We start from the raw sequence: 576,716 nt of genomic DNA, 5'->3' as shown, positions 1-576,716 counted from the left end.
GGCATCTATGGGGACACTTACTGGCACATTATTGGGGGGCATTATGGGGGACACTAGGCCGGCAGCCTATAAGAGGCCGGACACTGAGGGCATATACTGGGGCACTATATATGGGGCATTTTATACTCGTACATTATGGGGGCACTAGGAGGAAGGGGGGAGTGGAGCACTATGGGGGAATTTACTGGGGGCACTATATAGGGGTATTTTATACTGGGACATTATGGGGGCACTATGGGGACATTAGCTCAACTGGGGGCATTACAAGGGGGTATTTTTTGCACTGTCGCATTATAAGGAGAATTATTTCTACTGGGGGGTGGGGGGCATTATGGAGGGCTTTATTACTGCCCCATGGTATGACCCCCTAGTAGCAGCACCAGCCTCTCCCTGATCTGCTATTCCTCTGCCCCTTCTCTAAATCCTTATTATGAAATTTTCTACCGCACCGGGTGACACCAGCCCTAGCAACGCCACTGTCTGTGACTGGGCCACTATGTTGACTCCTTACATTGTTGCCACCCTTACCACTCTGCAACTGATCACTATTTTGACTCCTTATGTAGTTGCAACATCCCCACTCTGTGACTGACCACTATGTTGACTCCTCATGCGGTTGCCACCTTCCCACTCTGTGACTGACCACTATGTTGACTCGTCATGCATTTGCAACATTGACTCCTTATGTAGTTGCAACATCCCCACTCTGTGACTGACCACTATGTTGACTCCTCATGCGGTTGCCACCTTCCCACTCTGTGACTGACCACTATGTTGACTCGTCATGCATTTGCAACATCCCCACTCTGTGACTGACCACTATGTTGACCCCTCATGCATTTGCCACCCTCACCACTCTGTGACTGAACACTAAGTTGAGTCCTCATGCCATTGCCAGCTCACCACTCTATGACTGGGCCACTATTTTGACTTCTCACCCTCACCACTCTGTGACTGACCATTGTGCTGACTCCTCATGCGGTTTCCACCCTCACCACTCTTTTACTGACCACTATGTTGACTCCTCATGCATTTGCCACCCTCACTACTCTGTGGCTGAACACTATGTTAACTCCTCACACGTTTGCCACCCTTACCACTCTGCGACTGACCACTATGTTGACTCCTCATGCGGTTGCCACCTCTCCACTCCATGGCTGACCACTATGTTGACTCTTCATGCGTTTGCCACCTCACCACTCTGTGACTGGGGCACTATGTTGATTCCTCATGCATTTGCAACCCTCACCACTCTGTGACTGACCACTATTTTGATTCCTCATGCATTTGCCACCCTCACCACTCTCTGACTGACCAGTATGTTTATTCCTCATGCATTTGCCACCCTCACCACTTTGTGACTGACTACTATGTTGAATCCTCATGCCATTGGCACCTCACCACGCTGGGACTGGGCCACTATGTTGACGCCTCATGCGGTAGCCAGATCACCACTCTGTGACTTACCACTATGTTGACTCCTCATTGATTTTTCCCCCTCACCACTCTGTGAATGACCTCTATGTTCACTTCTCATGCAGTTGCCACCGCACCACTCTGTGACTGACCACTATGTTGACTCCTCATGCGGTTGCCACCTTACCAATCTGTGACTGACCACTATGTTGACTCCTCATGCGTTTTCCAGCCTCTTTTCTCTGCGACTGACCACTATGTTGACTCCTTATGAGGTTGCCACCTCACCACTCTGTGACTGGCCACTATGTTGACTCCTCACACATTTGCCACTCTTACCATTCTGCGACTGACCACTATGTTGACTCCTCATGCAGTTTCCACCTTACCACTCTCTGACTGGGCCCCTATATTGACTCCTCACACGTTTGCCACCCTTAGCACTCTGTGACTGACCACTATGTTGACTCCTCATGCATTTTCCACCCTCTCAACTCTCTGACTGACCACTATGTTGACTCCTCATGCCATTGCCACCTGACTACTCTGTGACTGGGCCACTATGTTGACGCATTATGTGGTAGGTAGCCAGTTCACCACTCTGTGACTTACCACTATGTTGACTCCTCATGCATTTGCCACCCTTACCACTCTCTGACTGACCACTATGTTTATTCTTCATGCATTTGCCACCCTCACCACTCTGTGACTGACCACTATGTTTACTCCTCATGCGGTTGCCACGTCACCACTCTGTGACTAATGTTTATTTGAATTCCTCATGCGGTTGCCACCTTACCACTCTATGACTGACCACTATGTTGACTCCTCATGCAGTTGCCACCTCACCATTCTGTGACTGACCACTTGTTATGCCCTGCCCTGTGAGAGTCCTGAGAAGATCTGACAGACTTGTTGCACGTGAGTCTATCTGACATGTTGTGGAAATTTTATTATGCGGACATTTTACTTTAGGATGTGGGTGTGTTTTTATAGATTGTCATCTGTCTCCCTGTGTCTGATTTAGCCAAAGAGCGCTCTAGCAGAGGGTACCTTGGCTGAATCGGGACCAGTGGTAAAACCGTCAGTATGAAAACCTTCTCATGGGCTTGGAGACATATCTGCTTTTAAGACATGCATATCTGCCTTGTCGGTATACTAGTACCTTATACTGACAATAGCCGTAGCAATGTAACATAGTAACATAGTAACATAGTACATAAGGCCGAAAAAAGACATTTGTCCATCCAGTTCGGCCTGTTATCCTGCAAGTTGATCCAGAGGAAGGCAAAAAACCCTGTGAGGTAGAAGCCAATTTTCTCCACTTTAGGGGAATAAAAAATTCCATCCCGACTCCAATCATGCAATCAGAATAACTCCCTGGATCAACGACCCCTCTCTAGTAGCTATAGCCTGTAATATTATTAAGCTCCAGAAATACGTCCAGGCCCCTCTTGAATTCCTTTATTGTACTCACCATCACCACCTCCTCCGGCAGAGAGTTCCATAGTCTCACTGCTCTTACCGTAAAGAATCCTCTTCTATGTTTGTGTACAAACCTTCTTTCCTCCAGACGCAGAGGATGTCCCCTCGTCACAGTCACAGTCCTGGGGATAAATAGCTGATGGGATAGATCTCTGTACTGACCCCTGATATATTTATATATATTAATTAGATCTCCCCTCAGTCGCCTTTTTTCTAAAGTGTCTCGCAGATAATTTCAAACCTATGGGAACCAGTAGAATGATCTTTATTAGATACTGATCACCTTTGAGCAGTATTGAATGAGGTCCATGCTGACAGTGATGGGGGGTGGGCGGCCACCTGGCTGATCAGACAATGGACATGACTCATCCTTCCTTATACAGGGATGGGGCGTGTGCATTGTCTGCCCAGCCACATTTATTTCCCCGCCCTGTCCTTTGACATCACTTCCTGCATGTTATCACTTCCTGTATCCTTGTCTTGGGCCAGCCCCTTTTACACCTTTTGTTAGTAAATAAAAGTACAGGCTGAGCATGGAGAAGGAGGAGTTGCTCAGAATTTTCAATCAAGATGGTAACACATGTGTCTATTTCTGACTGGGGCTGAGGGAATAGAGTTTCACCTTTTTCCTTACACAAAGTTTGATGCGAGCTGATTACAACTATTAATATTTTCTATAACAGACAGTTTGTTCTGTTTCTCTTTGTTGTGGTTTTGGGCAGGATTTCACCTCCCCACAGGTTCTGCTCATTAGCTATTTAGTGGTGCTATTTATACCCGCCTCTCACTATAGCCCTTGTGTTTATATTTGCTCCTGGAGTTCTCAGCTAGTGTTTGGTGGATCTCCTGCTCCCCGTCTGTCTAAAGCTAAGTCATCCTTCCTTCCCTTTTGTTCTGTGTTCTGGCTAGGCCTCAGGGAGACTCTGGTTCCTTCACAAGAGCAAGGAACTTGTCATCTTATCTCCAGCTCCCTAGCTGAGGGTTTGTTTCAGTGTCAGCAGGGCTTAGGTTCTAGCACATTAGCACTTCCACCTTTAGTATTTGCTCATGCTGTCAGCAGTCAGGAAAAGGCTCAGGGATTGTCAGGTGGTGTCCTTTCCCTCTTCCCTAGCTTTGGGGCCAAGCCTGGTGTTTTTGTTACTGTTGTTGTATCTGGTTTTCTTCCCTTCCCTCACCTACAGTGACATTATAAACCGGCCAAACCGTAATTTTTTTTCCCTTGCTCTGTGCGAAATGGAAGCTGTTGATGCACTGGTGGATCGCATGCAGGGATTGTCTTTGGAGGTAGCTGACCTCCGTAATTCGGTTGCACTGTATCAGAGATCTCTGGCATCTGATTCCGCTAGTGGGGACCAGGTCAGCCATGAACCTAAGGTCGCTCTCCCAGATAGGTTTTCTGGGGGAAGTGATAACTTTGATCGGTTCAGAGAATATTGTAAATTGCATTTTCGTCTGATTCCGATCTCATCTGGGGAAGAAAATCAAAGAGTGGGGATTATCATTTCTCTGCTAAAGGCCTCATGCACACTTCCGTTGTTTGGGTCTGCATCCGAGCAGCCGTTTTGGCGGCTCAGATGCAGACCCATTCACTTCAATGGGGCCGCAAAAGATGCGGACAGCACTCCGTGTGTTTTCTGCATCCGTTGCTCCGTTCCGTGGCCCCGTTTTGCATACAAGAATAGGCATTTCTACAATGGACCACCCGTTCCAATCTGCAAATTGTGGAAGGTACACAGGCAGCTTCCGTTTTTTGAAGACCGCAAAAAACATAACGGTCGTGTGCATGAGGCCAAAAGGTGATGCTCAGTCTTGGGCCTTTTCTCTACCGATCGGTTCCCAGTACCTCCGATTGGTGGATGAATTTTTCTGAGCCATGGGCCTGATTTGTAATGATCCAGACCGTCTCTCTCTGGCCGAATCTATGCTGTGTAGCTTGAGTCAGAGAGAACGTTCTGCTGAGTTATATTGTTCTGAAATTAGAAGATGGGCGACAGACTCGGATTGGAATGATCCAGCACTCTGTAGTCAGTTTTGTTGTAGGCTGTCTGAGAGACTAAAAGACGCCCTTGCGTTTCATGAAAGCCCCGATTCTTTGGAGGCAGCCATGTCCCTAGCCGTACGGATTGATAGACGCCTGAGAGAGAGGTGCAAGGTTCCCCTCAATCAGGATGCACTATCATGTGGGGAAACTATCCCTTCTGTCCCTCGGGGCACAGAGATACTTGAGCCAGTGTCTGGTGATGAGCCTATGCAGTTGGGTCAGGTCTCTTCTTGCCCTGGTAAAAGGAACTTTAGAGTTCAGAGAAGACTTCTGTGGTAAAGAAGGACATTTCATTAAAGTTTGTCCTTTTATATAAGCCTCAAGATGGAAAAGAAAGAAAAAAAGGGATTCTTTCCAAAAAATCCAGTTCCCTTACTCTTGGTAGTGTGACTGGGGAGTCAGAAAAGGTATATTTGTCTTCTACCAGCAGTACCCAATTTCTCCTGCCTGCTCTGCCTGCTATGGTGGCGCCAGACTCTGAAAATATTGAGTTAGGACCAACACAGATGTGTTTTTTGACAGTGGCGCAGGGGTTAACCTTATTGATTATCAATTTGTTCAGAGTCATGGTTTTAAAACAAGCGCATTAAGCAAAGGGATATCAGTGTTTGCTGTTGATTCCGCTCCTCTCTCGCAAAATTGTCTACTCCTCTGGTACTGGGTTTACCATGTTTGATCAAACATAATCCTACCATTGACTGGCAAACGAGACAGATCAGTAATTGGAATGATTTTTGTATGGACAACTGTCTCGGCGCATCTATTTCTGTGATATCCACTAAGGTGTTACCTCCTTCAGATTTTTTGGAAATCAGGGGTTGCCCTCTCACCGAGAATATGATTGTCTGATCAATCTTATTCCCGGAGCTAAATTGCCAAGATCTCGGTTATATAATCTTTCCCAACCCGAAAGAGTAGCCATGCGAGAGTATAATGCCGAGAGTTTGGCAAAAGGACATATTAGGCCATTAAAGTAACCTATGGCTGCCATCTGCTTTTTTGTTAAAAAAAAAAGATGGAACCCTTAGACAGTGTTTTGATATCCGGGAACTGAATCTTATTACTGTCCTTGATCCTTATCCCCTTCCCTTGATCCTGGATTTGTTTAATTAGATTGTCGGAGCCAAGGTGTTTTGTAAGTTGGATTTAAGAGGGGCTTATAATCTGATAAGAATCAGGGAAGGGGATGAATGGAGGACGGCCTTCAATACCCCTGAGGGCAACTTTGAGAGCTTAGTCATGCCTTTTGGTTTGACTAATGCCCTGGCGGTCTTACAGCACTTTATCAATGACATTTTTCATCATTTGGACATACTAATTTACTCACCCGATATGGAGACTCATCAGGATCATTTAAGAGAAATATTATTGATCCTTCGGGAGAATAAATTGTATGCTAAGTTGGAAAAATATGTTTTTGGAAAAAAAGTTTTCTGTTTAGGAGCTGCAGATTCTGGGTTACTTTGTCACGAGGGTATCAAGAGCCACGTCTGACTCCGTTATACCCGGGGTCAGGAGGTCGCAGCGGGTGGCTGCGCGCTCTATATCTAAAGATCACGTTGTTTCTTAGTGATTGTTTTCTGTGTTTGCCTTGCTATCCTTTTTGTCTCAATCAGGGATCCGTAGCTTCTCCTCCCCAGCTGTTTCTTGTCTGCCACTCCCAACCTCCTTATATTCTCCCCTCACACTTCTCTAGTTGCCAGTTATAGAGCTTCCTGCCTGGACATCTATACTGACCCACTGGAGTTGTGAATCCTGGTTGTCGTTCCAGAGTGCTACCCTCCGGATCCCTGTTGGGCTTCTTGTTGTCTCCTGTTGTCGCCCACCTGGGATTATATGTTGAGTTTGTATTGTCTGTCCTTCCCTTGGTGTTTTCCTTTAGAGCTAGTGGTGCGGACTAGTGTTCCCACCGCCCTGTTCACTATCTAGGGCTCAGCTTAGGGAAAGCCAGGGCTTTAGGCACGTGATCGGCGTACGGGTGAGGAACCCGTCTAGGGACGTCAGGGCAGCCAGGTGCCAGCCGCTAGGTGAGTCAGGGGTCACCACCTTCCCTCTCACTTGGGCAGGGCCTTCCTTGTTCCCTCCCTCTGCGTCACGTATGTGATAGTCACGCCGACCGTGATATTATAACTGGCCTTTACTTTTTGAGAAAAAATAAAATAAAAATATTTTTTTTTTGTTGTTTTTTTTCTCTACTTAGAATCCAATATGGATCCTATTGCTGCCTTGGCAAAACAGCTTCAAGGCCTGTCTTTAGAGGTGGCAGGATTGAAGTCGTCTGTCCTCCAACAACAGCAGCAAATGCAGCTGACCGCACCCCCAGCGGTTGCTATGGGTAACCAGGTAGTTACAGAACCCAAGGTTGTTCTTCCTGACAGATATTCTGGGGGAAGGGACAAATTTGCGACGTTCCGTGAGGCCTGCAAATTATACTTTAAGTTGCGCCCTTACTCCTCAGGTAATGAAAAACAGCGGGTAGGGATTGTCATTTCCCTGCTTCAGGGGGACCCACAATCCTGGGCGTTCTCGTTACCCCCTGGTTCCCAGGCTCTCCGGTCAGTGGAGGGATTTTTTGGGGCTTTGGGTCTCATATATGATGACCCTGACCGAGTCGCCCTGGCTGAGTCGAAGTTACGGAGACTCCTACAGGGAGATCGGTCAGCAGAGGAATATTGCTCAGAGTTCCGTAGGTGGGCTACGGATACTCAGTGGAACGACCCGGCTCTCAGGAGTCAGTTCTGCTCTGGGTTATCTGAAAGGGTTAAGGATGCACTGGCGCTGTATGAGACCCCCCTTTCCCTTGATGCTGTTATGTCCCTCTCTATCAGAATAGATAGGCGTCTTAGGGAGAGATCGAAAATTCCTGAGCAATTGGTTACCTCTCCCAAACAACAATTAGTCTGTACTGACTTAGATGAGCCTATGCAGCTAGGCGGAACTTCTCGTCAGGTCCGTCCTCCTGAGGTTCGCCGCAGGGGGGGGACTTGTTTTTTCTGTGGGGGGAAGGGTCATTTCATTAATGTCTGTCCCTCTTTTCTCAAAAACAAAAGACCGTCGGAAAACTACTAACCCCAGGCTGTGCGGAGGATGTCAGCCGGGGGGTATACGTTTCCTCCATACGAACATCTCAATTTGTGTTACCAGCGGTTATTGTTTTTGGTGTTAAGACGGAGTCTATTTCTTTTTTTCTAGACAGTGGAGCAGGGGTAAATTTGATAGATGCCCATTTTGCCCGCACTATGGGTTTGTCTCTTTGCACGCTGCAGAGACCTATTCCCGTATTCGCTATAGATTCGGCTCCTCTGTCTCAGAGAAACCTCACCCACATTGTTCATAATTTACACCTTCGGGTAGGGGACCACCATAATGAGTGTCTTTCATGTTACGTTCTGGAGGGCCTTCCCTCTCCTGTGGTATTGGGTCTCCCCTGGTTGGTAGCGCACAATCCAGTGGTGGATTGGCAGGCCAGGGAGATATTGGAGTGGAGTGAGCATTGCAGAGAGAATTGCTTAAATAACAATTGCTTAATCGCCTCCATAGCTTCCCTACCTACATTTATTTCGGACTTTGAGGACGTTTTTTCTGAAAAGGGTTGTCAGAAGCTACCACCTCATCGTCCTTATGATTGCCCGGTTAACCTGATTCCCGGTGCAAAATTACCCAAGTCCAGGTTGTATAATCTTTCGGGTCCCGAGAGACAAGCCATGAAAGATTATATCTCCGAGAGTCTGGCTAAGGGACACATCAGACCCTCTTCTTCACCCGTGGCTGCAGGGTTTTTCTTTGTTAAAAAGAAAGATGGGGGCCTGCGTCCTAGATTTCCGTGAGCTAAACCAGATAACCATCCGAGACCCATACCCTCTTCCTCTCATTCCTGACCTTTTTAATCAGATTGCGGGTGCTAGGTGGTTCTCCAAACTTGATCTTAGGGGGGCCTACAATCTGATTCGTATCAGGGAAGGGGATGAGTGGAAGACAGCTTTTAACACCCCTGAGGGGCATTATGAAAATCTAGTTATGCCTTTCGGTCTGACCAATGCCCCCGCTGTCTTCCAACATTTCGTTAATGATATTTTTAGTCATCTCATCGGCAGGTTTGTAGTCATATACCTAGATGATATCTTAATTTATTCGGCTGATCTGAAAACACATGAGGTGCATGTCAGGCAAGTACTGCAGGTCCTACGGACGAATAAATTATATGCGAAAATTGAAAAATGTGTCTTCGCCGTTCAGGAAATACAGTTCCTGGGATATCTATTATCTGCTTCATGTTTCCGTATGGATCCTGGGAAGGTCCAGGCAATTTTAGATTGGGATCTTCCTGAGAACCTTAAAGCCCTACAACGGTTTTTGGGTTTCGCAAATTTCTATAGAAAGTTCATTAAAAATTATTCAGTGATCGTTAAACCCCTTACCGACATGACTAGGAAGGGGACTGATTTTTCCAAATGGTCTGACGCCGCTAAAAATGCATTTTCCTCTCTAAAAGAGAGGTTTATCTCGGCACCTGTTCTAATTCAACCTGATGTCTCCCAGCCTTTTATTGTTGAGGTAGATGCGTCAGAGGTGGGAGTGGGGGCTGTATTGTCTCAGGGTCCGTCTCCTGGCAAATGGCGCCCTTGCGCTTTCTTTTCCAAAAAATTATCTTCTGCAGAGAAGAACTATGATGTTGGAAATAGGGAACTGTTGGCGATTAAACTGGCGCTTGAAGAGTGGCGTCACTTCTTAGAGGGAGCAATCCACCCCGTCACGGTGATTACGGATCACAAAAACCTTCTGTACCTAGAATCGGCTAAGCGTCTCACCCCTAGACAAGCTAGGTGGTCGCTATTCTTTACCAGATTTAACTTTGTAATCACCTATCGTCCTGGGGCAAAAAATACCAAGGCAGACGCGTTATCTCGTAGTTTCCCTGGAGGGGGTAATGTTAGTGATCCGGTACCTATTTTACAAAGAGGAGTGGTTGTCTCTGCTGTACACTCTGTTCTAGAGGGAAAGGTGTTAGAGGCCCAGGGGGACGCCCCGGCCTCTTGCCCCTCAGAGAAATTGTTTGTACCGTTAAACCTGCGTCTTGAATTATTAAAAGAACATCATAATTCGGCACTTGCTGGGCACCCGGGTAGTAAAGCAACCTTGGAGCTATTATCTCGTCATTTTTGGTGGCCAAGGTTGCGTCAGGATGTAATGGATTTCGTGTCTACTTGCTCTACTTGTGCACGCGCGAAAGTCTCTCATACACGTCCAGCAGGGTCTTTATTGCCACTTTTTATCCCCAATAGGCCATGGACACATCTGTCAATGGATTTCATCGCTGACTTACCGTTGTCTGCGGGTAAAACAGTTATTTTGGTAGTAGTAGACAGGTTTAGCAAAATGGTACACTTTATTGCGCTACCCGCACTTCCTAATGCTAAAACTCTTGCTCAGGTGTTTATCAGTGAAATCGTGAAGCTTCACGGGGTCCCTTCCGATGTGGTTTCGGATCAGGGAACCCAGTTTATTTCTAAGTTTTGGAAAGCTTTTTGTTCCCGTTTGGGGGTACACTTGTCCTTTTCCTCAGCTTTCCATCCTCAGTCGAATGGACAGACTGAGCGTACCAACCAAAACCTAGAAACATATTTAAGGTGTTTTGTGTCTGAAAACCAAGAGTTGTGGTCATCATATTTACCATTAGCTGAGTTTGCCATAAATAATCATTATCAGGAGTCCACTGGCAAGTCACCATTCCTTGGTGCATACGGTTTTCATCCCCAATTTTGTACTTTCAAAGAGGGGGGGTCTTCTGGGGTTCCCGAAGAGGAAAGGTTTTCTTCATCTCTTTCATCGGTATGGCAGAAGGTGCAAGTTAACTTGAAAAAGATGAGTGGTAAATATAAATGCATGGCCGATAAGAAACGGTCGCCAGGTCCGGACCTAGGAGTGAATGACTATGTGTGGTTGTCTACTAGGAATATTAAGTTGAAGGTTCCCTCTTGGAAACTGGGCCCTAGGTTCATTGGTCCTTATAAAATAGTAGCCGTTATTAACCCTGTGGCTTTTCGCCTGGAGCTACCTCAGACTTTTAAGATCCATAACGTCTTCCATAAATCGTTACTCAAGAAGTATGTTCCACCTCTAGAACCATCACCACTGCCACCTCCTCCTGTTATTGTGGATGGTAATCTGGAGTTTCAAATAGCCAGAATTGTTGATTCTCGTCGGGTCCGCCGCTCTCTTCAGTATCTGGTGCATTGGAGGGGTTACGGTCCCGAGGAAAGAATGTGGGTTCCAGCGTCAGAGGTAAACTCCAACAGGTTAATTCAGGCTTTCCATACCTCTCATCCGGAGAGACCTGGTCCTGAGTGTCCGGAGGCCCCTCGTGAAAGGGGGGGTACTGTCACGAGAGTATCAAGAGCCATGTCTGACTCCGTTATACCCGGAGTCAGGAGGTCGCAGCGGGTGGCTGCGCGCTCTATATCTAAAGATCACGTTGTTTCTTAGTGATTGTTTTCTGTGTTTGCCTTGCTATCCTTTTTGTCTCAATCAGGGATCCGTAGCTTCTCCTCCCCAGCTGTTTCTTGTCTGCCACTCCCAACCTCCTTATATTCTCCCCTCACACTTCTCTAGTTGCCAGTTATAGAGCTTCCTGCCTGGACATCTATACTGACCCACTGGAGTTGTGAATCCTGGTTGTCGTTCCAGAGTGCTACCCTCCGGATCCCTGTTGGGCTTCTTGTTGTCTCCTGTTGTCGCCCACCTGGGATTATATGTTGAGTTTGTATTGTCTGTCCTTCCCTTGGTGTTTTCCTTTAGAGCTAGTGGTGCGGACTAGTGTTCCCACCGCCCTGTTCACTATCTAGGGCTCAGCTTAGGGAAAGCCAGGGCTTTAGGCACGTGATCGGCGTACGGGTGAGGAACCCGTCTAGGGACGTCAGGGCAGCCAGGTGCCAGCCGCTAGGTGAGTCGGGGGTCACCACCTTCCCTCTCACTTGGGCAGGGCCTTCCTTGTTCCCTCCCTCTGCGTCACGTATGTGATAGTCACGCCGACCGTGATATACTTACTTTCTGCCTCAGGTTTTCGCATGGATCCCGAAAAGGTCCGTTTGGTACTGGAATGAGATCGACCGGAGAATCAAAAAGCTCTGATGCGGTTTTTGGGATTTACTAATTATTACAGAAAATGTATCCTGAATTATTCCACTATTGTCAAGCCTTTGACTGATATGACTAGGAAGGGTGTGGACTTCTCAGTCTGGTCGGAAGAGGCATTACAGGCTTTTTCTGCAATAAAGGAATGTTTTGCTTCCGCTCCCATTCTGGTGCAACCCAATGTGTCTCAATCCTTCATTGTGGAGGCTGACGCGTCAGAAGTGGGAGTCGGAGCAGTTTTGTCGCAGTGTCCCTCTCCGGGCAAATGGTGCCCTTGTTCTTTTTTTTTTAAAGAAACTCTCTGCTGCCGAAATTAATTATGATGTTGGCAATATAGAGTTGCTGGCCATTAAATTGGCCTTTGAGAAATGGCGTCATTGGCTAGAAGGAACAATTCATCCGATTACGGTAATTACTGACCATAAAAATCTGGCTTACCTGCAATCAGCAGAGTGAACTCTAGGCAGGCAATATGGTTATTGTTTTTTACCAGATTAAATTTTGTGGTCACTTCTCGCCCTGGGGCCAAAAACATCAAAGCGGATGCTTTGTTGCGTAGTTTTCCTGGAGGGGGGGGGGTTTCGGAGGATCCCGCTCCGATTTTGTCTGATGGGGATGTGGTATCAGCTCTTTATCCCGAACTGGAGGTGGAAGTGTTGGGGACTCAAGGTGAGGCACCTGATTCCTGTCCTCCAGAGAAGTTGTTTGTTCCTTTAGGAATTTGACACAAGGTGTTCAGGGAACATCATGATACTGTCCTTGCGGGACATCCTGGGAGTAGATCCACTCTGGATCTTATTTCCCGGAGATTCTGGTCACCAGGTTTACGTAAATGTGTTGAGGGCTATGTGGCAGCTTGTGAGACCTGTGCACATGCTAAGGTGGCTCATACTCGGCCTTCAGGATTAGAGTTGAGAGGACACCTGGATGTTCGGGTTCGCCGGGTTTGGCCGAACTTCGCAAAAAAGTTTGAGTTCGGGAGCCGAACTTGACCCAGAACCCCATTGAAGTCAATGGGGACCGGAACTTTGGAGGACTAAAATGGCTCTAAAAAAGTCATGGAAAGGGCTAGAGGGCTGCAAAAGGCAGCTAAATGTGGTTAAGAGCATGGCAAGTGCTGTGCAAATAAATGTGGATGGGGAAATGACTTAAAATAACATAAAATACGTAAAATAAAAAATAATAATCTTGATCTAGGAGGAGGAGGTCAATATGGAGTAGGAGGTTGAGGAGGCAGTGGATGTGGCGGAGTAGGTGGAAGCGGCGGTGGAGGAGGAGCAGATAGCCAACAGTGTTTTTTGTTTTTGTTTTTTATTTTTTGTTTAAATTTGGGTAGACCACAAAACATTGGGAAATATAACAAATAAAACAAAGACAAAGTGCGCTGGAGTACAACAATGGCTGGGTGAGGCCGGTATACATGTCTATTCTGCACAAGGTACGGACAAGTCCTGTGGGATCCCTGCCTGGTTCATTTTAATGAACGTGAGCTTGGCTGTGGACAGGTGGCTGTGCTTGTCTGTGAAAACCCCCTCCTGCCGTGCTAAACAAATGTTCAGACAATATACTGGCTGCAGGGCAGGCCAGCGCCTCCAAGGCATAAAGGGCAAGCTCAAGCCATGTGTCCAATTTGGAGACCCAGAAGTTGAAGGGGGCAGACCCATCAGTCAGTACGTGTAGGCGTGTGCACACATACTGCTCCACCATTTTGCACGTCCCTGTGACGTCCACGATCCAATTGGATATCTTCTCTATCAACTTTTAATGTTCTTTTATGCACCTACCATGGTGATCATGGGTAACGGGGAATCAGGGTTCCATGCCGGAGAGGGAGCCTGAGAAAGGGATGCCACATCCAATGGAGGTCAATGGCTGAAATGTGATCGGGCGGAAATGTTATTAAATTAAATTCAGCACATGCGTCAGGCTGGTCAACAGTTACATTTTTTATCTCTAGCCACATAATCACATCTTTCTCACTCCTGTGCCTCTCATTATGGTGGCGTATGAACCACATTCACCATAAGGACCTTCTAATGTCACAGGGTCATGTGACTGTGCACCCCACCCCGTACTGTGCCCCTCACCCTGTACTGTGCCCCCTTATACCCTGCATTGTTCCCTCTTACCACACCCTGTGCAGTGCCCCTAGTCATTCCCTGTACTGTGCTCTCTGATGCCCTTTTATCCGTTCACAGTATGGCGGTATTATCCGATCACTGTACAGAGGTGTTAGGCTACTTTCACACTTGCGTTCGGAGCGGATCCGTCTGGTGTCTGCACAGACGGATCCGCTCCTATAATGCAAACGATAATATCCGTTCAGAACGGATCTGTCTGCATTATATTTCAGAAAAAAACTAAGTGTGAAAGTTAGTCAGACGGATCCGTCCAGACTTTGCATTGAAAGTCAATGGGGGACGGATCCGTTTGAAATTGCACCATATTGTGTCATCTTGAAACGGATCCGTCCCCATTGACTTACATTGTAAGTCTGGACGGATCCGCTTGGCTCCGCACGGCCAGGTGGACACCCGAACGCTGCAAGCTGCGTTCAGGTGTCCTCCTGCTGAGCGGAGCGGAGGCCAAGCGGAGCCAGACTGAGGCATTCTGAGCGGATCCGCATCCACTCAGAATGCATTGGGGCAGTACGGATCCGTTCGGGGCCGCTTGTGAGAGCCTTCAAACGGAACTCACAAGCGGAACCCCGAACGCAAGTGTAAAAGTAGCCTTATTCGGTCAATGTATGGCCATGGTATCCAATAACTGGATGGCCATAACTCTATCTTTTTCCCTGCCCACGACATCCTTTTTTAGACCTGGCATGAGCGGGAAAAATATGCAGATTGTGGCGCTAAGGACCTTTGTGCCACAATCTGTGTCAGAAATATGCCTAACATAAATGTATTTCTATATAATAAATTACCACCATATTGTATTATTATTCGGGGGTAGGGCTAATATCTTTATAATATATAGATTCTAGTGCATTATACTGTGCCCTGTATTTCCCAGTAGAAAATTATACTTGGGAAACACATTCCTCATCCCTGACCACCAGGACCAGGTAGCGCTCTGTCAGTACATGTCGACCTCCCCCTCCCCGCCACACTGCTCCGCTGTGTACTGGTGCTTATTCTGACACTAGGGCTGGGTTCACAACCTATTTTTGCCATCCATTTAATGCATACCAAAAATGTATGCATTCACCATACAGTTCCATGGTAGAAAAAAAATGTATGTTAACGTATGCATTTTTTAAATGGACTCTGTATATAAAATTTTTCTAGGCTCCAGCAGGGCACATTTTTGAGACTTTCCCTTTAATACCCATAAAAATGGCCCCTGATTAAAATACATATTTTTGGTGGGAATTTTTGCCAATGATCCCGCTCTTGTATATCACTGTCCATGTTGTGGGACTATTTGTGTACTTCTAGCAAGTGTTTTCTGGCTGCAAATATGACCTGAAGGTTTTTCAGGTTCGCCTGTCATTAAAGTGAATGGGGTCCGTCACGAATGCGCGGTTCGCTAACATTTGATCGCAAACATGCATTCGCGAATCTACCTGGCTGATGTTCGTCCATCACTACCAAGTGTTTCTAAATTTCGCAAAAAGCGCATGAGTTCAAACTGCTCAGCACACCCCTTAATAAATTCTTTGAGGGGTGTAGTTTCCAAAATGGGGTCACTTTTTGAGGGTTTCAACTATAGGGAGTACTTCAGGGTCTCTTTAAATACAAAATGGTGCCCAAAAACCATTATAGCAAAATCTGCCTCCCAAAACCATATGGCAATCCTTTCCTTCTGACCACTGCCATGTGCTCCCACAGCAGTTTACTTGGCTGTGAAACACTTGGCTGTGAAAATTAAAAGTAAAATTTCTTCCAATAAAATGTTGCTTTGGCCCCAATTTTTTATTTATTTTCACAATGCACCCCATAATTTGTTAACTTGAATATGGCAACACCCCCTATGTGGTGGTAAACTGCTGTAGGGGCACATGGCAGGACTTTGATAGTTTTTTACATTTTTTTCAGCGATTGTCTCATGTGGGAGTTCATTTTTTTGCGGGATGAGGTGACTTTTTCATTGGTACAATTATGGGGTACATATGACTTTTTGATCACTCGATATTACGCATTTTGTAAGGAAAGGTTGCAAAAAATGACTTTTCTGGCACAGTTTTTATTTATTTATTTACTTAAGCATGGAGGTGTTTACAGGACCTGGCCTAATTGCTGTGGTGCAGCGTCGCCACTGCCATGCAAAACATTAACACTGGGCGACTTAAAAGACATGTACTGTCACTAGTCATAACATCTTCTCCACAGTCAATGGTTGGCATGCACTTTGCCACAAAATGACAATTCCATAGAACAGACGACATTCTCAGTCAAGTAAAGGTATATGACTAGGGCTACACAGCGACATTTGTTGCGTGACATTGATGTCGCATGACATATTTTATAATGCTAGTCTATGGTGTCACACTGCGACATGCTACGACTGCGACACAACAGTCGCAAAAAATCCTTCAAATATAGATTTTCGTGTGACTGTCGTGTCGCAGTTGCAGCATGTTAGACTAGCATTTTAAAATATGTCACCCGACATTAGTGCAACATCAATGTCGCATTGTAGTTGTACGCTATATGTCGCGCAGCTCTAGCCTAAGGCAGGGATATTTTTAGTTAGACAAAGTCCAATACACTTTATGTGAAGTCATGAACAAAATTTTGATGACAAGTCTATTTCCAATTTTTTATATTTTTTTAAATAAAATAAAAGAGCTTGCAGAACGTCAATTTGGTTTGCAGGCACACTAAAAAGATTTTTTGGAAGAAGTAAAGCGGCATCTTAAAAAGATTAAAATAGACAAATTGCTGGGACCAGATGGCATACATCCCCGTATCCTAAGAGCATTAAGTAATGTCATAGCCAGACCCTTATTTCTGATATTTAAGGACTCTATACTGAAAGGGAGTGTTCCACAGTATTGGCGCATAGCAAATGTGGTGCCGAGATGAGCGAATCGAAGTTGAAGAAGTGGAATTCTATTCGAATTTCAGGAAAAATTTTATTCGCACCGAATCCAAATTTCCTCACGCTAAAATGGCTGCTGCACGTGTGAGGACATGGAGCAAAGAACTCTGGGAAGGCGGGATCACCCATAATGCCATGCATGCAGCCAATCATCAGCCAGCCAGCCCTGTGATGTCACAGCCCTATAAATAGCCTCAGCTATCTTGGATTCCGCCATTTTCCAGTGTACTCAGTGCAGGGAGAGATGTCAGCAGGCGCTAGGGACAGTGCTAGAAAAAACATAATTGTGCTAAAAAACTGATTTACAAGTGCAGGGAAAGATTATTCAAGGTGTACGGAAAGGATTAGGAGGCATCATTCCACAGCATTTATGTTGAACAGGGTTCAGTAGGGGTGGTTACAGCCTGGGTAATAGGAACAATCCTATTACACCTTGCTGCACGGACTGGGGACCCAAATTGCCATTATACAGCTCTGTAATTCCAGCAAACCATTCTTGTTATTGAAGTGTAAGTGCTGTTTGATACAGCAATTAACAGGGTTTATTACAAGGAAATATTTATATGTCTTATTTGCCCTTGTGCGGTGCAGTTATATGTTCTAAAGCATTTTTTGGCTTGTATTAGCGCTAAAGAAAGATATATTTGCCGTTCAGTGGTGCAGTTATCTGTTCTAAAGCCTTTTGTGGAGCGTATAAGTGGAAAAAGAAAAATATATTTGCAGTTCAGCAGTGCAGTTATACAAACCGGATTCCAAAAAAGTTGGGACACTAAACAAATTGTGAATAAAAACTGAATGCAATGATGTGGAGATGGCAAAGGTCAATATTTTATTTGTAATAGAACGTAGATGACAGATCAAACGTTTAATCCGAGTAAATGTCAACAAATCCCCAAAAAGTTGGAACAAGTAGCAATAAGAGGCTGGAAAAAGTAAATTTGAGCATAACGAAGAGCTGGAAGACCAATTAACACTAATTAGATCAATTGGCAACATGATTGGGTATAAAAAAAGCTTCTCAGAGTGGCAGTGTCTCTCAGAAGCCAAGATGGGTAGAGGATCACCAATTCCCACAATGTTGCGCAGAAAGATAGTGGAGCAATATCAGAAAGGTGTTACCCAGCGAAAAATTGCAAAGACTTTGCATCTATCATCATCAACTGTGCATAACATCATCCGAAGATTCAGAGAATCTGGAACAATCTATGTGCGTAAGGGTCAAGGCCGTAAAACCATACTGGATGCCCGTGATCTCCGGGCCCTTAAACGACACTGCACCACAAACAGGAATGCTACTGTAAAGGAAATCACTGAATGGGCTCAGGAATACTTCCAGAAACCATTGTCAGTGAACACAATCCACCGTGCCATCCGCCGTTGCCAGCTGAAACTCTACAGTGCAAAGAAGAAGCCATTTCTAAGCAAGATCCACAAGCTCAGGCATTTTCACTGGGCCAGGGATCATTTAAAATGGAAAGTGGCAAAATGGAAGACTGTTCTGTAGTCAGACGAGTCACGATTCGAAGTTCTTTTTGGAAATCTGGGACGCCATGTCATCCGGACCAAAGAGGCTAAGGACAACCCAAGTTGTTATCAACGCTCAGTTCAGAAGCCTGCATCTCTGATGGTATGGGGTTGCATGAGTGCGTGTGGCATGGGCAGCTTGCATGTCTGGAAAGGCACCATCAATGCAGAAAAATATATTCAGGTTCTAGAACAACATATGCTCCCACCCAGACGTCATCTCTTTCAGGGAAGACCCTGCATTTTTCAACAAGATAATGCCAGACCATATTCTGCATCAATCACAACATCATGGCTGCGTAGGAGAAGGATCCGGGTACTGAAATGGCCAGTCTGCAGTCCAGATCTTTCACCTATAGAGAACATTTGGCGCATCATAAAGAGGAAGGTGCAACAAAGAAGGCCCAAGACGATTGAACAGTTAGAGGCCTGTATTAGACAAGAATGGGAGAGCATTCCTATTTCTAAACTTGAGAAACTGGTCTCCTCGGTCCCCAGACGTCTGTTCAGTGTTGTAAGAAGAAGGGGAGATGCCACACAGTGGTGAAAATGGCCTTGTCCCAACTTGGGATTTGCTGACACCATGAAATTCTGATTCAACATATTTTTCCCTTAAAATGGTACATTTTCTCAGTTTAAACTTTTGTTCCGTGATTTATGTTCTATTCTGAATACAATATTAGAAGTTGGCACCTCCACATCATTGCATTCAGTTTTTATTCACGATTTGTATAGTGTCCCAACTTTTTTGGAATCCGGTTTGTATATCTGAAAGCTCTTTTTGATGTGTATTAGTGGGGAAAAAGAAAAAGGGCTTATTAGGCCCCTTGCAGACGAGCGTGTCCGGATTAGGTCCGGATGCGTCCCGATGCATTGCGGCAAACCCGCGCGAGTAGGTACCCAATTGCAGTTTTGACTGCGATTGCGTTCCGATGTTCAGTTTTTATCATGCGGGTGCAATGTGTTTTGCACGCGCGTGATAAAAAAACGACTGTGGTACCCAGACCCGAACTTCTTCACAGAAGTTCAGGTTTGGGTTAGTTGTAGTGTAGATTGTATTATTTTCCCTTATAACATGGTTATAAGGGAAAATAAAAGCATTCTGAATACAGAATGCATAGTACAATAGGGCTGTAGGGGTTAAAAAATGTTTAAAAAATTAACTCACCTTAATCCACTTGTTTGCGCAGCCGGCATCTCTTCTGTCTTCTTTTGAGAGGAATAGGACCTTTAATGACGGCACTACGCTCATCACATGGTCCGTCACATGATCCATCACCATGGTGACAGACCATGTGATGAACATAGTGACGTCATCAAAGGTCCTATTCCTCATAAAAGAAGACAGAAGAGATGCCGGCTGCCCAAACAAGTGGATTAAGGTGAGTTAAATTTTTTTACATTTTTTTTTTAACCCCTACAGCCCTATTGTACTATGCATTCTGTATTCAGAATGCTATTATTTTCCCTTATAACCATGCGATTTTTACGCAACCTCATACATTTCTATGGGTCCTGCGTTACGTAAAAACGCACAAAGAGGAGCATGCTGCGATTTTCACACAACGCACAAGTGATGCGTGAAAATCACTGATCATGTGCACAGCCCCATGGAAATGAATGGGTCCGGATTCAGTGCGGGTGCAAAGCGTTCACCTCACGCATTGCACCCGCGCGGAAATCTCGCCGGTGTGAAAAGGGACTTAGCCGTTTTGTGGTGAAGTGGGAAATTAGTGGCAAAAAAAATATTTGCCGTTTAGCGATAAAGTTCCATTGTACTACAGTGTTTTACAGGGTGTATTAATAGGATAGGTACGTACATCCTACGGTGAATTGTGATTGCTTTTAGAGATGAGCGAATCAAAGCTGACGAAGTGGAATTCGATCAGAATTTTAGGAAAAATTCTATTCGCAACAAATGCGAATTTCCTTGCGCTTTGTGGTAACGAATCCCATTTTTCCTAAAATGGATGCTGCACATGTGAGGACATGAACAAAGGAAGTCTGGGAAGGCGGGATCACCCAGAGTGACATGCATGCAGCCAATCAGCAGCCAGTCTTAGATTCAGACATTTTCCAGCATTCTGAGTGCAGGGACAGATGTGAGAAGGCACTAGGGACAGCAATTGGAAAAACTTCATTGTGAAAAAAACATATGCCACACTGAACAGAGTAAATACACATCCCATGGATTAAAAATTTATAATCTTTATTCAAAATAATCACAACTCAAACATAATCTTAATATAATTGCAAATAATGACTAATGAGCATATAGTAAATATGTCCAATTTATAACACCACCTATTCTTTGTATGTTTACCACTCTAAAGGTAATGAGTCTATGGGACAATGCTAGTACCGGGAACAGGGTGCCTTGGACTGAATATGCACTGAGCCAGAAAGGGTAACCACCCTCTAAATATCGCTCAGTGCAGAGTCAATGCACCACCTTCCCTGAGCAGCATCAAGGATAATACAGTTCAATACAAATATCCGAAAAAGTAACCAGAGACATAAAGTAAAGGTCGTACCAGAAAGAGTCAGGATAGGTGGATGTTATTGACGTACGTCGAGGAGATAACATCCACCTATCCTGACTCTTTCTGGTACGACCTTTACTTTATGTCTCTGGTTACTTTTTCGGCCCTGCGTCAACATATGCAGCGTCACCATAAAGTGGCCTGAGAGAGCCGTGGCTCCGATGTGGTGGTGTGAGATTGTGGAACAGCTCTTCCTGTGTAATGTTTGTGCATAATTGTATTGGAACTGTCATTTGGCATTTTGGGCACTAGAGGTCACTGTTTCCCCACACAGCTAAAGTGACTGCTATTTTTCTGAGAAAAATAGGAAGGAGAGAGTCAGACATCTTGGGAGGATGGTGTATGTGAGATAAGCCGGTCTCATCACGGCGTTGGAGTGTCCTGCAGTGATCAAGGTGATAGTAGAGAGGGACTGTCACCCGTTCTGTACCCAGATCCTATCCTCAGGAGAAGGGATTGTCTCCAGCAGAGCTGATTGGAGCTTTGAAAGAAAAGGACATCTACTCAGCAACACAGGCCTGGAACTATCCTGATGGGAGACATCCTCTGTTACCAGATGGTATCAGGTCAGTGAACCTGGGTTTTGTTGTGTTCATCGCACTGTTTTAGTGGTACCTGAAGAATCTGAGACTGAGCTTGTACCTGCCATTAGTTAAATGGGTAGGATCTGTATGCGGCAGGCTGCCCGGGATCGTTTGCGGCACAGTATCGACTTTTCAGGCCCTGCTGTCTGCGCCATCGGTCAGGGTTGTTCTATTCCGTGGCACAGTATCGACTTTTCAGGCTCTGCTGTGCATGCCACCGAGTTAGGGCCGGCTAGCCGGACTAGGACAGGACTCAAGGGTGGGGAAATATTACTATATGTATTCCTACATCGTTATGTTGGTTGTCAACTACTGCATCACCCGTGGCACGCACCCGGTTTCAGCCAGTCAAGGCTCCACCACCTCAACCGAAGCGAGCTGTCTGTCATTCGCATCTTCTGCTGGTCCAGATGCTCCTGCTCCTACTCCTCCTACTCCTTGTCAGTCATTCCGTCAGCAATCGATCACTGAAGCGATTGCCAAGAGACAGCAGTATGCGTGCACACATCCAACGACGCAGAAGCTGAACACACTCCTGTTCAAGTTGCTGGTGCTGCAGTCCCTCCCTATCCAAGTGGTGGACTCTGCACCTTTCAAAGAACTGATGGCTTGTACCGAGCCGAGGTGGAGAGTCCCAAGCCATCATTTCTTTGTGAAAAAGGCAGTACCAGCCCTACACAAATATGTAGGTGGGCCAGTCCTTCAGCATGTCGGTGTCTGCCAAAGTGCACAGCATCGCCGATGTGTGGAGCTGTAACTACGGTCAAGGACAGTACATGTCCTTTTTGGCCCACTGGTTGAATGTTTTCCTGCACAGCCACACCAGCAACTTGGCCAGGTCACGCTGCTTCCACCTCCACGTTGTGACGCCGTTGGTCCTGTGACAATGTCCACCTCTGCCTCCTCATCCTCCACCATGTCCTCAACCTCCACTGCAGGGACAAGTGACAGTGCCCCTACAAAATACCACATGTGCAGGGCACGGCAGTGTCACGCTGATCTGAATCTCATTTCCCTGGGCGAACGTAGTTACAGGGGAAGAACTGCTCCGTGTCCTTCATCAATAAATAGAATACTGGCTTTCTCCCCAAAAACTCAAAATCGGAATCATGGTGACTGAAACCGGGAAGAACACTTTGTCAGCGCTGCTTCAAGGAGGGCTGAGCCATGAGCCCTGCATGGCACACGTGTTCAATCTGGTTGTCAAGCGGTTCCTGAAGTCTTCCACCCATCTGCAAGACATCCTAAAAATGGTCAGAAAACTTTGCATGCACTTCAGCCACTCGTACGTTGCAAAGCACATCCTCCTTGAGCTGCAGCAGCAGAACGGCATCCCCCAACATAGACTGATATGTTGGAATTCCACCCTCCATATTTTTGACCAACTATACGAACAGAGAAAGGCCATCAACGATTTCTTGATGATGCAAGCGGATAGGAGTAGTCCCCTGTGTAACTTCAATGTCAGCCAGTGGCAGCTCATGCGTGACACCTGACGTTTGCTCAGGCCCTTTGAGGATGCCACATAATTTGTCAGTCGCCAGGACTACGGGATGAACAATGTCATTCCACTGCTTCTTGTCCTGGAGCAGATGGTGGTAACAATGGCTGGTCAGGGGACTGGAGATGTGGCGCCTAGATGTCACGGCCACATGAGCCCTGTGGGGGCTGAACTGGAAGAGGAGGAGGGGGGAGGAGGACATTGGAGCACAGGCAATGTGTAGCGAAATGGTTGCTTTTTCTACTCACGTGACAGGAGAGGAAGAGCAGGAGCAGCCAGAGGAGCTACAGGGTAATAAGGAAAACGAGACAGAGGACGCAGACACACCGTGGCAGTATGCAGTGGAGATGGAGACAGGGAGTCCCTCCGAGTCAGTTGCACAAATGGCCCAATGCATGCTCACTTGCTTGCGTAGTGACAGCCGAATTGTCACCATTCGGAAGAAGGAGGACTTCTGTCTCTCCACCTTGTTGAACCCTCGCTACCGGTCCAGAATGGGGGCCTTTTTTACACCCATTGAGAGGGAGAACAAACGACTACAGAGACATCCTATGTAGTCAGTTGGCCTCTGCCTATCTGCACCATGGTTCATACTCTCGCAGGTCCCTCAGTGCTCACGTTCCACTGCCATGGCTGCTGGGGAGGGGTGGTGTGGCAGGAGCCGTACCAGCTCCATCAGAAGCAGCCTGAGTCTACAGTCGCTGATGAGTAGCTTTCTTCACCCGCATAGTGAAGAAACTACTCACCAACAGCAGCAGGTAGACCTGGAGCAGGACCTGAACCAGCAGGAGGTGGCATACTTGTACAGCACCCTGCCAACCCACATTGAATATCCGCTGGACTACTGGGTAGCCAAACTGGATTTGTGTCCGCAATTACTGAAGCAGAGTTTGCCCTGGAAAAGCTGTCCTGCCTGACCAATAGTGTGGCATCAGAGCGGGTGTTTAGTGTGGCGGGAGCCATAGTTACCCCAAGGAGAACTCTCCTGTCCACCCAAAATGTGGAGAGACTGACCTTTGTCAAGATGAATCAGACATGGATCACCCAGGATTTCCATCCACCAATGCCTGATGCATCTAATTAAATCATACATGTCGCCTCATCCAAACCTTGAAAAAAGAGACCGGTTCCTTCTGGCTACCTACCTCAGCTACTACTCTGATGCTGCCACCCGCCTGATGCCACACATCTGATGCCAAGTGCTCCTTTTTTCACCTTCGTCAGCGGGTACTGGTATTGCCACCCACCGCCCCACTCTGTCACCGGGTCACTTTGTGGCCTCCTGATGCTGCTGCCATCTCCACACTATGTCACCTTGTCACTCTGTGGTATCCTGATGCTGCTGTTGCCATCTCCACACTATGTCATCTTGCCATTCTGTGGCATGCCGATGCTGTTGCCATATCCACACTATGTCACTTTGCCACTCTGTGGTCTCCTGATGCTGCTGTTGCCATCTCCACACTATGTCACCTTCACACTCTGTGGTCTCCTGATGCTGCTGCTGCCATCTCCACACTATGTCACCTTGCCACTCTGTGGTATTCTGATGCTGCTGCTGCAATCTCTACACTATGTCACCTTGCCACTCTGTTTTATCCTGATGCTGCTGCTGAAATCTCCACACTATGTCACCTTGGCACTTTGTGGAATCCTGATGCTGCTGCTGCCATCTCTACACTATGTCACCTTGCCAATCTGTGGTATCCTTCTGATGCTGCTGCTGTCGCCACCTCCACACACTGTTGTTGGGCCACTCTGTGGTCTCCTCATACTGCTGCCAACTCCAGACTTGGTCATTGTGCCACTCGGTGGCCTTCTCCTGATGCTGCAAACTTCAGACTCTGCCATTGTGCCACTCGGTGGCCTTCTCCTGATGCTGCCAACTCCAGACTGTGTCCTTGTACCACTCGGTGGCCTTCTCCTGATGCTGCCAACTCTAGAATCGGTTATTGTGCCACTCGGTGGCCTCCTCATACTGCTGCCAACTCCAGACTCAGTCATTATGCCACTCGGTGGCCTCCTCATACTGCTGCCAACTCCAGTCTCTGTCATTGTGATACTCGGTGTCCTCCTTATACTGCTGCCAACTCTAGACTCTGTCATTGTGCCACTCAGTGGCCTTCTCCTGATGATGCCACCTCCAGACTCAGTCATTGTGCCACTCGGTGGCCTCCTCATACTTCCACCACCTCCAGACTTTGTCATTGTGCCACTTGGTGGCCTTCTCCTGATGCTGCTGCTGCAGTCACCTCCAGACTCTGTGATTGTGCCACTCGGTGGCCTTCTCCTGATGCTGCCAACTACAGACTCTATTATTGTGCCACTTGGTGGCCTTCTTATACTGCTGCCAACTCCAGACTCTGTCATTGTGCCACTCGGTGACCTTCTCCTGATGCTGCCACCTCCAGACTGTGTCATTGTGCTACTCAGTGGCCTTCTCCTGATTCTGCCAACTCCAGGCTGTGTCATTGTGCCACTCGGTGGCATTCTCCTGATGCTGCCAACTCTAGACTCTGTCAATGTGCCACTCTGTGGCCTCCTCATACTGCTGCCAACTTCAGACTCGGTCATTGTGCCACTCGGTGGCCTACTCATACTGCTGCCAACTCCAGACTCTGTCATTGTGCCACTCGGTGGCCTCCTCATACTTCTGCCACCTCCAGACTCTGTCATTGTGCCACTTGGTGGCCTTCTCCTGATGCTGCTGCCGCCACTTCCAGACTCTGTCATTGTGCCACTCGGTGGCCTCCTCATACTGCTGCCAACTTCAGACTCGGTCATTGTGCCACTCGGTGGCCTACTTATACTGCTGCCACTTCCAGACTCTGTCATTGTGCCACTCGGTGGCCTCCTCATACTTCCACCACCTCCAGACTCTGTCATTGTGCCACTTGGTGGCCTTCTCCTGATGCTGCTGCCACCACTTCCAGACTCTGTCATTGTGCCACTCGGTGGCCTCCTCATACTGCTGCCAATTCCAGACTTTGTCATTGTGCCACTCGGGGGCCTTCTCCTGATGCTGCCAACTCCAGACTCTGTCATTGTGCCACTCAGTGGCCTCCTCATACTGCTGCTAACTCCAGACTTGGTCATTGTGCCACTTGGTAGCCTCCTCATACTGCTGCCACCTCCAGACTCTGTCATTGTGCTACTTGGTGGCCTTCTCATACTGCTTCCACCTCCAGACTCTGCCATTGTGCCACTCGGTGGCCCCCTCACACTGCTGCCAATTCCAGACTTTGTCATTGTGCCACTCGGTGGCCTTCTCTTGATGCTGCCAACTCCAGACTCTGTCATTGTGCCACTTGATGGCCTTCACATACTGCTTCCACCTCCAGACCCTGTCATTGGGCCACTCTGTGGTCTCCTCATGCTGTTCCCAGCCTTCCCACTTCATGAATGGTCCACTATTAAGGCTTTCGGCCTGGCTGACATCATCATTTATTTGACCTTTCTTCTGATCTGTTAGAAGGAAGTAAAAAATTAGATGCACAACAGATCCTCTCTGTGTAGCAGCTGTAAGGCCTGTATGGTCCCATCAGAATGTAATCAGGCTTATGATTTGGTAGTCAAAAGCAGGAGAGGGTACAAAACACAGATGACATGCAAATATTCCATTCACGTGTCATCTCTGTTTTAGATCCACTCCTGTTTTTTTTTGGCATTAGCAATACTGATGGATTATTGAGCAAATGCTGACCGAGTGAAGGCGGATGCTCCACAGACAGGATCTGTTTTTTGTGGGTTATTGTTCTGACGGATCAGAGGAAGGGCAAAATAATCAGTGATGTCAACACAAACTTACCGCTGACACCCTCTCCACTCTTTCAGGGAGCTCTACTTGTATAAGTGTTTAATAGAACAGGTTCTGTAGACATTTATGTGGAATCAGCTGATGATAGTGTAAAAGGAATGCGCTTCTTCTTGACACTAATTTCCTTTTTGTTTAAATCATAACTCCTGATTGGCTAAGGATGACTGCAAGGCATTATAGATGAGCCCACCGGCAATAGCCCTGTCCAGAGGCATGCAATACTTCATCTTTATTTTCCCTGCCCTGCTGAGCTAACTACTGTACTGTGATATATAAAATGGCAGACATCATTCTGAACGATTGATACAAATTCATTTTGATTCAATTTGCACATCTCTAGTTACAGGTCCTCTTTATTTCATCTATCAGGGTATCTTCACATGCTGCAGATTTTGTTGAAGAATTTTACTTGACTTACAATCAGTTCCGTTCATTTCAATAGGGAACCAAGCACCTGGATTTCTGCAAGCTCTATTTAGGTAAATTAAACTGACTTTCATTGGTGGAATTTTCTGCAACAAAATCTACCGTGTCCAGTGTCTTGGTTAGTAACTGATTGTGAGCCAAAACCAGATTTAGGTGAAAAATACAGAACAGGTGCAGATCTTTTCTATTATATCTCATCTCTATGTAAGGGCTCATGCACACGGCCGTTGCTCGGGCCGTGGCCATATTGCGGCCCGCATACAGCACCGGCCGTGTGCACCCTGCATCACGGATGCGGACCCATTCACTTAAATGGGTCCGCGATCTGGGAGATGCGGTGCGCAACGGAGGCACGGATCGGAAGCCCAGTGATTCCGTGAGTTTTATGTCCATGCCTCCTTCAGATGTGGATTGCGGAGCCCATTAAAGTGAATGGGTCCGCGATCCGCATGGGGCGGTACCATGGTTGTTGCCCATGCCAGCACAGGTCGTGTGCATGAGCCCTAAGTTTCACTGACCAAAAGCTAACCAAAACCATGTTGAATTAGGCCTTAGGGCAGGGATCAGAAAACTTTGGCACTCCAGCTGTGGTCAAACTACACCTCCCAGCATGCACACTTGATTGGAACTTCTATAGAAGTGAATGGAGCATGCTGGGAGTCGTAGTTTCACAACAACTGGGGTGCCAGAGGATGCTGACCCTTATATTCAAATCAGTGGCACTTAACTGAAATGTTAAGGGCTGAACATACCCCATTCACCATGAGGTCTGTTCGATTTCCACTCAGTGTGACTGCTTTTTTAGTGGCCCTGAACAGTCCCCAACACACATATGAACAAGTCTTAACTAGGGATGAGTGAACTTGTGTTTTCAAGTTCGGCGTACAAGGTTTGGGTTATCAAAGAATTCCGATATGGATTCCGCTACCACGGACCATAAGTTATGGAATTCTTAGATAACGGAACCCGAACTTTGTACGCTGAACTTGAAAACACAAGTTCTCTCAACAATAGTCCTAACAGGAAAAAAAACTTAGTGAAATGAGGGTTTGTTAATGCAGACAAATGTATGCAATAATATACAAGTGCAAATGCTTTGAACTCCTCCTGAGGAAGCAAACTATACGCGAAACGCGCGTTGAGGAGCGCCATTGCCCTGGTACCTGTCCCTGCTCTTTTGGTATGTAGCCCTATTCACTTTGCATTACCTAGTACTTTTTTGACTTTGTGTCTGTAACTTTGGTATTTATGCATTCCGGTTATTTGAGGCTAGTACACCTTTGCAATAGATCCCCCATTCATCTGGCACTATATCCATTCGGATAATTGGCCATTCAGATACTATATACATGGAGATCTCATTATATTCATCTAATTGATGGGGCGGGTAGCAGTGTGATGCAGGATTGTGGTTGTCCCTGCTTATTTATTGTCATATACTATGTATCATGTATGTCTTTTATGGATATTGTAATAAAATTGAATTGTATTTTCTCATACCGGTGTGTTATGCACTCTTTTTCTTTATTGTGTTATTTTGTAAATTGCGGGAGTGTACCGTTTATATTTAAGACCGCAGGTGATTTTTTGTGTGCAAAACTAAAATTCACTTTCTGATTACCACCCAGAAAAAAAGAGCCCCTTTCAGGGTAGAGGGCAATTCCATTTTGCAATACCTGTTCAAAGAATGTTGCTCTAATGAGCGATTTTGTATTGCAATGCAGGATTACTCCTTGTTCAAAAGGAATCTATGTTTCCTGGTGTCACATGTGTGGATACTGGTCTATTCCAGTTCTCTGGGGTTTCCCTTCTTCTTTTCTGTTCTGCAGACTGATTTAATGTGCCTGGTCAGCCAGTGTGCACAGAATCCTAATGTGAGCAGGAGATGCCTGCAGAGCACAGGGAGATCCCATTCTGCCACCCCCACCATTCAGCACGTCAGTACTCACTCTGCGGCACAAGGAGGGGACCTGTGAGCATTGCTCATCATCACAGCTGTCTCCGCATCAGCACACTTTACGAGGTCTCCAATTCCATAAGGTTATCCGACCCTGAAATATAGGGACCAGACTATGTGCATTTGCGTTTGGGTACAATCAGAAAGTATACAATTATAGGTGCAGATTGCAGAACTATACCCAGTGACAGCAGGTAGCTCAGAATGTGCGTTTCAATTATTTTGTGCTGTTCATTGAGCAATGATTTTCTTTCTTCTGTAAGCGCCAGCTTTCTTTTCATGTATTTCAAACTGGTGATACGCCAGGACACTTGCAAGTGTTTTTAGATGTAATTATTGTGTACTTTATTGTGTATTATTTTTATAGCTCATCTCTTTTATTTGTATGAATAAGTTCTGTTTTTCTCAGTAGACTGCCTCCTCAGCAACAATCTCTGAGCTCCTGAGCTCAGCACTCAGGGTGATCAATATGTGAGATCCTGCCTGAAAGTCACCTTCACCAAACTGGAGGAGGGGGTAATGTGTGCTATGTTGTGTGAGCTTGGGAGCTATGAGCACAACCATAACATGTGTGTTGTTTGGCCTGCCTGAAGTAGGTGTGTTGTTATCAATACAAATATGTACCGTTTATGCTCTGAAGACTGCAAGGATGTGTTGGAGCTGGATGACATTGTCTAAATTGCCCTTACAATGTAATCTGTACTTTAACCACCTCCGGACCGCCTAACGCAGGATCGCGTTCCGGAGGTGGCAGCCCTGCGCAGAGTCACGCATATATGCGTCATCTCGCGATGGCCGAGATTTCCTGTGAACGCGCACACACAGGCGCGCGCGCTCACAGGAACGGAAGGTAAGAGAGTTGATCTCCAGCCTGCCAGCGGCGATCGTTCGCTGGCAGGCTGGAGATGTGTTTTTTTTAACCCCTAACAGGTATATTAGACGCTGTTTTGATAACAGCGTCTAATATACCTGCTACCTGGTCCTCTGGTGGTCCCCTTTGTTTGGATCGACCACCAGAGGACACAGGTAGCTCAGTAAAGTAGCACCAAGCACCACTACACTACACCCCCCCCCCGGTCACTTATTAACCCCTTATTAGCCCCTGATCACCCCTGATCACCCCATATAGACTCCCTGATCACCCCCCTGTCATTGATTACCCCCCTGTCATTGATCAACCCCCTGTAAAGCTCCATTCAGATGTCCGCATGATTTTTACGGATCCACTGATAGATGGATCGGATCCGCAAAACGCATCCGGACGTCTGAATGAAGCCTTACAGGGGCGTGATCAATGACTGTGGTGATCACCCCATATAGACTCCCTGATCACCCCCTGTCATTGATTACCCCCCTGTAAAGCTCCATTCAGATGTCCGCATGATTTTTACGGATGCACTGATAGATGGATCGGATCCGCAAAACGCATCCGGACGTCTGAATGAAGCCTTACAGGGGCATGATCAATGACTGTGGTGATCACCCCATATAGACTCCCTGATCACCCCCCTGTCATTGATTACCCCCCTGTAAAGCTCCATTCAGATGTCCGCATGATTTTTACGGATGCACTGATAGATGGATCGGATCCGCAAAACGCATCCGGACGTCTGAATGAAGCCTTACAGGGGCATGATCAATGACTGTGGTGATCACCCCATATAGACTCCCTGATCACCCCCCTGTCATTGATTACCCCCCTGTAAAGCTCCATTCAGATGTCCGCATGATTTTTACGGATGCACTGATAGATGGATCCGATCCGCAAAACGCATCCGGACGTCTGAATGAAGCCTTACAGGGGCATGATCAATGACTGTGGTGATCACCCCATATAGACTCCCTGATCACCCCCCTGTAAAGCTCCATTCAGATGTCCGCATGATTTTTACGGATGCACTGATAGATGGATCCGATCCGCAAAACGCATCCGGACGTCTGAATGAAGCCTTACAGGGGCATGATCAATGACTGTGGTGATCACCCCCCTGTCATTGATTACCCCCCTGTAAAGCTCCATTTAGATGTCCGCATGATTTTTACGGATGCACTGATAGATGGATCGGATCCGCAAAACGCATCCGGACGTCTGAATGAAGCCTTACAGGGGCATGATCAATGACTGTGGTGATCACCCCATATAGACTCCCTGATCACCCCCCTGTAAAGCTCCATTCAGATGTCCGCATGATTTTTACGGATGCACTGATAGATGGATCCGATCCGCAAAACGCATCCGGACGTCTGAATGAAGCCTTACAGGGGCGTGATCAATGACTGTGGTTATCACCCCATATAGACTCCCTGATCACCCACCTGTCATTGATTACACCCCTGTCATTGATCAACCCCCTGTAAAGCTCCATTCAGATGTCCGCATGATTTTTACGGATGCACTGATAGATGGATCCGATCCGCAAAACGCATCCGGACGTCTGAATGAAGCCTTACAGGGGCATGATCAATGACTGTGGTGATCACCCCATATAGACTCACTGATCACCACCCCTGTCATTGATCACCACCCCTGTCATTGATCACTCCCCCTGTCATTGATCACCCCCCTGTCATTGATCACCCCTCTGTAAGGCTCCATTCAGACATTTTTTTGGCCCAAGTTAGCGGAATTTTTTTTTTTTTTTCTTACAAAGTCTCATATTCCACTAACTTGTGTCAAAAAATAAAATCTCACATGAACTCACCATACCCCTCACGGAAACCAAATGCGTAAAATTTTTTAGACATTTTTATTCCAGACTTCTTCTCACGCTTTAGGGCCCCTAGAATGCCAGGGCAGTATAAATACCCCACATGTGACCCCATTTCGGAAAGAAGACACCCCCAGGTATTCTGTGACGGGCCATATTGAGTCCATGAAAGATTGAAATTTTTGTCTTAAGTTAGCGGAACGGGAGACTTTGTGAGAAAAAAATTAAAAATATCAATTTCCGCTAACTTGTGCCAAAAAAAAAATATTTCTATGAACTCGCCATGCCCCTCATTGAATACCTTGAGGTGTCTTCTTTCCAAAATGGGGTCACATGTGGGGTATTAATACTGCCCTGGCATTCTAGGGGCCCCAAAGCGTGAGAAGAAGTCTGGTATCCAAATGTCTAAAAATGCCCTCCTAAAAGGAATTTGGGCACCTTTGCGCATCTAGGCTGCAAAAAAGTGTCACACATCTGGTATCGCCGTACTCAGGAGAAGTTGGGGAATGTGTTTTGGGGTGTCATTTTACATATACCCATGCTGGGTGAGAGAAATATCTTGGTCAAATGCCAACTTTGTATAAAAAAATGGGAAAAGTTGTCTTTTGCCAAGATATTTCTCTCACCCAGCAAGGGTATATGTAAAATGACACCCCAAAACACATTCCCCAACTTCTCCTGAATACGGCGATACCACATGTGTGACACTTTTTTGCAGCCTAGGTGGGCAAAGGGGCCCATATTCCAAAGAGCACCTTTAGGATTTCACAGGTCATTTACCTACTTACCACACATTAGAGCCCCTGGAAAATGCCAGGACAGTATAACTACCCCACAAGTGACCCTATTTTGGAAAGAAGACACCCCAAGGTATTCCGTGAGGGGCATGGCGAGTTCCTAGAATTTTTTATTTTTTGTCACAAGTTAGTGGAAAATGATGATTTTTTTTTTTTTTTTTTTTTTCATACAAAGTCTCATATTCCACTAACTTGTGACAAAAAATAAAAACTTCCATGAACTCACTATGCCCATCAGCGAATACCTTGGGGTCTCTTCTTTCCAAAATGGGGTCACTTGTGGGGTAGTTATACTGCCCTGGCATTCTAGGGGCCCAAATGTGTGGTAAGGAGTTTGAAATCAAATTCTGTAAAAAATGACCTGTGAAATCCGAAAGGTGCTCTTTGGAATATGGGCCCCTTTGCCCACCTAGGCTGCAAAAAAGTGTCACACATCCAGGGCCGGACTGGGGATAAAAACCAGCCCTGGAAAAAGTTGCACACCAGCCCCACGGCGTTGCGTCATTATTTACTTGTTTATAAAAGGGGAAAGCATTCATTTTAAAACACGTGTGTAAACACGAATATGAACTTTGCCCCACAATAGCTCTTTTGTAGAACCCCATTGTTCATATTACCGTTTTACTGGCTAGGGCAGCGCTAAATCCCGGCCGACGGTGACGTCACTGGGCTTCCTGGCAGCCCCATGGAGAGCCCCGGTACGTCACCAGATCTTCAAAAAATGCCTTTGCCCTGCGCGATTTAGCGCAGGGCAAAGGAGAGCATCGGAGCATGAACTGCTCCGATGCTCAAGTCAGGGGGGCTTCCTGGATGAAAATGGAGGTATGTCCGGGTTCAGCTCTGAACCCGAACAACCCCTTTAATTTATACTCAGATATAGTCCTCCTGTAAGTACCTGGCTTTCCCCCTCTTCCTCACCCCCCTTCCCCCCCTCCCTTCCCGTTCTGTCCCCCTTGAATGTATGTCAGCAGCAGCACCAGGAGAAGGACTGGAGCTGCAGGCTGCACAGGGACAAGTGAGTGACTGGCAACCCCTTCCTGCTGTCACAGAGTTGCTGGATTCTCCTGGAAAAGTTGTTGAAGTGCATCTGCCTGGAGGTGGTGGGCTCCAAGCTTCTCACAGCCACTCTGACCACCATGCATGGAGTTTCAGCTGCCTGGAAGTGACCTCCAGGCTTCTATGTATGAAGGCACAGTAGACTGCTGGGAGCTGCCTGTGTGGAGGCTGAGCAGCCTGCTGGATGCAGAGAGCTGTGTGATCACTGTCCCCTCCTGTACAGAGAGCAGCAAGGGACTCTCCAGGAGTGACATCGGCTGGGCAGATCAGCTTCTAGGATCTGGGCTCCATGGGCCCTCTGTAGCCCTCACATGCTTCTTTATGCATCACAGCAAGGAGATTGGGGCAGTTGACAGCAGGGCTCTGGCTGGAGGTAGCACTTTGTGAAAGGTTGTCACACAGGTTGTCAGGGGCTGGGAGTAGAGAACATCTTGGTGTGTAACCTGGTGTCACTGTGCTGTACAAAGGATCTTCTGGGCATGGTGCCTCCACAGAGGGCAGGGAATCAGATTGACTGAGGAGGGCTTGTACTTTGGAGAAGAATATGTGGCTTCATGTGACAGAGCAGAGGAATGGCACAGAAGAGTGTGTGGATGAGGATACGTCGTGTCTCCAGGAGCTCTGCCCCTGACATCTCCAAGTGACAGACACTGCTGGACCCCCCTGGCACCCTGCACACAGAGCCTTCATGTATGTATGGCTGGTGCCAACTTGTGATCAGATCTGACAGTCTGCAGCCAGGAAGCGCTGCCACCCTGTCCCTGTGCATGCACCCGGAGCCCTCTGTGCCCAAGCCGGTGATGCCATGTCCCGCAACCATAGTGGAGGTGATGTGGGAGGCTCTGGATAAAAAGCAGCTCTGGAGGTAAAGGCAGGGGCAGGGACCGTTACTACGGGTCGGGGCAACAGGGTGCTGTTGAACTCCAGTAGAGGGGACGGGCTGCTTCTCCTGGGCACCAGTGACACTGACAGGGGCAGCGGTGTGGGATCGGGAGGGGGCTTGCAGGAGAGCCGCCGGGGGAAGCAGGGAGCTTGCATGAGCTTATTGGGGAAGCCGCTGTCGTATAACAGCAGCCAGAGCTGCCGGAGGAACGTGAAGTACCGGAGGCTGCATAACTACCTGCGCAACGTGTTGGAGAGACCCCGGGGCTGGGCATTTGTCTACCACGTCTTTGTGTGAGTACCGGACACCGTGCTGCTGTGTATAATGCACCGCCACTTGCCACATGTGGGCATGGCCCTGGCATCCAATACATATCAGGGAAAGCTATACTGTGCATGTATAATGTGTACAGGGTGCCAGGGGGGTCCAGCAGTGTCTGTCACTTGGAGATGTCAGGGGCAGAGCTCCTGGAGACACGACGTATCCTCATCCACACACTCTTCTGTGCGATTCATCTGCTCTGTCACATGAAGCCACATATTCTTCTCCAAAGTACAAGCCCTCCTCAGTCAATCTGATTCCCTGCCCTCTGTGGAGGCTCCATGCCCAGCAGATCCTTGGTACAGCACAGTGACACCAGGTTACACACCAAGATGTTCTCCCCTCCCAGCCCCTGACAACCTGTGTGACAACCTTTCACAAAGTGTTACCTCCAGCCAGAGCCCTGCTGTCAACTGCCCCAATCATCTCCTTGCTGTGATGCATGTGAGGGCCACAGAGGGCCCATGGAGCCCAGATCCTAGATGCTGATCTGCCCAGCTGATGCCACTCCTGGAGATTCCTGTAAACTGGAGACTGTATGTACACTAATAGTATACACTACATAACCCTGACAGCCTGCACAGTCACATGTGGGCACAGCCCTGGCATCCAATACATATCACAGAGAGCTATACTGTGCAGTATAGCTTATAATGCACAGTATAGCTCTCTGTGACATGTATTGGATGCCAGGGCTGTGCCCACATGTGACTGTGCAGGCTGTCAGGGTTATGTAGTGTATATTAGTGTACATACAGTCTTATAATTTATAAGACTGTATGTAAATAATATACACTACATAACCCTGACAGCCTGCACAGTCACATGTGGGCACAGCCTGGCTCCTTCTTACCCCCAGTATTTGCGGCTCCTCAAGTCCTCTCAGGGCTGTGTTTACATTGGGTCTGGCTCTGCTTCTGGTCTGCGGCCTGGGCCCGGCATATTGAATCTGGAGGTGAGGCGGTGGGAGCCTGAGGCCACTTGCAGGAAGAGAGGGGCGGCCGCCCACACACAGGACAGCCAGCCAGGCCGGGCCAGGAGGATCAGGGGCTGCCGCTCACAGCGACACCAGGTGGTCGGAGGGAGTAGTGCCGCTCCCACGGAGGCCGGCCGGCCTGCTCAGCTCCACCCACCGGCCACCACTACAGAACTCAGAGTCAGAGCTTTCGGATTCGGCCCGCCGGCCGCCGAATAAGTGCAGGAATATCTTAAAGCGGCCCCAGGGCCAGCGGCCTACCGGGAAATTTCCCGGTATCCCGGTAGGCCAGTCCGGCCCTGCACACATCTGGTATCTCCGTACTCAGGAGAAGGTGGGGAATGTGTTTTGGGGTGTCATTTTACATATACCCATGCTGGGTGAGAGAAATATCTTGGCAAAAGACAACTTTTCCCATTTTTTTATACAAAGTTGGCATTCGACCAAGATATTTATCTCACCCAGCATGGGTATATGTAAAATGACACCCCAAAACACATTCCCCACCTTCTCCTGAGTACGGCAATACCAGATGTGTGACACTTTTTTGCAGCCTAGGTGGGCAAAGGGGCCCATATTCCAAAGAGCACCTTTCGGATTTCATAGGTCATTTTTTACAGAATTTGATTTCAAACTCCTTACCACACATTTGGGCCCCTAGAATGCCAGGGCAGTATAACTACCCCACAAGTGACCCCATTTTGGAAAGAAGAGACCCCAAGGTATTCGCTGATGGGCATAGTGAGTTCATGGAAGTTTTTATTTTTTGTCACAAGTTAGTGGAATATGAGACTTTGTATGAAAAAAATAAATTAAAAAAAAATCATCATTTTCCACTAACTTGTGACAAAAAATAAAAAATTCTAGGAACTTGCCATGCCCCTCACGGAATACCTTGGGGTGTCTTCTTTCCAAAATGGGGTCACTTGTGGGGTAGTTATACTGCCCTGGCATTTTAGGGGCCCAAATGTGTGGTAGGGAGTTTGAAATCAAATTCTGTAAAAAATGACCTGTGAAATCCGAAAGGTGCTCTTTGGAATATGGGCCCCTTTGCCCACCTAGGCTGCAAAAAAGTGTCACACATCTGGTATTGCCGTACTCAGGAGAAGGTGGGGAATGTGTTTTGGGGTGTCATTTTACATATACCCATGCTGGGTGAGAGAAATATCTTGGCAAAAGACAACTTTTCCCATTTTTTTATACAAAGTTCGCATTTGACCAAGATATTTATCTCACCCAGCATGGGTATATGTAAAAAGACACCCCAAAACACATTCCCCACCTTCCCCTGAGTACGGAGATACCAGATGTGTGACACTTTTTGCAGCCTAGGTGGGCAAAGGGGCCCATATTCCAAAGAGCACCTTTCGGATTTCACAGGTCATTTTTTACAGAATTTGATTTCAAACTCCTTACCACACATTTGGGCCCCTATAATGCCAGGGCAGTATAACTACCCCACAAGTGACCCCATTTTGGAAAGAAGAGACCCCAAGGTATTTCGTGATGGGCATAGTGAGTTCATAGAAGTTTTTATTTTTTGTCACAAGTTAGTGGAATATGAGACTTTGTAAGAAAAAAAAATAAAAAAAAATCATCATTTTCCGCTAACTTGTGACAAAAAATAAAAAGTTCTATGAACTCACTATGCCCATCAGCGAATACCTTAGGGTGTGTACTTTCCGAAATGGGGTCATTTGTGGGGTGTTTGTACTGTCTGGGCATTGTAGAACCTCAGGAAACATGACAGGTGCTCAGAAAGTCAGAGCTGCTTCAAAAAGCGGAAATTCACATTTTTGTACCATAGTTTGTAAACGCTATAACTTTTACCCAAACCATTTTTTTTTTACCCAAACATTTTTTTTTTATCAAAGACATGTAGAACAATAAATTTAGAGCAAAATTTCTATATGGATCTCGTTTTTTTTGCAAAATTTTACAACTGAAAGTGAAAAATGTCATTTTTTTGCAAAAAAATCGTTAAATTTCGATTAATAACAAAAAAAGTAAAAATGTCAGCAGCAATGAAATACCACCAAATGAAAGCTCTATTAGTGAGAAGAAAAGGAGGTAAAATTCATTTGGGTGGTAAGTTGCATGACCGAGCAATAAACGGTGAAAGTAGTGTAGGTCAGAAGTGTAAAAAGTGGCCTGGTCTTTCAGGGTGTTTAAGCACTGGGGGCTGAAGTGGTTAATTGCTGGTATTAATGCACTTGATAATTGTAATTATGTGCATTGCATCAGTAAGGTTATAAAATTATAATTAGGGATGAGCGAACCCGAACTGTATAGTTCGGGTTCGTACCGAATTTTGGGGTGTTCGTGACACGAACCCGAACATTTTCGTAAAAGTCCGGGTTCGGTGTTCGGCACTTTCTTGGCGCTTTTTGAAAGGCTGCAAAGCAGCCAATCAACAAGCGTCATACTACTTGTCCCAAGAGGCCATCACAGCCATGCCTACTATAGGCATGGCTGTGATTGGCCAGTGCAGCATGTGACCCAGCCTCTATTTAAGCTGGAGTCACGTAGCGCCGCCCGTCACTCTGCTCTGATCAGTGTAGGGATAGGATGCAGCTGCTGCTGTTAGGCCCAGATTAGGCAGTGATTTACTCTTCAAAAACACTTACTGAAGTGATCGATGTACAGCTGTGTATCATTCAACCTCTGCTATTTAATTGCTCACTGTTTTTAGGCTGCCAGAGCGTTTTTCTGTCACTTTTTTCTGGGGTGATCGGCGGCCATTTTGTGTCTTGTGGTGCACCAGCACAAGCTGCCACCAAGTCCATTTCACCATCAATAGTGTGTTGTTTTTTTGCTATATCCTACATCAGGGGCTTGGCTGTGCTTGCTATTTTATTGAGGGGTGAAATACAATTGCCAAAATATCAGTACCCTAAATCTGGTGTTTCAGCTGTGGCTAGCCAATTGTAATACTGTCTGCTGTCTGGCAAAGGATATATTTTTTTCTGGGTTGAAATACAATTCCCAAATTAGCAATTCCCTAAATCAGTGGTTTCTATTGTAGCAGGCCAAGTTTAAATCTATCCATAAAAGGGTATATTACATTGAAGTTGCTGATAGGGTCATTCTCAATAACTTCACACGCTACCGTGCATCTCCAAGTCTAATTCTGTCCGTAAACTTATACCTGTCATCCAGCGCCTAAATAATAGGCCTACAATTTATATTCAGCTAAATCTGTTGTTACTGCTGTAGCTGGTCAAGTTATTTAGTGTCCGTCAAAGGACAGTTTTTGTTCTGGGTTGAAATACAATTCCCAAATTAGCAATTCCCTAAATCAGTGGTTTCTGCTGTAGCAGGCCAAGTTTAAATCTATCCATAAAAGGGTATATTACATTGAAGTTGCTGATAGGGTCATTCTCAATAACTTCACACGCTACCGTGCATGTCCAAGTGTAATTCTGTCCGTAAAGGGATACCTCTTGGAAACCACAGGCGAGTCTAGAGTCCCCCTCGGTCAGGAGGGGAACATGGAGACAAAAGAAGGGGTATGGGGGGCGCACAATAGGGTAGTATGTTCAATACAAACTTAATTGTAAAACAAGTTAAAGATGCTCACCTTTTTAGGTTGTGCAAGAATAGACACAACTCTATTGTAGGTATGTAAAGTAAACCAGAGAGATTTTTCGGATCCGTGGATGCAGCCGCAGAAGAGGTATCTTTGGGATCGGAGGCCCAATCCCCCAAAGGATGCTTGTAGAGAAGAAGGTTTTCTGGTCAGGCGCAAAACACATAGGATCCAATCCGTCTCTTATAGGTGAATCTTTTTTAATGCATAAATAAAATAGAACTATTCTATTTTATTTATGCATTAAAAAAAATTCACCTATAAGAGACGGATTGGATCCTATGTGTTTTGCGCCTGACCAGAAAACCTTCTTCTCTACGTAAAGGGATACCTGTCATCCATCCAGGGCCTAAATACTAGGCCTACAATTTATATTCAGCTAAATCTGTGGTTACTGCTATGGCTGGTAAAGTTATTTAGTGTCCGTCAAAGCACAATTTTTGTTCTGGGTTGAATTTCAATTCCCAAATTAGCAATTCCATAAATCAGTGGTTTCTGCTGTAGCAGGCCAAGTTTAAATCTATCCATAAAAGGGTATATTACATTGAAGGTGCTGATAGGGTCATCCTCAATAACTTCACACGCTACCGTGCATTTCCAAGTCTAATTCTGTCCGTAAAAGGGATACCTGTCATCCAGGGCATAAATACAAGGCCTACAATTTATATTCAGCTAAATCTGTGTTTACTGCTGTGGCTGGTAAAGTTATTTAGTGTCCGTCAAAGCACAGTTTTTGTTCTGGGTTGAAATACAATTCCCAACTTAGCAATTCCCTAAATCAGTGGTTTCTGCTGTATCAGGCCAAGTTTAAATCTATCCATAAAATGGTATATTACATTGAAGGTGCTGATAGGGTCATTCTCAATAACTTCACACGCTACCGTGCATCTCCAAGTGTAATTCTGTCCATAAAGGGATACCTGTCATCCATCCAGGGCCTAAATAATAGGGCTACAATTTATATTTAGCTAAATCTGTGGTTACTGCTGTGGCTGGTCAAGTTATTTAGTGTCCGTCAAAGCACAGTTTTTGTTCTGGGTTGAAATACAATTCCCAAATTAGCAATTACCTAAATCAGTGGTTTCTGCTGTAGCAGGCAAAGTTTAAATCTATCCATAAAAGGGTATATTACATTGAAGTTGCTGATAGGGTCATTCTCAATAACTTCACACGCTACCGTGCATCTCCAAGTTTAATTCTGTCCATAAACGTATACCTGTCATCCAGCGCCTAAATAATAGGCCTACAATTTATATTCAGCGAAATCTGTGGTTACTGCTATGGCTGGTAAAGTTATTTAGTGTCCATCAAAGCACAGTTTTTGTTCTGGGTTGAAATACAATTTCCAACTTAGCAATTCCCTAAATCAGTGGTTTCTGCTGTATCAGGCCAAGTTTAAATCTATCCATAAAATGGTATATTACATTGAAGGTGCTGATAGGGTCATTCTCAATAACTTCACACGCTATCGTGCATCTCCAAGTGTAATTCTGTCCGTAAAGGGATACCTGTCATCCATCCAGGGCCTAAATACTAGGCCTGCAATTTATATTCAGCTAAATCTGTGTTTACTGCTGTGGCTGGTAAAGTTATTTAGTGTCCGTCAAAGCACAGTTTTTGTTCTGGGTTGAATTTCAATTCCCAAATTAGCAATTCCATAAATCAGTGGTTTCTGCTGTAGCAGGCCAAGTTTAAATCTATCCATAAAAGGGTATATTACATTGAAGGTGCTGATAGGGTCATTCTCAATAACTTCACACGCTACCGTGCATCTCCAAGTGTAATTCTGTCCGTAAAGGGATACCTGTCATCCAGGGCCTAAATACTAGGCCTACAATTTATACTCAGCTAAATCTGTGGTTACTGCTGTGCCTGTATTAGTGTAATACAGTACCTAAATAGATAGCCTGATAGTGTTAGGTGCCTGTAAAAAAAAGGCCTGAATTTGAATTCAATACATTGGGCCAAATAATTTTTTTCTTATTGTGGTGAACGGTAACAATGAGGAAAACATCTAGTAAGGGACACCGACAAAGTCGTGGTGGTGTTAGTGGACCCTCTGGTGCTGGGAGAGGACGTGGCCGTTTTGCCACAGCCACACGTCCTAGTGTACCAACTACCTCAGGTCCCAGTAGACGCCAGAATTTACAGCGATATTTGGTGGGGCCCAATGCCGTTCTAAGGATGGTAAGGCCTGAGCAGGTACAGGCATTAGTCAATTGGGTGGCCGACAGTGGATCCAGCACGTTCACATTATCTCCCACCCAGTCTTCTGCAGAAAGCGCACAGATGGCGCCTGAAAACCAAGCCCATCAGTCTGTCACATCACCCCCATGCATATCAGGGAAACTGTCTGAGCCTCAAGTTATGCAGCAGTCTCTTATGCTGTTTGAAGACTCTGCTGGCAGGGTTTCCCAAGGGCATCCACCTAGCCCTTCCCCAGCGGTGGAAGACATAGAATGCACTGACGCACAACCACTTATGTTTCCTAATGATGAGGACATGGGAATACCACCTCAGCACGTCTCTGATGATGAAACACAGGTGCCAACTGCTGCGTCTTTCTGCAGTGTGCAGACTGAACAGGAGGTCAGGGAGGAAGACTGGGTGGAAGACGATGCAGGGGACGATGAGGTCCTAGACCCCACATGGAATGAAGGTCTTGCCACTGACTTTCAGAGTTCGGAGGAAGAGGCAGTGGTGAGACCGAGCCAACAGCGTAGCAAAAGAGGGAGAAGTGGGCAAAAGCAGAACACCCGCCGCCAAGAGAGTCCGCCTGCTACTGGCCACCGCCACCTGGGACCGAGAACCCCAAAGGCAGCTTCAAGGAGTTTCCTGGCGTGGCAGTTCTTCAAACAATGTGCTGACGACAAGACCCGAGTGGTTTGCACGCTGTGCCATCAGAGCCTGAAGCGAGGCATTAACGTTCTGAACCTTAGCACAACCTGCATGACCAGGCATCTGCATGCAAAGCATGAACAGCAGTGGAGTAAACACCTTAAAAACAAGGAACTCACTCAGGCTCCCCCTGCTACCTCTTCTGCTGCTGCCTCGGCCTCTTCCTCCACCTCTGGAGGAATGTTGGCACCTGCCGCCCAGCAAACAGAGGATGTACCACCAACACCACCACCTTCGTCACCAAGCATCTCCACCATGTCACACGGCAGCGTTCAGCTCTCCATCTCACAAACATTTGAGAGAAAGCGTAAATTCCCACCTAGCCAACCTCGAACCCTGGCCCTGAATGCCAGCATTTCTAAACTACTGGCCTATGAAATGCTGTCATTCAGGCTGGTGGACACAGACAACTTCAAACAGCTCATGTCGCTTGCTGTTCCACAGTATGTTGTTCCCAGCCGCCACTACTTCTCCAAGAGAGCCGTGCCTTCCCTGCACAACCAAGTATCCGATAAAATCAAGTGTGCACTGCGCAACGCCATCTGTGGCAAGGTCCACCTAACCACAGATACGTTGACCATTAAGCACGGCCAGGGACGCTATATATCTCCCTAACTGCACACTGGGTAAATGTAGTGGCGGCTGGGCCCCAGGTGGAGAGCTGTTTGGCGCACGTCCTTCCGCCGCCAAGGATCGCAGGGCAACATTCTTTGCCTCCTGTAGCCTCCTCCTCCTACTCGGCTTCCTCCTCCTCTTCTTCCACCTGCTCATCCAGTCAGCCACACACCTTCACCACCAACTTCAGCACAGCCCGGGGTAAACGTCAGCTGGCCATTCTGAAACTCATATGTTTGGGGGACAGGCCCCACACCGCGCAGGAGTTGTGGCGGGGTATTGAACAACAGACCGACGAGTGGTTGCTGCCGGTGAGCCTCAAGCCCGGCCTGGTGGTGTGCGATAATGGGCAAAATCTCGTTGCAGCTCTGGGACTAGCCGGTTTGACGCACATCCCTTGCCTGGCGCATGTGCTGAATTTGGTGGTGCAGAAGTTCATTCACAACTACCCCGACATGTCAGAGCTGCTGCATAAAGTGCAGGCCATCTGTGCGCGCTTCCGGCGTTAACATCCTGCCGCTGCTCACCTGTCTGCGCTACACCGTAACTTCGGCCTTCCCGCTCACCTCCTCATATGCGACATGCCCACCAGGTGGAACTCCACCTTGCACATGCTGGACAGACTGTGCGAGCAGCAGCAGGCCATAGTGGAGTTTCAGCTGCAGCACGCACGGGTCAGTCGCACTGCGGAACAGCACCACTTCACCACCGATGACTGGGCCTCCATGCGAGACCTGTGTGCCCTGTTGCGCTGTTTCGAGTACTCCACCAACATGGCCAGTGGCGATGACGCCATTATCAGCGTTACAATACCACTTCTACGGTATGTCTCCTTGAGAAAACACTTAGGGCGATGATAGAAGAGGAGGTGGCCCAGGAGGAAGAGGGGTCATTTTTAGCACTTTCAGGCCAGTCTCTTAGAAGTGACTCAGAGGGAGTTTTTTTGCAACAGCAGAGGCCAGGTGCAAATGTGGCCAGACAGGGCCCACTACTGGAGGACGAGGAGGACGAGGATGAGGAGGATGAGGATGAAGCATGTTCACAGCGGGGTGGCACCCAACGCAGCTCGGGCCCATCACTGGTGCGTGGCTGGGGGAAACGCAGGACGATGACGATACGCCTCCCACAGAGGACAGCTTGTCCTTACCTCTGGGCAGCCTGGTACACATGAGCAAATACATGCTGCAGTGCCTGCGCAACGACAGCAGAGTTGCCCACATTTTAACGTGTGCTGACTACTGGGTTGCCACCCTGCTGGATCCCCGGTACAAAGACAATGTGCCCACCTTACTTCCTGCACTGGAGAGTGATAGGAAGATGCGCGAGTACAAGCGCGCGTTGGTAGACGCGCTACTGAGAGCATTCCCAAATGTCACAGGGGAACAAGTGGAAGCCCAAGGCGAAGGCAGAGGAGGAGCAAGAGGTCGCCAACGCAGCTGTGTCACGGCCAGCTCCTCTGAGGGCAGGGTTAGCATGGCAGAGATGTGGAAAAGTTTTGTCACCACGCCACAGCTAACTGCACCACCACCTGATACGGAACGTGTTAGCAGGAGGCAGCATTTCACTAACATGGTGGAACAGTACGTGTGCACACCCCTCCACGTACTGACTGATGGTTCGGCCCCATTCAACTTCTGGGTCTCCAAATTGTCCACGTGGCCAGAGCTAGCCTTTTATGCCTTGGAGGTGCTGTCCCGGCGGCCAGCGTTTTGTCTGAATGTGTATTCAGCACGGCAGGGGGCGTCATTACAGACAAACGCAGCCGCCTATCCACAGCCAATGTGGACAAGCTGACGTTCATAAAAATGAACCAGGCATGGATCCCACAGGACCTGTCCATCCCTTGTGCAGATTAGACATTTATAACTACCTCCCCTTAACAATATATTCTTGTACTCCAGGGCACTTCCTCATTCAATCCTCTTTTTTTAATTTTACCATTATATTGCGGGGCAACCCAAAGTTGAATGAACCTCTCCTCTGTCTGGGTGCCGGGGCCTAAATATCTGACAGTGGCCTGTTGCAGTGGTGGGTGACATGAAGCCTGATTCTCTGCAATGGGACCTCTCTCCTCTGTCTGGGTACCGGGGCCTAAATATTTGACAGTGGCCTGTTCCAGTGGTGGGTGACATGAAGCCTGATTCTCTGCAATGGGACCTCTCTCCTCTGTCTGGGTGCCGGGGCCTAAATATCTGACAATGGCCTGTTCCAGTGGTGGGTGACATGAAGCCTGATTCTCTGCAATGGGACCTCTCTCCTCTGTCTGGGTGCCGGGGCCTAAATATCTGACAGTGGCCAGTTCCAGTGGTGGGTGACATGAAGCCTGATTCTCTGCTATGGGACCTCTCTCCTCTGTCTGGGTGCCGGGGCCTAAATATCTGCCAGTGGCCTGTTCCAGTGGTGGGTGACATGAAGCCTGATTCTCTGCTATGGGACGTCTCTCCAATTGATATTGGTTAATTTTTATTTCTTTTATTTTTATTAATTTCCCTATCCACATTTGTTTGCAGGGGATTTACCTACATTTTGCTGCCTTTTGCAGCCCTCTAGCCCTTTCCTGGGCTGTTTTACAGCCTTTTTAGTGACGAAAAGTTTGGGTCCTCATTGACTTCAATGCGGTTCGGGTTCTGGGCGAAGTTCGGGTCGAGTTTGGATCCCGAACACAAACATTTCCGGGAAGTTTGGCCGAGCTTCTAAAACCCGAACATCCAGGTGTTCGCTCAACTCTAATTATAATCATTCATATAGTAAAATGCTTGTATAAGAAGAACCCCAGTGCAAGCTGTTGCTTAACTGTGAGTAATGAGGAGGACTATACACAGGCTTTAAAGGGTATTCCAGTGCAAAAAAAGATGTTGTTATCATAGGCAGCCCCTGCTGTAAAAAACAAGACAAAAATAAAAAAATTTACACTCACCTCACCGATTCCACTACTGCTGCTATTACAATTGTACTGCTGTTCCAGCTCTGTTTCACTTCCTACTCTCGTCTCTACACACCAGCAAATAGGGATTATTGTCCAGTCAATCGCTAAATGAGGGCTAATTTAGACAAATGTAAGGGCTCCGTGCCTGTGCTGCGGACCGCAAAAAACTGTGTGCACTCCGTGATGTGGATGCGGACCCATTAACTTTAATGGGTCCGTGATCCGCAAAAGGTAGGACACGTCCTATCTTTTACAGTGCGAAAGCACCGACCGAAAAGCCCACGGAAGCGCTTCAGAGTGTTTCCATGGACTTCCGATCCGTGCCTCTTCTATGCAAACTTTTGGACATGTCCTATCTTTCACCATATTTTGCGGATCATGGACCCATTCAAAACGCAATACAGGCATGGAGCTCTTATGTTCATCCGAATGAGCCCTGAGGCAGATCATTGCTGCAGCCTGTGACTTGCCAGTACCCTGCTTTGCACTGACAAGGGGCAAAAACCTCAAAACAGCTGTTTGTGGATGGGTATCTTTTTCCTATGGAAAAGATTGCCATATTTACCAAATGATTGTTCCAAGACCTGTTTAAAATCTGTAGACATTGACTTATTGGGTAGACATCCAATAAGCGGCACTAGAGAGACAGCTTTTCTCCTGAATTATTTGTTAAAGGGTTTCTACCACTTCGTTTTTACATATTTAGCTGTCAGACACTAGCGATCCGCTAGTGTCTGCTCTACCAAACCATCCTAATATAATTGCTTTTGGGGCAGCCGTTTCGCTAAAAAAAGAACTTTTATTGATATGCTAATGAGCCTCTAGGTGCTATGGGGGCGTCATTAGCACCTAGAGGCTCGGTCTACTTTCACAAACTGCCGCCGCCCAGCGCGTCCCTCCAGCCCGCCCATCTCCTCTGGAATGCGATCCTCCCCGTGCGCGTCTGTATTCGGCGCATGCGCAGTGAATGTCTGACCGCTTCCCTGCTCAGACATCTCCACTGCGCCTTCGCCGATGACGTCATAGTGCTCCGAGGAACAGACGCAGCGGAGATGTCTGTGCAGAAAGCGGTCAGACATTTACTGCGCATGCGCCGAATACATACGCGCACGGTGCATGCGCGAAATTCGTCCGCTGGCTCACAGGGAGGATCGCATTCCGGAGGAGATGGGCGGGCTGGAGGGACGCGCTGGGCGGCGGCAGTTTGTGAAGGTAGACCGAGCCTCTAGGTGCTAATGACGCCCCCATAGCACCTAGAGGCTCATTAGCATATCAATAAAAGTTCTTTTTTTAGCGAAACGGCTGCCCCAAAAGCAACTATATTAGGATGGTTTGGTAGAGCAGACACTAGCGGATCGCTAGTGTCTGACAGCTAAATATGTAAAAACGAGGTGGTAGAAACCCTTTAATCCAAGATTAGAGTCACATTATCATCATCATCATTTTCTAGGGCTCATGCACACGAACGTATTTTTTGTCGGCATCCAATACACATTTTTGCGGGTTGGCTGCAGACCCATTCACTGAAATGGGGTTGCAAAAGATGTGGACAGCACGCTGTGTGATGTCCGCATCTATTTTTCTGTTCTGTGGCACCCGCAAATATATAGAACATGTCCTATTCTTGTCCACATTATGGACAAGGATAGGACTGTTCTGTTATGGACCGTGCGTTCCGTTCCACAAAATGTGGAATGCACATGGCCACTATCCGTTTTTTGTGGATCCTCAATTTGCGGATTGCAAAAATGGCTACGGCCATGTACATGAGCCCTTAGAGGAGGACATACTGCCTGTGCATTCACTGTGACAACATGGGACACAGAGGACCATCAGTAGTCGCCTGTCATTTTAAAATACACTTTGTGGCAGGCACCGCACTATGAAGTGCCTTTTTGCGCTGTGGCATTAGAAGAATTTTGATATCTCTGACTTTTAGTCTAACCAGACTGTCTATTACTCTGTAATTCCTCTAGCGCTGTTCTATGGAAACAGTAGGTTTAAAGAGCAAAGCTTCAAAAAACTTCTTTATTAACTTCAACTTTTCTTCATATATAACACTGCCGCCTCCGCAGCAGATAGTCCATGTACAAGACACGGGTTGAAAAAATATCACAAAAATGGCGGTATGCATAAGATGGTTGTTTAACTGTTCAATCTTGTCATTCAACATAAAATGGTGGATATATTTCTCTCTTCAGTATCTGTACTGTCACTTTAAGTTATTTAAGCACTTTATGATCTCTCTGAGAGGTATATCTGAGGTTAACTAATAGTTCTGCTTGCTCAACTTGGTTTGCAGTATGCAATTGCTTATGATCTGGTATGAGCAGTTCGTAGTTTGTATGGAATCTGGTTTGTATGCTTGTAATTTGTATTTGCAATTGAATTTGTATAGTTGCAATTGTAGTTTGGTGGAACTGTAAGTAAACACATATACAGGGAGTGCAGAATTATTAGGCAAATGAGTATTTTGACCACATCATCCTCTTTATGCATGTTGTCTTACTTCAAGCTGTATAGGCTCGAAAGCCTACTACCAATTAAGCATATTAGGTGATGTGCATCTCTGTAATGAGAAGGGGTGTGGTCTAATGACATCAACACCCTATATTAGGTGTGCATAATTATTAGGCAACTTCCTTTCCTTTGGCAAAATGGGTCAAAAGAAGGACTTGACAGGCTCAGAAAAGTCAAAAATAGTGAGATATCTTGCAGAGGGATGCAGCACTCTTAAAATTGCAAAGCTTCTGAAGCGTGATCATCAAACAATCAAGCGTTTCATTCAAAATAGTCAACAGGGTCGCAAGAAGCGTGTGGAAAACCAAGGCGCAAAATAACTGCTAATGAACTGAGAAAAGTCAAGCGTGCAGCTGCCAAGATGCCACTTGCCACCAGTTTGGCCATATTTCAGAGCTGCAACATCACTGGAGTGCCCAAAAGCACAAGGTGTGCAATACTCAGAGACATGGCCAAGGTAAGAAAGGCTGAAAGACGACCACCACTGAACAAGACACACAAGCTGAAACGTCAAGACTGGGCCAAGAAATATCTCAAGACTGATTTTTCTAAGGTTTTATGGACTGATGAAATGAGAGTGAGTCTTGATGGGCCAGATGGATGGGCCCGTGGCTGGATTGTTAAAGGGCAGAGAGCTCCAGTCCGACTCAGACGCCAGCAAGGTGGAGGTGGAGTACTGGTTTGGGCTGGTATCATCAAAGATGAGCTTGTGGGGCCTTTTCGGGTTGAGGATGGAGTCAAGCTCAACTCCCAGTCCTACTGCCAGTTTCTGGAAGACACCTTCTTCAAGCAGTGGTACAGGAAGAAGTCTGCATCCTTCAAGAAAAACATGATTTTCATGCAGGACAATGCTCCATCACACGCGTCCAAGTACTCCACAGCGTGGCTGGCAAGAAAGGGTATAAAAGAAGAAAATCTAATGACATGGCCTCCTTGTTCACCTGATCTGAACCCCATTGAGAACCTGTGGTCCATCATCAAATGTGAGATTTACAAGGAGGGAAAACAGTACACCTCTCTGAACAGTGTCTGGGAGGCTGTGGTTGCTGCTGCACGCAATGTTGATGGTAAACAGATCAAAACACTGACAGAATCCATGGATGGCAGGCTTTTGAGTGTCCTTGCAAAGAAAGGTGGCTATATTGGTCACTGATTTGTTTTTGTTTTGTTTTTGAATGTCAGAAATGTATATTTGTGAATGTTGAGATGTTATATTGGTTTCACTGGTAAAAATAAATAATTGAAATGGGTATATATTTGTTTTTTGTTAAGTTGCCTAATAATTATGCACAGTAATAGTCACCTGCACACACAGATATCCCCCTAAAATAGCTAAAACTAAAAACAAACTAAAAACTACTTCCAAAAATATTCAGCTTTGATATTAATGAGTTTTTTGGGTTCATTGACAACATGGTTGTTGTTCAATAATAAAATTAATCCTCAAAAATACAACTTGCCTAATAATTCTGCACTCCCTGTATATCTAGTTCAGTATACAGTTCTAAACACAATACTAACAATATGAACATTATATAACTTGTTTTAAATACCTATATTGGCCTCTTGTTCTCATAAAACTCAGCTCTCAGTGGAGTGAATGTCTCTTCAGCTCCTGTCTTGCAGGAGCTGGGCGAATTCCCAGACAAGCTGTGTGTGAGGCTGGCTGTGATTGGTCTAGACCAGTGATAGGCAAACTGCGGCTCTCCAGCTGTTGCAAAACTACAACTCCCACCATGACTTGCTGTAGGCTGAAAGCTGTAGGAAGTCTTTGCATGCTGGGAGTTGTAGTTCTGCAACAGCTGGAGAGTCGCAGTTTGCCTATCACTGGTCTAGACCTCTGCCCAGCAACAACAGATTAACACTATGCTTTCTGTTGTTTCTGCTGTCTCACTGAGTTTACCGTACATTATAAAATGAATCTTAAAGGCATATTATCTTTTTCTGCTTCTGTGATCACAAAATATAACAGTAATATGACATCCAAAACATGATGTCACTGTAAATAACTCAGCTTTTTTCTTAACACATAAACACAGGAACTGTATTAAGGCTATTGGCAGGTCTAGCTGTACAGGGTGGGCCATTTATATGGATACATCTTAATAAAATGGGAATGGTTGGTGATATTAACTTCCTGTTTGTGGCACCTTAGTATATGTGAGGGGGGAAACTTTTCAAGATGGGTGCTGACCATAGGGGCCATTTTGAAGTCAGCCATTTTGAATCCAACTTTTGTTTTTTCAATAGGAAGAGGGTCATGTGACACATCAAACTTATTGGGAATTTCACAAGAAAAACGTAACTGGTTTTAACGTAACTTTATTCTTTCATGAGTTATTTACAAGTTTCTGACCACTTATAAAATGTGTTCAATGTGCTGCCCATTGTGTTGGATTGTCAATGCAACCCTCTTCTCCCACTCTTCACACACTGATAGCAACACTGCAGGAGAAATGCTAGCACAGGCTTCCAGTATCCGTAGTTTCAGGTGCTGCACATCTCGTATCTTCACAGCATAGACAATTGCCTTCAGATGACCCCAAAGATAAAAATATAAGGGGGTCAGATCGGGAGACCTTGGGGGCCATTCAACTGGCCCACGACGACCAATCCACTTTCCAGGAAAGTGTTCATCTAGGAATGCTCGGACCTGACACCCATAATGTGTTGGTGCACCATCTTGCTGGAAAAACTCAGGGAACGTGCCAGCTTCAGTGCATAAAGAGGGAAACACATCATCATGTAGCAATTTCGCATATCCAGTGGCCTTGAGGTTTCCATTGATGAAGAATGGCCCCACTATCTTTGTACCCCATATACCACACCATACCATCAATTTTTTTGTTCCAACAGTCTTGGAGGGATCTATCCAATGTGGGTTAGTGTCAGACCAATAGCGGTGGTTTTGTTTGTTAACTTCACCATTCACATAAAAGTTTGCCTCATCACTGAACAAAATCTTCTGCGTAAACTGAGGGTCCTGTTCCAATTTTTGTTTTGCCCATTCTGCAAATTCAGTGCGCCGATCTGGGTCATCCTCGTTGAGATGCTGCAGTAGCTGGAGTTTGTAAGGGTGCCATTTGTGAGTAGCTAATATCCGCCGAAGGGATGTTCGACTAATGCCACTCTCCAGTGACATGCGGCGAGTGCTACGCTGTTGGGTCTTGCTGAATGAAGCTAGGACAGCCACTGATGTTTCTTCATTAGAGACAGATTTCATGCGTCCACATTTTGGCAAATCCAACACTGAACCAGTTTCACGAAACTTAGCAAGCAGTTTGCTAACTGTAGCATGGGAGATGGGTGGTCTCGTAGGGTGTCTTGCATTGAAATCTGCTGCAATGACCCGGTTACTGCGTTTACCAGATATCAACACAATTTCTATCCGCTCCTCACGTGTTAACCTCGGCGACATGTCAATGGCTGTAAACAAAGAGAAACTTGTAAATAACTCATGAAAGAATAAAGTTACGTTAAAACCAAGCACACCATTGTTTTTCGTGTGAAATTCCCAATAAGTTTGATGTGTCGCATAACCCTCTTCCTATTGAAAAAACAAAAGTTGGATTCAAAATGGCCGACTTCAAAATTGCCGCCATGGTCACCACCCATCTTGAAAAGTTTGCCCCCTCACATATACTAATGTGCCACAAACAGGAAGTTAATATCACCAACCATTCCCATTTTATTAAGGTGTATCCATTTAAATGGCCCACCCTGTATACACATATAAGCTATACTAGCAACCTAGGACAGGTCCTAGCTGACCAGCTACACACTTTAAAATGTCTACAGCATAAACGATTGCAAAGAAATCCCAGCCAAAGTTATTGGATAGCCAGAATTCTGTATATTTGGCCTGTCTGCACACAGACTCTGGGGGAAATTTATCAAAATGGTGTAAAGTAGAACTGGCTTAGTTGCACATAGCTACAAATCGAATTTCACCTTTCATTTTCCAAGAGCTGTGAAAAATGAAAGGTGGAATCTGATTGGTTGCTATAGGCAACTAAGCCAGTTCTACTTTACACCAGTTTGTAACCCCCCCCCATCTGACTTTGGCTGCAACCACCAGTCATTTAAATTGTTTCACATAGCACCCTCTTGATTTCATTTGGGAAGTTGCAGATGACTATGTTCCTGATGCTGCCTGCCTGCACAGTCGAGTGTCAAAATGGCTGCCTGGAAAGATCCAGCTCAACTTTCTGACACTTCCACATGGCAAATATGCCCAGCGATGCAGTGTATCTGCTCATGTCATTGTCTAACTTGGTTTGTTTGCTGTTCAGAATTGTAAAAAAGCTATATAAACAAGGCATGTAGAAGATTTTGGAAATGTAGTTATATAAAATTAATTTAATTGGAATTTACGGTAAATTAATTTATATACATTTAAACAAATAGTTAAAGATATCTACATAAAATATCTACTTCTTCAGACATTGTGTGTTTGGAAACTGGTATGTTTTACGGATTGTGTCAGGATGCGTTCAGGGTGCGTTTCAGTTTTTTCCTCGCCGCTGCAATCAGTTTTGATGCGTTTTTCATGCGCATGAAAAAAAACTGAAGGGTTACAAACAGCATCTCATAGCATCCATTATCATTCACTGAAGCCCCATTCACTTCTATGAGGCCAGGACTGCGTGAAAAACACTGAATATAGAACATGCTGCAATTCTCAAGCAACGCAGACCTAATGCATGAAAAAAACTCTCATGTACACAGACCCATTTAAATGGGTCAGGATTCAATGCGGGTACCATGTGTTCACTTCACGCATCACACCCGCGTGGAAAACTCGCTCATGTGAAAGGGGCGCATATGCGCTGCGGCATATCACTTAGGCTACTTTCACACTGCCGTTTGAGGGTCCGCCTGTGAGATCCGTTTCAAGGCTCTCACAAACGGTCCCAAACAAATCAGTTTGGCCGCAATGCATTCTGAATGGATGCGGATCCATTCAGAATGCATCAGTTTGGCTCCGCTCCACCTCCATTCCGCTCTGGAGGTGGACACCAAAACGCTGCTTGCAGCGTTTCGGTGTCCGCCTGGCGGTGCGGAGCCAACCGGATCCGTCCTGACCTACAATGAAAGTCAATGGGGACGGATCCGTTTACATTGACACAAATATGGTGCAATTGTAAACGGATCCGTCCCCCATTGACTTTCAATGTAAAGTCAGGACGGATCCGTTTGACTTCACTTAGACTTAGACTTTTTTTGACTAAGTGTATGCAGACGTATCCGTACTGAATGGATACCATCCTTTGCATTTATAGGTGCAGATCTGTCTGTGCAGATACCAGACGGATCCGCACCTAGCGCAGGTGTGAAAGTAGCCTAACCTAAACTGTATTGAGTACAAGACCACTGAGGTCAGCAACTGGCTGCGACAGTCATGTGCTGTGTATGGCTGTGTAAACACAGACTGGAGATTGGGACCAGAGCAGCAGTGCTGGAAACAGCAATGGGTTAAATTACAGTAGCTTGCTAAAGTTTGGGCACCCTAGTCAAAATTACTGTTACTGTGAACAGTTAAGCAAGTTGAAGATGAAATTATCTCCAAAATCATAAAGTTAAAGATGAAACACACTTTTCAACATTTTAAGCAATATCAGTATATTATTTTGGTTTTGTACAATTTTAGGTCCATTCACACGTCCGCAAAATGGGTCCGCATCCGTTCCGCAAATTTGCAGAACAGGTGCGGACCCATTCAATTTTTAATGGGGCCGGAATGTGCTGCCCACATCCGCATTTGCGGATCCGCACTTCTGGATCCGCCAAATAATAGAACATGTTCTCTTCTTGTCCGCAATTGCGGACAAGAAAAGGCATTTTCTATGAGAGTGCCGGCGATGTGCGGTCCGCAAAATGCGGAACGCACATTGCAGGTGTCCGTGTTTTGCGGATCCACAATTTGTGTATTTGCAAAACACATACGGACGTGTGAATGGACCCTTATGCCTCGTTTCCACTGAGCGGATCGGTTCAGGTCGGTACGGTACGGTTCGCTATTTTGGGTGTTTCCACTATGAAAGCGATCCATACAAGCGAACCGTACCGCACCATTCAGGGTCCTGCTTCAGATGTAGGGCCATAGAAAAATGGAACGGTTCGGTTAGGGCGGAGCTACTTACGTCACACAATACATTCTCCTGATTGGCGGCCTGAATAACGTCTAACATAAGCGCAACATAAACACTACGCCGCCATTACTACAGATAATAGGAGAAGGATGCCTGCAAACAACAGCAAGCTGTGGTCGTCTCAGGAACTATCCACTTTTTTAACTATTCTTGGGGATGGCGCTATTCAGAGTGAGCTTGATGGATCAGTGAGAAATGAAAATCTTTGTTGTTTGTAGCGTCGCGTTTGTTGTCACACTAGTGTGACGTCACGCTACGCATTTTTTTCTAAACCATGTATGGACCCGGCGGCCCAAGTTGCAGTGGAAACGCTCACCTAAATAGACCGTACCATTAAAAATCTTCCAAACTGTGCCGACCCGAACCGATCCTCTCAGTGGAAACGAGGCATTAGAGTGAAAAAAGAATGGACTCAAGGAGATTTAAGGGCCCAGATAACTTTAACCGAGGGCTCCGACCTTAAACAACCTGTTATGGTTAAGGCTTATTCACAATCTTAGTTGTGAAAGGCCAGGTAACACAAATTTTCAAAGCTTTATAAATAACCAGACGCCTCTAACCTTGTCCCAAAAAACAGCAGGCATGGATTCTTCTAATATACACTGCTCAAAAAAATAAAGGGAACACAAAAATAACACATCCTAGATCTGAGTTAATTAAATATTCTTCTGAAATACTTTGTTCTTTACATAGTTGAATGTGCTGACAACAAAATCACACAAAAATCAAAAAATGGAAATCAAATTTTTCAACCCATGGAGGTCTGGATTTGGAGTCACACTCAAAATTAAAGTGGAAAAACACACTACAGGCTGATCCAACTTTGATGTAATGTCCTTAAAACAAGTCAAAATGAGGCTCAGTAGTGTGTGTGGCCTCCAGGTGCCTGTATGACCTCCCTACAACGCCTGTGCATGCTCCTGATGAGGTGGCGGACGGTCTCCTGAGGGATCTCCTCCCAGACCTGGACGAAAGCATCTGCCAACTCCTGGACAGTCTGTGGTGCAACGTGACGTTGGTGGATAGAGCGAGACATGATATCCCAGATGTGCTCAATTGGATTCAGGTCTGGGGAACGGGCGGGCCAGTCCATAGCATCAATGCCTTCTTCTTGCAGGAACTGCTGACACACTCCAGCCACATGAGGTATAGCATTGTCTTGCATTAGGAGGAACCCAGGGCCAACCGCACCAGCATATGGTCTCACAAGGGGTCTGAGGATCTCATCTCGGTACCTAATGGCAGTCAGGTGTTAAGGAAATTATCCAGCTTTTCTGAAAGTGGATATAAAATTCATAAGATGTTTTCATTTTCTCTGTGTACGTGATATAATGTGGTGACATTTGACTAAAACAAGCTTATAACAAGCGTAAGCTAAAAACCTACATAAGTGAGCTGTGTGTGTTAAGATAAGATAAGGTTTGTACGTACTACTAAGCAAAAATGCATCTCTTGCTAGAAAATCTAAACTCATTAGTTAACACATTTTTGTAAAAGTTGAAAAATCTAAACTCATTAGTTAACACATTTTTGTAAAAATGAAACTTGAAATGTCTGTAAACCAATCATGTTTTACTTTGAGGGGTTACACCCTTTTAAACTGTGTATAAATAAAGGGTGCAGGAGACATTATGTTAGGATCCTGACAAGGTTTTGAACTAAACTCAGACTTCTGTCATTTTCCTCCGTCGACGTCATTCACCTGAACATGAGGCAACGATCATCACGTGGCTGACCCTTGGCCTGCCACAACATTTTCTGGTGGAGACTTGCGGGCACTACAACAACGCTCCTAGCTGCAGATCACGATACGGAGACCAGGACCCAGGAAGACCGCGGTAAGTAACCCATTGTGTTACTACCTGTCTCCTGAGCTCTGCTCGCTGTTCTGCAGTGTGGTGTGTGAACGTGGTGCCTGTACCGTGTTCTGGTGAATGAATTATTTCCCCTATATGTGCAAAACTGTCTTTAGGCGTATGAATGCACGAATGTGTGAGTGGCTGAGATAAGCTGAATCTTGGAGGGGTCTGGCCCTGCTCCCCCTGAGCCAAGCTGAAAGTCTAGAGCTTGCTGACTGGCTTGTCCGGTCCCTGACTCTGGGGGCCTCTGGTTCTGGTGGAGAAAGGGTTGACAGACCTATCCTGGAGGAGGCTGTGTGAAGTGGCAGTGTATAAAGCTGTCCAGTAAGATTGGATAGGGGCCCTGCAGTTCCTTGTTCGTACCTGAAAAGGCGCCTGAGGTCAGGGGTTGTTTCAATGTTATGTCATACTGTGTGGTTTCACATGTACTGAGCTCCTGCTGATATTGTGTGAGGAAGAATTACTGCATTGTTGCCAATTCCTGTGCTGTACAGTGTATACATGCGTGGGTATTATGATACCAGTTTGGATTGGGTGGTTGCAGTTATAATCATTTGGATTGCAGTATTTGTTTGCTTCCTGTGCCATAGAAAGAACGTAGAGGGGTTTAAGGGGTTTCCAGCGAGTAACCCCAGAGAGGACGTGTGAGTTACTCGGTGTGAGGGCAAGACTATATTGTAGTATTGCCAGACCAGTGGATCAGTGCTGCCTCGGAAGTGTGCCCACAGCACCACTGGTAGTAGAAAAAGTGGTGCCGCCTCGGAAGTGTGTCCACAGCACCACTAGTAGTGCTGCCTCGGAAGTGTGTCCACGGCACTACTGATAGTGCTGCCTCGGAAGTGTGTCCACAGCACTGTTGTAATTCACCAGGTGTGCGCGTACCTGGATAGTGAATTACAAGGAGCCACCCACGGGATGGGGGCTACACAGAGTAAGCGTTCCTCTGAGAAGGGAGAAGAGAAATGGGTCTCTGCAATTAATATTATGCAATGCGCAAAGGGCACTGAAGCAACCAAAGACTGTAGACAAATGCTAAAGAAATTGGAAGCAGGTGTGAATGGAACATTGGATGAACCAGTATGGCAGAAATTTCTCACTAATTTTAAGGGGTGGTTGGAAGACCATAACAAATATGACCAGGCCACAATGTGGTATGATGTAGCCCAGGGAATGACTTTGACTGCCCATAAGGCAAAAGCCACTGACAAAGGGACTATGTGTGAAATATGGGATGAAATTAAATTGGCAACAAAAGAATTAAACATCCCTTCTGAAGTACGGTGTATTATCCCCCATAAACCACAAAAATCTCTCCCTCCCACAGCACCACCTCCATATAATGGCCCGGAGGGGTGGACTTGTCCTAATTGTGGACAACAGAACCCAGACTCAAGAGAGAGATGCTCTGCTTGTGGGGGGCCCAAGGCACACTCTCATGTGGGCTTATACCCATTAGTCAATAAAACCCTCCCCACAGTAAAAGCTGGGCAACTGGAAACACATGATTATGAGGTTTATAGGCCATGGACTCCTAGTGAGTTACTGGCCATGTGTAACACTTTGCCAGACCCCCGTACTGTCCCCAGTACTTTCCTTCGTAAATTGGAAAGTATCCAGACCGCATATAAAGCCACTTGGGCGGATCTGGAGAGTCTTTTAGAGACTAAAGGAGGGGAAGTACTTAAGAATCAAATGATGGCAAAGGCCCCTGGTACTGTCCCTGTGGATAAGGCCACAGACCAGTCAGGCCAGGAATTTATCATGGCCCTTAAACCCTGGGTAAAAGAGCAACAGGACAATCAGACTGACACTTTTATGATGCAAACACAAGACGCTAAGCAGACTGTAGCTGACTATGCCACAGCTTTAGAACAGCTCTGGCTTGACTAGGGGTATGAGACAGGAGACAGTAAGGACATGAGACTACTAAAACATACATTCATGTCTGGATTAAAAGCACCCATACAGGATGCTGTAAAGAAGGCTCGCCCTGATTGGCGGACCTGCCAGTTCCCTGACCTAGTGGCCATAGCAAAGGGAGCTGAGCTAGACTTACAAAATAAAAAAAAGCCAATAATGGCTAACCAACCTTTTAAACCTAAAGGCAGGTTCCAGGAAAGAGTACCAGGTGGGGCAATCCTGTGAGTTCCCTCAACGTTAGCTACCCCCTTGACGCAACCCCAGGTCCACAACTAATCATCACATCCACATGTGAGGACACGGGGAATTCAATTGAATTTTTGGTAGACACAGGAGCAGCCCATACCCTAATACAAGAAAAATATGTGCCTGAAGAGCTTATCTCCTCAGATTATATCTACTGTCAAGGGGTTGAGGGAACAACTGTTAAACTCCCACTAACAAAGCCTGTTAAACTTAATATTTATGATGCCTTATCTATTGTCATGCGTGTGTTGGTAAGCTCAGATAGTCCATACAATTTGCTGGGGACTGACGTACTCAGTGCTATGAGGGCATCTGTGGATTTCTCTTCAGGAAAACCCCAAATTACAGCCCCTGTGCCTGAAGAGACTCTGTGTGTACTTATGTCCTTAATGACACTTAGTGCCTCCTCTACCTCTAAGATTACACCCCCAGATTGGCTGTCTGAAGTGCCATCACATTTGTGGGCGACTTCCAAGACAGATGTAGGCAGGCTACCAGTAACTCCGGTGGTTGTGCAGCTGAAACCTGGCATTAAGCCGCCATGTGTGCGTCAGTACCCACTAAATTCTTCACAGGAGGATGCTATTGCAAATGATCTGAAAGATCTTTTGGGGAAAGGGCTAATAATCCCTATAAAAAGCCCCTTTAATACACCCCTATTTCCTGTAAAGAAGAAACAGACTGTGAAGGGTCAGCCTCCAGTCTATCGTATGGTACATGATTTAAGGGCAGTGAATGCTGTAACTGTCATAAATACACCACAAGTGCCCAATCCACACACGCTGTTAAACCAAGTGCCCATAGATGCCACATCTTTTTCTGTCATTGATCTTGCAAATGCTTTCTTCTCTGTTCCTTTAGATGAAGAATGCTGGCCCTATTTTGCTTTCACTTTCTGTCACAAGCAATATGCATGGGTCGTTTTACCACAAGGGGCTGCCAATTCCCCTGATATTTTCTCCACTGCTTTACACTCTGTGTTGCAGTCCAGGCAGCCGACCTATCCGGACACTGTTCTTTTACAATATATTGATGATCTGTTGCTTTGTTGCCACAGTTTCTGAACAGTGTAATGAAGAAACTTTATCTTTGCTTATTTTCCTTGCTGAAAATGGTTGTAAAGCCTCCAAAGAGAAGCTGCAACTTTGTAAATCTACTGTGATTTTCCTAGGTCACTATATTTCTCCAGGTACTAAACACCTCACAACTGAGAGGGTTACTGCTATACAGCAGCACCCCCTGCCAAGTACTCCAAGGGCTCTGCGTGCCTTTGTTGGACTTGTACTCGGATCGACTATCAGAACACCCGTGACCTAAGCATAGCAGTAGAGGCGTGGCGGAACTGCTGTAAAGGGTAGCCTAAAGGGGGCCACCCTATATGGAAGGATAAAAGAAGGGGTTGGGTGGGAGAGGCACACGCTGCAGTGCCGGGAATCGAAACGACAGCTGCCAGGGGGGAGGGCACGGAGGTGCCTTAAGTAGTAAGTGTGGGGAGCCTCCCCTCCCACAAATACGGCAACTACGTTGCCTACACTTGTACTCGGATCGACTATCAGAACACCCGTGACCTAAGCATAGCAGTAGAGGCGTGGCGGAACTGCTGTAAAGGGTAGCCTAAAGGGGCCAAAAACACATGACACAGTAATGTGAACAAAGTACTGTATTAACACACATCACAGTAACAAATTCCGGAAAGCTAAAGACATCTCGCGTTTAGGGTTGGGTATATAGCGAGTGTAGCATAACGATTTCCAACGCCCTAATCTCTTTATAATGTGACCCGGTACATTGTTTTTAGAGGCGGCTGATGCTGCGCCTATCCGGAAGGAATGGCCGGTAATGCTCAACGGATCCACACCCAGTCCCGGCAACAATGCGTGGACGAACCTAAGGAAAGTCTGGATAGTGAGTGGGCCGGAATCGTAGGACAACAAAGGGGAGTGAGGTGTGTCATGTTTGATCACCACCGACCATTCGTTAAATACAGCTACTGGGCACCATGCGTTACCCGTGGAAAAATACTTAACCTTGGTGGTCTCGCCGGGTCTGGACGTTTTGGTGTGATTAAGTGTCAGCTCATAGTGGGAGCCTAAGTGTTGTAAGTGTTGTTTCTGAATGAAAGTATTGCGGGAAATAGGGCAGGTGAATTCCCCGGGTCGTAAGAAGCCGTAGAAGCATAGATACAGGGCGGTTTTAACTAGGGCGCTAGTCCTTAATCCGAAGGGGTTGGTATCTAGGACGGCTGCTAAGGACTTGAACATGTCCCCGGAGAAGGGTCTCCTGGAAATAGTGCTGACTGCTGCTGAATTCTGGATCCCCTTGAGGATCGTTTTAATAGGGTGAGCGGAGAATAGTGAGGGTCTATCTGGGTAAGAGATGTGCCAGCAATGTTGTATACCGGCTAGGTATGACTTGATTGTGCCGTGTGCTAGTTTGAGGTCTGAGTGGCAAAAAGCATAACCGCAAGTAAATACGTAATATCGTCCATGCCCAGTTGTGGACACTTTAGCTGGAACCTAGAAAAATGGGACCATGCCGTCTTGTACATCCTGGCCGTATTCTCGGACAATGACCTCTGCATGAGGAGCCTGGCTGTGACCAGGTGCGTGTTCAAGGCATGACTAATAGGCTGTGCGATGGTGTAGGGGTTGGTACGGGGTCCGCCTCTGGTGAAATCTGAAAGAAAAATTGCCGTTTACCTCTAGATAGAGCATCTGCTGCCACGTTTACCTTGCCGGGAATATGTGCACATTCGAAATGAAATTGATGTTGTAAAGCCAACCAGATGAACCGTCTCAAAAAGGCCATGATTTCACTGGAGTCTGACCTACCCTTATTGATCAGTGCTGCCAGACCTTCGTTATCGGTCAGAATCAACACTGTGTTCTTGCGCCAGTAAGCTCCCCACGCCTGTGCTGCAGCGACAATGGGGTAGATCTCGAACAGTGAGGATGTCTGAGAAAACCCAGGTATGGAAGTAACCTCGAGTGGCCAAGCGCTGGCCATCCAGTGGTTGCCGTAAATGGCGGCAAAGCCCAGAGCTGATGAAGCATCGGCGTGGAGAACGGGGGAGTGGCTGGACACTGAGGGAGTAAACCATGAAATACTGTTCCAGTTGGAAAGGAACTGGTCCCACATGACTAAATCGGCCAGAGCTTGTTGATTTAGCCTCACCTGGCTATCTTGGTCAGTGGTTGATGGAAGGCTAAGGAGTCTGGAGATGAAAGTCCTGCCTTGCGGGATGATCCTCATGGCATAATTGAGCATGCCAAGCAAACTTTGGAGCTCTACTCTGGAACAAATGCCTGCGCAAGCTAACTTGTGGATATTATCTCTGATTCTACATAGCTTGTCGGGAGGCAAACTAGCTTGCAACGCGACGGTGTCTAGCTGGATACCTAAAAAGGTCAAACTGGTGTGTGGGCCCTCGAGCTTATGATTCGCTACTGGAACACTGAGTTTGCTGAACACTTCGGTCAAGACTCCTAGATCACCTGGAGGCCGAGACGGAGGTTCGATCAGCAGAAAGTCGTCTAGATAGTGGATGACGTGATGGGCACTGAAGGTTTGCTCAAGGATCCAGTGTAGACTGCTTGCAAACTGATCGAACAACCAAGGGCTTGATTTTGAGCCAAAAGTGAGACAGTTAGCGAAATAATAAAGCCCATCCCACCTAACGCCATGCCACTGCCATAGTTGGGGGTGAATGGGCAGCAGTTTAAAAGCGTCGATGATATCTGCTTTTGACAGCCACGTGTGCTGCCCCAAAGACAGTATGACCTGAATAGCCTCGTCTATGGACGCATATTTCATGCCGAATTCCTCGGAGGGAATGAGAGCATTGAGGCTAGGCACGTCAGAAGAATGTGGAGCTGACAGGTCATAAATCAGGCGTTTTTTATTTGAGAACTTGCCAACAACCATGCCTATCGGACTAACTCTCCAGCAATCGAAAGGGGGCTGGCGCAGAGGACCTATCAGGTAGCCCTTTGCCAACTCTGCTTGAATGAGGCCGCTGACTGCCTCGGGGTTCCTGACAGCAGACAGCAAATTCCTGCATTCGTACGTGGACTGTGGCAGGGATATCTGGCCTGTGTGAAAACCTACGGTGAAACCATTTAGGAGGAACCTGACCCACTGCTGGTCTGGATGATCAGCCAGGAATGTGGCTAGCGTGTCAACATGCACCCTGCCTAGTCATGCCGGGTGGAGGCCTTTCTGGGGGCACGCCGTCTTGGGGTGGGCCCTGAAACAGTTGGTGCATAAATGCAGCAACCGGCATTGGCTGTAGAAGCACCCTGTGTAATTAAAGTTATTGCAAATTTGCGATTTGCCTAAGTACTTAATGGGCCTGCCTAATTTATCGACCCCTGTGGCGGATTTGGGCATGACGCTATCGGGTGCCTGCCTAGTCTGGGAGCTGCCTGACGGGGGATTGCTGGAGGAGCACCACTCTGCGGTGTGGGAGTGTGCGCTGCAAGTGGAACACGCGGGGGCTTTCAAGCCAGCAAAATGGCGGCAGAAAAGCTCGGTGTCAGTCACTGCCCAGTCGACGGTGTGCTGAAACTGTGTGAGTAAGGCTGCTGCCCTTGCGGAAAAAGACCTGTGATACTCGTAGAAGGCCGTGCCACCGTATTTGTGGCCTAAGTCTACCACTTTGTAAAGGTACAGGTCTAATTCTTCGCGGCGACTGGGCGACACGGAACAGATGACATCCCGGTATAGGCTAAACGCCAACACAAACTCAGTAATACTGAGTTTGCGGTTTAGCCTGATGTCCCGTGACTTGAGGATGACAGACACCTCCCCGCAGGCGATGGTCTTATTATCAGGTACCTCGTGTGTAGCGATGAGCAGACAGGCCAAGTTGACATCCTTACCGTCTAGAATATCCTGCCTAACGTTAGCCGGAATGAAATGCGACGGTGCGACATTAGGGAAGTTGGGGGGGGGGGTCGCCGCAGACGTGGAGGGAACTGACGGAGACATGAGTGTTGGGGCGCCGGCGCTGGATGTGGATGCCCTGTTCTGAATTGCCTCTAGACTGGTTTGGAAGCCAGACATGGAGGACGCCATGTTGTCAATAGCCGCGTGTAACTGGGTAATGGAAGTCTGTATGGTATTGGGCGTAAACATCTCTTGACTCGAGCCTGGTTCGGACTGTAGTAAGCGGAAAAGTTCAGCCTTCCTGGCAGATGCAGGGAAGGGAATCCCTCTGCGTAACAGTTCCGTGGTAATTCTGGATATGTTCCATGACCTTAGGGAAGGGGTCACGCCTCTTTCCGACTGTACGTCCCCGCTGGCTTGGGATGACGCGGATGCAATCGGAACCTGGTTATGTGGCAGCTCCATCTAGAATATATGAAATGCATGACACGATGGCTAGCTAAACGTGACGATTGCCCGTACCATGCACCCTGGTGAACTGGTTAGGGAAGAAAGACTAATCGTGCAAGCTGTGCCTGAGGGAAATTACGTGCAACACCCGTGTACCCTGACACCCCCTGCCACCTAGTGGACCCCGAGACGAGGCATGTACAGCCGTGACAGCTGATGACCGAGGAGGCCCACAACTGCATGTGAGTGGGTTAAAGTAGATGCGTGTGAGGCAGGAGACCTGTACACTCGACCTGTAAGCCGTACCGAGCTGGGACTATACTGGCGCCTGTAGCCGTGACAGGACTTGCGTCATCTCTGATGACGTGACGGAGTTGCGTATGCCTGAAGTCGTGTCAGGACTTAGACTGAGTCTGAGGACGTGACAGACTTGACGCGAGTGCCTGAGGACGTGACAGGACTTGACCGAGTCTGAAGACGTGACAGACTTGACGAGTTTGCCTGAGGACGTGACAGGACTTACGTTGAGTCTGAAGACGTGACAGAACTGGCAAATGCTGAAACGTGACGGAATTTGCGTGAGAGTCTGAGCACGTGTCAGACATGGGACTGAGATATCCCGGGACTATCAACTGAGTCTGAGGATGTGACAGACCTGTCGAGGCTGAACGTGCCGGGACTGCGTGCGAGTCTGAGGACGTGACAGACCTGTCGAGGCTGAACGTGCCAGGACTGCGTGTGAGTCAGAGGACGTGGGGAGAAACCCCCCCCCCTTTTTTTTTTATTTTTATTATTTTATAATGGCTGTACATGAACCCCCTGGTGAGTAGTGGAACCCCTGGTGCGGAGAGGGCGAGGAAGAGAGGAGAGAGAAAGGGGGAGAGAAAAACAAAATAAATTTCCCTTTACCGGATCCTGAAGGACGGAGTATGTGACTACTTGACTGTGAACAAAACAGAGCACCAGGTCAGCTTAAGAAAATTTAAACCTGACCTGACTATGTTACTGAAATCTACCTGCACCAGGATTTGTCAGAGTTTGATATTTTGACCGTGCGAGCCCTTGAAGCCTGAGATGACACCTATTATGGGATGAAAGCATGAATGATATTGACAGTACCCACTGCCGACTGGCAGTAACGAACAACCTGTGGAGCATAAAACACCGGACATCTATACAGTGTGTGCCACCCGTATGCTGCGTGGGTGTGCCTTGAATTGCGTACTGGCCAGTGCGGTATTGAGGCCGTGGACGACACGGTATGACGGACGCATGGGATACTGCGTATGGCGATGCCATTCCCTGTGCGCCGTGCGTGGGTGTGCCTAGAATTGCGTACTGGCCGGTGCGGTAAGGAGACCGTGGACGACACGGTATGACGGACGCATGGGATACTGCATATGGCGATGCCATACCCTGTGCGCCCTGCGTGGGTGTTGTCACGCTGGGTGTATGAACCCCGTAGCATGCCGTAGTTTAAACGTTTGGGGCCTGCAGCCGGGACACATGGCTAGTGACAGTGGTGCCGGCACCACTTACCAGCGGACCGGGACGTGCGTGGCGGTAGGCGGTACCGCTGCTTGAAGGATGCTGGCGGTGAAATGTGCTTGTGTGGCTGCCCGGCGGGGGAGGGAAGTGGCGCCGGCTGCCGAACCCTCCGCCGCCTGGACGTGGGGCACGCGACCATTGCCTGGCCAGGAAACCTGCCGGACGGGAGCGGGAGGTGGAGGTGAGCGCTGTGGGACGGCGGTCGTGGACGCTGATGCGCCATGTGACCCGGAAGCGGCGCGGTAGTCGCTGCTGTGCCGGGAATCATTAAGGTGTCTCCTCTGAAGTGGCGTGCGGCTACCGAACCCTCCGCTGCCTGGGCGTGGGATATGCAGCCAGAGGGTACCCCACCGTTACCTGAGCCGGGATACCTGCCGGACGGGAGCGGGAATCGGATGCGGAGGTGAAGCACAGTGGAATGCAGGACGGCGGCCGTCGGAGGCTGGTGAACCACGTGACCCGGAAGTGACGCGGCACACGCTGCAGTGCCGGGAATCGAAACGACAGCTGCCAGGGGGGAGGGCACGGAGGTGCCTTAAGTAGTAAGTGCGGGGAGCCTCCCCTCCCACAAATACAGCAACTACGTTGCCTACACTTGTCAGTTACTGTCGCCCCTGGATTAAGGATTGCTCTCAGATGATGCAGCCACTATATGACGGCCTCAAAGGAGAGACCTTTGAACTAACATCAGAAGCTGTGAGTGCATTTCATGCATTAAAACTCACTCTCACCACAACACCAGCATTGGGCATCCCCAATTACAAACAAACTTTTACATTGTATTGTCACGAGCAAGGGGGATTTGCCTCAGGTGTACTGGCGCAGAAACACGGGGACCGTATGCGGCCCATTGCATACTGTTCTACCAGTTTGGATTGTATTGACACACCACCAAACTGAAACATTTGTCCAGAATCACAAAATATGAGATGACACTACTCAGTCCCCACATTACCTTACAGCGATGTACTGTTCTAAATCCAGCTACTTTGATGCCAGTGGATTTAGAAGAGGAGGGGGGAGTGGGAGTAGTAGAAATGTCTGATCCAGTTGCAAATCATAACTGTCATGAATTGATGATTGCAGAAACAAAAGGGTTACCAAATGTTACTGAAACACCATTAACTAATCCTGATGCTGAGTATTTGAGTATTTTGTAGATGGCTCCAGATGGTGGAATGATGAACAAGGACACTTTGTCACCGGGTATGCGGTAATCCAGGATGGTAAGGTAATCATACAAAACCCACTCCCATCTTGTGCGTCTGCACAGGAGGCGGAGTTGAAGGCACTCACTGACGCATGTACAATGGGTAAGGGACTGAGAATAAATTGTTACACTGATTCCAGGTATGCTTTCGGGGTAGCACATGACTTTGGTGTTATCTGGAAAACTAGGGGATTTCTGACTTCATCGGGCAAACCAATTAAAAATTCAGAAGCAGTACAGAGCCTCATAGAGGCCCTAGAGCTGCCCACAGAGGTAGCCATTGTTAAAGTGCCAGCCCATGTGAAGCAAGATGATCCGCTAGCTGTGGGAAATGCTCAAGCAGACCAAGCAGCCAAACAAGCAGCCGGTCTGCCGCTCCTGACATTATTTTTTCCAACTATGCCAGATTTGTCGCTCTTGCAGGAATTACAGGCCCAGATAACGCCTCAAGACAAAAAGGTATGGATGGAGGCGGGGGCTATGAAGACAGGAGAGCTCTGGCAGGTAAATGGCAGAACATGTTTGCCTCGGAGTTTGTATCCGATGATGGCCAATTTAGCACATGGCCCTACGCATTTGTCGAAAGGAGCTATGAGCGCACTAGTGTTAGAACATTGGTTTGCACCTGGAATTCAGACCCTCTTTGAAAAGTTTGTTCAGGGTTGTCTTACATGTGCCAGACATAACCCTGGGAGGTTTGTAAAGACCCCTAAGAAATACACTCCCAAACCCTTGTACCCGTTTCAAAGAGAACAGGTGGATTACATACAGCTACCCAAGGTGAGCACATATGAGTATGTCCTTGTAGCCATTGATGTATTCTCAGGCTGGCCAGAAGCCTGGCCAGTAACTATGGCTACAGACAAAATACTGCTAAGAAAATATTGTCAGAGGTAGTCTGCAGATATGGGATTCCAGAGGTGATAGGGTCAGACAGAGGTACCCACTTCACTGGGGAGATAAATGGGACACATACTGAAGACTCTAGGGATCACACAAGCTCTACACTCTCAACAGTATGGAGTCACTATAGTGGTGGTCCCAGATGGAATCACTCAGGTTGTACGGTTACTGCGTTTATTACTTTCTGTTCTGTATTAAGTAGCTCTAGGTCCTAAGTGGAAGTTCGGATGGAGACACATCTTTGGCAGGAAGGAAGTGTCCATCCCAGGTTTCCCATCACTGAAGTGTCCATAACGTTGACTAGAGGAGGACGGAGGTGGACTTTCAAGGCGGTTTGAGGCCTACTCCACGTAGCTACACTTCCAGGTCACCATATTGGTCAAGGGATATGCTATGATTGACAGCACTGTCCAACCAAGAGACAGCAACGCCCAAGATGATGTTCATCTTCCTGATTCTACAACAGAGGACCACAGCTACACAGAAACTTTTAGGCTTACTGCTGATGATCCTAGCAGGTATAGCTGATCGACCAGCTCCTAGAGATTCCAACACAGGAGCAGAAGAAGGTGTATCCAGAACTATGGACAATGATACATGGAACAACAATGCTGCACCTACATCCACTTAGTGTGTGTTTGTGTGTCGTATGTGGTTTTAATAAAATGTATGTATGCTTAATCAAATGACAACTACTAGACAGACTAGAATCGATGCTTGCATCGCATGGTCTATGCAGCTTATCTGTATACTCTGTGAAGTACGGTCTGTCTAAGGGGTCATTTGTTTGTCCAGGCAGGTCAGTAGTTAGCAGGACACACACACATGATACAATGAAGCCTTCAGAACAAAATGTCTACCACGTGAACAGAAAAATTGAAAAAAAGGAGGGAAATGTTAAGGAAATTATCCAGCTTTTCTGAAAGTGGATATAAAATTCATAAGATGTTTTCATTTTCTCTGTGTACGTGATATAATGTGGTGACATTTGACTAAAACAAGCTTATAACAAGCGTAAGCTAAAAACCTACATAAGTGAGCTGTGTGTGTTATGATAAGATAAGGTTTGTACGTACTACTAAGCAAAAATGCATCTCTTGCTAGAAAATCTAAACTCATTAGTTAACACATTTTTGTAAAAGTTGAAAAATCTAAACTCATTAGTTAACACATTTTTGTAAAAGTGAAACTTGAAATGTCTGTAAACCAATCATGTTTTACTTTGAGGGGTTACACCCTTTTGAACTGTGTATACATAAAGGGTGCAGGAGACATTATGTTAGGATCCTGACAAGGTTTTGAACTAAACTCAGACTTCTGTCATTTTCCTCCGTCGACGTCATTCACCTGAACATGAGGCAACGATCATCACGTGGCTGACCCTTGGCCTGCCACAACACAGGCTACCTCTGCCGAGCACATGAAGGGCTGTGCGGCCCTCCAAAGAAATGCCACCCCACACCATTACTGACCCAATGCCAAACCGGTCATGCTGGAGGATGTTGCACGCAGCAGAACGTTCTCCACGGCATCTCCAGACTCTGTCACGTCTGTCACATGTGCTCAGTGTGAACCTACTTTCATCTGTGAAGAGCACACGGCACCAGTGGCGAATTTGCCAATCTTGGTGTTCTCTGGCAAATGCCAAACGTCCTGCACAGTGTTGGGCTGTAAGCACAACCCCCACCTATGGACGTCGGGCCCTCATATCACCCTCATGGAGTCTGTTTCTGACCGTTTGAGCAGACACATGCACATTTGTGGCCTGCTGGAGGTCATTTTGCAGGGCTCTGGCAGTGCTCCTCCTGTTCCTCCTGTTCCGGAGGTAGCGGTCCTGCGGCTGGGTTGTTGCCCTCCTACGGCCTCCTCCACGTCTCCTGATGTACTGGCCTGTCTCCTGGTAGCGCCTCCATGCTCTGGACACTACGCTGACAGACACAGCAAACCTTCTTGCCACAGCTCGCATTGATGTGCCATCCTGGATAAGCTGCACTACCTGAGCCACTTGTGTGGGTTGTAGACTCCGTCTCATGCTACCACTAGAGTGAAAGCACAGCCAGCATTCAAAAGTGACCAAAACATCAGCCAGGAAGCATAGGAACTGAGAAGTGGTCTGTGGTCACCACCTGCAGAACCACTCCTTTATTGGGGGTGTCTTGCTAATTGCATATAATTTCCACCTGTTTTCTATCCCATTTGCACAACAGCATGTGAAATTGATTGTCACTCAGTGTTGCTTTCTAAGTGGACAGTTTGATTTCACAGAAGTGTGATTGACTTGGAGTTACATTGTGTTGTTTAAGTGTTCCCTTTATTTTTTTGAGCAGTGTATAACAAGTATACCGTGGCTCACCCAAATCCAAAAGTATGGTGAAGGTACTCTGCTTTTGAATGTTCACCTAATCATCTAGTTATAAAGACAGTATATAAATTTAAAAACAGGCACTCACCATCTAACAATTAAAATATTTGTAAATTTATTAAAATAATATACAAAGAAATTTTTCCCTACAATATTCTGTAATAAAATATTTGCAATATTCAGTGATAATAAATATTCTGCGATTATTTCAGTCTTGAATTTCAACTCTTTGCAATCTAAAAAATATTATTAATTAAAAAAAGTGATCAAATGATTCTGTGTATACAGATATATAAATCTTATCCTAATGGTGAATAAATAATAATGGTGGTTAAACAAATTTCTTCCCAATCGTTATCACTGGTGTTATGTGATAATATGGGAAATTACGTGTGTGAACAAAAGTTTTTGCAAATTCGATATATAGAGTTCGGTATATAAAATTTGAAATATAAAGTTTGATATAAGCAGATAAATCGTATGGGAGGTCAGTAGAGTTGAGCGAACACCTGGATGTTCGGGTTCGAGAAGTTCGGCCGAACTTCCCGGAAATGTTCGGGTTTGGGATCCGAACTCGACCTGAACTTCGCCCCGAACCCGAACCCCATTGAAGTCAATGCAGACCCGAACTTTTCGGCACTAAAAAGGCTGTAAAATAGCCCAGGAAAGGGCTAGAGGGCTGCAAAAGGCAGCAAAATGTAGGTAAATCCCCTGCAAACAAATGTGGATAGGGAAATGAATTAAAATAAAATAAATTAAAATTAGCCAATATCAATTTGAGAGAGGTCTCATGGCAGAGAATCAGGCTTCATGTCATAGCAGAGAATCAGGCTTCACGTCACACACCACTGGAACAGGCCATTGTCAGATATTTAGGCCCCGGCACCCAGACAGCGGAGAGAGGTCCCATAGCAGAGAATCAGGCTTCATGTCATAGCAGAGAATCAGGCTTCAAGTCATAGCAGAGAATCAGGCTTCATGTCATAGCAGAGAATCAGGCTTCACGTCACCCACCACTGGAACAGGCCATTGTCAGATATTTAGGCCCCGGCACCCAGACAGAGGAGAGAGGTCCCATAGCAGAGAATCAGGCTTCATGGCATAGCAGAAAATCAGACTTCACGTCACCCACCACTGAAACAGGCCACTGTCAGATATTTTTAGGCCCCGGCACCCAGACAGAGGAGAGAGGTCCCATAGCAAAGAATCAGGCTTCATGTCATAGCAGAGAATCAGGCTTCACGTCACCCACCACTGGAACAGGCCACTGTCGGGTATTTTTAGGCCCCGGCACCCAGACAGAGGAGAGAGGTCCCATAGCAGAGAATCAGGCTTCATGTCATAGCAGAGAATCAGGCTTCAAGTCATAGCAGAGAATCAGGCTTCAAGTCATAGCAGAGAATCAGGCTTCAAGTCATAGCAGAGAATCAGGCTTCAAGTCATAGCAGAGAATCAGGCTTCAAGTCATAGCAGAGAATCAGGCTTCATGTCATAGCAGAGAATCAGACTTCACGTCATCCACCACTGGAACAGGCCATTGTCAGATATTTAGGCCCCGGCACCCAGACAGAGGAGAGAGGTCCCATAGCACAGAATCAGGCTTCATGGCATAGCAGAGAATCAGGCTTCACGTCACCCACCACTGAAACAGGCCATTGTCAGATATTTAGGCTCCGGCACCCAGACAGAGGAGAGAGGTCCCATAGCAGAGAATCAGGCTTCATGTCATAGCAGAGAATCAGGCTTTAAGTCATAGCAGAGAATCAGGCTTCATGTCATAGCAGAGAATCAGGCTTCACGTCATCCACCACTGGAACAGGTCATTGTCAGATATTTAGGCCCCGGCACTCACCAAGAGGAGAGAGGTCCCATAGCAGAGAATCAGGCTTCATGTCATAGCAGAGAATCAGGCTTCAAGTCATAGCAGAGAATCAGGCTTCAAGTCATAGCAGAGAATCAGGTTTCATGTTATAGCAGAGAATCAGGCTTCATGTCACCCACCACTGGAACAGGCCATTGTCAGATATTTTTAGGCCCCGGCACCCAGACAGAGGAGAGAGGTCCCATAGCAGAGATTCAGGCTTCATGTCATAGCAGAGAATCAGGCTTCATGTCACCCAACACTGGAACAGGCCACTGTCAGATATTTTTAGGCCCCGGCACCCAGACAGAGGAGAGGTTCATTCAACTTTGGGTTGCCCCGCAATATAATGGTAAAATGAAAATAAAAAAAGGATTGAATGAGGAAGTGCCCTGGAGTACAATAATATATGGTTAAGGGGAGGTAGTTATAAATATCTAATCTGCACAAGGGATGGACAGGTCCTGTGGGATCCATGCTTGGTTCATTTTTATGAACGTCAGCTTGTCCACATTGGCTGTAGACAGGCGGCTGCGTTTGTCTGTAATGACGCCCCCTGCCGTGCTGAATACACGTTCAGACAAAACGCTGGCCGCCGGGCAGGCCAGCACCTCCAAGGCATAAAAGGCTAGTTTTGGCCACGTGGACAATTTGGAGACCCAGAAGTTGAATGGGGCCGAACCATCAGTCAGTACGTGGAGGGGTGTGCACACATACTGTTCCACCATGTTAGTGAAATGTTGCCTCCTGCTAACACGTTCCGTATCAGGTGGTAGTGCAGTTAGCTGTGGCGTGGTGACAAAACTTTGCCACATCTCTGCCATGCTAACCCTGCCCTCAGAGGAGCTGGCCGTGACACAGCTGTGTTGGCGACCTCTTGCTCCTCCTCTGCCTTCGCCTTGGGCTTCCACTTGTTCCCCTGTGACATTTGGGAATGCTCTCAGTAGCGCGTCTACCAACGTGCGCTTGTACTCACGCATCTTCCTATCACGCTCCAGTGCAGAAAGTAAGGTGGGCACATTGTCTTTGTACTGAGGATCCAGCAGGGTGGCAACCCAGTAGTCCGCACACGTTAAAATGTTGGCAACTCTGCTGTCGTTGCGCAGGCACTGCAGCATGTAGTCACTCATGTGTGCCAGACTGCCCAGAGGTAAGGACAAGCTGTCCTCTGTGGGAGGCGTATCGTCATCGTCCTGCGTTTCCCCCCAGCCACGCACCAGTGATGGGCCCGAGCTGCGTTGGGTGCCACCCTGCTGTGAACATGCTTCATCCTCATCCTCCTCCACCTCCTCATCCTCCAGTAGTGGGCCCTGTCTGGCCACATTTGTACCTGGCCTCTGCTGTTGCAAAAAACCTCCCTCTGAGTCACTTCTAAGAGACTGGCCTGAAAGTGCTAAAAATGACCCCTCTTCCTCCTCCTCCTGGGCCACCTCCTCTTCCATCATCGCCCTAAGTGTTTTCTCAAGGAGACATAGAAGTGGTATTGTAACGCTGATAACGGCGTCATCGCCACTGGCCATGTTGGTGGAGTACTCGAAACAGTGCAACAGGGCACACAGGTCTCGCAAGGAGGCCCAGTCATTGGTAATGAAGTGGTGCTGTTCCGCAGTGCGACTGACCCGTGCGTGCTGCAGCTGAAATTCCACTATGGCCTGCTGCTGCTCGCACAGTCTGTCCAGCATGTGCAAGGTGGAGTTCCACCTGGTGGGCACGTCGCATATGAGGGAAGGCTGAAGTTATGCTGTAGCGCAGACAGGCGAGCAGTGGCAGGATGTGAACGCCGGAAGCGCGCACAGACGGCACGCACTTTATGCAGCAGCTCTGACATGTCGGGGTAGTTGTGAATGAACTTCTGCACCACCAAATTCAGCACATGCGCCAGGCAAGGGATGTGCGTCAAACCGGCTAGTCCCAGAGCTGCAACGAGATTTCGCCCATTATCGCACACCACCAGGCCGGGCTTGAGGCTCACCGGCAGCAACCTCTCGTCGGTCTGTTGTTCTATACCCCGCCACAACTCCTGTGCGGTGTGGGGCCTGTCCCCCAAACATATGAGTTTCAGAATGGCCTGCTGACGTTTACCCCGGGCTGTGCTGAAGTTGGTGGTGAAGGTGTGTGGCTGACTGGATGAGCAGGTGGAAGAAGAGGAGGAGGAAGCTGAGTAGGAGGAGGAGGAGACAGGAGGCCAAGAATGTTGCCCTGCGATCCTTGGCGGCGGAAGGACGTGCGCCAAACAGCTCTCCGCCTGGGGCCCAGCCGCCACTACATTTACCCAGTGTGCAGTTAGGGAGATATAGCGTCCCTGGCCGTGCTTACTGGTCCACGTATCTGTGGTTAGGTGGACTTTGCCACAGATGGTGTTGCGCAGTGCACACCTGATTTTATCGGATACTTGGTTGTGCAGGGAAGGCACGGCTCTCCTGGAGAAGTAGTGCCGGCTGGGAACAACATACTGTGGGACAGCAAGCGACATGAGCTGTTTGAAGCTGTCTGTCTACACCAGCCTAAATGACAGCATTTCATAGGCCAGTAGTTTAGAAATGCTGGCATTCAGGGCCAGGGATCGAGGGTGGCTAGGTGGGAATTTACGCTTTCTCTCAAATGTTTGTGAGATGGAGAGCTGAACGCTGCCGTGTGACATGGTTGAGATGCTTGGTGACGCAGGTGGTGGTGTTGGTGGTACATCCCATGTTTGCTGGGCGGCAGGTGCCAACATTCCTCCAGAGGCGGAGGAAGAGGCCGAGGCGGCGGCAGCAGCAGAAGAGGCCGAGGCGGCAGCAGCAGAAGAGGTAGCAGAGGGAGCCTGAGTGACTTTCTTGTTTTTAAGGTGTTTACTCCACTGCAGTTCATGCTTTGCATGCAGGTGCCTGGTCATGCAGGTTGTGCTAAGGTTCAGAACGTTAATGCCTCGCTTCAGGCTCTGATGGCACAGCGTGCAAACCACTCGGGTCTTGTCGTCAGCACATTGTTTGAAGAACTGCCATGCCAGGGAACTCCTTGAAGCTGCCTTTGGGGTGCTCGGTCCGAGATGGTGGTGGCCAGTAGCAGACGGACTCTCTTGGCGGCGGGTGTTCTGCTTTTGCCCACTGCTCCATCTTTTGCTACGCTGTTGGCTCGGTCTCACCACTGCCTCTTCCTCCGAATTCTGAAAGTCAGTGGAATGACCTTCATTCCATGTGGGGTCGAGGACCTCATCGTCCCCTGCATCGTCTTCCACCCAGTCTTCCTCCCTGACCTCCTATTCAGTCTGCACACTGCAGAAAGACGCAGCAGTTGGCAACTGTGTTTCGTCATCATCAGAGACGTGCTGAGGTGGTATTCCCATGTCCTCATCATCAGGAAACATAAGTGGTTGTGCGTCAGTGCAATCTATGTCTTCCACCGCTGGGGAAGGGCTAGGTGGATGCCCTTGGGAAACCCTGCCAGCAGAGTCTTCAAACAGCATAAGAGACTGCTGCATAACTTGAGGCTCAGACAGTTTCCCTGATATGCATGGGGGTGATGTGACAGACTGATGGGCTTGGTTTTTATGTGCCATCTGTGCGCTTTCTGCAGAAGACTGGGTGGGAGATAATGTGAACGTGCTGGATCTACTGTCGGCCACCCAATTGACTAATGCCTGTACTTCCTCAGGCCTTACCATCCTTAGAACGGCATTGGGCCCCACCAAATATCGCTGTAAATTCTGGCTGCTACTGGGACCTGAGGTAGTTGGTTCACTAGGACGTGTGGCTGTGGCAGAATGGCCACGTCCTCTCCCAGCACCAGAGGGTCCACTAACACCACCACGACCATGTCCGCGTCCGCGTCCCTTACTAGATGTTTTCCTCATTGTTACCGTTCACCACAATAAGAAAAAAATTATTTGGCCCAATGTATTGAATTCAAATTCAGGCCTTTTTTTTACAGGCACCTAACACTATCTGGCTATCTATTTAGGTACCGTATTACACTAATACAGGCACAGCAGTAAACACAGTTTTAGCTGAATATAAATTGTAGGCCTAGTATTTAGGCCCTGGATGACAGGTATCCCTTTTACGGACAGAATTAGACTTGGAAAAATGCACGGTAGCGTGTGAAGTTATTGAGGATGACCCTATCCGCACCTTCAATCTAATATACCCTTTTATGGCTAGATTTAACCTTGGCCTGATACAGCAGAAACCACTGATTTAGGGAATTGCTAAGTTGGGAATTGTATTTCAACCCAGAACAAAAACTGTGCTTTGGCGGACACTAAATAGATTGACCAGCCACAGCAGTAACAACAGATTTAGCTGAATATAAATTGTAGGCCTATTATTTAGGCGCTGGATGAAAGGTATCCTTTTTACGGACAGAATTATACTTGGAAATGCACGGTAGCGTGTGAAGTTATTGAGGATGACCCTATCAGCACCTTCAATCTAATATACCCTTTTATGGATAGATTTAAACTTGGCCTGATACAGCAGAAAACAATTATTTAGGGAATTGCTAAGTTGGGAATTGTATTCAACCCTGAACAAAAACTGTGCTTCGGCAGACAGCAGACAGTATTACAATTGGCTAGCCACAGCTGAAACACCAGATTTAGGGTACTGCTATTTTGGCAATTGTATTTTACCCCTCAATAAAATAGCAAGCACAACCAAGCCCCTGCTGTAGGATATAGCAAAAAAAAACACTATTGATGGTTAAAAATGGACTTGGTGGCAGCTTGTGCTGGCGCACCACAAGACACAAAATGGCCGCCGATCACCCCAGAAAAAAGTGACTGAAAAACTCTCTGGGCAGCCTTAAAACAGTGAGCAATTGAATAGCTGAGGTTGTATGATACACAGCTGTATATCGATCACTTCAGTAAATAAATCCCTGCCTAATCTCGCCCTAACAGCAGCAGCTGCATCCTATCCCTACACTGATCAAAGCAGAGTGACGTGCGGTGCTACGTGACTCCAGCTTAAATAGAGGCTGGGTCACATGCTGCACTGGCCAATCACAGCCATGCCAAAGTAGGCATGGCTGTGATGGCCTCTTGGGGCAAGTAGTATGACGCTTGTTGATTGGCTGCTTTGCAGCCTTTCAAAAAGCGCCAAGAAAGCGACGAACACCGAACCCGAACCCGGACTTTTACAAAAATGTTCGGGTTCGGGTCCGTGTCACGGACACCCCAAAATTCGGTACGAACCCGAACTATACAGTTCGGGTTCGTTCATCCCTAGAGGTCAGGTATCTAAAATCAGGCTGGCTCCTGGGGCGTCCCCCTTGCACAGCCTCTTACCTGTTCCCTCCATTCACTGCTCTGCAGATTGGATCTCTTTATAGGTATCTGTGTTCCTGCGATAGTTGCGGTATTTCGGTGTGTCACTTATTATTCACCGTCACTCGGATTTTCCAGCTCTATAAAACATAGTTCTCGATGTCTCTTTACAGGAGATGTTAGTAATCTTCACCGCAGGATAGCAACTGTAGCAGATCAGCTCAGATCTCTGGTTCGAGTGTAAAGTGCTCAGTGCTCTTAAAACGCCCAGTGTCCTATATAGAGTCTCGTTCAGAATATAAAGTATAATCACTTTATGGTGGTCTTAGGTGGGTAGTTGTAGATCCAAACACGTCCAGACGCGTTTCGAGGTCACAACCTCTTCCTCAGTGGCTTTGTTTTCAAATGCAACTACCCCCTTCTTATATAGTCAATATATTTCTATTCCACCTAAGACATGGTCTGGAATCCAATGATTGCCATCCATACAACTGTGAGTATGTGGAATTAAGGGAGGTAGCCCCCAGCCGAGGAGAGATCCGGATGCTGATAAAACAGCCAGATTCAGGATGTGGAATGTTATTCCACATAACTCTACATAACTCAACATAACTCAAATATAAAACAAAGTGGAAAGTTTAAGCCAAGATATAGTAGAATCTAGAATAACATTAGTGTTGTGGATATTTTCCTTTTCCCTTTTTGCCCTTGCTGCCTTACCTTGTGATTGATGTTAAAATGCCAATTAAAATCATTGGATGGTATATTTCAATGATTGGTGACTGACAAATTCTCTAAGAAAGTTGGTGCTAACAGTATGGATTGAATTTTATAAGAAAAATAAAAAAACGCATCATTAGGTAAAAAACGCAACGCAGGAAAACCGCAGGTGCGTTTTTTGGAAAAAGTGGTTTATTTGATGCCCCTCTTCATAGTTTTGGAGTTTTTAAAGTGAAATTCATATACACTGCTCAAAAAAATAAAGGGAACACAAAAATAACATCCTAGATCTGAATTAATTAAATATTCTTCTGAAATACTTTGTTCTTTACATAGTTGAATGTGCTGACAACAAAATCACACAAAAAAAAAAAATGGAAATCAAATTTTTTAACCCATGGAGGTCTGGATTTGGAGTCACCCTCAAAATTAAAGTGGAAAAACACACTATAGGCTGATCCAACTTTGATGTAAAGTCCTTAAAACAAGTCAAAATGAGGCTCAGTAGTGTGTGTGGCCTCCACGTGCCTGTATGACCTCCCTACAACGCCTGTGCATGCTCATGATGAGGTGGCGGACGGTCTCCTGAGGGATCTCCTCCCAGACCTGGACTAAAGCATCTGCCAACTCCTGGACAGTCTGTGGTGCAACGTGACGTTGGTGGATAGAGCGAGACGTGATGTCCCAGATGTGCTCAATTGAATTCAGGTCTGGGGAACGGGCGGGCCAGTCCATAGCATCAATGCCTTCGTCTTGCAGGAACTGCTGACACACTCCAGCCACATGAGGTCTAGCATTGTCTTGCATTAGGAGGAACCCAGGGCCAACCGCACCAGCATATGGTCTCACAAGGGGTCTGAGGATCTCATCTCGGTACCTAATGGCAGTCAGGCTACCTCTGCCGAGCACATGGAGGGCTGTGCGGCCCTCCAAAGAAATGCCACCCCACACCATTACTGACCCAATGCCAAACCGGTCATGCTGGAGGATGTTGCAGGCAGCAGAACCTTCTCCACGGCATCTCCAGACTCTGTCACGTCTGTCACATGTGCTCAGTGTGAACCTGCTTTCATCTGTGAAGAGCACAGGGCGCCAGTGGCGAATTTGCCAATCTTGGTGTTTTCTGGCAAATGCCAAACGTCCTGCACGGTGTTGGGCTGTAAGCACAACCCCCACCTGTGGACGTCAGGCCCTCATATCACCCTCATGGAGTCTGTTTCTAAAATCAGGTTGGCTCCTGGGGCGTCCCCCTTGCACAGCCTCTTACCTGTTCCCTCCGTTCACTGCTCTGCAGACTGGATCTCTTTATAGGTATCTGTGTTCCTGCGATAGTTGCGGTATTTCGGTGTGTCACTTATTATTCACCGTCACTCGGATTTTCCAGCTCTGTAAAACATAGGTCTCGATGTCTCTTTACAGGAGATGTTAGTAATCTTCACCGCAGGATAGCAACTGTAGCAGATCAGCTCAGATCTCTGGTTCGAGTGTAAAGTGCTCAGTGCTCTTAAAAGGCCCAGTGTCCTATATAGAGTCTTGTTCAGAATATAAAGTATAATCACTTTATGGTGGTCTTAGGTGGGTAGTTGTAGATCCAAACACGGCCAGACGCGTTTCGAGGTCACAACCTCTTCCTCAGTGGCTTTGTTTTCAAATGCAACTACCCCCTTCTTATATAGTCAATATATTTCTATCCCACCTAAGACATGGTCTGGAATCCAATGATTGCCATCCATACAACTGTGAGTATGTGGAATTAAGGGAGGGAGATCCGGATGCTGATAAAACAGCCAGATTCAGTATGTGGAATGTTATTCCACATAACTCTACATAACTCAACATAACTCAAATATAAAACAAAGTGGAAAGTTTAAGCCAAGATATAGTAGAATCTAGAATAACATTAGTGTTGTGGATATTTTCCTTTTCCCTTTTTGCCCTTGCTGCCTTACCTTGTGATTGATGTTAAAATGCCAATTAAAATCATTGGATGGTATATTTCAAGGATTGGTGACTGACAAATTCTCTAAGAAAGTTGGTGCTAACAGTATGGATTGAATTTTATAAGAAAAAGAAAAAAACGCATCATTAGGTAAAAAACGCAACGCAGGAAAACCGCAGGTGCGTTTTTTGGAAAAAGTGGTTTATTTGATGCCCCTCTTCATAGTTTTGGAGTTTTTAAAGTGAAATTCATATACACTGCTCAAAAAAATAAAGGGAACACAAAAATAACATCCTAGATCTGAATTAATTAAATATTCTTCTGAAATACTTTGTTCTTTACATAGTTGAATGTGCTGACAACAAAATCACACAAAAAAAAAAAATGGAAATCAAATTTTTTAACCCATGGAGGTCTGGATTTGGAGTCACCCTCAAAATTAAAGTGGAAAAACACACTATAGGCTGATCCAACTTTGATGTAAAGTCCTTAAAACAAGTCAAAATGAGGCTCAGTAGTGTGTGTGGCCTCCACGTGCCTGTATGACCTCCCTACAACACCTGTGCATGCTTATGATGAGGTGGCGGACGGTCTCCTGAGGGATCTCCTCCCAGACCTGGACTAAAGCATCTGCCAACTCCTGGACAGTCTGTGGTGCAACGTGACGTTGGTGGATAGAGCGAGACGTGATGTCCCAGATGTGCTCAATTGGATTCAGGTCTGGGGAACGGGCGGGCCAGTCCATAGCATCAATGCCTTCGTCTTGCAGGAACTGCTGACACACTCCAGCCACATGAGGTCTAGCATTGTCTTGCATTAGGAGGAACCCAGGGCCAACCGCACCAGCATATGGTCTCACAAGGGGTCTGAGGATCTCATCTCGGTACCTAATGGCAGTCAGGCTACCTCTGCCGAGCACATGGAGGGCTGTGCGGCCCTCCAAAGAAATGCCACCCCACAACATTACTGACCCAATGCCAAACCGGTCATGCTGGAGGATGTTGCAGGCAGCAGAACCTTCTCCACGGCATCTCCAGACTCTGTCACGTCTGTCACATGTGCTCAGTGTGAACCTGCTTTCATCTGTGAAGAGCACAGGGCGCCAGTGGCGAATTTGCCAATCTTGGTGTTTTCTGGCAAATGCCAAACGTCCTGCACGGTGTTGAGCTGTAAGCACAACCCCCACCTGTGGACGTCGGGCCCTCATATCACCCTCATGGAGTCTGTTTCTGACCGTTTGAGCAGACACATGCACATTTGTGGCCTGCTGGAGGTCATTTTGCAGGGCTCTGGCAGTGCTCCTCCTGTTCCTCCTTGCACAAAGGCGGAGGTAGAGGTCCTGCTGCTGGGTTGTTGCCCTTCTACGGCCTCCTCCACGTCTCCTGATGTACTGGCCTGTATCCTGTTAGCGCCTCCATGCTCTGGACACTATGCTGACAGACACAGCAAACCTTCTTGCCACAGCTCGCATTGATGTGCCATCCTGGATAAGCTGGACTACCTGAGCCACTTGTGTGGGTTGTAGACTCCGTCTCATGCTACCACTAGAGTGAAAGCACCGGCAGCATTAAAAAGTGACCAAAACATCAGCCAGGAAGCATAGGAACTGAGAAGTGGTCAGGTCACCACCTGCAGAACCACTCCTTTATTGGGGGTGTCTTGCTAATTGCCTATAATTTCCACCTGTTGCCTATCCCATTTGCACAACAGCATGTGAAATTGATTGTCACTCAGTGTTGCTTCCTAAGTGGACAGTTTGATTTCACAGAAGTGTGATTGACTTGGAGTTACATTGTGTTGTTTAAGTGTTCCCTTTATTTTTTTGAGCAGTGTATATATGATCTGCTACAGTTGCTATCCTGCGGTGAAGATTACTAACATCTCCTGTAAAGAGACATCGAGACCTATGTTTTATAGAGCTGGAAAATCCGAGTGACGGTGAATAATAAGTGACACACCGAAATACCGCAACTATCGCAGGAACACAGGTACCTATAAAGAGATCCAGTCTGCAGAGCAGTGAATGGAGGGAACAGGTAAGAGGCTGTGCAAGGGGGACGCCCCAGGAGCCAGTCTGATTTTAGATACCTGCCCTCCCAAACGAATTTTATATACCGAACTCTATATATCGAATTTGCAAAAACTTTTGTTCACACAAGTAATTTCCCATATTATCACATAACACCAGTGATAACGATTGGGAAGAAATTTGTTTAACCACCATTATTATTTATGCACCATTAGGATAAGTGTTATATATCTGTATACACAGAATCATTTGATCACTAGTATTAAGGCTGATTTCAGCCTGTATTTGTGGGCAGGGCGTTGGCTCCCTATATATACCTGCCAATTCCTTCCCTCAGGTGGTGTGTCTCACTTACTTTGTAGGAGGAGCCACATCTAGCTGCCATGCAAGCTTCACGTCTGTTTTTTTCCAGCTTCACGTCGGGTTGTTCAAGTGCGATTCGCTACACAGCGCCACGATATCAAGAGAGGTCGTTCGGTTACACGTAAGTTCTTGGAGCATGAGCTCCCGCCTACTCACGGCTACGGGCAGTAGCACTCCTCCACAAAGGTTCTGCGGTTCAAGGTGGAACGCATCCACTTCCGCCTGCCCTCCTCCAGCCGAGCACTGATCGCAACACCTCCCACACACGTCCGTCCACTCCAGGCTCGCACTTGGGGACCGCACATCCCAGTCCAAGCAGGGTAGCAAGCACGGGGGTCCCCCTTCCCCTCCCTGCAGCGGCCATGAGTGCGCCACATGCCCACTCGGAAATATCCACCCCAGATAAAAAAAAAAAAAAAAAAAAAAAGGGGGATAATAAATCATTGCCCCAGCAGAGACGCTATATAGCAGAGGCGGCACAGATGGGAAGCAGTGGGCATTGTTGCCGGCGTTACGCCAAACTGCGGCAGCCCAGCTTCCAGCCTGTGTCAGGGGCAATTTTGGTGTGCGTATTTGCATATATTAATCAACAGCACATGGGCCAGTAAGTTACTTGGTCCCTGCAGGTCAGAATTGTGTCACGGCATGGAAGCAGGGATTCACACTGCCAGCAGGTGTCAGGGGTCCAAAATTGCGCGTGGCAGGCTCCCTGTTTCCAAACGCAGGTTTGGCTGGAAAGATTCGTCAGCGGCGCGCGATCAGTTCAGTTATCACATATACCGCGTACTTAAATCATCTGTCGCCTGGACCACTCAGGCCAAGTTCAATGTTGTATGTCACCTGGATCGTCCAGGCCGTGTTTAATGTCATGTCACCTGGATCGTCCAGGCCAACTTTAAACGTTGTATGTCACCTGGATCGTCCAGGCCGAGTTCAATGTTGTATGTCACCTGGATCGTCCAGGCCAACTTTAGCGTTGTATGTCACCTGGATCGTCCAGGCCGTGTTTTATGTCATGTCACCTGGATCGTCCAGGCCAACTTTAAACGTTGTATGTCACCTGGATCGTCCAGGCCGAGTTCAATGTTGTATGTCACCTGGATCGTCCAGGCCAACTTTAGCGTTGTATGTCACCTGGATCGTCCAGGCCGTGTTTAATGTTATGTCACCTGGATCGTCCAGGCCAACTTTAGCGTTGTATGTCACCTGGATCGCCAGGCCGAATTTAATGTTGTATGTCACCTGGATCGTCCAGGCCAACTTTAGCGTTGTATGTCACCTGGATCGTCCAGGCCGTGTTTAATGTTATGTCACCTGGATCGTCCAGGCCAACTTTAAACGTTGTATGTCACCTGGATCGTCCAGGCCGAGTTCAATGTTGTATGTCACCTGGATCGTCCAGGCCAACTTTAGCGTTGTATGTCACCTGGATCGTCTAGGTTCAGCTACCACTTATACCATGTCACATCATTTATCTTGCCTCTGGGTCACGCCAGGATGAGCTAAATGTTGGGCGACAACTGGACCTTCAATTTAGCCATTGTTGTGACACGCAGTTAGTTTTTCAAACGAGCCAATGTAACACGTCACCTGGATCGTCCAGGCCGAGTTTTTTATATGTCCTCTGGATCATACGGGGCCGAGTTTTACGTAGTATGTTACCTGGATTGTCCGGGCCGGGTCTAATGTTGTGCGTCGTCTGGATCATCCAGGCCGGGTTCAGTGTTGTATGTCACCTGGATTGTCCAGGCTATGTTCAATATGGTATTTTACCTGGATCGTCCAGGCCAAGTCTAATGTTATGTCACCTGGATCGTCCAGGCCACGTTTTTAAGTAGTATGTTACCTGGATCGTCCAGGCCATGTTTAATGTAGTATGTCACCTGGATCGTCCAGGCCATGTTTAATGTAGTATGTCACCTGGATCGTCCAGGCCATGTTTAATGTAGTATGTCACCTGGATCGTCCAGGCCATGTTTAATGTAGTATGTCACCTGGATCGTCCAGGCCATGTTTAATGTAGTATGTCACCTGGATCGTCCAGGCCATGTTTAATGTAGTATGTCACCTGGATCGTCCAGGCCATGTTTAATGTAGTATGTCACCTGGATCGTCCAGGCCATGTTTAATGTAGTATGTCACCTGGATCGTCCAGGCCATGTTTAATGTAGTATGTCACCTGGATCGTCCAGGCCATGTTTAATGTAGTATGTCACCTGGATCGTCCAGGCCATGTTTAATGTAGTATGTCACCTGGATCGTCCAGGCCATGTTTAATGTAGTATGTCACCTGGATCGTCCAGGCCATGTTTAATGTAGTATGTCACCTGGATCGTCCAGGCCATGTTTAATGTAGTATGTCACCTGGATCGTCCAGGCCATGTTTAATGTAGTATGTCACCTGGATCGTCCAGGCCATGTTTAATGTAGTATGTCACCTGGATCGTCCAGGCCATGTTTAATGTAGTACGTCACATAGGTTGTCCAGGTTCAGCTACCACTGATAACATGTCACACCATTTGTCCTGTCCGGGTTACCCCTAGGATGAGCTAAATGTTGAGTGACAACTGGACCTCCAAGTTAGCCACTGCTGTATCCACATCATATGTCATATTGGGTTCGCCACACCCCGTTCTAGTCTGTCCAGGCTCGGCTCTTAGGAGCCTTCCGGACAATCAAGGGGTTTCACGGTCCTCATCCTTTTCTCACGGCTACGTTATTCAGTTTACTTAAATGTTTTCCCTCAGATTCCTAGAAGTGTCTCCGGCCACTATCATTCTCAAAGTAGGCTAAAAGTCCTGCAAGGTAAGTCATACGCAACGAGGGTAATAGCACTGGGAGGTTCTATCCTTGCATATCCCAGTCTGTATATACCTTATTTAGCTCTTATTGTTGGTTTTTCTGTTCGCGGCAATCCAGATCAAGTCATTCATCAAAGTCAGGTTCAGTCAAAGGCGGATCCACGATGTCTCAGGGTCAAAGAAATGTAGCAGCAGATGCACTGTCTAGATTTAATTTTTTGGTTTTCTTTCAGGAGATGCCCGACGCGGACCCCACGGGAGCCTCAATCCCGACACACAACACTCTAGTGATGGGCTAGAGTCTTTGATTTCGACAGCAAAACACCTCATAAGTCAATCATTAGCCCCAAATACGGCCAGGAATTACAGAGCCGGGTTGAAAGCGTTTGATAGTTTTAGACTCCTTTACCCTCAGGGCGGCCGTGACGAAACATCATACTTGCTGGCGTTCATAGCTTTCTGTTATTCCCAACTTAAACTCTCTTATAATACCATCAAATTATACCTAGCGGGCCTCCAACATCACTTCATGCTCAGTAATCTGGGTCGATCTTCTATTTTTTTTCAAACCAGGCAATCAAGGCGGCCCTCAGGGGAATACAAAAAATGCAAAACAGGCTCCCACCTGTAGACAACCGGTGTCCAGCAAGCTGTTCAGGGATTTGTCTTCTGCCCTAGATGGCTGTCCTTTTGGGCCCTTGACCAGCACGGTAATACAAGCAGCCATGTTTTTAAGTTTTTACGGCTTCCTCCGGCCAGGAGAATTCACTGGCAGCTCTCCGGGACATGGCTGTCTCCGCAAAGAACAGCTGTCGTGGCATAATGACTATTTCGTACTCAGCCTTTCACTGACCAAAACAAACCAAGCAGGGCCACCCACGGAGACTAAATATTTCCCTACCCAAAATAACTGGTGCCCAGTTCGGATCCTCAACAAATTATTATCCCTGTTAAAGACAGCGCCTTGTAACAGTCCTCTCCTGCCCTTCAAAGACAAACCCCTCTCTTCAAACCAATTCACGTCCCATATCCGTTCTCTGGCAGCAGGCCTTGGGTACGACCCAGGAGTCATCTCGGGTCACTCGTTCCGCATCGGAGCGGCTTCGTCAGCGTCGAAACACCAAGTCCCTGCTCATGTCATTCGTTCCATGGGGCACTGGAGATCATCTTGTTTCATTAGATACATTCCAAACCCACACAGGGAAATATCCCAGGCTTTTCAGTCATTGGCGTTATAGGTCATGCGAGTTGGAAGTATATGAATAAACCGGTTTAGACAACATAGTGTACTTGTCTTTTTGCCCTCTCCAGGCTTACCCACGCCCATGGCTCCCGGCACAACTCAGCCATAGTTCAGGTTCGGCATGCCTTACCCACGTCCAAGACGCATTCAGCCCTGCCCATAAGTATTAAGGCTGATTTCAGCCTGTATTTGTGGGCAGGGCGTTGGCTCCCTATATATACCTGCCAATTCCTTCCCTCAGGTGGTGTGTCTCACTTACCCCTCCCTCCCACCCCTTTTTCACACACTCCAATAGGGTACGCCCTCTCCAGGCTTACCCACGCCCGTGGCTCCCGGCACAACTCAGCCATAGTTCAGGTTCGGCATGCCTTACCCACGTCCAAGACGCATTCAGCCCTGCCCATAAATATATTCAAGCACTTTGTTGGATATTTGTTATATTGATTGTGTTCACATTGCACAGTTTTTTTAATTAATAATATTTTTTAGATTGCATAGAGTTGAAATTCGAGACTGAAATAATCGCAGAATATTTATTATCACTGAATATTGCAAATATTTTATTACAGAATATTGTAGGGAAAAATTTTGTTAGATGGTGAGTGCCTGTTTTTAAATTTATATACATGGATTCTTCTAAGCAGCTGCCTAACACTCTGTAAATGAAAATGATAGAGGCCCACAAAGCATCCTCACCACAAAATTAAGCGTCAAAAGTTTGCAAAAGAACATCTAAACAAGTTAATACATTTTGGAAACAATTACTGTGGATGATGAGGTTAAAATAGAACTCTTTGGTCAAAATGAGCAAAGGTATGTTTGAAGAAAAAAGGGCACATAATTTCATGAAAAGAACATCTCTCCAAACCCTTAAACACCTTTGGGGGCAATTTTTTTCCATTATTGCAATGCGCTTACTTTGAGCTAAAAATCTGTTTTTCAATTGCAGCCTGAGGATTTTCTGTCTTTTGTGTCATTTGGGGAGCTGACAGGCTCCTTATATCTGCTCTCTGACATTATAAACACTCATTATAGCTCAGTTCTTATCTTACAGATAAGAATGTGGCTTAAATAAGTGTTTATAACCTCTTGGTAGTTTAGAGATAAGGTTTATTGCATGACCACCACAAAGTGAAAATAAAAGTACCAGTCACACAGTTAGAAAAAATGTTAACCTTTTTTGACAGAATGGATCAATATTTTTAATAAAGACCAAATAAAAATATGATTTTTAGCAAGAAAAATTGTAAAATGTAACCATAAACAAAAATTGCCTCCGAAGGTGTACATAGCCTTTAAGCATTGGGGTGGATCAATCATGTTTGGTGTTGTGTGGCAGCCAATGGCACAGGGATCATTTCACAGGTAGAGGGGAGAATGGATTTAATGAAATTGAAGCAAATTCTGGAATCAAACATAAAACCAACTGTAAAACACCTGAAGTTGAAGAGAGGATGGCTTCTACAAATGGATAATGATCCTAAACACACCTCAAAATCACAATAGACTACCGCAAAAGGCACAAGCTGTAGGTTTTACTATGGCCCTCACTGTCTTCTGATCTGAAAATCATTGACAATTTGTGGATAGACCTCAAAAAGAGCAGTGCATGCAAGACGGCCCAGGAATCTCGCTGAACTAAAATAATTTTTCAAGAATGAATGATGAAAATCCCTCAAACAAGAATTGAAAGATTCTTGGCTGGCTACAAAAAGTGTTTGCAAGCTCTGATACTTGCCAAAGGGGATGCTACTAGATAACCATGCAGTATGCACAATGTTTTGCTCTGGACCCTTTTCCTTATGTTATTTTGAAGATGTAAAAGATGAAAATATATATTTTTTTTGCTTAAAATGCAAAGGGAATGAGTCATCTTTAACATTGTGCCTTTTGGGGATAATATCATCTTCAACTTGCTTAACTGTTCACAGTAGCAGTAATTTTGACCAGGGGTGCCCAACTTTTTGCATACCACTGTATGGGTATCAGATTTTTTATTATTTTATTACATGTAGGGTCTATGTGGAAATATTCTAATAAATGGGATACCGTATTTTTTGCCCCATAAGACGCACCTTCCCCCCAAAAAAAGTGGGGGGAAAATGCCCCTGCGTCTTATGGGGCGAATGCTGCCATTTTACATCCCAGTCTGCGATGCTGCAGCATCGCAGACTGCGATGTATCAGCTGGAGGGGGAGGGGCTGGTGTCATGCAAATGCAGCTGGTGTCATGCAAGTGCGATCACTGTACTCTGGCCCTGCCGCTCACTCACTTCCTTAATGCCTAAACCTTTTATAATAATAACTTTAATTGAAGTTCCGATCCCCAGCCCCATCTGTACTACTTACTAAATGTCCTGTAGCAGGCAGAGAAAGGCGGGTGGCCGGCCGGAACTCACTGATGTCACGATCCTGCGGCGCCTACTTCATTCATAAAGTAGGTGGTGCAGGCACGTGACATCAGTGAATTACGGCCGGCCGGCCGCCCGTCCTGCTCTGCCTGCTACAGGACATTTTGTAAGTAGTACAGATGGGGCTGGGGATCGGAACTTCAATTAAAGTTATTATTATAAAAGGTTTAGGCATTAAGGAAGTGAGTGAGCGGCAGGGCCGGAGTGCAGGGACCGCACCGGCCCCGCTGCATTTGCATGCACCGGCCCCTCCCACAGGTTTAGCTCCGGTATATTAGGGCATCTGTGGATGCCACTATTATGGGGTGGGGGATCTGTGGGTGACACATATATAGCAGTGCCATCCACAGATCACCCCCCCATAACAGTGCCATCCACAGATCACCCCCCATAACAGTGCCATCCACAGATCACCCCCCCAATAACAGTGCCATCCACAGATCACCCCCCCATAACAGACCTATCCACAGATCACCCCCCATAACAGTGCCATCCACAGATCACCCCCCCCCCATAACAGTGCCATCCACAGATCACCCCCCATAACAGTGCCACCCACAGATCCCCCTTAACAGTGCCATCCAGAGATCCCCCATAGTGGTGTCATGCACAGACCACCATTAGTTCAAAACCCACCAAAAGCACACCTTTTGGTTAAAAATATATTTTTTTCTAATTTTCCCCCTCAAAAACCTAGGTGCGTTTTATGCGCCGGTGCATCTTATAGGGCGAAAAATACGGTAATCCCTTGTGCATAGCTAGTCCTTTCTGGTAGCAAAACAGTGACTGTGTCAGAATGACAGTCACTGTTACATATATGGACATGCACATCATCATGCAGGCTACCAACAGTCCTAGCTAAGTCCTAGATAAACCGAAAGAAAAGTAGAAAAGTATACAGTGGCCTTCAGAAAAGCAAAAAAAAATTTAAAATTCTGCACACCCTTGCAACTCTTTACTGGAACAAAATAAGGACATGGAGACAGCGCCAATAAAGTAGTGGAGAGAAAAATGGTTCTTTTAATCCATGTTGTTGCAGTGCAAACACATGCTTTAGAATCCCTTCTGTTAGCTGTAGAATGACTGCACATCACTATTATGCTCAGTTCACACTTCAGTTATTTGGTCAGTTATTCTCATCATTTATTACAATACAAGGGTGTGGATCACAATTACTCCACACCCTTGTATTGTCTTTTCATCGCTCCTGTGGAGGACTGGCAACCCTACAAGCGAGAAGCGGATGATACTGGCAGCACTGACCACTGTCTAACCACACGCCTATGCTAGTGTTGTGCCTCTGCTTGCACAGCACAAAAAGGTGAGCACAACTTATTTCTCTTGTCAACTATTTACCCCAAAAACTATTACCCTATGAGCGTCTCTCCCCTTTTTGCCATAATCTCATAATTTATTGTCAGCCAAAAACAAGTGCGGGTCAAACCCACAGAACAGGTATAGATCTATTCATGAGATGTAATCTGATAGTAGGCTTGGCTCCTGAATTTGGCTCACAAAAACTGATGAAAATAACTGACCAAATAACTGAAGTGTGAACTTAGCCTTACAGGTTAATCTTAGAGTCAGATCAAACCTATCGACATGGACTGAATCATGCAGTGGCCCAAGATTCAAGCAGTGGCCCTATGATAGTGGGGAGGGTGTCAGCAGTAAGACTGTGTTCACATCACATAATTTTTCTGTTCTTCTGATTTGTCATATCATCACGGATAATTCTAGGCGCTAAAACGAATAAACTTTACTGTTACTAGCTAAAAACAGGGGATGGTGTCAACATGCATAGACAAACAGTACAAGACTATTAATGTTGCCTAATAAGTTGACTCAATTTGGTATTGAACAGGGTCGACAAATAAGTGCAACAAAAGAAAAGTACTGTAGGGTAGAAGGATCAATTTAACTGGTTCACTGGATGGGAGAAAACACACCGGTCGGTATGTCACTTCTTCTGGAGTATAGAAGCAAAAGGGATCCGACCATAAATATATCACAGTGAATGGTGATGGTTTCTCACCATGCTATGATTTTCAGACCCCTATACCTCCTGCCCCCCGCTAACTACAGCTCCCACATTGCGCGTCTAAAGCTCGACGCGTTTCATCAAAATAGACTCATCAGAAGCGATTCGCTAGGCAACCTAAATAGCTTGTAGTATTTAAAACAACAAACATCTTCACACTGGTGTTGTGTAAAAGGTACCAGCCCTGTGGCGGCCGCGGAGAACGCCGGCTTATGAAGGGGAGGTGTGACACACCCACTGGGGAGGAGGAAGGCGAGCGACCAATGGGACACAAGAAGGAGGGAAGTACTTAGCCTCCGTGTCCCAGGGATAGCGCACTTAAAGTCCCCCATCCTCCATACAATTGTTAATTAGTGGCACAACTAGGCAGGTATTGAGAACAAAATTAACTAGGGACAGGGAACGGGAACGCTAATGAGAATAGTACATCGGCATTAAATCTCACCGCTGGAGAGACCATACTAAACGCGCTGATCGAAATCGCACACACACACAAACCCCCCCCCTCCCGGGAGACAGTCTCACAATCTCTATACCTTGGAACGTACATCGCCGGCATGATGTAAATTAACATGGCGTGCAATTGGGGTGTCAGCATCCTTCCTGATGTCATTTATATGTTCCCCAATTCTCTGGCAGAACTCGCAAATAGTTTTCCCGACATATTGTAAGCTACATCCACAAGTGGCTAAATAGACCAAACACCAAACCGAAGGATCTGCAGTTAAAACATGAAATATTAAAAGATTTGGAAGTGACTGCGCTGACAAACATGGCCCCCAATTTGATCAATTCGCATGCCACGCAGCCAGTACAGCGAAAAGTGCCTCGGAGGGGATTATTCAACCATGTATTGGGGCTCGAAGTCTGAAAAAAGCTGTGGACCAAAAGGTCCATTAAGCTCCATTTTCTGCGGTAGGTGATAGATGGATAATCACCTACCAAATGTTCAATGTCATTATCCATCTTAAGAACACTCCAATGTTTGCGCAGAAGTCACCAATTGATCCATTGGCTGCTTTAAAAGTCGCTATTAAATTAATCTGTTTATCATCCCTTGTCGACAGCCAGGATTCAATTTCTTGGTTGGTGACGCAGAGCAGTTTCTCTCCATTGTGACTCTGTTCACCCAGGCTGACCGGGGCTTTGGTGCCAACATTAACACCCTGACCGCGCTTCATTTTCTACACACATATCCTGCACACTGCCATGCTTATGTACTTCAGCAACTTAAAAAAAAATATATCCCACACTGCCGAGTGTGGCATTTTACTCCTACCACTCCGTGCTGACTGCCTACCACTGCCTGTGTGAACCCATGCACCGCTAGTTGTTTCCTGACAGGTAGGCTCCTGAGTAGCAGACAGTATACCCAGTTTGCTCTACATCTCCCACTGCTTCCACCTTGCTGGCTCATTGGTATGCTGCCACCCTGCTGCTGTCTCACGGGCCTGCTGCCACCCTAACCCCCTGATGATAATGCCCCCTCTTCACCCGGCTCCCACGTGCGATCGGCTACATCATCATCCACTAATGTCTGGTTGTCACTTATGTCACCCTCACCAGTCTCATGGCCACATCCCTGACCGTTCGCAACATGTGCTACCACCCACCTAATGGAGGATGCAGCAGACCTCTCCTCCAAGTCTGTGCTGGCCTGTAGCTCTTGACTATCCTCACTAAACTTGTCCTCACTGGAAAGTGGAGCAGAGTCAGCAGCATGCATTACTTTCTGAGCAGAAGGAGCAGCAAAAGAAAGTCAGTTTCAGGACAGGCGAGAGCACAGAGGTTGTTCCTGGGCCATGATAACTAAGTGGGGTGTCAGAGGAACCCATCAATTCATGGCTGTGTGTTTCTGTTGTCATCTGAGATGATGTTTAAGAGCAAGTCAACCATTCCAGTACAGCTGGATTATTGGTCAAAACATGACCGTTGGATGACAGTGGAAGCTCTGGCCTGTCTGTGGCTGCTGCTACCACCACCGTTTCTTCTGCTGCTACTTGTGCTGGCTACAGCCATATTTTAGCCACTGTCAGTTCCTCTTAAATGCCCAGGCAACTGTCTGTTGGCCATAGTGTACAGTAACTGAATCAGTAATGTAACAGATTAACCACCTCAGCCCCCAGTGCTTAAACACCCTGAAAGACCAGGCCACTTTTTACACTTCTGACCTACACTACTTTCACCGTTTATTGCTCGGTCATGCAACTTACCACCCAAATGAATTTTACCTCCTTTTCTTCTCACTAATAGAGCTTTCATTTGGTGGTATTTCTTTGCTGCTGACATTTTTACTTTTTTTGTTATTAATCGAAATTTAACGATTTTTTTGCAAAAAAATGACATTTTTCACTTTCAGGTGTAAAATTTTGCAAAAAAAAACGACATCCATATAGAAATTTTGCTCTAAATTTATAGTTCTACATGTCTTTGATAAAAAAAAAATGTTTGGGTAAAAAAAAAATGGTTTGGGTAAAAGTTATAGCGTTTACAAACTATGGTACAAAAATGTGAATTTCCGCTTTTTGAAGCAGCTCTGACTTTCTGAGCACCTGTCATGTTTCCTGAGGTTCTACAATGCCCAGACAGTACAAACACCCCACAAATGACCCCATTTCTGAAAGTAGACACCCTAAGGTATTCACTGATGGGCATAGTGAGTTCATAGAACTTTTTATTTTTTGTCACAAGTTAGCGGAAAATGATGATTTTTTTTTTTTTTCTTACAAAGTCTCATATTCCACTAACTTGTGACAAAAAATAAAAAGTTCTATGAACTCACTATGCCCATCAGCGAATACCTTGGGGTGTCTTCTTTCCAAAATGGGGTCACTTGTGGGGTAGTTACACTGCCCTGGCATTCTAGGGGCCCAAATGTGTGGTAAGGAGTTTGAAATCAAATTCTGTAAAAAATGAGCTGTGAAATCCGAAAGGTGCTCTTTGGAATATGGGCCTCTTTGCCCACCTAGGCTGCAAAAAAGTGTCACACATCTGGTATCTCCGTACTCAGGAGAAGGTGGGGAATGTGTTTTGGGGTGTCATTTTATATATACCCATGCTGGGTGAGAGAAATATCTTGGCAAAAGACAACTTTTCCCATTTTTTTATACAAAGTTGGCATTTGACCAAGATATTTATCTCACCCAGCATGGGTATATGTAAAAAGACACCCCAAAACACATTCCTCAACTTCTCCTGAGTACGGGGATACCAGATGTGTGACACTTTTTTGCAGCCTAGGTGGGCAAAGGGGCCCATATTGCAAAGAGCACCTTTCGGATTTCACAGCTCATTTTTTACAGAATTTGATTTCAAACTCCTTACCACACATTTGGGCCCCTAGAATGCCAGGGCAGTATAACTACCCCACAAGTGACCCCATTTTGGAAAGAAGACACCCCAAGGTATTCCGTGAGGGGCATGGCGAGTTCCTAGAATTTTTTATTTTTTGTCACAAGTTAGTGGAAAATGATGATTTTTTATTTTTTTTTTTTTTCATACAAAGTCTCATATTCCACAAACTTGTGACAAAAAATAAAAACTTCCATGAACTCACTATGCCCATCAGCGAATACCTTGGGGTCTCTTCTTTCCAAAATGGGGTCACTTGTGGGGTAGTTATACTGCCCTGGCATTCTAGGGGCCCAAATGTGTGGTAAGGAGTTTGAAATCAAATTCTGTAAGAAATGAGCTGTGAAATCCGAAAGGTGCTCTTTGCAATATGGGCCCCTTTGCCCACCTAGGCTGCAAAAAAGTGTCACACATCTGGTATCCCCGTACTCAGGAGAAGTTGAGGAATGTGTTTTGGGGTGTCTTTTTACATATACCCATGCTGGGTGAGATAAATATCTTGGTCAAATGCCAACTTTGTATAAAAAAATGGGAAAAGTTGTCTTTTGCCAAGATATTTCTCTCACCCAGCATAGGTATATATAAAATGACACCCCAAAACACATTCCCCAGCTTCTCCTGAGTACGGAGATACCAGATGTGTGACACTTTTGTGCAGCCTAGGTGGGCAAAGGGGCCCATATTCCAAAGAGCACCTTTCGGATTTCACAGCTCATTTTTTACAGAATTTGATTTCAAACTCCTTACCACACATTTGGGCCCCTAGAATGCCAGGGCAGTATAACTACCCCACAAGTGACCCCATTTTGGAAAGAAGACACCCCAAGGTATTCCGTGAGGGGCATGGCGAGTTCCTAGAATTTTTTATTTTTTGTCACAAGTTAGTGGAAAATGATGATTTTTATTTTTTATTTTTTTTTCATACAAAGTCTCATATTCCACAAACTTGTGACAAAAAATAAAAACTTCCATGAACTCACTATGCCCATCAGCGAATACCTTGGGGTCTCTTCTTTCCAAAATGGGGTCACTTGTGGGGTAGTTATACTGCCCTGGCATTCTAGGGGCCCAAATGTGTGGTAAGGAGTTTGAAATCAAATTCTGTAAAAAAAGAGCTGTGAAATCCGAAAGGTGCTCTTTGGAATATGGGCCCCTTTGCCCACCTAGGCTGCACAAAAGTGTCACACATCTGGTATCTCCGTACTCAGGAGAAGGTGGGGAATGTGTTTTGGGGTGTCATTTTATATATACCTATGCTGGGTGAGAGAAATATCTTGGCAAAAGACAACTTTTCCCATTTTTTTATACAAAGTTGGCATTTGACCAAGATATTTATCTCACCCAGCATGGGTATATGTAAAAAGACACCCCAAAACACATTCCTCAACTTCTCCTGAGTACGGGGATACCAGATGTGTGACACTTTTTTGCAGCCTAGGTGGGCAAAGGGGCCCATATTGCAAAGAGCACCTTTCGGATTTCACAGCTCATTTTTTACAGAATTTGATTTCAAACTCCTTACCACACATTTGGGCCCCTAGAATGCCAGGGCAGTATAACTACCCCACAAGTGACCCCATTTTGGAAAGAAGAGACACCAAGGTATTCGCTGATGGGCATAGTGAGTTCATGGAAGTTTTTATTTTTTGTCACAAGTTTGTGGAATATGAGACTTTGTATGAAAAAAAAATAAAAAAAAAAAATCATCATTTTCCACTAACTTGTGACAAAAAATAAAAAATTCTAGGAACTCGCCATGCCCCTCACGGAATACCTTGGGGTGTCTTCTTTCCAAAATGGGGTCACTTGTGGGGTAGTTACACTGCCCTGGCATTTTCCAGGGGCCCTAATGTCTGGTAAGTAGGTAAAAGACCTGTGAAATCCGAAAGGTGCTCTTTGGAATGTGGGCCCCTTTGCCCACCTAGGCTGCAAAAAAGTGTCACACATCTGGTATCTCCGTACTCAGGAGAAGGTGGGGAATGTGTTTTGGGGTGTAATTTTACATATACCCATGCTGGGTGAGAGAAATATCTTGGCAAAAGACAACTTTTCCCATTTTTTTTATACAAAGTTGGCATTTGACCAAGATATTTATCTCACCCAGCATGGGTATATGTAAAATGACACCCCAAAACATATTCCCCAACTTCTGCTGAATACGGAGATACCACATGTGTGACACTTTTTTGCAGCCTAGGTGGGCAAAGGTGCCCAAATTCCTTTTAGGAGGGCATTTTTAGACATTTGGATACCAGACTTCTTCTCACGCTTTGGGGCCCCTAAAATGCCAGGGCAGTATAAATACCCCACATGTGACCCCATTTTGGAAAGAAGACACCCCAAGGTATTCAATGAGGGGCATGGCGAGTTCATTGAAAAAAAAATAATTTGGCACAAGTTAGCGGAAATTGATTTTTTGGATTTTGTTCTCACAAAGTCTCCCTTCCGCTAACTTGGGACAAAAATTTCAATCTTTCATGGACTCAATATGCCCCTTAGCGAATACCTTGGGGTGTCTTCTTTCCAAAATGGTGTTATTTGTGGGGTGTTTGTACTGCCCTGGCATTTGAGGGTCTCCGCAATCATTACATGTATGCCCAGCATTAGGAGTTTCTGCTATTCTCCTTATATTGAGCATACGGGTAATGAGATTTTTTTTTTCCGTTCAGCCTCTGGGCTGAAAGAAAAAAATGAACGGCACAGATTTCTTCATTCGCATCGATCAATGTGGATGAAAAAATCTCTGCCAAAAAAAGAAAAAGGAGGGGAAAGGCGTCTGCCAGGACATAGGAGCTCCGCCCAACATCCATACCCACTTCAGCTCGTATGCCCTGGCAAACCAGATTTCTCCATTCACATCAATCAATGTTTGCCAAAGTATATGAACACCGCCACCTCCTCAGCTCATATGCCTCGGCAAACATATCTTTTACTGCAGAGGAGAAATCTCGTCTTGCAGCGCCGCATACACCGACTTGCGTGTAATCTGACAGCAGCGCAATGCTTCTGTCCGAATGCACATCAGTGCTGCAGCTGGTCGATCGGTTGGTCCACCTGGAAGGTAAAAAAAACAAAACAAAAAAGAAAAAACCAGGCCGCAAAGCAATAACTTTATTAACTTTAGAACAGAACATATTAACTTTTTAAAACTTTTTAAACTTTTTTACTTACCGGTAATTTTTTTTTTGTTTCGTTTTTTTTACCTTTATAGAACAAACCTCTCCTTCCCCATGGGACAATGTGCAAAGCGCAAATCGCCCAAAGATGTGGCGAAGTACGTTATGCACTTTATCCCAGGTGAAAGTAGAGGTTTGCAGCAGCTGAGAGTAAAAGGGCCCTAATAGCCCTGTGTGCCTGTCCTGTGAGATGCAATCCCTATGCTAGGTGTACCTGTGTGTGGTACTTCCGGAAACACTCTCCATAGCATAGGGCAGGGTGGTCAGCACAGTCAGGACAGAAATAGCGGGTGTCACGCCTTATTCCACTCCTGCTACAGACACGACATCTTTTTCGGGGTGACGGTTGGGTTGAGGTACCAGGAACGACACTGGGGAAATGTCGCTCGTGTAGACGGCTAACTACACTGGGGGATGGGGCCACGGAACCTCCTGGGTAAAGGAGGTTCTCGATGATCTCTTCCTGGAATTTGAGGAAAGATCGTGTTCTCCCAGCCTTACTGTAGAGAACAAAACTATTGTACAGCGCCAATTGAATTAAATATACAGACACCTTCTTATACCAGCGTCTGGTTCTGCGGGAAACGAAATACGGAGACAACATCTGGTCATTGAAGTCCACCCCTCCCATGAGCGCATTATAGTCGTGGACACAGAGGGGCTTTTCAATGACACGGGTTGCTCGCTCAATTTGGATTGTCGTGTCTGCGTGAATGGAGGAGAGCATGTAAACGTCACGCTTGTCTCTCCATTTCACCGCGAGCAGTTCTTCGTTACACAAGGCAGCCCTCTGCCCCCTTGCAAGACGGGTGGTTACAAGCCGTTGGGGGAAGCCCACGCGACTAGTTCGCGCGGTGCCACAGGCGCAAATCCGTTCTAGAAACAAATGCCTAAAGAGGGCCACACTTGTGTAAAAATTGTCCACATAAAGATGGTACCCCTTGCCGAATAAGGGTGACACCAAGTCCCAGACTGTCTTCCCACTGCTCCCCAGGTAGTCAGGGCAACCGACCGGCTCCAGGGTCTGATCTTTTCCCTCATAGATCCGAAATTTGTGGGTATAGCCTGTGGCCCTTTCACAGAGCTTATACAATTTGACCCCATACCGGGCACGCTTGCTTGGGATGTACTGTTTGAAGCCAAGGCGCCCGGTAAAATGTATTAGGGACTCGTCTACGCAGATGTTTTGCTCGGGGGTATACAAATCTGCAAATTTCTGGTTGAAATGGTCTATGAGGGGCCGAATTTTGTGGAGCCGGTCAAAAGCTGGGTGGCCTCTGGGACGGGAGGTGGTGTTGTCGCTAAAATGCAGGAAACGGAGGATGGCCTCAAATCGTGCCCTGGACATAGCAGCAGAGAACATGGGCATGTGATGAATCGGGTGCGTTGACCAATATGACCGCAATTCATGCTTTTTTGTCAGGCCCATGTTGAGGAGAAGGCCCAAAAAAATTTTAATTTCGGAAACTTGGACTGGTTTCCACCGGAAAGGCTGGGCATAAAAGCTTCCCGGGTTGGCGGATATAAATTGTGTGGCATATTGGTTGGTCTCTGCCACGACTAAGTCCAAGAGCTCCGCAGTCAAGAACAGCTCAAAAAATCCCAGGGCCGAACCGATTTGAGCCGTCTCAACCCGAACTCCAGACTAGGCGGTGAAAGGGGGAACTACAGGTGCGGCTGAAGTTGGTGACTGCCAATCAGGGTTTGCCAGCACCTCAGGGATTCTAGGGGCTCTACGGGCCTGTCTGTGCGGTGGCTGCGACGGGGTAACTAGTGCACGTGCCACCGTACCAGCTTCAACTGCCCTTCTGGTGCTCGCCACGTCACCATGTTGTACGGCAGTGCTGGTACTAGGTCCAGGGAGGGCTGCGCTGCTGGTGTATGCCTCACCACGTGATCCGGCAGCGACAGCCCCACTCTGCTGCTCTTGAAGCGGATCCTGCATAACCTGTGGTCTAGCGACACGGGGCCGGGTACGCCTGGTGCTGCCAGGGACCTCCACCTCCTCGTCCGAACTTTGGGTCAGAGAGCCACTGCTTTCCACAGGTTCATATTCTGACCCGCTAGATTCATCAGATGAGGGTTCCCACTCCTCATCCGACTGGGTCAGAATCCTGTAGGCCTCTTCAGAAGAATACCCCCTGTTTGACATTTTGGACAACTAAATTTAGGGGTATTCCCTGAGACTACCCAAGAAAAAAAGCAAGCCTGTCTTACAAAGGGGAGGCTAGCGAAGTACCGGAGCCGCTGCGGTTGATAAAAAATATCAAAACTGATTTTTTTATCGCCGCAGTGCGTGTAAAATGAATGTGCAGTGATCAAAAAAATATATATTTTTTGTCACTGCGGTGGGGCGGGCGTGGGTGAACGCACGTGTGGGCGACCGATCAGGCCTGATCGGGCAAACACTGCGTTTTGGGTGGAGGGCGAACTAAAGTGACACTAATACTATTATAGATCTGACCGTGATCAGTTTTGATCACTTACAGATACTATAAAAGTACAAATGCTGATTAGCGATACGCTATTCAGCGAATAAAAGTGACTGCGGTGCGGTGGGGTGGGCGCTAACTGACGCTAACTACCTAACCAAGGGGCCTAAACTATCCCTAAAACCTAACAGCCAATACTAGTGAAAAAAAAAAAGTGACAGTTTACACTGATCACTTTTTTTCCTTTCACTGGTGATTGACAGGGGCGATCAAAGGGGTGATCAAAGGGTTAATTGGGGTGCAGGGGGGTGATCAGGGGCTACAGTGAAGTGTTTGGTGCTACTCACAGTGATGTCTGCTTCTCTGCTGGATCCAACCGACGAAAAGGACCAGCAGAGAAGCAGAGAAGCCATATAACAGATCATATTTACTAATATGATCGGTTATATGGCTTGTGATTGGATTTTTTAAAAATCGCCAGCCTGCCAGCCAATGATCATTGCTGGCAGGCTGGTGACGAACTTGTCCTTTAACTTTTGCCGGCCCGCGATGCGCATGCGCGGGCCGGCTTGGAGCGAAATCTCGCGTCTCGCGAGATGACGCGTATATGCGTGACTGTGCGCAGCGCTGCCACCTCCGGAACGCGAATCTGCGTACAGCGGTCCGGAGGTGGTTAAGTATGAATGGCCAAGCAAGTGTACTAGATTAGACCACCTCTTGAGACTAAGTCTGATGCACAGTAAGTCTATGTATAGCAGAGCAGATTAAGTATAAATGGAGCAGTAAGTGTACCAGATAAACACGCTTATATATTATACTGCCTGTTGACGCTGAGTCTGACATATAGTAAGTCTATGTATAACACAACAGTTTAAGTATGAATGGCGCAGCGGATGAACTATAAAAACGTGCCTATATATGAGACCACCTGTTGACAATGAGTCTGATGGACAGTGCCTATATATTACAATACAGATTAAATATAAATGGAGCATTAAATGTACTAGATAAGCGCACCTAGACCTCCTGTTGAGACTAAGTCTGACGCACAGTAACTCTACGTATAACAGAACAGATTCAATATTAATGGCGCAGTAAGTGAAATAGATAAACTCACCTATATATTTGACTGCCTGTTGACAATAAGTCTAATGCACAGGAAGTCTATGTATAACAGAACAGATTAAGAATGAATGGCGCAGCAGGTGAATTAGATAAACGCGCCTATATATTAGACATTCTGTTGATGCTGAGTCTGATGCACAGTAAGTGTATAAAAATTCTCCCTATGATCTCTCTACACTGTCCCTATCCAATATTCTACAATTAAGGACAGGGGAATCCCACTTATATCAGTATATGGAGAGGCAAATGAGATTATTATGTAAGCAGAAATATAAATGTTTGAGGCATGTGACTTACGGTAGATCTATTCATATGCTTTTTTTTTTTTTGTAAATCTCTCTTTATTATTTCAAGTATATCAAAGGAAAATACACAATATGACATTCCATATCATTTTCATGAGATGTACAATATTGCATTAACAATAGTTGCAGTATATGGACATAATCATATCCTAAATTCAGTAAACCTTCAGAGTACATTCAAACAAGGGTATGTGATGGAAAGGGGAGGGGTGAACAAGAAGAGGGGGGTAGGCACTTAGAGTTAAGCAAATAAATGCCCTTAAAAGGGCGCAGTTACCATATGAATTCACTGGTAAGAGCGACTAGTAGCAAAGAAATAGTGTATCAAGGTAATTATCCCATTTAATGTGATGTGGCTTTCCTAACCTCTATCTTTTTCTGACTGGTCCAAAATCTCAATATCCTTCACCTCTAGTGCTTTTTTCCAAGGAGACCAAACCTCAAGGTATTTTCGTCTAATACCCCGGGACCAGCCCATTAATTCCTCCATCCTATGCAGTTGGTGCATTCTGTCATCCCACATTTTTAGATCTGGGGGATTAGTGTCTTTCCATTTAGTAGGAATAAGCAGTTTTGCAGTGGCAATCATATGTGTGGGGAGATTATGCTTTGAAGGGCGAAAATCAGGGGTTGGAATCCAAAGCAGTACTAATTCAGGAGAGAGTGTTATAGAGGTGGCACAAATCGAATTAATCGATCTCTCGACATCCTTCCAAAATTGTGTTAGTAGAGGGCAAGACCACCATTAGGGATGAGCGAACCCGAACTGTATAGTTCGGGTTCGTACCGAATTTTGGGGTGTCCGTGACATGGACCCAAACCCGAACATTTTCGTAAAAGTCCGGGTTCGAGTTCGGTGTTCAGCGCTTTCTTGGCGCTTTTTGAAAGGCTGCAAAGCAGCCAATCAACAAGCGTCATACTACTTGCCCCAAGAGGCCATCACAGCCATGCCTACTATTGGCATGGCTGTGATTGGCCAGTGCAGCATGTGACCCATCCTCTATATAAGCTTGGGTCACGTAGCGCTGCACGTCACTCTGCTGATACAAGTGTAGGGAGAGGTTGCAGCTGCGACGTTAGGGCGAGATTAGACTGTGATTAACTCCTCCAAAAGACTTCATTCAGTGATCGATCTACAGCTGTGGATCATTGAACTGCTGCTTTTCAATTGCTCAGTGTTTTTAGGGTGCCCAGAGCGTTTTTCAGTCACTTTTTTCTGGGGTGATCGGCGGCCACTTTGTGGCTTGCTTGTGCGCCAGCACAAGCTGCCACCAAGTACATTTAACCATCAATAGTGTGGTTATTTTTTGCTATATCATACATCAGGGTCAAGCTTTCATCAAGTGCATTTAACCATCAATAGTGTGGTTATTTTTTGGCCATATACTACATCAGGGGCAAGCTGACCTTGTCACCCAAGTGCATTTAACCATCAATAGTGTGGTTATTTTTTGCTATATCCTACATCAGGGTCAAGCTTTCATCAAGTGCATTTAACCATCAATAGTGTGGTTATTTTTTGGCCATATACTACATCAGGGGCAAGCTGACCTTGTCACCCAAGTGCATTTAACCATCAATAGTGTGGTTATTTTTTGCTATATCCTACATCAGGGTCAAGCTTTCATCAAGTGCATTTAACCATCAATAGTGTGGTTATTTTTTACATCAGGGGCAAGTTGAGCCTGTCACCCAGCGCCTAAAAAATAGGCCTCACATTTATATTAATCCAAATCTGTCATTACTGCTTTAGCTGGTCAAGTTATTTTTAGTGACCGTCAAAGCACAGTTTTTGTTCTGGGTTGAAAAACAATTCCCAAATTTGCAATTCTCAAAATTAGTGGTTTCTGCTGTATCAGGCCTACTTTAAATCTATCCCTAAAAGGGTATATTAGATTCAAGGTGCTGATAGGGTAATTCTCAAGAACTTCACACACACACGCTACAGTGCAGATCCAAGTCTAATTCTGTGATTAAACGTATACCTGTCACCCAGCGCCTAAAAAATAGGCCTCACATTTATATTCATCCAAATCTGTACTGTTTTAGCTGGTCAAGTTATTTTTAGTGACCGTCAAAGCACAGTTTTTGTTCTGGGTTGAAAAACAATTTCCAAATTTGCAATTCTCAAAATTAGTGGTTTCTGCTGTATCAGGCCTACTTTAAATCTATCCCTAAAAGGGTATATTAGATTCAAGGTGCTGATAGGGTAATTCTCAAGAACTTCACACACACACGCTACAGTGCAGATCCAAGTCTAATTCTGTGATTAAACGTATACCTGTCACCCAGCGCCTAAAAAATAGGCCTCACATAGATATTCATCCAAATCTGTACTGTTTTAGCTGGTCAAGTTAGTTTTACTGTCCGTCAAAGCAAAGTTTTTGTTCTGGGTTGAAAAACAATTCCCAAATTTGCAATTCTCAAAATTAGTGGTTTCTGCTGTATCAGGCCTACTTTAAATCTATCCCTAAAAGGGTAAATTAGATTCAAGGTGCTGATAGGGTTATTCTCAAAAACTTAACACACACGCTACAGTGCAGATCCAAGTCTAATTCTGTGATTAAACGTATACCTGTCACCCAGCGCCTAAAAAATAGGCCTCACATTTATATTCATCCAAATCTGTACTGTTTTAGCTGGTCAAGTTATTTTTAGTGACCGTCAAAGCACAGTTTTTGTTCTGGGTTGAAAAACAATTTCCAAATTTGCAATTCTCAAAATTAGTGGTTTCTGCTGTATCAGGCCTACTTTAAATCTATCCCTAAAAGGGTATATTAGATTCAAGGTGCTGATAGGGTAATTCTCAAGAACTTCACACACACACGCTACAGTGCAGATCCAAGTCTAATTCTGTGATTAAACGTATACCTGTCACCCAGCGCCTAAAAAATAGGCCTCACATAGATATTCATCCAAATCTGTACTGTTTTAGCTGGTCAAGTTAGTTTTACTGTCCGTCAAAGCAAAGTTTTTGTTCTGGGTTGAAAAACAATTCCCAAATTTGCAATTCTCAAAATTAGTGGTTTCTGCTGTATCAGGCCTACTTTAAATCTATCCCTAAAAGGGTAAATTAGATTCAAGGTGCTGATAAGGTAATTCTCAAAAACTTAACACACACGCTACAGTGCAGATCCAAGTCTAATTCTGTGATTAAACGTATACCTGTCACCCAGCGCCTAAATAATAGGCCTCACATTTATATTCATCCAAATCTGTACTGTTTTAGCTGGTCAAGTTAGTTTTACTGTCCGTCAAAGCACAGTTTTTGTTCTGGGTTGAAAAACAATTCCCAAATTTGCAATTCTCAAAATTAGTGGTTTCTGCTGTATCAGGCCTACTTTAAATCTATCCCTAAAAGGGTATATTAGATTCAAGGTGCTGATAGGGTAATTCTCAAGAACTTCACACACACGCTACAGTGCAGATCCAAGTCTAATTCTGTGAATAAACGTATACCTGTCACCCAGCGCCTAAATAATAGGCCTCACATTTATATTCATCCAAATCTGTACTGTTTTAGCCGGTCAAGTTAGTTTTACTGTCCGTCAAAGCACAGTTTTTGTTCTGGGTTGAAAAACAATTGCCAAATTTGCAATTCTCAAAATTAGTGGTTTCTGCTGTATCAGGCCTACTTTAAATCTATCCCTAAAAGGGTATATTAGATTCAAGGTGCTGATAGGGTAATTCTCAAAAACGTAACACACACGCTACAGTGCAGATCCAAGTCTAATTCTGTGATTAAACGTATACCTGTCACCCAGCGCCTAAAAAATAGGCCTCACATTGATATTCATCCAAATCTGTACTGTTTTAGCTGGTCAAGTTAGTTTTACTGTCCGTCAAAGCACAGTTTTTGTTCTGGGTTGAAAAACAATTCCCAAATTTGCAATTCTCCAAATTAGTGGTTTCTGCTGTATCAGGCCTACTTTAAATCTATCCCTAAAAGGGTATATTAGATTCAAGGTGCTGATAGGGTAATTCTCAAAAACGTAACACACACGCTACAGTGCAGATCCAAGTCTAATTCTGTGATTAAACGTATACCTGTCACCCAGCGCCTAATTAATAGGCCTCAAATTTATATTTAGCTAAATCTGTCATTACTGGTGTGCGTGTATTAGTGTAATACGGTACCTAAATAGATAGCCAGATAGACTTAGTGTTAGGTGTCTGTAAAAAAAGGCCTGAATTTTAATTCAATACATTGGCCCGAATAATATTTTTCTTATTGTGGTGAACGGTAACAATGAGGAAAACATCTAGTAAGGGACGCGGACGCAGACATGGTCGTGGTGGTGTTAGTGGACCCTCTGGTGCTGGGAGAGGACGTTGCCGTTCTGCCACAGCCACACGTCCTAGTGAACCAACTACCTCAGGTCCCAGGAGCCAGCAGAATTTACAGCGATATTTTGTGGGGCCCAATGCCGTTCTAAGGATGGGTGGCCGACAGTGGATCCAGCACGTTCACATTATCTCCCACCCAGTCTTCTGCAGAAAGCGCACAGATGGCACATGAAAACCAAGCCCATCAGTCTGTCACATCACCCCCATGCATATCAGGGAAACTGTCTGAGCCTCAAGTTATGCAGCAGTCACTTATGCTGTTTGAAGACTCTGCTGGCAGGGTTTCCCAAGGGCATCCACCTAGCCCTTCCCCAGGGGTGGAAGAGATAGAATGCACTAACACACAACCACTTATGTTTCCTGATGATGAGGACATGGGAATACCACCTCAGCACGTCTCTGATGATGACGAAACACAGGTGCCAACTGCTGCGTCTTTCTGCAGTGTGCAGACTGAACAGGAGGTCAGGGATCAAGACTGGGTGGAAGACGAATCAGGGGACGATGAGGTCCTAGACCCCACATGGAATGAAGGTCGTGCCACTGACTTTCACAGTTCGGAGGCAGTGGTGAGACCAAGCCAACAGCGTAGCAAAAGACAAAGAGGGAGCAGTGGGCAAAAGCAGAACACCCGCCGCCAAGAGACTCCGCCTGCTACTGACCGCCGCCATCTGGGACCGAGCACCCCAAAGGCAGCTTCAAGGAGATCCCTGGAATGGCACTTCTTCAAACAATGTGCTGACGACAAGACCCGAGTGGTTTGCACGCTGTGCCATCAGAGCCTGAAGCGAGGCATTAACGTTCTGAACCTTAGCACAACCTGCATGACCAGGCACCTGCATACAAAGCATGAACTGCAGTGGAGTAAACACCTTAAAAACAAGAAAGTCACTCAGGCTCCCTCTGCTACCTCTTCTGCTGCTGCCGCCTCGGCCTCTTCTGCTGCTGCCGCCGCCTCGGCCTCTTCCTCCGCCTCTGGAGGAATGTTGGCACCTGCCGCCCAGCAAACATGGGATGTACCACCAACACCACCACCTGCGTCACCAAGCATCTCAACCATGTCACACGGCAGCGTTCAGCTCTCCATCTCACAAACATTTGAGAGAAAGCGTAAATTCCCACCTAGCCACCCTCGATCCCTGGCCCTGAATGCCAGCATTTCTAAACTACTGGCCTATGAAATGCTGTCATTTAGGCTGGTGGAGACAGACAGCTTCAAACAGCTCATGTCGCTTGCTGTCCCACAGTATGTTGTTCCCAGCCGGCACTACTTCTCAAGGAGAGCCGTGCCTTCCCTGCACAACCAAGTATCCGATAAAATCAAGTGTGCACTGCGCAACACCATCTGTGGCAAAGTCCACCTAACCACAGATTCGTGGACCAGTAAGCACGGCCAGGGACGCTATATCTCCCTAACTGCACACTGGGTAAATGTAGTGGCGGCTGGGCCCCAGGCGGAGAGCTGTTTGGCGCACGTCCTTCCGCCGCCAAGGATCGCAGGGCAACATTCTTTGCCTCCTGTCTCCTCCTCCTCCTACTCAGCTTCCTCCTCCTCTTCTTCCACCTGCTCATCCAGTCAGCCACACACCTTCACCACCAACTTCAGCACAGCCCGGGGTAAACGTCAGCAGGCCATTCTGAAACTCATATGTTTGGGGGACAGGCCCCACACCGCACAGGAGTTGTGGCGGGGTATAGAAAAACAGACCGACGAGTGGTTGCTGCCGGTGAGCCTTAAGCCCGGCCTGGTGGTGTGCGATAATGGGCGAAATCTCGTTGCAGCTCTGGGACTAGCCGGTTTGACGCACATCCCTTGCCTGGCGCATGTGCTGAATTTGGTGGTGCAGAAGTTCATTCACAACCACCCCGACATGTCAGAGCTGCTGCATAAAGTGCGGGCTGTCTGTTCGCGCTTCCGGCGTTCACATCCTGCCGCTGCTCGCCTGTCTGCGCTACAGCGTAACTTCAGCCTTCCCGCTCACCGCCTCATATGCGACGTGCCCACCAGGTGGAACTCCACCTTGCACATGCTGGACAGACTGTGCGAGCAGCAGCAGGCCATAGTGGAGTTTCAGCTGCAGCACGCACGGGTCAGTCGCACTGCGGAACAGCACCACTTCACCACCAATGACTGGGCCTCCATGCGAGACCTGTGTGCCCTGTTGCGCTGTTTCGAGTACTCCACCAACATGGCCAGTGGCGATGACGCCGTTATCAGCGTTACAATACCACTTCTATGTCTCCTTGAGAAAACACTTAGGGCGATGATGGAAGAGGAGGTGGCCCAGGAGGAGGAGGAGGAGGAAGAGGGGTCATTTTTAGCACTTTCAGGCCAGTCTCTTAGAAGTGACTCAGAGGGAGGTTTTTTGCAACAGCAGAGGCCAGGTACAAATGTGGCCAGACAGGGCCCACTACTGGAGGACGAGGAGGACGAGGATGAGGAGGAGGTAGAGAAGGATGAGGATAAAGCAGGTTCACAGCGGGCTGGCACCCAACGCAGCTCGGGCCCATCACTAGTTTGTGGCTGGGGGGAAACGCAGGACGATGACGATACGCCTCCCACAGTGGACAGCTTGTCCTTACCTCTGGGCAGCCTGGCACACATGAGCGACTACATGCTGCAGTGCCTGCGCAACGACAGCAGAGTTGCCCACATTTTAACGTGTGCGGACTACTGGGTTGCCACCCTGCTGGATCCACGGTACAAAGACAATGTGCCCACCTTACTTCATGCACAGGGGAACAAGTGGAAGCCCAAGGCGAAGGCAGAGGAGGAGCAAGAGGTCGCCAAAGCAGCTGTGTCACGGCCAGCTCCTCTGAGGGCAGGGTTAGCATGGCAGAGATGTGGAAAAGTTTTGTCACCACGCCACAGCTAACTGCACCACCACCTGATACGGAACGTGTTAGCAGGAGGCAACATTTCAATAACATGGTGGAACAGTACCTGTGCACACCCCTCCTTGTACTGACTGATGGTGAGGCCCCATTCAACTTCTGGGTCTCCAAATTGTCCACGTGGCCAGAGCTAGCCTTTTATGCCTTGGAGGTGCTGGCCTGCCCGGGGGCCAGCGTTTTTTCTGAACGTGTATTCAGCACGGCAGGGGGAGTCATTACAGAAAAACGCAGCCGCCTGTCTACAGCCAATGTGGACAAGCTGACGTTCATAAAAAAGAACCAGGCATGGATCCCACAGGACCTGTCCATCCCTTGTGCAGATTAGACATTAACTATCTCCCTTTAACAATATATTATTGTACTCCAGGGCACTTCCTCATTCAATCCTATTTTTATTTTCATTTTACCATTATATTGCGGGGCAACCCAAAGTTGAATGAACCTCTCCTCTCTCTGGGTGCCGGGGCCTAAATATGTGACAGTGGCCTGTTCCAGTGGTGGGTGACGTGAAGCCTGATTCTCTGCTATAACATGAAGACTGATTCTCTGCTGACATAAAGCCAGATTCTCTGTTACGGGACCTCTCTCCTCCGCCTGGGTGCCTGGGCCTAAATATGTGACAGTGGCCTGTTCCAGTGGTGGGTGACGTGAAGCCTGATTCTCTGCTATGACATGAAGACTGATTCTCTGCTGACATGAAGCCAGATTCTCTGTTACGGGACCTCTCTCCTCTGCCTGGGTGCCTGGGCCTAAATATATGACAGTGGCCTGTTCCAGTGGTGGGTGACGTGAAGCCTGATTCTCTGCTATGACATGAAGACTGATTCTCTGCTGACATAAAGCCAGATTCTCTGTTACGGGACCTCTCTCCTCTGCCTGGGTGCCTGGGCCTAAATATGTGACAGTGGCCTGTTCCAGTGGTGGGTGACGTGAAGCCTGATTCTCTGCTATAACATGAAGACTGATTCTCTGCTGACATGAAGCCAGATTCTCTGTTACGGGACCTCTCTCCTCTGCCTGGGTGCCTGGGCCTAAATATGTGACAGTGGCCTGTTCCAGTGGTGGGTGACGTGAAGCCTGATTCTCTGCTATGACATGAAGACTGATTCTCTGCTGACATGAAGCCAGATTCTCTGTTACGGGACCTCTCTCCTCTGCCTGGGTGCCTGGGCCTAAGTATGTGACAATGGCCTGTTCCAGTGGTGGGTGACGTGAAGCCTGATTCTCTGCTATAACATGAAGACTGATTCTCTGCTGACATGAAGCCAGATTCTCTGTTACGGGACCTCTCTCCTCTGCCTGGGTGCCTGGGCCTAAATATGTGACAGTGGCCTGTTCCAGTGGTGGGTGACGTGAAGCCTGATTCTCTGCTATGACATGAAGACTGATTCTGTGCTGACATGAAGCCAGATTCTCTGTTACGGGACCTCTCTCCTCTGCCTGGGCCTAAATATGTGACAGTGGCCTGTTCCAGTGGTGGGTGACGTGAAGCCTGATTCTCTGCTATGACATGAAGACTGATTCTCTGCTGACATGAAGCCAGATTCTCTGTTACGGGACCTCTCTCCTCTGCCTGGGTGCCTGGGCCTAAATATGTGACAGTGGCCTGTTCCAGTGGTGGGTGACGTGAAGCCTGATTCTCTGCTATGACATGAAGACTGATTCTCTGCTGACATGAAGCCAGATTCGCTGTTACGGGACCTCTCTCCTCTGCCTGGGCCTAAATATGTGACAGTGGCCTGTTCCAGTGGTGGGTGACGTGAAGCCTGATTCTCTGCTATGACATGAAGACTGATTCTCTGCTGACATGAAGCCAGATTCTCTGTTACGGGACCTCTCTCCTCTGCCGGGGTGCTTGGGCCTAAATATGTGACAGTGGCCTGTTCCAGTGGTGGGTGACGTGAAGCCTGATTCTCTGCTATGACATGAAGACTGATTCTCTGCTGACATGAAGCCAGATTCTCTGTTACGGGACCTCTCTCCTCTGCCTGGGTGCCTTGGCTTAAATATGTGACAGTGGCCTGTTCCAGTGGTGGGTGACGTGAAGCCTGATTCTCTGCTATGACATGAAGACTGATTCTCTGCTGACATGAAGCCAGATTCTCTGTTACGGGACCTCTCTCCTCTACCTGGGTGCCTGGGCCTAAATATGTGACAGTGGCCTGTTCCAGTGGTGGGTGACGTGAAGCCTGATTCTCTGCTATAACATGAAGACTGATTCTCTGCTGACATGAAGCCAGATTCTCTGTTACGGGACCTCTCTCCTCTGCCTGGGTGCCTGGGCCTAAATATGTGACAGTGGCCTGTTCCAGTGGTGGGTGACGTGAAGCCTGATTCTCTGCTATAACATGAAGACTGATTCTCTGCTGACATGAAGCCAGATTCTCTGTTACGGGACCTCTCTCCTCTGCCTGGCTGGGTGCCTGGGCCTAAATATGTGACAGTGGCCTGTTCCAGTGGTGGGTGATGTGAAGCCTGATTCTCTGCTATGACATGAAGACTGATTCTCTGCTGACATGAAGCCAGATTCTCTGTTACGGGACCTCTCTCCTCTGCCTGGGTGCCTGGGCCTAAATATGTGACAGTGGCCTGTTCCAGTGGTGGGTGACGTGAAGCCTGATTCTCTGCTATGACATGAAGACTGATTCTCTGCTGACATGAAGCCAGATTCTCTGTTACGGGACCTCTCTCCTCTGCCTGGGTGCCTGGGCCTAAATATCTGACAATGGACTGTTCCAGTGTTGGGTGACGTAAAGCATGATTCTCTGCTAAGACATGCAGACTGATTCTCTGCTGACATGAAGCCAGATTCTCTGTTATGGGACCTCTCTCCTCTGCCTGGGTGCCGGGGCCTAAATATATGACAATGGACTGTTACAGTGGTGGGTGACGTGAAGCCAGATTCTCTGCTATGGCATGAAGAGACTGATTCTCTGCTGACGTGAAGCCAGATTCTCTGCTATGGGACCTCTCTCCAATTGATATTGGTTAATTTTTATTTATTTTATTTTTATTTTAATTCATTTCCCTATCCACATTTGTTTGCAGGGGATTTACCTACATGTTGCTGCCTTTTGCAGCCCTCTAGCTCTTTCCTGGGCTGTTTTACAGCCTTTTTAGTGCCGAAAAGTTCGGGTCCCCATTGACTTCAATGGGGTTCGGGTTCGGGACGATCCCGAACCCGAACATTTCCGGGAAGTTCGGCCGAACTTCTCAAACCCGAACATCCAGGTGTTCGCTCAACTCTAACCACCATATATGAACCATGGTCCCGCCTTCTGCCAGACATCTCCAACACCGATCGTTAGGGGAGAGACCAATAGCGGACAGGTATGCTGGGGTTCTATACCACCTTGTGACTGTTTTATAAGAGTTTTCCTGAAAGCGAGTACAAGTGGAGAATCCAGTTGCATGAGATAGAATTTATGAAGATTCAGAATCTGAAAAACATCTCCCTAAATCTTTTTCCCATTGATGTATGAAATATGGCTTAGCTCTACTGGACATATTTAAAAGATTATTATACGTGATAGATAGTGACCTCTTCAGGGGGTTAGGTAATATAGAAAAATTTTCTAGCCACGTTGGCTCAGAGAGCTCAAAACCTAGGTCTTTCTCATACTTTTTGCAGGTGTTTCTAAAATCCCTATTTATGGATTGGGGAAGGAGGCTTACTACCTAGTTTGGCAAAGATGTCTTCTAAAGGCAGCATGTGATTGGATTTCATCACCTCACCTATTCTAATACCTCCTAAAGAATGCCACCAGCTCTTAACCCTACCTCCCATCTTATCAGAAAGGTAAGGAAGTACATCTAGCGGGGCTAGTTTAGATAATTTATTCCCTTTAGGAGGGGCTACTGGAGAGTTGCGATGACATGGAATCATACTTTTGGTTAGTACGTCCCTCTCCGGACAAAGAGAGAGAGGAGCTTCTTGTGACCATAAAATAGCATTTCTGTGTATCCCGAGCATCGCCCTTTCAATATCTAGAAAAGGAGTATTTATTTTATCATTAGTTAAGAGCGTCCATCTAGCTAATTGAATGGCTCTGTGGTACAGTGCCAAATCCGATAGTGATATACCCCCTTTATATCTTTTCTGGGAGAGGATGGAATAAGCTAGTCTAGGTCTCCTAGTATTCCTCAGGAAGGAAGAAAAAATGCTTCTGATTTGAGAGTAATAGGAAGTAGGGATATGTATCGGAAGGGCTTGGAATAGATATAGAAATTGGGGTAGGACAAATGTAGAAAGGAGGTTTTTCCTTCCAAACCACGACATATAAGGTACTTTTAGAGAGGTGATGAAGGATCTAATTTTAGAGATTAATGGGGTATAATTGAGTTTAAACAAAAGGTTCAGATTGGCAGGGACATTTACACCTAAAAACTTAATTGATGATGTTGGCCATTTAAACACAGAGGAGCGTTTAAGTGAGGTTAAAACATTGTTTGGTATGTTAATAGGGAGAGCTTCTCATTTAGAAAAATTTATCCTAAAATTGGACACTGCACTATATTCATCAAACAAGGACATAATGGTAGGGAGTGCTTCTTCAGGATTGGAAATTACTATTAATAGGTCATCTGCAAATGCTGAAAAGGTGGTATTGACCAAGGGACACGCCTCTTATCTTGTCTGATTGCCTAATTTTAAGTAGGAGCATTTCTAGGCATAGGATGAAAAGGGAGGGCGAAAGGGGGCAACCTTGCCTGGTCCCATTTTTGATGGGGAAGGCATCCGACAGGGTCCCATTAACCAACACTTGTGCCGTGGGGCATGATTACAGCGAAAAAATGGCCGAGACAAATATTGAGGGGAAGCCAAATTTTAGCAAGGTTGCTCTCATAAAATCCCAGTTTACCCTGTCGAATGCCTTCTCCGCATCTGTTCCTAATAATTGCATAGGTGTTTTTGTGACTTGGGAGTTGTGAATCAAGTGGATCAACCTCCAAATATTATGTTTCCCTTCTCTTCCAGGGACAAACCCCACTTGTTCCGGGTCGATAAGTTTATGAAGAAGAGGGGAAATCCTGTACGCTAGTAATTTAGACCACCATTTCAAGTCGCAATTTAATAATGAGATGGGTCTGTAGCTCCCACATTCCTCAGGGTCCTTTCCCTCTTTATGTAAGATAGTTATATGGGCTCTTAAGGCCTGTGGAGCTAGAGACGCACCCTCTAACAGTGAGTTGCATAAATTAGTAAAGTGGGGAAGCAATCTCTCTTTGAACTTCTTGTAATAAATGATGGGAAGGCCATCTGGACCCGGGCTCTTCCCTATGGGATTGGAGCCAAGTACCTTATCAACTTCAGATATGGAAAAAGGCTCAAGGAGCGACTGCCGTTCTTCATCTGATAGAGAGGGTACCTTAAGCGAGGATAGAAATTTTTCTATGGGGCTCATGTTGGTTTTCCCAGGAGGATCTAAATCAGTGTTTGGTACAGAGAGATTGTAGAGATTAGAGTAAAACGTTTGGAAAGATTTAGCTATAAGGGGAGTGGAAGTAACTCTCAAGGAGGAGTCGCACTTAATTGATGAGATAAAGGTCTTTTCCCTCCTCTTTTTAATTAAGTGGGCCATCATTTTGTTTCCCTTATCTCCATGTTCATATATTTTACTCTTTAAGCGTAAAAGGGACTTGGTTTCTGTTGAGGAAGGGTTGAGACGTATGCATATATATCCATGCATGCCTGCAAACACGTGCGGGCATGTATGGTATATATATGCATACATTAACCACCGCATCATGGGGTGATGTGCGCAGATGTGCCCAGCATCTGCGCACGTCTGCCCATGGTGATCCCCAGGGGCTCATGGTGGCCCCTGTGGGAAATATGTGCCCCCTTATAATGTAGGGGCCGTGCCCCCTTATAATGTAGGGGCCGTGCCCCCTTATAATGTAGGGGCCGTGCCCCCTTATAATGTAAGGGCTGTGCCCCCTTATAATATATGAGATCCCCCTTATAATAATAAGATACATGCCCCCATATCCATAGGCCCCAATATCTGCAACCAGGTGCATCAGTGTGAATGTGCCGCAAGCATTCGCACTGATGCAATCTGGTTGATTGCATCAGAATGACCGGACAAAGGTCCGGTCATCCTGATGACTACAAAGGACTCAGGTTCAACAGAATCTGAATCCTTTGTTCTAATTATCTCCAGAGCCGTTGGAAATAATTATGCATGATAGAAGAAGGGGAGAAGCCTCCCCTCCTTCTATTATGCGCATTCCGGCAGCGAAATTAACATCTCGCTGTCTGGAATGCTAGAGGCTACAGACGGGAGATCAAAGGCATCTCCCGCCTGTTAGCCCATAGCGCGTCCCCGATGTGATGCGGGCCGGCGCAGTGACGTCATATCACTGCGCCGGCCCACGTGGATGATGGGCGCGCGCGCGTGCCCCCTGGTGGGCGGCGCGGGAGTGCGGGCCACCGGGGATAAATATCCGGCGGCCCTGGCACTCAAGTTGGTTAGGATCGGGACCCCCCCACCATGAAGAGGAGCGCATCCTGCGCTCAGGAGACGTCCGGACCCCCCCCCCCTCTGAGAGGAGAGGACGATCGGCGTTCAGGGGGACGGATCGGTCTCCCCCCTGTTGGAGCGAGGATCACCCTAGATGAACGAGCATCTAAGACTGAATATCCCCCTCTTCTTATACCGACCTATTAACCCCTACTTGCCCAAACCCCTATCCCACCAACGATATACCACCTCCCCTGTTTACCCCTGGTAACCCCTGAGTCCCAAACCCCTATACCCCTGGTCCCTGATTAACCCTTACCCCTGGTAACCCCTGAGTCCCAAACCCCTATACCCCTGGTCCCTGATTAACCCTTACCTCTGGTAACCCCTGAGTCCAAACCCCTATCCCTACACCACCTCCCCTGATTAACCCCCACACCCCTGGTTCCAAACCCCCTACTCCCCTGGATATTGTTGTTGTGTCCCTGATGTGCACCCTGGGTCCTGATTCCTTGTTTGTGTCCCTGATGTGCACCCTGGGCCCTGATTAACCCTTGCCCTATTACTGTGCCTTGTTTGTACCCCTGACCCTATGTCACTGGGGTACCCTTGTCCCTGGTTCCCTGATCCTGTGCCCCTGATTGTATTTGTGGTTTACTTACACCCCTGTAAGACCACCTTTAACCCTCGTCGCACCCCATAGGGATAGTATATAGTCAGGTGGGGTGGGTTGTTATATACTTGTATGTGTGAACTGTATAGTTAGTTTATGGGTGGAATTGGGAACGTGTAGTGTAGTTTAGGATTGTATATTTGTAGTGCTGTGTATTGTTAGTGTATTGCGTGCTTAGTGTATTAGGTTTTAATAAATACCGTTATATTTATACCCTTTGTGTAGTGTGTACTTGTTAGCGGTAGCGAGTTAGTAAGGCGCATGCAGCTAGCATAGTGATTAGTGTAAAGCATAGCGAAAGTATTGTATTATTGTTATATAAAGGTATAAATGGGTGGAGTCATCAATAGACGGCTCCTCCCATTTATTAATGTTAATTATTGATATTTGCATAAATATTGGTGATTAATATTCCCCCTTTACATTGGCGAGCCAGGCCCACTGCTTGGATTTTGAAATCTGTGTTTGGTTTTGAGGCTAGAGGTCCGTTACACTGTCAATTATCAGGCAAGAGAGACGCGGTCAGTGGTCTGAGCGTCTAGGACCTGATAATTCGGACAGGTAACGCGACTCTTCCTTACAGCACCAAACGCAGATCAAAATCTTTAGCAGAGAATCTATAATGTATTCTGCGAATTAATATTTTGCTATTTGCTTTGCACGGTCACTGCATCGTAAGTGATTGCGAGGGAGAAGAGGACACGTCACTGAAGGAGATCCATCTTCGTGGGAGCGGCGTACAAGTCCGGCTGGTCGGGAAGAAGCGATCCGGGAAAATTGACTTCTTCCAAGCAGCTGTTAGGACGAAGAGGTACGGCCCCAAGGAGAAGATGGACGCTCATCAAACGGTGAGTATGGACTTCCCCACACTACAACACTTGAGCAGACACAGCACATTTAACCCCATCCTCCCCACCACATACAAGTCAGCAGAAATGCTGTGGTCCGATTTGTTGGCACAGGCTTGTAGTTATGACAAGCTCTGTGTGAACAAACGGATGGTGTTGAACAAGGCCACCAAACGGCTTCAGATGCTAGCCAAACTCGTTCATACATTTGAGGTTAGCATCTGTAAGCCAAAGGAAGTGGCGCTGGTGTCTCAGTCAACGGCGACAATTCCTCCGACCATTCACTGCCAGTGCTGTGCTAGTGATTCGGACCAGGTTTCGGCATTACGGACACAGCTGGCGGAGAATGTGCAGTCTACTGTTGACCGAGATGCGCAGGTGGCTAGGTTAGAGTCACAGTTAGTAGAGCTGCAGAGGCAGAAGGAGGAAATTGAGGCTAAGTTGACTCAGTCTTATACTGAAGTCAAGGCCTTCAAGGAGCAGACTGCCTCTACTGACGTGACGGTAGCCAAATTGAAGGCTCAGGTTGCTGGAGGCTCCCAGATAATGACTGGCATGCAACAGGTAACCACCAAGTTGGTGCCGGCCCTTTCTTTTCCCGTAAAGTCAGGGTCGGAATCTCCCAAAACTTTGCCCTATGCAGAGCAAAAAGGGGGGAGAGTAGTCGGTGACAGGCCAAATCACCAGACCAAGCCTGTCCAGACTAACAGAGATTTTTCCCTGACTTTGGGGAAAAGAAACATTGTAAAAAGTGCCTCCCTGAGGATGGAACAATTCAGGGAGCGCGGTTGCAGTGTGGACGGACCTAAGCCATGCCGGGCAAACATCAAATGTTTTGCGTGTGGTGGCTTGGGTCATATAGCAAAGCACTGCAAAACACACAAGACAGTAAGCCCAATCAGGTGCTTCAGGTGTGGGAACAAAGGACACATTGCAAGGAATTGCCCTTGTGCAAGTAATTGCAATGTGTCCAATGATGGGATTCAGGTAACAAATTGTGCAGTGGGGTCTAGTCAGCTTGGCCATAAAGGAGTTACCTCTCAGCGACACATGACTCATCAGGCGCTGAGGGGTCAGAATGGTCAAGCTAGGCTAGGCAACATTTGACACCCCTGTACTATTTGTTACACAGTTTGTTCCCTGTATATGTCCATGTTGTGTGTTTTTATTATCTGTTTGTACGTTCTTCTTGATGTTAATGGTGGTAGTCTTTGTCTACGGATGTGTTCTACCATGCTGATTTATGTAGTTTGTTGTAAGTCCCGTCTGCTGTTTGTGTTTCATTCTGTGTCCCCTTGGAGTGGAACAGTGTTATACTGTGGATCGAGAACGTATAGGTTCGCGAGCAGATAATTTCACACGGGAAATCCTGCACAAAGGATGATGTGATTTTATTCTGGGCAGCCAGGGTCTCGGATCGATACAGATAACACTGTTGTGCTCAAGGTTTTCGGTAGGGCTGTGTTGCGCTGGGGACTGGGGCGGACAGACAACATTGGGTTAATGTTGTGCTGCGCACTTGATTCTGGTCCGAGCAGGTAGCACAGCTCTGATAGGGATTGGACGCAGAGTGTTTGGCAGCAGAATGTGGACTGTGTTCTTGTGTCGTGGGGTCCTGGGGAGCCAGGGCATGACTATGCCATTGGTTCTACGGGCCTCCACAAGACAGGATCACAGGGGGAAATCAGCCTGGGTACACATGAGTGGACAGGGATGCGGTGCCATCGATAACAAGATGGTGCTTTGTCCACTGAACTCCAGTTATCCTAACCTAGTAGGGCGGCCATCCTTATCTGTTGGTGCAGAGGGATGTGCAGCAGAGGACGCGATCCTCTGAAGGTAGGGTGTTCAGACACCAGTGTTGGGATAACGAGGGGTCCTGTGAGATAAAGGGCAGCCCAATACCTTTCTCTACCCATGGGTCAAAGGTATTGGTGCTGGGAATTTTTACATTTAATTGCACTGTTAGGGGAGAAATTCCCCCGGGAGTGCCTGGTATTTTCTTCTGCCATAGGCGTGATGTGGAGCGGAAGAAAAACCCAGGAGATGCCACAGAAGAGACCAGCTATTCCCCCTGACACTCTTGTGAAGCTCCAGAGGATCCCACTGGATTTTGGCAACCAAGCGACCTCTGTCTAGAGGTGTTCTAGAGATGAAAGACTGTGCCACAATCCAGCGGGAGCGTTATCTCAGACTCTGGAGGAAGACTTGGAGACGTTCAGGTGGAAGAGCTACTATCACTTGTTTCACCCAGTGAAACTTCTTCTGGTTCTGGTCATCGTCATCTACATTGGACTGTGTATCGGAGGGTCAAGGGACTTATTGACCAAATACACCAGAACCAGACAGAACTTTACCGAACTAACCGAAGGAGGAGGCTCAGGACATAACGCTAACATTGTTCCTGTAGCCAAATATTGTATGGGCACACTTTGTTTCCTATGAGGGTTAGGGACGTATAACTTGTACTACCCTGAAACCCCATAGCACATTGTATTTATTGATTTTGTTTGTCGGTCGATTGCGTACCCATAGACACTCTAGGTGCAAATGTGTGACAGCCTATATTTGACTGTACACATTTGCATCCTATAGTCGTTTCCCATTGATACGGGGGTCTGCGACCTACCGGTGTCTGTGGAGGTGTAGAGATATGCCAGGTTGCATGAGTCTCTATGGGTACACACATTTAATGGAATTTGGTGGTGTTGGGAGGGATGTGACATGTATTTTGTGTGAATGGGGATAAGTTTAGGTCACAATAGGGACAGGCATCCTTTGTTTGCCATTTGCCACCTTGAACCCTGGAACGGTGAAGTTCTTAAGGGAAGGGCTGGATGTGTAGTGTGACGGAGGTGTTCTCCGCAGTAGAATTTAGGTACTATGACATCACCGCTTAAGAGTTTGACCTGCCTTGTAAAGACCTATTAATCTGTCCACGGGATGGAAGATGGAAACAGATGTTGGACGAAAGTGGTGATTGAAGAAAGTTGGAACTGAGGTTGTGAGGGTGAACCCGCTCCAAATTTCTTGGAGGCGGGCCATACCTGAAGATCGGCAGAAATACTGAGAGACTGTGGGGGTGTGGCCACTCCAAAGTGGGGGGTGGCCGACACTAAAAGACTGTTAAAGAAAGGCCAGTTAAATACTGCAAGAGTGAACCCGCTCCAGATTTGGGGGGGGGGGACACCTGAAGATCGGCAATTCCCGAGAGACGGTGTGTGGTATCCTAAAGATGTCAAGAAAGTTCCAGCGAGAAGAAGACGGTGTATCCTGTGGACGGAGGAGTAGGTTACGGTGAAGGGCAGGTCGGAGGAAGCTGGATGAGGGATGTTTAAGTACCTAAAGATCAGTGTGCACTACAGTTCTTCCTGAACTTCCACCCAGGATGGGGTTGAGGGGGGGGGGGGGCAAATATATCTCAACCCGTTCCACCAATATATTGTTTTATTATATAGTCCGACAACAGGGGGATTGTTGAGGAAGGGTTGAGACGTATGCATATATATCCATGCATGCCTGCAAACACGTGCGGGCATGTATGGTATAGCATCTGCGCACGTCTGCCCATGGTGATCCCCAGGGGCTCATGGTGGCCCCTGTGGGAAATATGTGCCCCCTGGAAGCTGTGCCCCCTTATAATGTAGGGGCCGTGCCCCCTTATAATGTAGGGGCCGTGCCCCCTTATAATGTAGGGGCCGTGCCCCCTTATAATGTAAGGGCTGTGCCCCCTTATAATATATGAGATCCCCCTTATAATAATAAGATACATGCCCCCATATCCATAGGCCCCAATATCTGTAACCAGGTGGATCAGTGTGAATGTGCCCCAAGCATTCGCACTGATGCAATCTGGTTGATTGCATCAGAATGACCGGACAAAGGTCCGGTCATCCTGATGACTACAAACGACTCAGGTTCAACAGAATCTGAGTCCTTTGTTCTAATTATCTCCAGAGCCGTTGGAAATAATTATGCATGATAGAAGAAGGGGAGAAGCCTCCCCTCCTTCTATTATGCGCATTCCGGCAGCGAAATTAACATCTCGCTGTCCGGAATGCTAGAGGCTACAGACGGGAGATCAAAGTCATTGTTAAAGGGGATATTAATTATTGATATTTATGCCAATCTTAATAATTAATATTCATAAATAGGCGTGAGTCGTCTTATGATAACTCCGCCTATTTATGCCTTACTTAACAACAAATCGCTACTGATTGCCTTACACTAATCACTAAACTAGCTGCATGCGCCTTACTATCACTATACTACGGCGGCGACTACTAAAAACACCATACACTGCATTATGAACAATAATATTTATTACACAATACAATTATACAAGTCTAGCAATACGCTATATCTATATATATTCATGGATCAATGGATATGAATATACATACATATAGACGTACGCACTGCAGTATAGAAACAGTACCACAATAAACACAATACAAGCCTAACTACTCTACACAGCACAATCCCAAATTCCACCCCACATACTATCTATACATTACAATAATACATTCATACACACAAATATCAGTAACCCACCCGCCTGGCTACTCACTGTCCCTACGGGGTACGACGAGGGTTACCGGTGGTCTTACTGGGGTGTAAGTAAACCACAACACAGGATCAGGGAATCAGGGACAAGGGTTAACCAGTGACATCAGGGGTACAAACAAGGCACAGTAATAGGGATCCCAATAAAGCAAGGGTTTAGGGGAACAGGGTGCCCAGTAAGCAAGGGTTAATCAGGGATCAGACAGTGTAGGGGTTAATGCAGAGGTTAATGCTCTGCAGGGACAGGACAGGGTTGCTCAGGCAGTGAAGGGGTTAACACATGGAATGCAGAGGTTAATGCTCTGCAGGGACAGGACAGGGTTGCTCAGGCAGTGAATGGGTTAACACATGGAATGCAGAGGTTAATGCTCTGCAGGGACAGGATGCCAAGCAGGGGATCAGGGAAGGGCAGGGGGACAGGGCACTAAAGGGGTTCAGTGCTACTTAGCCATCCAGCAGGACTCTCCTTCCTGTCTTCACTGGAGCAGATCGATTGCTCGGTCTTCCCCTCCTCTGGCCTGGTGGAGCTAATGCAGAGCAGCTAGTAGTACTGCCTACGTTCCTCTGCAATGCCGGAAGCTCTCTCCTTCAGGAAGGGATGTCGGGGGTCCTGTGTCCTAGCGCAGCGCAGCCCGGGTGGCTGCCTGCGCTCTCTTCTATATCGGGGGGAGGCAATGACAGGGGGGCGGTCCCGATCTTTCAGCGCTGGATGCGCTCACCTTCAGGGGGGGGGGTGCCGAACTACTCGAGTGCAGTGCTGCTGGGGTATTTAAACCCCGCAGCGCTTGCGCCCGTTCTACCGCCCTGCGCCAGCCCGCGCTCCCAGGCAGGGGGATCCTTTGATCCTCCCGCCTATGGAGATATCGCACATCTCTGGCGCTGTAATTACAGCGCCGGAGGTGAGCGGCACACAGGGGCATGGGAACTCTGTTCCCATGTCCCTGTTAGGCATACCATCTCTAGCGCTGCCGGAGATGGTGACAAAGGGCAGAGGATCTTTATTGATCATCTGTCCTTTGAAGAGGCCGAAACTGGACATAATTGTCCAGTTGTCAGTCTCTCCCCACCCAGCAGGCACATTCCAGAGGGGGGGGGCATCCATGGGAGCTTCTGGGGACAGTTTAATTGTATATATATATATATATATATATATATATATATATATATACACCTATAGATGCTTGGGGCACATCCACAAGTATATATATATATATATATATCTATATATACATATATATAACACAGGGGGTCTCAATGGGCAGCAATAAGCCCACCTATACACATATTATATACATAGAGATGTATGCTGACAAAGGGGCATACATACATCTCTATGTATACATCTACTACCTGGACGGGCCCATGCAAAAGGGCCAATATACTGTATATATGCATATATGTAAGGGCATATATACATATATATTTAAATCCAACACTCCCCTCAACAGGCATCTCCCGCCTGTTAGCCCATAGCGCGTCCCCGATGTGATGCGGGCCGGCGCAGTGATGTCATATCACTGCGCCGGCCCACGTGGATGATGGGCGCGTGCGCGCGCCCCCTGGTGGGCGGCGCGGGAGTGCGGGCCCGGCACTAAAGTTGGTTAGGATCGGGACACCCCCGCCATGAAGAGGAGCGCATCCTGCGCTCAGGAGAGGTCCAGACCCCCCCTCTGAGAGGAGAGGGCGATCGGCGTTCAGGGGGACGGAGCGGTCTACCCCCTGTTGGAGCGAGGATCACCCTAGACGAACGAGCATCTAAGACCGAGTATCCCCCTCTTCTTATACCGACCTATTAACCCCTACTTGCCCAAACCCCTATCCCACCAACGATATACCAACTCCCCTGTTTACCCCTGAGTCCCAAACCCCTATACCCCTGGTCCCTGATTAACCCTTACCCCTGGTAACCCCTGAGTCCAAAACCCCTATACCCCTGGTCCCTGATTAACCCTTACACCTGGTAACCCCTGAGTCCAAACCCCTATCCCTACACCACCTCCCCTGATTAACCCCTACACCCCTGGTTCCAAACCCCCTACTCCCCTGGATATTGTTGTTTTGTCCCTGATGTGCACCCTGGGTCCTGATTCCTTGTTTGTGTCCCTGATGTGCACCCTGGGCCCTGATTAACCCTTGCCCTATTACTGTGCCTTGTTTGTACCCCTGACCCTATGTCACTGGGGTACCCTTGTCCCTGGTTCCCTGATCCTGTGCCCCTGATTGTATTTGTGGTTTACTTACACCCCTGTAAGACCACCGTTAACCCTCGTCGCACCCCATAGGGATAGTATATAGTCAGGTGGGGTGGGTTGTTATATACTTGTATGTGTGAACTGTATAGTTAGTTTATGGATGGAATTGGGAACGTGTAGTGTAGTTTAGGATTGTATATTTGTAGTGCTGTGTATTGTTAGTGTATTGCGTGCTTAGTGTATTAGGTTTTAATAAATACTGTTATATTTATACCCTTTGTGTAGTGTGTACTTGTTAGCAGTAGCGAGTTAGTAAGGCGCATGCAGCTAGCATAGTGATTAGTGTAAAGCATGGGTGTCAAACATGCGGCCCGCGGGCCGCATGCGGCCCGCAATGAATATCTTTGCGGCCCGGCAGTCTAGTATCTATGAAGATGAGCGCGCTGCTATCGGCGCGCTCATGTTCTCTCAGCAGCACGGGGAGAAGGAAGCTGTCCTCCCTCCCCCTGTGCTGCTTCCACCAATGAGAGGAGAGGGGGGGGGAGGAGGGGCGGGCGCACTGCGCCACCAATGAGGAGAGAGGGGCGGAGGAGGGGCGGGCGTACTGAGCCACCAATGATAGGACTATTCCCACTTCCCACACAGAGTGGCGCCCAGCGATGTCTCAGCACTCACCATTAGTCCTGGGCGCCGCTCCGTTCGCCCGCAGTGCCCCCTTACTGTCTCCTCTCCTGCTCCACATGCTGCTGATTACTATCGGAGCGATGGGAGGAGACATCAGCGTCACTAGTGGGCGTTCCTTCTTCCTGGCTGTAGCGCTGTCCAATCGCAGCGCAGGGAGAAGGAACGCCCACTAGTGAAGCTGATGTCTCCTCCCATCGCTCCGATAGTAATCAGCAGCATGTGGAGCAGGAGAGGAGACAGTAATGGGGCACTGCGGGCGAACGGAGCGGCGCCCAGGACTAATGGTGAGTGCTGAGACATCGCTGGGCGCCGCTCTGTGTGGCCTGATAGTGAAAGTCAGTCTTTAACACAATACAGGAGGCGGGTGCCGGCAGCAGAATCGCATTGCCGACACCCTGTCGCTGACAGGGGGCTGCGATCAGAGGCAGTTAACCCCTTAGGTGCTGCACCTGAGGGGTTAACTGCTGATCTGCCAGTACCAGCCTCCTGTATAAAGGGGTAATTTATCATTGGTAGTGCAGTGTGCCCCCATCCCCCCCCCCCTCAACCCCCCATCCCATTAAAATCATTAGTGGCACAGTGCGCCAGCCCCTCTGAACCCCCCCAGTATTAAAATCATTGGTGGCAGTGGCCACAGGGACCTCTCCCCTCCCCCTCATTGGTGGTGCAGTGGCAGCTTCTGATCGGAGCCCCAGCTGTGTAAGCCTGGGGCTTGATCAGTTACCATGGCAGCCAGGACGCTACAGAAGCCCTGGTTGCCATGGTAACATCCCTGATGCTGTGTGCACAAGGCACAGAGCAGCAGGGACAGTGTGAAGTCCTATTCACCCTGATAGAGCTGAATAGGACAAGGGATGAAAGATCCCAGGTTCTCGCCCCTAAGGCTACTTTCACACTTGCGTTCAGAGCGGATCCGTCTGAGACAGATCCGCTCATATAATGCAGACGGTGGATCCGTTCAGAACGGATCCGTCTGCATTATATTGTAAAAAAAAATATTTTTTTGATGCGGCCCACATAAACTAAAATTTTGTTTTTTTGGCCCATGTTAGCTTTTGAGTTTGACATGCTTGGTGTAAAGCATAGTGAAAGTATTGTATTATTGTTATATAAAGGTATAAATGAGTGGAGTCATCAATAGACGGCTCCTCCCATTTATGAATGTTAATTATTGATATTTGCATAAATATTGGTGATTAATATTCCCCCTTTACAGTTTCTTTAATATTGAGAAGATCTTTAACCTTCCTTCTTAGAATTGTAGGGCTTCTTTGTGAACTTCTGAGTTTGTTAGTTTATGCAATTTTTCTTGTGTCCGTATCTGAGATAGTAAAGAAAGTAGTTCTTTTGTCGATTTCTTTTTAACATATGAACCCAAAGCAATCAACTCTCCCCTTATATAGGCTTTGTGGGCTTCCCAGAGTATTGGGGTGGAAGTTTCAGGGGTGGCATTATATCTGAAATAATTTTCTAGTTTGTCCCCTAAAGCATCTAAGTGGTTTTGTGATTCCAGAAGTGTAGTGTTTAGCCTCCACGACCATACCTTAGGTGGAAGACACTGTAAGGAGAGAGACATATTGATGGGTGCATGATCCGAAACCACTAACTTCCCTATCTCAGTACCCTGAACACATTGTATATAGGAATCTGGTAGAAATAAATAATCTATCCTACTGTATGAATTGTGGACATGTGAAAAGAAAGTAAAATCTTTCTCTGAAGGATGCAAAGTCCTCCAGACATCAACTTGGTGCAGCTCTGCCAAGGCAGTCATCAATCTCACTGTTTGTTTTCTATTTAGGCTGGAGGGTTTATTTGTGGGAGTGTCAAGCGAGATGTTAAAATCACCTCCTACTATCAGCATACCTTCAGAGAAGTCTTTAATTCTCCTGAACGTTTTAATCAGCCATGGGACCTGGCGAGAGTTAGGGGCATAAACGTTTGCTATTGTAATCTTAAAGTTAAAGATGGTACCCTGAATTATAAGTAGACGACCCTCTGGGTCAATATAAGATTTAACAAGGTGAAATGGAATAGATGGGCTTATAGCTATCGATACGCCTCTAGAGGCAGATGAGTGAGTAGCATGGAACCATTGGGAGTATTTGGACTTGGGTAGATAGGGAATGTGGTTATGACGGAAATGGGTTTCCTGCCATAAAACTATATCAGCCTTTTGTTTATATAGCAGGTTGATGATCTGTCTTCTTTTTTGAGGGGCGTTGAGCCCATTCACATTATGGGACAAAACTTTTAAGCTAGCCATATCGCATTAAGACCAGTGACATTGTTTGCATCCCAAGCGCCTTATGGGTGTGGATAACTGGGGGAAACCAATTTTTACAAAACACTTCAGTAAAGAACAAGGTGTAAGCAATCACGAGAAGTGCTATCTGTAGTTGAGGTGGCTGCGTTATAGGCAAGTTAAGTTGTTATAGGCATTTAAGACTTTTGCAAATAGGGTATGGCACTGAAGAGAGAGCGCGGATGTGAACCCAGGCCCACCCACCACCCTAAAATGCCGGCAAGCGAGTACGGGGCTATCTCAGGCTTACAATAGCGACCCGTCAACAGTGTCATATGATACTCATAAAAAACGTATATGTATAACCATTAGACCATAACATATGGAACCTTAGAACAGTTATTGTTAGAGGGTCGCCAGATGACCCTCTATGGTCAACAGAGCTAGGTGACCATGGGATTGAAGAGGAGATGCTAAGGAATGCTTCTCAGTTCCTCAATTGATCCTCCTATTCTTTGGAGACTTTGGCTTCTTAACAACCTGCCATGTTGGAATCTCCGGCAGGTCAGGGATACCCAGATCTTCTGGTACAGGCATCCAAGGTTGTACCTCCACAGGATCAATCCCAAGCTTTTCCCATGCATCCGCTAAATCCTGCGGTGTTCTGATAGTAATCTGTTGCCCCGCTTTGGAAGTGGCCAGGCCGAAAGGAAACAGCCACCTTACTGGAAGCTTATGCGATCTGAGCGCTTCAGTGACGGGTTTTAGCGCCCTCCTTTTTGCCAAGGTGCTGGATGCTAGATCTTGGTAGAACTGTATGCGGGCTCCTTATATAAAATCTCTTTCGATTCTCTTGCGGCCCTTAGTATAGAGGCAGTGTCTAGGTAATTTAAAAGTCTGCAGATTATATCTCTTGGGGGACCATTATCAGGCGGTTTTGACCTCAGGGCCCTGTGGGCTCTCTCGATTATAATCTGGGAGGCTTTTTCCTCTCCACTAGAGATGTGAAAATGTCCGTAACCGCATTAGTGATCTCCCCAGGGGAAACGGTCTCAGGTAACCCCCTTATGCGGACGTTCTTCCGCCTGCTTCTATTCTCCTGGTCTTCTAAGTGGAGAAGAGCAGAAGTAATATAGGAATTATGGCCTTGTAGGACCTTTCGGACGGCTTCTCCATGAGAGACTATCGCCGCCTGCGTTTCTTCTAATGCCATGACGCGCCCCCCCGATTTGTTTTACCTCCGTCTTAATGTCCGAGATGTCTTTGTGCAGGGGTTGGAACGCTTTGTATAATGTCTTCTTAAAGAAGGCTCTGGACAGCGGGAGATCCACATTCTCTGCCCCTTCCGACATGGCGCATGAACTTTCACCATCCGAATCTTCAGCCTGCGCGGCAGCTCTGGCACCCTCCGGCGCCATCTTAGATGTGTGTGCCGGGGAGAAACTTCTCTTTTTAAGAAAACGGTCCATCTCCGCTTGGGTATGACTCGGTTTCTGCATGCCTAAAGCAGAGTCGCTTCTTTCTTTGTTAGTTTTCACCATGACAAGAGAATATAGCACCCGTTATTAGGGATAAGCGAACCCGAACTGTATAGTCAGGGTTCGTACCAAATTTTGGGTGTCCGTGACACGGACCCGAACATTTTAGTAAAAGTCTGGGTTCGGTGTTCGTCGTTTTCTTGGCGCTTTTTGAAAGGCTGCAAAGCAGCCAATCAACAAGCGTCATACTACTTGTCCCACGAGGCCATCACAGCCATGCCTACTATTGGCATGGCTGTGATTGGCCAGTGCAGCGTGTGACCCAGCCTCTATTTAAGCTGGAGTCACGTAGCGCCGCACGTCACTCTGCTGTGCTTAGTGTAGGGAGAGGTTGCAGCTGCGACGTTAGGGCGAGATTAGGCAGTGATTAACTCCTCCAAAACACTTAAGTCAGTGATCGATCTACAGCTGTGGATCATTGAACTGCTGCTATTCAATTGCTCACTGTTTTTAGGCTGCCCAGAGCATTTTTCAGTCACTTTTTTCTGGGGTGATCGGCGGCCATTTTGTGGCTTGTGGTGCGCCAGCACAAGCTGCCACCAAGTCCATTTAACCATCAATAGTGTGGTAATTTTTTTGCTATATCCTACATCAGGGGCAAGCTGTCACCAAGTCCATTTAACCATCAATAGTGTGGTTATTTTTTTGCTATATCCTACATCAGGGGCAAGCTGCCACCAAGTCCATTTAACCATCAATAGTGTGGTTATTTTTTGGCTATATCCTACATCAGGGACAAGCTGCCACCAAGTCCATTTAACCATCAATAGTGTGGTTATTTTTTTGCTATATCCTACATCAGGGGAAAGCTGTCACCAAGTCCATTTAACCAACAATAGTGTGGTTATTTGTTGGCTATATCCTACATCAGGGGCAAGCTGCCACCAAGTCCATTTAACCATCAATAGTGTGGTTATTGTTTTGCTATATCCTACATCAGGGGCAAGCTATCACCAAGTCCATTTAACCATCAATAGTGTGGTTATTTTCTGGCTATATCCTACATCAGGGGCAAGCTGTCACCAAGTCCATTTAACCATCAATAGTGTGGTTATTTTTTGGCTATATCCTACATCAGGGGCAAGCTGCCACAAAGTCCATTTAACCATCAATAGTGTGGTTATTTTTTTACTATATCCTACATCAGGGGCAAGCTGCCACCAAGTCCATTTAACCATCAATAGTGTGGTTATTTTTTTGCTATATCCTACATCAGGGGCTTGGCTGTGCTTGCTATTTTATTAAGGGGTGAAATACAATTGCCAAAATAGCAGTACCCTAAATCTGGTGTTTCAGCTATGGCCAGCCAATCGTAATACTGTCTGCTGTCTGGCAAAGGATATATTTTTGTTCTGAGTTGAAATACAATTCCCAACTTAGCAATTTCCTAAATTAGTGGTTTCTGCTGTATCAGGGCTACTTTAAATCTATTCATTAAAAGGGTATATTAGATTCAAGGTGCTGATAGGGTCATTCTCAATAACTTCACACACACGCTACTGTGCATTTCCAAGTCTAATTCTGTCTGTAAACGTATACCTGTCACCCAGCGCCTAAATAATAGGCCTCAAATTTATATTCAGCTAAATCTGTGGTTATTGCTGTAGCTGGTCAAGTTATTTTGTGTCCGTCAAAGCACAGTTTTTGTTCTGGGTTGAAATACAATTCCCAACTTAGCAATTTCCTAAATTAGTGGTTTCTGCTGTATCAGGCCTACTTTAAATCTATCCCTAAAAGGGTATATTAGATTCAAGGTGCTGATAGGGTCATTCTCAATAACTTCACACACAAGCTACTGTGCATATCCAAGTCTAATTCTGTCCGTAAAGGTATACCTGTCACCCAGCGCCTAAATAATAGGCCTCAAATTTATATTCAGCTAAATCTGTGGTTATTGCTGTAGCTGGTCAAGTTATATTGTGTCCGTCAAAGCACAGTTTTTGTTCTGGGTTGAAATACAATTCCCAACCTAGCAATTTCCTAAATTAGTGGTTTCTGCTGTATCAGGCCTACTTTAAATCTATCCATAAAAGGGTATATTAGATTCAAGGTACTGATAGGGTCATTCTCAATATTTCACACACACGCTACTGTGCATATCCAAGTCTAATTCTGTCCGTAAACGTATACCTGTCACCCAGCGCCTAAATAATAGGCCTCAAATCTATATTCAGCTAAATCTGTGGTTATTGCTGTAGCTGGTCAAGTTATATTGTGTCCGTCAAAGCACAGTTTTTGTTCTGGGTTGAAATACAATTCCCAACCTAGCAATTTCCTAAATTAGTGGTTTCTGCTGTATCAGGCCTACTTTAAATCTATCCCTAAAAGGGTATATTAGATTCAAGGTGCTGATAGGGTCATTCTCAATTAACTTCACACACACGCCACTGTGCATATCTAAGTCTAATTCTGTCCGTAAACGTATACCTGTCACCCAGCGCCTAAATAATAGGCCTCAAATTTATATTCAGCTAAATCTGTGGTTATTGCTGTAGCTGGTCAAGTTATTTTGTGTCCGTCAAAGCACAGTTTTTGTACTGAGTTGAAATACAATTCCCAACCTAGCAATTTCCTAAATTAGTGGTTTCTGCTGTATCAGGCCTACTTTAAATCTATCCCTAAAAGGGTATATTAGATTCAAGGTGATGATAGGGTCATTCTCAATAACTTCACACACACGCTACTGTGCATATCCAAGTCTAATTCTGTCCGTAAACGTATACCTGCCACCCAGCGCCTAAATAATAGGCCTCAAATTTATATTCAGCTAAATCAGTCATTACTGCTGTGCCTGTATTAGTGTAATACGGTACCTAAATAGATAGCCAGATAGTGTTAGGTGTCTGTAAAAAAAGGCCTGAATTTGAATTCAATACATTGGGCCAAATAATATTTTTCTTATTGTGGTGAACGGTAACAATGAGGAAAACATCTAGTAAGGGACGCGGACATGGTCGTGGTGGTGTTAGTGGACCCTCTGGTGCTGGGAGAGGACGTGGCCGTTCTGCCACAGCCACACGTCCTAGTGTACCAACTACTTCAGGTCCCTGTAGCCGCCAGAATTTACAGCGATATTTGGTGGGGCCCAATGCCGTTCTAAGGATAGTAAGGCCTGAGCAGGTACAGGCATTAGTCAATTGAGTGGCCGACAGTGGATCCAGCACGTTCACATTATCTCCCACCCAGTCTTCTGCAGAAAGCGCACAGATGGCGCCTGAAAACCAAGCACATCAGTCTGTCACATCACCCCCATGCATACCATGGAAACTATCTGAGCCTCAAGTTATGCAGCAGTCTCTTATGCTGTTTGAAGACTCTGCTGGCAGGGTTTCCCAAGGGCATCCACCTAGCCCTTCCCCAGCGGTGGAAGACATAGAATGCACTAACGCACAACCACTTATGTTTCCTGATGATGAGGACATGGGAATACCACCTCAGCACGTCTCTGATGATGACGAAACACAGGTGCCAACTGCTGCGTCTTTCTGCAGTGTGCAGACTGAATAGGAGGTCAGGGATCAAGACTGGGTGGAAGATGATGCAGGGGACGATGAGGTCCTAGACCCCACATGGAATGAAGGTCGTGCCACTGACTTTCACAGTTCGGAGGAAGAGGCAGTGGTGAGACCGAGCCAACAGCGTAGCAAAAGAGGGAGCAGTGGGCAAAAGCAGAACACCCGCCGCCAAGAGACTCCGCCTGCTACTGACCGCCGCCATCTGGGACCGAGCACCCCAAAGGCAGCTTCAAGGAGTTCCCTGGCATGGCACTTCTTCAAACAATGTGCTGACGACAAGACCCAAGTGGTTTGCACGCTGTGCCATCAGAGCCTGAAGCGAGGCATTAACGTTCTGAACCTTAGCACAACCTGCATAACCAGGCACCTGCATGCAAAGCATGAACTGCAGTGGAGTAAACACCTTAAAAACAAGGAAGTCACTCAGGCTCCCCCTGCTACTTCTTCTGCTGCTGCCGCCTCGGCCTCTTCTGCTGCTGCCGCCTCGGCCTCTTCTGCTGCTGCCGCCTCGGCCTCTTCCTCCGCCTCTGGAGGAACGTTGGCACCTGCCGCCCAGCAAACATGGGATGTACCACCAACACCACCACCTGCGTCACCAAGCATCTCAACCATGTCACACGGCAGCGTTCAGCTCTCCATCTCACAAGCATTTGAGAGAAAGCGTAAATTCCCACCTAGCCACCCTCGATCCCTGGCCCTGAATGCCAGCATTTCTAAACTACTGGCCTATGAAATGTTGTAATTTAGGCTGGTGGACACAGACAGCTTCAAACAGCTCATGTCGCTTGCTGTCCCACAGTATGTTGTTCCCAGCCGGCACTACTTCTCCAAGAGAGCCGTGCCTTCCCTGCACAACCAAGTATCCGATAATATCAAGTGTGCACTGCGCAACGCCATCTGTGGCAAGGTCCACCTAACCACAGATACGTGGACCAGCAAGCACGGCCAGGGACGCTAAATCTCCCTAACTGCACACTGGGTAAATGTAGTGCAGGGCAACATTCTTTGCCTCCTGTCTCCTCCTCCTCCTACTTAGCTTCCTCCTCCTCTTCTTCCACCTGCTCATCCAGTCAGCCACACACCTTCACCACCAACTTCAGCACAGCCCGGGGTAAACGTCAGCAGGCCATTCTGAAACTCATATGTTTGGGGGACAGGCCCCACACCGCACAGAAGTTGTGGCGGGGTATAGAACAACAGAACGACGAGTGGTTGCTGCCGGTGAGCCTCAAGCCGGGCCTTGTGGTGTGCAATAATGGGCGAAATCTTGTTGCAGCTCTGGGACTAGCCGGTTTGACGCACATCCCTTGCCTGGCGCATGTGCTGAATTTGGTGGTGCAGAAGTTCATTCACAACTACGACATGTCAGAGCTGCTGCATAAAGTGCGGGCCGTCTGTTCGCGCTTCCGGCGTTCACATCCTGCCGCTGCTCGCCTGTCTGCGCTACAGCGTAACTTCGGCCTTCCCGCTCACCGCCTCATATGCGACGTGCCCACCAGGTGGAACTCCACCTTGCACATGCTGGACAGACTGTGCGAGCAGCAGCAGGCCATAGTGGAGTTTCAGCTGCAGCATGCACGGGTCAGTTGCACTGCGGAACAGCACCACTTCACCACCAATGACTGGGCCTCCATGCGAGACCTGTGTGCCCTGTTGCGCTGTTTCGAGTACTCCACCAACATGGCCAGTGGCGATGATGCCGTTATCAGCGTTACAATACCACTTCTATGTCTCCTTGAGAAAACACTTAGGGCGATGATGGAAGAGGAAGTGGCCCAGGAGGAGGAGGAGGAAGAGGGGTCACTTTTAGCACTTTCAGGCCAGTCTCTTCGAAGTGACTCAGAGGGAGGTTTTTTGCAACAGCAGAGGCCAGGTACAAATGTGGCCAGACAGGGCCCACTACTGGAGGACAAGGATGAGGAGGAGGTTGAGGAGGATGAGGATGAAGCATGTTCACAGCGGGGTGGCACCCAACGCAGCTCGGGCCCATCACTGGTGCGTGACTGGGGGTAAACGCAGGACGATGATGATACGCCTCCCACAGAGGACAGCTTGTCCTTACCTCTGGGCAGCCTGGCACACATGAGCAACTACATGCTGCAGTGCCTGTGCAACGACACATTTTAACGTGTGCGGACTACTGGGTTGCCACCCTGCTGGATCCACGGTACAAAGACAATGTGCCCACCTTACTTCCTGCACTGGAGCATGATAGGAAGATGCGCGAGTACAATCTCACGTTGGTAGACCCGCTACTGAGAGCATTCCCAAATGTCACAGGGGAACAAGTGGAAGCCCAAGGCGAAGGCAGAGGAGGAGCAAGAGGTCGCCAACGCAGCTGTGTCACGGCCAGCTCCTCTGAGGGCAGGGTTAGCATGGCAGAGATGTGGAAAAGTTTTGTCACCACGCCACAGCTAACTGCACCACCACCTGATACGGAACGTGTTAGCAGGAGGCAACATTTCACTAACATGGTGGAACAGTACGTGTGCACACCCCTCCACGTACTGACTGATGGTTTGGCCCCATTCAACTTCTGGGTCTCCAAATTGTCCACGTGGCCAGAGCTAGCCTTTTATGCCTTGGAGGTGCTGGCCTGCCCAGCGGCCAGAGTTTTGTCTGAACGTGTATTCAGCACGGCAGGGGGCGTCATTACAGACAAACGCAGCCGCCTGTCTACAGCCAATGTGGACAAGCTGACGTTCATAAAAATGAACCAGGCATGGATCCCACAGGACCTGTCCATCCCTTGTGCAGATTAGACATTAACTACCTCCCCTTAACCATATATTATTGTACTCCAGGGCACTTCCTCATTCAATCCTATTTTTATTTTCATTTTACCATTATATTGCGGGGCAACCCAAAAATGAATGAACCTCTCCTCTGTTTGGGTGCCGGGGCCTAAAAATATCTGACAGTGGCCTGTTCCAGTGGTGGGTGACATGAAGCCTGATTCTCTGCTATGACATGAAGACTGATTCTCTGCTGAGTCTTTGACATGAAGCCTGAATCTCTGTTATGGGACCTCTCTCCTCTGTCTGGGTGCCGGGGCCTAAATTATATGACAATGGACTGTTCCAATGTTGGGTGACGTGAAGCATGATTCTCTGCTATGACATGAAGCCTGAATCTCTGTTATGGGACCTCTCTCCTCTGCCTGGGTGCCGGGGCCTAAATATCTGACAATGGACTGTTCCAGTGTTGGGTGACGTGAAGCCTGATTCTCTGCTATGACATGAAGACTGATTCTCTGCTGACATGAAGCCAGATTCTCTGCTATGGGACCTCTCTCCTCTGCCTGGGTCTAAATATCTGACAATGGACTGTTCCAGTGGTGGGTGACGTGAAGCATGATTCTCTGCTATGACATGAAGACTGATTCTCTGCTGACATGAAGCCAGATTCTATGTTATGGGACCTCTCTCCTCTGCCTGGGTGCCGGGGCCTAAATATCTGACAATGGACTGTTACAGTGGTGGGTGACGTGAAGCCTGATTCTCTGCTATGACATGAAGACTGATTCTCTGCTGACATGAAGCCAGATTCTCTGCTATGGGACCTCTCTCCAATTGATATTGGTTAATTTTTATTTATTTAATTTTTATTTTTATTCATTTCCCTATCCACATTTGTTTGCAGGGGATTTAACTACATTTTGCTGCCTTTTGCAGCCCTCTAGCCCTTTCCTGGGCTGTTTTACAGCCTTTTTAGTGCCGAAAAGTTTGAGTCCCCATTGAGTTCAATGGGGTTCGGGACGAAGTTCGGGTCGGGTTTGGATCCCGAACCCGAACATTTCCGGGAAGTTCGGTTGAACTTTTCGAACCCGAACATCCAATTGTTCGCTCAACTCTACCCGTTATGCTAAAAAGGCAGCAGCGTCTGTGAGGAGCTCTGAGACTAAGCGGCCATCTCGGCTCACGGCTAGCTCTCTATTCACATGCTTGTTTTATATGTTACAAGCAAACAAGTTCATTTACAAAAGCAACTTTTCTTAGTATGATTGTTTTGTAGTGCTTTGTGCAATTGCATATCTACTCTTCAGCATTACAAACTTATAAACCTCAAATATGTCTTTATGTGGTGAATGACAAAGCATGATTAATAATTCATAAAAACTAAAGGGTTATTCCCACAGTTATAACTAGGGATGAGTGAATCGACTTCAGATGAAACATCCGAATTCGATTCGCATAATACTTTCTTTGAATACTGTACAGAGCAAGCGCTCTGTACAGTATTAGAATGTATTGGCTCCGATGAGCCGAAGTTATTAGTTGGCGAAGTCTCGCAAGACTTCTCAAAATAACTTAATAAATGAATTTCTACTGTAACAAAACATTTCCCGGACTCGGGTTTGGTTCCAAGGTACCACTTGGTACCGAACCCGAGTTCGAGTAATGTTTTTTTACAGTAGTAATTCATTTATGAAGTTAATATGCAAAGTCTCGCGAGGCTTCACAAAACTAATAAATTTGGCTCATTGGAACCAATACATTCTGATACTGTATGGAGCGCTCGCCCCATACTGTATTCAAATGAAGTATTATGTGAATCGACTTCTGATGTTTCAGCTTAAGTCGATTCGCTCATCCTTAGTTATAACCTATTCCCAGGTACACTTGGTCCGTATGCATATGTAACAAGCCAAGTGAAGGCATTGGATGTGCTTCTGGTAAGAAATGGGGACTGGGGTCTTTCTAGTTTCATTATTAACATTTACACCTACTGTAATTTACAAATTAAATTTATCTTGATTTCTAAATATAATGTACAAATACAGAATATATTTGCATCTCTTGTTACCTTTCAATGCCATGCCATCAAGTTGGATTTCAATGCCATATTACACAAAAATAGACAAATAGACAAAATGTTATGGTTTATTCTAGTTTTAATTATGACACAGAAAACATTAATATTTATTGTAGTGAACCATATTTAGTTCTGTAGATTAGCAATTTGCTCTTCTCAGTAGTATTGCCCAGTAGGAAGCCTAGGTAGACAGAAATAATCATTTGCAAATTTGCTAAGGTTTATTGGGTTAGCATCCAGTCGGATATCTTCCAAAGCACTCCTGATGAAAGTGGGGTCCCGGCTATCGCAGAACGTATCTTTATACATTGTCTGGATGTTGTTATTCTGGGAATAAAAAAAATAAATGACTTAACTGAAACACTGAACACATCCAAACACTGTATGTAGCATACTTAGCATTTCATCCAATATGTTGCAGCTATGAAATTTAAAAGTTGTCTATTTTGGACAACCTCTTTTTAGATAGCAGGTTCTGTGGAGTTGAGATGAAAACCTTGGCTTTTTGAAGTGGTCCGACAAATAAAGCATTTTACAATTAGGTTACGCAAACAAAAAACCTTTTTATAGGTAACTTCAAATTGTGGTCTGTAAAACCATATGTACAGTCCTGATCAAAAGTTTAAGACCACTTGAAAAATGGCAAAAAATCATATTTTACATTGTTGGATCTTAACAAGGTTCCAAGTAGAGCTTCGACATGCAACAAGAAGAAATGAGAGTGAGAAAACATTTTTTGAGCATTCAATTAATTGAAAACAACGATTAAACTGAATCAGGCTGTTTTTCAGCTGATCGAAATTTTAGGACCACATGCCTTTAAAAGGCCAAATCTGTGCAAAGATGTGGATTCATTGTCATTTTCTGTCAGGTAGTCACACGTTGTGATGGCAAAGGCAAAAAAAAACTCTCCCTTTTTGATCGTGGTCGGGTTGTTGAACTGCATAAGCAGGGTCTTTCACAGGGCGCCATCACTGCTGAGGTAGGACGCAGTAAGACAGTCATTTAGAATTTCTTAAATGATCCTGAGGGTTATGGAACAAAAAAGTCAAGTGGAAGACTCAAAAAAATTTCTTCAGCACTGAGCCGGAGGATCCAATTGGCTGTCCGTCAAGACACTGGACGATCCTCGACCCAAATTAAAGGGCTTCTGTCACCCCACTAAAGACTTTTTTTTTTTTTTGGCTACTTATAATCCCTATACTGCGATATATCAATACATAATGTTATTAATCATTTTGGTTCAGTAGTTAATAAAAAAAAACGGACTTTTATCATATGCAAATTACCTGTCTACCAGCAAGTAGGGCGGCTACTTGCTGGTAGCAGCCGCATCCTCCTTTCATAAAGACGCCCCCCCTCCTCATGTTGATTGACAGAGCCAGCAAACGCGCTCGTTTTATGGCTGGCCCTGTCTGCATTCAAAATCTGGCGCCTGCGCTGTACCTGTCTTCAGTCGGCGCAGGCGCACTGAGAGGAGGACGCTCGCTCGGCCGCTCCTTCCTCAGTGCGCCTACGCGGGGTGTAGATGTGACGCCATCGGCGCAGGCGCATTGAGGATGGAGCGGCCGAGCGAGCGTCCTCCCCTCAGTGCGCCTGCGCCGACTGAAGACAGGTACGGCGCAGGCGCCAGATTTTGAATGCAGACAGGGCCAGCCAGAGAACGAGCGCGTTCGCTGGCCCTCTCAATCAACAGGAGGAGGGGGCGTCTTTATGAAAGGAGGATGCGGCTGCTACCAGCAAGTAGCCACCCTACTTGCTGGTAGACAGGTAATTTGCATATGATAAAAGTCCGTTTTTTTTATTAACTACTGAACCAAAATGATTAATAACATTATGTATTGATATATCGCAGTATAGGGATTATAAGTAGCCAAAAAATAAAAAATGACTTTAGTGGGGTGACAGAAGCCCTTTAAGGCCCTTACTGGTGCTGACTGCAGCCCCATAACCATCAGACGGCATCTGAGACTGCAAGGCTTCAAAGACCTCGTCTCCTTGAACGCCACAGAACTGCTCGTTTTGACTTAGCAAGACAGCACCAAACTGTCACGAGGGTGTCAAGAGCCACGCCTGACTCCGTTATACCCGGGGTCAGGAAGTCGCAGCGGGTGGCTGTGCGCTCGATGTACAAAGAAAGTGCTGTTTCGTAATGGTAGCTTTCTGGGTTTGCCTTGCAACCCTTTTGGCTCACTCAGGGATCCATAGCTTCTCCTCCTCAACTGTTTCTTGTCCAGCAATCCCAACCTCCTTATATTCCCATCTCCCACTTCTCTGGTTGCCAGATATAGAGCTTCCTGCCTGGACTTCTATACTGACCCACTGGAGCTGTGTAGTTGTGTTCCCTGGTTGTTGTTCCAGAACATTACCCTCCGGATCCCTGTTGGGCCTTGGTGGTCTGTTGTTGTCGCCCACCTGGGATTATATGTTTGTCTGTATTGTCTGTCCTCTCCTTGGTGTTTTCCTCTTAGTGTCAGTGGTGCGGACTAGTGATCCCACCGCCCCGTTCACTACTCAGGGCTCATCCTAGGGAAATCCAGGGTTTAGGCACGTGATCGGTGTACGGGTGAGGAACCCGTCTAGGGACTTCAGGGCAGTCAGGTGCCAGTCGCAAGGTGAGTCAGGGGTCACCACCTTTCCCTCTCCCTTGGACAGGGCCTTCCCATTTCCCTCCCTTTGCGTGACGCCGGTCATTACATTATATCTGGCCCTTATTTTGTGTAGGTAAAAGAAAAAAAAAAGAAAAAAAAAAAAACTTTTTCTTTCCACCTACTTAGAATCCAATATGGATCCAATTGCTGCTTTGTCAAAGCAATTTCAAGGCCTGTCTTTGGAGGTGGCAGGATTGAAGGCGTCGGTCCTCCAGCAACAGCAGCAATTGCAACAGACCGCAAGCCCAGCGGTTGCGACAGGTAACCAGGTTGTTGCGGAACCCAAGGTTGCTCTTCCTGACAGATTTTCTGGGGGAAGGGACAAATTTGGGACGTTCCGTGAGGCCTGTAAATTATATTTTAAACTGCGTCCTTACTCCTCTGGTAATGAAGAACAGCGGGTGGGGGTTGTTATTTCCCTGCTGCAGGGGGACCCGCAATCCTGGGCGTTCTCTTTACCCACTGATTCCCAGGCTCTCCGCTCAGTGGATGAATTTTTTGGGGCCTTGGGTCTCATATATGACGACCCTGACCGAGTCGCACTGGCTGAATCAAAATTACGGATAACTCCTACAGGGAGAACGGCCAGTAGAGGAGTATTGTGCAGAGTTCTGTAGGTGGGCTACGGATACCCAGTGGAACGACCCGGCTCTCAGGAGTCAGTTCTGCTCCGGGTTATCCGAAAGGATTAAGGATGCGCTTGCGCTGTATGAGACTCCCTTTTCCCTTGATGCGGTGATGTCCCTTTCTATCAGAATAGATAGACGTCTTAGGGACAGATTGAAAAATCCGGAGAAATTGGTAACCCCTCCCAAGCAGCAGTTAGTCTGTACGGACTTAGACGAGCCTATGCAGCTAGGAGGAACTACTCGTCAGGTCCGTCCTCCTGAGGCTCGCCGTAGGCGTGGGGTTTGTTTTTTCTGTGGGGAGAGGGGTCATTTTATTAATGTCTGTTCTAACTTACACCTTCGGGTAGGGGACCACCATAACGAGTTGCTTTCATGTTATGTTCTGGAGGGGCTTCCCACTCCGGTGGTGTTGGGTCTTCCCTGGTTGGTAGCGCACAATCCAGTGGTGGATTGGCAGGCCAGGGAGATATTGGAGTGGAGTGAGCAGTGCATAGAAAATTGCTTAAATAGCAATTGCTTAGTCGCCTCCATAGCTACCCTACCCACATTTGTTTCGGACTTTGAGGACGTCTTATCTGAAAAGGGTTGTCAGAAGTTACCACCTCACCGTCCTTATGATTGCCCGGTTAACCTGATTCCTGGTGCAAAATTACCCAAGACCAGGTTATATAATCTTTCGGGTCCAGAGAGACAAGCCATGAAAGATTATATCTCCGAGAGCTTGGCTAAGGGACACATCAGACCCTCCTCTTCACCCGTGGCTGCAGGGTTTTTCTTCGTTAAAAAGAAAGATGGGGGCCTGCATCCTTGCCTAGATTTTCGCGAATTAAACCGGATAACCATCCGAGACCCATACCCTCTTCCTCTCATTCCTGACCTGTTTAATCAGATTGCGGGTGCTAGGTGGTTCTCCAAACTTGATCTTAGGGGGGCCTACAATCTGATTTGTATCAAGGAAGGGGATGAGTGGAAGACAGCTTTTAAAACCCCTGAGGGGCATTATGAAAATCTAGTCATGCCTTTCGGTCTGACCAATGCTCCTGCTGTCTTCCAACATTTCGTTAATGACATTTTTAGTCATCTTATCGGCAGGTTTGTGGTGATATACCTAGATGATATTTTAATTTATTAGTCGGATCTGAAAACACATGAGGTGCATGTCAGACAGGTACTGCAGGTCCTACGGACGAATAAATTATATGCTAAAATTGAAAAGTGTGTTTTCGCCGTTCAGGAAATACAGTTCCTAGGGTATTTATTATCTGCTTCAGGTTTCCGTATGGATCCTGGGAAGGTCCAGGCAATTTTAGATTGGGATCTTCCTGAGAACCTCAAAGCACTGCAACGGTTCTTGGGCTTCGCAAATTTCTATAGAAAATTCATTAAAAATTATTCGGTGATTGTAAAACCCCTTACTGACATGACTAGGAAGGGGACTGATTTTTCAAAATGGTCTGACGCCGCTAAAATTGCTTTTTCCTCTCTAAAAGAGAGGTTTACCTCGGCACCTGTACTAATCCAACCTGATGTCTCCCAGCCTTTTATTGTTGAAGTAGATGCGTCAGAGGTGGGAGTGGGGGCTGTGCTGTCTCAGGGTCCGTCTCCTGGCAAATGGCGTCCTTGTGCTTTCTTTTCTAAAAAACTATCTGCAGCAGAGAAGAACTATGATATTGGCAATAGGGAACTATTAGCTATTAAACTAGCGTTTGAAGAATGGCGTCACTTTTTAGAGGGGGCAATCCACCCCGTCACTGTGATTACGGACCACAAAAACCTTCTGTACCTCGAATCAGCTAAGCGTCTCACCCCTAGACAAGCTAGGTGGTCGCTATTTTTTTACCAGGTTTAACTTTGTTATTACCTATCGTCCTGGGGCAAAAAATACCAAGGCAGATGCATTATCTCGTTGTTTCCCTGGAGGGGGTAATGTGAGTGATCCGGTACCCATTCTACAAAGAGGAGGCGGTTGTCTCTGCGGTACACTCTGTTCTGGAGGGGAAGGTGTTAGAGGCCCAGGGGGACGCCCCGGTCTCTTGCCCCTCAGAGAAATTTTTGTACCGTTTAACCTGCGTCTCAAATTATTAAAGGAACATCATAATTCGGCACTTGCTGGGCACCCGGGTAGTAAAGCAACCTTGGAGCTATTGTCTCGTCGTTTTTGGTGGCCAAGGTTGCGTCAGGATGTAATGGATTTTGTGTCTCTCATACACGTCCTGCAGAGTCTTTATTGCCACTTGTCATTCCCAATAGGCCATGGACACATCTGTCAATGGATTTTATCACTGACTTACCTTTGTCTGCGGGTAAAACAGTTATCTTGGTAGTAGTGGACAGGTTTAGCAAAATGGTACACTTCATTGCGTTACCCGCACTACATAATGCTAAGACTCTTGCTCAGGTATTCATCAGTGAAATCGTGAAGCTTCACGGGGTCCCTTCCGATGTTGTTTCGGATCGGGGAACCCAGTTTATTTCTAAATTTTGGAAAGCTTTTTGTTCCCGTTTGGGGGTACACTTATCCTTTTCCTCAGCTTTCCATCCTCAGTCGAATGGACAGACTGAGCGTACCAACCAAAACCTTGAGACATATCTAAGATGTTTTGTGTCTGAAAACCAAGAGGTGTGGTCATCATTAGGGATGAGCGAACCCGAACTGTATAGTTCGGGTTCGTACCGAATTTTGGGGTGTCCGTGACACGGACCCGAACCCGAACATTTTCGTAAAAGTCCGGGTTCGGTGTTCAGCGCTTTCTTGGCGCTTTTTGAAAGGTTGCAAAGCAGCCAATCAACAAGCGTCATACTACTTGCCCCAAGAGGCCATCACAGCCATGCCTACTATTGGTATGGCTGTGATTGGCCAGTGCAGCATGTGACCCAGCCTCTATATAAGCTTGGGTCACGTATCGCTGCACGTCACTCTGCGACGTTAGGGCGAGATAAGGCAGTGATTAACTCCTTTAAAAGACTTCATTCAGTGATCGATCTACAGCTGTGGATCATTGAACTGCTGCTATTCAATTGCTCACTGTTTTTAGGCTGCCCAGAGCGTTTTTCATTCACTTTTTTCTGGGTTGATCGGCGGCCTATTTGTGTCTTGTGGTGCGCCAGCACAAGCTGCCACCAAGTACATTTAACCATCAATAGTGTGGTTATTTTTTGGCTATATCCTACATCAGGGTCAAGCTGATAACCATCAATAGTGTGGTTATTGTTTGGCCATATACTACAGCAGGGGCGAGCTGAGCCTGTCACCAAGTGCATTTAACCATCAATAGTGTGGTTATTTTTTGGCTATATCCTACATCAGGGTCAAGCTGTCATCAAGTGCATTTAACCATCAATAGTGTGGTTATTTTTTGGCTATATCCTACATCAGGGGCAAGCTGAGCCTGTCACGAAGTGCATTTAACCATCAATAGTGTGGTTATTTTTTGGCTATATCCTACATCAGGGTCAAGCTGTCATCAAGTGCATTTAACCATCAATAGTGTGGTTATTTTTTGGCCATATACTTCATCAGGGGCAAGCTGAGCCTGTCACAAAGTGCATTTAACCATCAATAGTGTGGTTATTTTTTGGCTATATCCTACATCAGGGTCAAGCTGTCATCAAGTGCATTTAACCATAAATAGTGTGGTTATTTTTTGGCCATATACTACATCAGGGGCAAGCTGTGCCTGTCACAAGTGCATTTAACCATCAATAGTGTGGTTATTTTTTGGCTATATCCTACATCAGGGTCAAGCTGTCATCAAATGCATTTAACCATCAACAGTGTGGTTATTTTTTGGCCATATACTACATCAGGGGCAAGCTGAGCCTGTCACGAAGTGCATTTAACCATCAATAGTGTGGTTATTTTTTGGCCATATACTACATCAGGGGCAATTTGAGCCTGTCACCAAGTGCATTTAACCATCAATAGTGTGGTTATTTTTTGGCTATATCCTACATCAGGGTCAAGCTGTCATCAAGTGCATTTAACCATCAACAGTGTGGTTATTTTTTGGCCATATACTACATCAGGGGCAAGCTGAGCCTGTCACGAAGTGCATTTAACCATCAATAGTGTGGTTATTTTTTGGCTATATCCTACATCAGGGTCAAGCTGTCATCAAGTGCATTTAACCATCAACAGTGTGGTTATTTTTTGGCCATATACTACATCAGCGGCAAGCTGAGCCTGTCACAAAGTGCATTTAACCATCAATAGTGTGGTTGTTTTTTGGCTATATCCTACATATGGGGCAAGCTGTCACACCAAGTGCATTTAACCATCAATAGTGTGGTTATTTTTTGGCTATATCCTACATATGGGGCTTGGCTGTGCTTGCTATTTTATTGAGGGGTGAAATACAATTGCCAAAATAGCAGTACCCTAAATCTGGTGTTTCAGCTGTTGCCAGCCAATTGTAATACTGTCTGCTGTCTAGCAAAGGATATATTTTTGTTCAGGGTTGAAATACAATTCCCAATTTTGCAATTCTCTAAATTAGTGGTTTCTGCTGTATCAGGCCTACTTTAAATCTATCCCTAAAAGGGTATATTAGATTCAAGGTGCTGATAGGGTTATTCTCAATAACTTCACACACACGCTACTGTGCAATTCCAAGTCTAATTCTGTGTGTAAACATATACCTGTCACCCAGCGCCTAAAAAATAGGCCTCAAATTTATATTCATCCAAATCTGTCATTATTGCTTTAGCTGGTCAAGTTATTTAGTGTCCGTCAAAGCACAGTTTTTGTTCTGGGTTGAAATACAATTCCCAAATTTGCAATTCTCTAAATTAGTGGTTTCTGCTGTATCAGGCCTACTTTAAATCTATCCCTAAAAGGGTATATTAGATTCAAGGTGCTGATAGGGTAATTCTCAATAACTTTACACACACGCTACTGTGCAGATCTAAGTCTAATTCTGTCCATAAACGTATACCTGTCACCCAGCGCCTAAATAATAGGCCTCAAATTTATATTCATCCAAATCTGTCATTATTGCTTTAGCTGGTCAAGTTATTTAGTGTCCGTCAAAGCACAGTTTTTGTTCTGGGTTGAAATACAATTCCCAATTTTGCAATTCTCTAAATTAGTGGTTTCTGCTGTATCAGGCCTACTTTAAATCTATCCCTAAAAGGGTATATTAGATTCAAGGTGCTGATAGGGTAATTCTCAATAACTTCACACACACGCTACTGTGCAGATCCAAGTCTAATTCTGTCCGTTAACGTATACCTGTCACCCAGCGCCTAAATAATAGGCCTCAAATTTATATTCAGCTAAATCTGTCATTACTGCTGTGCCTGTATTAGTGTAATACGGTACCTAAATAGATAGCCAGATAGTGTTAGGTGTCTGTAAAAAAAGGCCTGAATTTGAATTCAATACATTAGGCCAAATAATATTTTTCTTATTGTGGTGAACGGTAACAATGAGGAAAACATCTAGTAAGGGACGCGGACATGGTCGTGGTGGTGTTAGTGGACCCTCTGGTGCTGGGAGAGGACGTGGCCGTTCTGCCACAGCCACACGTCCTAGTGAACCAACTACCTCAGGTCCCAGTAGCAGCCAGAATTTACAGCGATATTTGGTGGGGCCCAATGCCGTTCTAAGGATGGTAAGGCCTGAGCAGGTACAGGCATTAGTCAATTGGGTGGCCGACAGTGGATGCAGCACGTTCACATTATCTCCCACCCAGTCCTCTGCAGAAAGCGCACAGATGGTGCTTGAAAACCAAGCCCATAAGTCTGTCACATCACCCCCATGCATATCAGGGAAACTGTCTGAGCCTCAAGTTATGCAGCAGTCACTTATGCTGTTTGAAGACTCTGCTGGCAGGGTTTCCCAAGGGCATCCACCTAGCCCTTCCCCAGGGGTGGAAGAGATAGAATGCACTAACGCACAACCACTTATGTTTCCTGATGATGAGGACATGGGAATACCACATCAGCACGTCTCTGATGATGACGAAACACAGGTGCCAACTGCTGCGTCTTTCTGCAGTGTGCAGACTGAACAGGAGGTCAGGGGTAAAGACTGGGTGGAAGACGATGCAGGGGACGATGAGGTCCCAGACCCCACATGGAATGAAGGTCGTGCCACTGACTTTCACAGTTCGGAGGAAGAGGCAGTGGTGAGACCGAGCCAACAGCGTAGCAAAAGAGGGAGCAGTGGGCAAAAACAGAACACCCGCCGCCAAGAGACTCCGCCTGCTACTGACCACCGCCATCTGGGACCGAGCACCCCAAAGGCAGCTTCAAGGAGTTCCCTGGCATGGCAGTTCTTCAAACAATGTGCTGACGACAAGACCCGAGTAATTTGCACGCTGTGCCATCAGAGCCTGAAGCGAGGCATTAACGTTCTGAACCTTAGCACAACCTGCATGACAAGGCACCTGCATGCAAAGCATGAACTGCAGTGGAGTAAACACCCTAAAAACAAGGAAGTCATTCAGGCTCCCCCTGCTATCTCTTCTGCTGCTGCCGCCTCGGCCTCTTCTGCTGCTGCCGCCTCGGCCTCTTCCTCCGCCTCTGGAGGAACGTTGGCACCTGCCGCCCAGCAAACATGGGATGTACCACCAACACCACCACCTGCGTCACCAAGCATCTCAACCATGTCACATGGCAGCGTTCAGATCTCCATCTCACAAACATTTGAGAGAAAGCGTAAATTCCCACCTAGCCACCCTCGATCCCTGGCCCTGAATGCCAGCATTTCTAAACTACTGGCCTATGAAATGCTGTCATTCAGGCTGGTGGACACAGACAGCTTCAAACAGTTAATGTCGCTTGCTGTCCCACAGTATGTTGTTCCCAGCCGGCACTACTTCTCCAAGAGAGCCGTGCCTTCCCTGCACAACCAAGTATCCAATAAAATCAAGCGTGCACTGCGCAACGCCATCTGTGGCAAGGTCCACCTAACCACAGATACGTGGACCAGTAAGCACGGCCAGGGACGCTATATCTCCCTAACTGCACACTGGGTAAATGTAGTGGCGGCTGGGCCCCAGGCGGAGAGCTGTTTGGCGCACGTCCTTCCGCCGCCAAGGATCGCAGGGCAACATTCTTTGCCTCCTGTCTCCTCCTCCTCCTACTCAGCTTCCTCCTCCTCTTCTTCCACCTGCTCATCCAGTCAGCCACACACCTTCACCACCAACTTCAGCACAGCCCGGAGTAAACGTCAGCAGGCCATTCTGAAACTCATATGTTTGGGGGACAGGCCCCACACCGCACAGGAGTTGTGGCGGGATATAGAACAACAGACCGACGAGTGGTTGCTGCCGGTGAGCCTCAAGCCGGGCCTGGTGGTGTGCGATAATGGGCGAAATCTCGTTGCAGCTCTGGGACTAGCCGATTTGACGCACATCCCTTGCCTGGCGCATGTGCTGAATTTGGTGGTGCAGAAGTTCATTCGCAACTATCCCGACATGTCAGAGCTGCTGCATAAAGTGCGGGCCGTCTGTTCGCGCTTCCGGCGTTCACATCCTGCCGCTGCTCGCCTGTCTGCGCTACAGCGTAACTTCGGCCTTCCCGCTCACCGCCTCATATGCGACGTGCCCACCAGGTGGAACTCCACCTTGCACATGCTGGACAGACTGTGCGAGCAGCAGCAGGCCATAGTGGAGTTTCAGCTGCAGCACGCACGGGTCAGTCGCACTGCGGAACAGCACCACTTCACCACCAATGACTGGGCCTCCATGCGAGACCTGTGTGCCCTGTTGCGCTGTTTCGAGTACTCCACCAACATGGCCAGTGGCGATGACGCCGTTATCAGCGTTACAATACTACTTCTATGTCTCCTTGAGAAAACACTTAGGGCGATGATGGAAGAGGAGGTGGCCCAGGAGGAGGAGGAGGAGGAGGAGGAAGAGGGGTCATTTTTAGCACTTTCAGGCCAGTCTCTTCGAAGTGACTCAGAGGGAGGTTGTTTGCAACAGCAGAGGCCAGGTACAAATGTGGCCAGACAGGGCCCACTACTGGAGGACGAGGATGAGGAGGAGGTGGAGGAGGATGAGGATGAAGCATGTTCACAGCAGGGTGGCACCCAACGCAGCTCGGGCCCATCACTGGTGCGTGGCTGGGGGGAAAAACAGGACGATGACGATACGCCTCCCACAGAGGACAGCTTGTCCTTACCTCTGGGCAGCCTGGCACACATGAGCGACTACATGCTGCAGTGCCTGCGCAACGACAGCAGAGTTGCCAACATTTTAACGTGTGCGGACTACTGGGTTGCCACCCTGCTGGATCCACGGTACAAAGACAATGTGCCCACCTTACTTCCTGCACTGGAGCGTGATAGGAAGATGCGCAAGTTCAAGCGCACGTTGGTAGACGCGCTACTAAGAGCATTCCCAAATGTCACAGGGGAACAAGTGGAAGCCCAAGGCGAAGGCAGAGGAGGAGCAAGAGGTCGCCAACGCAGCTGTGTCACGGCCAGCTCCTCTGAGGGCAGGGTTAGCATGGTAGAGATGTGGACAAGTTTTGTCACCACGCCACAGCTAACTGCACCACCACCTGATACGGAACGTGTTAGCAGGAGGCAACATTTCACTAACATGGTGGAACAGTACGTGTGCACACCCCTCCACGTACTGACTGATGGTTCGGCCCCATTCAACTTCTGGGTCTCCAAATTGTCCACGTGGCCAGAGCTAGCCTTTTATGCCTTGGAGGTGCTGGCCTGCCCGGCGGCCAGCGTTTTGTCTGAACGTGTATTCAGCACGGCAGGGGGCGTCATTACAGACAAACGCAGCCGCCTGTCTACAGCCAATGTGGACAAGCTGACATTCATAAAAATGAACCAGGCATGGATCCCACAGGACCTGTCCATCCCTTGTGCAGATTAGACATTAACTACCTCCCCTTAACCATATATTATTGTACTCCAGGGCACTTCCTCATTCAAACCTATTTTTATTTTCATTTTACCATTATATTGCGGGGCAACCCAAAAATGAATGAACCTCTCCTCTGTTTGGGTGCCGGGGCCTAAAAATATCTGACAGTGGCCTGTTCCAGTGGTGGGTGACATGAAGCCTGATTCTCTGCTATGACATGAAGACTGATTCTCTGCTGACATGAAGCCTGAATCTCTGCTATGGGACCTCTCTCCTCTGCCTTGGTGCCTGGGCCTAAATATCTGAAAATGGACTGTTCCAGTGGTGGGTGACGTGAAGCCTGATTCTCTGCTATGACATGAAGACTGATTCTCTGCTGACATGAAGCCAGATTCTCTGCTATGGGACCTCTCTCCTCTGCCTGGGTGCCTGGGCCTAAATATCTGACAATGGACTGTTCCAGTGGTGGGTGACGTGAAGCCTGATTCTCTGCTATGACATGAAGCCTGATTCTCTGCTATGACATGAAGACTGATTCTCTGCTGACATGAAGCCAGATTCTATGTTATGGGACCTCTCTCCTCTGCCTGGGTGCCAGGGCCTAAATATCTGACAATGGACTGTTCCAGTTTTGGGTGACGTGAAGCCTGATTCTCTGCTATGACATGAAGACTGATTCTCTGCTGACATGAAGCCAGATTCTCTGCTATGGGACCTCTCTCCTCTGCCTGGGCCTAAATATCTGACAATGGACTGTTCCAGTGGTGGGTGACGTGAAGCCTGATTCTCTGCTATGACATGAAGACTGATTCTCTGCTGACATGAAGCCAGATTCTATGTTATGGGACCTCTCTCCTCTGCCTGGGTGCCGGGACCTAAATATCTGACAATGGACTGTTCCAGTGGTGGGTGACGTGAAGCCTGATTCTCTGCAATGACATGAAGACTGATTCTCTGCTGACATGAAGCCAGATTCTCTGCTATGGGACCTCTCTCCTCTGCCTGGGTCTAAATATCTGACAATGGACTGTTCCAGTGGTGGGTGACGTGAAGCCTGATTCTCTGCTATGACATGAAGCCTGATTCTCTGCTATGACATGAAGACTGATTCTCTGCTGACATGAAGCCTGATTCTCTGCTATGGGACCTCTCTCCAATTGATATTGGTTCATCTTTATTTATTTTATTTAATTCATTTCCCTATCCACATTTGTTTGCAGGGGATTTAACTACATTTTGCTGCCTTTTGCAGCCCTCTAGCCCTTTTACTGGGCTGTTTTACAGCCTTTTTAGTGCTGAAAAGTTCGGGTCCCCGTTGACTTCAATGGGGTTCGGGTTCGGGACGAAGTTCAGGTCGGGTTCGGATCCCGAACCCGAACATTTCCGGGAAGTTCGGCCGAACTTCTCGAACCCGAACATCCAGGTGTTCGCTCAACTCTAGTCATCATATTTACCGTTAGCTGAGTTTGCCATAAATAATCGCCGTCAGGATTCTACTGGTAAGTCACCTTTTCTTGGTGCATATGGTTTTCATCCCCAATTCTGTACTTTCAAAGAGGGGGGTCTTCTGGGGTTCCCGAAGAGGAACGGTTTTCATCATCTCTTTCATCGGTATGGCAGAAGGTGCAAGCTAACTTGAAAAATATGGGAGGTAAGTATAAATGCATGGCTGATAAGAGACGGTCGCCAGGTCCGGACCTAGGAGTGAATGACTATGTGTGGTTGTCTACTAGGAATATTAAATTAAAGGTTCCCTCTTGGAAACTGGGTCCTAGGTTCATTGGCCCTTACAAAATAGTAGCCATCATTTACCCGTGGCTTTTCGCCTGGAGCTACCTCAGACTTTTAAAATCCATAACGTCTTCCATAAGTCGTTACTCAAGAAATATGTTCCACCTCTAGAACCGTCACCGCTGCCACCCCCTCCTGTTGTTGTGGATGGTAATCTAGAGTTTCAAATTTCCAAAATTGTTGATTCTCGTCGGGTCCGCCGCTCTCTTCAATATCTGGTGCATTGGAGGGGTTACGATCCAGAGGAAAGAATGTGGGTTCCAGCGTCTGAGGTAAACGCCGACAGGTTAGTTCGGGCTTTTCATGCCTCTCATCCTGAGAGACCTAGTCCTGAGTGTCCGGAGGCCCCTCGTAGAGAGGGGGGTACCGTCACGAGGGTGTCAAGAGCCACGCCTGACTCCGTTCTACCCGGGGTCAGGAAGTCGCAGCGGGTGGCTGCGCGCTCGATGTACAAAGACAGTGCTTTTTCGTAATGGTAGCTTTCTGGGTTTGCCTTGCAACCCTTTTGGCTCACTCAGGGATCCGTAGCTTCTCCTCCTCAGCTGTTTCTTGTCCAGCAATCCCAACCTCCTTATATTCCCATCTCCCACTTCTCTGGTTGCCAGATATAGAGCTTCCTGCCTGGACTTCTATACTGACCCACTGGAGCTGTGTAGTTGTGTTCCCTGGTTGTTGTTCCAGAACATTACCCCTGTTCATTACCCCTGTTGGGCCTTGGTGGTCTGTTGTTGTCGCCCACCTGGGATTATATGTTTGTCTGTATTGTCTGTCCTCTCCTTGGTGTTTTCCTCTTAGTGTCAGTGGTGCGGACTAGTGATCCCACCGCCCCGTTCACTACTCAGGGCTCATCCTAGGGAAACCCAGGGTTTAGGCACGTGATCGGCGTACGGGTGAGGAACCCGTCTAGGGACGTCAGGGCAGTCAGGTGCCAGTCGCAAGGTGAGTCAGGGGTCACCACCTTTCCCTCTCCCTTGGACAGGGCCTTCCCATTTCCCTCCCTTTGCGTGACGCCGGTCATTACACAAACATGGGACATTCAAAGGTGGAAGAAAGTTTTATTCTCTGCTGAGAATTTTTTTTAACCTTGATGGTCCTGATGGTTTCCAACGTTACTGGCATGACAAGCAGATCCCACCTGAGATGTTTTCTACGCGCCACAGTGGAGGGGGCGCCATAATGGTCTGGATGCTTTTTCCTTCAGTGGAACAATGGAGCTTCAGAAAGTGCAGGGACGTCAAACGGCCGCTGGCTATGTCCAGATGTTACAGAGAGCATTCCTCATGACAACGCTACAGTACACAATGCCTGCAGGACAAGGGACTTCTTCCAGGAGAATAACATCACCCTTTTGGCCCATCCTGCATGTTCCCCTGATCTAAATCCAATTGAGAACCCAAGTGATAAACAATAACGGCGGAGCTACTCATTACTGAGTTCATGTTTGGAAGTTGGATTTCTGTTTTGGGGGGGGGGGGGTTTCATTTTTTTTTGGAGGTGTGGTCCTAAACTTTTGATCAGCTGAAAAACTGTTTCGGTTTATTCGTTGTTTTCATTAAATTGAATGCTCAAAAAATGTTTTGTCTCACTCCCATTTCTTCTTGTTGCATGTTGAAGCTCTACTTGGAACCTTGTTAAGATCCAGCCATGCTAAAGATGATTTTTTTGCCATTTTTCAAGTGGTCTTAAACTTTTGATCAGGACTGTATGTACACTGACGAGCAAAAGGATAACAAAATTGGATTTGCAACTTTTTAGCATATGATTAGTTATGCAGATTCTTGTCAAGTAATTGCACCTTTGGCTGTGAAACAACCCCATATCATCAGGCTTCCTTCACCGAACTTGACAGTTCCTCCAATTTCTCGATCTGTTAGCCCCCTTTTCCCTTGTTTCTTCCAGACCCATTTGCACCCATCAGAGCCCAGTCTATTGAGTTTTGCCTCATCACTTCAAATCACCCTCATCATCTTCTACTGTCAACTGTTCAGACTTTTTTGCTCGAGCAGACGCTTCTTATGACGATATTGAAGTCAAGGCTTCTTCACCTTTTTTCGGGACACTATTCCAGACTTGTGTAATGCACATCGCACAGTGCTTGCATGGATGTCTGTGATCTCACTATTACGAAGCACACGAGCCACCTCCACTGCCGTGTTTGTCGTGCCAGAACTAATAGACCTTGTGATGAGCCGACTTGTCGACTTCGATATTTTGGCTGGATGTCCACTTCTTGGCTTTGGATTGGATGGATGGACTTTAATTCGTATTTTTCCAACTGTCATGGCAATTTTCTTGGCCAAGAAACCACTATCAATGAGCTGGCTGATGCTGTTTCTCTTCTTCATGGCTACTTCTGAATTCAAACCAGTGACCTTTCGCTTGGGAATCAACCTACGGTAATAACAAACTGAGCTATTAGGGAATGTGAGAACAGGTTGTAATTTGTAGTATATAAGAAGATAAATATTGTTCCACCACCAGTAGCAAAACAGTGAAAATATAGTTACATGACAATAATCTACATAACTAATCATATGCTAAATAGTTGCAATTCCAATTTATGTATTAGATAGCCAAGATGATGGTCTATAAAATGATGGTAATCTCACATTCAGAGCTGTAGTGGATGGTATGATATGGAGCCTGAAAGTCAAAAGTTCAAAACATTGTTACCCTTTTGCTCATCAGTGTATACCAGCTAAACCATTAAACAAATCAAAGAAGCATTAAGAAATGAATCACCAATTTGGACTTCAGAATGACAGGATGAGAAAAGATGGAGATTCATTTTAAGTTGTTTTTTTAATTAAAGGAGCTTCCTAAAACCATGTCAACCAGAACCAAAACTTATAGCTTCTGAGTCCCAATACAAATATGTAAAATGAACCCTACACCTAAAATGTGCCTGTTATAATTCTGGTGTCTTATGTGGAAGACAAGCCTTTGTGCCCCATCAGGCACCAGGACTCCAGTGCAGTACTCCTCTGTAGTGATGGACGAACATCTGATGGGACGGTTCGCGAACGCGATTGCTCGAACTAGCTCAAATGTTCGCGAACCACAGGTCTGCGGCGGGTCCCATTCATTTTAATGGGAGGCCAACATGAAAAACCTCCAGGTCATATTTGCAGCCACAAAATACTTAGTAGATGCGCACACATAGTCCCACAACATGGACACTGACATACCAGAAGTATTAAGCGAATCTGTGATCGACAAGCATTTTTTTTTTATTGGCGAAATTTCGGCAAAGTATTAATCTCAAGAGCAGATGCACTAAAAAGGCGTGGCCTACAGCAACTGGTTTGCACCGACTAGCAATTAGATGGATGCAATGGTTGGAACGAAGTTCAGCGACGAAGAGGAAGAACTCCTGGTGACTGTAAGTAATCTTACATTAAAGTAGTGTATTTGATTACATTTCACCAGCATGTCTGAACAATCTCTTTATATGCATAAAGAATGTTATCAAAAAATCGCCAGTGCGACCATCTGCGATTCAAATTTTTCTTAAGTGCACCAAACTTCACATTTTATAAGGTCTCACTAGATATGATTGATTTTTGCACTAAGTATTCCTGTGACATCACACCCACTATGTTAGCATATTTGTATGGAAAGCATAGAAATATATTTAACATGCACATTGCACATCCATTATCATGGCGCACACTATATTCCGGACACACACTATATACCGCACACACACACATTATATATGTCACGGCGGACGGGGAACTCAGACACACAGATAAACCAACAACCAGGCTCTAGACGAGAAGCAGGGAAAGGGTCACCTCCTAGCTAAACCCTGACCTCTTTCCCTGCACTGCTCAGCCCACATTCAGACCTTGAAGGTAGGAATGATGTGTCCTCGTGCCTGGGCTAAAACACCCTAGATTCCCTGAGATGGTGAAAAGGGGAAAAGGAGCAGCCTGCTCGCACAGAACCTCGATGGGAAAGATGACAAACACAACCTAGACAGCAATCAACAAAAACTGAAACCACACTTATCTTTTCTGAGCTGGAACAGACAACCTTCCTTCATTGCTTCCAAGGCCAGACTGATTTCTATAACCCGCTCAGAACACTGGACTAGAGTGATATTTAAACCAATGACCCCACCCAGTGCACCTGATGGGAGGCGGGTTCAGCACGACTCCAAAACAAAACTAAACACCTGCTGCTATTCTGGCCGACCTCCGCACATAGTCAGAGCAGGGCATTACAGTACCCTTCCTTCTACGGGTGACCTCCGGACACCCCGGACCAACCTTATCCGGATGGGATCTATGAAAAGTCTTTACCAATCGGCTGGCACTGACATCCAGCGCCGGAACCCACATCCTCTCCTCAGGGCCGTATCCCCTCCAGTGTTCCAGGTACTGAAGGGAACCCCGAAGAACTCTAGAGAACCCTGGAGATCTCGAACTCCAAATTTCCATCGACCAGAACGGGAGGAGGCGGCAATGGCGATGGTTCCACCGGTTTCACGTATTTTTTTAGTAAAGACCTGTGGAACACATCATGGATCCTCCAAGTCTGCAGAAGATCCAGCCGAAACGCTACTGGAGTGATCACCGCAGATATTTTGTACGGACCGATAAATCTTGGACCCAGTTTCCAAGATGGCACTCTCAATTTAATATTTTTAGTGTACAACCACACCAGATCACCCACACACAGGTCCGGACCAGTCACACGTCTCTCTTGTCAGCCATTCGCTTATACCTCTCACCCATCTTCTCCAAACTCCCTTGGATCCTCCGCCAGATAGAGGACAAGGCAGAAGAAAATCTCTCCTCCTCTGGCATCCCAGAGGAACCAGTCCCAGAAAAGGTACCAAACTGAGGATGAAAACCGTATGCACCAAAAAATGGCGACTTACCCGTGGACTCCTGCCTACGGTTATTCAAAGCAAATTCTGCTAGGGACAAGAATGAGGACAAGTCCTCCTGATTCTCAGCCACAAAGCACCTCAAGTAGGCCTCCAGGAACAAACAACCTCCCTGGGGACAAGAACCAGGAGACCCCTCCTGAGCTCCCAACACCTCCATCTCCAATTCGGGGTACAGAGCGGAGACCACCACCCCATCAGCCAAAATCAGAGCAGGATCCTCTGAACCACCTCCCCCAGGAAAGATGCGAGACAAGGCACCCGCCTTGACATTCTTAATCCCTGGGCGAAAGGTAACCACAAAATTGAACCTGGTAAAAAACAGTGACCATCTGGCCTGTCTAGGGTTCAGACGCTTGGCAGATTGCAAGTAAGCCAAATTCTTATGGTCTGTATATACCGTAACGGGGTGAGACGCCCCCTCCAACCAGTGACGCCATTCCTCAAAGGCCAACTTGATAGCCAGCAACTCTCTATCTCCAACATCATAATTCCTCTCGGCGACCGAGAGCTTCTTGGAGAAAAAAGCACACGGGACCCATTTGCCAGGAGATGGACCCTGCGACAGCACCGCTCCAACCCCCACCTCAGATGCATCAACCTCCACTACGAATGGCTGAGACACATCGGGCTGCACCAGAATGGGAGCAGACGCAAAACGCTCCTTAATAGCCGAAAAGGCCTGCAATGCCTCATCCGACCAGACAGAGACGTCGGCGCCCTTCTTAGTCATATCAGTGAGAGGTCTTACAATGGTAGAATAGTTCGAAATAAATTTTCTAGAATAATTAGTAAACCCCAGGAACCTCATCAAAGCTTTCTGATTCTCTGGTCGGTCCCACTATAGAACTGCCCGGACCTTTTCGGGGTCCATACGAAAACCAGAGTCAGAAAGCAGATATCCCAAGAACGGAAGCTCCTGCACCTAAAACAAACATTTCTCCAATTTAACATAGAATTTATTCTCCCGAAGGATCGTCAAGACCTGTCTCACATGATCCTGATCGGTCTTCAGATCAGGAGAGTAAATTAAAATGTCATCCAAATAAACCACCACGAATCTCCCCACCAAATGATGAAAAATGTCATTGACGAATCGCTGAAATACTGCTGACGCGTTCGTCAACCCAAAAGGCATAACCAGATTCTCAAAATGACCCTCGTGCGTATTGAAGGCCGTTTTCCACTCATCCCCCTCCTTGATTCTGATCAGATTGTAGGCCCCTCTCAAATCCAACTTGGAGAACACCTTGGCTCCAACAATCTGATCAAAAAGATCAGAGATCAAAGGCAGGGGATATGGATCCCGGACCGTAATACGGTTTAATTCCCGGAAATCCAAACACGGTCTCAGCGATCCATCCTTTTTTTTTTACAAAGAACAAGCCTACTGCCACCGGAGACTTAGATGGCCTAATATAACCTTTTGCCAAACTCTCGGCGATATACTTTCACATGACCTCTCTTTCGGGTTGAGAAAGGTTGTAAAGCCGAGACTTTGGCAACTTAGCCCCTGGGATGAGATTAAATGGACAATCATAGTCACGATGAGGGGGCAATTCCTGAGCCCCACCCTCCGAAAAGACATCCGCAAAATCTGAGAGATACTGAGGTAAAGCCGTAGTTGACACACCAGTGATAGATGTGCCAAGACAATTATCCGAACAAAACTCACTCCAACCAATGATTTGTCTCGCTTGCAAATCTATAATTGGGTTATGTTTAGTCAACCATGGTAACCCCAAAACTATAGGAACTGGCAAATCCTTCATGACAAAACAAGACATAATCTCAACATGTGAATCACCCAACCTTAAGTCAATACCATGAACAATGTGAGTAAGACTCCTTTGACAAAGAGGGGAAGAATCAATTGCAAATGGCCACTTTTTATACAGTAGTAACAGTTTGTGCATTTTCCTAAAGTCTCTACTATCAGAACGGCAAGAAACCTGACCCAGCTGCATGGGTTCCTCCGCTACCCCAGAGCTACCTGTAGCATCACCCTGGGAAGCAGTAGAGACGAAACCACTCACAGAAGGGATCCCTAGCGCGGAGGGAGCCCTACACCTTTCTCTAATACGTCTATCTAACCGTACTGCTAAAGACCTTGCATTCTCCAAAGAATCTGGTACTCATGAAAAGCAAGGGCATCTTTCAATCTCTCAGATAACCCCTGACAAAACTGACTACATAACGCGGGATCATTCCACTCTGATTCGGTAGCCCATCTCCTAAACTCAACACAGTAAGCCTCTGCAGTATGTTCACCCTGAAATAAATTACGTAATCTCGATTCCGCCATCGAGACCCGATCTGGGTCATCGTAGATTAATCCCAGGGCCTTAAAAAATTCCTCCACCGACCGGAGGGCCCGAGAACCGGGCAGCAGAGAAAAGGCCCAGGATTGCGTGTCCCCTTTAAGCAGAGAAATGATTATACCTATCCTCTGACGACGATGGACGCAGCCGAAAATACAATTTGCAAGACTCTCTAAAACGGATAAAGTCATCCGTACCCCCTGCAAATCGATCAGGAAGAGCCACTTTTGGCTCCACACAAATTTGACCTGCACCTGATGCCAGAGCATTCTGACACCGTGTGACCGAACTACGCAGATCCGCAACCTCTATGTATAATCGCTGCATGCGGTCAACCAGTGCATCAATTGACGCCATCACAAAACCGCAGAGTAATGGCAGTCACAGTAAGGCGGGTTATAATATCACGGCGGACGGGGAACTCAGACACACAGATAAACCAACGACCAGGCTCTAGGCGAGAAGCAGGGGAAGGGTCACCTCCTAGCTAAACCCTGACCTCTCTCCCTGCACTGCTCAGCCCACATTCAGACCTTGAAGGTTGGAATGATGTGTCCTCATGCCTGGGCTAACACCCTAGATTCCCTGAGATGGTGAAAAGGGGAAAAGGAGCAGTCTGCTCGCACAGAACCTGGATGGGAAAGATGACACAAACACAACCTAGACAGCAATCAACAAAAACTGAAATCACACTTATCTTTTCTGAGCTGGAACAGACAACCTTCCTTCCTTCCTTGCTTCCAAGGCCAGACTGATTTCTATAACCCGCTCAGAACACTGGACTAGAGTGATATTTAAACCAATGATCCCACCCAGTGCACCTGGTGGGAGGCGGGTTCAGCATGACTCCAAAACAAAACAAAACTAAACACGTGCTGCTATTCTGGCCAACCTCTGCACATAGTCAGAGCAGGGCATGACAATATACTGCACACACACACTATATACCACATACACACACACACACACACACACACTATATACCACACACACTATATACCACACACACACACACACACTATGTACCACACACACTATATACCACACACACTATATACAACACACACTATATACAACACACACTATATACAACACACACACACTATATACCGCACACACACACTATATACCGCACACACACACACACACACTATATTACCTTCCTTCCTATCCACTCAAGTAGCAGGCGGTGCAGGTTAGTACCGGCATCACGCTTATAACTGTTCGCCCTGATTGTCCCGAACTAACGCGGGAGTTGGAGCGGGACTTAGTTAGTCCGTGCGTGATGATCCTCCGGCTGGAACAAGGAAACTACCTCTTCGGTCTGTGTTTGTTTGTTCCTATGGAATTGACTGCGGCTGCAGTTGCAAGTAGCGTGGCCACGCTAATGATCACGGAGGTACTGCTCACAGGTGTCCGGCCCAGACGCGTTTCGGGAATTAGCATTCCCTTCCTCAGTGGTGCCTTGACACCTGTATGCCTCCGCCTTTTATATCCCAAATGACACACCAAAATTGTGGATTCCTGGATTTCCGTTTTGGGATGCGTTTTCCAGTTTCTCTGCATGCGGTATTCATGCGGTTTTATTGGGCATATATGCGTTTTTTATGCTATATAATTCTGCTATCATATTTAACCTCAAATAAGAAAGCATTTTGTTATATCTAGTTATTTAACTGAGATATGACATCTTTAACAATTGTTTCATTAACAATAATGCATTCTATAATATCCATGTCAGTTCAGTTTGTCATCTCTTGTTCTGACCGTCCCAAAGATGAACAGATATGGTACACTATGAGTGGTTACAATATAAATACATAAAATACATAAAATTCCATAAAATATTAAAAAAGTGTTATATAAAATCAAAAACATGAGTATGTCATATTGGAGGTATCCGACAGAACATAATTAAATATTTTAAATATTAATTGGGGATCTGGCATGGACCCCAGAGACATGATCGACGATCATATTAAAATATTGTCCTATTTATATCATTGCCAATTCCACTAGTCAAGGCTGATTACAATGACAAATGAATCCGAAATAGATGTGCAACAGGAAGCATATTGATTGAATGTCATATTGATTGGATGTATGGGGGCTGGGGGCCCCAGACCGAGTCCACGACGCAGTGTCGGTAAACAACCAAACTGCGGCGTGTGAGTCGGATATGGGGCACCCAGCCTACAAGAATCCAAAAATCTCGAGATCTGCATTTAAGCCGGCTGGTAGCATTGATCCGAACTCATAGATGCGTCTTGATTCCATCCTAGACATCTGTTTGATGTAGTTCCCGCCACGCCAGTGTATGTCCACCTTCTCCAGTGCCGTGAAAACCAGACTGGACGGATCCTTATTGTGAACATCTCTATAATGTTTTGAGAGACAGTGTTTCTCATATCCCTTACGGATATTAGAGATGTGTTCGGCCAGTCTGGTTTTCAAGGGGCGTTTGGTGCGTCCTATGTACTGTCTTTTACAAGGGCACTGGATCAGGTAGACAACACCAGTGGTATTTCAGGTCAGACATTCCTTTATCTCCCATTTATATCTATTTTGAGTGGAGGCAATTGTTAATATTTCCCTTGGTATCGGGGAGATTTTACAGGCCATGCACCTACCACATTTAAAAAAACCTTTTAATTTCATCCAGGTATCCATGGTTGTATTAACCTGTTTCGTTGGTTTTTTAATTGATGGGGCTATTTTAAGTCCCAAGTTAGGGGCTTTAGTAAATGTTAATAGAGGCCCAGTGGGCATTAAATGGCCAATCACCCGATCACTCAAAATATGATGCCAATGGGCTTTGATGATTTTCTGCAATCTCTTATAATTATTACTGAAGGGAAGTATCATTCTAGTATTAATCATACCTGCTTCTTGTACATTTTTACTTGCTAATTTTTTCTCCTGGAACCAAGTTTGTCTATCTTTGTTTCTTGTTTTTTCTAATGCTTCGTCTAGGATTTTTTCTGGATATTGTCTATTTAGAAACTGATTCTTCATTTTTACAGCTTCCATCTCAAAATCACCTTCTTGTGTACAATTTCTCTTAATTCTACCAAACTGGCCAAAAGGGATATTAATCAGCCAGTTTGGCAGATGGCAGCTGGAGAACTGAATAAAACTGTTTTTAGATGTCGGTTTGGTAAATGTACTACATACATATTTATTGCCCTCTTTCCTGATTTTTAGATCCAGGAATTCAACTATTTCCATAGTATTGGAGGTAAACTTTAGATTCATTAAGTTAGTGTTTATCTCATTCAAAAATATTTCCAGTGTCTCTCTACTGCCTTTCCAGACAAAAATAATATCGTCTATGAATCTACGCCATAGGGCCAGATCCACCCCGAGTTTGGGTTTGATGGTGGTTTCTTCCCATTCTGCCAAAAATAAATTTGCATAACTCGGGGCGAATCTGGTCCCCATGGCGGTTCCACATTTCTGTAGATAGAACTGGCCCTCAAAGTAAAAATAGTTGTGGGCTAAAATATACCCAATACCCTCTATAATAAACTCCGTGTGTTTCGCGTTTATTGTACCATCTCTATTTATTTGTTCTCGAACCGCTGACATCCCTTGTTGGTGGTCAATTATGGTATATAGAGATTGTATATCGAGTGTTCCCATAATCCACTCTGGTTCTACTGTCAATTCTTCTAATGTTTGTATGATATGGGTGGTGTCTTTGATATATGAACTGTTTTTTTTCACAATCGGTTGAAGCTGTACGTCAATATATTTTGACAAATTTGAAGATATGGAGCCTATACCTGAGACTATCGGTCTACCAGGTGGTCTCAGCATGCATTTATGAACCTTGGGGAGACAGTAGAAAACTGGTAGTTTCCTCTGTGTCCCCAAGATAAAATCATGTTCTTGACTTGAAATAACAGCTGAATCCAATCCCCTCTTACACAGCATCTTGAGTTCCCCATCAAAATGCTCCAGCGGGTCATTTCTCAACATCTCATATGTCTGCACATCTGAGTTGTCGCAGACATTCATCATTGTAATCAGCCGTATTCATTATTACTGTTCCGCCCCCCTTATCTGCGGGGCGTATGGTAATGTTCTCATTTTTCTGTAATTGTTTTATGGAGTGGCATTCATGTTTAGTTAGGTTTCCCTGTCCCAGACCTTTTGTGTTTAGTTTGCGTTTGTCCACTTCCACATTCCTCTGAAAAGTGGACATTTCCGCACTAATTTCATTTCTGGGAAACATTGTCGATCTATTTTTGAGAATAGCTTTAGTCGATGAATTCTTGGAGTCAGTTTTCCCTATAGGATTTTTTAGGAAGTGTTTTTTTAAACAGAGATTCCGTATAAATTTTTGGATCCCTATATAGACTGAAAATTTGTCCAATTTTTCTGTTGGTGCAAACTTAAGACCCTTTTGTAATAATATTGATTGTGAATTCGTGAGATGAACCGAACTTAAATTAATTATAGTGGTATCTTCATTTATTGGTGTCTCCTGTGTTGTCTTTCCCTTCCTGTGGCTTCTTCTGGTCTTTCTCCCTCTGTGTGTTCTCGGTGATACTGGTTTCGGGGACCCCTGTGGTTGTGATAATAATTGTTTTCTAGTGATTGTGCTGGGTGATAATGTTTGTGCCTCAAATTGTAGTGATGTGTAGGTGATTCTCTGTTGTGTGTGGGGGATGTATGTTCCTTGTGTCTCGTTCGGGTCCTGTGGTGTGCAGGGGTGTGATCTAAAAAATGTTGTTCAGAGGACAATTAATCATATCTATTATTCACAGTCACTTCATATTTGTTTTTATTTTGTGTCTCTTCTACTCTAATTTCCCTATTATTGGATAAATTATCTTTAGATCTATTTATCTTCTCTCTATTATCCAATATATAGGGATTTTTCTGGGGATCTGTATGTTTCCTCCCTTTCCTATTAATTATGTCATTTTCAATCCTATCTAATCCTCTACAGATACGCTCTTGCCAATTTAAAAATTCATCGTTTTTAGGCAATTTATCTGTTTGTTCCTTGACTTTTTGTATCTTACTGCTCAAGTCCTCCAGCATTTCAGTCCTTCTTTTAATAATTAATTTTATCAGTGACACTGAGGTTGAGAACAATAATGTATTCCATTCCTCCTCAAATGTGTCACTGAATAGGTCTTGTGCTGGGGTCTTCTGCAGCAAGAGTCCTTTTGGTATTTTATTATTTTCTAGATATTGTTGTAGGGATCTTATCTCCCAATGTTGTTTTAATTGTCTCTGTAGGAGACCCTCTAATTCCCGAAAAATATCAGTCATGTCTCTGTTGTCCAATTGTATCTCTCCAATATCACAGAATTTGTAGGTTTCTGCTCTTTTTCTCTTGGTCTCTAAATGGTGCCAAATGTCCATAATAACGCCTGGAGGAGCTCACTCAAATAGGTGATTTTGAGTAAAGGATATTAGTGCAATATGGTGGCTCACTTCAGGCATACATCCAATCAATATGACATTCAATCAATATGCTTCCTGTTGCACATCTATTTCGGATTCATTTGTCATTGTAATCAGCCTTGACTAGTGGAATTGGCAATGATATAAATAGGACAATATTTTAATATGATGGTCGATCATGTCTCTGGGGTCCATGCCAGATCCCCAATTAATATTTAAAATATTTAATTATGTTCTGTCGGATACCTCCAATATGACATACTCATGTTTTTGATTTTATATAACACTTTTTTAATATTTTATGGAATTTTATGTATTTTATGTATTTATATTGTAACCACTCATAGTGTACCATATCTGTTCATCTTTGGGACGGTCAGAACAAGAGATGACAAACTGAACTGACATGGATATTATAGAATGCATTATTGTCAATGAAACAATTGTTAAAGATGTCATATCTCAGTTAAATAACTAGATATAACAAAATGCTTTCTTATTTTAAGTTTACATATGATAGCAGAATTATATAGCATAAAAAACGCATATATGCCCAATAAAACCGCATGAATACCGCATGCAGAGAAACTGAAAAACGCATCCCAAAACGGAAATCCAGGAATCCACAATTTTGGTGTGTCATTTGGGATATAAAAGGCGGAGGCATACAGGTGTCAAGGCACCACTGAGGAAGGGAAGGCTAATTCCCGAAACGCGTCTGGGCCGGACATCTGTGAGCAGTACCTCCGTGATCATTAGCGTGGCCACGCTACTTGCAACTGCAGCCGCAGTCAATTCCATAGGAACAAACAAACACAGACCGAAGAGGTAGTTTCCTTGTTCCAGCCGGAGGATCATCACGCACGGACTAACTAAGTCCCGCTCCAACTCCCGCGTTAGTTCGGGACAATCAGCGCGAACAGTTTGAAGCGTGACGCCGGTACTAACCTGCACCGCCTGCTACTTGAGTGGATAGGAAGGAAGGTAAGAACCATTCCTCCTCAAAGCATTGACTCTCATCGGAAGGTATGATTAATACCTATAGCTATTAAGCTTGTGACAAAATTTACTGCACCGAAAACCCTGCGGAGGAGATAAGCACTATCATCCTAACCATATTTATCTGTGCCTGATGTGTCCCATATACGGGATAAGGATTGACAACCATACCTGAGAATTGACACTTTGGAATTAACACTCTGGTAGTGGATTTGTGCCCAGCCACTTGCTTTGTCAGTCTACACTGTTTGGACATTATAAAAACTTTATGCCAAGTGTGTAAATCCAGCATATTGATTCCCATTGGTGATTATATTTTATGTTATGTTTTATATTTATTCTAATAGATTTTATGACTAGTACATGTATCAATAAATTGATTTAATTAAATTTTATCAAGTCCAAGTGCCTGAGTGCTCACCCACTATTTTCTTATTTATTAGCTATTTGACCAGAGGGTGGGTGTCCCTCTAATTTGGGTTAGTAGCACCTGATTCCATAATCCGCCTGAAGTGAGCCACCATATTGCACTAATATTCATTTAGAGTTACCCAGGGTGCATCCCGGGGAGGCGAACCAGCTATACACCCCATACCATACCGTCACTTCACTAGACAGGTACATCTCTGCTTAGCTGGACAATATCTGATAGCTCAGACCCCTACCACATACAGTCGTAATACAATCCCATCTTCTAACTAACAGTAATGCCGCATGCACACGCGCGTGTTTTTTCACAACTATGGACCGTAAAAACCCGGGCTGCTGTCCTGCAGAGTGGACGAGCGCAAGGTGTTATTGGTTGCTAACTCGCTATGACGCTGTGACCATACAAGTGTATCACAGTTCAGCGGTGGTGGCCAGACGCAGTGCGCTCGTCCACTCTGCAGGACGGGTTTGTACGGTCTGTAGTTGTGAAAAAACAATCCTGTGTGCAGGCAGCCTAAATCTAATATTTCCACTTCAAATCATTAAATACTTTTTGCAGTTTACTTGAGTAAATTATTTTCAATACTATTATTGTTAAAAATTGGGATTATATGCTTGCATTTTTATCTTGCAGCGGATGTTGGGGCGGGGAAGCAACGAATTATGAGATCTGGCGCCAAACGGGTGTAAAACACCGTTGTCTGGCCATTATAAAAATATGGTCAGAGATGAAGCGAAGACAGCCCCGGTTTATAAAAAGCATCCGGGACGAAAAATGCCCAGGTAGATGCGTAAGTGGTAGGCAATTAAGAGTGCCGTGTTTGTGTGAGGGGAGGCGGGGCTTTAATTATTTAAACCTGGCTCTCCTGCCCCCACTTGTCGGTTCGAATGCTTTCGAATAGGCTCATGGGTTGGCTATCCGTTCCAGAGAAGTCGCGTGTCTCATTGTTAGTTCGTGTGGTCGGCTGCGTCGGGCTCATCGCTGCGGAGAATAGGTAGGCCGGGTGGCTGCACACCCGTCCCGTTATTTATGTCATGTTATGCTGCCGGGCGTGCCCGCCGGTCCCCAGCCGCACCTGTGACTGCCCGCACTTCCGATCCGCTCCAGGCACCCCGCTCCCACATGCAGCGTCCCCCAGGCTAAACTGTACAACAGCCTCCTCGGTCACCCCTCACCTGTGGCGAGTCACACTCCCACTCTCATACCATCGCGTGCAGCGCATCGGTCACGCCGGTCATCGGCTCCACAGTGCGGCTCACTGCCCTTCGGCGCTCTAGCAGGTCCTGGTCTGAGGGAGGGCGACACCTACAGGCCATGCTGGTACTGCAGTCCAGGTAATGGGCTCCTTGCTCAGCACCAGTGGCTAGGCACTAAGGCAGGCGTCAGTTGAAAAAAAATTAAAAAATTAAAAATAAAAAAAGAATTTAAGTATTAAATAAAAAGAGGGTTCAAGGAAGGGGGATGGACACTACGCCTTGCGCATGCAGCCTGGCCGCCCATAGCCCATACGGTACGTCGGGAGTCAGTGGGTCGGTTTCGGGCGCAGCCGCGACAAGCCGGTGGTTAGCTAGGGAGCGGTTGCGTGGGTGAAGGGTCACTCAGCCGGGGTTCGCTCACTCACATGTCTGTCCTTGTTTATTCAGGTCCACAGGTGGTTGGCTACTTTGCGACACTGTGGGGTTTGTGGCTGTTATGGCCGCCAGGTGAGTCAGGTGTGGTGCGCATGCGTGGGCCACCCCCTTTTTACTCCTGTGTGGGCTTGGGGGTCTGGGTATGGTGGCCTATCAATGCTCAGGCCACTGGCGCATGTTTTGCAGGGTGGCGCCTACAGTCGGGGCCTTTGGTGGGAAGTTGGAAAAAAAATAAAAATAATAAAAAATATATAGATATAAATTTTGTTTTGCCAGGTCTGTCACGACTACAGACTCGTTATAAAGCCCTGCCACGACTGCAGGCATTTAGTCTGTCAGGACTACAGACTCGTTATAAAGCCCTGCCACGACTGTAGGCATCAGTCTGTCACGACTACAGACTCGTTATAAAGTCCTGTCACGACTGCGGGCATCAGTCTGTCATGACTACAGACCCGCTCTAAAGCCCTGCCACGACTACAGACCCGTTATAAAGCCCTGCCACGACTGCAGGCATCAGTCTGTCACGACTACAGACTCGTTATAAAGTCCTGCCACGACTGCAGGCATCAGTCTGTCACGACTACAGACCCGTTATAAAGCCCTGCCACGACTGCAGGCATCAGTCTGTCACGACTACAGACCCGCTCTAAAGCCCTGCCTGGACTGCAGGCACAAATCTGTTACGACTACAGACTCATTATATAGGCCTGCCATGACTGCAGGCATTAGTCTCATGTCAACAGACTCGTGAGGTCTACTCTCGATGTAGGGTCCCCTCACGACTACAGGGGCTAGTCGGTCACATTCACAGACTCGGTCGCACTCCCGTTGACTACAGGCACTGGGTGGGCATCTACGGGTAGCTGCGTCACGACTACGCACGCGGGTCAGCCACGGCCTGGGAGGTCAGCCTTCACAGTCACAGGTAGGTCCGGTCAGGCTTCAGTCTCTCAGCGGGTTCCAGTCACAATAACCAGCCCCTAGGTGAGGGGGGGCACTCCCGCACCGGCGCACAATGCCAGGGAGCTGTGCGGCTCCTCACGCGGCACACGATTCAAACCAGCGGGGGCTGGGGCCCACGGTAGAGGAAGGGCTCCCTCTGATCCAGTGCACATTGCCAGGGAGTGGCGCTGCTCCCCACGCGGTACGAGTGTCCAGCCGGCGGTGGGTCGCCCCTAGCTGAGGAGGGGGGCTCCTCCGCACTGGTGCATTCTGCCAGGGAGCAGCGTGAGCTCCCCACGCGGCTGGGGGTAAAGGCTCCTCATCTTCAATAAAGTCTGGCACGGGCCGCCGTGCCGTTAGGTAGGCAGGGATCAGGGGAAGGAGTACTAGGCTCGGTCAGGGGGAGCAGATCATAGGCGGTGGCTGGCTTCCTGCTGCCGGCCGTACATAAAGGTTCCAAGGGGGTTATTTAGGCACAGAATGTTAGTTAGTCCGTGCAGGTGATCTGCGTTATACCATGCTCTTCATGCTCGTACTCAGAGCTGTGCCCATACGGGAGCTGCTTAAGTGGTTTATAGTGAAAAAAAATATATATATATATTTGAGTCTCTCACGCATGGCTTCTCCATTTTAGGTTACACATATGACTCCTCCATTAGAGTCTCTCACGCATGGCTTCTCCGTTTTAGGTTTACACATATGACTCCGCCATCTGAGTCTCACGCATGGCTTCTCCGTGTTAGTTTTACACATACGACTCCGCCATTAGAGTCTCTCATGCATGGCTTCTCCGTTTTAGGTTTACACATATGACTCCGCCATTAGAGTCTCTCACGCATGGCTTCTCCATTTTAGGTTACACATATGACTCAGCCATTAGAGTCTCTCACGCATGGCTTCTCCGTTTTAGGTTTACACATATGACTCCGCCATTAGAGGCCCTCACGCATGGCTTCTCCTTGTTAGTTTTACACATACGACTCCGCCATTAGAGTCTCTCACGCATGGCTTCTCCGTTTTAGGTTTACACATATGACTCCGCCATTAGAATCTCTCATGCATGGCTTCTCCGTTTTAGGTTACACATATAACTCTGCCATTAGAGTCTCTCACGCATGGCTTCTCCGTTTTAGGTTACACATATGACTCCGCCATTAGAGTCTCTCACGCATGGCTTCTCCGTTTTAGTTTTACACATATGACTCCGCCATTAGTCTCTTGCACATGGCTTCTCCGCTTTAGGTTTACACACATGACTCCGCCATTAGAGTCTCTCACACATGGAGAAAAAAATAAATAAAAAAAAAAGATTCCTCACCAGGCCCAGCTGCGCTGGGACTAGTCTCTCATCTCACCATAGCTAAGAGACTGATGGCCAATTCCTTGGCCAGTAATACTCTGAAGGCTTACAAGACAGCTTGGCGCCTGTTTCAGAGATATCAGAACACCTACCCGGCCTATCACTCACCTATTGGGCTTCGTCTGGGTTTTGCCACTCTCAATTTAACCTGTCCTATAGCACTGTTAACTATACATGGCAGGTATTCAGCACCATTGGTACATGCTACATCCGGACCTACCGTCACTCTTCTCCGCCCACCCGATCAAAGTGGCGTTGAAGGGTTTGCGCAGGATGTCTGTTGTGAAACGACATGTGCGTCAGCCATTTACCGGTAGCTTGTTCAGGCCGTTACAGACAAACTGCAGGGTAAACCGTTCGGGCCGCAGGTTAGCGCTCTGGTAGAAACAGCCTTGTACCTGGCCTTCCATGGATTCCTCAGGTCAGACGAGCTCATGGGCACCAATACGCTGGCTGGGTGCTTGCGGAAAGGTCAGCTCATCCGGCGTGGGTCCATCTATGTCCTCACCTTGGCCTCGTCCAAGACGTCACGGCCGGGGGAATCGGTGACGGTCAGATACTTTCCCACGGACAGCAGATGGTGTCCGGTGCAGGCCTTGGAGGCTTGGCTGCGTAGTATTTAGTCCAAGCGGCATGTTCTCCCGTACTCGAACTAGGCAATGCCCGGCTAACCACCGCGGCCTTTCTTAGGTACATTCGGGTTTAGTTGACAGGTTCAGGGGTCGGTCCTCTCTGGATCACAGGACATTCCTTCCGCATGGGTGCGGCAGCTGCGGCATCTATGCATAAGGTGCCAGTACATGTCATCAAACGGTTGGGTCGTCGCAGTTCCGCATGTTCCATGCGTTATATCCCGGATCCTTAATACGAAATGTCACTGGCTTTCGAGTTTTGGTTTTGTAGTTTTTTTTATTTATGTAAGTTTTACACAATGATTTCATTTTTGAAACAAAAAAAAATTATGTTTTAGTGTCTCCATAGTCTGAGAGCCATAGTTTTTTCAGTTTTTGGGCGATTATCTTGGGTAGGGTATGATTTTTGCGGGATGAGATGACGGTTTGATTGGTACTATTTTGGTGTACATGCGACTTTTTTGATCACTTATTACCTTTTTTGGGAAGTAAGGTGGGCAAAATTTCAATTTCCTCATAGTTTTTATTTTTTTATTTTTATGGCTATCACCGTGCGGGGAAAGTAACATGACCGTTTTATAGATCAGGTCGTTACGGACGTGGCGATACCTAATATGTGTAGTGTATTTTATTTTTATTCAGTGATAAATTTTTTATTTTTTTTTATCTTTACTTTTTTCACTTTATTTAAAAAAATTTGACCCAGACCCACTTGGTTCTTGAAGATCCAGTGGGTCTGATGTCTGTATAATACAGTACTGTACACTACATAGTGTATTGTACTGTATTTTACTTACACTTTGTCTGAACAGATCTATGCCTTTAGCACAGATCTGCTCAGCACCATGGACAGCAGGATGCCTGAGAAGGCGTCCTGTTGCCATGGGAACCCTCCCTGTTTGCCACAACTGAGCAGACGGGGAAGGGGAAGGAGGGGGGCTCCCTCCCTCTCTGAACCCATACTGTCTGGGGGCTGCAAAGGCACAGCAGCCCCCCGATGGGAGAGGGAGGGAGCTCCCTGACTGTTAACCCTTTCCATACAGCGGTCCGTACGGACCGCGGTATGGAAAGGGTTAAACGGCTGACATCACAGCACAGATGTCAGCCGTTTATACCAGAGTGTCAGCAATGTGCTGACACTCTGGTATACCCACTGGACACCAATGAATATTGAAGAGGAGGCGGGCGGGGGATCGCGATCCCGCCTGACGCACCGCCCGCCTCCCGTAGCGCCTGCAACCCCCCCTGCACCACCCGCCGGCATAAAATCATTCGGGGAGGTTGTGAAAAAAACATTTTTGGGCATTTTAAAGTTTGATCTCCGCGGTCAGAAAAAGAGATTCGGGTTTTTGCAATTGATTCTTCCCCTCTTTCTCAAAAGGAGTCTTACTCACATTGTTCATGGTATTCACTTAAGGTTGGGTGATTCACATGTTGAGATTATGTCTTGTTTTGTCATGAAGGATTTGCCAGCTCCTATAGTTTTGGGGTTACCATGGTTGACTAAACATAACCCAATTATAGATTGGCTAGCGAGACAAATCATTGGTTGGAGTGAGTTTTGTTCGGATAATTGTCTTGGCACATCTATCGCTGGTGTGTCCACTACAGCTTTCCCTCAGTATCTCTCAGATTTTGCGGATGTCTTTTCGTAGGGTGGGGCTCAGGAATTGCCCCCTCATCGTGACTATGATTGTCCAACTTAATCTCATCCCAGGGGGTAAGTTGCCAAAGTCTCGGCTTTACAACCTTTCTCAACCCGAAAGAGAGGTCATGCGAAAGTATATCGCCGAGAGTTTGGCAAAAGGTCATATTAGGCCATCTAAGTCTCCGGTGGCAGTAGGCTTGTTCTTTGTAAAAAAAAAAGGATAAATCGCTGAGACCGTGTTTGGATTTCCGGGAATTGAACCGTATTACGGTCCGGGATCCATATACCCTGCCTTTGATCTCTGACCTTTTTGATCAGATTGTTGGAGCCAAGGTGTTCTTTAAGTTGGGTTTGAGAGGGGCCTACAATCTGATCAGAATCAAGGAGGGGGATGAGTGGAAAACGGCCTTCAATACGCATGAGGGTCATTTTGAGAATCTGGTTATGCCTTTTGGGTTGACGAACGCGCCAGCAGTATTTTTCAGCGATTCGTCAATGACATTTTTCATCATTTGGTGGGGAGATTCATGGTGGTTTATTTGGATGACATTTTAATTTACTCTCCTGATCTGAAGACCCATCAGGATCATGTGAGACTGGTCTGGACGATCCTTCGGGAGAATAAATTATATGCTAAATTGGAGAAATGTTTGTTTTCGGTGCAGGAGCTTCCGTTCTTGGGATAACTGCTTTCTGACTCTGGTTTTCGTATGGACCCCGAAAAGGTCTGGGCGGTTCTGGAGTGGGACCGACCAGAGAATCAGAAAGCTTTGATGAGGTTCCTGGGGTTTACTAATTATACTAGAAAATTTATTTTGAACTATTCTACCATTGTAAGACCTTTCACTGATATGAATAAGAAGGGCGCCGACGTCTCTGTCTGGTCGGATGAGGCATTGCAGGCCTTTTCGGCTATTAAGGAGCGTTTTGCGTCTGCTCCCATTCTGGTGCAGCCCGATGTGTCTCAGCCATTCGTAGTGGAGGTTGATGCATCTGAGGTGGGGGTTGGAGCGGTGCTGTCGCAGGGTCCATCTCCTGGCAAATGGGTCCCGTGTGCTTTTTTCTCCAAGAAGCTCTCGGTCGCCGAGAGGAATTATGATGTTGGAGATAGAGAGTTGCTGGCTATCAAGTTGGCCTTTGAGGAATGGCGTCACTGGTTGGAGGGGGCGTCTCACCCCGTTACGGTATATACAGACCATAAGAATTTGGCTTACTTGCAATCTGCCAAGCGTCTGAACCCTAGACAGGCCAGATGGTCACTGTTTTTTACCAGGTTCAATTTTGTGGTTACCTTTCGCCCAGTGGTTAAGAACGTCAAGGCGGATGCCTTGTCTCGCAGCTTTCCTGGGGGAGGTGGTTCAGAGGATCCTGCTCCGATTTTGGCTGATGTGGTGGTGGTCTCCGCTCAGTACCCTGAATTGGAGATGGAGGTGTTGGGAGCTCAGGAGGGGTCTCCTGGTTCTTGTCCCCCAGGGAGGTTGTTTGTTCCTGAAGGCCTGCGATACAAGGTATTCAAGGAACATCACGATACTGTCCTTGCTGGACATCCTGGTGGTAAGTCCACCTGTGATCTGGTGTCCCGGAGGTTCTGGTGGCCAGGTTTACGTAAGAGCATTGAAGATTACGTGGCAGCTTGTGAGACCTGTGCTCGGTCAAAGGTTGCTCATACTCGACCGGCTGGTTCCCTTCTTCCATTGTCAATTCCGTCTCGTCCTTGGACGCACTTGTCTATAGACTTTATTACGGATCTGCCGAGTTCCTCCGGGAGAACAGTAATTTTGGTGGTAGTTGACAGTTTCAGTAAAATGGCTCACTTTATATCATTAACTAGTCTGCCTAACGCTAAGACTCTTGCGCAGATTTTTGTGGATAATATTGTGAAATTGCATGGTATTCCTTCGGATGTGGTCTCTGATAGGGGCACGCAGTTTGTCTCCAGGTTTTGGAGGGCGTTCTGTTCTCGGCTGGGCATTCAACTTTCGTTCTCTTCGGCTTTTCATCCGCAGTTGAATAGACAGACAGAGCGTACTAATCAAAACCTGGAGACCTACTTGAGGTGCTTTGTGGCTGAGAATCAGGAGGACTGGTCCTCATTCTTGTCCCTAGCAGAATTTGCTTTGAATAACCGTAGGCAGGAGTCCACGGGTCGCCATTTTTTTGTGCATACGGTTTTCATTCTCAGTTTGATACCTTTTCTGGGACTGGTTCCTCTGGGATGCCAGAGAAGGAGAGATTTTCTTCTGCTTTGTCCTCTATCTGGCAGAGGATCCAAGGGAATTTGGAGAAGATGGGTGAGAGGTATAAGCGAATGGCTGACAAGAGACGTGTGACTGGTCCGGACCTGTGTGTGGGTGATCTGGTGTGGTTGTCCACTAAAAATATTAAATTGAGAGTGCCATCTTGGAAACTGGGTCCAAGATTTATCGGTCCGTACAAAATATCTGCGGTTATCAATCTAGTAGCGTTTTGGCTAGATCTTCTGCAGACTTGGAGGATCAATGATGTGTTCTACAGGTCTTTACTAAAAAAATACGTAAAACCGGTGGAACCATCGCCATTGCCTCCTCCTCCCGTTCTGGTCGATGGAAATTTGGAGTTCGAGATCTCCAGGGTTCTCGACTCTAGAGTTCTTCGGGGTTCCCTTCAGTACCTTGTACACTGGAGGGGATACGGCCCTGAGGAGAGGACGTGGGTTCCGGCGCTGGATGTCAGTGCCAGCCGACTGGTAAGGGCTTTTCATAGATCCTATCCGGATAAGGTTGGTCTGGGGTGTCACCCGTAGAAGGGGGGGTACTGTAATGCCCTGCTCTGACTATGTGCGGAGGTCGGCCAGAATAGCAGTACGTGTTTAGTTTTTCTTTTGTTTTGGAGTCGTGCTGGACCCGCCTCCCATCAGGTGCACTGGGTGGGGTCATTGGTTTAAATATCACTCTAGTCCAGTGTTCTGAGGCGGTTATAGAAATCAGTCTGGCCTTGGAAGCAAGGAAGGAAGGTTGTCTGTTCCAGCTCAGAAACGATAAGTGTGGTTTCAGTTTTTGTTGATAGGTTGTGTTTGTGTCATCTTTCCCATCCAGGTCCTGTGCGAGCAGGCTGCTCCTTTTCCCCTTTTCACCATCTCAGGGAATCTAGGGTGTTTTAGCCCAGGCACGAGGACACATCATTGCTAACTTCAAGGTCTGAATGTGGGCTGAACAGTGCAGGGAGAGAGGTCAGGGTTTAGCTAGGAGGTGACCCTTCCCCTGCTTCTCGCCTAGAGCCTGGTTGTTGGTTTATCTGTGTGTCTGAGTTCCCCATCCGCCGTGACAGCCAGGCCATGAAGGGGGTGCAGGAGATGATTCTTCTATTGGAAAAGTTGCCATAAAAATTTGTATTTATTTTCTAATAAGTTATATAAATCGTTTACACAGTTATAACGTGTATTTAGTTTTTTGTAATATTGCTCTGTTTTAGTGTAATAGCTTGGCCTAAATCAGCCAGAACTGACAGCAGCCGGTAAATACATATAGGGTCCGTCTGTGTAATGGGTCCGCATTTTTTGGAACGTTTACAGACCCATTGATTTTCAATTCCAGTCTGAAAAATTAGGCATTCACAGGATAAAAAAGTCAGTGTCGGCCAGTAGAGGCCCCAAAAATTAGCTGACAGGCGTTCACCTGACAGCAAAGAACTTTGTATTCTGTGGCTGGAGGTACATTAGGCATTCACCGGATACAGAAGTAAGTGTCGCCCATTACAGGCCCCAAAAATTAGCCAACAGGCATTCACCTGACAGCAAAGCATTTTTTATTCTGTGGCTGGTGGTACATTAGGCATTGACAGGATAAATAAGTGTCGGCCATTACCGGCCCCAAAATTTAGGCATTCAACGGACATAAAAGGCCTTTTATGCCGCTGTATTTACCGAAGACAGGGACCATAAATTGTTATGGGTGGTGGCGGATATTTGTGGGCTGTCATGAGGAATTTAAATCAAACATGGTCTACTGGTCACATGTGTTGAATTCCTCCGAGATTCATGCCTCATTAATTTTTAGAAATGTGAGGTAGTTAACACTGTCGTGAGCTAGGCGAGTGCGCTTATCGGTCACGATCCCCCCTGCTGCGCTAAACGTCCTTTCGGACAGGACACTTGATGAGGGTCAAGCCAACAGTTCCATTGCAAATTGTGCAAGCTCTGGCCAGAGGTCAAGCCTTTTCACCCAGTAGTCCAGGGGTTCATCACTTCTCAAAGCGTCCACATCGGCTCGATGTAGTCGGACACCTGATGGTCTAGGCGTTCCCTGAGGGTAAATCTGGAGGACAGCTGGGTCTGCTGAAAGAATGATCTCATATCAGAAGTGACCAACACATCTTCAAACCGCCCTCTTCTTGCCGGTGCTGTTGGATTGGTACCTGCAACTGTTTCTCTGCGAGTGGAAATTCCTCTGCCAGCGCCCACAAAAGCAGAATGCAGCATTTCTCGAAGCAAGGCCTGGAAGTGCTGCATTCTGACAGCCCTCTGTGATGGTGGTAACATTTCCGCCATTTTTTGTTTGTACCTGGGGTCTAAGTACGTTGCCACCCAATACTGGTCCTTGCCCTTTATGCTTTTTATACGGGGGTCCCTCTTAAAACACTGGAGCATGAAGGCCCCCATTTGCACTAAACTGGAAGCGGTGTAGTGGCCTGGCTTCTGCTCATCATGCAGGATAATGTAGTCCTCGTTCTCCTCCCCCCATCCACGGACAACACCAGGGATCCCAGAAAGGTTTAAAGCATGCTCTTCTTGCTCCTCCTCATCTGCCCAGGCACCATCCTCCTCTGACTCCTCTTCAGACTCCTGTTGTTGACTTGTCTCAGATGAAGTAGCCCCCCCTGGGAATTCATCCAGCATTGCTACTTCCTCATCTTCCAGCTCTTGCTCCTCGACAGCTTGATCAATGACACGACGCAATGCACGCTCCAGAAAGAAGGCAAAAAGGTACAATGTCACTGATGGCGCCCTGGCTGCGACTGACCAGTTTGGTGATCTCATCAAATGGCCGCAGAAGTCTGCATGCGTCGTGCATGAGCAGCCACTGGTGCGGTGAAAAAAACCAAGCTCCCAGAACCTGTCCTGCCGCAGAGTTCGTACAGGTAGTCGTTAAGTGTATGTTATTGCTGGAGCAGCCTGGCATGCATTCCTTGGATATAATGGAAGCCATTTTGGCACCAAAAATGACAAAGTAAGGCAGGCCCAGCATGCATGTGGAACCTACACTCGCTGAATTATATGGTAGCCGTCATGGCACATAACAGGTAGATTTTAGTGTTAGGAACCCGTCTTACAGAGATCGCCTTGACGTGCGGCAGACGGGCTCAAATAATTTTGTACAAAATGATTTGCCAAGCATCTCTAACTTAATAGTATAGCACTTGCAATTATTATGCAATTTTGTACTTTATTTGGTTTGCAGAGAGCTGTTGCATTGCATGTTTTGTTTTACAGTCTTGTTCTCAGCCATAGCAACGTGCCCCTGCGCTTTGGGATGTGCTGACTGACCCCCTTTTTCTTTGCAGTATTACACCCCTATATACTGCACACCAAACAATAGTACACCTATACCAGTCCTTAAAAGGACTTTTGTGGACCCATTAGCTAGCGATTTGTGTCACTAACACTAACAGTCTGTCCCTGCTCCACACAGCAACCTCTCCCTACACTGACAAAAAACAGAATGTAAAATGGCAGCCAGATCAGGTCTATTTATAAGGTAGGGGGTATGTCATTGTGCTGAAACGTCTCAATTAGCTGTCCTGTACCACCTGATGGATGTGTCATGGGTCAAAGTTCTTCACAATGTAAAAGAATATGGTGGTCGAGAATATCGCCATTTGTTCCCATGTTCGGCGAACATCGAACAAGCAAAGTTCACTGCGAACCGAACGGTGGGAGAACCGCAAGGCCATCTCTACTCCTCTGCACTCCACGTAGCTAATGTATCTGTCTCCTTTATATCAGAGTTTCTTAATCTTGTTGTTCTGGGGCCCCACAAGCCTGAATATAATTCACAGGGATCGCCTTTGGTCATAGTCTATGCAAAATTTTAAAAATATCTATTTTTCTAAAAGCTTTTACCCTGAAAGCAAAAGAACACTACAATAAGCACAACATTAGTCAGCAGAGTTGTACCTATGAAACTGGATAGACTGTTGCATGTGCAGCTGAAGGCGTCCCATGTTCATATGTGTCTGCATTGCTGAGAAAAGTGTAAACACGATGAAACCTGGCCCTAACCTCTACTAAAGTTAATCAAAGTGCAGAGGGTGCAGAGAAAGTGGAGCCTCTAGGTGCAACAGCAATGCCCCAGTTGCTTCTAAAGATTCACTTAAATATATAAAAATATTTTTTCTCAGCAATGTGGGTACATATGAACATAAGACCAACAAAAATGCCTTCAGCTGCCAAGCGCACATGCAATAGGTCAACCAGTTTGATAAGTACAAATCTGCTGACAGACACCATTTAATTATGTTGTTAAATCAGAGATTGGTGCAGCAATAGAAAGGCTGCCAGAGTATATGATACGTGTAACTTTTATCAAAAATACCTCCCCAGCAGGTCCTCATCGACTAGAGGGTGCCTCACAATTTACAAAAATCTTGAAAATACAGCCTGAAAAATACAGTTGCATTTATATGTCTATATGTTTTGATTTGATGTTACAAGTATCTGGAATGTTTATAATTCCTAAGGCAGATACCGTAAGTATCAAAAACGCAATTCATATGTGTTTTTGTCTATACCAGATGCTATTATAGTCTTGGTCATCATTGCATCATTGATTCTTTTCTCTAAAAGTAATATTTATTGTATTCATTCATTTTATTCGCATACAAATAAATAAATGTCATGTACACAATACTGATAAATGCAATTTTATGCTGACAAAAATTTTCAGCTAGGGACCCAGATTATGTCTGAAGAGTAAAGTAGCAGAACATTGGTGTGAGCTTGCTAGAAGCTGACCTACCAAAATGACCGGAGTGCAAAGACTAGGAGACAAGCTGGGTCAGAACCAGGAAGACAGATATAGCCCAAACTGCAAATAGGGGGTTAATGCAGAAACTAGCTATTGTCAGAATATCAGTAGAAGCTAATTCAGCAGATGAAGGGTTGATCCAGAAAACAAGCCATGGTTAATACAACGAGAGTTAAAGAGTAGGTCTAGGGACAAAGCACAGAGGTTAAGAGCCAGGACACCTATAAGCGATCACCAGCAGCTGTTCATGACTGAATATCAGACTTTAATTCCCTGCCTAGCTCTGGGATTGGATAGTGAGCCAGAAACTTGATTATCTGGGCTTGCAGCCTCATTGATTAGATCGACCAGTTGGGGCTTAACTGGTCGGCATGGCAACCTTTCCACCACAGCCACTTACAGAATATTTGCTGGGTCTGACAAAAAAACTGACTGTGTACTGTATGATATGTAGGCAGATGTGGGACAAGCTCTTATATTGAGTTGTATGAAGCCATTATTCAGGACCCATAGGCATTTATAGGGCCCCACTACACATTGGTTCATATCCAATTTCATAGAAAGAGTTTGAAGAGAACCAAACCTTATCAGGGTTCACAGGAGAGTTTATGCAATAAGCAGAGATGAGTGAATTTCTTGAAATTCCTTTTGGAGTCCAATTCTAACAAAACTGGTCAGAAGATTTGATTTGTGTGCGCATAAATTCTACCTGAATAAAAAGTGCTCCAATTGACCTAAAAATTGATGTATGATACTCTAGGTTCTCCTAAGACTTTTTTTTTTCCTCTCTTGTCTTTCGCTCTTATTTTTTTTCTGAGATTTTTCTTTCTCTCTCGCTCCCTCTTTTTAAAATTTTGTACGCAAAGACAGCATAAGTATGGGTAAACACATGGTTGACTGCATCATCAGATTTTTTTATGCTTTATAAAATTTTAAAAAATAGACCATTGGGGCAGATGCCTTCTGGTGTATTTAAATGCCACACACAGTAACATAATATCATAGTACATAAGGTCGAAAAAAGACATTTGTCCATCCAGTTCAGCCTGTCATCCTGCAAGTTGATCCAGAGGAAGGCAAAAAAAAAACTCTGTGAGGTAGAAGCCAATTTCCCTCACTTCCCGAATCCAATCAGGCAATAAAAATAACTCCCTGGATCAACGACCCCTCTCTAGTAGCTATAGCCTGTAATATTATTACACTCCAGAAATACATCCAGGCCCCTCTTGAATTCCTTTATTGTACTCACCATCACCACCTCCTCAGGCAGAGAGTTCCATAGTCTCACTGCTCTTACCGTAAAGAATCCTCTTCTATGTTTGTGTACAAACCTTCTTTCCTCCAGACGCAGAGGATGTCCCCTCGTCACAGTCCTGGGGATAAATAGATGATGGGATAGAACTCTGTACTGACCCCTGATATATTTATAGATAGTAATTTGATCTCCCCTCATCTTTTTTCTAAAGTGATTAACCCTAATTTTGATAATCTTTCAGGGTACTGTAGTTGCCCCATTCCAGTTATTACTTTAGTTGCCCTCCTCTGGACCCCCTCCAGCTCTGCAATGTCTGCCTTGTTCACAGGAGCCCAGAACTGTACATACTACTCCATGTGTGGTCTGACTAATGATTTGTAAAGTGGTAGGACTATGTTCTCATCACGGGCATCTATGCCCCTTTTGATGCAACCCATTATCTTATTGGCCATGGCAGCAGCTGCCTGACACTGGTTTTTGCTGCTTAGTTTGCTGTTTATTAAAATTCCTAGATCCTTTTCCATGTCAGTGTTAGAGTGTTTTACCAATTTAGTATGTACGGGTGACTTGCATTATTCCTTCCCATGTGCAAAACTTTACATTTGTCAGTGTTAAACCTCATCTGCCCAAGCCTCCAGTCTATTCAGATCGCTCTGTAGTAGTATACTGTCCTCTTCAGTGTAAATTACTTTACACAGTTTAGTGTCTGCGAAAATGTATATTTTACTATGCAAGCCTTCTACAAGATCATTAATAAATATATTGGAGAATAGGGCCCAATACTGACCCCTGAGGTACTCCCCTAGTGACAGTGACCCACAGTGACAGTGACCCACAGTGACAGTGTACCACTAATAACCACCCTCTGTTTTTCTATCCCTCAGCCAGTTACTTACCCACATACAGACATTTTCTCCCAGTCTGAGCATTCTCATTTTATATACTAACCTTTTATGTGGTACAGTGTCAAATGCTTTGGAGAAGTCCAGATATAGGACATCCATTGATTTGCCTCTGTCAAGTCTAGAACTTAGCTCCTCATACAAACTGATTAAATTAGTTTGGCATGACCGATCCCTCATGAAGCCATGCTGATATGGCGTTATTTGCTTATTTCCATTGAGATGCTCTAATATAGCATCTCTCAGAAAACCCTCAAACTGTTTACCCACAACAGATGTTAAACTTACCGGCCTATAGTTTCCAGGCTCTGTTTTTGGACCCTTTTTGAATATTGGCACCACATTTGCTATGCGCCAGATGCCTTCTGGTGTATTGAAATGCCACACACAGTAGCGTTGGAAGAAACAGTGGAATGTTCTGAATAGGGTTGAGCGAACCCGAACTGTAAAGTTTGGGTTCGTACCGAACTTTAGGATCTATTTACATTTCAGTAAAAGTTTGGGTTCAGTGCTTTTTGAAAGGCTGCAGAGCAGCCAATCAACAAGCGTTTAACTGTATGCCCTTAGAAGCCATCACAGCCATGCCTACTAATGGCATGGCTGTGATTGGCCAGAGCAGCTTGTGACCCAGGCTCTATATAAGCTTGAGTCACATAGCGCTGCACATCACTTTGCTGTTACAAGTGTAGGGAGAGGATGCTGCTGGACTTGTGATTTCAGGGAGAGAATAGGAGAGAATCTAACTCAGCGATCTACATAGAAATAGTTGTGTGGGTGCAGGGCACAATCGTTTTACCCTGCCTTGAGACCATTGACCAAAAAAATTATTATATTTATAATTCTGTTAGTTAGGTGGGCGGTGGCGGCCATTTTATGCAAGCTCAGTGCACCAGCACTGCATCTGAGCTTTTAGGACATTGTAAATCACAATTTTTTTGCCAATCTACAACATCTGGATTATTCAGTGTAGAAATACACCCATCATTTTTTGGGGTTTTAAAAACACACTTTTTTGACAAAAAACACTATTTTCAGGCATTGCAGCATCAGCACGTGTGAAATTACAGTTAAACAAACACTCGTTTGGGCAAAAAAAAATTAGTTGGCAGCCTTTGATGCAGATGTCATTGTGAGATACACCCTTAATACATTTGGGTTAGATTCAGAGATTTGAAATACCGCCATTTGGTGCACCAATATTGAATTCAGGCCTACACTGGTTGAGGCCGTGTGAGATACACCCTCTACATACAGGTGTTTGATTCAGGCATTGGAAATACAGCCATTTGAAATACAGCCATTTTGTGCAAAGAAATCTTTCATTCAGGCCTAAACTGGTTAAGGCCGTGTGAGATACACCCTCTACATACAGGGATTTGATTCAGGCATTTGAAATACAGCCATTTTGGGCAAAAAAAATCTTTAATTGAGGCCTAGACTGGTTCAGGCCGTGTAAGATACACCTTATACATACTGTCATTCTATTCTACTATTAATTAAACACCCATTTAGGGCAAAATCCTAAATTCGAAAAATATGAAAAGAGCATCAAATAAGGGACGTGGCCCAGGTCGTGGTGCTGCTGGTGGAGCTCCTGTTGCACGTAGAGGACATGGTTGATCTGTGCCAGCTACACGCACAAGTGAAACCCCTTCCTCAGGTGCGAGTAGGCGACAAAACCTTCAGCGGTATTGGGTCAGGCCTAATTCTGCTCTACGAATGGTGAGGCCAGAACAAGTATAGGCGATAGTAGATTGGGTTGCTGACAGTGGATCCAGTTCCTTTGCATTGCCTCCCACCCAGTCTTCTGCTGAAAGACCACAGTTGGCACCTGCAGCCGATGTCCATCAGTCTTTCACCTCCCCCCCTTGCAAATCAGCCTAGCAGTCTGAGCCCCAAGTCATGCAGCAGTCTCTTCTGCTTTTTGATGACTCTGTTAGCAGGGTTTCCCAGGGCCATCCACCTAGCTCTGCCCCAGAAGTTGAGGAGATTGAGTGCACTGATGTCCAAAAACTTATCTTTAAAGATAAGTACATGGGAGGACCATCGCAGCACGTCTCGGATGATGATGAAACACAGGTGCCAACTTCTGGGGCTTTCGAAAAGTGTGCAGACCGACAAGGAAGGCAGGAGTGAAGACTGCGTGGAAGATGATGTGGAGGACAATGAGGTGCTCGACCCCACATGGAATCAAGGTCATGCAAGTGACCCATGTAGTTCGGAGGAAGAGGCGGTGGTCGCACAGAGCCACCAGCACAGCAGAAGAAGGAGCAGGGTGCAAAAGCGGGGCGGCCGTGCTCTAGACTGTACGCCTCCTACTGCCCACCGCATCAAGGGACCAAGCACACCAAAGCCAGCTCCAAGGAGTTCCCTGGCGTGGCAGTTCTTCACACAATGTGCTGACAAGACATGAGTGGTTTGCACGCTGTGCAATCAGAGCCTGAAGCGAGGCATAAACGTTCTCAACCTGAGCACAACCTGCATGACCAGGCATTTAAGTTCAAAGCACGAGCTGCAGTGGAGTAGACACCTCAAAAACCAAGAAAGGTCTCTGGCTCCTCCTGCTTCCTCTTCTGCTGCAGTCTCGGCCTCTTCATCCACCTCTGGAGTGACAGTGCCACCTGCCACCCCGCAAACATAGGATCTGCAAGCAACACCAACACCTGGGTCACCAAGCATCTCCACAATGTCCCATGGAAGCGTTCTGCTCTCCATCTCCCAAACGCTGATGAGGAAGAGGAAGTAGCCCCCTACCCACCTACGATCCCTAGCCCTGAATGCCAGCATTTCTAAATTACTGGCCTTTGAAATGCTGTAATTCCGTCTGGTGGAGAAGGATAGTTTTAAAGGCCTTATGGCGTTGGCTGTCCCAGAGTACGTCGTGCCCAGCCGCCACTACTTTCAAGGCGAGCCATCCCTTCCCTGCACAACCAAGTAGGGGACAAAATCAGGTGTGCCAAGGTGTACCTGACTACGGATATGTGGACCATTAAGCATGGTCAGGGCCGTTATATCTCCATAACAGCACACTGGGTAGAAACATAGAAACATAGAATGTGTCGGCAGATAAGAACCATTTGGCCCATCTAGTCTGCCCAATATATCTGAATCCTATGAATAGTCCCTGGCCCTATCTTATATGAAGGATAGCCTTATGCCTATCCCATGCATGCTTAAACCCCTTCACTGTATTTGCAGCTACCACTTCTGCAGGAAGGCTATTCCATGCATCCACTACTCTCTCAGTAAAGTAATACTTCCTTATATTACTTTTAAACCTTTGCCCCTCTAATTTAAAACTGTGTCCTCTTGTGGTAGTTTTTCTTCTTTTAAATATGCTCTCCTCCTTTACCGAGTTAATTCCCTTTATGTATTTAAAAGTTTCTATCATATCCCCTCTGTCTCTTCTTTCTTCCAAGCTATACATGTTAAGGTCCTTTAACCTTTCCTGGTAAGTTTTATCCTGCAATCCATGTACTAGTTTAGTAGCTCTTCTCTGAACTCTCTCTAGAGTATCTATATCCTTCTGGAGATATGGCCTCCAGTACTGCGCACAATACTCCAAGTGAGGTCTCACCAGTGTTCTGTACAGCGGCATAAGCACTTCACTCTTTCTACTGCTTATACCTCTCCCTATACATCCAAGCATTCTGCTGGCATTTCGTGCTGCTCTATTACATTGTCTTCCCACCTTTAAGTCTTCTGAAATAATTACTCCTAAATCCCTTTCCTCAGATACTGAGGTCAGGACTGTGTCAAATATTCTATATTCTGCCCTTGGGTTTTTACGCCCCAGGTGCATTATCTTGCACTTATCCACATTAAATTTCAGTTGCCAGAGTTCTGACCATTCTTCTAGTTTTACTAAATCCTTTTCCATTTGGCGTTTCCCTCCAGGAACATCAACCCTGTTACATATCTTTGTGTCATCAGCAAAAAGACAAACCTTACCATCGAGGCCTTTTGCAATATCACTTATGAAGATATTAAACAAAATTGGTCCCAGTACAGATCCCTGTGGAACCCCACTGGTAACATGACCTTGTTTTGAATGTTCTCCATTAACTACGACCCTCTGCTGTCTGTCACTCAGCCACTGCCTAATCCACTCAACAATATGGGAGTCCATGCTCAATGACTGCAGTTTATTGATAAGTCTTCTATGTGGGACAGTGTCAAAAGCCTTACTAAAATCTAGATATGCGATGTCTACTGCACCTCCACCGTCTATTATTTTAGTCACCCAGTCAAAAAAATCTATAAGATTTGTTTGACATGATCTCCCTGAAGTAAACCCATGTTGTTTTTCATCTTGCAATCCATGGGATTTTAGATGTTCCACAATCCTATCCTTTAATAGAGTTTCCATTAATTTTCCCACTATTGATGTCAGACTCACTGGTCTATAGTTGCTCGATTCCTCCCTACTACCTTTCTTGTGAATGGGCACGACATTTGCCAATTTCCAATCTTCCGGGACGACTCCTGTTACTAATGATTGGTTAAATAAATCTGTTAGCGGTTTTGCCAGCTCACCACTAAGCTCTTTTAATAATTTTGGGTGTATCTCATCAGGCCCCTGTGACTTATTTGTCTTCACCTTAGACAGCAAACTTAGAACATCTTCCTCTGTAAAGATACATGCATCAAATGATTTATTAGTCATCCTTTCTAGTGGAGGTCCTTCTCCTGTAAATGCAGTGGCGGCTGGGCCTGAGGCGGATAGCAGTTTGGCGCATGTCCTTCCACCACCGAGGATTGCAGGGAGCTTCAGTTTGCCTCCTGTTGCTTCCTCCTCCTACTCTGCTTCCTCATTCTCTACCAGCTCCTCATCCGGTCAGTGTAATACCTTCACCACCAACTTCAGCACAGCCAGGGGTAAACGACAGCAGGAAGTTTTAAAACTTCTGTTTGTGGGACAAACCCCACACCGCAGAGGAGCTGTGGACGGGCCTTGAACAACAGACCGATGAGTGGTTTGTGCCAGTCAGCCTCAAGCCAGGCCTGGTGGTGTGCGATAATGGGCGAAATCTTGTAGCAGCTCTGGGACTAGCCGGTTTGATGCACATCCCTTGCCTGGCGCATGTGCTGAATTTGGTGGTGCAGAGATTCCTTAAAAATTACCCCGACATGTCAGAGCTGCTGCATAAAGTGCGGTCCGTCTGTGCGCGCTTTCGGTGTTCTCACCCTGCTGCTGCTTGCCTGCTCGCTGCGCTGCAGCGTAACTTCGGCCTTCCCGCTCACTGCCTCATATGCGACTTGCCCACAAGGTGGAACTCCAGCTTGCACATGCTGGCCAGACTGTGCAAGCAGCAGCAGGCCATAGTGGAGTTTCAGCTGCAGCACGCACGTGTGAGTCGCTCGGCGTAACAGCACCACTTCACCACCAATGACTGGGCCTCCATGCGAGACCTGTGTTCCTTGTTGCGCTGTTTCGAGTACTCCACCAACATGGCCAGTGCCCATAACGCCGTTCTCAGCGTTACTATCCCACTTCTATGCCTCCTTGAAAAAACGCTGCTGGCGATGATGGAAGAGGATATGGCACAGGATGAGGAGAAAGAGGGATCATTTTGTAGGCTTTCCGGCCAGTCATTCCCAAGTGGCTCCGAGGGTTGGTTCCTGCACCCACAAACCCAAGGTACACAATTTTCTAGACATGGCACAGTTCTGGAGGATGACGAGGTGGAGGATGAGGATGAGGAGATGGAGGAGGAGGAACCATGTTCACAGCATGGTGGCACCCAGACCAGCTTATGGCCATCACTGGTGCGTGGATGGGGGGATACAGAGGACACAGACAATACACCTCCCACAGAGGACAGCTTTTCGTTGCCTCTGGGCAGCCTGGCACACATGAGCGATTACATGCTGCAGTGTCTCCGCAACGACCGCCGAGTTGCCCACATTCTAACTTGTGCTGATTACTGGGTGGCCACGCTGCTGGATCCCCGTTACAAGGACAACGTACCGTCCTTAATTCCCTCACTGGAGTGTGATCATAATATGCGCGAGTACAAGCGCACGCTGGTAGATGCGCTGGTGGTGGCATTCCCACCTGACAGCGGGGGCACAGTGGAAGCACAAGGCGAGGGCAGAGGAAGAGTAAAAGGTCGCCAACGCAGCTGGGGCACACCCAGCACCTCAGAAGGCAGGGTTAGCATGGCCGAAATGTGGAAAAGCTTTGTCAGCACGCCACAACAACCAGCACCACCAGCTGATATGGAACGTCTTAGCAGGAGGCAGCATTTCACCAACATGGTGGAGCAGTATGTGTGCACACGCCTACACATACTGAATGACTGGTCTGCCCCCTTCAACTTCTGGGTCTCCAAATTGTGCACATGGCCTGAGCTTGCCCTTTACGCCTTGGAGGTGCTGGCCTGCCCTGCAGCCAGTGTATTATCTGAACGTGTGTTTAGCACGGCAGGGGGCGTCATCACAGACAAGCGCAGCCGCCTGTCCACAGCCAATATGGACAAGCTCACGTTCATTAAAATGAACCAGGCATGGATCCCTCAGGACTTGTCCGTACCTTGTGCAGAATAGACATGTATACCGGCACTAACCAGCCATTGTTATACTGCAGCACAATTGCTCATTCTTGTATTTTGGATATTTCACACTGCTTTAGAGGGTAACCAAATTTTAAAAAATTAAATTAAAACCAAAAACCTTTGTTGGCTACCTCGTCCTCCGCCGCTTCCACCTACACTGCTACGTCCACCGCCTCCTCAAACTCCTACTCCATATGGAACTCCACCTCAAATAAAAAAAATAATTTGTACGTATTTTATTTTATATCATTTCACTACTTTGTCATTTACATTTTCGGGTGAAATTAACCAATTTTTGGGTGTATAGTACCACTGTTATACCTAGTAGACCGGTAAAACAAAAAAAATAAAAATAAATTGTCAGTTATACATTCTGGTGAAATTCACCAATTTTTGGGTGTGATGTACCACTCCTATACCTAGTAGACAGGTTTAAAAAAAATATATTTGTCAGTTAAATTTTTTGGTGAAATGCACAAATTTTTGGGTGTAATATACCCCTCCTCTACCTAGTTGACAGCTTAATAAATTTCAATAATTTTTCTGTTACATTCTTGGGTTGACATTATACAATTTTAAACGTGAATAAACACCTGCTATGCATAGGTGACAGGGAATAAAATGTAATATATTATTGTCACGGATGGTGTACAGGAAACAAGACAATACCATATAAAAATGTCTCTCTGGATCCACAACTAAGGAACAAAGGGAGACCCCTGCAATAGACCTGCCGCTCTCCCTCACTGCTCAGCCTATGCGAACACCCAAAGGTGGATGGACGCATATCCACGCTCCTCGGCTATCTATTACCTGAAGACCCTACAATAGTGAGGGGACACGACCACCGGCTCCCTACACTGACACGGAGGGAGTCAGGGTCACCTGGATCCAGAAAAGAGAAAATCATAAATACATAAACAGCACTTAACTTGCAGACGACTGACGACTGAGGACTGGGAACAGCATGCACACACACTCCAGGAAGTTGTATCAGCCGCACACTACTGCATTATGGGGAGGAATTTAAAGGGAAGCAATCAGTCCGACTGCATGACAGCTGAGATAGACTAACGAGATGAGAAACTAAACCAAAACAAAGAAATTCAAGGAGGAGGATCTGAAAAGCTCCTGTGAGCGCTTCTCAACTGTCTTGCTGTGACAATTATTCAGTAATTAATGCGCGCCACATCCTTTCATTCAATGCTTAAACTTTGAAAAGTTGTCACACTTTTACGTTTTAATAATTTCTCCCATATTTCAACTTTATAATTTTAAATTTGAAAAAATGAATCCTCCCTTGGATGTGGTCTCTCTTTCTAACACTCCCTCTCCGGCCTGGAACCCTGATTCCCCGCCACCCGTGATCACCATGGTAGGCGCATAAAAGAACATCGAAAGTTGGTAGAGCAGATATCAAATTGGATCGTGAACATCACGGGGACGTGCGACATGGTGGGGCAGTAAATGTGCACACGCCTACACGAACTGACTGACAGGGGTCAGCCCCTGCAACTTCTGGGTCTCCAAATTGGGCACATGGCCTGAGCTTGTGTAACATCCTGGAGTATGTCACTAAACTCTTTCTCCCTGCTACAACATGTCAGGTGCATATGTATTGTCATCTTGTGTAGTCTAACATTGCATTTTCCATTATATGTATTTTCTATGCCTGTTTCATATATTATGCTGTAATTTCCATGTACACCAGAAGGTGGCAGCAATGTGTTTAGTTCAGTTTAGTATAGCTAGACTGGAATAGTTCATTCCAGTGTTTAGCTCCCCCTCTTCTAGGAGCAGAAGTGGGCTGGTCCCACGCCCTGCAGCAAGGGAGGGAAGAAAACAGTTAGATCCAGTGTGTACCAGCCCCCCTCTTGGGGAAGGCTGTGTTAGCTGGAGCTCCCAGACACAGGGATCTCAACCAAAGATCCTCTTCCCAGCCTGAGTCATCTAACTCAGTGCTGGTTGACAAGCAAACAGCCACCTCCAGATCTACAGATCTCCAGGAAGCCATTCCCTGTGAGCCAAGCTGTGAGTACATATCCAGAGACCAGGAGAAGCCAAATTCCTCCTCAGCTAGGCAGGCCCATATCAAGCAGAAGACAGACAGAGCAGAAGATAAATACCTGCCAGATTCCTCCTCAGCTAGGCAGGCCCATATCAAGCAGAAGACAGACAGAGCAGAAGATAAATACCTGCCAGATTCCTCCTCAGCTAGGCAGGCCCATATCAAGCAGAAGACAGACAGAGCAGAAGATAAATACCTGCCAGATTCTCCAGGCATATAGTATAGGAGCAGAAGAGGCATTAACCCCTGCCATACATTACCAATACCTGCTGGGACCTAAAGACTATTGCTGTACCTGTATAAATTTATGCTGCACCCATTAAGTAAAGACAAGTTGGATTATATCACCAGTCTGGATCTCATTTACTATTACCCAAGTTCCTCAGTTGCTCCTATTAACCGCACTCAATTTATTGCATGTGAGCCAGGATCCAGGAGTCCAGCCGTACCAAGGTAGGAGACACCGTTGACACTACACAGAGACATTATTCCCCCTCTGGCATTCCTCACTTGGTACGTGAGTTATAACATCTTAAAGGGCCCTGCTACAGTACCTGCGCAAGCTGCAATTGGCGTCACGAACTAAAAACTATTAATATTGCGCCAGTGTGCATCTGTCCCAATCCGGCTTACTGCACTTGCCCTTTACCCCTTGGAGGTGCTGGCCTGCCCTGCAGCCAGTGTTTTTTCTGAACGTGTGTTTAGCATGACTGGAGGTGGTTATCACAGGTTATATTTTTGTGGGGTGTACCCGAATTTTAAAAATAAAATTTAAAACCAAAAAGCAGTGTATGCCTCCTCCTCCTCCACTGCTGCATCCACCTACACAGCCACATCCACTGCTTCCTCAACTTCCTACTCCATATAGACCTCGTCCTCCTAGATCAAGATTAGAGTTAAGCGGACACCTGGATGTTCGGGTTCGGCAGGTTCGGCCGAACTTGAAAAAAACCTGAACCCGATTGAAGTTAATGGGGACCCGAACTTTTGGCCACTAAAATGGCTCTAAAATAGCCCTGCAAAGAGTTAGAGGGCTCCAAAAGGCAGCAAAATATGCTTAAGAGCATGGCAAATGCTCTGCAGACAAATGTGGATAGGGAAATGAATTAAAAAAACATAAAAGACCTTAAAAAAAATTAAAATTAGGAATGATGTAGGAGGAAGAGGTTGAGGAGGCGGTGAATGGGTGGATGTGGCAGTGTAGGCTCACGTGGCGGTCTAGGTGGAAGCGGCGGTGAAGGAGGAATAGGTAGCCAACACAGATGTGTGTTATTTTGCATTTTTACATAGGGGTATCCCCCAAAATATTGGGACATCTAAATTGTATATTTTTTTTAAATAAGGAATAAGTGCACTTGAGTACAAGGATGGATGGTTGAGGCTATTAGAACTGTCTAATCTGCACAAGGTACAGACAAGTCTCGTGGGATCCAGGCCTGGTTCATTTTAATGAACGTGAGCTTGTCCACGTTGGCTGTGGACAGGCAGCTGCGTCTGTCTGTAATGACGCCTCCTGCCGTGCTAAATACACGTTCAGAGAGTGCACTGGCTGCAGGGCAGGCCAGCACCTCCAAGGCATACAGGGCAAGTTCCGGCCATGTGGACAATTTGGAGACCCAGAAGTTGAATTGGGCAGAACCATCAGTCAGTATGTGTAGGCGTGTGCACAGGTACTGTTCCACCATGTTGTTCAAATGCTGCCTCCTGCTAACACGCTCCATATCAGCAGTGGGGGCCGGTTGTTGCGGCGAGGTGACAAAGTTTTCCACACGTCGGCCATGCTAAGCCTGCCTTCTGAGGTGCTGGCACTGACACAGCTGCGTTGGCGACCTCTTCCTCCTCCCCTACCTTCGCCTATTGCTTCCACTTGTCCCCCAGCATCAGTCGGGAATGCTCTCAGGAGCGCGTCTACCAGCGTGCGCCTGTAGTCGCAAATCTTCTGATCATGCTCCAGTGAGGGAATTAAGGACGTCACATTGTCTTTGTAATGGGTATCCAGCAGGGTGGCCACCCAGTAGTTAGCACACGTTAAAATTTGGGCAACTCTGCTGTCGTTGCGCAGGCACTGCAGCATGTAGTTGCTCATGTGTGCCAGGCTGCCCAGAGGTAAGGACAAGCTGTCCTCTGTGGGAGGCGTATCGTCTGCGTCCTCCATATCCCCCCAGCCACGCACCAGTGATGGACCCGAGCTGCGTTGGTTGCCACCCCGCTGTGAACATGCTTCATCCTCATCCTCCTCCTCCTCCAGTAGTGGGCCCTGTCTGGCCACATTTGTACCTGGCCTCTGCTGTTTCAAAAAACCTCCCTCTGAGCCACTTCTAAAAGACTGGCCTGAAAGTGTTAGAAATGACCCCTCTTCCTGATCCTGGGCCACATCCTCTGCCATCATCGCCCTAAGTGTTTTCTCAAGGAGACATAGAAGTTGTATTATAACGCTGATAACGGCGTCATCGCCACTGGCCATGTTGGTGGAGTACTCAAAACAGCGCAACAGGTCACACAGGTCTCGCATGGAGGCCCAGTCATTGGTGGTGAAGTGGTGCTTTTCCGCAGTGCGACTCACTCGTGCGTGCTGCAGCTGAAACTCCACTATGGTCTGCTGCTGCTCGCACAGTCTCTCCAGCATGTGCAAGGTGGAGTTCCACCTGGTGGGCACGTCGCATACAAGGCGGTGAGCGGGAAGGGTGAAGTTATGCTGTTGAGCAGACAGCCGAACCGCGACAGGATGAGAACGCCGGAAGCGCGCACAGATGGCCCGCACTTTATGCAGCAGCTCTGACATGTCGGGGTAGTTATAAATGAATTTCTGCACCACCAAATTCAGCACATGCGCCAGGCAAGGGATGTGCGTCAAACCGGCTAGTCCCAGAGCTGCAACGAGATTTCGCCCATTATAGCACACCAGGCCGGGCTTGAGGCTCACTGGCAGCAACCACTCATCGGTCTGTTGTTCTATACCCCGCCACAACTCCTGCGCGGTGTGGGGCCTGTCACCCAAACACATCAGTTTCAGAATGGCCTGCTGACGTTTTACCCCTGGCTGTGCTGAAGTTGGTGGTGAAGGTCTGTCGCTGACCGGATGAGGAGGTGGTAGAAGAGGAGGAGGAAGTAGAGTAGGAAGAGGAGGCAACAGGAGGCAAAGAATGATGCCCTGCAATCCTTGGCGGCGGAAGGACGTGCGCCAAACAGCTCTCCGCCTGGGGCCCAGCCGCCACTACATTTACCCAGTGTGCAGTTAGGGAGATATAGCGTCCCTGACCATGCTTACTGGTCCACGTATCTATGGTTAGGTGGACCTTGCCACAGATGGCGTTGCGCAGTGCACACTTGATTTTATCCGATACTTGGTTGTGCAGGGAAGGCACGGCTCTCTTGGAGAAGTAGTGCCGGCTGGGAACAACATACTGTGGGACAGCAAGCGACATGAGCTGTTTGAAGCTGTCTGTCTCCACCAGCCTGAATGACAGCATTTCAAAGGCCAGTAGTTTAGAAATGCTGGCATTCAGGGCCAGGGATCGAGGGTGGCTAGGTGGGAATTTACGCTTTCTCTTCAAGGTTTGTGAGATGGAGAGCTGAACGCTTCCGTGTGACATGGTGGACATGCTTGGTGACGAAGGTGGTGGTGTTGGTGGCACATCCTCTGTTTGCTGGGCGGCAGGTGCCAACGTTCCTCCAGAGACAGAGGAAGAGGCAGAGGCAGCAGCCCTTTCTTGGTTTTGAAGGTGCTTACTCCACTGCAGCCCGTGTCTCGCATGTAGATGCCTGGTCATGCAGGTTGTGCTAAGGTTCAGAACGTTAATGCCTCGCTTCAGGCTCTGATGGCACAGCGTGCAAACCACTCGGGTCTTGTCGTCAGCACATTGTGTGAAGAAGTGCCATGCCAGGGAACTCCTTGAAGCTGCCTTTGGTGTGCTCGGTCCCTGGTGATGGTGGCCAGTAGCAGGTGAACTGTTTTGGCGACGGCTGCTCTGCTTTTGCACCCTGCTCCCTCTTTTGCTACGCTGTTGGCTCGGTCTCACCACTGCCTCTTCCTCCGAACTCTGAAAGTCAGTGGCACGACCTTCATTCCATGTAGGGTCTAGGACCTCATCGTCCCCTGCATTGTCTTCCACCCAGTCTTCCTCCCTGAACTCCTTTTCAGTCTGCACACTGCAGAAAGAGATGCAGCAGTTGGCACCTGTGTTTCGTCATCATCAGAGACGTGCTGAGGTGGTATTCCCATGTCCTCATCAGGAAACATAAGTGGTTGTGCGTCAGTGCATTCTATGCCTTCCACCCCTGGGGAAGGGCTAGGTGGAGGCCCTTGGGAAACCCTGCCAGCAGAGTCTTCAAACAGCATAAGAGACTGCTGCATGACTTGAGGCTCAGACAGGTTCCCCGATATGCTGATCTGTGATGTGACAGATGGATGGGCATGGGTTACAGGCGCCACCTGTGCGCTTTCTGCAGAAGACTGGGTGGGAGATAATGTGAACCTGCTGGATCCACTGTCGGCCACCCAATCGACTAGCGCCTGTACTTGCTCAGGCCTTACCATCTTTAGGCCTCTTTCACACGGGCGTTGCGGGAAAATATGCGGGTGCGTTGCGGGAACATGCACAATTTTTCCGCGCGAGTGTAAAACATTATAATGCGTTTTGCACGCGCGTGAGAAAAATCAGCATGTTTGGTACCCAAACCCGAACTTCTTCACAGAAGTTCGGGTTAGGTGTTCTGTAGATTGGATTATTTTCCCTTATAACATGGTTATAAGGGAAAATAATAGCATTCTGAATACAGAATGCATAGTACAATAGCGCTGGAGGGGTTAAAATAAAAAATTATTTAACTCACCATAATCCACTTGATTGCGCAGCCAGCATCTCTTCTGTCTTCTTTGCTGTTCACAGGAATGGGACCTTTGATGACGTCACTGTACTCATCACATGGTCCAAACACATGGTTCATCACCATGGTGAGGGACCATGTGATGTGACGTCACCACAGGTCCTGAGCCGGCAGCTCAACATTACAGAAGAATACAGAGATCTGCAACTACGCGATCAAGTGGACTCAGTGAGTTAATTATTATTATTTTTTTAACCCCTCCATCACTATTTTACTTTGCATTCTGTATTCAGAATGCTATTATTTTCCCTTATAACCATGTTATAAGGGAAAATAATACAGATTGGGTCCCCAGCCCGATCGTCACCTAGCAACCATGCGTGAAAATCACACCGCATCCGCACTTGCTTGCGGATGCCTGCGATTTTCACGCGGCCCCATTCACTTCTATGGGGCCTGCGTTGCGTGAAAAACGCAGAATATAGAGCTTGCTGCAATTTTCACGCAACGCACAAGTGATGCGTGAAAATCACAGCTCATGTGCACAGCCCCATAAAAATGAATGGGTCCGGATTCAGTGCGGGTGCAATGCGTTCAACTCACGCATTGCACCCGCGCGGAATACTCGCCCGTGTGAAAGGGGCCTTAGAACGGCATTAGGCCCGACCAAATATCGCTGTAGATTCTGGCGGCTACTGGGACCTGAGGTAGTAGGTTCTGTAGGACATGTAGCTGTGGCAGAACGGACACGTCCTCTCCCTGCACCAGAGGCTCCACCAACACGACCATGACCGCGTCCCTTATTAGATGTTTGCCTCATAGTTAGCGTTCACCAAGCAAAGTAAAAAGTGGTTGAGTCTGTTAAAAATAATTATCCGCCAATAAAAACCCTGATGTAGGGTATTGCACAAATTTTTTTTTTTTTAAACTCTATATGACAGCAGTATTTGTGGCCTAAATTTCACAGTAACTTATGCACCTCTAATCCCAGATGTGCAGTATATCAGAGTTTTTTTTTTAACCCCAGGAAGCAAAAGCCGTATTTGAGGCCTAAATTTCACAGTAATTTATGCACCTCTAATCCCAGATGTGCAGTATATTAGAGGTTTTTTTTAACTGAAGTTAGCAAAAGCCGTATTTGTGTCCTAAATTTCACAGTAATTTATGCACTTCTAATCCCAGATGTGCAGTATATCAGAGGGTTTTTTTAACCCCAGTAAGCAAAAGCCTTATTTGTGGCCTAAATTTCACAGTAATTTATGCACCTCTAATCCCAGATGTGCAGTATATCAGAGTTTTTTTTTTAACCCCAGGAAGCAAAAGCCGTATTTGTGGCATAAATTTCACAGTAATTTATGCACCTCTAATCCCAGATGTGCAGTATATCAGAGGTTTTTTTTAACCGAAGTAAGCAAAAGCCGTATTTGTGTCCTAAATTTCACAGTAATTTATGCACCTCTAATCCCAGATGTGCAGTATATCAGAGGTTTTTTTTAAACGAAGTAAGCAAAAGCCGTATTTGTGTCCTAAATTTCACAGTAATTTATGCACCTCTAATCCCAGATGTGCAGTATATCAGAGGTTTTTTTTTTAACCCCAGTAAGCAAAAGCCTTATTTGTGGCCTAAATTTCACAGTAACTTATGCACCTATAATCACAGATGTGCAGTATATAAAACAGTGTTTTTTCCACCCCGGTATGCGAAAGCTGTATTTCTGGCCTAAAATGAACAGTTCCTTATGCACCTATAATCCTAGATGTGCACTATATGAAACAGAGGGGTTTGTTTCACCCAGTATGCCATGCCGTATTTCTGGCCAAAATGTGACACTCACTTATGCACCTATAATCCTAGATGTGCACTATATGAAACAGATGTTTTTTTTTCACCCCAGTATGCCCCAATATGAGAAAGCCGTATTTCTGGCCTAAATTGAACAGTCACTTATGCAGCGATAATCCTAGATGTGCACTATATGAAACAGAGGTTTTTTTTTAACCCCAGTGTCTCAAAGCAGTATTTCTGGACTTGCAGATATCCTGTGCTGGTGCACTATCGTTGCATAAAACGGCTGCCGATTATGTAAGTTCATTTTCAGTAGTAGTTGGCTCAGGGCAGCCTTAAAACAATTGTGCACTGCACCCACAAAACACATTTGCTGTAGATCGCTGAGTAAAGAAGCAGTTCTTCATAAGATTCTTCCCTGATCTCTCCCTCACAGCAGCTGCAGCCTATCCCTACACTAATCCGAGCAGAGTGATGGGTGGCGCTACGTGACTCCAGCTTAAATAGAGGCTGGGTCACATGCTGCAGTTGGCCAATCACAGCCATGCCAATAGTAGGCATGGCTGTGATGGCCTCTTGGGGCAAGTAGTATGACGCTTGTTGATTGGCTGCTTTGCACGCTTTCAAAAAGGGCCATAAAAATCGCTGAACACCGAACCCAAACTTTTACGTAAATGTTCGGGTGCCGAAAAACCTAAATTGAACTCACTACTTTTCAATGTAATACCCCTTGACCTTAACACACTTATTCCACTTCACCTCCTGTGCAGTGGCGTACTAAGGGGGGGACATGGGGGAGGGGGCGCGGTCTGCCTCAGGTGCCGGCTCTCAGGGGGGTGCCAGAAGCAATGAGTGCTCCCACCAACACAGATGGAAGCGCTCACTCCTGGAGCGCTGGAAGCTGTGGTCCTGTCACTCACCGCTCAGCTCCCAGCGCTCCTCCCCTCCTTCAGGCCGGCGAAGCAGGAAGACTTCTCCCCGCTCCACCATTCAGCCTGTAGACACAGATCGCGCTACCAGCCTGTTTGGACAGAACCTGTAGCCCGGAAATCTGCATAAGCCCCACCCAAACAGTGCTGCAGAGCGATCTTCAGGAATGGGACAAGGTGAGTAGTTACTGTGTTTTTTTGTTTTGTTTTGTTTTTTAATACAGAGGACATTACTAATGTGAAGGGGCACAATGGGCATTATTACTGTGAAGGGGGCACAGTGGGTATTATTACTGTGAAGGGGGCACAGTGGGCATTATTACTGTGAAGGGGCACAGTGGGCATTATTACTGTGAAGGGGGCACAGTGGGCATTATTACTGTGAAGGGGGCACAGTGGGCATTATTACTGTGAAGGAGGCACAGTGGGCATTATTACTGTGAAGGAGGCACAGTGGGCATTATTACTGTGAAGGGGGCACAGTGGGCATTATTACTGTGAAGGGGCACAGTGGGGATTTCTACTGTGAAGGGGTCACAGAAGGCATTACTAGCACTGTAGGCATTACTACTGTGAAGGGGGCACAATGGGGATTATTACTGTGAAGGGGCACAATGGGGATTATTACTGTGAAGGGGGCACAATGGGGATTATTACTGTGAAGGGGGCACAATGGGGATTATTACTGTGAAGGGGGCACAATAGGGATTATTACTGTGAAGGGGGCACAATGGGGATTATTACTGTGAAGGGGGCACAATGGGGATTATTACTGTGAAGGGGGCACAAAGGGGATTATTACTGTGAAGGGGGCACAAAGGGGATTATTACTGTGAAGGGGGCACAAAGGGGATTATTACTGTGAAGGGGGCACAATGTGGGCATAGCTACTGTGAAGGGGCACACATCTGTACAAAACTACTGTGAATGTTGTAAAATGAGGGCAATACTACTGTGAGGGGTGTGAGGGATCAGCTCAAACAGTGACTTCAGGTGTCATTTAAACAGTAGTCTTTTATTTTGTTCAACACAGACTTTATGCTCGCTTACTTCAGCCGGTAAACACAAAGAAACACAGTCCATATGAAATGGTACAACTCACAGTCCTCTGTAAGTCCAGAGTTCCACCACCCGCTGGAGGGGGGGGGGGGGAAGAGTAGGCAACAGCAGGCTTATCCACAGCAACACACCACACAGCTTTACTCCCAGTCTGTTACACTTCCAGACTAGGAACCACACCCCCAGATCTCCTGGGATTCCTGGCTTAAATAGGCCAGCCAACACCTGGCCTGGATACGTGGGAGTAGTCATCCCACCATGCTCTTTGACTACTCCAATGAAACCCGGCCCGGATCAGCTGCAGCTAGCAGCTAAACTACTTCTAGCAACCTCGGTTCATTTCATTGAGGCCAGGCACCTCGGTGACACGTAGCTATCATCTATTATGGCACCTTGTGCCTTCTCACATATCCCCCCCCCTCTGTCCAAAGCCGGGGGCTTGGACACTTGTACCAACCGGATGCTTGTGACAGGGCATCCGCATTATCTTGCCATCGCCTAGCTCAACCTTCTGTCACGAGGGTGTCAAGAGCCACGTCTGACTCCGTCATACCCGGGGTCAGGAAGTCGCAGCGGGTGGCTGCGCGCTCTATGTATAAAGATAGCGCTGTTTCTTTATGGTAGCTTTCTGGGTTTGCCTTGCAACCCTTTTTGGCTCACTCAGGGATCCGTAGCTTCTTCTCCTCAGCTGTTTCTTGTCCAGCACTCCCAACCTCCTTATATTCCCCTCTCCCACTTCTCTGGTTGCCAGATATAGAGCTTCCTGCCTGGACTTCTATACTGACCCACTGGAGCTGTGATCTCTGGTTGTTGTTCCAGAGCGTTACCCTCAGGATCCCTGTCGGGCTTTTGTTGTCTGCTGTTTTCGCCCACCTGGGATTATATGTTTTGTCTGTCCTCTCCTTGGCGTTTTCCTTTAGTGTCAGTGGTGCGGACTAGTGATCCCACCGCCCTGTTCACTACGTAGGGCTCATCCTAGGGAAAGCCAGGGTTTAGGCACGTGATCGGCGTACGGGTGAGGAACCCGTCTAGGGACGTCAGGGCAGTCAGGTGCCAGCCTCAAGGTGAGGCAGGGGTCACCACCTTTCCCTCTCCCTTGGACAGGGTCTTCCCATTTCCCTCCCTTTGCATCACGCCGGTCTTGACACCTTCTCCCTGGAAGATGTGGTCAGCGTCAGAGGCTTCCCTTTATTTTGCCAGATCCATGCCATCAGTGCTTGGTTTGTTACCCAGACTGGTACAATTTTTTTATAGTATTGGGGGAAGGGTGTCAGAGAAAGGACCCACCTCAGGTGCCAAACACCCTAGGCACGCCACTGCTCCTGTGATCGGATGCCCTCAAAATAGAAGTAGACTTCTTGCTGCTGCAGGAACCCTGTTACCGCCTCTTTGACTGTAATATCATCTGGAAATTGTTGCCCAATGAGAAAATTCTTCAGGTTCCAAAAGAAAAAGTAATCACTGGGAGCCAGGTCTGGACTGTAGGGTGGATGGTTAAGCTCCATAAAGCCGCATTCCCTGATAGTAGCGTGTGATTTGCTAGACTTGTGAGCTGGCACATTTTCATGAATCAGCAACACACACACTGACAACTTCCCACAGCGTTTCCCTTTGACTCCCTCATGTAATGCCTTCATTATTGAAGCATAAGTGTCTCCAGTAGAGATGGCCTTGCGGTTCGCCCGGCGATGATTTTCGCGGCGAACTTTGCGTGTTCGCGATTCCTCGAGCATGCGAACATATGGAGATATTTGCGCCTGCCATATTCTTTTACATTCTGAAGAACTTTGACCCATGACACATCCATCAGGTGGTACAGGACAGCTAATTGAGACGTTTCAGCACATGGACATAACCTGATTTGGCCACCATTTTACATTCAGTGTTTTGCCAGTGTAGGGAGAGGTTGCTGTGTGGAGCAGGGACAGGCTGCTAGGGACACCAAACGCTAGCTAATAGGCAGGCGTGTACATACAGGGGTCGCAGTTGCGACCGAGCCGGCACTCCAGGGGGCCCGGCCGCCTGTGGACCCCTGGCCCCTGCAGTAGTGCTGTACCCAAGGCAGCTGGGGCCCGCAGCCCCACCGCAAATGATTTTAAAAGTTTTAATAGTATATGGTCGGTCGTGCCCCAGCCTCTTTGCCTGGCCGGCGGTGCAGCACTGCGCACTCGCAGTTAGTAACTTACGCGGCGGCCCCTCCCCTACCCATCCAGGACTGCTGCAAGTGCCTTGCTACAGACCCGTGACCCTCGCGCCAGGTCTCGCGGGATGACGCAGCCGACGCACGCCAGAAGATGGGATTATGAACAAGACGGCGGGAGCAGAGCAGGTTCAGAGTAGGTAAGTTTTTTTTTTTTTATATGTGCCGGCTCATAACACAGGGAGCATCTGGCAGTGCGGCAGAGTGGCAGCACTGCACTGGCATCGCAGAAAATCCTTCATAGGGGCCCGACCCCGGGGGCAAATTTAATGAAATATTTGGCAAAATGCAAAAAATGACAAAAATTTAATATAAACAGAGGGGGTAAAAAATGCAATACATACACAGGGGACAAATGGAATATATACAGAGGGGGCAAAATGGATAAATATATATATATATATATATATATATATATATATATACACAGGGCCCCTGTATATATATCCATGTTGCCCCCTTTGTATATATTCCATTTGTCCCCTGTGTATATATTCAATTTTTTGCCTCTGCTGTATATATATTCCTTTTTGCCCCCTGTAACTGTGAGGGGGACACATATCTGGCCATAACTACAGTGAGGGGGCACATATCTGGACATAACTACTGTAAGGGGGACACATATCTGGACACAACTACTGTGAGGGGGACACATATCTGGGCATAACTACTGTGAGGGGGACACATATCTGGCCATAACTACTGTGAGGGGGACACATATCTGGCCATAACTACTGTGAGGGGGACACATATCTGGCCATAACTACTGTGAGAGGGACACATATCTGGGCATAACTACTGTGAGGGGGACACATATCTGGCCATAACTACTGTGAGGGGGACACATATCTGGGCATAACTACTGTGACGGGGACACATATCTGGCCATAACTACTGTGAGGGGGACACATATCTGGCCATAACTACTGTGAGGGGGACACATATCTGGCCATGACTACTGTGAGGGGGACACATATCTGGCCATAACTACTGTGAGGGGGACACATATCTGGGCATAACTACTGTGAGGGGGACACATATCTGGCCATAACTACTGTGAGGGGGACACATATCTGGCCATAACTACTGTGAGGGGGACACATATCTGGCCATAACTACTGTGAGGGGGACACATATCTGGGCATTACTACTGTGAGGGGGATACATCTGGCCATAAATACTGTGAGGGGTCACAAGGAGGACATAACTATTTTGAAGGGACCACAAGGTGGGCTTAATTACTGTGAGGGGCCACAAGGTGGGCATTAGTACTGTGTAGTAGCACTTAGGGGAAATGTATGTTATACATTGGCATTGCTCAGTGTTACAGGCCAGCACAGCGCCCCCTGCTGGTGATTTGACAGGGGCAGTCACCATCCCTTCCTTATGTGATTATTCTTTTTTTCTCTATCACCACAGGGACCTTGTTCTGGATCCAGCGGACATCACGCCGACGCCAGCGACACCCTGGATGAGGTAGGACCAGATTTTATTAGTTAGGACTGGGTGAGTGTAGTCATGCATTGGGCTTAGGGCTCTTTTACACGAGTGGATGCCGTGCAGGTAATCTGCTGCTTGAAAGAGAGCCAAGCCCTGTACTGGACAGCGGAGACACAGAGCACTAACATGATTGATAATGCTCCGTGCTTCTCTGTGATCTATTTGCTACAAAATCACAGTGACAACTTTATCTCACTGTGATTTTGTAGTACTAAGATCACAGAGAGGCACGGAGCATTATTAATCCCAATCCAGGGGGCCCAAGTAAACTCTTGCGGTGGGTTGGGGGGGTTGCGACAGGGAGGGGGCCCCATGGATCAGTTTTGCACAGGGGCCCCATGGATTTTGTGTACGCCACTACTAATAGGGCCACAAAAGTCCTTCTAAGGACTGGTATAGGTGTGCTATCGATAGGTGTGATACACAGAGGGGTGCAAAATACTTATAATATACTTTTATAACGAGTCAAAAACACATAGATCTATATAGTGATCACCTGGAAGTCAGGGGCCTAGGGGCTAGGGGCTTACTAGGGCCATTTTTATATAGGGTAAGGTTCCGGACGGGGTCGCTCTTATCAGGGCGGGTGGTCTGTGGTTAGGCTATCAGGGCCAGAATAGCACCCCACTGTAGGGCAATATCAAAGACAGTTCTTTGCCCACCCTATCCTTCAATACCACATCATCATCTAGCCCAGGGATAGATGGTTTTTGCTTTCCCTCCGGGATTCATGGATGTGCACTGGAACCCCCCGGATTGTGGTAGGACATATGGTTTCTGATTTGGTGCGGCCGAGCACCTGATTTAGTGCTGCCGAGCACTTGTAATTGCCTACCACATCTATGCTTTTTGCTTAACTTTAATAATTTTATTTATTTTCATTTTGAGGGATATCTTTTCCATTCACACGTCCGCAAAATGGGTCCGCATCCATTCCGCAATTTTGCGGAACGAGTGCAGACCCATTCATTTTCAATGGGGCCGGAATGTGCTGTCCGCATCCGCATTTGTGGATCCGCATCCACATTTGCGGATTCGCATTTCTGCATCCGTGCTTCAGTTTCCGCAAAAAAATAGAACATGTCCTATTCTTGTCCGCAATTGCAGACAAGATTAGGCATTTTCTATTATAGTGCCGGCGATGTGCGGTCTGCAAATTGCGGAATGCACATTGCTGGTGTCCGTGTTTTGCAGATACGCAAAACACTTACGGACGTGTGAATGGACCCTCATAGTAAGGGTCCATTCACACGTCCGTAACGTGTTTTGCGGATCCATGGATCCGCAGATCCGCAAAACACGGACACGGCAATGTGCGTTCAACATTTTGCGGACTGCACATCGCCGGCACTAATCAGAAATTAAAGCAAGCCCAGCATGCATGTGGAACCTACACTCCCTGAATTGTATTGTAGCCGTCATGGCACATAGGTAGAATTTAGTGTTAGGAGCCCGTCTTACAGAGATCGCCTTGACGTGCGGCAGATGGGCTCAAATAATTTTGTACAAAATGATTTGCCAAGCATCTCTAATTTATAAGCATAGCACTAGCAATTATTATGCATTTTTGTACTTTATTTGGTTTGCAGAGAGCTGTTGCCTTGCATGTTTTGTTTCACAGTGTTGTTTTCAGCCATAGCAACTTACCTGCGCATTGGGATGTGCTGACTGACCCCCTTTTTCTTTGCAGTTTGTACTGGAGGTGTGCCTGACACCTCAGTCGTGCACTCCTGACCAGCTCGTCTGCCCCATTGGCTGATTTTAATTAGTGTGAGTATATAGCTTAGCCTGCTCTCCCTCATTCACTGGAAGCCATTTGGCACCAGGAGAGGTATAGTGTGGACTCTCATTGCATTCTTTGGTGACCATTTGGCACCAGGAGTGGTGTGGAGTGGGCTTGGCATGCATGTTGGTACCTGCATTCCTTGGATATAATGGTGGCCATTTTGGCACCAAAGAGGACAGAAATTAAAGCAGGCCCAGCATGCATGTGGAATCTACACTCCCTGAATTGTATGGTAGCCGTCATGGCACATAACAGGTAGAATTTAGTGTTAGGAACCCGTCAGAGATCGCCTTGACGTGCGGCAGACGGGCTCAAATAATTTTGTATAAAATGATTTGCCAAGCATCTCTAATTTGCTAGTGCTATACTTATAATTATTATGCATTTTTGTACTTTATTTGGTTTGCAGAGAGCTGTTGCATTGCATGTTTTGTTTCACTAATGGAATATGTCTATTCTTGTCCGCAATTGCGGACAAGAATAGGACATGTTCTATTTTTTTCGGGAACGGAATTGCGGAAAATTGCAGATGTGTGAATGGACCCTAACATTATTAAAGGTTACGTTTTATCTTTATGTATATTCTAATGGATTGCCTTCCTTGTACAATGTTATAATATACTTTCTATGTTAGAAAGTATGTTATAGTGCATTGGTATTGTGCGGCAGTTGTGTGCGGTTCTGCTGCGATACTGCAGGTATATAGAGGGACAAGCGTTATTGGAACAAATAATTTCTACTGGTGTGATATACCAGTCACCCCCCCCCCATAAAACTGATTGAAGCGGGGTGTTATATACCAATATACAGCATTTTATAGTGCATTTGGGTACTGTATAGTGCATTTGCGCATGCATACGCGAAAATGATATTGCCGATATTTTGCATTGAAAAAATTAATGAATGGAGATCGCAAATTCGAATAATACATCTGGTATGTCACTGTCCATGTTGTGGGACTATTTGTGCACTTCTAGTAATTATTTATTGGCTACAAATATGAGCTGAAGGTTTCTAGTAATAAAACGCCTTTCGTATCCCAAAAAAAAACGGTTGCCATGATCTTTCCAGCTGACTGCTGAACATGCAAATTTTTTCTTTTAGTTGGTGACCCCTTGTGCTTTCATTGCATGGACTCTTGATGGTCTCAGGATCATGGTGGTGGACCCATGTTTCATCACCCATAATACAGGTCATTTGAGAATAAGAGTCTCCTGGTAGTGATGGACGAACTTTGGCCGGGACGGTTCGCGAACGCCCCATTCACTTTAAGGTAGGCGAACCTGAAAAACCTTCAGGTCATATTTGCAGCCACCAAATATTTATTAGAAGTGTAAAAATAGTCCCAAAACATGGACAGTGACATACTAAAGGGGGATCAATGACAAAAATTTTAAAAAAAAGATGTATCTTAATCAGGGGACATTTTAATGCGCCTTAAAGGGAAATTCTCTGAAATGTGCCCTGTTGGAGGCTAGAAATTTTTTATTTTAGGCCACAGGAGTATGGGCCTTAAAAATTAGGCATTCACCTGATATAAAAGAAATTCTGATTCTGTGGCTCGAGGAGATACATTATGCGGTCAATGGATAAAAAGTGATTATGTGGCCAGAGGTATATTACACGGTCAATTGATATCAATTTTACTGCAGGCCAGTACAAATAGATGTCAAATACATATGTTTAAAAGAACAAAAAACATAAAATAGGATTAGAAACATGGCTAACGAAATCCCCCCTCTTGAAAAAACCCTAATGATAATAGTTGAAATTCGATAACACGTGGTCGTCACTGGTGTTGAATTCCTTTGAGGCCGCAACAATTATTCATTCAGCGTACATAAAAGAACAAGTAAGTAAGTGGCTGAAGGTGGATTACTCGGTCATTGGATATCAATTTTCCAGCAGGCCCGTGTACTACAGGCCCCAAAAATTATGCATTCAGCGAACATAAAAGAACAAGTAAGTATGTGGCTGGAGGTCTATTAAAGTGTTGAATTCCTCCGAGGCCCAAAACATTAGGCATTCAACAGACAGAAAAGGCCTTTTATGCTGCTGTATTTACCTAAGACAGGGACCAATATTTGTTCTGGGTGTGTAATGACCGGCGTCACACAAAGGGCGGGAAATGGGAAGGCCCTGTCCAAGGGAGAGGGAAAGGTGGTGACCCCTGACTCACCTTGCGACTGGCACCTGACTGCCCTGACGTCCCTAGACGGGTTCCTCACCCGTTCGCCGATCACGTGCCTAAACCCTGGCTTTCCCTAGGATGAGCCCTGAGTAGTGAACGGGGCGATGGGATCACTAGTCCGCACCACAGACACTAAGAGGAAAACACCAAGGAGAGGACAGACAATACAGACAAACATATAATCCCAGGTGGGCGACAACAACAGACCACCAAGGCCCAACAGGGATCCGGAGGGTAATGTTCTGGAACAACAACCAGGGAACACAACTACACAGCTCCAGTGGGTCAGTATAGAAGTCCAGGCAGGAAGCTCTATATCTGGCAACCAGAGAAGTGGGAGATGGGAATATAAGGAGGTTGGGATTGCTGGACAAGAAACAGCTGAGGAGGAGAAGCTATGGATCCCTGAGTGAGCCAAAAGGGTTGCAAGGCAAACCCAGAAAGCTACCATTACGAAAAAGCACTGTCTTTGTACATCGAGCGCGCAGCCACCCGCTGCGACTTCCTGACCCCGAGTATAACGGAGTCAGGCGTGGCTCTTGACACCCTCGTGACAGTGTGGTGGCGGATATTTGTGGGCTGGCATGAGGAAATTCAATTAAATGTGGTCGTCACAGGTGTTGAATTCCTCCAAGATCCATGCCTCGTTCATTTTTAGAAATGTGAGGTAGTCCACACTGTCGTGAGCTAGGCGACTGTCCTTATCGGTCACGATCCCCCCAGCTGCGTAGAACGTCCTTTCGGTCACGACACTGGACGAGGGACAAGCCAACAGTTGCATGGCAAATTGTGACAGCTCTGGCCACAGTTCAAGCCTGCACACCCAGTAGTTCAGGGGTTCCTCGCTTCTCACAGCGTCCACATAAGCCGTTAACCCGATGTAGTTGGACACCTGTCGGTCTAGTTGTTCCGTGAGGCTGGATCCGGAGGGCGGTTGTCGATGGGTTGGATGCAAGAATGATCTCATATCCAAAGGGACCAACACATCTTCAAACCGCCCTCTTCTTGCATGCGCTGTTGGATTGGTACCCGCAACAGTTTCTCTGTAAGTGGAAATTCCTCTGCCAGCTCCCGCAAAAGCAAAATGCAGCATTTCTTGAAGCAAGGCCTGGAAGTGCTACATTCTGACAGCCCTCTGTGATGGTGGTAACATGTCCTCCATTTTGTGTTTGTACCGGGGGTCTAAGTACGTTGCCACCCAGTACTGTTCCTTGGCCTTTATGCTTTTTATACAGGGATCCCTCTTCAAACACTGGAGCATGAAGGCCTCCATTTGCACTAAACTGGAAGCGATGGAGTGGCCTAGCTCCTGCTCATCGTCCAGGATAATGTCTTCCTCTTTCTCCTCCCAACAGCCACGGACAACACCAGGGATCTCAGAAATGTTTAAAGCATGCTCTTCTTGCTCCTCCTCCATCCCGGCACCATCTTCTTCTGACTCCTCTTCAGACTCCTGTTGACTTGTCTCAGATGGATAAAATATCACTAAAGCGTCTATACACAGAATAAACCTGTATATAAAAATCCCAAACCGCAATATCACTTGGAGCACAGCAGGTCTATAGGGAAGTAGGTTCCAATTCGCACTCAGTCCTCAATCCATAAAAAGACCGCGCAGCTCAAAATTCCTCCATAGGGATGTTGGTAATTAGGGTACATTGATAGTGTCTTTAAGGTGCAATCGATCACTGGAATTAAAGTTTTAGGTTCCCTTCACAATCAGATTTTTCATCTCCTGAGTGTTATACAAGAGAACTGAACATAGTGAGGTACCGCAACTGTTCAATAGTCAAATATTTTTTATTATACTCACATAGATAAAAACAGTGCGTGCATATAAAAATATAAAATGTTGCTGATTTATCGCCAGCCTGACCCGGGTTTCGCGCTTGCTTCATCAGGGGCTGCTCTAAATTCAATTGTCTTATCCAACCTTTTATACTCAGGTGAGCATTAATTAAATAGGCCATTTGAACACTCCTAAAAGTAAAACTCCAAAGCTCTCAACTAAATAAAATCGGAAACAGAAACATAGCATCCATACACAAAATCCCCAGTCAGCTTATATTCCAATAAAATGGCATTTCCAGGTAAAACATACAGTATTTCTCCTATCTAACAGCTTTCATATGGGCAATACAGAAAAATGAAAAACCGCATTATTCTTATCTAGCGGTATTCACATACACAATACAGAAGCGCACATTCTTCCCAACCATATTAATATAACCGCAACTTTTTTCCAAAAGTTCCTATCACCCCTTCAGACAGGTCTTAATATAAAATTCTATATTTAACCCATCAGGTTGCAGTGTTCCCAAACGATAGATCCATTCTACTTCTTTTCTGTTGATTTTTATATCGGATCTGTACCTTCTCTAGACCCACAAACTTTAGACCCTGTGGGTTTTTATGTGCTTTCTTAAAATGAGCCGAGACACTATGTGTATCAATTCCTTTTTTTTTATATTTCTTATGTGCTCTTGTAAACGGGTTTTTAGTTTCCTAAACGTCTGTCCAACATACTGGAGGCCACATGGGCACTCCAACATGTAAATGACCTCCATACATTCACAGGTTAATTCACCTTGCACTGTGAAGGTTGCTCCCTTACTGTTTGAAGTCACCTCCCCAGTACGAGGTTGTCTATTTTCTCTTGTACGCATTTTACAAGCCGCACAGAAGCCGCACCATGTAAATCGATGTTTTTTGCTTTTCTGTTGATGTATAGGCAGACAACTATGGACCAATTTGTCCTTAATATTTGGTGCCTTTTTATACACTACAATTGGCTTATCTGGGATTAACCCTCCAAGAACCGGGTCATTCTTCAAAACAGCCCAGTTTTTTCTAACTGCATTTTTTATCAAACCCGCACTATTACAAAAAATGGAGTAATAAATGCTAGCTTTATTTTCTGGTTATTTTCATTGGAGGTCTGTTTGTCCCCCCCTGTTCCTTAAATTTGTGTCTGTTCTCCTTTGCAACCTTATCTTTAGATTCCCTCAAAAGACTTTTCTTTTAACCTTTTTCCAAAAATCTTTTCTCAATCAGTGCACGTTGGCTATAATAGTCATGTATCTCTGTGCAATTACGGTGGATTCTTTTAAATTGACTTTTGGGAATATTTTTCAGCCAAGGTTTATAATGAACACACCAAAAATTAGCACCAAACACATGTGTATATATACATGTGTTTGGTGCTAATTTTTGGTGTGTTTAGTACATTGAATTGTTTGGGCTGCTCTCAGCACTATATATTCATTATAACCCGGTGATCAAATCTAGTGGGCAAGATTTATAACGGCAGCTTGTAGTCTTAATATATGTATTAACGTCTGTGGGCTTAAAATAGGTTCTGGTCTTAAAACAACCCCCTTCTATGGAGATAGTAAGGTCCAAAAAATCAACAGAAGTTGCACTTACATTACTGGTAAAGCAAAGGTTTGCATATTGTCATTTATATATAACAAAAAATTCTCCATATCATGTGCATTACCTCTCCATATCAGCAGACAGTCATCTATATATCTTTTCCACGATAATAGACCATCTTCTGCTTTGTTTTTCTGTATTTTAGGGACAATGAATAACTCCTCCCATGTAGCCATATACAAGTTGGCAAAACTGGGGAAAATTTTATTTACAATGCATCGGGACGGCAATGAGGGCGAAATTCTCCCCCAGTTTCGCCAACTTGTATATGGCTACATGGGAGGAGTTATTCATTGTCCTTCTTGGGCTGATCTGGGTACTGTCGTCAGACTGCTGGGTGGTGACCGTTGCTACCTCCTCTTCCTGATCCGATGCCAAGAATGGCTGCACATTGGTAAGGTCTTGTAATGGATGGGAAAATAATTCCTCTGACTCTAGCGGAGGGGATATGGTGGTGGTGTATTTGGGGGTGCACACAGCAGAGTGTGAAGAGGGTGCAGATGTAGAGGATGAGGAGGGTGCAGAAGCGGAAGGCTGAGTGAGCCACTCAACCAAGTCTGGTGCGTCTTTTGACGTAATCGCAAGCACCTTCTGCAACTTCCCACTTAGGCTCCGTCTGGTGCACCTGCCCGACCCCTACCACCCCTGCGGAATGGCCTGTCTCTTCCTCTTTTTTGGGGGGACAACTGGTATATCACACCAGTAGAAATTATTTGTTCCAATGGCGTTTGTCACTCTGTGTAGCTGAGGTAACGCAGCTAAATCGCAAACCAATGCTGCACTACCAAATGCACTATATAGAAAGTATATTATTGGCATAGAACACCCCTGCTTCAATCAGTTTTTTTGGGGGGAAACTGGTATATCATACCAGTAGAAATTATTTGTTCCAATGTCATTTGTCACTATCTGTAGCTGAGCTAACGCAGCTAAACCGCAAACAAATGCTGCACTATCCAAATGCACTATATAGAAAAGTATATTATTGGTATATCACAAATTTTATTTCAGAACAGCAGCAGTGCAGTGTTGATGTGGACCTCACAGATGACACAGGAGAAGTGCATCTTTGTAGTGCCAACAGAAGTGACAGCAGTAGCAGCAGAGTTTGGAACCTGACAGACAGAACAGAATATGCTGTATAGGGGTAGCAGTGATGGCAGTAATATCCACAGTAGTGGAGGCAGCAGTAAAGTATATAATCTGAGGGATACAAAACTCAATACTCTGACAGTACACTGGAGACTGGACACAATAATACACTGGGCCAGTTCCTGTCACTGTTCCAATCTGCCTACCCAAAAGTCCATGGGGTCAGGGAAGATGGTATATGGTGGAGTAAGAGCACAGTCCAGGTAGGACTAAACCTGGTTGTTCAGATGGGGCATATCCATCTAATGATGTGTGTCAGCTTGGAGAGGCACTTCAAAAATCAGTGCCGTCATGTTCATCAACCTGAATTAGCTGCCAGTGGTGCTGCTGCAGCTTCTACTATGTGTTATAGCAGAGACTGCGGGCGGTCGGTGACTCAGCGGGGGCAGAGATGAGCCTCCTGGTCAGACATCTGGGCAGCAACCATCTTTGTGAAAAGTGCAGCAAGCGGTGTGCTGGTAATAAAATAATTTTGCTTCTCTTTTCTAATCAGGAAAACATTTCCCCATTTTGATTTTCTTCTTAATGCAAATTAGCAACTGATCCACTGTGTGGCTTTTTTCATCCAGTCTAATCAGTTCGAAGACAGCATGACAAAACTTCAATTTACACATGGGGGAGGAGAAGTAACGCTCTGCCCTGTTTCTGTTGGAGATAGGTGGATGTCCAATGAGGAGGACAAAAAGTACGTTTATAAGCGCCTGGTGTGGGAATCTGACCAACACAAACGTGGAGGTGTAAATAAGACCTGGCCTCGTTGTTGTGTTGCTACATCACCACCGCCACACAAAAAATTGACCCAGTGGGCTGTGAAAGACATGTACTGTCCCAGGCAATAACGGCTGCTCCATCTGTCGACAGTGGCGTGCAGCTTGCCACACAAGACAATTTCAAGGTATGGCCCAAATTCCATGTAAAAGTACAAGACAGGGATAGCCTGTTAGCTTACATTGGGGCTGAGCACACGCCATCACTTCTGTGGAATCTACTATGTGGTATAGTAGCAACTGCATCGCCAGCAACTTTGGTGGGAGTTCATATTGCACACATGTGGATTAGTGGGTGCATATATTTGTTAGCTGGAAACACATTCCATTATGGATGACTGATGACAGAGTCAAGAATGAGGAAGAGTCAAGCAGTAACTGATGATGACGATTACAAAGACACTGTACAGTTTATGGATGCCACCTGACAGTAACAAAAAAACAATTGCTGGCCAGTTCTATTTTCTCACTGGAAGTGATTTGTCTAAGGCAAATTGCCAAAACTTTAGATTCATTGGGAAAAGTTATTTTTCTGAAATTTGTGACATATCCCCTTAGTTTTGAATTGATTCGCTCTTCTCTATTCAAGAGTCATTTCAATTATGGGAGAATGAAAGGTTGAATGCACAAGTGAATTGTTGCAGTGCCTTTACTACACTCCATGGTTTACTAGTAAACTATATCTACAGTTCTGATGTTTCAGAACTGGCAATACAAATATTCATTATCTGTGGGTTAGAAGAAAAGGTAGAGGCAATCACCGTTAAATAAACTTTGGCAGCTTTATTGAAAATAAAAAAAGGTCAGACACAGGCACTGCACAAAAGGTCAGACTACAGCCATTTCGTGCACCTTGCGCTTTGTCAAGTCTACAATGAACAGGTGTGGGTGTGAGATATACCTTGCTCCCTTCTCCCCGGTCACGTGACCACCCACAGGTAAACATTTAATGAAGTGATTAAAAAGGTGACGCTGATCGTCAAATACATATACATACATATATCAAGAAAACACTCACCTGTAAAAACAAATCAGGCAAAGACAGCAAGGTAATTTTTATCATTGAGTCCTAATGGACCCATGGCATTGGCTTTGATGATCCAAGCCGCTTCCCTCTGCAGGAGGAGACGCTTTCTATCCACTCCTCTTACCGGCATATGAACCACCTCCAATCCTGCACACTTTCTGACAAGCTTGTCACCTCCATGTTCCCCATGTACATGCTTAATCAAACAAGTGGCTCCTACTCTTGTGTCAATAGACTTTTTGTGTTCCCTAAACCTAATATATAGGGGTCTAAAAGTTTTGCCAATATAAAACTTTCCACACAGGCAAAGAATGACATATACCACGTATTGCGTTTTGCACGATATCAAGCTTTTAATAGAATGTTGCACCGCCCCCCCTATTGTTAGGTACTTGGACTTATACATGTATCTGCACATGGAACACCTACCAGATGCAAAGTGCATTGGGGACACATTTTCCTAACCAGTTAGTGTCATCGATCTGTAGACTGCTTCTGGCCTTTTTGATAAGGGGTGTCATCGGAGTGTAGTCAAATGTGAATATAGCTAGTGCATCCTGATTATCCTGTCTGATTTTTTCTTTTTTCTAATGCAGTCTCTGTGCTTGAGTATAGTGACTCTCTGATAGGTATCGCCAAGTATCAGGAACCGTGATGGGGACCCCCGTCTCATGCACCTTTGCTAATCTATTCTTAGCTACGTTTGAAGAAAAGCTTGTGTTCACTATTAATAATCCTTTTGTCCAAAATATTAGGTTATTCCTTAGATACATCGATGACGTGTTTATTATCTGGGCAGGTACAAAGACGCAATATGGGGAACTCATGGATTTCTTGAATACCTCTAGTGACATGAATATGAGATTTACAAGCCAGATTCACCATAGTGAATTGAACTTTGTAGATGTCAATATAAGTGTAAAAGATGGTGAGATTAGCACCAATGTCTTTAGAAAACCTACCTCCACGAATTCCTTTCTGCGGTATGACCGTTTTCACCCGCCCTATGTCAAAAAGGCAGTCCCCTATGGGCAGTTTCTGTGTCTGAGGAGAATAATCTCAGATGATAATAAATTTAAGGAGCAATGTATGGATCTGAAACTCCGTTTTCTGCAGAGGGGGTACCCGGAGGGAGTTATTGATGCAGCCTATCAGAGAGTCACTAGACTCAAGCAGAGAGACTGCAGTAGAAAAAAGAAAAAAATCTGACAGGAAAATCAGGATAATGCGCGGGCTATATTCACATTTGACTACACTCCGATGGCACCCCTTATCAAAAAGGCCATTCTTAACACCTGGCAGATGCTGGTGCAGGACGAGTCTCTTAAGGCTAAAACAATGATGAATCCCATCATTAGCTTCAGGAGAAGTGGTACTATAGGGAATGCCATTGTCAGAAGCAATCTACAGATCGATGACACTAACTGGTTAGGAAGATATGTCCCCAATGGTAACTTTGCAAAGATCTGAGCACAACGTAGCCTATCAAAGAGCTCAGGGATCCGCAATAAGGGAAATCAATTTTTTACAGTTTTGTTTAGACCACAATAGTCTATTCAGGGTCTGAGGGATCTTTCCTTCTTTACAAAGAAAATAGCAGCTCCTGCAGATGATCATAATTTACAGATAAAACCCTTCTTTAACCACTTAAGGACCACAGGTTTATACCCCCCTAAAGACCAGGCCCTTTTTTACAAATCGGCACTCCACAACTTTAGCGGTTTATTGCTCGGTCATGCAACTTACCACCCAAAGGAATTTTACCTCCTTTTCTTCTCACTAATAGAGCTTTCATTTGGTGGTATTTCATTGCTGCTGACATTTTTACTTTTTTTGTTATTAATCAAAATTTAAAGATTTTTTTGCAAAAAAATGACATTTTTCACTTTCAGTTGCAAAATTTTGCAAAAAAAACGACATCTGTAGTATACGGGAGTTGTAATACCCGTTACTACCAAAGGTCACTTGGTGTGCTGTCGTCCCTCCTAATTATGGGAAGTTGCTTTATGTCAGTTTTATAAAATGTAATGTAATGTGTGTATTTTCCTGTCACTGAAACTTGCACTTACAGGCCTGCTAGGGGTGTCATTCCTACTTCTAGTCCATAGAGGGAGCTAGGGAGCCCTAGTTTATATAAGGCTAGACCAGGAAGTGCAAGGGAGACGGAGTCTAGTGTCTGTAATCTACAGATGGAGATTAGATAATGTCTGAGACCAGTCCAGGCCTGAAGCCTGCTGTTCAGGAGAAGATTCCCTCCTGAATCCCTACATGCAGAAGCAGGAATACCTTAGCCTGAGGAACCATTCAGAAGCTAGGAGAGACTGAGGCAAATATCAGAGGAGCCAGAGGTATTGAGGAAACAGAGGAGGTACTTATGAAAGCCATAATCAAGGATATAAAGCCAGACTTAGGTTAATGGGCCTTGGTGAAGAATTGCTATATTCCAGGATCAGACAGAATTAGAGTGCTAGCTCCTGTGCTGCGAATCCTGTGTTCAACACTCTGTAATTACCCTGCTGTACTGAATTGCCTGCATCGACCGAATTGCAAAATCGACTGTATGCTGAGGAACTGCGTTTCCAATATTGTCTCTGCCTGCAAACTACTAAAGTTGAAGTTCTGTTTTAACACCACGTTTCCTCAAATTATTCCTGCATCCGCAAACGGCGTGCCACCGTTTACTTGGCACTGGCGTCACGAACTATCCCTACCTATACCTGCCCTTGCAGAGAGTCAGCTGTACCAGGTTAGTGTACATTGCACTACTACACTCAGAAACACCTACTACGCACAACTTGAGTACACTGCACCTTCTCTTTTGGCGTCACGAACAGGATACGCACGCTTTCTAGTGCAAGAAGCGTGAACTTTGTGCCTTATACCGTTGCCCTGTGACCAAAGTGACAAATAACCTGTTTTATTGAAGTGGACTTTGTGGACTGAAAATCATACCCAAAGTGTCCCAAAAACTTCTAAAAAGCGCTGTGCAGTATTGCGCTGCACAGAGGAAGAAAATCGCCGCATTGGAGTGTGGTTTTGTGGACTTTAAACATTCCTGCTTGCCGTCAGTGAATAGACAGCGTTTGTACCTAAAAGATGGCCGCTGGGCTTGCTGAATTTACTGCTGCGTCACCTTCATCCCGAAAAGGCGGGAAAAATTGGCGCCTTTCTGAGGAAAAAGCGGGAAGAAGGTCAAGGGCAGGCGCCACGGCTTATCTGGACATTTGCATGTCTGCCAGCATGGACACCGCCTTCCATATACTGGAATACCTGGGGGGCGGCTCCCCAGTGCAGTGGGAGGAGCTGGCTACTCTAATTGACGCGACCCTATCGCTCTCCTCTGAAGGATCGAGCATGTTGGATTGTGAGCAGAGTGTTGCTGCAGCGTCCGCACCTATGATTGGAAAAATGACCGACACCGGTGTAGAGCCAGAGGAGGCTCCACCGGCCTACGCTCCGGGACCGGAGCAACCTGCCTGCCGCACCAGGGAGAAAGAACCCGAGCCCTACTATGGCTCATGGAGGGACTTTTTTCAGCCAACGTTCCAATGGTCTTCCCTGATGGCGGAGATTCGGGAGGCCGCTATCAAGCGAAATACCCAGACAAAGATCGTGTATGAGGAGCTAACTAAGACCATACACGAGAAGCATACGCACACCCAACCCCGCCTGGAAAGGAGAAAGGGAGTGGTGCTGTCGTTTGACAAATCCCGTGGCTACGGGTTTATTCAGGACTATCTTACTGGCAGAGACCTCTATGTGAATCGAAGGTCTGTCAAGAGAGACTACCTCCCTTCGTACCAGCACAGCCTCCGCGAGGGAGAGGAAGTGGAGTACACCCCTGCCGAGGGCCTGCGCGGCCCCTATGCGACTGCTGTGACCCGTCCGAAGCGAGGACCTGAGGATTGGGAGGCAGAAGAAGGAGAAGACTACTCTGGCTGCGAGCGAGAACCGGAACGCTCTCCAGAGCCGGCCCATCACGCCTTTCAGGAGCGGAGCTCCTTCATTGGGCCGAACGTCTTCTGGCAGCCAACCGTGTTGGAAAAATGGGTGAGCCCTTACCCTTCCCCCGAGCTGCCTCGTCGGGAGAAGACAATATCAGAGCTGGAACAGTTAAAAGGACTTAGTGCTACCTTTGAGAACATCCGGATGGGACGGAGACCAGATGCAAGTCCAGAACCTGAAGAGGCCGAGTCTGCATCAGCGGTGACTGTACCTGCGCCGGCGGAGCCAGCAGAGAACAGCGACTCCGACACCGAGAGTATCGGTGAGCAGATCGTCCGGCTGGAGGAGAAGTTGCGGGAGTTGCGTAAGACCTACACCGCCAGGATCCAGACGCCGCCGAGGAAGGATGAGGTAAGGGTGCCTGTCACCACCCGCCGACCGCCTTCTGTTGCCACCGCTCCGTCAGTGCCCCAGACCGGACCCGCGATTGCTGTGAATTGCTGCACCCAGAGCACCGGACCGCTTGCTGCGGCGGTACCAAGTATGTCACACCCTGCAGTGATTATGCCAGGGCCGGCACGGCCCACCAGAGGGTTCACCCCTAGGCCTATGGGGCCAATACCTATTAGGGGCCCCTTTACCCTGCAGCTACCCCCTGATACAGTCATGTGGGCCCATCCTCCTGTAGAGGAATACTACAGAAGATATCTCCCTGCAGAGCCAAGTAGCTACAATATGCCACTGTGATCAGCCTGCTAGGCCCTTGATTTATTTCTTCAGAAGGTGATGTTAACCCTTCCAGGACAGGAGTCCTATGTTGCTGGCCCTTTGTTGCAGCTGCCAGTTTGTCCACGGCCCAGTGGTAGGTGTTGACCACTGAAATCAGAAAGTCAGCAAGGCCACGTTTGTTTCCAGGACCTCCTGCCTGCTTTTGTTACCCCACACCAAGTTGTGCCTGTTCCTTTGTTGCACCTTTTACCCTTCACCCCCTTTTCAGGTTGATCAGGGGCATTACAGCACTTGTCTTTGCTGTCCATTTTATTGTGCAACCTGATACTAAGGAACCGTGCCCGGAGACAGACTCAAAAGTACCTGAGCCTCTGAGATTCTTACTCTTTTAAAAGTATTGTGCCCAGAGATGGACTCCACCGCATGAGAGCCTCTGTGATTTAATAAGAAATAACCTGGGTACGGACTCATGTTTGTTATTTGAGCCTCCAAGAACTTTTATACCGTTTTCTACTGTTTTATCATGGACTTATTCATTGTCATGGACTATCCTGGTTCTAATGTTACGCTGTGCCAGGTCAGCGCCCCCGTTCCATTCACTATCCTGAGAGAAGAGAACGACGCCCCTTGTCACTACCCTTCACTTTTGCCAATTGGACCTGATGTAAATGTAAATGCAGATGAATTACATGTATGTATGCCTGCATGTCTCTCTTTTCTATTTCAGGTAGAGATTCCAGTTGGGAGACCCATGATGGAGTACGAGGGCGTACTCAGCTTAAAGCAGTGGGGTATGTAGTATACGGGAGTTGTAATACCCGTTACTACCAAAGGTCACTTGGTGTGCTGTCGTCCCTCCTAATTATGGGAAGTTGCTTTATGTCAGTTTTATAAAATGTAATGTAATGTGTGTATTTTCCTGTCACTGAAACTTGCACTTACAGGCCTGCTAGGGGTGTCATTCCTACTTCTAGTCCATAGAGGGAGCTAGGGAGCCCTAGTTTATATAAGGCTAGACCAGGAAGTGCAAGGGAGACGGAGTCTAGTGTCTGTAATCTACAGATGGAGATTAGATAATGTCTGAGACCAGTCCAGGCCTGAAGCCTGCTGTTCAGGAGAAGATTCCCTCCTGAATCCCTACATGCAGAAGCAGGAATACCTTAGCCTGAGGAACCATTCAGAAGCTAGGAGAGACTGAGGCAAATATCAGAGGAGCCAGAGGTATTGAGGAAACAGAGGAGGTACTTATGAAAGCCATAATCAAGGATATAAAGCCAGACTTAGGTTAATGGGCCTTGGTGAAGAATTGCTATATTCCAGGATCAGACAGAATTAGAGTGCTAGCTCCTGTGCTGCGAATCCTGTGTTCAACACTCTGTAATTACCCTGCTGTACTGAATTGCCTGCATCGACCGAATTGCAAAATCGACTGTATGCTGAGGAACTGCGTTTCCAATATTGTCTCTGCCTGCAAACTACTAAAGTTGAAGTTCTGTTTTAACACCACGTTTCCTCAAATTATTCCTGCATCCGCAAACGGCGTGCCACCGTTTACTTGGCACTGGCGTCACGAACTATCCCTACCTATACCTGCCCTTGCAGAGAGTCAGCTGTACCAGGTTAGTGTACATTGCACTACTACACTCAGAAACACCTACTACGCACAACTTGAGTACACTGCACATCCATATATAAATTTTTCTCTAAATTTATTGTTCTACATGTCTTTGATAAAAAAAAAATGTTTGGGTAAAAAAAAAATGGTTTGGGTAAAAGTTATAGCGTTTACAAACTATGGTACAAAAATGTGAATTTCCGCTTTTTGAAGCAGCTCTGACTTTCTGAGCACCTGTCATGTTTCCTGAGGTTCTGCAATGCCCAGACAGTACAAACACCCCACAAATGACCCCATTTCAGAAAGTAGACACCCTAAGGTATTCGCTGATGGGCATAGTGAGTTCATAGAAGTTTTTATTTTTTGTCACAAGTTAGTGGAAAATGATAATTTTTTTTTTTTTTCTTACAAAGTCTCATATTCCACTAACTTGTGACAAAAAATAAAAACTTCTATGAACTCACTATGCCCATCAGCGAATACCTTGGGGTGTCTTCTTTCCAAAATGGGGTCACTTGTGGGGTAGTTATACTGCCCTGGCATTCTAGGGGCCCAAATGTGTGGTAAGTAGTTTGAAATCAAAATGTGTAAAAAATGACCGGTGAAATCCGAAAGGTGCTCTTTGGAATGTGGGCTCCTTTGCCCACCTAGGCTGCAAAAAAGTGCCACACATGTGGTATCGCCGTACTCAGGAGAAGTTGGGGAATGTGTTTTGGGGTGTCATTTTACATATACCCATGCTGGGTGAGAGAAATATCTTGGTCAAATGCCAACTTTGTATAAAAAAATGGGAAAAGTTGTCTTTTGCCAAGATATTTCTCTCACCCAGCATGGGTATATGTAAAATGACACCCCAAAACACATTCCCCAACTTCTCCTGAATACGGAGATACCAGATGTGTGACACTTTTTTGCAGCCTAGGTGGGCAAAGGGGCCCATATTCCAAAGAGCACCTTTCGGATTTCACTGGTCATTTTTTACACATTTTGATTTCAAACTTCTTACCACACATTTGGGCCCCTAGAATGCCAGGGCAGTATAACTACCCCACAAGTGACCCCATTTTGGAAAGAAGACACCCCCAGGTATTTCGTGATGGGCATAGTGAGTTCATGGAAGTTTTTATTTTTTGTCACAAGTTAGTGGAATATGAGACTTTGTAAGGGAAAAAAAAAAAATCATCATTTTCCGCTAACTTGTGACAAAAAATATAAAATTCTAGGAACTCGCCATGCCCCTCACAGAATACCTTGGGGTGTCTTCTTTCCAAAATGAGGTCACTTGTGGGGTAGTTATACTGCCCTGGCATTTTCCAGGGGCCCTAATGTGTGGTAAGTAGGTAAATGACCTGTAAAATCCTAAAAGGTGCTCTTTGGAATGTGGGCCCCTTTGCCCACCTAGGCTGCAAAAAAGTGTCACACATGTGGTATCACCGTATTCAGGAGAAGTTGGGCAATGTGTTTTGGGGTGTCATTTTACATATACTCATGCTGGGTGAGAGAAATATCTCGGCAAAAGACAACTTTTCCCATTTTTTTTTATACAAAGTTGGCATTTGACCAAGATATTTATCTCACCCAGCATGGGTATATGTAAAATGACACCCCAAAACACATTGCCCAACTTCTCCTGAGTACGGTGATACCAGATGTGTGACACTTTTTTGCAGCCAAGATGCGCAAGGGGGCCCACATTCCTTTTATGAGGGCATTTTTAGACATTTGGATCCCAGACTTCTTCTCACGCTTTAGGGCCCCTAAAATGCCAGGGCAGTATAAATACCCCACATGTGACCCCATTTTGGAAAGAAGAGAAAGAAGACACCCCAAGGTATTCAATGAGGGGCATGGCGAGTTCATAGAAATTTTTTTTTTTTTGGCACAAGTTAGCGGAAATTGATATTTTTTTTTTTTTTCTCAAAGTCTCCCTTTCCGCTAACTTGGGACAAAAATTTCAATCTTTCATGGACTCAATATGCCCCTCACGGAATACCTGGGGGTGTCTTCTTTCCGAAATGGGGTCACATGTGGGGTATTTATACTGCCCTGGCATTCTAGGGGCCCTAAAGCGTGAGAAGAAGTCTGGAATATAAATGTCTAAAAAATTTTACGCATTTGGATTCCGTGAGGGGTATGGTGAGTTCATGTGAGATTAAATTTTTTGACACAAGTTAGTGGAATATGAGACTTTGTAAGAAAAAAATAATAATTTCCGCTAACTTGGGCCAAAAAAATGTCTGAATGGACAGAGGGGTGAAAATGTAAGGACAGAGGAGTGATCAATGACAGGGGGGTGATCAATGACAGGGGGGTGATCAATGACAGGGGGGGTGATCAATGACAGGGGGGTGATCAGGGAGTCTATATGGGGTGATCACCCCCCTGTCATTGATCACCCCCCCCCCCCTATAAGGCTCCATTCAGATGTCCATATGTGTTTTGCGGATCCGATCCATGTATCCGTGGATCCGTAAAAATCATACGGACATCTGAATGCAGCCTGACAGGGGGGGTGATCAATGACAGGGGGGGTGATCAATGACAGGGGGGTGATCAGGGAGTCTATATGGGGTGATCACCCCCCCTGGAAGGCTCCAGGGAGACGCCTGTATGTGTTTTGCGGATCCGATCCATCTATCAGTGGATCCGTAAAAATCATGCGGACGTCTGAATGGAGCTTTACAGGGGGGTGATCAATGACAGGGGGGTAATCAATGACAGGGGGGTGATCAGGGAGTCTATATGGGGTGATCACCACAGTCATTGATCACGCCCCTGTAAGGCTCCATTCAGACGTCCGTATGCGTTTTGCGGATCCGATCCATCTATCAGTGGATCCGTAAAAATCATGCGGACGTCTGAACGGAGCTTTACAGGGGGGTGATCAATGACAGGGGGGTGATCAGGGAGTCTATATGGGGTGATCACCACAGTCATTGATCATGCCCCTGTAAGGCTCCATTCAGACATCCGTATGCGGTTTGCGGATCCGATCCATCTATCAGTGGATCCGTAAAAATCATGCGGACATCTGAATGGACCTTTACAGGGGGGTGATCAATGACAGGGGGTAATCAATGACAGGGGGGTGATCAGGGAGTCTATATGGGGTGATCAGGGGTGATCAAGGGTGAATAAGGGGTTAATAAGTGACAGGGGGGGGGTGTAGTGTAGTGGTGCTTGGTGCAACATATTACTGAGCTACCTGTGTCCTCTGGTGGTCGATCCAAACAAAGGGGACCACCAGAGGATCAGGTAGCAGGTATATTAGACGCTGTTATCAAAACAGCGTCTAATATACCTGTTAGGGGTTAAAAAAAAACATCTCCAGCCTGCCAGCGAACGATCGCCGCTGGCAGGCTGGAGATCCACTCTCTTACCTTCCGTTCCTGTGAGCGCGTGCGCCTGTTTGCGCGCGTTCACAGGAAATCTCGGCTCACGCGTCAGCGTAGCCTGGGGGAGCCGCAGCGATGACGACTTTCGGCGTTACAGTTGCGGCAAGTGGTTAAGATTCATTTTAAATATTCTGACATGGCTTGGGTCTCAGGTATGGATAGGAGATAAACTTAACCATATATACAGTTGCAAGAAAAAGTATGTGGACCCTTTGGAATGATATGGATTTCTGCACAAATTGGTCATAAAATGTGATCTGATCTTCATCTAAATCACAACAATAGACAATCACAGTCTGCTTAAACTAATAACACACAAAGAATTAAATGTTACCATGTTTTTATTGAACACACCATGTAAACATTCACATTGCAGGTGGAAAAAGTATGTGAACCCTTGGATTTAATAACTGGTTGCAGCTCCTTTGGCAGCAATAACTTCAACCAAACGTTTCCTGTAGTTGCAGATCAGACGTGTACAACGGTCAGGAGTAATTCTTGACCATTCCTCTTTACAGAACTGTTTCAGTTCAGCAATATTCTTGGGATGTCTGGTGTGAATCGCTTTCTTGTGGTTATGTCACAGCATCTCAATCGGGTTGAGGTCAGGACTCTGACTGGGCCACTCATGAAGGCGTATTTTCTTATGTTTAAGCCATTCTGTTATTGATTTACTTCTATGCTTTGGGTCGTTGTCCTGTTGCAACACCCATCTTCTGTTGAGCTTCAGCTGGTGGACAGATGGCCTTAAGTTCTCCTGCAAAATGTCTTGATAAACTTGGGAATTCATTTTTCCTTCGATGATAGCAATCCGTCCAGGCCCTGATGCAGCAAAGCAGCCCCAATACATGATGCCCCCACCACCATACTTCACAGTTGGGATGAGATTTTGATGTTGGTGTGCTATGCCTCTTTTTCTCCATACATAATGTTGTGCGTTTCTTCCAAACAACTCAACTTTGTTTCATCTGTCCACAGAATATTTTGCCAGTACTGCTGTGGTACATCCAGGTACTCTTCTGCAAACTGTAAACGTGCAGCAATGTTTTTTTTGGACAGCAGTGGCTTCCTCTGTGGTATCCTCCCATTAAATCCATTCTTGTTTAGTGTTTTATGTATTGTAGATTCGCTAACAGGGATGTTAGCATATTCCAGAGACTTTTGTAAGTCTTTAGCTGACACTCTAGGATTCTTCTTCACCTCATTGAGCAGTCTGCGCTGTGCTCTTGCAGTCATCTTTACAGGATGGCCACTCCTAGGGAGAGTAGCAGCAGTGCTGAACTTTCTCCATTTATAGTCAATTTGTCTTACCGTGGACTGATGAACAGCAAGGCTTTTGGAGATACTTACTGTATATAACCCCTTCCAGCTTTATGCAAGTCAACAATTCTTAATCGTAGGTCTTCTGAGAGTTCTTTTGTGCGAGGCATCATTCACATCAGGCAATGCTTCTTGTGAAAAGCAAACCCAGACATGGTGTGTGTATTTTATAGGGCAGGGCAGCTGTAACCAACACTTCCAATCGCATATAATTGATTGGACTCCAGTTGGCTGACACCTCACTCCAATTAGCTCTTGGAAATGTCATTAGTCTAGGGGTTCACATACTTTTTCCACCTGCACTGTGAATGTTTACATGGTGTGTTTAATAAAAACATGGTGACATTTAATTCTTTGTGTGTTATTAGTTTAAGCAGACTGTGATTGTTTATTGTTGTGACTTAGATGAAGATCAGATCACATTTTATGACCAATTTGTGCAGAAATCCATATCATTCGAAAGGGTTCACATACTTTTTCTTGCAACTGTATATGGTAATCATAGGAGTGATCAGGAGGCAAGGCCTCCACCTGTGTAGCTGGAGTAGGCAACTGGTAACCCATGCAGATTTTGTGGAAAGGGTGGAGTACAAACAGGTAGAACAGTGGTCAGGCATTGGATCTGACATGCAAAACTCGAGCGCAGAATCTGCCCAGAGTTCCAATCCAAGAAAGGACAATGCAGGCAGAACCAAGGAGGCCCCAGAAGTAGAAAACTAGTGGAGGCAAGTAGGATGTACAAGGTAATTTTTTTCTGATTGAAGTGCACCCAAAGCTCCAAAGGCTCTATGACGTACGGCCTGGACTCAGTGAGAGATGTTCCATCAACTGATGTTACTTATTTAGATGCTAAACTGGTATATTATACTGAGTCACCAAGGTCTAATGCAGGAAATTATCTGACAAGCTAGAGTCTAAGAGGGCGTGCATGGTAAACCGTGCACCTTTGTTAGATAATTCCACAGGAACAGACAACTTCGGAGAAAGTGAGTCTTCACCCATCTCTCCTATGGATAATAGGCTTGGGATCACCTTCAAAGCGTGGAGGAGGTGAAATACGAGGGCCAGAACCTCCTGTGGGAGTAGCTTGAATAGGTGGTAGTGGTGCAGTGGATATGCTGGTGGTGGCTGCAGCAATTGTCAGGGCATTCAAGTGGGTGGACATGTCGTGCATAACAACTAGTAAATAAACATGGCAGTCTGACAGAAGAGCTAACTCTTGAATCAGTTCAGACAAACCCGATTGTGTTATCCATGGCCAGACCTAACTGTTACGGACAGTGGCTGTGGACCCACTTTGCCAACTAGTTTGAATTTGGGTAAACCTAAGGGTGTTGTGCTGGTTGTCACCTGGTAGTAACCCTTTAACCCCTGTACAGAAATGTGGACTTTGCTGCAGGGAAAAAAACAGTCCCCTACCTCCTGGAGTAGTGCTGGTATAGTTAGCAGCTGAATCAAGGATTAGTAGAAACTCGAAGTCAGGAAACAATCTGAGGTCAGCACACGCAATAGAGTACCTGAGCTGGTAAACAGGCAGAAGTTAAGTTCATGGCAGTTAGAAGAGCACACCTTCACTGGTTAACTAGACAACTAGGAACCTAGGTTCTTGCAAGGAGCGTGAGGGCAAAGCAGCATTTATAGCAGAAGCTGATTACAATTAGAAGCAGCCATGCAACTGCACACAGCAAGGGGAGTGGTGGAAGCAGAAATGGTAGTAGTAGTAGCTCAATGAATAATATTCTTAATAGCAATGGAAATGGACCACCCATATAACACATCTCCTACCAATGGTCCATAAAAAAATCACTGACAGAACACAGATGCTAATTATAATCAATAAGTACATGTGCTGTCTGTGGAGAACACGGACTGCACACATCCATAAGACTAATGTGTGAACCAGGCATTCTCCTTTAGGAAGGAAAGCTAATTTGCATATATTTTTCCCCGAATCCCAGAAGAGTGTTGCCTGGCCTATAAGACTGCTCCAGCCTACTAGGTGCTCTCCATACTGAGAAATACAGTCCTAATCAAAAGTTTAAGACCACTTGAAAAATGGCAAAAAATCATATTTAGCATGGCTGGATCTTAACCACCTCCGGACCGCCTAACGCAGGATCGCGTTCCGGAGGTGGCAGCGCTGCGCACAGTCACGCATATACGCGTCATCTCGCGAGACGCGAGATTTCCTGTGAACGCGCGCACACAGGCGCGCGCGCTCACAGGAACGGAAGGTAAGAGAGTTGATCTCCAGCCTGCCAGCGGCGATCGTTCGCTGGCAGGCTGGAGATGTGTTTTTTTTAACCCCTAACAGGTATATTAGACGCTGTTTTGATAACAGCGTCTAATATACCTGCTACCTGGTCCTCTGGTGGTCCCCTTTGTTTGGATCGACCACCAGAGGACACAGGTAGCTCAGTAAAGTAGCACCAAGCACCACTACACTACACTACACCCCCCCCCCCATCACTTATTAACCCCTTATTAGCCCCTGATCACCCCTAATCACCCCTGATCACCCCATATAGACTCCCTGATCACCCCCCTGTCATTGATTACCCCCCTGTCATTGATCAACCCCCTGTAAAGCTCCATTCAGACGTCCGCATGATTTTTACGGATCCACTGATAGATGGATCGGATCCGCAAAACGCATCCGGACGTCTGAATGAAGCCTTACAGGGGCATGATCAATGACTGTGGTGATCACCCCATATAGACTCCCTGATCACCCCCCTGTCATTGATTACCCCCCTGTCATTGATTACCCCCCTGTAAAGCTCCATTCAGATGTCCGCATGATTTTTACGGATGCACTGATACATGGATCGGATCCGCAAAACGCATCCGGTCGTCTGAATGAAGCCTTACAGGGGCATGATCAATGACTGTGGTGATCACCCCCCTGTCATTGATTACCCCCCTGTAAAGCTCCATTCAGATGTCCGCATGATTTTTACGGATGCACTGATAGATGGATCGGATCCGCAAAACGCATCCGGACGTCTGAATGAAGCCTTACAGGGGCATGATCAATGACTGTGGTGATCACCCCATATAGACTCCCTGATCACCCCCCTGTCATTGATTACCCCCCTGTCATTGATTACACCCCTGTAAAGCTCCATTCAGATGTCCGCATGATTTTTACGGATGCACTGATAGATGGATCGGATCCGCAAAACGCATCCGGACGTCTGAATGAAGCCTTACAGGGGCATGATCAATGACTGTGGTGATCACCCCATATAGACTCCCTGATCACCCCCCTGTCATTGATTACCCCCCTGTCATTGATTACCCCCCTGTAAAGCTCCATTCAGATGTCCGCATGATTTTTACGGATGCACTGATAGATGGATCGGATCCGCAAAACGCATCCGGACGTCTGAATGAAGCCTTACAGGGGCATGATCAATGACTGTGGTGATCACCCCATATAGACTCCCTGATCACCCCCCTGTCATTGATCACCCCCCTGTCATTGATTACCCCCCTGTAAAGCTCCATTCAGATGTCCGCATGATTTTTACGGATGCACTGATAGATGGATCGGATCCGCAAAACGCATCCGGACGTCTGAATGAAGCCTTACACGGGCGTGATCAATGACTGTGGTTATCACCCCATATAGACTCCCTGATCACCCCCCTGTCATTGATCACCCCCCTGTCATTGATCACCCCCCTGTCATTGATCACCCCCCCTGTCATTGATCACCCCTCTGTAAGGCTCCATTCAGATATTTTTTTGGCCCAAGTTAGCAGAATTTTTTTTTTTTTTTTCTTACAAAGTCTCATATTCCACTAACTTGTGTCAAAAAATAAAATCTCACATGAACTCACCATACCCCTCACGGAATCCAAATGCGTAAAATTTTTTAGACATTTATATTCCAGACTTCTTCTCACGCTTTAGGGCCCCTAGAATGCCAGGGCAGTATAAATACCCCACATGTGACCCCATTTCGGAAAGAAGACACCCCCAGGTATTCCGTGAGGGGCATATTGAGTCCATGAAAGATTGAAATTTTTGTCCCAAGTTAGCGGAACGGGAGACTTTGTGAGAAAAAAATTAAAAATATCAATTTCCGCTAACTTGTGCCAAAAAAAAAAAAATTCTATGAACTCGCCATGCCCCTCATTGAATACCTTGGGGTGTCTTCTTTCCAAAATGGGGTCACATGTGGGGTATTTATACTGCCCTGGCATTCTAGGGGCCCCAAAGCGTGAGAAGAAGTCTGGTATCCAAATGTCTAAAAATGCCCTCCTAAAAGGAATTTGGGCACCTTTGCGCATCTAGGCTGCAAAAAAGTGTCACACATCTGGTATCGCCGTACTCAGGAGAAGTTGGGGAATGTGTTTTGGGGTGTCATTTTACATATACCCATGCTGGGTGAGAGAAATATCTTGGTCAAATGCCAACTTTGTATAAAAAAATGGGAAAAGTTGTCTTTTGCCAAGATATTTCTCTCACCCAGCATGGGTATATGTAAAATGACACCCCAAAACACATTCCCCAACTTCTCCTGAATACGGCGATACCACATGTGTGACACTTTTTTGCAGCCTAGGTGGGCAAAGGGGCCCATATTCCAAAGAGCACCTTTAGGATTTCACAGGTCATTTACCTACTTACCACACATTAGGGCCCCTGGAAAATGCCAGGGCAGTATAACTACCCCACAAGTGACCCCATTTTGGAAAGAAGACACCCCAAGGTATTCCGTGAGGGGCATGGCGAGTTCCTAGAATTTTTTATTTTTTGTCACAAGTTAGTGGAAAATGCTTATTTTTTTTTTTTTTTTTTTTTTCATACAAAGTCTCATATTCCACTAACTTGTGACAAAAAATAAAAACTTCCATGAACTCACTTTGCCCATCAGCGAATACCTTGGGGTCTCTTCTTTCCAAAATGGGGTCACTTGTGGGGTAGTTATACTGCCCTGGCATTCTAGGGGCCCAAATGTGTGGTAAGGAGTTTGAAATCAAATTCTGTAAAAAATGACCTGTGAAATCCGAAAGGTGCTCTTTTGAATATGGGCCCCTTTGCCCACCTCGGCTGCAAAAAAGTGTCACACATCTGGTATCTCCGTAATCGGGAGAAGTTGGGGAATGTGTTTTGGGGTGTCATTTTACATATACCCATGCTGGGTAAGAGAAATATCTTGGCAAAAGACAACTTTTCCCATTTTTTTATACAAAGTTGGCATTTGACCAAGATATTTATCTCACCCAGCATGGGTATATGTAAAAAGACACCCCAAAACACATTCCTCAACTTCTCCTGAATACAGAGATACCAGATGTGTGACACTTTTTTGCAGCCTAGGTGGGCAAAGGGGCCCACATTCCAAAGAGCACCTTTCGGATTTCACAGGTCATTTACCTACTTACCACACATTTGGGCCCCTAGAATGCCAGGGCAGTATAACTACCCCACAAGTGACCCCATTTTGGAAAGAAGAGACCCCAAGGTATTCGCTGATGGGCATAGTGAGTTCATGGAAGTTTTTATTTTTTGTCACAAGTTTGTGGAATATGAGACTTTGTATGAAAAAAAAAAAAAAAAAAAAAAAATCATCATTTTCCACTAACTTGTGACAAAAAATAAAAAATTCTAGGAACTCGCCATGCCCCTCACGGAATACCTTGGGGTGTCTTCTTTCCAAAATGGGGTCACTTGTGGGGTAGTTATACTGCCCTGGTATTCTAGGGGCCCAAATGTGTGGTAAGGAGTTTGAAATCAAATTCAGGAAAAAATGAGGAGTGAAATCCGAAAGGTGCTCTTTGGAATATGGGCCCCTTTGCCCACCTAGGCTGCAAAAAAGTGTCACACATCTGGTATCCCCGTACTCAGGAGAAGTTGAGGAATGTGTTTTGGGGTGTCTTTTTACATATACCCATGCTGGGTGAGATAAATATCTTGGTCAAATGACAACTTTGTATAAAAAAATGGGAAAAGTTGTCTTTTGCCAAGATATTTCTCTCACCCAGCATGGGTATATATAAAATGACACCCCAAAACACATTCCCCACCTTCTCCTGAGTACGGAGATACCAGATGTGTGACACTTTTTTGCAGCCTAGGTGGGCAAAGGGGCCCATATTCCAAAGAGCACCTTTCGGATTTCACAGGTCATTTTTTACAGAATTTGATTTCAAACTCCTTACCACACATTTGGGCCCCTAGAATGCCAGGGCAGTATAACTACCCCACAAGTGACCCCATTTTGGAAAGAAGAGACCCCAAGGTATTCGCTGATGGGCATAGTGAGTTCATGGAAGTTTTTATTTTTTGTCACAAGTTAGTGGAATATGAGACTTTGTAAGGAAAAAAAAAAAAAAAAAAAAAATCATCATTTTCCGCTAACTTGTGACAAAAAATAAAAAGTTCTATGAACTCACTATGCCCATCAGCGAATACCTTAGGGTGTGTACTTTCAGAAATGGGGTCATTTGTGGGGTGTTTGTACTGTCTGGGCATTGTAGAACCTCAGGAAACATGACAGGTGCTCAGAAAGTCAGAGCTGCTTCAAAAAGCGGAAATTCACATTTTTGTACCATAGTTTGTAAACGCTATAACTTTTACCCAAACCATTTTTTTTTTACCCAAACATTTTTTTTTTATCAAAGACATGTAGAACTATAAATTTAGAGCAAAATTTCTATATGGATGTCGTTTTTTTTGCAAAATTTTACAACTGAAAGTGAAAAATGTCATTTTTTTGCAAAAAAATCGTTAAATTTCGATTAATAACAAAAAAAGTAAAAATGTCAGCAGCAATGAAATACCACCAAATGAAAGCTCTATTAGTGAGAAGAAAAGGAGGTAAAATTCATTTGGGTGGTAAGTTGCATGACCGAGCAATAAACGGTGAAAGTAGTGTAGGTCAGAAGTGTAAAAAGTGGCCTGGTCTTTCAGGGTGTTTAAGCACTGGGGGCTGAGGTGGTTAACAAGGTTCCAAGTAGAGCTTCAACATGCAACAAGAAGAAATGGGAGTGAGACAAAACATTTTTTGAGCATTCAATTTAATGAAAACAACGAATAAACCGAAACAGGCTGTTTTCCAGCTGATCAAAAGTTTAGGACCACACCTCCAAAAAAAAACTAAACCCCCCAAAACAGAAATCCAACTTCCAAACATGAACTCAGTAATGAGTAGCTCCGCCGTTATTGTTTATCACTTCAAAAATTCATTTCGGCATGCTTGATGCAAGAGTTTGCATGAGGTGAGTGGGAACATTTCTCCAAGTTGTGAAGACGGACGCACTAAGGCCATCTACTACCTGGAACTGTTGTCCATTTTTGTAAACTTCCCTTGCCATCCATCCCCAAAGGTTCTCAATTGGATTTAGATCAGGGGAACACGCAGGATGGGCCAAAAGAGTGATGTTATTCTCCTGGAAGAAGTCCCTTGTCCTGCGGGCATTGTGTACTGTAGCGTGGTCCTGTTGAAAAACCCAGTCGTTACCACACAGACGAGGGCCCTCAGGCATGAGGAATGCTCTCTGCAACATCTGGACATAGCCAGCGGCCGTTTGACGCCCCTGCACTTCCTGAAGCTCCATTGTTCCACTGAAGAAAAAAAGCACCCCAGACCATTATGGCGCCCCCTCTACTGTGGCGCGTAGAAAACATCTCAGGTGGGATCTGCTTGCCAGTAACGTTGGAAACCATCAGGACCATCATGGTTAAATTTTTTCTCATCAGAGAATAAAACTTTCTTCCACCTTTGAATGTCCCATGTTTGGTGCTCTCTTGCAAAGTCCAAACAAGCAGTTCTGTGGCGTTCAAGGAGACGAGGTCTTTGAAGACGTTTTTTGTTTTTGAAGACCTTCAGTCTCAGATGCCGTCTGATGGTTATGGGGCTGCAGTCAGCACCAGTAAGGGCCTTAATTTGGGTCGAGGATCGTCCAGTGTCTTGATGGACAGTCAATTGGATCCTCCGGCTCAGTGCTGATGAAATTTTTTCGGGTCTTCCACTTGACTTTTTCGTTCCATAACCCTCAGTATCATTTAAGAAATTCCAAATGACTGTCTTACTGCGTCCCACCGTGCTGTGAGAGACCCTGCTTATGCAGTTCAATAACCCGACCACGTTCAAAAAGGGAGAGTTTTTTTGCCTTTGCCATCACAACGTGTGACCACCTGACAGAAAATAACAATGAATCCACATCTTTGCACAGATTTGACCTTTTAAAGGCATGTGGTCCTAAAATTTGGATCAGCTGAAAAACAGCCTGTTTCAGTTTAATCGTTATTTTCAATTAATTGAATGCTCAAAAAATGTTTTGTCTCACTCTCATTTCTTCTTGTTGCATGTTGAAGCTCTACTTGTTAAGATCCAACAATGTAAAATATGATTTTTTGCCATTTTTCAAGTGGTCTTAAACTTTTCATCAGGACTGTAGTACCCTTGGATCCCGACTAAGGCCTCTCAACTAGCCTAAGCCAGTTCGCTCTGCTCTGCACTAATGAGGGGCAATCTAAGTTATGCTTCAAGGCCTATTTAAATGGCTTAGCTTTGACAGCCATCATTTGTTGGCATTGGAGGATTTCTCATCCTTTGGAATGAAAGCTAATTTGCATTGCCAATATGTATATAATATAGAACTTAATTTTTACATTTTACTTTACATAAAACACTAAAACGTATTAACGCTAATGTGCACTAAGAAGACATTTTTATTTACTTTTATAGTTACTAACACTAACGTACTAACTAATAGACTGACAAAAAGACACTCACAATGAAGAAATTCAGACATTGACAACGTGAAGGACTTAGGCCTCATGCACACGACAGTATTTTTTCACGGTCCGCAAAACGGGGTTCCGTTGGTCCGTGATCCGTTTTTTCGTCCGTGGGTCTTCCTTGATTTTTGGAGGCCGCCTGGCCGTGCGGAGCCAAACGACACAATATGGTGCGAAGCCAATTGACACAATATGGTGCAATTGCAAACGGATCCGTCCCCCATTGACTTTCAATGTAAAGTCAGGAGTTAATATACCATAGGATCGGAGTTTTAACTTGAAGCGTCCCCATCACCATGGGAACGCCTCTATGTTAGAATATACCATCGGTTAGAGTTAGATCGTGAAACTCATATCCGACAGTATATTCTAACACAGAGGCGTTCCCATGGTGATGGGGACACTTCAAGTTAGAATATCCTACGAACTGTGTACATGACTGCCCTCTGCCCTCTGCTGCCTGGCAGCACCTGATCTCTTACAGGGGGCTGTGATCAGCACAATTAACCCCTCAGGTGCCGCACCTGAAGGGGTTAATTGTGCTTATCATAGCCCCCTGTAAGAGATCAGGGGCTGCCAGGCAGCAGGGGGCAGACCCCCCTCCCTCCCCAGTTTGAATATCATTGGTGGCCAGTGTGTGGCCCCCCCCCGGCCCCCCCTCCCTCCCTCTATTGTATTATCATTGGTGGCCAGTGTGCGCCTGGGCCCCCCCCCTCTATTGTTTTAATATCATTGGTGGACAGTGTGCGGCCTCCCCTCTCCCCCCCCCGATCATTGGTGGCAGCGGAGAGTTTCGATCGGAGTCCCAGTTTAATCGCTGGGGCTCCGATCGGTAACCATGGCAACCAGGACACTACTGTAGTCCTGGTTGCCATGGTTACTTAGCAATATTAGAAGCATCATACTTACCTGCTGCGCTGTCTGTGACCGGCCGGGATCTCCTCCTACTGGTAAGTGACAGGTCTGTGCGGCGCATTGCTTAATGATCTGTCACTTACCAGTAGGAGGAGCTCCCGGCGGGTCACAGACAGAGCAACAGGTAAGTATGATGCTTCTAATATAAACTACAGTAGTGTCCTGGTTGCCATGGTTACCGATCGGAGCCCCAGCGATTAAACTGGGACTCAGATCGGAACTCTCCGCTGCCACCAATGATCGGGGGGGGGGGGAGGCCGCACACTGGCCACCAATGATATTAAAACAATAAAAGGGGGGCCGGGGGGGGCGCACACTGGCCACCAATGAAATTAATACAATAGAGGGAGGGAGGGGGGCCGGGGGGGCCGCACTGGCCACCAATGAAATTAAAACTGGGGAGGGAGGGGGGTCTACCCCCTCCTGCCTGGCAGCCCCTGATCTCTTATAGGGGGCTATGATATGCACAATTAACCCCTCAGGTGCAGCACCTGAGGGGTTAATTGTGCGGATCACAGCCCCCTGTAAGAGATCGGGTGCTGCCAGGCAGCAGGGGGCAGTCATGTACACAGTTCGTAGTATATTCTAACTAGAAGCGTCCCCATCACTATGGGAACGCCTCTGTGTTAGAATATATTGTCGGTTCTGAGTTTTCACAAAGTGAAAACTCAGCTCTGAAAAAGCTTTTATGCAGACGGATCTTCGGATCCGTCTGTATGAAAGTAACCTACGGCCACGGATCACGGACGCGGATGCCAATCTTGTGTGCATCCGTGTTCTTTCACGGACCCATTGACTTGAATGGGTCCGTGAACCGTTGTCCGTCAAAAAAATAGGACAGGTCCTATTTTTTTGACGGACAGGAAACACGGATCACGGATGTGGCTGCAAAGTCACGGATGCGGCTGAAAGTCAATGGGTCCTTGAAAAAAAGCGGAAAACGGAACAACGGCCACGGATGCACACAACGGTCGTGTGCATGAGGCCTTACACTGATGAACTGACAGAGTGATGCTGACAGTTAAGGTATGATGCTGAAGGATTGGGGCTGACTGACACTAAGGGTCTGACGCTGACAGACTGACACTAATGCCTCATTTAAACGTCAGTGTTCGGTCAGTGATTTCTATCAGTGATTATGAGCCAAAATCAGGTGCACTCTAAACACAGAACAGGTGCAGATCTTTCCCATATACCTTGTGTCTGTGGAGGCTCCAATCCTGGTTTTGGTTCAATCACTAATGGAAATCACTGACCAAAACACTAATGTGAATGAGGCTTAGCACTGACTATTTGATGCTGACTGACAGGGAAGGTCTGATGCTGATTGACACTGACAGTCTGGCACTGACAGACTAATGCTGACTGACACTGACAGACTGATGCTAACTGACACTGATGCTCACTGATGCTAACACTGACTGGTGCTAACTGGCACCAACTGATTGACTTTGACTAAATTACACAATGACTACCTTTATTACTATGCTGTCTACTTTTTTAGCGTTTGATGGGCAAATTAAAACAACACAAAACGCTCCCTTATGAGATCTAGGGGGTGATAGCGGGGGAAATAGGCGATCAAGTTATTATTTTTATTTTTTTCACAAACAAGCAGCAGAGAGCAGGATGACAATACAAACTCTGATCTCTTCATTGACATGAAATGAGGCGATCAAAGCATGTAAATGACTACTTTTCTCTGCATCCTTCTCAGATTGCTTACAGACTAACCAATCAGAGTGATCGCCAACAAGGGTACACTCTGATTGGTCCCTTCCTAGCTGCTCTGAAGACTTAGCTGTTCGGCGCAGGTGAAATTTCAGAACTGTGCCACAGTGTCAGTTACAAGTTTGGACGTAACTGTACGCTCAAGTAGACATACAGTTATGTTCAGGTGCTGGAAAGAAAACATTTAAATGAACCTGAATTACATAAATTTTATGTCTAAATACCTGAAGATGAATTGAAAGAAGACTCTCAGGAAGAGGTACAGGTACAAAATCCAATTTGTTGTTTGAAAGGTATAGAAACTGCAGACGTGTAAGGTCCTGAAAAAAATTGAACAAACATGTTGATACTAACTATATACACTCACCTAAAGAATTGTTAGGAACACCATACTAATACGGTGTTGGACCCCCTTTTACCTTCAGAACTGCCTTAATTCTACGTGGCATTGATTCAACAAGGTGCTGATAGCATTCTTTAGAAATGTTGGCCCATATTGATAGGATAGCATCTTGCAGTTGATGGAGATTTGAGGGATGCACATCCAGGGCATGAAGCTCCCGTTCCACTACATCCCAAAGATGCTCTATTGGGTTGAGATCTGGTGACTGTGGGGGCCATTTTAGTACAGTGAACTCATTGTCATGTTCAAGAAACCAATTTGAAATGATTCAAGCTTTGTGACATGGTGCATTATCCTGCTGGAAGTAGCCATCAGAGGATGGATACATGTTCTCATTCTGTTTACGCCAAATTCGGACTCTACCATTTGAATGTCTCAACAGAAATCGAGACTCATCAGACCAGGCAACATTTTTCCAGTCTTCAACAGTCCAATTTTGGTGAGCTCGTGCAAATTGTAGCCTCTTTTTCCTATTTGTAGTGGAGATGAGTGGTACCCGGTGGGGTCTTCTGCTGTTGTAGCCCATCCGCCTCAAGGTTGTGCGTGTTGTGGCCTTCACAAATGCTTTGCTGCATACCTTGGTTGTAACGAGTGGTTATTTCAGTCAACGTTGCTCTTCTATCAGCTTGACTCAGTCGGCCCATTCTCCTCTGACCTCTAGCATCCACAAGGCATTTTCGCCCACAGGACTGCCGCATACTGGATGTTTTTCCCTTTTCACACCATTCTTTGTAAACCCTAGAAATGGTTGTGCGTGAAAATCCCAGTAACTGAGCAGATTGTGAAATACTCAGACCGGCCTGTCTGGCACCAACAACCATGCCACGCTCAAAATTGCTTAAATCACCTTTCTTTCCCATTCTGACATTCAGTTTGGAGTTCAGGAGATTGTCTTGACAAGGACCACACCCCTAAATGCATTGAAGCAACTGCCATGTGATTGGTTGACTAGATAATTGCATTAATGAGAAATAGAACAGGTGTTCCTAATAATTCTTTAGGTGAGTGTGTGTGTGTGTGTGTATATATATATATAATAAGTTTTATTTCTCAAATAGCTATGTTGACTTATTGTTGAGTACAGTAGGTCACCTTAAAAGACTCGGTCCGAATTCCAGAACTTTGAAGCTGATTGTATTGGACATTCAGTCTAACAAGACTAGAGGGCAACTCAGGCAAACGCCTCAGTTGGTTTTCAGATAGAATGAGTTCCTGGAGGGACGGCAGCAGGTGAAAAGCATCATCATCAATCTCGGAGAGAAAATTACTTGAGAGATCCACATACTTCAGTTTGTCTATAAAGAAGAGAAGTTTCATGTCATGAACAAAAATTTTTGTTTCACATGTTTCTACTGTATGTAGCATTTGATTGTGAACAAGTGCCAAATATATTTATACAGGGTGGCCTATAAAAAAGTAGCCCACCTTTAATATCTTCAAATCAAACTGCCTAATAGTAAATCTGTCTTAGTTGTCCATAGCAACCAATCACAGCTCAGCTTACTTTTTTCAGAGCCCTGTAGGAACTGAAAGCTAAGCTCTGATTGGTTGCTATGGACAACTAAGACTGATTTACTATTAGGCAGTTTGGTTTGGAGATATTGGAGGCATGCTAGCTACCTTTTCGTGGGCCATCCTGTAATTTAAAAGTCACTGTGTTAATTTCAAGAATTTCTGCCTGTTCTTCTAAGGCCTCGTCCACATATCCATTTTTCAATGACATGTGCTGTGCACATTTTCTGCGGACAGCACCCATACCCATTAATTTGAATGTGTCTGTTCACACATCAGTATTTTTTTACTGATCGTGGGTCAGTAAAAAAAAAGTAATGGAGACATGCACTACACACCCATTAAAGTCTATGGGTCCGTGAAAATCACGAATGATTACATTTTTCACTGAACACCGATAGTAGATGCAATGGACTGAGCAGCGTCCGTGGATTATGGATTACACATGGAGGGTAAAAATGGACACACTGACCAAACACAAATTCTTCACGGACATCTTCACGAATGAAACATGGATGCTTTTTTTCACTGACTTGAAAATGACATGTGAAATGTGGACAAGGCCCAGGGGTATGCTCACTTTTCACTATTTCACTTTTTTTTCACTATTCACAAAAAATCCATAGCAGTAATCTGAGGCTGACAATTTTCTGAGGATTTTGGAATCGTATCTGCACTTCATATCATACCATGAATGTACATTCTCTTACTCTAAATATATAACATGTTCAATGGGTTATCTCTAAATGAATAGAACAGGGTAAATGAACATTTATATGAACATTTTTATAATTTACTTTCATTTAGTAAGACATACAGTAGAGCAGTATTAAATATATACAGTAGTACCATTAAAATATGAAATCTTAACCCCTTGGCGCAAATGGACGTATCTGTACGTTCAGATTGCATGTAAGTTTCTGCAATTGGATGTACAGTTACATCCGAACTGTTACCAGATGCTGTGACAATTGTCACAGCACCAGAGTCTCTGCTGTCACAGACAGTGGACACACTGGAGCGGCCGGCAAGTGAACAATCAGAGTACTCCTTTTCCGGCAATCACTCGGATTGGTTACTTTGTACAGACTAACCAATCAGAGCCTAGAAAGGTTAAATGTGCTTTCTTCAGGCTCTGATCTCCAACGTTCGTGACGGTGGACATCAGAGCCTTAATAAAAGTAATGATTGTCCCCTCTGTGCCCCCATTGTGCCCCCTCAGTGACTCCTTTGTGCCCCATCAGTGGCCCTGCATGCGTCATGCTGCCCCCACAGAGCATCAAGATTGCAGCGGCTCAGTAACTGAGCCATCACCGTCAGCATCAGGTGTAACATAGCTGTAACATACACTCTGGCCGTTTAACGCCTTGGATACCACAATCAATAGCCACTGTGGCATCCATGAGGTTTACAGAGGGAAATAGCTCCCACTCTCCCCCATAGGGCCCCCACAACGAGATTGCAGGGTCCCAATAGTTGCCTTGGCAAAAAAAAAATCTATAAAAAATAAATTGCTTTTTTCCCCATATCTGCTCATTTATGATTGGTTAAAAAGTTAGAAAAGAAAATAAACTACACATAATTGGTATTGCCTCATCTGAAACAATCTGATCTATAAAATGGTCATGTTACTTATCCCACATGTTAAATGACATAAAACATTTTTTTTTAAATGGTATCAAAAATGAAATAAAAAGCAATCGAAAAAATGATGCCAATATAAACTATAGATTGTCCCGAAAAAAATTTGCCCACAGCTCAGTCAACAAAAAAGAAGTTATGACCTTAAAAAGGATTTCTGAAAATTCAGATGCTGTTCCTTCCCTTCTGAGCCCTGCAATAGCCGCTGGGCTCCTGCTGTTTTAAACAGAGGACACTTGAGATAAATGTATGGGATTGATGATAATGTGGATCACACACATTTAACTTCTCAGATGCCATGGTCAAATGCTCAAAAACCCAGAAGCTTGTGCTCCAAAGCATGCAACGGCTCCCTCTAGTGGGGATAAAGGGAGCCGTGTGCACCAGCCTCAGTCCTGAATGATCCCAGGCTGCAGCCTCGGGCAGGGCTCCACAGGACCATAGTGAAATGCTCATAGAGGGTCATTTATTAATACCAGTGTTTGACTCCAGTGTTAATAAGGCCATGCACTGGTGGTGCTCCTCTGAAGTTATGAAGAGGCTTCTAAATCTATGCCAGCTCCCTTTCTGGTGTAGATTTTGATAATTTTCTACACCTAAAACCGGCATAGTAAGGCCCCTTTCACACGAGTGAGAATTCCCCGCAGGTGCAATGCGTGATGCGAACGCATTGCGCCCGCACGGAATCCGGACTCATACGTTTCAATTCGGCTGTGTACATGAGCGTTGGTTTTCACGCATCACTTGTGCGTTGCGTGAAAATCGCAGCATGTTCTATATTCTGCGATTTTCACACAGCACTGGCCACATAGAAGTTAATGGAGCTGCGTGAAAATCGCATTGCATCCGCAAGAAAGTGCGGATGCAATGTGTTTTTCCCGGATGGTTGCTAAAAGATATTGTTAGTAAACATTCAGTTTTTTATCACGCGCGTGCAAAACGCATTAAATCGCACTGCACCTGCGCAAAAAAAATTAACAGCTGAACACGATCACAAACAAAACAGAACGCATTTGTTTGCGAAATCTCGCAGTTTTCACTGAATGCATCCGGACCTAATCCGGACACGCTCGTCTGCAAGGGGCCTAAATGATGAATGTTGCCTTTCCACGCCCACATTTTTAGACTTGGTGTGAGCGGGGAAAAATCACAGATTGCAGTACAAAGAACCTTTGCGCCGCAATCTACTCCAGAAATACGCCTAATATAGATGTATTTCTGTTAGTAAATAATGCCCATAGTCTCCAACGCTAATGAATTGGAGTATATGAGAGACGCAATCTAATGATAGCTTGTTCAAGTTCCCATGGGGAACTATTAAAAAAGTTTTTTTAAATATTAAAAAATTGTATAATTGTACAAATACATATCACCCCCCCCCCCTTTTTCCAAAGTTAAAATAATAAATAAAATATCATATGCATGTACAGTACAGACCAAAAGTTTGGACACACCTTCTCATTCAAAGAGTTTTCTTTATTTTCATGACTATGAAAATTGTAGATTCACACTGAAGGCATCAAAACTATGAATTAACACATGTGGAATCATATAAATAACAAACAAGTGTGAAACAACTGAAAATATGTCATATTCTAGGTTCTTCAAAGTAGCCACCTTTTGCTTTGATTACTGCTTTGCACACTCTTGGCATTCTCTTGATGAGCTTCAAGAGGTAGTCCCCTGAAATGGTTTTCACTTCACAGGTGTGCCCTGTTAGGTTTAATAAATGGGATTTCTTGCCTTATAAATGGGGTTGGGACCATCAGTTGCGTTGAGGAGAAGTCAGGTGGATACACAGCTGATAGTCCTACTGAATAGACTGTTAGAATTTGTATTATGGCAAGAAAAAAGCAGCTAAGTAAAGAAAAACGAGTGGCCATCATTACATTAAGAAATGAAGGTCAGTCAGTCAGCCGAAAAATTGGGAAAACTTTGAAAGTAAGGGCTATTTGACCATGAAGGAGAGTGATGGGGTGCTGCGCCAGATGACCTGGCCTCCACAGTCACCGGACCTGAACCCAATCGAGATGGTTTGGGGTGAGCTGGACCGCAGAGTGAAGGCAAAAGGGCCAACAAGTGCTAAGCATCTCTGGGAACTCCTTCAAGACTGTTGGAAGACCATTTCAGGGGACTACCTCTTGAAGCTCATCAAGAGAATGCCAAAAGTGTGCAAAGCAGTAATCAAAGCAAAAGGTGGCTACTTTGAAGAACCTAGAATATGACATATTTTCAGTTGTTTCACACTTGTTTGTTATGTATATAATTCCACATGTGTTAATTCATAGTTTTGATGCCTTCATAGTCATTAAAATAAAGAAAACTCTTTGAATGAGAAGGTGTGTCCAAACTTTTGATCTGTACTGTACATGTGCAAAAACACATATGTATCCCTTATGGCTTAATGGAAAAAACCTCAAAATACTGTATCTTATTTGCCGATTTCACCTCCAAAATTTTTTTATAAAAAAGTGATCAAAAAGTCCACCAAAATGGTATTAATAAAAACTACAGATTGTCCCACAAAAAAAGAGCCCCAACACAGCTCCATAAACATAAAAATAAAAAAAAGATAAAGGGGTCTTAATATAAAATAGTCCCCCCCCCCCTCAGTATTAAAAGGTAAGAAAAACTGTAGAAATGTAGTATCGTTGTAGTCCTACTAACCCAGAGAATGAAGGTAAAAGGTCACCACCTAGGAAACTCTGTAAATAATTCCACTCCATCTGAAATTTTTTTTAGAAAGTACAAATTGTTCCACAAAAAAACAAGCTTTCATATGGCTGTGAATGGAAAAATATTAAAGTTATGGTTTTGGGAAGTCTGGGATTAAAAAACAAGAGAAAAAAAAAACATAAAATGGCACAGTCCTGAAAGACTGGCAGACAAAACTGTCTGCTAAGGAAAAGGGTTAAAGTGTACTTTCTTGATTTTCATAGAAACATAGAATGTGTCGGCAGATAAGAACCATTTGGCCCATCTAGTCTGCCCAATATACTGAATACTATGAATAGCCCTTAAATAGTAACATGGTAGATAAGGCCGAAAAAAGACATTTGTCCATCCAGTTTGGCCTGTCATCCTGCAAGTTGATCCAGAGGAAGGCAAAAAAAAAACCTGTGAGGTAGAAGCCAATTTTCCCCACTTTAAAGGATTAAAAAATTCCTTCCCGAATCCAATCAGGCAATCAGAATAACTCCCTGGATCAACGACCCCTCTCTAGTAGCTATAGCCTGTAATATTATTACACTCCAGAAATACATCCAGGCCCCTCTTGAATTCCTTTTTTTGTACTCCCCATCACCACCTCCTCAGGCAGAGAGTTCCATAGTCTCACTGCTCTTACCGTAAAGAATCCTTTTCTATGTTTGTGTACAAACCTTCTTTCCTCCAAACGCAGAGGATGTCCCCTCGTCACAGTCACAGTGCTGGGGATAAATAGATGATGGGATAGATCTCTGTACTGACCCCTGATATATTTATACATAGTAATTAGATCTCCCCTCAGTCGTCTTTTTTCTAAAGTGAATAACCCTAATTTTGATCATCTTTCAGGGTACTGTGGTTGCCCCATTCCAGTTATTACTTTAGTGGCCCTCCTCTGAACCCTCTCCAGCTCTGCTATGTCTGCCTTGTTCACAGCAGCCCAGAACTGTACACAGTTCTCCATGTGTGGTCTGACTAGCGATTTGTAAAGTGGTAGGACTATGTTCTCATCACGGGCATCTATGCCCCTTTTGATGCAACCCATTATCTTACTGGCCTTGGCAGCAGCTGCCTGACACTGGTTTTTGCAGCTTAGTTTGTGGTTTATTAAAATTCCTAGATCCTTTTCCATGTCAGTGTTAGAGTGTTTTACCATTTAGTATGTACGGGTGGCTTGCATTATTCCTTCCCATGTGCATAATTTTACATTTGTCAGTGTAAAACCTCATCTGCCACTTATCTGTCCAGCCTCCAATCTATCCAGATCCCTCTGTAGCAGTTGTAAGGGATCGCCTCTTATTTGGGGGTCATTCTCACAGATATGACTTTAGGACACCAGGTTTCAGGTCCAAACCGTGCATTTATTGTGCACACTCCCACCAATACAGGTTATCATGAAGTCGCAGCTTCACCTAACACATGTGACATCCACTAAAAAAATAATAAACACTTGCCCGGCTAGGCTCTAACTAACACAGAGTTTCCTGACTCACCTAAGTCCTTGTTCACACCCTGTGAACACAAGTGGCTTTCTCAGCCAATGTCCCACAGCCTCCTGGCTGTACAGAGCACAGTACGCCCACTGCCTCCAGTCCAGTGCCTCAGCACACATGGGGAATAGTGGTCTCTCAGCCCTCCAGGCCTCTGTCCACAGGCAACACACTCCCCCCTTTCTGACACTCTGGGAGGTGCCTTATGCCAGGCTGATTACCTCCAGCTTGTCTCCCCTGTGGTGGAACAGGGGTGTGGACCACACTATCCACCCCTTCCTTGCCTCTAACCTGAGTGAGACCTGTCACTGTCTCACACAGTATACTGTCCTCTTCAGTGCTAATTACTTTACACAGTTTAGTGTCATCTGCGAAAATTGATAGTTTACTATGCAAGTCTTGTACAAGATCATTAATAAATATATTGAAGAGAATAGGGCCCAATACTGACCCCTGAGGTACCCCACTAGTGACAGTGACCCAATCTGAGTGTGTACCGTTAATAACCACCCTCCGTTTTCTATCATTGAGCCAGTTACTTACCCACATACAGACGTTTTCTCCCAGTCCGAGCATTCTCATTTTATATACTAACCTTTTATGTGGTACAGTGTCAAATGCTTTGGAGAAGTCCAGATATACGACATCCATTGATTCGCCGCTGTCAAGTCTAGAACTTACCTCCTCATAGAAACTGATTGAATTAGTTTGGCATGACCCTTGGCCCTATCTTATATGAAGGATGACCTTATGCCTATCCCATGCATGCTTAAACTCCTTCACTGTATTTGCAGCTACCACTTCTGCAGGAAGGCTATTCCATGCATCCACTACTCTCTCAGTAAAGTAATACTTCCTGATATTACTTTTAAACCTTTGCCCCTCTAATTTAAAACTATGTCCTCTTGTAGCAGTTTTTTCTCTTTTAAATATTCTCCTCTTTTACCGTGTTGATTCCCTTTATGTATTTAAAAGTTTCTATCATATCCCCTCTGTCTCGTCTTTCTCCCAAACTATACATGTTAAGGTCCTTTAATCTTTCCTGGTAAGTTTTATCCTGCAATCCATGTACTAGTTTAGTAGCTCTTCTCTGAACTGAGGTTAGGACTGTATCACTGATTTTATATTCTGCTCTTGGGTTTTTACGCCCCAGGGGCATTATCTTGCACTTATCAACATTACATTTTAGTTGCCAGATTTTTGACCATTCCTCTAGTTTTCCTAAATCCTTTTCCATTTGGAGTATCCCTCCAGGAACATCAACCCTGTTACAAATCTTTGTGTCATCAGCAAAAAGACACACCTTACCATCAAGGCCTTCTGCAATTTTGCTTATAAAGATATTCGTTAATGATTCCAGAGCAGAAATGTCCAGTGTTTTGGTGTGGGATGTATGTTTGGCATAATACATTCAAATCGCCTCTGATTGGTAGGTGGGCGGGCGGCGGGAGGTTCAAATCTTGGCAGCTCTCCTATCCTCCTCCTTTTGTGTCCGGGGAGCAGAGGAGAGAGGAGCGCTGCCTGCAAGTGTGGATCTCAGCCAGCATCACCCCATCTGTGCCCCAGCACCCATCCTTGCCCCAGGACCCGATCCGTGCCCCAGCACCCCCCATCTGATCAGCCAGGTAATTAGGGAAAGGCTAGGGAAAGGTTTGGCTAGGCAGGGATATAAAAGGGAAAGTTAGTGGAAAAAAAAAGTTTGATTGCATCACCCTAAGTAGGGTGTCTGGGGTCCACAGCACAGCTGTGTGACCCTAGACCCCCCAGGGGTGCTGCCTCTTGCCCCCTCCCCCCCCACAATTTTTTTGGGGCGCAGGCACAATTTTCTTTTGTGCGTACCCTGACTGTGGCCGGCACTCTTAGCTTCCGGCCACTGTTATCGTATCGCACACCCCATTTTATTTTATTTTTTCACATTTTTTGCCCCTTTTTTAGTTTTTTTTTTTTCTGTTAGTTTTAGGGATAAGTCCGCGAACACCCATGCCCCCCACACACACACACACCAAATAAAGAATTACACGCACGCACATACACACGCAGACACACATTCCCTATGGCCCGCCAGATGTTCTTGGCCGAGGAGGCATACGCCCAGCTTGCCTCCGAGTCCGAGAGTCCCAGTGAGGACGAGGATGACCCCACTTTCCTGTTGTCATCCGCGTCCTCCTCATCATCTAGCAATGATGATGAGCCCCTAAGACGGCAGAGACGCCGCCAGGAGGAGTAAGAGGACCGCCATGCTAGGGACCCTGTGGCCCACCCTAGTACGAGCAGCTCTGGGGCTCGTACTAGTTTTCCGGCCCACCAGTTAATTCCACTGGAGCTCCCTGCCGGTGAACTTGTCTGGTATACCCCAGAGCGATTTGAGCCCCTGATTCCTGATTTTGTAGGCCAACCAGGAATCCAGATTTCCACAGTGTGCTTCACTGAATATGACTTTTTTAGTCATTTTTCAGTGACCAACTGGTAAATCTAATGGGGGAGCAGATGAACCTGTACGCCCAACAGTTCGTTGCGCAACACCTGGGCTCCTTTTTGGTTAGGTCCGGTGGCTGGACGCCGGTCAGTGCAGCCGAGATGAGGACATTTTGGGGCCTCGTGCTGCATATGGACCTAGTCAAGAAACCTAGTGTCAGGCATTACTAGAGTGGGGACGTCCTCTACCAGACCCCACTTTACAGTACGGCCAAGACACGCTCCCGGTTTGAGGCCATCCGGAAATGCCTGCATTATTCAGATAATGCAGCATGTCCCCCCCCCCCCCCCCCCCCCCCCCCCCCCCGAGGTGATCCTGCCTATGACCGCCTGTACAAAATCAGGCCAGTCATCGATCACTTTGGGGTCAAATTTGTACAGGCCTATGTACCTGGAAGGGAGGTCGTGGTTGATGAGTCTCTCTTTGCGTTCAAGGGGAGACTAATTTTCCACCAGTATGTTCCCTCAAAGCGGGCGAGGTATGGCGTGAAGCTGTACAAACTTTGTGAGAGTACCTCAGGGTACACTTACAAGTTTCGTGTGTACGAGGGGCGAGATTCCCGTATTCAACCCCCAGAATGTCCCCCACTCTCGGTGTTAGCGGGAAACTTGTGTGTGACCTTATGCACCCACTGCTAGATAAGGGTTACCACCTGTATGTGGATAACTTTTATACCAGTATCCCCTTGTTCCAGTCCCTCGCCGTCAGATCCACGTCTGCTTGTGGGACCATGCGGAAAAATCAACGCGGCCTCCCTGCCCACCCCCTCCAGGTACCTATCCCCAGGGGTGAGACCTGTGCCCTTACCACTGGAAACCTGTTGCTGGTCAGATATAAAAACAAGAGGGATGTCCTTGTACTCTCCACAATTCATGGTAACGGCATCACCCCTGTCCCTGTGCGAGGTACCGTGGCAGCGGTCCTCAAGCCCGATTGTATCGTCGACTACAATCGGTATATGGGAGGAGTTGATCTCTCTGATCAAGTCCTCAAGCCATATAATGCCATGCGCAAAACCCGGGCATGGTACAAACAAGTTGCGGTCTACTTGGTACAGGTTGCCTTGTACAACTCTTTTGTGCAGTCCCGGAGCGCTGGAAGCACAGGGACATTCCTTCAGTTCTATGAGGCAGTCCTCAAGGCCCTGATCTTTTCGGACCGGGAAAGAGCAGGCCGGAGTACCTCGGGAACTGGAGGCGCCCGGATCGTCCCTGGCCAACACTTTCCAGGTGTGGTCCCCCATACTGGAAAGAAGGGAGGGACCCAAAAAAGGTGCAGAGTGTGTCACAGGAGAGGGATACTGAAGGACACCACTACTCAATGTGACACGTGCCCCGATCATCCGGGCCTCTGCATTATTGGTTGCTTCAGGGAGTACCACACTTCCATGGAGTACTAAATTTATATCCCAATTTAGCCACTGACAATCGGATAAAAACTATGGTTCTGTCACGGAACCATGAACCAGACGTACAACAAGAGATAAGTGAAAATAAGAAGGCTTTATTGAAAATAAAGCTGTAAAGCAAAAGTCCAAACGGATGGTGAAACCGAGCAGAGTCTTTGCGAAGCCAGAGGTCAGGAACCAGAAGGGTAGTCAGACGAAGCCAGGATCAGGAACCAGCAGGGTAGTCAGACGAAGCCAGGATCAGGAACCAGCAGGGTAGTCAGACGAAGCCAGGATCAGGAACCAGCAGGGTAGTCAGACGAAGCCAGGATCAGGAACCAGAAGCAGCAGCAGTCTTAGAAGCATGTGAACACAAGAGGACCAAGCAAGGAACTGAAGCCACAGACCTCCTATATATATGAGCTAGGCATCCAGCTCCTCCCAGGGGAAGGAGGAGCCGCAGGGTGGAAGGCTACAAGAAACCCAGAAACCAAGATGGCCGCCAGCACATGTCAAACGAAGGAGAGCAGCAAGCAGGTAAGACCATGACAGTACCTCCCCCTCAAGGGCCCCTCCTCCGCGGAGCACAAAACGGTTTCTGAGGGAAGCGTGCGTGGAAGGCTCGGAGCAAGGCAGGAGCATGGACATCTGCGGAGGGAACCCAGGAACGCTCCTCTGGACCATAACCACGCCAATGGACCAAAAACTGCAACCGACCGCGGACCAGGCGTGAGTCCAGGATATTGCTCACCTCATATTCCTCACGATTGCCCACTTGGACCGGACGAGGCCGAGGAACCGAGGAAGTGAAACGATTACACACCAGTGGCTTCAACAGGGAGACATGAAACACGTTGGAGATCCGCATGCCAGGAGGAAGCGCAAGGGCATAGGCTACCGGGTTTACCCTGCGAAGCACTCGGAAGGGACCAACAAAGCGAGGCGCCAGCTTGGGAGTGGGCACTCGAAGGTTGAGGTTGCGGGTGGACAACCATACACGGTCTCCGACCTGGTAGGAAGGAGCAGGCACTCGTCTGCGATCAGCCTGGAGTCTCTGGCGCTGCGCAGAGACCTCAAGGGACTTCTGGATCTGTACCCAAGAAGCACGTAGGACGGAAAGGTGATCCTCCACAGCCGGAATATCCTGGGGAGAGAATACCTCCGGTAACACGGCAGGTTGGAACCCATAATTGGCCATGAAGGGAGACGTCCCAGAGGAAGAGTTCACCGCCGTGTTCCTGGCAAACTCAGCCCAAGGCAGGAGGTCAACCCAATTGTCTTGGTGATCGGAGAGATAGCAACGAAGGAATTGCTCCAAGGCCTGATTGGATCGTTCTGCGGCCCCATTGGACTGAGGGTGGTAGGCCGAGGAGAAGGAGAGATGAATCCCCAACTGGGAGCAAAAGGCGCGCCAGAACCTGGACACAAACTGACTCCCCCGATCCGACACAATCTCCTTAGGCAAACCGTGCAACCGGAAGACCTCCCTGGCAAAAATCGTGGCCAACTCTTGTGCAGAGGGTAACTTCTTGAGAGGAACACAGTGGCACATTTTGGAAAACCGATCCACAATCATGAGAATGACCGTATGGCCTCGGGATGCAGGGAGGTCCACAATGAAATCCATCCCCAGGTGTGACCATGGGCGCTCCCCGGTGGCTATGGGTTGCAGAAGGCCCAACGGAAGGTGCCGAGGGGACTTACTCTGGGCACAAACGGAGCATGCCGCTACATATGCGGCGATGTCGGAACGTAGGGAAGGCCACCAGAACAGACGTGAAACAGCCCAGGACAGCTGATTCTTTCCAGGATGCCCCGCGGTCTTGGAGTTATGGTAGGTTCGCAACAACCGAGTGCGCAACTCCTCAGGCACAAAACATCTGCCGTTGGGTCTCCCAGAGGGAGCACCAGATTGAGCCGCCAAAATCTGCTCACCCAGGGGAGAGGTCAGGCTGGTGCGAATGGCGGCCAGGATCTGATTCGGAGGTATGACCGAATTCGGAATCGACTCCTCCCTGGACAGCTCGGAGTACTGCCGTGATAAGGCATCCGCCCTGATGTTCTTGGAACCGGGTAGGTAGGAGACCACGTAATTAAAACGTGACAAGAACAGAGCCCATCTGGCCTGACGTGGTGTCAATCTCTTGGCCTCAGAAAGGTAGGTCAGATTCTTGTGGTCCGTCAGGATGAGAACCGGAACCACCGAACCCTCGAGCAAGTGCCTCCATTCTTTAAGGGCCTGCACGGTGGCCAATAACTCCTGGTCACCAATCTGATAGTTGCTCTCCGCGGAAGACAGTTTCCGGGAGTAAAACCCACAAGGAAGCAGAGGACCCTCTGGTGTTCTACGCTGAGACAGAAGGGCGCCTACTCCCGTCTCAGACGCGTCCACCTCGAGGACAAAGGGCAACCCAGGGTTGGGATGCGACAGAATCGGAGCCGACACAAAGGCGGACTTTAGGGCCTCAAAAGCTCGGATGGCCTCGAGCGGCCAGACCTGGGAATTACTGCCCTTCCTGGTCAGATCCGTGAGAGGCTTGGCCAGCATGGAAAAGTCCCTGATGAACGTCCGATAATAATTGGCGAAGCCCAAAAAGCGCTGCAGGGAACGAAGACCACTGGGCTGGGGCCACTGTAAGACAGCCGAAACCTTCTCAGGATCCATGGAGAACCTCTCAGCGGAAATGATGTAACCTAAGAAGGTTACCTGGGATCGGTGAAATTCGCATTTCTCAAGCTTACCGAACAGCTTGTTCTCTCGTAACCGTTGCAACACTCGTCTGACATCCAGAATGTGGGCCTCCATGGATTCAGAATATACCAAGATGTCATCCAAATAGACTACCACACACTGCTGCAACAGGTCACGGAAAACATCGTTGATGAATTCCTGAAAGACTGCGGGCGCATTGCACAACCCAAAGGGCATAACCAAGGATTCGTAATGACCGGTCCTGGTGTTAAACGCGGTCTTCCACTCATCGCCCGCCTTGATCCTTACCAGGTTATATGCCGCCCTCAGGTCGAGTTTGGTAAAGACCGTGGCCCCTTTAAGGCGATCGAACAGCTCGGAAATCAAGGGTATCGGGTAAGCGTTCTTGATCGTGATGCGATTGAGACCCCTGTAATCGATGCAAGGCCTCAACTCACCGCCCTTCTTTTTCACAAAGAAAAATCCAGCCCCTGCCGGGGACGAAGATTTGCGAATGTGTCCGCGTGAAAGCGCCTCCCTCACGTACTCCTCCATGGCCTCATTCTCCGCTACCGACAGTGGATAGACTTTGCCACGAGGAGGAACGGCACCAGATTGTAACTCTATGGCACAATCGTATGGGCGGTGCGGAGGTAGGGCAACCGCGCGCACCTTATCGAATACATCCCGGTACTCCTCGTATTCAGGAGGCAACAGAGAGTCCGAGGAAGTACACAGCAACTTGACAGACCCATGGATGCAACTAGCCCCACACTGCGGTGACCACGAGAGGATCTCGACCGATCTCCAATCGAAAGTCGGATTATGCTTCTGGAGCCAGGGGTACCCCAAGACCACCGAGTAGTGTGGAGACGAAATAACCTGGAGGCAGACCGACTCTCTGTGAACGGCACCAATGGCTATCCCCACTGGAAGGGTCTCATGAGTCACGTGTGGCGGCAGAAGGGGTCTGCCGTCTATCGCCTCAAGAGCCAGTGGGGAACCTCGAGCCTGCAGAGGAATGGAATTGGCGGCAGCGAACACACTATCAATGAACAAACCACCAGCACCAGAGTCCACCAACGCCTGGGTCGTCACCGAGCCCCCGACCCAGGAGAGGACAACAGTGATCAGTGGTTTGTCAACACGGGAAACCGGGGACGAGGAGACTCCACCCAAGATCTGCCCCCGACAGGATCTCAGGGTACGAGCGTTTCCCGGACGGTTCGGACATGCCAACCGAAAATGCCCACCGAGACCACAGTACATGCATCGGCCCTCGCGTCTCCGGAGTGCCCTCTCCCCCTCGGACAGGCGAGCAAACCCCAGCTGCATGGGTTCACCCCCAGACAAGTCATCCCCAGGAGGCGTGGGAGGAGAGGGAGGCACGGGTGGGACAGCAAACGTAGGCACCAATCTGTTAGAAGACCTCCGCAGGTTCTCCTTAAAGGAAGGTCTCTCCCTGAGTCTGGTGTCAATCAAAATCAGGAAAGAAATAAGAGACTCGAGCTCAACTGGTAGGTCCTTAGCTGCAACCTCATCCTTCAAGGCATCCGAGAGACCATGAGAGAAAGCAGCGACCAGAGCCTCATTATTCCAGCCCACCTCTGCTGCCAGGGTACGAAACTCAATGGCGTATTCAGCTACGGATCGTGAACCCTGTCTGATGGACATAAGGAGCTTCGCAGCAGAGGCAGCACGAGCCGGCACATCGAATACCTTCCGAAGAGAAGCAACAAAACCGGAAAACTCGGCAACCACCGGATTGTTGTTCTCCCATAAAGGGCTGGCCCAGGCCAAGGCCTTGTCCGAGAGCAGCGAGATCAAGAAGCCCACCTTTGATCTCTCAGTAGGAAAGGCATGTGGCAGCAACTCGAAATAAATGCCCACCTGGTTAAGGAAACCTCGGCACTGAGTTGGCTCTCCCCCAAAGCGCTGTGGAAGAGGGGCAGAACCGGTCATACCCCGAAACACCGCAGGCGCAACAACAGGTGTCGGGGTAGACTCTGGCGCAACAACCGGAGCGGCAGTAGGAGCGAGCCCAGGAGCGACAACCGACCCATCGGCAACGGAAGCGAAATGAGCCGTGCGTTCAAGCAGGGTTTGCAACGCCACAGCGAACCGACCCAACAGGTGATCCTGCTGATCAAGTCTGGCAACCAGCGTGGGTAGCGAGGATGGCCCTGTACTGTCAGAATTCATGGCTTGGTCCTAATGTCACGGAACCATGAACCAGACGTACAACAAGAGATAAGTGAAAATAAGAAGGCTTTATTGAAAATAAAGCTGTAAAGCAAAAGTCCAAACGGATGGTGAAACCGAGCAGAGTCTTTGCGAAGCCAGAGGTCAGGAACCAGAAGGGTAGTCAGACGAAGCCAGGATCAGGAACCAGCAGGGTAGTCAGACGAAGCCAGGATCAGGAACCAGCAGGGTAGTCAGACGAAGCCAGGATCAGGAACCAGCAGGGTAGTCAGACGAAGCCAGGATCAGGAACCAGAAGCAGCAGCAGTCTTAGAAGCATGTGAACACAAGAGGACCAAGCAAGGAACTGAAGCCACAGACCTCCTATATATATGAGCTAGGCATCCAGCTCCTCCCAGGGGAAGGAGGAGCCTCAGGGTGGAAGGCTACAAGAAACCCAGAAACCAAGATGGCCGCCAGCACATGTCAAACGAAGGAGAGCAGCAAGCAGGTAAGACCATGACAGGTTCTCAGACTTGAGACACCAAAAAAAATAGTAAAAAACGAAAATAATTTTAAAAAAGTATACAAATTAAGTATCTCCGTGTCGGTAATAATCTCCTCTATAAAAATACCCCATGACCTAACCCCCCAGATTAACACGGTCCAAAAATGGTGAAAAAAACTTTTTTTGTCACCTTACATAACAAAAAGTTTAATAGCAAGCGATCAAAAAGTCATATAGCCCCCAAAATAGTGCCAATAAAACTGTCCTCTCATCCCGCAAAAAATGAGCACCTACATAAGATAATCGGCTAAAAAACATAAAAAATAATGACTCTTAGACTTTAGAGATACAAAAAACATGTTTTTGTATCAAAAAGGATAATATAGTTGAAAACCTAAATAATTGTAAAAAAGTAGACTTATTAGGTATCGCTGTGTCCATAAGAATCTCCTCTATAATAATACCCCATGACCTGTGCCAAAACAGCTATTTTTTGCCCTTTTCCATTTTAATCAGTTTTTTCCGGTAACAAAGCAAGGGTTAACAACCAAACAAAACTTAATATTTATTACCCTGATACTGCAGTTTACAGAAACGCCACATTTGTGGTCGTAAACTGTTGTATCACTAAAAGGCAGGGTGCAAAAGGAAAGGACCGACATGGTTTCTGGTATGCCGATTTTGATGGCCTTTTTTATTGACACCATGTCCCATTTAAAGCCCCCCTGATGCACCACTAGAGTAGAAACTCCCTAAAAGTGACCCCATCTAATAAACTACACCCCTCAAGGTATTCAAAACTGATTTTACAAACTTTATCAACCCTTTAGGTGTTCCTCAACAGTTAATGGCAAATGGAGATGAAATTTCAGAATTTACATTTTTGGTAACCTTACCTCACAAAAATTTTATATAGAGCAACCAAAAATCATATGTACCCTAAAAATATTCCCAACAAAACTGCCACCTTATCCCATAGTTTCCAAAATGGGGTCACTTTTAGAGAGTTTCTACTCCAGGGGTGCATCAGAGGGGCTTCAAATGGGACATGGTGTAAATAAACCAGTCCAGCAAAATCTGCCTTCCAAAAACTATATGGCATACTTTTCCCTCTACGCCCTACTGTGTGCCCGTACAGTAGTTTACGGCCACATATGGGGTGTTTATGCAAACTACAGAATCGGGGCAATAAATATTGAGTTTTGTTTGGCTGTTAACCCTTGCTTTCTTACTATAAAAAATTGATTTAAAATGGAAAATTTGCCCAAAAATCTAAATTCTGAAATTTTATCTCCATTTGCCATTAACTCTTGTGGAACACCTAAAGGGTTAACAACGTTTGTAAAATCAGTTTTGAATAGCTTGAGGGGTGTAGTTTCTAGAATGGGGTCATTTTTGGGTGGTTTCTATTATGTACCGTAAGCCTCACAAATTGGGTTTTTGAAAATTTCTGAAAAATTTCAATATTTGCTTCTAAACTTCTAAGCCTTGTAGCATCCCCAAAATATAAAATATCATTCCCAAAATGATCCAAACATGAAGTAAACATATGGGGAATGTTAATTAATAACTATTTTTGTATGTATTACTATGTATTATAGAAGTAGAGAAATTGAAACTTGGAAATTTGCAATATTTTACAAATTTTTGGTAAATTTGGTATTTTTTTATAAATAAAAATGAATTTTTTTTTACTTCATTTTACCAGTGTCATGAAGTACAATATGTGACGAAAAAACTATCTCAGAATGGCCTGGATAAGTCAAAGCGTTTTAAAGTTGTCACCACTTAACCTCCTCAGGACCGCCGTACGCAGGATTGCGTCTTTGCGGCGGTCCTGTTGTTCTGGGTGGACGCGCCGGTGCGTCCTCTCGCGAGACGCGAGATTTCCTGTGAACGCGCGCACACAGGCGCGCGCGTTCACAGGATCGGAAGGTAAGCGAGTGGATCTCCAGCCTGCCAGCGGCGATCGTTCGCTGGCAGGCTGGAGATGTGATTTTTTTAACCCCTAACAGGTATATTAGACGCTGTTTTGATAACAGCGTCTAATATACCTGCTACCTGGTCCTCTGGTGGTCCCCTTTGTTTGGATCGACCACCAGAGGACACAGGCAGCTCAGTAATATGTTGCACCAAGCACCACTACACTACACCCCCCCCCGTCATTTATTAACCCCTTATTAGCCCTTGATCACCCCTGATCACCCCATATAGACTCCCTGATCACCCCCCTGTCATTGATTACCCCCCTGTCATTAATCACCCCCCTGTAAAGCTCCATTCAGATGTCCGCATGATTTTTACGGATCCACTGATAGACTGATCGGATCCTTAAAAATCATACGGACGTCTGAATGCAGCCTCACAGGGGAGTGATCAATGACGGAGGTGATCACCCCATATAGACTCCCTGATCACCCCCCTGTCATTGATCACCCCCCTGTAAAGCTCTATTCAGTTGTCCGCATGATTTTTACGGATCCACTGATAGACTGATCGGAGCCGTAAAAATCATACGGACGTCTGAATGCAGCCTTACAGGGGAGTGATCAATGACTGTGGTGATCACCCCATATAGACTCCCTGATCACCCCCCTGTCATTGATTACCCCTCTGTCATTGATCACCCCCCTGTAAAGCTCCATTCAGATGTCCGCATGATTTTTACGGATCCACTGATAGACTGATCGGATCCGTAAAAATCATACGGACGTCTGAATGCAGCCTTACAGGGGAGTGATCAATGACGGAGGTGATCACCCCATATAGACTCCCTGATCACCCCCCTGTCATTGATCACCCCCCTGTAAAGCTCCATTCAGATGTCCGCATGATTTTTACGGATCCACTGATAGACTGATCGGATCCGTAAAAATCATACGGACGTCTGAATGCAGCCTTACAGGGGAGTGATCAATGACTGTGGTGATCACCCCATATTGACTCCCTGATCACCCCCCTGTCATTGATTACCCCTCTGTCATTGATCACCCCCCTGTAAAGCTCCATTCAGATGTCCGCATGATTTTTACGGATCCACTGATAGACTGATCGGATCCGTAAAAATCATACGGACGTCTGAATGCAGCCTTACAGGGGAGTGATCAATGACGGAGGTGATCACCCCATATAGACTCCCTGATCACCCCCCTGTCATTGATCACCCCCCTGTAAAGCTCCATTCAGATGTCCGCATGATTTTTACGGATCCACTGATAGACTGATCGGATCCGTAAAAATCATACGGACGTCTGAATGGAGCCTTACAGGGGAGTGATCAATGACTGTGGTGATCACCCCATATAGACTCCCTGATCACCCCCCTGTCATTGATTACCCCCCTGTCATTGATCACCCCCCTGTAAAGCTCCATTCAGATGTCCGCATGATTTTTACGGATCCACTGATAGACTGATCGGATCCGTAAAAATCATACGGACGTCTGAATGCAGCCTTACAGGGGCGTGATCAATGACTGTGGTGATCACCCCATATAGACTCCCTGATCACCCCCCTGTCATTGATTACCCCTCTGTCATTGATCACCCCCCTGTAAAGCTCCATTCAGATGTCCGCATGATTTTTACGGATCCACTGATAGACTGATCGGATCCGTAAAAATCATACGGACGTCTGAATGCAGCCTTACAGGGGAGTGATCAATGACTGTGGTGATCACCCCATATAGACTCCCTGATCACCCCCCTGTCATTGATTACCCCTCTGTCATTGATCACCCCCCTGTAAAGCTCCATTCAGATGTCCGCATGATTTTTACGGATCCACTGATAGACTGATCGGATCCGTAAAAATCATACGGACGTCTAAATGCAGCCTTACAGGGGAGTGATCAATGACGGAGGTGATCACCCCATATAGACTCCCTGATCACCCCCCTGTCATTGATTACCCCTCTGTCATTGATCACCCCCCTGTAAAGCTCCATTCAGATGTCCGCATGATTTTTACGGATCCACTGATAGACTGATCGGATCCGTAAAAATCATACGGACGTCTGAATGCAGCCTTACAGGGGGTGATCAATGACAGTTGGGTGATCACCCCATATAGACTCCCTGATCACCCCCCTGTCATTGATCACCCCCCTGTCATTGATCCCCCCCCCCTGTAAGGCTGCATTCAGTCTTTTTTTTGGCCCAAGTTAGCGGAATTTATTTTTTTTTCTTACAAAGTCACATATTCCACTAACTTGTGACAAAAAATAAAATCTCACATGAACTCACCATACCCCTCACGGAATCCAAATGCGTAAAATTTTTTAGACATTTATATTCCAGACTTCTTCTCACGCTTTAGGGCCCCTAGAATGCCAGGGCAGTATAAATACCCCACATGTGACCCCATTTCGGAAAGAAGACACCCCCAGGTATTCCGTGAGGGGCATATTGAGTCCATGAAAGATTGAAATTTTTGTCCCAAGTTAGCGGAACGGGAGACTTTGTGAGAAAAAAATAAAAAATATCAATTTCCGCTAACTTGTGCCAAAAAAAAAAAATTTCTATGAACTCGCCATGACCCTCATTAAATACCTTGGGGTGTCTTCTTTCCAAAATGGGGTCACATGTGGGGTATTTATACTGCCCTGGCATTCTAGGGGCCCCAAAGCGTGAGAAGAAGTCTGGTATCCAAATGTCTAAAAATGCCCTCCTAAAAGGAATTTGGGCCCCTTTGCGCATCTAGTCTGCAAAAAAGTGTCACACATCTGGTATCGCCGTACTCAGGAGAAGTTGGGCAATGTGTTTTGGGGTGTCATTTTACTTATACCCATGCTGGGTGAGATAAATATCTTGGTCAAATGCCAACTTTGTATAAAAAAATGGAAAAAGTTGTCTTTTGCCAAGATATTTCTCTCACCCAGCATGGGTATATGTAAAAAGACACCCCAAAACACATTCCCCAACGTCTCCTGAATACGGCGATACCAGATGTGTGACACTTTTTTGCAGCCTAGGTGGGCAAAGGGGCCCACATTCCAAAGAGCACCTTTCGGATTTCACTGGTCATTTACCTACTTACCACACATTAGGGCCCCTGGAAAATGCCAGGGCAGTATAACTACCCCACAAGTGACCCCATTTTGGAAAGAAGACACCCCAAGGTATTCCGTGAGGGGCATGGCGAGTTCCTAGAATTTTTTATTTTTTGTCAAAAGTTAGTGGAAAATGATGATTTTTTTTTTTTTTTTTCATACAAAGTCTCATATTCCACTAACTTGTGACAAAAAATAAAAACTTCCATGAACTCACTATGCCCATCAGCGAATACCTTGGGGTCTCTTCTTTCCAAAATGGGGTCACTTGTGGGGTAGTTATACTGCCCTGGCATTCTAGGGGCCCAAATGTGTGGTAAGGAGTTTGAAATCAAATTCTGTAAAAAATGACGAGTGAAATCCGAAAGGTGCTCTTTGGAATATGGGCCCCTTTGCCCACCTAGGCTGCAAAAAAGTGTCACACATCTGGTATCTCCGTACTCAGGAGAAGGTGGGGAATGTGTTTTGGGGTGTCATTTTACATATACCCATGCTGGGTGAGAGAAATATCTTGGCAAAAGACAACTTTTCCCATTTTTTTATACAAAGTTGGCATTTGACCAAGATATTTATCTCACCCAGCATGGGTATATGTAAAAAGACACCCCAAAACACATTCCCCAACTTCTACTGAATACGGAGATACCAGATGTGTGACACTTTTTTGCAGCCTAGGTGGGCAAAGGGGCCCACATTCCAAAGAGCACCTTTCGGATTTCACTCGTCATTTTTTACAGAATTTGATTTCAAACTCCTTACCACACATTTGGGCCCCTAGAATGCCAGGGCAGTATAACTACCCCACAAGTGACCCCATTTTGGAAAGAAGAGACCCCAAGGTATTCGCTGATGGGCATAGTGAGTTCATGGAAGTTTTTATTTTTTGTCATAAGTTAGTGGAATAAAAAAAAATCAGCATTTTCCACTAACTTGCGACAAACAATAAAAAATTCTAGGAACTCGCCATGCCCTTCACGGAATACCTTGGGGTGTCTTCTTTCCAAAATGTGGTCACTTGTGGGGTAGTTATACTGCCCTGGCATTCTAGGGGCCCAAATGTGTGGTAAGGAGTTTGAAATCAAATTCTGTAAAAAATGACCTGTGAAATCCGAAAGGTGCTGTTTGGAATATGGGCCCCTTTGCCCACCTAGGCTGCAAAAAAGTGTCACACATCTGGTATCTATGTATTCAGGAGAAGTTGAGGAATGTGTTTTGGGGTGTCTTTTTACATATACCCATGCTGGGTGAGATAAATATCTTGGTCAAATGCCAACTTTGTATAAAAAAATGGGAAAAGTTGTATTTTGCCAAGATATTTCTCTCACCCAGCATGGGTATATGTAAAATGACACCCCAAAACACATTCCCCACCTTCTCCTGAGTACAGAGATACCAGATGTGTGACACTTTTTTGCAGCCTAGGTGGGCAAAGGGGCCCATATTCCAAAGAGCACCTTTCGGATTTCACAGGTCATTTTTTACAGAATTTGATTTCAAACTCCTTACCACACATTTGGGCCCCTAGAATGCCAGGGCAGTATAACTACCCCACAAGTGACCGCATTTTGGAAAGAATAGACCCCGAGGTATTTCGTGATGGGCATAGTGAGTTCATGGAAGTTTTTATTTTTTGTCACAAGTTAGTGGAATATGAGACTTTGTAAGAAAAAAAAAAAAAAGAAAAAAATCATCATTTTCCGCTAACTTGTGACAAAAAATAAAAAGTTCTATGAACTCACTATGCCCATCAGCGAATACCTTAGGGTGTGTACTTTCCGAAATGGGGTCATTTGTGGGGTGTTTGTACTGTCTGGCCATTGTAGAACCTCAGGAAACATGACAGGTGCTCAGAAAGTCAGAGCTGCTTCAAAAAGCGGAAATTCACATTTTTGTACCATAGTTTGTAAACGCTATAACTTTTACCCAAACCATTTTTTTTTTACCCAAACATTTTTTTTTTATCAAAGACATGTAGAACAATAAATTTAGAGCAAAATTTATATATGGATGTCGTTTTTTTTTGCAAAATTTTACAACTGAAAGTGAAAAATTTCATTTTTTTGAAAAAAAATCGTTAAATTTCGATTAATAACAAAAAAAGTAAAAATGTCAGCAGCAATGAAATACCACCAAATGAAAGCTCTATTAGTGAGAAGAAAAGGAGGTAAAATTCATTTGGGTGGTAAGTTGCATGACCGAGCAATAAACGGTGAAAGTAGTGTAGGTCAGAAGTGTAAAAAGTGGCCTGGTCTTTCAGGGTGTTTAAGCACTGGGGGCTGAGGTGGTTAAAGTGACACTGGTCAGATTTGCAATAAATGGCCTGGTCCTCCTTAACCCCTTAACCTCTTGCCGTCACACTAACGCCGAAAGGCGTCAGTGCGGCGGCTCTCTCAGGTCTCAATGACGCCTATTGGTGTCATCTCGTGAGACCCGAGATTTTGCGTTCACAGCGACGCACAGCTGAGATATTAAACTACAGCCTGCCAGCGATGATCATTCGTTGGCAGGCTGTAGATGTTAAAATAATCGCATCAGAAAGGTATATTAGACGCTGTTTTGTTAACAGCGTCTGATATACCTGCTACCTGGTCTTCTGGTGGTCCATTTTGCTTGGATCGACCACCAGAGGACACAGGCAGCTCTGTAAGTAGCACCAAGCACCACACTACATTACACCCCCCCCTGTCACTTATTAACCCCTTATTAATCCCTGATCACCCCATACAGACTCCCTGATCACCCCTCTGTCATTGATCACCTCCCTGTAAGGCTCCATTCAGACGTTCGTATGTGTTTTGTGGATCCACGGATCCGCAAAACACGGACACTGGCAATGTGCTTTCCGCATTTTGCGGATCCGCACATTGCCAGAACTATATAGAAAATGCCTTTTCTTGTCCGCAATTGCGGACAAGAATCGGACATGTTCTATATTTTTGCGGAACGGAAGTGCGGACCTGGAAGTGCAGATCCGCAATTCCGTATCCGAGCGGGACAAAGTCTGTCCCCATAGAAATGAATGGGTACGCAATTCCGTTCCGCAAAATGCAGAACAGAATTGCGGACGTGTGAATGGGGCCTAAGGGTCCCTTATCACCGCCAGTTAGTTAGCTACTTGTTAGGTAGTTAGTGCCCAGCCCACCGCACCGCAGTCACTGATTAGTCACTGATTAGCGTCATCGCTGTCGCTAATCAGCATTAGTACTATATAGTATCTGTAAGTGATCAAGACTGATCGCAATCAGATCTATATCAGTACATTAGGGTCACCTTAGGCTCTACAAAAAACGCAGTGTTTGCCCGATCAGGCCTGATCTTGTGCGCACACTTGCGTTCAATCCGCCCCACCGCAGTGACAGAAATATATTTTTTCTGATCACTGCAAAAACACCGTAAAATTGCTGCGCGCTATAAATTGATTAGCGGAAATTTATTTTTATTTTTTTATATATTTTTTTTTCTTACAAAGTCTCATATTCCACTAACTTGTGCCAAAAAATAAAATCTTACATGAACTCACCATACCCCTCACGGAATCCAAATGCGTAAAAATGCCCTGTGAAATCCTAAAGGTACTCATTGGAATTTGGGCCCCTTTGCGCATCTTGGCTGCAATAAAGTGTCACATATGTGGTATCGCCGTACTCAGGAGAAGTAGGGCAATGTGTTTTGGGGTGTATTTTTACATATACCCATGCTGGGTGAGAGACATATGTCTGTAAATTGACAACTTTGTATAAAAAAAAATGGAAAAAGTTGTCATTTACAGAGATATTTCTCACACACAGGATGGGTATGTGTGAAAATACGCCCCAAAACACATTGCCCTACTTCTCCCGAGTACGGCGATACCACATGTGTGACACTTTTTTGCAGCCTAGGTGCGCAAAGGGGCCCAAATTCCAATGAGTACCTTTTAGGAGGGCATTTTTAGACATTTGGATTCCAGACTTCTTCTCACGCTTTAGGGCCCCTAAAATGCCAGGGCAGTATAAATACCCCACAAATGACCCCATTTTGGAAAGAAGACATCCCAAGATATTCCGTGAGGGGCATGGCGAGTTCATGTAAAATTAAATTTTTTGTCACAAGTTAGTGGAATAAGAGACTTTGTAAGAAAAAAAAAATTAAATAAAATCATTTTCCGCTAACTTGTGCCAAAAAAAAAAATTCGATGAAGCGTGAGAAGCGTGAGAAGTAGTTTGGAATCCAAACTAAGCGTAAAAATGGCCTGTGAAATCCTAAAGGTACTCATTGGAATTTGGGCCCCTTTGCGCACCTAGGCTGCAAAAAAGTGTCACACATGTGGTATCGCCGTACTCAGAAGAAGTAGGGCAATGTGTTTTTTATTATATTTTTACATATACCTATACTGTGTGTGAGATATTTCTCTCACCCAGCATGGGTATATGTAAAAATACACCCCAAAACACATTGCCCTACTTCTTCTGAGTACAGCAATACCACATGTGTGACACTTTTTTGCAGCCTAGGTGCGTAAAGGGGCCGAAAGTCCAACGAGTACCTTTAGGCTTTACAGGGTTGCTCACAATTTAGCCCCGCCCAAAATGCCAGAACAGTAAACACACGCCACAAATGACCCCATTTCGGAAGGTAGACACCCCAAGGTATTCACTGAGGGGCATAGTGAGTCCGTAGGAGATTTTAAATTTTTTTTTGCCATAAGTTAGCAAAAATGGAAACTTTATTATTATTTTTTTTTCCTCAGAAAGTGTCATTTTCCGCTAACTTGTGGAAAAAAATTAAATCATACATGAACTCACCATGCCCCTCCGCAAATACTTTGGAGTGTCTTCTTTCTAAAATTGGGTCATTTGGGGGGTATTTATACTATCCTGGCATTCTAGCACCTCAAGAAACATGACAGGTGCTCAGAAAGTCAGAGCTGCTTCAAAATGCGGAAATTCACATTTTTTGGACCATAGTTTGTAAACGCTATAACTTTTGTGCAAACCAATAAATATACACTTATTGGATTTTTTTTAATCAAAGACATGTAGCACAATAAATTCTGACACAAACTTGTATAGAAATGTAATTATATTTGAACAATTTTACCAGAAAAAGCTAAAAATACACTTTTTTTTGGAAAATTGCTGTTTATTTTGATTAATATCAGAAAAACAAAATATCTCAGCAGCAATCAAATACCACCAAAAGAAATCTGTATTTGTGAGAAGAAAAGGTGGTAAAATTCATTTGGGTGCCAAGTTGCATGACCGAGCAATAAACCGTTAAATTTGTGAAGTGCCGATTTGTAAAAAAGGGCCTGGTCACTAGGGGGGTATAAACGTGCGGTCCTTAAGTGGTTAAGGACTTGGCCATTTTTTTCAAATCTGACCAGTGTTACTTTAAGTGCTGATAACTTTAAAACTCTTTTACTTATCCGGGCCATTCTGAGATTGTTTTTTCATCACATATTGTACTTCATGACACTGCTAAAATTGGGTCAAAAAAGTAAATTTTTTTGCATAAAAAAATACCAAATTTACCCAAATTTTTGAAAAATTAGCAAATTTCAAGGTTTCAATTTCTCTACTTCTGTAATACATAGTATTACCCCAAAAAATTGTGATGACTTTACATTCCCAATATGTCTACTTCATGTTTGTATCATTTTGGGAATGATATTTTATTTTTTGGGGATGTTACACAGCTTAGAAGTTTAGAAGCAAATTTCGAAATTTCTCAGAAATTTTCCAAACCCCACTTTTTATGGACCAGTTCAGGTCTGAAGTCACTTTGTGAGGCTTACGTAATAACCATCCAAAAATGACCCCATTCTAGAAACTACACCCCTCAAGGTATTCAAAACTAGGGATGAGCGAACCCGAACTGTATAGTTCGGGTTCGTACCGAATTTTGGGGTGTTCGTGACATGGAACCGAAACCGAACATTTACGTAACAGTCCGGGTTCAGGTTCGGTGTTCGCCGCTTTATTGGCGCTTTTTAAAAGGCTGCAAAGCAGCCAATCAACAAGCGTCATACTACTTGCCCCAAGAGGCCATCACAGCAATGCCTACTATTGGCCAGTGCAGCATGTGACCCAGCCATTATTTAAGCTGGAGTCACGTAGCGCCGCACGTCACTCTGCTCTGATCAGTGTAGGGATAGGATGCAGTTGCTGCTGTAAGGGCCAGATTAGGCAGGGATTTACTCATCAAAAACACTTAATGAAGTGATCGATCTACAGCTGTGTATGATTCAACTTGTGCTAGTTAATTGCTCATTGTTTTTAGGCTGCCCAGAGCGTTTTTCTGTCACTTTTTTCTGGGGTGATCGGCGGCCATTTCGTGTCTTGTGGTGCGCCAGCACAAGCTGCCACCAAGTCCATTTAACCATCAATAGTGTGTTTTTTTTTTTTTTTTTTGCTATATCCTACATCAGGGGCTTGGCTGTGCTTGCTATTTTATTGAGGGGTGAAATACAATTGCCAAAATAGCAGTACCATAAATCTGGTGTTTCAGCTGTGGCTAGCCAATTGTAATACTGTCTGCTGTCTGGCAAAGGATATTTTTTTTTCTGGGGTTAAATTCTATTCCCAAAATAGCAATACCCTAAATCTGGTGTTCCAGCTGTGGCTGGATAAGTTTTCTAGTGTCCGTCAAAGCAAAGTTTTTGTTCTGGGTTGAAATTCACTTCCCAAAATCAGTGGTTTCTGCTGTAGCAGGCCAAGTTTAAATCTATCTATAAAAGGGTATATTACATTGAAGGTGCAAATTCAAGTGCTGATAGGGTCATCCTCAATAACTTCACACGCTACCGTGCATCTCCAAGTGTAATTCTGTCCGTAAAGGGATACCTGTCATCCAGGGCCTAAATACTAGGCCTACAATTTATATTCAGCTAAATATGTGGTTACTGCTGTGCCTGTATTAGTGTAATACGGTACCTAAATAGATAGCCAGATAGTGTTAGGTGCCTGTAAAAAAAGGCCTGAATTTGAATTCAATACATTGGGCCAAATAATTTTTTTCTTATTGTGGTGAACATCTAGTAAGGGATGCATGGTCGTGGTGGTGTTAGCGGACCCTCTGGTGCTGGGAGAGGACGTGGCCGTTCTGCCACAGCCACACGTCCTAGTGTACCAACTACCTCAGATCCCAGTAGACGCCAGAATTTACAGCGATATTTGGTGGGGCCCAATGCCGTTCTAAGGATGGTAAGGCCTGAGCAGGTACAGGCATTAGTCAATTGGGTGGCCGACAGTGGATCCAGCACGTTCACATTATCCTTCACCCAGTTTTCGGCAGAAAGCGCACAGATGGCGCCTGAAAACCAAGCCCATCAGTCTGTCACATCACCCCCATGCATATCAGGGAAACTGTCTGAGCCTCAACTTATGCAGCAGTCTCTTATGCTGTTTGAAGACTCTGCTGGCAGGGTTTCCCAAGGGCATCCACCTAGCCCTTCCCCAGCGGTGGAAGACATAGAATGCACTGACGCACAACCACTTATGTTTCCTGATGATGAGGACATGGGAATACCACCTCAGCACGTCTCTGATGATGATGAAACACAGGTGCCAACTGCTGCGTCTTTTTGCATTGTGCAGACTGAACAGGAGGTCAGGGAGGAAGACTGGGTGGAAGACGATGCAGGGGACGATGAGGTCCTAGACCCCACATGGAATGAAGGTCATGCCACTGACTTTCAGAGTTCGGAGGAAGAGGTAGTGGTGAGACCGAGCCAACAGCGTAGCAAAAGAGGGAGCAGTGGGCAAAAGCAGAACACCCGCCGCCAAGAGAGTTCACCTGCTACTGGCCACCGCCACCTGGGACCGAGCACCCCAAAGGCAGCTTCAAGGAGTTCCCTGGCGTAGCAGTTCTCCAAACAATGTGCTGACGACAAGACCCGAGTGGTTTGCACGCTGTGCCATCAGAGCCTGAAGCGAGGCTTTAACGTTCTGAACCTTAGCACAACCTGCATGATCAGGCACCTGCATGCAAAGCATGAACTGCAGTGGAGTAAACGCCTTAAAAACAAGAAACTCACTCAGGCTCCCCCTGCTACCTCTTCTGCCTCTTCCTCCACCTCTGGAGGAACGTTGGCACCTGCCGCCCAGCAAACAGAGGATGTACCACCAACACCACCACCTCCGTCACCAAGCATCTCCACCATGTCACACGGTAGCGTTCAGCTCTTCATCTCACAAACATTTGAGACAAAGCGTAAATTCCCACCTAGCCACTAGGGATGAGCGAACCCGAACTGTATAGTTCGGGTTCGTACCGAATTTTGGGGTGTCCGTGACACAGACCCGAACCCGAACATTTTCGTAAAAGTCCGGGTTCGGGTTCAGTGTTCAGCGCTTTCTTGTCGCTTTTTGAAAGGCTGCAAAGCAGCCAATCAACAAGCGTCATACTACTTGCCCCAAGAGGCCATCACAGCCATGCCTACTATTGGCATGGCTGTGATTGGCCAGTGCAGCATGTGACCCAGCCTCTATATAAGCTTAGGTCACGTATCGCTGCACGTCACTCTGCTGATACAAGCGTAGGGAGGTTGCAGCTGCGACGTTAGAGCGAGATTAGGCAGATTAACTCCTCCAAAAGACTTCATTCAGTGATCGATCTACAGCTGTGGATCATTGAACTGCTTCTATTCAATTGCTCAGTGTTTTTAGGCTGCCCAAAGCGTTTTTCAGTCACTTTTTTCTGGGGTGATCGGCGGCCATTTTGTGGCTTGTGGTGCGCCAGCAAAAGCAACCACCAAGTGCATTTAACCATCAATAGTGTGGTTATTTTTTGCTATATCCTACATCAGGGTCAAGCTTTCATCAAGTGCATTTAACCATCAATAGTGTGGTTATTTTTTGGCCATATACTACATCAGGTGCAGGCTGAGCCTGTGTCACCCAAGTGCATTTAACCATCAATAGTGTGGTTATTTTTTGCTATATCCTACATCAGGGTCAAGCTTTCATCAAGTGCATTTAACCATCAATAGTGTGGTTATTTTTTGGCCATATACTACATCAGGTGCAGGCTGAGCCTGTGTCACCCAAGTGCATTTAACCATCAATAGTGTGGTTATTTTTTGGCCATATACTACATCAGGAGCAAGTTGAGCCTGTCACCCAGCGCCTAAAAAATAGGCCTGACATTTATATTCATCCAAATCAGTACTATTTTAGCTGGTCAAGTTATTTTTAGTGACCGTAAAAGCACAGTTTTTGTTCTGGGTTGAAAAACAATTCCCAGATTTGCAATTCTCAAAATGAGTGGTTTCTGCTGTATCAGACCTACTTTAAATCTATCCCTAAAAGGGTATATTAAATTCAAGGTGCTGATAGGGTCATTCTGAAAAACTTAACACACACGCTACAGTGCAGATACAAGTCTAATTCTGTGATTAAACGTATACCTGTCACACAGCGCCTAAAAAATAGGCCTCACATTTATATTCCTCCAAATCAGTACTGTTTTAGCTGGTCAAGTTATTTTTTGTGACCGTAAAAGCACAGTTTTTGTTCTGGGTTGAAAAACAATTCCCAAATTTGCAATTCTCAAAATTAGTGGTTTCTGCTGTATCAGACCTACTTTAAATCTATCCCTAAAAGGGTATATTAGATTCAAGGTGCTGATAGGGTCATTCTGAAAAACTTAACACACACGCTACAGTGCAGATACAAGTCTAATTCTGTGATTAAACGTATACCTGTCACACAGCGCCTAAAAAATAGGCCTCACATTTATATTCGGCTAAATCTCTCATTACTGGTGTGCCTGTATTAGTGTAATATGGTACCTAAATAGATAGCCAGACAGTGTTAGGTGTCTGTAAAAAAAGGCCTGAATTTTAATTCAATACATTGGCCCGAATAATATTTTTCTTATTGTGGTGAACGGTAACAATGAGGAAAACATCTAGTAAAGGACGCGGACATGGTCGTGGTGGTGTTAGTGGACCCTCTGGTGCTGGGAGAGGAAGTGGCCGTTCTGCCACAGCCACACGTCCTAGTGTACCAACTACCTCAGGTCCCAGTAGCCGCCAGAATTTACAGGGATATTTGGTGGGGCCCAATGCCGTTCTAAGGATGGTAAGGCCTAAGCAGGTACAGGCATTAGTCAATTGGGTGGCCGACAGTGCATCCAGCACGTTCACATTATCTCCCACCCAGTCTTCTGCAGAAAGCGCACAGATGGCGCATGAAAACCAAGCCCATCAGTCTGTCACATCACCCCCATGCATATCAGGGAAACTGTCTAAACCTCAAGTTATGCAGCAGTCTCTTATGCTGTTTGAAGACTCTGCTGCCAGGGTTTCCCAAGGGCATCCACCTAGCCCTTCCCCAGGGGTGGAAGAGATAGAATGCACTAACGCTCAACAACTTATGTTTCCTGATGATGAGGAAATGGGAATACCACCTCAGCACGTCTCTGAGGATGACGAAACACAGGTGCCAACTGCTGCGTCTTTCTGCAGTGTGCAGACTGAACAGGAGGTCAGGGATCAAGACTGGGTGGAAGACGATGCAGGGGACGATGAGGTCCTAGACCCCACATGGAATGAAGGTCGTGCCACTGACTTTCACAGTTCGGAGGAAGAGGCAGTGGTGAGACCGAGCCAACAGCGTAGCAAAAGACAAAGAGGGAGCAGTGGGCAAAATCAGAACACCCACCGCCAAGAGACTCCGCCTGCTACTGACCGCCGCCATCTGGGACCGAGCACCCCAAAGGCAGCTTCAAGGAGTTCCCTGGCATGGCACTTCTTCAAACAATGTGCTGACGACAAGACCCGAGTGGTTTGCACGCTGTGCCATCAGAGCCTGAAGCGAGGCATTAACGTTCTGAACCTTAGCACAACCTGCATGACCAGGCACCTGCCGCCCAAGAAACAGATGATGTGCCACCAACACCACCACCTTCGTCACCAAGCATGTCCACCATGTCACACGGAAGCGTTCAGCTCTCCATCTCACAAACCTTGAAGAGAAAGCGTAAATTCCCACCTAGCCACCCTCGATCCCTGGCCCTGAATGCCAGCATTTCTAAACTACTGGCCTATGAAATGCTGTGGCTGGTGGAGACAGACAGCTTCAAACAGCTCATGTTGCTTGCTGTCCCACAGTATGTTGTTCCCAGCCGGCACTACTTCTCCAAGAGAGCCGTGCCTTCCCTGCACAACCAAGTATCCAATAAAATCAAGTGTGCACTGCGCAACGCCATCTGTGGCAAGGTCCACCTAACCACAGATACGTGGACCAGTAAGCACAGCCAGGGACGCTATATCTCCCTAATTGCACACTGGGTAAATGTAGTGGCGGCTGGGCCCCAGGCGGAGAGCTGTTTGGCGCACGTCCTTCCGCCGCCAAGGATCGCAGGGCAACATTCTTTGCCTCCTGTCTCCTCCTCCTCCTACTCAGCTTCCTCCTCCTCTTCTTCCACCTGCTCATCCAGTCAGCCACACACCTTCACCACCAACTTCAGCACAGCCCGGGGTAAACGTCAGCAGGCCGTTCTGAAACTCATGTGTTTGGGGGACAGGCCCCACACCGCACAGGAGTTGTGGCGGGGTATAGAACAACAGACTGACGAGTGGTTGCTGCCGGTGAGCCTCAAGCCCGGCCTGGTGGTGTGCGATAATGGGCGAAATCACGTTGCAGCTCTGGGACTAGCCGGTTTGACCACATCCCTTGCCTGGCGCATGTGCTGAATTTGGTGGTGCAGAAGTTCATTCACAACTACCCCGACATGTCAGAGCTGCTGCATAAAGTGCGGGCGGTCTGTGCGCGCTTCCGGCGTTCACACCCTGCCGCTGCTCGCCTGTCTGCGCTACAGCGTAACTTCGGCCTTCCCGCTCACCGCCTCATATGCGACGTGCCCACCAGGTGGAACTCCACCTTGCACATGCTGGACAGAATGTGCGAGCAGCAGCAGGCCATAGTGGAGTTTCAGCTGCAGCACGCACGGGTCAGTCGCACTGCGGAACAGCACCACTTCACCACCAATGACTGGGCCTCCATGCGAGACCTGTGTGCCCTGTTGCGCTGTTTCGAGTACTCCACCAACATGGCCAGTGGCGATGACGCCGTTATCAGCATTACAATACCACTTCTATGTCTCCTTGAGAAAACACTTAGGGCGATGATGGAAGAGGAGGTGGCCCAGGAGGAAGAGGAGGAAGGGGGGTCATTTTTAGCACTTTCAGGCCAGTCTCTTCGAAGTGACTCAGAGGGAGTTTTTTTGCAACAGCAGAGGCCAGGTACAAATGTGGCCAGACAGGGCCCACTACTGGAGGACGAGGAGGACGAGGAGGACGAGGATGAGGAGGAGGTGGAGGAGGATGAGGATGAAGCATGTTCACAGCGGGGTGGCACCCAAAGCAGCTCGGGCCCATCACTGGTGCGTGGCTGGGGGGAAACACAGGACGATGACGATACGCCTCCCACAGAGGACAGCTTGTCCTTACCTCTGGGCAGCCTGGCACACATGAGCGACTACATGCTGCAGTGCCTGCGCAACGACAGCAGAGTTGCCCACATTTTAACGTGTGCGGACTACTGGGTTGCCACCCTGCTGGATCCCCGGTACAAAGACAATGTGCCCACCTTACTTCCTACACTGGAGCGTGATAGGAAGATGCGCGAGTACAAGCGCACGTTGGTAGACGCGCTACTGAGAGCATTCCCAAATGTCACAGGGGAACCAGTGGCAGCCCAAGGCGAAGGCAGAGGAGGAGCAAGAGGTCGCCAACGCAGCTGTGTCACGGCCAGCTCCTCTGAGGGCAGGGTTAGCATGGCAGAGATGTGGAAAAGTTTTGTCACCACGCCACAGCTAACTGCACCACCACCTGATACAGAACGTGTTAGCAGGAGGCAACATTTCACTAACATGGTGGAACAGTACCTGTGCACACCCCTCCACGTACTGACTGATGGTTCGGCCCTATTCAACTTCTGGGTCTCCAAATTGTCCACGTGGCCAGAGCTAGCCTTTTATGCCTTGGAGGTGCTGGCCTGCCCGGCGGCCAGCGTTTTGTCTTAACGTGTATTCAGCACGGCAGGGGGCGTCATTACAGACAAACGCAGCCGCCTGTCTACAGCCAATGTGGACAAGCTGACGTTCATAAAAATGAACCAGGCATGGATCCCACAGGACCTGTCCATCCCTTGTGCAGATTAGACATTAACTACCTCCCCTTAACAATATATTATTGTACTCCAGGGCACTTCCTCATTCAATCCTATTTTCATTTTACCATTATATTGCGGGGCAACCCAAAGTTGAATGAACCTCTCCTCTGTCTGGGTGTGACAGTGGCCTGTTCCAGTGGTGGGTGACGTGAAGACTGTTTCTCTGCTATGACATGAAGACTGATTCTCTGCTGACATGAAGCCAGATTCTCTGTTACGCGACCTCTCTCCTCTGCCTGGGTGCCTGGGCCTAAATATGTGACAGTGGCCTGTTCCAGTGGTGGGTGACGTGAAGCCTGATTCTCTGCTATGACATGAAGACTGATTCTGTGCTGACATGAAGCCAGATTCTCTGTTACCGGACCTCTCTCCTCTGTCTGGGTGCCGGGGCCTAAATATGTGACAGTGGCCTGTTCCAGTGGTGGGTGACGTGAAGCCTGATTCTCTGCTATGACATGAAGACTGATTCTGTGCTGACATGAAGCCTGAATCTCTGTTATGGGACCTCTCATCTCTGCCTGGGTGCCTGGGCCTAAATATGTGACAGTGGCCTGTTCCAGTGGTGGGTGACGTAAAGACTGATTCTCTGCTATGACATGAAGACTGATTCTCTGCCGACATGAAGCCAGATTCTCTGTTACGCGACCTCTCTCCTCTGTCTGGGTGCCAGGGCCTAAATGTGTGACAGTGGCCTGTTCCAGTGGTGGGTGACGTGAAGCCTGATTCTCTGCTATGACATGAAGACTGATTCTGTGCTGACATGAAGCCAGATTCTCTGTTACGGGGACCTCTCTCCTCTGTCTGGGTGCCTGGGCCTAAATATGTGACAGTGGCCTGTTCCAGTGGTGGGTGACGTGAAGCCTGATTCTCTGCTATGACATGAAGACTGATTCTGTGCTGACATGAAGCCAGATTCTCTGTTACGCGACCTCTCTCCTCTGTCTGGGTGTCGGGGCCTAAATATGTCACAGTGGCCTGTTCCAGTGGTGGGTGACGTGAAGCCTGATTCTCTGCTATGACATGAAGACTGATTCTCTGCTGACATGAAGCCTGAATCTCTGTTACGGGACCTCTCTCCTCTGCCTGGGTGCCTGGGCCTAAATATGTGACAGTGGCCTGTTCCAGTGGTGGGTGACGTGAAGCCTGATTCTCTGCTATGACATGAAGACTGATTCTCTGCTGACATGAAGCCAGATTCTCTGTTACGGGACCTCTCTCCTCTGTCTGGGTGCCAGGGCCTAAATGTGTGACAGTGGCCTGTTCCAGTGGTGGGTGACGTGAAGCCTGATTCTCTGCTATGACATGAAGACTGATTCTGTGCTGACATGAAGCCAGATTCTCTGTTACGGGACCTCTCTCCTCTGTCTGGGTGCCTGGGCCTAAATATGTGACAGTGGCCTGTTCCAGTGGTGGGTGACGTGAAGCCTGATTCTCTGCTATGACATGAAGACTGATTCTCTGCTGACATGAAGCCTGAATCTCTGTTATGGGACCTCTCTCCTCTTGTCACAACCAGACAGCTGAGAAGCTCTGACAGAAACCTTTCAGAACCTCCTCCTTGAGTTTTCTTTGTTTTGGTTTCAGTTCCTCATCTCGTTAGCCTATCTCAGCTGTCATGCAGTTGGACTGATTGCTTCCCTTTAAATTCCTCCCCATAATGCAGTAGTGTGCGGCTTATACAACTTCCTGGAGTGTGTGTGCATGCTGTTCCTAGTTCCCAGTCGTCAGCAAGATAAGTGCTGTATATGTATTTGTGATTTTCTGTCTGCTGGATCCAGGTGACCATGACTCCCTCCGTGTCTGTGTAGGGAGCCGGTGGTCGTGTCCCCTCACTATTGTAGGGTCTTCAGGTGTTAGATAGTCAAGGTACGTGGATATGCGACCATTCACCTTTGGGGTGTTCGCATAGGCTGAGCAGTCAGGGAGAGTCTGCCAGGTCCATGCAGGGCTCTCCCTTTTGTTCCTTAGTTGTGGATCCAGTGAGTCATTGATTATATTGCATTGTCTTGTTTCCTGTACACCATCCGTGACACCTCTGCCTGGGTGCCTTTGCCTAGATATGTGACAGTGGCCTGTTCCAGTGGTGGGTGACGTGAAGCCTGATTCTCTGCTATGACATGAAGACTGATTCTCTGCTGACATGAAGCCTGAATCTCTGTTATGGGACCTCTCTCCTCTGCCTGGGTGCCTGGGCCTAAATATGTGATAGTGGCCTGTTCCAGTGGTGGGTGACGTGAAGCCTAATTCTCTGCTATGACATGAAGACTGATTCTCTGCTGACATGAAGCCTGAATCTTTGTTATGGGACCTCTCTCCTCTGCCTGGGTGCCTGGGCCTAAATATGTGACAGTGGCCTGTTCCAGTGGTGGGTGACGTGAAGCCTGATTCTCTGCTATGACATGAAGACTGATTCTGTGTTGACATGAAGCCAGATTCTCTGTTACGGGACCTCTCTCCTCTGTCTGGGTGCCAGGGCCTAACTGTGTGACAGTGGCCTGTTCCAGTGGTGGGTGACGTGAAGCCTGATTCTCTGCTATGACATGAAGACTGATTCTGTGCTGATATGAAGCCAGATTCTCTGTTACGGGACCTCTCTCCTCTGCCTGGGTGCCGGGGCCTAAATATATGACAATGGACTGTTACAGTGGTGGGTGACGTGAAGCCAGATTCTCTGCTATGGCATGAAGACTGATTCTCTGCTGACGTGAAGCCAGATTCTCTGCTATGGGACCTCTCTCCAATTGATATTGGTTTATTTTTATATATTTTATTTTTATTTTAATTCATTTCCCTATCCACATTTGTTTGCAGGGGATTTACCTACATGTTGCTGCCTTTTGCAGCCCTCTAGCTCTTTCCTGGGCTGTTTTACAGCCTTTTTAGTGCCGAAAAGTTCGGGTCCCCATTGACTTCAATAAGGTTCGGGTTCGGGACGAAGTTCGGGTCGGGTTCGGATCCCGAACCCGAACATTTCCGGGAAGTTCGGCCGAACTTCTCGAACTCGAACATCCAGGTGTTCGCTCAACTCTAGTTCCTAACACTAGTATACTGCCCATTGACTCATTTATGGTAGATATTGTACCACTTTTATTTGGAATGACCCACATTTCTTAGCTCTATTGTTTGTATGTAGAGTTGAGCAAACACCTGGATGTTCGGGTTCGAGAAGTTCAGCCGAACTTCCCGGAAATGTTCGGGTTCGGGAGCTGTAAAACAACCCAGGAAAGGGCTAGAGGGCTGCAAAAGGCAGCACAATGTAGTTAAATCCCATGCAAACAAATGTGGATAGGGAAATGAAAATGAATTAAGATAAAAATAAAATAAATAAAAATTAACCAATATCAATTGGAGAGAGGTCCCATAGCAGAGAATCTGGCTTCATGTCAGCAGAGAATCAGTCTTCATGTCATAGCAGAGAATCAGGCTTCACGTCACCCACGACTGTAACAGTCCATTGTCAGATATTTAGGCCCCGGCACCCAGGCAGAGGAGAGAGGTCCCATAACAGAGAATCTGGCATCATGTCAGCAGAGAATCAGTCTTCATTTCATAGCAGAGAATCATGCTTCACGTCACCCACCACTGGAACAGTCCATTGTCAGATATTTAGGCCCAGGCACCCAGGCAGAGGAGAGAGGTCCCATAGCAGAGAATCTGGCTTCATGTCAGCAGAGAATCAGTCTTCATGTCATAGCAGAGAATCAGGCTTCACGTCACCCAACACTGGAACAGTCCATTGTCAGATATTTAGGCCCCGGCACCCAGGCAGAGGAGAGAGGTCCCATAACAGAGATTCAGGCTTCATGTCAGCAGAGAATCAGTCTTCATGTCATAGCAGAGAATTATGCTTCACGTCACCCAACATTGGAACAGTCCATTGTCATATAATTTAGGCCCCGGCACCCAGACAGAGGAGAGAGGTCCCATAACAGAGATTCAGGCTTCATGTCAGCGACTCAGCAGAGAATCAGTCTTCATGTCATAGCAGAGAATCAGGCTTCATGTCACCCACCACTGTCAGATATTTTTAGGCCCCGGCACCCAGACAGAGGAGAGGTTTATTCAACTAAGGGTTGCCCCGCAATATAATGGTAAAATGAAAATAAAAATAGGATTGAATGAGGAAGTGCCCTGGAGTACAATAATATATGGTTAAGGGGAGGTAGTTAATGTCTAATCTGCACAAGGGATGGACAGGTCCTGTGGGATCCATGCCTGGTTCATTTTTATGAATGTCAGCTTGTCCACATTGGCTGTAGACAGGCGGCTGCGTTTGTCTGTAATGACGCCCCCTGCCGTGCTGAATACACGTTCAGACAAAACGCTGGCCGCTGGGCAGGCCAGCACCTCCAAGGCATAAAAGGCTAGCTCTGGCCACGTGGACAATTTGGAGACCCAGAAGTTGAATGGGGCCGAACCATCAGTCAGTACGTGGAGGGGTGTGCACACGTACTGTTCCACCATGTTAGTGAAATGTTGCCTCCTGCTAACACGTTCCGTATCAGGTGGTGGTGCAGTTAGCTGTGGCGTGGTGACAAAACTTTTCCACATCTCTGCCATGCTAATCCTGCCCTCAGAGGAGCTGGCCGTGACACAGCTGCGTTGGTGACCTCTTGCTCCTCCTCTGCCTTCGCCTTAGACTTCCACTTGTTCCCCTGTGACATTTGGGAATGCTCTCAGTAGCGTGTCTACCAACGTGCGCTTGTACTCGCGCATCTTCCTATCACGCTCCAGTGCAGGAAGTAAGGTGGGCACATTGTCTTTGTACCGTGTATCCAGCAGGGTGGCAACCCAGTAGTCCGCACACGTTAAAATGTGGGCAACTCTGCTGTCGTTGCGCAGGCACTGCAGCATGTAGTCGCTCATGTGTGCCAGGCTACCCAGAGGTAAGGACAAGCTGTCCTCTGTGGGAGGCGTATCGTCATCCTCCTGCGTTTCCCCCCAGCCACGCACCAGTGATGGGCCCGAGCTGCGTTGGGTGCCACCCCGCTGTGAACCTGCTTCATCCTCATCCTCCTCCTCCTCCACCTCCTCCTCATCCTCGTCCTCCTCATCCTCCAGTAGTGGGCCCTGTCTGGCCACATTTGTACCTGGCCTCTACTGTTGCAAAAAAACTCCCTCTGAGTCACTTCGAAGAGACTGGCCTGAAAGTGCTAAAAATGACCCCTCTTGCTCCTCCTCCTCCTCCTCCTGGGCCACCTCCTCTTCCATCATCGCCCTAAGTGTTTTCTCAAGGAGACATAGAAGTGGTATTGTAACGCTGATAACGGCGTCATCGCCACTGGCCATGTTGGTGGAGTACTCGAAACAGCGCAACAGGGCACACAGGTCTCGCATGGAGGCCCAGTTATTGGTGGTGAAGTGGTGCTGTTCCGCAGTGCGACTGACCCGTGCGTGCTGCAGCTGAAACTCCACTATGGCCTGCTGCTGCTCGCACAGTCTGTCCAGCATGTGCAAGGTGGAGTTCCACCTGGTGGGCACGTCGCATATGAGGCGGTGAGCGGGAAGGCCGAAGTTACGCTGTAGCGCAGACAGGCGAGCAGCGGCAGGATGTGAACGCCGGAAGCGCGAACAGACGGCCCGCACTTTATGCAGCAGCTCTGACATGTCGGGGTAGTTGTGAATGAACTTCTGCACCACCAAATTCAGCACATGCGCCAGGCAAGGGATGTGCGTCAAACCGGTTAGTCCCAGAGCTGCAACGAGATTTCGCCCATTATCGCACACCACCAGGCCGGGCTTGAGGCTCACCGGCAGCAACCTCTCGTCGGTCTGTTGTTATATACCCCGCCACAACTCCTGTGCGGTGTGGGGCCTGTCCCCCAAACATATGAGTTTCAGAATGGCCTGCTGACGTTTACCCCGGGCTGTGCTGAAGTTGGTGGTGAAGGTGTGTGGCTGACTGGATGAGCAGGTGGAAGAAGAGGAGGAAGAAGCTGAGTAGGAGGAGGAGGAGACAGGAGGCAAAGAATGTTGCCCTGCGATCCTTGGCGGCGGAAGGACGTGTGCCAAACAGCTCTCCACCTGGGGCCCAGCAGCCACTACATTTACCCAGTGTGCAGTTAGGGAGATATAGCGTCCCTGGGGTGTGCGGGCTGTGCGGCCGCACAGGGCGCCATAGCAACAGGGGCGCCGGGCGGCCTACAGCTCGCATTGTAATATGCGGTAGGCGAGGCGGAACTTGTGTTCTCCCTTGGGGCGGGCCCCCCGCCCCCTCTATCTCCCCCTCCAGTGCATTTAGCAGGGGGCGCCCGGCGCCCGTTGCGGTTTAAAAAAAAAAAAAAGTTGCTTATATAAGTTCGGGCGGCCGGCAGCGCCCCTCATTCTGTACCGCCTGAGCGGCTGATGCTGAGCGCTTGCCGCTCTAAAGAATCCTGCCTGCGCCTGCTGTGTGCTGTTAATGTAGAGTGGCCGAGCTCTGTTCGGTCCACGGTACAGGAGCTTTTGTTTCCTGTACCCGGCCGGACTGACAGGAAGTGCTCACTTAGTGTGCACTTCCTGTCAGTCCGGCCGGGTACAGGAAACAAATGCTCCTGTACCGCGGATCGAACAGAGCTCGGCCTTGCTACACTAGAGGTGGAGGTGGGAGTAGAATGAGAGTGACAAGGGGGGAGGGGAGAGGAAATAATGAGAGTGACAAGGGGAGGGGGGGGAAATAATGAGAGTGACAAGGGAGGGGGGGGGAATAATGAGAGTGACAAGGGAGAGGGGGTGGAATAATGAGAGTGACAAGGGAGAGGGGGGGGAATAATGAGAGTGACAAGGGAGAGGGGGGGAATAATGAGAGTGACAAGGGAGGGGGGGTGGAATAATGAGAGTGACAAGGGAGGGGGGGGGGAAATAATGAGAGTGACAAGGGAAGGGGGGGGAAGAGAGTGACAATGGAGTCCCCAGAGCCAGACTGCAGCCAGAGACCAGATCATCTTATTGTCCTGGTGGTAAGTAGACAATGCAATATGTTTATTATTTAATTGTTTAGTTATTAATACTACATTAGAAACTAATTTTCTCAGCTGGACACCGGCCGACACTGCGCATGCGCTGGGAGCCTCACCAGCGGTTAGGGTAGGGAAAAAGCACTGGCCCGTACGTAATTTTTCCCTTCCCTATCCGCTGGTGAGGCTCCCGGTGCATGCGCAGTTTCGGCCGGTGTTCAGCTGAGAACATCCATCCGATCACTGTGCCTGCGCACTGGCCCATAGTTTTTCCCTACCCTAACCGCCGGCGAGGCTCCTGGCGCATGCGCACTCTGCTGTAAAATTTCCCTAAATTGTCGTTGTGCGCCTGCGCGGCGCTGCACACCTCCTCACGTCATGTCCGATGCGACCGGAAGTGACGAAGGTAGGGAAATCTCACGAAGTAGGGAAGTATAACATTACACCGGCCTTTGGGGTGTGTGGGCTGGTAACTTCTTGGTTGGATAGTCAGCCAGCCTATGCCATGATGCCAGAAACAAGCAGTGTTTTTTGTTTTTTTTTGGGGGGGGGGGGGCGCAACAAGGTTAGCTCGCACAGGGCGCCTGAACACGTAAGGCCGGCCCTGGGCACGGCTCTCTTGGAGAAGTAGTGCCGGCTGGGAACAACATACTGTGGGACAGCAAGCGACATGAGCTGTTTGAAGCTGTCTGTGTCCACCAGCCTAAATGACCTCATTTCATAGGCCAGTAGTTTAGAAATGCTGGCATTCAGGGCCAGGGATCGAGGGTGGCTAGGTGGGAATTTACGCTTTCTCTCAAATGTTTGTGAGATGAAGAGCTGAACGCTGCCCTTTGACATGGTTGAGATGCTTGGTGACGCAGGTGGTGGTGTTGGTGGTACATCCCATGTTTGCTGGGCGGCACGGCAGGTGCCAACGTTCCTCCAGAGGCGGAGGAAGAGGCCGAGGCGGCAGCAGCAGAAGAGGTAGCAGGGGGAGCCTGAGTGACTTCCTTGTTTTTAAGGTGTTTACTCCACTGCAGTTCATGCTTTGCATGCAGGTGCCTGGTCATGCAGGTTGTGCTAAGGTTCAGAACGTTAATGCCTCGCTTCAGGCTATGATGGCGTCAGCACATTGTTTGAAGAAGTGCCATGCCAGGGAACTCCTTGAAGCTGCCTTTGGGGTGCTCGGTCCCAGATGGCGGCGGTCAGTAGCAGGCGGAGTCTCTTGGTGGCGGGTGTTCTGCTTTTGCCCACTGCTCCCTCTTTTGCTATGCTGTTGGCTCGGTCTCACCACTGCCTCTTGCTCCGAACTGTGAAAGTCAGTGGCACGACCTTCATTCCATGTGGGGTCTAGGACCTCATCGTCCCCTGCATCGTCTTCCACCCAGTCTTGATCCCTGACCTCCTGTTCAGTCTGCACACTGCAGAAAGACGCAGCAGTTGGCACCTGTGTTTTGTCATCATCAGAGACGTGCTGAGGTGGTATTCCCATGTTCTCATCATCAGGAAACATAAGTTGTTGTGCGTTAGTGCATTCTATGTCTTCCACCGCTGGGGAAGGGTTAGGTGGATGCCCTTGGGAAACCCTGCCAGCAGAGTCTTCAAACAGCATAAGAGACTGCTGCATAACTTGAGGCTCAGACAGTTTCCCTGGTATGCATGGAGGTGATGGGACAGACTGATGGGCTTGGTTTTCAGGCGCCATCTGTGCGCTTTCTGCAGAAGACTGGGTGGGAGATAATGTGAACGTGCTGGATCCACTGTCGACCACCCAATTCACTAATGCCTGTACCTGCTCAGGCCTTACCATCCTTAGAACGGCATTGGGCCCCACCAAATATCCCTGTAAATTCTGGCGGCTACTGGGACCTGAGGTAGTTGGTACACTAGGACGTGTGGCGGTGGCAGAACGGCCACGTCCACTCCCAGCACCAGAGGGTCCACTAACACCACCACGACCATGTCCGCGTCCGCGTCCCGTACTAGATGTTTTCCTCATTGTTACCGTTCACCACAATAAGAAAAATATTATTTGGCCCAATGTATTGAATTCAAATTCAGGCCTTTTTTTACAGACACCTAACACTATCTGGCTATCTATTTAGGTACCGTATTACACTAATACAGGCACAGCAGTAATGACAGATTTAGCTGAATATAAATTTGAGGCCTATTATTTAGGCGCTGGGTGACAGATATATGTTTACGGACAGAATTAGACTTGGATATGCACAGTAGCGTGTGTGTGAAGTTATTGAGAATGACCCTATCAGCATCTTGAATCTAATATACCCTTTTATGGATAGATTTAAAGTAGGCCTGATACAGCAGAAACCACTAATTTAGGAAATTGCTAGGTTGGGAATTGTATTTCAACCCAGAACAAAAACTGTGCTTTGACGGACACAAAATAACTTGACCAGCTACAACAATAACTAGAGATTTAGCTGAATATAAATTTGAGGCCTATTATTTAGGCGCTGGGTGACAGGTATACGTTTACGGACAGAATTAGACTTGGATATGCACAGTAGCATGTGTGTGAAGTTATTGAGAATGACCCTATCAGCACCTTGAATCTAATATACCCTTTTAGGGATAGATTTAAAGTAGGCCTGATACAGCAGAAACCACTAATTTAGGAAATTGCTAGGTTGGGAATTGTATTTCAACCCAGAACAAAAACTGTGCTTTGACGGACACAAAATAACTTGACCAGCTACAGCAATAACCACAGATTTAGTTGAATATAAATTTGAGGCCTATTATTTAGGCGCTGGGTGACAGGTATACGTTTACGGACAGAATTAGACTTGGATATGCACAGTAGCGTGTGTGTGAAGTTATTGAGAATGACCCTATCAGCACCTTGAATCTAATATACCCTTTTATGGATAGATTTAAAGTAGGCCTGATACAGCAGAAACCACTAATTTAGGAAATTGCTAGGTTGGGAATTGTATTTCAACCCAGAACAAAAATTGTACTTTGACGGACACAATATAACTTGACCAGCTACAGCAATAACCACAGATTTAGCTGAATATAAATTTGAGGCCTATTATTTAGGCGCTGGGTGACAGGTATACGTTTACGGACAGAATTAGACTTGGATATGCACAGTAGCGTGTGTGTGAAGTTATTTAGAATGACCCTATCAGCACCTTGAATCTAATATACCCTTTTAGGGATAGATTTAAAGTAGGCCTGATACAGCAGAAACCACTAATTTAGAAAATTGCTAAGTTGGGAATTGTATTTCAACCCAGAACAAAAACTGTGCTTTGACGGACACAAAATAACTTGACGAGCTACAGCAATAACTAGAGATTTAGCTGAATATAAATTTGAGGCCTATTATTTAGGCGCTGAGTGACAGGTATACGTTTACAGGGGAATTAGACTTGGAAATGCACAATAGCGTGTGTGTGAAGTTATTGAGAATGACCCTATCAGCACCTTGAATCTAATATACCCTTTTAATGAATAGATTTAAAGTAGCCCTGATACAGCAGAAACCACTAATTTAGGAAATTGCTAAGTTGGGAATTGTATTTCAACCCAGAACAAAAATATATCCTTTGCCAGACAGCAGACAGTATTACAATTGGCTGGCCACAGCTGAAACACCAGATTTAGGGTACTGCTATTTTGGCAATTGTATTTCACCCCTCAATAAAATAGCAAGCACAGCCAAGCCCCTGATGTAGGATATAGCAAAAAAATAACCACACTATTGATGGTTAAATGGACTTGGTGGCAGCTTGCCCCTGATGTAGGATATAGCCAAAAAATAACCACACTATTGATGGTTAAATGGACTTGGTGACAGCTTGCCTCTGATGTAGGATATATCCAAAAAATAACCACACTATTGATGGTTAAATGGACTTGGTGGCAGCTTGCCCCTGATGTAGGATATAGCAAAAAAATAACCACACTATTGATGGTTAAATGGACTTGGTGACAGCTTGCCCCTGATGTAGGATATAGCAAAAAAAATAACCACACTATTGATGGTTAAATGGACTTGGTGGCAGCTTGTGCTGGCGCACCACAAGCCACAAAATGGCCGCTGATCACCCCAGAAAAAAGTGACTGAAAAACGCTCTGGGCAGCCTAAAAACAGTGAGCAATTGAATAGCAGCAGTTCAATGATCCACAGCTGTAGATCGATCACTGACTTAAGTGTTTTGGAGGAGTTAATCACTGCCTAATCTCGCCCTAACGTCGCAGCTGCAACCTCTCCCTACACTAAGCACAGCAGAGTGACGTGCGGCGCTACGTGACTCCAGCTTAAATAGAGGCTGGGTCACATGCTGCACTGGCCAATCACAGCCATGCCAATAGTAGGCATGGCTGTGATGGCCTCGTGGGGCAAGTAGTATGACGCTTGTTGATTGGCTGCTTTGCAGCCTTTCAAAAAGCACCAAGAAAACGACTAACACTGAACCCGAACCCGGACTTTTACTAAAATGTTCGGGTTCGGGTCCGTGTCACGGACACCCCAAAATTCGGTACGAACCCGAACTATACAGTTCTGGTTCGCTCATCCCTATTTGTATGTATAATGGTGTGCAGCCATTTTCTTTTTTATAATGAAGCAGTGAAATTACATTGTTCATCCCGTAATCCTGGCGACTGACAAATAACGTGGCCTCCTCAAAGGGCCTGAGCAAACGTCAGGTGTCACGCAAGTTGCACAAGGGAGTACTACTGTCTGCTTTGATCATCAATAAATAATTTATGGCCTTTCTCTGTTCGTATAGTCAGTTCAACATATGGAGGGTGGAATTCCAACGGGTGGAAACGTCACATATCAGCCTATGTTGGGAGATGCCATTCTGCCCCTGCAGCTCAAGGAGGGTATGCTTTGCAGTGTGCGAGTGGCTGAAGTGCATGCAAAGTTTCCTGGCCATTTTTAGGATGTCTTGCAGATGGGTGGAAGACTGCAGGAACCACTGGACAACCAGATTGAACAAGTGTGCCATGCAGGGCGCATGGCTCAGCCCTCCTTACTGCAGTGCCAACACTATGCTCTTCCTGTTGTCGGTCACCATGGTTCCGATTTTGAGTTGTCGCGGAGAAAGACATTATTTGATTTCTTGATGAAGGACACAAAGCAGATCCCCCCCCGTGTGACTCAGTTCGCCAAGGCAAACGATGTGCAGAACAGCGTGACACCGCTGTGCTCTGCACATGTGGTATGCTGGAGGGGCACTGTGAATTGTCCTTGCAGTGGAGAATGAGGACACGGTGGAAGATGAGGAGGCAGAGGCGGACATTGTCGGAGGACCAACAGCGTGAGAACGTGAAGGCAGAAGCGGCGTCACCTGGCCAAGTTGCTGATGTGGCTGTGCAGGAACCACATTCACCGAGTGGGCCGCAAAGGACATGTATTGTCCCTGACCGTAGTTACAACTCCACACGTCGGCGCTGGCGTGCACTTTGCAGACACTGACATGATCAAGGACTAGTCCACTTTCTGTTCTACATACGTGTGCAGGGCTAGTACTGCCTTTTTGGCAAAGAAATGACGGCTTGGGACTCTCCACCTTGGCTCGGCACAAGCCATCAGTTCTCTAGAAGGTGCAGAGTCCACCACATGGAAAGGGAGGGCCTGCAGCACCAGCAACTTAACCAGTAGCACATTCAGCTTCTGCGCTGTTGGATGAGTGTTCGCATACTGTTGTCTCTTGGCAATCGCTTCGGTGATTGATTGCTGATGGAATGACTGACGAGGAGTAGGAGGAGGAACAGGAGCATCAGGACCAGCAGATGATGTGAAGGACAGACAGCTCCCTTCGGCTGAGGTGGTGGAGCTTTGACTGTCTGAAATCGGGTAAGTGACACTTTATGGTGACCCTGCATATGTTGACACAGGGCCGTGGTGCCAACATTGGCACCCTGGTCACACGTCACCTTCCGCCCACAGATTCTACAAATGGCAATGTTCACTTCCTCCGGCGGCTTAACAAAAAACTGCCACACTGCCGAGTAGGTGATTTTACCCCAACACTCTGCTACCGCTGCTGCTTCCGTGAACCTCTGCACCATTACCTTCTGGGCAGGTAGGCACCTGCTAAGCGGGTGGTCTACCCCGGGCACGTTTGGCTCCCGACCTCACACTGCTGCCACCCTGCTGACTTCCGGCCACGCTAGCGACTTGCTGGCTCCACCACTGCCTCACGTGCAAGCTGCCACCCTCTTCTCCTGATGATGATGAAGTCCCCAATTCACCCGTCTCCCAAGTGCGATCAGCTACATCATCCAGTACTGTCTGCATGTCACTGATGTCCTCCTCAACAGTCTCTGGGTCAGGAGCCTGACCGCTTGCAACACCAGCTCCCATGCCACTCTCCTCATCACTACTTGCCCACCTACCGGAGGAAGTGGCAGATGTCTCCTCCACATCTTGGTTGACCAGTAGCTTCTGACTGTCCTCTAGTACCTACTCGTTGCTGTATAGTGGAGCTGAGCCCACAGCATATAATACTTGTCTGGCTGAGGGAACAGAAAAGGACAGAGGCAGGTTGAGTACAGGTGAGGGAACAGGGCCTACTCCCGGGCCATGCCAACTAAGGGTTGTGTCTGACGAACCAACCGACTCTTGGCTGGGGGGTGTCTGATGTCACTTGGGACGAAGTTGATGACCGAGTCAGCCATTCAAGAACCGCTGGGTTGCTGGTCAAGACATGACCTCTAGATCAGCGGTCCCCAACCGCCGGGCCGCGGCCCAAGACCGGGCCCTGGGAGATATGTTGCCGGGCCGCAGAGGAGAGAGGGGCGGAGACGCCAGGCGCAAGCGCGTCCGACCCGTACATGTTGCCAACATTAGTGGAGACGGAGGGAGGGAATAACTCCCTCCCATGACGCGGCTGCTGCAGAGCCCAATACAATGAGCGGGCTCTGAGGCGCCTCACCACTGCCACCAATGAATGTGTCTAATATTAAAGTAGGAGGGACGGGGGAGGGTTTACCACTGCGCCGTCTCAGCTTGTGCTTGGCGAACGGCAGCAGCGGCAGCCTCCTCCTCCTCCTGACTCTTGTGTTCTCAGACCAGTCCCCAGCAGCCATTAGTGATCTGGAAAACGCAGGTTCCCACACACTGTCCTACAGATGGGGTCACCTAATATTAATCTGATGTACATGGTGCTATTACATTAGTACCCCATGTACCTCAGATTAAAAGTATGTGGCCCCCAAGCACATCATCAAATAATGGGCAACATTGGGTTAACCATTAATATGAGGTACACATAATGAAGTTTCTTACTATTAATGTGAGGCACATGCAGGTCCAAATTGATAAAACAATGTGCCTCATATTAACAGCATGTACCTGATGCCATTAACCCCATGTTGTCCATTATGTTAAGCGGGGTACTTGACGAGGTTGCTATTAATATGTGGCACATGGTTTCATCAATTTAGACTCCATTTGCCCCACATTAATAGCCAGTAACCTTATCATACTGTAGTACCCAACACCAGCCTACACATTAACCCCATGCTGCTCAATGTCCATTATGTCAGGAAGTACCGTACTCGCTGGTGTTACTATTAATATGAGGCACATGGCTTTATCAATTAGGCTACTTTCACACTAGCGTTCGAGGCTCCGTTTGAACGCTCCGTTTGAAGGCTCTTACAAGCGGCCCCGAACGGATCCGTTCATCCCTAATGCATTCTGAATGGAAGCGGATCCGCTCAGAATGCATCCGTCTGGCTGCGTTCAGCCTCCGCTCCGCTCAACAGGCGGACACCTGAACGCAGCTTGCAGCGTTCGGATGTCCGCCTGGCCGAGCGGAGGCAAACGGTTGCGTCTGAACAACAATAGAAGTCAATGGAGACGCATCCGTCTGTTATGCTCTGTCTTGGCTCCGTCTGAAGCGGATCCGTTCACTTTAAATTTTACTACTTGAGCATGATTTTTAACCTCCTCCTGCATTTCTCCTCCCTTTTATTTCTCCTCCTTCTGCCTTTCTCCTCCCTTTCTCCTCCCACTGCACACCCAGCGGCCATTTTGGACCCCCAAGTTCAGGAGCAGGTATGTACATAAAACTTCTCTCTCTCTGTTTCACTGTATTTCTTTCTTTTTTTCTTTCAAATTTCTGCTAATCTTTCTATCTGTCATGGGGGCATATAAAGGCACTTTCATGGGCAGTTTTTATGAGATGTCAGCGAAGTTTTGTGGCTGCAATGGCATGTCGGTTGGTTTTGTTCATTGAGCATGGGTCTGAAAGATGTCAGTATAGGTGTCAGAATGTGACATTGCAAGGTGGATGCTGTTTTGATGTAAAATGTTTGTGTGTGACCAAAGTACTTTGCCTAGGGCACTGATAGGCAAACTGCGGCTCTCCAGCTGTTGCAAAACTACAACTCCTATCATGCTCTGCTGTAGGCTGAAAGATGTTGGCAGTCTTTGCATGCTGGTAGTTGTAGTTCTGCAACAGCTGTAGAGCCGCAGTTTGTCTATCACTGGCCTAGGGAATAGTTTGCGGATTATTGCACGTGTGTGGTGTGTCAAATCTCGCACAGAATGGTTCCAGATTGAATAGGTGTATGTAGATGGCAATGCAGGCAATGGCGGTGGTAGACATAACTGATTTTAACGATAGAAATCTTACTATGTATTTAATTTTTTTTTGTTTGTTTTTATAGCAACTCCAATATTGAAAAAAATATTCAAAAGATTAGAAATATTTGACCAATTTTTGCAAAAAAAGTAAGTTAAAAAATTGGGATGATCTAGGTCAATTATTTTTTCACATTAATACAAATATTTTAAAAATTTCTCAACAGATGTCTCAATATCAAAAAGGGGCAGGCCCTCGCCATCGTCCACCAACAAAGCGTCGGAGGATTCAAGAAGTAAGTACATTCTAGTGTGACATCGTGCAGTATTTTTCTTTTCAATGTTATAGTCTAATGTCAACTTTGCATCATCCTCCACTGACTCGCTGTATACTGGGTGCGCCCGATACCGTACAATGTCACCATGTGGGCCCCATACCGTACAATGTCACCATGTGGGCCCCATACCGTACAATGTCACCATGTGGGCCCCATACCGTACAATGTCACCATGTGGGCCCCATACCGTACAATGTCACCATGTGGGCCCCATTCCGTACAATGTCACCATGTGGGCCCCATACCGTACAATAGTATTATATTTTTGACCCTATTATTTTATAACTTCATTTTGTTTTTTTTAACAATATATATTGCCATCGTGATAAAATTTCCAATATGGTTAGCTTAGCATCGATATTGGACAACCTCCACTCCACAGTATACTCAGCAACTTGTATTTTCATAAAACAGTCATTCTTTTTATATATAAATATATATATATATATATTATTATTATTTTTTTTTTATAGCCGACTTCTTCGTCAGAAACCGATTCTGAGGCTTCAAGTGCTAGGCCCTCACCAGCACCAGCAAATTCATCTGATGAAACCCAGCAGTCACCACGGGGAGGTGTAGCTGTTATGGACCAGGACCGGACTGAAGTAAGAAAATTTCTATATATTTTTATATTTTTCTAGATTTTCAGTTTGTAACCCAATATTTTTTTGTTAAAGGAAACTTCGTCAGGATCCGCCAGACGGGATCCCCCAGTCCCCTCCAGAGGCCGTGGGAGAGGCAGTGGCGGTCGGGGATGTGTAAGTATCATATACTTGGGTGATTAAAATTTCAATTCCTTTGGAAGATTATTTAATTTTTTTTTATTTTTTTTTCAAGGTTTCTACAGTCTCCACCAGGGAAGATAGGGAGTTTGTTATTCCGAGCAGTCAGAATGAACTCCTTATCCAACTGGTGGAGGCGCGTCCCTCACTATGGGACCCCTCCGACCGCCAACATGCAGACCACCATCTCACCCAGCGGCTCTGGAGGGATATTGCAGAAGAATTCATCTCTGGCTGGGAGGATCTCTCTGCGGCGGACCAAAAGGAATGTGGTAGGTAAAAGTCATGTATAAGGTAAAACCCACTCAACAAAAAAATACATCACACTAAAAATATTATTATTTTTTTCAACAGTGGACAAGATTACCACTCGGTGGCGGTCAATCCGGGACCGCTTCAAGAGAGAGTACAATATGGAGGTTAATGCCCCGAGTGGCTCTGGAGCCCGCAAAAAGAAGCCCTACGCCCATAATGCGGCGTTGGGGTTTCTGCGTCCGACGCTGGGCCTTCGAAGGTAAATTTTTATTTAATTTTTTCTTTTTTTCACATTTGTCTTTATTAACTTTGTTTCCTAAAAGGTTAAGGATTCTTCCACCTTTGCTTTCAAGATTGTTCAGTCTAAAGGGACCATAGACCTTGACTTCTGTCTGGAATAGGATTTGTGATACAAAGGATTCTATGAAAACTTGTTATCACTTGTCCTATTATGGAGAAAAAGTTTTAAGAAAACCAGACTTCTGTCTTGAACGTTGTGCGAGACAAAGGAAATTCTTATTTCTTTATCTCATTACACAAAAAGGTCATAAAGGAACAATAGACCTTGACTTCTGTCTGTAATAGGATTTGTGAGACAATGGATTCTATGACAACTTATCTCACTTGTCCTATTATGGTCAACAGTTACAATAGATCCAGAATCAACTCTTGACAAGGTTGTGTGAGACAAATCATTCCTTGATTCAGTTATCTAAAATTTGACAAGCAAAGGTCACAAGGGACAATAGATTAGGTCTGGCAGATGGATCTCAAGCTGGTGAAAAATTTAAAAATTTCTACATTGTGCTGCTGTATGATTGTAGTTTCAACAAATGTATGGGCAGGGCTTGAAATAGAGTTTTGCATTTAGCCAAATGAAGACACACGTTTGCCATTCCAATAATTCTTTCTTCAGAACGATTCTGTCCTATAGTAGCATATAATTTTTTATCCCCATACCATTTTTTTGGACCCATCTAGTCTGCCCAATATACTGAATACTATGGATAGCCCCTGGCCCTATCTTATATGAAGGATGGCCTTATGCCTATCCCACGCATGCTGAAAATCCATCTCAGTATTTGCAGCTGCCACTTCCTGCTGGAAGACTATTCCATGCATCCACTACTCTCTAAAATTCAAGATATTTATTTTAAATATTTTTTGGTCTTTTTAAAATATCTCCTCTTATTGCATTTTTTATTAAAATCTCCATTTTTCATTCATTCTTACATTAACTTCCATCAGATCCCCTCTGTCTTGTCTTTACTTCAAAACTATTCTTTTTGAATGGTTTTAATTTAATGCACAAATTTTTAGTAGCTCTTCTTGTAACTATCTCCTAAGTATATGTACGTTTCTCTCATGCAGCCATCTACATTATGAAGTAGAAAATGTTATTAAATATTGTATTTTATACTAAAAGGCCTTTTTTTTTTTTATCTCTTCAGAACTACCAGCAGCACTCGGGAGCCAGAAGCCTCTCTTGAAGCGGACCCCGGAGCGACCGCCGCCACCAGCCCTCCTGTCCCTCATTCACCTGTTCAGGTCAATCCTGGTCCCCTACCTGGTCCCTCTTTTCAACGTACGCTCTCAACATGGCGTGAAAATGTGAGGGCTACGTTGAATCGCAGGAGATCAGGTAGGAGCCGTCGGGAAGACTATGGGGACCTTGTAGAGATCGTTTCCGATGCTCTGGAAGGTTTTGCGGAAGACATGCGTTGAGTTTTGGAAGACTTGGCACGCCGAGTGGAGGGGGCGGAGTCAGCACGTCAACTCTCCGAACACGAGCATTCCCTGCAAACCTTGGTCTCCCGAATGGAGCAAATGAATCCTGAGCAGGTGCATGAGTTTAGACTTATGATGGAGACTGGGTCGTGGGAAATCCTGCACCGCCCCCCGCCCACTACCTACCCCCCACCCACTACCTACCCCTCAACCCAAGTGTATCATCATGCACCCACTCAACCTTCCCATTTTCATCATCCTTCCCTTTCACAACCCCCCGAGCATGGGTACAATCTACAATCTTTTTCTTCAACTCCCTCTCCTCCTCACTATCACGCTCCTACTTCTTTCCCCACTCATTCTTCGTCCCATGCTCGGGAACAATCAACTCCCGACCCTTCCACTCTCCACACCCCAAGAAATCCTGCATCCTTTCCCACGGCCCGTCATTTTCATTCCACAACTGAAGACAGGGGGGCTTCTGCTGCCGGTCCAGGACGGTCCACTCCACAACGCTACACCTCCCCTAAACGTTTTTCACATATTTAATTTTTGATAAAATATTGAATTTATTATTTAAAATATTCTAGTAAATAAAAATTATTTTTTTTTTAAGTAAATTTGTCTGTTGTTATTTTATCATACACAATGTTCACAACAGCTGTGGGTAAAGTTAAATTCTTAAAATTTAAAAAAAAAAGAAAAAAATTATATTTTTCTTATTATAGAATTTATTTTGCCTACACCTGTAGTACTGATGATTGCTAGAGTATAATAAATAAATGGCTTTAAAAAAGCTGATAATTTAATATATTCTAGCTCATTGTTTGTCTAACAATGTGGCTACAGGTATTGCAAAACTGCAAATACCAGCATTTGCCTCCACACCCAAAGGCTGTGCGGTCATGCTGGCAGTTGTAGTTTAGCACCAGCTGTAGGCACGCTGGTTGTGAAATACTGTTATAGCAGATTGGCAATGAACATAGTTTTTTTCATGTGCCAATCTTGTTCTAATCCACATGAGCCCTTGTGGAACTAACGATACTATTGGATCATCATCACTAACTGTAGAATAATAGAGGCAAAATTATTTCATTTTTATATTTTTTCAAAGATGATGCGGTATTATCGTCATTACCACAGGGGACAGGAAATTAACATAATGTTGTAGTCTTTGACCTGGGTTCAGAGCCAATTGGTGAACTGCGCCCAGTCGAAGACATCAACACTTTAGAATGCTCTCACCTTGACATGTGTTTGTTCATACATAGAAAGGGATGAGGAAAACACACTGCATGGCGGAAAATTCAGAGAAACTGTGTTTATAAACATAGATATTCCATCATTAAAGGACAACGTATATATATAAAAAAAGTATTATTTGATTACTGGATTTTCTCCAAACAATGTAATTACTATACTGATGGTCTATGATTTCCCAATGCGACATGAAAAACACTTTAAAAATCCATCTCAAATTTTTTTGAGTATATGTCACGCAACAAATGTTGTCCCGATATAAAAATGTGGAGGTCTAGCAGTAGCCATGCTATAGCAGGCACAATAGAGATGAAATGGCACCACAAAAAAATAAATGTACGTTTGGATAAACACAATATGTCTTTATCCATAATGACTAGACCTCTTTAGGTAAACAAAAAAAGACATTACAACAGTTGAGATTTTTTTATTTTTATTTTTTGAAAAATTAGCAGTAAAAAAAACTTTTACAAAACATTATTTTGCCAGGGCACTCTACCAGCTTCTGAGACAAAGTAATTGGCAAAACCGTCCCTCATTCTAGCAATGGCGACAGTAGATCGATATGACACATTTTGCATCCTAGTCAGTGTACAATCTACATCTTGCGGGTCTAGACGCAGTGGTTCCTTTGATAATAGATAATTATGTAACACCACACAAGCCTTAACAACATCATCAATAGTTTCTACTTTTAGGTTAATGGCCTTGTTTAGAATACGCCATTTTGCAACCAGAATACCAAAGGCGCACTCCACCAATCGTCTTGCTCTTGTGAGTCTATAATTAAAAATCCGTTTCGTGGAATTTAAATCACGGCTGGAGTATGGCTTTATGAGGTTTTCACACATTTGGAATGCTTCGTCCCCTACTATAACAAATGGCATGGGAGGTCCATCTGTTCCTGGCAACGGTCTTGCAGGCGGTAATCCAAATTGTTTTGAATAAAGGAGGCGACCCATAGAGGAGGTTTTGAAAGCCATTGAGTCATTGGTCCGTCCGTATGCTCCAATATCCACAGCAACAAATCGATATTCTGCATCTGCAATTGCCATTAAAATAATGGAAAAATATTTTTTATAATTAAAATATTGTGATCCACTTCCTGACGGCTTAACAATCCTTATATGCTTTCCATCCACGGCTCCTACACAATTTGGAAATTGGCAGGTTTGCATAAACTTGTCCGCTATTTGAAGCCATTGTTCAGTTGTTGGATGCGGGATATAGTCTTCATGCAATATCGCCCACAATGCACCGCAAGTATCCTTTACTATTCCACAGAGCGTCGATATTCCAATACGATATTGGTAATGTAATGACGAAAGAGTTTCTCCAGTAGCAAGAAACCTAAACCCAACACCAAAATACCCCCCAAAATAAAAGTAAATATTATAAAATATATATATAAAAAAATTCAACAATATATAAAATGCATTTTTTTTTTTACCTTATTGTCACCATTAGCCTCTCCGATGGTGAAATGGGCCTTCTCATTTGGGTATCCTCCCTTTCAATCGTAGAAGAAATGCGCTGCAGAAGCTCGTCAAAACTCTCAACCGTCATGCGCATATAATTGGAAAATTTTTCCGGATTTGCCCGCAACTCCAAATAAAGAACTGCAAAAACACCTCTGGTCATCCTTCTTGAACTTATCGGATGTATCCAATACCGACGTCTTCTTCTTTCCCGGGCTTGTCTCATCCATCTAGCTTTCAAAATTTGAAAACGCAGTCGGAGACGCAAGTGTGCTGGTAAAAACATGATTCCAATACACAATGAGTCTGAATAGAGGTGTACCTGGTTTTAATACAGTGGGAGTACTGAGCCACACCTACAATGACCATGAATAGAGGTGTACCTGCTTTTTTTTAATGGGAGGCCTTTAGGAAGCACACCTTTAAACACCTTTTTAATAGAAAAACGGATCCGCTGAGCGCATGCATAAACGGATGCAGACGCAATGAACGGAGCCAATTTTCAAGCGGATCCGTTCAATCGGATCCGCACAGAAGGTCAACGTTTGCAACCGTCTGTTAAGTCCTTCAGACGGATCCGTTTGAAGCGGATCCGCTTGACGCTAGTGTGAAAGTAGCCTTAGACCTCTATTTGCTTCACATTAATAGTAAGTGACCCCATCAAGTACCTCCTCACATAATGGGCAATTGATACTTTGCAAAAAGTAAAAATTAAAAAATACTCACACGTTAACCCCATGCAACATGAGGTTAACATGTGAGTATTTTTTTTTTCATGGTATCGAATTGGTGTTGCAATACTTTTTTTTTGGAGACACATTTAAATAATAAATGTAATCGTTATTTAGTGTTATATACCTTAATATGCACCTTGTGTTTTGTCGTGCGCGTGAATCAGCATCGCCGACCAGCACCCCCATAAACCCCGCCCCAGAACCCCCCCCCACCCCACCCCACCCGGTCCCTGGAATATTTGTCTTACATTAAACTGGTCCTTGGTGCAAAAAAGGTTGGAGACAACTGCTCTAGATGACACCGGGAGCTCAAGCCTCTCGCTGCGACTCCTGCTGCCATGCCCCCTTACTCTGCTGCGACCTGTGCCTGCGCCAGAAACATTTAGGCCTCTTCCACCCCCCTGTGAAGGGCCTGGCACTTCTCTGTCTGACATACTGTTAGATCAAATTAATAAATAAAAAGGAAATTAAAACACCCCAAAAAAGTCTGTAATTTTCTCACTTTCTCACACAATAAGCCATTTTTTTTCTACAAATACACTCCAAAAAGGGCTTTAGAACATATAACTGCACCGCTGAACGGCACATAATATATATTTTATGCCACTAATACACGCAAAAAGTGCTTTAGAATCATATAACTGCACCGCTGAACCGCAAATAGGCCCTTACTTTTTTCCACTTATACACGCCACAAAGGGCATTAGAACATTATACTGCACCGCAGAACGGCAAATAGGCCCTTATTTTTTCCACCTATACACACCACAAAAGGCTTTAGAACATAAAACTGCACCGCTGAACGGCAAATATATATTTTTTTGGCCACTAATATAAACTAGAGTTGAGCGGACCACCTGGATGTTCGGGTTCGACGGGTTCGGCCGAACTTCACAAAAAAGTTGAGTTCGGGACCCGCACTTGACCCCGAACCCGAACCCATTGAAGTCAAGGGGGACCAGAACTTTTGAGCACTAAAATGACTCTAAAAATGTCATGGAAAGGGCTAGAGAGCTAAATATGCCAGCAAAATGTGGTTAAGAGCATGGCAAGTGCTCTGCAAACAAATGTGGATAAGGAATTGACTTTAAATAACATAAATACATAAAAATAAAAAATAATAATCTTGATCTAGGAGGACGAGGTCCATATGGGAGTAGAAGGTTGAGAAGGCAGTGGAAGTCGCGGTGGAGGAGGAGGAGGTAGACTACACTTTTTGGTTTTTAAATTTATTTATATTTTTTTAAATTAGGGTACACCCCAAACTTTGCGAAATATAACCTGTGATAACTCCCTCCAGTCGTGCTAAACACATGTACAGACAATACACTGGCTGCAGGGCAGGCCAGGACCTCGAGGCATAAAGAGCAAGCTCAGGCCATGTGCCCAATTTGGAGACCAAGAAGTTGAAGGGGGCAGAACCATCATTTAGCTCATGTAGGCGTGTGCAAACATACTGCCCCACCATGTCGCACGTCCCTGTGATGTTCACGATCCAATTGGATATCTGCTCTATCAACTTTTGATGCTCTTTTCTGCGCCTACCATGTTGATCACGGTTAGTGGCGAATCAGGGTTCCACCCCAGAGAGGGAGCGTGAGAAAGAGAGACACATCCAAGGGAGATCAATGGATAAAATTTAATTGTAATAGAGTGGAAATGTGTGAGAAGCTATTAAAACTGAAAAATTGAAGGAAAGAAGGGGGCTCACGGCAATTACCCACTCCCGACTCAGGGAGGTAGTGATGATAAATAACATTACAGGACACTTAAGATGCCCTGTTATTTGAATGATTAATTAAAAATTATGTCACTGCGGTATTTTGGATTAGGAAATGTTAGACAGGAGAGGCCCTGCTGCCGCTTTGTTGATTCTAGATAACTTCTACCTGAACGCACGTCCCTGTGAAGTCCACCATCCATTTGGCTATCTTCTCAACTTTCGGTGTTCTTTTCTGAGCCTACCATGTTGATCACAGGTTGTCGGCGAATCAGGGTTCCGACGCCGGAGAGAGAGTGTGAGAAAGAAAGACCACATCCAAGGGAGATCAATGGATAAAATTTCATTTTGATCGAGCGGAAATATGGGAAAAGTAATTAAAGCAGAAGGATCGAAGTAAAGGGCCAATTAAAGAAGAATTTTAGAAATTAAAGACCCTGTCACCTATGCAGAGTAGGGGTTTTTCATCGCCAGAAATGGGTTAATGTCACCCATAGAGTTGAGCGGACACCTGGATGTTCGGGTTCGACGGGTTCGGCCGAACTTCAGAAAAAAGTTCGAGTTCGGGACCCGAACTTGACCCGAACCCCATTGAAGTCAATGGGGGACCCTAACTTGACTTCACAAAAATGCTGTAAAAATGTCATGGAAAGGGCTAGAGGGCTAAATGTGGGTAAGAGCATGGCAAGTGCTCTGCAAACAATGTGGCTAGGGAAATGACTTTAAATAACATGTTGAGGAGGCGGTGGATGTGGCGGTGTAGGTGGAAGTGGCGGTGGAGGAGGAGGAGGTAGCCTACACTGCTTTTTGGTTTAAAATGTATTTATATATTTTTAAATTGGGGTACACCCCAAAACATTGGGAAATATAACCCTCCAGTCGTGCAAAACACACGTTCATACAATAAACTGGCTGCAGGGCAGGCCAGCACCTTCAAGGGGTAAAGGGCAAGCTCAGGCCATGTGCCCAATTAGGAGACCCAGAAGTTGCAGGGGCTGACCCTGTCAGTCAGTTCGTGTATGCGTGTGCATACTTTCTGCCCCACCATGTCGCATGTCCTCGTGATGTTCACGATCCAATTTGATATCTGCTCTATCAACTTTTGATGTTCTTTTATGCGCCTACCATGGTGATCACGGGTGGCGGGGATCAGGGTTCCAGGCCGGAGAGGGAGCGTGAGAAAGAAAGACCACATCCAAGGGAAAATTAATTTTTCAAATTTAAAATTATAGAGCAGAAATATGGGACAAAGTATATAAAGCGTAAAAGTGGGACAACTTTTTAAAGTTGTGCATCAATTACTGAAAAATGTCTTTTATTTCCTGTCAACTATGCAGAGCAGGGGTTTTCTATCCAGCAAAATTTTAAAAATGTCACCTGACCAATGTAATTGATGAATTTTTTTTAAATGTATGTACCTGTCACCTATGTAGAGGTGCCCCAGTGACATCCACCATCCATTTTGATACCTTCTCTATCAACTTTCGATGTTCTTTTTTGAGCCTACCATGTTGATCATGGTTATCGGCGAATCAGGGTTCCACGCCGGAGAGGTAGCGTGAGAAAAAGAGACCAAATTTAAGGGAGATAAATTTATAAAAAAGTTTTGGAATCGAGCAGAAATGTGGGAAAAGCTATTGAGGCGCAAATGTGGGACAAATTACAGAAGCCCAAATGTGGGCCAAAAGAGTCAAGCGGAAATGTGGGAAAAGCTATTGAGGCGCAAATGTTGGCCAAAAGAGTATAGCGGAAATGTGGGACAAATTATTGAAGTGCAAATGTGGTACAACTTGTTTAAGTTTAAGCATTGAATGAAAGGAGGTGGCGCGCATCAATTAAAGAAGCATTTCAGAAATTTGTATAATGTTAACCCAAGAATGTAACAGAAAAATTACAGAAATGTATTAACCTGTCTACGTGGTAGAGCAGGGTCTATGACAGAAAAAAATTGTTTATTGTCACCCGAAATTGTAAAATAAAAAATTATTGAAATTTATTAAGCTGTCAACTAGGTAGAGGAGGGGTATATTACACCCAAAAATTGGTGAATTTGACCATAAAATGTAACTGACAAATGTTTTTTTTTTTTTTACCGATCTAATACGTATAGCAGTGGTACATCACACCAAAAAATTGCTGAATTTCTTTTTTTTATAAATAATTTCTTTATTGTCTTCTTTTCATAATACAAATAATTATAGCAATCTTTTAATTTCATAACATTATAATTTCAATAACATTTTATATAACCCCCCCATTCCTACAACCCCATACTCGTTTCCACATGGAGAAATAAAAATGCCTTTTCTCTCTCCACAACTCCCCACAGCTCCATTACACCCTATGCCGTCGTCTCAAAGGAAAATCACTTTATTAACCATTTCTGCCATGTTCTAATAAATCTATGTTTTTTCTTAATGTTTGCCAGATGAAATTCCTCTATGGCAAGTGAAGTTCTAGTGAGCCCTCTCCCATTCCCTGACCGTGGGTACAGCACTACCTCTTCTATTTCGAACAATACATTTCCTTGCTTGAAACAGGAGTTTGGATACTATTTCTCAAGGTTGGGGGGTATCGATTTTTTCCATCACCCCAGTATGCATATCTCAAATTGCCTGGGATTTGAATCTGTGATATTGCTCTATTCTATCATTTACCTTTCCCAGAACTCTTGAGTTTTATGATAACCAGAGTAGAGTATATGGACATCATCCACCCTGACTTCCTCACATTTTAGACAGCTAAAGATTTTAGGTTTGTAACACTTTATTAGTATCCTAGGGGAATAGTACAGGCGATATAGTATATTCAATTCGGTTAGCCTATATGAAAAAAAAAATTAAATCCTATTTTTTTTCTTGTATAGCCAGATCCCAAAACTCTTCTTGCTGAGGGTTTATAACATCTTGCCATTTATGCATTAAACTAATAGCTGCTCTCTTCTTATTTTTTTGCTGTAATAAGCATTCATATATTTTGGATACTAATTTTCCCCCTGGTGTCAATTTAGAAATATTAACTAACGACTGTGGGAGAGTATCGATTTGTGTATCTTTTCCTAGCGATGCTTGTAGTGCATATTTTAATTGTAAATAATGAAACCTCAGGTCTATATTACCAAGTCCATGCTCCTTTTTAAAATCTTCATACAGTATTACATCCCCCTGTCTCCATACCTGGCCTAATTTATAGACTCCATGTTTCCACCAAATTTTCTGTTCAATTAACTTAAATTCTGAGAGGTGGGCGTTTTCCCACAATATGGTGTCAACATGGAGTCCAGTCTGATTCCACAGTGCTCTTACCTGCCTCCAGACCCTGTCCATCAGCTCAAATAACGGTATCTTACGACCCTGTTGTGTCAGAATACCAGCTTCTATTAACCACCTCCGGACCGCCGAACGCAGGGACGCGTCCTGGAGGCAGTCGATTCAATCCTCCTGGACGCATATATGCGTCCTCTCGCGAGACGCAAGATTTTCTGCGAACGCGTGCACACAGGCGTGCGCGTTCACAGGATCGGAAGGTAAGCGAGTGGATCTCCAGCCTGCCATCGGCGATCTTTCGCTTGCAGGCTGGAGATGCGATTTTTTTAACCCCTAACAGGTATATTAGACGCTGTTTTGATAACAGCATCTAATATACCTGCTACCTGGTCCTCTGGTGGTCCCTTTTGCTTGGATCGACCACCAGAGGACACAGGCAGCTCAGTAATAAGTAGCACCAAACACCACTACACTACAACCCCCCCTGTCACTTATTAAACCCTTATTAACCCCTGATCACCCCTGATCACCCCATATAGACTCCCTGATCACCCCCCTGTCATTGATCATCCCCCTGTCATTGATCACCCCCTTGTAAGGCTCCATTCAGACGTCCGTATGTTTTTTACGGATCCACGGATGCATGGATCGGATCCGCAAAACACATACGGACGTCTGAATGGAGCCTTACAGGGGGGTGATCAATGACGGGGGTGATCACCCCATATAGACTCCCTGATCACCCCCCTGTCATTGATCACCCCCCTGTCATTCATCACCCCCCTGTAAGGCTCCATTCAGACGTCCGTATGTTTTTTACGGATCCACGGATACATGGATCGGATCCGCAAAACACATACGGACATCTGAATGGAGCCTTACAGGGGGGTGATCAATGACAGGGAAGTGATCAACCCATATAGACTCCCTGATCACCCCCCTGTCATTGATCACCCCCCTGTCATTGATCACCCCCCTGTAAGGCTCCATTCAGACATCCGTATGTTTTTTACAGATCCAAGGATACATGGACCGGATCCGCAAAACACATTCAGACGTCTGAATAGAGCCTTACAGGGGGGTGATCAATGACAGGGGGGTGATCACCCCATATAGACTCCCTGATCACCCCCTGTCATTGATCACCCCCCTGTCATTGATCACCCCCCTGTAAGGCTCCATTCAGACGTCCGTATGTTTTTTACAGATCCACGGATACATGGATCGGATCTGCAAAACACATACGGACGTCTGAATGGAGCCTTACAGGGGGGTGATCAATGACAGGGGAGTGATCACCCCATATAGACTCCCTGATCACCCCCCTGTCATTGATCATCCCCCTGTAAGGCTCCATTCAGACGTCCGTATGTTTTTTACAGATCCACGGATACATGGATCGGATCAGCAAAACACATACGGACATCTGAATGGAGCCTTACAGGGGGGTGATCAATGACAGGGGGGTGATCACCCCATATAGACTCCCTGATCACCCCCCTGTCATTGATCAACCCCCTGTCATTCATCACCCCCCTGTAAGGCCCTATTCAGACATTTTTTTTGGCCCAAGTTAGCGGAAATTTTTTTTTTATTTATTTATTTATTTCTTCTTACAAAGTCTCATATTCCACTAACTTGTGTCAAAAAATAAAATCTCACATGAACTCACCATACCCCTCACAGAATCCAAATGCTTAAAATTATTTAGACATTTATATTCCAGACTTCTTCTTACGCTTTAGGGCCCCTAAAATGCCAGGGCAGTATAAATATCCCACATCTGACCCCATTTCGGAAAGTAGACACCCCAAGGTAATCGCTGAGGGGCATATTGAGTCCATGAAAGATTGAAATTTTTGTCCCAAGTTAGCGGAAAGGGAGACTTTGTAAGAAAAATAAAATAAAAATCAATTTCCGCTAACTTGTGCCCAAAAAAAAAAATAATTCTATGAACTCGCCATGCCCCTCATTAAATACCTTGGGGTGTCTTCTTTCCAAAATGGGGTCACATGTGGGGTATTTATACTGCCCTGGCATTTTAGGGGCCCTAAAGCGTGAGAAGAAGTCTGGGATCCAAAGGTCTAAAAATGCCCTCATAAAAGGAATTTGGGCCCCTTTGCGCATCTAGGCTGCAAAAAAGTGTCACACATCTGGTATCGCTGTACTCAGGAGAAGTTGGGCAATGTGTTTTGGGGTGTCATTTTACATATACCCATGCTGCGTGAGATAAATATCTTGGTCAAATGCCAACTTTGTATAAAAAAATGGGAAAAGTTGTCTTTTGCCGAGATATTTCTCTCACCCAGCAAAGGGGCCCACATTCCAAAGAGCACCTTTCGGATTTCACAGGGCATTTTTTACAGATTTTGATTTCAAACTACTTCTCACGCATTAGGGCCCCTAAAATGCCAGGGCAGTATAACTACCCCACAAATGACCCTATTTTGGAAATAAGACACCCCAAGGTATTCCGTGAGGGGCATGGCGAGTTCCTAGAATTTTTTATTTTTTGTCACAAGTTAGCGGAAAATGATGATTTTTTATTTTTTTACAAAGTCTCATATTCCACTAACTTGTGACAAAAAATAAAAACTTCCATGAACTCACTATGCCCATCACGAAATACCTTGGGGTGTCTTCTTTCCAAAATGGGGTCACTTGTGGGGTAGTTATACTGCCCTGGCATTCTAGGGGCCCTAATGTGTGGTAAGTAGTTTGAAATCAAAATGTGTAAAAAATGGCCTGTGAAATCCCAAAGGTGCTCTTTGGAATGTGGGCCCCTTTGCGCACCTAGGCTGCAAAAAAGTGTCACACATCTGGTATCGCCGTACTCAGGAGAAGTTGGGCAATGTGTTTTGGGGTGTCATTTTACATACACCCATGCTGGGTGAGAGAAATATCTCGGTCAAATGCCAACTTTGTATAAAAAAAAATGGGAAAAGTTGTCTTTTGCCGAGATATTTATCTCACCCAGCATGGGTATATGTAAAATGACACCCCAAAACACATTGCCCAACTTCTCCTGAGTACGGAAATATCAGATGTGTGACACTTTTTTTTATCAAAGACATGAAGAAGAATAAATTTAGAGAAAAATTTATATATGGATGTCGTTTTTTTAAAAAAAATTTACAACTGAAAGTGAAAAATGTCATTTTTTTGCAAAAATTTCGTTAAATTTTGATTAATAACAAAAAAAGTAAAAATGTCAGCAGGAATGAAATACCACCAAATGAAAGCTCTATTAGTGAGAAGAAAAGGAGGTAAAATTCATTTGGGTGGTAAGTTGCATGACCGAGCAATAAACGGTGAAAGTAGTGTAGTGCAGAAGTGTAAAAAGTGGCCTGGTCATTAAGGGTGTTTAAGCTAGGGGAGCTGAGGTGGTTAATTGAAAGATAGTTTAGTTCTCTAACCTATCATTTATCCCTTCGATCATGGCCTTGTATCTTTGCGTGTAAGGCTACTTTCACACTTGCGTTTGGGGTTCCGTTCGTGAGATCCATTTGAGGGCTCTCACAAGCGGCCCCGAACTGATCCGTTCTTCCCCAATGCATTCTGAATGGATAAGGATCCGTTCAGAATGCATCAGTTTGGCTCCGTTCCGCCTCCATTCCGCTCTGGAGGCGGACACCAAAACGCAGCTTGCAGCGTTTTGGTGTCCGCCTGCCCGTGCGGTGCCAAACGGATTCGTCCTGACTTACAATGCAAGTCAATGGGGACGGATGCATTTAACGTTGACACAATATGGTGCAATTGCAAACGGATCCGTCCCCATTTTCTCCAATCCGATGGTATATTTTAACTTGAAGCGTCCCCATCACCATGGGAACGCCTCTATGTTAGAATATACCATCGGATTTGAGTTAGATTGGGAAAACTCAGATCCGACAGTATATTCTAACACAGAGGCGTTCCCATAGTGATGGGGACGCTTCAAGTTAGAATATACTAAGAACTGTGTACATAACTAGCCCCTGCTGCCTGGCAGCACCCGATCTCTTACAGGGGACTGTGATCTGCACAATACACCCCTTAGGTGCTGCACCTGAGGGGTTAATTGTGCGTATCATAGCCCCCTGTAAGAGATCAGGTGCTGCCAGGCAGCAGGGGGCCAGACCCCCCTCCCTCCCCAGTATTAAATTCATTGGTGGCCAGTGCGGCTCCCCCTCCCTCCCCAATATTAAATGAATTGGTGTCTAGTGCGGTCTCCCCTCTCCCCCCCTAATTAAAATCACCCCCCCATCATTGGTGGCAGCGGAGAGTTCCGATCGGAGTCCCAGTTTAATCACTGGGGCTCCGATCGGTTACCATGGCAGCCAGGACGCTACTGCAGTCCTGGCTGCCATGGTTACTTAGCAATTTTAGAAGCATTATACAGACCTGCGCTGTCTGTGGCCGGCCCGGGCGCTCCTCCTACTGGTAAGTGACAGGTCTGTGCTATAAGCAATGCGCCGCACAGACCTTTCACTTACCAGTAAGAGGAGCGACCGGCCGGCCACAGACAGTGCAGGTAAGTATAATGCTTCTAAAATTGCTAAGTAACCATGGCAGCCAGGACTGCAGTAGCGTCCTGGCTGCCATGGTAACCGATCGGAGCCCCAGCGATTAAACTGGGACTCCGATCGGAACTCTCCGCTGCCACCAACGATGGGGGGGTGATTTTAATTAGGGGGGTGGGAGAGGGGAGACCGCACTGACCACCAATGAATTTAATACTGGGGAGGGAGGGAGGGGGGGGGCTGCACTGGCCACCAATGAATTTAATACTGGGGAGGGAGGGAGGGGCGCCGCACTGGTCACTAATGAATTTAATACTGGGGAGGGAGGGAGGGGGGCCGCACTGGCCACCAATGAATTTAATACTGGGGAGGGAGGGGGGTCTGGCCCCCTGCTGCCTGGCAGCACCTGATCTCTTACAGGGGGCTATGATACGCACAATTAACCCCTCAGGTGCGGCACCTGAGGGGTTAATTGTGTGGATCACAGCCCCCTGTAAGTGATCGGGTGCTGCCAGGCAGCAGGGGGCAGTTATGTACACAGTTCTTAGTATATTCTAACTTGAAGCGTCCCCATCTCCATGGGAACGCCTCTGTGTTAGAATATACTGTCGGATCTGAGTTTTCACGATGTGAAAACTCAGATCTGAAAAAGCTGTTATGCAGACGGATCCGTTCTGAACGGATACCATCGTTTGCATTATAGGTACAGATCCGTCTGTGCAGATACCAGACGGATCCGCACCGAATGCAAGTGTGAAAGTAGCCTTACTCGACGTTATCATGTTTTTATATGCCCCGACATGAAATAAAGTTCCAGGTCTGGAACTGATAATCCACCCTCCTTCTCATGAATGCACAATATTTCTGCTTTTATCTTTGGTTTTTTCCCTCGCCATATCAAATCCGGTGAATTCCATAGAATATAGTTCAGGTAAGGTAATAGACAAATTTTTACCAAAGATATACAACCTGCCATCGAAACATATAGTCTTTCCATACATACCTCTATTTTTTTCCTAATCTCTTGTATTTTAGGAATCACATTCAGTTGAACATATCCATTGGGATTTGGAGTTATTTGAATGCCCAGATATTTAACGGGTTCGTCAATTCTCTTAATTTCCAATGGTCCTGGTATAAAATTGTTCAAAGGATCGATCGGGACGCAGGCCGATTTAGACCAATTTATATTTAACCCAGCGTGTTTGCCATATTGGTTAAATACCTATAAATGTTTCATAAGTGATCTATGTGAACCTACAAACAACATAATGTCATCTGCATATAAAGCAATTTTTTCCTCGTGTTCACCGAACCTGAACCCTACTATTTCTTCATATTGCCTAATCATATCAGCTAACGGCTCCATAGCTATAGCAGAGTAACGGGGAAAGTGGGCATCCCTGTCTAACCCCCCTACCTATATGTATGTTATCGGAATAATCCCCATTTAATATCACTTTTGCTGTGATTTCCGTTTATAGCAGTCTTACCCATGAAATAAAGTTGTCACCAAAACCCATCTTCTTCAATGTTATAATCAGAAAGGGCCATTCTATCGTATCAAACGCCTTTGAGGCATCTATAGTAACAATCAGTCGTTCAAGCTGGGTTCAAGCTGGGTGTTCACAAAGTAGCGCATAATATTATCAGTTGTGGTTTTGCCTGACATAAATCCCGTCTGATCCTCATGAACAAGCCCAGAAACCACACTTCTAAGTCTAGCTGCCAGAATCCCAGTCAGTATTTTATTATCAGTGTTGATTAATGAAATGGGGCGATAGGAGTCCGGCAGGGTTGAGTCTTTACCTGGTTTTAAAATTAGTGTGATTAGGGCTTCTCTCAGTGAGTCTCACAGTTTTCCCGTCTTCATCGAATTATTCCACATTGTCAATAGTTTCGGTATTAATATTTCTTTATATTGACTATAAACTTCGAACGGGATGCCATCTATTCCTGAGGTCTTATTCTTTGCAATCCTGGATAGTATTTTTTCCACTTCCAAAACCTTTAAAGGGGCTTCCAAGTTTTCTTGTTGGTCTATTGTTAATCTAGTAATAATTATTTCCTCCTAAAACTGTTGTATTTGCCCCGCATTCTTTTTTATCCTACTACTATATATATCTTCAAAGTACTATTTAAGCAGTTCTATTTTAGCCGCTTGTTCAGTAATTTTATGTTCTGATTTATCTAGTAAACTATGGATATAATTTTTTTTATATAGCTACCAATGCAGCTAATTTTTTACCCGGTATATGAGCATATATATAGTTATCCCTCACATAATTTTCTTTTTGTTGTTCCGCCAGTAGGAGCTGCTCATCTTCCAATTTGGAAACCTTCTCTATCCAATCTTCATAATTTCTATCTATGGGGTTTTCAATGTATTTTTTTTTCATATTTTCCTGCCTCTTGTTCCAAGTCCATTATTTTTTTCCTTATCCCTTTCTTATATATTATTGTATATTTTACAAAAATCCCTCTAATATAGGCCTTTGCGGCCTCCCATACAATATTAGTTGCTGCTGAACGTTCATTCATATAAAAAAAACTCCACTAACTCTTTTGAGATCCTATCGTGTATTCCCATTATATTTATCCACCCTAAATTTATGTGCATCCTCCTTATTTTCTTATTTGTTGTTTTTAAACTTATAATAACTTGATTATGGTCTGATATCCCACGCTGTCCGTATCTAACCTTTTCAATTTCAAACGAACCTTTATTATTAGTGAAAACTAAGTCAATCCGTGATAGACTCCTATGGGTCTTTGAAAAACATTAATATTTTTTTAGTTTAGGGTGCATTACTCTCCAAATATATTATCCAACCCATTTCCTCCGTGATATTTTTTAATTTAGATCCCGTGCAAATGTTTTGAACATTACCCACCCTACATCTATCCATTTTACTATCCATAACATTGCTAAAATCACCCATGACTAAAAGTGCTTTGTCCCCTGCCTTAAGCACAAAATAGTATATTTTCAATAGGACCTCTGTTTTAAAAGGTAGCGGTATATAAACATTAGCTATTATCCATGGTTTCCCTTCCAATAAGCAATCAATCAAGACATAGCGGCCCTCCCCATCTATAGCTGTTTTCCCTATTTTTATTTCAATGTCACAATGAATTAATACACTCACTCCTCTAGCATACGATGAATAAACTGAATGGAAGGAGTGCTGTATCCACGGTCTAAACAGCCCATTTGTCGTCTCACCTGTCAAATGTGTCTCTTGTAAACAGACTATGACAGGTAGGGTTGTATGTATTGCGTCGAACACCGCCACTTTCTTTGCATCCCTACTCAAACCCCTGATATTCCAAGAGAAAATTCTCATGCAGGCCTATTTTATATTTGATTCTTTTCCCAAGGTCTACTGAAAAGCCCCAGTAGGGAGTGGGAGAGAGAAAGGCAAGGAAAAAATAAAAAATAAAAAAATTGGAATTTCACAAGAAAATGTAACTGGCAATTTTTTTTTTTTTACCGGTTTACTAGGTATAGCACTGGTACTTCACACCCAAATTTTTTTTAATTTCAACAGAAAATGTAACTGACAGTTTTCTTTTTTTTTTTACCGATCTACTAGGTATAGCAGTGGTACGTCACCCAAAAATTGGTGAATTTCACCTGAAAATGTAACAGACAAATTATAATTTTTTTTTTTACCTGTCTACTAGGTATAGCAGTGGTACATCACACCAGAAAATGTAACAGACACATTTTTTTATTGTTTAACCTGTCTACTAGGTATAGCAGTGGTACTATACACCCAAAAATTAGTGAATTTCACCCGAAAATGTAACTGACAAAGTAGTGAAATGATATAAAATGAAATACGTACAAATAAAATAAAAAAAATAAATTTATGAGGTGGAGTTCCATATGGAGTAGGAGTTTGAGGAGGTGGTGGACGTAGCGGTGTAGGTGGAAGCGGCGGTGGAGGAGGATGAGGTAGCCAACACAGGTTTTTGGTTTTAATTTTATTTTTTTAAATTAGGGTACACTCTAAAAGAGTGTGAAATATCCAAAATACAAGAATAAGCAATTGCGCTGTAGTATAACAATGGCTGGTTAGTGCCAATATACATGTCTATTCTACACAAGGTATGGACAATCCTGAGGGATCAATGCCTGGTTCATTTTAATGAAAGTGAGCTTGTCCATATTGGCTGTGGACAGGCGGCTGCGCTTGTCTGTGATGACGCCCCCTGCCGTGCTAAACAAACGTTCAGATAATACACTGGCTGCAGGGCAGGCCAGCACCTCCAAGGCTATAAAGGGCAAGCTCAGGCCATGTGCCCAATTTGGAAACCCAGAATTTGAAGGGGCAGACCCGTCATTCATTACGTGTAGGCGTGTGCACACATACTGCTCCATCATGTTGGTGAAATGCTGCCTCCTGCTAAGACGTTCCATATCAGCTGGTGGTGCTGGTTGTTGTGACAAAGCTTTTCCACATTTCGGCCATGCTAACCCTGCCTTCTGAGGTGCTTGCAGTGCCCCAGCTGCGTTGGCGACCTCTTCCTCATCCTCGCCTTTGCCTTGTGCTTCCACTGTGCCCCCGCTGTGAGGTGGGAATGCCACCAGCAACGCGTCTACTAGCGTGCGCTTGTACTCGCACAACTTACGATCAAGCTCCAGTGAGGGAATTAAGGACGGTACGTTGTCCTTGTAACGGGGATCCTGCAGCGTGGCCACCCAGTAATCAGCACAAGTTAGAATGTGGGCAACTCGGCTGTCGTTGCGAAGACACTGCAGCATGTAATCGCTCATGTGTGCCAGGCTGCCCAGAGGCAACGAAAAGCTGTCCTCTGTGGGAGGTGTATCGTCTGTGTCCTCTGTATCCCCCCAGCCACGCACCAGTGATGGCCATGAGCTGGTCTGGGTGCCACCCTGCTGTGTACATGGTTCCTCCTCCTCCATCTCGTCATCCTCCAGAACTGTGCCCTGGCTGGACAATTGTGTAACTGGCGTTTGTGGGTGCAGGAACCCACCCTCGGAGCAACTTGGGAATGACTGGCCGGAAACCCTACAAAATGATCCCTCTTCCTCCTCCTCCTCCTGTGCCACATCCTCTTCCATCATCGCCAGGAGCGTTTTTTCAAGGAGGCATAGAAGTGGGATAGAAACGCTGAGAACGGCGTTATCGGGACTGGCCATGTTGGTGGGGTACTCGAAAACAGCGCAACAAGGTACACAGGTCTCGCATGGAGGCCCAGTCATTGGTGGTGAAGTGGTGCTGTTCCGCCGAGCGACTCACCCGTGCGTGCTGCAGCTGAAACTCCACTATCGCCTGCTGCTGCTCGCACAGTCTGGCCAGCATGTGTAAGGTGGAGTTCCACCTTGTGAGCACGTCGCATATGAGGCGGTGAGCGGGAAGGCCGAAGTTACGCTACAGCGCTGACAGGCGAGCAGCAGCAGGGTGAGAGCGCCGAAAGCACGCACAGACGGCCCACATTTTATGCAGCAGCTCTAACATATCGGGGGAATTTTTAAGGAATCTCTGCACCACCAAATTCAGCACATGCGCCAGGCAAGGGATGTGCGTAAAACCGGCTAGTCCCAGAGCTGCTACGAGATTTCGCCCATTATCGCACACCACAAGGCCGGGCTTGAGGCTGACTGGCACAAACCACTCATCAGTCTGTTGTTCAAGGCCCGTCCACAGCTCCTGCGCAGTGTGGGGTTTCCCCCCAAGCAGATAAGTTTTAAAACTGCCTGCTGTCATTTAAGTTGGTGGTGAAGGTGTTACGCTGACTGGATGAGGAGCTGGTAGAGGATGAGGAAGCAGAGTAGGAGGAGGAAGCAACAGGAGGCAAACTGAAGCGCCCTGCAATCCTCGGTGGTGGAAGGACATGCGCCAAACTGCTATCCGCCTCAGGCCCAGCCGCCACTGCATTTACCCAGTGTGCTGTTATGGAGATATAACGTCCCTGACCATGCTTACTGGTCCACGTATCCGTAGTGAGGTGCACCTTGCCACAGATGGCGTTGCGCAGTGCACACCTGATTTTGTCCCCCACTTGGATGTGCAGGGAAGGGATGGCTATCCTGGAAAAGTAGTGGCGGCTGGGCACGACGTACTATGGGACAGACATCGCCATAAGGCCTTTAAAACTATCCATCTCCACCAGACGGAATGACAGCATTTCAAATGCCAGTAATTTTGAAATGCTGGCATTCAGGGCTAGGGATCACAGGTCGGTAGGGGGGTACTTCCTCTTCCTCTCCAGGGTTTGGGAGATGGAGAGCTGAACGCTTCCATGGGACATTGTGGAGATGCTTGGTGACCCAGGTGTTGGTGTTGCTGGCAGATCCTCTGTTTGCGGGGTGGCAGGTGGCACTGTCACTCCAGAGGTGGATGAAGAGGCCGAGACTGCAGCAGAAGAGGAAGCAGGAGGAGCCAGAGACCTTTCTTGGTTTTTGATGTGTCTACTCCACTGCAGCTCGTGCTTTGAACTTAAATGCCTGGTCATGCAGGTTGTACTCAGGTTGAGAACGTTTATGCTTCGCTTCAGGCTCTGATTGTCTGAAGAACTGCCATGCCAGGGAACTCCTTGGAGCTGGCTTTGGTGTGCTCGGTCCCTTGCTGCGGTGGGCAGTAGCAGGCGTACTGTCTAGAGGATGGCTGTTCGGCTTTTGCACCCTGCTCCCTCTTCTGCTGTGCTGGTGGCTCTGTGCGACCACCTCCTCTTCCTCCGAACTACATAGGTCACTCACATGACCTTGATTCCATGTGGGGTCGAGGACCTCATCGTCCTCCACATCATCTTCCACCCAGTCTTTACCCCTGCCTTCCTTGTCGGTCTGCACACTTTCGAAAGCCACAGCAATTGGCACCTGTTTTTCATAATCATCCGAGACGTGCTGCGATGGTCCTCCCATGTACTCATCTTGAAACATAAGTGGTTGGGCATCAGTGCACTCAATCTCTTCCACTTCTGGGGCAGGGCTAGGTGGATGGCACTGGGAAACCCTGCTAGCAGAGTCATCAAAAAGCAGAAGAGACTGCTGCATGACTTGGGGCTCAGACTGCTTTGCTTATTTGCAAGTGGGTGAGGTGAAAGACTGATGTACATCGGCTGCAGGTGCCAACTCTGATCTTTCAGCAGGAGACTAGGTGGGAGACAATGTAAAGGAACTGGAGTCACTGTCAGCAACCTAATCTACTATCGCCTGTACTTGTTCTGGCCTCACTATTCGTAGAGCTGCATTAGGCCTGACCAAATACCGCTGAAGGTTCTGTCGCCTACTCGCACCTGAGGAAGGTGTTTCACTTGTGCGTGTAGTTGGCACAGATCGACCACGTCCTCTCCCTGCAACAGGAGCTCCACCAGCAGCACCACGACCAGGGCCACGTCCCTTATTTGACGCTCTCCTCATATTTCTCAAATTTAGGATCTTGCCCAAAATGGGTGTTTTTTTAATAACAGAATAGAACAACAGTATCTAACGCATGTATTTCACAAAGACAGATGCTGCAAAGGCTGCAAAATTAAGATTTTTGCCCTTTTATATTAAATACTTGGCCCAAAAAGGGTGTTTTTTTAATAACAGAATATGACAGCAGTATATATAACGCTTGAATTTCACACAAGTTTTTTGCCCTAAATGGGTGTTTTTTTAATAGCAGAATAAAACAACAGTATTTAAAGGGTGTATCTCTCACGTACAGATGCAGACAAGGCCGCAAATTAAGTATTTTGCCCTAAATGGGTGTTTTTAAAAACCCAGAAAATTATAACTGTATTTCTAGCTTTAATTGCATTCTGACTAATGCGGCAAAGGCCCCAGATGTAGGGTATTGCAAATAATGGGTGTTTTTTAAAACCCAGAAAATTATTGAAGTATTTCAAGCTTGTTTTAACAATAACAGATCCAGCAAATAGTGCAATATTAAGTACTTTGGCCAAAAAGGGTGTTTTTTTAATAACCGAATATGACAGCAGTATACAGTATAATGCTTGAATTTTACACTGACAGATGCAGACAAGGCCGCAAATTAAGTATTTTGCCTAAAATGGGTGTTTTTTGAATAACAGAATATGACAGCAGTATATAACGCTTGAATTTCACACATACAGATGCAGCAAGGGCTGTAAAATTTAGTATTTTGCCCAAAAAGGGTGTTTTTTAAAACCCAGAAAATTATAGCTGTATTTCTAGCTTAAATTGCACACTGACTAATGCGGCAGAGGCCCCAGATGGAGGGTATTGCAAAAAATTGTTGTTTTTTAAACCCAGAAAATTATTGAAGTATTTAAAGCTTGTTTTAACAATAACAGATACAGCAAGGGCTGCAATATTAAGTACTTTGCCCCAAAATGGGTGTTTTTTTTAATAACCGAATATGACAGGAGACTAGGTGGGAGACAATGTAAAGGAACTAGAGGCACTGTCAGCAACCCAATCTACTATAGCCTGTACTTGTTCTGGCCTCACCATTCGTAGAGCTGCATTAGGCCCGACCAAATACCGCTGCAGGTTCTGTCGCCTACTCGCACCTGAGGAAGGTGTTTCACTTGTGCGCGTAGCTGGCACAAATCGACCACGTCCTCTTCCTGCAACAGGAGCTTCACCAGCAGCACCATGACCGGGGCCATGTCCCTTATTTGACGCTCTGCTCATTTTTCTCAAATTTAGGATCTTGCCCAAAATGGGTGTTTTTTTTTATAACAGAATAGAACAACAGTATCTAACGCGTGTATCTCACAATGACAGAATCAGCAAAGGCTGCAAAATTTAGTTTTTTGCCTGAAATTGATGTTTTTTAAATAGCAGAATAGAACAACAGTATCTAAAGGGTGTATCTCACATGTACAGATGCAGACTAGGCCGCAAATTAAGATTTTTGCCCAAAATTGGTGTTTATTTATTATACACTATTTATTATTTATTATACACTATACCTAGTTGCAGGCATCGCTTACTTTGGTCTAGCCAGAGGGATGTGGGAGGTGTATAGGCACCCCGCCCCTTCCACACATGATTGGCTAACATGCGATCCCTGCGTCATCAATGGGGGAGGGCTTTCCTCCTTTATTAACTGCAGATCCTCTGGTGTGGTTTACCTGGCCACATGCGTCTGTGGGCTCCAATACATGGGGAAGACTATTCGTGAGTTACGCCGTCGTATAGGGGAGAATATTAATGATATCAAAAAGAACGTGGACACTCCTGTGTCGCGTCATGTCAACACCTTTCACTCGGGGGATATTGGGTCTATCTGTTTTCAGGGGATAGAGATTGTCAGACCTTCTCCTAGAGGGGGCAACCTGGATCAGAGGGTCCTTCAAAAAGAGGCGCAATGGACCTTTAAATTGGGGACCCTTCGCCCTAATGGGCTGAATAACCATATATCATACCTCATTTTCATTGAATAGTCGCCTAAAAAATGGGCGCCCCCCTTTTTTTTTATTAATGAGTGCTGACTTTTTGTATGCTCCCCCTGATTAAAATTCAGATCTGATACATATATGGCACTTTTTGAACGTTGTTTCATTCTTCCTCCCTTGGTAACCAATGGTAACCAATAGCGATTGTTCACTGTTTTTGTGATGCAGATAGTCTTAGCTTGTAGTGTGCTCCCTATGGATAATGACATCTACATAGGCGGTTGCTGCTGATTTTCGTTGTTTCCTTCACATATCCCTTCTCGATATTCCATCCAGCATTATTAAATGTTTTGCCAAGTATTCCTCTATACATATACACTATACCTAGATGCAGGCATTGCTTACTTTGGTCTAGCCAGCGTGATGTGGGAGGTGTATAGGCACCCCGCCCCTTCCACACATGATTGGCTAACATGCGATCCCTGCGTCATCAATGGGGGAGGGCTTTCCTCCTTAAATCAGAGCGCTTTCGGCCGCCGCCTCACGGCCGTACTAGTGCCGGATATGCTGTCATGCTGTTGCTCTGAATGAATGAGATAGTTCAGCTTAGATAGGCAGGAAATGCGTTGAGCTAGTATTACTGCGATAGCATGAGCTAGATGACAGTTCTCTTGGGAAGTAGGATTGGGTGCGATCCTGCAGGATACCTTTGGCTGTGGTGCTACAACCTGAATCATACAGCACAGAGGTGATCCATGTGTAAGAGGCAGCCCTGAATCAACCAGCAGCATTTCCAGCACGTATATCTATGCAGACTGTCATATTTCCCTCTGACCACCAGAGGCCACTGTGACTAAACAGGAACCTGAGTTGTGCTGGCCAGAGGCTTAGAAAGAGTTAAGAAGTTTTTCCCGGGCTGTTGCAGAAGTTGCTGGGGGCCTTGCTGAGATAGCAGGGAGAGATGGACTGCTGAGAGATAACAGTAAAAGACTGTAGCAGCAGGAGGCTATATTAGCTGAGATTTTCCTGATAGCTGTGGAGCTGCACACAGAGGACTTCACTGTGTGTTCCAGAAGAAGTGGGACCGTGTGTAGAGACCAGCCGGATCCTTCCTGCCAGAGGTGGAGAGCTGCATCTGTTGTGACCAGAGAGAGAAAGACAGACAAGCAAGCGACCGGACCTGGAGCCAGACTGCATCTTATTGGATCCAAGAGAATCTGCAGAACTGTGAGTGGCACCGTTGCTTAGCTGTGATAGGTTATAGAGTCATGGACTTAGTCAGTGCGCTGCATAAGCGTCCCCTGGGTAGCAGGGCTTGATAGGAAATTGGTAGTGAGAGTAGCCTGCAAGCTGACTGTTTGCTGTTTAGCTTATTCTGTGTCTATGCAAAATCTCATTACCACTGTTGTTGTTTTATGTTCACCTGTTCATACCATTCCTGTCATTGACTCATTGTGCCTCTGGTGCGGTGGTACTGTATTGTTACTCAGGTTTTCCGGCAGTTTCATTTTGCTCCTTAATAAAGCCGGCTTTTGCTTCAGTCTCCTTGTCCACTGTACTGTACTTGAATCCTGCTGTGCGGTCTCTCCCTCCTCTGACTGCTACAAGTGGTACTGCGAGCAGGGTACAGTCAGAGATGGAGGCGGCTGAAGGCAATGTGCATAATGCTAATGTAAGCACCTCAGGCAATGGTTGAACCCCTGCAAGGGCCCTCCCTATTGGCACGTTGTTTAACTTGCTACCTAAATTTGATGGCCAGAACATGTCACTGTCTGACTGGGTGTCAAGATTACAGAGCGCTGCTAGGATTTACAATGTCAGCCCAGAACTACAAGTAGAAATCGCTTTGGCCGCTCTAGAGGGTGAGGCCCGACAAAATGTTCTACTACAACCGGAAGCCACGCGCAATACATTGAAAGAGATTCCTGGAAGAAGTATACGGGGAAACAGCCAGCGCAGGGCACCTCAGGGCGAAATTCTTTACCGAATTCAGCGGGAAGACGAAGGTGTCTCGCAGTATGCAATGGCGCTACAGGAAATGTTGGCCGAGGTGCAGAAAAAAAGAGGCAGACAGAGTAACCCCCATGGGAACTGCAGATCGGATCCTGCGGGAACAATTCATTCTGGGACTCCCCTGAAACGGGCCCTGCAGGAACAAGTTAGGGTGGACTCTACACTAACCTTTAGACAAATATTAGCAGAGGCAGTGGCACGGAGCAAAGAAGAAAGTTATGTGTCCGGAGTGATACGGACCCAGACCGTCACCTCCCCCAGGGTTTCAAAGAGCGAAGAGATCCTAGTCAGAGTAGTACAAGACTTACAGAGCTCTCTGAGTGCTATGCACGAAAATTTGACACAACTGGAAAAACGGATGGAGTCGCACTATACCCCTGAAACTGCCTACGCGGCCCGACAACAAAGTTATCAGGCGCCCCCATGGGTTCCTATATCAGAATATCCTCACCCTAATTTACCTCCTCACCAAGCTCCTCAATATCCTCCAAGGAGGCCCGTTAATCAAGTCCTAAGGTCACCCCCCCATACGCAGACAAGGAGAAGGCCGTCAAGGGGCACAGTGTTGGCGGTGTGGAAATTATGGACATTATGCCAGAGAGTGTTGGAGTGATGTGGCCAGACGCCCAGAGCCACCGTTAAACTTCCTGCCCCCTCAGTAGTGGGGCGTACTGCGGGGGAGGTGGAGATCCAAGATACCCAGTATGGCTCCGAACACCTGGTCACAGGGTGTCCCTCGATTCGAGCTGAATTTGAAGGCATTCCGGTCGACTGCTTAGTGGATACCGGGTCACAAGTAACGACTATGCCTGAGTCACTTTTCTACCGTTACTTCCAAGCGCTGGCCAAGCCAGAGCGAGAGACGCTGGTCCGGGTTACAGCGGCCAATCAACAACAGATCCCTGTCACAGGAGTCGTGTGCATGAATGTACGGCTATGTGGGCAAGAAGTGGGACTGAAAGGTATCCTGCTGGTCCTTGAGACATTCAAAGAAGATGTGCCTGTGATAATGGGCATGAACATTCTGTGAGAATTAAATCAGATAATGTTCACCAAACGGGGGCCAGGCTATTGGAAGCAAGCCACTCCGCACAAACCTACTCAGAAAGCGTTTCAACGGCTGATCCGATTCTGTGGGACACAGAAAATTGTCCCAGCACACCAGTCTGTGGGAACGATCCGAGCACCAGGAAAGGCTACCCTCACCATCCCCCCTGGACGGGAGACCATGTTGAAATTACCCGTGGGAACCTTCCGCAATCTTGAAGGTATGGAGGTGTTTATCGAACCGACGGCCCTAGGAGAGTTGGGTCAGGATGTCCTGGTGGCCCGAACACTGGGAGTGGTCCAGAATGGACGAGTACCCATAAGAGCTGTGAATATGGGAAATCTAGAAGTTTCCTTGACGCAAGGAGTGGAACTGGCTCGCGTGTACCTACACCGGGGAGAAGTATTGAGTCGGAGAGAAGTGACTATAGTTCCGGTAGGTGATGCTGTTTGGACCCTGGCAGTTACTGCCAGTGTAGAAGAGATGCCGACCCCGAATGGGAGAACCATCTTGGATCAAATGGAAATAGATGTGAAGGCTCTCAGTTCAGACCAATGGCAAGCAGTTGAAAACATGCTGTGGGAGAATCAGGCTGCATTCGCCCGTCACGCCGATGACTTTGGCTGCACGGATGCTATCACACATGAGATACCGACGGGGGACACTCCTCCAATTCGGGAAAGATATCAGCAGATTCCGCCCAAGTTGTACCAGAAAGTGAAAACGTTGTTGAAACAGATGATAGATACCAGAGTGGTGCGGGGTAGCCAGAGCCCTTGGGCGGCCCCAGTGGTGTTTGTTAAGAAGAAGGATGCCACTATTCGGTTTTGTGTGGATTACCGGCGGTTGAATGCATGCACCGCGCGAGACTCATATCCTCTGCCACGTATCGAGGAGTCTCTGACTGCTCTAGGACGAGCCAAATACTTCTCTACCTTGGACCTGGTGAGCGGGTACTGGCAAGTACCAGTGGCCAAGCAAGATAAGGCAAAGACGGCATTCATACTCCCCATGGGACTATTCGAATTTAACAGGATGCCATTTGGGCTGACAAATGCCCCGGGGACCTTCCAGCGGCTGATGGAGAGATGCCTGTGACACCTGAATTTTGAAGCCACTATGATATACCTGGACGATATCATCGTATACTCTGTTACTTTTCAAGAACACCTGAATCGGCTAGGGCAGGTACTCGAGCGACTGCGATCCCATGGCCTGAAGGTAAAGCCAAAGAAGTGTCATCTCTTCAAGAGGGAGATCGAGTACTTGGGCCATAGGGTGTCCCAAGACGGAGTGTTGCCGTCCCAAGACAAAGTGGCTGCAATACGACATTGGCTAGTGCCCAGAACGCTGCGGTTGTTGAAGGCCTTCCTTGGACTGACCGGGTACTATCGGCGGTTCATCAAAGACTATGCCAAGATAGCGGGCCATCTGAATGAGTTGTTGAGAGGAACGACTGCGCATCCCAAGGGCCAAAATATTACCTGGGGACAGAAGCAGGAAGAGGCCTTCCAGGCCCTGAAAGAAGCTCTGACATCGGCCCCAATATTGGCTTATGCCGACTTTGATAAACCATTTCTCTTATCTACTGATGGCAGTCTCTACGGACTCGGGCAGTCCTGTTGCAGGTACAAGATGGACATGAGAGAGTGATCGCCTACGCCAGTAGATCCTTGTGAGAGACAGAGCGAAACCCTCACAACTACAGTTCCTTCCGGCTAGAACTCCTTGCCCTGGTGTGGGCCATGACGGAGAAGTTTGCGGGATATTTGACAGAAGCTAAGATCTTTGTACGGACTGATAACAATCCCCTGGCCCATCTGGACACTGCCAAGTTGGGAGCCCTGGAGCAACGCTGGGCAGCTCGCCTTGCAAAATATGACTTCTCAATTCGCTACCGTTCCGCTACGAAGAACACTAATGCCGATGGCCTGTCGAGGGTTACTTTTGAGACCCCAGTAGGGGATGTCGATGAACAAAAAGAAGAAGATGAAACTCTGGATTTCCGTAAGTTCGTTTTGCCCACAGTTGCGGCCCAGACAAGTGGGGAGGCCCATAAGCTACCCAAGGCATTGAGGAGGACTAATGAGGACTGGGGCCGATTACAGGATGAAGATGTTGGACTTCGGCAGATGAAAAACTGGGTAACCCAGCGAAGGAAGCCCAACAGAGAAGTAAGGGCTGACCTGGATGCCGAGATGAAGTCTGTTCTACATCAATGGGACAGACTGGAAATGCACGGAGCTGTTCTGTACCGCAGTGGCAACAGCCTAATGACCTAGAGGCGAGGTGGCAAGTAGACATACCCGGAAGCGTGGCATGTGAGATAGCCAGAGAAGCCCATGAATTTGGAGCTCACTTTGGGCCCGCCAAGACTTACCAGTGGCTGCAGCGTTATGTGTATTGTCCGCGACTGGAGGCTGTGGTGGAGGAAGTTTGCCGACAGTGTCGAGTGTGTGAACTCACTAAAAGCACGGAACAGAGGGCACCCCTCCAGTCTATACAGACCAAAGAACCGCTGGAATTATTGATGATAGACTACCTCCTCATGGGACAATCATCGAGAGGTCCACAGTACTGCCTGGTCATGGTTGACCACTTCTCCAAGTTTGCAGTAGCTTCCCCAACTTGGGATCAGACGGCTGAGTCCGCCGCAGCACGCGCTATCTGTCAGGATTTCATCCGGGTCTACGGGTGTCCAAAGCGGATCCACTCAGATCAAGGGGCGTGCTTTCAAGGGAAAGTAATGGAGGAGCTACACCGACTGTACGGTATTGAAAAATCCAGAACGACACCCTATCATCCCCAAGGGAATGGGGCCTGTGAGCGCTTCAACCGGACGCTGCTACAAATGCTGAGAACGCTAGAGGAAGACAAGAGGGCACACTGGTAGTGAGAGTAGCCTGCAAGCTGACTGTTTGCTGTTTAGCTTATTCTGTGTCTATGCAAAATCTCATTACCACTGTTGTTGTTTTATGTTCACCTGCTCATACCATTCCTGTCATTGACCCATTGTGCCTCTGGTGCGGTGGTACTGTATTGTTACTCAGGTTTTCCGGCAGTTTCATTTTGCTCCTTAATAAAGCCGGCTTTTGCTTCAGTCTCCTTGTCCACTGTACTGTCCGCTACACATGCTTGACACAGTGTATCAGGACGCCGTATCACCAGGGCACCCTGATCTGCACCCAACCCTATTCATCCCAATTTAATCACCACAGCTTGTCTGAGAGCGGTGGGACATTGTAGTGTCTATCACACAAATACACTCTTGTCTCCTGGCTCTCATGCTACCACTATAGCATCAGCTGTTGGTGATTAGCTTGTATGTGATTCCTATCATACCTCTCTATAGTTGTACCTGGATAGCCTTCCAGGTTCAAGGAGGTGGTTTGATATTGGGACACATTTTCATATCCCTTTGGCTACAGAGTGGAGGTGGCGACACTATACACATAGTGGGTTCACATGTCACTGTTTGTTTGAGCACTTGGTTAGTGCCACCCCACCTGCCTATAATTATTAGGGATTTTTTAGGTCACGTTCTTCCCCCTATTTTATTAATATAACAATAAAAGTTACATTTTAGCATATCCCACACCTTCCGTGATACATATTTATTAGGGACGCTTTACTTTATCACCTATTGATTTCCGTGAATTGAAAATTAAGATTTTCCCCCTTTTTATATTAAGTACTTGGCCCAAAAAGGGTGTTTTTTTTATAACAGAATATGACAGCAGTATATAACGCTTGAATTTCACACAAGTTTTTTGCCCTAAATGGGTGTTTTTTTAATAGCAGAATAAAACAACAGTATTTAAAGGGTGTATCTCACACGTACAGATGCAGACAAGGCCACAAATTAAGTATTTTGCCCTAAATGGGTGTTTTTTAAAACCCAGAAAATTATAACTGAATTTCTAGCTTGAATTGCACACTGACTGTTTTTTGAATAACAGAATATGACAGCAGTATATAACGCTTGAATTTCACACTGACATTTGCAGACAAGGCTGCAAATTAAGTATTTTGCCCTAAATAGGTGGGGTTTTTTTTAAACTGAAAATTATAGCTGTATTTCTAGCTTAAATTGCACACTGACTAATGCGGCAGAGGCCCCAAATGGAGGGTATTGCAAAAAAAAAAACAGAAAATTAAAAAACAGAAAATTATTGAAGTACTGTATTTCAAGCTTGTTTTAACAATAACAGATGCAGCAAATAGTGCAATATAAAGTATTTTGCCCAAAATAGGTGTTTTTTGAATAACAGAATATGACAGCAGTATATTACGCTTGAATTTCACACGTACAGATGCAGCAAGGGCTGTTAAATTGAGTATTTTGCCAAAAAAGGACCCAGAAAATTATTGAAGTATTTCAAGCTTGTTTTAACAATAACAGATGCAGCAAATAGTGCAATATTAAGTACTTTGGCCAAAAAGGGTATTTTTTTAATAACCGAATATGACAGCAGTATACAGTATAATGCTTGAATTTTACACTGACAGATGCAGACAAGGCCGCAAATTAAGTATTTTGCCTAAAATGGGTGTTTTTTGAATAACAGAATATGACAGCAGTATATAACGCTTGAATTTCACACATACAGATGCAGCAAGGGCTGTAAAATTTAGTATTTTGCCCAAAAAGGGTGTTTTTTAAACCCCAGAAAATTCTTGCTGTATTTATAGCTTAAATTGCACACTGACAAATGCTGCAAAGGCACCAGATGTAGGATATTGCCAAAAATGGGTGATTTTTTAAACCCAGATCATTATTGCAGTATTTCAAGCTTGGATTTGAATGTCACAAAAGCACATAAGCTGTGCTGGTGCACTGAGCTTGCAAAAAAAAGGGCCGCTGGCACCCACCTAACTAACAGACGGATAAAAGTTATTTTTCTCTGTCACTGGGCTCAGGGCAGGGTAAAAATAAAATCTATGTAGATCGCTGAGTTAACAGGCACTTCAGATTAAAGATTCTTTCCTATTCTCTCCCTCACAGCAGCAGCATCTTATCCCTACACTAATCAGAGCAGAGTGACGTGCAGCGCTACGTGACTCCAGCTTATATATAGGCTGGGTCACATGCTGCACTGGCTAATCATAGCCATGCCATTAGTAGGCATGGCTGTGATGGCTTCTAAGGGCACAGAGTTAAACGCTTGTTGATTGGCTGCTCTGCAGCCTTTCAAAAAGTGCCAATAAATCGCCAAACACTGAACCCAAACCCGAACTTTTATAGAACTGTTCGGGTTCGGGTCTGGGGTCCAAAAATCCTAAAGTTTTGGTACGAACCTGAACTTTACAGTTCTGGTTCACTCAACCCTACCAGAGATACCAAAATTCTTCTAATGCCTCAGCGCAAAAGGCACTTCATAGTGCTGCGTCTGCCACAGTCATTTCAATTCAGAGGAAACAGCAGAAGTGGGGTCATGGAAACAGAGCCGAGGTCAAGGTACAATGCAAACCAATACAGAGAACTTGGTAAATGAAAAGACCTTATTCACAGGCAACCAGTGGCCAGCAGGCTGCCTGTTTAAATAGTCCTGGCTGGTGAGTCACATGACGTGGTTTGAGTCACGTGACTCACAGCAGCCAAACTCAGCCGAGCACCGATCATCATTATTGGCGCTCGGCTCTCCTGCAGCTCGTCTGCTGTCATGGAGACGAGGACACGGGCTACGTCCCTGTCCCTTTCCTTGTGCAGGGTGCCGGCGATGCTGCAAAGGAAGCGTTCGTCGCCAGCCCCTCGTTACAGTGCCCCCCTTTTACGAGGGGCCACCGGACCCAAAGTTATAGGGTTGGGTTTCTCCAGATGAGCCAGATGAAACCTTTTTTACCAGTCTGGTTATTCATCGGCACCCAATACCTCTCTTCTGGCCTGAAACCCTTCCAATGCACCAGATACTGAAAGGAATTCTGGACCTTTCTAACATCAATAATCCTTAAGACCACTGGAGGCGGGGGTTCCTGTGAAGGAATGACAGGTGACACAAACTTCTTTAGTAAAGACTTGTGAAACACATTGTGGATGCAAAAGGAGTCAGGTAGTTTTAGTTTAAAAGATACAAGGTTAATAACCTTAATAATCTCGTAAGGACCAATAAATCGTGTAGCAAACTTATTAGATGGTACTTTAAGAGACAGATTTTTGGTAGATAGCCATACCTTGTCACCCACCACAAAATCCATCCCATGAGAATGTCTTTTATCTGCCTTGATTTTCTGAACCTCCTGAGCTTTCTTCAGGTTCGACCGAACCTGGGCACAGATTGTGCACAGTTCTCTAACCAATTTATCTGCTTCCGGAACTTGTGAAGAGGACGGCGACAATGAATTAAATCGTGGATGGAAGCCAAGATTGCAGAAAAAGGGAGACACTCCAGTGGATGAGTTCACCCGGTTAATAATAGCAAACTCAGCCAAGGGTAGATGCCACACCCACAACTGTTGGTTGTCAGCAATATAACATCTCAAAAACTGTTCCAACGACTGATTTAACCGTTCGGTTTGACCATTAGTTTCAGGATGAAAAGCAGACGAAAAAGATAAAGGAACATTACAAATATGACAAAAGGCTCTCCAAAACCTAGAAACAAACTAAACGCCTCTATCGGAGACAACATATTCTGGAATCCTGTGCAGACGTACCACATGATCCACAAACAAGGAAGCCAGACTCTTAGCATTAGGGAGCTTAGCCAATGGGATGAAATGCACCATCTTACTAAATCTATAGACCACAACCCATACCACTGACTTACCCTCAGAGGGAGGCAAGTCAGTAATAAAATCCATGGAAATATGCGACCATGGTCTACTTGGAATGGGTAATGGTCGCAACTCACTAGCCAGGTGAGTTCTGGTAGTTTTGGCTCTAGCACACACCTCACATGAAAACACATACGAGTTGACATCCCTCGATAACATGGGCCACTAGTAGGACCTGGAAATGAGTTCCTTGGTGGCATTAACACCGGGATGTCCACACAATACTGAATTTTCGCACTCAACAAAAAGACGGAGGCGTAAAAATGACCTGGAACAAACAACTTATAATTGTACCGGAGCTAGATGTTATGCCGCCTCAATTTCAGTGGTAAGATCGGAGGATATTGAGGCCACAATGATACCAGCTGGCAAAATCGGTTCTGGTGGAGTGTCTGGAGGTTGAAAGGCATGACAACTTCGGGACAAGGCGTCAGCTTTTACATTTTTACTTCCTTGCCTGAAAGTAATAGAAAAATTAAAACACGTAAAGAACAGCGCCCATCTTGCTTGTCTAGGATTCAAATGTTTAGCGGATTTCAAAAACAATCGATCTTTATTATCCGTAGGAACAGTGATGCAATGCAGAGCCCCCTTTAAAAATTTTTGCCACTCCTCAAATGCCCATTTAATAGCGAGCAGCTCTGGATTCCCGATGTCGTAATTTCTCTCGGTAGGGGAGAACTTCCGAGAGAAAAATGCACATGGCCTTAGGTTCATAAGTTTAGATGACCTCTGAGAGAGAACTGCCCCTACTCCGTCCTCCGATTGATCTACCTTGACAATAAAAGTTTTTTCTTGATCCGGCTGAATCAGGACCGGGGAGTCACTGAAACACCTTTTGAGGGTTTTGAAGGCTTCTATAGCCTCAGATGGCCAATTAACAAGATCCGCCCCCTTCCTGGTTAGGTTGGAAAGAGGTTTAGCTATTACCAATTTTTTTAAATTAATTTTCAGTAATAATTAGCAAGCCCCAGGAAGCATTGTAACACTTTAAGGGAAGAAGGTCTCCCCCACTCCTGAATGGCTTGTACCTTCCCCGGACCCACCTTGAAAGATTGAGGGGTAAGTACATAACCCAAAAACAAGATTTCCTGTACCCCAAAAATACATTTTTCTTTCTTAGCAAATAATTGATTCTTCCTAAGGACTTCCAGCACTTGTCTGATATGGATGAGATGGGATTCCCAACTAGGTGAGAAGATCAGAATATCATCCAGGCACACAATTATACATTTTCCAATAAACTGCCTGAAAAGGTCATTAACCAAATACTAAATACTCGAAGTGACCCTCAGGAGTGTTAAAGGCTGTCTTCCACTCGTCTCCTTCCCTAATACAAATCAAGTTGTAAGCTCCTCTTAAATCCAGCTTAGAAAACCAACAAGATCCAAGCACCTGATTGAACAAGTCTGGAATCAATGGTAAGGAATATTGATTCTTAACAGTGATTTTGTTTCATTCCCTATAATCGATACAGGGTCTCAAACCTCCATCCTTTTTTCTCCACAAAAAAGGACCCTGCCCCCATGGGTGACAACGAGGGTCTGATATGACCTTTGATCAAACTTTCCTTGATATACTCCTTTATAGAAATCTGCTCCGGACAGGATAGATTTTAAATACGGCCTTTAGGAAATTTAGATCCTGCAACGATATCAATAGCACAATCATAAGATCTGTGGGAGGCAGACTTTCATTATCAGATGTGTAAAAAACATCAAGGAAATCATTAATGTACGGAGGGAGAGTTTTGGACTCAATCGTGATTCCAGCTTGAACAATCGGTAGACAATCAGAAAAACATTTAGGACCCCATTTCTCAATTTCGCCTGTAGCCCAATTAATAACAGGGTTAGGAAGTTGGAGCCATGGTATGCCCAAAACCATCTCCACCCGTAAAACCATCTCCACCGGTAAATTCTCTAAAATAAGAAAAGAACAAATCTCGGCATGACAAACCCCCACAGTCAAGGTAATCTCATGAGTACAAAACGTAACCGTGCAACACACCAAAGGAGTAGAGTCAATGGCAATAATATGGATAGGACTAGGGAGAGCCAACATAGGTATTGCCATAGAGAGAATAAACTTATAATCAACAAAATTAGAGGCGGAACCCGAATCAATAAATGTTTCCCCAGAACCCTTATTTGAGCCCAAAGAGATTGTCACTGGTACCAATAATTTTTTCCTTACCACCTCTGGAAGAACCTTATTCTTTAAGACATCCGGTATAGGTGACCTTCCGGGAGGAGGAACCTTGGGGCATTGTTGTACCCAATGGTCGGAGTTGCCACAGTAGAAGCAAGTACCGCACTGGCGACATTGGTCTCTCCTAGTCATTCCGAGTTGCATGGGCTCGTCCAGAGGGGTTTCCACCTTGACTCCCATAGGAAAGGAGTTTGGTTTGGTCATAGCCTGTGGAAAGAACAGATGCTCCCGCTGACGTTCCCTAATGCGTCTGTCCAGTCTCACAGCTAGAGTCATAGTTTGTTCTAAAGTGTCAGGACAGGGGTAGCTAACTTGTTACCTTAAAGGGAACCTGTCACCAGTTTTATGGTGTCCTAACTAAGGGCAACATAAATAAGTGACTGATTCTCTTAGCAAAATGCTGGGTCACTTTCTTTAACCCTTTAAGGACCTAGGACGTACCGGTACGCCCTATTTCCCGAGTCCTTAAGGACCCAGGACGTACCGGTACGTCCTGACTTAAAATCTGTATTCCGGCGCCCCAGGGGTTAATTGGAACGGGATTTCGGCTGAAATCATTCAGCCGGCATCCCGTAACAATGCAGGGGGGGGTCATTTGACCCCCCCGTATCGGCGATCGCAGCAAACCGCAGGTCAATTCAGACCTGCGGTTTGCTGCGCTTTTTGCAGTTTCTGATCGCCGCGGTCCCTGACCGCGGGGATCAGAAACTTTAGAGTGGCTAAAATAAATATTTTTCACCCCCCCCTGCACCCCTGCACGATTTTATGCTGGAGGGTGGTGCGGGGGGGGGGTGTCGCAGGCGGTGGGGGCGTTGCGGGAGGCGGGCGGTGCGGCAGGCGGGATCGCGGTCCCCCGCCCGCCTCCCCATGAACGATCGTTGGCTTCTAGTGGTTGTACCAGGGTGCCAGCACATTGCTGGCACCCTGGTATAAACGGCTGACATCTGTGAAGATGTCAGCCGTTTAACCCTTTCCATACCGCGGTCCGTACGGACCGCTGTATGGAAAAAGTTAACTGTCATCGGTCAGGGAGCTCCCTCCCTCTCCATCGGGGGGCTGCTGTGCCTTTTCAGCCCCCCGATGGAGAGGGAGAGAGCCCCCAGAGAGCCCCCCTCAGCCCCGTGCTTACCCTTCCCCGTCTGCGAAGTTCTGAGCAGACGGGGAGGGTTCCCATGGCAACAGGACGCCTCTCAGGCGTCCTGCTGTCCATGGTGCTGAACAGATCTATGCTAAAAGCACAGATCTGTTCAGTGTAAGTAAAATACAGTACAGAACAATATATATTGTTCTGTACTGTATCATACAGACACCAGACCCACTGGATCTTCAAGAACCAAGTGGGTCTGGGTCACAAAAATGTAAAAAAAAGTGAAAAAAGTTAAGATAAAAAAAAAACATTTATCACTGAATAAAAATTAAAAAAATAAAATAAACTACACATATTAGGTATCGCCGCGTCCGTAACGACCTGATCTATAAAATGGTCATGTTACTTTCCCCGCACGGTGAACGCCATAAAAATAAAAAAATAAAAACTATGAGAAAATTGAAATTTTGCCCACCTTACTTCCCAAAAAAGGTAATAAAAGTGATCAAAAAAGTCGCATGTACGCCAAAATAGTACCAATCAAACTGTCATCTCATCCCGCAAAAAATGAGACCCGACTCAAGATAATCGCCCAAAAGCTGAAAAAACTATGGCTCTTAGACTATGGAGACACTAAAACATGATTTTTTTTTTTTCAAAAATGAACTCATTCTGTAAAACTTACATAAATAAAAAAAAAGTATACATATTAGGTATCGCCGCGTCCGTATCGACCGGCTCTATAAAAATATCACATGACCTAACCCCTCAGATGACCACCGTAAAAAAATAAAAATAAAAACAGTGTAAAAAAAGCAATTTTTTGCCATCTTACGTCACAAAAAGTGTAATAGCAAGCGATCAAAAAGTCATATGCACCCCAAAATAGTGCCAATCAAACCGTCATCTCATCCCGCAAAAAATGAGACCCTACTCAAGATAATCGCCCAAAAACTGAAAAAACTATGGCTCTTAGAATATGGAGACACTAAAACATGATTTTGGTTTTAAAAATGAAGTTATTGTATAAAACTTACATAAATAAAAAAAAATGTATACATATTAGGTATCGCCGCGTCCGCGACAACCTGCTCTATAAAAATACCACATGATCTAACCTGTCAGATGAATGTTGTAAATAACAAAAAAAAAAAACGTGCCAAAAAAGCTATTTCTTGTTACCTTGCTGCACAAAAAGTGTAATATAGAGCAACCAAAAATCATATGTACCCTAAACTAGTACCAACAAAACTGCCACCCTATCCCGTAGTTTCTAAAATGGAGTCACTTTTTTGGAGTTTTTACTCTAGGGGTGCATCAGGGGGGCTTCAAATGGGACATGGTGTCAAAAAAAACAGTCCAGCAAAACCTGCCTTCCAAAAACCGTATGGAATTCCTTTCCTTCTGCACCCTGCCGTGTGCCCGTACAGCAGTTTACGACCACATATGGGGTGTTTCTGTAAACTACAGAATAAGGGCCATAAATATTGAGTTTTGTTTGGCTGTTAACCCTTGCTTTGTAACTGGAAAAAAAATATTAAAATGGAAAATCTGCCAAAAATGTGAAATTTTGAAATTGTGTCTCTATTTTCCATTAAATCTTGTGCAACACCTAAAGGGTTAACAAAGTTTGTAAAATCAGTTTTTAATAGCTTGAGGGGTGTAGTTTCTTAGATGGGGTCACTTTTATGGAATTTCTAATCTAGGGGTGCATCAGGGGGGCTTCAAATGGGACATGGTGTAAAAAAAACAGTCCAGCAAAATTAGCCCTCCAAAAACCAAACCGCGCACCTTTCCCTCTACGCCCCGCTGTGTGGCCGTACAGTAGTTTACGGCCACATATGGGGTGTTTCTGTAAACGGCAGAGTCAGGGCAATAAAGATACAATCTTGTTTGGCTGTTAACCCTTGCTTTGTTAGTGGAAAAAATGGGTTAAAATTGAAAATTAGGCAAAAAAATGAAATTCTCAAATTTCATCCCCATTTGCCAATAACTCTTGTGCAACACCTAAAGGGTTAACGACGTATGTAAAATCAGTTTTGAATACCTTGAGGGGTGTAGTTTCTTAGATGGGGTCACTTTTAGGGAGTTTCTCCTCTAGGGGTGCATCAGGGGGCTTCAAATGGGACATGGTGTCAAAAAACCAGTCCATAAAAATCAGCCTTCCAAAAACCAAACGGCGCACCTTTCACTCTACGCCCCGCTGTGTGGCCGTACAGTAGTTTACGGTCACATATTGGGTGTTTCTGTAAACGGCAGAGTCAGGGCAATAAAGATACAATCTTGTTTGGCTGTTAACCCTTGCTTTGTTAGTGGAAAAAATGGGTTAAAATGAAAAATTTGACAAAAATATGAAATTCTCAAATTTCCTCCCCATTTGCCAATAACTCTTGTGCAACACCTAAAGGGTTAACAATGTATGCAAAATCAGTTTTGAATACCTTGAGGGGTGTAGTTTCTTAGATGGGGTCATTTTTGGGTGGTTTCTATTATGTAAGCCTCGCAAAGTGACTTCAGACCTGAACTGGTCGCTAAAATTGAGTTTTTGTAAATTTCTGAAAAATTTCAAGATTTGCTTCTAAACTTCTAAGCCTTATAACATCCCCAAAAAATAAAATATCATTCCCAAAACAATTCAAACATGAAGTAGACATATGGGGAATGTAAAGTCATCACAATTTTTTGGGGTATTACTATGTATTACAGAAGTTGAGAAACTGAAACTTTGAAATTTGCTAATTTTTTTCAAATTTTTGGTAAATTAGGTATTTTTTTGTGCAAAAAAAATAATTTTTTTGACTTCATTTTACCAGTGTCATGAAGTACAATATGTGACGAAAAAACAATCTCAGAATGGCCTGGATAAGTCAAAGCGTTTTAAAGTTATGAGCACTTAAAGTGACACTGGTCAGATTTGCAAAAAATGGCCTGGTCCTTAAGGTGAAAATGAGCCCGGTCCTTAAGGGGTTAATTGACCCAGTCAATCTGCCAACATCTTGTATTGAAAAGCTCCAGCTCATAATGATGAGTCCTGAATATTCATGAGCTCCTGACTCTACCCGCCTACCTGCTGCTGATTGACAGGTATTTTCCATATAAATCAGCAGCAGGTGGGCAGGGGAGTGGCTATAGCTCTGAATAAAAAATAAGCTGGACTCACTGACATCACGCTGGACTCAAATCAGCTCATTAGCATACGGCATGTGGCATCTTTGTGTGTACAGTCGTGGCCAAAAGTTTTGAGAATTACATAAATATTGGAAATTGGAACAGTTGCTGCTTAAGTTTTTATAATAGCAATTTGCATATACTCCAGTATGTTATGAAGAGTGATCAGATGAATTGCATAGTCCTTCTTTGCCTTGAAAATTAACTTAATCCCAAAAAAACCTTTCCGCTGCATTTCATTGCTGTCATTAAAGGACCTGCTGAGATCATTTCAGTAATCGTCTTGTTAACTCAGGTGAGAATGTTGACGAGCACAAGGCTGGAGATCATTATGTCAGGCTGATTGGGTTAAAATGGCAGACTTGACATGTTAAAAGGAGGGTGATGCTTGAAATCATTGTTCTTCCATTGTTAACCATGGTGACCTGCAAAGAAACGCGTGCAGCCATCATTGCGTTGCATAAAAATGGCTTCACAGGCAAGGATATTGTGGCTACTAAGATTGCACCTCAATCAGCAATTTATAGGATCATCAAGAACTTCAAGGAAAGAGGTTCAATTCTTGTTAAGAAGGCTTCAGGGCGTCCAAGAAAGTCCAGCAAGCGCCAGGATCATCTCCTAAAGAGGATTCAGCTACGGGATCGGAGTGCCACCAGTGCAGAGCTTGCTCAGAAATGGCAGCAGGCAGGTGTGAGCGCATCTGCACGCACAGTGAGGCGAAGACTTTTGGAAGATGGCCTGGTGTCAAGAAGGGCAGCAAAGAAGCCACTTCTCTCCAAAAACAACATCAGGGACAGATTGATCTTCTGCAAAAAGAATGGTGAATGAACTGCTGAGGACTGGGGCAAAGTCATATTCTAAGATAAAGCCTCTTTCCGATTGTTTGGGGCATCTGGAAAAAGGCTTGTCCAGAGAAGAAAAGGTGAGCGCTACCATCAGTCCTGTGTCATGCCAACAGTAAAGCATCCTGAGACCATTCATGTGTGGGGTTGCTTCTCATCCAAGGGAGTGGGCTCACTCACAATTTTGCCCAAAAACACAGCCATGAATAAAGAATGGTACTAAAACACCCTCCAACAGCAACTTCTTCCAACAATCCAACAACAGTTTGGTGAAGAACAATGCATTTTCCAGCACGATGGAGCACCGTGCCATAAGGCAAAAGTGATAACTAAGTGGCTCGGGGACCAAAACGTTGACATTTTGGGTCCATGGCCTTGAAACTCCCCAGATCTTAATCCCATTGAGAACTTGTGGTCAATCCTCAAGAGGTGGGTGGACAAACAAAAACCCACTAATTCTGACAAACTCCAAGAAGTGATTATGAAAGAATGGGTTGCTATCAGTCAGGAATTGGCCCAGAAGTTGATTGAGAGCATGCCCAGTCGAATTGCAGAGGTCCTAAAAAAGAAGGGCCAACACTGCAAATACTGACTCTTTGCATAAATGTCATGTAATTGTCGCTAAAAGCCTTTGAAACGTATGAAGTGCGTGTAATTATATTTCACTACATCGCAGAAACAACTGAAGCAAAGATCTAAAAGCAGTTTAGCAGCAAACTTTGTGAAAACTAATATTTGTGTCATTCTCAAAACTTTTGGCCACGACCTGTATATTATGAGATAACCATCTGTCACACCAGTAAGTGAATACATCTAAGGTACTTTTTAGTAGTTAATGATTGTATATAATTAGTTAGATTATAATCAAATATTCACATGACAGGTTCCCTTTAAGACTTGTTACCTTAAGACTTTCGGAGAGTCCTGACCTAAACTGGCATTTCAGAGCCTGCTCATTCCAGCCTGAGGGAACGCACCACTTCCGAAATTGAGTACAATACTCCTCTACTGGTCGGTTGACCTGAATGAGGGATTTCAACTGATATTCAGCCACAGTCGCCCTATCCGGTTTATCATAAAGAACCCCTAGGGCCTGAAAAAATGCTTCAACAGACATAAGACACGGGGAGTCAGTAGGCAGGGATAATGCCCATTCCTGTGGGTCACCTTTAGGGTTGAGCGAACCCGAACTGTAAAGTTCGGGTTCGTACCGAACTTTAGGATTTTTGGACCCCGAACCCAAACATTTCTGTAAAATTTCGGGTTCGGTGTTCGGCGATCTCTTTGCGCTTTTTGAAAGGCTGCAGAGCAGCCAATCAACAAGCCTTTGACTGTGTGCCCTTAGAAGCCATGACAGCCATGCCTACTAATGCCATGCCTCTATATAAGCTGGAGTCACGTAGCGCTGCACGTTACTCTGCTGTGCTTAGTGTAGGGATAGGATGCTGCTGCTGTGAGGGAGAGAATAGGACAGAATCTTTAATGAGAACTCCAATTAAACTCAGCGATCTACATAGATTTTGTTGTGTGGGTGCAGTGCACAATCTTTTTACCCTGCCCTGAGCCCAGTGACAGAGAAAAAGAACTTTTATCCGTCTGTTAGTTAGATGGGTGGCGGCGGCCATTTTATGCAAACTCAGTGCACCAGCACTGCATATGTGCTTTTGTGACATTCAAATCCAAGCTTAAAATACTGCAATAATATTCTGGTTTTAAAAAAACACCCTTTTTTGGCAATATCCTACATCTAGTGCCTTTGAAGCATTAGTCAGTGTGCAATTTAAGCTATAAATACAGCTATAATTTTCTGGGTTTTAAAAAAACACCCTTTTTGGGAAAAATATACAATTTTACAGCCATTGCTGCATCTGCACGTGTGAAATTCAAGCGTTATATACTGCTGTCATATTCTGTTAGTAAAAAAAAACCTTTTTGGGCAAAATACTTAATATTGCGCAGCCTTTGCTGCATCTGTCATTGTGAGATACACCCTTTACATACTGTTCTATTCTGCTATTAAAAAAACACCCATTTTGGGCAAAAATCTTAAATACTGGCCTAGTCTACATCTGTACGTGTGAGATACACCATTTAGATAGTGTTGTTCTATTCTATTAAAAAAACATCCATTTAGGGCAAAAAACTTTAATTGCGGCCTAGTCTGCATCTGTACATGTGAGATACACCCTTTAGATAGTGTTTTTCTATTCTGCTATTAAAAAAACACCCATTTAGGGCAAGATCCTAAATTTGAGGAGAGCGTCAAATAAGGGACGTGTTGTTGCTGGTGGAGCTCCTGTTGCAGGGAGAGGACGTGGTCAATCTGTGCCAGCTACACGCACAAGTGAAACACCTTCCTCAGGTGCGAGTAGGCGACAAAACCTGCAGCGGTATTTGGTCGGACCTAAAGTGGCTCTACGAATGGTGAAGCCAGAACAAGTACAGGCGATAGTAGATTGGGTTGCTGACAGTGCCTCCAGTTCCTTCACATTTTCTCCCACCCAGTCTCCTGCTGAAACATCAGAGTTGGCACCTGCAGCTGATGTCCATCAGTCTTTCACCTCACCCCCTTGCAAATCAGCCAAGCAGTCTGAGCCCCAAGTTATAGAGCAGCTTTTTGATGACTCTGTTAGCAGGGTTTCCCAGTGCCATCCACCTAGCCCTGCCCCAGAAGTGGAAGAGATTGAGTGCACCGATGCCCATCCACTTATCTTTCAAGATGAGTACATGGGAGGACCATCGCAGCACACAGGTGCCAACTGCTGTGGCTTTCGAAAGTGTGCAGACCGACAAGGAGGGCAGGGGTGAAGACTGGGTGGAAGATAATGTGGAGGACGATGAGGTCCTCGACCCCACATGGAATCAAGGTCATGTGAGTGACCTGTGTAGTTCGGAGTAGAGGCGGTGGTCGCACAGAGCCACCAGCACAGCAGAAGAGGGAGCAGGGTGCAAAAGCGGAGCAGCCGTCCCCTAGACAGTATGCCTGCTACTGCCCACCGCACCAAGGGACCGAGCACACCAAAGCCAGCTCCAAGGAGTTCCCTGGCGTGGCAGTTCTTCAGACAATGTGCTGACGACAAGACACGAGTAGTTTGCACGCTGTGCAATCAGAGCCTGAAGCGAGGCCTAAACGTTCTCAACCTGAGCACAACCTGCATGACCAGGCATCTAAGTGCAAATCAGAAGCTGCGGTGGAGTAGACACATCAAAAACCAAGAAAGGTCTCTGGCTCCTCCTGCTTCTTCTTCTGCTACAGTCACGGCCTCTTCATCCACCTCTGGAGTGAAAGTGCCACCTGCCACCCCGCAAACAGAGGATCTGCCAGCAACACCACCATCTGGGTCACCAAACATCTCCACAATGTTCCACGGAAGCGTTTAGCTCTCCATCTCCCAAACACTGGAGTGAATAAGGAAGTGCCCCCCTACCCACTCGCGATCCCTGGCCCTTAATGCCAGCATTACAAAATTACTGGCCTTTGAAATGCTGTCATTCCGTCTGGTGGAGACGGATAGTTTTAAAAGCTTTATGGTGGTGGCTGTCCCACAGTACATTGTGTCCAGCCACCACTACTTTTCCAGGCATGCCATCCCTTCCCTGCACAACCAAGTGGGGGAAAAAATCAGGTGTGCACTGCGCAATGCCATCTGTGGCAAGGTGCACCTCACTACGGATACGTGGACCAGTAAACACGGTCAGGGCCGTTATATCTCCATAACAGCACACTGGGTAAATGCAGTGGCGGCTGGGCCTAAGGCGGATAGCAGTTTGCCGCATGTCCTTCCACCACCGAGGATTACAGGGCGCTTCAATTTGCCTCCTGTTGCTTCCTCCTCCTACTCCTACTCCGCTTCCTCATCCTCTACCAGCTCCTCATCCGGTCAGCGTAACACCTTCACCACCAACTTCAGCACAGCCAGGGGTAAACCTCAGCAGGCAGTTTTAAAACGTATATCTGTTTGGGGGACAAACCCCACACAGCGCAGGAGCTGTGGACGGGCCTTGGCCTTGCCAGTGAGCCTCAAGCCCGACCTGGTGGTGTGCGATAATGGGCGAAATCTCGTAGCAGCTCTGGGACTAGCCGGTTTGACGCACATCCCTTGCCTGGCACATGTGCTGAATTTGGTGGTGCAGAGATTCCTTAAAAACGACCCCGATATGTCAGAGCTGCTGCATAAAGTGTGGGCCATCTGTCTGCGCTTTCGGCATTCTCACCCTGCTGCTGCTCACCCATCAGCGCTGCAGTGTAACTTTAGCCTTCCCGCTTACCACCTCATATGCGACGTGCCTACAAGGTGGAACTCCACCTTGCACATACTGTGCGAGCAGCAGCAGGTGATAGTGAAAATTCAGCTGCAGCACGCACAGCACCAATGACTGGGCCTCTATGCGAGACCTGTGTTCTTTGTTGCGCTGTTTAGAGTGCTCCACCAACATGGCCAGTGCCAATAACGCCGTTCTCAGCATTACTATCTCACTTCTATGCCTTCTTGAAAAAACGCTGCTGGTGATGATGATGGAAGAGGATATGGCACAGGAGGAGGAGGAGGAAGAGGGATCTTTTCATAGGGTTTCCGGCCAGTCATTCACAAATGGCTCCGAGGGTGGGTTCCTGCACCCACAAACGCCAGGGCACAGTTCTGGAGGATGAGGAAGTGGAGGAGGAGGAGATGGAGGAGGTGGAACCATGTTCACAGCAGGGTGGCACCCAGACCAGCTCATGGCCATCACTGGTGCGTGGCTGGGGGGATACAGAGGACACAGACTATATGCCTCCCACAGAGGACAGCTTTTCATTGCCTCTGGGCAGCCTTGCACACATGAGCGATTACATGCTGCAGTGTCTCAGCAACGTCCGCCGAGTTGCCCACATTCTAACTTGTGCTAATTACTGGGTGGCCACGCTGCTGGATCCCCGTTACAAGGACAACGTAAGGTCCTTAATTCCCTTGCTGGAGCGTGATCGCAAGATGCGCGAGTACAAGCGCACGCTGGTAGATGCGCTGCTGGTGGCAATCCCACCTGACAGCGGGGGCACAGTGGAAGCACAAGGCGAAGGCAGAGGAGAAGAAAGAGGTCGCCAATGCAGCTGGGGCACCGCCAGCACCTCAGAAGGCAGGGTTAGCATGGCCAAAATGTGGAAAAGCTTTGTCAGCACACCACAACAACCAGCACCACCAGCTGATATGGAACGTCTTAGCAGGAGGCAGCATTTCAGCAACATGGTGGAGCAGTATGTGTGCACACGCTTACACGTACTGAATGACGGGTCTGCCCCCTTCAACTTCTGGGTCTCCAAATTGGGCAAATGGCCTGAGCTTGCACTTTACGCCTTGGAGGTGCTGGCCTGCCCTGCAGCCAGTGTATTATCTGAACGTGTGTTTAGCACGGCACGGGGCGTTTTCACAGACAAGCGCAGCCGTCTGTCCACAGCCAATGTGGACAAGCTCACGTTCATTAAATTGAACCAGGCATGGATCCCACGGGACTTTTCCGTACCTTGTGCAGAATAGACATTTATACCGACCTTAACCAGCCATTGTTCTACTACAGCACAATTGCTCATTCTTCTATTTTGGATATTTCACACTCTTTTGGAGTGTACCCTAATAAAAAATCTAAAATAATAAAAAATTTAAAACAAAAACCAGTGTTGGCTACCTCGTCCTCCTCCACCGCTGCTTCCACCTACACTGCTACATCTACTACCCCCTCAAACTCCTACTCCATATGGACCTCCACCTCATAAATCAAGTTATTTTTATTTTTTTTGTACGGATTTTATTTTATTTCATTTCACTAATTTGTCTGTTAAATTTTTGTGTGAAATTCACCAATTTTTGGGTGTGATATACCACTAATCTACCTAGTAGACAGGTTAAAAAAATTCACTAATTTGTCTGTTACATTTTTGTTTGAAATTTATCAATTTTTGGGTGTGATATACCACTGCTATACCGAATAGGTTAAAAAAATTCACTAATTTGTCAGTTACATTTTCGGGTGAAATTCACAAATTTCTGGGTGTGATATACCACTGCTCTACCTAGTAGACAGGTAAAAAAATCACTAATTTGTCTGTTACATTTTTCGTGTGACATTCAACAATTTTTGGCTGTGATAGACCCCTGCTCTACCTAGTAGACAGGTTAATAAATTTCACAAATTTTTCTGTCACATTCTTGGGTGACATTTTAAAATTTTTGCCGTGAATAAACCCCTGCTCTGCATATATTCAGGGACCGAATTTTTTTTAAATAATCTGTTCCATTGGTGGGTGACATTAACCCATTTCTGGCGATGAAAAACCCCTGCTCTGCATAGGTGACAGGGACTTAAATTTCTAAAATTCGTCTTTAATTGGCCCTTTCATTCGATACTTCTGCTTTAATAACTTGTCCCACATTTCCGCTTCATCCCATTGCAGCCATTGACCTCCCTTGGATCAGGTCTTCCTTTCTCACGCTCCCTCTCCGGCGTGGAACCCTTATTCACCGATAACCGTGATCAACATGGTAGGCTCAGAAAAGAACATTGAAAGTTGATAGAGAAGATATCCTAATGGATGGTGGACGTCACAGGGATGTGCGATCAGGCAGAAGTTATCTAGAGTCAACAAAGCGGCAGCAGGGCCTCTCCTGGCTAACGTTTCCAAATCTAAAATACCCCAGAAACATTCCCTATATTTTTTTTATTAATAATTCCAATAACAGGGCATCTTAAAAGTCCTGTATTGTTATTTATCGTCACTACCTCCCCGAGTCGGGAGTGGGTAATTGCTATGCGCCCCCTCCTTAACTTGGAAGCTTATGCTTTAATACTTTGTCCCACATTTCCGCTTGATTACATTTCATTTCATCCATTGACCTCCCTTGGATGCGGTTTCCCTTTCTCAGGCTCCCTCTCCGGCCTGGAACCCTGATTCCCAGCCACCCGTGATTACCATGGTAGGCGCATAAAAGAACATCGAAAGTTGATAGAGAAGATATCCAATTGGATCGTGGACATCACAGGGATGTGCGACATGGTGGAGCAGTATGTGTGCACACGCCTACACGTACTGAATGATGGGTCTGCCCCCTTCAACTTCTGATTCTTCAAATTGGGCACATGGCCTGAGCTTGCTCTTTACGCCTTGGAGGTGCTGGCCTGCCCTGAAGCCAGTGTATTGTCTGAACGTGTGTTAGGGTGTACCCTAATTTAAAAAAATAAAAATAAATTTAAAAACAAAAGTGTAGGCTACCTCCTCCTCCTCCACCACCGTTTCCACCTACACCGCCACATCCACCACCTCCTCAACCTCCTACTCCATATGGACCTCGTCCTCCTAGATCAAGATTATAATTTTTTATTTTTACGTATTTTATGTTATTTAAAGTCATTTCCCTATTCAAATTTGTTTGCAGAGCACTTGCCATGCTCTTAACCACATTTTGATGCCATTTGCAGCCCTCTAGCCCTTTCCATTACATTTTTACAGCCATTTTAGTGCTCAAAAGTTTGGGTCCCCATTGACTTCATTGAGGTTCGGGTTCGGGGTCAAGTTCGGGTCCCGAACTCGAACTTTTTTGTGAAGTTCGGCCGAACCCGAACATCCAGGTGTCCGCTCAACTCTAGTCACCTTGTAATAGAGATATCACGATTCTAACCTTCTGCTGTTCAGATCCAGAAGAATAGGAGCGTAAGCGGAAATACTGCTTACAGCTCTCCTTAAATGCAAGGAAGCATTTTCGGTCACCAGAAAACCGATCCGGCAACTTAACATGGGGTTCAACGTGCTGTGCAGATATGGTAGGTGCAGGTAGGGTCTGAACTGACTCCTGTTGCTTTAATCTTTCTCCCAATTCCTGTACTATTTGTGCGAGGTTATGGACCTGATCAGTGAGCACTAGTATCGGGTCCATAATAGAGTAAGGCCTGTGAATCTGTCACGGAACGGGAGAGCGTGCACAGCCCTGAGCTCAACCCACACCTCTGTCCCTGCCTACTTGCACGGTCCACTCTAGGCGACGGTATACAACTGGGCGGCGTTCCCTAAACTGAGTACATGCTGGGCCTTAAAGGGAACAAAGAAAATTGAGAAATTAATAAACAAAGTGACAGGCAGGCACAGAGGGTTAAATACACAAACAATGCAAATATAAGCAGCGGTCAAAATACAGGACGAAAGATACAAATAAAAGAGTAAGCAAGGTCAAAATAAGCCGAGGTCACGTCAGTACAAAGGAATAACCAAATCACACCAAACACGAGCCGAGGTCCGAATGCCAGGAGGTCACGTCAATTCAGAGGAAACAGCAGAAGCAAGGTCAAGGAAACAGAGCCGAGGTCAAGGTACAATGCAAACCAATACAGAGAACTTGGTAAATGAAAAGACCTTATTCACAGGCAACCTGTGGCCAGCAGGCTGTCTGTTTAAATATTCCTGGCTGGTGAGTCACATGACGTGGTCATCGTCACGTGACTCACAGCAGCCAAACTCAGCTGAACACCGATCATCATTATTGGTGCTCGGCTCTCCTGCAGCTCACCTGCTGTCATGGAGACGAGGATGCAGGCTACATCCCTGTCCCTCTCCTTGCGCAGGGTCGAGTTTTATACCCACACCGCATCCATTACAGGTGATCAGGCATGGCTCTGGTCAGGCAGCAGAGGGTCAGAATGCAGTAATCAGGCAAAATTCGGTACACAGGAAGACAAGCAGATTAAAGCACCTTTACAGAATCTAGCTAGCTAGAACGCCTATTTCTTAGGCATTGAGTGAGACAAATAGCACAGCATATATAGCAGAGCTCATTAACACATTAAAAGCAGCTGCACACAGGACCAAAGGAGACTTAACCCTTGCAATACTGCAGAATAAAGTAAGGATCAATAATGAATGTCTCCAATAGACACATAGGACACATGTGCCCAGACCTGCTTCTGGAGCACTGGAACTACAATAGATAAGGATTTAGTGGAGAGGTACATGCTTACATACAACTGCCCACATTTTTTTTATATAAAACTAATAGTTTTTCTCCCTCTATTTTAGCATTTAATACATCTATTCCCTGCAGCCCTGTTGGCAGCATTGACAAGATATGAGGCTCCCAGAGTGGTGGTACATGCTTTTGCTAGTAGTATCTAAATGTACAAGTCAATAAAAAGCTTTACTGCTTATATAACTAACAAACAATCAGATTTAACTGTTTAATGAACTAGTGCAGGGGATGTAGACTAAAATCAAAGTGGGGCACCTAAGGAAGATTCAGTGTGGAGAACTGAATAGTGCATCAGGTCTGTAGAATGCCCCTTTCAGAAAGAGTTGAACTTGCCATGAAAAGTTGTCGCCAGTTAGGCAATTCCCCTGCAGTCACTGCTGCAAAGGAAATTGTTATGTATTGTAGCTGGTATGGAGCTGTGCCCAATAACCGGAAAAACACCCAAAAGGAGGATTCTGGAATAAAAGGCAGCTGACCTAGCAGATGGAACTAAAAGTCCAAAACAGCACAAACAGACTGAACAGACACTTAGGTTTAAAGGGATCTGTCACCAGGTTTAACCCCTGTCAGCTAAACATATGCTGATGTTCAGGGCCTCATCAGGATTCCTAATGTGGGCTTCTAAATGTGATCCGTAGCCTTATTTTGCTAAAAAACTGGTTTTACTAACCTGTCACTCAAAGAAATAAGGTGCCCAATGGGATGTCAGGGGATGTCAAGGGATGCAAGGTGCCGGCCGCACCCACCACCGTTCGTGCCCAGCGCCGCCTTTCCAGACTTCTGCACCGCCTCCTAATCCTCTGTGCCACCTCTCGCTCTCCCTCCCTCCCCCCTCCTCCTGCTGTAAGATATCGCGCATGCGCACAGGGCTCTGAGAGGCTGGCGCCAGAGTGCAGGTCATACCTGGGTTGAGCGAAGTGCCGGCGCATGCGCACTTCGCTTCAAGAAGCCAAATCGAGAAGTCCGCACGGGCGCATCAGGCAGAGCCCTGTGCGCACGCGCGAGATCTTACAGCAGGAGGAGGGAGGAGGGGGATGGATGGAGAGCGAGAGGCGGCACAGAGGATTAGGAGGCGGTGCAGAAGTCTGGAAAGGCGGCGCTGGACACGAAGGGCAGTGGGTGCGGCCGGCACCTTGCATCCCTTGACATCCCCTGACATCCCCTTGGGCACCTTATTTCTTTGAGTGACAGGTTAGTAAAACCTGTTTTTTTAGCAAAATAAGGCTACGGATCACATTTAGAAGCCCACATTAGGAATCCTGATGAGGCCCTGAACATCAGCATATGTTTAGCTGACAGGGGTGAAACCTGGTGACAGAATCCCTTTAAGAAAGCCTCAGGAACCTAGACATACAGAGACAAAGACTAGGAACAAGTGTAGACTAGAAGATACTTCTGGAACTCAGATTCATAACAGAAAGCAGTCCAGCAGTTATAACTGCAAGGACCAGTACACATATGGCAGTACTTGCAGAAACCTGTAAACATTTGGCAGGAACAGGAAAAGTTTCAGGAATAAGGGAAGTAGAACCAACCAGACCAACAAATAATGTAGCAAACATAGCCAGGGTCTGGAGGTACTTCAGAAAGAACTCCACCAAACTGACACACTTTTCATACTGAGAAATTACTATAGGTACACACCCACAAGTATCTGGCAACCTGCCCACATGGAAACAATGGTGAACAGTGAACCACATTGTAACAGAAATGTAGCTATTCAAATGTGTATAGAGTGACTCTCCTTTCTAGCTTATATTAAGGGGGTCCCCTTCTATGATATCATATGTTAGGATATATGGAAAGGGGTTGTCCTCATGAGAAAACCCCTTTAAATTGTATTTCAATTTTAGTATTAATACAGGGAGTGCAGAATTATTAGGCAAGTTGTATTTTTGAGGATTAATTTTATTATTGAACAACAACCATGTTCTCAATGAACCCAAAAACTCATTAATATCAAAGCTGAATATTTTTGGAAGTAGTTTTTAGTTTGTTTTTAGTTTTAGCTATTTTAGGGGGATATCTGTGTGTGCAGGTGACTATTACTGTGCATAATTATTAGGCAACTTAACAGAAAACAAATATATACCCATTTCAATTATTTATTTTTACCAGTGAAGCCAATATAACATCTCAACATTCACAAATATACATTTCTGACATTCAAAAACAAAACAAAAACAAATCAGTGACCAATATAGCCACCTTTCTTTGCAAGGACACTCAAAAGCCTGCCATCCATGGATTCTGTCAGTGTTTTGATCTGTTCACCATCAACATTGCGTGCAGCAGCAACCACAGCCTCCCAGACACTGTTCAGAGAGGTGTACTGTTTTCCCTCCTTGTAAATCTCACATTTGATGATGGACCACAGGTTCTCAATGGGGTTCAGATCAGGTGAACAAGGAGGCCATGTCATTAGATTTTCTTCTTTTATACCCTTTCTTGCCAGCCACGCTGTGGAGTACTTGGACGCGTGTGATGGAGCATTGTCCTGCATGAAAATCATGTTTTTCTTGAAGGATGCAGACTTCTTCCTGTACCACTGCTTGAAGAAGGTGTCTTCCAGAAACTGGCAGTAGGACTGGGAGTTGAGCTTGACTCCATCCTCAACCCGAAAAGGCCCCACAAGCTCATCTTTGATGATACCAGCCCAAACCAGTACTCCACCCCCACCTTGCTGGCGTCTGAGTCGGACTGGAGCTCTCTGCCCTTTACCAATCCAGCCACGGGCCCATCCATCTGGCCCATCAAGACTCACTCTCATTTCATCAGTCCATAAAACCTTAGAAAAATCAGTCTTGAGATATTTCTTGGCCCAGTCTTGACGTTTCAGCTTGTGTGTCTTGTTCAGTGGTGGTCGTCTTTCAGCCTTTCTTACCTTGGCCATGTCTCTGAGTATTGCACACCTTGTGCTTTTGGGCACTCCAGTGATGTTGCAGCTCTGAAATATGGCCAAACTGGTGGCAAGTGGCATCTTGGCAGCTGCACGCTTGACTTTTCTCAGTTCATGGGCAGTTATTTTGCGCCTTGGTTTTTCCACACGCTTCTTGCGACCCTGTTGACTATTTTGAATTAAACGCTTGATTGTTCGATGATCACGCTTCAGAAGCTTTGCAATTTTAAGAGTGCTGCATCCCTCTGCAAGATATCTCACTATTTTTGACTTTTCTGAGCCTGTCAAGTCCTTCTTTTGACCCATTTTGCCAAAGGAAAGGAAGTTGCCTAATAATTATGCACACCTAATATAGGGTGTTGATGTCATTAGACCACACCCCTTCTCATTACAGAGATGCACATCACTTAATATGCTTAATTGGTAGTAGGCTTTCGAGCCTATACAGCTTGGATTAAGACAACATGCATAAAGAGGATGATGTGGTCAAAATACTCATTTGCCTAATAATTCTGCACGCAGTGTATTTATATAAACTTCACCAATTTAGCTTCCTGCAAAGTGTCCAAGTTTTTACTTTTCATGGAACGAAGTTTAAAGGGAAACTATCACCAGCAATCTTCCTATGCAGCTGCTCGCATAGACACTGTTGAGGAAGGGTTGAGACGTATGCATATACAGTACAGACCAAAAGTTTGGACACACCTTCTCATTCAAAGAGTTTTCTTTATTTTCATGACTATGAAGGCATCAAAACTATGAATTAACACATGTGGAATTATATACATAACAAACAAGTGTGAAACAACTGAAAATATGTCATATTCTAGGTTCTTCAAAGTAGCCACCTTTTGCTTTGATTACTGCTTTGCACACTCTTGGCATTCTCTTGATGAGCTTCAAGAGGTAGTCCCTTGAAATGGTCTTCCAACGATGTGAGGAGTTTGTTAGGATCCAAATTGACATGGTAAGAGGCTGGATAGAGGCAGGGCAAGAGGTAAGAAAAGACGACTCCCGACATAAGAAGAACACGGGGAAAAGAGATCTAGTGGCTATGGGACCTGGCGGAGGTGCTTTGGGAGTGGGCGCCCTGAACACTATGGATATGGAAGTCCTGAGAAGTAAGCTTGGGGAGGTTGCGCGACACGCCGGGGAAGGATTCAAGACCCAGCTTGATGTAAACCATGTCTTAGAGGGTTTACAACACTCGGACATAGATGCCACTACCTCTCTATCTTCTGCTATACGTGAGAAGTTTAGGAGGTTAGTTGTGGGTCTCTTGGAAGAGCAGGATCAGGCTCAGCTTGCTCTGGCGTGTACGCAGGTTCAAAGCGAACTCTCGGACAACCGTAAACATATTGTCTCAGCGTTACACAACGGCCACTTCCCATTCAACCTCTGTCAGCGAATAAGTCCACTGATCTCTCCTTTCGCCATCAACCATACCAACTGGTGGGTGGTTCAGTGGCATGGATGTCGAAATTTAACCTGTACTGCTTCGTCCTTGGCACCTGTGTCTGGTCGCCTCAGACAGGGATACAGTGCCATCACTCTAGGTACAGTGATGAACAACCGAACGGTTCTTCATCCCCAGCTCCCCTTGAGCGTTCTAACCTATGAAGAAGGCCATCCTTCTTTGTTTGACACTGAGGGCTGTTGGTTGAGAGAGGATGCCATCCTCTGTCAGGGTGGTCGGGATCGGGTGCTTAGGCACCAGTGTTGGAACACCGAGGGGACCTGTGAGATGAAGGCCAACCCAATACCCTCGCCCTCTTTAAAATACTTGGGACAGGGCTATTGGTGTTGGCACCAAGGGAGTAATGGGTCGTATGCAAATTATGGACTTAATTGTACCGAGCGAGGAGTACTCCTCCCCAGAGCGTACTGTACCCTTAGCCCCGTTCTAGGTCTGGACGTCGCAGAGCAGCAAAGAAGAAGCCCAATTACCCCGGAAAGAAGACTCGACATTCGTCCCGATGTTCCTGTGAGACTTCAGAAGATTCCTCTTGGCTTCGGCAAAGAACTTAAACAGCTCCTGTTGGACTTCAGCCAAGAGCAAGAAATTTTACAACATCTTCGGGAGACGGAGAAACAGGCCACCATCCGACTTACCCATGACCGGACGAAAATTACCGCGGTTGCCACAGCATTGGACAAGGACTCAAAGATCTCATGGTGGGAGAGTCTTTTTGGATACAGTCCTAAGGCAACCTCGTTTTTCAATTTACTAATACACCCGGTGATAGTGATTCTGGTTCTGGTCAGACTCATGTACCTAGGACTGTGGTGGATGTAACGGAGGGTCAAGAAACTAGCGGACATCTAAGCCAGAACCAAACAGCACTTCACGAACACAACCGCCGGAGGCTCAGGACTTAATTTCACCAATTCCTGAAGCCGAAAAAGATCCAAAGGACAAGACAATTCGTGGGGTCTCAGGATAAATCTCCAATTTATCCTGAGACCCCATGGGATGGATATTGGACTGGTTCGTATGAGGTTTTGGGAGGTACACCAAGTGCCCTCCTGAGACCTCATAGTATTGTATATAAATGTCCTTGGGTTTAGGTGGGTTGGGGGAGGGGAAGAGGAACTGTAAATATGTATTTTGTGTGAATGGGGATAAGATTAGGGCACGATAGGGACAGGCCCCCTCTGTTTGCCATTTGCCACCTTGAACCCTGGAATGGTTAAGTTCATAAGGGAAGGGCTGGATGTGTAGTGTGGCGGAGGGTTCCCAGCAGTTAGAATTTGGGTACCATGACATCACCTCGCTCAAAGAAAAATCTAATCTGCCTTGTAAAGACCTATTAATCTGTCCACGGGAGAACCGCACCCATCAAGATGGAACAAGAGATGTTGGACGAAAGTCGTGCTTGAAGAAAGTTGGCGCAGTCAGAGACTGAGGTTGTGAGGGTGCACCCGCTCCAGATTCCTTGGGGGGCGGGCCATACCTGAAGATCAGCAGCATTACCGAGAGATAGTGAGGGTTTGGTCACCCCAACACCAGGGGTGGCTAACACCGGAAGACAGTTAACTGTAAAAAAAGGCCAGTCAAAGACTGCGAGGGTCAAGCCGCTCCGAAAGTCAAGAAAAATGACAGTAGGAGGGACTGATACCGAAACGATCAAGGCAAAAGATGTCAAGAAAGTTCTAAAGAAGAAGATGGTGCATCCGGTGGAGGAGTAGGTTACAGTGAACGGTAGGTCGGAGGAAGAAGGTCTGCAGGGGTAATGTCTAGGTGCTTAAGAATCTGTTGGACACTACAGTTCTTCCTGAACTATCACCAAGGATGGGGGGGGGGGCAAATATATCTCAACCCTTTCCCCCAAGATATATTGTCGTATCCCCGACAACAGGGGGATTGTTGAGGAAGGGTTGAGACGTATGCATATACACTGCGTGCAGAATTATTAGGCAAATGAGTATTTTGACCACATCATCCTCTTTATGCATGTTGTCTTACTCCAAGCTGTATAGGCTCGAAAGCCTACTACCAATTAAGCATATTAGGTGATGTGCATCTCTGTAATGAGAAGGGGTGTGGTCTAATGACATCAACACCCTATATTAGGTGTGCATAATTATTAGGCAACTTCCTTTCCTTTGGCAAAATGGGTCAAAAGAAGGACTTGACAGGCTCAGAAAGTCAAAAATAGTGAGATATCTTGCAGAGGGATGCAGCACTCTTAAAATTGCAAAGCTTCTGAAGCGTGATCATCGAACAATCAAGCGTTTCATTCAAAAAAGTCAACAGGGTCGCAAGAAGCGTGTGGAAAAACCAAGGCGAAAAATAACTGCCCATGAACTGAGAAAAGTCAAGCGTGCAGCTGCCAAGATGCCACTTGCCACCAGTTTGGCCATATTTCAGAGCTGCAACATCACTGGAGTGCCCAAAAGCACAAGGTGTGCAATACTCAGAGACATGGCCAAGGTAAGAAAGGCTGAAAGACGACCACCACTGAACAAGACACACAAGCTGAAACGTCAAGACTGGGCCAAGAAATATCTCAAGACTGATTTTTCTAAGGTTTTATGGACTGATGAAATGAGAGTGAGTCTTGATGGGCCAGATGGATGGGCCCGTGGCTGGATTGGTAAAGGGCAGAGAGCTCCAGTCCGACTCAGGGCCTTTTCGGGTTGAGGATGGAGTCAAGCTCAACTCCCAGTCCTACTGCCAGTTTCTGGAAGACACCTTCTTCAAGCAGTGGTACAGGAAGAAGTCTGCATCCTTCAAGAAAAACATGATTTTCATGCAGGACAATGCTCCATCACACGCGTCCAAGTACTCCACAGCGTGGCTGGCAAGAAAGGGTATAAAAGAAGAAAATCTAATGACATGGCCTCCTTGTTCACCTGATCTGAACCCCATTGAGAACCTGTGGTCCATCATCAAATGTGAGATTTATAAGGAGGGAAAACAGTACACCTCTCTGAACAGTGTCTGGGAGGCTGTGGTTGCTGCTGCACGCAATGTTGATGGTGAACAGATCAAAACACTGACAGAATCCATGGATGGCAGGCTTTTGAGTGTCCTTGCAAAGAAAGGTGGCTATATTGGTCACTGATTTGTTTTTGTTTTGTTTTTGAATGTCAGAAATGTATATTTGTGAATGTTGAGATGTTATATTGGTTTCACTGGTAAAAATAAATAATTGAAATGGGTATATATTTTTTTTTTGTTAAGTTGCCTAATAATTATGCACAGTAATAGTCACCTGCACACACAGATATCCCCCTAAGATATTAATGAGCTTTTTGGGTTCATTGAGAACATGGTTGTTGTTCAATAATAAAATTAATCCTCAAAAATACAACTTGCCTAATAATTCTGCACTCCCTGTATATACATATATGCATGCAAACACGTGCATGCATGTATGATATATATGCATGCATTGACTGCCACATCATAGGATGATGTGCGCAGATGTGCCCAGCATCTGCGCACAACCTTGGCGCTGCTGGAGATTATTATGCATGATAGAAGGAAGGGAAAAACCTCCCCTCCTTCTATTATGCGCATTCCGGCAGCGCGATTACCATTGCGCTGCCCTGACTGCAAAGTGCTACAGGCGGGAGATCAAAGGCTTCTCCCGCCTGTTAGCAAGTGGCGCGTCTGGCCGCGCTCGTCCGGGGGCGCGCGGGCTGGCGCCTTGATGTCTTCTCACTGCGCCGGCCCACGTGTCCCTGATGGTGCGGTGCGGCAGTGAGGGCCGCCGGATATAAATCCTAACCCCCACTATCTACCCCTATTATTCCCCTGTACCCCATCATACACTTGCAGGGTATTAACCCTCGCATTGACCAATCCCCTACCCAAGTCCTGCAGGAGCATCCCTGTTCCCCATTTCCCCGGATTGTATTTCTGTGTCTGTGGTCTGCATTCACCCTTGCAGTGCCACCGTCAACCCTCGTTGTTCCCTTAGGGATAGGATTAGAACCAGGTGGGGTGGGTTGCTAATATATGTGTGTGTGTACTGTATTAGATAGCTTTGTGGGTGGAATTTGGGAACCGTGTAGTGTAGTTTAGTGCTGTATTTATAGTACTGTATTGTTAGTGTATTGCGTGCGTAGTGTACTGTTGGTATTAATAAATATCTTGTTTTTGTCACGGCGGACAGGATACCCGATACACAGAAAAATAAACAAACAAGTGTCTAGGGGAGAAGCTGGGGATCAAGATCACCTACTGACAAATCCCTACCAGCTCTCCCTATACTTCTATGCCCACGTTTAGACCCTGAAGGTGGGAATAACATGTCCTCGTGCCTGGGCTGAAAATTCCCTAAAATCCCAAAGATGGTGAAAGGGGAATAGAGGCAGCCTGCTCCCTCAGAACCTGGAGGGGGCAGGCGTCTCTCTAAAAGCCTAGACAGCCAACCACAAGAAAACAAAAACCAACTTATCTTTTCTGAGCAGGAACAGCAAATCCTTCCTTCCTTGCTTTCACAGAGCCAGACAGAAGCTATAACCCGCACAGGACACTGGGAGTGGGTGTAATTTAACTCAAACCAACGACCCCACCCAGTGCACCTGAAGGAAGGCGGATCTAGCTCAACTCCAAAAAAAACCAAAAAGGCTAGACACGTGCTGCTAATCTGGCAGACCTCCGCACATAGCCTGAGCAGGGCATGACAGTACCCCCCCTTATACGGGTGACCTCCGGACACCCCAGCCCAACCTTAACCTGGTGGGATCTGTGAAAAGCCCTCACCAGTCGGCTGGCACTAACATCCAGAGCCGGAACCCACATCTTTTCCTCAGGGCCGTATCCCCTTCAGTGTACCAGGTACTGATGAGAACCCCGAAGAACTCTTGAGTCAAGAACCCTGGAGATCTCAAACTATAAATTTCCATCAACCAGAACAGGAGGAGGAGGCGATGGCGATGGTTCCACCGGTTTCACATATTTATTCAGTAAAGACCTGTGGAACACATCATGGATCCTTCAAGTATGCAGAAGATCCAGCCGAAACGCTACTGGATTGACCACCGCAGATATTTTGTACGGTCCAATAAATCTTGGACCCAGTTTCCAAGATGGTACTCTCAGTTTAATATTTTTAGTAGATAACCACACCAGATCACCCACACACAGGTCCGGACCAGTCATACGTCTCTTGTCAGCCATTCGCTTATACCTCTCACCCATCTTCTCCAAATTCACTTGGATCCTCCGCCAGATAGAAGACAAGGCAGAAGAAAATCTCTCCTCCTCTGGCATCCCAGAGGAACTAGTCCCAGAAAAGGTACCAAACTGAGGATGAAAACCGTATGCGCCAAAAAATGGCGACTTACCCGTGGACTCCTGCCTACGGTTATTCAAAGCAAACTCTGCTAGGGACAAGAATGAGGACCAGTCCTCCTAATTCTCAGCCACAAAGCACCTCAAGTAGGTCTCCAGGTTTTGATTAGTACGCTCTGTCTGCCCATTCGACTGCGGATGAAAAGACGAAGAGAACGAAAGTTGAATGCTAAGCCGATAGCAGAACGCCCTCCAAAACCTGGAGACAAACTGCGTGCCCCTATCAGAAACCACCTCCGAAGGAATTCCATGCAATTTCACGATATTATCAACAAAAATCTGAGCAAGAGTCTTGGCATTGGGCAGACTGGCTAACGATATAAAGTAAGCCATTTTACTAAAACGGTCAACAACCACCAAAATTACTGTTTTCCTGGAGGAACTCGGCAGATCCGTAATAAAGTCCATAGACAAGTGCGTCCAAGGACGAGACGGAATAGACAAAGGAAGAAGTGAACCAGAAGGTCGAGTGTGAGCAACCTTTGACCGTGCACAGGTTTCACAAGCTGCTACGTAATCCTCAACACTCTTACGTAACCCGGGCCACCAGAACCTCCAGGACACAAGATCAAAGGTGGACTTACCACCAAGATGTCCAGCAAGGACAGTATCATGATGTTCCTTGAATACCTTGTATCTCAGTCCATCAGGAACAAACAACCTCCCTGGGGGACAAGAACCAGGAGCCCCCTTCTGGGCTTCCAACACCTCCATCTCCAATTCGGGGTACAGAGCGGAGACCACCACCCCATCAGCCAAAATTGGAGCAGGATCCTCTGAATCACATCCCCCAGGAAAACTGCGAGACAACGCATCTGCCTTGATGTTTTTAACCCCCGGGCAAAAAGTAACCCCAAAATTGAACCTGGTAAAGAACAGTGACCATGTGGCCTGTCTAGGATTCAGACGCTTGGCAGATTGCAGGTAAGCCATATTCTTATGATCCGTATATATACTGTAACGGGGTGAGACACCCCATCCAACCAGTGACGCCATTCCTCAAAGGCCAATTTGATGGCCAGCAATTCGCTATCTCCTACATCATAATTCCTCTCGGCGACCGAGAGCTTCTTGGAAAAAAAAGCACACGGAACCCATTTGCCAGGAGATGAACCCTGCGACAGCACTGCTCTAACCCCCACTTCTGATGCATCAACCTCCACCACGAATGGCTGAGACACATCGGGCTGCACCAGAATGGGAGCAGACGCAAAACATTCCTTAATAGCCGAAAAGGCCTGCAATGCCTCATCCGACCAGACAGAGAGGTCGGCGCCCTTCTTAGTCCTATCAATCAGAGGTTTTACAATGGTAGAATAGTTCAAGATAAATTTTCTATAATAATTAGTAAACCCCAAAAACCGCATCAAAGCTTTCTGATTCTCCGGTCAGTATCATTCCAGAACCGCCCGAACCTTTTCAGGGTCCATACGAAAACCAGAGTCAGAAAGCAGATATCCCAGAAAAGGAAGCTCCTGCACAGAAAACACACATTTCTCCAATTTGGCATATAATTTATTCTCCCGAAGGATCGTCAAAACCTGTCTCACGTGATCTTGATGGGTCTTCAGATCAGGAGAGTAAATTAGAATGTCATCCAAGTAAACTACCACAAACCTCCCCACAAAATGATGGAAAATGTCATTGACGAATCGCTAAAATACCGCTGGCGCGTTAGTTAACCCAAAAGGCAAAACCAGATTCTTGAAATGACCCTCGTGCGTGTTGAAGGCCGTTTTTCACTCATCCCCTTCCTTGATTCTGATCAGATTGTAGGCCCCTCTTAAATCCAACTTGGAGAACACCTTGGCTCCAACAATCTGATCAAAAAGATCGGAGATCAAAGGAAGGTAATACGGATCACAGACAAGCAAAAATAAAATGACCACTTTTTCCACAGTAAAAACATAGTTTATGCAACCTCCTAAAGTCTCTATTACCAGAACGGAAAGATACCTGACCCAGCTGCATTGGTTCCTCCCCTACCCCCGAGTTACATGTAATATCACCCTGAGGAGCCACAGATTAGGGCCCCTACTTACCACAGATTAGGGCCCCTAGAATGCCAGGGCAGTATAACTACCCCACAAGTGACCCCATTTTGGAAAGACGACATCCCAAGGTATTTCGTGATGGGCATAGTGAGTTCATGGAAGTTTTTATTTTTTGTCACAAGTTAGTGTAATATGAGACTTTGTAAGAAAAAAATAAATAAAAAATAATCATTTTCCGCTAACTTGTGACAAAAAATAAAAAATTCTAGGAACTCGCCATGCCCCTCACGGAATACCTTGGGGTGTCTTCTTTCCAAAATGGGGTCACTTGTGGGGTAGTTATACTGACCTCGCAATTTAGGGGCCCTAATGTGTGGGAAGTAGTTTGAAATCAAAATGTGTAAAAAATGACCTGTGAAATCCTAAAGGTGCTCTTTGGAATGTGGGCCCCTTTGCCCACCTAGGCTGCAAAAAAGTGTCACACATCTGGTATTGCCGTACTCAGGAGAAGTTGGGCAATGTGTTTTGGGGTGTCATTTTACATATATCCATGCTGGGTGAGAGAAATATCTCGGCAAAAGACAACTTTTCCAATTGTTTTATACAAAGTTGGCATTTGACCAAGATATTTATCTCACCCAGCATGGGTATATGTAAAATGACACCCCAAAACACATTCCCCAACTTCTCCTGAGTATGGCGATACCAGATGTGTGACACTTTTTTGCAGCCTAGATGCGCAAAGGGGCCCACATTCCTTTTAGGAGGGCATTTTTAGACATTTGGATCCCAGACTTCTTCTCACGCTTTAGGGCCCCTAAAATGCCAGGGCAGTATAAATACCCCACATGTGACCCCATTTTGGAAAGAAGACACCCCAAGGTATTAAATGAGGGGCATGGCGAGTTAATAATTTTTTATTTTTTTTGCCACAAGTTAGCGGAAATTGATTTTTTTTTTGTTTTTTCTCACAAAGTCTCCCTTTCCGCTAACTTGGGACAAAAATTTCAATCTTTCCTGGACTCAATATGCCCCTCAGTGAATACCTTGGGGTGTCTTCTTTCCAAAATGGGGTCATTTGTGGGGTGTTTGTACTGCCCTGGCATTTGAGGGTCTCCGCAATCATTACATGTATGGCCAGCATTAGGAGTTTCTGCTATTCTCCTTATATTGAGCATACGGGTAATGAGATTTATTTTTTTCCGTTCAGCCTCTGGGCTGAAAGAAAAAATGAACGCCACAGATTTCTTCATTCGCATCGATCAATGTGGATGAAAAAATCTCTGGCAAAAAAAAAAAGGAGGGGAAAGGCGTCTGCCAGGACATAGGAGCTCCGCCCAACATCCATACCCCCTTAGCTCGTATGCCCTGGCAAACCCGATTTCTCCATTCACATCAATCAATGTGGATGAATAAATCATTGCCGGGATTTTTTATTTTTTTTTATATATACAAAGTGTTTGCCAAAGTATATGAACACCGCCGCCTCCTCAGCTCATATGCCTCGGCAAATGTATCCAGGGCCGGCCTTAGGTGTTCAGGCGCCCTGTGCGAGCTAACCTTGTGGCGCCCCCCCCCCCCCAAAAAAAAAAAAAAACACTGCTTGTTGCTGGCATCATGGCATAGGCTGGATGACTATCCAACCAAGTAGTTACCAGCCCGCACACCCCAAAGGCCGGTGTAATGTTATACTTCCCTACTTCGTAAGATTTCCCTACCTTCGTCACTTCCGGTCGCACCGGACATGACGTGAGGAGGTGTGCAGCGCCGCGCAGGCGCACAACGACAGGTTAGGGAAATTTCACAGCAGAGTGCGCATGCGCCAGGAGCCTCGCCGGCGGTTAGGGTAGGGAAAAACTATGGGCCAGTGCGCAGGCGCAGTGATCGGATGGATGTTCTCAGCTGGACACTGGCCGACACTGCGCATGCACCGGGAGCCTCACCAGCGTTAGGGAAGGAAAAAATTACGTACGGGCCAGTGATTTTTCCCTACCCTAACCGCTGGTGAGGTTCCCAGCGCATGCGCAATGTCGGCCGGTGTCCCGCTGAGAACATCCATCCGATCACCGCACCTGTGCACTGGTCATAATAAACATTGGTGGCGCAGTGCGCCCCCCCAATATAATAAACATTGGCGCAGTGCGCCCCCCCAATATAATAAACATTGGTGGTGCAGTGCGCCCCCCCAACACCCCAGTATAATAAACATTGGTGGCGCAGTGCGCCCCCCCAATATAATAAACATTGGTGGCGCAGTGCGCCCCCCCCAACACCCCAGTATGATCAACATTGGTGGCGCAGTGCGCCCCTTCCAACACCCAAGTATGATAAACATTGGTGGCGCAGTGCGCCCCCCCAACACCCCAGTATAATAAACATTGGTGGCGCAGTGGGCCCCCCCAATATAATAAACATTGGTGGCGCAGTGTGCCCCCCCAATATAGTAAACATTGACACAGTGCGCCCCCCAATATAATAAACATTGGCACAGTGCGCCCCCCCCAATATAATAAACATTGGTGGTGCAGTGTGCCCCCCCAACACCCCAGTATAATAAACATTGGTGGCGCAGTGCGCCCCCCCAATATAATAAACATTGGTGGCACAATATAATAAACATTGGTGGTGCAGTGCGCCCCCCCTCAATATAATAAACATTGGTGGCGCAGTGGGCAGTGCCAATGAGGGTTAAAAAAAAAAAATAAATAATTAACTCACCTCCTCCAATTGATCGTCTCCTGTTCTTTCTTCAGGTCCTGTCAAAGGACCTGTGGTGACATCACTGTGCTCATCACATGATACATCACATGATCCATCACCATGGTAATGGACCATGTGATGAGCTCAGTGACGTCACCACAGGTCCTGAAGAAAGAACAGGAGACCGGCAGCTACGCGATCAACTGGAGGAGGTGAGTTAATTTTTTTTATTATTTTTTAACCCTCATTGGCACTTCCCACTGAGCCACCAATGTTTCTTATACTGGGGTGTTGGGGGGTGGGGCGCACTGTGCCACCAACGTTTCTTATACAAATACAAGAGGCAGGTGCCGGAATCAAATAGCCGACACCCGACCTTTGTGACAGGGAGCTGCGATCAGCGGCAGTTAACCCCTCAGGTACCGCACCTGAAGGGTTAACTCAACTGCAGCTGATTGCAGCTCCCTGTCACAGAGGTCGGGTGTCGGCTATTTGATTCCGGCACCCGCCAGTTATCTTCATTGGTGGCACAGTGGCCACAGCCCCTCCCCTCCTCCTCCCGTCTCTCTTCTTATTGGCAGCGGCGGGGGCAGCAGGCAGGTCAGACACAGGGGAGGAGGAATCAGGTCAGACAGGGGAGGGGGAGATGGAGGGGGCGCCCCGAGGGAGAACACAAGTGCAGCCTCGCCTTCCGCATATTACATTGCGAGCTGTCGGCCGCCCAGCGCCCCTGTTGCTATGGCCGCACAGCCCGCACACCCCAAAGGCCGGCCCTGAACGTATCTTTTACTGCAGAGGAGAAATCTCGTCTTGCAGCGCCGCATACACTGACTTTTGTGTAATCTGACAGCAGCGCAATGCTTCTGTCAGAATGCACATCAGTGCTGCAGCTAGTCGATCGGTTGGTCCACCTGGAAGGTAAAAAAAACAAAACAAAAAAGAAAAAACCAGGCCGCAACGCAATAAATTTATTAGCTTTATAATAACATTTGAACGGAACATATAAACTTTATTTATTTAACTTTTTGAACTGAACGTTAACTTTTTTGCTTACCAGTGTTTTTTTTTTTTTTTACACTGGTGGTTGGGGCCACGGAACCTCCTGGATACAGGAGGTTCGCGATGATCTCTTCCTGAAATTTGAAGAAGGATCCCGTTCTCTCAGCCTTACTGTAGAGAACAAAACTATTGTACATCACGAATTGAATCAAATATACAGACACCTTCTTATACCAGCGTCTGGTGCGTCGGGAAACTAAATAGGGAGCCAACATCTGGTCATTATAGTCCACCCCTCCCATGAGCGCATTATACAGTTGCAAGAAAAATTATGTGAACCCTTTGGAATGATATGGATTTCTGCACAAATTGGTCATAAAATGTGATCTGATCTTCATCTAAGTCACAACAATAGACAATCACAGTCTGCCTAAACTAATAACACACAAAGAATTAAATGTTACCATGTTTTTATTGAACACACCATGTAAACATTCACAGTGCAGGTGGAAAAAGTATGTGAACCCTTGGATTTAATAACTGGTTGAACCTCCTTTGGCAGCAATAACTTCAACCAAACGTTTCCTGTAGTTGCAGATCAGACATGCACAACGCTCAGGAGTAATTCTTGACCATTCCTCTTTACAGAACTGTTCCAGTTCAGCAATATTCTTGGGATGTCTGGTGTGAATCGCTTTCTTGAGGTCATGCCACAGCATCTCAATCGGGTTGAGATCAGGACTCTAAATGGGCCACTCCAGAAGGTGTATTTTCTTCTGTTTAAGCCATTCTGTTGTTGATTTACTTCTATGCTTTGGGTCGTTGTCCTATTGCAACACCCATCTTCTGTCGAGCTTCAGCTGGTGGACAGATGGCCTTAAGTTCTCCTGCAAAATGTCTTGATAAACTTGGGAATTCATTTTTCCTTCGATGATAGCAATCCGTCCAGGCCCTGATGCAGCAAAGCAGCCCCAAACCATGATGCCCCCACCACCATACTTCACAGTTGGGATGAGGTTTTGATGTTGGTGTGCTGTGCCTCTTTTTTTCCACACATAGTGTTGTGTTTCTTCCAAACAACTCAACTTTGGTTTCATCTGTCCACAGAATATTTTGCCAGTACAGCTGTGGAACATCCAGGTGCTCTCGTGCAAGCTGTAAACGTGCAGCAAGTTTTTTTTTTGGACAGCAGTGGCTTCCTCTTTGTTATCCTCCATGAAATCCATTTATTGTTTAGTGTTTTACATATCATAGATTCGCTAACAGGGATGTTAGCATATGCCAGAGACTTTTGTAAGTCTTTAGCTGACACTCTAGGATTCTTCTTCATCTCATTGAGTAGTCTGCGCTGTGCTCTTGCAGTCATCTTTACAGGACGGCCACTCCTAGGGAGAGTAGCAGCAGTGCTGAACTTTCTCCATTTATAGACAATTTGTCTTACCGTGGACTGATGAACAGCAAGGCTTTTGGAGATACTTTAATAACCCTTTCCAGCTTTATGCAAGTCAACCATTCTTAATCGTAGGTCTTCTGAGAGCTCTTTTGTGTGAGGCATCATTCACATTAGGCAATGCTCCTTGTGAAAAGCAAACCCAGAACTGGTGTGTGTTTTTTATAGGGCAGGGCAGCTGTAACTAACACCTCCAATCTCATCTCATTGATTGGACTCCAGTTGGCTGACACCTCACTCCAATTAGCTCTTGGAGATGTCATTAGTCTAGGGGTTCACATACTTTTTCCACCTACATTGTGAATGTTTACATGGTGTGCTCAATAAAAACATGGTAACATTTAATTCTTTGTGTGTTATTAGTTTAAGCAGACTTTGATTGTCTATTGTTGTGACTTAGATAAAGATCAGATCACATTTTATGACCAATTTGTGCAGAAATCCATATCATTCCAAAGGGTTCACATAGTTTTTCTTGCAACTGTAGTTGTGAACTGAGAGGGGCTTTTCAATGACACTGGTTGCTTGTTCAATTTGTATTGTCGTGTCTACGTGAATGGAGGAGAGCATGTAAACGTCACGCTTGTCTCTCCATTTAACCTTGAGCAGTTCTTCGTTACACAAGGCAGCCCTCTCCCCCCTTGCAAGACGGGTGGTAACGAGCCATTGGGGGAAGCCCCGGCGACTAGGTCGCACGGTGCTACAGCAGCCAATCTGTTCTAGGAACAAATGCCTGAAGAGGGGCACACTTGTGTAAAAATTGTCCACATAAAGATGGTACCCCTTGCCAAATAAGGGTGACACCAAGTCCCAGACTGTCTTCCCACTGCCCCCCAGGTAGTCAGGGCAACCGACCGGCTCCAGGGTCTGATCTTTTCCCTCATAGATCCGAAATTTGTGTGGCCCTTTCACAGAGCTTATACAATTTGACTCCATACCGGGCGCGCTTGCTTGGGATGTATTGTTTGAAGCCAAGGCGCCCGGTAAAATGTATAAGGGACTTGTCTACGCAGATGTTTTGCTCAGGGGTATACAAATCTGCAAATTTGTTGTTGAAGTGGTCTATGAGGGGCCGAATTTTGTGGAGCTGGTCAAAAGCTGGGTGGCATCTGGTGTTGTCGCTAAAGTGCAGGAAACGCAGGATGGCCTCAAATCGTGCCCTGGACATAGCAGCAGAGAACATGGGCATGTGATGAATTGGGTTCGTGGACCAATATGACCGCAATTCATGCTTTTTGGTTAGACCCATGTTGAGGAGAAGGCCCAGAAAAGTTTTTAATTCGGAAACTTGGACTGGTTTCCACCGGAATGGCTGGGCATAATAGCTTCCCGGGTTGGCAGCTATAAATTGAGTGGTATACCGATTTGTTTCTGCCACGACTAAGTCCAAGAGCTCCGCAGTCAAGAACAGCTCAAAAAATCCCAGTGCCGAACCGATATGAGCTGTCTCAACCCGAACTCCAGACTGGGCGGTGAAAGGGGGAACTACAGGTGCGGCTGCAGTTGGGGACTGCCAATCAGGGTTTGCCAGCACCTCAGGGACTCTAGGGGCTCTACGGGCCTGTCTGTGCGGTGGCTGCGACGGGGTAACTATTGCACGTGCCACCGTACCAGCTTCAACTGCCCTTCTGGTGCTCGCCACTTCACCATGTTGTACGGCAGTGCTGGTACTAGGTCCAGGGAGGGCTGCGCTGCTGCTGTATGCCTCACCATGTAATCCGACAGCGCCAGCCCCACTCTGCTGCCCTTGAAGCGGATCCTGCGCAACCTGTGGTCTAGCGACACGGGGCCGGGTACGCCTGGTGCTATCAGGGACATCAACCTCCTCGTCCGAACTTTGGGTCAGACTGCCACTGCTTTCTACAGGTTCATATTCTGACCCGCTAGATTCGTCAGATGAGGGTTCCCATTCCTCATCCAACTGGGTCAGAAGCCTGTAGGCCTCTTCAGAAGAATACCCCCTGTTTGACATTTGGACTACTAAATTTAGGGGTATTCCCTGAGACTACCCAAGAAAAAAAGCAAGCCTGTCTTACAAATGGGAGGCTAGCGAAGTACCGGAGGCCGCTGCAATTGATAAAAAATATCAAAACTGATTTTTTTTATCGCCGCAGCGCTTGTAAAGTGATTGTGCAGTGATCAAAAAAAAATAAAAATGTTGTCACTGCGGCGGGGCGGGCGTGGGTGAACGCACGTGTAGGCGACCGATCAGGCCTGATCGGGCAAACACTGTGTTTTGGGTGGAGGGTGAACTAAGGTGACACTAATACTATTATAGATCTGACTGTGATCAGTTTTGATCACTTACAGATACTATAAAAGTACAAATGCTGATTAGCGATACGCTAATCAGCGAATAAGTGACTGCGGTGCGGTGGGCTGGGTGCTAACTGACGCTAACTACCTAACCAAGGGACCTAAACTATCCTAAAACCTAACAGTCAATACTAGTGGAAAAAAAAGTGACAGTTTACACTGATCACTTTTTTCCCTTTCACTAGTGATTGACAGGGGCGATCAAGGGGTGATCAAGGGGTTAATTGGGGTGATGGGGGGTGATCTGGGGGCTAAGTGTGGTGTTGGGTGTACTCACTGTGATGTCTGCTCCTCTGCTGGAACCAACCGACCAAAAGGACCAGCAGAGGAGCAGAGAAGCCATTTAACACCTTATATTTATAAATATAAGGTGTTAGATGGCTTGTATATTCGATTTTTTAAAAATCAGCAACCTGCCAGCAACGATCATTGGCTGGCAGGTTGCTGACGAAGTACTCCTTAAACTTTTGCCGGCCCGCGATGCGCATGCGCGGGCCGGCTTTGAGCGAAATCTCGCGTCTCGCGAGATGATGCGTATATGCGTGACTCTGCCTGCAGCTGCCGCCTCCGAAACGCGATCCTGCGTTAGGCGGTCCGGAGGTGGTTAAAGTGGATAAAGTCATCCACACCCCCTGCAAATCTATCAGGGAGAGCGACTTTAGGCTCCCCATAAATTTGACTTGCACCTGATGCCAGAGCATTCTGACACCGTGTGACCGAATTACGCAGATCCGCAACCTCTAGGGACAATCCCTGCGATCAACTAGCGCATCAATTGACTCCATCTCAAAACCGCTGAGCAATGGCAGTCAAAGTATTGGCGGGTTATAATGTCACGGCGGACAGGATACCAGATACACAGAAAAATAAACAAACAAGTGTCTAGGCGAGAAGCTGGGGATCAAGGTCACCTCCTGACAAATCCCTACCAGCTCTCCCTATACTTCTATGCCCACGTTCAGACCCTGAAGGTGGGAATAACGTGTCCTCATGCCTGGGCTGAAAATTCCCTAAAATCCCTAAGATGGTGAAAGGGGAATAGAGGCAGCCTGCTCCCTCAGAACCTGGAGGGGGCAGGCGTCTCTCTAACAGCCTAGACAGCCAACCACAAGAAAACAAAAACCAACTTATCTTTTCTGAGCAGGAACAGCAAATCCTTCCTTCCTTGCTTTCACAGAGCCAGACAGAAGCTATAAACCGCACAGGACACTGGGAGTGGGTGTAATTTAACTCAAACCAATGACCCCACCAGTGCACCTGAAGGGAGGCGGATCTAGCTCAACTCCAAAAAAAAACAAAAGGCTAGACACGTACTGCTAATCTGGCAGACCTCCGCACATAGCCTGAGCAGGGCATGACAGTTTTATTTGTAACTATCTGTAAAGTGTGGTTATTAGTGATAGTTAGTTTAGTAATGTGCGTGCAGCTAGTTTAGCGTAAGGCAAAGTATAGTGAAAGTATTTAAGTGTTATTAATATAAAGGTATAAATAGGCAGAGTCATCGGTAGACGGCTCCTCCTATTTATAAATATGAATTATTGATATTTGCATAAATATTGGTAATTAATATTCCCCCTTTACAGACACATACATGTAGTTCACCTGATTAAAACCTTTTTTTTTCTTTTGTTGATCTAAGGTTCTGTTCCCAAGTTAGGATACTTTCCGTGGTTAGACCCTCCCTGACTGCTTTGATTAAAAGGGACAGACAGTGGCAAAGCAATCAGAGAGGGGTTGGCCACCGAAAGGTGTTGAACTTGGGTGCAATGTGAGCAATGGTGACGTCCCCATTGTACCAAAGGCCTAATTTGCATATTAAGAAAATGTATCATAACTCACGAATAGAGGCTTGGATCAACAAAAGAAAAACAGTGTTTTTAAGCAGGTGAACCACAGCTATGTGTTTATGCAAAAAATATGATAGGAAGGTACCTGGAGACAGATTCCTTTTATATTACTTAGTTCATCTTAGTAAAAAAGCATATATGCAGGTGGAAATCTTTAAGAACAGTAAAATCACATACCAAGTCCTGCAAAGTTTTTGGATTGAATATCACTAATCTTGTTAAATCGGGCATACAAGTAGGTAGTCTCCTTTGGTAATGAAGGGAGAGTTGTCAGATCCACATCATCACAATAAACAGATGTACCAAGACATACACACACTAGGCAAGTTGGAAGACCTACAAGGAAAGGGAAAAGATAAGAATTTGCTAAATATACGATTAGGGCTACTTTCACACTAGCAAAAACTCTTCCGTTACTCTGATAATACAACCATCTGCATCCGTTATGAATGGATCCTGTTGTATTAATTTTAACATACCAAAGACGGATCCGTCATGAACTCAATTGAAAGTCAATGGGGGACGGAACAGTTTTCTATTGTCAGATTGTGTCCCCATTGACTTGCATTGTGGGTCATGACGGATCCGTTTTGCTCCGCATTCCAGGACGGGATGCTGCTCTCCGTTATGAGAACGGAATGCATTTTGGAGCATTCTGTTCATTTACGTTTTGTCCCCATTAACAATAAATAAGGACAAAACGTAATAATTTCTTTCCGGTATTAAGACCCTATGACGGATCTCAATACTGGAAAATAGAAACGCTAGTGTGAAAGTAGCCTAAATTCTAATATAAGATTATCAAAATAGTAACATATTAACATAGTTTATAAGGCTGAAAAAAGACATCTGTCCATCCAGTTCAGCCTGTTATCCTGCAAGATGACCTGTAAGTTGATCCAGAGGAAGGCAAAGAAAACCCCTGTGAGGGAGAAAAAAAATTCCTTCCCGTCTCCAATCAGGCAATCAGAATAACTCCCTGGATTAGCAACCCCTCTCTAGTAGCTATAGCCTGTAATATTATTACACTCCAGGAATACATCCAGACCCCTCTTGAACTCTTTTAGTGAACTCACCATCACTACCTCCTCAGGCAGAGGGTTCCATTGTCTCACTGCTCTTACCGTAAAGAATCCTCTTCTATGTTTGTGTACAAACCTTCTTTCCTCCAGACGCAGAGGATGTCCCCTCGTCACAGTCACAGTCCTGACCTCTAATATATTTAAACATAGTTATTAGATCTCCCCTGAGTCGTCTTTTTTCTAAAGTGAATAACCCTAATTTTGATAATCTCTCAGGGTGCTGTAGTCCATTCATTCCAGTTATTACTTTAGTTGTCCTTTCGCTGAATCCTCTCCAGCTCTGCTATGTCTGCCTTGTTCACAGGAGCCCAACACTGTACACAGTACTCCATGTGTGGTCTGACTAGTGATTTGTAAAGTGGTAGGACTATGTCTCATCACTGGCATCTATGCCCCTTTTGATGCAACCCATTATCTTATTGGCCGTGGCAGCAGCTGCCTGACACTGCTTCGTTTACTGTTCACTAAAATTCATCTAAAATTCCTAGGTCCTTTTCCATGTCAGTGTTGCCCAGTGTTTTACAATTTAGTATGTACTGGTGACTTGCATTATTCTTTCCTATGTACATAACCTTACATTTGTCAGTGTTAAACCTCATCTGCCACTTCTCTCCCCAAGCCTCCAATCTATCCAGATCCATCTGTAGCAGTATACTGTCCTCTTCCGTGTTAATTACTTTACACAATTTATTGTCATCTGCAAAAATTTATATTTTACTGCCAAGCCTTCTACAAGAGGATTAATAAATATATTGAAGAGAATAGGGCCGAATACTGACCCCTGTGGTACCCCGCTAGTGACAGTGACCCAATCTGAATGTGTACCATTAATAACCACCCTCTGTTTTCTATCACTGAGCCAGTTACCCACATACATTTTCACCCAGTCCAAGCATTCTCATTTTATATAATAATCGTTTATGTGGTACAGTATCAATTGCTTTGGAGAAGTCCAGATATACAACATCTAATGATTCGCAGCGGTCAAGTCTAGAACTTACCTCCTCATAGAAACTGATTAAATTAGTTTGACATGACCGATCCCTCATGAAGCCATGCTGATATGACATGATTTGCTTATTTTCATTGAGGTACTCCAAGATAGTATCTCTTAGAAAACCTTCAAACAGTTTACCCATGACCGATGTTAAACTTACCGACTTATAGTTTCTAGGCTCTGTTTTTGGATCCTTTTTGAATATTGGCACCACATTTGCTATGTGCCAATCCTGTGGAACACTTCTTGTCAGTATAGAGTCCTTAAATATCAGAAATAAGGGTCTGGCTATGACATTACTTAATTTGATTTGTCTATTTTTATCTTTTTAAGACGCTGCTGTACTTTTTCCTGGGTCAGACAGGGCACTTTAATGGGGAATTTATTTTTACATTCTGCATTTCATCTGATTGTTTATTTTCTTCAGTGAATACAGTGGAGAGAAAAATATCTAATAGCTTTGCTTTCTCCTCATTGCTCTCTGCTTTACTTATAGGAGCTAAATACCTATTCTTGCTGGAAGCTGATGCTGCCAATCGTTTTTTATTTTTTTTAAACATCGCCGCTACGCCACGCTGCTCCCTCCTGAAGTTTTCGCGCTTAGTATGTAAATACTGAGCATCGGAACAGGGAGGAGGAGACGCCAGGGTTTCTCAATTGGTGTCTCCTTCTCCCTTGCTGTGCCGCAATCCACTAACATTGGAGAGTGTAACAGCCAGGGAGGAAAAACCTCACTGGCTGTGATGCTCTCCAATGTGATTGGATCGCGGCACAGCCAGGGAGAAAGAGACGCCCATTGAGATACCCTTGAGTCTCCTCCTCCCTGTATACTGAGCGAGAGAACTTCTGGAGGGCGCAGAGGGTCATAGGGGCGATGTTTTAAAAAAAACTGGGTGGCAGCATCAGCGGGGGGTACCCCGCAAGTACAGGTATGTAGCTTCTATAAGTAAAACAGATGAAAGGTCCTCTTTAATCTCTCTATCTAGTTTGGCTGCTTTTATTTGTCTTTTACATATTCTATTTTTTTCCTTTAATTCCTTTACATTTCTATTTTTTAGGACTTTGTCCCAGTTAGTTAGGCCTATGGCCTCTCTTAGTTGGCTAAATGTAGCTTTTTTGAGGTTTGGTATTTTTGTTCCTCCCTGAAGAAACATTCTTCTGAATGACAATTGGAAGGTTATTACTTTATGGTCACTATTTCCCAGGTGTCCCCCAACTTGCACATCTTGTGTTCTGTCAGGTCTATTGGTTAATACTAAGTCCAGTGTGGCCGTCACTCTAGTCGGGTCCTGAACCAGTTGGGAAAGGTAATTGTCTTTGGTTATTGCCAAGAACCTGTTTGCTTCATGAGATGTACAGGTATCAGTTTCCCAGTCTATATCTGGGTAGCTGAAGTCCCCCATAACCACGACCTCATTATGATTTGCCATCTATTTAGTTTAGAAGTAGATTTTCTGTGTACTCTGGTATATTAGGTGGCTTATAATAAACTCCTATTAGTATTTTATTATTGTTTTTTCCTCCATGTATTTCTACCCACAGTGACTCCACATGTGCATGTCCCTCACTTATATCTTCCCAGAGTGTGGGCTTTAGACAGGACTTTACATAAAGGCAAACTGCTCCCCCTCTCCAGTTTTGATGATCCTTTCTAAACAGACTGTATCCCTGTACGTTAACCGCCCAGTCATGGCTTTTATGCATGTCTCATTTATTCCCTCTATGTCATAGACCTCCTCACACATCACTAATTCCAGTTCACCAGTTTTATTAGTCAGGCTTCTGGCATTAGTGTACATACAATTAAGAGGTGTATGTATATTTTTTACCCTAAACCTTTCCTTCTGAACTGTTCTTGTCCCTCTTTCCATTCCTCCCCCAGTTCCATTACCTTGCCCCAGGTTTTGTCACGATCCCTCCCATGACAGAGGTTAGAAGATCTGAGAGACTTGCATCATGTGAGGTTATCTGACAGCCTCTCGGTTTTCACTTTGCATTGTTGTTGTTGGTATGACCACACCTCTTGTTTCAGGGGTAGCATGTGGTCATTACTTTTCCTCTATTTAGTCTGGACTCACACTTCTTACCATGCGGTTGATATTATCTGCCTGGAGTCAGAAGAGCTGGTGTGTTGTCCTCTTCTGAGTTCCTGCGCATTCCTGTATTTTGGTTAAATTAATATAAATTTTAGTTGCATCACTACCGTGCACTCTTTTATTTACTGATTGAGCTTCCGTGTTGTTTCCTGTCGAGGAGCGGGGACACCCTCCTGTAAATGCCTTTGGGGAGGCTATTGGAAAAACCAATTACCGGTAAGAGTAATTAACTCTTTTTAGAACTGATTTATGTGTGCGTGGATGGGGAAAAAGTCACAAATCCCCTTTGAGACCGAATCTGCGATAGATATATGCCAAAAAGTGGCATATATCTATTCATAAATGACCCCCTATGTTTTCACTTTCTCATTATGGGGTATTGGGTGCAACATGATGGGGAAAAAGTTGATTTATTTTTTAATTTAGCAGAAGGCTGGGAACATAACAAAATGTTATGGAGGGAGGAAAAGGTGCAAATAGAGACCTGTCAGGGAGACTACTGGTTCTTTCATCTGGGAAGGAACCAGTAGTCTCAGACCCTGTCACTATGCCTAGGGCTTTTCAGAGTTTCTAGGGTCTAGGTATCCAGTGTTCAAATATTCCCACCTTCAGGGTCTATTCATACTGACAGGAGTCAGGGCTAGGTATAGGGGTTCCTAGGTGGTGACCTTTTCCTTTCCCTAGCTGTGAGGCCTAGTTTTGGGTCATTTTCCTTCTGTAGTCATTCTGGTGTTCCTTCCCTCCCCCTACATTGTGACATTATCAACCTCCACAAAAAAACGCCATTTTGTTTGTGTCAGTGCAGCGATGGATACTATTTCTGCACTGGTCGAACAACTGGAGGGACTGTCTTTGGGGGTAGCTGACGTCCGCACGACCGTCTCACAGATCCAGAGACCACAGGCGGCTGGTTCCGGCAGCGGGAACCAGGCCTGCCCTGAACCTAGGGTCGCTCTCCCGGACAGATTTTCCGGGGAAGTGACAACTTTATTCGGTTCAGGGAGTCGTGCAAATGATATTTTAGACTACGTCCTTACTCTTCTGGGGACGAGAGTCAAAGAGTGGGTATAATCATTTTGTTACTTAAAGGTAACACTCAATCTTGGGCTTTTTTGTCAGTTGATAAATTTTTCAGAGCTCTAGGTCTTATCTACGATGACCCAAGTCAGATCTCCCTGGCTGAGACTAAGTTGCGTGGCTTACGGCAAGGAGAGTGTTCTGCGGAGACCTATTGCTCTGAATTTAGTAGATGAGCTATGGATACAAAGTGGAATGATCTAGCTCTCCGTTGTCAATTTTGTCAAGGGTTATCCGAAAGCCTGAAGGACGCTTTGGATTTTCACAAATATCCTTAGTCGTTGGAAGCGGCCATGTCCCTTGCTGTACGTATACCTATTCATATGCATGGATTGACAACAAGTGCATTAGACAAAAATATAGCGGTGTTTGCTATTGATTCCGCTCCTCTCACACAGAAATGTTTATCATAAATTGTGCAGGACATCCGTTTAAAGATGGGTGATTTTCATTAAAAATACATTTAGTATTTTGTGCTGGAGGGTCTGCCTGCTCCCTTGGTGTTAGGGTTACCATGGTTAAGCAAACATAACCCTACCATCGATTGGCAAACGAGATATATTCTTGATTGGAGTGATTATTGTATAGACAACTGTCTTAGAACTTCACTTTCTGTGGTAGCCACTAAAGTTATGCCTTCGTTTATTTCTAATTTTTCTGATGTATTCTCTGAAAAGGGAAACCAGGAGTTACCTCCACATCGGGAGTATGATTGCCCGATCAACCTTGCTCCCGGAGCTAGGTTGCTCAAGTCTTAGTTGTATAATCTTTCTGAACCCGAAAGAGCAGCCATGCGAGAATATATCACCGAGAGTTTGGCTAAAGGTCATATTAGACCATCCAAATCCCCAGTGGATGCAGGGTTCTTCTTTGTTAAGAAAAAGGACGGAACTCAGGCCATGTTTGGACTTCCGTGAGATTAACCGGATTACTGTCCGTGATCCTTATCTCCTTCCTTTGATCCCAGATTTGTTCAATCAGATTGTTGGTTCCAAGGTGTTCTCGAAGTTGGATTTGAGGGGGGCATATAATCTGATAGGGATCAAGGAGGGGGATGAATGGAAGATGGCCTTTAATACCCCTGAGGGTCATTTTGAAAATATGGTCATGCCTTTTGGGTTAATCAATGCTCCTGCAGTTTTTCAACATTTCATCAATTACATCTTTCATCATCTGGTAGGCAGGTTTGTTGTGGTGTATCTGGATGATATTCTCATTTATTCTCCTAACATGGAGACGCATCGGGATCACGTGAGACAGGTGTTGCAGATCCTAAGAGAGAATAAACTGTATGCTAAGATGGAGAAGTGTGCATTTGCAGTTCCGGAAGTGCAATTCCTGGGCTACCAACTCTCATCTTCAGGTTTTCGTATAGATCCTAAAAAGATCCGTGCAGTGTTCTGGGATCGACCCGCTTATGCGATTTTTGGAGTTCACCAACTACTACCGTAAATTTATTTTGAAATACTTGACGATTGTTAAACCTTTAACGGACATGACTAGGATAGGTTCGGATGTCTCAGTATGGTCGGATGAGGCATTACAAGCCTTTTCAGCTGTGAAGGAATGTTTTGCTTCTGCTCCTATACTGATGCAACCTGATGTGTCACAGCCTTTAATTGTGGAAGTTGACGCATCAGAGGTAGGGGTAGGAGCAGTCTTGTCAAACCTGAAAAACCTTCAGCTCATATTTGCAGCCAAGAAATAATTACTAGAAGTGCAAAAATAGTCCCACAACATGGACAGTGACATACCAGATGTATTATTCAAATTTGCGATCTTCATTTATAATTTTTCTCAATGCGATATATATCGGCAATATAATTTTCGCGTACGCGCATGCATAAATGCACTATATAGTACACAAATGCACTATAAAGAAAGTATATTGGTATATAACACCCCGCTTCAATCAGTTTTTTTGGGGGGCGACTGGTATATCACACCAGTAGAAATTATTTATCCCAATAACGCTTGTCCCTCTATATACCTGCAGTATCGCAGCAGAACCGCACACAACTGCCACACAATACAAATGCACTATAATATACTTTCTAACATAGAAAGTATATTATAACATTGTACAAGGAAGGCAATCCATTAGAATATACATAAAGATAAAACGTAACCTTTAATAATTTTACTATGAGGGACCATTCACACGTCCATAAGTGTTTTGCGGATCCGCAAAACACGGACACCGGCAATGTGCATTCCGCAATTTGTGGACCGCACATGACCGGCACAATAATAGAAAATGCCTAATCTTGTCTGCAATTGTGGTCAAGAATAGGACATGTTCTATTTTTTTGCAGAAACGGAAGCACAGATGCGGAAGTGCGGATCCGCAAATGCGAATGCGGATCCGTAAATGCGGATGCGGACAGCACATTCCGGCCCCATTGAACATGAATAGGTCTGCACCCGTTGCGCAAAATTGCGGAACGGATGCGGACCCATTTTGCGGACGTGTGAATGGAAAAGATATCCCTCAAAATGAAAATAAATTAAATTATTAAAGTTAAAGGGATTCTGCGCTTTGTTTTAACTGATGATCTATCCTCTGAATAGATCATCAGCATCTGATCGGCGGGGATCTGACACCCGGGACCCCCGCCGATCAGCTGTTTGAGAAGGCAGCGGCACTCCAGCAGCGGTGCGGCCTTCTCACTGTTTACCGCTGGTTCAGTGACGTCATGACTAGTATCAACTAGCGTGGGCGGGGCTAAGCTCCATTCAAGTGAATAGAGCTTAGCCCCGTCCACGCTAGTTGATACTAGTCGTGACGTCACTGGGCCAGCGGTAAACAGCGAGAAGGCCGCGGCGCTGCTTAAACCCCGCTGCCTTCTCAAACAGCTGATCAGATGCCAGAGGATATATCATCAGTTAAAACAAAGCGCAGAACCCCTTTAAGCATAAAGCATAGATGTGGTAGGCAATAACAAGTGCTCGGCGGCACCAAATCAGAAACCATATGTCCTACCACAACCCGGGGGGTTCCAGTGCACATCCATGAATCCCGGAGGGAAAGCAAAAACCATCTATCCCTGGGCTGGATGATGATGTGGTATTGAAGGACAGGGTGGGCAAAGAACTGTCTCTGATATTGCTCTACAGGGGGGTGCTATTCTGGCCCTGATAGCCTAACCACAGACCACTCGCCCTGATAAGAGCGACCCCGTCCGGAACCTTACCCTATATAAAAATGGCCCTAGTAAGCCCCTAGCCCCTAGGCCCCTGACTTTCAGGTAATCACTTTATAGATCTATGTGTTTTTGACTCATTATAAAAGTATAAGTATATCGCACCCCTCTGTGTAACACACATATAGATAGCACACCTATACTAGTCCTTAAAACGACTTTTGTGGCCCTATTAGCTAGCATTTGGTGTCCCTAACAGCCTTTCTCTGCTCCACACAGCAACCTCTCCCGACGCTGGTAAAACACTGAATGTAAAATGGCGGCCAGATCAGGTTTATTTATAAGGTAGGGGGTATGTCCATGTGCTGAAATGTCTCAATTGGCTGTCCAGTACCACCAGATGGATGTGTCATGGGTCAAAGTTCTTCATAATCTAAAAGAATATGGCGGGTGGGAATTTCTCCATATGTTCGCATGTTCGGCGAATCACGAACACGCAAAGTTTGACGCGAACCGCAAAGCCATCTCTATATATCACACCCCTGCCTCAATCAGATTTTTTGGGGGGCAACTGGTATATCACACCAGTTGCAATTAGTTATTCCAATGGTGTTTGTCCCTCTGTATAGCTGCGGTATCTGAGCAGAACAGCACACAAATGCTGCACAATACAAATACACTATATAGAAATTATATTATAAGTATATCGCACCCCTGCCTCAATCAGATTTTTTGGGGGGCAACTGGTATATCACACCAGTTGCAATTAGTTGTTCCAATGGAGTTTGTCTCTCTGTATAGCTGCGATATCTCAGCAGAGCCGCACACAAATGATGCACTATACAAATGCACTATATAGAAATTATATTATAGGTATATCAAATCCCTCCCTTAATTAGATTTTTTTAGGGGCAACTGTTATATCACACCAGTTGCAATTAGTTGTTCCAATGACGTTTGCCCCTCTATATAACTGCGGTATCTCAGCAGAACCGCACACAACTGCTGCACAATACAAATGCACTATAATATACTTTCTATGTTAGAAAGTATATTATTAGTATATTACACCCCTCAGTATGTCACACCTAGCAATAGCACACCTATACCAGTCCTTAAAAGGACTTTTATGGCCCTATTAGCTAGCTTTTGGTGTCTCTATACTCTCAGCCTGTCCTTGCTCCACACAGCAACCTCTCCCTACACTGGCAAAAAACAGAATGTAAAATGGCGGCCAGATCGGGTTTATTTATAGGGTAGGGGGTTTGTCCATGTGCTGAAATGTCTCAATTGGCTATCCTGTCCCACCTGATGGATGTGTCATGGGTCAAAGTTATCCACAATGCAACGAATATGGCGCCGGCGGACATCGCCATATGTTCGCCTGATGGGCGAACAGCGAACGAGCAAAGTTCGCCGCCATATGACCGCCGGGCGAACTGCAAGTCCATCTCTAGCCATGAGGCCTAGTTTCGGGTCATTTTCCTTCTGTTGTCAGTCTGGTGTTCCTCCCCTCCCCCTACATTGTGACAGGTCTATATTTGCCTCCTATAATGAAAGGAGTATTACTTTTACTTTTTTCACATTTTGTTATGTTCCAGCTTTCTGCTAAATTTAAAAATAAATCAACTTTTTCCCCATCATGCTGCACCCAATACCCCATAATGAGAAAGTGAAAACATAGGGGTCATTTATGAATAGATATTTCGGCATATATCTATTGCACATTCGGTCTCAAAGGGGATTTGCGGCTGAATCAGCGACTTTTTCCCCATCCACACACACATACACCAGTTCTAAAAAGAGTTAATTACTCTCACGGTAATAGTTTTTTCCAATAGCCTCCCCAACGGCACTTGCAGGAGGGTGTCCCCGCTCCTGGACAGGAAACAACACGGAAGCTCAAGCTTTAAAGGGCTTCTGTCAGCCCACTAAACCGTTTTTTTTTTTTTTTGCTTAATAATAACCCCTACACTGCGATTTATCCATACATAAGTAAAATAAGAATTTTGGTTCAGTAGAATTTGCTAAAACCCTATTTTTATAATATGTAAATTACCTTGCTACCAGCAAGTAGGGCGGCTACTTGCTGGTAGCAGCCGCATCCTCCGATGGTAATTACGCCCCCTCTGCTTGTTGATTGACAGGGCCAGCGGACGGGATCTTTCTCCGCTGGCCCTGCCTGTTTTGATTCAATATCTGGCGCCTGCGCCGCGGCCGTACCTATCTTCAATCGGCGCAGGCGCACTGAGAGGCGTCCACTCACTCGGCCGCTTCATCCTCAATGCGCCTGCGCCGATGACGTCACATCTACACCCGGCGCAGGCGCATTGAGGATGAAGCGGCCGAGTGAGTGGCCGCCTCTCAGTGCGCCTGCGCCGATTGAAGATAGGTACGGCCGCGGCGCAGGCGCCAGATATTGAATCAAAACAGACAGGGCCAGCGGAGAAAGATCCCGTCCGCTGGCCCTGTCAATCAACAAGCAGAGGGGGCGTCATTACCATCGGAGGATGCGGCTGCTACCAGCAAGTAGCCGCCCTACTTGCTGGTAGCAAGGTAATTTACATATTATAAAAATAGGGTTTTAGTAAATTCTACTGAACCAAAATTCTTATTTTACTTATGTATGGATAAATCGCAGTGTAGGGGTTATTATTAAGCAAAAAAAAAAAAAACGGTTTAGTGGGCTGACAGAAGCCCTTTAAAAGGGCTTCCTCCCCTTGCCTAAATCAGTAAATATCAGAGTACACGGTAGTGATGCAAGAAAAATGTATATTAATTTAACCAAAATACAGGAACTAACACGTAACCAAGGAAACCAATAATTAATAGTGGGAAAACACCCAGTGCTGTTGGGGATGCCATTGGAAAAACCAATTGCCGGTAATAGTAATTAATCGCGATGAGCGGCAGGGACAATATTCAAATTTGCAATATTTTGCAAATATTAGGTAGAATATTCATCATATATTCTCGAATTCGCTAATTTTTTGATCACGAAAAATCGGCAACAGTAATATTCGTGCAATGCATGCAAAATACAGGCGTGGGTCTGTCACCATAGCTACATTTTTCAAGCTGCTAAAAGTTTCCTGAGACAGGAGGAAATGGTTGGCACGGCAGAACATTACAATAGCTTTATATGCAGATAGAGTGCTCTAATTATATATTCAGGATTGCGAAATCGGCACGAATGATGCGAATATTTTGGCGCAATACATGCAAATTCACATTTTAACAGGTCTGACTACTGTTAGATTGGTGCACTAAGTATTGTTGTGAACTTGTGACATCACAGCACTATGTATGTATGTATGTATGTAGCATACATACATACATACAACACTATGTATGTAGCATGTATATATGGACAACAGAACTTATCAGCTACACTATATCACTATCTAACCTACACTGACTATTTTCCACTAACTATCTGTATTATATATATGAACTATCTAATGTAATGACACAGGAAAGCAGAGAGCACAGCAATAACACTGCTGTCTCTCTCAGATCTGCCAAATGCTGCATACAAGGTCTGCTGGTGAGGTTCTTATATAGTAAGGGGTAGGCAACTTTCTTATTGGTTTCTACAGATGTTGCTAAGCTCAGACAAAGACATTGCAGCCTTCTCATTGGCCCACATGCAAGAAGGAAGGTTACAGCTGAAAAAAAAATCTATAACTATATTCTAAATATTCGCAAATTCTCAAAGTGCTGATATTCGCGATTAATCTTCGCTATTCGAATATTCGCGCCCAACACTAGTAATTAACTTTTCTCCCCGATGCCTCCCCAACGGCACTGACAGGTAGAAACGGCCTTGCGGTTGCCCAGCGGACGTTTCGCAGCAAACTTTGCTCGTTCGCGGTTCGCCGAATGGGTGAACATATGGCGATGTCCGCCGGCGCCATATCCTTTTACATTGTGAAGAACTTTGACCCATGACACATCCATCAGATGGTACAGGACAGAAAACTAAGATGTTTCAGCACATGGACAAACCCCTTACCTTATAAATAAACCCGATCTGGCCGCCATTTTACATTCAGTCTTTTGCCAGTGTAGGGAGAGGTTGCTGTGTGGAGCAGGGACAGACTGTAAGAGACACCAAACGCTAGCTAATAGGGCCACAAAAGTCCTTTTAAGAACTGGTATAGGTGTGTTATCGATAGGTGTGACTTACTGAGGGGTGTGATATACTTATAATATACTTTCTAACATAGAAAGTATATTATATTGCATTTGTATTGTGCAGCCGTTGTGTACGTTTCTGCTGCGATACTGCAGCTATACAGAGGGGCAAACGCTCTTGGAACAAATAATTTCAAGTGGTGTGCTATACTAGTTTTCCCCCTAAAAAAACTGATTGAAGCAGGGGTGTGATATACCAATAATATACTTTCTATATTGTGCATTTGGGTAGTGCAGCATTTGTTTGCAGTTCTGCTGCGTTACTGCAGCTACACAGAGTGACATACGCTATTGGAACAAATCATTTCTACTGATGTGATATACCAGTTGCCCCCCAAAAAATCTAATGAGGCAGAGGTGTGATATACCAATAATATACTTTCTATATAGTGCATTTAGGTAGCGCAGCATTTGTTTGCGGTTCTGCTGCGTTACCGCAGCTACACAGAGTGACAAAGCTATTGGAACAAATAATTTCAACTGATGTGATTTACCAGTTGCCCCCCAAAAAAACTGATTGAGGCAGGGGTGTGATATACTTTCTTCCACAAATACTGCTCTTCTTTAGGGACTTTGTCACAGGTTCATTTTGAAAATGACAGGCAGAGGAAAATGCAGGCCATTCCACAGGGGTGGTAGGGGTCGGGCAGGAACACCAGGCCGGAGCCTAAGTGGGAAGTTGCACAAGGTGTGTGCGATTACGTCAAAGGACGCACCAGAGTTGGTTGAGTGGCTCACTCAGCCTTCAGCTTCTGCACCCTCCTCATCCTCTCTATCTGCACCCTCTTCACTCTCTGCTGTGTGCACCCCCAAATACACCACCACCATATCCCCTCCGCTCGAGTCAGAGGAATTATTTTCCCATCCACTACAAGACCTTACCAATGCGCAGCCATTCTAATCGGATCAGGAAGAGGAGGTATCAACGGTCACCACCCAGCAGTCTGACGAAAGTACCCAGATAAGCCCAAGGAGGGTGGTCCCCACTGTTGCTGCCTACTCTGAGATCTCTAATGTCAGTGGTGGTGAATAGTGTTGATCACGAATATTTAAATTGCAAATTTTTATCTCGAATATCGTCACTTTGAGAATTCGAGAATATTTAGAATATAGTGATATATATTCGTAATTTCGAATATTCGAGATTTTTTTTTAATCAGTACACATGATCCCTCCCTGTTTCTAGCTTGTGGGCCAATGAGAAGGCTGCAATATCTTTGACTTTAGGAATAGTGTTGATTGCGAATTTTCGTAATGCAAATTTTCGTAATGAGAATCAATGAGATCGTGAAAACTCAGATCCGATGGTATAGTCTAACCCCCAGGCATTCCTATGGTGATGGGGACTCTTGTCGGGGAGGAGTATGCCAAAGTGGAACAACTGTACAGATTTTAAAAAAAAATACGAATATTCTAAAAACCGAATATATTAGTTTTTTAGAATATTCGTAATATTCAAAAACAAGAATATATAGCAACGAGTAAGCAATTTAACCAGGGAGGAATCATGACTACAGATGGAAAAAAATACGAATATTTTAAAAAACAAATATATTCGATATAGTGCTATATGTTCGTTTTTCGAATATTCGTAATATTCTAAAACAAGAATATATAACAATATAGCGAATATTCGAAAAAACGAATGTAGAACAATTGAGCTAATATAGTGCTATAATGTGTTATTTAATAGTTGTAATTTTTTTCCAATCTGAACTTCAGATGAGAAAAAAATTACAACTATTAGGCCCCTTTCACACGAGTGAGATTTCCGCTCGGGTGCAATGCGTGAGGTGAACGCATTGAACCCGCACTGAATCTGGACCCATTCATTTCTATGGGACTGTGCACACGAGCGGTGATTTTCACGCATCACTTGTGCGTTGCGTGAAAATCGCAGCATGCTCTATATTGTGCGTTTATCACGCAACGCAGGCCCCATAGAAATGAATAGGGCTGCGTGAAAATCGCAAGCATCCACAAGCAAGTGCGGATGCAGTGCGATTTTCACGCACGGTTGCTAGGAGACGATCGGCATGGGGACCCGATCATTATTATTTTCCCTTATAACATGGTTATAAGGGAAAATAATAGCATTCTTAATACAGGAATAGGACCTGTGATGACGTCACTGCGCTCATCACATGGTTTCATCACATGATCTTTTTTTTACCATGGTGATGGATCATGTGATGGACCATGTGCTGAGCGCAGTGACGTCATCACAGGTCCTATTCCTGTTCACAGCAAAGAAGAAGACAGAAAAGATGCCGGCTGCGCGATCAAGTGGATTAAGGTGAGTTAAATTATTATTATTATTTTTTTAACCCCTCCAGCCCTATTGTACTATGCATTCTGTATTAAGAATGCTATTTTTTTCCCTTATAACCATGTTATAAGGGAAAATAATACAATCTACAGAACACCTAACCCAAACCTGAACTTCTGTGAAGAAGTTCGGGTCTGGGTACCAAACATGCCGATTTTTCTCACGCGTTTGCAAAACGCATTACAATGTTTTGCACTTGCGCGGAAAAAATTGCACATTTTCCCGCAACGCACCCGCATCTTATCCGGGCAAAAAACATGACGCCCGTGTGAAAGAGGCCTTAGACAAAGAAGATTATAGCACTATATTAGCTAAATTGCTCTATATTTGTTTATTTTTTTGAATATTTGCTATATTGCTATATATTCTTGTTTTTAATATTACGAATATTCTAAAAAACAAATATATTCGTTTTCTAGAATATTTGTCTTTTTTTTATTTTATCTGTAGTGGTTCCACTTTAGCATACTTCTCCCCGACAAGCGTCTCCGTCACCATGGGAACGCCTGGGGGTTAGAATATACCATCGGATCTGAGTTTTCACGATCTCACTTATTCTCTATACAAAAATTTACATCATGAAAATTCTCATTACGAAAATGCATATTACGAAAATTCGCAATCAACACTACTAATAACGAATATTCGAATTTGCAAATATTCAACGAATATTCTACGAAATATTCACGAAATATCGCGAATTCGAATATGACCCCTGCCGCTCATCACTAGTGATGAAAATGACGATGATGACGTGACAATGGACGTCACGTGGGTGCCCACAAGAGAGGAAGAGGAGGGGAGTTCAGAGGGAGAGACGAAGCAGCAGATAGGGAGGAGAAGGAGAAGAAGGCAAAACTTACGGTGCACAGGAGGCAAAAAGTACACAGCAAATGTATCTGGAACGAGCCAGCCACCATACACAGTCACATCTGGCGCTCCCAGGATGCCGGCACATGGCTGCACAGTGAGGGCTTTTTTTAACGTGTCCGCTGCTAACAATAGTGTTGCCAACTGCAGCCTGTGCTGTCAACGCATAAGTCGCGGTGAGCCCAACACTCACCTGGGGATGACCGCCGTAAGAAGGCATTTGGCTTCCCATCACTGAGCACAGTGGGAGCAACTCTGTCAGAAACCACAAAGCCACACTCCCGGCGCTCCACATCCTGCCTCTTCTCCTTCTCCTCTCATTTCTCCTCCACCCCACCTTCCACCGTGCCGTCGTCGAGTTCACCTTGCAAATGATTTTCGAGCATAAAAAGATGATGCCGGATAACCCTCTTGCCCAACGGCTGACTGCTGGCTTGACGGAACTGCTAGCCCGCCAACTACTGTCATATAAACTGGTGGACTCAGAGGTCTTTTAGAAGATTTGTGGCCGTTGGCACATTGCAATGGAAGGTCCCCATAATGAAATATTTCTCCCAGAAGGGCATACCAGAGCTATATGGCCACGTTCAGCGGCAAGTTTCTATATCTCTGGCACACAGTGTCGGTGCCAAGATACATCTGACCACAGACACCTGGTCTAGCAAATATGGGCAGGGAGGGTACATAACTTTTATTGCCCACTGGGTGAACCTTCTGTCGGCTGTCAAGCATGCAACCCATGGCACCCTTGTGGATTTGGTTTTACCGCCATGGATTGCATGCAGGCCTGCCTCTTCTTCTCCTCCACCTACTCCATCCTCTGTCTCCTCCTCAGCTAACTCCTCCTTTTCCACTGCTACCGCCTCTTCCACTGCGCCCCCCCCCAAGCTCCCCAGAACCTATTCGACGTGCAAGGTGAGACGTTGTCATGCTGTGCTGCGGCTGTTGTGCCTGGAAGCCAAGAGCCACACAGGTCCTACACTCCTTTCAGCTTTGCAGTCACAGGCCAATCAGTGGCTAACCCTGCTCAATTTGGCCTGCAGTAAAATTGATATCCATTGACCATGTAATATACCTCCGGCCACATAATCACTTGATTTTTACTGTCCGGTGAATGCCTAATGTTTGGGGCCTGTAGTCCAGTGGCCTACAGTAAAATTTTTGTCCATTGACCACATAATGTACCTCGAGCCACATAATTAGAATTAATTTTATGTCAGATGTATGCCTAATTTTTAAGGCCTGTACTCTGGTGGCCTAAAATAAAAAATTTCTAGGCTCCAACAGGGCACATTTCAGAGAATTTTCCTTTAAGACACATAAAAATGTCCCCTGATTAAGATACATATTTTGTGTTGGAATTTTTGTCATTGATCCTCCTCTAGTATGTGAATGGGGCCCGCCGCGAACTTGCGGTTAGCGAACATTTGATCTACTACTGACAGGAGGATTAACAGAGAACTCAATTAGGGTGGGACTACTGCAGAAAGAATTCTGTGCCCAAATGACAAATCTTGGTTAAGGATGACATTTAACTAGAGTTGAGCGGACACCTGGAGGTTCGGGTTCGACGGGTTTGGCCAAACGAGTTCGGGACCCGAACTTAACCCGAACTTGACCCCGAACCCGAACCCCATTGAAGTCAATGGGGACCTAAACTTTTGAGCACTAAAATGGCTGTAAACATGTCATGGAAAGGGCTAGAGGGCTGCAAATGGCATCAAAATGTGGTTAATTGCATGGCAAGTGCTCTGCAAACAAATTTGGATAAGGAAATTACTTTAAATAACATAAAATACGCAAAAATAAAGAATAATAATCTTGATCTAGGAGGACGAGTTCCATATGGAGTAGAAGGTTGAGGAGGCGGTGGATGTGGCGGTGGAGGAGGAAAAGGTAGCCTACACTGCTTTTTGGTTTTAAATTAATTTTTATTTTTTTAAAATAGGGTACACCCCAAACATTGGAAAATATAACCTGCAATAACCCCCTCCAGTCGTGCAAAACACACGTTCAGACAATACAATGGCTTCAGGGCAGGCCAGCACCCCTAAGGCGTAAAGGGCAAGCTCAGGCCATGTGCCCAATTTGGAGACCCAAAAGTTGCAGGGGGCAGAACCATCAGTCAGTTCGTGTAGGCGTGTGAAAACATATTGCCCCACCATGTTGCACGTCCTTGTGATGTTCACGATCCAATTGGATATCTGCTCTATCAACTTTCGATGTTCTTTTATGCGCCTACCATGTTGATCACGCTTAGAGGTGAATCAGGGTTCCAGGCCAGAGAGGGAGCGTGAGAAAGAAAGACCACATCCAAGGGAGATCAATGAATGAAATTGAATTGTGATCGAGCGGAAATGTGGGAGAAGCTATTAAAACGGAAGAATTGAAGGAAAGGAGGGGGCATGCAGCAATTACCCACTCCTGACTCGGGGAGGTAGTGACGATTAATTACAATACAGGACTCTTAAGATGCCCTGTTATTGAAATGATTAATAAAAAATTATAGGGAATGTCACTAAGGTATTTTGGATTTGGAAACGTTAGCCAGAAGAGGCCCTGCTGCCGCTTTGTTGACTCTAGATAACTTCTGCCTGATCGCACGTCCCTGTGACGTCTACCATCCATTTGGATATCTTCTCTATCAACTTTCGATGTTCTTTTCTGAGCCTACCATGTTGATCACGGTTATCGGCGAATCAGGGTTCCACGCCGGAGAGGGAGCGTGAGAAAGGGAGACCTCATCCAAGGGAGGTCAATGGCTGCAATGGGATAAAGCGGAAATGTGGGACAAGTTATTAAAGCAGAAAGATCGAATGAAAGGGCCAATTAAAAATGAATTTCAGAAATTTTAGTCCCTGTCACCTATGCAGAGCAGGGGATTATTCACGGCAAAAATGTTTACCCAAGAATGTAACAGAAAAATTTGTGAAATGTATTAACCTGTCTACTAGGTAGAGCAGGGGTCTATCACAGCCAAAAACTGTTGAATGTCACCCAAAAATGTAATAGAAAAATTAGTGAAATGTATTAAGCTGTCAACTAGGTAGAGCAGGGGTATATCACACCCAAAAATTGCTTTCACCCGAAAATGTAACAGACAAATTAGTGATTTTTTTTAAACTGTCTACTGGGTATAGCAGTGGTATATCACACCCAAAAATTGGTGAATTTCACCCTAAAATGTAACAGACAAATTAGTGAATTTTTTTAACCTGTCTACTAGGTAGAGCAGTGGTGTATCACACCCAAAAATTGGTAAATTTCACCAGAAAATTTAACAGACAAATTAGTGAAATGACATAAAATAAAATAAAATACTTACAAAAAAAAATAAAATAATGATTTATGAGGTGGAGGTTCATATGGAGTAGGAGTTTGAGGAGGCGGTGGACGTAGTGGTGTAGGTGGAAGCAGCGGTGGAGGAGGACGAGATAGCCAACACTGGTTTTTGGTTTTAATTTTATTTTTAATTAGGGTATACTCCAAGATAGTGTGAAATATCAAAAATACAAGAAAGAGCAATTGCGCTGTAGTATAACAATGGCTGGTTAAGGTCGGTATACATGTCTATTCTGCACAAGGTACGGACAAGTCCTGTGGGATCCATGCCTGGTTCATTTTAATGAACGTGAGCTTGTCCACATTAGCTGTGGACAGACGGCTGCGCTTGTCTGTGATAACGCCCCCTGCCGTGCTGAACACACGTTCATATAATACACTGGCTGCAGGGCAGGCCAGCACCTCCAAGGCGTAAAGTGCAAGCTCAGGCCATGTGCCCAATTTGGAGACCAGAAGTTCAAAGGGGCAGACCCTTCATTTAGTATGTGTAGGCGTGTGCACACATACTGCTCCACCATGGTGGGGTGAAATGCTGCCTCCTGCTAAGACGTTCCATATCAGCTGGTGGTGCTGGTTGTTGTGGCGTGCTGACAAAGCTTTTCCACATTTCGGCCATGCTAACCCTGCCTTCTGAGGTGCTGGCGGTGCCCCAGTTGCGTTGGCGACCTCTTCCTCTGCATTTGACTTGTGCTTCCACTGTGCCCCTGTCAGGTGGGAATGCAACCAGCGTGTGCTTGTACTTGCGCATCTTACGATCACGCTCCAGTGAGGGAATTAATGATGGTACGTTGTCCTTGTAACGGGGATCCAGCAGCGTGGCCACTGAGTAATCAGCACAAGTTAGAATGTGGGCAACTCGCCATCGTTGCGGAGACACTGCACAATGTAATCGCTCATGTGTGCCAGGCTGCCCAGAGGCAACAAAAAGCTGTCCATTGTGGGAGGTGTATCGTCTGTGTCCTCTGTATCCCCCCAGTAACACACCAGTGATGGCCATGAGCTGGTCTGGGTGCCACCCTGCTGTGAACATTGTTCCTCCTCCTCCATCTCCTCCTCATCCTCCACCTCCTCATCCTCCAGAACTGTGCCCTGGCTGGACAATTGTGTACCTGGCGTTTGTGGGTGCAGGAACCCACCCTCAGAGCCACTTGTGAATGACTGGCCGGAAACCCTATGAAATGATCTCTCTTCCTCCTCCTCCTCCTCCTCCTGTGCCACATCCTCTTCCATCATCGCCAGCAGCATTTTTTCAAGGAGGAATAGAAGTGAGATAGTAACGCTGAGAAAGGAGTTATCGGCACTGGCCATGTTGGTGGAGTACTCTAAACAGCGCAACAAGGAACACAGGTCTCGCATGGAGGCCCAGTCATTGGTGGTGAAGTGGTGCTGTTCCGCCGAGCGACTCACCCTGCAGCTGAAACTCCACTATCGCCTGCTGCTGCTCACACAGTCTGGCCAGCATGTGCAAGGTGGAGTTCCACCTTGTGGGCACGTCGCATATGAGGCGGTGAGCGGGAAGGCTGAAGTTACACTGCAGCGCTGGCAGGCGAGCAGCAGCAGTGTGAGAACGCCGAAAGCGCACACAGACGGCCCGCATTTTATGCAGCAGCTCTGACATATCGGTGTAATTTTTAAGGAATCTCTGCACCACCAAATTCAGCACATGCGCCAGGCAAGGGATGTGCGTCAAACCGGCTAGTCCTAGAGCTGCTACGAGATTTCTCCCATTATCACACACCACCAGGCTTGAGGCTGACTGGCACCATCCACTTATCGGTCTGTTGTTCAAGGCCCGTCCACAGCTCCTCCGCGGTGTGGGGTTTGTCCCCCAAACAGATAAGTTTTAAAACTGCCTGCTGTCGTTTACCCCTGGCTGTGCTGAAGTTGGTGGTGAAGGTGTTATGCTGACCGGATGAGGGGCTGGTAGAGGATGAGGAAGCGTAGTAGGAGGAGGAAGCAAGAGGAGGCAAACTGAAGCGCCCTGCAATCCTCGGTGGTGGAAGGACATGCGGGAAAATGTTATCCGCCTCAGGCCCAGCCGCCACTGCATTTACCCAGTGTGCTGTTATGAAGTTATAATGTCCCTGACCATGCTTACTGGTCCACGTATCCGTAGTGAGGTGCACCTTGCCACAGATGGCATTGCGCAGTGCACACCTGATTTTGTCCCCCACCTGGTTGTGCAGGGAAGGGATAGCACGCCTGGAAAAGTAGTGGCAGCTGTGCACGACGCACTGTGGGACAGCCACCGCCATAAGGCTTTTAAAACTCTCTGTCTCCACCAGACAGAATGACAGCATTTCAAAGCCAGTAATTTTGAAATGCTGGCATTCAGGGCCAGTGATTGCTGGTTGGTAGGGGGGTACTTCCTATTCCGCTCTAGTTTGGGAGATGGAGACCTGAACGCTTCCGTGGGACATTGTGGAGATGCTTGGTGACCCAGATGGTGGTGTTGCTGGCAGATCCTCTGTTTGCAGGGTAGCAGGTGGCACTGTCACTCCAGAGGTGGATGAAGAGGCCGAGACTGCAGCAGAAAAGGAAGCAGGAGGAGCCAGAGACCTTTCTTGGTTTTTGAGGTGTCTACTCAACTGCAGCTCGTGCTTTGCATTTAGATGCCTGGTCATGCAGGTTGTGCTCAGGTTGAGAACGTTTATGCCTCGCTTCAGGCTCTGATTGCACAGCGTGCAAACCACTCGTCTCTTGTCATCAGCACATTTTCTGAAGGACTGCCACGCCAGGGAACTTCTTGGAGCTGGCTCTGGTGTGCTCGGTCCCTTGCTGCGGTGGGCAGTAGCAGGCGTATTGTCTAGGGGACGGCTGCTTTGCTTTTGCACCCTGCTCCCTCTTCTGCTGTGCTGGTGGCTCTGTGCGACCACCGCCTCTTCCTCCAAACTACAAAGGTCACTCGCATGACCTTGATTCCATGTGGGGTCGAGGACCTCATCGTCCCCCACATCATCTTCCGCCCAGTCTTCACCCCTGCCCTCCTAGTCGGTCTGCACACTTTCGAAAACCACAGCAGTTGGCACCTGTGTTTCGTCATCATCCGAGACGTGCTGCGATGGTCCTCCCATGTACTCATCTTGAAACATAAGTGGTTGGGCATCAGTGCACTCAATCTCTTCCACTTCTGGGGCAGGGCTAGTTGGATGGCCCTGGGAAACCCTGCTAACAGAGTCATAAAAAGCAGAAGAGACTGCTGCATGACTTGGGGCTCAGACTGCTTGGCTGATTTGCAAGGGGGTGAGGTGAAAGACTGATGGACATCGGCTGCAGGTGCCAATTCAGATCTTTCAGCAGGAGACTGGGTGGGAGACAATGTGAAGGAACTGGAGGCACTGTCAGCAAGCCAATCTACTATCGCCTGTACTTGTTTTGGCCTCACCATTCGTAGAGCCGCATTAGGCCCGACCAAATACTTCTGAAGGTTCTGTCTCCTACTCGCACCTGAGGAAGGTGTTTCACTTGTGCGTGTAGCTGGCACAGATCGACCACGTCCTCTCCCTGCAACAGGAGCTCCACCAGCAGCACCACGACTGGGGCCACGTCCCTTATTTGATGCTCTCCTCATATTTCTCAAATTTAGGATCTTGCCCAGCAAAGGCTGTAAAATTAAGTTTTTTGCCCTAAATAGGTGTTTTTTTAATAGCAGAATAGAACAACAGTATCTAAAGGGTGTATCTCACACGTACAAATGCAGACAAGGCCACAAATTAAGATTCTTGCCCCAAATGGGTGTTTTTTTAATACCAGAATAGCACAGCAGTAAGTAAAGAGTGTATCTCACAATGACAGATGCAGCGAAGGCTGCAAAATTAAGATTTTTGCCCTAAATGGGTGATTTTTTAATAGCAGATGTGGCAATAGAGCTGCCAGAGGACCACATGACGGCCATTGAAAGGGTGTATCTCACCCAGAGGAGCTTGGGTGAGAACAGAAAAGTCCCGGCAAAGCATGAAAAGGGGGTGTTGTTTGCACCAGGAGTGTGTCACCAAGGGGCCCGGCCTTGGTGGAATAAAGGCCCTAGATATAGGTGGCCACTAAGCTAGTTGGTGGACACCAAGCTACTTAGCTTAGCTGTCTCCAGCTAGTCCAGGGCGGGCTTTTACTGGGAACAGGCAATGTGTTGGGTGGGTGCCTGTTCCCCATGCTCCACTCCGGTATTTAAGAATATGCCCATGTCCAGGGATGCTAGTCCAGGGATGCTATTTAATCCTGTTGCTGGACTTGGGTGGGGCTCCTAGTCTGAGGAAGGAGCAGGCTGTGCTAAAGCCTGTGGGAGCTGGGACCCTCTGCCCCTGTGTGGGGTAAGCACAGCAGTATTTTGGTGAGCTGGGTGGTAGACCCGAATTCTGCTAGAGAGGGACTATACTGTTTCGTCAGTGGCCAGACGGTTGAGGATTTGATTTGGTTGCTGTTTGTGCATGAAGACTGCCAAATAAATGCACTGTTTGGACCCTAAAGCCTTTGGAAGAAGTCTGTGAGAATAACCCCTGAATTAAAAGACGACCCCTTACACAGAATAGAACAACAGTATGTAAAGGGTGTATCTCACAGTGGCAGATGCAGCGAAGGCTGCAAAATTAAGATTTTTGCCCTAAATGTGTGTTTTTTTTATTACCAGAATGCAGACAAGGCCGCAAATTAAGTATTTTGGGTGTTTTTTTATACCAGAATAGCACAGCAGTATCTAAAGCGTGTATCTCACACTGACAGATGCAGACAAGGCCGCAAATTAAGTATTTTGCCCTAAATGGGTGTTTTTTAAAACCGGATAAAAGTTTTTTTTCTCTGTCACTGGGCTCAGGGCAGGGTAAAAAGATTGTGCACTGCACCCACACAACTAAATCTATGTAGATCGCTGAGTTCAACTGCAGTTCTGATTGAAGTTTCTTTCCTATTCTTTCCCTCACAGCAGCAGCATCCTCTCCCTACACTAGTAACTGCAGAGTGACGTGCAGCGCTACGTGACTCGAGCTTATATAGAGGCTTGGTCACATGCTGCACTGGCCAATCACAGCCATGCCATTAGTAGGCATGGCTGTGATGGCTTCTAAGGGCACAGAGTTAAACGCTTGTTGATTGGCTGCTCTGCAGTCTTTCAAAAAGCCCAAAGAAATCGCCGAACACCGAACCCGAACCTTTACTGAAATGTTCAGGTCCGGGGTCCAAAAATCCTAAAGTTCAGTACGAAACCAAACTTTGCAGTTCGGGTTCGCTCAACCCTACATTTAACTTATAGTGGTTGAAAAAAGTCATTGGGTTTGCCCAAGCAGCTGCTCTACAGATCTATTCAATCGAAATAGCAGCATTTTCTGCCCAAGAGGTCGACACAGCCCGTGTTGAGTGTACCTTGGGACCCTTTGGAGGATCTAGGTTCCTTTGAGCATAACAAAAGGCAATTGTCTGCTTTATCCATCTTGCAATGGTGGCCTTGCCGGCTGCCCGACCTTTATTGGGTTCTTGAGATTGAAGAAAGAGATGGTCTGATTTCCTAATTTTCTCCCAGATCTTTAGGTAAGCCAGCACACAGCTCCTCACATCGAGGTTATTGAATTTTCTCTCTAAGTACGTTAAAGGTGACTGGCGGAAGGATGGTAAAACAATCTATTCATTACAGTGAAATCTGGATACCACCTTCGGGAGAAAGGATGGACAATGTTTTAAGAATATCCTTGTCATCTAGGATCCTTAGATACGGAGGATGGCAAGAGAAAGCCTGAATTTCCCCCTCCCTTCTTGCAGATGTTATGGCTAGAAGTAAAGTGGTTTTGAAAGTCAGGAGCTTGAGGGAGATATATTCAATGGCCTCAAACAGGGCCTCCATCAGTACTGAAAAGACTAGGTTCAAGTCCCATGGTTGGATTGGATGGTAGAGCGTAAACTGGGGGAGTCTCTGATTGCTCACTTGATTAACCTTCTGATCAGAGGATGGTCTGATAATTTAGTGTCAATAAAGACTGTGAAGGCCAAGACCTGTACCTTAAGAGTGCAGGGTTTAAGATTCTTGTCCAAACGTGCTTGCAGGAAATCCAGAATGACAGGGATATTATCCAAGGAATTTTGCTGGATCTTGTCACTGGAGAATGAGAAGAAAGCGTTACATGTTCTAAGATAAATTTTAGAAGTAATAATTTTCCTGCTTTTTAATAAGGTGGAGATTTACAGGGCCAGAGAGCCCCTTCTTCCTCAGATTTTGGCGTTCAATTTCCAGGCCATCAACTTTAGTTGTGAGACCCCCGGATGGAATACTGGCCCCTGCTGAAGGAGGCCTGGAAACACAGGAAGAGTCCAGGATAATCCCACAGACAAATTGAGCAAGAGGGGAAACTAGGCCCTTTTGGGCCAAAAGGGAGCGATCATGATGACTTGTGCGTCTTCTTCTGCTACTTTTATCAGGATCTCGGAATCAAGCTAACGGGGGCAATGCATACAACAGACCCCTTGGCCAAGGGTGGGATATGGCATCTAATATTTCTGGACCATCAAGGGAGACAAGGAACAAAACATTTCTACCCTCCTGTTCATCCGATTAACGAATAAATCCAGGATTGGAACTCCCAATTTCCTGGTAATCTGATGAAAATTTGAGGCTTGTTTGAGCATTGGTAATGAAGCTAGAATCTCTTCTCTAGGGGTTCCTGCTGCCAGATGGTCTTCTAACTGGCTAATCCATACTGACAGAGATCTAGCAGTGCAGATAAATGAAATATTCAGTCTGAACATAGCAGAATATGTCTCCCAGGCCTTCTTGAGCAAGTTTTTAAATTTTTTATCCATCGGGTCACGAAGTAACCCCATGTCCTAAAATGGGAGGGAGGATTTCTTGGAAATCCTTGCCACTGGTGCATCAAGTTTTGGAGTCAGAATCCGAAAACGGATATTTTCTCTTCATTATAGGGGCTCTTATTTCAGGGTCTTTTCATTCCTTAGATATCTGTCATGGTCATATTGTTGTTTGACTGTGACGCGGTTGCCGTGCAGACTCGTTGCTGGTGGCAACGTGTAGATTTTGGTTTGCACGTGCAATTCCCCTTTTAGGTGTGCCTCCCTGCTGTTTAGTGTGCTAGGGGTTAATCTTCTAGCTAGTGGGGATTATGGTGTGTCCTGGGTGTGGCCGCAAGCTAGTTATATACCAGTGGTTTGCAGGCTGGGGGCAGTGGTTCTACAGCCTTGTTTGGTGATGGAGCTTTGCTCCTTGCCTGGGTGATTCTGCCCAGTCCTTGATGGCCACCTTATTGGACATACATTGTCTTTCCCTATGTTTGCTCGTGGTTCCCTACCTCACTTGTTATTTGTTAGGTGTGGGTGTATGTTCAGGGTGTGTTGTACATCTTCATGGTCATTCCATGTCTGGGCTGTTGTTGGTGTTTGTCCCTACATGTATGTTTGACGTTTGCCCTGTATGTTGAAGCCCATTTGCAGCGCTGCTTGGGGCTGCCATGCACTGTGTGAGCATGGGGGGTATGCTGGATTCCTGTGTGGTTGTTTGTACTGTGACCTGCTGTGTGTTCGGGCTCCTGTACTGATGCACGGGTTCCAGTTGTGGAGGCTTCGGCAGGTAAGTGAGTAGAGTTGAGCAGACACCTGGATGTTCGACGGGTTTGGCCGAACTTCACAAAAAAATTTGAGCTCGGGACCCGAACTTGACCCCGAACCCGAACCCCATTGAAGTCAATGGGGACCCGAAATTTTGAACACTAAAGTGGGTGTAAAAATGTCATGGAAAGGGCTAGAGGACTGCAAATGGCATAAAAATGTGATTAAGAGCATGGCAAGTGCTCTGCAAACAAATGTGGATAGGGAAATGACTTTAAATAACATAAAATACATAAAAATAAAAAATAATAATCTTGATCTAGGAGGGCGAGGTCCGAATGGAGTAGGAGGTTGAGGAGTCGGTGGATGTGGCGGTGTAGGTGGAAGTGGCGGTTGAGGAGGTAGCCTACACTGCTTTTTGGGTTTAAATTTATTTAAATTCTTTTAAATTAGGGTACACCCCAAAACATTTGGAAATATAACCCTCCAGTCGTGCTAAACACACGTTCAGACAATACACTGGCTGCAGGGCAGGCCAGCACCTCCAAGGGGTAAAGGGCAAGCTCAGGCCATGTGCCCAATTTGGAGACCCAGAAGTTGCAGGGGCTGACCCCTGTCAGTCAGTTCTTGTAGGCGTGTGCACACTTACTGCCCCACCATGTCGCACGTCCCCGACTCTAGATAACTTCTGCCTGATCGCACGTCCCTGTGACGTCCACGATCCATTTGGATATCTGCTCTATCAACCTTCGATGTTCTTTTATGTGCCTACCATGGTGATCACGGGTGGCGGGAATCAGGGTTCCATGCCGGAGAGGGAGCGTGAGAAAGAGAGACCACATGCAAGGGAGGATACATTTTATAATTTTTTTGGGGGATCGAGCGCAAATATGGGAAAAGTTATTGAGGTGCAAATGTTGCACAAATTACAGAAGCGCATATGTGGAAAAAAATATTGAAGCACAAATGTTGTCCAAATTAGTAAAGCTGAAATGTGGGACAAATTATTGAAGCGCAAATGTGGGGTAAATGAGTAAAGCGCAAATGTGGGACAAAATTATTGAAGCGCAAATGTTGTACAACTTGTTCAAGTTTCAGCATTGAATGAAAGGAGGTGGCGCGCATCAATTAAAGAATTTCTGAAATTTTATTCCCTGTCACCTATGCAGAGCAGGAGATTATTCACTTCTAAAATTGTAAAATGTCAACCCAAGAATGTAACAGAAAAATTACAGAAATTTATTCTATGAGAGAAAAAAATTGTTTATTGTCACCCGAAAATGTAAAAGGCAAAATTATTGAAATTTATTAAGCTGTCAACTAGGTAGTAAAGTTTGTCAGTTACATTTTCTGGTGAAATTCACCAATTTTTGGTTGTGATGTACCACTGCTATACCTATTAGACCGGTAAAAAAAAAAAATAAATTGTCTGTTACATTTTCGGGTGAAATTCACGAGTTTTTTGGTGTAATATACCTTACACCCAAAAATTTGTGAATTTCACCCGAAAATGTAACAGACAATTTTTTTTTTTTTTTTTTTTTTTTACCGGTCTAAAAGGTATAGCAGTGGCACATCATAACCAAAAATTGGTGAATTTCACGAGAAGATGTAACTGACAATGTAGTGAAATGACATAAAATTAAATACGTACAAATAAAAAAATTTAAGTGAAAAGATTTGTGAGGTGGAGTTCCATATGGAGTAGGAGTTTGAGGCGGTGGACGTAGAGGTGTAGGTGGAATCGGCGGTGGAGGAGGACGAGGTAGCCAACACTGTTTTTTGGTTTTAATATTATATTTTTTTTAATTAGGGTACACTCCAAAAGAGTGTGAAATATCCAAAATACAAGAATGAGCAATTGTGCTGCAGTATAACAATGGCTGGTTAAGGCAGGTATACAAGTCTATTCTGCACAAGGTACGGACAAGTGCTGTGGGATCCATGCCTGGTTCATTTTAATGAACGTGAGCTTGTCCACATTGGCTGTGGAAAGGCAGCTGTGCTTGTCTGTGATAACGCCCCCTGCCGTGCTAAACACACGTTCAGATAATACACTGGCTGCAGGGCAGGCCAGCACCTCCAAGGCGTAAAGGGCAAGCTCACGCCATGTGCCCAATTTGGAGACCCAGAAGTTGAAGGGGGCAGACCCGTCATTCAGTATGTGTAGGTGTGTGCACACATACTGTTCCACCATGTTGCTGAAATGCTGCCTCCTGCTAAGACGTTCCATATCAGCTGGTGGTGCTGGTTGTTGTGGTGTGCTGACAAAGCTTTTCCACATGCTAACCCTGCCTTCTGACGTGCTGGCGGTACCCCAGCTGCGTTGGCAACCTCATCCTTTTCCTCTGCATTCGCCTTGTGCTTCCACTGTGCCCCCGCTGTCAGGTGGGAATGCCACCAGCAACGCGTCTACCAGCGTGCAATTGTACTCGCGCATCTTGCGATCACGCTCCAGTGAGGGAATTTTGTACGGTACGTTGTCCTTGTAACGGGGATCCAGCAGCGTGGCCACCCAGTAATCAGCACAAGTTAGAATGTGGGCAACTTGGCTGTCGTTGCGGAGACACTGCAGCATGTAATCGCTCATGTCTGCCAGTCTGCCCAGAGGCAACGAAAAGCTGTCCTCTGTGGGAGGTGTATCGTCTGTCCTCTGTATCCCCCCAGCAACGCACCAGTGATGGCCATGAGCTGGTCTAGGTGCCACCCTGCTGTGAACATGGTTCCTCCTCCTCCATATCCTCCTGCACCTCATCCTCCAGAACTGTGCCCTGGCTGGACAATTGTGTACCTGCCGTTTGTGGGTGCAGGAACCCACCCTCGGAGCCACTTGTGAATCACTGGCCGGAAACCCTACGAAATGATCCCTCTTCCTCCTCCTCCTCCTGTGCCACATCCTCTTCCATCATCGCCAGCAGCGTTTTTTTTCAAGGAGGCATAGAAGTGGGATAGTAATGCTGAGAATGGCGTTATCGGCATTGGCCATGTTGGTGGAGTACCGAAACAGCGCAACAAGGAACACAGGTCTCGCATGGAGGCCCAGTCATTGGTGGTGAAGTGGTGCTGTTCCGCAGAGCAACTCACCCATGCGTGCTGCAGCTGAAACTCCACTATCGCCTGCTGCTGCTCGCACAGTCTGGCCAGCATGTTAAAGGTGGAGTTCCACCTTGTGGGCACGTCGCATATGAGGTGGTGAGCGGGAAGGCCGAAGTTGCGCTGCAGCGCTGACAGGCGAGCAGCAGAAGGGTCAGAACGCCGAAAGCGCGCACAGACGGCCTGCACTTTATGCAGCAGCTCTGACCTATCGGGGTAATTTTTAAGGAATCTCTGCACCACCAAATTCAGCACATGCGCCAGGCAAGAGATGTGCGTCAAACTGGCTAGTCGGTCTGTTGTTCAAGGCCCGTCCACAGCTCCTCCTTGATGTGGGGCTTGTCCCCCAAACAGATACGTTTTAAAACTGCCTGCTGTCGTTTACCCCTGGCTGTGCTGAAGTTGGTGGTAAAGGTGTTACACTGAAAGAATGAGGAGCTGGTAGAGCATAAGGAAGCGGAGTAGGAGGAGGAAGCAACAGGAGGCAAACTGAAGCGCCTTGCAATCCTCAGTGGTGGAAGGACATGCGCCAAACTTCTATCCGCCTCAGGCCCAGCCGCCACTGCATTTACCCAGTGTGCTGTTAAGGAGATATAACGTCCCTGACCGTGCTTACTGGTCCACGTATCCGTAGTGAGGTGCACCTTACCACAGATGGCGTTGCGCAGTGCACACCTGATTTTGTCCCCTACTTGCTTGTGCAGGGAAGGGATGGCTCACCTGGAAAAGTAGTGGCGGTTGGGCACGACGCACTGTGGGACAGCCACCGCCATAAGGCCTTTAAAACTATCCGTCTCCACCAGACGGAATGACAGCATTTCAAATGCCAGTAATTTAGAAATGCTGGCATTCAGAGCTAGGGATTGCGGGTGGGTAGGGGGGTACTTCCTCTTCCTCTCCAGTGTTTTGGAGATAGAGAGCGGAACGCTTCTGTGGGACATTGTGGAGATGCTTGGTGACCCAGGTGGTGGTGTTGCTGGAAGATCCTCTGTTTGCGGGATGGCAGGTGGCACTGTCACTCCAGAGGTGCATGAAGAGGCCGAGACTGCAGCAGAAGAGGAAGCAGGAGGAGCCAGAGACCTTTCTTGGTTTTTGAGGTGTCTACTCCATTGCAGCTCGTGCTTAGCAATGCCTGGTCATGCCTGGTCATGCAGGTTGTGCTCAGGTTGAGAACATTTATGCCTCGCTTTAGGCTCTGATTGCACAGCGTGCAAACCACTCGTGTCTTGTCATCAGCACATTTTCTGAAGAACTGCCACGCCAGGGAACTTCTTGGAGCTGGCTTTGGTGTGCTCGTTCCCTTGCTGCGGTGGGCAGTAGCAGGCGTACTGTGTAGAGGACGGCAGCTGCACTTTTGCACCCTGCTCCCTCTTCTGCTGTTCTGGTGGCTCTGTGCGACCACCGCCTCTTCCTCCAAACTACATAGGTCACTCGCATGATCTTGATTCCATGTGGGGTCGAGAACCTCATCGTCCTCCACATCATCTTCCACCCAGTCTTCACCCCTGCCCTCCTAGTCGGTCTGCACACTTTTGAAAACCCCAGCAGTTGGCCCCTGTGTTTCGTCATCATCCGAGACGTGCTGCGATGGTCCGCCCATGTACTCATCTTGAAAGATAAGTGGTTGGGCATCGGTGCACTCAATCTCTTCCACTTCTGGGTCAGGGCTAGGTGGATAGCCCTGGGAAACCCTGCTAACAGAGTCATCAAAAAGTAGAAGAGACTGCTGCATGACTTGGGCTCAGACTGCTTGGCTGATTTGCAAGGGGGTGACGTGAAAGACTGATGGAAATGGGCTGCAGATGCCAACTCTGATCTTTTAGCAGGAGACTGGATAGGAGACAATGTGAAGGAACTGGAGCCACTGTCAGCAACCCAATCTACTATCGCCTGTACTTGTTCAGGCCTCACCATTCGTAGAGCCGCATTACGCCCGACCAAATAACGCTGCAGGTTCTGTCGCCTACTCGCACCTGAGGAAGGGGTTTCCTTGTGCGTTGAGCTGGCACAGATCGACCACGTCCTCTCCCTGCAACAGGAGCTCCACCAGCAGCACCACGACCTGGGCCACGTCCCTTATTTGACGCTCTCCTCATATTTCTCTAATTTAGGATCTTCCCCTAAATGGGTGTTTAATTAATAGTAGAATAGAATGACAGTATGTACAGGGTGTATCTCACACGCCCTGAACCAGACTAGGCCTCAATTAAATTTGTTTGCCCAAAATGGCTGTATTTCAATAACTGAATATAAACTGTATTAGGTGTATCTCAACACGCCTGACCACACTAGGCCCAATATAAAGATTTGGCCAAGGGCTGGGCTGTATTTCAAATAACTGAATATAACCCCTGTATATAAAGGGTGTATCTCACAATGACATCTGCAGCAAAGGCTGCCAAATTATATTTTTTTGCCCAAACGGGTGTTTGTTTAGTAACTGAATATGACAGCAGTATATAACCCTGGAATTTCAAACGTCTTGATGCTGCAAGGGCGGAACAATTGTGTATTTTGCCCCAAAAAAGGGTGTTTTATTAATAGAAGAATAAAACCCCTGTATATAAAGGGTGTATCTCACATGACCTGACCCACACTAGGCCGCAATTAAAGATTTGTGCACAAAATTGCTGTATTTCAAATAACTGAATATAACCCCTGTATTTAAAGGGTGTATCTCACACACCCTGACCCACACTAGGCCGCAATTAAAGATTTGTGCCCAAAATGGCTGTATTTCAAATAACTGAATATAACCCCTGTATTTAACCGCCTCAGCCCCCCTAGCTTAAACACCCTTAATGACCAGACCACTTTTTACAATTCTGCACTACACTACTTTCACGGTTTATTGCTCAGTCATACAACTTACCACCCAAATGAATTTTACCTCCTTTTCTACTCACTAATATAGCTTTCATTTGGTGGTATTTCATTGCTGCTGACATTTTTACATTTTTTGCTATTAATCGAAATTTACCGAAATTTTTGCAAAAAAATGACATTTTTCACTTTCGATTGTAAAATTTTTCAAATAAAACTACATTTCTATATAAATTTTTCTCTAAATTTATTGTTCTACATGTCTTTGATAAAAAAAAATGCAATAAGTGTATATTTATTGGTTTGGGTAAAAGTTATAGCGTTTACAAACTATGGTACAAAAATGTGTTTTTTTCGCATTTTGAAGCAGCTCTGACTTTCTGAGCACCTGTCATGTTTCCTGAGGTTCTACAATGCCCAGACAGTAGAAAAACCCCACAAATGACCCCATTTCGGAAAGTAGACACCCTTAAGATATTCGCTGATGGGCATAGTGAGTTCATAGAAGTTTTTATTTTTTGTCGCAAGTTAGCGGAAAATGATGATTATTTTTTTTCTTACAAAGTCTCATATTCCACTAACTTGTGACAAAAAATAAAAACTTCCATGAACTCACTATGCCCATCACGAAATACCTTGAGGTGTCTTCTTTCCAAAATGGGGTCACTTGTGGGGTAGTTATACTGCCCTGGCGTTTTAGGGGCTCTAAAGCGTGAGAAGTAATTTAGAATCCAAATGCCTAAAAAATGCCCTGTGAAATCCTAAAGGTGCTCTTTAGAATTTGGGCCCCTTTGGGCACCTAGGCTGCAAAAAAGTGTCGCACATGTGGTATCACCGTACTCAGAAGAAGTAGGGCAATGTGTTTTGGGGTGTATTTTTACATATACCCATGCTGGGTGAGAGAAATATCTCTCTTAAAGTCAACTTTTCCCATTTTTTTTATACAAAGTTGTCATTTGAGAGAGATATTTCTCTCACCCAGCATGGGTATATGTAAAATGACACCCCAAAACACATTTCCCAACTTCTCCTGAGTACGGCAATACCACATGTATGACACTTTTTTGCAGCCTAGGTGCGCAAAGGTGCCCAAATTCCTTTTACGAGGGCATTTTTCGACATTTGGATTCCAGACTTCATCTCACGCTTTAGGGCCCCTAAAATGCCAGGGCAGTATAAATACCCCACTTGTGACCCCATTTTGGAAAGAAGACACCCCAAGGTATTCCGTGAGGGGCATGGCGAGTTCATAGAAGTTTTTTTTTTTTTTTGGCACAAGTTAGCGGAAATGTATTATTATTTTTTTTCCTCACAATGTCTCCTTTTCCGCTAACTTGTGACAAAAAGTTCAATCTTTCATGGACTCAATATGCCCCTCAGCGAATACCTTGGGGTGTCTTCTTTCCAAAATGGGGTCACATGTGGGGTATTTATACTGCCCTGGCATTTTAGGGGCCCTAAAGCGTGAGAAGAAGTCTGGAATATAAATGTCAAATATTTTTTACGCATTTGGATTCCGTGAGGGGTATGGTGAGTTCATGTGAGATTTTATTTTTTGTCACAAGTTACTGGAATGTGAGACTTTGTAAGAAAAAATAAATAAAATAATCAATTTCCGCTAACTTGTGCCAAAAAAACTTGCCATGCCCCTCAAAAGGGATCTTTTTATAGCGCCGCAGCGATTTTACGGTGTTTTTACAGTGATCAGAAAAAAAAATTCTGTCACTGCGGTGGGGCGGACTGAACGCAAGTGTGTGCACAAGATCAGGCCTGATCGGGCAAACACTGCGTTTTTTGTAGAGCCTATAGAACATGTCCTATTCTTGTCCGCAATTGCGGACAAGAAAAGACATTTTCTATAAAGTTCTGGCAATGTGCGGATCTGCAAAATGCGGAATGCACATTGCCGGTGTCCGTGTTTTGCAGATCCGCGGTGTCCGTGTTTTGCGGATCCGTGGATCCGCAAATCACATACGGAAGTCTGAATGGAGCCTTACAGGAGGGTGATCAATGACAGGGGGGGTGATCAATGACAGGGGGGTGTCATTGATCACCCCCCTGTAAGGCTCCATTCAGACGTCCGTATGTATTTTGCGGATCCGCAAAACACATACGGACGTCTGAATGGAGCCTTACAGGGGGGTGATCAATGACAGGGGGGTGATCAGGGAGTCTATATGGGATGATCACCCCCCTGTCATTGATCACCCCCTGTAAGGCTCCATTCAGACGTCCGTATGTGTTTTGCGGATGATACATACGGACGTCTGAATGGAGCCTTACAGGGGGGTGATCAATGACAGGGGGGTGATCAGTAGGACAGGGGGGTGATCAGGGAGTCTATATGGGGTGATCAGGGGTAATAAGGATTAATAAGTGACAGGGGGGTGTGTGTATGTAGTGGTGTTTGATGCTACTTACAGAGCTGCCTGTGTCCTCTGGTGGTCGATCCAAGCAAAAGGGACCACCAGAGGACCAGGTAGCAGGTATATTAGACGCTGTTATCAAAAACAGCATCTAATATACCCTTCAGGTGTTCAAAAAATCGCATCTACAGCCTGCCAGTGAACGATCGCCGCTGGCAGGCTGCAGATCCACTCGTTTACCTTCGGTTCCTGTGAACGCGCGCGCGCTTGTGTGCGCGCGTTCACTTGAAATCTCGACTCTCGCAAGAGGACGCGCCGGCGCGTCAAGAGGAATAACAGGGCCGCCGCGAGGACGCAATCCTGCGTACGGCGGTCCTGAGGCGGTTAAAGGGTGTATCTCAAACGCCCTGACCCACACTAGGGCCGCAATTAAAGATTTGTGCCCAAAATGGCTGTATTTCAAATTTCTGAATATAACCCTGTATATAAAGGGTGTATCTCACAATGACATCTGCAGCAAAGGCTGCCCCAAATTATTATTTTTTGCCCAAACGGGTGTTTGTTTACTAACCTGAATATGACCAGCAGTATATAACCCTGAATTTCAACGTCTTGATGCTGCAAGGGCGGAAACAATTGTGTATTTCTGCCAAAAGAGGGTGTTTTATTAATAGACGAATATAACCCCTGTATATAAAGAGTGTATCTCACATAACCTGACCCACACTAGGACCGCAATTAAAGATTTGTGCCCACAAATGGCTGTATTTCAAATAACTGAATATAACCCCTGTCTTTAAAGGGTGTATCTCACACGCCCTGACCCACACTAGGCCGCAATTAAAGATTTGTGCCCAAATGGCTGTATTTCAAATTACGGAATATAACCCTGTATGTAAAGGGTGTATCTCCACACGCCCTGACCCACACTAGGCTGCAATTAAGATTTATGCCCAAAAATGGCTGTATTTCAACTTCACTGAATATAACCCCCTGTATATAAAAGGGTGTATCTCACAATGGACATCTGCAGCAAAGGCTGCCAATTTTTATTTTTTTTGCCCAAACGGGTGGATGTTTAATAACTGAATATGACAGCAGTATATAACCCTGGAATTTCAAACGTCTTGATGCAGCAAGGGCGGAAAAATTGTGTATTTTGGCAAAAAAGTGTGTTTTTAAAAACACAGAATACAAAACAATATGAAAGCTGTATATATTGATTTTGAATTTCACACTTGCAGATCTGTAAAATAGTGGATTATGGCAAAAAAAGTGTGTTTTTAAAAACCCAGAAAATTATGGCTATATTTCTAGCTTAAATTGCACACTGACTAGTCCAGATGTTGTATATTGCCCAAAAAGTTTTTTTTTTTACTAACAATATGAAAGCTGTATATAACGTTTGAATTTTACACGTCCAGATGCAGCTAGGGATGTAAAATAGTGTATTTTGCACAAGAAGGGTGTTTTAAAAAACCCAGAAAATTTTGGCTGTATTTCTAACTTAATTGCACACTGACTAATCCTGCAAATGCACCAGATGTTATAAATTGCCAAAAAAGGGTGATTTTTTACAACCAGATTATTAGTACAGTTTTCTAAGATTGGAATTCGATGTCCCAAAAGCTCAGATGCAGTGCTGGTGCACTGAGCTTGCATAAAATGTCCGCTGCCACGGCCAACCTAGCTAACAGGACAGATAAAAGTTGTGTTTTTTTTCGGTCACTGGGCTCAGGGCAGGGTAAAAAGATTGTGCACTGCTACTACACAACTAAATGTATGTCGATCGCTGAGTTAAATTCACGTCTGAACCAAAGATTCTCTCCTATTCTCTCCCTGAAATAACCAGCCGCATCCTCTCCCTACACTAGTAACAGCAGAGTGACGTGCAGCGCTACGTGACTCCAGCTTATATAGAGGCTGGGTCACATGCTGCACTGGCCAATCACAGCCATTAGTAGGCATGGCTGTGATGGCTTCTAAGGTCACACAGTTAAACGCTTGTTGATTGGCTGCTCTGCAGCCTATCAAAAAGATCCAAGAAAGCGGCGAACACTGAACCCGAACCCGAACTTTTACTAAAATGTTCGGGTCCTGGGTTCCAAAAATCCAAAAGTTCGGTGCGCTCAACCCTATAAGTGAGTTGTCTTAAGCCTCTTTCACACGGGTGTTGCGGGAAAAGGTGCGGGTGCGTTGCGGGAACATGCACGATTTTTCCGCGCGAGTGCAAAACATTGTAATGCGTTTTGCACGCACGTGAGAAAAATCTGTATATTTGGTACCCCAAACCCGAACTTTTCACAGAAGTTCGGGCTTGGGATCAGTGTTCTGTAGATTGTATTATTTTCCCTTATAAACATGGTTATAAGGGAAAATACTAGCATTCTGAAAACAGAATGCATAGTACAATAGCGCTGGAGGGTGTTAAAATTATTTTTTTTTAACTCACCTTAATCCACTTGATCGCACAGCCCGGCTTCTCTTCTGTCTTCTTCTTTGCTGTGTGCAGGAAAAGGACCTGTGGTGACATCCTCCCGGTCATCACATGGTCCGTCCACATGATCTTTTACCATGGTGATAGATCATGTGATGACCGGAGTGACGTCACCACAGGTCCTTTTCCTGCACACAGCAAAGAAGAAGACAGAAGAGAAGCCGGGCTGCGCGATCAAGTGGATTAAGGTGAGTTAAATTATTATTTATTTTTATCCCCTCCAGCGCTATTGTACTATGCATTCTGTATTAAGAATGCTATTATTTTCCCTTATAACCATCTTATAAGGGAAAATAATAATGATCGGTTCCCCATTCCGATCGTCACCTAGCAACCGTGCGTGAAAATCGCACCGCATCCGCACGTGCTTGCGATTTTTCACGCAACCCCATTCATTTCTATGGGGACTGCGTTACGTGAAAACGCACAAAGAGGAGCATGCTGCGATTTTTCACGCAACGCACAAGTGATGCGTGAAAATCACCGCTCGTGTGCACAGCCCCATAGAAATGAATGGGTCAGGATTCAGTGCGGGTGCAATGTGTTCAACTCACGCATCACATCTGCGCTGAATACTTTCCCGTGTGAAAGGGGCCTTATTGTTATTACCTGCCGATCCTCTAGCTGTGTATGAGCTTCCCTTTTCCCTGCTTCTAGGCCTTTAGAGACACCTGTTCCTCCGTGTTGTGGGTGAACAGGTCGTCTCTCCCCTGCTCCTAAGTGAGGGATTTCCAGGGCGACTCAGGATTTTAGGTATCCTGGTATGAGCAGTCCTACCATCCATGTACGTTCATACATTGAGGAGTTAGGGTGAGGATTAGGGACGCTTTAGGAGGTGATCTGCTTCCCTATTCCGGTGTACTGGCCTAGCAGCTACCTTTCTTTATATTGTACGTTGGGGGGTTTCCCCCACTCCCCACCGTGACAATATCAAAGCTTTAATATTATTATAGATATTATGGAAAAACACATCTTTTCCTTTCACTTAGACCCTGAAAAATCTGATCCTTTCTTTAGACTCCTTCAGGTACATAGTAGCTCTTATAGTTTTCAAGAGACTATCAGTATCTTCAGGTAGAAACAATGGTCTACCCTGCTCGTCAGATGAATCAGAGTCTATGTCAGAAGAAATTTCCCCTTCATCCAAATCCAATCCAAATAACTATGGGATTTTTGCGATGTAGAGGCTTGCGGTGAAGAAGGAGGAAACCTTGACTCTACCGCCAAATTACCCTATTTACGTATAATACTCCTCGTGGAGTCTAGGAAAGAGGGGGATTCTACAGTCACGACCTTCTCAGTACATTCGGGGCAAAGTGACTTTTTTTTTTTTTTTTTTATAAATATATTTATTTTCCAAAAGATAGAATACAGCAATCTTCTGTTTCAATATCACAACGCAGTGAAGTAAGAATACATTAATAAATCATCTCATCCTATACTGAGTTTCCACTTTTATTATAAAACCCCCTTGTCCCTCCTCCACCCCCCCCTTTTTCTTTCCACGGGGCTGCCGTGTCTACATCTTTGTCAGTATTTCCAGTTACCCCCTTTCTCTTCCGCATCTACCTCGACTGTCGTTATTTCCAGTTACCCAGATCCGCAGCAAGACTGCCTTTTTCCCTTCTGTTTGGGCTAGAATATGTTCGTACTGCCTAACCCTATTCATCCACTCCATCCACTCCTGAAAACTGGGGTATTTCATGGTGCCCCAGTGTTTAACAATTATTATTTTGGCTAGTGCGATGCCCCGAAACCACAGTATCTGCTCAGTTTTGTTTTTGTCTGTCTCTGGGAGTGTACCCAGGATGGCATAGTCAATGCATGCCTGGTACTTCATAGGGGAGCGATCCTGCAATTTCCGGAATATTTTAATCCAATATTCATTTATCCCTGGGCATTCCCACAGCAGATGTTTATAGTCTCCTCTGTCTTTGTTACATTTATAGCAGTTCTGTTTCCTATCTTTATAAATGGTATGCAGTAGTGCTGGTGTATAATAGAGGCGGTGTATGATTTTCAAAAGGATCCATGCATGGGCAGGTGACACAGTCGATCTTTTAATATTTCTGTACACTGTGTTCCACATAATAGGTTCCCCTTTATGTAGGTCTCTTTCCCATTTAGCCTCACCCCTAAATGTGATCATTTTTGTATGTTCATATTTTAACTTAGCGTAGATGTGTGATATAGAAGTGTTAAATGTCATATCTTGACAGAAATCTAAAAAAGTGTTCCTTACTATCTTCAAATAATTCTTATTCTCCGTGTAATATATAGCGTGACGTAGTTGTTCATATCGAAAGTTATCAGTAAATCCTAATTTAACGTCTGGTAATATTTCATTTAAGGGCTTAATCAGTCCTTGATGAAAGACTTGTGCAATTAAATATATCCCATGTTTTTCCCAATATTCAGCGTGGCCTAGGTGCATAACATGTGGTAAATGTGCATTCCCCCACAGTGGGGTGTACTGAACTGATTCAGATACGCCCACCATATCTCTAATTTGTTGCCAGATATACCCAAGCATTCTACTAAACGGGTTTGTTATTGTATTCTTCTTAAGAATACCGTTTTCAAGAATTTGAAAAAGATCCGCCCATGGTCTACAATGCTCCCCAAAAAGGAGACGAACGCATTTGTTCTTTCGATTCCTCACACACCATCTCAATTGGGCAGCTAGATAATATCCTTTTAAAAAAGGGATGGACATTCCACCCTCTTCTTTATACAGATATCGAATCTTGATTCTGACTCGTTTGCGGCCCCATATCAGTTCATTAAAGGGTTTCTATCACTTCGTATGACATAATTAGCTCTTATACACTAGCGATCCGCTAGTGTCTGCTCTGGCCAACCATCCTAATATAACAGCTTTTGGGGCAGCCGTTTTGCTAAAAAAATAACTTTTATAAATATGCTAATGAGCCTCTAGGTGCTATGTGGGCGTCATTAGCACCTAGAGGCTCCGTCTACCTTCATACACAGCCACCGCCCAGCGCGTCCCTCCAGCCCGCCCATCTCCTGCTGAATGCGATCCTCCCTGTGACGCAACGGAGGAATTCTCGCGCATGCGCCGTGCGCGGCTGTATTCGGCGCATGCGCAGTGAATGTCTGACCGCTTCCCTGCTCAGACATCTCCACTGCGCCTGCGCCGATGACGTCATAGTGCTCCAAGGAACAGGCGCAGTGGAGATGTCTGAGCAGGGAAGCGGTCAGACATTCACTGCGCATGCGCCGAATACAGCTGCGCACGGCGCATGCGCGAGAATTCGTCCGTTGCATCACACGGAGGATCGCATTCAGCAGGAGATGGGCGGGCTGGAGGGACGCGCAGGGCGGTGGCTGTGTATGAAGGTAGACGGAGCCTCTAGGTGCTAATGACGCCCCCATAGCACCTAGAGGCTCATTAGCATATTTATAAAAGTTATTTTTTTAGCAAAACAGCTGCCACAAAAGCTGTTATATTAGGATGGTTGGCCAGAGCAGACACTAGCGGATCGCTAGTGTCTGAGAGCTAATTATGTCATACGAAGTGATAGAAACCCTTTAAAGAGGGTCTCTAACTTATTAAAAAACTTGTCTTCTATCATAATTGGGCTAGCGTTGAAAACATATAATAACATTGGTAATAATGTCATTTTAATAAGCGCTATTCGATTAATTTGTGACAGAGGGAGTTTTAACCATGTTCTAATTTTTTCCCTAACTTTATCTATTATTGGGAGTATATTCAATTTCAGATAGTATTCCAGTTTGGTCCCTATCTGGATACCCAGATACAGTAAGGAGTCTGCTGGGGTCAGTATACTTTTTAGTTTTAAATGTAAACAGTGTTAAAGAAAACATCCTTGTGAAAAACAAAAGCGGTTTATAAGTGCATGATAAGGATAGGGAGAAATCATTTCACAGCATCTTAGTTCAGGGAAAGACGTTGCAGGGGATAGGGAGAGTCATACAGAAACATAATTGGGAAAAAAATATGATTTACAAGTGCAGGGAAAGATTATTTGGGGATCAAAATAACAATTATACGGCTTTGTCATTCCAGCAAATTGTTGTAGGGTTGCAAGTGTTATGTTGAAAAGCCTTTAGTGGCTGTAAAATAATAAACTAACATTTTTTATCAGGCTAGGGTTATTTCAAGGACCATGCAAGGGCAGCACTTGTGTTGAAGTGTCAATTTTGACAGGTTGAGACGACAATAGCATTTGGGAAGGTTAGGAATTCTCCTACTTCAGCATATTATTATTAGCTTTACAAATAAGGTATACATAGAAAACCATGATGCAAGGGAATTTACTTGTTAACCATATATGTCTGTTAGAATGGTAAATTTAGGATACAATGTAACTCTATGAAGAGTCAACCTATAAAATGGCTTTGTTTCATGACATAGGCAGAGCATTCTTGCACGGACACCTGTTGCTCTCACACACACACACAGATTCACACATACACGTTATTTTGGGGAGATAAGCTTTTTCACTTATTTTAATTGTTTTATTGCTTGCTTGTAACCTTTCAAGACTTATTGCTGTGCTATATTTTTCTCTTTCTAAACTTTGTAACTTTCTTTTTATGAGAATTAAATCCTTCTAATTTTATCTTTCATCACGAACTTTGCACATTTTGTTGGGCTCCTTCTAAAGCATTTCTTGAAAAATAGAGTAATGCAGGACGTTATTCTACATTGGCGAGCCAGCGGATTTTTGTTGAATTCCTTCAGTTTGTAAAGAGGTGGGCCCAAGAGAGTAATTACTATTATTACAAGCTTCAGGAAAACAACAACAACGAATCTAAAGAAAGAAGAAGTTGAGCCATACATCTGTTGCAAGTGTCACTTCCCAGACGTATTACAGACGAAGGCTTGTGAAGAAACTACACAGAGATCCTTCCATTGACTGTGGGAAGAAGACGTAAGAAGGAGACATCAAGGATACAGTACCTGAGTAAGTAATGGAATTTCTTAATTCTTATTCAGATAAAAGTAAATTGGAGTTTAAAGTTGTAAGTAGTCATACTAATGCACAATTATGGGCAAGTTTATATAGTCAATGTGAAGAAGAAAACATAAGAATTGACAAAAAGTTGTTGTGTATGGATAAATTGCTGAAGAAGCTCAGGAATGTATTACATATGGTGAAAATATTCAATACATTAGTTCTTGAAGACAGGCAGCCACAGACTCAGACACATAGTATATGTGTGAATAATAAAGACACACATGATACAGACACACAGGAACACATAGAAGAGGATGATTTTAATGATTGTCCAAAGTGTCAAATTTTGGCACAACACATTGAAGATTTGGAAGATCAGATGGAAACTAGGACACAGCTCATATCAAAATTATGCCATCGTACGAAAAAAGTTTCTATTATTACAAAAAGTGGCATAGATACGGGTGCGTCCTACATTCCAGACACTAGTCCAGCTGATGTAAATGAAGATATAGAGGCTGAAGAAGTCAGGAGGAGGAAATTACATGACAGGGCAGCCAAGTTAAATTTAAAAATACATGATCAGTTAATAAAAATTTGTAAAGATATCCCAGCTTATACTGATAAGATGGATGCATTTCACAATGCTGATATCTTTGAATCTAATGCTGATAAGTTCAATCTAAATAATGAACAGAAAAAACAAAGTATTTAAATTATGGCTTCCCTCATATATGGCAAGGAGATTAGAGATCACACCAAGAGTAAATGAGGAACGTGAAATAATACATAGTTCCCCAGCAGATCGATTGAGGCAACTACTTTTATTTACTACTGGAGAATCTACTCCTACATTTGAAATCCTTGACATGTTAAAGCCCACTTTACAGGATGATCCATTTGCATTCTTGATAAAATTTGAACAGGCGTATAGAATGGTCATGGAAATTGAGGATGATTCTGAACCCACTGCAATGATAAAGTCATTTGTAAAACGGTTCAAATATCTTGATCCAGTCTCCAGGGAGTTAGCACTAGGAAAGCCTACGTTACAGGAAGCGGCAACATTTATTGATCAAATAAGGAGATCCATAAAACAAAGTAGTATAAGGGTCAAAGTTGCTGCAGTCCAAAAAAAGGATGAAAATCAGGTAACAAATTCAAATCGTCCTAAATCAAACCCTCCCATGAAAAGAGACCAATATAAACAGAAAGGAAAGGTGTCATTTCAAAGAGGACAAGTTACTTGTTATTATTGTGGAAAAATAGGACATTTAAAATGGCAATGTAGGAAATTCCTAAATGAGACACAGAATGCAGGGAAAGAAAATGGTTTTGTGCCAACTGCTCCTTCTCCAGAGCAGGATCAGTCACAATCACCATATGCACCTTTAATAAGACAAATTAGAGAATTAACATTGAATAATTCGTACAAGGGGAAATCTTATGGTAATGAGATTGAGGAGACAGCTGGTTTGTTACCTTCCCCATGACTAGGACGAACTATGACCTCTCGCCCTTTGGAATTAGTAGCTCCAGTTTCATTAGATGACTGTGGAAGACCATTTGTAAGGGGATCCTTACAGGGCAATGAGGTGACATTTCTCATTGACACAGGAGCTCAATTAAGTGTGACTAATCAGGATTTGCCTCTAACTCCAAATGCACCTGTTTGTACAATTGTTGGTTTTAGTAGGAAAAGCGGCACTAAGGCAATTTTAGCACAGAATGTTAATTTGGAAATACCAGGATATCTGAAAACTAAAATAGACATTTGGCATAGTCCTAATTCTGAAAACATCATAGGAACTGACCTAATGAAAAAATGGGGTTGGGTCATTGACTTAGGAAATAAGGTGATCTGGAAAGATGTTGATGGATCTAAACCTGTAGTCATTGATCCCACTGAATACAGTCATGTTGGTACTGTTTGCCTAACGGAAGTTGTTTCTTCTGAACATTTGTGGCCAGAAACTGGTGATGATGAAGTTCTAAAAGAAATTGTACAATGTAATCCTTCTTTGTGGGCACAATTCAGGAATGATGTGGGCACAATGAAAGATGTGTTAGTCAATGTGGAGGGGAGAGACCCTCCTCCCCAAAAGCAGTACAAATTGCCACCTGAATCAATTGGTCCCATGTCTAAAATCATACAGGAACTGCTTGATCAAGGTGTCATTAGAAAGGCAAATTCAGTAACAAACAATCCACTGTGGTGTACTGTGAAGCCTGATGGTTCATACCGAATGTTATTGGACCTAAGATTGCTGAATAAGTATACCCCAAATGTGGCACCCATTGTTGCAGATACTCATGACATAATGGCACGACTGAATGCTAAGGCAAAGTTTTTCTCTGTTTTAGACATCAGTAATGGTTTTTTCAGCATATCTCTTGCAAAGAGCTGTCAATACAAATTTGCATTTTGTTTCATGGATGAACAATATGTATTTTGCAGATTACCTCAAGGAGCACATTTATCACCTAGCATATTTCATCAGGCAGTTGCAAAAGTATTGTCCAAATTTTCAAGACCCGATTGTCTGTTGCAATATGTTGATGATATTCTTTTAGCCACTGAGGATAGAGAGTTGCATTTATCTCTCTTAGCAGAATTATTTTCATTGTTGCATGAAGCAGGTTTGAAATTGAGCACCAAGAAAGTCAAACTTTTACAGACTGAAGTGAGATATCTTGGAGTGTTAATCAGTCATGGAAAGAGACACCCACTTCAAGATAGGATTGAGGCTATTGCTTCTCTTCCCATTCCAACATCACACAAGGCTCGGAGACATTTCTTGGGTCTGGTAAACTTTTCCAGAGAATTCATAGAAGGCTTTGCAGAAAAAGCTAAACCTCTTTATGATCTCTTGAAAAATAATGATGATGACTCTTTTGGACCATGGGAAGAGGAACAACAGAAGGCATTTGAACTTTTAAAGCGAGATATGCAAAAGTCTCCAGCATTGTCAACAGCTATGACTCAGGCACCTTTTGCTTTGCAGGTTCACTCCTCAGACACGGCTGTGTCAGCTGTACTCTTGCAGTTGCAAGGGGGAGAATGGCGGATTTTGGGCTATTTCTCTAAGCTTCTCACACCTGTGGAAAAAGGGTTTGAAATTTGTGCAAAACATTTGGTGGGTGTTTATTTTGCTGTTAAGGCAACAGAACACATTGTTGGATTTAACAAAATCATTCTGCAGACTCCTCACTCCACACTAAAACTTCTCCTTGAGAAAAACCTCCCAGGTGTGTCAAATCAAAGATTTGCACATTGGTTGTTGTCTTTATCATCAAAACAAATTGAGATTGATCACAAGGCCAAGTATGTACTTCCTCAATTAATGCAGTATGAAGGGAAAACTCATGAATGTTCAGAAACATTTTATGAATCCTATCCTAGCTTGTTTAGGAGAGATGCAGAGAACAGTGATGAACCAGTATTTGTTGATGGTTCAAGATTTTGTTCAGAGGGAAAGTATTATACAGGTTATGCTATCTGGTATCCTGAAAGAGGATATGCAGTTCAGCATAGACTGCCAGGACACTATTCAGCTCAGAGAGCAGAGTTAGAAGCAGTCAAGACTGTACTGACAATTGATGAGAAAGAAAACAAGAATCCATTGGTCATTTATAGTGACAGCTCATATGTCGTGAGATCACTGACAGACTATTTGCCAGTGTGGGAAAGGAGAGGATTTGTAGATTCCTCTAACAAGGTCCTAGTGCATAGTGATACACTCAAGGACATATTCAAAATAGCTTCAAAACATCCTAATAGCTATGCTATAGTCAAAGTCCCAGCACATAAGAAAGGCAAACATGAGTTAGTTATTGGAAACAACACTGTAGACACATTGGCTAAGGAAGCAGCTATGACAGGAGAATTGAAGGAAGAAATTGAATCTTTGAAAGCTTTACCAGTGAGGAAAACAGACACGCATTTTCCTTCTTTTGCAGAAGAACAAGCGAAGGATTCGTCCCTTGCTGCTTCTCAGGTTGATCCAAAACCTCCCTTTGTTTGTGAAAACGGGGTTTTGTGTCATGACTGTCAGGGGGAATTGCGTCCTGTTGTCCCAAAACATTTACAAATGGAATTCACCAAATACAATCATGAGAGTTTAGGTCATTTGGGTCAGGAAAAATTGTTAGGAATTCTCAAAGAGAAATTTTATTGGGACAAAATGGAGAGGACTGTTCAAGATGTTGTTCAGTCATGTCTCATTTGTGCTCAAGTCAACCCACGACCTAAAGGACAAAAACCTCCACTTTTACGAATTGCACCTGCTGATGGTCCTTGGTCTACATTACAGATAGACTACATAGGTCCTCTACCTTCAGGTAAACATGGACTCAGGTATGCATTAGTGGTGGTGGATGTATTTTCTAAATGGGTAGAGATCTTACCTGTCAGGAAAGATGATGCTCTGTCTACAGCAAGGGCATTGGTAAATCATGTGTTTTGTACTTGGGGGATCCCAAGAATGATTACCTCTGACAGAGGAAGTCATTTTACAGGAAAAATCATGCAAACTGTTTGTACTATTCTAGGAGTACAACAACAGTTCCATGTAGCGTATCACCCACAATCAGCAGGCATTGTGGAAAGAATGAACCGAACAATTAAGACAAGAATTGCAAAAATGTTATTAGATAAAGGAAATACATGGGTTGATGCAGTACCCTTTGTTCTTATGAGTATAAGAGGAACCGTTTCCTCTACAACACAGTATACTCCATTTGAATTAATGACGGGAAGAACAATGCCATTAATATTCCCAAACGAACCATTCTTGTCTACACCTCAAAAAGATGCAATAGCAAGGTCCAGGTGGTTACAGTTATTGCAGGAGAATTTAAGTACAATTCTTCCATATGCTGCATCTAAAATGCAACGCATGATACCACCTCACTCTTCTAAATTTGTAAAAGGTGCTTTTGTAATGATTAAGACCTTCAGGAAGAGTGGACCTTGGGAAAGCAATTGGGAAGGTCCCTTCGAAATAATTGACACTAGGGGACAAGTAATGATTTTGGTTCAAAGAGCACCAAATGCTTCAAAGAATACTCGCAGACAACAAAAACTATGGGTACATGTTGATCAGTGTAAATTGTATGTACCAAAATAATGATACTGCTTTTCATCACAGGGAATGAAACTCTTCACGTTATACACAATCCACAACAAACAAGAATATCTTCGGAAAAGCTGTTTCATGATGGGAATGTCATTGTTGATGATGATATTTACAACTGCTACGTTCACAGAATTCCTTGATGATAAAAAGAATAATCATGACAAATAGACTTCAATCCTTGCACGAAGAAGAAGAGGATTTCGTCTTGAGGATTTTCTGGAAGAACAAATTCAGGACAATTCCAGAGACATTTCCGGAAGTCTTTGTATGGGTTTTGGTGCTAGCTGTTGTATTGAAATACACTTCAGACATGATACACACATTGAATTACATGCAACAGCAGGACCCAAACCAAAGTTCACACAATTACAAGGAACATTCATACATGATAATAGAACTGGTTCATGGGAATGTACATCAATAGATGTATTATACTGGAGTATTGTGATAAAAGGAAATGAGTCAGCTACATGGTCCGGAGATCTCACAAATGATAAGATAGCATTAGGAAAAGTGGGAAAATCTCGAGAGGGAATTTGGTTTCAAACCCAGAATTATGTAAAAAGAATGGATTCATAAATTTTTCCCATAACAGGAAAAGTTGATGAAAATTGGGTGGAAAATTGGAGATAGTATGAGACATATAGATTTATGGGTAAGTAAGTGGTTAGGATGTAATAAGAACACATGTATAGCTACCTCATTGATTCCAGTAGCTGGAAGAGAACAAATGGTAGTTCCAGTAACTGTTTTAGGAATTCCCGTGAGTGAAACACAGTTGATTTTTTATCAATTGCAATATACGGAATTTGCATATGATGGTACTCATATAGAACAATTAGATCTTTCTTCATGTTTACACTTTGTTTCTAAAATAATCTGTTTACCGGAACAAGATAAGGAGATTTATCATTCTTGTTTCCATAATCAAATTTCTTGCCATGCACGAATTGAGAATGTAAACTCAATTCATGATTTGGTAACTCAAGTTGGTCCAAACAAAGTTTGTGTACAAGTGATGTCTGAGAAAGAAAAGGTTGCAGCATTCTTTTCTTCTTGTGTACATCACGAGAATTTAACCAAGGGTTTATATTGTTTGGAAGGAGACTGGAGAGCAATCTCTATGAATTTAGGAAGACTCAATATTTCTTCCATAAATACAACCCAATTGAAAATCCTTCCAATGAAATTTAATCTCACTCAAATTGACAAATTTCCGTGGGATGAGTGGACTAAAGAAATAAAAAAAAAAAGATAAAGGTCTTTTAAAAATATTAAGTGAACAAATAAAAGAAGCAGAAATTGCATTTAATCATAAACAAGGACAATTATCAGAAATAGAACATGAATGGAATATCATGTCTGGAACATCTTGGTGGGGAAAATTGAAGAAATCTGTAAATATGTGGTCAAAATCTTCTACACAAACAGCAGTTGAGAATACGTTATCCCATCCTATTATTATTATATTTATTATTATATTTTTGTGTATTATCTATCAAGTTTTTGTTATGTATAGGATCAAGAAAACATATAGTAATATAAAGAAAGAAATTAACAAAGGAGATAACATTTTGAAAGAAATGTTAAAAAGAACTCAGTATACCAATTCTATATGGAATACTGAATCAAAAATGGATCAAACAACCAAGTGCTATAACATGGTCAATGAGTGAATGTGATACGAATGAGATACGAATGATGAGTAATTGCATTAGATTAGGAGGTTATGATTGAAGATTTATATTTCAAATCATAATCAGGGGGAAATGTAAAATAATAAACTAACATTTTTTATCAGGCTAGGGTTATTTCAAGGACCATGCAAGGGCAGCACTTGTGTTGAAGTGTCAATTTTGACAGGTTGAGACGACAATAGCATTTGGGAAGGTTAGGAATTCTCCTACTTCAGCATATTATTATTAGCTTTACAAATAAGGTATACATAGAAAACCATGATGCAAGGGAATTTACTTGTTAACCATATATGTCTGTTAGAATGGTAAATTTAGGATACAATGTAACTCTATGAAGAGTCAACCTATAAAATGGCTTTGTTTCATGACATAGGCAGAGCATTCTTGCACGGACACCTGTTGCTCTCACACACACACACAGATTCACACATACACGTTATTTTGGGGAGATAAGCTTTTTCACTTATTTTAATTGTTTTATTGCTTGCTTGTAACCTTTCAAGACTTATTGCTGTGCTATATTTTTCTCTTTCTAAACTTTGTAACTTTCTTTTTATGAGAATTAAATCCTTCTAATTTTATCTTTCATCACGAACTTTGCACATTTTGTTGGGCTCCTTCTAAAGCATTTCTTGAAAAATAGAGTAATGCAGGACGTTATTCTACAGTGGCTTATATCTGTGGAAAAAAATAAATATATCCTCTGTTCACTTCTGCAGGTATACACACTCACCTAAAGAATTATTAGGAACACCTGTTCTATTTCTCATTAATGCAATTATCTAGTCAACCAATCACATGGCAGTTGCTTCAATGCATTTAGAGGTGTGGTCCTGGTCAAGACAATCTCCTGAACTCCAAACTGAATGTCAGAATGGGAAAGAAAGGTGATTTAAGCAATTTTGAGCGTGGCATGGTTGTTGGTGCCAGACGGGCCGCTCTGAGTATTTCACAATCTGCTCAGTTACTGGGATTTTCACGCACAACCATTTCTAGGGTTTACAAAGAATGGTGTGAAAAGGGAAAAACATCCAGTATGCGGCCGTCTTGTGGGCGAAAATGCCTTGTGGATGCTAGAGGTCAGAGGAGAATGGGCCGACTGATTTAAGCTGATAGAAGAGCAACGTTGACTGAAATAACCACTCGTTACAACCGAGGTATGCAGCAAAGCATTTGTGAAGCCACAACACGCACAACCTTGAGGCGGATGGGCTACAACAGCAGAAGACCCCACCGGGTACCACTCATCTCCACTACAAATAGGAAAAAGAGGCTACAATTTGCACGAGCTCACCAAAATTGGACTGTTGAAGACTGGAAAAATGTTGCCTGGTCTGATGAGTCTCGATTTCTGTTGAGACATTCAAATGGTAGAGTCCGAATTTGGCGTAAACAGAATGAGAACATGTATCCATCCTCTGATGGCTACTTCCAGCAGGATAATGCACCATGTCAAAAAAGCTCGAATCATTTCAAATTGATTTCTTGAACATGACAATAAGTTCACTGTACTAAAATGGCCCCCACAGTCACCAGATCTCAACCCAATAGAGCATCTTTGGGATGTGGTGGAACGGGAGCTTCGTGCCCTGGATGTGCATCCCTCAAATCTCCATCAACTGCAAGATGCTATCCTATCAATATGGGCCAACATTTCTAAAGAATGCTATCAGCACCTTGTTGAATCAATGCCACGTAGAATTAAGGCAGTTCTGAAGGCAAAAGGGGGTCCAACACCGTATTAGTATGGTGTTCCTAATAATTCTTTAGGTGAGTGTATGGTGAAAGCATTTTGTGCCCTATTATAGTACAATACAAGAAAAATAGACGCTGTTCACATTTGGTGTTATTTACGGTAAAAACATATATTGTCAGCTCAGTAAAATATGAGAAAAATAGACACTGTTCATATTTGGTGTCATTTGCACTAAAATCATTTATTGTCAGTTTAGTACTAGGGTTGAGCGAACTTCGTACCGAACTTTAGGATTTTTGGACCCCGGACCCGAACCAGAACTTTTCAGTAAAAGTTCGGGTTCGAGTTCGGTGTTCTGCGTTTTATTGGCACTTTTTGAAAGGCTGCAGAGCAGCCAATCAACAAGCATTTTACTTTTGTGCCCTTAGAAGCCATCACAGCCATGCCTACTAATAGCATGGCTGTGATTGGCCAGTGCAGCATGTGACTCAGCCTCTATATAAGCTGGAGTCACGTAGCGCTGGACGTCACTCTGCTCTGATTAGTGTAGGGATAGGATGCTGCTGCTGTGAGGGAGAGAATAGGTCATTTTTGGAAAGACCCTACATCTGTGGCCTTTGCAGCATTTGTCTGTGTGCAATTTAAGCTTGAAATACTGCAATAATTTTCTGGGTTTTAAAAAGCACAAATTTTTGCCAATACCCTCCATATGGGGCCTATGCCGCATTAGTCAGTGTGCAATTTAAGCTAGAAATACAGCAATAATTAAAAAAACACCCTTTTTGGGCATAATACTCAATTTTACAGCCCTTGCTGCATCTGTCAGTGTGAAATTCAAGCGTTTTATACTGCTGTCATATTCTGTTACTAAAAAGCACTCATTTAGGGCAAAGCACTCATTTAGGGCAAAATCCTAATTTTGCGGCATTTGCTGCATCTGTCATTGTTAAAAACAAGCTTGAAATACTTCAATAATTTTCTGGGTTTTAAAAAACACCCATTTTTGGCAATACCCTCCATCTGGGTCTTATACCGCATTAGTCAGTGTGCAATTTAAGCTAGAAATACAGCAATACTTTTCTGGGTTTTAAAAAACACCCTTTTTGGGCAAAATACTTAATTTTACAGCCCTTGCAGCATCTGTCAGTGTGAAATTCAAGCGGTATATACTGCTGTCATATTCTGTTATTAAAAAAACACCCATTTAAGGCAAAATACAGAATTTTGCAGCCTTTGCTGCATCTGTCATTGTGAGATACACTCGTTAGATACTGTTGTTCTATTCTGTTATAAAAAAAAACACCCATTTTGGGCAAGATCCTAAATTTGAGAAATATGAGGAGAGCGTCAAATAAGGGACGTGGCCCCGGTCGTAGTGCTGCTGGTGGAGCTCCTGTTGCAGCTAAGAGGACATGGTCGATCTGTGCCATCTACATCTTCCTCAGGTGTGAGTAGGCGACAGAACCTTCAGCGGTATTTGGTCGGGCCCATCGCAGCAAGGGAACGAGCACACCAAAGCCAGCTTCAAGGAGTTCCCTGGCGTGGCAGTTCTTCAGACAATGTGCTGACGGCAAGACACGAGTGGTTTGCACGCTGTGCAATCAGAGCCTGAAGCGAGGCATAAACGTTCTCATCCTGAGCACAACCTGCATGACCAGGCATCTAAATGCAAAGCACGAGCTGCAATGGAGTAGACACCTCAAAAACTAAGATATGTCTCTGGCTCCTCCTGCTTCCTCTTCTGCTGCAGTCTTGGCCTCTTCATCCACCTCTGGAGTGACAGTGCCACCTGCCACCCCACAAACAGAGGATCTGCCAGCAACACCACCACCTTGGTCACCAAGCATCTCCACAATGTCTCACGGAAGTGTTCATCTCTCCCTCTCCCAAACACTGGAGAGGAAGAGAAAGTACCCCCCTACCCACCCATGATCCCTGGCCCTGAATGCCAGCATTTCAAAATTACTGTCCTTTGAAATGCTGTCATTCCGTCTGGTGGAGACGGAGAGTTTTAAAAGCCTTATGGCGGTGGCTGTGTCACAGTACGTCGTGCCCAGCCGCCACTACTTTTCCAGGCGAGCCATCCCTTCTCTGCACAACCAAGTGGGGGACAAAATCAGGTGTGCACTGCGCAACGCCATCTGTGGCAAGGTCCACCTAACTACGGATAGGTGGACCAGTAAGCACGGTCACGCACGTTATATCTCCATAACAGCACACTAGGTAAATGCAGTGGCAGCTGGGCCTGAGGCTGATAGCAGTTTAGTGCATGTCTATCCACCACCGAGGATTGCAGGAGGCTTCAGTTTGCCTCCTGTTGCTTCCTCATCCTTTACCGGCTCCTCATCCAGTCAGCATAACACCTTCACCACCAACTTCAGCACAGCCAGGGGTAAACGACAGCAGGCAGTTTTAAAACTTATCTGTTTGGGGGACAAACCCCACACGGCGCAGGAGCTGTGGATGGGCCTTGAACAACAAACTGATGAGTGGTTGGTGCCAGTGAGCCTCAAGCCCGGCCTGGTGGTGTGCTATAATTGGCGAAATCTTGTAGCAGCTCTGCGACTAGCCGGTTTGACACATATCCCTTGCCTGGCGCATGTGCTGAAATTGGTGGTGGAGAGGTTCCTTAAAAATTACCCCGATATGTCAGAGCTGCTGCAGAAAGTGCGGGCGTCTGCGCGCGCTTTCGGCGTTCTCACCCTGCTGCTCGCCTGTCAGCCCTGCAGTGTAACTTCGGCCTTCCCGCTCACCGCCTCATATGCGACGTGCCCACAAGGTGGAACTCCACCTTGCACATGCTGGCCAGACTGTGCGAGCAGCAGCAGGCGATAGTGGAGTTTTAGCTGCAGCACGCACGGGTCAGTCGCTCTGCGGAACAGTACCACTTCACCACCAATGCCTGGGCCTCCATGCGAGACTTGCGTTCCTTGTTGTGCTGTTTTGAGTACTCCACCAACATGGCCGGTGCCGATAATGCCGTTCTCAGTGTTACTATCCCACTTCTATGCCTCCTTGAAAAAACGCTGCTGGCGATGATGGAAGAGGATGTGGCACAGGAGGAGGAAGAGGGATCATTTCATAGGATTTCCGGCCAGTGGTTCACAAGTGGCTCCAAGGGTGGGTTCCTTCACCTACAAACGCCAGGTACACAATTGTTAAGCCGGGACACAGTTGTGGAGGATGAGGAGGATGAGGAGAAGGAGATGGAGGAGGAGGAACCGTGTTCACAGCAGGGTGGCACCCAGACCAGCTCATGGCCATTACTGGTGCGTGGCTGGGGGGATACAGAGGACACAGACGATACACCTCCCACAGAGGACAGCTTTTCGTTGCCTCTGGGCAGCCTGGCACACATGAGCGATTACATGCTGCGGTGTCTCCGCAATGACCGCCGAGTTGCCCACATTCTAGCTTGTGCTGATTACTGGGTGGCCGTTACAAGGACAACGTACCGTCCTTAATTCCCTCACTGAAGCGTGATCGTAAGATGCACGAGTACAAGCGCACGCTGGTAGACGCGCTGTTGGTGGCATTCCCACCTGACAGCGGGGGCACAGTGGAAGCGCAAGGTGAAAGCAGAGGAGAAGGAAGAGGTCGCCAATCCAGCTGGGGCACCTCCAACACCTCAGAAGGCAGGGTTAGCATGGCCGAAATGTGGAAAAGCTTTGTCAGCATGCCACAACAACCAGCACCACCAGCTGATATGGAAAGTCTTAGCAGGAGGCAGCATTTCAGCAACATGGTGGAGCAGTATGTGTGCACACGTCTACACGTACTGAATGACGGGTCTGCCCCCTTCAACTTCTGGGTCTCCAAATTAGGCATATGGCCTGAGTTTGCCCTTTACGCCTTGGAGGTGCTGGCCTGCCCTGCAGCCAGTGTATTGTCTGAACGTCTGTTTAGCACGGCAGGGGGCGTTACCACAGACAAGCGCAGCTGCCTGTGCACAGCTAATGTGGACAAGCTCACGTTCATTAAAATTAACCAGGCATGGGTCCCACAGGACTTGTCCGCACCTTGTGCAGAATAGACTTGAATACCGGTACCGGCCTTAACCAGCCATTGTTATACTACAGCGCAATTGCTTATTGTTGTATTTTGGATATTTCACACGCTTTTGGAGTGTACCCTAATTAAAAAATAAAAATTTTAACCAAAAACCAGTGTTAGCTACCTCGTCCTTCTCCATCGCCGCTTCCACCTACACCACTACTTCCACCGCCTCCTCAAACTCCTACTCTATTTGGACCTCAACCTCCTAAATCAAGTTTATTTTTTTAATTTTAAGTATTTTATTTTATGTCATTTCACTAATTTGTCTGTTACATATTCGGTTGAAATTCACCTATTTTTGGGTGTGATATACCCCTGCTGTGCCTAGTAGACAGGAAAACAAATTTTACTAATTTGTCTGTTACATTCTCAGGTGAAATTCACCAATTTTTGGGTGTGATATACCCCTGCTATACCTAGTAGACAGGTAAAAGCATTTCACTAATTTGTCCGTTACATTCTTGGGTGACATTTGACCATTTTTGATGTGATTAAACCCCTGCTCTGCATAGGTGATAGGGACATAAATTTCAAAAATTCTTCTTTAATTGATGCGCGCCCCCTCCTTTCATTCAATGCTTAAACTTTAACAACTTGTCCCACATTTGCGCTTCAATAATTTGTCCCACATTTCCGCTCAATCACATTTAATTTCATACATTGACCTCCCTTGGATGTGGTATCCCTTTCTCACGCTCCCTCTCCGTTGTGGAACCCTGATTCGCCGCTAACCGTGATCAACATGGTAGGCACAGAAAAGAACATCGAAAGTTGATAGAGCAGATATCCAATTGGATCGTGGACATCACGGGGACGTGCGACATGGTGGAGCAGTATGTGTGCACACGTACTGACTGATGGGTCTGCCCCCTTCAACTTCTAGGTCTCCAAATTGGGCACATGGCCTGAGCTTGCCCTTTACGCCTTGTAGGTGCTGGCCTGCCCTGCAGCCAGTGTATTGTCTGAACGTTTGTTTAGCACGGCTGGAGGGGGTTATCAAAAGTTATATTTCCCAATGTTTTGGGGTGTACCCTAATTTAAACAAAAAAAATAAAAATAAATTTAAACCAAAAACCAGTGTTGGCTACCTCCTCCACCGCTGCTTCCACCTACCCCGCCAGTTCCACCGCTTCCTCAACCTCTTACTCCATATGGACCTCGTCCTCCTAGATCAAGATTATTATTTTTTATTTTTGCGTATTTTATTTTAAGTCATATCCCTATCCACATTTGTTTGCAGAGAACTTGCCATACTTTTAACCATATTTTGATGCCATTTGCAGCCCTCTAGCCCTTTCCATGACCTTTTTATTGCCATTTTAGTGCTCCAAAGTTTAGGGTCCCCCTTGACTTCAATGGGGTTCGGGGTCAAGTTTGGATCAAGTTCGGGTCCCGAACTCGAACATTTTTCTGAAGTTCGGCCGAACCCGTTGAACCCGCACATCCAGGTGTCCGCTCAACTCTAGTTAGAGAGCCACACAAAAAAGTGATTCCGTTTCAGTAATCTAAATGAATTTGTAAGATGGAATTCAAAACGGAAACTTTTAGAAGCATTCCGTTTTGATCCGTCATAATAGAGGTCTATGGGCGAACATATTGTATCCGTCTAATTTCCATTACGCAGAAAAGGAAACCAGACAAGTGCGTTATGCTTGCCTATAGAACTCTATTATGACAAATCAAAACGGAATGTCTCCAAAGATTTCCATTTTGAATTCCGTGTTACATATTCAGTTATTTTCCGTTGTAACCATGTTATAACAGAAATCAAAATTCATAACTTTGATGTGATCCCGCCCTTACAAGCAGTTGCTGCTATTGGAGTAAAGACGCAAAAATATTTATGAAATCTTTATAACAACATTGTTACATTATTATAACCACCAGCTAATATCCAGAGTATCTACTGTGTGCAGCATGGACAGCAGCTAGAAGGCTGGGAGTTACTATATAAAGGTCCTGGTAGGTTTTCACAGGTACCTGGAGCCATGCTGACTGCAATGCATTCAACAGCTGTTGGAGGGTGCGTGGGGGAGGATCCATAGAGTAAACAGGATGATCAAGGTGGTTCCACAGATGAACAATTGAATTAGGGGGCCAGGTTAGTTCTTGGATGTCTTGGTCATGCTTTTCCAACCAATGTCGGACAGTTCTAGTTGTGTGACATGTCGCAATATCTGGCTGGAAGATCAGATCTGCCCCAGGAAAGACAATCATCATGTATGGGTGAATGCAGTCTGCAAGGATTAATACCCAAATCGGTTGAGCATGCTTTCCACATGAATGAGTGGGTCCAGAGAATGCCACAAAAACATTTCCAAGACCATATGCTGCCAACACCAGCTTGTGTTCTTTCAGCAATAGTTGCAAGGGTGTATGTTCTCTGATGTTTCTCGCCTGACACGCCAATGTAGATCCATTCAATGAAGCAGAGAACGTGACTCATCAGAAAAGGCAACCCTTCAAACAGCTGATGTCCAATTCCAATACTTCCACGAAAAATGAAGCCTTTTTTGCCAATGCAACTTCATTAGCAGAGGTGCAGTGACCAACCATTTGCTGAACTTTTTTTTTTAGACACTGTAGCATGTCGGTCCACCCTCACACACCTTTGTAGCTTAAGTTCACCTCTCACATCAATGACACGTGGTGCTCCACAGTTCCCATGTCCCTTATACACAGTGGTACCAATTGTCCAATCACAATACACTTTCACCACAGCAACACACAAACAGTTCACAAACTGTGCAGTTTCAGAAATACTGCCACCCTTGGTTTAAAAGCCAATAATCATCCATTTTTGCAACTATAATAACACATCCCTTTTATCCATGGCAGCAACAAGGGCTATGTATGCAGAAAGCTTATTGCACAGCTTATATATCCACCAAGCCAGCTCACAATATGTGATTTCCTTCATGAGCTATGAGCTGCCGATGTCAAAAGTAGGAAGTGGTAATAATTACCATAAGTGACTCGACTGTGCAGTTCTACACACTGAAATAGTAGTGGGAACATGCAAAAAGTAAGTTTACTGATAAAAGTGCAGGATTTTTAAGGATCTTACTGTACTGACCTTGTTCCGTTAAAGATCCAAAAATATCGGTTTCAACTGGCTTTGTTGAAATTGAAGAAAGTGTGGTAACTTTGGGTTCTTGGGTTGGTAACTTTGTCTTCTTATGCTTAGGAGGAGCAAGAGTAGCCACTTCAATCTGTCAGGATCAGAATAAAGAACCCAAATTATGACGCAATTTGATCAGAACAAAGCTGTAATCTGTATCTATATTTCCCAGCAGTTTGCAATAGTTAAAACCAAATTAGAAACTGGTAAAATAAAAAGTAATTAAAAAGTAATTTAAAATACAGTACAATAAAACAAAAATAGAGTGTTCTGTGCCCATTAGAGCTTACAATTTAAATGGAATTGGAGGGATAACATAATAGGTAAATAGTAGAGATGAGTGAACCAGTCGTGATTTGTTTCAGGTTAGGTTCGCCAAATTTTTTAAAATCTTCAGTTCGGACCCGAATCGATTCAGGCCCAACCAAAGTTGCTCAAATTGCCCTTAAAGTTGGTATATAACCCCCTCTAGCCTCCTAGGACTGATAATTTTTAGGAAAACGTATCTCTTTTTGTTTATTTTTTATGAATTTTTTCCCCTCCCCAAGCTCTGGCACGCAATGACAGCAATTGTAAATGATGTCTGAGTGACACTGACATACATAGCTATGGGTAAATGCACATTTGATGGTGTTAACATATAGCATGTTTAAAAAGACACCACGCTGAAACATGTCTCAAGCTTTTTCATTTTCCACATTTCCAAAAATTGTCCCTTATCAGGGACAGATGATGTTTAAACACACATGGTGTTATGTGTTTAAAAAAATAAGTGACCAAGGGATCAAGCGTCCAAAAATTATACCTTAACAGGGTCGGAATGCCTGCCCGAATGACACGCACGAGTGTTGACTGTCAGAAGAAAAAGTGGCTCATGAACTAGCTTAAAAAAAATCTCCCTTTTAATTGGGAGAAGCAGTGCAGTGTAGATGTGGAAAGGGTACAGTATGTATATAGTGGCATGTGGCTGCAATAGTGGCAGCAACAGGAGCAGTATCTATGGGTAGTAATAGCAATAGTGATAGTAGTAGTGATAGTGGAGGCAGATGCTAAGCGTTAATGGTGGTGGCAGTAGGGATTTAACAGCGAGGAGCAGCAGCAGCTGAGGCAGCGGCGGCTACAGCATCAGCCATATGGTACATGTTGGCAGAAAGGCAACAGCATCATGGAGGCAGCAGCAGCCTTGCGGAAGATGATGGTCAACAGTTCACAGCAGTGGCGTGATGGCCGGCAGTGGCATGATGGAGGTGGCAACAGCAGCAGCCATACAGAATGTGATGGTTGGCAAGTGGCATTAGTTGTGTTAAAGATGTGTGAATTTTATTCTATATTTTGTATATCTAGGACTGTAATGAGTTAACTTTTTTCTTCTCCAAGTGCCTCCCCCCCCACCCCTCTCTTTGTTTCAAGGCTGGAGAGGAGAGAGAGAAGGGGGGGGCAAAGTGCTGTGCTGTAAGAAGTGTCTGATTTCTCATCTTTATACAGGTGTGGTGGAGATGCGTAAGCCAATCATATGGCTTGATGATATATATTATTCACTGCCTATAGAGAAGCACCTCTTTGAAGTGTCACATATGACGTATGCAGTATTATTGTTAGGATAAACGCCATTACAAAATGGCGATGGTAACGAGATGTTTACATTAGTTCACATTCCAAAGTAGGGCCCAGTGCGCAGATGCAGGTGTATTATCTCCTCTCTCTTATCTCTTCTTCCTTTTTGACCAATGAAACAATGTTTTAGCCTCAGTGAGGACTGCCCTCTTCTGAAGATGTATAATACGGCTTACCTGATTTAAATAAAGTTAGAGATTGCTTTGACCAACTTCTGTGTCAGTGTCCAGTCTCTCAGCCACGCGTGGATATTAACCCCTGGGGGGGTACATTGATCTGGAACACCAGAGTGTATCTAAAAATGCCCTAATTTAGGGCTTCTTTAACAAATGGCCCCCAACGTGGGACCCCAAGGCGAACGTAGCATCGACAGCCGACACACAAGAGGCCCCAGGACTTGACAAACGGCAGAGAGGAGATGGCCGGCTTTCATAGAACGGTAAGAATACTCTTACCTGCCTTTCTGCCATTTAGTTCGTCACTTCATGTTGGCTTAGTCTGCTGTGAGGTGGTACCCATGTAAGTATAGTAGTCGGCTGTAATGCTGAAAGCCTGGGGTCCATAGAACCATAGTCTGAAATCATAGATCACTCTGGTGTGTATATGTTTTGTGTGTGATATATGCGAGGAGTGAGTTGAGCACACACGGTAAAACCACAGACAAAGGGAGGGGACGGTAACCTCCTGGTTTGGAAGGAGGCGCTGTAGCGCCGAGGTGTGGGACAAAGAAACTCCGGCTGACCTGACCAGGAAGATGCGTAGAGCCGTATGACCTTTTTGATCTAAATGGAAGACTGCGGAGACTACCTGACCTGACCCTAGGAAGATGGTAGAACCTCTCATGACCTTTTTGATCTAATGGAAGACTGCGGTGATATTCTCTACCTGACCCCCAGGAAGATGCGACGGAGCCCGGCCTGACCCCTGGTTTTGGGGAAGACGTGCGGGGAGTCCCGGCTGACTAGTCAGACGTGATAGTCAGATTTGAGCAAACCAGTGGGGAGGGTGAATCCTTTGTCTGCGGAGGAAAGGGCTAAAAGTGCTGATCACTCCTCTGTTTTGTGTGTGTGTCAGTTTGTAATACTGTTGTTAAGATGGGTCAGTCCCAGTATTATAAAGAGGGAGATTATAGGATGTGATATGGAGAATTGAAAGTTAAAATGTGACAAAGAATGTTAGAGAAAGTGTGGCCCTGGACAGAAGGTCGCCTGGCTGGCAACAGGGATGAAAATCTGTAAGAAACTGAAGTTAGAGCTTACAGACTGAGGGCATCAGAACTCCGGTGATGTTGAAGGGGGAGTTTTAACGAGTGAGAAAACAGAGCAATGCCGGGGAAAGCGGAATGATTATTAGGTGCCGCAACTGGAGGGACAAAAAGACAGTCAGGAACTGTGAAATAGAGAGATTCACTTCCCCCCCCCCTTCACACAGAAACATTCCTGAGATAAGAGGAGCAGGAAAATGGGGGCAGAGAATCGTATTGAGTAAGTGATGTTAAATGTGTAATATTATTATTATAGAAGACAAAGAACTGTTCAATAATCTTCTTTCTTCTTTCCCAAGCAGTGCACTGTGGGAATCCGGCTTTTAACAAAATGACTGTATGATTATATAACATGTATATTGTCTTACAGCGACAGACCATCAGCAATTCTGGGTGTGGTGTGGCTATCTGTTTCCAGGAAAGCTGTATTTGTCTGTGCTCCAAGTTTTGGGATGAAACAATGTGGGTTGGAAGACATGAATGATTCAGTGGAATGTGAATGGGTGTGGCTTTGAGTTGTAATTGAGGCGAATATGTGTGAAGACTGATTATGAGCTGTTAATGAAAATGTATATGAATGCGTATGGAGTACGGTATTTGTTTTTTAAATAATATGCGCATTGAGGATTTTATTTTATTTTTTCTTGGAAGTTTTGGGGTTTTTATTGGTGCCAACAGCATTGATCAAGCTGTACATTTTTTTTTTATATCGAAGTCAATGAAAAGTTTCTTATGGGCCCTTTGTGTGTTCATGTCTGTATTGTCAGATTTGTTTGTTTCAATGTTTGAAGTTACGTGTTACATGTTAAGTGTTGTGCTAAGCATCAGAGCTCTGTTCTTATAGATAGCTAGCACATTACTTACAGACAAAAGGGGGACCACAGCGTCCGACTGAAGGGGGTGGACTTAGATGACTCAGAGCAGAGGGAGGAGGATAGGGGTGGACATTACAGACAACGACAGCCCTTGTGCCCATCCCCTAGTTATAAGACACTCCCATGGAAAATGAGAAGTCCTGTTTTGTTTTCCAGTCTATTAATTCCGCGATAGGGAAAGTTGGATACTTCTGTAAGCCAAAATGCAAAGTAACATCAAGCGGCATTGGGTGGTTCAGTGGTGCGAACCAGAGGTAGTGTTCCTTTGGCATTGCTACAGCCCTGATGTCAAACGCCTCATTGAAGTGAGGAAAAAGTAAGTCTGCCACCCTATAATGGTCCTGGGAGATGGGCCTGCAGAGTCTGTGGGACCCAGATCCCAGAAGAGAGAGTGTTGTGCTGTGTGTGGTACTCCTCGTCCACACCACACGAGAGGATTGTATTCTGTGTTGACCATGCCCGGATCACTGTCCATCCCCACAGACACCCATGTTTTTTTGTTATAAGGAGAACACAAAGACAGGGAGGGGGGGGGGGTAGATCAAGATTAGGAAACAGGAAATCCAGTATCGGCTCTACTTTTAAACATTTTTAGCAGATTCAGTCTGGCCCAATGATATCCCTCACTCTGGGTGATAAAGAAGTAGTCCCTTTTTGATTGATACTGGAGCAGCCAAGACAGTTGTGCACAGCAGCCAAGGCCTCCCCTGATTTACTCTCCAAGGACACCAGTCTTTGGGTAGAAGTGGATGGGAAAGTAGTACGCTCCTTTTCAACAGAAACCATCCATATTAGATTTCCTCCTAACCAAGATGCGCTTGCCCGTTTGCAGGTCAGTGGTAATGCCCTTTGTTGCCTCCTAGGTGCAGATTTGCTTGCAAAAGTACATTCTGGTATCTCATATCAGGAGGACGGCACTGTGAAGCTTACAGGTGCCCTCAACGACCAGGAACTTTGTTTGCCATTAGTGATAAAATTCCCTGGTCCATGTTTGTATCAGTACTCCCAGAAGCTGAGAAAAGCAAAACCACTCACCATTGAATGGTACATGACCTACATGCCGTTAATGAAGTCACAGTTTCTAACACCCACACCGTGTCCAATACACACACCTTGTTGGCTCAGGTTCCCATTACCCCTGCTCACTCCACTGTGATTGATTTGTCCTTTAGTCCCTACCGCCTCACAGATGAGGTGGTAGATGCTTTTTATGCCTAGAACTGGCAATTTTGTGTTCCCCCACACTGGGCCTATCAGATTATTACATTTAGATTGTATTGTTACGAAGTGAGTGGCCATGACTCAGCTGTCCTCACCCAACTGCATGGCCAGCAGTAACGCCCCGTAGCATATTATTCAGCCAGACTTGATCCCGTGGCCAGAGGTGCCCCTTTCTGCATCAGAGCTGTAGTAGTTGTACTAGCTATGCTTGATGAAAGCTCAGAGATAGTTCTGAACCACAAAGTGATGGTGATATTACATCTATCCTCATGAACGTACAATCCAAATGATTGTTTTGTTGCCCGTTATTTGAGAATGCAGTGTTCCATTTTGTTGCCTGATAATGTTGCTCTCCAAAGGTGTAATACTTTGGACCCAGCCACCCTGTTGCCTCTGGACCAAGGGGGGAGGGAAGAGTTAGGGCACCGCACTTTAAACTTTTCTTCCAGATTCAAAGGAAGAGGCTCCTGACTGTTTGCAGATGATGTCACAAGAGGTAGTGGGATTTGGTAAATCAGCCATTAGGTAATCTAGATCATGTGCTCTTTGTGGATGGATCGAGGTATGGCCAGGATGGCAGGTACTACACAGGTTGGGCAGTGGTGATTAAACGTGAACTACCACACATGTCTGCTCAAGAAGTGGAGCTAAAAGACTCTGAAGATGGCTTGCAGATATGCAGATGGGAAAACAGCCAACATTTACACTGATTCCAAGTGTGCTTTTGGGATAGCCCATGACTATGGGCCCACATGGAAAGCCAGAGACTCCTTGATCGCTTCAGGTAAACCCATCGAAAATGGGGAAGCAGTGAGGTCTCTGATGGAAGCCCTCTTGTCACTAACATGAGAGGTGATGATAGCAACGAAGGGCCACTGTAAACAGATGCAGAGGAGGCAAAGGGGAAAACCACGGCAGATCAGGCGGCAAAAATGGCTGCCAAATTACCTAAGCAGACCCCTGTCTTAAGTGGCCACAGTTCAGGTCCCTGAAATAACTCCTCCTGTCTCCCGAAAGTTCTTAAGACCTTACAGAACCAGATGGGGAAGGAGGAAAGGGACTGGTGGATGGAAAAGGGGGGACTACAAATAAGAAGGGAAACTTTACCTTCCCAGGTCCCTCTAATCCACGATATGGCACAGGCAACCCATGGAGTGACGCACCAGACAAAAACTGCTATGTGTGATTTAGTACGTAGCATATGGTACGCCCCAGGGTTCAGCACTGTAACAGTCAGACATACTCAAGGATAAACGGTTGTGCCCACAACAACGTGGGCAAGGTGGTTAAGGTACCCAAGAAACACGTCTTGCTTTTCGTATCTGTTTCAACGTTTACAGACTACCTTCAACTACACAAGGTGGGCATGTATGAGTATGTATTGATATGTGACTTGTTTTCAGGATGGCCAAAACCGTACCCAAAGAAGTAAAAAAGATTATGGCCGAAGTTGTGTGCAGGTATGGGGTACCTTAGATTATTGAAAGTGACACAGGTGTTCACTTCACAGGTGAAGTGATGCAGGAGATGATGAAGTTTTGGGTGTAGGACAGGCCTTACATGCTTCGTACCATCCACAAAGCAGCAGTAGAGTAGGGAAAAAGGAACTGAACGGGACACTAAGTTACGATTCAAAAAGCCTTAGAGTGCCTGCTGGTAGCCCTCTTTTAGTAAGGTATACGCCTAACCGTGAGACAGGCCTTTGTCCCTATAAGGTCCTTTTTGGGTCAGCCCCTAGGATAGGATTTATTTCCCACAACAGCTTCAGATGCAACATGGTTGTCTGACAGATTATGTGATCAGTTTGTACAAGCATTTGACTAAAGTACATTTTCGAATTTTTGCTTCACTTCCAGGTTTTGATAAAGTACCAGGAACCCACCCACTTGTGTCTGGAGATTGGGTGGTAGAAAAAGACACGTTAGAAAAGTCCTAAAACCCTGGTTTGATGGTCCATTCCGAGTGTTGTTGACCACATGCACAGTGAAGCTCAAAGAAAAGGAAAATTGGATTGATTTCAAGGAAGTGTTGAGACTGGTTTTCCCTTGTGTGACTGTTGATCATGACTCAAAAGAATATGTAAAAATTGTATGAAAACATCGATCCAGAAAATCAGAAGCACTGATGACCTCCAGTCCCCCCCATATAATGTCAACGCTGGTTAGGGAAAGATCATCTGACTTCCCCGTGCTCAAATCCAGTGTCACGGGAAGCTGTTCGCTAGGTATGGCTTGTCGTGGAAGCTGGTGAAGAGGAGGCGGAGCATTGGGACAGATGGTTAGGTTTACGGAAAGAATGAAATTCAAGGGGGGACTGTTAAAGATGTGTGAATTTTATTCTATATTTTGTATATCTAGGACTGTAATGAGTTAACTTTTTCTTCTCCAAGTGCCTCCCCCCCCACCCCTCTCTTTGTTTCAAGGCTGGAGAGGAGAGAGAGAGGGGGGGGGGGGGCAAAGTGCTGTGCTGTAAGAAGTGTCTGATTTCTCATCTTTATACAGGTGTCCCATAGAGTGTGGCGATGGTAACGAGATGTTTACATTAGTTCACATTCCAAAGTAGGGCCCAGTGCGCAGATGCAGGTGTATTATCTCCTCTCTCTTATCTCTTCTTCCTTTTTGACCAATGAAACAATGTTTTAGCCTCAGTGAGGACTGCCCTCTTCTGAAGATGTATAATACGGCTTACCTGATTTAAATAAAGTTAGAGATTGCTTTGACCAACTTCTGTGTCAGTGTCCAGTCTCTCAGCCACGCGTGGATATTAACCCCTGGGGGGGTACATTGATCTGGAACACCAGAGTGTATCTAAAATGCCCTAATTTAGGGCTGCTTTAACAGTTGCATGATGCAGGCCGCCGCAGCCGCACAGGATGTGATTGTTGGAAAGTGGCATAAGTGGGATGATGTAGGCCGCAGCAGCAGCTGTTCATAACGTGCAGACAGCAGTGGCATGATAATGGTGGCAGCAGCCGTACAGACTGTGATGTTGGAAAGTGACATAAGTGGCATGATGCAGGCTGCAGCAGCAGTCGTACAGAACGTGATCGTTGGCAAGTGGCATAAGTGGCATGATGCAGGCCACAGCAGCAGCCGTACAGAACAAGCAGGTAAACAGACAAACAGCAACAGTGGCAAGATTGGGGACTGCCAGCAAGGCTGGATCATTTCATCAGAATCAGCTGGAGAAGTGTGAAAATCCTCCTGAATTGAGGCTTGACTAATTTGACAATAGTGGTGTTTTGGACACTGGCTGCTCCATCATGTTGAGTAGACTGAGATGGCTGCTGCTGCTGCTGCTCGTGATGGCGGGAGGTGGGGTGACTCTGCGGGGGTAGGGAGTGGACTCCCTTTCAGACATGCTGGCGGCAGGCATCTGCTCCACATTAGCTGCGACAAGCCATATACACAGTGTTTCCTGGTAATAACGCAATTTGTCCTCCCTTTTTGTGAGAAGAAAAAATTCCCCCATTTTGCCTTGATAGTAAGGGTCTAAAAGCATGGCAATCCAGTAATCATCAGTAGTGTTGGGCGCGAATATTCGAATCACAAATATTAATCGTGAATATCGGCACTTTGAGAATTCACGAATATATAGAATATAGTGATATATATTCGTAATTTTGAATATTCTAGATTTTTTTTTCATCAGTAATCTCCCTTCTTGCTTGTGGGCCAATGAGAGGACTGCAATGTCTTTGTCTGAGCTTAGCAACATCCCTAGCAACCAATAGGAAAGTTTCCTACCCCTTGCTATAAGAACCTCCCATTAGCCATTTTCTACAGTATTTTAAAGTTCTCAGAGAGACATCGGTGTCATTGCTGTGCTCTGTGCATTCCACACTACATTAGATAGATAGTTAGATAGCTTATTTATATAATACAGATAGTTAGTGGGAGATAGCCAGTGTAGGTTTTATCCTGATATAGTGTAGCTGTTGCAGTGCAGTGTGTTAGGTAGTGTGATAAGTTCTGCTATCCATACATACATGCAGACCTGCTAAAATGTGAAGTTTCACATATTGCACGAAAATATTCGCATCATTAGTGCCGATTAGCGCAATCGCAAATATATTGGAGCACTCTAACTGCATATAAAGCAATTTTTAAAGTTCTGTCATGCCAACCATTTTCTCCAGTCTCAGGAAACTTCTAGCAGCTTGGAAAATGTAGCAAAAGTGACCCACGCCTGTATTTCGCACGCATTATGCGAATATTACATTGCCAGTTTTTCGCAATCAAGAAAATAATCTCAAATTCGCGAATGATGAATATTCGCATAAATATTGGCGAAATATCGCAAATTCTAATATACAGTCAGGTCCATAAATATTGGGACATCAACACAATTCTAAGATTTTTGGCTCTATACACCCCCACAATGGATTTGAAATGAAACGAACAAGATGTGTTTTAACTACAGACTGTCAGCTTTAATTTGAGGGTATTTACATCCAAATCAGGTGAACGGTGTAGGAATTACAACAGTTTGCATATGTGCCTCCCACTTGTTAAGGAACCAAAAGTAATGGGACAATTGGCTTCTCAGCTGTTCCATGGCCAGGTGTGTGTTATTCCCTCATTATCCCAATTACAATGAGCAGATAAAAGGTCCAGAGTCCTGTTGCTGTCAACTCTCAAGATGATATCTAAAGAGCTGTCACTATCAGTGAAGCAAGCCATCATTAGGCTGAAAAAACAAAACAAACCCATCAGAGAGATAGCAAAAACATTAGGCGTGGCCAAAACAACTGTTTGGAACATTCTTAAAAAGAAGGAACACACCGGTGAGCTCAGCAACACCAAAAGACCCAGAAAACCACGGAAAACAACTGTGGTGGATGACTGAAGAATTCTTTCCCTGGTGAATAAAACACCCTTCACAACAGTTGGCCAGATCAAGAACACTCTCCAGGAGGTAGGTGTATGTGTGTCAAAGTCAACAATCAAGAGAAGACTTCACCAGAATGAATACAGAGGGTTCACCACAAGATGTGAACCATTGGTGAGACTCAAAAACAAGAAGGCCAGATTAGAGTTTGCCAAACGACATCTAAAAAAGCCTTCACAGTTCTGGAACAACATCCTATGGACAGATGAGACCAATATTAACTTGTACCAGAGTGATGAGAAGAGAAGAGTATGGAGAAGGAAAGGAACTGCTCATGATCCTAAGCATACCACCTCATCAGTGAAACATGGTGGTGGTAGTGTCATGGCGTGGACATGTATGGCTGCCAATGGAACTGGTTCTCTTGTATTTATTGATGAAGTGACTGCTGACAAAAGCAGCAGGATGAATTCTGAAGTGTTTCGGGCAATATTATCTGCTCATATTCAGCCAAATGCTTCAGAACTCATTGGACGGCGCTTCACAGTGCAGATGGACAATGACCCAAAGCATACTGCAAAAGCAACCAAAGAGTTTTTTAAGGGAAAGAAGTGGAATGTTATGCAATGGCCAAGTCAATCACCTGACCTGAATCCAATTGAGCATGCATTTCACTTGCTGAAGACAAAACTGAAGGGGAAATGCCCCAAGAACAAGCAGGAACTGAAGACAGTTGCAGTAGAGGCCTGGCAGAGCATCACCAGGGATGAAACCCAGCGTCTGGTGATGTCTATGCGTTCCAGATTTCAGGCTGTAATTCACTGCAAAGGACTTGCAACCAAGTATTAAAAAGCTAAAGTTTGATTTATGATTATTATTCTGTCCTATTACTTTTGGTTCCTTAACAAGTGGGAGGCACATATGCAAACTTTTGTAATTCCTACACCGTTCACCTGATCTGGATGTAAATACCCTCAAATTAAAGCTGACAATCTGCAGTTAACCTCTTCAGGACACAGGGCGTACAGTTACACCCTTATGTCCTGGTACTTAAGAAAACAGGGCGTACCTGTATGCCCTGTGTATTTCTTATCACCGCCGCGCGGCGGGCGGTGATCGGAAGCCAGTGCCTGCTCAAATCATTGAGTAGGCACCTCGGCTAAATGCCCTGGGGGGTCCCGTGACCCACCATGTCGGCGATCGCCGCAAACCCCAGGTCAATTCAGACCTGCGGTTTGTGGCATTTACCTATTGCGGCGGCGGCGGGCGGTGCCATCGGGTCCCCATGCGGCTGTAGGGGGGACCCGATGGCATGGAAGGCAGCGCGATGTCTAAGGAAGGCATCGCGCTGCCTTCCTGTGACGTGCCTGTGAGATCCAGCCCCCTAGATCTCACAGGCCGGAAGCTGTATGAGTAATACACACAGTATTACTCATACAGCCAATGCATTCCAATACAGAAGTATTGGAATGCATTGAAAAGGATTAGACCCCCAAAAGTTCAAGTCCCAAAGTGGGACAAAAAAATTTATTGAAAAAAAAAGTTGAAAAAAAAGTTTTCCCCCCCAAAAATTTAAAGTTTCAAGTAAAAATAAACAAAAACGTCATTTTTCCCAAATAAAGTTAAAAATTTTGGTAAAAAAATAGGGGAAAAAAAAAGTAAACATATTAGGTATCGCTGCGTCCGTATCAACCGGCTCTATAAAGATATCACATGACCTAACCCCTCAGATGAACACCGTAAAAAAAAAAAAAACTGTGCTAAATAAACCATTTTTTGTCACCAAAAAGTACAACAGCAAGCGATCAAAAAGGCGTTTGCCCACCAAAATAGTGCCAATCTAACTGTCACCTCATCCCGCAAAAATTGAGCCCCTACCTGAGACAATCGCCTAAAAAATAAAAAAAACTATGGCTCAGAATATGGAGACACTAAAACATCATTTTTTTTGTTTGAAAAAAGCTGTTATTGTGTAAAACTTACATAAATAATAAAAAAGTATACATATTTGGTATCGCCGCGTTCATATCGACCGGCTCTATAAAAATATCACATGACCTAACCTCTCAGATGAACACCGTAAAAAAAAAAAAAAAACTGTGCTAAATAAACCATTTTTTGTCACCTTACATCACAAAAAGTGTAATAGCAAGCAATCAAAAAGACATATGCACCCCAAAATAGTGCCAATCAAACCGTCATCTCATCCCACAAAAAATGAGACCCTACCTAAGATAATCGCCTAAAAACTGAAAAAACTATGGCTCTCATACTATGGAGACACTAAATCATGAATTTTTTTTTGTTTCAAAAATGATATTATTGTGTAAAACTTACATAAATAAAAAAAAGTATACATATTAGGTATCGCCGCGTCTGTATCGACCGGATCTATAAAAATATCACATGACCTAACCCTTCAGATAAACACCGTAAAAAATTTAAAATAAAAACTTTGCTAAATAAACAATTTTTTTGTCACCTTACATCATAAAAAGTGTTATAGCAAGCGATCAAAAAGTCACACGCACCCCAAAATAGTGCCAATAAAACTGTCATCTCATCCCGCAAAAATCCTACCCTACCCAAGGTAATCGCCCAAAAACTGAAAAAATTATGGCTCTCAGACTATGGAAACACTAAAACATGATTTTTTTTGCTTCAAAAATGAAATCATTGTGTAAAACTTACATAAACAAAAAAAAAGTATACATATTAGGTATCGCCGCGTCTGTGACAACCTGGTCTATAAAACCTGATCTAACCTGTCAGATGAATGTTGTAAATTAAAAATAAAAACGGTGCCAAAACAGCTATTTCTTGTTATCTTGCCTCACAAAAAGTGTAATATAGAGCAACCAAAAATCATATGTACCCTAAACTAGTACCAACAAAACTTCCACCCTATCCCGTAGTTTCTAAAATGGGGTCACTTTTTTGGAGTTTCTACTCTAGGGGTGCATCAGGGGGGCTTCAAATGGGACATGGTGTAAAAAAAAACAGTCCAGCAAAATCTGCCTTCCAAAAACCGTATTGCATTCCTTTCCATCTGCGCCCTGCCGTGTGCCCGTACAGCAGTTTACGACCACATATGGGGTGTTTATGTAAACTACAGAATCAGGGCCATAAATATTGAGTTTTGTTTGGCTGTTAACCCTTGCTTTGTTACTGGAAAAAATGGATTAAAATGGAAAATTTGCCAAAAAATGTAAATTCTGAAATTTCATCTCCATTTGCCAATAACTCTTGTGGAACACCTAAAGGGTTAACGACATTTGTAAAATCAGTTTTGAATACCTTGAGGGGTGTAGTTTCTTAGATGGGGTCACTTTTATGGAGTTTCTGCAGTACGCAGCCCTGCAGGGTATTTCAATGGTGAAATCACGGTTACTAGGCAAACGAGGGTTGCTCTTGGTTACTCACAGTTAATAGAAAGACCCTGGGCAGGCGTACAGCAGTGATGGAGAGGCTGGCACAGAAGTCCTCTGGGGCACTCTCAATGTATAGAGACCAGGCCGGTGGTAGGTGTGGTGCCCTGGGTGTTGAATGTTTAATGTGCTGGTGGCAAGATCCCTTTAAGTTCGTGACGCCAGTGCCGGTAACAGTGGCACACCGATTTATAGCAGTAATAAGTGAGGAACACAGTTTGCAGTGAACCAAAACTTTTGTTTACTAAAGCAGCCAACTATTTACAGTTCTTTAGGCAGTTCCACATGTACAAGAAATTAACAGGCAGGCTTTACATCCAATGGCAGGCACAATGTTCTTGCAAGATACTCAGAGGGTTAAACACCTACAGATCAGGCTGCACTTTTCCACAGAAATCCTGTGCACTATTCCTCAGAACTCCTGTCTGTCTTTATCCCAAGGCCCGTATGCCCTATTGATGGCTTTATCCTTGGTTATGGAAACTTCCTCAGGTATACAGTTGCAAGAAAAAGTATGTGAACCCTTTGGAATGATATGGATTTCTGCACAAATTGGTCATAAAATGTGATCTGATCTTCATCTAAGTCACAACAATAGACAATCAAAGTCTGCTTAAACTAATAACACAGAAAGAATGAAATGTTACCATGTTTTTATTGAACACACCATGTAAACATTCACAGTGCAGGTGGAAAAAGTATGTGAACCCTTGGATTTAATAGCAGGTTGAAACTCCTTTGGCAGCAATAACTTCAACTAAACGTTTCCTGTAGTTGTAGATCAGACGTGCACAACGGTCAGGAGCATTTCTTGACCATTCCTCTTTACAGAACTGTTTCAGTTCAGCAATACTCTTGGGATGTCTGATGTGAATCGTTTTCTTGAGGTCATGCCACAGCATCTCAATCGGTCGGAGGTCAAGACTCTGACTGGGCCACTCCAGAAGGCATATTTTCTTCTGTTTAAGCAATTCTGTTGTTGATTTACTTCTATGCTTTGGGTCTGTGTCCTGTTGCAACACCCATCTTCTGTTGGTTGAGCTTCAGCTAGTGGACAGATGGCCTTAAGTTCTCCTGCAAAATGTTTTGATAAACTTGGGAATTAATTTTTCCTTCAATGATAGCAATCCCCGTCCAGGCCCTGACGCAGCAAAGCAGCCCCAAACCATGATGCCCCCACCACCATACTTCACAGTTGGGATGAGGTTTTGATGTTGGTGTGCTGTGCCTCTTTTTCTCCACACATAGTGTTGTGTGTTTCTTCCACAGAATATTTTGCCAGTACTGCTGTGGAACCTCCAGGTGCTCTTGTGCAAACTGTAAACATGCAGCAATGTTTTTTTTGGACAGCAGTGGCTTCCTCTGTGGTATCCTCCCATGGAATCCATTCTTGTTTAGTGTTTTATGTATCGTAGATTCGCTAACATGGATGTTAGCATATGCCAGGGACTTTTGTAAGTCTTTAGCTGGCACTCTAGGATTTTTCTTCACCTCATTGAGCAGTCTGCGCTGTGCTCTTGCAGTCATCTTTACAGGATGGCCACTCCTAGGGAGAGTAGCAGCAGTGCTAAACTTTCTCATTTTATAGACCATTTGTCTTACCATGGACTGATGAACAGCAAGGCTTTTGGAGATACTTTTATAACCCTTTCCAGCTTTATGCAAGTGAACAATTCTTAATCGTAGGTCTTCTGAGAGCTCTTTTGTGCACGCATCATTCACATCAAGCAATGCTTCTTGTGAAAAGCAAACCCAGAACTGGTGTGTGTTTTTTATAGGGCAGGGCAGCTGTAACCAACACCTCCAATCTGATCTCACATTGATTGGACTCAGTTGGCTGACACCTCACTCCAATTAGCTCTTGGAGATGTCATTAGTCTAGGGGTTCACATACTTTTTCCAGCTGCACTGTGAATATTTACATGGTGTGTTCAATAAAAACATGGTAACATTTAATTATTTGTGTGTTATTAGTTTAAGTACACTGTGATTGTCTATTGTTGTGACTTAGATGAAGAGCAGATTACATTGTATGACCAATTTGTGCAGAAATCCATATTATTCCAAAGGGTTCACATACTTTTTCTTGCAACTGTATATATCTTCTTGCATTAAATAGATCCTTCTGCCCTTCAGCTCTCGGGTTCAGCTGGAAACACTTCTGCTCTGCACTGTACTTTGTAGGAACTGCAGGTTTCTTCAGGAGGTAACTCTTCCCCTGGGAACAACTAGAAGCCTGGTCTGTCTAGCTGCATGTCAGAAGCTCACTTCAGCTGCTGCCTAGCTAAAGTCCACACTCACTTCTGACTCTACACACCCTCCCTGAACAGGACCTGACTATTTATATTAGGGGTTCCCTAGCTCCCTCTACAGTCTAGCAGGAGGAATTACACCCTAACAGGCCTAAAACACAGATAACAGGGGAAATATGCACATAAAAGCATAGCAATACACATTAAAATGTGATGTAAAATACAATGCCACTGTTCCACAGGAGGTGGAGAACAACGTGGCCCAATTGACCCTTGTGTAGTGCCCACATTTACCTAGTGGGACACTACATACCCCGTTGCTTTAACGTTGCCCGTCCTCGGCGCAACACAAGGGGCCCGCCCATCTGGAAACTGCAACCTGAAAGACAAAAAATGAAAAACAGGCACGCACATCTACATTTGCAATACAAATATATATCAGGCAGCTCCGCTGGCAAAGGAACAAGTCTGGTGAAAAGGGGTGTCGTTCTCTTCACTCAGGATAGTATAGGGAACAGGGGCGCTGACCTGGTGCAGTGTATCTGGGATAACCAGGATAGTCCATAATAAAATACAGTAGTCCCATAAAACAGCATCTCAGAGGCCCACATGCGTTGGGGTCATCTCTGGGCACACTTCTTTTAATTAAGATTTGCATATAAAAATCACAACATAAAAAGTCCACATAATAGTGCTGTAATGTCCCTATTCAACCTGAAAAGGGGGTTAAAAATGTTGAAGTGCAAAAACAACAACAGGCACAACTTGGTTTTGATACTTGAAGTAGGCAGGGGGATCTGTAAACTGTATGGCAGCAGAGCAATGGACTTCTCAGTGGTCATGCAACCACCACTGGGCTCTGGGGAACTGGCAGCAGCTCAATGGTGCCAAAACAAAGGACTCCTGTCCAGAAACAGTTAAATTCACTGTACTAAGGGTCCTCCAGCAAAATCAAATACGGCCGGGCAGGCCTACTCACAGGTATGTGTCGAATCCACTATGGTCATCAGTGGTACATCCTGGCTCCGCTTGAAGTCTTGGCCTGTAACAAGGATCCAAGTATGGCTGGGCCCACAAAACAGTATTGGCTGGTAGTTGCAACATAAATGGGCCTGTCACAGGTATAGGCCCCATAGGTTTGGGGTTGGACAATGTAGGAGGCTCCGTCAATCTGGGGGTGAATACGGCAGGAGGCTCCATGGGTCGGGGAGACGCTGGCGGTAAGCGGCGGACCTGACACCTTGAGTAACAGAGTCTCTCCAGTGCCGCGACGGCGGGTGCAGTTACAGGGGTCGCCCCAACTGACAGGGACAGGAACCCTGACTACTGGCTCAGGGGCATCTGAGTCCTTTGGTGGATCCTCTTTCTCCGGTGGCGTAGGCGCCGCTCGGGATGCAGCAAGTTGGCGCAGGCCATGAAGGTGAAGTTCCAATCTGGCAATCTGGTCTTCCAGTTTATCGGGTGCTACGTCTCTGCAGGGATCCGTCACTATTGCAGCAGGCTCAGATATGGGCTCCGAACTCTCTTGCACGGTCGCCGCAGGTTCCGGCGCCGGGTCTGTACTCTTTCCTTTCCGTATGGCATCCAGTGCTGCATTGAACTTTTCTAAGTTCTCCATTTCTTTCAGAGTCTTTTCTCTGCGGGGCAGCTCAGGTGAGGGGTAAGGACTCTTTTCAAGTACAGTTGGCTGCCAAAAGAAATTAGGACCGGTAAAGGAACCCCATTCCTGATAGGTGTTGTGCGCTGGTTCCATCGGGCGCTCCGGTTCACGTTCCAGACTAGAGGGCTCTTCATTTCTACTCTAGGGGTGCATCAGGGGGGCTTCAAATGGGACATGGTGTCAAAAAAAACAGTCCAGCAAAATCTGCCTTCCAAAACCGTATGGCATTCCTTTCCTTCTGCGCCCTGCCGTGTGCCCGTACAGTAGTTTACGATCACATATGGGGTGTTTCTGTAAACTACAGAATCAGGGCCATAAATATTGAGTTTTCTTTGGCTGTTAACCCTTGCTTTGTAAAAGTAAAATAAATATTAAAATGAAAAATCTGCCAAAAAAGTGAAATTTTGAAATTGTATCTCTATATTCCATTAATTCTTGTTGAACACCTAAAGGGTTAACAAAATTTGTAAAATCAGTTTTGAATACCTTGAGGGGTGTAGTTTCTAGAATCTGGTCATTTTTGGGTGGTTTCTATTATATAAGCCTTGCAAAGTGACTTCAGACCTGAACTGGTCAATAAAAATTAGGTTTTCGAAAATTTCTGAAAAATTTCAAGATTTGCTTCTAAATTTCTAAGCCTTGTAACATCCCCAAAAAATAAAATATCATTCCCAAAATGATCCAAACATGAAGTAGACATATGGGGAATGTAAAGTAATAACTATTTTTCGAGGTATTACTATGTATTATAGAAGTAGAGAAATTGAAACTTGAAATGAATTTTTTTTACTTCATTTTACCAGTGTCATGAAGTACAATATGTGACAAAAAAAACTATCTCAGAATGGCCTGGATAAGGCAAAGCATTTTAAAGTTATCACCACTTAAAGTGACACTGGTCATATTTGCAAAAAATGGCCTGGTCCTTAAAGGATAACTGTCGTATATATTTTTTTTTGGAGTATTTGATTGTGGTGATTAATATCTCCTTGGTGGCCCTATTTCAACTTTTCACTGTGTATTCAATTACCCCTTAATTCCAAATTTTTGTTCCCTGTACTGCCTACTTTTACCTGTGCTTAAAATAGAGTTGCTAGGCATGGTCCGTCTATCTGTTGATAGACGGAGCATGCAGCGTGCAGGGTCACATTACTGACAGCCAGGGACTGTAAGTAAATGATTAAAGCCAGGTCCTCCCCAGCAGCTGATAACAGTGCCTGGGCTGTGTGCACTTCTCCCTGTCCCTGCGCTTGGCAGACGCTCCCTCACTCAGCAGAGCTGGAGAAGTAGAGTTGAATCCGCGCAGACCAGGGAAGGGAGATCTGCCATCTGCTCAGTGTATAAATGAAAGCAACATGTGGTAAGAGGACCCCTTTGTGCTGCAGGAGATTAACCCTTTAGGGCTGTTTCACACGAGCGAGTCCATTGCGGGAATCACGCTCCGTGTGTGAGTGTGATCCTCCACTCTGGACTTGCAGGAGCGCATGGCATTATCATGATTTATAATGCTATGTGTCTCTGCATGGCCTTTTTTCCACAGAATCATACTGACATAAAGCGTCAGTATGATCCTGTAGAAATAAGGTCAAGCAGAGAAACATAGCCTATAAATCATGATAATGCCGTGCTCCTGCAAGTCCAGAGCAGAGGATCACACTCACACACGGAGCGTGATTCCTGCAATGGACTCGCTCGTGTGAAACAGCCCTTAGGGGGAGGGCTCTGGTTACTGACACTTTTGGGGGGCTATTGTTACTGGCTAGTGAGGGCAGGTGGGATAAGCCTCAGGGTGAGGGCAGTGGCAGCCATCTTAACTGAATAGTGAAATTGCAGTTTTATGCAGACTGGTTGCTAAGGGCTGAATCTTATTAAATATGGGGTAAGTCAGTCTAGTAGTAACTGATTCTGGAATATCATGTTATTAGCAACTACATATATGAAAATTGAAATTAGGGTCTAAGTGTGACAGTTATCCTTTAAGGTGAAATAAGGCTGTGTCCTCAAGGAGTTAAAGAACATCTTGTTCGTTTCATTTCAAATCCATTGTGGTGATGTATAGAGCCAAAAATGTTAGAATTGTGTCGATGTCCCAATAGTTATGACCTGACTGTAGCCCCTGTCGCTCATCACTAATCATCAGACTGCTTAATGTCAGCGAACAGCCTGTCACTACGTAAGCAAGCAAATTTCCAGGTGGCCATTATGGCCAGCGTGAACCAGGAGCCAGTTCTTTCCACCTCTGCCCCCCACTGAGACGATTGGGTGTTGTGGCCGGTGTCACCGTCATCCTCTTTCTCCTCCAACTCTGACTCCTCTTTCTCATCTTTAAGTGGCAGCACCTCCTCATCCTTCCCCATGGAAGTTTCTCATTGTGGGTCTCCAGCAGCTACAGGGCTACTTGTTGCATGAACGTCAGCGTCTCTTCAAAAATACATGAGGGACAATTGCAGCATGAATGGCATGAGCGGCCACTACCCAACCAGAAAACAAAGCAGATTTTTGCTGCTTGTACAGATGTTCGAGCATGTGCAATGTTGAACTCCAGCGAGTCAGAACGTCGCAGATCAGGCAGTGTAACTGCATACCATTCTGATGCTGCAAGTCCAGGAGAGCATTTCTCACCATGTGAGAATGGCTAAAAAGAGGGACAGTCTCCTGGACATTGCCAGCACCTTGCGCAAGCCAGTGCATTTTTTTTAAAGGCCATGCAGCCATGCAGGGAGTACCGTATGTATTTTCCGCCAAGGTTTAGGTTAACCATTGTCACTGACCACTTTCCACAGTTGGAGTCGGCAAGGTGACAGCCAGCTGAATGTTTGCTGCATGATATACTTGATAAACTACTCGCCAGTCTGGCTACTCTCTCCCAGACCAATCAGCTTCAACACATTGTGGCAACACTTGACTTGACACGTGATAGTGTGAGCGACGCTGTACCTTGCTATTGTTGGGGACGGGACCGTGTCCATGGAGGAGAAGGCAGATAAGTGCCTGCTGAGGGAGCCTTCCCCATTATATCTTGGTAGGGGGTCAAAAGGACCTGGCCCTGTTGCCGGGGTGCTGCATCTTCACTGTAGCAAAAACATTGACCAAGTGGGCCGTGAAAGACATGTACTGTCCCTGCCCTTAACAGGTGCTCCAGGTGTCCACCGTGGAGTGCAGTCAAATGAGTTGCTCTACTAAAATGGTACTATAGCGACTGCAGCGCCAGCAATGTGGCCAGGTGGGGGTTCAGCATGTAGACAAGCTAATTGCTGGTGGAGAAAAGTTTTTTCATTGACAAATGTTCCATTATATATTTCTCACAATGGAGTCAAGGACACAGAGGAGTCTTAGCAGGAAAACAAGAAAGTGATGTTGATGAGAAAGATATCGTACTGCTTGGGGATGCAGGTTAGCTGCCACAAAGAGGACAAGGAGAAGAAGGAAAGACTTGTTCTGACTGGGAATGCAGGCAAGTAATATTTTCCCAAAGGATCTAGTGATGCTGCCTCATGTGCTGCAATAAATAATTAAAATAAGCAGTGGCAGATAAAACACAATTATAGGTACCAGATGTACCTATAAATGTGTTTTAACGGCTATTGCTTATTTTAATCTTGCAGATCTTGCACAAGGCTGTGGTTTTGTGTGCCTTGTGGGGAAAAAGTGCCATACGGCTGTTGTTCGTGCAGAGCTACAGGCAGTCAAGCTGGGCTTAGCTCTGACACCATTTGGGCCTAACCCGCCCACAGCATCAGCGGCATCACCAGGTCCCGAAGCATAAGTGACCCTGGCTGTCCTTTGGGAGATACAGTGCCTTGCAAAAGTATTCACCTCCATTGACCTTTTTTTGTATTTTGTTACATTACAGCCTTAAGTTCAATGTTTTGTTAATATGAATTGTATGTGATGGATCAGAACACAATAGTCTAAGTTGGTGAAGTGAAATTTGAAAAATATATAAATAAAACTATTGTTTAGAAATAGAAAATAGAAAATTGCCATGTGTGTATGTATTCACCCCCGTTGTTAGGAAGCCAATAAAAAGCTCTGGTGCAAACAATTACCTTCAGAAGTCACATAATTAGTGAAATAATATCCCCCAGTGTGCAATCTAAGTGTCACATCAACTGTCATTACATATACACACCTTTTCTGAAAGGCCCCAGAGGCTGCAACCTTAGCAAGAGGCATAACTAACAAAACACTGCCATGAAGACCGAGGAACTCTCCAAACAAGTAAGGGACAATGTTGTTGAGAAGTACAAGTCAGGGTTAGGTTTTAAAAAAAATATCCAAATCTTTGATGATCCCCAGGAGCACCATCAAATCTATCTTAACCAAATGGAAAGAACATGGCACAACAGCAAACCTGCCAAGAGAAGGCCGCCCACCAAAACTAACGGACCAGGCAAGGAAGGCATTAATCATAGAGGCAGCACAGAGACCTAAGGTAACCCTGGAGGAGCTGCAGAGTTCCACAGCAGAGACTGGAGTATCTGTACATAGGACGACAATAAGCCGTATGCTCCATAGAGTTAGGCTTTATGGCAGAGTGGCCAGAAGAAAGCCATTACTTTCAGCAAAAAACAAAAAGGCACGTTGTGAGTTTGCGAAAAGGCATGTGGGAGACTCCCAAAATGTATGGAGGAAGGTGCTCTGGTCTAATGAGAAAAACATTTTATTTTTTGCCATCAAAGAAAACGCAATGTCTGCCGCAAACCCAACATGTTACATCACCCAAAGAACACCATCTCCACAGTGAAACATGCTGGTGACAGCATCATGCTGTGGGGATGTTTTTCAGCAGCCGGGACTGGGAAACTGTTCAGAGTTGAGAGAAAGATGGATGGTACTAAATACAGGGATATTCTTGAGCAAAATCTGTACCACTCTATGCGTGATTAGAGGCTAGGACGAAGATTCACCTTCCAGCAGGACAATGACCCCAAACACACTGCTAAAGCAGCACTTGAGTGGTTTAAGGGGAAACATGTAAATGTGTTGGAATGGCCTAGTCAAAGCCTGGATCTCAATCCAATAGAAAATCCGTGGTCATACTTAAAGATTGCTGTTCACAAGCGCAAACCATCCAACTTGAAGGAGCTGGAGCAGTTTTGCAAGGAGGAATGGGCAAAAATCCCAGTGGTAAGATGTGGCGAGATCATAGAGACTTATCCAAAGCGACTTGGACCTGTGATTGCCACAAAAGTTGGCTCTACAAAGTATTGACTTTAGAGGGGTGAATAGTTTTGCACATTGACTTTTCCTGTTATTTTGTCCTACTTGTTTACGTCACAATAAAAAAAATAAAAAAAAGCATCTTCAAAGCTGTGGGCATGTTCTGTAAATTAAATGATGCAAATCCTAAAACAATCCATGTTAATTCCAGGTTGTGAGGCAGCAAAATACGAAAATAGTCAAGGGGGTGAATACTTTTGCAAGGCACTGTACAGTATGTGGCCTCTGCTTTTTATTGCAGCTGCCACCGCCCTTCTCCACTGATGTTGTCTCCTCCTCCAATCTGGCTCCCAGGTCCTGTCTTCAGCCTCCCTGCTGCTTTTATCAGACTGTGAGATATCATGATGGGCTCCTAGGCCCCTCTCTTCTGCTCTACCCTGACTGCCACTGTTGCTGCCAAAAAACCTGATCTCAGGGGAAGAATTAGATTTTTTGTATAAAAAACATCCAACTGTGGCCACCTTTTACAGTTAACCAAAAATTCACAAAGGTGGCACCCCTTTAAAAGGGCGCCCCATTGTATCAGGTGTCAACAGCTTGACCCAGAATATGGGGATTTATCTAGACCGTATTCTGGCACCGTTTGTAAAAACATTGCCCTCATACCTGAGAGACACGAGTGACCTTTTGGGTCGCCTTGAGGGGGTATATTTGGAGGAAGGTACATCTTTGGCTTCAATTGACGTAGAAGCCCTATACTCCTCCATACCCCACGTATTGGGAATGAGGGCAGTAGAGACATTCCTCAGCACGAGAGGACGACAATTTCATCCCCACAACGCATTTATTTTGCGTCTACTTGACTTTGTCTTGACGAGGAATTACTTTTTGTTTGACTGGGTCCTTTACCACCAGCTCAGGGGCGCATGGGGAGTTCCTGTGCCCCGTCGTATGCTAATGCCCCGTCTTTAGTGATGTACCCAGCAAACATATCTCATGTATTACCACATGGGCCAGATTTATAGACAACATCTTTGTTGTCTGGAAGGGGGGAGAAAAGGAGTTTGCAGATTTTGTACAGGAGTTGAATGTTAACTCCATCAATATGAAATTTACCTCAGAGTTTAAAACTAACACCTTGAGATATCAAGGGGCAAGGAGGACATGATACAAACAAGAACATTCAGGAAGCCCAACTCGACGAATTCGCTTCTGCACTGGAGTAGTCACCACCCACAACCTCTGAAAAGAGGGATACCGGTGGGACAGTACCTACGGATTAGGAGGAACTGTTCCACCTGGGGGGTGTTTAAGCAACAAGCAAATGACTTACGATGTAGATTCCGTGAGAGGGGCTATCCTGATGCAGTCCTTAGATCAGCATATAAAAGAGCCTGTGAGAGTAACCGGGATGAACTTCTGTATCCTAAACCTAAAACAATAGATAGTGGTCCCATACATCTCATAGGCACCTTTGATGGTGCATCAGAAGATGTTAAACAGGTGCTGAGAAAACACTGGGACGTTCTCCTTCTTGATCCTGACATTAAAAAGGTAGTCTCTGAAACAGCACAGGTCACCTATCGTAGGCCTCAAGGATCGCCTAGTCCACAGCCACTTCAGTGAGATCCAAGATACCAAAGAAACATGGCTTCAGCATCCTACTGGATGTTTTCACTGCAGTGGCTGTGTGGCGTGCCCACATATTGTACAGGGACGCTCGTTTTGTGGCAATGTCACTGGCAAAAACTACCAAATTAGACATTTTGTAAACTGCCGCACTAAGAGTGTGATATACAAGATAAATTGTGAATGTGGCCTAGAGTATGTGGTCAAAACCACCTGTGAGCTGCGGCGATGGGTGGGAGAACATCTGGGCGATATAAAAAATTACAGAGACACACCCTTGGCGAAACATGTCAATGGGGTACACAGTGGTGACATGTCTGGCCTGAGATTTATGGGGATTGAGGTGGTCGCATGACCGAGATGGGGGGGGGGACTGGGACAGGAGGGTCTTGCAGAGAGAAACATGGTGGATTTTCCAGCTGAACACCGTTGCCCCTATGGGATTGAATGAGCAGCTGTCATTTAGCTGCTACATTGACCCCTAGGTGCTTAGCTCAACCACCCATTCCGACCATCCTGTCCCCTCCCCTCCCCCTCTCTCTCAAACCCCCCCTTTTGTTTGTTTATACATATTTTTACATATTACATATAACATTACATGTTTGCTGGGTCCCAATCTAGGTGATTGCTAGATTCGGGCTATGGTATAGCTAATTGTGAGTATGCCAGATATTTTTATGGACCAGCCTTATAAACTCCTATATATCATTCTGGGATCTGTGGACCTTGCAGACCCTTGGTAAAATGACTTGCATTGGAGCTCTGTATATGGTCTAACCAATACATTGAGAGGAACCCGCCTCTGACGTATACACCATATAGCATGCTCCGGTTGGTGCACTGTTTGCGGCGGCTGTGACATCTGCCACTCATATGTTGGAGTCTCCGCCCCTTGGAGACGTCCGGATGCTTGAGCGGTTGGTCTGCAGTGACGACATGCCCTCATGCCGAGCGCTTCCTGGAGCTGCTTGGTCATCTGACCGGGGAGGGAGCACGTGATGCCTCACGTGACCCGGCCGGATGACGCTTAGTGACGCGAAGAGGAGGGAATGGGCGGAGTAAGGCGGCTTTTTAAATGAGCCGCAAATGTATCTCCATTGCTACTGCCACATGCAGGACGCCGAAGAGTAGCATCTGCTTTATCGATCTGTGGACAGTTAACATCAAATACTGAACAGATGAGTAACCGTTGATTTTGTGCTTGTAGACTATTACTGTTTAGCATTCATGAGCACACGCCATTGAACAGCTTTTGAATATTTACTGGTGGCATTAGACCAGGAGAGCTGATTCAATGTGTGTTAGCTAACATCTTATTGAACAACATTGAATGTAATCAGATCTGGGTTGTCGTTTGAGCCTGGACTATATTCACACCAATGTGTAATAAATGTATCAGTTGTGATTGGTGACCTGGAAACTTGTGGTCACACGAACTGAGGGAAGATTTGGCCATAATTGTCTGAAATTGAATTGACTTATGGTTGATGTGTACATAGAGACTCGATGGTGATTTGACCGGTAAAAGGTTATTTTGTAGTCATCAGCAACTGGGATTGACCGCAATGTGCAAACCTGGAATATAAATAATTTGTGTCTTTTGTATACTTCCCATTTGAATAAGTGACCTGACACATAGGGGTCACTGATACAAGAATTGGTCCCCTGAGGAATCAGTAACCATTGAGGAAACGCGTCGGGGTTCTCATGAACTTTTTGTAATAAGGGTTCTCTTGTAACCCTAGAGTGTTGATTGCACTAAGTGTTGCGGGCCACCAACAGCCACACTGCGACATAGCACAACCAACCTCAGTGTCAGTTTGTTTGCTCTCCTTCCAACCGATAGATACATTTTTGATCCATTGGACCTTATTCTGTCTGTCGGGCAAAGCTGGGCAGTCCATGTTTAGGTAGGGTGACAACAGGGCTAGCAGACTAGGGAAGGGGGAGGGGAGATAGATCAAGGGACACCTAGGGTTTGCGACCCAGCATTGTGTCTCTCTGTCTGTGTATTTTTCCTCTCACTCTATTTCTTGACACCGCTATCCCTGTTTTGGTCCCCTTCCCTTTTTTTGATAGCATTGCTATCATAGGATACTTATGCAGCCTGAGGTTGCATTTTTTGTGTGTTTCATCATTAAAGGGCCTATTATTTTATCTTTGGACATTATTAAATGTTAAGTTTTATTAAGCTACCCACTAGTTGTGATTTTTGATTGGATTAAAAGGGTTTAGCCCATAATTATTTACAGTAGTCTGACCTACTTAACTTGGTTGTGTCTGTATAATTCACTGTTGCTGACACCACCACCAATGCCATGGCTACAGGTGCCACGATTACCATAACCATCAACACAAGTATGCATGGGGTCACCAGCCTCCTCTCCAACCTCCTCCTCAGGGCGGCCAAAATGGTGAGGGCTCTCACGCAAGTCGGCAACAGGGAGACTCTTTTGATCATCTGCCAAATGGCGTGGAGGAATTTTCTTTCCACTACTTAGGAAAATGGAACGCGCCCCTCCAGGAATGGGCAGTTGCGACGAAACGAACCTGTCACGGATGATGTTGTAGATAGATGGAAATTATGGATAAACATCCGACTGGCTTGATCCCAAACTAAGGAGCATAAAGGTGACCCATATAAAACCCTAAGAGCTCACCCTGACTGCTAAGCACATACAAGGGTCTCAGAGGTAGACGATTGCATGCACTCGTACCTAGACTGTGTGACACCTGAAAACCCTATAATAGTGAGGGGACACTACCACCGGCTCCCTGCACTTAATGTGGAGGAAGTCAGGGTCACCTAGCATCAAGCCAGCAAGGACACACAATACATGAAAGGAGTTATCTGAACAAGCAGCAACAGAAGTCTCCAGCAGTGAACACTTCAAATCCAGGAAGTAGTATAAACCGCAAAGTGAGGCAGTATGGGAGGGAATATAAAGGAAAGAGGATTAGACTAAATAGGTGACACCTGGGAGAAGGAAATGAGATGACAAAGTGAAACCAAAACAAAGAAAATCATGCAAGAGGTAGAACAGGACGTCTGTCAGACCTTCTCACAGAAGTGGCGGTGACAGTACCCCTCCCTCTACGGGTGGACTCCAGACACTCAGAACCCACCTTCTCAGGATGAGACCTATGGAAAGCCTTGATGAGACGAGTGGCCTTAATGTCCGCCACTGGGACCCACATCCTCTCCTCAGGACCATAACCCTCCCAATGAACAAAGTATTGGAGAGAACCGCGGATAATGCAAGAATCCACAATCCTAGAGACCTGGAATTCAAGATTACCATCAACAAAAATCGGAGGAGGAGGCAAAGAGGAGGGTACAGTGGGTTGGACATAAGGTTTTAATAGGGACCTATGAAAAACATTATGGATCTTCCAAGTCTGAGGAAGATCAAGACGGAAGGCAACGGGATTGATGACGGACAAGATCTTGTAAGGCCCAATAAACTTAGGACCCAACTTCCAGGAGGGAACCTTTAGTTTGATATTCTTTGTAGACAACCACACCAGATCACTCACATTCAGTTCCGGACCAGGCACACGTCTCTTATCCGCCACACGCTTATATCTCTCACTCATCCTCTTCAGATTACCCTGAATCTTTTGCCAAATAAATGACAAAGACGAGGAAAATCTCTCCTCATCAGGTAAACCAGAAGACCCCTCTCCAGAGAATGTCCCAAACTGCGGATGAAACCAAATGCACCAAAAAATGGTGACTTATCAGAGGACTCCTGGCGAAGGTTATTTAATGCAAACTCAGCAAGAGACAAAAAAGAACACCAATCCTCCTGATTTTCCGCCACAGAACAGCGCAGATATGTCTCCAGATTCTGATTGACGCGTTCGGTCTGACCATTCGACTGCGGGTGAAAAGCAGGCGAGAACGACAACCGAATCCCCAAGCGAGAATAGAAGGCCTTCCAGAATTTGTAAACAAATTGCGTGCCCCTAAAAGAAACGATGTCTGAAAGAATGCCATTCAATTTAATAATATGATCAACAAACGCTTGCGCCAGCGTCTTAGCATTGGGTAACCCAGGAAAGGGAATGAAATGCGCCATTTTGCTAAAACGGTCCACTACTACCAGAATCACAGTCTTCCCCGAGGAATGAGGCAGGTCCGTAATGAAGTCCATGGACAGACGCGTCCAAGGACGGGAAGGAATGGGTAATGGGAGGAGAGAACCCGATGACCGTGAATGAGGGACCTTGGCACGAGCGCAGGTCTTGCAGGCTGCCACAAAACCCTCAACCGTCTTACGAAGAGCCGGCCACCAGAATCTCTGAGCAATGAGATCTACTGTGGCTCTACTCCCCGGGTGCTTAGCAAGGACAGTATCGTGGTGCTCCTTAAAAACCTTGTGTCGTAAAGCGAGAGGCACAAACAACCTCCCAGGAGGACAAAGATCAGGAGCCTCTGCCTGGGCTGTCTGAACCTCTGCCTCCAAATCAGGATAAAGAGCAGAGACGACCACCCCTTCAGCCAAAATGGGACCCGGGTCTTCAAAGTTCCCCCCTCCCGGAAAACAACGTGACAGGGCATCCGCCTTCACATTTTTAACCCCAGGGCGGAACGTGACAACAAAATTAAACCTAGAAAAGAATAAAGACCATCTGGCCTGTCTCGGGTTCAGACGCTTGGCTGATTCCATGTAGGCCAGATTCTTATGGTCAGTAAACACGGTAATAGGGTGTCTGGCTCCCTCTAGCCAATGGCGCCATTCCTCAAAAGCTAATTTGATGGCCAACAACTCCCTATCTCTCACATCGTAATTTCTCTCTGCGGAGGAGAGTTTCCTTGAGAAAAAGGCACACGGTCGCCATTTGGCAGGAGAGAGACCCTGAGATAAGACCGCACCAACACCCACCTCAGAAGAGTCCACCTCAACAATAAAAGGTAGAGAGACATCAGGTTGTACCAAAATGGGAGCAGAAGCAAAACTGTCTTTGATACTAGAAAAGGCCTTAAGCGCATCTACCGACCAGGAGGAAAAATCTACCCCCTTTTTAGTCATATCATTGAGTGGCTTAACAACAGAGGAATAATTCAAAATGAACTTTCTGTAATAATTGGAAAAACCCAAAAACCACATCAGCGCCTTCTGATTCTAAGGAAGCTCCCAATCAAGCACAGCGCGGACCTTCTCAGGGTCCATGCGAAAACCAGAAGCGGAGAGAAGAAAACCAAGAAATTGAATCTCCGGAACTGCAAACACACATTTTTCCAGTTTAGCGTACAACTTATTCTCCCGCAGAATGAGCAAGACCTGACGTAGGTGGTCCCTATGAGTTTTGAAATCAGGAGAAAAAATCAAAATGTCATCTAGATACACCAGTACAAATTTCCCCATTAAATGATAAAAAATGCTGTTCACAAAATGTTGGAAGACGGCCGGAGCATTCATCAAACCAAAGGGCATAACCAAATTCTCGAAATGACCCTCAGGGGTATTGAAGGCCGTCTTCCATTCGTCCCCTTCCCTGACCCTGACTAGGTTGTATGCCCCTCTTAAATCCAACTTAGAAAAAACTTTAGCCCCAACAATCTGGTTAAACAGGTCCGGGATCAGAGGAAGCGGATATGGGTCACGAATTAGGATACAGTTCAGCTCCCTGAAATCCAGACAAGGTCTTAAAGAACCATCTTTTTTCTTAACAAAAAAAAACCAGCGGCAACAGGTGACTTCGAGGGTCGGATGTGTCCCTTTCTCAGGCTCTCAGAGATATAAGTACGCATAACAACTCTTTCAGGTTGGGAGAGATTGTATAAACGTGATTTTGGCAACCTGGCACCTGGGATGAGATTAATAGGGCAATCGTACTCCCGGTGAGGGGGCAGCTCCTGGACACCACTCTCGGAAAACACATCCGAAAATTCTGAGAGAAAAGATGGTACAGTCTTGGTAGAAACCTCTGAAAGAGACGCCGTGAGGCAATTCTCTCTGCAAAAGTCACTCCAACCATTTATTTGCCTTGCTTGCCAATCAATGGTGGGGTTATGTTTAGTGAGCCAGGGTAGCCCCAACACTAGAGGAGTAGGTAATCCGCTTAGGACGAAACATGACATATCCTCAACATGAGCATCACCCACAGTCAACGGATATTGTGAACTATGTCCTTTAACGATTTTTGAGAAAGTGGAGCGGAATCGATAGCAAAAACAGGTATATCCTTTTCCAAAGTGCATACCTGAAAACCATGTGTTATAGCAAATTGATTATCAATGAGATTGACAGCTGCTCCACTATCTACAAAAATCTCACAAACAATGTTCTTGCTATCTAGCGCCACCCTGGCAGGTAGGAGAAAACGGGAACTACAAGCAAACGGCAAACCTTCAATTTCCACATCAACCTTGCCAATAGTAGCAAATGGAAAGTTTTTAGAGGGTTTGTTTCTTTTTGTTTCTTTATTACCCTCAGAAAACTCCCTGAGTCTCCTAGAGGGGCAAACATTAGCCAAATGATTTTTACCCCCACAACAGAAACAAACCCTCCTCTGAGAGCTGAATCCTCTACTATCAGAGGCAAGCAAACCCAGCTGCATGGCCTCCTGCTCAGAGGGGATTGAGAGAGACTGAGGCCCCTGCGCACTGAATGAGACTGCTTCACTGTCCTTGGACTGAATATGTCAGGAAGGAGTGGTCTCTCCTCTCTCTCTAAGATGCCTGTCAATACGAACAGCTAGAGACATGGCAGACTCCAACGAGGCAGGTCTCTCATGAAAAGCAAATGCATCTTTCAATCCCTCCGAAAGACCCGGGCAAAATTGACTTCGGAGTGCAGCATCGTTATAACCAGTATCAGTTGCCCATCTCCGAAATTCAGAACAATATATCTCTGCGGACTGTTTACCCTGGCATAAAAGACGCAGTTTAGATTCAGCCAGAGCAATACGATCCGGGTCATCATATATCTGCCCCAGGGCTACAAAAATTCATCCACCGATCAGAGGGGCCGTGCCCCCACCGGCAGCGAAAAGGCCCAAGACTGAGCGTTATCCCTGAGCAGCGAGATGATGATCCCCACCCTCTGCTCTTCATCACCATAGGAATGGGGAAGTAGGCGAAAATGGAGTTTGCAAGCCTCTCTAAAGCGAACAAAATTCTCACTACCCCCGAAGAACGTATCCGGAAGTGAGATCTTAGGCTTGGAACAAACTCCATGAACGCAAGCAGAACCGGTCACCTGAAACTGAGACACAGTTTTACGGAGATCTGCTACCTCCAGTGATAGACCTTGCATGCGGTCAATCAAGGCTGAAACCGGATCCATGCTTAAGACGGTAATGGAGGTTTATAATGTCACGGATGATGTTGCAGATAGCTGGAAGTTATGGATAAACATCCGACTGGCTTGATCCCAAACTAAGGAGCATAACGGTGACCCCTATAAAACCCTAAGAGCTCTCCCTGACTGCTAAGCACATACAAGGGTCTCAGAGGTAGATTGCATGCCCTCGTACCTAGACTGTGTGACACCTGAAAACCCTATAATAGTGAGGGGACACGACCACCGGCTCCCTGCACTTAATACGGAGGGAGTCAGGGTCACCTAGAATCAAGCCAGAAAGGACACACAATACATGAAAGGACTTATCTGAACAAGCAGCAACAGAAGTCTCCAGCAGTGAACACTTCAAATCCAGGAAGTAGTATAAACTGCAAAGTGAGGCAGTATGGGAGGGAATATAAAGGAAAGAGGATTAGACTAAATAGGTGACACCTGGGAGAAGGAAATGAGATGACAAAGTGAAACCAAAACAAAGAAAATCATGCAAGAGGTAGAACAGGACGTCTGTCAGACCTTCTCACAGAAGTGGCGGTGACATAACCTCGCCACTGGGTTTTGGAGGGGCCTGTTTGCCAGCCTCTTGCCTCAGGATTATGGTCCAAATACTAAAACTGTTTTCTCTCAGTAAAAAGGCTTGTTCGTAGAAGATAGACCGGCCGCACAGCCTAAATCTGTGGAACTGTATTGGGCAGGAAAGCCATGCTTGCGGTCTGTCAAATGTGACTTCCAGGGAATTCGGGCTATCACTGCTCAGATCTGGGTGATTTTGGATATCTGTTTTACCCTCAGCATAGAGTCTCATTTCATGTGTGGGGGGGGACGACAGCTATATTTACTCTGGGGATTGCTATCGGTATTATACTCCCCTGGGGTTACAACACGTTTCTACCCTCTGGAAGCTGGATTCTGGTCTTGGGCCAAGGGTGGGTGGAAGATCCCAACCAAGATGCAACGGTTCGAGGGGTCGGCAGTGTTTACGGGTTCAAGTGGAGTGCTTTGAGTCCTTGGGAAGCCATAGGAGCATCCATCAACGCAGGTACCCAGTCGGGGTGCCAGGAGATCCGTTACAGCAGTAAAGACTTAGAGGCCTCCACTGAAAGCCTTTTTTGGGGCTGCAAGAAGGAAGATCAGGAGCAACACTGTGAACCCTGGCTCAATGGTACGGTATCAGACTCTGAAGTCACCTCCATGTCATCCTGCTGAAACTGAGAGGAAGAGTGAGCCATTCAATCCATAATCTCATCTTGTTTCTCCTCAACTATGATGTTGCACCTTTCTGAAGCCAGCAGGGACAACTGTGGCCTACTACCCACATTCTGGCTCTGTGTCTTTCGTTTGAAACAGTTCCGTAGCCCGGGCATTTTTGTGCCTCTCAGATAATGTTCGGCACTACCCTGTGTATTGGTGTAGTTAACACGCGTACATTATATATATATATATATATATATATATATATTTATGCTAGTTAATAAAACTGAACCCCTCCCCCAAAAATAAAAAAATTGCAAGCGTGTGGAAACTGAATACGGTATGTGTAAACAGACGATTGGGGCTTGATGCTCAACTTCATGTTAACACTCACAGGTAAATTGCTACAACACCTTGGGTATTGCTACTGTAATCACGTATATATGCTGCTTAATTAAATAGAACAAGTCCCAAAATATATATTATTCCTTTGCAACCAAGTCATTGAGGCAAGACCCTTAATATTGCATTAACACTGCCAGGTAAATTTTTACCCTAGCCTGTCTACTAGTGTACTGATCACCTATATGCTGGTTTAATTAAATTCAACAAGTTCCCAAAATGTTTAATTGTAACCGCGTGGAAACTGAATAAACGGAAACAGATGATTGAGGCTTGATGCTAAATTTCTCATTAATGCACACAGATAGAATGCTGCTAAACCTTGGGTATTGATGCAGACAGACAGCAACAATGGCAAGATGAGGCATGGACAGCAAGGCGAGATCTATTCATTGGAATCAGCAGTAGCAGTGTGAAAATGCCGATTTTGATGCAGTAATCACGTATATATGCAACTTAATTCAACTGAACCCCCCTAAAAAAATAATTATTGCAACTGTTTGGAAATACACCGTGTGAAATGTAAACAGACGATTGAGGCTTGATGCTCAATTTCTCATTAATACACACAGGTAGATTGCTGCTACAACTTGGATATTGATGCAGTAATCATGTATATATGCTGCAGTGTTGTTTAAAGACATTTCACTGCAAAATTGCATTGTTATACCCAGTTACAGAACACATTGCTGCAACAGACCATGTAGTTAAAAGGCATTTTACTGCAAAAATTGCATTTTTATACCCGTTAATTAATGCATTCTATTACTTCAATATACTGTTTAGTTCAAACACATTTTACTGCAAAAACTGCATTATTACCACAATCTATTGTCAATGCCAGTGTGCAGTGTGTTTGTTGAAGGGGAGGGACATCTACATGCTACGTATTAATATATTGCTTCTCAGCATAATTTATAAACTGTACAAAGGTATTTTGTATACTTTTTGATCGAAATGCATTAGCCCCCTTACTACAGTATGTCAAGGTGACCTCTTTTGAGTGGTTCCCTACTCTAAATTGTTACAATGCCACATGGTGGCCACCACAGCAACATTAGCTGCCATGCAGCACTGCCATATTTGAAAAGATCTCAAAAACTTCCCTCTCCATGTGATCTCAGGAACTAACTGAAACCAAGTAGGAATTAACCCTTATGCAGTCTCCTGCTAATTAAAAACACCTGGGCTGAATGGAAGGAGTGAAGATACCCTAAAAAGAAACAAGTAGCAATGCAATATTCTGACATAATGAAAAAAGTTTGACTTACAACATCCACATGCTATGTTGTTAGGCTGCTGGGTTTGCGCTGCCTGCAGGTGTGGTGTTGTGGCACCAGTGGTTGCCATGTGGTGTTGTTCCAATTTAGAGTAGGGACATGTTCAAAAGAGTTCACCTTGACGTGGGGAGTGGGGCTTATGCCTTTTGATCAAAAAGAATACAAAGTACCTCATGTACAGTTAAGATGCAAAAGATCAATGAATAGCATATGGATTTGCTATCCATAATTTTTTCTTTTTGTCAGAATACCTCATAAAAACTGTCTGAAAAACAGAATAGTGAAAAATGAAAGACACATGTTTCGTCATCTGAGAGTCAGAATGTCAGAATGTGGGTAGTAGCAGCACTAGCAGCACCAGCCATCCGGCCAGTAGTAGTAGTAGTAGTAGTAGTAGTAGTAATAGTAGTAGTAGTCCACACGGTCAGTGTGGGGGAAAACTCCACACTGACAACAGGAGGGAAGGGGAACAGTAACTGGGTCTGGAAACTAGGGAAGGAACAGGTCACCTCCTAAACAACTAACCCTAACTACCTATCAATATAAATAGACCTTGAAGGTAGGAATATTCATATGCAGGCCTTTATTTCCCTATAAGGCCCTGGAATAAGGTTAGGACCAGAGACAACCCATTCCTCCCCAAGATGGATGAATGGAAGTCCCTGTCTAAGGCTCAAATACAAACAACAGGGAAAATAACAAACACAATACAATAAGAAAAGACAAAACTTAGCTTAAAGTAGAAAACGGGCAAATCCAGAAGCACCACAGAGTACAACCGACCAGCTAGTAAGAAGACAGGAAGAAATCTATAAACCACACCTCCAAGAGTGAGAAGTGTGGCATTCACCAAAACACAGACACAATGAGATCCACAAGGAACTTGTCAATTTAACCCACATGTTGCCAGTCTCTCTGATCTCCTGGTACCTGCCACGGGAACGTCCGTTACAGTACCCCCCATTCTATGGGTGACCTCTGGGCACCCAGGACCGACCTTATCTGGGTGAGATCTATGAAAGGCATTAACTAAACGATTGGCATTAACGTCGGATGCCGGCATCCACATCCTCTCCTCCGGTCCATAACCTCTCCAGTGGACAAGATATTGAATGGATCCAGGGAGAACTCGAGAGTCAACTATTTTCGCAATCTCGAATTCCAAATTACCATTCACCATGACCAGAGCGGGTGGCAAGAAAGATGGCTGTAAAGGTTTAACAAAGACCTATGGAACACATTATGAATTTTCAGGGCCCGAGTAAGCTCAAGATGAAAAGCTACAGGATTAATAATGGCCGTGATCCTATATGAGCCGATAAACCTTCGACCCAACTTCCAGGAAGGTACCTTCAACTTAATGTTTCTTGTGGACAGCCACACAGAATGACCCACACTTAGGTCCGGACCATTCATACATTTCCTGTCAGCCACACGTTTACAGATGTAGCAGGGTTAGCACTCCAGCTCTTAACTCAAATTTCTTAACTCATCGCGTTATCTTGAAACAAAAGCCATTGAAAAGCAATTGAAGGTGTTTGCTTAGATTAGATAACACAACTCAGAAATCTCAGAAAACAGGAGTGTTAACTCTACTCCATCCATATATTTGTTGCCCAAATTTTTCAAGTTATATTAAATTTTTCACCATATCGATGACAATGAAGACGAAAAATGTTCTTCCTCAGGGATACCAGAAGTAATAGAAGTATTAGAACCAGAAAATGTGAGAACTGCAGGTGAAATCCACAGGCCCCAAAAAACGGTGACATAAATGTGCAGATGTCCCTGGCCACATTCATAAAAAAAAATCACATAAATAAGGTAATAATGCACTTAATAGAATAGATGCAAGGCGCATTATATATGGACAAAGTCCTCACTCTGATGTGATAAAATCTGAGACACTAGGCCAATATATTTTGATCAAAACACATCTGTGCCCGCCTACCAAGTGCCAAGGTGGTCTCAGGTCAGGTGGGTCCTACACTAAACCTACTTAAGCCATTGGGCTTCTATGTTCAGTTGTTTTTTGTTTATGTAGTATATGCTTGAGGGAGTGGCACCTTCAAGTGTGAATGCGCTCCTATTTTATCTTGGGAGTAGCATTCCTTTGCACATTTGCCCTTCCTATCTCATAGACCGCCTTGATTAGGTGGTACATAAAGGTGTGCTTGCTCATCCTCCTATTGGTTGCTTGATGCACATGGTGGTGACTAGGCACAGCACACCATATGTGTGGGTGTCTGCGTTCCTGAACATAGAAGCCCAATGGCTTAGGTAGGTTTAGCATAGGACCCACCTGACCCGAGAACACCTTAGCGCTTGGTAGTCAGGCACAGATCATCATGCCCGCCTGCGCCGGGATTTTACTACCGCATAGGCTTCAGGCCTACTAGGCCTGAAGCCTATGGTGGTGATCGGCAGACAGCGACGGGCAGGTAACTATGCGCTCCCGTGCCCCTCCGTAGTTTGTGGTCGTTTGGGTTGGCGTTGGGCCCCCCAGCGATGCCGGGCCCGGGGCTACAGACCCAAACGCCCCAATCATAATCCGCCACTGATGCAAGTATTATATATGGACAAAGTCCTCACTCTGATGTGATAAAATCTGAGACACTAGGCCAATATATTTTGATCAAAACACATCTGTGCCCGCCTACCAAGTGCCAAGGTGGTCTCAAGTCAAGCGGGTCCTACACTAAACCTACTTAAGCCATTGGGCTTCTATGTTCAGTTGTTTTTGTTTATGTAGTATATGCTTGAGGGAGTGGCACCTTCAAGTGTGAATGCGCTTCTATTTTATCTTGGGAGTAGCATTCCTTTGCACTTTTGCCCTTCCTATCTCATAGACCACCTTGATTAGTTGGTAAATAAAGGTGTGCTTGCTCATCCTCCTATTGGTTGCTTGATGCACATGGAGGTGACTAGGCACAGCACACCATATGTGTGGGTGTCTGCGCTCCTGAACATAGAAGCCCAATGGCTTAGGTAGGTTTAGCATAGGACCCGCCTGACCTAAGACCACCTTAGCGCTTGGTAGTCAGGCACAGATGTGTTTTGATCAAAATATTTTGGCTAAGTGTCTCAGATTTTATCACATCAGAGTGAGGACTTTGTACATATATAATGCTTGCATCTATTCTATTAAGTGCATTATCATTGTCACCGCCCGCTCTGTGAGAAGATCTGGCAGACGTTCTTCTCTACCTGTTGTATGATGTTCTTTGTTTTGGTTTCACTTTCTCATCTCCTTTCCATCTCCCAGCTGTCACCTATTTGCACTGATTGTCTCCCTTTATATCCCCTCCCATACTGCCTCACTTTGCGGTTTATACTTCTTCCTGGATTGTGTTCACTGCTGGATGCTGCTTCTCCTGATTCCTCAGATAAGTCTGTTTCCTTTATTTGTGTTTCTTGCTGGCTTGATTGTAGGTTACCCTGACGCCGTCCGTATTAAGTGCAGGGAGCCGGTGGTCGTGTACCCTCACTATTATAGGGTTTTTTAGGTGTCACATAGCATAAGGTACGAGGGCATGCGTCTACCACAAAGATATTTGCATGGGCATAGCAGTCAGGGAGAGCTCTAGGGGTTTTATAGGGCTCACCCATATGCTCCTTAGTTCGGGATTAAGCCAGTCGGATGTTTATTTCTAAGTTCCAGCTTTCTGCAACACCATCCGTGACACTTATTTCTGTGATTTTTTTTCACAAACTCTGCCAAAGACAAAAAGGAAGACCACTCCTCCTGGTTCTTAGATACAAAACATCTCAAGTAAGTCTCCAGACTCTGATTAGTGCGCTCCGTCTGTCCGTTCGACTGAGGATGAAAAGCCAAAGAAAAGGACAGTTGAATTCCCAGACGAGTACAGAACACCTTCCAGAACCTGGAAACAGTGCCGCGATCCGAGACCACGTCAGAGGGAATGCCATGGAGTTTCACAATGTTGTCAACAAATACATGTGCAAGGGTTTTAGCATTAGGTAGGCCTGGTAATGCAATAAAATGTACCATTTTACTAAAGCGATCAACTACCACCAGAATAACTGTCTTTCCTGAAGAATTAGGTAGATCAGTGATAAAGTCCATGAATATATGAGTCCATGGTCTGGACGAAATGGGTAACGGAAGTAAAGATCCAGAAGGTTGAGTATGTGTCACCTTGGCACGTGCACAGGTAGTACAGGCTGACACATAGTCCTTCACACACTTACACCACCTTGGCCACCAGAATCTACGAGCTATGAGGTTGGCAGTGGACCTACTCCCAGGATGTCCTGTAAGAATTGTACAATGATGTTCCTCCAACACCTTGTGACGCAATTCCGGTGGCACAAACAGTTTCCCAGAGGGACACGAGTCTGGTGCGTCTCCCTGAGTCTCTAACACCTTCACCTCAAGGTCAGGGTAGACGGCGGATATCACCACCCCTTTAGACAGTATGGGAATCTTCAAAATCACCACCTCCAGGGAAACTACGTTACAAGGCGTCCGCCTTGACATTCTTAATCCCAGGACGATAACTGACAGTAAAATTTAATCTGGTGAAAAACAGGGCCCATCTGGCTTGTCTTGGGTTCAGTCGTTTCGCGAACTCCAGATAAGCCCGATTTTTGTGATCAATGAATATCGTGATCGGATGAATCGCCCCTTCCAACCAATGACGCCATTCCTCAAAAGCCAATTAAATGGCCAGCAACTCTGTTACTCACATCATAATTTTTCTCAGCGGGGGATAGTTTTTTCGAGAAAAATGCACATGGTTGCCATTTACCAGGTGATGGGCCATGTGACAAAACTGCTCCTACCCCCACCTCGGATGCGTCCACTTCCACAATAAACGGTTGTGACACATCTGGCTGCACCAATTTGGGAGCAGAAGAGAAGCATTCCTTAATCCCAGAAAAGGCTTGCAACGCTAAATCAGACCATACAGAGACATCCGTCCCTTTCTTACTCATTTCCGTTAAGGGTTTTACTATTGTCGAATAATTCTTAATACATTTTCGGTAATAGTTGGTGAACCCTAAAAACCGCATAAGAGCCTTCAGATTTTCGGGTCGATCCCAGTCCAATACAGCACGGACTTTCTCAGGATCCATTCAAAAACCCGAAGATGACAGCAGGTAGCCCAAAAACTGTACCTCGTTTACTACAAAAACACACTTCTCTAATTTTGCAAACAATTTATAATCCTTTAGAATCTGTAACACCTGTCTCACGTGATTCTGATGTGTTTGCATGTCTGGAGAATAAATAAGAATGTCATCGAAATACACGACCACAAACCTCCCCACCAGGTGATGAAAGATGTCATTCACAAAATGTTGGAAGACTGCCGGGGCATTGGTCAACCCAAAAGGCATGACCAGGTTCTCAAAGCGCCCCTCAGGAGTATTAAAAGCTGTCTTCCAAAAAAAGTGGCAAGACATCAGTAGGGGCCGCACTATAAGATAGGATAATAATTAGATTAAGGATATCCAGGTCAAAGTTCCTCTTTAAGTCCAACTTGGAGAATACCTTGGCACCAATAATCTGGTTAAACAAATCGGGAATCAAAGGAAGAGGGTAAGGATCACTGATAGTAATCTGATTGAGTTCACGAAAATCCAGACATAGCCGAAGACCTCCATCATTTTTTTTTTTTACAAAAAAGAACCCTGCAGCCTTGGAAGGTCTTATGTGCCTTTTCTTTAAACTCTCGGAAGTATATTCTCTCATGGCCTGCCTTTCAGGTTCAGAAATATTATGCAAACTAGATTTAGGCAATTTAGCCCTGGGAATAAGATTGACAGGGCAATCATATTCCCTATGGGGAGGTAAATCCTGACATCCACTCTCAGAAAACACATTGGCAAACTCGGATATAAAAGAGGGTACAGCCTTAGTAGTAACCACAGAAAAGGATGTATTGAGAAAATAATCAATGCAATAGTCCCCCCAATCCAGAATCTGCCTAGCTTGCCAATCGATAGTTGGATTATGCTTGGTAAGCCACGGTAAACCAAACCCAGAACCATAGGTGCAGGGAGACCTTCCAAGACAAAACACTTCTTGATGAAAGTCACCCACTCTTAGGCTACATTCACACGTCACTATTTTTCTATATCCCGATTTTCGGTCCGTTTTTTGCGGATCCATTGTTCCTGAAAATGTTTTTCGTATGTCATCCGTATGTCATCCGTTTTTTGTGGATTCGCAAAAAACGGAAACTTGTATAAATTTCAATAAGCAAATAAAGTTGTTTGGATTTCTTTGAAAATAAGAATAAAAAAAAAAAATAAAATGTAATTTCCAGGAACGGAATCCGCATAAAACGGATGACATACGTAATGACATCCGAATGTCTTCAGTTTTTTGCGGATCCATTGACTTTGTATTGTACCAGGATCCGAATTTTGCGGAAAAGAATAGGACATGTTTTATATTTAAACGGACATGCGGAACGGAACAACGGAAACAGACAGCACACATTGTGCTGTCCGATTTTTTACAGGACCCATTGAAAATGAATGGGTCCAGATCTGGTCCAGATCTGTTCCGCAAAAAACTGAACAGATCAGGAAAGAAAAAACGGACGTGTGAATGGACCCTTAATCTGATATCATGCAAAACTTGCAACAAGCACCTCTTAGTAAGAGGGGCAGAATCAATAGCAAATACAGGAATGTCTTTTTTTAATGTACTTGGTCATAACCCGTGCATGCGGACAAACTGAGCATCAATCAGGTTCACCCCGGCCCCGCTATCGATAAATACTTCAATTCCCACAGTTTTGGACTCTAGCGCCACCCCGGCAGTCAGGAGAAATCGGGTACTACCAGCAAAGGACAAATGCACATTCTCTGACTCCCCACTCACACCTCCGATAGTCAGATGGGATTTAGACACCCCTTTTCTTTTCTCTTTTTGCCGCTGAATGCTTGGACATATATTGATAAAATGTCTCCTTTGACTGCAGAAAAAGCATTCTCCCTGCTTGCGACTCCTACTTTTGCAAGCAGATCTAGGAGTTGCTCCCCCTAATTGCATGGGTTCAATCCCAGATATAAGCTCAGGAGTCTCTTCACCCAAAGAGTCAAAGGAATATGGTACATTATGTAATAGAACGTCCTCAGAGAGCGGGCCCTTAGATCTCTCTCTCAGGCGTCTATCAATACGTACAGCCAAAGACTTAGCGGCTTCCAAAGACTCAGGATTCTCATGAAAGGCCAAAGCGTCCTTTAGCCTCTCAGATATTCCCTGACAAAACTGACTACGGAGACCTGGATCGTTCCACTCAGTATCCGTAGCCCACCTTCTAAATTCGGAACAATATATCTCAGCCGAACGCTCTACCTGACGCAGGCCGCGTAATTTTGTCTCGGCCAGAGAGGTTCAATCCGGGTCATCATAGATGAGACCTAAAGCTCTGAAAAATGCATCTACTGATTGGCGAGACTGTGATCCAGTCGGCAGAGAAAATGCCCAAGACTGGGAGTCCCCTTTAAGCAATGAAATAATCATACCCACTCTCTGGCTCTCTTCCCCAGATGAGTTTGGATGCAGCTTAAATTACCATTTGCATGCTTCCCTGAACCGAATGAAATTATCACTCCCCCCCGAGAATCTATCCGGGAGAGCAACTTTAGGTTCAGGACAGGTCAGGTAACCACTACTAGGATCAGCCAACAGTGGTCTCTGCATCTGTGAGATGGTCGAGCGAAGGTCAGCTACCTCCAGAGACAGCACCTGAAGCTGTCCGGTCAGTGCAGCGATAACATCCATGGCTGAACTGATACAGACAACAAAATGACGGTTATTCAGCGGTTTATAATGTTACGGTCAGTGTGAGGGGAAAACTCCACACTGAACACAGGAGGGAAGGGGAACAGTAACTGGGCCTGGAAACTAGGGAAGGAACAGGTCACCTCCTAAACAACCCTAATTTGGGCCCTAGCTACCTATCAATATGAATAGACCTTCAAGGTAGGAATATTCATATGCTGGATACCTAGGCCCTTATTTCCCTATAAGGCCCTGGAATAAGGTTAGGACCAGAGACAACCCATTCCTCCCCAGATGGACGAATGGAAGTCTCTAAGGCTCAGATACAAACAACAGGGAAAATAAGAAACACAATACAATAAGAAAAGACAAGACTTAGCTTAAAGTAGAAAATTGGCAACTCTAGAAGCACCACAGAGTACAACCGACCAGCTAGTAAGAAGACAGGAAGAAAATCTATAAACTGCATCTCCAAGAGTGAGAAGCGGCTACTTATGGGGAAGGTAAATTATCAACAAGCAACATCTGAAGCAAGGGGTGTGGCATTCACCAAAACACAGACACAATGAGATCCACAAGGAACTTATCAATTTAACCCACATGTTGCCAGTCTCTCTGATCTCCTGGTACCTGCCACGGGAACGTCTGTGACAAGACCACAGTTCTCCCTGGCATTATTACTGAGGACAAAGAGTATGGGATTGTGGACTGGATGGCACACTCCTCCTCTTAGTCATAGCAGGATGATAGGGATGAGCGAATCGACTTTGGATGAAACATCCAAATTCGATTTGCATAAAACTTTGTTCCAATACTATACAGAGCAGTAGTTCTGTGTAGTATTAGAATGTATTGGCTCCGATGAACTGAAGTTATTGATTTGCGAAGTCTTGCAAGACTTTGGGTAATAACTAGAGATGAGCGAATCTAAGGGGACGAAGTGGAATTAGTTACGAATTTTAGGAAAAATTTGATTTGCACCAAATGCGAATTTCCTCGTGCTTCGTATTAACGAATCTGATTTTTCCTAAAATAGCTGCTGCACTTGTGAGGACATGGAGAAAGGAAGTCTGGGAAGGCGGGATCGCCCATACTGACATGCATGCAGCCAATCAGCAGCCAGCCAGCCCTATGATGTCACAGCCGTATAAATATGACAGCCATCTTAGATTCTGCCATTCACCAGCATACTTAGTGCAGGGAGAGACGTTTCTGCAGGAGCTAGGGACAGCAATAGGAAAATCGTCATTGTGCTACAAAAAAAAGATTTACAAGTGCAGGGAAAGATTATTTAAGGTGTAGGGAAAGGATAGGGAGGAATCATCCCACTGCATTTCTGTTGAACAGGGTTCAGTCGGGGAGGTGACAGCCTGGTTAATAGATATGAACCTATTACACCTAGCAGCACTGACTGGCGATACAAATTGCCATTATACAGCTCTGCAATTCCAGCAAACCGTTCTTATTAGGATGCAAGTGCTGTTTAATACAGGCATTAACAGGGTTTGTTACAAGGAAATATTTCTACGTTTTATTTGCCCTAGTGCGGCACAGTTATACAATGAGGAACAGAAGTATTTGAACACTGATGGCGTATAAGTAACTCCATTTTGTTTTACTCAGCAACGTGTATTACGATTGCATCAGGCCAGTGCACTATTCTAAGATTTCCATTTGTGTCTTTCTCCCTCTGTAGTATTGAGACCAGATTAGAAAATGCATACATACATTTGTTTAACCAGCCTTACTTCACAAGGTCATTCTCATGTTTATACCTGAATGATTAACTGTCGCTACTATGAAACATCTATTTCTGTAAATGCAGAGCTCATGTGTATTCAGGCCATACGATAAGACTAATGCTAACATATGATTGAATGTAATGGGAGGTCAATCCTCCCCTATATTAAGTGTTGGCACGCAGTGAATAAACCAGAATGGATCAGAGAAAGACACGTGTTTTTGGTCTCCATCTAATTCATTCTCTCGGTACTGAATAGGGCTTAATTCAAGCTGATCACCGAAATCTTGTGGGACACATTTAGGCAAAGGGCCTAATTTAGCCTTACAGCTTTGGCGGCTCGTCCGTGATCGAGAGGGCCATCTTTAGGTGCAAGAGACATCAATTGTCTTCTTCGGACCTGGAGGCACTGACCAAAATCTCGACTTAAAGTAAGTTGAACCATCTATTTATGATTTCGGTGGATTGCGGTGTCTGGGGTGTCTGGGGCACACGCAAAAGTTGATTGTAAGAGGCTCCGGGAGTCCATATCGTGAGATATAAAAAGTGCACTATGAATATGAATAATCTGTTCCGAGAACAGAAGGTACAAGCTTGGATTAACTCCTGTATATATATATATAGTATAAGTATTTTAGAAGTAATAAGATTATCTGTTTGTGTGAGATACTGACCGGTTGGTAAGTGTACGGTCGCATCCCACTGTTATTATCAAATTGATGTATTTTGGGTTAAACTACTGTTAATGTGTAAAATTGTTTGTGTTGTGGAGGACTGCAAGACGCCCCAGTTTTTCGGCTAAGAGTAATCTGTTGACCCGGAAAATTTGAACGCAAGTGGCGGTCCGAAACAACAATAGTCGATAGGGGTCCAAAGAGTATAGAGAGACATTAAGATACGAATCAGCTGATCAGTTGACAGGTCTTGTCGGCGCTATTTCAGTGCAGTACAGCCAGTCCTGACAGCGATTGTCTCACTTACTCTTTGAACTATAAATACTAACATGGGAGGACAAGGGTCTAAAACTAAATTCCCTAAACCAGAACCAGGAGAAACTTGCAAAGTCTATGTAGCCCGTGTTAGTCCAACAAACTATTACCTGATCAACCCGTGGGTAGATAATCTAGCAGGCTGGACTGAGGTAATGGATGCTGCAGATCCATTCCCCAGGGACGGTGATAATAGTATTTATCATATGGATATGGTCAAAGGACTATGTCTAGGTGATAAAACAGCCTGGCCGCATTTCGATGCCGATCCTTCCTGGGACATGGAGTACATGTCCAGGAGTGGTGAACAGTGGCTGGAAATAGCCCCCCACTGGTATGATGCAGGTAATAGCAAGAAGAATAAGAATCTAAAAAGTCCCAAAAATGATAGGTCTCTACATGAAATAGAACAGGAGGTAGGCACAAAGAAGAGAAGTCAGAAATCCCCTCCACCTTATAATAAATCCACCCCCACGGCACCTCTGTACCCAGTTCTGACTCAGATTGAGGAAGATGCTGTAACAGCGGTTATACCATTAAAACTAGAAGAAAAATACCGACCCCCCATGCCAACATTTGGAAACATAGCAGAGCGCAGTCTAAATACTGGCACACCACATACTAGTTATACTACACGCAGTACAAGTAGAATGAAAGATGAAACAGAACAGGGTGAATCAAAGGAAGGAGTCCAAGTAATCGCTCCCTTTCTGACAGTAGGACAACACTTAGTAAAAAAGCCCATAGAAATAGAGGATCTCAACAAAATTATAAAGTATTGTCCTAAACCTTCCATAGCCCCACTAGGGACTATTACATACCTAAAAAAGGCCTGTAGAGGGCGCAACTATACACAGGAAGATTTAAGGCTTATCCTGGATGGTATTATTGGAACACACACAACATGGGATTGGGACAAAGTCAAATCCATATCTATAATTGCACAACGCGGTGAAGCTCCAGATTATGTATGTAATACAGAAGAAGGTCAGAAAAGGATATGGGCGGAAATTGAGAACCATATGAATGAGGTATTCAAACAAAAATCTTCATTGCCCGTAGCAGTAGCCTGCAAACAGAAATCTGTTGAAACGGTCACTGAATTCTGGAAAAGATTCATTGATTGCTGGAAGACTGAGGCGGGGCTACCTGTGCGTGACAATGACAGTTTGATTATTTCCACATTTGTAAACAATCTATCAGATAAATTGATCCTAACTGTGAAACAAAATGTGTCCTCTTGGACTTCAGATACAACTGATGAGTTTGAGAAACATCTCTTTGAAAAAGAAGCAGCAGGATGCTTTGAGATAAGGAAAGCAACATCCCCCACACACGCATATACTAGCAGAGGCAGGGGGAGGAGGGGTGGGAATAATAGCAGACCCTACAATGGAAAACATGACTCATTGCCAAATAATTGTTGTTATAACTGTGGAAAAGAAGGACATTGGGCACGTCAATGCCGCGCACCAAAAAAGGGTAAGGGGAAAGGTCAAGATTACAACACACAGAAACCTGACACTCAGTCACAAAACAACCAACCAAGTCAGATAAACCACAGACAAGGTCCACAGAGTCAGCCCAGATTCCCATTAGATTGGCACCAGCAAAACTCATACTGAGGATGCCCGGAGGGACAAAGCCCAGCTTTCACACAGGTCACAACACATTGGAAGGACACACCAGTAATTCTACTTAGAGTAGGAGGAAGAAAAGTGGGATTTTTAATAGATAGTGGAGCTACTTCTAGTGTGTTAACTCAATGTACAAAGGGCCTTTAAGGAAGTGTGCACCCTCTATGGGAATAAATGGGGTACTGACGAGGACATACAGAACAGATTCCTTACCAGTAGAAACCATTGATAGGGAATACATTACAGATCATGCTTTTAGCATCATACCTGAATGTCCTGTGAGCCTTCTGGGAAGAGACTTATTCATTATGTTAGAATTGCAAATCACTGTTGAGAACAATGGCATCAGTGTATACTCTGATGCTTTGCCCATAATAACCCCCACACCTCTGATTCTTACAAACTTACAAGATCACTCAGAATTAGAGGATATAGACCCATCATTATGGGCAAAGGGGGACTATGACACAGGATTCATTGACTGCACACCATACAAAGCAACCATCAAAGAGGGCAGTACACCTGTATATCAGAAACAATACCCACTGTCAAAAGAGAAACTTGATGGACTTAGGCCAATGATAAAGGAATTCCTACAAAAGGGAATCCTGGAAGAGGTGATTTCACCCTACAGCACGCCCGTGAATCCAGTGACTAAGGCAGATGGTACTACCCGCTTTGTGCAGGATTTAAGGGCAATAAATAATATCATTGTGCCTTTTGCTCCTATTGTCCCAGATGTCACCTCACTTCTTTCTGCAATTCCTGCAGACGCTGTCTATTTCAGTGTGATAGATCTGAAAAATGCTTTCTTTTCTATCCCAGTTGATAAGGCAACCAGACTACTTTTTGCTTTTTCCTTTGATGGACGACAACTGACCTGGTGCAGAATGCCTCAGGGATTTGCTGATTCACCTGTAGTGTACAGCATAGTCCTCCAAGCCACGTTAAAACTATGGTACCCCCCCCCAAGGCTCTGTGTTGCTGCAATATGTTGATGATTTGTTACTGTGTAGCATGTCAGCGGAGGCCAGCATTCAGGATGGTTTATCACTGTTAAAATGGTTGTCAGGATGTGGTCACAAAGTGGCACTTAAGAAAATGCAATGGTGTAAAATGCAGGTTGAATACTTGGGCTTTGTCCTCACAAAGGGTGAAAGAAGAATCAGTGCAGAAAGAGTCCAGTCTATTGCGGGTTTGGTCGCCCCGCACACCAGGAAAGAAATGTTATCTTTCCTTGGTATGATAAATTACTGTAGACAATGGATTCCTGATTGTTCTTACTACGACAATGTTTTGAGGCAAGCCACTCTGGATTGAAATCCAGATCTGATTAAATAGTCTTCTGAAATGTACAATGCATTTGATTGTCTGAAATGTTCACTCATGTCGAGTCCAGGGCTGGGCCTCCCTGACTATAATATGCCCTTCCACATGTTTGCACGCCAAAATTGTAAAACCATGGCGGGGGTACTGACACAAGAACACGGAGGCAAGTTGCGTCCTTGTGCGTTTTTCTCAAAGGTTATGCCCACCTCTGTCCAGGGGATGCCGGCATGTCTGCGTTCCCTTGCAGCCTGTGCAATGATGGTAGAATTAGCAACTACTTTCACCCTGGGACATTTAACCTTCTTGCACACTACACATGATGTTGTAGGCTTACTCAGAGGTGTACATACACAACACATGTCAGCGCAAAGACTATCTGGATATGAGATCCTGTTGCTCAGTAACCCTTCACTCCAGATTAAATATGCATCCAACATCACAGGACCAGCACCTATTTTAAATGCATTACTAGGGCTGAAAGGAACAGAAGACGCCCTTCCTGACACACATGATTGCCTACAGGTGCTCAATCATGAGACGTCACCTAGGGCTGACTTATCAACTGTTCCCATACCTGATGCACCAGAAGTCTTTGTTGATGGATCATGCTCTCGCCCCACTGATACTATATTCTGTGCAGCATATGCTATTGTTATGCTGCCAGATATAGTCTTAGAAGCAAGCCCAATTCCCATCCAGTCTGCACAGGCAGCTGAACCCATTGCACTCACAAGGGCTTGCATACTACACACCAATAAACCTGTCACTATTTACACAGACAGCAGATATGCTCATGGTGTAGTATGGGATCATGGGATGATTTGGCAGAGGAGAGGATTCACTGCAGCAGACGGTAAGAGAATCTCACATGCACAGCTAGTCACGGACCTCTTGGCTGCAATCAGATTGCCTTCAGATTTAGCTATAGTACATTGCAGGGCACACACAAATGGAAAAGACAGAATTTCAAGAGGTAATGCATTTGCAGATAGTGTAGCTAAAGACACAGCCAAGAGTAATCCAAATAGAATGAATCATGACAATTGGGAAATGGCAGTCTTACACCCACCCTCACCTGATTTGACACACATGCTAACAGACTTACAAATGTATGCAACTGAAACAGAGGAGAAGGATTGGTGCTATCCAATCTTGCAGAAAAATCCAAAGTCTGGATTGGTCTGCAAGGAGGGAAAGCCTTGCATACCTCAGCATAGTGCATACATCTTCATTGCACACTTTCACGGTGTAGGACACAACAGCATACAAACTACCCATATGTTGTTGAGCCAAAGTTTTTACATTACTGATAGCAAACAGCTAGTCACAGACTACATACACAGATGTATTACGTGCTTGAGAAACAACCCTAACAACCCACTGAAAATACCTCACCAACACCTTGACTACCCCACTACACCATTCACCCACTTGCAGGTGGATTACACGCATATACCTAAAACAAAAGGGAAACAATAGTATGCATTAGTGATAGTGGACATGTTCTCAAGGTGGCCAGAAGTCTTTCCTACAAAGGCAGAAGATGCTAAAACTACAGCCAAAATTCTGACTCAGCAAATAATCCCAAGGTGGGGCTGTCCTCTAGTTATTGAATCAGACCAGGGGCCGGCATTCACCTCAAAACTTAACAAGGAGGTAGCTAGACTGTTACAGGTGGAATGGAAATATCATATTCCGTATCACCCACAAAGCTCAGGCATTGTGGAAAGAATGAACAGGACAGTTAAAGACAAACTCAGGAAGGCCACTGCTGGTACATTTGAAAAATGGAAACAAATCCTACCCATAATACTTGCAGAAATTAGAATGACGCCTAATAAGAAGTTAGGGATTTCACCATTTGAAATTCTGATGGGTAGGCCTTTCCCCACACCATGGGCAAGACGACCCCTGGTAATGCAGGAAGGGGACTTGGACCTGATCAGAGAGGAGTATGTTACTAATCTGATCAAAGTCCTCAGTAAAACTGAAGAAAAAGTTGCTTGTAAGTCTCCTTCTCTTTCACAGGAACCAACCCATCCATTCCGGGTAGGTGACCAGGTGATGATCAAGATCTTAAAGAAGGGAAAGGAACCAGGAAGCTTCACCTACGGACCACCCACCGAGGTAGTCGCGATCACCAGAACAGCAGTCCTCACTGAACAGTCACCCACGTGGATCCACGCCACAAGGATTAAGTTGGTGAAGAAAAGAGAGGTACTAACGGGGGCAGATAGCCCTGACCTCCAACGAGGCCCAGAGGTACTAACGGAGGCAGACAACCTTGACCTCGAAGAAGATACAGAAGGGGTACTAACGGAGGCAGACAGCCTTGACCCTCAACGAGATGACGCAGTTGGGAAATTCCTCGAGATGGCTGAGATGCAGTGCCTTAATAATTGCAATTTTGTGTCTCCTACTTACTGTCCCATGGCTGTGGGACAGACAGATATACCTGAAAACAGAATGCAGAGGGGAAGACAATCTGTGGAAGACAAAGGAGAACTTATGGCTGTACCTGGCCAAAACTCTGAACTTAACTGACTTTTGTCTCCGAACCACTTTATCGGCATCTAACATTTTGGAGACATGTCTGGTAGCAGTCCCCACCCCAGTAGCTGTATGGACGGGGCTCCTACGTTCCCAATGGAATGACACTGATTTGGAGGATCATGATGTTAAATATGGATATGTAAATCCTTATCATGCTTGTTATGACTGTCCTACATATGAGACTCTGCAGAGTAATATGATAGAAATAATTACAGGTCTTGTCACAGCAGCAGAAATATGTTATAACTTCACCTGTGATGAGACACTATTGCCTCCCTGCATACAAGCAAAAATGCAGAATAAGACTAAGCCAAATATTTGTGATAGAGATATAGATAGTTGTAAAAAGATAGTATCAGGAAAAAATATGCAATGTAATATTACTAAAACAGTACCATCCCTAGACAAACATGTACCTCTACCTGCAGGATGGGTATTGGCCTGTGGAAATACTAGTCACACATACATACCGGCCAATATTACAGAGGGACCCTGTACAATAGCCAGGCTGACATTAGCAATGATACCACTATTCCCAGCAATGCAGACACGACACACGAGAGACACTTCCCTACAGCTACCAGAAAATTGTGATTATAATGTGAATCTCCTCTCTAGAGCAGAATATATGAGTTTAGGGATGTCTTTGGTAGGAGTACCAGGTTTGGCCATATATAACCACAGGACAATATCAAAACTTGCCTGTTTTATGGTAAAACAGATAAATGTCACTAGTGCAATTCTGCAAGATATGCTTCTGGATATACAATCGTATAAAAAGGCTATCTTGCAGAATAGGGCAACTATTGACTATTTATTGCTCCAACATGGTGTAGGATGCTCAGCGTTCGCAGGGATGTGTTGTTTCAATTTATCAGATCACTCCCGTGGAATAAAAGATAAAATAGGCCAACTAGAAGACATGATTAAACATATAAAACAAGATGTTGACCAAGGTTGGTGGGACTGGCTTTTTGGCTGGATACCTGACTTTGGTCAAATAAGATATATTGTAGGAGTGGCTGCTGTTGTCTACAGTGTGTGCCCTCCCTTCTGGCCGTATGTCAAAATGTGGCCGAAAGAGGGGTACACTCAACATTCCTCTATACTCCGGTAAAGGTAGAAGAGGCAAACACAACCCCAACAAAGCCTGAGGATTATACTCCTGAAGGGTATATGGAATATCTAAAGGCTTACAAGCAAACCAAGGAAGAACAGAGAAAGAACCATATAGTATAAGATATATATAAGGTTCTAAAGAGAGGATTGATAGCGTATAAGTAACTCCATTTTGTTTTACTCAGCAACGTGTATTACGATTGCATCAGGCCAGTGCACTATTCTAAGATTTCCATTTGTGTCTTTCTCCCTCTGTAGTATTGAGACCAGATTAGAAAATGCATACATACATTTGTTTAACCAGCCTTACTTCACAAGGTCATTCTCATGTTTATACCTGAATGATTAACTGTCGCTACTATGAAACATCTATTTCTGTAAATGCAGAGCTCATGTGTATTCAGGCCATACGATAAGACTAATGCTAACATATGATTGGATGTAATGGGAGGTCAATCCTCCCCTATATTAAGTGTTGGCACGCAGTGAATAAACCAGAATGGATCAGAGAAAGACACGTGTTTTTGGTCTCCATCTAATTCATTCTCTCGGTACCGAATAGGGCTTAATTCAAGCTGATCACCGAAATCTTGTGGGACACATTTAGGCAAAGGGCCTAATTTAGCCTTACAAACACCCTCCGATTTTGCAAGTTCTCCCACTTAGAAATCATGGAGGGGTCTGAAATTCACATTGTAGGTGCATTCCCACTCTGAGAGACAGAATATAAAAAAAGATTCAGGAAATCACATTGTAAGATTTTTAAAGAATTTATTTGTTTTGCTCTGCTGAACATAAGTATTTGAACACCTGAGAAAATCTGTGTTAATATTTGGTACAGAAGCCTTTGTTTGCAATTACAGAGGTGAAACGTTTCCTGTAGTTCTTGACCAGGTTTGCACACACTGCAACAGGGATTTTGGCCTACTCTTCCACACAGATCTCCTCTAGATCTGTCAGATTTCGTGGCTGTGGCTGAGCAACACGGAGTTTCAGTTCCCAAGATGTTTGGATATTGGATTTAGGTCTGGAGACTGGCTAGGCCACTCCAGAACCTTGATATGCTTCTTACGGAGCCACTCCTTGGTTATCCTGGCTGTGTGCTTTGGGTCGTTGTCATGTTGGAAGACCCAGCAACGACCCATCTTCAATGCTCTGACTGAGGGAAGGAGGTTGTTGCTCAAAATCTCACAATAAATTTGTGATGAGCGGCAGGGGTCATATTCGAATTCGCGATATTTCGTGAATATTTTGTAGAATATTCATTGAATATTCGCAAATTCGAATATTCGTTATATTCTACGATTTTTTTACTCGAAAAAGGTAATCGGCAAGGTAATGATCGTGTAATATGCGAATTTTCGTAATGCGAATTTTTCAACTTACAACTATTAGACAAAGAAGATTATAGCACTATATTAGCTAAATTGCTCTATATTCGTTTTTTTTTCGAATATTCGCTATATTGTTATATATTCGTAATATTCTAAAACAAGAATATATAGCAATATAGCGAATATTTTTTAAAAAACGAATATAGAGCAATTTAGCTAATATAGTGCTATAATATTCTTTGTCTAATAGTTTTAATTTTTTTCTCATCTGAAGTTCAGATTGGAAAAAAATTACAACTATAAAAAAAAAAAGATTAGAGCACTATAATTAGCTAAATTGCTCTATATTAGATTTTTTTTCCGAATATTCGCTATATTGCTATAATTTTGTTTTTCAAATATTCGTAATATTCTAAAACAAGAATAGATAGCAATATAGCGAATATTCGAAAAAAAAAACAAATATAGAGCAATTTAGCTAATATAGTGCTATAATATTATTTTTTTATAGTTGTCATTTTTTTCCAATCTGAACTTCAGATGAGAAAAAATATTACATCTATTAGACAAAGAAGATTATATTAGCTAAATTGCTCTATATTCGTTTTTTTTCGAATATTCGCTATATTGCTATATATTTTTTTGTTTTAGAATATTACGAATATTTGAAAAAATGAAGTTATAGCAATATAGCGAATATTCAAAAAAAAAAAAAAAAACGAATATAGAGCAATTTAGCTAATATAGTGCTATGATCTTCTTTGTCTAATAGTTGTAAGTTGAAAAATCTGCAAACAACACTACTCCTAAAGTCAAATATACTGCAGCCTTCTCATTGGCCCACAAGCTAGAAGCAGGGAGGGATCATGTGTACTGATTTAAAAAAAAAATCGAATATTCGAAATTACGAATATATATCACTATATTCAAAATATTTGCAAATTTTCGAAGTACCTATATTCACGATAAAAATTTGAAATTCCAATATTCGTGATCAACACTACAATAAATGGCCCCATTAATCCTCTCCTTAATACAGTGCAGTCGTCCTGTCCCCTTCACAGAAAATCCCCCCCAAAGCATGATGTTACCAACCCCATGCTTCACAGTAAGGATGGTGTTCTTGGGATGCAACTCATCCTTCTTTTTCCTCCAAACACGACGAGTGAAGTTTAGACCAAAAAGTTCTACTTTGGTCTCATCTGACCACATGACTTTTTCCCATGCCTCCTCTGGATCATCCAGAAGGTCATTGGCAAACTTTAGACGGGCCTGGACATGTGATGACTTGAGCAGGGGAACCTTCCGTGCAATGCATGATTTGAAACCATGAGGGTGTAGTTATCTACCAACAGTGACCTTTGAAACTGTGGTCCCAGCTCTCTTTATGTCATTGACCAGCTCCTCCCTTGTAGTTCTGGGCTGATTTCTCACCTTTCTTATCATCAGTGATACCCCACGAGGTGAGATCTTGCATGGAGCCCCAGTCCAAGGGAGAATGACAGTCGTCTTTAGCCTCTTCCATTTTCTAACAATTGCTCCAACAGTTGATCTATTTTAACCAAGCTGCTTGGCAATTGCCCATGGTTGAGGTCCACAATTTTGTCTCTGGTGTCTTTTGACAGCTCTTTGGTCTTGCCCATGGTAGTTGTTAGCGTCTGACTGACTGTGGGGTTGACAGATGTCTTTAAAGAGCTCAGACAGGTGCTACTAAGTTAGATTAATGAGTGGAGTAGAGGTAGACTTTTTAAAGGCACAGTAACAGGTCTTTGAGAGCCAGAATTCTTGCTGTATCTCAGGTGTTCAAATACTTATGTTCCACAGTGCAAGACAAATACATTCTTTAAAAATCATACAATGTGATTTCCAGAATTTTTTTCTTAAATTCTGTCTCTCAGAGTGGGAATGCACCTACAATGTGAATTTAAGACCCCTCCATGATTTCTAAGTGGGAGAACTTGCAAAATTGCAGGGTGTTCAAATACTTCTGTTCCTTACTGTATGTTCTAAAGCATTTTTTGGCTTTTATTAGTGGGCAAAAAGGGCTTATTAGCCCTTGTGTGGTGAAGTGCGAAAATTACAGCCCTTTTTGTCGTGTATAAGTGGCAAAAGTTAAATATATTTGCCGCTCAGCGGTGCACTTATCTGTTTTAAAGCCCTTTTTTCTGTGTATTAGTGGAAAAAGAAAAAAATTATTTGCCGCTCAGAGGTGCAGTTATCTGTTTTAAAGCCTTTTTTGCGTGTATTAGTGGAAAAAGGGAAAATATCTTTGCCACCCAGCGGTGCAGTTATCTGTTTTGAAGCTCTTTTTTGCATGTATTAGTGGATAAAGGAAAAATATATTTGCCGCTCAGCAGTGCAGGGAGATATTTTACAGCCCAGTTTGCTGTGTATTACTGGCGAAATACAAATATATTTGCCATTCATGGTTGTACTTATCTGTTGAAAAGCCTTTTGTGTAAAAATATTAAAAAATTAGGGCCTATTTGCCATTCAGCGATGCAGTCAGATATTTTACAGCCCAGTTTGCCGTGTGTTACTGGCGAAATACAACTATATTCGCCTTTCATCATTGCACTTATCTGTTGAAAAGCCTTATGTGTAAAAATAGAAAAAAAATTGGGTCTAATTGCCGTTCAGCGGTGCAGTGAGATATTTTACAGCCCAGTTTGTCGTGTATTACTGGCAAAATACAAATATATTTGCCGTTCATGGTTGTACTTATCTGTTGAAAAGCCTTTTGTGTAAAAATATTTGCCGTTCAGCGGTGCAGTGAGATATTTTACAGCCCAGTGTGCAGTGTACTACTGGTGAAATACAGGACAACTATATTTGCCTTTCATCATTGCACTTAACTGTTGAAAAGCCTTTTGTGTAAAAATAAAAAAAAATTTGGGCCAAATTGCTGTTCTGAGGTGCAGTGAGATATTTTACAGCCCAGTTTGCCGTGTACTACTGGCGAAATACAAATATATTAGCCTTTTATTGTTGCACTTATCTGTTGAAAAGCCTTTTGTGTAAAAATATTTAAAAAATTAGGGCCTAATTGCCGTTCAGCGGTGCAGTTATATGCTGTGAAGCACTTTTCGCGGATGGACCGAAGTACAGTCAGGTCCATAAATATTGGGACATCAACACAATTCTAAAATTTTGGGCTCTAAACACCACCACAATGTATTTTAAATGAAACAAACAAGATGTGCTTTAACTACAGACTGTCAGCATTAATTTAAGGGTATTTACATCCAAATCAGGTGAACGGTGTAGGAATTACAATAGTTTACATATGTGCCTCCCACTTGTTAAGGAACCAAAAGTAATGGGACAATTGGCTTCTCAGCTGTTCCATGGCCAGGTGTGTGTTATTCCCTCATTATCCCAATTACAATGTGCAGATAAAAGGTCCAGAGTTCTGTTGCTGTCAACTTTCAAGATGATATCTAAAGAGCTGTCACTATCAGTGAAGCAAGCCATCATTAGGCTGAAAAAACAAAACAAACCTATCAGAGAGATAGCAAAAACATTAGGCGTGGACAAAACAACTGTTTGGAACATTCTTAAAAAGAAGGAACGCAGTAGTGAGCTCAGCAACACCAAAAGACCCGGAAGACCACAGAAAACAACTTTGGTGGATGTGTAACATCCCAGAGTATGTCACTAAAACTCTTTCTCCCCGCTGCAATATGTCAGGTGCATATGTATTGTCATCTTGTGTAGTCTAACATTGCATTTTCTATTATATGTATTTTCTATGCCTGTTTCATATATTATGCTGTAATTTCCATGTGCACCAGCAGGTGGCAGCAATGTGTTTAGTTCAGTTTAGCATAGCTAGACTGGAATAGTTCATTCCAGTGTTTAGCTCCCCCCTCTTCTTGGAGCAGAAGTGGGCTGGTCCCACGCCCTGCAGCAAGGGAGGGAAGAAACCAGTTAGATCCAGTGTGTACCAGCCACCCCGGCTAGGGGAAGGCTGTGTGAATAGGAGCTCCCAGAAACAGGGATCCCAACTAAGGATTCAGGCCTAACCTGAGGCCCAAAGCAACATTCCCAGCCTGAGTTCCTTACCTCAGCTGGATGACAAAGAAAGCAGCCATCTTCAGAACTACTAGATCTCCAGGAAGAAACCACCATTCCCTGCGAGCAGTCCTGTGAGTAACAGATTCAAAATACAAGGAGAAGATAAGTACCTCCACAGCTAGCCAGGCCCACACAAAGCAGACTACAGACAGAGCTGAAGACAGATACCTGCCAGACTCACTAGGCATATAGTATAGGAGCAGAAGAGGCATTAACCCCTGCCATACATTGCCAATACCTGCTGGGACCTAAAGACTATTGCTGTACTCATATGGATTTATGCTGTACCCATTAAGTAAAGACAAGTTGGATTATATCACCAGTCTGGATCTCATTTACTATTACCCAAGTTCCTCAGTTGCTCCTACTGACAACACTCATTTTATTGCGTGTGAGCCAGGATTCAGTAGTCCAGCCGTACCAAGGTAGGAGACACCGTTGACACTACACAGAGACATTATTTCCCCTCTGGCATTCCTCACCTGGTACGTGAGCTATAACATCTTGAAGGGCCCTGCTACAGTACCTGCGCAAGCTGCAATTGGCGTCACAAACTAAAAACTATTAATATTGCGCCAGTGTGCATCTGTCCCAATCCGGCTTACTGCATATTTTGGCGTCACAAACAGGATCGGATTGAATTGTGTGCCATCCTTGTCCAGCAGAACCAGATCCAATCCTGTGTTAAAACGGATCCCATCGCATATTTCACAGTATTACAAGAGCTGCAGTTTGTACAAAACCCTGAAAATTGACTTTATTGACTTAATTGCCTTGTTGCTGTGCAAGAAAGCACCATGCGGTACCCACGAGTACTCAGGGGGTTAATTCGCCGTATTTGCAAGATGGCGCCGCCTCTCCATGTTTTTCGGAGGCGGGAAAAGACAAGAACGCCCTCTCAAGAGCGTGAAATTGTTGAATACGCCCCCCTGGAAGCGGTAAAGCTAAAGACTGCCCACCATGAACTTTGTATTGTGAACCAAGGGAGTGCAGACTCCTCCCTCTGGGCTCCACCCTCACCTCCTGCATGCACCATGACGGAAAATAAGATGGCCGCCAACCCGGAAACCAAGATGGCCGCCGATGCTGAGCCTGCTCCCGCGGAGGATGCCGCTGATACAGTCGCCCAGGCTTTGGACCAGCCTGCACCGCAGACGGTGATTGGACCCCGCGATGACCACCAGGAGGAACCGGCCGCCCAGCCGCGACATCAGGTAGGAGCAGACGCGCTCCCTGAGGCCCAGGCCCGGTCCGTACCTGCCCCTGCATCGCTCCCTGAGGGTCCCGAAACCCCAAACAGGCCTAGGCCTGCTCCGCTAAGGACACTTACTGGTGCGGCGGAGACGGCCGGAACTTCCACTCCGCCGCCCAGTGCTGCTACTACTGCCAGAGCGGGACGTCTCAATCCTGAGGTTCCCATAGTGAGCCCTGAAATCCCTGCGGCTCCAACTCTACAGGTGGGGCAAATAAATAACTCTGTCCTAACTTTCATTCCCAGAGTGCAACCCTACATTCTGCCCTGGAAGCTGCCACAGGCACTCTCAGTTTGCCTACCAGAGCTTCTTCAGCCGGAGGTTTTGTCCACCTCTGCACCGGCAAGGGATCCCGGCTTGCAGCATGTAACAGCTGCATTCACCAGGCTGACTGCTCAGCCAATTCCAAAAGACACCACAAGAGGGCAGTGATGCACCATTACAGCTGCTGAGAGCACCAGACAGTTTAAAGAAGAACTTTTGTCTCCTCAAATATGGGATCCAGGAGGATGTTTTCCAGACTTTCCTGTGAGGAAAACTACCCATTATAGCAATTAACCACTACCTTGTTTGGATTACAAGTGACTTATGGACTTTTTGCTCCTGTCCACAGTCAAGCATCTCAAGTAAAGGGACTCAAGTCATATTTGAGTGTATTATTGCATTGATATTTGCATAATGTTTTTGCACAAATTTTTCAAGTTTACATGTTATGTAACGTTTAAGATAACCTGCCCATTGTGTGTATTCTCTCCTAGGTGCCACAATGTGAACTTTACGCACTGTTTACAATGATTGCACTTAACCATTGCACTTAACAAAAATGTAGCAACTTACTTAAAGTATGCCTTTTTTACAGCTCTTGTTTTCTCCCCCCTTTATACGGACTGTCTTCACATGGACGTTGAATACTAATGGCCTACACCCGGTGATATATACCCATAGGTACCCAGGGTAGGTTCAAGTGGTAAGTCCAGGCAGATCCAATTACTTCACAGGTACCCCTGCTGCTTCGGGAATCGTTAGAAGCCCTAAGCTGCTCCTTCCCGCTTGTTAAATGTTCAGGATTGTTCCCATCCTGAGGTGTCTCATTTCCAGGAGCGCACGGGATTAAAGGCCCTCCTCCTGTGACTTGCCAGAAGATACGGAGACGATAAATACCTCCCCTTCTGAGCCTTTTGCCTAAGGTAAGGCGCCTCAAGCCTTAGAGCCATACTTTAGCTTCCTCTTAGTCATCATAGTGATCGTGCTACAAGCCAAATTTCTTCAGGCTATGGTGCAGGGAAGGGAATACAGGATAAAGCCACCCTTTCATTTGCGGGCTTTGCATTACACAATGGCGGGATTACGAAGTAAAGACACCCCCATACTTTCTTTGATGTCTACCGAGCTCAGGACATACGAAGTCAGTCAGTAATGTTTGCTTTGTGCAGTATTTAGGTTACCTGGTTATACCAAGAGAAGGAAACTGTGTGTTGGACACCTTACTCTAGCGGGCAGGAACCTCGAGAAAGCCGTTTCATGTTTTGTCTATGTATGTCATTTTGTGTAAATTCACGCAGCACTTTGTATTTATTGGGTACCCAGAGCTGATTCCTCCACTCTCCTAAGCATACGCCGAGGACGGCTTCACTTAAAGTAAGCGGGTATGTAACATCCCAGAGTATGTCACTAAAACTCTTTCTCCCCGCTGCAATATGTCAGGTGCATATGTATTGTCATCTTGTGTAGTCTAACATTGCATTTTCCATTATATGTATTTTCTATGCCTGTTTCATATATTATGCTGTAATTTCCATGTACACCAGCAGGTGGCAGCAATGTGTTTAGTTCAGTTTAGCATAGCTAGACTGGAATAGTTCATTCCAGTGTTTAGCTCCCCCCTCTTCTTGGAGAAGAAGTGGGCTGGTCCCACGCCCTGCAGCAAGGGAGGGAAGAAACCAGTTAGATCCAGTGTGTACCAGCCACCCCGGCTAGGGGAAGGCTGTGTTAGTAGGAGCTCCCAGTTACAGGGATCCCAACCAAGGATCCAGCCTCGGTTGAGGCCCAAAGATCCTCTTCCCAGCCTGAGTCATCTACCTCAGTGCTGGTGGACAAGCAAGCAGCCACCTCCAGGTCTACAGATCTCCAGGAAGCCATTCCCTGCGAGCAGAACTGTGAGTGTTTAATCCAAAGTCCAGGAGAAGCCAAATACCTCCTCAGCTAGTCAGGCCCATATCAAGCAGACTACAGACAGAGCAGAAGACAGATACCTTCCAGACTCACTAGGCATATAGTATAGGAGCAGAAGAGGCATTAACCCCTGCCATACATTGCCAATACCTGCTGGGACCTAAAGACTATTTCTGTACTCATATGGATTTATGCTGCACCCATTAAGTAAAGACAAGTTGGATTATATCACCAGCCTGGATCTCATTTACTATTACGCAAGTTCCTCAGTTGCTCCTACTGACAACACTCATTTTATTGCGTGTGAGCCAGGATTCAGGAGTCCAGCCGTACCAAGGTAGGAGACACCGTTGACACTACTCAGAGACATTATTCCCCCTCTGGCATTCCTCACCTGGTACGTGAGCTATAACATCTTGAAGGGCCCTGCTACAGTACCTGCGCAAGCTGCAATTGGCGTCACAAACTAAAAACTATTAATATTGCGCCAGTGTGCATCTGTCCCAATCCGGCTTACTGCAGATGACCGAAGAATTCTTTCCCTGGTGAAGAAAACACCCTTTACAACAGTTTGCCAGATCAAGAACACTCTCCAGGAGGTAGGTGTATGTGTGTCAAAGTCAACAATCAAGAGAGGACTTCACCAGAATGAATACAGAGGGTTCACCACAAGATATAAACCATTGGTGAGCCTCAAAAACAGGAAGGCCAGATTAGAATTTACCAAACGACATCTAAAAAAGCCTTCACAGTTCTGGAATAACATCCTATGGACAGATGAGACCAAGATCAACTTGTACCAGAGTGATGGGAAGAGAAGAGTATGGAGAAGGAAAGGAACTGCTCATGATCCTAAGCATACCACCTCATCAGTGAAGAATGGTGGTGGTAGTGTCATGGCGTGGGCATGTATGACTGCCAATGGAACTCGTTCTCTTGTATTTATTGATGATGTGACTGCTGACAAAAGCATCAGGATGAATTCTGAAGTGTTTCGGGCAATATTATCTGCTCATATTCTGCCAAATGCTTCAGAACTCATTGGACGGTGCTTCACAGTGCAGATGGACAATGACCCAAAGCATACTGCAAAAGCAACCAAAGAGTTTTTTAAGGGAAAGAAGTGAAATGTTATGCAATGGCCAAGTCAATCACCTGACCTGAATCCGATTGAGCATGCATTTCACTTGCTGAAGACAAAACTGAAGGGAAAATGCCCCAAGAACAAGCAGGAACTGAAGACAGTTGCAGTAGAGGCCTGGCAGCGGGAGGAAACCCAGCATCTGGTGATGTCTATGCGTTCCAGACTTCAGGCTGCAATTGACTGCAAAGGATTTGCAACCAAGTATTAAAAAGTGAAAGTTTGATTTATGATTATTATTATGTCCCATTACTTTTGGTCCCTTAACAAGTGGGAGGCACATATTCAAACTCAAACTGTTGTAATTCCTACACCGTTCACCTGATTTGGATGTAAATACCCTCAAATTAAAGCTGACTGTCTGCAGTTAAAGCACATCTTGTTCGTTTCATTTCAAATTTATTGTGGTGGTGTATAGAGCCAAAAATGTTAGAATTGTGTCGATGTCCCAATATTTATGGACCTGAATGTACGTAGTAGTGAATTTTTTTATGTGAAACTGGCTTTTTTTGGGAAAATTGCTGGGTGATAGTAGACTTTCTTCTGTATGAACCGAATTACATTATCCTTTCATTGGTGAAATTTTGTATTTCAACTATGTTTTCTTCTGGAAAATTGATGGGTCATTGTACAAGTCCTTTAGCGGTATGGACCGAATTACGTAGTGGTGAAATTTTTTTATGTGAAACTGGCTTTTTGGGGGAAAATTGCTGGGTGATAGTAGACTTTCTTCTGTATGAACTGAATTCAATTATCCTTTCATTGGTGAAATTTTTTATTTCAACCATGTTTTCTTCTGGAAAATTGATAGGTGATTGTGCAGCGACCGGACCGCAGGGGCAACACGTGAGCTATGGTGAGCCGATGGGGGTAGTAGTTGTTTTACTCATTGTAGCAGAGCCTCCCTGGGCCGGCGTGCAGTGAAGGGAAGGATGGCACAAAATCCCTCGGGACACTCTCTATTTGTCCAGGGATCCCCAGTCAGATGGTGGTTGAAGTGCCCTAGATCGTGTAGTTGCTTTGGGTGCCTCGGTGGCAGGGTCCCTGGTGTTCGCGATGCCAGCACCATTAGGTGCAAAGGAAGGTGGTAGAAAGGATGAGGAGTCGATTGTTGTAAACAACACAACTTTTACTTGATCAATTGTCTCAGGGTAGTCAGTACAGTTCATGTAGATAGCATAAGTAAGAATCCAAATAATGGTTCAGCTGTAATCCTTGTAACAGGCTTGCCAATTGTAATTTGAGGAGTTCTCCTTCTCTCTATATCTGTCTATACTTTGTTCACACTCTAGCACTCAGGTATGGATATAATAAACTTCTTACTTGTAATTTGCAATCCACAGGGTGGTCTCCCTAACAGCAGGCAAAAACCTTCTGCTTCATTTTTTGTGCAGGATGCTTTCATAAACTCTGATCCACAATGTCCATAGATACATGTGGGAATGGACAACTTTGTGCCTAGTCGTCCGACTCGGTCTAGGTGCTTTTAGGCTTCTCCCGGTCACTGGTGCTGTGGAGTCCATAAACTAATGCTGCTTCTACCACCACTAGACTTGCTCTATATGCAGACATTGACTCTCAGGTCTGTGCTAAGTAGCTATTAAGATCTGATACACACTCCCTCAGCTTGGCTATAGCCAAGGGGCTAAAGTGGCAGCTACATACTGGACTGTTCTTGTTCACCTCCTCCTTTAACCTCCTTTCTTCTACTCACTACAACCAACAACTCTGATATCCTCAACTAACTTTATCAGCAAACCCCAGCACCACCTAGGGGCGAATAAATGAAATGACACTCTCCTCCAAAACAGCCTGATATAAAGAATTTACAGTTTACACAGAAATACATTAGATAGGCATATACAACAGTTTGAAGTGCCCACAACCATCACTGACTGGGACACTGCAATTGTGCAACTCTTTTTGTGGTACGGACCGAATTACGTAGTTGTGAAATTTTTTATGTGAAACTGGCTTTTTTGGGGAAAATTGATGGGTGATAGTAGACTTTCTTCTGTATGAACCGAATTCCATTATCCTTTCTTTGGTGAAAATTTTTATTTCAACCAATTTTTCTTCGGGAAAATTTATGGGTGATTGTACACCTCGTTTTGCGATATGTCCCGAGTTATGTTGTCGTGGGTTCTGCAGTAAACAATGAAAATGCTGATGACAACACACCAGCAGACTTTCCCTTTACCATCTATTCACAATTAAATCAAGCAGTTCACTAAGTTGAAAACATTCATTTGTTTTTATCTGCTCCATCTGCATTCAATCTCCACAGCACACAAGACATGACAGGAGAGCCTCTGCTTTGGAGTCCAAGTCCAGTTTCTAGAGATCAGGAGGTCCATTAGAATTGTGCGTAACAATCTTGCTCCCTGTGCAAATACATAAAAAATGGACTCCGTAGGCATACACATCAGAGGAAGCTGATGCTGTTTGCCCCAATTTTAATTCAGGAGCAGTAAACAGCGGGAAACAAATAGAGGTGACTGAACTCCGCTGCTCTGCATCTCTTGTGAAGTCAATGTCTCAAGCAATGCCCCTCTCGCGATTTACAGCAACTACATTATTTTCATGTAGAGATCCAAAGATTATGTGGGAGACATGTAGTGTATGCAAGCCATGTGCGACCCCTCTCAATTAAGGGCCTACTTGCCGTTCAGCGGTGCAGTTATATGTGGTAAAGCCCTTTTTGCGGTAAAATTTGTTATGTGACACTGGCTCTTTTTTGGAAAATGTATGGGTGAATGTACAGTACACCTCCTTTTGCGGTATGGAACGACTTAGTGGCGAAATTCTTTCTGTGACACTGTCTCTTTTTCGAAAAATGTATGCACACCTCCATTTGGGGTATGAGCCGAATTACATAGTGGTGAAATGTATTATGTGAAATGGGCTTTTTTTGGGAAAATTGATGGGTGACTGTACACCTCCTTTTGCTCTATGGGCTAAATTACGCAGTGTTGAAATTTTTAATTTCAAAGTAAACTTCGCTGCTCTGTATCTCTTGTGAAGTCAATGTCTCCAAATATGCCCCTCTCGCGATTTACACCAAATACATTATTTTCATGTAGAGATCCAACAGTTATGTTAGAGGCATGTAGTGTATGCAAGCCATGTGCGACCGCTCTCATCACTCTCACGCTGTTCTAAACCTGGTTTGCCTGGGCGAACGTAGTCACAAGGGGAGGAACTGCTCTGTGTCCTTCAGCAAGAAATTGAATCCTGGCTTTGTCCGCGACAACTCAAAATCAGAACCATGGTGACCGACAATGGGAAGAACATGGTGTCGGCACTGCATAAAGGATGACTGAGCCATGTGCCCTGCATGGCACATGTGTTTAATCTGGTTGTCAAGTGGTTACTGAAGTCTTCCACCCATCTGCAAGACATCCTAAAAATGGCCAGGAAACTTTGCATGCACTTCAGACACTCGTACACCGCAAAGCACACCCTCCTTGAGCTGCAGCAGCAGAACGTCATCCCCGAAAATGGGCTGATAATTTGTCTGTCAATATCTCTGTTTACAGTCAGTGAGGGGAACATCATTTATCGCTAGAATATGCAAAGACCAACCGGTGGGATGTTAACTGCCAGAAGTAGGTCATCGGCATGAAGGAACAGTTTTTTCACAGCTCAAGGTATCCTCCTGGAAGCTTGACCTCTGCACATTGATAGTCTGCATTGCGAAGCTTGTCTAAAAGAAAAATCCCGCAGTGCACCCCTTGTAGGAAACTCTTGATCCGGCACAGACTGCTTTGCTCCTTCAAAAACAATGGACCCTGTACAGCATGACACCGATGTATAATTTCTCATACACCAGACTAAAAGAGTATTCCATGCAACTGTCTTGCCCACATAGCTGCCGAGAAGCACAAGGGTCTTGCCATTGAAGTGGGCTCAGAGCTGAACCAAAAAGCCAAATTTTCCTGTTTACCCGGACTCAAAGGAAAGAACAGAGATCCACTGGCTGTGCTCATACAGATTTCATCCAAGCCTCCACTCACCAAGGCAAGCACAGAGGACCAGATTGCGTGGACAGGTTGGTTTTGCAGGACGTACAAAGAGGACGATCTATTGGAGGTCTTACCTAAGATATTTACTTGCCTCCAGCTCTTCCTGTATAATGGCTCAGAGGCGCTCACGCCTATCGTAGGGACGTGGTTCCAAAGAAACTTTGACTGTTGTTTCATTAATCTGGTGATCAGTTGTCAGGACTAGTGATGGACGAACATTGGCCGGGATGATTTGCAAACGCGATCAAATGTTCGTGAACCGCAAGTTTGCAGCGGGCCCAATTCAATGGGAGGCGAACTTGAAAAACCTTTAGGTCATATTTGCAGCCACCAAATACTTACAAGAAGTGCACAAATCATCCCACAACATGGACAGTGACATACCAGAGGGGGATCAATGGCAAAAATTCCCACAAAAATCTGTATTTTAATCAGGGGCCATTTTTATGCTTCTTAAAGGGAAACTCTCAAAAATCTGCCATGCTGGAGCCTAGAAAAAGTTTATTTTAGGCCACGGGAGTACAGGCCCCAAACATTAGGCATTCACCAGACCGAAAACATCAAGTGATTATGTGGCTGGAGGTATATTAGACAGTCATTGGATATCAATTTTACTGCAGGCCTGTGGAGTACAGGCCCCAAACATTGGACATTCACCGGACAGAAAACATCAAGTGATTATGTGGCTGGAGGTATATTAGACGGTCATTGGATATCAATTTTACTGCAGGCCAGTACAAATACATGTTTAAAAGAACTAAAAATATAAAATTTTATTAAAAACATGGCAAACGAAATCCCCCCCTTGAATAAACCCCAAATGATAATAGCTTGCATTCGATAACACGTGGTCATCACAGGTGTTGAATTCCTCTGAGGCCCCAAAAATTATGCATTCACCGTACATAAAAGATCAAGTGATTATGTGGCTGGAGGTATATTAGACGGTCAATGGATATCAATTTTAATGCAGGCCAGTGGATTACAGGCCCTAAAAATTATTAATTCACCGTACAGAAAAGAACAATTAATAATGTGGCTGGAGGTATATTAGGCGTTCACCGTATAAAAATTTTACTGTTGGCCAGTCAGATTACAGGCCCCAAAAATTATGCATTCACCGTACGCAAAAGATCAAGTGATTATGTGGCCAGAGGTATATTAGACGGTCAAAGGATATCAATTTTACTGCAGGCCAGTGGACTACAGGCCCCAAAAATTATTCATTCACCAGACAGAAAACATCAAGTGATTATGTGGATGGAGGTACTGTATATTAGACGGTCATTAGATAACAAATTTTACTGCAGGCCAGTACAGATACATGTCAAATACATATAAAAAAAAAAATCGAAAAATCTAAAATTGGATTAAAAACATGGCTAACGAAATCCTCCCTCTTGAAAAAAAAACAAATGATAATAGTTGAAATTCGATAACACTTGGTCATCACAGGTGTTGAATTCCACCGATGTCCCAAACATTAGGCATTCACCGGACAGAAAAGGCCTTTTCTGTCGCTGCATTTACATAAGACAAGGACCATTATTTGTTCTGGGTGATGGCCGATATGTGTGGGCTGACATGAGGAAATTAAATTAAACGTGGTCGTCACAGGTGTTGAATTCCTCCGAGATCCATGCCTCATTCATTTTTATAAATATGAGGTAGACCACACTGTCGTGAGCTAGGCGAGTGCGCTTATCGGTCACGATCCCCCCTGCTGCGTTGAACGTCCTTTCGGACAGGACACTCGACGAGGGCAAGCCAAGAGTTCCATGGCAAATTGTGCCAGCTCTGGCCACAGGTCAAGCCTGTAAACCCAGTAGTCAAGGGGTTCCTCGCTTCTCATAGCGTCCACATTGGCCGTTAACCCGATGTAGTCGGACACCTGTCGCTCTAGGCATTCCCTGAGGCTGGATCCGGAGGGCGGCTGTTGAGGAGTTGGATGCAAGAATGATCTCATATCCGAAGTGACCAACACATCTTCAAACCGCCCTCTTCTTGCATGAACTGTGTAGGATTGGTACTCGCAACTGTTTCTCTGTGGGTGGAAATTCCTCTGCCAACACCCACAACAGCAGAATGCATCATCTCTAGAAGCAAGGCCTGGACGTGCTGGATTCTGACAGCCCTCTGTGATGCTGCTGCAAGACGTCCTGGACCCTGGGGTATTTGGCAACGTATCGCTGCACGACTAAGTTCAGGATGTGTCATTTTGCCCTGTTTCAACTCGCTTAGCAGATTGGCACCGTTGTCGCACACCACTTTACCAACTGTCAAATTGAGCGGGGTTAGCAACTGATCGGCAGAGCTGAAAAGGAGTGCAGGACCGGTGTGGCTCTTGGCTTCCAGGCACAACAGCCACAGAACAGAATGGCAACGTCTCACCTGGTACGTCAAATAGGTTTTGGGGAGCTTGGGGGGTGCAGCGAAAGAAGCAGTAGCAGTGGAAAAGGAGTCTGGAGTCAGCTGAGGAGAAGACGGAGGATGGCGTAGGAGGAAGAGAAGAAGAGGTAGGCCTGCATGGAATCTGTGGTGGTAACACCAAATCCACACGGGTGTCATGGGTTACATGCTTGATGGCTGTCAGAAGGTTCACCCAGTGGGCAGTAAAAGTTATGTACCTTCCTTGCCCGTGTTTGCTAGACCATGTGTCTGTGGTCAGATGTATCTTGGAACTGACACTGTGTGCCAGAGATACATTCACTTGTCGCTGAACATGGCCATAGAGCTCTGGAATGCCCTTCTGGGAGAAATATTTCCTTCCGGGAACCTTCCATTGCGGTGTGCCAATGGCAACAAATTTTCTAAAGGCCTCTGAGTCTACCAGTTTATATGGCTGTAGATGGCGGGCTAGCAGTTCCGACAAGCCGGTGGTCATCCGTTGGGCAAGACGGTTATCCAGCATCATCAAATTTTTATGTTCGAACATTTGGGCCACGGAAGACTGCCTTTTGCCACGGTGGAAGGTTGGAGTGGAGGACAAATGGGAGGAGAAGGAGAAGAAGCAGGATGTGGAATGCCGGGAGTGTGGCTTTGTGGGTTCTGACGGTGTTGCTCCCACTGTGCTCGGTGATGGGAGGCCAGGTGCATTTTTAAGGTGGTCGTCCCTAGGTGAGTGTTGGGCTTACCGCGACTTATGCGTTGACAGCACAGGCTGCAGAGGGCAACACTATTGTCAGCAGCTGACACGTAAAAAAAAAGCCCACACTGCAGAGCCATGTGTCGGCATCCTGGGAGCAACAGATGGCATGGTGGATGGCTCGCTCCAGATACATTTGCAGTCTGCTTTTTGCCTCCTGTGCACTGCCAGTTCTGCCTGCTTCTACTTCTTCTCCTCCCTATCTGCTGCTCCGTCTCTCCCTCTGAACTCCCCTCCTCTTCCTCTGTTGTGGGCACCCACGTGACGTCCATCGACACGTCATTATCATCACCTTCACCAACACTGACATTAGAGATCTCGGAGTAGGCACCAACAGAGGGGACCACCCTCTTTGGGTTGATCTGGGGACTGTCATCAGACCACTGGGTGGCGGCCGTTGCTACCTCCTCTTCCTCATCCAATGTCAAGAATGTCTGCACATCGGTATGGTCTGGAAATTGATGGGGAAATAATTCCTCTGATTTGAGTGGAGGGGCTATGGTGGTGATGGTGGTGGGGTCTTTGGGGGTGCACACAGCAGAGAGTGAGGAGGATGCTGATACAGAGGATGAGAAGGGTGCAGAAGCGGAAGGCTGAGTGAGCCACTCAACCAACTCTGGTGCGTCCTTTGACGTAATCACACGCACCTTCTCCAATTTCCCACTTAGGCTCTGGCCTGGTGCACCTGTCCGACCCCTACCACCCCTGCTGAATGGCCTGCCTCTTCCTCTGCCTGGGAAGGAAAATGGTAATGCGTGAGAACGCTAAAAGACCAGGCGGAGGGCGCCAAAACCCTTGAATACGAATACGGGATAAAAGTGGGTCCCTTTTAAGACTGAACCCACCAAGTATGTAAACTTGCCCACTAAGTATGTAAAATCAGATGTTAAAAGTAAATAGTATCATATAAAATCACCTATAATCATATATAAAGTCGAAAAAACATAACATAAATCAAAAAATATATATAAAAAGATATATTATTGATGGCTCACTTCACCCAGGAGGGTAATGTGGGATAAAGCTCAAGACACCCACACCACACCTCCTGCGCCTGGGTCGCCCGTAGAGATGTCAGAATTGGACAGAGACACACTCAGGAGTCTTTTTCCTTTTTCTTTCCTTTAATCCAAAGCCAGGGTGGGGGGAGTGGACAGCTCAACGCGTTTCGGGGCCTCTAAAAGGGTCCCCTTCATCAGGAGAAAATACAATCAGAGTGGCAGGCAATCATGTTTAAATAACAAACAAGAACCGCCAAAAAACACTTACAATGATGTCACTTCCGGTGTCCATGTGCGTTCCACTGTGGAACGCACCAGAAGTGACACTCACAGATGATTCAGTCAAAACATACCAAGTTGGGGTTAATAAATTCGAGCAAATCAGAACAACACAAACATGTAAGAAAGGGATGTAGCATGACCCACATAGGGATGTAGCATGACCCTTAATGTCTAGGGTACCGTCTGCTGGAGCCTTCTGTTATCTCCAAAGCTCATATTAGTTTGCGCTCCCTGTGGAACGCACCCGGAATTCCGGTGCGTTCCAGTGTGGAGAAAACTCAGAGCGATCGCAAAACTCAGAGGGATAGTAGCTCCTTCTTTCTATATAAATGACCGATGACGGTCACCAAGGTTGAATGGTCTAATATCTCCAAAAGAAGAACAGTCACATTGGTATCTCCAGTGCTCATATTCATTTGTGTACCCTATACTTCCGGTGCAGTCCACAGTGGAACGCACCCGGACCGGAAGTGCACTCCAAGAGATAATAAAACCTTCTTATTACCTAATTAACCAATAGCGGTCAGCAAGAGTGGATAGTCAACTGTATTACAGAGAGGGTTCTAGTTAGAAAAGCTTGTCAGTGGAAAATACTGGGTATAAAGTCACGTGATCGGGACACGGTCATGTGATTGGGAGCCAGCATCCCCACTCACGGCCTTGTTAGTAATGGACTATGATGTTATAGGTTTCATTAATAAAAATTAAAAATTAATTAATGTTCAACTGATAATCATTGGGACTCTAGGGGGCTGGCCTTAGGTAGACAAATATATATAAATATATAGAGAATACATACATATAAAACGTATATAAAAATATAAAAAGAACTCGTAGGACATAGCTAAAATGCGGTGATTACCCGTATGGAATGTATGCAAGAATGGGGGTGAAAAACACTTATGGAAGGGTCATTCATCCATTCGGAATAAGGATAAAATAATAAAATTAAAATCATAATACGCTTTGAGGGACGTATAACTACTACTTGTGTCTCCAAAGTGTTTCTTTAGTAGTTGGAGTATTCTAAACATTCGTTTAGGCCGAAAGGAGATAGGGTGTTCAGTGTATATATCCAATACATCTCCTTCCGGCATAACTGTTGGTAGGATGACGTGATGGTCTCTAGGGGAGTTACTGTAAGGCCTGTTAAAAGGCCATCATGTCTTTCAGAAAAATGGCGCGATACGCTATGTCTTGTTACTTTGCGTTTAATATTGGAACGATATTCACACATTCTCTCCCGTAGGGTTTGGGTAGTCCTACCAACGTATTTTAGGCCACAGGGACACCTGAGTAGATATATAATGTTTTTCATCCCACAGGTAAGTTCTTGTTTGAGGGCCCACATTCCTGATAAACCTCCTACTTCAATTTCACTAGTGCCATGGATGATCATTGCACAACATTTACATCTTTTTACTCCACATCTAAAACTCCCTTTTCTTGTTGGGAGAGACAGAATAGTTTTATTAGGTGCTCGCAGTTTAGGACAGGAGGGGGCAATAATATTTTTAATCGTTTGTGCCCTTCAAAATGTGATGGACGGCTGTTTGGGGAGTGTGTTTTTGAGGATAGGATCTTTTAACAGAATGTTCCAGTGTTTTATGAGTATCTTTCTGATATTCTGATGGTCTCTATTGTACCTAGTGATGAGATTATATTGATATCCCTTGGGGTCAATGGTTTTTGGGGGGGCTTGTTTCAAAGCTTCTTTTTGATCTAACTTCAGAATTCTCTGAGATGAAGCTTTGATCAAGCTTTTCGGGTAGCCCTTATCCAAAAAACGTTCTTTAAGGACTCCTAATTGTGTTTTTAGGGTCTTTTCATCGGAGCAATTCCTCCGGATTCTTTTCATTTGTCCGAAAGGTATATTCCTTTTCCATTTTGTGTGGTGGCAGCTTGAGTATTCGAGATAACTGTTAGCATCCACCTTTTTAAAGTGGGTGCTGGTGGTTATTTTGTTTGCTATTATTTCGATATGTAGGTCCAGAAATGTGCAGATCATGGGGTTAAAATCACAGGTAAACTGGAGACTCCAATCATTCTGGTTTATCATAGAGATAAATGATGTTAGATCTTCATTGCTGCCACCCCAAATGAAGATGATGTTGTCGATGTAGCGACGATAAAAAACCACATCCTTATGGGATAGGAGACCTATTTTTTCCTCAAAGAGGCCCACAAACAAATTCGCATAGGAAGGTGCAAATTTTGTCCCCATAGCGGTACACCTGGTTTGTATATAAAATGTATCATTAAAGGAAAAGTAATTGTGTTCAAGAATGAATTTAATTGATTTTATAATGAAATCCTTCTGAATGAGAGGCATTCCAGGGTTGAGTTCAAGGAAGTGTTCTATTCCGCGTATTCCCAGACCATGTCGAATGTTACTATATAGGGAGGCTACATCGAGCGTAACCCATACGTAATCATCCTTCCACTCAACATTATTGAGGTTGTTAATGAGGTCTGAAGAATCTCTTAAATAGGAGGGTAGTTTTTGCACGTATTTCTGTAAAAAACTATCAACATAGGCTGAGAGGTTCGAGGTGAGGGAGTTTATAACGGAAATGATGTGTCTGCCTGGTGGGTTGGTGAGAGATTTATGGATTTTGGGCAGAAAATAAAAACGAGCTGTAGTGGGATGATTTGTAGTGAGAAATATTTTCTATTTTTTATCAATGATATTTTGATTAAAACCAGAGTCTAAAAGTTCCAGTAGTGTTTTCATAAAGTTTAGAGTCGGGTCTTCTATAAGAACTCTGTAATAAGCTACATCTGCCAGAATTCTTTTGGATTCTTTTACATAATAGTCAAGATCCATGATCACAACCTTATCAGCGTTTTTTATCACTATTTCTTTGTTTTTCTTTAATTCCAAAAGTGCTCTTTTTTCTCTAGCATTGAGATTATTAGGGAGTGATGGAACTCTGTTTTTTTTCAGGGTATCGAGGTCGTCTAGGACCATGTTGAGAAAACTCTAGGTGTGGCCCTCTGCTTTCTAACGGATAGAAGGATGATTTTTTTTCCTCAGACCTGATGGAATACAAGCAGAGACTTCATTTACTGTTGGGGTGAGGATTCCTTCTATATTTGAGGGGGCCTCGCTAATGGAGGTGTTGGTGTTAATATTGAATATTGGTATTGGGTTCTCCTTCTTTCCCAGGTTAATACTTTTAATGGTAAAATGTCTCTTTAATGTCAGTTTCTGGATCCATTGGTTCATGTCCACAAAAAGTTCGAAGGGGTCAGAGCAATTAGTTGGGCAGAAAGAGAGTTCCTTGCGTAACAAATTAAGTTCGTCAGTTGTCAGTGCATGTTTAGATAGGTTAAATATTCCTCTAGTGTCTTCTAGTGGGGCAAGTTTGAGGTCACTATTGGGTTCTATCTGTGCGGTGGTGGTTGAAGTGTCACATCGTTTATTACTGTGCTGAGGGATTTGGTTTTTTCTTCTCTTTGGGGTGTTTGGTTCTTCCCCCTCTGCATCCCCTGAATCTTTTTTTGTTCTTTTGCGTGATGACGGGATGGGGCTGAAGAAATGAGTTATCTTCAGATTGGGAGGATGGTGGGTTTGAGTAGGGGGAGTGGGGCCTGAGGGGGTGAAGAAGGGACTCAAAATTTGTAGACTGGAAATTGTCTGTCTTGCAGGCGGAGTGCAATTGGGATTGCTCATTGTGGGCAAAATTTTCCTTAAAAAAGGGCTTCCCGAAAGGTTGGAGGGTAGATCTAAAAAAATATCAACTGAAAACACAATTAGGAGTCCTTAAAGAACGATTTTTGAAAAAGGGCTACGCGAAATGCCTGATCAAAGCTTCATCTCAGAGAATTCTGAAATTAGATCAAAAAGAAGCTTTGAAACAAGCCCCCCCAAAAATCATTGACCCCAAGGGATATCAATATAATCTCATCACTAGGTACAATAGAGACCATCAGAATATCAGAAAGATACTCATGAAACACTGGAACATTCTGTTAAAAGATCCTATCCTCAAAACACACTCGCCAAACAGCCGTCCATCACATTTTGAAGGGCACAAACGATTAAAAATATTATTGCCCCCTCCTGTCCTAAACTGCGAGCACCTAATAAAACTATTCTGTCTCTCCCAACAAGAAAAGGGAGTTTTAGATGTGGAGTAAAAAAATGTAAATGTTGTGCAATGATCATCCATGGCACTAGTGAAATTGAAGTAGGAGGTTTATCAGGAATGTGGGCCCTCAAACAAGAACTTACCTGTGGGATGAAAAACATAATATATCTACTCAGGTGTCCCTGTGGCCTAAAATACGTTGGTAGGACTACCCAAACCCTATGGGAGAGAATGTGTGAACATCGTTCCAATATTAAACGCAAAGTAACAAGACATAGCGTATCGCGCCATTTTTCTGAAAGACATGATGGCCTTTTAACAGGCCTTACAGTAACTCCCCTAGAGACCATCACGTCATCCTACCAACAGTTATGTCGGAAGGAGATGTATTGGATATATACACTGAACACCCTATCTCCTTTCGGCCTAAACGAATGTTTAGAATACTCCAACTACTAAAGAAACACTTTGGAGACACAAATAGTAGTTATACGTCCCTCAAAGCGTATTATGATTTTAATTTTATTATTTTATCCTTATTCCGAATGGATGAATGACCCTTCCATAAGTGTTTTTCACCCCCATTCTTGCATACATTCCATACGGGTAATCACCGCATTTTAGCTATGTCCTACGAGTTCTTTTTATATTTTTATATACGTTTTATATGTATGTATTCTCTATATATTTATATATATTTATGTATATTTTTTTATATATATTTTTATATATATATATATATATATATATTTTTTTTTTTGCATATTTAAGTCCATGTTTTATATTATATCTCACTGTATACCAACCCAGCATAGGCGTGCGCACGGGGTGTTCCGGGTGTGCCTGGGCACACCCTAATCAAGCCGACTTGAGGTTTACAATATGCGCTCAGCCGCCGATTTCACTGTTCATTGTGAACGGCACTGCAGGCAGCAGAGCAGTTCAGCTGATGCCTGAAAGCTCCAATAACAGAGCTCTGTACATTACAGAGCTCTGTTATAAGGGAGGAGGCTGCTGATTGGCCAGTATCAGCTGGCTGCCCTGCCATTGGCTGATCCTCTCACACCCCCTTCTGTCGGGAGCTGAACATAGCAGCAGTAGCTTCCTTTTCAGTTATTATGAAAACAGGAAGCGCGCCACCCCTGCTGCTGATGAAGTGCCAGGGACAGCATAGGAATGGAGCCATCACCATGTGCCCAAGTGATGTGCCCAGGTGAAGTGCTGGGTGGGAGGTCAATGTGGAGCTTTATGAATTGAAAAACTAATAGCTAAGACAGAGGCTTAAAAAAAAACTGCTTCTGACCCTTATGTTAAAACATAACTTTAATTTGATTGCTTTAACACCTAATGGAAAAAAATAATTTTAAAAAGCTGCTGTTTCTATAGATGACATTATAGTAGTGGTAATAGAGTCTCAAGGGTCTATAAAAGCAGCTACACTATTTTTACAGACCTTTGAGACTCTATTACCACTACTATTAACATAAGGTCATCTAGAGAAACAGCATTTTTTTTTTTACGGAAACTCTTTTTTTTCCCCCCGTTTAGGTGTTAGAGCAATCTAATGAAAGTTATGTTTTAACACCTAAAGGATTTTTTTTTTTTTAAAAGCTACTGTTTCTCTAGATGAGCTTATGTTGATAGTAGTGTTAAAGGGAAGTCTCAAAGGTTTGCAAAAATAGTGTAGCTGCTTTTATAGACCCTTGAGACTCTATTTCCACTACTATCAACATAATGTCATCTAGAGAAACAGCAGTTTTTTTTATTATTTTTTTTCCTTTTGGTGTTTAGGTATTAGAGCAATCAAATGAAAGTTATGTTTTAATATAAGGGTCAGAAACAGGGTTTTGTTTAGCCTCTTGGTTATTAGTTTTTCTATGTAAGTTCTCTAGATCAATGAGATTTTTTTCCCCGTATGGTTTATATATGGAGAGCAATGTCCAGTGATAACAGAGAGGACTATACTGTATATTGTATGGGATGCTGCAGGGATTATACTGTATTGTATGGGATGGTGCAGTGGTTTTTATGCTCTGTTGTGACAATTATCTTAGGTTTTCCTTTCGCCCACCTTTGATGGCGCTGTGCCCAGCTCTGAGCCGATCCCGCTCAGCAGCTGCCAAGCCTTAGAGGGTACACTGGTTCTGTCACCCCCGTGCTGCACTTTTTCGCCCCATAAGATGCATTTTTCCCCCCAAAAGTGGGGGAAAAATGCCCCTGCGTCATATGGGGCGAATACTAATCAAGTTATTAGTACCAGAGGGCCAGGAAGCGCTATACTCACCTCTTCCTGGTCCTCATGCGCTCCACTGTGAAGGCATGCTCACACAGCATACTGTACAAGAAGATTACTGAGCGCGAGCGGTGAGGAGCGGCAGCGTCCGGAGCAGGAAAGTGTTTTTTTATTTTATATGGGGCACGGGGTGCTGATATGAGGCACTGGGGCTCTTATCTGAGGTCTGATTGGGGGTCATTCACATTGGGGTCTTATTGGGGTCTTATTGACATTGGGGGTCTGATTGGTGGTCTGAACTGAGGTGTAATAAAAAAAAAAAATCTTATTGTCCCTCTCTAAAACCTAGGTGCGTCACCTTATGGGCCAGAGCGTCTTATAGGGCGAAAAATACGGTAAGTTTAAAAATTATTTCTTCTCCCTTCATTATATTGATAGTGCAGGTCTGTATGTATACAGAGTGTATTTGTGTATATATATGTGTGTGTATGTGTATATAATATATATATATATACATACATACACAGGTGCGTGCGCTGCGTCTGTGTTTGTGCTTTAGGGTGCACACCCTAATGCAATAGGCTGCGCACACCTATGCAACCCAGTTATAGGTCTCTCCATTCAAGACATCTGAACTATTGAATTTATGAACTATTGAATTTATGAGAAATCATCTACCCATCTTTATAATTGTTTCATTATTTGGCACTTGTCTACTAACTACCATGAATTGTCTTTATATGTGTATGTGTGTGTGTATATATATATATATATATATATATGTATATGTATTGTGTATATATTTGTATATTATTTAATGTTTGTCTACCTAAGGCCAGCCCCCTAGAGTCCCAATGATTATCAGTTGAACATTAATTAATTTTTAATTTTTATTAATGAAACCTATAACATCATAGTCCATTACTAACAAGGCCGTGAGTGGGGATGCTGGCTCCCGATCACATGACCGTGTCCCGATCACGTGACTTTATGCCCAGTATTTTCCACTGACGAGCTTTTCTAACTAGAACCCTCTCTGTAATACACTTGACTATCCACTCTTGCTGACCGCTATTGGTTAATTAGGTAATAAGAAGGTTTTATAATCTCTTGGAGTGCACTTCCGGTCCAGGTGCGTTCCACTGTGGAACGCACCGGAAGTATAGGGTACACAAATGAATATGAGCACTGGAGATACCAGTGTGACTGTTCTTCTTTTGGAGATATTAGACCATTCAACCTTGGTGACCGTCATCGGTCATTTATATAGAAAGAAGTAACTACTCTCCCTCTGAGTTTTGCGAGCGCTCTGAGTTTACTTCCGGTCTGGTTGCGTTCCACACTGGAACGCACCGGAAGTCCGGGTGCGTTCCACAGGGAGCGCAACTGAATATGAGCTTTGGAGATAACAGAAGGCTCCAGCAGACGGTACCCTAGACATTAAGGGTCATGCTACATCCCTATATGTTTTTCTTTTTTACATGTTTGTGTTGTTCTGATTTGCTAGAATTTATTAACCCCAACTTGGTATGTTTTGACTGAATCATCTGTGAGTGTCAGTTCCGGTGCATTCCACAGTGGAACGCACATGGACACTGGAAGTGACATCATTGTAAGTGTTTTTTGGCGGTTCTTGTTTGTTATTTAAACATGATTGCCTGCCACTCTGATTGTATCTGCTCCTGATGAAGGGGACCCTTTTAGAGGCCCCGAAACGCGTTGAGCTGTCCACTCCCCCCACCCTGGCTTTGGAATAAAAGGAAAGAAAAAGGAAAAAGACTCCTGAGTGTGTCTCTGTCCGATTCTGACATCTCTACGGGCGACCCAGGTGCAGGAGGTGTGGTGTGGGTTCTTGAGCTTTATCCCACATTACCCTCCTGGGTGAAGTGAGTCATCAATAATATATCTTTTTATATATATTTTTTGATTTATGTTATGTTTTTTCGACTTTATATATGATTATAGGTGATTTTATATGATACTATTTACTTTTAACATCTGATTTTACATACTTGGTGGGCAAGTTTACATACTTGGTGGGTTCAGTCTTAAAAGGGACCCACTTTTATCCCGTATTCGTATTCAAGGGTTTTGGCGCCCTCCACCTGGTCTTTTAGCGTTCTCACACACTACCATTTTCCTTCCCAATCACCTACCCTGTGGTCATCAGGGTTAGGTTGTGACCAGTGGCAGCCTGCCCATCCACTTGATTTTTGCTTTTCATTATTTATTATTAGCAACCCCCCTTTTTGCCCTCCTTTGGCGCCCTGCAAAGTTTTTCTCGGACCCTCGATCCGAAGGTCTGGTGATTAACCCTCTCCTTTTCTTCTCCCGCTCTGACTGATCTTCCTCTGCCTGTCATTTTCAAAATGCCTGTGACAAAGTCCCTATAAAAGAGCAGTATTTGTGGAAGCAGGTATAAAGAACCCCTTAATCAGTTTATTTTGGGACAACAACAGGTATATAACAACAGTTGCAATTAGTTCTTCCAAGAGCGTTTGTCCCTCTGTATAGCTGCGGTATCCCAGCAGAACCGCACACAAATGCTGCACAATACAAATGCACTATATGGAAATTATATTATAGGTATATCACACCCCTGCCTCAATCATTTTTTGGAGGGCAACTGTTATATCATACCAGTTGAAATGAGTTGTTCCAGTAGCGTTTGTCCCTCTGTATAGGTGCGATATCTCAGCAGAACCGCACACAAATGCTGCACATGCACTATATATAAATTATATTATAGGTATATCACACCCATGCCTCAATCAGTATTTTTGGGGGCAACTGGTATATTACACCAGTTGCGATTAGTTGTTCCAGTAGCGTTTGTCCCTTTGTATAGCTGCGGTATCTCAGCAGAACTGCGCACAAATGCTACACATGCACTATATATAAATTATATTATAGGTATATCACACCCCTGCCTCAATCATTTTTTTTGGGGGGGGGGGCAACTGGTATCTGACACCAGTTGCAATTAGTTGGTCCAATAGCATTTGTCCCTCTGTATAGCTGCTGTATCTCAGCAGAACCGCACACAAATGCTGCACATGCACTATATATAAATTATATTATAGGTATATCACACCCCTGCCTCAATCAGTATTTTTGGGGGCAACTGGTATATTACACCAGTTGCGATTAGTTGTTCCAGTAGTGTTTGTCCCTCTGTATAGCTGCGGTATCTCAGCAGAACTGCGCACAAATGCTACACATGCACTATATATAAATTATATTATAGGTATATCACACCCCTGCCTCAATCAGTTTATTTTGGGGGCAACTGGTATATCACACCAGTTGCAATTATTTGTTCCAATAGCGTTTGTCCCTCTGTATAGCTGCGTAATCGCAGCAGAACCGCACACAACTGCTGCACAATACAAATGCACTATAATATACTTTCTATGTTAGAAAGTATATTATAAGTATATCACATCCCTCAGTATGTCACACCTATCAATAGCACACCTATACCAGTCCATAAAAGGACTTTTGTGGCCCTATTAGCTAGCATTTGGTGTCTCTAACAGTCTGTCCCTGCTCCACACAGCAACCTCTACCTACACTGGCAAAAGACTGAATGTAAAATGGCTGCCAGATCGGGTTTATTTATAGGGTAGGGGGTGTGTCCATGTGCTGAAACATCTCAATTGGCTGTCCTGTCCCACCTGATGGATGTGTCATGGGTCAAAGTTCGGCACAATGCAAAATGTTCGTCTGTTCAGCAAACCGCAAACGAGCAAAGTTCACTGCAAAACTACCGCCGGGCGAACCGCAAGGCCATCTCTACTCAGGACCTTACATGGCTAGCAGCAATGTAGACTGGGTATGACGTGTCTGGATCATTGTCGGCCGCAGAGCTTGTTTTCTCTGTGACCGTCGAACCTCGCATGGACATTTCTTATGCCATCCACGCAGAGGACTTCAAGGCTTTATTGAATGATATTCATAAATCAAAGGACGAGGTCACATTGGAGGAAGTGGACAATTTATCCCAATGTCTTTACTCGCATTTCTTCAGACACTATAGAATCCACTTATCAGCAACCCAGCTCGTCACGGATTGAGCTTTTTTGCTGGATATAGTTATCAGCTATAACGCCATACATTTCTTGATCCGTATGCATTACCCTCGTGGTCACCCCTACACTCTTCGTCAATCCATTCTTGTTGATAAAGCACTTTGTTTTTCCAGTTTGTCTTTTAAATCTTGTGGTTTTGTTGTATTTTATGTGTGTTAATATCCTGTTTGTTAAATAAACTTATTTTTTTCTTCCCCGTTCAAAAAATATATAAAATTTGTTTGTGATTTGGTAGGCAAATGCTTGAGTGGGTACAAAACACAGAAGACATGCAACTATTCCATTCACGTGTCATCTGTTTTGGATCCACTCCTGTTCTTTTTGGCATTAGCAATACTGATGGATTACTGGCCAAATGCTGACCATGTGAAGGCGGATGCTCAAAAGACAGGGTCTGTTTTTTGGGTGTTTTTCTTATGACACGGATCAGACGAAGGGCAAAATAATCAGTGACGTCAACACAAACTTACTCCTGACACCCTCTCCACTCTGTACTGCGGGCACTACTTGTATCAGCTTGTAAAAGAACAAGTTCTGTAGACATCTATGTGGAATCAGCTTATGACGGTGTAAAAGGAGTGCGCTTCTTCTTGGCGCTCACATCGACCTGTAAGGCTGAGTTCATACTAGAGTTATTTGGTCAGTTTTGGCCCCAAGACTGCCCAAATAAGTGAAGTGTGCAGTGATTCTAAGTGCGACGTCTGTCAGCTGCAACAGTATTATTTCAAGGCACAGTGTTCTACACCACTATAAAGGCTCTGTGCATCCAGGAAATAGCCGTTTTTTTACATAATTCACCGCAAATTTATTCGGATCGAACCAAATTTTTCCCCAAAAATTAGGCGAACTGGCAAATCGAATTTTTGAAAAATTCGCTCATCTCTAGTAATAACTTCATAAATGAATTTGTACTGTAAAAAAACATATCCCAAACTCTGGTTCGGTTCCAAGTTACTCCTGCTCCGTACAGTATTGGAACGAAGTTTTATGCTAATCAACTTAGTTTCATCCGAAGTCGATTTGCTCATCCCTAGACAAAGCTTTCCTCCTGCTCCTCCTCCTTGAAACTGCAGAGAAGCCTTTAAGAGCATCATCTTTGCCTTCACTCTCCCCTCCTAGTGTTGTTTGCATTTCGACTTTCGCCATCAGAGAAAACTGGAAGAAAGTTTTTCTGTTGCCAAAAGGGAGGCCAAATTGCTTTATTACTAGGATACGCCTTGTATGAAACTTGCCGCAGCTTTTGGAAAGCAGACAAATAACACACCTCCTACCATCTGCGCTACCACAAGCAGTGGCAGCAGCCAGTTCAGTATCATCAGGACGGAGCAATATTTTTAAGAACTGTGCCAAGCTGATGCAAATGAGCAAACAGATACATTCTGGCTCAACATCCAGGTCAGTACTACCTGGACTCTGGCCTTTCTCCGATGCAATTTGTGTTCCCTAACCTCAGAGATTTCCGGGAAGACAGATTGGAACAATGGCCAGAACTGACCCAGTATGTCCTCTTTGTACCATTTGTCCAGCCTCCAGTTTCATCTCAGAGAAGGTTTTCAATGCAGCAGGTGGTGTTGCCACACTCAAATGAAAAGTGTTGTCCTCCAACATCAGTTTTGTTAAAATGAATGAGGCATGGATCTATTATAATTTTCACACACCTCCAGCTGAGGCAGATGAATAGATCTGCCGTTGCTAATGCTGCCATCATCATGCCACTGCTGCTGTTTGCAAGCCTATCATCGTGTTCGATACTGTATATCTGCTGCCACCATCATGTCACTGGTTCTGTCTACCTGCATATCATCATGTTTCATATCATATGGCGCCCGCTGCTCCTGCTGCCGCCATCATCAATCCTTTGATGCTGTCTGCCTGCATAAGATCATGTTCCATAGGACTGGGGATTCATCGAATCCACAAATCCCTCGAATCTTGCTGGATTCGTGGGATTCGTGGACTCGAATCCCGACGTAATTTACTGGATACGAATCCGAATAATCCCGGTGGTGCCCAGACTGGTGGTGGTGGCAGCAGGGCACTCTAGAAGATGAGCGCTTCACTGCTGCGACAGGGGAGGGAGAGGCGTTTCCTTTCCCTGTTCCTCTGATAGGCTGCCGGCACAAGGCCCGCAGCCTATCAGAGGCCGGTGCAGGCGGCGCGATGACATCATCGCGCCGCCTGAGCCGTACAGCGCGGGACACAGGCCAGAAGAGGCCTGCATCGCAGCGGAGGTAAGTAAAAGTGTTTTTTTTTTATCTGTTACTGGCATATTGGCAAGGGGGAGAGGTGAGAGGCACTATGATACTGACACATTATGGGGGGAGATGGCACTATGATACTACTGGCACATTGGGGGGGGAGGCACTATGACACTGGCACATTATGGGGGGAGATGGCACTGATACTACTGGCACATTGGGGGGGAGGCACTATGATACTGGCACATTATGAGGGGAGATGGCACTATGATACTGGCACATTATGGGGGAGATGGCACTATGATACTGGCACATTATGGGGGGGAGGTGGCACTATGATACTGGCACATTATGGGGGGGAGATGGCACTATGATACTGGCACATTGGGGGGGTGGCACTATGATACTGGCACATTGGGGCGAGATGGCACTATGATACTGGCACATTGGGGGGGGAGATGGCACTATGATACCGGCACATGGGGGGGAGGAGAGAGGCACTCCGCACTTGATACTGGCACATGGGGGGAGGAGAGAGGCATTTGATACTGGCACATGATTAGGGGGGCATCTATGGGGACACTTACTGGCACATTATTGGGTGGCACTGTGGGGCCACTTCTTATTGGCACATTATTGGGGGGCACTATGGGGGCATCTACTGAGGCCACAAAGAAGGGGTATTTTATATGGGGGGCTCTGTGTGGTACTAGTATTATCAGGGGTATTATCTGTTTCTGCAGTATAGTATTGGGGAGCACAGCGGAACAGTATTGGGGGTGTTAGGATGATTTGTCCAGAAGATGGGAGGATGATGGAAAAGTAGTAAACTAAGATTTCTTTTTGTCAAACTGCAGAGACGAAAAATGGCTGAAAAATGGTGGTCTGGTCTGAAGGTCTGAAAGGAGAAGATGAGGAAAGAGAACATCTACATCAAAGGAGACGTCACTGGATGTAAGAGGTATGTGGCGCTGTATTACTCTGTATGTTCTGTAGTGATAGGAGCAGGGGCGTAACGATGGTCATATAAGGTGCGACCGTGACTGGGAGGTGGAGGTTCAGACAAACTGACGCGGTCTGACTTTGTTTCTTACACCGTTCACACAATTATGTACAGGATTCGTAGGATTCGAGATTCGAAAGATTCGATATATTCGAGAACCTTTTTGGATTCGGATTTGAAAAAAATTAGATTTGTCCTACCACTGCCGCTGTCTGCCTGCCTACGACCATGGTCCGTATAGTATGGGTTCTGCTGCAACTCTCATGCTACTGCTGCTGTCTTCCTGCATACCAATATGTTCTATACTTTTCAATGCTGTGTTGCTACTGCTGGTGCTACTATTGCTTACAATATTACCGCTACACACCTTACCCTTTCCAAATCCACTGTACTGTACTGCTGCTGCTCCCAAATAGAAGGGAGAATTTTTCCAGGCTAGTTCAACTTCAGAACAAGCCATTGTTTCTTCTGACATTTAACACTTATTACCAAATATGGGCAGGCTTTGTGTATAAATACCAGCAGGCATCATTTTTGGACGCTTGTTTCCAACAAGCCACTGTTGATGCTATATAAGTGAGTAAATAAATAAATAAATATGAAAAAGCATGACACATAAGACAGAGCAGTGTGTTTTTAAGCACATAGTTTCCACTCTCAACCGTAATTTTACCCACAGGTATATATGTCAGTAGCACTTTAATGTTATTTGCTATTGTCATTGCATTCAAGAGCTTAAAAGGAGGGGAGAAGAGGAGATAAATCAGGTATACCCATACATCACGGTGGCTGAGGAAATGTATGGAGTTGGCTGCTGCTGCAGTGAGTCCGCTCCATACCCATACCCTGTCGCAATCATGGGAAATGAGGATCATGCCGAACCCCATCATTTAATCCCTCAGATGCTGCGATCAACACCGATCGTGGCATCTGTGAGGTAAGGCAGAGGGATGCGGCTCCCTTTGCCTTCTGATCAGAGCCCCCGCAGTGAAAGCGCAGGGCTCCGATTGGTTACCATAGCAACCTTAACACTTTTGAAGCTTCCCATGGCTTCCATAATAACCTCCCTGCTGTGCTGTGCATGAGGCATGGATCAGCAAGCAGCACATCAAAATCCTATTCACCCTAATAGATCTTTATTAGGGTAAATAGGACAACAGATCAAAAGATCCCAGGTTCTAGCCCCCTATGGGGGTTAAAAGTTGTCACTCTAAAAGTAAAAAAGAAAAAAATTAAAAGTTTAAATCACTCCCCTTTCCCTATAAGGTTCGCCTCATCCGAAAATGTCTGAACTATTAAAATATTAATAATAATTTCCTGTGCGCTGATAACAGTAATGGAAAAGGAAATATTTTTTTTTAAACATGATTAGATGTTTTTTGTCACCCCCCCAAAAAAATATAATAACAGTGATCAAAAAGTCGTATGTACCACAAAAATGGTACCAATAACATCTACATTTCATCCTGCAAAAATCAAGCCCTCAAGTTTGGAATTGAATGGTGCTTTTAACCACCTCCGGACCGCCTAACGCAGGATCGCGTTCCGGAGGTGGCAGCGCTGCGCACAGTCACGCATATATGCGTCATCTCGCGAGAGCGAGACGCGAGACTTCCTGTGAACGCGCGCACACAGGCGCGCGCGCTCACAGGAACGGAAGGTAAGAGAGTTGATCTCCAGCCTGCCAGCGGCGATCGTTCGCTGGCAGGCTGGAGATGTGTTTTTTTTAACCCCTAACAGGTATATTAGACGCTGTTTTGATAACAGCGTCTAATATACCTGCTACCTGGTCCTCTGGTGGTCCCCTTTGTTTGGATCGACCACCAGAGGACACAGGTAGCTCAGTAAAGTAGCACCAAGCACCACTACACTACACCCCCCCCCCGTCACTTATTAACCCCTTATTAGCCCCTGATTACCCCTGATCACCCCATATAGACTCCCTGATCACCCCCCTGTCATTGATTACCCCCCTGTCATTGATCAACCCCCTGTAAAGCTCCATTCAGACGTCCGCATGATTTTTACGGATCCACTGATAGATGGATCGGATCCGCAAAACGCATCCGGACGTCTGAATGAAGCCTTACAGGGGCGTGATCAATGACTGTGGTGATCACCCCATATAGACTCCCTGATCACCCCCCTGTCATTGATTACCCCCCTGTAAAGCTCCATTCAGACGTCCGCATGATTTTTACGGATCCACTGATAGATGGATCGGATCCGCAAAACGCATCCGGACGTCTGAATGAAGCCTTACAGGGGCATGATCAATGACTGTGGTTATCACCCCATATAGACTCCCTGATCACCCCCCTGTCATTGATTACCCCCCTGTAAAGCTCCATTCAGATGTCCGCATGATTTTTACGGATGCACTGATAGATGGATCGGATCCGCAAAATGCATACGGACGTCTGAATGAAGCCTTACAGGGGCATGATCAATGACTGTGGTTATCACCCCATATAGACTCCCTGATCACCCCCCTGTCATTGATTACCCCCCTGTAAAGCTCCATTCAGATGTCCGCATGATTTTTACGGATGCACTGATAGATGGATCGGATCCGCAAAACGCATCCGGACGTCTGAATGAAGCATTACAGGGGCGTGATCAATGACTGTGGTTATCACCCCATATAGACTCCCTGATCACCCCCCTGTCATTAATTACACCCCTGTCATTGATCAACCCCCTGTAAAGCTCCATTCAGATGTCCGCATGATTTTTACGGATGCACTGATAGATGGATCGGATCCGCAAAACGCATACGGACGTCTGAATGAAGCCTTACACGGGCGTGATCAATGACTGTGGTTATCACCCCATATAGACTCCCTGATCACCCCCCTGTCATTGATTACACCCCTGTCATTGATCAACCCCCTGTAAAGCTCCATTCAGATGTCCGCATGATTTTTACGGATCCACTGATAGATGGATCGGATCCGCAAAACGCATACGGACGTCTGAATGAAGCCTTACAGGGGCGTGATCAATGACTGTGGTTATCACCCCATATAGACTCCCTGATCACCCCCCTGTCATTGATTACACCCCTGTCATTGATCAACCCCCTGTAAAGCTCCATTCAGATGTCCGCATGATTTTTACGGATCCACTGATAGATGGATCGGATCCGCAAAACACATACAGGCGTCTCCCTGCAGCCTTCCAGGGGGGGTGATCAATGACTGTGGTGATCACCCCATATAGACTCCCTGATCACCCCCCTGTCATTGATCACCCCCCTGTCATTGATCACTCCCCCTGTCATTGATCACCCCCCTGTCATTGATCACCCTCTGTAAGGCTCCATTCAGACATTTTTTTGGCCCAAGTTAGCGGAATTATTTTTTTTTTTTCTTACAAAATCTCATATTCCACTAACTTGTGTCAAAAAATAAAATCTCACATGAACTCACCATACCCCTCACGGAATCCAAATGCGTAAATTTTTTTAGACATTTATATTCCAGACTTCTTCTCACGCTTTAGGGCCCCTAGAATGCCAGGGCAGTATAAATACCCCACATGTGACCCCATTTCGGAAAGAAGACACCCCCAGGTATTCCGTGAGGGGCATATTGAGTCCATGAAAGATTGAAATTTTTGTCCCAAGTTAGCGGAACGGGAGACTTTGTGAGAAAAAAATTAAAAATATAAATTTCCGCTAACTTGTGCCAAAAAAAAAAAATTTCTATGAACTCGCCATGCCCCTCATTGAATACCTTGGGGTGTCTTCTTTCCAAAATGGGGTCACATGTGGGGTATTTATACTGCCCTGGCATTCTAGGGGCCCCAAAGCGTGAGAAGAAGTCTGGTATCCAAATGTCTAAAAATGCCCTCCTAAAAGGAATTTGGGCACCTTTGCGCATCTAGGCTGCAAAAAAGTGTCACACATCTGGTATCGCCGTACTCAGGAGAAGTTGGGGAATGTGTTTTGGGGTGTCATTTTACATATACCCATGCTAGGTGAGAGAAATATCTTGGTCAAATGCCAACTTTGTATAAAAAAATTGGAAAAGTTGTCTTTTGCCAAGATATTTCTCTCACCCAGCAAGGGTATATGTAAAATGACACCCCAAAACACATTCCCCAACTTCTCCTGAATACGGTGACACCACATGTGTGACACTTTTTTGCAGCCTAGGTGGGCAAAGGGGCCCATATTCCAAAGAGCACCTTTAGGATTTCACAGGTCATTTACCTACTTACCACACATTAGGGCCCCTGGAAAATGCCAGGGCAGTATAACTACCCCACAAGTGACCCCATTTTGGAAAGAAGACACCCCAGGGTATTCCGTGAGGGGCATGGCGAGTTCCTAGAATTTTTTATTTTTTGTCACAAGTTAGTGGAAAATGCAGATTTTTTTTTTTTTTTTTTTTCATACAAAGTCATATATTCCACTAACTTGTGACAAAAAATAAAAACTTCCATGAACTCACTATGCCCATCAGCGAATACCTTGGGGTCTCTTCTTTCCAAAATGGGGTCACTTGTGGGGTAGTTATACTGCCCTGGCATTCTAGGGGCCCAAATGTGTGGTAAGGAGTTTGAAATCAAATTCTGTAAAAAATGACCAGTGAAATCCGAAAGGTGCTCTTTGGAATATGGGCCCCTTTGCCCACCTAGGCTGCAAAAAAGTGTCACACATCTGGTATCTCCGTACTCAGGAGAAGTTGGGGAATGTGTTTTGGGGTGTCATTTTACATATACCCATGCTGGGTGAGAGAAATATCTTGGCAAAAGACAACTTTTCACATTTTTTTATACAAAGTTGGCATTTGACCAAGATATTTATCTCACCCAGCATGGGTATATGTAAAAAGACACCCCAAAACACATTCCTCAACTTCTCCTGAATACAGAGATACCAGATGTGTGACACTTTTTTGCAGCCTAGGTGGGCAAAGGGGCCCATATTCCAAAGAGCACCTTTCGGATTTCACAGGTCATTTTTTACAGAATTTGATTTCAAACTCCTTACCACACATTTGGGCCCCTAGAATGCCAGGGCAGTATAACTACCCCACAAGTGACCCCATTTTAGAAAGAAGAGACCCCAAGGTATTCGCTGATGGGCATAGTGAGTTCATGGAAGTTTTTATTTTTTGTCACAAATTAGTGGAATATGAGACTTTGTATGAAAAAAAATAAAAAAAAAAATCATCATTTTCCACTAACTTGTGACAAAAAATAAAAAATTCTAGGAACTTGTCATGCCCCTTACGGAATACCTTGGGGTGTCTTATTTCCAAAATGGGGTCACTTGTGGGGTAGTTATACTGCCCTGGCATTCTAGGGGCCCAAATGTGTGGTAAGGAGTTTGAAATCAAATTCTGTAAAAAATGACCTGTGAAATCCGAAAGGTGCTCTTTGGAATGTGGGCCCCTTTGCCCACCTAGGCTGCAAAAAAGTGTCACACATCTGGTATCTCCGTACTCAAGAGAAGTTGGGGAATGTGTTTTGGGGTGTCATTTTACATATACCCATGCTGGGTGAGAGAAATATCTTGGCAAAAGACAACTTTTCCCATTTTATTATACAAAGTTGGCATTTGACCAAGATATTTATCTCACCCAGCATGGGTATATGTAAAATGACACCCCAAAACACATTCCTCAACTTCTCCTGAATACAGAGATACCAGATGTGTGACACTTTTTTTCAGCCTAGGTGGGCAAAGGGGCCCATATTCCAAAGAGCACCTTTCGGATTTCACAGGTCATTTTTTACAGAATTTGATTTCAAACTCCTTACCACACATTTGGGCCCCTAGAATGCCAGGGCAGTATAACTACCCCACAAGTGACCCCATTTTGGAAAGAAGAGACCCCAAGGTATTTCGTGATGGGCATAGTGAGTTCATAGAAGTTTTTATTTTTTTGTCACAAGTTAGTGGAATATGAGACTTTGTAAGAAAAAAAAAAAAATAAATCATCATTTTCCGCTAACTTGTGACAAAAAATAAAAAGTTCTATGAACTCACTATGCCCATCATCGAATACCTTAGGGTGTGTTCTTTCCGAAATGGGGTCATTTGTGGGGTGTTTGTACTGTCTGGCCATTGTAGAACCTCAGGAAACATGACAGGTGCTCAGAAAGTCAGAGCTGCTTCAAAAAGCGGAAATTCACATTTTTGTACCATAGTTTGTAAACGCTATAACTTTTACCCAAAGCACTTTTTTTTTACCCAAACATTTTTTTTTTATCAAAGACATGTAGAACAATAAATTTAGAGCAAAATTTATATATGGATCTCGTTTTTTTTGCAAAATTTTACAACTGAAAGTGAAAAATGTCATTTTTTGCAAAAAAATCGTTAAATTTCGATTAATAACAAAAAAATTAAAAATGTCAGCAGCAATGAAATGCCACCAAATGAAAGCTCTATTAGTGAGAAGAAAAGGAGGTAAAATTCATTTGGGTGGTAAGTTGCATGACCGAGCAATAAACGGTGAAAGTAGTGTAGGTCAGAAGTGTAAAAAGTGGCCTGGTCTTTCAGGGTGTTTAAGCACTGGGGGCTGAGGTGGTTAAATAGTAAAAATTATCCCCCCAAAAATAAGCCCCCATATGGCTATATGAATGGAAAATTTAAAAAGTTATGGCTATTGGAGCGCTGGGAGGAAAACTGAAAATGCAAAACCAAAAATGGGCTTCATACTATATGCTCTGAAAAAAATACAAACAATGAAAACCTTTCAAAAGCAGACTGGGAATAAATATAAAAATGTACACAATAAAGTTGTAAATGGCTCTGTTCTGTCAAATGGAAAACTACTGAAAGAACATAAATTATTTCTTAACACAGAAGAAGAGAAAGGAGCTGATATCTGTGGTGCTGGAGCTGTTAGTGCATCCAGTAATATCCTCAATTGGCTAACTGAAGATATGGTTCAAGCTAAGTTAAATAAGGTAAATGTGAACAAGGCTTCAGGTCCAGATTGATTACACCCAAGAGTTCTTAAAGAGCTCAGTGTAATCATTGATGTGCCACAAGTGATCGGCGCAAGGCAAATGTGGTGCCCATATTCAAAAAAGGATCCAGGTCCTCTACAGGTAATTATAGACCAGTTAGTTTAACTTCTGTTGTGGGAAAAATGTTTGAAGGACTCTTAAGGGACTATATACAGGAGTATGTTACTGTAAATAATATTATAAGTGATAACCACCATGGATTTACCAAGGAAAGAAGTTGTCACTCTAACCTGATTTGTTTTTATGAGGAGGTGAGTAGAAGCCTGGACAGAGAGGCGGCTGTGGATGTAGTGTTTCTGGATTATACAAAGGCTTTTGATACTGTCCATCATAAACGTTTAATAGGTAACGTAAGTAGGGATGAGCAAACCCGAACTGTATAGTTCGGGTTCGTACCGAATTTTGGGGTGTTCGTGACACGTGCAGCACGCCAGACCTGCAGGGGATTGCGAAATGAGGTCACGGTTATGGGCAATCGAGGGTTACTCACTATTTGAAGGAGAACCCTGGGCAGGCATGCGGCAGTGAATGAGAGGTAGACACAAGTTCCTCTGGGGCACACTCTGTATGTAGAGACCTGGCCTGATGTTGTGTGAGGTGCCCTGGATGTTGCAGGTGTTTAGAGTGCCTGAAGCAAGGTCCCTTTTTCGTGACGCCAGTGCCTGTGACGGTGGCACACCGATTTGTAGGAGTAGAAACTGAGCACACAGTTGGTAAAATAAAACGTTGCTTTACTTGGTGGAAACGGTCCAACTTTGTACATGCAGTTACAGAAGATGTTAATGCAGTCCTTTACAGTTCCAAATTCACAGCAGGTTTATATCTCGGCAGGTTTCAATCTTGCAAGATACTTGGAGGGTATACAAATAATACTTTGCAGTGCAACGCTGCTCTATCCCCTTCAGCTACTCTAGCTGGCTGGATCCCAAGGCCCGGATGCCTAATTGCTGGCTTAAATCCTTGGTATAAATTCCTTCCTACAGTATTGGCGCTTGCTATTTACTTTCTAGTACCTCTGCCCATCAGGTTACTTACCTGACCTTGCTGTGTTGTCCTTACTCGGTAGGGAAGCTGCAGGTTTCTCCCAGGAGGTACATTCCTACTACTGGGGTATTCTTCTGAGCTAACTGAGGCTCACTTGATCTACAGGCAGGCTAGGGTTCTTCACTAGCCTCCTGGAAGTAGCTAGCAGCCAGGGCTATCGAGCTGCATGTCAGGAGGAGGCCCTCAGCATATTTCTGGCTAGTGCCTTCTCACTTCTGTCTCCACAGACTCCTGACTATGAACTCCCTCCTCCCTGTCTGGGCCTGGACATTTATACTAGGGGCTCCCTATCTCCCTCTAGCGTCTAGGATGTCTAATTACACCCAACTAGACCTACTAAGCATAATACAGGGGAAACATTGCATGTAAAAACACATAGAAAATACATTAAATGCATAGTTAAATATAAGATCACTGTCCCTTGTGAGTAGAAGTAACACGCAAACCAATTGACCCTTGTGTAGTGCCCACGCCTACCTAGTGGGACACTACACACGGACCCGAACCCGAACATTTACGTAAAAGTTTGGGTTCAAGTTCGGTGTTCTGCGCTTTCTTGGCGCTTTTTCAAAGGCTGCAAAGCCAATCAACAAGCGTCATACTACTTGCCCCAAGAGGCCATCACAGCCATGCCTACTATTGGCATGGCTGTGATTGGCCAGTGAAGCATGTGACCCAGCCTCTATTTAAGCTGGAGTCACGTAGCGCCGCACGTCACTCTGCTCTGATCAGTGTAGGGAGAGGATGCAGCTGCTGTTAGGGCGAGATTAGGCAGGGATTTACTCAGCAAAAACACTTAATGAAGTGATCAATCTACAGCTGTGAATCATTCAACTTCTGCTAGTTAATTGCTCACTGTTTTTAGGCTGCCCAGAGCGTTTTTCTGTCACTTTTTTCTGGGGTGATCAGCGGCCATTTTGTGTCTTGTGTTGCGCCAGCACAAGCTGCCACCAAGTCCATTTAACCATCAATAGTGTGTGTTTTTTTTTGCTATATCCTACATCGGGGGCTTGGCTGTGCTTATTGTCACCCCTTGAAGCCCAGGATAGAATTTTCTATATTTTATTGAGGTGAAATTCACTTGCAAAAATAGCAATCCCCTAAATCTGGTGTTCCAGCTGAGGCTAGCCAAGTGTAATACTGTCTGCTGTCTGGCAAATTATATATTTTTTTCTGGGGTGAAATTCAATTGCCAAAATAGCAATACCCTAAATCTTGTGTTCAAGCTGTGGCTGGACAATTTTTTTTAGTGTCCATCAAAGCATAGTTTTTGTTCTGGGTTGAAATTCAATTCCCAAAATAGCAATACACTAAATCAGTGGTTTCTGCTGTTGCAGGCCAAGTGTAAATCTGTCCGTAAAAGGGTATATTACACTCAGCGTGCATCTCCAAGTCTATTTTTTTCCCGTAAAAGGGTATATTACACAAACTGTTAAATTACAATTGCTGAAAGCATAAGCCTTTAAATTTGCACGCACTATTGTGCATCTCACATAGTGTATTTCTGTCTGTAAAAGGGTATATTACATTCAAGGTGCAAATTCAAGTGCTGATAGGGTCATCCTCAATAACTTCACACGCTACCGTGCATCTCCAATTGTAATTCTGTCTGTAAAAGGATACCTTTCATCCAGGGCCTAAATACTAGGCCTACAGTTTATATTCCCCTAAATCTGTGGTTACTGCTGTGCCTGTATTAGTGTAATACGGTACTTAAATAGATAGCCAGATAGTGTCAGGTGCCTGTAAAAAAAGGCCTGAATTTGAATTCAATACATTGGGCCAAATAATTTTTTTCTTATGTGGTGAACGGTAACAATGAGGAAAACATCTAGTAAGGGACGCGGATGTGGACATGGTCGTGGTGGTGTTAGTAGACCCTCTGGTGCTGGGAGAGGACGTGGCCGTTCTGCCACAGCCACACGTCCTAGTGAACCAACTACCTCAGGTCCCAGTAGCCGCCAGAATTTACAGCGAGTTTCTGGATGTAGTGGTATCAGTGGTGGAGGGGGAGTTGGTGACGGAAGGTTTTCGCAAGCCGACCGCCGCCAACTCCCTCCTCCATTTCTCCAGCTATCACCCAAGCACAGTAAAACAATCAGTGCCATATGGCCAATTCAGAAGACTTGCGCGTATAAATACCACCTCAGTGAGTTATGATAAACAGGCGCAGGATCTGCGCGCTAGGCTGAGACGTAGAGGGTATCCCCCAGACTTGTTGAATCAAGCTATGACAAAAGCGTCACAAGTACATCAGACAGAAGTAAGGGAGGGTAAACCCTCAATAAAAGGGCCCCCACCCTTCGCCTTTTCCTTTAAATTCAGTCCTATGGCCGATAAGATAAAACAGGTCATAAAGAAAAATTGGAGTATCCTAGTGAGGGACGATTCCCTAAAACAATTGAAAGATATGAAACCAGTGATAGCGTTTAGAAGATGCCATACTATACGCGATCAAGTGGTAACTAGCCATTTCAGGAAAAAACGTCTCACATGGTGGTCTGAACAGAGACCAAAAGGGAATAGGAGTTGCAGAAACTGTTCCTTCTGCAGCTTCAATTCCCAACTACAAGTGATCTCTTTTGCAGGGATAGAACATAGGGTTTTTCCACTTATTACCTGCCGCAGCAAATTTGTGGTTTATATAATTTTATGTAGATGCGGACGCTTCTACATCGGAAAAACTATCCGCTGCTTATTTGAAAGATTCCGCGAACACCTAAACTCCTTAAAAACAGGAAAGGGTGTTCCGCGGTTAATAGATCATGTGAATAAGGCACATAGTGGAAATCCCAATGTGCTGACTTTTGCTGGCCTTGAAGTAGTTAACCGCACTGAAAGAGGTGGTGACAGAGAAAGGGAGCTTCTGAGAAGAGAAACTATATGGATCCTACGCACGGATGCATTGGGTCCGCTGGGACTAAATGAAAAAATAGATATGGCTTACTTGCTGCTGTATCTGCAACCCTTGCACCCCCCTCCTGCCATGGAATAAAGTTACCTGCCTATCAACGGTGAGTGCCGCTCGTTTTGTTTTCTTTTTCTTTTTATCACATATCAGGTACAGGCATTAGTCAATTGGGTGGCCGACAGTGGATCCAGCACGTTCACATTATCTCCCACCCAGTCTTCTGCAGAAAGTGCACAGATGGCGCCTGAAAACCAAGCCCATCAGTCTGTCACATCACCCTCATGCATATCAGGGAAACTGTCTGAGCCTCAAGTTATGCAGCAGTCTCTTATGCTGTTTGAAGTCTGTGCTAGCAGGGTTTCCCAAGGGCATCCACCTAGCCCTTCCATAGCGGTGGAAGACATAGAATGCACTGACGCACAACCACTTATGTTTCCTGATGATGAGGACATGGGAATACCACCTCAGCACGTCTATGATGATGACGAAACACAGGTGCCAACTGCTGCGTCTTTCTGCAGTGTGCAGACTGAACAGGAGGTCAGGGAGGAAGACTGGGTGGAAGACGATGCAGGGGATGATGAGGTCCTAGACCCCACATGGAATGAAGGTTGTGCCACTGACTTTCAGAGTTCAGAGGAAGAGGCAGTGGTTAGACCGAGCCAACAGCGTAGCAAAAGAGGGAGCAGTGGGCAAAAGCAGAACACCCGCCGCCAAGAGAGTTCGCCTGCTACTGGCCACCGCCACTTGGGACCGAGCACCCCAAAGGCAGCTTCAAGGAGTCCCCTGGCATGGCAGTTCTTCAAACAATGTGCTGACGACAAGACCCGAGTGGTTTGCACGCTGTGCCATCAGAGCCTGAAGCAAGGCATTAATGTTCTGAACCTTAGCACAACCTGCATGACCAGGCATCTGCATGCAAAGCATGAACTGCAGTGGAGTAAACACCTTAAAAACAAGGAACTCACTCAGGCTCCCCCTGCTACCTCTTCTGCTGCTGCCTCGGCCTCTTCCTCCGCCTCTGGAGGAACGTTGGCACCTGCCGCCCAGCAAACAGAGGATGTACCACCAACACCACCACCTCCGTCACCAAGCATCTCCACCATGTCACACGGCAGCGTTCAGCTCTCAATCTCACAAACATTTGAGAGAAAGCGTAAATTCCCACCTAGCCACCCTCGATCCCTGGCCCTGAATGCCAGCACTTCTAAACTACTGGCCTATGAAATGCTGTCATTCAGGCTGGTGGACACATACAGCTTCAAACAGCTCATGTCGCTTGCTGTCCCCCAGTATGTTGTTCCCAGCCACCACTACTTCTCCAAGAGAGTCGTGCCTTCCCTGCACAACCAAGTATCCGATAAAATCAAGTGTGCACTGCGCAACGCCATCTGTGGCAAGGTCCACCTAACCACAGATACGTGGACCAGTAAGCACGGCCAGGGACGCTATATCTCCCTAACTACACACTGGGTAAATGTAGTGGCGGCTTGGCCCCAGGCGGAGAGCTCTTTGGCGCACGTCCTTCCGCCGCCAAGGATCGCAGGGCAACATTCTTTGCCTCCTGTAGCCTCCTCCTCCTACTCGGCTTCTTCCTCCTCTTCTTCCACCTGCTCATCCAGTCAGCCACACACCTTCACCACCAACTTCAGCACAGCCCGGGGTAAACGTCAGCAGGCCATTCTGAAACTCATATGTTTGGGGGACAGACCCCACACCGCGCAGGAGTTGTGGCGGGGTATAGAACAACAGACCGACGAGTGGTTGCTGCCGGTGAGCCTCAAGCCCGGCCTGGTGGTGTGCGATAATGGGCGAAATCTCGTTGCAGCTCTTGGACTAGCCGGTTCGACGCACATCCCTTGCCTGGCGCATGTGCTGAATTTGGTGGTGCAGAAGTTCATCCACAACTACCCCGACATGAAAGAGCTGCTGCGCTTCCGGCGTTCACATCCTGCCGCTGCTCGCCTGTCTGTGTTACAGAGTAACTTCGGCCTCCCCGCTCACCGCCTCATATGCGACGTGCCCACCAGGTGGAACTTCACCTTGCACATGCTGGGCAGACTGTGCGAGCAGCAACAGGCCATAGTGGAGTTTCAACAGCAGCACGCACGGGTCAGTCGCACTGCGGAACAGCACCACTTCACCACCAATGACTGGGCCTCCATGCGAGACCTGTGTGCCCTGTTGCGCTGTTTCGAGTACTCCACCAACATGGCCAGTGGCGATGACGCCGTTATCAGCGTTACAATACCACTACTATGTCTCCTTGAGAAAACACTTAGGGCGATGATGGAAGAGGAGGTGGCCCAGGAGGAGGAGGAGGAAGAGGGGTCATTTTTAGCACTTTCAGGCCAGTCTCTTAGAAGTGACTCAGAGGGAGGTTTTTTGCAACAGCAGAGGCCAGGTACAAATGTGGCCAGACAGGGCCCACTACTGGAGGATGAGGAGGACGAGGATGAGGAGGAGGTGGAGGAAGATGAGGATGAAGCATGTTCACAGCGGGGTAGCACCCAACGCAGCTCAGGCCCATCACTGGTGCGTGGCTGGGGGGAAACGGAGGACGATGACGATACGCCTCCCACAGAAGACAGCTTGTCCTTACCTCTGGGCAGCCTGGCACACATGAGCGACTACATGCTGCAGTGCCTGCGCAACGACAGCAGAGTTGCCCACATTTTAACGTGTGCTGACTACTGGGTGGCCACCCTGCTGGATCCCCGGTACAAAGACAATGTGCCCACCTTACTTCCTGCACTGGAGCGTGATAGGCAGATGCGCGAGTACAAGCGCACGTTGGTAGACGCGCTACTGAGAGCATTCCCAAATGTCACAGGGGAACAAGTGGAAGCCCAAGGCGAAGGCAGAGGAGGAGCAAGAGGTTGCCAATGCAGCTGTGTCGCGGCCAGCTCCTCTGAGGGCAGGGTTAGCATGGCAGAGATGTGGAAAGGTTTTGTCACCACACCACAGCTAACTGCACCACCACCTGATACGGAACGTGTTAGCAGGAGGCAATATTTCACTAACATGGTGGAACAGTACGTGTGCACACCCCTCTACGTACTGACTGATGGTTCGGCCCCATTCAACTTCTGGGTCTCCAAATTGTCCACGTGGCCAGAGCTAGCCTTTTATGCCTTGGAGGTGCTGGCCTGCCCGGCGGCCAGCGTTTTGTCTGAACGTGTATTCAGCACGGCAGGGGGCGTCATTACAGACAAACGCAGCCGCCTGTCTACAGCCAATGTGGACAAGCTGACGTTCATAAAAATGAACCAGGCATGGATCCCACAGGACCTGTCCATCCCTTGTGCAGATTAGACATTTATAACTACCTCCCCTTAACCATATATTCTTGTACTCCAGGGCACATCTTCATTCAATCCTCTTTTTTTAATTTTACCATTATATTGCGGGGCAACCCAAAGTTTAATGAACCTCTCCTCTGTCTGGGTGACAGTGCCTAAAAATATCTGACAGTGGCCTGTTCCAGTGGTGGGTGACATGAAGCCTGATTCTCTGCTATGACATGAAGCCTGATTCTCTGCTATGGGACCTCTCTCCTCTGTCTGGGTGCCGGGGCCTAAATATCTCACAGTGGCCTGTTGCAGTGGTGGGTGACATGAAGCCTGATTCTCTGCTATGGGACCTCTCTCCTCTGTCTGGGTGCCGGGGCCTAAAAATATCTGACAGTGGCCTGTTCCAGTGGTGGGTAACATGAAGCCTGATTCTCTGCTATGACACGAAGCCTGATTCTCTGCTATGGGACCTCTCTCCTCTGTCTGGGTGCCGGGGCCTAAAAATATCTGACAGTGGCCTGTTCCAGTGGTGGGTGACATGAAGCCTGATTCTCTGCTATGACATGAAGCCTGATTCTCTGCTATGGGACCTCTCTCCTCTGTCTGGGTGCCGGGGCCTAAATATCTCACAGTGGCCTGTTCCAGTGGTGGGTGTCATGAAGCCTGATTCTCTGCTATGGGACCTCTCTCCTCTGTCTGGGTGCCGGGGCCTAAATATCTCACAGTGGCCTGTTGCAGTGGTGGGTGACATGAAGCCTGATTCTCTGCTATGGGACCTCTCTCCTCTGTCTGGGTGCCGGGGCCTAAAAATATCTGACAGTGGCCTGTTCCAGTGGTGGGTAACATGAAGCCTGATTCTCTGCTATGACACGAAGCCTGATTCTCTGCTATGGGACCTCTCTCCTCTGTCTGGGTGCCGGGGCCTAAAAATATCTGACAGTGGCCTGTTCCAGTGGTGGGTGACATGAAGCCTGATTCTCTGCTATGACATGAAGCCTGATTCTCTGCTATGGGACCTCTCTCCTCTGTCTGGGTGCCGGGGCCTAAATATCTCACAGTGGCCTGTTGCAGTGGTGGGTGACATGAGGCCTGATTCTCTGCTAATGGGTTTCTCTCCAATTAATATTGGTTAATTTTATATATTTTTTTTTAAATTCATTTCCCTATCCACATTTGTTTGCAGGGGATTTACCTACATTTTGCTGCCTTTTGCAGCCCTCTAGCCCTTTCCTGGGCTATTTTACAGCCTTTTAAGTGCCAAAAAGTTTGGGTCCCCATTGACTTCAATGGGGTTCGGGTTCGGGGTGAAGTTCGGGTCGAGTTCGAATCCCGAACCCGAACATTTTCGAGAAGTTCGGCCGAACTTCTCGAACCCGAACATCCAGGTGTTCGCTCAACTCTAAACGTAAGGTCTATAGGCTTGGAAAGCATACAGTAGTTTGTAATTGGATTGAAAACTGGTTGAAGAACCGTGTCCAGAGAATTGTGATCAATGATTCCTATTCAGAATGGTCCCGGGTTATAAGTAGTGTACCCCAAGGTTCAGTGCTGGGTCCCATATTATTTAATTTATTTATGATATTGATGACAGAATTAATAGCACCATTTCTATTTTTTCAGATGACACTAAGCTGTGTAGTACTGTACAGTCTATGGAATATGTACATAAAATACAAGCTGACTTGAACACTCTGAGTGATTGGGCATCAACTTGTCAAATGAGGTTCAATGTGGATAAATGTAAATTTATGCATCTTGGTAGTAATAATCTCCGTGCATCATATGTCCTAGGGTATGTAACACTGGGAGAGTCACTTATAGAGAAGGATTTGGGTGTCCTTGTAGATGGTAGATTAAATAACAGCATACAATGTCAATTAGCTGCTTCTAAGGCTACCAGGATATTGTCATGCATTAAACGAGGCATGGACTCGCGGGGCAGGGATGTAACACTACCACTTTACAAAGCGTTGGTGCGGCCTCATCTGGAATATGCAGTTTAGTTCTGGGCACCAGTCCATAGAAAGGACGCTCTGCAGCTGGAAAAAGTACAGAGGAGAGCGACTAAACTCATCAGGGGCATGGAGGGTCTTAGTTATGAAGAAAGATTAAAATAATTACATTTATCTAGTCTTGAGAAGAGATGTGTCACGGCCTATGGTGTCTGCTGTGACACTGTTGCTACACTTCCGGTTGCCCGCGGCAACGTGTTGCTGTGTGTGCATGCGGTGGCAGTGTTTCGGCCTTCTGGGTGATTGCCGTGACATGACTGCCACGCATGTTTTTGCCTGCGGGAACGTGTAGCTTTCTATGCTTGTGTGTGCACTTCCCCTTTAAGTGGCTTCCTTCCCTTGTCTGGTGTTGGAAGGGTTAACTCCCTTCCTAGTGTTTTGTTAACACTGGGTTTGTGTGTGTGGGTGTGGCTGCTTGGGCTATTTAGTCTCTGCTGGAAGCCTGTAGCTGGGTGGTATTCCAGCCTTGGTGTGTGCTGGAATTATGCTCTGTCTGGTTGTACCATCTTTCCAGTGAGGGCCACCCTTGTGGTCATAGATGTTTTTATGATGTCTCACATTTATTGCAGCTATGGGTGTCCTGTGTTCCTGTGTGGTTGTGGTGTGTGCTGTGTCCTTTTAATGTTGGTGTGGACACCAGCACTTGTGCACGGGTTCCAGTCAGTGTGTCTGTGGCAGGTAAGTGTGTTACTACTCTCGCTTACCTGCCATCTCTATAGCTGTATGTGTTCCCCTATAGAGTGCAGCCTGGCCTCAGATAGAGACTTCTGTTCCTCCATGACTGGGAAGAACAGGTTGTCTCTCCAATGTGATGCCTATATCAGAGCTCCAAAAAGACTTTCACCACATCAGCATTACATGTCTCCCCTTTCCTACTTACACTCATATCTCTCCCAACATACCTCTAGAAGTGACTTTCTTCGACCATTAGTATGGATAGAGGCTCTCATTAATAACCTTAATCCACCAAAAAAGCTTATCTTTCAACTGTTTCATAGGCTGAATACACCTCATTTACTCACCAAACCTGCCTTCATAAGGCAGTGGGAACGTGATCTTGGTCAAGATTTTCCTCTTAACAAATTACCAGACATACTTTTATCTCAACATAGCGCGTCCCGATGTGTCCGCATACAAGAAAACGGATACAAGCTATTAACTAGATGGTATAGAACTCCAGACATAACTTGCTTCTTTTCGGATTCAGCCTCTGATAGATGTTGGAGATGCCTAAGTAATAGAGGATCCTTCTTTAATATCTGGTGGGAATGTCCCACTATAAAAAATTGGTGGAAGGAAATATTTCGCCTAAGCAACCAGATATGCCAAACCCCAGTGCCAATTTCTCCCCTCAAAGCCCTTCTAAACATATATGATACAAATAATACAAATGACCCACAGTCCCCCCCTTTTCTGTTTAGACAACTGCTTATCGCAGCGCGTCTATTAGTCCCGAAACACTGGCTTTCCACTCCTCTTCCCTCCATGGAACAATGGAGGCAGAAAGTGGACCAATTGTATTGCTTTGAGGAACTATCCTCATGGGAGGCCAGAAACCATCAGAAATTTGTAAAACAGTGGAGATTATGGCGGGAATTTAGGTTCACTTACTGATCGATATCCTCACTATGGTCTAGTTCCTGGGAAGAGCGTGATATACAGATCATTTTTCTTCCCTTTGGACCGTATATTACTAATTCTAAATACGTAGAGTTTTTGCCAATGATGGTGGATTCCTTCAGGATATAGTAACATATGCATATATATAGATTATGGAATCGCTGTGTGTAATGACATCCTCATTGTCTTGTATACGTCCAGATTGTATAGCCTCATTAATAACTGCTGCGTCATGTTAGACGCTTTGCATACTCAATATGTACCGTGTATTGTTACATTTTTGAAAATAAAAAATTTTAACAAAAAAAAAAAAGACAATGGGGCACTATATGGATAACTATGGAACTGCGGAATAGACTTCCTAAGGATGTGGTCACATCAGGAACAGTGGACAGTTTAAAAAAGGGTTTAGATGAGTTCTTAAGAGTAAATTACATTAATGCTTATGAAAATGGGTAGAAATCTGAGTCTCACTTCCTTCTGGGATTCGTGTCCCCACCAATTCCTTGGTTGAACTTGATGAACTTATGTCTTTTTTCAACCATATTAACTATGTAACACTGTAGACATGAATCCCTTTAAAAAAAAAAAAATTATTTCCATATTCCAATTTTAAAATCAAAAACTATATAAATATATACTATGAACCGGATGGTATTTTGCTTTAAACATGTATTACAGTTAACGAGGACCTTTCACCACTCCTGATATGCCTGTTTTAATAGCTACATGCATTCCTCATGCAATAATAATTCTGGAGCATCTATTCTTATGGCTCCATGTTGTACTATTCTTTTATTATTTCTTCTAGAAGTTATGAATTAATTGCTAGCAGTCTGCAGTAAGGGTACAGAGGGGTGGTAATAAGTTGGGTGGGTGTATCTGCACAGTCTGAAAATGGCAGCACTGATTGGATAGAGTAAGTCTGTGCAGGTACGCACTCCCAACTGTTTTTTACCCCTCTGTACCCTTACTGTAGACTGCTAGCAATGCATTCATAACTTCTAGAAGAAATAATAAAGGAATGGCACAACATAGAGTGATAAGAATAGATGCTCCAGAATTATTATTACACAAGAAATACATGTAGCTATTCAAACAGGCAGATAGGGAGTGGTGAAAGGTCCTCTTTAACTCTTAGGATACTAGTGCCATATATGTGTGGCACTGGGAACTGGGTCAGAAATCCCAGCGCCGTACAGCTACAGGGGTCCAGCAGTCACTGATAGCCGGAACCTTGCTGTAGGCGCCAGCACTGGTGAAAACACTGATGCTGGCGCATTAACCTTTGTACTGCCGCGCATGTGCGGTATCCTGATGGGTCTGTGTTTCCATCGGGTCCCCGCACTGCTGTGACGGGGACCCGATGACTTGGACGGCAGCCCGATGCCTTCCTTAGGCATTGTGACTGCCATCCGTGTCAGCCTGTGAGCCCCCTGGATCTCACAGGCAGGAAGGCTGTAAGTGTATTTCACTGGTAATACACTTGCAGCCAATGCATTACAATACAGAAGTATTGTAATGCATTGTAAAGGGTATTAGACCCCCAAAAGTTGAAGTCCCACAGTGTGACAAAAAAAAAGAAAGTAAAAAAAGATGTAAAAACAAAATTTTTGGTAAATTGTAAAAAATAGGGAAAAAGAGAAAAAATATCACACAAATAAAAAAAAAACAGTGCCAAAACAACTATTTTTTGGTCCCCTTGCCTCACAAAAAGTGTAACACCAAGCAATCAAAAAGGAATATTTACCCCAAAATGATACCAATCAAACCATCGTCTCATCCTGCAAAAAATGAGAGCCTACTTAAGACAATCGGCCAAAAAATAAATAAATATGGCTCTCAGAAAATGGTAACGCAAAAACAAGATTTTATTCTGTTCATAAAGGCTTTCACTGTGTAAAACATAACAAAAATAACAATAATAGACACATTGGGTATCTGTGCATCCATAAAAACCTGCTCTATAAAAAATATCACATGAAATGGTCCCTCGGGTGAATGCTGTAACAATTATATATATTTTTTAACTATGCCTCACAAAAAGTGTAATATCAAGCAATCAAAAAGTCTTATGTACCCCAAAATGGTACCAATGAAAATGTCACCTCCTCCCGCAAAAAAATTAACCCCCACATAAGACAATAACTTCAAAAATAAAAACCAATGCCACCCGTAAACCAATCCATCAAAATCTGAGCTGCAAAAGCCATATGGCGCTCCTGTTCTGAGTCCTGCCATGTGCCCCTATAGCAGTGTACCATCATATATGGGGTGTTGCCGTATTCAGGAGAAAATGGGTAACAAATTGTGGGGTGCTTTTTCTCCTTTTACCCCTTGTGAAAATGAAAAATTTGGAAGAAATGACACTCTTCATTTTCACAGCCAAGTGTTTCCAAATTCCGTAAAACGCTTAGGGGGTCAAAGTGGTCAGTACCACTTAATATTCTTTAAGGGGTGTAGTTTTCAAAATGGGGTCACTTTTTGAGGGTTTCCACTGTAGGGGTATGTGAGGGTCTCTTCAAATACAAAAGGGTATCCAAAAACCATTCTAGCAAAATCTGCCTCCAAAATCCATATGGTGCTCCTTTCCTTCTGACCACTGCTACGTGCCTATAGGGCAGTTTACTGCCACATATGGAGTATTTCTGTAAACTTCAGAATCAAAGTAATTTATATTGAGGTTTATTTTGCTGTTAACCCTTGCTGTATTGCAAGAAGAAATTGATTAACATAAAAAATCTACCAAAAAAGTGTCATTTTGAAACGTAACCTCCATTTTCCTTTCCAGGGTTAGCAAAGTTTGTAACATCCGTTTTTGAATAATTACAGTCTCAAAAAACTCTCCCTACGATCTCCCGGCACAGTCACTGCACTCTTCCTCTCCAATATTCTTTTTATTTAACGGTTTGCATCAACACTGCCCCTAGCGCATTCGTGCTTGTCACATCTCTCCCTATGCTCAGCTCACAGTGAAATGGTGGAGACCACAGGGGATGAGGCTTTTATAGTGTTGTGACTTCACAGGGAATAGCTATCTGTGGATTGACTGGCTGCACGGCCTTATGGGTGATCTCGCATTCCCGGGTGTCTTACTTTTACTTTGCAACACGTGTAGCTGACATTTTAGATAAAAATCTATTCATTACCATGAAGCGCAAGGAAATTCAGATTCGTGGTGAATCCAATTTTCCCTAAACTTTGGATCGAATTCCACTTTGGATGCTTCGATTTTCTCAACACTAAAGAGGGCATAAAAGTGCTCACTTTTCTGCCCTATAAAAAAGGCCCTTAGCTGCCACTTTTGGGTAGCGTCCCTGTTGGTAACAGATTGTTGACTAACAAACATGCCTTACGATGTATTTAAAGACATTTTGCCTGAGTAACGGACTTTAAGAAGGGGCACATCACTGGAATGAAGAAGAATAGTCTTTTCAGTGAATTGCCTGCCATCTAGTACCTAGCTATTAGAATAATTGGTTACGTGAGGGCACACACACATGGCGAACAGGCTCTGGATGGCCCAGAGAGACAACCAGTAGAGAGGATTGTTTGATTCACTGAAATTACAATCAGCACCAACAGTTTAATTGTCCCTGATTTAGACACAGGTAGCCCTTTCATGACACATCCCTGTCTCTGCCTGGACCATTTCCAGGCTCTTAGTATAAGGATATTTGGTGTCATGGCACTCATTACGTGTCCTGCTATTGACAGTCAGCCGCTAACAGTTGTTTTCAGTGGTGTCATGAGCAGTGCTGTCATGAACAAGAAATCTGGATTGGATTACTATGAATTGGAAACATATTGACTTTAGAGATTCATCCAGGTTCTGTTTGGGATCTGATAAGGGTTGGGTTTGTGTATGGAAGCCTCATGGTGAGCGCTTCAGTCCTGCCGTTGTTGTGGAGCGGCAAACTGCCACAATGCTGGTATGATGATCTTGGGACCTATAAGACAGTCAGTCACCCACAGTAATGATTTGAGGAACAATATCTAACAGCGATATGTGCAGGACATGCCTTTTCATGGCAAGACTTCCAACTGGCATGTTGCAGCAGGATAATGCTCGCCCACACACAGTAAAGATTTCCTAGAAATGTCTCTGTTAGATAACAACACCTCCTTGGCCTACCTGGTTGCCAGATTTATCGATAATCGAGCATTTACAGTATCTACTGGGACACTAGCTTCAACAATCTACTGTATCTCATCTTGAATCCAGTCTAGAGATGGCTCAACAGGGTCCTAGAGCTTCCTTTCAATTATACAGTTTTCCTCAATAAACTTATTCTTTCACTCTAATATGGTAATCATTTATATATTATCATTACATTCACACACAAAGTTTCATTCGAGTTCAACAACTCCTTCTTGGTGTATATTCTTCTTTAAAAGCTGTCTTTCTACTGCTGTTCTGTATTAATCTTTCACTGCTAATATTCCACTTTTAATATACAATACCTCCCCCTCTTCTGTTGACGCTTCATCTTTCTGTGCACTGCACCTTCTATTATTCTTCTCTCAGATTCTGACACCCGCCCCCTCTGTTTTCCTCTCTTGTCTCAGTATGTCTGTTTCATCTCTGGTTTTCTCCCCACAGCTCCTAGTAGTAATTTCTAAAAAATGCCTCACTTTTTATTTTTATTTTTTGCAGAAGAAACCCACAAAAACACATATATTGCATATTTTATATAGCTTTTAGAAAATAAATAAAATTATCATTATTATGATTAGAATTTGTGACATTTACCGCATATTCTTTTTACATATGTACCACCCTAGCATGTGACGTGGGTGTGACTGCAAAGGAGTTTACTTACTCCACTCGCCGAATCTTGCACTCACCTTATACTCAGTCTGCAAACTACAGTAAATACACCCTTAACCAGTCAATACCAATAAACACATTTGCTGCCACCAAACATTTGAAGACACGCTCTGACACGCAGTAACACCAGCTGCACTTTTACTCTATACAGAATGCCTGGATTTTTTAGGACAACTATTAAAGTGTTCAAAGTGTTCATGTGCAAAGACAGTTATAAAAAGGAGAAAAAAACGAAAGTCTAAGGGCTCTTTCACACAAACAATACGGATTGGCTCCGGATACGTTCAGTGAAACTCACACAATTTTGCAAGAAAGTTCAGTCAATTTTGTCTGTGATTGCATTCAGTTTTTTCCGCGCGAATGCAATGCGTTTTAATGCATTTTTCACGTGCATGATTCACGTGAAAAATTGAAGGTTTACAAACAATATCTGTTAGCAACCATCAGTGAAAAACGCATCGCATCCGAACTTTTTTTCGGATGCAATACATTTTTCACTGAAGCCCCATTCACTTCTATGGGGCCAGGGCTGTGTGAAAAACACTGAATATAGAACATGCTGTGTTTTTCTCATCAACGCAGAACTGATGCGTGAAAAAAAGCTCATGTACACGACCCATTGAAATGAATGGGTCAGGATTCAGTGTGGGTGCTATGTGTTCACGTCACGCATTGCACCCACGCGGAAAACTCGCTCGTGTGAAAGGGGCCTAATACTTAGCGTGCTTCGTGGTAAAAGTCCTTTGCTGTCCCAGAGACGGGGATGAAGATATACACTGTCAAATCAGATTGGGTCTCCCAACCTGTGTCAAATAAAATGTCCATGGTCTTGTATTTTTATCTTTTATCACCAAATTGCCACCATAAAAACTGGAGCAGCAAGTTTTCTCAGTCTCAAAACTTTTAGCCTTGACTGTATATCAGTAATTGGCTTCAGTGGTCTCCTGGCTTATATGGACATGCCATTGTGAAGAAGACACCAGGGCTGAAGTGGCAGAGTAGATCTGAGTGGTGGTGCCCTGTCATTGGTGCGCTCTGTGACTGCCTCCATCCTGCTATCTGGGGTGGGCATGGGCGCCGCATCACTGGCCTAGCTTCTGCCTGGCTGCCAGATTCCTGTGCTGCACGCAGCAGGCAGAAGCCTGGTTGCAAGGCCTCTTCCTGTGTGTGTTTTCCCTACAACATTGCAAGAGTTAATTTCCCTTTATGATACTGTGCTCAGCTCCTTGACCAATGAGCTTATCAGCTCTCCTATATATCCTCAATTGTTTGTTCTTCACCTTGACTGAGCAATAGCAAAGAGAAATAACATGTTTGTCGGCCCGTGTACTGACTTCTGCATGATTCCTAGGATGAGACTCTCTGCCACCTGACCAGATCCATGCCTGTTCTCCCTTCTGATCCTGTATTGCCTACCCTGACCTTTGGACTAATTATTGGATTTGCACGAACTATGCCTACCCTGACCTCAGCCTGCCACTGACCACAAGTATCACTTGATCTCTTGGTGCTGCGCCCCGGTGTTTCTGACCCCCGTGGGTGAGCAGCCAAACACTCTGGTTGGGGTCCACATCTACTGCCTGTAACTTGCTAGAAGTAATGGGGGATTAAAAAGTTGAGTATACATAATTTTATTATTTTATGATCATTACTATGGCTATGGGAAGATTTTAATTAATTCTGACAATCTCTAAAAAGAGGTTCTCTTTGTATGCTTCATAATATACATGAATTTTGTATGTGGGAGAATTTAAGTATTTTTTCCCTGTGAAGTCCCCCATACACATTAGATCATTATGGGCTAAACTTGCTGAGAACACAGAGTTCAGCCAACAGTCTAATGTGTGTGGGGAGCTCCCAACTATCCCCCGACAGATAATGTCGGGGGACAGAAGTAGCAGCCGCAGATCTCCCAGAACATTAACTCCCGCCAAAGGTTTCTGGCAGCAGCTTTCTCTTCTCTCCTGATTGAATACACATGTACATTTGGCTGAGCCGAATGTTTATTATTATTATTTATTTGAAACTGCTATTAATTCCATGGCGCTGTACATCAAGAAGCGGTTACTCATAATATAAAAATACAATAAACAAGAAACTATTCACAGACTGGTACAGAGAGAAGGAGAACCCTGCCCACAAGAGCTTACAATCTACAAGAGAAGGGGGAAGAACACAGTAGGTGAGGGTAAAGGCTGCTCATCTGGCTGTGTGGTGGCAGCATGCTTATTACAGGTGGTAGGCTTTCCTAAAGAGATGCATTTCCGGGTTACTTTTAAAGGTTTGGCTGTTGGGGGAGAGTCTGATGTACTGAGCTAGCGAGCTCCAGAGTAGGGAAGAGGCATGTGAGAAATCTTGTCGATTGTCTGAAAAACAGATGAGAAGAGAACAAAGAAGGAGGTCCTTTGAGGATCGGAGATTATGTGTGGGGGATGTATCAGGAAAGTAGGTGAGAGATGTAAGGAGGGGACAGGTTGTGGACGACCTTATGTGTATATGTTAGTAGTTTAAACTGAATTTGCTAGGTAATGGGGAGCCAGTGAAAGGATTGGGAGAGACGGGAAGCAGAGGAGAAATGAGGGGAGAGATGGAGTTGAAACTAGATTGGAGGGGTGTAAGAGTGCTAGATGATAGGCCACAGAGGAGAATGTTGCAGTAGTCCAGGGGGAGATGAGAAGGGCATGCACTAGCATTTTTGTTTACTTAAGGGTAGGGTTGAGCAAAACGTTCGTACCGAACTTTATGATTTTTGGACCCGGACCCAAACCCGAACCCGAACTTTTCAGTAAAAGGGTTCGGGTTCGGTGTTCAGCTATTTTATGGCGCTTTTTGAAAGGCTGCAGAGCAGCCAATCAATGAGCGTTTAACTATGTGCCCTTAACCCCTTAAAGGGGTTGTCCCACTTTGCTTTTTCAATCTTACCAGCAGTAGATGTCCTGATAACTTCCTGGTTTGGCTCAGGCAGTTGAGTGAAGGCCGGCCACGCCTCCTCATGACTCACCCTGAGAGCTCAGTCCTTGCGTGCTCGTTCATGTGGATGAGTCATCCTTCTGGAGCCTGCAGAGTATGTAAAGCCCATCCCCCTGCTGGGGAATCACCCAGTGACCACTGACCAATGCTAGTGAACTAATGTAGTAACTTGTGGCTGTCCTGCATTCTAATACACTTTTACACATAAAACCTGTGTTACAAACCCATTCTGTGCAGCAAAAACAATAAATCACTATACTGATATTATCACTGACCTATTACCCAGCTTTCCCGGTATCAGATATTATCACTGACTTATTACCCAGCTTTCCCGGTATATAATATTATTACAGACTTATTACCCAGCTTTCCCGGTATCAGATATTATCACTGACTTATTACCCAGCTTTCCCGGTGTACAATATTATTACAGACTTATTACCCAGCTTTCCCGGTGTCTGATATTATCACTGACCTATTACCCAGCTTTCCCGGTGTACAATATTATTACAGACTTATTACCCAGCTTTCCCGGTGTCTGATATTATCACTGACCTATTACCCAGCTTTCCCGGTATCAGATATTATCACTGACTTATTACCCAGCTTTCCCGGTATATAATATTATTACAGACTTATTACCCAGCTTTCCCGGTATCAGATATTATCACTGACTTATTACCCAGCTTTCCCGTTGTACAATATTATTACAGACTTATTACCCAGCTTTCCCGGTGTCTGATATTATCACTGACCTATTACCCAGCTTTCCCGGTGTACAATATTATTACAGACTTATTACCCAGCTTTCCCGGTATCAGATATTATCACTGACTTATTACCCAGCTTTCCCGGTGTACAATATTATTACAGACTTATTACCCTGCTTTCCCGGTGTCTGATATTATCACTGACCTATTACCCAGCTTTCCCGGTATCAGATATTATCACTGACTTATTACCCAGCTTTCCCGGTATCAGATATTATCACTGACTTATTACCCAGCTTTCCCGGTGTACAATATTATTACAGACTTATTACCCAGCTTTCCCGGTATCAGATATTATCACTGACTTATTACCCAGCTTTCCCGGTGTCTGATATTATCACTGACCTATTACCCAGCTTTCCCGGTATCAGATATTATCACTGACTTATTACCCAGCTTTCCCGATATATATTATTATTACAGACTTATTACCCAGCTTTCCCGGTATCAGATATTATCACTGACTTATTACCCAGCTTTCCCGGTGTACAATATTATTACAGACTTATTACCCAGCTTTCCCGGTGTACAATAATATTGTACACCGGGAAAGCTGGGTAATAAGTCAGTGATAATATCTGATACCGGGAAAGCTGGGTAATAAGTCAGTGATAATATCTGATACCGGGAAAGCTGGGTAATAGGTCAGTGATAATATCAGACACCGGGAAAGCTGGGTAATAAGTCAGTGATAATATCAGACACCGGGAAAGCAGGGTAATAAGTCTGTAATAATATTGTACACCGGGAAAGCTGGGTAATAAGTCAGTGATAATATCTGATACCGGGAAAGCTGGATAATAAGTCAGTGATAATATCTAATACCGGGAAAGCTGGGTAATAAGTCTGTAATAATATTGTACACCGGGAAAGCTAGGTAATAAGTCTTATAGACTTATTACCCAGCTTTCCCGGTGTCTGATATTATCACTGACCTATTACCCAGCTTATGGGGGGGGGGGGGGGGGGGTCATCTGTGGATGGCACTTATGGGGGGGAGCATCTGTGGATGGCACTTATGGGGGGGAGCATCTGTGGATAGCACTTATGGGGGGGCATCTGTGGATGGCACTTATGGGGGGGGCATCTGTGGATGGCACTTATGGGGGGGCATCTGTGGATGGCATTTATGGGGGGGAGCATCTGTGGATGGCACTTATGGGGTGGGGGGATCTGTGGATGGCACTTATGGGGTGGGGGGCATCTGTGGATTGCCGCCTAGACTCCTTCTAGGCACCAGAGAGCACGGCGTCCTCGGTTGCTATGAGGCCGTGCGCTCCCTCCTGCCGCCGGAATACAGTGATACTCTCTTATAGATCATAGCAGTGTATCACTGTATTCCGGCGGCAGGAGGGAGCGCACGGCGTCCTCGGTTGCTATGACGCCGTGCGCTCCCTCCTGCTGCCGGAAAACAGTAATACACTACTATGATCTATAAGAGAGTATCACTGTATTCCGGCGGCAGGAGGGAGCGCACGGCGTCCTCGGTTGCTATGACGCTGTGCGCTCCCTCCTGCTGCCAGAAAACAGTAATACATTGCTATGATCGGGCGCCCGCGCATGCGCAAAACTATGCGACGTGCGCGCTCACAGTGTGAGTGAGAGGCCGGCTGCAGGATCGCAATAGATACCAGTGCGCAGGTGCGGCATGGATGCGGCTGGCGAGATGTGGCTGTATCCATGGGATACCAGCACAAACAAAGGAAGTGAAAGGAGCGTTTTTAGGCTGAATGCTATGTTTTTTTTAATTACATGTATTATAAGAAATGTTCAGTGGGGGGCAATTAATTAATGTAACCCTGTTTAATGAAGTGGTACAACCCCTTTAAGGACTCGGCCCTATTTCACCTTACGGACTTGGCCATTTTTTGCAAATCTGACCAGTGTCGCTTTAAGTGCTGATAACTTTAAAACGCTTTGACTTATCCAGGCCATTCTGAGACAGTTTTTTCGTAACATATTTTACTTCATGACACTGGTAAAATGAAGTAAAAAAAAAATCATTTTTATTTATAAAAAAAATACCAAATTTACAAAAAATTTGTAAAAAATTGCAAATTTCCAAGTTTCAATTTCTCTACTTCTATAAATACATAGTAATACCTCCAAAAATAGTTATTACTTTACATTTCCCATATGTCTACTTAATGTTTGGATCATTTTGGAAATTATATTTTATTTTTTTGGGGATGTTACAAGGCTTAGAAGTTTAGAAGCAAATCTTGAAATTTTCCAGAAATTTTCATAAACCCAATTTTTAGGGACCAGTTCAGGTCTGAAGTCACTTTGCGAGGTTTACATAATAGAAACTACCCAAAAATGACCCCATTCTATAAACTACCCCCCTCAAGGTATTCAAAACTGATCTTACAAACTTTGTTAACCCTTTAGGTGTACCACAAGAATTAATGGAAAATTGAGATTCAATTTCAAAATTTCACTTTTTTGGCAGATTTTCCATTTTAATATTTTTTTTCCAGTTACAAAGCAAGGGTTAACAGCCAAACCAAACTCAATATTTATGGCCCTGATTCTGTAGTTTACAGAAACATCCCATATGTAGTCGTAAACTACTGTACGGGCACACGGCAGGGCGCAGAAGGAAAGGAATGCCATACGGTTTTTGGAAGGCAGATTTTGCTGGACTGTTTTTATTTACACCATGTCCCATTTGAAGCCCCCCTGATGCAACCCTAGAGTAGAAACTCCATAAAAGTGACCCCATCTAAGAAACTATACCCCTCAAGGTATTCAAAACATATTTTACAAACGTCGCTAACCCTTTAGGTGTTCCACAAGAGTTATTGCCAATTGGAGATGAAATTTCAGAATTTACATTTTTTGGGCAAATTTTCCACTTTAATCTATTTTTCCCAGTAACAAAGCAAGGGTTAACAGCCAAACAAAACTCAATATTTATGGCCCTGATTCTGTAGTTTACAGAAATACCCCATATGTGGTTGTAAACAGCTGTACAGGCACACAGCAGGGCGCAGAAGGAAAGGAATGCCATACGGTTTTTGGAAGGCAGATTTTGCTGGACAGTTTTTTTTGACACCATGTCCCATTTGAAAAAAAAAAGTGGCCCCATTTTAGAAACTACGGGATAGGGTGGCAGTATTGTTGGTACTAGGTTAAGGTACATATGATTTTTGGTTGCTCTATATTACACTTTTTGTGAGGCAAGATAACAAGAAATAGCTGTTTTGGCACCGTTTTTATTTTTTGTCATTTACAACATTCATCTGACAGGTTAGATCATGTGATATTTTTATAGACCAGGTTGTCACGGATGCGGCGATACCTAATATGTATACTTTTTTTATTTATGTAAGTTATACATAATGATTTCTTTTTTGAAGCAAAAAAAATCATGTTTTAGTGTTTCCATAGTCTGAAAGCCATAATTTTTTCAGTTTTTGGGCGATTACCTTGCGTAGGGTATGATTTTTGCAGGATGAGATGACGGTTTTATTGGAACTATTTTGGGGTGCGTGTGACTTTTTGATCGCTTGCTATTACACTTTTTGTGATGTAAGGTGACAAAAAATGGTTTATTTAGCACAGTTTTTATTTTAAATCTTTTACGGTGTTCATCTGAGGGGTTAGGTCATGTGATATTTTTATAGAGCCGGTCGATATGGACGCGGCGATACCTAATATGTATACTTCTTTAATTTATGTAAGTTTTACACAATGATTTAGTTTCTGAAGCAAAAAAAATTTTTGGGGGTTTCCATAGTCTGAGAGCCATAATTTTTCAATTTTTGGGCGATTACCTTGGGTAGGGTATGATTTTTGCGGGATGAGATGACGGTTTTATTGGCACTATTTTGGGGTGCATATGACTTTTTGATCGCTTGCTATTACACTTTTTGTGATGTAAGGTGACAAAAAATTGTTTGTTTAGCACAGTTTTTCTTTTTTACGGTGTTCATCTGAGGGGTTAGGTCATGTGATATTTTTATAGAGTCGGTCGATACGAATGCGGCGATACCAAATATGTATACTTTTTTTTTATTTATGTAAGTTTTACACAAATAGCTTTTTTAAAACAAAAGAAATGATGTTTTAGTGTCTACATATTCTGAGCCATATTTTTTGGGCAATTGTCTCAGGTAGGGGCTCATTTTTTGCGGGATGAGGTGACAGTTAGATTGGTACTATTTTGGTGGTCAAATGCCTTTTTGATCGCTTGCTGTTGTACTTTTTGTGATGTAAGGTGACAAAAAAATTGTTTATTTATCACAGTTTTAATTTTTTATTTTTTACGGTGTTCATCTGAGGGGTTAGGTCATGTGATATTTTTATAGAGCCGGTTGATATGCATGCATCGATACCTAATATGTATACTTCCCCCCCTCCCTATTTTTTACCAATGTTTTTTAACTTTATTTGGGGAAAATGACGTTTTTGTTTATTTTTACTTGAAACTTTAAATTTTTTGGGGGATAAACTTTATTTTTTCCACTTTTTTTTTTTCACTTTATTTTTTGTCCCACTTTGGGACTTGAACTTTTGGGGGTCTAATCCTTTACAATGCATTCTAATACTTCTGTATTGGAATGCATTGGCTGTATGAGTAATACTGTGTGTATTACTCATACAGCTCCCGGCCTGTGAGATCCAGGGGCTGGATCTCACAGGCTCGTCACCGGAAGGCAGAGTGATGCCTTCCTTAGACATCGCGCTGCCTTCCATGCAATCGGGTCCCCCTCACAGCCACATGGGGACCCGATGGCAGCGCCCGCCGCCACCGCAACCGCAGGTAAAAGCCGCAAACCGCAGGTCTGAATTGACCTGTGGTTTGCAGCGATCGCCGAGACGGGGTGTCACATGACCCTCCCCGGCGTTGTGACAGGATGCCCGCTGAATGATTTTAGCGGGCATCCTGTTCCTATTAACCCCCGCCGCGCCGCAATGTACTTTTAAACTTAGGATGTACCGGTACATCCTGAGTCTTTAAGGACTCGGCAAACATGGCGTAACGGTACGTCCTAAGTCCTTAAGTGGTTAAAAGCCATCACAGCCATGCCTACTAATGGCCCGGCTGTGATTGGCCAGTGCAGCATGTGACCCAGCCTCTATATAAGCTGGAGTCATGTAGCGCTGCACTTCACTCTGCTGTTACTAGTGTAGGGAGAGGATGCTGCTGCTGTGAAGCAGAAAATAGGAAAGAATATTTAATCAGAAGTGCTTGTTAACTCAGCGATCTACCTACATTTAGTTTTGTGAGTGCAGTGCACAATCTTTTTACAATGCCCTAAGCCCAGTGACACAGAAAAAGAACTTTTATCCGTCTGTTAGGCCTCTTTCACAAGACAGTATGTCTTTTTCAGTGTTTTGCGGTCCGTTTTAAACGGATCCGTTGTTCCATTTTTTGTTTCCGTTGTGTTTCCGTTTCCGTCCCGTTTTTCCGTTCCGTTTTTCCGTATGGCATATACAGTGTACAGTAATTTCATAGAAAAAATTGGGCTGGGCATAACATTTTCAATAGATGGTTCCGCAAAAAACGGAACGGATACGGAAGACATACGGATGCATTTCCGTATGCATTCCTTTTTTTTGCGGACCCATAGACTTTAATGGAGCAACGGAACTTTTTTTTGCTGCCAAATATAGGACATGTTCTATCTTTAACCACCTCAGCCCCCAGTGCTTAAACACCCTGAAAGACCAGGCCACTTTTTACACTTCTGACCTACACTACTTTCACCGTTTATTGCTCGGTCATGCAACTTACCACCCAAATGAATTTTACCTCCTTTTCTTCTCACTAATAGAGCTTTCATTTGGTGGTATTTCATTGCTGCTGACATTTTTACTTTTTTTGTTATTAATCGAAATTTAACGATTTTTTTGCAAAAAATGACATTTTTCACTTTCAGTTGTAAAATTTTGCAAAAAAAACGAGATCCATATATAAATTTTGCTCTAAATTTATTGTTCTACATGTCTTTGATAAAAAAAAAAATGTTTGGGTAAAAAAAAAGTGCTTTGGGTAAAAGTTATAGCGTTTACAAACTTTGGTACAAAAATGTGAATTTCCGCTTTTTGAAGCAGCTCTGACTTTCTAAACACCTGTCATGTTTCCTGAGGTTCTACAATGGCCAGACAGTACAAACACCCCACAAATGACCCCATTTCGGAAAGAACACACCCTAAGGTATTCGCTGATGGGCATAGTGAGTTCATAGAACTTTTTATTTTTTGTCACAAGTTAGCGGAAAATGATGATTTTTTTTTTTTTTTCTTACAAAGTCTCATATTCCACTAACTTGTGACAAAAAATAAAAACTTCTATGAACTCACTATGCCCATCACGAAATACCTTGGGGTCTCTTCTTTCCAAAATGGGGTCACTTGTGGGGAAGTTATACTGCCCTGGCATTCTAGGGGCCCAAATGTGTGGTAAGGAGTTTGAAATCAAATTCTGTAAAAAATGACCTGTGAAATCCGAAAGGTGCTCTTTGGAATATGGGCCCCTTTGCCCACCTAGGCTGCAAAAAAGTGTCACACATCTGGTATCTCTGTATTCAGGAGAAGTTGGGGAATGTGTTTTGGGGTGTCATTTTACATATACCCATGCTGGGTGAGAGAAATATCTTGGCAAAAGACAACTTTTCCCATTTTTTTATACAAAGTTGGCATTTGACCAAGATATTTATCTCACCCAGCATGGGTATATGTAAAAAGACACCCCAAAACACATTCCTCAACTTCTCCTGAATACAGAGATACCAGATGTGTGACACTTTTTTGCAGCCTAGGTGGGCAAAGGGGCCCATATTCCAAAGAGCACCTTTCGGATTTCACTCGTCATTTTTTACAGAATTTGATTTCAAACTCCTTAACACACATTTGGGCCCCTAGAATGCCAGGGCAGTATAACTACCCCACAAGTGACCCCATTTTGGAAATAAGACACCCCAAGGTATTCCGTGAGGGGCATGGCAAGTTCATAGAAGTTTTTATTTTTTGTCACAAGTTAGTGGAAAATGATGATTTTTTTTTTTTTTTTTTTTTCATACAAAGTCTCATATTCCACTAACTTGTGACAAAAAATAAAAACTTCCATGAACTCACTATGCCCATCAGCGAATACCTTGGGGTCTCTTCTTTCTAAAATGGGGTCACTTGTGGGGTAGTTATACTGCCCTGGCATTCTACTGTATTGTCGGGAGTGGGTAATTGACGCGCGCCCCCTCCTTTCCTTAGGTTCTTCTGCTTTAATAACTTTTCCCATATTTCCGCTCTATCAAAATAAAATTTCATCCATTGATCTCCCTTGGATGTGGGCTCTCTTTCTCATGCTCCCTCTCTGGCATGGAACCCTGATTCGCCGATAACCGTGATCAACATGGTAGGCTCAGAAAAGAACATCGAAAGTTGATTGAGAAGATATCTAATTGGATCGTGGGGACGTGCGACATGGTGGAGCAGTATGTGTGCACACACCTGCACGTACTGACTGATGGGTCTGCCCCCTTCAACTTCTGGGTCTCCAAATTGGGCACATGGCCTGAGCTTGCCCTTTACGCCTTGGAAGTACTGGCCTGCCCTGCAGCCAGTGTATTGTCTGAGTGGGTGTTTAGCACGACTGGAGGGGGTTATCACAGGTTATATTTCCCAATGTTTTGGGGTGTACCCTAATTTAAAAAAATATAAATACATTTAAAACCAAAAAGCATTGTAGGCTACCTCTTCCTCCTCCACCGCCACTTCCACCTACACCGTCACATCCACCGCCTCCTCAACCTCCTACTCCATATGGACCTCGTCCTCCTAAATCAAGATTATTATTTTTTATTTTAACGTATTTTATGTTATTTAAAGTCATTTCCATATCTACATTTGTTTGCACAGCACTTGCCATGCTCTTAACCACATTTTGATACAATTTGCAGCCCTCTAGCCCTTTCCATGACATTTTTACAGCCATTTTAGTGCTCAAAAGTTTGGGTCCCCATTGACTTCAAACGAACCCGAACCCGAACATCCAGGGGTCCGCTCAACTCTACTCACGACCCCAAACGACATGCCATCACAGAAAAAAAAAATTCTGTAACTATTAAGATGGCAGATATGGGGGGTGCTGTGGTAGTTATGAACACAACTACATATATAAACTAAATTACTACTATGTTAAATAATTAGGACATCTATGATATTCTTTCTTGTGATTCTATTGGTAAACTACAGAAATATATGTCTTCAATCCTAGCAGAAGGTTGTGTTTTAGGGGGTCATTAACCAAAAACAGTGTGATTTTTTGTTTTTGTTGATAATCTTACCACGCCATTTATTTATGGCTTACCCAAGGTGCCCAAATGGTCTCGCCCCCACTTTCACGACTTAGGCCCCTTTCACATGGGCGAGTATTCCGCGTGGATGCAATGCGTGAGTTGAACGCATTGCACCCGCACTGAATACCGACCCATTCATTTCTATGGGGCTGTTCACATGAGTGGTGATTTTCACGCATCACTTGTGCGTTGCGTGAAAATCAAAGCATGCTCTATATTCTGAATTTTTCACGCAACGCAGGCCCCATAGAAGTGAATGGGGTTGCGTGAAAATCACAAGCATCCGCAAGCAAGTGTGGATGCAGTGCGATTTTCACGCACGGTTGCTAGGAGACGATCGGGATGGAGACCCGATCATTATTATTTTCCCTTATAACATGGTTATAAGGGAAAATAGTAGCATTCTGAATACAGAATGCATAGTAAAATGGTGCTGGAGGGGTTAAAAAAAAAATATATGATTTAACTCACCTTAATCCACTTGCTCGCGCAGCCCGGCATCTTCTTATGTCTCCTTTGCTGAACAGGACCTGTGGTGACATCACTCCGGTCATTACATGATCCATCACATGATCTTTTACCATGGTGATGGATCATGTGATGACCGGAGTGACGTCACCACAGGTCCTATTCAGCAAAGGAGACAGAAGGAGATGCCGGGCTGCGCGATCAAGTGGACTAAGGTGAGTTAAATTTTTATTTTTATTTTTTAACCCCTCCAGCACCATTTTACTATGCATTCTGTATTCAGAATGCTATTATTTCCCCTTATAACCATGTTATAAGGGAAAATAATACAATCTACAGAACACCGATCCCAAGCCCGAACTTCTGTGAAGAAGTTCGGGTTTGGGTACCAAACATGTGTGATTTTTCTCACGCGAGTGCAAAACGCATTACAATGTTTTGCACTCGCGCGGAAAAATCGTGGGTGTTCCCGTAACGCACCCGCACATTTTCCGCAACGCCCGTCTGAAAGAGGCCTTACTGTCCTTTAGTGAACACCTGGGATTGTGGCTAGACAATTTACTAGAGGTCCTAGTTTGCAGGGTACCTGGATATCTGAAAGATTCCAAAGAAGTTCTCTGTAAACTATATTTAAAAGTGTGGTTTCAAGACAATTCGTGGTTAAGCTGTGATGTAGTTGGATTGTAACATAGTAACACAGTATATAAGGCCGAAAAAAGACATTTGTCCATCCAGTTCGGCCTGTAAGTTGATTCGGAGGAAGGCAAAAAAAAAAACTGAGGTAGAAGCCAATTTTTCCCTCTTAAGGCCCCTTTCACATGGGCGTTGCAGATTGGGGCCGGATGCGTTCAGGGTGCGTTCAGTGAAACTCGCACCACTTTGCAAGTAAGTTCAGTCAGTTTTGTCTGCGATTATATTCAGTTGTTCAGTTTTTTCCGCGCGGGTGCAATGCGTTTTGATGCGTTTTTCACGTGCGTGATAAAAAACGGAAGGTTTACAAACAACATCTCTTAGCAACCATCAGTGAAAAACGCATCGCACCCGCACTTGCTTGCGGATGCAATGCGTTTTTCACTGAAGCCCCATTCACTTCTATGGGGCCAGGGCTGCGTGAAAAACGCAGAATATAGAACATGCTGCGTTTTTCACGCAACGCAGAACTGATGCGTGAAAAAAAATGCTCATGTACACAGACTCATTGAAATGAATAGGTCAGGATTCAGTGCTGGTGCTATGCGTTCACGTCACGCATTGCACCCGCACGGAAATCTCGCCCGTGTGAAAGGGGCCTAAGGGGAAAAAAAATCCTTCCCGACTCTCCAATCAGGCAATCTGTGTACAAACCTTCTTTCCTCCAGACCCAGAGGATGTCACAGTCACAGTCCTGGGGATAAATAGATGATGGGAGAGATCTCTGTACTGACCCCTGATATATTTATACATACGGTAGTTATTAGAACTCCCATCAGTCGTCTTTTTTCTAAAGTGAATAAGCCTAATGTTGATAATCTTTCAGGGTACTGTAGTTGCCCCATTCCAGTTATTACTTTAGTTGCCCTCCTCTAAAAACTCTGCAGCTCTGCTATGTCTGCTTTGTTCACAGGAGCCCAGAACTGTACACAGTACTCCATGTGTGGTCTGATTCGTGATTTGTAAAGTGGTTGGACTATGTTCTCATCACTGGCATCTATGCCCCTTTTGATGCAACCCATTATCTTATTGGCCTTGGCAGCAGCTGCCTGACACTGGTTTTTACAGCTTAGTTTGATTGTATCCCTCTTTACCACATAAATTTATTTTGGAAGCATTGGAATTTCACCTCACATGCCTCAGCAATTACACAAGTGACCTCATTAAGTTTCTGCAGAGGGTAACTGCATTTTTGATTGAAAATAATGTTTTTATTTTTTGCTAACAAATATTATCGCCAAAAAACAGGTGTTCCAAACGGAGCAAAATACTCCCCTTCCTTAGCAAACTTGGCAATATTTTTTGGGGATCCAAATATACAGTATTTACAGGACCTTTTTATATTTATTGGACCCTGGGCAAGAGGGAGAACACAAGTGCCGCTGCCGCATTCATGGGTCCATACTTTATTAACTAAGTAACAGGACATGTAGGGCATACATGGGGGATGTCCCTGCACTTACCATTATTTCTGGGCGCCGCTCCGTTGCGCCACTGTGGCCCCTGTTACATTCTCCCGTGCTGTATGCTAAGTAACAGCATTGGAACACCAGGGAGGAGACATCAGCTTTTCTCCCTGGGCGTTCCTTCTCCCTGGCTGTAGTGCTGTCCAATCGTAGCGCAGAACGTCAGTCAGGGAAAAGGTGAGTTTTTTTCTCCCTGATGATAGTAAAACAAACCATCGAGAGTATACCTTAAAGGCCATCCCTGTAGGAGAAATAACATGCTCTAAGCGCAATTGCAGTATAGAAACATTATTTCAGCACGAAATTTATGCAATCCAGCATAGAATGGCACAAAGAGGATATCCTAATTGGATGGTAAATAGAGCAGTGAAATAAATCAATCACAAAAACCCATGATCAGTTATTTAAAAATACTGAAAAAAAGTTAAATACTACTACTCTGATTTTAACACTACAAAAATTACAGTAAATATTAGCTGAAGGTTGCAAAGGCCCAGACAATAGGACAGAGAGTAGCACCTAGTGCAGGGATGGCCAACCTACGGCTCTCCAGCTGTTGTAAAACTACAATTCCCACCATGCCCTACTGTAGGCTGATAGCTGTGGGCATGCTGGGAGTTGTAGTTTTGCAACAGCTGGGGAGCCTCAGGATGGCCATCCCTGACCTATGGATTTAAAAACATAACATGAAAATAGTTCCTTGCTGCATCACACAAATTGTATGCATGTGGCAATTATCCATGCAAGACACATACTTACATCATGATTACTAAAACATTCATGGATTCATGCCATTTCAAGACCTACAGTATACAACAAAAGAGTACATTAATTGCAACTCATAAGGAGTTATTTACATGATTATCTGCACAGCATGCCAACTTATATACATAGTGCGTACTAAAAGAAAATTAAAAACTCGATTTCTAGAGCATTTGAATGATGTAATTGGTAAGAACAGAAAACGCAGTATCTCCGCAGTACTTGACTTTAGTCGCTGGATCATTCCTCACTTCGCTCTATTGACTGGGAGTCTGAACAAACTCCAGATCTGTGCTGAAGTAGGACATTCATCCATCCACCTGAGAGCTGGACAACATTACACACAAAAGCTACATTTTCTCTAGCCTTTCTTCTGGACATTTTGTGTTCTCTGACTCATGGACTGCTGGGCAGGCAAACTGGACCCAGCAAGTTCTTTCTTCTCTCTTGTACAATTTCCAGTGTCATCGCACGGAGGGGTTTCACCATGGCAGGAGGTGTTGAGACACCCAAACTGAAAAATTTGTCCTCCGCCAGTGTACAAAATATCACTTTTGTCAAAATAAATCAGGCATGGATCCATGAAAATTTTCACACTGCCTTCACTGATCGTGCTCATCATGACACTGTCACTTTCTGCCTGCTTATCAATATGTTCCATACCATATGACTGCCAAATGCAAAAAATTACTGAAAAGAGATAACATCTTGTAATAAAGAAAATATTCTTGGAGACTAGATTGTGTTATTTACCAATTGTGTTATTTACCATTACAAATCAAAAATCTATATATAGTTACACAGTGAGAGGTTTGGTCTGGGATAACAGGTATTTTCCTCCCAGCATGTGCTGCTGGGCTGACTTACAGCCAGGTAAAGTCAAATACCGGACCAGATTTTAAGTGCCGGGCCGGGTTCTGGCAGCACCTGGCTGTCCTTAAATAGGCAGCTGGGCTCAGAAGCCATGTCTGTGTGCTGGGATCTGAGGCCGGTGCTGGGCTGGAGAGCTGAGACCCGTGTGTCAGGGGAACAGGCCACCTAAAGCCTGTATTTGGACTTTCTGAGGCAGAACTGCCACCAAGGTGACTTTTTGTTATATTAACTTGCTGTTGGGTGTGAAGTAACACCAACACTACAAAAGTGACATTTTGTTTTTGGCACCATGTGTGAATAAACAATGAAGTTTAAATTACAAACTTGTATTTTGCCTCTGTACTGCGCCCGCTTATCCTAATTACTAGAGCGAATCTCCACAATTGGTGGAGGATGCGGGCAAACGCAGAGAGGCAGGTGTACGCACCAAAATATTGTCGTTGCTTTGTTTTTTTTATGCCGGGCACAGTTGTATGTCTTGCATTAAACCCGCTAAATTTCAACCTGTGACCCTTGACAAAATGGAGGCGGTAATGAAGGCCCTCGTAGAGGCTAACAAACAGCAGCAAGAAACAAATATGCAACAGCAGGAGGCTAACAGGCAGCAGCAAGAATCAAACCAGCTTATGCTACAACACGTGATAGCTTTGCAGACGGCAGGAGCAACCTCGAGCGTCCACGATGCCCAGAAAGCGGTCCGTGTGGCGATCCCCAAGATTACGTCAAAACTTACCTGGCAATGTACGAGAAGGAGGCCACAAGGGAGAAGCTACCCCGGGACCAGTGGGCTGAGGTCATCGCTCTGTTCCTGGCATCCGATTCCCAGCGGGTCTATTTCGACTTGCCAGATGATCAGGCGGCCGTCTACCAGAAAGTCAAGGGTGAGATTCTGGCAAGACTGGGGGTGAATATGTTGGTCCGGGCCCAGCGGCTGCATCAGTGGGGGTTAAACCCGGCTGAACCTGCAAGACGCCAGTATTATGACTTACTTCACCTCTTGCAAAAATGGCTATAGCCTGATGTGCTGAGTCCCACTGCTATGCTGGATCGTCTGTTAGCCGATATTTTCCGGAGGGCTTTGCCATACCCTCTCCAGCACTGGATCGGTCAGGTGTCTCCTGGCAATGCCCTTGAGATGGTGGACCTGGTGGAATGCTATGAAGGTACCAGGAATCTAAAGGAGGGTTCTGTTGGAAGGGGGGGTCGGCAAACCTCGGAAATCTCCACCCCAGGCCTGGAGATTTAGGCCGATAAAACCCGCCCCTGGATGTAACCACGGCGGACCTGGCTCCGATAGAGTTCTGGCGGTGTAAGGGCTGAGTGTCCCAATCGGGTTGAGCCCATGGACACTAACTATGGCTACCGTTAGTCGCTATATGCCAAGAGGCTGTGTGCAACAGGTACCCCAGAGTCTCTAGATCACTTGTGCCAGGTGGAAGTGGGAGACACTCCGGCAAAGGCTCTGCTGGACTCGGAGTCTGGTGACCCTAGTAAGGGCTAGCCTTGTTCGGTCCACTGAGTATACTGGCCAGAAAGTCGGGGTGATGTGCATCCATGGAGACTGAAAAAAAAGACTACCCCACTGCGCTGGTGTCTCTAACCATGGTGGCCGGTAGATGGACCCACGAGGTGGCTGTCGCCACAAATCTACGTTATGGACTCATAATAGGGAGAGACTTCCCGGGCTTCCCGGCACTGTTGCCTGCTTCAAGAATTACCGATACCCATGAGACAGGGGTAACCCCAGCAGAGTGGCTTTGCTCAGGGGGAAAACCACAACCCTGGGAACACAAAGCCAAAGGCCAGTGGTAGGGGTGACCACCACTTCGGTGGAAGAGGGGGAGACAACCCCGCTGATTGTGGGAGACGTGGAAGACTTGCCGCTGGGTCCTGAATTGGCAGACCTCAATGTCTCCAGGGATAATTTTGGTACCGAACAACACCGGGACCCAACTCTATCCCGAGCCCGGGAGAAAGTGTTAACAGTAGATGGTGAACCACAACAACCTGGGACTGAGTCGGTGTTTCCCCGTTTCGTGGTTCATCAGGGTATGCTGTATCGGGTAAACCAACTACCGTGTTAGCATGTTGAACAGTTGGTGGTGTGACAACCACCCGCCAATCCCGTCGTACTATGCCACAGTTGCCATACAGGTCTTATCCACTAGAGACTTCTGGAGGCGAATTCACTGTGAGCACAGTAGACGTTTAAGATTGTTCAGTGTGTGTAACGGATCTCCTGGCACCCCGACTGGGTACCTCCGTTGATGGTTGCTCTTAGCACTTCCTGAGGACTCCAAGCACTCCGCTCTACACCAAAACCACCATAGGAACAAGGAACAGGAACAGCTCTTACAAGAGCTAGTAGTTATAGCCAGGGGAGTATAGCAAATCTTCAGCTTATAGCAATCCCCAGTGTCGATCAGTTACCCAAACACCTGCCTCAACATGATGAAGGGTAAAACAGGAACTCTTTATTGAACACACAAGCATTGACTTATATACACATTTTCCAACAAGGGTACCACCCCGTGGACCTGGTTGGGAACTGAGGAAATAACATAGCAGCCAATCCTTACAGTTAAAACACAAACTATACATTCAACAAACACAATGGCATTGTCTGTAAGGCAATTAACAAACACAATGGCATTGCCTGTGATGCACTCAATAACAAAATAGGCATTGTCTTTGACGCAAACAAAATACAATTACCAAAACACAATGGGCTCTGCCTGTGATACAATTACCAAACATAATGGGCTAACTTAATCACTCACAGGCATAAAACACACATTTTCCCCTAAAACACAGAAAACACCTCAAAACCCCACATATCCCCATAATTTATACATCCATGGATAGCTCTGATCTGGGTGAACAACATATCCAAAAATCACCCAGATCCGAGCAGGGGTTCCCGAATTCCATGGAAGTCACATTTGGCCGACCGCAAGCATGGCTTTCCTGCCCAAAACAGTTCCACAGATTTAGGCTGTGCGGCCGGTCTACCTTCTCCTTCAAAGTTAGTATATGGGCCATAATCCTGAGGCAAGAGGCTGGAAAACAGGCCCCTCCAAAACCCAGTGGCGAGGTTATTTTCGCCACACATCTCCCCCTCCCAGGGAAGACTAATCAGATACCTGACCTCACGCCGGTCGGTACCTGAGTTAGTCTGGCAGCCCACCCATAAAAATACTAGACCTGTTGAATTTGGTAGCCTGTCTCTGTCCAGTGAGTCCACCAAGGTTGTGTTGGTAACTGGTACTCCCGGTCTCTGTGTTGCTCCCTGGCTTGGAGTGGAGGTTGCTTTGTGGCCAGGGATCAGCGGTACTCTGACCTCGTGCCAGCGCATCAGCTAGGCTAGTCTGTGGGGAGTCAGCCTCTGGACAAGAGGATAGGGGAGGGCAGAGGCCAACTGTGCTCTGCCCAGATGCCAGCTCTACCGCTGGGGTAGCCTGTGGGGAGTCAGCCTCTGGACAAAAGGATAGGGGAGGGCAGAGGCCAACTGCGCTCTGCCCAGATGCCAGCTCTTCCACTGGGGTAGCCTGTGGGGAGTCAGCCTCTGGACAAGAGAATAGGGGAGGGCAGAGGCCAACTGCGCTCTGCCCAGATGCCAGCTCTTCCGCTGGGGTAGCCTGTGGGGAGTCAGCCTCTGGACAAGAGGATAGGGGAGGGCAGAGGTCAACTGCGCTCTGCCCAGATGCCAGCTCTTCCGCTGGGATAAGGTCAGGGAATCTTACCCCCAGGACCTTGCTGCAGATCAGCTGTGGAGAGAAGGGATCGCTTACCTCCTACTCCTGGCATTCCTGCGGGGTTAGTGGGGGATCTGTACTGGCCGTCCAGCATCCCGGTAGGCCTGGTGCAGAGACTGTGGTCCCATCTGCACCATCGGAGTTAGGGGTGCTGTCCCCCTGTGGTTGGGGAGAGAGACCGGTTGTCTCCTCTCCCTTCAAGGTACATTGCCGCTGGGGAATGGAGATGATGCTCTTCTCTCCCTGCAAAACATACTGCCGCTGGGAAGCAGGACCAACTGTCCCTACTCCCTGAAAATCCGGCTGCCGTTGGGGATCTGGGCCGACTGCCCAGCATCCCTGTAGGGCCGGTGGAGAGACCTCGGTCCCATCTCCACCTGCCATATGGGGTTCCCCCCAGGTCCAGTCTATGAGGTCCCCTACCTCCGCAGCTGGAACTGAAGCAGGGGATACTTCAGTCGGGTCTTCCCAGCTGTAGGGTTGTAGGTCTGGGACTGCCACCCAGCTCTCCGGCAGTGTATATTGGGGCCGAATTGAGCTGAGGAAGTATTGGTATTCCTGCTCCAGCTCCCACTCCATTGTCACTAGAGATGCCAGGTCTTGTCTCACCTCTCTCACTGTAGCCCAATCATGCATAGCCTCCCTGAAGTCATAGATATCCCAGAACCAGGACTCTCCAGCATCTCCGAACTCCGGTTCTGCGAAGTACTCAAACAACAGGCCAGGGCCATCATAATCCTCACTCTCGGGTCTGTTGTGCTCAGCCATCCAGGGGGAGTGCCGAATCACATACAACCAGAGTGCCTGGTAGGCGTCGTCTAGCCAAAGCTCCTTCCATACCAGGCTTTCGAGTTCTGTCACCCACTCATCCAGGGGCTGCTCTCCCAGAAGGGGCATTCACAGGGCCACTCGCATCCGCAACTGCTGCTCCTCACTGGGGAGGCTCTCGCCCCACCGAAGCTGTACATCTTCCAGGGCCTCGTGTCAGACGCCTTACCGGACTGCGTCCCTCCAGTCCGGGTCATCCTCCTCCTCGTAGTGAAAGGCTGTCCGAAGACTAGCCGATTCCATCCTGCTGTAGCCAGGGGCACTGTACGGATACTAGCGTTGCCCTCAATAAACTCCACGAATGGTGTCTCCGAGCTGCTTCTCCTCACACTAGGACGCCATCCCACTGCTGCCACCAATGTAACGGATCTCCTGGCACCCCAACTGGGTACCTCTGTTGATGGTTGCTCCTAGTGCTTCCCGAGGACTCCAAGCACTCCTCTCTACACCAAAACCACCACAGGAACAAGGAACAGGAACAGCTCTTACAGGAGCTAGTAGTTATAGCCAGGGGAGTATAGCAAATCTTCAGCGTATAGCAATCCCCAGTGTCGATCAGTTACCCAAACACCAGCCTCATCATGATGAAGGGTAAAACAGGTACTCTTTATTGAACACACAAGCATTGACTAATATACATATTTTCCAACAAGAGTACCACCCCCGTGGACCTGGTTGGGAACGGAGGACATAACATAGCAGCCAATCCTTACAGTTTAAACACAAACTATACATTCAACAAACACAATGGCATTGCCTGTGACGCACTCAATAACAGAATAGGCATTGTCTACAATTACAAATACAATTACCAAAACACAATGGGCTCTGCCTGTGATACAATTACCAAACATAATGGGCTAACTTAATCACTCACAGGCAGAAAACACAAATTTTTCCCCAAAACACAGAAAACATCTCAAAACCCCACGTATCCCCATAATTTACATATCCAAAAATCACCCAGATCCGAGCAGGGGTTCCCGAATTCCATGGAAGTCACATTTGGCCGACCGCAAGCATGGCTTTCCTGCCCAAAACAGTTCCACAGATTTAGGCTGTGCGGCCGGTCTACCTTCTCCTTCAAAGTTAGTATATAGGCCATAATCCTGAGGCAAGAGGCTGGCAAACAGGCCCCTCCAAAACCCAGTGGCGAGGTTATTTTCGCCACAGTGTGCCCATGCATGATACAATCGCGATTGTATGTACAATCAGTAAAATAAAATTATTGATTTCGCGCTGAAAATCAAATTAATTTGCTGCCACCACTCTCCGGATTGAATCGGGGCAAAGAGACCCCGGCTAGCTAATTCTAAAGGGACGAAACGGTTATTTGTAATCTAACTAACCAATTAACAATGTATAAAAATAAGACAAATGCGGTAGTATGTCTCCTCTGAGGACAGAGTTCTTAGCGTAGACCAGATAATCAGGTAACAAGGGCAAAACTGGAACGATTAAATCGTTAATTTTATTTTAAAAACTATACACAAAAATATACATTAAAACTGACAGATAAATATACCTGCCAGTCGAACAGATTGGTTGGATGGAAATAGGTAAGAGATGGAAAGGAGTAGAATGTCTATGTTCAGAATTACCGTGGTAGTGTCCAGTAAAAGATAGTCTTTGCAAGGAATAATCAAAGATGGAGGTGTGTCAGTGTCCAGTGGGCGGTCGTGATGTTAATCGACTTCAGATGGTAGGTGAAGGACCAGGACCTGAGTGGGTCACTGAGTTTTACCCACTCTGTAGTTGGGAGTGGCTATGACACGTACAAGCCCAGCCCTGTGTAATTGGAAGAGGGGCAGTTCTTGCCCTGAGAGGGAGAAAATCTGGCAGAATTTTGGCTTTGACAGTTTTTCCGTACCCGTAGATCAAATTAAGAAATAAAGTTCATATTTATCATCAGGAAAATTTTACGCATCATCTGAAACCAAATATGACTGGAAGATAATACAGGGTGCCTGAGAACCGTTATATCTCAGAGCGGGAATTTCCAATTGACTTGCGGATTTCCTTGAAGGTGTGTTAAAGGAACCAAAACATTTTCTGAAGAGATTGTTCATTTCGTATTTTTCTAACCCAGGAAATATTAAGGAAATATGGGAAAAATATGAAGTCTATGGATTGGAGGTGACCTTAAGGTCATCTTCCTTCTTTTACCAACCAGCTGTGATAAGGATCTGTCCTTCTCTTTTGAAGGTCTGACCAGGCTTAAGGAGTGTGAAAACTCATGCTGTGTTTGGGCCGCTCAGACTAGAGAGAAGGTTTTTTTATGAGGTTTTGTCATGATAATATCAGATTGATGGATGTATAACCTGACAGGGGTCAGTAGGAATCTTTGGCCAGGGTTTTCTAATTAACCTCTGCTCTGTGAGCTGTAACGGAAAGTTTTAAGTCTTTGTGTGCAGGAGAGGGTTCTGGCGATTCTGTGATTTTCTTTGCATTGCCAAGATCGCAAAGCGTCACAGGTGATCCCCAAGGCTTATCGCAAACTCGTCTTATATCTAGCCCACCAGCACATTCTCGGGGGTCACCTGGGGTTGCAGAAAACACAGGATCGTATACTACAGCAGTTTTACTTGCCCAGCATATTCAGAGAGGTAGAAGAGTTTTGTAAGTCTTGCCCGACCTGCCAGATAACTAGCCCCCAGCCACATTTCCGTAGTCCCCTAGTTCCTCTCCCGATTATTGAGGTACCATTTATCAGAATAGCTATGGATCTCATAGGCCCCGTACCGAAGTCCACCAGAGGGAACCAACACATCTTAGTCATCCTAGACTACACCACTCGGTACCCGGAGGCGGTGCCACTGTGACATACATCGGCCAAACTTATAGCTAAGGAGTTAATGGAGATGTTTTCCTGAGTAGGACTACCTAAAGAGGTTTTGACCGACCAGGGGACCCCTTTTATGTCCAAGGTGATGAGGGAACTCTGTAAGTTGCTGCACATAAAACAGCTACGGACGTCCATTTACCATCTGCAGACGGACAGTCTGGTAGAAAGGTTTAACCAAACATTAAAAAATATGTTGAAAAGGGTGGTGGCTAAAGATGGGAAGGACTGGGACCTTCTTCTGCCCTATCTCATGTTTGCAGTGCGGGAGGTACCTCAGGCCTCTACTGGGTTCTCACCCTTTGAACTGCTGTATGGCAGACACCCTCACAGTCTCCTGGATGTAGCCAAAGAGGCATGGGAACAACAACCCACTCTGTATAAAAGTGTTATTGAGTACGTTACCCAGATGCAAGAACGGATAGAGACAGTGTTGTCTCTTGTTAGGAAGCATATGGAGGCAGCTAAGTGAGCCCAGAGTCGGGTCTATAATCGGCAGGTTCGGGTCCAGATCTTTAACCCGGGTGATCAGGTTTTGGTTCTGGTACCGACCATGGACAGTAAGTTCCTGGCTAGGTAGCAGGGGCCCCAAGAGGTACTCGATAAAGTTGGAGATGTGACCTACAAGGTACACCAGCCAGGGCGGCTAAAGCCGGAACCGATCTACCATGATAATTTGCTTCAGCCATGGAAGGATAGGGAGACCTCTACGTAAGACAGCCCACGTCCGGGTTTTCTAGGGGAAGAGGTTCCGGCCCCTTTGTCTGATGCAAGGGAAGCGGTTGCCGCCATAAAAGTTGCTGACAGCCTTTCCTCTGAACAGGCTCAGGAGGCCAGGGATTTTGTTAGTCGGAACACGGATGTGTTCTCTCACCTCCCAGGATGCACTTACCTCAATCCAGCATGACATTGTCATGGAACCACAGGCCAAAGTCCGGTTAAAACCATACCGGGTACCCAAGGCTTGGCGACAAGCCATCTCGGAGGAAGTGCAGTCAATGCTGCAACTAGATGTCAGTGAGTGGGCCAGTGCTACCCAAGCCAGACGGGACGTTATGGTTCTGTAATGATTTTAGTAAACTGAACGAGATTTCAAAATTCGATGCGTATCCCATGCCCCGGTTGGATGAGCCTGGTATTTTTCTGTTTTGGACCTCATGAAAGGGTACTTAATGGAGGCTGCCAAAGAGAAAACTGCCTTCATCACACCTGAGGGGCTGTATCAGTACAAGGTGCTACACTTTGGTCTGCATGGTGCCCCCGTCACTTTTCAACAGCTCATGGACATTGTGCTGCTTCCACATAGATGGTACGCTTTGGCTTACTTGGACGATATTGTCATCCACAGTACCGACTGGGAAAGTCACCTACCCAAAGTGCAGGCTGTAGTGGACTCTCTTCGGAAGGCGGGACTAACCGCTAACCCAAAAAAATGTGCGATAGGGTTAGAGGAGACTAAGTACCGGGGGTATGTCATTGGGCGCAGAGTCACCAAAACCCCATGTGAACAAAATAGAGGCAATACGAAATTGGCCTCGACCTGTCACCACTAGGCAAGTAAAGTAATTCCTGGGAATTTAAGAAAATAAGAGGATAAGCAGGCACACTCTGATTTGGGTCAGTCTATTATTTAATTTATATTTCAGGTGATGTGAGGTCTTTTTGATAAATTGTAAAATATATGGTGTAATAAAATATGAAAATTGGAACTAATAAATTAAATTATAGATAGAGTTAGATATAAGTCCTTTTTAATAGATAGTATAGTAAAAGTTGTAGGAGTAATAATTAAAAATGCAAATATTGCAAAAAAGTTGTAAAAATAGTGATGATGAGTGGGTAACCACCACTACGTGGTTGCCACCTAGTAGAGGGTAATTGATGCCCTAATAAAAATTATTGTTCTTGTTCATAAAGTCTTTCATAAAACAGTCTTTCATAAAATAGTAGATCACTGAACAGAGGGTAAAAAGAGGATAAAATAAGGGTGAATGGTGCCCCTTATATACTTATATCTCCACGTATAAGGTAGTTTTTCATAAGGCAATGATCGCTAGATAGAAGATAAATACTGAATGATGCCCTTTTGAAAACGTATATATCCGTTTGTAGGGTAATCTTTCAAATAGTAATTGGCGCTTTGCCAAGGATAAATAGTGTGCCTTTTCAATATGTGTCACGATTTGTTTCATAAAACAGCAGGCATGTACATATGCAGTTACAGTTCAAAGCTTGAAGTATGTGACAATATGTATCTAATTGCTGTATTCTTTATGCCAAGCTGTGGGAGAAAGGGATACTCTGTGCCTGAGTGTGGCGTCCCGCACTGTCTCTGGCTACAAAGGTCACTTACCCTTCACCCGGCGCTGTTGTATTAGGTCCTCGGGTAGTGGTCGGCTGTTCCTGGGAGGCTGTCTCGAATCCAGTTCAGTTCGCAGGAGTCGGCATGCCTCGTGTTGCCTAGGACGCCGGGGGCGTGGTTCGCGCGTCTGGAGAATGACGCAAGCGGTCATGTGATCGCGGTCCTCTCCGGGCTTGACTCCGAACAAGCCTGGAGAGGACCGCGATCACATGACCGCTTGCGAACTGAACTGGATTCTGAGTGTATGTATGTATGCCCGCTAAAAGAATCTGCACCGTCGCATTTACAATCACGAAATTTTGCCCAGCCACCTCCTGTGACTCGGGGAATGTCATAGATTATGTTTTGCACCTCTACCATTTGCCTGAATAGTAGAGCCGTCTATTCCATTTGTTTCTATCTAATTCCTGGGAATGGTGGGCTATTACATGAGTTTTGTCCCCCACTTTTTCTACGGTGGCCGCGCCATTGACAGGGCTCTTGAAGGCACACAAGTCAATGATGGCTTGCTGGGATGATCGGGCGGAAGAGGCTTTCTCCGCTTTGAAGTCGGCCCTGTGCGAGTCCCCGATTTTGGTGACGCCCGACTTCAAAAGGGAGTTTATAGTACAGACTGATGCCTCCGAAGTAGGCCTCGGTACTGTACTGTCTCAAGATGTCAACGGGGAGGAGAATCCATTGTCTTCCTCAGCCGTAAGCTCACCCCAGCCAAGACCTGGTATAGTATAGTGGAGAGAGAGTGCCTGGCTATCAAGTGGGCACTCCAGTCTCTCCGCTATTATTTGTTGGGGATAAAATTCCGCCTGGTGACTGACCACTCCCCTCTCAAGTGGATGAGCCAGGCCAAGGACAGAAATGCCCGGGTCACCCTCAGTTTTGAGCGACAGGGGCAATATTCGAATTCGCAAAATTTCGTGAATATTTGGGTGAATATTCGTCATATATTAACAAATTCGTGATCTCCAGTCATTATTTTCTTGATTGCGAAAATCAGCAATCGGAAAATTTGCGATATGAAAATTCGTGATCAACACTACTCCTAAAGTCAAATATATTGCAGCCTTCTCATTAGCCCACAAGCAAGAAGAAGTGAGGGATCATGGGTACTGATGGAAAAAAAAAATCTAGAATATTTGCGATTACGAAGATATAGCAATATATTCTAGATATTCGCAAATTCTCGAAGTGGCAATATTCACAATAAAAATAATATATTCTAATATTCTAATCGCGATCAACACTAGTCACCCGATGGTTTCTCTCCCTAAAAAAACTTTACGTTTTCAGTGGAACATAGGGCAGGCAGGTTACAGGGAAACGCTGATGCCCTGTCCCGGGTACACTGTCTGGCGTGTGTTCACCCCCTCAGGGTTGAACAAAGGGTGGTATGTGACACAGTGAGAGGTTTGGTCTGTGAAAACAGGTATTTTCCTCCCAGCATTGCTGCTGGGCTGATTTACAGCCAGGTGAGGTAAAATTTTAAGTGTCGATCCTCGTTTTGGCAGCACCTGGCGGTCCTTAAATAGGCAGCTGGGCTCAGAAGCCATGTCTGTGTGCTGGGATCTGAGGCCTGTGCTGGGCTGGAGAGCCGAGACCCATGTGTCAGCGGAACAGGCCGCCTAAAGCCTGTTTTTGGACTTTCTGAGGCAGAACTACCACCAAGGTGACTTTGTGTTATTTTAACTTGCCATTGAGTGTGAAGTAACACCAATGCTGCAAAAGTGACATTTTGTTTTTGGCACCATGTTTGAATAAACACTGAAGTTTGAATTACTAACTTGTATTTTGCCTCTGTACTGCGCCCGCTTATCCTAACTACCAGAGCGAATCCCCACAATATATATATATATGATGTCCTACAGGCGAGCTGCCAGTCTGAGGGATAAGCTAGTTAAAGCCGAAGTGGCTGGGGGTAAGGCCCCAGTCCAGACCTACATAGGTCGCAAGAAATACGGATGTTATCCGTGTTTAGGTTGCGTTAACTGTAGTTACATGTTGAAAGGGGAGAAATTCACACACCCGATATTGAAGACGCAATTTGAAATACGACATTTCCTGACCTGTGATAGTTCATTTGTGATCTATCTTCTGTCTTGCCCCTGCAACCTTTTTTATGTAGGGGAAACCATTTGTGAGGTCAAGACTAGAATGAACTATCACAGGTATTCGATTCGTCAAAAAAGGAGAGATCTCCCTGTGCCGAAGCACTTTGTTGAGGCTGGGCACGGAGAGAAGGACCTCAAATTTAGGGTGATAGATCACATTCCCCCACTCAAACGGGGAGGTAACAGGGAAAGACTACTTAAACAACGTGAGATCATGTGGATACACTGGTTACATACATTGAAGCCTGATGGCCTCAATGCGGAATGTAGATGGGAATTATGTGGGTGATAAATGTGTGCAGCGCTCGCCAGCGTGGGGGTCCTTGACCATTCAGTCTGGTGTATGAGACATGTAACAGTGCTAACGTTCTTGAGAATATAACCAATGTATATTGATGCATATTTTATTTATTCTAGATGACTTTGGATGAGCTTGATGAACCTTTGTCTATGTACTGGATGGAGCCGCCCAATGACCTTGAATACATGAACGTGAAAGTGACCATTGTGTGGAGACTTGCAGGACTGCGACTGATGACCTGGATTGGTAGCATGATGCACACTGTGTCCATGGATGTATGACAGTTGTTTAATCGGTACAGATGGTGTATGTTATTTCACTTGCCACACACTTGGGAGCTGGTGGAGTTATACACACATCATTGCCATAGGTGTAGGTAGATGGGAGGTGTGTCCCATTGTAACCACACACAATCAGGGTGTAAAGGTGGTGGCCATTGTGGATTAAGCAATCACTCTGTGCGTATTAGCATAGTTTTGAATGCCTCCCCTTTGGGCCAGTTCCATGCACCCAGAGGTGCGCTGTTATTTTGATCGTGTGCACATGTATGCTCCCTGGCGTCAGTGCGATCGTCCGCATGTCTTTACACTGTTTACATCACTATGGTTACTGAACACGCCCCCGTGTGCGATGCGTCTGACGCTGAGTCACATGCCCTGGCCTCCCTCCCCTCGCAGCTGTTGCTCCTACGGTGCATTCCAATGGATGACGCTGCGGTCCATGGAGCCATTACGTGGGTGCGCGGTGGCGTGGCCAGAGGCGTCTGGCTCGGCGCATGCGCATCGACAACGAGGAGACGCCAATGCCGGCCGGTTCTAAGTGTCCATGTGTGGTGAGCTCCGTCCTGTTGTTTTTAATTTGTGATAAGGTACAGCTGTACCAATAACCGATGTTTTTAACCCCCTATGCACTTAACACTTCCTGCACAGTGTTCACTATGTGTAATCACGCACTAAATAGATATATATTCTATTTAAATGTAATGGAGGCACAGAAATTTATTTTTATATATCATCCTTGATACTATTATGATCACTTATGTAACTTTTGTATGCTCTTAATATGAGTAGGTTTATAATGTTTATCATGCACTTATGTCATGTGATGATATGGTTAAAGATCATGTGACTAGATTGGAGACACGCCTAACCACAGATTGTAATTTATTTGTATTGAACTCTTGGGTATATATACCTTGTCATATGCACTGTTATGTAGCTTGATAAGGGCCTCATTGAGCAGGCCGAAATGTCGCTTGAATAAAGTTTGGGGTCCTCACCCGTTCACTCTATGCTGGAAGTGCTGCCTCATCATTCGTTTGATATATTTCGTGGAGGAAGAGCCCGACCTCTGTGGGGAGTTGCACCTGGTACATCGTGTCTGACTGTGCTGCTGCACTATCTGTGTAATATATATGTATATATATATATATATATATATATATATATATATATATACAGTTGCAAGAAAAAGTATGTGAACCCTTTGGAATGACTTGGATTTCTGCCCAAATTGGTCATAAAATGTGATCTGATCTTCATCTAAGTCACAACAATAGACAATCACAGTCTGCTTAAACTAATAACACACAAAGAATTAAATGTTACCATGTTTTTATTGAACACATCATGTAAACATTCACAGTGCAGGTGGAAAAAGTATGTGAACCCTTGGATTTAATAACTGGTTGAACCTCCTTTGGCAGCAATAACTTCAACCAAACGTTTCCTGTAGTTGCAGATCAGACGTGCACAATGGTCAGGAGTAATTCTTGAACATTCCTCTTTACAGAACTGTTTCAGTTCAGCAATACTCTTGGGATGTCTGGTGTGAATCGCTTTCTTGAGGTCATGCCACAGCATCTCAATCGGGTTGAGGCCAGGACTCTGACTGGGGCACTCCAGAAGGTGTATTTTATTCTGTTTAAGCCATTCTGTTGTTAATTTACCTCTATGCTTTGGGTCGTTGTCCTGTTGCAACATCCATCTTCTGTTGAGCTTCAGCTGGTGGACAGATGGCCTTAAGTTCTCCTGCAAAATGTCTTGATAAACTTGGGACTTCATTTTTCCTTCGATAATAGCAATCCGTCCAGGCCCTGACGCAGCAAAGCAACCCCAAACCATGATGCCCCCACCACCATACTTCACAGTTGGGATGAGGTTTTGATGTTGGTGTGCTGTGCCTCTTTTTCTCCACACATAGTGTTGTGTGTTTCTTCCAAACAACTCAACTTTGGTTTCATCTGTCCAGAGAATATTTTACCAGTACTGCTGTGGAACATCCAGGTGTTCTTGTGCAAACTGTAAACGTGCAGCAATGTTTTTTTTAGGACAGCAGTGGCTTCCTCTGTAGTATCCTCCCATGAAATCCATTCTTGTTTAGTGTTTTACGTATCGTAGATTTGCTAACAGGGATGTTAGCATCTGCCAGAGACTTTTGTAAGTCTTTAGCTGACACTCTAGGATTCTTCTTCACCTCATTGAGCAGTCTGCGCTGTGCTCTTGCAGTCATCTTTACAAGACGGCCACTCCTAGGGAGAGTAGCAGCAGTGCTGAACTTTCTTCATTTATAGACAATTTGTCTTACTTTTATAACCCTTTCCAGCTTTATGCAAGTCAACAATTCTTAATCGTAGGACTTCTGAGAGTTCTTTTGTGCGAGGCATCATTCACATCAGGCAATGCTTCTTGTGAAAAGCAAACCCAGAACTGGTGTGTGTTTTCTATAGGGCAGGGCAGCTGTAACCAAGACCTCCAATCTCATCTCATTGATTGGACTCCAGTTGGCTGACACCTCACTCCAATTAGCTCTTGGAGATGTCATTAGTCTAGGGGTTCACATACTTTTTCCATCTGCACTGTGAATGTTTACATGGTGTGTTCAATAAAAACATGGTAACATTTAATTATTTGTGTGTTATTAGTTTAAGCAGACTGTGATTGTCTATTGTGACTTGGATGAAGATCAGATCACATTTTATGACCAATTTGTGCAGAAATCCATATAATTCAAAAGGGTTCACATACTTTTTCTTGCAACTTTATATATATATACAGTACAGACCAAAAGTTTGAACACACCTTCTCATTCAAAGAGTTTTCTTTATTTTCATGACTATGAAAATTGTAGATTCACACTGAAGGCATCAAAACTATGAATTAACACATGTGGAATTATATACATAACAAACAAGTGAGAAACAACTGAAAATATGTAATATTCTAGGTTCTTCTAAGTAGCCACCTTTTGCTTTGATTACTGCGTTGCACACTCTTGGCATTCTCTTGATGAGCTTCAAGAGGTAGTCCCCTGAAATGGTTTTCACTTCACAGGTGTGCCCTGTCAGGTTTAATAAGTGGGATTTCTTGCCTTATAAATGGGGTTGGGACCATCAGTTGGGTTGAGGAGAAGTCAGGTGGATATACAGCTGATAGTCCTACTGAATAGACTGCTAGAATTTGTATTATGGCTAGAAAAAAGCAGCCAAGTAAAGAAAAACTAGTGGCCATCATTACTTTAAGAAATTAAGGTCAGTCAGTCAGCCGAAAAATTGGGAAAACTTTGAAAGTAAGGGCTATTTTACCATGAAGGAGAGTGATGGGGTGCTGCGCTAGATGACCTGGCCTCCACAGTCACCGGACCTGAACCCAATCGAGATGGTTTGGGGTGAGCTGGACCGCAGAGTGAAGGCAAAAGGGCCAACAAGTGCTAAGCATCTCTGGGAACTCCTTCAAGACTGTTGGAAGACCATTTTAGGGGACTACCTCTTGAAGCTCATCAAGAGAATGCCAAGAGTGTGCAAAGCAGTAATCAAAGCAAAAGGTGGCTACTTTGAAGAACCTAGACTATGACATATTTTCAGTTGTTTCACACTTGTTTGTTATGTATATAATTCGACATGTGTTAATTCATAGTTTTGATGCCTTCATAGTCATGAAAATAAAGAAAACTCTTTGAATGAGAAGGTGTGTCCAAACTTTTGGTCTGTACTGTATAAAAATGTTCACTGGCAGTCTTCCAGGCGGCCTGCACACCTGTTTGCAGTCTTCAGCCTTCAGCACAGAGGACTCCACAGCTTCACTGTCAGATGGAGGTAAAATCCACACCACCTGATAGTGATGACTGCTTTTTAAGCCTGCCAAGACCCAGCATGGAACGTGGGGAGTAGCCACCCACCCAGCATTTTGGCTACTCCCAGTAAAAGCTGTCCCGGATCAGCTTTACGGCCATACTAAACAGCTTAAGTGTCAGACTACAATCTGCAATAATGACATTCGAGAAAAAACAGCTCTTACCTCGCCAGGAACCTCGGTGACACATACCGACCATCAATGATGGCCCCTTGTTCCTTCCTACAATATATATATATATATATATATATATTTCTGAGTGTATGTATGTATGTATGCCCGCTAAAAGAATCTGCACCGTCGCATTTACAATCACAAAATTTTGCCCAGCCACCTCCTGTGACTCGGGGAATGTCATAGATTATGTTTTGAGTGGAAATTTTCACCCCGCACTTTCCAATTATTTGCCAAAAGATACGCTTATTAACCTAACCGCCAAACTACAGGAGCCATTGTCTGCTGGCTGTTGTGGCAGTTAGCCTGGATATTCATCAGGTTGCATATTGCAAGCAATCACAACTCAGCTTCTATGTTGCTACAGGTTATTAATATGAGCTCTGATTGCTTGCTATAGGCAATGAAGGATTCTTAGTATAAGACAGCTTATGTGTAAGTTAATATGATTTCAATTGCGAAACTTAGCCAACGTTGTTGTCGAGGCTGATGTAACTCACATGACCTTAAGTGTCCAAATTGTACTAATTCTACTTAAGTGTACTGATTCTGTGGGGTTTTATATACTGTCAATAAAAAAAAATAATGCCCCGCTGTGGAGGTATTTGTTAGGGGGGCGGGTGGGATGCTGTGGAGGTCACTGTTACAGGAGCAGGCTGCTGTGAAGGTCAAAGTTAAGGGGGTGGGCTGCTGTGAAAGTCACATATTAAGGAGGCGGGGCACTTTGTTGAGGTTAGTGTTAAAGGGTGGGGGCTGTAGAGGTCACTGTTAGGGGGGTGGGGTGCTGCAGAGGTCCTCTTTTCTCCTCACCCATGACAGCACCCATGCGACTAGGACCTCCCATCCTGGACAGGAAACCTGAAGAGATAAAATGTTTCACACCCCCACCACACCTCAGTTCAGGTTTCCTGTCCTCCGGATAGGAGGTACAGATGTAGCAGGGGGTAACACTCAAATCCTTAACTCAAATTTCATATTCTCATGGCGTTATCTTGAAACTAAACGCGTTTAAGCAATTGCTTTTCAATGGCTTTTGTTAACTTTAGTTTAGTTAACACATCTCATAAAGCATGAGTCTTACCCTACTACATCCATACCAGAAGATAGATGAGAATCTGCTAATCCAGTTTCAGGGAAAGTATAAGGGCCGCAAAGTTTCCATTAGTGTTCATTGCTAGAATGGGTAAAAAATGCTTTTTCACTTGCCTATTCTTCCCTTAGCCTACTCCTCCTACGGAGTTTGGGGCTCATTCTACCATAGCCATTGCGACCTCTTAGGCGGAGAGGGCAGATGCTTCTCTAGCCCAGACTTGTAGAGCTACTACTTGGAGCTCTCCCCACACCTTTTTTTATACATTACAGACTGTATCTTGACTCAGATGCAGCCTTTGGGAAAAAAGTGCTACAAGCTGTAGCCCCCCCTAAAAAAAATTTGTCTTATATTTTATTCTTGCATGGGTTGCCATCATGGGTGAGGGCAAAACAATAATTGCTCTTACCGGTAATTGTTTTTCTTGAAACCCATGACGGCACCCCACAAATTTTCCTCCCTAAAATAAAAAAAAAAAATAATAATAAATATATATGTATATATATCTCATAGTAGTTGGTTGAGTTACTTTCCCAGGGGGAATTAGAGGAGTTTCAGGCTTGGTTCTCTTCTTTTCCATTTTGGGGGTTTTCTGGTTTCAACCTTTTGTTGTTCTTTGTGGTTGGCACGCCTCCGGAGGTCTGTTTATTATAATCACTGAGGTGTGGTGGGGGTGTGAACCATTTTATCTCTTCAGGTTTCCTGTCCTGGATGGGAGGTCCTAGTCGCATGGGTGCCGTCATGGGTTTCAAGAAAAACAATTGGCGGTAAGAGCAATTATTGTTTTAACAACACACACAAACATTAAACAAAATAGATTAATTATACCCGTGCGAAGCCGGGTCCTTCTGCTAGTATGTATCATTAAAAGATATCGACAGTATCCCCCATAACAGTAACCTCTACAGCACCCGCCCCACTGTCTGCTGAGCTGTTTATTTAATCCTATCCTGTTTGATACTGTCCGCTAAGCTATGTATCTAATCTTATCCTGTGTGATACTGTCTGCTGAGCTGTGTATCTAATCTTATGTTGTGTGATACTGTCTGCTGAGCTGTGCATCAAATCCTATCATGTGTGATACTGTCTGCTGAGCTGTTTATCAATCCTATCTTGTTTGATACTGTCTGTGAGCTGTGTGTCTAATCCTGTCATGTGTGATACTGTCTGCTGAGCTGTGTATCTAATCCTATCTGTGTGATACTGTCTGCTAAGCTGTGTATCTAATCCTATCCTGTGTGATACTGTCTGCTCTGTATCTAAGTCTATTGTCGTGTAAGCCCTAGCCTAAAGCTGACTGTGTGCATGGCAGTTGGGGGATTTGTATTGGCTAATGCTGGTACACTTTTGGGGGAATGGGAATATCTCAGGAACAGTACGTCCTAGAGAGCTCTAAAAGGTTCCCAGACAACTGATGTACCTGTGTGGCAAAGTTTGGTGAAGATTGGTCCAGTCGTTTGGTCGCGCATAAAGAACAGACAGACAGACGTCCAGACAGACAGAAACTAATTTTATGTTATATAAGATACTAGCAGAAGGACCTGGCTTCGCACGGGTAATTTAATCTATTTCATTTAAAGTTTCTGTGTGTTGTTAAAAGATATCGACAGTTTCCCCCATAACAGTGACCTCTACAGCACCCCACTCACGGTCCTGTGAGCTGTGTATCTAATCCTATCCTGTGTGATACTGTCTGCTGAGCTGTCTATCTAATCCCTATCAAGTGTGATACTGCCTGCTGAGCTGTGTATCTAATCCTATCCTGTGTGATTCTGTCTGCTGAGCTGTGTATGTAATCCTATCCTGTGTGATACTGTCTGCTGAGTGTGTATCTAATCCTATCATGTGTGATACTGTCTGTTGAGCTGTGTATCTACTCCTATCATGTGTGATACTGTCTGCTGTGTATCTAAGTCTATTGTGTGATAACTGTCTGCTAAGCTGTGCATGTCGTCGTGTAGCATAGCCTACGGCTGCATTCACACGTCCGTGTGATACCGGCCCTGGATTTCTTCTGAGTGCAGGGAGCCGCACAGCTCATTGGTTGTTATGACGCCATGCACTTCCTGCTGCCACCGCAGTACAGTAATACACTGATATGATCTATACAGTGTATCATGTACAGCGGCGGGCAGCAGGAAGCGCACGGCGTCATAGCAACCAATGACGCCGTGCGCTCCTGCACTCAGAAGAAATCCAGACCGGTATCACACGGACCGTGTTCCACGGACGTGTCGATGCAGCCTAAAGGTGACTTATAGCAGTGAAGGAAAAATGGCTGGGTTGTTATGGAACCTGGAATCTAAAAACTGTGTGTGTGTGTGTGTGTGTGTGGAGACTAAGAGCCTGCATGCTTCTATTGACTGATAAGGGACATGTGACTGTGTGCTTGGCAGTTGGGGGCTTGTATTGGCTAATGCAGGTAATTTTTGGGGAATAACTCAGGAACGTCCTAGAGTGCTGAGACCTGGTCTACAACCTTCCCGGACACCCTGATGTACCTGTGTGGCAAATTTGGTGAAGATCAGTCCAGTCGTTTGGTCGCGCATTAAAGAACGTCCAGACAGACGTCTAGACAGACAGAAACTCATTTTTATAAATAATATTATATATATATATACTATATATATATACATACACACACACACACACCACACACACACACGGTATATATATTATATATATATAATATATATATACAGTACAGACCAAAAGTGTTGGACACACCTTCTCATTCAAAGAGTTTTCTTTATTTTCATGACTATGAAAATGTAGATTCACACTGAAGGCATCAAAACTATGAATTAACACATGTGGAATTATATACATAACAAACAAGTGTGAAACAACTGAAATTATGTCATATTCTAGGTTCTTCAAAGTAGCCACCCTTTTGCTTTGATTACTTCTCTTGCACACTCTTGGATTCTCGTTGATGAGCTTCAAGAGGTAGTCTCCTGAAATGGTTTTCACTTCACAGGTGTGTCCCTATCAGGTTTATAAGTGGGATTTTTTGCCCTTATAAATGGGGTTGGGACCATCAGTGGCGTTGAGGAGAAGTCCAGGTGGATACACAGTGATCGTCCTACTGAATAGACTGTTAGAATTTGTATTATGGCAAGAAAAAAGCAGAAGTAAAGAAAATGAGTGCCATCATTACTTTAAGAATGAAGGTCAGTCAGTCAGCCGAACACTTTGGGGGAGAAAACTTTGAAAGTAAGGGCTATTTGACCATGAAGGAGAGTGATGGGGTGCTGCGCCAGATGACCTGGCCTCCCACAGTCACCGGACCTGAACCCAATCGAATGGTTTGGATTGGGTGAGCTGGACCGCAGAGTGAAGGCAAAAGGGCCAACAAGTGCTAAGCATCTCTGGGAACTCCCCTTCACGACTGTTGGAAGACCATTTCAGGGGACTACCTCTTGAAGCTCATCAAGAGAATGCCAAGAGTGTGCCAAAAAGCAGTAATCAAAGCAAAAGGTGGCTACTTTGAAGAACCTAGAATATGACATATTTTCAGTTGTTTCACACTTGTTTGTTATGTATATAATTCCACATGTGTTAATTCATAGTCTTTGATGCCTTCATAGTCATGAAAATAAAGAAGAAACTCTTTGAATTAGAAGGTGTGTCCAAACTTTTGGTCTGTACTGTAATATATATACACTCACCTAAAGAATTATTAGAAACACCATACTAATACGTTGTTGGACCCACTTTTACCTTCAGAACTGCCTTAAATTCTACGTAGGCATTGATTCAACAAGGTGCTGATAGCATTCTTTAGAAATGTTGGCCCATTTTGATAGGATAGCATCTGTGCAGTTGATGGAGATTTGAGGGATGCACATCCAGGGCACGAAGCTCCCGTTCACCAATCCCAAAGATGCTCTATTGGGTTGAGATCTGGTGACTGTGGGGGCCATTTTAGTACAGTGAACTCATTGTCATGTTCAAGAAACCAATTTGAAATGATTTGAGCTTTGTGACATGGAGCATTATCCTGCTGGAAGTAGCCATCAGAGGATGGGTACATGGTGGTCATGAAGGGATGGGACATGGTCAGAAACAATGCCTCAGGTAGCCTGTGGCATTTTAACGATGCACAATTGGCACTAAGGGGCCTAAAGTGTGCCCAGGAAACATCCCCCACACATTACACCACACCACCAGCCTGCACAGTGGTAACAAGGCATGATGGATACATGTGTCTCATTCTGTTTACGCCAAATTCGGACTCTCCATTTGAATGTCCTCAACAGAAATCGAGACTCATCAGACCCAGTTGATGGAGATTTGAGGGATGCACATCCAGGCACGGAGCTCCCGTTCCACCACATCCCAAAGATGCTTTATTGGGTTGAGATCTGGTGACTGTGGGGGCCCTTTTAGTACAGTGAACTCATTGTCATGTTCAAGAAACAATTTTCCAGTCTTCAACAGTCCAATTTTGGTGAGCTCGTGCAAACTGTAGCCCTCTTCTTTTCCTATTTGTAGTGGAGATGAGTGGTACCGGTGAGGTCTTCTGCTGTTGTAGCCCATCCGCCTCAAGGTTGTGCGGTGTTGTGGCTTCACAAATGCTTTGCTGAATACCTTGGTTTGTAACGAGTGGTTATTTCAGTCAAGGTTGCTCTTCTATCAGCTTGAATTCAGTCGGCCCTTTCTCCTCTGACCTCAAGGCATTTTTGCCCACAGGACTGCACGCATACTGGATGTTTTTCCCTTTTCACCACCATTCTTTGTAAACCCTAGAAATGGTTGTGCGTGAAAATCCCAGTAACTGAGCAGATTGTGAAATACTCAGACCGGCCCGTCTGGCACCAACAACCATGCCACGCTCAAAATTGCTTAAATCACCTTTCTTTCCCATTCTGACATTCAGTTTGGAGTTCAGGAGATTGTCTTGACCAGAACCACACCCCTAAATGCATTGAAGCAACTGCCATGTGATTGGTTTACTAGATAATTGCATTAATGAGAAATAGAACAGGTGTTCCTAATAATTCTTTAGGTGAGTGTATATAAATCACATATACTGTAGACGTGTCCTTCCTTACCATCCTTTTGGCTGTTTTATTATTTAAAATGACAGAGTAGTGCAAAAGTTTTTTCACAACACTCATTTGACAAAATGAGTCGGATTTCCGTTGTTCCGTGATCCGTGACCGTTTTTTCTTCCGTGGGTCTTCCTTGATTTTTGGAGGATCCACGGACATGAAAAGTGAAAAAGTCAAGTTTGCAATTAAAATGATAGGAAAAAAGGACACGGATCACGGACACGGATCACGGACGCGGATGACTATCTTGTGTGCATCCGTGATTTTTCACAGACCCATTGACTTGAATGGGTCCGTGAACCGTTGTCCGTGAAAAAAATAGGACAGGTCATATTTTTTTCACGGACTGGAAAAACGGATCACGGACGCGGAAGCCAAACGGTGCATTTTCCGATTTTTTCACGGACCCATTGAAAGTCGATGGGTCAGCGAAAAAAAACGGAACAACGGCCGCGGATGCACACAACGGTCGTGTGCATGAGGCCTAAAGGAAAGGTAAGAGAGGACACACATACTGTATCTAGTGATGAGCGGCAGGGGCAATATTCAAATTCGCTATATTTTACAAATATTTTGTAGAATATTCGTCATATATTCGCAATTTGGAGAATTCGCTATTATTTTCTTGATTGCGAAAATCTGCAATGTAATATTCGCGTAAAGCGCATGCAATACAGGCGTGGGTCACTTTTGCTACATTTTCCAAGATGCTAGAAGTTTCCTGAGACTGGAGAAAATGCTTGGCACGGCAGAACATTAAAAATGGCTTTATGTGCAGATAGAGTGCTCCAATATATTTGCGATTGCGCTAATCAGCAATTAATGATGCACATATTTTGGCGCAATACGTAAAACTTCAAACATATTTCTGATTGGTGCACTATGTATTGTTGTGACATCACAGCACTATGTCTGTAGCATGTATGTATGGACAGCAGAACCTATCACACTACCTTACACCTTGCAATGCAACATCTACACTACACTGCGTGCAGAATTATTAGGCAAATGAGTATTTTGACCACATCATCCTATTTACTCCATGCTGTATAGGCTCGAAAAGCCCTACTACCCAATTAAGCATATTAGGTGATGTGCATCTCTGTAATGAGAAGGGGTGTGGTCTAATGACATCAACACCCTATATCAGGTGTGCATAATTATTAGGCAACTTCCTTTCCTTTGGCAAAATGGGTCAAAAGAAGGACTTGGACAGGCTCAGAAAAGTCAAAAATAGTGAGATATCTTGCAGAGGGATGCAGCACTCTTAAAATTGCAAAGCTTCTGAAGCGTGATCATCGAACAATCAAGCGTTTCATTCAAAATAGTCAACAGGGTCGCAAAGAAGCGTGTGGAAAAACCAAGGCAGCAAAATAACTGCCCATGAACTGAGAAAAGTCAAGCGTTGCAGCTGCCAAGATGCCACTTGCCACCAGTTGGCCATATTTCAGAGCTGCAACATCACTGGAGTGCCCAAAAGCACAAGGTGTGCAATACTCAGAGACATGGCCAAGGTAAGAAAGGCTGAAAGACGACCACCACTGAACAAGACACACAAGCTGAAACGTCAAGACTGGGCCAAGAAATATCTCAAGACTGAATTTTCTAAGGTTTTATGGACTGATGTAAATGAGAGTGAGTCTTGATGGGCCAGATGGATGGGCCCGTGGCTGGATTGGTAAAGGGCAGAGAGCTCCAGTCCGAGCTCAGACGCCAGCAAGGTGGAGGTGGAGTACTGGTTTGGGCTGGTATCATCAAAGATGAGCTTGTGGGGCCTTTTCGGGTTGAGGATGGAGTCAAGCTCAACTCCCAGTCCTACTGCCAGTTCTGGAAGACACCTTCTTCAAGCAGTGGTACAGGAAGAAGTCTGCATCCTTCAAGAAAAACATGATTTCATGCAGGACAATGCTCCATCACACGCGTCCAAGTACTCCACAGCGTGGCTGGCAAGAAAGGGTATAAAAGTAGAAAATCTAATGACATGGCCTCCTTGTTCACCTGATCTGAACCCTATTGAGAACCTGTGGTCATCATCAAATGTGAGATTTGCAAGGAGGGAAAACAGTAACAACCTCTCTGAACAGTGTCTGGGAGGCTGTGGTTGCTGCTGCACGCAATGTTGATGGTGAACAGATCAAAACACTGACAGAATCCATGGATGGCAGGCTTTTGAGTGTCCTTGCAAAGAAAGGTGGCTATATTGGTCACTGATTTGTTTTTGGTTTTGTTTTTGAATGTCAGAAATGTATATTTGTGAATGTTGAGATGTTATATTGGTTTCACTGTAAAAATAAATAATTGAAATGGGTATATATTAGTTTTTTGTTAAGGTTGCCTAATAATTATGCACAGTAATAGTCAAATGCACACACAGATATCCCCCTAAAATAGCTAAAACTAAAACAAACTAAAAAACTACTTCCAAAAATATTCAGCTTTTGATATTAATGAGTTTTTTGGGTTCATTGAGAACATGGTTGTTGTTCAATAATAAAATTAATCCTCAAAAATACAACTTGCCTAATAATTCTGCACTCCCTGTATATCAGGATATGACATACACTACATCTCCCACTAACTATCTGTATTATGTTATAGGCAAATGGCTATTGCTGCATTTGTGCGAGGGGAGGCGGGGCTATACTGCTTATAAGCCGCAGCTCCACCTCAAACTTACCGGCGGCTCGTTTCTGTGTCACTTGAGGGCGCCTGTACGCACGTAAGTTATACGGTCTCTGCCTCTCATCGGCATTGATGTCTACATCCCAGCGTTCACGTCTTCCAGCGGTAAGATTCGGGTCCTTGCGGCTTCATATCCTGGGCAGGGGGGATCGGCACCGACACGCCGCAACGTTGTTACCTGCATGTCTCAGCGGGCGGCAGAGCCGGCTTCTATGTGTTCAGAGCCGCGTTCTGCTGCCTTAGGTTTTCCCAGCATGCCATCTGCTGGTCGGGCGGTGTTATTACAGCTTACATTTGCCTGTCATGTCTTGATACATTCTGGTTATGGAGTGTTTTATATGTATATCCGGTATTGTTACATCATAGGACGGGGCAGTACATGGGCTATATTCAGTCCCATCAGGCTTATGTCTGGCTGCACAGGGACCTTGGTTGCATTGCTTTTCCTGATTCATGAATGTAAGTGACTTACTGCAGTCTTTCCATCCTCTCAATCTGGCCGGCAGTGTGTCGGCTCCTTTAGGTAAGGGAGCACCACCGCACTGGAACGTTTCTGTCTGGCAGCATTGGCTCCCCACGCAGGAGTCTCTCAGGTTGCAGGAGTCAGCGCGACTCCGCTCTCAACACATTGTAATGTATAGCACGGGCCGCCGTGCTCGTAGTGAGGCAGGGGTGCATGCAAGGCTGTTTTGCTTCTGGTAGGCTCTTGATTCATCTGGTCTGCTGGAGCCTCCCAGGCAGCAGGTGATAGTGGTTCAAAGGAAAAATTGGGTGTGGGTTGTGAAAAAAAATATTTAAAAAGCGGCAGTTTAATTAAAATAAATGTGGGAGTTTGGGTTGAGTAAAAAAAAAAAGAGCAGTTTGAAGGGAAAAAAAATAAAATAAAAAATCTAATACAAGGGGACTCTTTAAGGTTCCACAGCGTGTGTCACAAGTTAATTGCCCATCATCTTCTCTAGTGGGGTCTTCTCAAGTAGTGCGTTACTTATCAATTATTGGGTCAATTGTCTACACGTTTTTTCTTTCATATATGCGTCCATAGGTTCGCGGCTCCTTCTATCCACCCGATGCACGGCTTCGTAGCAGCAGACACAGTTATTCTTAGTAGACACATTTAGCATCAGGGTCAAAGTAAGCTATCGTGCATCACGGGAGTAGATTTAAGACTAGGGGATTGGTACAGTTGCGAATACTCCGTTTTTAACATGTTCAGCTACGTTCAGTCATTTCATCAGCAAGGTAGCTGGGTACAGTAGCATTGTGAGTGCGTACTCACAGTACTGTCTGTCAGACAGGTCTCTCACTTGTCTATTATATACTCGGTTAGGCTCTAGGCTGTCACGGCCACAGACTCGATAAAAAAAAAAACTAAAAAAAAAACTTAAGTCCTGTCATGACTACAGGCATCAATTCAATACGTCCTGTCACGTCTACAGACACGTTATGGTCCTGTCACGACTACAGGCATCAATTCGATACGTCTGTCACGTCTACAGACACTTTATGGTCCTGTCATGACTACAGGGCATCAATTCGATAACGTCCTGTCACTCTACAGACAACGCTATGGTCCTGTCACGACTACAGGCATCAATTCGATACGTCTGTCATGTCTATAGACACGTTAAAGTCCTGTCACGGACAACAGGATTACGGTCCTACACTGTATGCCCTCATCACCTCTTATGTCTCAGTCTACACTCCATTCGGGGCTTGCAAGGCAACCTTAGGTCAACATTTTTATTCTGCTATTGCTACACATCTTCCCATATTTCAGGCCACTTCGGGTGAAGGGGTGCTCCGCATGCCTGGACGGCATCTTGTGAGCTGGTACGGCGGTTCTTGGCATCATCAGAGGTCCGAGATACTGGTGAATGCACAAACTGTTGTTGGGTATTCATTCTTCTGCATTATATCTAGTTGTGTTTTAGTAGGATGTCTCAAGAATCATTGATGGGCGATACATCATCATCCCGTGGGAGCGTGGTGTCACATTCCGCAAGAGACTCCACACCATCATTAAGGTCATAGACTATACCCAAGTTAATGGCAGAGTTATCCAAAAGAGGCATTCCATTTCCAGCTTCTGCAAGGAAGGCGGAACTGTGGTGGTGTCCATGGACACTATTCAGACCTCGCTTACGCAACTGCACGCAGCCATCAACTTCATGGCGTCATCAATGTTGAACTTTCAGGCCAGGCTAGAGTCGGTCGAGGCAGGCGATACAGCTGCCCGTTTGGCGTGCCAAAGTCCGGCAGATTCTTCTAGCCTCCAGGCTAGTGTTGCTGGTGGGTCAGGTTCTGTACCCCCTATCGCACCGTTCCACTTCGTTCCAGCCAACATCCGACAGGAAATAATTGACGGCAAGGACGTGAACTTAGCGTCCTTACTCATAACAGCTCATGAGGCGCCAGGCAACAAGACCATAGTCTGTGGGGCGGTCTCGTGGTCCTCAAATCTAAGGACGTGAGGTTGAATAGAAACTCAGCAAACCAGAGTTTGTCTTAGCTTTAGACTGTACAGGGATGTTGTCTTATCCTGTTAGGGTCCCATCCACATGCAGACTGGGTACAGTATGTTATCAATGGTCTTTCCGCAGGTTTCCATACAGGGCTATTGGCTCTTCTCTTTTTGCAGGTCTCTCCACAAGCAGATCGCGTACCGTCACCAGTGCCCAGGCTCGACCAGCTAGTGTTGGACTAATGGTTCATCTCGCCACCGCCAGGTCCCTTATGACTAAAGCCCTGTCCTGTAACACCCTGAGGATATATAATAAGGCATGGACCTCGTTCTGTAATTTTAAGAGAACCCATTCTTCGGCAGGAGTGGGCAACATCTCTTACCTACTGGCCTTTGCCGCATTTTTGCCACTCTCACCACAAGCTGTCATTTAGCACTATTAAGTTATACCCGGCTGGGATTCAACATAATTTGTATCTACTGCATCCTAATCAACCCTCCTTGTTTTCAGCCCATCCAATTAGAATGCTACTGAAGGGTATCCAGAAGGGGTCCGCTGTGGCCCGCCCTACACGACAGCCATTTACAGGGTCAATGTTCAGATTGCTTTCAGATAAACTACGCAAAACCCCTTCAGTAAGCACACTAGTTTATTGATCAAGACAACCATGTACCTAGCCTTCTACGGCTTCCTCAGACCAGGCGAGTTCACCTGTGCCACAACATGCAAGAACTATCGGAGGAAGGATCAGCTGTCATGGGATGGGTCATGCCAAGTTCTTACTTTAACGTCCACAAAGACGGCCCGAGCGGGTCAGCTCACAGAGGTTAGATACTTCCCCACTGGTAATAAGTGGTGCCCAGTTATGGCAGTGCAGGAATGGACGCGCTTTACCGAAGCAACCCCAGGGGATGCTCTTCTGCTAAAGCTGGGTTCTGCGCCTTTGAGTTGTCAGAACTTTCTCAAATTCATCCGAATATTATTGAGGAATGTTGGGGTCTGTCCCAGTTCCATCACAGGGCATTCCTTGCGCATTGGTGTGGCTTCGCTGCCTCAGGGAGGGATCATGGGTTCAGATGAAAAAAAATCTAGAATATTCGCGAATACGAATATATAGCACTATATTCTAAATATTTGCAAATTTTCGAACTGCCGATATTCGCGATTAATATTTACTATTCGAATATTCACGCCCAACACTACAAATATCTACACACACTGCTTAAACTTATACCTGTATACTCACATTACTGTGGATAGAGATAAGAAAAGAGCAGCTAAGGCTACTTTCACACCTGCGTTCAGGTGTCCGCTCGTGAGCTCCGTTTGAAGGAGCTCACGAGCGGACACCTGAACGCAGCCGCCCGGCCGCAATGCATTCTCAATGGAGGCGGATCCACTGAGAATGCATCCGCCTGCCAGCGCTCAGCCTCCGCTCAGTGAGCGGACACCTGAACGCTGCTTGCAGCGTTCAGGTGTCCGCCTGGCCGTGCGGAGGCGAGCGGATCCGTCCAGACTTACAATGTAAGTCAATGGGGACGGATCCGCTTGAAGATGACACCAAATGGCTCAATCTTCAAGCGGATCCGTTCCCCATTGACTTACAATGTAAAGTCTGAACGGATCCGCTCAGGCTACTTTCATACTTAGAAAATTTTCTACGTTTTAATGCAGACGTTCGCATCCGTTCTGAACGGATGCGAACGTCTGCATTATCGGAGCGGATCCGTCTGATGAAACATCAGACGGATCCGCTCCGAACGCTAGTGTGAAAGTAGCCTAATAGAGGTAGAAAAGGGCAGATAGAGATGGAGCAGGTGACAGAAGAGAGCAACTTTTGTATCTTCCTTCTGTACTGATCTGTTCCACTCTGCAGGATCCCCATACCATCCAAGTCCTGTCAATGGGACTTTAGAACAACCCATATATGTCAGAACCATTGAAGAACATCCAGTTACATACAGTAAATGCAATTTTAACAACCTGCTATTTTGTTGATTGACGTTTTTGCAAATGTATCCTCATGTTTAATAGGACCCCTGTTCTCCAAGCTAATTAAATTGCTACTATGCCATGAATGTGCGAGTTGTTTAAGATTTGCAGTTTCTTTGTTATTTTTATGCTATGTATGATAGACAACCTTCCATTTATTTTTATAAAGCAAAAACAAATCTTATGGTAAGGCAAAATCCAAAACATTTTTATTAACATTTATACACAGCATATTTACAGGCTTATGGATCATAGGTTTTGCTTATATTCAAATATTTTATTGGTGTGGCTGTGGAAGGTCATATAGATGTTGATATTTGAGCCTTATGCTCATAATCAAATTTGGCCTTAAAGTTGTAATCTGGAAATTTGAAGTTTTCTTCTATCAGTTGGATAGGGGATAAGTATTAGATCAGTGAGGGTCCTACTACTAGGAACCTGAGTGATCACAAGACTGGGTCACCTTCCCTGTAGGACCCCTCTAAATTAACAGAGCAGCAGGTTGAGCATGCATACTGCTGCTGCATTCATGTCTGTTGGACCTGCCGGAAATAGCTGAGCACTCTACTTGGCTATCTCCTGCCGTCGTATAGAGTGAATGGAGTGGTAATGTAGAACCTGCCGCACCATTCATTTTGGGGAGAAGTGAAGAGACCTGTGGGGGTACCCGGCATCCCCTTCTTGAGATAACGTCAAATTACCAGAATAACCCTTTAAGGACCAGGCATGCTCTGAACTGGGCAATATGTCACTGTGAAATGAGGAGGAAGATGGGGAGGATCAGGTGAACTGTGACCATCACCTGTTGTCATTGGTAAAAATCTGTGTTATATGTGTTAAGGCAGTCGGTGTGGAACCAATGTGTTAACTAGAGATGAGCAAATTTTTCAGAAATTCGATTCGCCGGTTAGCCGAATTTTTCGGTAAAATTTTGATTCGATCCGAATATGTTTGTGGCAAATTATGTAAAAAAAAATGCTATTTCCTGGCTTCTGAGAGCCATTATAGTGGTGTAGAAAACTGTGCTTCGAAGTAACACGCATAGAGATTCTGCTTTGGTAGTGAAATAATACTGTGAGTCAGTATGACATGCAGATGACAGGGGTCGCTCTTAGAATCACTGCACACTTCACTTAATAGGGCAGTCACAGGGCCAAAACTGACCAAATAACTCAAGTATGAACTCAGCCTTACAGGTCGATGTTAGCTTCAAGAAGATACACATTCCTTTTACACCGTCGCCAGCTGATTCCACATAGATGTCTATAGAACCTGTTCTATTAAATGTGTATACAAGTAGAGACCCTCCGGACAGAGTGAAGAGGGTGTCAGCAGTAAGTTTGTGTTGACGTCAACGGATCCTGTCTGTGGAGCATATGCCTTCACTCGATCAGCATTTGCTCAATAATCCATCAGTATTGATAATGCCCAAAAAAACTGAAGTAGATGTAAAACAGAGATGACACGTGAATGGAATATTTGCATGTCTTCTGTGTTTTTTACCCATTCCTGCTTTTGGCTACCAAATCATAAGCCAATTCTGATGGTACCATACAGGCCTTACAGCTGCTACACAGAGAGGATCTGTTGTGCATCTCAATTTTCCTACCTTTCCTGTCAGCCAAGCCAAAAGACAAAATAGTGTCCCAGTCATGAAGTGGGGAGGGTGGGGACAGCATGAGAAGTCCACAGAGTAGACCTATGACATATTGAGGAGGTGGATATGTGTGGCTATGGCAGCAGCAACAGGATACCACAGAGTGGCAAGGTGACATAGTGTGGAGATGGCAGCAGCAGCATCAGGAGACCACAGAGTGGCAAGGTGACATAGTATGGATATGACAGTAGCAGCAGCAGCATCAGGATACAACAGAGTGGCAAGGTGACAGCGTGGATATGGCAGCAGCATCAAGAGACCACAGAGTGGCAAGGTGACATAGTATGGAGATGGCAGCAGCAGGAGGATACCACAGAGTGGCAAGGTGACATAGTGTGGAGATGGCAGTAGCATCAGCAGCATCAGGATACCACAGAGTGGCAAGGTGACATAGTGTAGAAATGGTAGCAGCATCAGGAGACTAGGGTTGTTTCGGATATCGTTTTTTTTATTTATTTTTTTAATACCAAATCAATACTTTTAGCCCGGTATCGATACGATACCAGGATTTGCCTTTTATCGATACTAGGCTGTGCGCCATGTTCCCTCAGCAGCACAGGGAAGAAGGAAGCAGTCTCTCCCTCCCCCCTGTGCTGCCGCTGCCGCTGCCTCCAATGAGAGGAGAGAGGGGAGGAGGAGAGGAGGGGCTGTGGCCACTGCGCCACCAATGAAAACGAACGTTTAATACATAACAAATGCAGGGTCGGTAGAAACACATTGTTGGCACCCTGCCTCTGACAGGGCGCTGCGATCTGCAGCAATTAACCCTTCAGGTGCCAAACCTGAGGGGTTAACTGCCACAGATCGCAGCCTATGTCAGAAGCAGGGTGCCGGCAATGTGTTTCTGCCGCCGGATGTATTTGTATATTAAATGTTAATTGAGCCGAACTTGACCCCAAACGAGAACCCCATTGAAGTCAATGTGGGCCCGAACTTTGGAGCACTAAAATGGCTCTAAAAAAAAAGTCATGGAATGGGCTAGAGAACTACAAAAGGCAGCAAAATGTGCTTAAGAGCATGGCAAGTGCTCTGCAAACAAATGTGGATAGGGAAATGACTTAAAATAACATAAAATACGTAAAAATAAAAAAGAATCTCTTGATCTAGGAGGATGAGGTCCATATGGAATAGAAGGTTGAGGAGGTGGTGGATATGGCGGTGTAGGTGGAAGCGGCGGGGGAGGAGGTAGCCAATACTGTTTTTTGTTTATTATTTTATTTTTTTTGTTCAAATTTGGGTAGACCCCAAAACATTGGGAAATATAAAAAGTAAAACAAATAGAAAGTGCGCTGGAATACAACAATGGCTGGGTGAGGCCGGTATACATGTCTATTCTGCACAAGATACGGACAAGTCCTGTAGGATCCCTGCCTGGTTCATTTTAATGAACGTGAGCTTGTCCACATTGGCTGTGGACAGGCGGCTGCGCTTGTCTGTGATAAACCCCTCCTGCTGTGCTAAAAAAACATTCAGACAATACACCGGCTGCAGCGCAGGCCAGCACATCCAAGGCGTAAAGGACCAGCTCAGGCCATGTGCCTAATTTGGAGACCCAGAAGTTGAAGGGGGCAGACCCATCATTCAGTACGTGTAGGCATGTGCACACATACTGCTCAACCATGTCGCACGTCCCCGTGACGTCCACGATCCAATTGGATATCTTCTCTATCAACTTTCGATGTTCTTTTCTGCCCCTACCATGGTGATCACGGGTAGCGGGGAATCAGGGTTCCAGGCAGGAGAAGGAGCCTGAGAAAGGGATACCACATCCAAGGGAGGTCAATGGCTGAAATGTGATCGAGCAGGAAATGTGGGTCAAGTTGTTAAAGCGGAAGGATCGAAGGAAAGGAGGTGGCGCGCGTCAATTAAAGACGAATTTTAGAAATTTAAGTCCCTGTTACCTATGCAGAGCAGGGGTTTTTCATCTGCAAAAATGGGTTAATGTCACCCACCAATGGAACAGACGATTTTTAAACATTTCAGTCCCTGTCAACTATGCAGAGCAGGGGTTTATTCACGGCAAAACTGTGTTCATGTCACCCACCAATTGAACAAAAGATATTACAAAAATTAGGTCCCTGTCACCTATGCAGAGCAGAGGTTTGTATACGGCAAAATTAGTAAAAGGTCAACTGACAATGTAACAGATGATTTTTTTTAAATTTATGTCACTGTCACCTATGCAGAGCAGGGGTTTATTAATGGCAAAAAATTTTAAATGTCTCCCAAGAATGCTGGTATACATGTCTATTCTGCTCAAGGTACAGACAAGTCCTGTGGAATCCATGCCTGGTTCATTTTAATGAACGTGAGCTTGTACACATTGGCTGTGGACAGGTGGCTGCGCTTGTCTGTGATAACGCCCCCTGCCGTGCTAAACACACGTTCAGACAATACACTGGCTGCAGGGCAGTCCAGCACCTCCAAGGTGAAAAGGACAAGCTCAGGCCATGTGCCCAATTTGGAGACCCAGAAGTTGAAGGGGGCAGACCCATCAGTCAGTACGTGTAGGCGTGTGCACACATACTGCTCCACCATGTTGCTGAAATGCTGCCTCCTGCTAAGACGTTCCATATCATCTCGTGGTGCTGGTTGTTGTGGTGTGCTGACAATGCTTTTTCACATTTCGGCCATGCTAACCCTGCCTTCTGGGGTGCTGGTGGTGCCCCAGCTGCGTTGACGACCTCTTCCTCCTCCTCTACCTTCGCCTTGTGTTTCCACTGTGCCCCTGCTGTCAGGTGGGAATGCCATCAGCAGCGCATCTACCAGTGTGCGCTTGTACTTGCGCATCTTACGATCACGCTCCAGTGACTGAATTAAGGACGGTACGTTGTCCTTGTAACGGGTATCCAGCAGCGTGGCTACCCAGTAATCAGCACAAGTTAGAATGTGGGCAACTTGGCGTTAGTTGCGCAGACACTGCAGCATGTAATGGCTCATGTGCGCCAGGCTGCCCAGAGGCAACGACAAGCTGTCCTCTGTGGGAGGTGTATAGTCTGTGTCCTCTGTATCCCCCCCCCAACCACGCACCAGTGATGGCCATGAGCTGGATTGGGTGCCACTCTGCTGCGAACACGGTTCCTCCTCCTCCATCTCGTCATCCTCAAGAACTGTACCCTGGCTGGACAATTGTGTACCTGGCGTATGTTGGTGAAGGTACCACTTGTGAATGACTGGCCTGAAACCCTTCTAAATGATCCCTCTTCCTCCTCCTCCTGTGCCACATTCTCTTTCATCATCGCCCGAAGCCTTTTTTCAAGGAGGCATAGAAGTGCGATAGTAACGCTGAGGACGACGTCATCGGCACTGGCCATGTTTGTGGAGTACTCGAAATAGCACAACAAGGCACACAGGTCTCACATGGAGGCCCACTCATTGGTGGTGAAGTGGTGCTGTTCCGCAGAGCGACTCACCCGTGCGTGCTGCAGCTGAAACTCCACTATCGCCTGCTGCTGCTCGCACAGTCTGGCCAGCATGTGCAAGGTGGAGTTCCACCTTGTGGGCGCGTTGCATATGAGGCGTTGAGAGGGAAGGCCGAAGTTACGCTGCAGCGCTGACAGGCGAGCAGCAGCAGTGTGAGAACACCGAAAGACGGCACAGACGGCCCGCACTTTCTGCAGCAGCTCTGACATACTGAGATAATTTTTCAGGAACCTCTGCACCACCAAATTCAGCACATGTGACAGGTAAGGGATGTGCGTTAAACCGGCTTCAGCTTCTACGAGATTTTGCCTATTATCGCACACCACCAGGCCGGGCTTGAAGCTCCCTGGCACCAACCACTCATTGGTTTGTTGTTCCATGCCCGTCCACAGCTCCTGTGCGGTGTCGGGTTTGTCCCCCAAATAGATAAGTTTCAAAACTGCCTGCTGTCGTTTACCCCTGGCTGTGCTGAAGTTGGTGGTGAAGGTGTTACGCTGACCGGATGAGGCGGCGGTAGAGGATGAGAAAGCGGAGTAGGAGAAGGAAGCAATAGAGATGGCCCGAATAGTTCGCCGGCGAATAGTTCCCGGCGAACATAGCTTGTTCGCGTTCGCCGCTGCGGGCGAACATATGCGATGTTCGGTCCGCCCCCTTTACATCATCATTGAGTAAACTTTGACCCTCTACCTCACAGTCAGCAGACACATTCCAGCCAATCAGCAGCAGACCCTCCCTCCCAGACCCTCCCACCTCCAGGACAGCATCCATTTTAGATTCATTCGGAATCTGCTTTCACAGAGAGAGGAGGGAGAGTGTAGCTGCTGCTGATTCAATAGGGAAAGCGTTAGCTAGGGCATTGTTCTGTGTCCACAGACTCATCTGCTGTAAGGACAGCGTCCTGACAGCACCCCAAAAAGCCCTTTTCAGGGCTGGTACATCAGTGTGCTTTTTATATATATATATATATATATATATATATATATTGCAGTTGCCTGGCTGCCCGTGTGTGAGAGGCTGCAGGCTCAGTCATAGACAGCACTGTGTGCACAGTGCACACCATTCATACAGGGTGTGACAGAAAATCCATTGCAGATAAAAAAAAATTCTATTTAATATTTTTCTGTGATCTAATCACATTTGCAAGCCCATGTGTGTCAGGCGCCCACACATACTGTATTGTGTCCACTGGCTAGTGGCTGGTTCTGCCTGCACTCATACCGTTACAGGATGTCATTTGCCCAAATACATTTCAGAAAAAAAAATTCTATTTCAAATTTAACTGTGATCTAATCACATTTGCAAGCCTGTGTGTGTCAGGCCCCCACACATACTGTATTGTGTCCACTGGCTAGTGGCTGGTTCTGCCTGCACTCATACCGTTACAGGGTGTCATATGCCCAAATACATTTAAGAAAAAAAAAATCTATTTAAAATTTAACTGTGATCTAATCACATCAGCAAGCCCGTGTGTGTCAGGCCCCCACACATACTGTATAGTGTCCACTGGCTAGTGGCTGGTTCTGCCTGCACTCATACCGTTACAGGGTGTCATTCGCCCAAATCCATTTCAGAAAAAAAAATTCTATTTAAAATTTAACTGTGATCTAATCACATTTGCAAGCCCGTGTGTGTCAGCCAGGCCCACACAGACTGTACTGTGCCCACTGCCCACCACTTATATAGAGTGGCACAGTACCTTGCACGCATAGTAACACTCATCTAATAAAAAATGACAGGCAGAGGCAGGCCACGCCGCAGGGGCCGTCGTGTTCGTGGTGCTGTGATTTCCACTGGCCCTGGAATAATGCCCAGTGTTCAGAGGCCACGTACCCTGAACCCAAAGAATTCTGAGAAAATAATTGACTGGCTAACACAGGATACCCAATCTTCAACAGCTTCCGCTAAGAACCTTGACGCACCATCCTCCTCCAGCTCAGCTTTGGTCACCACTCTCCCGCCCGCCGCCACCACCACCACCACTACCACCACAGCCACCACAGCCGCTTCACTTGATCCCTTAGAGGAGTTATTTACACATCAGTTGGATGAAATTAGTGATGCGCAACCATTATTGCCAGGGGATGTAGATAACAGGGATATGTCTCAGTCAGGCAGCATTACACACATGGACGTACAGTGTGATGATGATGATGATGATGTTGTACCAGCTGCTGCTTCCTTTGCTGAGGTGTCAGATACAAGTGAAGCGGTTGATGATGACGATGTGTCCGTGGATGCCACGTGGGTGCCTGCTCGAAGAGAAGAAGAAGAGGGGGAAAGTTCAGACGGGGAGACAGAGAGAAGGAGCAGACGAGTTGGAAGCAGGGGGAGGTTGTCGCAAGGAGCTAGTGGCACAGTCAGACAGCATGTATCGGCACCCAGGGTCAGCCAGACAGCACGCCAATCAACACATGCTGCTGCCACCACCAGAAGGCCGTCATTGCAAAGCTCAGCAGTGTGGCATTTTTTGTTTGTGTCTGCCTCTGACAACAGCGATGCCATTTGCATCCTGTGCCAAAAGAAACTGAGTCGTGGGAAATCCAACACCCACCTAGGTACAACTGCTTTGCGAAGGCACATGATCGCACATCACAAACCTCTATGGGATCAACACATGATGACGAGTAGAAGCAGCACACAAGCTCAAAGCCACCATCCTCCTCCTGGTCCAGCATCTTCAGCCACGTCAACCACTGCTGTCCTCCTTGCCCCCTCTCAACCACCCGCCACTCCGCCTCTCACCTTCAGCAGTTCCATCTCATCTGCCCACAGTCAGGTGTCTGTAAAGGAAATGTTTGAGCGTAGGAAGCCAATGTCCCAGAGTCACCCCCTTGCCCGGCGTCTGACAGCTGGCTTGACGGAACTCTTAGCCCTCCAGCTTTTACCATACCAGCTGGTGGAGTCTGAGGCCTTCAAAAAATTTGTCGCTATTAGGACACCACAGTGGAAGGTACCCGGACAAATTTTTTTTTCAAAAAAAGGCAATCCCAAACCTCTACTCAGTGATTGAAAAGGAAGTCATGGCATCTCTGGCATACAGTGTTGGGGCAAGGATCCATCTGACCACTGATACCTGGTCTTCAAAGCACGGTCAGGGCAGGTATATCACCTACACTGCGCATTGGGTCAACCTGCTGACGGCTGACAAGCATGGAATGCGTGGCTCTGCAGTGGAGTTGGTGACACCGCCACGACTTGCAGGCAGGCCTACTGCCACCTCCTCTACTCCTCCTACTCCATCCTCTTCCATAACCTCCTCGGCTGAGTCCCCTTCTGCTGCGGTGTCTGGCTGCATATCAACTGAATCCCCCCAGCTCTCCAGGGGCTATTCTACATCCCGGATACGACAGTGTAACGCTGTCTTGGGGTTGACTTGCCTGAAAGCAGAGAGCCACACCGGACCAGCACTCCTGTCCGCCCTGAAGGTGGATCCACAGGTGGATCAGTGGCTGACCCCGCACCAACTGGAGATTGGCAAAGTGGTGTGTGACAATAAAAGCAATTTGTTGGCGGCATTGAAATTGGGCAAGTTGTCACATGTGCCGTGCATGGCACACATGTTGAATCTCATCGTACAACGCTTTGTGTCTAAGTACCCAGGCTTACAGGACGTCCTCAAGCAGGCCAGGAAGGTGTGTGGCCATTTCAGGCATTCCTACACGGCCATGGCGCACTTTTCAGACATTCAGCGCCGAAACAACATGCCAGTGAGGCGCTTGATTTGCGACAGCCCGACACGTTGGAATTCAACACTCCTAATGTTCGACCGCCTGCTCCAACAAGAAAAAGCCGTCAACGAGTATTTGTATGACCGGGGTGCTAGGACAGAATCTGCGGAGCTGGGAATTTTTTTGCCACGTTACTGGACGCTCATGCGCAATGCCTGTAGGCTCATGCATCCTTTTGAGGAGGTGACAAACCTAGTCAGTCGCACCGAAGGCACCATCAGCGACCTCATCCCATTTGTTTTCTTCCTGGAGTGTGCCCTGCGAAGAGTGCTGGATCAGGCTGTAGATGAGCGTGAATAGGAAGAGTTGTGGTCACCTGTAATGACCGGCGTCACGCAAAGGGAGGGAAATGGAAAGGCCCTGTCCAAGGGAGAGGGAAAGGTGGTGACCCCTGACTCACCTTGCGGCTGGCACCTGACTGCCCTGACATCCCTAGACGGGTTCCTCACCCGTATGCCGATCACGTGCCTAAACCCTGGCTTTCCCTAAGATGAGCCCTGTGTAGTGAACGGGCCGGTGGGATCACTAGTCCGCACCACTGACACTAAGAGGAAAACACCAAGGAGAGGACAGACAATACAGACAAACATATAATCCCAGGTGGGCGACAACAGCAGACCACCAAGGCCCAACAGGGATCCGGAGGGTAACGTTCTGGAACAACAACCAGGGAACACAGCTACACAGCTCCACTGGGTCAGTATAGAAGTCCAGGCAGGAAGCTCTATATCTGGCAACCAGAGAAGTGGGAGATGGGAATATAAGGAGGTTGGGATTGCTGGACAAGAAACAGCTGAGGAGGAGAAGCTATGGATCCCTGAGTAAGCCAAAAACGATTGCAAGGCAAACCCAGAAAGCTATCATTACGAAACAGCACTGTCTTTGTACATCGAACGCGCAGCCACCCGCTGCGACTTCCTGACCCCGGGTATAACGGAGTCAGACGTGGCTCTTGACACCCTCGTGACAGTACCCCCCCTTCCACGAGAGGCCTCCGGACACTCAGGACTAGGTCTCTCAGGATGAGAGGCATGAAAAACCCAAACTAACCTGTCTGCGTTTACCTCAGACGCTGGAACCCACATTCTTTCCTCGGGACCGTAACCCCTCCAATGCACCAGATATTGAAGAGAACGGCGGACCCGACGAGAATCAACAATTTTGGATATTTGAAACTCTAGATTACCATCCACAATAACAGGAGGGGGTGGCAGTGGTGATGGTTCTAGAGGTGGAACATACTTTTTGAGTAACGATTTATGGAAGATGTTATGAATTTTAAAAGTCTGAGGTAGATCC

General features: G+C 45.4%; 1 protein-coding gene across 1 annotated transcript; it reads right to left on the bottom strand.

Annotated features, from left to right (window-relative positions):
- Positions 1-136,280: 136,280 nt before the first annotated feature.
- LOC120993735 (opticin-like) lies at positions 136,281-382,887 on the bottom strand. The gene is made up of 7 exons (XM_040422207.1): positions 382,880-382,887; positions 381,530-381,626; positions 380,998-381,130; positions 356,592-356,750; positions 234,658-234,860; positions 233,387-233,482; positions 136,281-136,451 (listed from the first exon to the last, which is right to left on the bottom strand). Exons 1-7 carry the CDS (start codon positions 382,885-382,887, stop codon positions 136,281-136,283), a joined length of 867 nt encoding a protein of 288 aa, XP_040278141.1.
- Positions 382,888-576,716: the final 193,829 nt, after the last annotated feature.

Source organism: Bufo bufo, chromosome 3 (genome assembly GCF_905171765.1).
Source record: "Bufo bufo chromosome 3, aBufBuf1.1, whole genome shotgun sequence".
Classification (NCBI taxonomy): Eukaryota; Metazoa; Chordata; class Amphibia; order Anura; family Bufonidae; genus Bufo; species Bufo bufo.
This window is presented reverse-complemented; position numbering and strand designations above follow the sequence as displayed.

Coding starts and splice junctions, on each gene's coding strand:
- LOC120993735 (XM_040422207.1), bottom strand. Junction 381,131..381,529: donor TTAAACCCTGCACTCTTAAG/GTACAGGTCTTG, acceptor TCCTTCCGCCAG/TCACCTTTAACGTACTTAGA. Junction 356,751..380,997: donor ATCTCAAGAACCCAATAAAG/GTCGGGCAGCCG, acceptor CTTTCCTTGTAG/GTCTTCCAACTTGCCTAGTG.